The 503,946-nt window shown below is 45.5% G+C and overlaps 1 protein-coding gene and 1 non-coding gene across 3 annotated transcripts; both read left to right on the forward strand.

The window, feature by feature from the left end:
- Window positions 1-76,953: 76,953 nt before the first annotated feature.
- TRNAQ-UUG (transfer RNA glutamine (anticodon UUG)) lies at window positions 76,954-77,025 on the forward strand. Its single transcript has one exon. It is a non-coding gene; the product is annotated as a tRNA-Gln (tRNA).
- Window positions 77,026-194,162: 117,137 nt separating this feature from the next.
- LOC141098686 (cytochrome P450 2D14-like) lies at window positions 194,163-437,079 on the forward strand. 2 transcript variants are annotated; one of them, XM_073586650.1, is made up of 9 exons: window positions 194,167-194,566; window positions 200,453-200,624; window positions 241,461-241,613; window positions 258,934-259,091; window positions 272,909-273,082; window positions 356,079-356,220; window positions 356,319-356,506; window positions 390,923-391,064; window positions 431,658-437,079. In XM_073586650.1, exons 1-9 carry the CDS (start codon window positions 194,372-194,374, stop codon window positions 431,837-431,839), a joined length of 1,506 nt encoding a protein of 501 aa, XP_073442751.1. In that variant the 5' UTR covers window positions 194,167-194,371; the 3' UTR covers window positions 431,840-437,079. The 2 variants fall into 2 exon arrangements, with proteins under 2 accessions (XP_073442752.1, XP_073442751.1); XM_073586651.1 differs by lacking the exons at window positions 356,079-356,220; window positions 356,319-356,506 and having other exon boundaries at window positions 194,163-194,566.
- Window positions 437,080-503,946: the final 66,867 nt, after the last annotated feature.

Consider the following 503,946-nt stretch of genomic DNA (forward strand, 5'->3'; position numbering starts at 1 on the left):
CACAGCTATGATTAATGAATTAGGATAAGGTATTTTCCACCCCTTATGTACTCTGTATCTCATTGCGTGGTATTGTGTTGCATTTAGAGATGAGCGACTTTTGGTTTTTTAGGGTCGAGTTTCGTTTCGTGAAACCCGACTTTTCCAAAAGTCGGGTCGAGCAAGATCGTCCGATTATAGGGAAAAGTCGGGGTCGTCCCGAAGCACGAAACCCAATGTAAGTCAATGGGGAATAAAAGTCGGCAGTGAGAGGAGGACAGGAAACACACCTACAGTGCCCATTTGAATGCCAAAAGCATCAATTCTTCTTACTTAAGCTTGTCAACCTTAATTAACTTCATAATACAAGTTACGCACTGAAAAATGGGGGTTATTTGGCTAAAGTTGTGGGGGGGTAGGGCTGGCTCCAGGTTTTCATGTGCCCTGGGCCAAAGAGCGCCCCTTTAACACATACCACAACTCATCATGCTCCGATACGGCAGAGAAATAGCGGTATAGTACAATGAAAAATACTTCACTTTTTACATCTCATGACGAGGCCCATCTATTTCTCCATACAGAATCATTGGTCCCATATAATGTTTGAAACAGTATATGATGAGCTCCACATAATGCTACAGTATATGGTGGTCCCCATGGATGAAGCTCCACTGTCTTATGGGCCCAAATAATGCTCCAAACATAATGGGCCCCATTTCTAATGCTCTAGTGTATAATGGGCCCTGTAAATGCTGCTCCAGTGTCTGATGTCCACCTTTGGAATGTTCCAGTGTATGGTGGGCCCCATCTATCATTCTCCAGAGTATAGTGCTCCCCAAAAATTGCTGTCCCAACTTTGAAAACAATCAAATAAGTCTCCTCATTAGGGAATCCCTGTACTAGTCTGGACTCCTCGTCGTCCCCATCTTCCATCTCACTGCACAGTATTTCAACCTTGCAAGTGCTGTGATCCTGAGCAAGCAGGGGGGGCCCACTCGTTGGCGACGGCACTGGCACAGGGTCCCTGATAGTATGGTGGTGTGTCTGATGGCGGGTGGGCTGAACCTGCACTTTCATCTGCAGCTTCCTCTTTGTCACCGTGTAAGATGGAACTGTATATGGGAAGGGTAACCTGAGTTTCATCAGGGTCAGATTCAGGCCGTGTAGCATGCGAGGGGAATGTAGTGGTCTGGGTCAATGTACCAGCAGATTCATCGAGCAGTGGCTGGGCATCAGTGCACTTGTGTAGCCCCCAGGAGTACGGTGGCCACAGTGGCATTACCTTCCTCCTAGGGAGTGTGATGTCATGCTTGGGAGCAACGAAGGATCTCTCTAGCAGGTTAACTGATTGGGCGGCGTTATTCCCACGAGTCATGACCCTCCAAACAGCGTTCATGAAGGCAAAGTGTTTGTTTTACGTGGGCAGTATGGTTGCAAAGCTGAACCTTAAAGGAATGTCCAGAAGGGCAACACCAGGAGTGGAGCCTACGGTTAAATTCGATTCCACCTGGGAAACCTCAACCATGCCAGCTACAGAACAGATGCACACATTGCAAGCTTAATTCCATTAACGAACGAGACTCCGTCATGCCCCGCGGTCTGAGTCCGGCTTACTAGAGGGACACGTGAGGCTCTAGCACATGAGATTGGCCAATAACTGGTGTGTCATGCCCTTACATGTCCGTGGCTGCATGTGCGCTACACTGAAAAGGCCAGCATTTGTCGCTTACAGGTGCAGATAACCCGCTGAACAACGTTAGTGATGGGGATCACTGATTACAATTATTACCCGCGAATGATGATTTCCCAGTAAGTGCAGGTCAACCGCAGTTCCGGAATTAGGCCTAACCGTCATTCCTGAAAAAATGAAAAACTTACGTGTGCAAACCACAGGTGCTGTAGCTTGCTTAACAGCTAGCCAGCCGTTCTCACGCCCAGTATGGATTACACGTGATTGCACAAAGGTGAGAAAGGGTACCGTATCCCCGGATAACATGTATGGATAGCGTACACATTCAAAATATATGTCTATACATCAGGAGGCAGGCTCAGACGGTGTCAGGCACAGTATGGATTTGACGGCCTAGACTACACAGAGGAGGAGCAGGGAGAGGTAAAGATTGCAAATGCTGGGGCCCTGCCCAAGCAAGGGGGGCCCACTCGTGGGCGTCGGTACTGGCACTAGTCCCCTTATAGTACAGCGGTGTGTCTGACGGCGGGTGTGCACCACCACCATCAGAGACACTTGATTGCACTATGAGGGACCCTGTGCCAGTGCCCGCGCCCAAGAGTCGGCCTACCCATCTGTCCAGGGCAACGGCACTCGCACGGTGTCGTGCGCTAGGTGGTGACCCTGGCCATGGGGGGGGAGGCAGCACAGTTAGGGAGTTTTAGAAAGTGGCATATGTTGATGTTGGACATTCAGCTGATGCAAAAGGCGAAATAGGTCAAGTCCCAGGAAGAGGTGGACCAAAGCAAGCCATTTTTCTGTCACCCTATGTGTCATCAGGGGAAGGTGGGACAAAATCCTTGGAAACCCATGCATGGTTCATTTTAATGAAGGTTAGATCATCCACATTTTGGGTTGACAGACGGGTCCTTTTTTCTGTCAGGATTGATCCAGCTGCACTGAAGACTCTTTCCGATAGCACACTTGCAGCTGGGCAAGCGAGCTCCTGTAAGGCATATTGTGCCAATTCAGGCCAGGTGTCCAGTTTAGCGGCCCAATAGTCAAAGGGGAATGACCTGTGTGGGAGAACATCGATATGGGAGGAAAAGTAGTTTGTAACCATAGTTGACAACTGCTGTCTCCTGTCACTTTCCATCGATGCAGTATTACCAGTTGTGTGAGCGGTACTTGAAAAATCAGTCCACAACATTGTCATGAAACCCCTGTCTCCAACGCCACTTCTGCTATGTGCACCATGAACACCTCTGCCCAGCTGCCCCCGGCCCGTACGGCTCGTGTGAGAACCATCACCGCTGCTGTGTGCTGGGAATGCCTCAAGCAACCGATTTACCAGAGTTGCTTGTTTATTAGCCAATATTAGGTCAAGGTTCTCCTGTGGCATGATGTTTTGTAATTTGCCTTTATAGCATGGATCCAGGATGCTGGCCAACCAGTAGTCGTCATCGTTCATCATTTTGGCAATGCGGGGGTCCCTTTTTAGGATCTGCAAGGCATAATCTGACATGTGGGCCAATGTTCCCGGTGTCAATGATGCACTGCGAGTGCTGGGTGAAGGAGCACTTTCTGGCAAATCCACATCCCTCCAGTCACGCACAAACCCTGTACCAGACCTTGCCACGTCAACATTTTCACTTGCCCCACGAGATGCATCCTCCTCCCCTAAGTAATCATCCCCATCATCATCCTCCTCCTCCTCTTCTTCCTCCACCTCGTCCAGGAGAGGTCCCTGAGCAGACAATGGCTGAATGTCATCAAGGATTCCCTCCTCCTCTTCCTCGTCATCAACATTGGCTGCAGACGCCTGCTCCTTAAGGTGCGTCAAAGTATGCATGAGCAGATGCATAAGTGGGATGCTCATGCTTAGGATGGCATCGTCTGCGCTTACCAGCCATGTGCATTCCTCAAAACACTGAAGGACTTCACAGAGGTCTTTCAGCTTCGACCACTGCACACCAGTCAACTCCATGTCTGCTCTCAAAGTGCCTGGCCGTGTATCCTCCCACAAATGCATTATGGCCTGCCTCTGCTCGCACAGCCGCTCCACCATGTGAAGGGTGGAGTTCCACCTTGTTGCAATGTCGATAATGAGGCGGTGGTTGGGAAGGTGGAGCAATCGCTGCAGCTTCTGCATACGAACAGAGTGTACAGGCGACCGGCGGATGTGCGCGCACAGTCTTCGCACCTTCTGGAGCAGGGCTGTTAACTCCGGATAATTTTTGAGGAAGCACTGCACCACCAGGTTCAAGGTGTGAGCCAAGCAAGGTATGTGGCTGAGTTTTGAAAGGGCTATGGCTGCCACAAAATTACGGCCGTTATCACTAACTACCTTGCCTGCCTCAAGATGTACACTGCCCAGCCATGACTCAGTTTGTCGCTTCAAGTACTCGACCAGCACCTCGGCGGTGTGTCTGTCGCCAAAACACATCATCTGCAACACAGCCTGCTGACGCTTTCCACTAGCTGCTCGATAGGGGGACACCTCATGTGCAACAGTGGCAGCTGTAGATGGAGTGCTCGTACAACTGCCTCTGTGGACGAGCTTTCGCTTCTGGAGGAGGAGGAGGAGGAGGAGGGTCGAACGCCTACAGCCAACTGTTTCCTATACCGTGGGCTAGGCAGCACTGTCCCACCACCGCTGTCCCCTGTGGACCCTGCATCCACCACATTAACCCAGTGCGCAGTGATGGACACGTAACGGCCCTGGCCATGCCGACTGGACCATGCATCAGTTGTGAGGTGCACCTTTCCACTCACTGACTGCTTGAGTGCATGGACAATGCGGTCTTTTACATGATGGTGGAGGGCTGGGATGGCTTTGCGAGAGAAGAAGTGGTGACTGGGTAGGTCATAGCGTGGTACTGCATAGGCCATGAGTTCGCGGAAAGCTGCGCTTTCCACCAACCATCTCAAACGACATTAGTTTGGCAATGTGGGCGTTCAAACCCAGTGTACGCGGATGAGAGACTGAGTACTTTCTTGACCTACTCATAGTGTTTCGGAGGGTGAGCTGGACTTGAGAGCTGCATATGGTGGAAGTAGCAGTGGACAGGGCGGACTGAGAGAGGGTTGATGATGGTGATGGGGTTGGTGTTCTTTCTGATGGCCTAGATTCAGTATTTCATTGATATAACAGTGGGATTCCCTGACTGCTGTGGCCTTGCAACGACACCTCAACATTTGCTGCTGTGCTAACCGGTGGGCTTACAGTGGGGGAAAGAATGTAGCGTTGTTGACTACCTTCTTTGTGATCAGTTGCACATGTGGCACTTGAGGTTTGGTGTTGTGTCCACGCTTGCAAGTGCATGCTGGTTAAATGTCTAAGCATGCAACTGGTATTCAAATTTTTCAGATTTTTCCCTCGGCTAAAGGTCTTACTCTTTGCGCACTTCTTACAGATAACCTTGGCCTGATCATGAGGATTTTGTTCAAAAAAGTGCCACGCTGCACTCTTCCTACTTTGGCAGACATTTTGCGGCCTAGCATGCTGTGATCTTTTGACCCTCTGGACAAGCTGTCCAGCAACTCTTTTGATTTTTGGAACCTGTCTTTGGAGTGCTCCGGGCCTGACAGATAACAGCTGTTGCGATGTCGATGTCTGCTGTGGATGCTCCTCCTCATCTGAGCTATTGGAAGCAGCACCCTCTTCCCCCAATGGATGCCAATTTGGGTCAACAACTGGGTCATCCATCACCTCCTCTTCAATGTCATGGGCACCTTCCTCTGTGTCACCGTGTATGGTGGTATAGTGTGCGGGAAGGGGCACCTGAGTCTCATCAGGGTCAGAATCTGGCTCTGTACACTGTGAGGACAATGTAGTGCTCTGAGTGAATGTACCAGCAGAATCATCTATCAGCGGCTGTGCATCAGTGCACTCCATGTCAGATTCATCTTGGCCTGGGTAATTCACCATTTCACTTGATAATCCAGGCATGGTATGTGAAAACAGCTCCATGGAGTAATCAGTAGTATGGCCTGCGTCATCCTTCAATCTTGGTTGGGGCGAAGGACACAAGGAAAGGTGTGGTTCATGAACATGAGCCTCCAATGACGACTCAGTGCTTTTATTTTTTACAACTTCAGAAGAGGAGGCGATAGAGCTGGAGGTTGAGTCAGCAATGTAAGACAAAACTTTTTCCTGAAGCTCTGGCTTTAAAAGCGGTTTGCCAACTCCTAGAAAACTAAGCCTTCGAGGCCTTGTGGAGCCAGACGATGACGCAGGCTCAATACCTCCTGCATTCGGTCCTATTTTGCTTTTGCCACTACCATCAGATCCACCACCAACACCATCATTACCAGCTGCCAACCCCCGCCCAATTCCACGGCCTCTTCCACTAGCCTCCCTCATTTTTGGTAGAAATGTAGACAAAATCCAACAAACTATATAGTAATGTAAAACAAGGTACAAGGTGTCTATAGGACAGGGGAGATTTTGAATTTCTGCAGACACTTGTGGACACTGGACACTTTTGGATTGTGTGAGGCCCACTGAATATCAGAGCGCTATGGCACAGGCTCGATGGCACAGGTGTGAAAAAAGTGACTACAGGATAAGGGAGATTTTGAATTTCTGCACACACTAGTGGACACTGGACACTTTTGGATTGTGTGAGGCCCACTGAATATCAGAGCGCTATGTCACAGGCTCGATGGCACAGGTGTGAAAAAAGTGACTACAGGATAAGGGAGATTTTTAATTTCTGCACACACTAGTGGACACTGGACACTTTTGGATTGTGTGAGGCCCACTGAATATCAGAGCGCTATGTCACAGGCTCGATGGCACAGGTGTGAAAAAAGTGACTACAGGATAAGGGAGATTTTGAATTTCTGCACACACTAGTGGACACTGGACACTTTTGGATTGTGTGAGGCCCACTGAATATCAGAGCGCTATGTCACAGGCTCGATGGCACAGGTGTGAAAAAAGTGACTACAGGATAAGGGAGATTTTGAATTTCTGCAGACACTAGTGGACACTGGACACTTTTGGATTGTGTGAGGCCCACTGAATATCAGAGCTCTATGTCACAGGCTCGATGGCACAGGTGTGAAAAAAGTGACTACAGGATAAGGGAGATTTTGAATTTCTGCAGACACTAGTGGACACTGGACAGTTTTGGATTGCGTGAGGCCCACTGAATATCAGAGCGCTATGTCACAGGCTCGATGGCACAGGTGTGAAAAAAGTGACTACAGGATAAGGGAGATTTTGAATTTCTGCAGACACTAGTGGACACTGGACACTTTTGGATTGTGTGAGGCCCACTGAATATCAGAGCGCTATGTCACTGGCTCGATGGCACAGGTGTGAAAAAAGTGACTACAGGATAAGGGAGATTTTGAATTTCTGCAGACACTAGTGGACACTGGACACTTTTGGATTGTGTGAGGCCCACTGACTCTGTATGGTGTGAAAAAATGCACGCTCAGTACCTCAGCAGGACAAAAAAAAAATTGCGATTGCTTTTAAAAAAGCAGTTTGCAGAGCAGTGGGTAAACAGCAATGCAGCTGTCAGGAAGCCTTAGAAGGCAGCTTAACAACCAACACCGCTGATCCACCACAATATAGCCTCCCCTTGCACTGCACACACAGTGACTGGTGTGTTGTACAGGCAAAATCGCTAGCAGCAGAAGCAGTTTTTTTTTCTTCTTCCCTGCCTAACGCTCTCCCTACAGAATCAGCAACCTCTCCCTATGCTAAGATCGGCAGAAGTAAGATGGCGGTCGGCGTGCACGCCCTTTTATAACCCCTGTGACGCCCACCAAAGCAAGCCAATCACTTGCATGCCCTTCTGAAAGATGGTGGTGACCCCTGCCTATGTCATCACGTTGCCCACAGTGTCCGTGGATCCTGATTGGCTGAAAAAGAGCGCAAAACAAACTTTTGAAACTCGATTTTGGCGTGTAAGTCGCCGACCTCGTGGCCAACCTCATCCTAGGGTCGGGTTTCGTTTCATGAAACCCGACTTTGCCAAAAGTCGGCGACTTTTGAAATTTTTCGACCCGTTTCGCTCAACTCTAGTTGCAATGATATGCTTTTTAAATTTTGTATGAATAAAATTGTATTTTTTGGATCTATTTGTTCCTTCGTTGTTTCTCTTTTGGTGCTATGAACTACCAACAAAAATCTATACTAGCGTATGGCCGAGCGGCCATGCAAACCTTTTATAGTAGCATCCTTTCGGGACCTTCCTGATGGTCCAATCCGAGCTGCTTGAGGACCTGAGCATGTGACCTCCAACCTCCAATGAGAGGTCGTTCCACGGGCATGCTCAGTAGGCTACAAAAAGGACTTAGTCTCTGGAGCTGCTTGCTGCTGGCTAGTGCGGATTGCTAAAGCTGAACCAGAGGTGGCAGCAGCAAGCAACCTGACAGCACTAGCTTGAGCAAGACGCCGGGAATGCTACCTTTGCAGAAGTAGCCTCCTCTGTGGCCGGAACTGAATGGGAGACCACAGAAGGCAAGGCTGGGGATTCCTACTGTGCAGAGGTCGGAACCTGACGCCTAACATACCAGGGCTCACAAGTGCTCCAGACACTGGAAATCTTCATCCAATGCTTTTGGATGAAGCGCCCTGAAACAGTACATCTGCGAACGAGATAAGGCATCCGCAATTTCATTAATACTATTTGGAACATGATCTGCCTTAAACCAAATGTTAAAATGAACACACTGTAAAACAGGATGCCGCAATAAAGCCAACACTGGAGTGAAGGCGTTGGATAAAGAATTAACTGCATATACAACAGACATACTATCTGACAGAAAACGAATTGGCTTATTTGGCAATTCTGCACCCCATATTGCAACTGATGCCATTATAGGAAGCGGCTCAAGAAAAGTCAAATTGCCAATGAAAATAGAATTGCACCACTCTGAAGGCCAACATGTCGCATCAACGCTGGACACCTCATCCTCCTGACTAGAGTTGAGCGACTTTGGTCGGATCGGGTTTCATGATACAAAATTTGTTTCAGCTGAAACTGGTCCGACTAGGGCAAAAAAAGTCGGAGTTTCGTCCGAAACCCGACCCCAATGGAAGTCAATGGGCATTAAAAGTCGGCATTGAGTGGATGAATGTCATCCGCTCAATGCTGACTTTTATTTCCCATTGACTTGCATTGGGGTCAGGTTTCGGACTAAGCTCTGACTTTTTTTTGCCCTAGTCGGACCAGTTTCATCTGAAAAAAATTTTGTTTCATGAAACCCGATCCGACCAAAGTCGCTCAACTCTACTCCTGACCAATAATTTTACTATTACCGTATATACTCGAATATAAGTCGAGATTTTCAGCCCAAAAATTGGGCTGAAAGTCCCCCTCTCGTCTTATATTCGAGTCATATACAAAGGGGGTCAGAGGGGGCGGAGGTGTCAGGTCATACTTACCCATCCTGACGCTGTGTCTTGAGCCCCCAGCTTCTCCCCGTGCTCTCTCTTCCTGCCTTCAGCGGTCACGTGGTGCCGCTCATTAAAACTCATGAATATGCACATATTCATGAGTTTTAATGAGCGGTACCACATGACCACTGAAAGCAGAAAGAGAGAGCGCAGAGAAGCTGGGGGCTCAAGACACAGCATCAGGACGGGTAAGTATAGCGATACTCACCTGTCCTGCGTCCATGGCTCCTTGCTGCTGTCTGTCATCGGTCAGTGACTTCAGACAGCAGAGGGCGCGGTGATGCGGTTAGTGCGCGCTGCGCCCCGTGCAGTCTGAACGTCACTGACTGATGACAGGCAGATAGCGGTGAGCAGCCATGGATGAAGGACAGGTGAGTATCTGACACCCAGCGACGGAGAGTTGAGTATGTCATTTTTTTTATTTTTACATGCAGCAGCAGCATGGGGGCAGCATATGGGGGAACAATCTATGGAGCTTCTTCTGGGGTCAGCATATGGGGGAACAATCTATGGAGTTTCTTATGGGGCAGCATATGAGGGAACAATCTATGGAGCTTCTTATGGGGCAGCATATGGGGGAACAATCTATGGAGCTTCTTATGGGGGCAGCATATGGGGGAATAATCTATGGAGCTTCTTATGGGGGCAGCATATGGGGGAATAATCTATGGAGCTTCTTCTGGGGACACCATATGGAGGAATAATCTATGGAGCATTTCCCACCCTAGGCTTATACTCGAGTCAATAAGTTCTCCCAGTTTTTTGTGGCAAAATTAGGGGGGTCGGCTTATACTCGGGTTGACTTATACTCGAGTATATATGGTAAATGTTTTTAAGAAATCCTGGAACACCAGCAAATCATACCTTAGTAGAGTTAAGCAAAATGGGTCGGTCAAATTCATAAGACGCTGACTTTCGCTAAAGTCAAGTTTCATGAAACGAAACCCGACCATAGCGTGAGGTCGGCGACCAGAGCGCCAAAGTCGCGTTTCAAATGATGCTTCCAGTGCCCTTTTTCAGTCAATGACGGAGGACGCATACTGTGTGCAACGCGATGACATGGGCAGCGGTCACCACCATCTTTGAGAAGGGCATGCAAGTGATTGGCTTGCTTTGTGTGGCGTCACAGGGGCTATAAAAGGGCGTGCACGCCGACCGCCATCTTACTTCTGCCAATCTTAGCATAGGGAGAGGTTGCTTCTGCTGATTCTGAATAAGAGAGAGCGTTAGGCAGGGAAGAAGAACAAACACTGCTTCTGCTGGTAGCGATTTTCACTGTACAACACAACAGTTTGTGTGCAGTGACAGGGGAGGATATATTTTTGTTGGTTAGTAGGCTGCCTTATAAGGCTCCCTGATAGCTGCATTGCTGTTTGCACACTGCTGTGCAAATTGCTTTTTTTAAAAACAAAAATACTTTTCTTCATCTTTTCTGCACAAGCGTTCATTTTTCCACACTTTTGTGTGCAGCAGTCGTGCTTATTAGGCTGCCTGCTGCCATACTTGGACTGAGAACATCATTGTCAGCCTCCTAAAATCTCTAGGGAGATTCAAATTCTCCCCAATACTATTTACACCTTGTACTTTGTCATACACCAGCCAATTTCAGCCTTTTAAATTGTACATTGTTTTACAGTACCAAATAGCTGGTGGTATTTTGGGTACATTTTCCCAAAAATGAGGAAGTATGGTGGAAGAGGTCGTGGAAGTGGGCGGGGGTTGCCAGCTGGTTCTGATGGTGGTGGTGGTGCATCTGCTGGTAGTGGCAAAAGCACAATAGCACCTAAGGCAGGAGGTGTTGAGCCTGCATCATCGCCTGGCTCCAGAAGGCCTTGAAGGCTCCCTTTTCTAGGAGCAGGTAAACCGCTTTTAAAGCCGGAGCTTCAGGAACAAGTTTTGGCTTACATTGCTGACACAGCCTCCAGCTCTATCGCCTCCTCTTCTGAAGTTTTTAAAAATAAAAGCACTGAGTCGTCAGTGCAGGGTCCTGGTCAGAAACAACACCTTTGCTTGTGTCCTTCACCCCCACCAAATGTGAAGGATGCGGCAGGCCACACTACAGATTACTCCATGGAGCTCTTTTCACATACCATGCCTGGGTTATCAAATCAAATCGTGAATTCCCCAGTCCAAGATGAATCTGACATGGAGTGTGGGTCGCCAGCCAGGGCAGTGGGGTTAATAGGTACCAGGTCGGTGTCTCAGAGGAATGTGTCACGGTGGTGGTGACCCGGCCCGTGGCCCTGGGCGTCCATGCAAAGGGGTAAATATCGTTTAAAGGTGAATGATACGTGACGCCACCTGTGGTTTCTGATCAGATTGACCAGCACTGCAGTGTCGCTTCTCTGGGACTGATGTTGTGGTGCAGCTAAGATGTAGAAGTCTTGCACAGGTAAGGCCGTAGTCGCAGGGCAGATGAAAGAGTTGGTAGATGGTGTGCAATGCAGGATGTAGCAGAGCCAGGCGCAGGAGAAAGATGACAGACACAGTCATGCAGTTCCTTTACCTGTACTTGGTAAGTGCCGTCCAGGACCCAGAGTACAGATGGAGAAGGAGTTGGTCAGCCTGGAAGCCAATTTCGAATTCTCTCTCTGCAGATAGGTAGTGTGGCCTCCGTTCTAGCGCTTATCTGAGGTACTCACAGTACGGAGTTCACTGAAGTTCCCCCTGTTGACTCTCTTTTGGAAATTTCTCGTATGGCAGGCAGCCATAGCCTTTTCCTTCTGGCTCACACACGTCGCTGCTGGGGCCTCCGAGCCTTAGATGGGAACAGAGCATTTACAGCTGCTACTTCCTCCGGTTTCTGCTGCAGGACCGTCAGTGTCCCTACAAACTCAGAGACCGGAATCCGGACCATGCGCTCCAGCTAGGAGTGAGTCTTAACTCTGCTCATCCTCCAGCTCCCCTTCTCACGTCCACACACTTCCCTGTTGTGAGTTCATTCTCGGGTTCACCAGTTGTGAGTTCCCCTTCTGGACTCCCTCTGGTGGTGACGGGAAGTGGTGCGGCTGGTTTGATCGGTGGAGATTTGCCACCTGAGAATGAGGATGATGATTGGATCTCAGGATTCTCAGATAGGATTTAAGATAGCCGACGCCCTATTCAGTTGCTGGTGATTCCTTCTGGCTTGTCAGCTCTTGGTTTTCAGCTCTGTTCCGGTCATCTAAAGCTAAGTTTTTCTGCTATTGTTCACACTTGATTTTGTTGGTCTATTCAGTTTTTTGTGTGGTCTGCCAGCCCCGCCTGGGGGCTGAGCTGAATTTCCACTCGTATTTATCAGTATTTTGCCAATTGGCTTTTTGCCCCTTACTAGTTCGGTCTCTTTTTGCTCTGTCTCAGAATATTTCAGAGTGCTGATGTAGTGGGAGAAGTCTAGTGACTTCAGGGTTAATTTTGCTATCAGAAGTGTTAGACATTATTTTTGTAGGGTTTTTTGCAGGTTACAGACAGTGTCTTCCCTTTCCTTTCCTGTCTAGTTAGTTTGGGCTCCATCATTTGCTCAGCCTATTTTCCTGCCTGTGTTTGTGCCTTCATCTTGTTTCACTGTCAATACATGTGTGGGGGCTATCTATTCCTTTGGGGTCTGCTCTGGGGCAGTTAGTTTTCCCTTTTCTTGCTTTAGGCTTATGTAGTCCTCCGGCCGTGACGAGGCACCTAGGTTCATCGTAGGCATGCTCCACGGCTACTGCTAGTTGTGTGGTAAGATCAGGGATCTGCAATCTGCATAGGTACCAACCACTCTGGTTTTCTCTGGCTTAGCTTGTTTTGCTTTTTTCTCCTCGGTGACCCATTCATAACACTTCCCCTTCCCTTCACAGACTGCCCTAACTTCCCTCCTCCTGACCACAGAGAGCAGCTCGTCAGCAGTCAGGTTCAGAGCTCTCCCTGCTGGCCTGGAGTGGGAACTGTGTTGTGTGTTGGTTTAACTGCTAGAGAGATCCTTCGTTGCTCCCAAGCATGACATCACACTCCCTAGGAGGAAGGTAATGCCACTGTGGTGACCATACTCCTGGGGGCGCCACAAGTGCACTGATGCCCAGCCACTGCTAGATGATTCTGATGGTACATTGACTCAGACCACTACATTCCCCTCGCACTCTACAAAGCCAGAATCTGACTCTGATGAAACTCAGATTCCCCTTCCCACATACTATACTACCTTACACGGTGACAAAGAGGAGATGAAAGTGCAGGTTCCTTGAGCAGGTGGGGGGTGCATACTCATGGGCGATGGCACTTGCACAGGGCCCCTCATAGTACACAAAAGTGTCTCTGCCGGTGGGCCCTCACCGTCAGACTCACTGCCGTACTATGAGGGGCCCTGTGCCTGTGCTGTCGCCAATGAGTGGCCCCCCCACTTGCTCAAGATCACAGCACTTGCAAAGTTGAAATACTTACCTCTGCCTGCTCCACTGCCGTGATGTCTTCCGCGTTTCCTGACATTGACATTTTGGTCAGAGGGCGCAATGACATCACGTCTGTACGCCCTCTGCCTAAACAGTCCAAGTGCAGAGAGATGGCAGATGGGGACGACGAGGAGTCCAGAGTACAGGGATTCCCTAGCGAGGAGACTTATTTAATTGTTTTAAAAGTTGGGAGCAATTTTTGGGGAGCACTATACTCTGGAGAATGATATGTGGGGTCCAACATACACTAGAGCATTCCAAAGGTGGACATTAGACACTGGAGCAGCATTTACAAGGCCCATTATACACTGGAGCATTAGAAATGGGGCCCATTATATATGTAGCAAAAGTCGGGTCGAACGAAATTGGCCGATTATCGTGAAAAGTCGAAGGCCGACTTAAACACGAAACCCAATGCAAGTCAATGGGGAAGAAAAGTCGGCAGTGAGTGGAGGAGAGGAGACACACCTACAGTGCCCATTTTAGTGCAAAAACATCAATTCTTATTACTTAAGCTTGTCAACCTTAAGTTACTTTATAATAATAGTTAGGCATTGAAAACTGGGGGTTATTTGGCTAAAGTTGTGGGGGGGTAAGGCTGGGTCCAGATTTTCGTGGGCCCAGGGCCAAAGAGTGTCACTGGGCTCCTTTAACACATGCCACATTTCATGATCCTCTGATATGGCAGAGAAATAGCGGTATAGTACAATTAAAAATACTTCACTTCTTACATCACATGACTTATATCCATTTTAAATTCTCCAATAGCTCCAAAACGGACAGTATATTACTCCATACAGTATTATGGCCACCGCATAGTGCACCATACAGAGTAATGAGGCCCATATATTTCTCCATACAGAATCATTGGTCCCATATAATGTTCGATACAGTATATGATGAGCTCCACATAATGCTACAGTATATGTTGGTCCCCATGGATGAAGCTACACTGTCTTATGGGCCCAAATAATGCTCCATATATAATGGGCCCCATTTCTAATGCTCCAGTGTATAATGGGCCCTGTAAATGCTGCTCCAGTGTCTGATGTCCCCCATTTGGAAAGCTCCAGCATATGATGGGCCTCACGGATGATGCTCTAGTGTACCATAGGTCCAAATAATGCTCCATATATAATCTGCCCCATTTACAATGCTCCATTATATGATGGGCCCCATGGATGAAGCTCCACTGTCTTATGGGCCCAAATAATGCTCCATATATAATGGGCCCCATTTTTAATGCTCCAGTGTATAATGGGCCCTGTAAATGCTGCTCCAGTGTCTGATGTCCACCTTTGGAATGCTCCAGTGTATGGTGGGCACCATATATCATTCTGTAGAGTATAGTGCTCTCCAAAAATTGCTCTCAACCTTTAAAACAATTAAATAAGTCTCCTCGCTAGGGAATCCCTGTACTCTGGACTCCTCGTCGTCCCCATCTTCCATCTCTCTGCACTTAGACTGTTTAGGCAGAGGGCGTACAGACGTGATGTCATCGCGCTCTCTGACCAGAATGTCACTGTCAGGAAAAGCGGAAGACATCACGGCAGTGGAGCAGGGAGAGGTACGTATTTCAACTTTTCAAGTGCTGTGATCCTGAGCAAGCAGGGGGGCCCACTCATTGGCAATGGCACTGGCACAGGGCCCCTCATAGTACAGCAGTGTGTCTGACAGCGGGGGGCTCGGGCCCTTCCAACGGCAGAGACACTTTTGCATACTATGAGGGGCCCTGTGCCAGAGCCGTCGCCCATGAGTACGCCCCCCCACCTGCTCAAGGAACCTACACTTTCATCTGCACCTTCCTCTTTGTCACCGTGCAAGGTGGTATAGTATGCGGGAAGGGGAACCTGAGTTTCATCAGGGTCAGATTCTGGCTCAGTACACTGCGAGGACAATGTAGTGCTCTGAGTAGTGTTGAGCGATACCGTTCGATACCCAAAAATATCATATCAGATGGTATCGCCCGATACGAAAAAAATATCGGGTATCGCCGATTCCGATACCGGAAGTCCCATTCAAGTCAATGGGACTTCCAGTATCGGAATTTAAAAAAGCCCTTTATTTCCTTGTTGGCTAATTCTACGTAATTGAAAACAAATAAGAGTCATGTAGAATGTATTGTGGGAGGTGGAGGAGCCATTAAAAGAATAGTGGTTTATTCAAATCACATGGCATAGCATTAATTCCAATTTTTTTTTTCAAGACGTTCGGAGTTAAAAAGATATTGACTATGTTAACTTTTTTATATTTAGTCAGATATGTATGTTTCACAACTTCCATGCTCTTCACCTTCTTTTGTACTTCTCCCACACTTTCTCCTTCATGATCCGCAGCAGTAGCAATTTTTTCATCAACTTTTTCTTCACCTTATTCATCTTCTTCTTCTTCACCTTCTTCCCATTAATTTTTTTTTCCATTCTTCATATTCTTCTTATTCAGCTATTATTAATTTTCATATGCTATTTCTTCATCTTCTTCCTATTCTTCTATTTCTTCATTTTCTTATGGTGACAGGCATTCCTGTAGTACTTATCTATAAAAGTTATAAGATTACACCTTACGTTCTGCCTGTCACAAAAGATTTACAACAGGATTTGTCTGCGTTCAGTTTGGCCTGCAGCAGCAGGCATTTTCCACGGGCACCACGAGGAGGAACGGACTCACCCCCATTTACTGCTTTGTCTTCTTCTGCTTATAATTTTGATTTCTTCTATGCTGATTTTTAGTCTTTTGCTTAATGTTCTTCTGCTTTCTGTTCTGCTTTTGCTTCTTCTGCTTCTTGTTCTTCTGTCTTTTGTTCTGTATCTTGGTGGTTGTCTTCATGTTCTTTGTCCTCTTGGTCTTATTATTTTGGGTCATATTTCTGGTCTTCTTTGGTGTGGTCTTCAGGGTCGTCGTCATCATCGTCGTCGTCATGGAGATCAATAAGGATTACCAAAGACAATTTCAAAAAGCTTGATCTTGGAAATGTAGCAGAAGGTACAAGAAGGCTGAGAAACTGGCGAGAACCAGCTGACAGTACTGGAACCTGTAGTGGCAGCAGAAGGAACAATAGCCAATGGCACTACTGAGGAACAGCTGATGGTGCTGGACCCCGATTACTATGCAGGAGGTACCTGTGCTAGAAACCACTACCAAGGACCAGCTGACGTTGCTGGACCTCGGATACCGAGATGGAGGCACCTAGGCCAAAGGCTCTGGCGAGAACCAGCAGACAGTGCTGGAACCCGGATGGGTAGCAGAAGGAACAAGAGCCAATGGCACTACCGAGGACCAACTGACGGTGCTGGACTACGGTTACTAAGCAGAAGGTACCTGTGCTAAAAAGCACTACCAAGGACGAGCTGACGGTGCTGGACCTCGGATACCGAGATGGAGGCACCTAGGCCAAAGGCTCTGGCGAGAGCCAGCAGACAGTGCTGGAACCCGGATGGGTAGCAGAAGGAACAAGAGCCAATGGCACTACCAAGGACCAACTGACGGTGCTGGACCACGGTTACTAAGCAGAAGGTACCTGTGCTAAAAAGCACTACCAAGGACCAGCTGACGGTGCTGGACCTTCGGATACCGAGATGGAGGCACCTATTCCAAAGGCTCTGGCGAGAACCAGCTGACAGTGCTGGCACCCGGGTGGGTAGCAGAAGGTACCCATCCAAAGCAAAGTAGCCAGGCCACAAGCCGGCCGCAGTTACCGAAACCCACAGTCCTACAGGGGGTCCATGTCCCATTGGCACTACGGATCCAGCCTTCAGTGCCAGTTCCCGCAGCCTACATAGGAGTCACCTAAACTGCAGGCACCGTAGAGTCGGCTAACCCGGCCGCAAGACGATAGGACAACGGATTGGTGGCATAGTGACCTTGACACTACCCAAAACAGCTGGCGTGCTGGAAACAGGCTGGGCAACAGGGAGTACCCGTGCCAAAGACACTGCCGAGAACCAGCTGACGGTGCTGGAACCCAGATGGGTAGCAAAAGCTACAAGAACCAATGGCACTACCGAGGAACAGCTGACGTTGCTGGACCACGGTTACTAGGCAGGAGGTACCTGTGCTAGAAAGCACTACCAAGGACCAGCTGACGGTGCTGGACCTTCGGATACCAAGATGGAGGCACCTAGGGCAAAGGCTCTGGCGAGAACCAGCTGACAGTGCTGGCACCCGGGTGGGTAGCAGAAGGTACCCATCCAAAGCAAAGTAGCCAGGCCGCAAGCCGGCCGCAGTTACCGAAACCCACAGTCCTACAGGGGGTCCATGTCCCATTGGCACTACGGATCCAGTCTTCAGTGCCAGTTCCCGCAGCCCACATAGGAGTCACCTAAACTGCAGGCACCGTAGAGTCGGCTAACCCGGCCGCAAGACGACAGGACAACGGATTGGTGGCATAGTGACCTTGACACTATCCGGAAACAGCTGGTGTGCTGGAAACAGGCTGGGCAACAGGGAGTATCCGTGCCAAAGACACTGCCGAGCACCAACTGGCGTTGTTGGAACCCAGGGACAATCATGGTGAAGGCCGAGGCCTACTTGGTGGTAGTTTTAGATTGTTTCTAGGCTACAACAGACTGTCAACGTGCTCCAATTAGGCATCTTTCTCCACTCTGTTTCCAGGATTTCACGTGACCACCAACACCGCCAGTTTATGCGTACAGTAGCCGTCTGCCCAATCCACACATGTTCCTGTGTTACTGGGGTTCTGTAATGTCAGCAGATTCCCTGATGTGTGTCTGCCAATGTCTCCTGCTCTGTCCACATTCCCACCACTTGTAGTGGGAAGGTGGACAGAGCAGGAGACAGTGGCGGACACACATTGGGGGATCAGCTCACGTAACAGAACACCAGGAACACAGGAACAAGTGTGGAATGCGTGGACGGCAACTGTGAGCAGGAACTGGCGGTGTTGGAGGTCAGGAGAAATACTAGAGACAGAGTGGAGACAGAGGCCAAATCAGAGAATGTTTAAATCTGAAGTAGTTACAATTTGGAGGCAGCAGCAGTTTGCCCTCCACACAGCAGGGGATCAGCTGATGTTACCGACCCCCACTTTCACATGAACGAGTGTTTTTTTCTGTGTGGACAGCACTTCTGAGCACCAACTAGCGCTGTTGGAGCCCAGGGACAATCATGGTGCAGGCCGAGGCCTACTAGGAGCCAGGTGTAAATCTGAGGTATTTTGACTTTGGAGGCAGCAGGAGAGTTTGCCGTACACACAGCAGGGGATCAGCAGACGTTACCGATCCCTACTTTCACATGAACAGGTGTGTTTTTCTGTGTGGACAGCACTTCCGAGCACCAACTAGCGTTGTTGGAGCCCAGGGACAATCAGGGTGCAGGCCGAGGCCTACTAGGAGCCAGGTGTAAATCTGAGGTATTTTGACTTTTGAGGGAGCAGGACACTTTGCCCTCCACACCCTCAGGGGATCAGCTGACGTTACTGCCCCCCACTTTCACATGAACAAGTGTGTTTTTCTGTGTGGACAGCACTTCCGAGCACCAACTAGTGTTGTTGGAACCCAGGGACAATCAGGGTGCAGGCCGAGGCCTACTAGGAGCCAGGTGTAAATCTGAGGTATTTTGACTTTGGACGGAGCAGGAGAGTTTGCCGTACACACAGCAGGGGATCAGCAGACGTTACCGAACCCCACTTTCACATGAACAAGTGTGTTTTTCTGTGTGGACAGCACTTCCGAGCACCAACTAGCGTTGTTGGAGCCCAGGGAGAACCAGGGTGCAGGTCGAGGCCTACTTGGTGGCAGTTTTAGATTGTTTGTAGGCTACAACAGACTGTCAACGTGCTCCAATTAGGCATCTGTCTCCACTCTGTTTCCAGGATTTCACGTGACTACCAACACCGCCAGTTTATGCGTACAGTAGCCGTCTGCCCAATCCACACGTGTTCCTGTGTTACTGGGGTTCTGTAATGTCAGCAGATACCCTGATGTGTGTCTGCCAATGTCTCCTGCTCTGTCCACGTTCCCACCACTTGCAGTGGGAAGGTGGACAGCGCAGGAGATAGTGGCGGACACACATTGGGGGATCAGCTCACGTAACAGAACACCAGGAACACAGGAACAAGTGTGGAATGCGTGGACGGCAACTGTGAGCAGGAACTGGCGGTGTTGGAGGTCAGGAGAAATACTAGAGACAGAGTGGAAACAGAGGCCAAATCAGAGAATGTTTAAATCTGAAGTAGTTACAATTTGGAGGCAGCAGCAGTTTGCCCTCCACACAGCAGGGGATCAGCTGACGTTACCGACCCCCACTTTCACATGAAAGAGTGTTTTTTTCTGTGTGGACAGCACTTCCGAGCACCAACTAGCGTTGTTGGAGCCCAGGGACAATCAGGGTGCAGGCCGAGGCCTACTAGGAGCCAGGTGTAAATCTGAGGTATTTTGACTTTGGAGGGAGCAGGACACTTTACCCTCCACACAGCAGGGGATCAGCTGACGTTACTGACCCCCACTTTCACATGAACAAGTGTGTTTTTCTGTGTGGACAGCACTTCCGAGCACACACTGGCGTTGTTGGAGCCCAGGGACAATCATGGTGCAGGCCGAGGCCTACTAGGAGCCAGGTGTAAATCTGAGGTATTTTGACTTTGGAGGCAGCAGGAGAGTTTGCCGTACACACAGCAGGGGATCAGCAGACGTTACCGAACCCCACTTTCACATGAACAAGTGTGTTTTTCTGTGTGGACAGCACTTCCGAGCACCAACTGGCGTTGTTGGAGCCCAGGGACAACCAGGGTGCAGGCCGAGGCCTACTTGGTGGCAGTTTTACATTGTTTGTAGGCTCCAACAGACTGTCAACGTGCTCCAATTAGGCATCTGTCTCAACTCTGTTTCCAGGATTTCACGTGACCACCAACACCGCCAGTTTATGCATACAGTAGCCGTCTGCCCAATCCACACGTGTTCCTGTGTTACTGGGGTTCTGTAATGTCAGCAGATCCCCTGATGTGTGTCTGCCAATGTCTCCTGCTCTGTCCACATTCCCACCACTTGCAGTGGGAAGGTGGACAGCGCAGGAGACAGTGGCGGACACACATTGGGGGATCAGCTCACGTAACAAAACACTAGGAACACAGGAACAAGTGTGGAATGCGTGGACGGCAACTGTGAGCAGGAACTGGCGGTGTTGGAGATCAGGGGAAATACTAGAGACAGAGTGGAGACAGAGGCCAAATCAGAGAATGTTTAAATCTGAAGTAGTTACAATTTGGAGGCAGCAGCAGTTTGCCCTCCACACAGCAGGGGATCAGCTGACGTTACCGACCCCCACTTTCACATGAACGAGTGTTTTTTTCTGTGTGGACAGCACTTCCGAGCACCAACTGGCGTTGTTGGAGCCCAGGGACAATCAGGGTGCAGGCCGAGGCCTACTAGGAGCCATGTGTAAATCTGAGGTATTTTGACTTTGGAGGCAGCAGGAGAGTTTGCTGTACACACAGCAGGGGATCAGCAGACGTTACCGAACCCCACTTACACATGAGCGAGTGTTTTGTCTGTGCGGACAGCACTTCTGAGCAACAACTGGCAGTGTCGGAGCCCAGGGAAAATCAGGTAGTAGGCCGAGGCCTACTTGGAGCCAGGTGTAAATCTGAGATTGTTTGACTGTGGAGGGAGCCGGACACTTTGCCATACACACAGCAGGGGATCAGCTGACGTTACCGAACCCCACTTACATATGAGCGAGTGTTTTGTCTGTGCGGACAGCACTTCTGAGCAACAACGGGCATTGCTGTAGCCCAGGAAATAAAGTTCAGGTCATAGAAACATGAACACAACAGGAGACCTGGATCCTGTTGCCAGCCAATTATTTATTCTGGAAGAGGACTGGCAAATTCAGGTGAGATCCAGGCCTTGTTCATTTTCACAAAAGTAAGCCGGTCAACATTATCGGCGCATAGTCGCGTGTGACAGTCTGTTACCACACCACCTGCAGCACTAAAGACTAGAGTTGAGCGAAACGGGTCGAAAAATTTCAAAAGTCGCCGACTTTTGGCAAAGTCGGGTTTCATGAAACGAAACCCGACCCTAGGATGAGGTCGGCCACGAGGTCGGCGACTTACGCGCCAAAGTCGCATTTCAAAAGTTTGTTTTGCGCTCTTTTTCAGCCAATCAGGATCCACGGACACTGTGGGCAACGTGATGGCATAGGCAGGGGGTCACCACCATCTTTCAGAAGGGCATGCAAGTGATTGGCTTGCTTTGGTGGGCGTCACAGGGGGTATAAAAGGGCGTGCACGCCGACCGCCATCTTACTTCTGCCGATCTCAGTATAGGGAGAGGTTGCTGCTGATTCTGTAGGGAGAGCGTTAGGCAGGGAAGAAGACAAAAAAACTGCTTCTGCTGCTAGCGATTTGGCCTGCACAACACATCAGTCACTGTGTGTGCAGTGCAAGGGGAGGCTATATAGTGGTGTATCAGTGGTGTTGGTTGTTGGGCTGCCTTCTAAGGCTTCCTGACATTCCTGCATTGCTGTTTACCCACTGCTCCGCAAACTGCTTTTTTAAAAGCAATCCCAATTTTTTTTTTTGTCCTGCTGAGAAGAAAAAAAAACTGCTTCTGCTGCTAGCAATTTGGCCTGCACAACACACCAGTCACTGTGTGTGCAGTGCAAGGGGAGGCTATATTGTGGTGTATCAGTGGTGTTGGTTGTTGGGCTGCCTTTAAAGGCTTCCTGACAGGCTGGCATTGCTGTTTACCCACTGCTCCGCAAACTGCTTTTTTAAAAGCAATCCAATCTCCCTTATCCTCTAGTCACTTTTGTCACAGCTGTGCCATCGAGCCTGTCACATAGCGCTCAGATATTCATTGGGCCTCACACAATCCAAAAGTGTCCAGTGTCCAAAAGTGTGTGCAGAGATTCAAAATCTCCCTTATCCTCTAGTCACTTTGGTCACAGCTGTGCCATCGAGCCTGTCACATAGCGCTCAGATATTCATTGGGCCTCACACAATCCAAAAGTGTCCAGTGTCCAAAAGTGTGTGCAGAGATTCAAAATCTCCCTTATCCTCTAGTCACTTTGGTCACAGCTGTGCCATCGAGCCTGTCACATAGCCTCAGATATCAGTGGGCCTCACACAATCCAAAAGTGTCCAGTGTCCAAAAGTGTGTGCAGAGATTCAAAATCTCCCTTATCCTCTCGTCACTTTGGTCACAGCTGTGCCATCGAGCCTGTCACATAGCGCTCAGATATTCATTGGGCCTCACACAATCCAAAAGTGTCCAGTGTCCAAAAGTGTGTGCAGAGATTCAAAATCTCCCTTATCCTCTAGTCACTTTGGTCACAGCTGTGCCATCGAGCCTGTCACATAGCGCTCAGATATTCATTGGGCCTCACACAATCCAAAAGTGTCCAGTGTCTAAAAGTGTGTGCAGAGATTCAAAATCTCCCTTATCCTCTAGTCACTTTGGTCACAGCTGTGCCATCGAGCCTGTCACATAGCGCTCAGATATTCATTGGGCCTCACACAATCCAAAAGTGTCCAGTGTCTAAAAGTGTGTGCAGAGATTCAAAATCTCCCTTATCCTCTAGTCACTTTGGTCACAGCTGTGCCATCGAGCCTGTCACATAGCGCTCAGATATCAGTGGGCCTCACACAATCCAAAAGTGTCCAGTGTCCAAAAGTGTGTGCAGAGATTCAAAATCTCCCTTATCCTCTAGTCACTTTGGTCACAGCTGTGCCATCGAGCCTGTGACATAGCGCTCAGATATTCATTGGGCCTCACACAATCCAAAAGTGTCCAGTGTCTAAAAGTGTGTGCAGAGATTCAAAATCTCCCTTATCCTCTAGTCACTTTGGTCACAGCTGTGCCATCGAGCCTGTGACATAGCGCTCAGATATCAGTGGGCCTCACACAATCCAAAAGTGTCCAGTGTCCAAAAGTGTGTGCAGAGATTCAAAATCTCCCTTATCCTCTAGTCACTTTGGTCACAGCTGTGCCATCGAGCCTGTCACATAGCGCTCAGATATTCATTGGGCCTCACACAATCCAAAAGTGTCCAGTGTCTAAAAGTGTGTGCAGAGATTCAAAATCTCCCTTATCCTCTAGTCACTTTGGTCACAGCTGTGCCATCGAGCCTGTGACATAGCGCTCAGATATCAGTGGGCCCCACACAATCCAAAAGTGTCCAGTGTCCAAAAGTGTGTGCAGAGATTCAAAATCTCTCTTATCCTCTAGTCACTTTGGTCACAGCTGTGCCATCGAGCCTGTCACATAGCGCTCAGATATTCATTGGGCCTCACACAATCCAAAAGTGTCCAGTGTCTAAAAGTGTGTGCAGAGATTCAAAATCTCCCTTATCCTCTAGTCACTTTGGTCACAGCTGTGCCATCGAGCCTGTGACATAGCGCTCAGATATCAGTGGGCCTCACACAATCCAAAAGTGTCCAGTGTCCAAAAGTGTGTGCAGAGATTCAAAATCTCCCTTATCCTCTAGTCACTTTGGTCACAGCTGTGCCATCGAGCCTGTCACATAGCGCTCAGATATTCATTGGGCCTCACACAATCCAAAAGTGTCCAGTGTCTAAAAGTGTGTGCAGAGATTCAAAATCTCCCTTATCCTCTAGTCACTTTGGTCACAGCTGTGCCATCGAGCCTGTGACATAGCGCTCAGATATCAGTGGGCCTCACACAATCCAAAAGTGTCCAGTGTCCAAAAGTGTGTGCAGAGATTCAAAATCTCCCTTATCCTCTAGTCACTTTGGTCACAGCTGTGCCATCGAGCCTGTCACATAGCGCTCAGATATCAGTGGGCCTCACACAATCCAAAAGTGTCCAGTGTCCAAAAGTGTGTGCAGAGATTCAAAATCTCCCTTATCCTCTAGTCACTTTGGTCACAGCAGCTGTGCCATCGAGCCTGTGACATAGCGCTCAGATATTCATTGGGCCTCACACAATCCAAAAGTGTCCAGTGTCCAAAAGTGTGTGCAGAGATTCAAAATCTCCCTTATCCTCTAGTCACTTTGGTCACAGCTGTGCCATCGAGCCTGTGACATAGCGCTCAGATATCAGTGGGCCTCACACAATCCAAAAGTGTCCAGTGTCCACAAGTGTCTGCAGAAATTCAAAATCTCCCCTGTCCTATAGACACCTTGTACCTTGTTTTACATTACTATATAGTTTGTTGGATTTTGTCTACATTTCTACCAAAATTGAGGAAGGCTGGTGGAAGAGGCCGTGGAATTGGGCGGGGGTTGACAGCTGGTAATGATGGTGTTGGTGGTGGATCTGATGGTAGTGGCAAGAGCAAAATAGGACCGAATGCAGGAGGTGTTGAGCCTGCGTCATCGTCTGGCTACATAAGGCCTCGAACGCTTAGTTTTCTAGGAGTTGGCAAACCGCTTTTAAAGCCAGAGCATCAGGAAAAAGTTTTATCTTACATTGCTGACTCAGCCTCCAGCTCTATCGCCTCCTCTTCTTCAGTTGTAAAAAGTAAAAGCACTGAGTCGTCATTGGAGGCTCATGTTCATGAACCACACCTTTCCTTGTGTCCTTCACCCCAACCAAGATTGAAGGATGACGCAGGCCATACTACTGATTACTCCATGGAGCTGTTTTCACATACCATGCCTGGATTATCAAGTCAAATGGTGAATTACCCAGGCCAAGATGAATCTGACATGGAGTGCACTGATGCACAGCCGCTGATGGATGATTCTGCTGGTACATTCACTCAGAGCACTACATTGTCCTCGCAGTGTACAGAGCCAGATTCTGACCCTGATGAGACTCAGGTGCCCCTTCCCGCACACTATACCACCATACACGGTGACACAGAGGAAGGTGCACATGACATAGAAGAGGAGGTGATGGATGACCCAGTTGTTGACCCAGATTGGCATCCATTGGGGGAAGAGGGTGCTGCTTCCAATAGCTCAGATGAGGAGCATCCACAGCAGACATCGACATCGCAACAGCTGTTATCTGTCAGGCCCGGAGCACTCCAAAGACAGGTTCCAAACATCAAAAGAGTTGCTGGACAGCTTGTCCAGAGGGTCAAAAGATCACAGCGTGCTAGGCCGCAAAATGTCTGCCAAAGTAGGAAGAGTGCAGTGTGGCACTTTTTTGAACAAAATCCTCATGATCAGGCCAAGGTTCTCTGTAAGAAGTGCGCAAAGACCTTTAGCCGAGGGAAAAATCTGAAAAATTTGAATACCAGTTGCATGCTTAGACATTTAACCAGCATGCACTTGCAAGCGTGGACACAACACCAAACCTCAAGTGCCACATGTGCAACTGATCACAACGAAGGTAGTCAGCAACGCTACATTGTTTCCCCCACTGTAAGCCCACCGGTTAGCACAGCAGCAAATGTTGAGGTGTCGTTGCAAGGCCACAGCAGTCAGGGAATCCCACTGTTATATCAACGAAAGACTGATTCTAGGCCATCAGAAAGAACACCAACTCCATCACCATCATCAACCCGCTCTCAGTCCGCCCTGTCCACCGCTACTTCCACCATATGCAGCTCTCAAGTCCAGCTCACCCTCCCAGACACTATGTCATAGAATCATAGAATCGTAGAGTTGGAAGGGACCTCCTGGGCCATCTGGTCCAACCCCCTGCTCAAAGCAGGATTCGCTAAATCATCCCAGTCAGATGTCTGTCCAGCCTCTGTTTGAAGACTTCCATTGAAGGAGAACTCACCACTTCTCGTGGCAGCCTGTTCCACTCATTGATCACTCTAACTGTCAAAAAGTTTTTTCTAATATCTAATCTGTGTCTCCTCCCATTCAGTTTCATCCCATTGCTTCTAGTCTTTCCTTGTGCAAATGAGAATAAAGTTGATCCTTCTACAATGTGACAGCCCTTTAGATATTTGTAGACAGCAATTAAGTCTCCTCTCAGTCTTCTCTTTTGCAAACTAAACATTCCCAAATCCTGCAACCTTTCCTCATAAGACAGGGTTTGCAGACCGGTCACCATTCTGGTCGCTCTTTTCTGAACTTGCTCCAGTTTGTTGATGTCTTTTTTAAAATGTGGTGCCCAAAACTGGACACAATATTCCAGATGAGGTCTGACCAAAGAGGAGTAGAGGGAAATAATGACTTCACGTGATCTAGACTGTATGCTTCTGTTAATACATCCTAGAACTGCATTTGCCTTTTTTGCTGCTGCATCACACTGTTGACTCATATTCAGTCTGTGATCTATTAGTATACCCAAGTCTTTTTCACATGTGCTGTCACTTAGCCCTATTCCTCCCATTCTATATATGCTTTTTTCATTTTTATTGCCCAGATGTAGTACTTTGCATTTCTCCCTGTTAAAAACCATTCTGTTAGTTACTGCCCACTTCTCTAGTTTATTTAAATCTTTTTGAATCCTCTCTCTCTCTTCTCTAGTATTAGCTATCCCTCCTAGCTTTGTGTCATCAGCAAATTTAATCAGTTTACCCTCAATTCCTTCATCTAAATCGTTGATAAAGATGTTGAACAATACAGGGCCCAGGACAGAGCCCTGTGGTACCCCACTTGAGACATTCTTCCAACTGGATGTGCAGCCATTTACGACCACTCTTTGGGTCCGATCACTAAGCCAGCTATGAATCCACCTAACAGTTGCCTTGTCCATTCCATACTTAGTCATTTTTTCAATAAGGATTGTATGAGAGACTTTGTCAAATGCTTTGCTGAAGTCAAGATATACTATATCTACAGCATTTCCTTGATCCACCCAATCAGTGATACCGTCATAGAAGGAAATTAAGTTAGTCTGACATGACTTATTAGTTACAAACCCATGCTGACTCTGTTTGATCACTTCATTCTTATCCAGGTATTGACTTACATGTTGTTTAATAATTTGTTCAAAGATCTTTCCTGGTATAGAAGTCAGACTCACCGGCCTATAGTTGCCTGGGTCCACCTTCTTCCCCTTTTTGAAGATAGGAACAACATTTGCTCTTCTCCAGTCTTCTGGCACTTCTCCTGTTCTCCAAGAATTTTCAAAGATTATGGAGAGTGGTTCAGAAATTTCTTCTGCTATCTCCTTCAGTACTCTGGGGTGTAATTCATCTGGACCTGGAGACTTGAATTCATTTAGGTTAGCTAAGTGTTTCCTCACTATCTTTCTGTTTATAGATATCCTGGATTCTTCTATTCCCTTAATAGGACAGTGAATAACAGTTGGTGTTACATTTCCTTTCTGAGAGAAAACAGATGCAAAATAGGAATTTAAAAGTTCAGCCTTCTCAACATCCTGTCTTACCATTTCATCATTTTCATCCTGTAAAAATCCTATAGCATCTTTGACTTTTCTTTTACTTTTGACATATCCCCAAAATCCTTTATTATTGCTTTTGACATCTCTTGCAAGCCTCAATTCATTTTCAGCTTTAGATAATCTGATTTGTGCCCTGCAGATTCTGCAGACAGCATTATATTCTTCTTTAGATATGCCTCCCTCTTTCCATTTTATAAACATTTTTTTCTTCCTTTTTAGCATGTGCTTAAGTTCTGTGTTCACCCATCCTGGTTTCCTTAAATGCTTCCTATTCTTGCCTCTTTTCGGAATTGTTAACAACTGTGCTTTGAGAATTTCATTTTTCAAGATTTCCCATCCTTCCTGGACATTTTTGTCTTTAAGGATATCCAGCCATTGGATCCCTCCAATTATCTTTCTGAATCCCTTAAAATCTGCCTTTCTGAAATCTAACCTTGACGTCTGAGTCTTCACAGGTCTTCCGCCTCTAGTTATCCAAAATTCTAAAATAGCATGGTCGCTACCTCCTAGGGTTCCAGCCACTTTTACCTCCTCAACCATTTCCTCCCTGTTTATAAGGATTAGATCCAAGGTAGCAGTTCCCCTTGTTTTCTCCCCTACCTTTTGGAAGATAAAGTTGTCAGCAAGAGAGGATAAGAATTTCCTTGACCTGTTAGTTTTGCCTGAGAGAGATTCCCAACAAATGTCTGGATAGTTGAAATCTCCCATGACAACTATGTCATATTTTTTGGAGAACTTGGCCATTTGATGCATAAAGAGTTCATCCATATCTTCAGCTTGCACAGGCGGCCTGTAGTAAATGCCTACAATGGTGTCCTTTCCATTGTTCTGTCCTTGTATTCTTACCCAAACAGTTTCCACAGAACTCCCAGTCTCTGAAGCTTCAATCTCTGTGCAGATATACGCGTTTCTAACATACAATGCAACACCTCCTCCTCGTTTATCAAGTCTGTTTCTTGCAAATAAGTTGTATCCTTCTAGTCTTGTATTCCAATCATGTGTATCGTCCCACCAAGTTTCAGTGATTCCAATGACATCATATTTCTTTTCCTGTGTTAGTAGTTCCAATTCTCCTTGTTTGTTGCCCATGCTTTGTGCATTAGTATAGAAACATTTTAGTTTGTGATTGGTTTCTCTTTCTCCAATATTTTTATTAATTAGATTCTTTCGTCTTTGTTCTTCCTTTCCACTTCTATTAGCAGAGTTCTCAATAGCATTTGTCAGGTGTATGGCTTTTTCTGGTCTTTTGCTTCCCTTCCCATGTTGTTCTAGTTTAAAGCTCTCCTTACAAGTGTAGCAAGGCGACTTCCAAATACATGCTTTCCAGTCTTCGTAAGGTGCACCCCATCTCTAGCAAGTAGTCCATCGTATAAGTAGTTCACTCCGTGATCCAGAAATCCAAATCGTTGCTGACGGCACCATCGACGTAGCCAGTTGTTCACCTGCAGAATCTTATTCCACCTCCTTGTTCCATGGTCATCCACTGGGAGGATGGAAGAGAAGACCACCTGCGCTCCCAGTTCTTTCACTTTCTTGCCTAAGTCTTCAAAGTCTCTGCAGATGGTTTCCAGGTCGTTTCTTGCGGTGTCATTTGTCCCCACATGTAGTAGCAGGAATGGGTAGTCATCTGTAGGTCTGAAGAGTCCTGATATCCTGTCAGACACATCTTTAATTTTTGCACCTGGAAGACAGCACATTTCTCTTGAAGTTATATCCGGTCTGCAGATAGCGGCCTCTGTTCCTCTCAACAGGGAATCCCCCATGACCACCACTCTCCGTTTCTTCTTCACAACATTTTTCTTTCTCCATCCAGGAGGACTCTGAAGGCGTACAAGGTTGCTGTTTGTTGGCAAAGTCTTATCCTGATGTATTTCTTCATCATTTTCCTGCGTGAGAGCCTGGTACTGGTTTCTGAGCAGTATGGGTGCTGACTGCCTCCTGATCCTCCTGCTTCTCTGGGTCACATGTCTCCATTCCTCTGTTTCTTCAGGTGCACTTCGAATTTCTTCTCTTTCTGTAACATGAAGAGATAATTCTGCTCTGTCCAAGAACTCTTCACCTTCCTTAATGATCTTCAACTTAGCCAACCTCTCTTCGAGATTTTGCAACTTTTCCTCCAACAGGGACACAAGCTTGCATTTGTGGCATGTGAAATTTGGCTTTTCCACTGGTAAGTCTGTGAACATGTAGCAAGAAATGCAGCTCACCAAATGGCTCCTGGCCTCTTCCATCTTGAGATTTCTTAAAAACGATGAACGATGAAAGATGAGCCAAAATGTTTTTCCGATTTCCTCTTTTCAGCTGCAACGGCCAAAACCCAGTGATCGTAGAGCTCGCGGAGACTCTTCACTTATCCCAGAAGGCACTGGGAATATGCAAATGATCTCCTCAAGACTCTTCCCCTGGTTTTCCGATTTCCTCTTTTCAGCTGCAACGGCCAAAAACTGGACACATGTGTAAGCATCGTTCCTATTCTGCTGTGTTCCGGACTTTGCCCTTACTGTTGCCCTTAAGCCTGGCTTCATTCGGCCATACTGGTTCCTGTGACATCACCGCCTGTTGGTCCCGCCCGCCGGGTTTAAATAGCTTTCCTGGACGTGACTACCTTGCTTGTATATCTCGTCCTGTACCTGATCTGCTAGCTGGGAGTTGCACGCTGTGCTACCTCCTTCCTTCCTGCTGAATCCACCTGGATTACCTGCTGCCTAACTGCCGCCGCCTGGACCTTCTGACGGTGTCTGCCTGAAGGCTCTTTCCAGCTCTGCCTCCACCGCTCACCGCTACTACAGCACTCACGGTATGCGCTGAAGATCTTGATTGCTGTGTGCGTTTCACCTGAGAGACCTATCCCTGCTACCTTTAATCATCCAGTATCAATTACCTAGTGACTTTCTCTGCCACTGCACTGTGCCCGAAGATTCCCCTCCCGCAAGGGAGAGGGCTAAGTGACTGTCCTTGCCTGCATCCTTAAGACTGTGTCTGCTTACATCTTCATAGTGCTGGTGTACAACTTGCTATCTACTGGACTGAGTTCTGCTGCTGTTACCACTGCTGTCATTGTCTGGCTCCGCCAGCACCTGTGCTGTTCTGTGCTGCTTGTTTAATACAAACTACTTTCACGTATACCTGTGTCTGTGACTCTATCATCTAGCCACTGTCTTCATAGAAACCTACTATACATCATTACACTATGAGTAGGTCAAGAAAGTACTCAGTCTCTCATCCGCGTACACTGGGTTTGAACGCCCACATTGCCAAACTAATCTCATTTGAGATGATGCCCTTTCGGTTGGTGGAAAGCACAGCTTTCCGCGAACTCATGGCCTATGCAGTACCACGCTATGACCTACCCAGTCGCCACTTCTTCTCTCACAAAGCCATCCCAGCCCTCCACCATCATGTGAAAGACCGCATTGTCCATGCACTCAAGCAGTCAGTGAGCGGAAAGGTGCACCTCACAACTGATGCATGGTCCAGTCGGCATGGCCAGGGCCGTTACGTGTCCATCACTGCGCACTGGGTTAATGTGGTGGATACAGGGTCCACAGGGGACAGCGGTGGTGGGACAGTGCTGCCTAGCCCACGGTATAGGAAACAGTTGGCTGTAGGCGTTCGACCCTCCTCCTCCTCCAGAAGCGAAAGCTCGTCCACAGAGCGCAGTCGTACGAGCACTCCATCTGCAGCTGCCACTGTTGCACACGAGGTGTCCCCCTATCGAGCAGCTAGTGAAAAGCGTCAGCAGGCTGTGTTGCAGATGATGTGTTTGGGCGACAGACACACCGCCGAGGTGCTGGCCGAGTACTTGAAGCGACAAACTGAGTCATGGCTGGGCAGTGTACATCTTGAGGCAGGCAAGGTAGTTAGTGATAACGGCCGTAATTTTGTGGCAGCCATAGCCCTTTCAAAATTCAGCCACATACTTTGCTTGGCTCACACCTTGAACCTGGTGGTGCAGTGCTTCCTCAAAATTTATCCTGAGTTAACAGCCCTGCTCCAGAAGGTGCGAAGACTGTGCGCGCACATCCGCCGGTCGCCTGTACACTCCGTTCGTATGCAGAAGCTGCAGCGATTGCTCCACCTTCCCAACCACCGCCTCATTATCGACATTGCAACAAGGTGGAACTCCACCCTGCACATGGTGGAGCGGCTGTGCGAGCAGAGGCAGGCCATAATGCATTTGTGGGAGGATACACGGCCAGGCACTTTGAGAGCAGACATGGAGTTGACTGGTGTGCAGTGGTCGAAGCTGAAAGACCTCTGTAAAGTCCTTCAGTGTTTTGAGGAATGCACACGGCTGGTAAGCGCAGATGACGCCATCCTAAGCATGAGCATCCCACTTATGCGTCTGCTCATGCATACTTTGACGCACCTTAAGGAGCAGGCGTCTGCAGCCAATGTTGATGAGGAGGAAGAGGAGGAGGGAATCCTTGATGACATTCAGCCATTGTCTGCTCAGGGACCTCTCCTGGACGAGGTGGAGGAAGAAGAGGAGGAGGAGGATGATGATGGGGATGATTACTTAGGGGAGGAGGATGCATCTCGTGGGGCAAGTGAAAATGTTGGCGTGGCAAGGTCTGGTACAGGGTTTGTGCGTGACTGGAGGGATGTGGATTTGCCAGAAAGTGCTCCTCCACCCAGCACTCGCAGTGCATCATTGACACCGGGAACATTGGCCCACATGTCAGATTATGCCTTGCAGATCCTAAAAAGGGACCCCCGCATTGCCAAAATGATGAACGATGACGACTACTGGTTGGCCAGCAACCTGGATCCACGCTATAAAGGCAAATTACAAAACATCATGCCACAGGAGAACCTTGACCTAATATTGGCTAATAAACAAGCAACTCTGGTAAATCGGTTGCTTGAGGCATTCCCAGCACACAGCAGCGGTGATGGTTCTCACACGAGCCGTACGGGCCGGGGGCAGCTTGGCAGAGGTGTTTGTGGTGCACACAGCAGAAGTGGCGTTGGAGACAGGGGTTTCATGACAATGTTGTGGACTGATTTTTCAAATACCGCTCACACAACTGGTAATACTGCATCGATGGAAAGTGATAGGAGACAGCAGTTGTCAACTATGGTTACAAACTACTTTTCCTCCCATATCGATGTTCTCCCACACAGGTCATTCCCCTTTGACTATTGGGCCGCTAAACTGGACACCTGGCCTGAATTGGCCCAATATGCCTTACAGGAGCTCGCTTGCCCAGCTGCAAGTGTGCTATCGGAAAGAGTCTTCAGTGCAGCTGGATCAATCCTGACAGAAAAAAGGACCCGTCTGTCAACACAAAATGTGGATGATCTAACCTTCATTAAAATGAACCATGCATGGGTTGCCAAGGATTTTGTCCCACCTTCCCCTGATGACACATAGGGTGACAGAAAAATGGCTTGCTTTGGTCCACCTCTTCCTGGGACTTGACCTATTTCGCCTTTTGCATCAGCTGAATGTCCAACATCAACATATGCCACTTTCTAAAACTCCCTAACTGTGCTGCCTCCCCCCCCATGGCCGGGGTCACCACCTAGCGCATGACACCGTGCGAGTGCCGTTGCCCTGGACAGGTGGGTAGGCCGACTCTTGGGCGCGGGCACTGGCACAGGGTCCCTCATAGTGCAATCAAGTGTCTCTGACGGTGGTGGTGCACACCCGCCGTCAGACACACCGCTGTACTATGAGGGGCCCAGTGCCAGTACCGACGCCCACGAGTGGGCCCCCCTTGCTTGGGCAGGGCCCCAGCATTTGCAATCTTTACCTCTCCCTGCTCCTCCGCTGTGTAATCTGGGCCGTCAAATCCATACTGTGCCTGACACCGTCTGAGCCTGCCTCCTGATGTATAGACATATATTTTGAATGTGTACGCTATCCATACATGTTATCCGGGGAAACGTACCCTTTCTAACCTTTGTGCAATCACGTGCAATCCATACTGGGCCTAACACCATCTGAGCCTGCCTCCTGATGTATAGACATATATTTTGAATGTGTACGCTATCCATACATGTTATCCGGGGATACGGTACCCTTTCTAACCTTTGTGCAATCACGTGCAATCCATACTGGGCCTAACACCGTCTGAGCCTGCCTCCTGAGACATATATTTTGAATGTGTACGCTATCCATACATGTTATCTGGGGATACGGTACCCTTTCTAACCTTTGTGCAATCACGTGCAATCCATACTGGGCCTAACACCGTCTGAGCCTGCCTCCTGATGTATAGACATATATTTTGAATGTGTACGCTATCCATACATGTTATCCGGGGATACGGTACCCTTTCTAACCTTTGTGCAATCACGTGCAATCCATACTGGGCCTAACACCGTCTGAGCCTGCCTCCTGAGACATATATTTTGAATGTGTACTCTATCCATACATGTTATCTGGGGATACGGTACCCTTTCTAACCTTTGTGCAATCACGTGCAATCCATACTGGGCCTAACACCGTCTGAGCCTGCCTCCTGATGTATAGACATATATTTTGAATGTGTACGCTATCCATACATGTTATCCGGGGAAACGGTACCCTTTCTAACCTTTGTGCAATCACGTGCAATCCATACTGGGCCTAACACCGTCTGAGCCTGCCTCCTGAGACATATATTTTGAATGTGTACGCTATCCATACATGTTATCCGGGGAAACGGTACCCTTTCTAACCTTTGTGCAATCACGTGCAATCCATACTGGGCCTAACACCGTCTGAGCCTGCCTCCTGAGACATATATTTTGAATGCGTACGCTATCCATACATGTTATCTGGGGATACGGTACCCTTTCTAACCTTTGTGCAATCACGTGCAATCCATACTGGGCCTAACACCGTCTGAGCCTGCCTCCTGAGACATATATTTTGAATGTGTACGCTATCCATACATGTTAACCGGGGATACGGTACCCTTTCTAACCTTTGTGCAATCACGTGCAATCCATACTGGGCCTAACACCGTCTGAGCCTGCCTCCTGATGTATAGACATATATTTTGAATGTGTACGCTATCCATACATGTTATCTGGGGAAACGGTACCCTTTCTAACCTTTGTGCAATCACGTGCAATCCATACTGGGCCTAACACCGTCTGAGCCTGCCTCCTGAGACATATATTTTGAATGTGTACGCTATCCATACATGTTATCCGGGGATACGGTACCCTTTCTAACCTTTGTGCAATCACGTGAAATCCATACTGGGCCTAACACCGTCTGAGCCTGCCTCCTGAGACATATATTTTGAATGTGTACGCTATCCATACATGTTATCTGGGGATACGGTACCCTTTCTAACCTTTGTGCAATCACGTGCAATCCATACTGGGCCTAACACCGTCTGAGCCTGCCTCCTGAGACATATATTTTGAATGTGTACGCTATCCATACATGTTATCTGGGGATACGGTACCCTTTCTAACCTTTGTGCAATCACGTGCAATCCATACTGTGCCTAACACCGTCTGAGCCTGCCTCCTGATGTATAGACATATATTTTGAATGTGTACGCTATCCATACATGTTATCCGGGGAAACGGTACCCTTTCTAACCTTTGTGCAATCACGTGCAATCCATACTGGGCCTAACACCGTCTGAGCCTGCCTCTTGATGTATAGACATATATTTTGAATGTGTACGCTATCCATACATGTTATCTGGGGATACGGTACCCTTTCTAACCTTTGTGCAATCACGTGCAATCCATACTGGGCCTAACACCGTCTGAGCCTGCCTCCTGAGACATATATTTTGAATGTGTACGCTATCCATACATGTTAACCGGGGATACGGTACCCTTTCTAACCTTTGTGCAATCACGTGCAATCCATACTGGGCCTAACACCGTCTGAGCCTGCCTCCTGATGTATAGACATATATTTTGAATGTGTACGCTATCCATACATGTTATCTGGGGAAACGGTACCCTTTCTAACCTTTGTGCAATCACGTGCAATCCATACTGGGCCTAACACCGTCTGAGCCTGCCTCCTGAGACATATATTTTGAATGTGTACGCTATCCATACATGTTATCCGGGGATACGGTACCCTTTCTAACCTTTGTGCAATCACGTGAAATCCATACTGGGCCTAACACCGTCTGAGCCTGCCTCCTGAGACATATATTTTGAATGTGTACGCTATCCATACATGTTATCTGGGGATACGGTACCCTTTCTAACCTTTGTGCAATCACGTGCAATCCATACTGGGCCTAACACCGTCTGAGCCTGCCTCCTGAGACATATATTTTGAATGTGTACGCTATCCATACATGTTATCTGGGGATACGGTACCCTTTCTAACCTTTGTGCAATCACGTGCAATCCATACTGTGCCTAACACCGTCTGAGCCTGCCTCCTGATGTATAGACATATATTTTGAATGTGTACGCTATCCATACATGTTATCCGGGGAAACGGTACCCTTTCTAACCTTTGTGCAATCACGTGCAATCCATACTGGGCCTAACACCGTCTGAGCCTGCCTCCTGATGTATAGACATATATTTTGAATGTGTTCGCTATCCATACATGTTATCCGGGGAAACGGTACCCTTTCTAACCTTTGTGCAATCACGTGCAATCCATACTGGGCCTAACACCATCTGAGCCTGCCTCCTGAGACATATATTTTGAATGTGTACGCTATCCATACATGTTATCTGGGGATACGGTACCCTTTCTAACCTTTGCGCAATCACGTGCAATCCATACTGGGCCTAACACCGTCTGAGCCTGCCTCCTGAGACATATATTTTGAATGTGTACGCTATCCATACATGTTATCCGGGGATACGGTACCCTTTCTAACCTTTGTGCAATCACGTGCAATCCATACTGGGCCTAACACCGTCTGAGCCTGCCTCCTGATGTATAGACATATATTTTGAATGTGTACGCTATCCATACATGTTATCCGGGGAAACGGTACCCTTTCTAACCTTTGTGCAATCACGTGCAATCCATACTGGGTGTGAGAACGGCTGGCGAGCTGTTAAGCAAGCTACAGCACCTGTGGTTTGCACACGTAAGTTTTTCATTTTTTCAGGAATGACGGTTAGGCCTAATTCCGGAACTGCGGTTGACCTGCACTTACTGGGAAATCATTGTTCGTGGGTAATAATTGTAATCAGTCATCCCCATCACTAACGTTGTTCAGCGGGTTATCTGCACCTGTAAGCGACAAACGCTGGCCTTTTCAGTGTAGCGCACATGCAGCCACGGACATGTAAGGGCATGACACACCAGTTATTGGCCAATCTCATGTGCCAGAGCCTCACGTGTCCCTCTAGTAAGCCGGACTCGGACCGCGGGGCATGACGGAGTCTCGTTCGTTAACGGAATTAAGCTTGCAATGTGTGCATCTGTTCTGTAGCTGGCATGGTTGAGGTTTCCCAGGTGGAGTCGAATTTAACCGTAGGCTCCACTCCTGGTGGTGCCCTTCTGGACATTCCTTTAAGGTTCAGCTTTGCAACCATACTGCCCACGTAAAACAAACACTTTGCCTTCATGAACGCTGTTTGGAGGGTCATGACTCGTGGGAATAACGCCGCCCAATCAGTTAACCTGCTAGAGAGATCCTTCGTTGCTCCCAAGCATGACATCACACTCCCTAGGAAGAAGGTAATGCCACTGTGGCGACCGTACTCCTGGGGGCGACACAAGTGCACTGATGCCCAGCCACTGCTCGATGAATCTGCTGGTACATTGACCCAGACCACTACATTCCCCTCGCACGCTACACGACCTGAATCTGACCCTGATGAAACTCAGGTTACCCTTCCCATATACAGTTCCATCTTACACGGTGACAAAGAGGAAGCTGCAGATGAAAGTGCAGGTTCGGCCCACCCGCCATCAGACACACCACCGTACTATCAGGGGCCCTGTGCCAGTGCCGTCGCCAACGAGTGGGCCCCCCCTACTTGCCCAGGATCACAGCACTTGCAAAGTTGAAATACTGTGCAGTGAGATGGAAGATGGGGACGACGAGGAGTCCAGACAAGTACAGGGATTCCCTAGCGAGGAGACTTATTTGATTGTTTTCAATGTTGGGACAGCAATTTTTGGGGAGCACTATACTCTGGAGAATGATAGATGGGGCCCACCATACACTGAAACATTCCAAAGGTGGACATCAGACACTGGAGCAGCATTTACAGGGCCCATTATACACTAGAACATTAGAAATGGGGCCCATTATGTTTGGAGCATTATTTGGGCCCATAAGACAGTGGAGCTTCATCCATGGGGACCAACATATACTGTAGCATTATGTGGAGCTCATCATATACTGTTTCAAACATTATATGGGACCAATGATTCTGTATGGAGAAATAGATGGGCCTCGTCATGAGATGTAAAAAGTGAGGTTTTTTTCATTGTACTATACCGCTATTTCTCTGCCGTATCGGAGCATGATGAGTTGTGGTATGTGTTAAAGGGGCGCTCTTTCGCCCAGGGCACATGAAAACCTGCAGCCAGCCCTCCCCCCCCACAACTTTAGCCAAATAACCCCCATTTTTCAGTGCGTAACTTGTATTATGAAGTTAATTAAGGTTGACAAGCTTAAGTAAGAAGAATTGATGCTTTTGGCATTCAAATGGGCACTGTAGGTGTGTTTCCTGTCCTCCTCTCACTGCCGACTTTTATTCCCCATTGACTTACATTGGGTTTCGAGTTTCGGGACGACCCCGACTTTTCCCTATAATCGGACGATCTTGCTCGACCCGACTTTTGGAAAAGTCGGGTTTCACGAAATGAAACGCGACCCTAAAAAAACAAAAGTCGCTCAACTCTACTAAAGACACGTTCCGATAATACACTGGCAGCAGGGCAAGCCAGCACCTCCAATGCATACTGGCTAAGCTCTGGCCATGTATCCAGCTTAGAGACCCAATACTTGAATGGGGAAGAGCCGTCTGGGAGTACACTAACACGGCAAGAGAAGTAGTCTGTCACCATCTGACGGAAACGTTGCCTCCTGCTGACTGGAGCCGTCTGTGATGGTGTAGCCGTTTGTGGCGGTCCCACAAAACTTTTCCACATTTGGGCCATACTGGCCTTGCCTTGTCCTGCGGCACTGCCTCTGCTACCTCTTTGTGCAGAGCTTCCTCCACTGCCTCTACCCACATGGCTGCTTTGAAAAGCACTACCAGCAACACTTGCGGGGGGAATGGAGAACATGATGGCCTGCACAAGTGTTTCTTGGTACTCCCGCATATTTCGCTCCCGGTTCAACTGTGGTATGAGGCTTTGTAAGTTGTCCTGTAGCGAGGATCTAGGAGGGTGTACACCCAATAATCAGCCATGTGGAGAATGTTGGCGATGCGGCGGTCATTTAACAAGCACTGCAGCATGAAATCAACCATGTGCTGCAGACTGCCAACTGGACCGGAAACGCTGTCCCCAGCTTGAGGCAGCATCTCAGCCTGCTCAGCATCACCCCACCCTCGCTGTACACACTGACTACTAGAGCCTTGGGTACCTCCCTCCTCTGTAGAGATGTGTTTCTCCTCCTCCATTGACTCCTCGTCATCCTCCTCACTAAGTGTCCCCTGCCTGGGCCTTTGTGTGGAGGCACGTTGCGCAGACTTGCCAGAAGCAGATGGCATTTCTGACTCCTCATCCTCGACCTCTTCAAAAACCTCCTCACTTAGTGCTTGTAAGGTTTTTTGAAGCAGACAGATAAGGGGGACAGTCATGCTGACTAGTGCATCATCTGCACTGGCCATCCGCGTGGAGTCATCGAAGGCACGCAAAACTTGGCAGATGTCCCTCATAGTGGCCCACTTAGTGGTGGTGAAGTGTGTACGGCGCACAGCGCGACTTGTTTGCGCTTGATGCAGCTGGTACTCCATTACTGCTGCCTGCTGCTCACACAACCGCTCCAACATATGTAACGTTGAATTCCACCTGGTGGGGAGGTCACATATGATGCGATGTTCTGGCAGGCGGAATCGGCGTTGCAGAGATGCAATGCGCGATCTTGCCATGCTGGAACGCCGCAAGTGAGCACACTCTAGGTGAAACTTGTGCAGCAGTGCATTAAGATCCGGATAGTCCCTCAGAAAGCTCTGCACGACCAAATTGAGCACGTGTGCCAGACATGGTATGTGAGTGAGGTTGCCTTGGCCCAGAGCTGCCACTAGATTTTGGCCATTGTCACTCACTTCCAAACCTGGCTGGAGATTCGCTGGCACAAACCACACATCGCTCTCCTGCTTGATAGCATTCCAGAGCTCCTGTGTTGTGTGGCTCTGATTCCCCAAAGATATTAATTTAAGGACGGCCTGTTGATGTTTGGCCACACCTGTGCTCATATCTGGCCTAACAGGCTCATGCAGTGCTGATTCCGAGGAATTAGAGTAGGAGGAGGACTCAATATGTACAGACTGCATTCCTGCAATCCTTGGAGTTGGCAGAATACGTACAGAGCCACTCTCCAGATCTGTACCCGGCTCCACAACATTGACCCAATGGGCAGTGAGGGAAAGGTATCGTCCCTGTCCATGGCTACTGGTCCACGCATCGGTGGTCAGGTTGACCTTGCTACTGACAGCGTTTAGTAGCGCATTTTTTATTTTTACCTCCACATGCTTTTGCAGGGCAGGGACGGCTTGCCTGCTGAAATAAAAGAGGCTGGGCACATTGTATTGTGGAACTGCCAATGACATCAAGTTCCGGAAGGTGTCAGTCTCCACCAGCCTGAATGACAGCATCTCAAGGGCCAGTAGTTTGGCAATGCCGGCATTCAGAGCCAGTGCTCGGGGATGGTTTGCCGAGTATGGCCGCTTTTTCTCCCATGCCTGTGCTACCGATTGCTGGTGAGTGGCCTGGGAGTGTGTTGATGACTGAGAGCGTGGTTCAGTGGGTGGAATTTCACTGGGTCTCTGGACAACAGTGGCAGAGGTTCTTCCATGGCGTTCCAGTGAGGAAGCCGAACCAGCTGTGTGTGAGCTGGAGGAAGAGGCCCCAACACGAGCTGAAGAGGTGGTAGGTGCTGCTGAAGGTTGGCCTACATCTTCAGTGTGTCTGTGTAACTCCACCTCGTGCTTGGTACGCACATGTTTCCACATATTTGTGGTATTGAGGTGTAGAAAAATATATATATATATCTTCTTGCACGGTTGAGAATCAAAAAGTAAAAGCAATGTTGAGGATAAAATAAATCTTGTTTTTAATTGTTCATTCAAAAAGTGATTACAAAAATGAAGAAAAGTAAGTTCATGACATGCAATAATTATTTGAAGAGAAAACGAGCATTGTTCTTACATATAGTCTTGAGCAGCTGTCCGGGTGTTCGAGAGTCTCAAGGGATATGAGATCTCCTGAACAAGAGTTAGACCGGCTTTATATACTATTCTGACCTATAAACTACAACCACATATGGTGGCTTGCCACTATGTTCATAAGTTCTTCCATATTAAGTGAACCCTAGTTATTTTAACAATATGCATACAGTTATTTATGCATTACCTTAGTCTGAGATATTTAAGCCCAAAGTCTGAGATCTTTAGAACCATTCATTATCTCTAAATAGTCACATTTTGACAGCTTTGACTATTTTGACCTATACATTTGACAAGAGAGACAGCTGTGTGAGCCAAGGCACTCAGAATAAGTCAGTCACTTCTCTAAAGTAAACAAAGCCTGTTAGCTATTCTGTATGAGAGAATTAATCTATATATTTTTTTATTATAGAAATACTGATATTTTACAGTCCCCCCTGATTATGATTTGAGACATATCATAATCAATCCTAACTCATTCTCTCACCATTCGTATCACATTCATTCTTTATTCTGAAAACCTTGTATCAACATCTGCCCTGAATGCCATCTGAATTTTCAAACCTATTGTAAAAACAAAAATTAGATCAGAGAGTTATATTTTTTCGTTTTAACATCTCTCTTAAAATATCATCTTCCTTTTTCATTTCTACCTTAATATTCTTATAAATACTCCTAATTTTACACATAATAATTATTTGATATATTATACACAGCAAAACTATGATAAATAAAATAACGATCGGATTAGACAATACATTTCCTGCTGCCATTTTCGCTGAAGACTGTGACCAACTAGTTACAGATTTTCCTAAATTTCTCCACCAAGATGAGCCTGACATACTCGTCCATTCATGTTCAATATCATTTAGATTACCTTGTTCATGTCTAAATACAATTTCAGCTTCTTTTAATTGTTTTGTCAGCAGATTTAATAAACCCTTGTCTTTCTTTATTTCATTTGTCCACAAATCCCAAGGAAATTTATTGACTTGTGACAAATTGAACTGGATCGGAAGGATTTTCAGACGTCTTGAGCTTATTGACGTAATATTAATACTTCCTTCCTTCTTTGTGAGAGTTTTAACATTTCCCTCAATACAATATAAACCCATTGTCAGATTTTCGACATGTACACAAGATGAGAAGAATGCAGAAACTGCTTCTTTTCCTGACATGACTTGGAAACAAGTTTTGTTAGCGCTTACTGGTGTCACCAAGTCATGTATCGTGTGGACATTCTCAACTCTGGCATAACAAGAAGTATGATTATGGAAACATGAATGATAAATGACTTTATCCTGTCCAGGTAGACACATTACCTTGGAAACAAAATTTAAGCATGACGAAATGTCTAATTGTTCAGTGTTGATACCATCAAATGCAAAATCTGTGTAGTGTAATTGATAATATAACAATTGTGTAGGACTGACAGGAATTCCCAGAACACCTATAGGAACCAGGGTTTCTTCTCTTCCTGACACTGGAATCAGTGATGTTCCTACACAAATGTTCTGTTCACATCCTAACCACTTATTTACCCACAAATCTGTATGGTTTAACGCAAAGTTATATTCTATGGGCAAATTTCTTATTAGCCCTAAAGGGGTAATTCCACTTTGTAAGGCTTGTGCAATCATTTTCAGATTGGTGGAATATTCAATCTGAATTTCTAGACATGTTTTGGCCACTTGAGATTCCTGTTCACTTTCCATTAAAGCTAAAGTAGCATCTTGAAGATGTGATACAGAAGATCCCAATACAGTAGCAGTGTTCAAAACCATCTTTTCAAGGACTTGATTCAAGCTTTTCTGAATCTTTACCCCTTTTCCTCCAATATACCCAATATTTTCCAGATCTGATTTAAGTGTATGAATGTCCATAGTGTTAATTAAACTTCCTACTGTTCCTAATCCCCCCAAAATACCTTCTAACACTCCCCTCTTACTCCTAACCTGTGTTGAAGTTCTTTTCCCAAACCATTGTTCTATTCCCATCTCCATGTTAGTGAGATGTGGTTGACACTGGGGATATCTAGAAGAGATTTTCCAGTTAGACATGTTAAAGGTCCATACCATGGTCAGAAACACTCCATCTCGTAACAGAGGTTTAGTTTGGAACTGATTGATCTGAAAAGGAGTAGATGGTTGAAATCTTGTCTGTGTGCATACATTATCTACTGCTGACCATATATTTACCTTTACATCTCTACATTGTTTGTAGTTATACTTCGTTAAAATGCAACATTGGTAAGGTCCAGAATCCTTAGGAGATGGATTATCTACAGAAAAAATAAAATCCTTATTTAACCATCTCACGTTACCGGATTGACCTCTGTGTATAACATTTGTTGGACCATTTGAAAAACTTCCCAAAAATGATTTATCTTTGGTCCATATTAACAAAGATTCTGAAGGTAGCTCTAACCTCGTGCTGCATTTTAGTAATAAAGGAGACATATTTTCTTGACTATATACTGCTTGTGGTGTAACCCTTACTTCTGGAGCTATAGTATTTGAAACTGTAAACACTACAGATACCTGTACTTGTACTGGTTCTCTGGTTATCTGAAAATTCCATGTTTTTACCCAATCCTCGTCTCCTTCTGTAATAGAAAGAAATGCAGGATCTAAAACTTTCCCAAATAGTTGTGTCCTTAACCAAGCATCTGTTTTGGATGTTTCAACTTTCCCTTTTGCGATCATATCATTTGTAATGTCGCCTGACCACACAGCTTTCTCTTCACCTCTTATCTCTATATTCCAGAATAACACATCTGTAGGACTACATTCCCATGTGCCTGTCTTATTATTGTGTATATAATCTCCTTGTAACTGTGTGAACTTCGTCTTAGGTCCTGTGGCTGCATGTAATATTATGTCAGTGTCATGTATAAAGTGTAGCTCAATACAGCATTTTGCACCAAAACCCATGCAAATGTTTCCAGTAATATCTACTGAATCGTCCGGTATGTCCTCATCTATTAAGCTTTGTTGATTCGTTCCTCTTGGTTTCCTTGGATGTAAAGTTCCTTTGAAAAGTTCCTTCACTTCACTAGTATTTGTTCCATGGTGTGAAATATCTTCAGCGTAGATCACAGTTGAAACAGTACAAAACAGCAGAAATGTGATTCCCATCAGATAGTAGCTTTTCCTGGGAAATTTCTTTTTCTCCTGAAGGATTGGTGTTGAATCCCTTCCATCAAGGACGTGGAGTTTCGTATTCCAGTTCTTATTGGAATCCATTTCTTCCTAAAAGAAATGCAGTATCATTATTTTGCAATATACAGTTTGCATTGATCAACATGTACCCACAATTTTTGTTGTCTGCGGGTATTTTTAACCACCTTAGATGCTCGTTGCACAAGAATCATCACTTGTCCCATGGTTTCGATAATTTCAAAGGGACCTTCCCAATTACTTTCCCAAGGTCCATTCTTCCTGAAAGTTTTAATCATCACTAGAGCCCCTTTCTTGAATTTGGATACATATGGTGGCTTCATTCTCTGCATTCTTGATGCAGCATGTGGAAGAATCGTTTTCAAATTTTCCTGCAACAATTGCAACCATTTGGACCTTGCAACAGCATCTTTTTGTGGTGTAGACAAAAATGGTTCATGAGGAAAAATCAATGGCATTTTTCTTCCTGTCATCAGTTCAAAAGGAGTAAACTGAGTTGTGGCAGAGGTTGTTCCTCTTACACTCAACAGTACAAAAGGTACTGCATCAACCCAAGTATTGCCTTTGTCCAATAACATCTTGGCAATTCTGGATTTTATTGTTCTATTCATCCTTTCCACAATACCAGCAGACTGTGGATGGTAGGGTACATGAAACTGTTGTCGTACCCCTAGAATAGCACAAACGGCTTGCATGATTTTTCCTGTAAAGTGACTTCCTCGATCAGAGGTGATCATTCTTGGGATCCCCCAAGTACAAAAGACATGATTAACTAATGCTCTAGCTGTAGACAAAGCATCATCTTTCCTGACAGGTAAAATTTCAACCCACTTAGAAAAAACATCTACCACAACCAATGCATACCTGAGACCATTTTTACCTGATGGTAACGGTCCAATGTAGTCGATTTGTAACGTAGACCATGGACCATCTGCAGGTGCGATTCGGAGTAGTGGCGGTTTCTGTCCTTTTGGTCTTGGATTAATTTGGGCACAAATGAGACATGATTGAACAACACTTTGCACTGTCTCTTCCATCTTTTCCCAGTAAAATTTCTCTCTGAGAATGCCTAACAATTTTTGTTGGCCCAAATGACCCAAACTTTCATGATTGTATTTTGTGAACTCAACCTGTAGATGTCTTGGGACAACAGGACGCAACTCCCCGTTTAAGTCATGACACAAAACCCCGTTTTCACAAACAAAGGGAGGTTTTGGATCAACCCGGGAAGCAACAAGAGATGAGTCTTTTCCTTGTTCTTCCGCAAAAGAAGGGATATGCGTGTCTGTTCTTTGAACTGCTGAAACCTCGAGAGGTTCAGGTTCAAACACCTCTTCTCCTGTCAGGGCTGCCTCTTTGGCTAGCATATCTGCGGTTGCATTTCCAACAGATAATTCATCATCAGATTTTTTATGGGCCGGAACCTTGACAATAGCAAAACCATTAGGGTTTTTTGATGCTATCCTGAAAATTGTCTTCAGTGTGTCACTGTGAACAAGAGTCTTATTAGATGAATCTACATAGCCTCTTTTTTCCCAAACTGACAAGTAATCTGTCAGTGATCTTACAACATAAGAGCTATCGCTGTAGATCACAATGGGACACTGATCATCTGCTTCATTCAGCTGTAGTACCATTTTTACTGCTTCTAGCTCTGCTCTTTGAGCTGAAAAATGACTCGGTAATTTGTGCTTCACAACCTGTCCTCTGTTGGGATAAAAAATGGCATATCCTGAATAATAGTGCCCATCTGAATAGAATCTGGAACCATCTACAAAAATTGGTTCGTCTGTTACCTCTGCTTTCCGTCTGAAAAGTGATGGACTTGGATCCTGAAAAGACTGTAAACAATCATGAGTTTGTCCTTCATATTGCATCAGCTGAGGAAGAACATATTTGGCCTTGTAATCTACCTCAATTTGTTTGGGAGACAATGACAATAACCAATGAGCAAATCTCTGATGTGACACACCTGGGATATTATTCTCAAAGAGAAGTTTTAGTGTAGAGTGAGGAGTTTGCAAAATGATTTTGTTGAACCCGACAATATGTTCGGTTGCTTTGACTGCAAAGTACACACCTACCAAGTGTCTTGCACAGGTCTCAAAACCTTTTTCAACAGGTGAGAGAAGTTTTGAAAAATAGCCCAAAATTCTCCACTCTTCTCCCTGTAATTGCAGCAATACAGCAGAAACAGATGTCTCTGAAGTGTGCACTTGCAAAGCAAATGGAGCCGAAGGATCTACTGTGGACAAAGCAGGTGCATTTTGTAAATTCATTTTCAATTGTTCAAATGAGGTTTGCTGTTCATCACCCCAAGGACCAAAGTAATCACTGTTTTCACCTTTCAAAAGATCATATAAAGATCTGGCCTTATCTGCAAAATTCTCAATGAAATCCCTTGAATAATTTATAAGACCTAAAAAATGTCTCAATGCCTTGTGTGATGTCGGAATTGGTAGGGAAGCAATTGCCTCAATTCTTTCCTGCAGTGGCTGCCTTTTTCCTGGACTCAACAGCACTCCTAAAAATCTGACCTCAGTCTGCATCAATTTGACCTTTTTGGTGTTCAATTTCAACCCTGCATCATGCAGCAACTCAAACAATTCTGTCAGAAGAGAAACATGTGTCTCTTTATCCTCTGTAGACAATAAAATATCATCCACATATTGCAGAATGCAATCAGGCCTCGAAAATCTGGATAATACCTTTGCCAATGCCTGATGAAAAACACTAGGTGACAAATGTGCTCCTTGAGGTAACCTGCAAAACAGATATTGCTCGTCCAAGAAAGTAAATGCAAACTTATACTGACAACTCTTTTCAAGAGGTATACTGAAAAAACCATTGCTAATGTCCAGTACAGAGAAGTATTTGGCCTTTGCATTTAACCTTGCCATCATGTCATGAGTATCTGCCACAATTGGTGCGACATTGGGTGTATGCTTATTGAACATCCGTAAATCCAATATCATTCGATAAGAACCATCAGATTTCAAAACACACCACAAAGGATTGTTACTTACAGAATTAGCCTTTCGGATAACACCTTGATCTAACAATTCCTGTATGATCTTTGACATAGAGTCAATTGATTCTGGAGGCAATTTATACTGACGCTGTGGCGGGGGATCACGCCCCTCCACATTCACGATAACGTCTTTCATTGTTCCAACCTGATTCCTGAACTGAGCCCAAAGAGAAGGAAAAAGCTGTACAATTTCTGTCAATACCTTGTCATCATTAGTGTCAGGCCACAAATGGTCAGATGACACCACATCATTCAAGCAAATACTTCCAACATGGCTATAATCATTAGGATCAATGACTACCGGTTTACAACCATTGGAATCTTTCCAGATCACTTGATTTCCTAGGTCAATTACCCATCCGAATTTCTGCATAAAATCTGTGCCAAGTATATTTTCAGAATCACGACAATACCAGATGTCAATTTCTGTTTTGAAAGAACTAGGTATTTCCAATGTCACATTGGGAACTAAGGTTGCTTTAGTTCCACCTTTTCCACTGAAACCGACAATTGTACAAACTGGTGAATCTGGGTTTAGCTTCAAATCAAGGTTTGTAACACTTAACTGAGCTCCTGTGTCAATGAGGAATACAGCATTCTGTCCTGCTAAACTTACTTTGATAAATGGTCTTCCACAGTCATCCAATGTAACTCGAGTCACAAATTCCAATGGATGTGGTACAGGAATAGTCTGTGATTGTCAGAAAGATGAAGGAGATGGGAGAAGACCAGTGTCCTTTTTAAAAGACCTTGGAATTCTATCCCTTGACTCTGTTTCCTTCACTGTCATTTCTCTGATCTGTCTGATTAATGGTGCATATGGTGACTGTGTTTGTCTGTTGGCAGTATGAGCAGGTGCAGATAATTGTAATGCAGGTGCGGAAGGTGTGGTGTATGATTTTGGCATGAGTCCGTTTTCCCTTCCAAGCTTACCTGTTCCTTGTGTACCCATCTCTGATTCTGCTCTCAAAAATTTCCTGCACTGCCACTTCAAGTGTCCAGGTATACCACAAAAATAACAATGGATATTGTTCCTTTGTGTAGTATTTTTACCTCTATGCTCAATGTAATCCCTGCTCTTGGAGAATACTGTGGCTCTAGGTTTCAGTTGACTGTCTTCCTTCTCATGAACTACCGCTATTTTAGCCTTGACCTGATTTTGTTTCATGGATCTCCTTATTCTGTCAATAAAAACTGTTGCTTCTTGCAATGATGGCTGAGTGTTAGCCAATTGCACTGAGGCAGGATCTAAGTACTTGAACTTCTTTACAAAAAATTTGATCATGGATGCTGGCTCTTCGTGAGGCCCGAGATCCATTACCATCCTATAGGCCTGTTCAAACTTTACCAAAAAAGAGAATGGGTCTTCAGAAATATTTGTTTGTAAACTCCCTAAAATATCAACTGTAGGCATGTCTTCTCCAGTTGTAAACAATACTAATTGTCTAAGTCTGTCTTCTTTTGTACTATGTGCCATTTCATTCTCATCATTTAATCTGGGTGTGGTCTGTAATCTTTTTCCCATATGTGAAGGTAACCAAACTTTGAATATTTTATTCTTTTGCTCATCATTCAGATTGTATTTGTCTGTGTTTGATTCAAAAGTGTCCGCATTATAAAAGGCATCCATCTTATCATTGTAATTTGGAATGTCTTTTACAATTTTCATTAGCTGATCGTGTATTTTCAGATTAATGCGTGCTGCTCTGTCATGTAATTTTTTCCGTTGTAATTCTACTGCCTCTAATTCCTCTACTGAAGCATCTGGATCCTGCATATTTGGTATAAATGAAGAGGCAGCAACACTGTCCTCCTGTTTACCTGTTGATCTTGTGTTAGCAGAAACCCTTTTTATATCTTGTCGTAATTTAGACAATAACTCTGTCCTGGTATCTATTTGATCTTCCAATTGTTCTATATGCTCTGACAAAATCAAACAATTTGGACAATCAAAGTAATCCCCGTCAGACTCTTGTGTGTCACCTGGTGTGTCAGTGTGATTAATGTCTTGTGTGACAATGCATGTTTTATAGGTGTTAGGTTCAGTTTTCTCAAAGACTAAGCTATTATACACATGAACTAGCTGCATAACATTCTGAAGTTTCCTTTGTAATTTTCTTACTGAGAAAAACCTTTTGTCAATTTTAACATTTTCTGCCTCACATTGATTATACAAACTAGACCATAATTGGGCATCCGTATGATTATGAACAAACTTGAAATCTATGTTACTTTTCTTAGCATAATCATGTATAAAATCCATTATATTTTTTTCTCACCTATTGAGTCTTTCCCGTCAATGAATGGTCCTCTGTGTCCTTATGCAATCCTCAGATCTCCGTCTGGATGAGACGCATGCAGCTCTTTACGATCCTCACCCGTCGTCTTCAGGTTCAGTGTGATCCTTTTGTGCCGTGAAATAGTGGAATTCCTGAGGAAGCTTGTACAACAGGTGGTTTTTTAGCAGAGTTCGTGCTCCCCCCTTGCACAATCGAGGAAGGAATGCCAGCCAAAATTAGCACAAAAGATCAGTCTGGCTAAGGCTCGCCAAAATGTAGAAAAATATATATATATATCTTCTTGCACGGTTGAGAATCAAAAAGTAAAAGCAATGTTGAGGATAAAATAAATCTTGTTTTTAATTGTTCATTCAAAAAGTGATTACAAAAATGAAGAAAAGTAAGTTCATGACATGCAATAATTATTTGAAGAGAAAACGAGCATTGTTCTTACATATAGTCTTGAGCAGCTGTCCGGGTGTTCGAGAGTCTCAAGGGATATGAGATCTCCTGAACAAGAGTTAGACCGGCTTTATATACTATTCTGACCTATAAACTACAACCACATATGGTGGCTTGCCACTATGTTCATAAGTTCTTCCATATTAAGTGAACCCTAGTTATTTTAACAATATGCATACAGTTATTTATGCATTACCTTAGTCTGAGATATTTAAGCCCAAAGTCTGAGATCTTTAGAACCATTCATTATCTCTAAATAGTCACATTTTGACAGCTTTGACTATTTTGACCTATACATTTGACAAGAGAGACAGCTGTGTGAGCCAAGGCACTCAGAATAAGTCAGTCACTTCTCTAAAGTAAGCAAAGCCTGTTAGCTATTCTGTATGAGAGAATTAATCTATATATTTTTTTATTATAGAAATACTGATATTTTACATGAGGTTGCTCACATTTTTCCCTCGTTTAACTTTCTGATGACACAGCTTGCATTTGACAAAGCAAATGTCATCTGCAACTGTGTCAAAAAAAGACCATGCACTGCAAGTCCTGGGAGCGCCCGTTTTCTGTTTTGGAAGAGGATTGCTCCTCACGGGTGCCAAAGTGGAGGCTACAGGCAACCAAGTCTGCCCCCCCGCCCTCTCCCTCCTCTTTTGGCCGTTCAGGGAATCTCTTCCTCAGAGCTGCTCCCACCACCTTCCTGTGGCTGACGCCATGATGGGTCAAGGACCTCATCATCTCCACTCCCCTCTTCAAGCACCGGCTGGTCCTGGGTTGTCTCGCCAGCACCGTACGCACCAGAAATTGGCAACTGAGTCTCATCATCATCAGATGAGCACTGAGGTGTGCTGACAATAGGCACTGGCCCACCCGCCTCTTCAGATTCAGAGGGACAAAGCAGTTGCGCATCACTGCATACTCCCTCTTCTTCACGCTCTAGAATGCTGCTTGGCTGGCCACCTCTTTCCAAGCCAACAGATTCTGAGAACAGAAGTAAAGATTGAGATGGCTCCTGTCCAGGGCTCTCAGACTGCCTGGGCAATTTGGCAGGTGGTGAAGAGACAGATGGTTGCTCTTCAGTGCTCTGGCCCTGGGAGGATGCTGAAGTCATTGAAGTGGATGCATTAGCTGCCATCCATCCGACAACGGCTTCAATTTGTTCGTCACACAGCAGTGGGGTACGGCGAGGTCCTACAAAGCTGCGCATGAAGGACTGTTGCCTGGTAAAAGTGGGGGATGCCGGGTCACTGGTGGCCGCAGCAGACACCGAATCCCCACGTCCTCTCCCTGCTGAATCCCCCCGTCCTCTCCCTGCTGAAACTCCACGGCCACGACCACGTGCCTTACTCCCTGCCTTCTTCATCTTGGTAGACTGATAAAGATAGGCAGAAAAGTAAAAAAGGGGTGGCTTAGTGTTCTTATTCCTGAACACCTGCTAACCAGTATAAGAAACACTAGTTTGGTTGAGTGTGTGTACTGCACTTTAATATGATCTAATGTGGCCTACACAACTGTAAAGTGGAGTGTTTGGTGAACTTTATTTCCTTTTTTTTTTGGGGGGGGAAGAAAAGGATGTGACCAAAGTTTGAAAGCTATAGTATCACAAACTTTTTGGAGCGATTACAATGCAGGAAGCTAACCTACAATGCAATTGATGAGGCTCCAAAAAATAGGGTGATACTAGTCTGGCTGGCCCTGAAGGGCACAAGCCAGCAAAAAGGCTCCTCTATCTAATCCTATATAGTGTTTGCAACCAACCAATGACAATGGATGCGGATGGAAGCACACTAATATAGGAGCAAAAATCTGGCTAAATTTGCTGCAAAAAAAGGACTATGTATGAGGCAGTGTCACACGCTGTGCGGACTACAACGAGCGGTGGCTGTAGAACACACTGCAACGTGAGCTGCACTCACACACAGAGAGACCTATCAGACAGCCAAAAACAGTGCAGAGAAATGGGCTATAGCACTGAAAGGCTGCTGAAAGGCTCCGCTGTCCACTCCTTTAGTGTTTGCAACCAACGTATATGGATACGTATGGAAGCACACTATACAGGAGAAAAAAAAAGCAGCAATAAAAGAAAAATGTGTATGAGGCAGAGACACACGCTGGGCGGCCTACAAGCAGACGTGCCTGCAGGACACACTACACAGCGTGGGTCTGCACTCACACAGCCCTTGCTGACAGCTATTAAAACAGCGCTGCTGGGCTACAAAAATGCTACAGTGGTGGATTATGTAGCCTGGGTAGAGCAGTAGATATGTTTGATGATCGCTATTTCTAACTGTCCCTCACAGTCTTCAAGAGCAGCCTGTCCCTAACTGAATTCACAGCAGAGTGACCAGAAATGGCGGCTGCTGCGGTTTTTATAGTGCATCATGACATCATTTCAGCAGCCAATCACAGCCATGCCAGTAGTTAACATGCCTACATGCCTAACAGGATGTGCCCACACTTCTGAGGATCCCCATTGGCTGAATCAAATCGAGCGGGCTCCTAGCATTATGGGAACTTCCGATTCCGGTATTCGATATGAAAAAAGTATCGGAACTAAGTATCGGAATTCCGATACAGCGAATATCGGCCGATACCCGATACTTGCGGTATCGGAATGCTCAACACTAATCGTAATATGTTACGCCAATGTACTTCCTCCGACACGAAGCAACCGGAGCCTATCCCGTCGACATCTGAACCGTCTTCCATATGTTGGGACCCGGACGACGACGAAGATTGTCTCCCAGGACTCGGAGGCCCTCCACTCAGTAATGAATCATCTGACACAATTAGCCTGCCTGCACCAACCAGCCCACCGATGTCCACCACCCCAGACGACTCTACCCCGGTTGAACTTAGACGCTCTGAGCGGTTAACAGCCGGCAAACCCCCTGAACGATATGAGCAAGATCAATTCATATGGCAACGAACATTGAAACCCCTACAGACCGAACTGAATAGACTAAAGCCCTCGCCCGAGGACTGGCGAGCTTACAGGGTGGGAGGGCTCCCAGACAGTGAAGGGGCAGGTGCCCAGGGGACCACCATCAGGGTTCCTGAGGGAATGATGCTGGGAGGACAGTAAAAGATAAGACTTGACTGAAGTTGTCAGGGAAACAGGGGGCGGGGCAAGCTTAACAGGAGCAGGGGGCGCGCTGAAGTGGCAGTTGACAGAGTGCCAAACAACAGACAAGAAGTCGGGTGAGACAGAGAGGACCGAGGGAGCGAACGGTATGTTGTGGAGAGACCGACAGGGCCCTGTGAAAGGAAAGCCGCGGACTTACCTACTAGTGACACGTGAGCTTTGCACCGGTGGCCGCTCCCCTCATACGGTCGCATGCAGCCGCCCCCGCTGTTTCCCGTCCTACTGTGACAAGTCCACGACCTCCACTGACCGCTGCGACTATAGACCATTCCTTTACAGCGGTCAGGACACTGCCCCCCTGCCTTCTTCCACAGCTGCGGCCCTGTCATCACCGGCCCCAAGGGGCGCCACCTCGCTACAGGCGGCAGTAGAGGCCCCCATCTGGTTTGCTGAGGGACTCTGGGCAGAGACTGGTGAGCGGTAGATTTAGAGACTGCGTCATCACCACGCCCCACCGGCATCATTTCTTCAGGGCCTGTTGCGTCCCATCGGCATAATTTCTTCAGGGCCTGTTGCACCCCACCGGCATAATTTCTTCAGGGCCTGTTGCGCCCCACCGGCACCATTTCTCCAGGGCCTGTTGTGCCCCACCGACATCATTTCTTCAGGGCCTGTTGTGCCCCACCAGGACCGATTCTTCAGGGACTGTTGTGCCCCACCAGCACCGATCCTTCAGGGCCTGTTGTGCCCCGCCAGCACGGATTCTTCAGGGCCTGTCGTGCCCCACCAGCACAGATCCTCCAGGGCCCGTCGAACCCAAATCATCCCGGGACATCGGGGCTTCAAGGCAGCCGCATCAGCGACCTCTGAGTGGCCGCATCTGCGATCCTGAATGACACCTGGAAGGATTAGTTGTCCATAGGAAATAAGGACCCTTAGTTTGGCCGTACGTGGCCTACAACACCCGGACTAGCCGGATTAGTCGCATTTAGTATAAGGAAAAGTGTTGTAAATGTTATTGAGTCCCTGCGAGGACAGTTTGTTGTTGCCCATTTGATTTGTTCAGCACAGCCCCAGTGGCACCAATTTATAAATATTTATTTTACCAATCACACTCAGTCTCGTGTCTCGTCACTGCATCCTGAGAACCTGTCTGAACCCTACAGCTGAATACCACTGCATGGCCACCTGCATTTCCTGCAAAGCCAGACACCACTACACCACCCCAAGTCTGAGTGCTGCTGGACACTCCTCCGCCACCACCACTATGTCAAGCGCTGCTCCTGTATGGAGCACCACCACCGCCAAAGCACCACCAGCTTGGAGCCAAACCACCACAGAACCTGCTTGGGCCACTGACACCACCAGTCAACACAAAAGGAGCACCACCAGCACTCCTCAGGAACAGAGCACCGCCAGCACTCCTCAGCAACAGAGCACTGCCAGCACTCCTCAGCAACAGAGCACCGCCAGCACTCCTAGGCAACAGAGCACCGCCAGCACTCCTAAGCAACAGAGCACCACCAACACTCATCAGCAAAAGAGCACCGCCAGCACTCCTCATCTAAGGAGCACCGGCAGCACTCCGCATCAAAGGAGCACCACCAGCACTCATCATCAGAGGAGCACCACCACCACTCCTCATCAAAGGAGCACCACCACCACTCCTCATCGAAAGATAACCGCCACCAATTCTCCTCCTCAGAGTCCCCAAAGAACTTTGCCTGAGATCCCAGACAGGCAGCTTCCTGCTCGGAGCACCGACCCAACTTTATCCCCTTCAAGGAGAACCGCCACTGCCACTTCCAGCAGCACCGCCACTGCCACCACAGAGCAGCAAAGTGGGGATCCGCATTCCCTTTTTTCCAGGGCAACGCCACAGTCCACCGTCACCCGGCGGTCAACAAAAGTAAGGCGTTCACAGGCTGCCAGTCAGTCTGGGCAGGATATTCCTGCGCCAAAGAAAAAGAAAAAAAAAAACTTTGTTCGTCCATCCACCCTCTCCTCCTAATGTCTCTCAACATGCTCCTTGTCCATTCCAGAGCTCCCTTCCCCCAGAACTTTCGTCGCCCCTTCTCCTAGAACCCCTTCCTCAACCTCCAGTCGTTCCTCGTCACACCCAAAGTATCCCAAACTTCCCCCAAAGGTCATTCCTAATAAAATATTTTTTTGTTTGTTTGTTACAAAATAAATGTGCACTTGTGCTTTCACAAAATCTGGATTGGTTACTGTGTCTATCTCCAACTACACACACTGCGCCGTACAAACAGTGTGCCATACACTTAGTATTTTTGCCACCAGATATCTCCATTACTGACATGTTTCTTGTGTCAGTCTTGGAGATATGTGTTGTCAATGCAACAAATCTACATGACTTGTCCACAGCAATCTCTACATTCTTGTAATATCGCACGGTTCCCCAACTCCAGTCGTCATGGGCCACCAACAGATCATGTTGTATGGAATCCTCTTTTTATTTCATTAAAACTTGATCTGTTGGTGGACCTTGAGGAGTTGGGGAACCCTGGTGGATCCAGTCTGTGCAATATACAAGAATGTAGAGACTGCTGTGGAAAAGACAAATCATATAGATTGGTTTCCAAAAAACCAAACCAATCTACATGACTTGTCTTTTCCAAAGCAATCTCTACATTCTTGTAATATTGCACTGTTCCCCAACTCCTGTCCTCATGTGCCACTAACAGATAATGTTGTATGGAATCCTCTTTTTATCTTATTACAACTTGATCTGTTGGTGGACCTTGAGGACTGAAGTTGGGGAACCTTGAGTATTAGTGAATTCATGATGCACAAAACACAGCATCATAAATTCACTGATACACCTGGCTACTTGCTAATGGTATTGGGAGTGTAAAAACAGAGAATGCACTCAGTACAGGTATCAGAACAGTTTTTTTATTAACATACCAACAACATGCAATAAAATATTTTTATAACATTTGCTCTTGCCATTCCACACGTCCTACATCTGAGTTGAAGTAGGCCGCAAATTGGTCCCTCACTTGGCCAACTTCAACGGATGACCTGAGAGGGTGCTGTGTAAATTCTGGCAAAGGATTAGGAGCAATATCATCAAGATCAAAGTTGAGGTGCTCTCGAGAAATTACAACACAGGCCTTGACCACCTCATCCACTGTTTCCAGTTTAAGATTAATTGCTGTGCCAAGAATGCTCCATCTCGATACAAGTATACCAAAAGTACACTCTACTGTTCTCCTGGCCCTGGTCAGCCTGTAATTAAAAATTCTTTTTTGTAGGTCCAAGTCCCGGCTGGAGTAGGGTTTGAGGAGGTTTTGGCACATCTGGAACGCTTCATCACCAACCATTACAAATGGCTGTGGCGGACCTTCGGTGTTGGGAAGAGGACGTGGCATGGAGAAATAGAAGTTGTTGCCATACAACCTTCTGCCCATGTCCGATGTCTTAAAAGCCTGGGAGTCATTCCCATGGCCAAATGCCCCAATGTCCACTGCAATAAACTTACAGTCTGCATCCGCAATGGCCATCAGTACAGTAGAAAAGTACTTTTTGTAGTTATAGAACTCAGAGCCAGTTCTTTTGGGCTTGATAATCCGGATGTGTTTCCCATCCACCTCTCCTAAACAGTTTGGGACATTGCATACAGTCCAGAATCTTTTGGCGATTTCCAACCACTTTGCTGCAGTGGGCATGGGCATGAATGCGGGACAAAGAACGTTCCAGAGAGCCCGGCAGGTGTCCGCTACAATTCCAGACAACATGGAGATTCCAATCCAGTACTGGAAGTGCAGTGATGAGAGGGTCTCTTCAGTAGCCAGGAATCTCTAACACAAAGAAAACAATAATTAATATTTGTGTATACGTAATTTTTTTACACACGTTTAATTAAAACCTCCCCCCCAAAAAATCTGCAGCCTTTGGTTCAATACATGCCATGAAAAAATTACCACAGCTTTTATTAGTTACCGACATGGCAGACCTGCAATTCTGCAAGATTTGGAAGAGTACATGTCACAACCAAGAAAAATCAGCAGCCATTGGTTTATGAAAACTACGTACCTTAATGTGACCAGGAGCCGTTCTTCAGGAGTAATCGCACGCCGGAGCTGCGTGTCCTGTCTCCGGATGACTTCTTTTACCCGACCAAGCAAATAGTGAAAGGTTTCTTGGGTCATCCGGGTATAATCCGTAAATTTCTCCGGGTTTGCCTGGAGCTCGCTGTAGAGGGTATGGTACGCTCCACGGCTCTCCCGGAGTTCAATAATGGGATGTATCCACATACGCTGCTGCTGCTGTCTTCGCTGCCTCTCTCTCTCCCTCTGTTCATGGCAAGCAACGGCATAAGCCTGAGTCATCCTCATGTCCAGATCCAAGTCAAAGTCAAAGCTCTTCCAGCGCAAATCCATGTTTCTCAAGTCAAATGCAAGCAAATGTGAAGAATTCATGTCACGGTCACGTGTGTGTCTGGACGCAGCAAATACCGCAAGGCGAACCCATGTGATGCACGTGACCCTGGATACACCGCCTCCAGTGGGGTGAATTTAAATAATAAACACATGCTGCTGGATACACCATCTCCAACTGGCGAATTTAGACATTACACGTATATACAAGTCTGGAAACCCCGCCTCCAGGAAGGCGAATTTAAACAATAAGGGAAACCTGGGAAACATTAACAATGGTGGGCCCTGCGATAGGGAATAGGGAAGTGGAGACCTCCTGAGCTCCCCTGAGCCAGTGTCCCTGAAACCTAACGTTCCCTATGCCGGTTCTGCACCGGGCGCGCAACAGCACCTAAAAACCCTAGCTCGTCCTGTCCAAAACCCTCACTAGGGAATTGGTCGGTGCGGAAACTAATCCCACCACTGCACTAAAACACACATGAGGAAAGATGACAAAACAGGGGAAACACCACTTAGCTTTGCTCTGTTGCGTACGCTCCTAGCAACAGAGCCCACCACATGTGGGCATCTTCTCCTCCACCCGGATACATCACCATAACTGGATCCTTCACCATAGTGCAGCATTGGAGCAGAGTCCACCACCAATTGCAGAAGTCCAGTAACAGAGTCGCAAAGATGAGTTCAGCTCCTGCCCAAAAAGTCAAGCATGCTTGAGTCCAGCTCTCAGCAACCAAGTCCCGCATGCTGAGTGCAACTCTCTCCATAGTCGTCACTCCACCAAGCCATGCAAGCACTTCTTGCCAACACCATAAACTGTGACTCCACCAGGCCATGCCAGCCCTTCTTGCAGACCACCTAGCTGCCACTCGTCCCCTATGGCTGGGCTGCGCAGGACTCATGTTCAGCTCCTTCATTCACCCAGGCTTCCTTGTGAATGACTAACACACTATATCACCAACAGTGATTGAACACACCTGGCTCCCTTTTATAGAGCCTAACACCTGATTTGTAATTAAGTGCACATTAAACCAAAGAAACTAAAGTGCACTACCACTCACCACCACTGGGGCAACTTAGAATGAACGACACCACGTGTAATAATTCTAATGGCCATCGGGGGCAATCAACCCACTTTGGCACCAAGCCAAAGGGAAAAAAGTTCACTTTGTGCATTTAAACTGTCAGATCCACCTTGGTTCATGACAATTCAGCTGTAAAAAGGGGCTATATAAAGAATTTCCATAAGACATGCCACTGCTTTCCCATTGCTTGAGTGTGTTGCAAGAATTTTCCAAGGATTTTTTTCTAGTTTATTGTGCATAAAAAATGCAAACGCATGAAAAATGCTTACAAACACACAAAAACACTGTGATTTTATGACGTTATGCGCACAATAATGCTACAAAAAAATGCAGCGTTTACAAGCGTTTGTATGCACTTTCCACATGCGTTTCATGTGCGCTCCTAACGCAGCGCAAAAAAACGCTAGTGTGAAACTAGCCTTACTGAGACTGAAATATATATGAAGATTGAAAAATACCCCAACAGTGTATACTGGTGTACGCTTCGAATACATAACCCTTTTTCTACTTTTTAGATTCTTGTCTAATCCATACTGAGGCTGTGAGTATCTTTGTCGGACTCCGGAATTATACACGCAGATTTTTAATGTTTAAACTATGCTATATATACCTGCTATCCAGTGTTACTGTACCCTTTCTCAACTTTCTACAATCACGTCGAATCCATACTGGGCCTAAGACTGTCTGAGTCTGCCTCCTGAAATACAGACATATGTTTTTAATGTTTAAACTATGCTATAATATACCTGTTATCCGGTGATACTGTACTCTTTCTCAACTTTGTACAATCACGTCAAATCCATACTGGGCCTGAGACCCTCTGAGTCTGCCTCCTGATATATAGACATAGGTTTTTCAGGTGTACACTATGCTACATATATACCTGTTATCCGGTGATAGTGTACCCTTTCTCAACTTTCTACAATCTTGTCGAATCCATACTGGGCCTGAGAACGTCTGAGTCTGCCTCCTGATTAGAGATGAGCAGTGTTCGAATCGACCTGTTCGCCAAGTTAAAATTCCAGCTGTTTTGGGTGGTGTTCGAGCCGTTCGTCGAACTCGAACACTTTGCTTAAAATCCGCCTGTTCGACGTTCCTTTCGAGAACGGTTCTTTCACCAAAAGCGTAACTTCATTTTCACATTAATAATGGTTTTCAATGTTAATAGACTGTTTCATGGCATAGTAGCGGTGTGTAGTACACCTGTCAAGGAGCTACACCGTGTGTGTTTCTAATTATTTTTTACCGCATCTTGTCCAGAAAATCCTTTTGGGCCTTGTAGCACTGTCTGCTACTCAGCAGAGGAGCCCACCAGTGAACCAAGCTATGCCGCCTGTTTATGTAAGAACTGCGTGCTACTCAGCATAGGAGACCAGCTGTTAAGCAAGCTACAGCACCTGTGGTTTGGACACTTAATTTTTTCATTTTTTCTGGAATGCCGGTTAGGCCTATTTCCAGAATTCCGGTTGACCTGCACTTACTGGGAAATCCTCGTTCGCGGGGAAGAATTGGAATCCCAGATCCCCATCACTAACGGGGTTCAGTGGGTTATCTGCACCTGTAAGCGACAACAAGCTGGACCTTTCAGTGTAGCGCTCATGCAGCCCCGGACATGTAAGGGCATGACAGTCCTGTTATTGATCGATCTCGCATGTCAGAGCCTCGCGTGTCCCTCTAGTAAGCTTGACACGTACCGCGGGGGCATGCCGGAGTCTCGTTCGTTAATGGAATTAAGCTGACAAATCGCTAGCACAACTAAAAACGGACATCCACCACCACCCACAGAATCAACAAAGCTTGCAATCTGTCAATCTTTTCTGTAGCTGGCATGGTTGAGTTTTCCCGGGTGGAGTCGAATTAAGCCGCAGGCTCCACTCCTGGTGGTGCCCTTCTGGACATTCCTTTAAGGTTCAGCTTTGCAACCATACTGCCCCCGGAAACCAAACACTTTGCCTTCATGGACCATGTTCGGAGGTTCGTGGGAATAACGCCGCCCGATCTGCAGTTGGCCTAATTTATGGTGGGAAGTCCGACGGTATATGATCATCTTCTATTTCAGATTTTTACTGTTTTTTGGTATTTTACATCTTTATTCCAGCCTTTCTTGACTTCATAAGGGCATGACATACCTATATCTGTGTCTCCTCCTCCTCCTTTTACTCCTCCACCTCTTTTCTATATGTAGTTGCCATTTTCCATATGTTATTTTTGTATTGTGAGCATTTTGTCTGCTTTGGCACACCTTTTAAGGTGTTTTGTAATTGTTTTCTATGTGTTTGTATGTGTTTGTGTTTGCCTGCCATTGTTTTCAATGGTGTTCGACGTTGTTCGTCGAACGTTCGACAAACATTTGACGAACTTGCCTCGTGTTCGACGAACCAAAACGAACTGGAACACTAGCGGGGTGGCTCAACACTACTCCTGAATATATAGATGTACATTTTTAATGTTTAAACTATGCTATATATACCTGGTATCTGGTGATACTGTACCCTTTCTGCCAGGAAGTCCTCCTCCACCCACCACTCTAAGTGTATCATTGACACCTGGAACATTGTCCCACATGAGTGATTATTTCTTGCGGATCTTCTTGTTAAATTGTGGTGTGATCCATCCTGAGCGTGTAACAGTCTGTGGGTTACTCCTGCAATTTAGATGTACATTTAAAAATTACCCCAACACTAGTGTATACAGCTCTACGCTTGTGATACATTACCCATTTACTGCTTTTTATATTCTGGTCTAATCCAAACTGACCAAGTGACAGTTATTTTCTGACTGTGGAAATAAAGACTGAGATTGACAACAATGACCCCTACACTGTGTACAGCTGTACTCTTCTGATCCATTACGGTTTTACGGCTTTTTATATTGTGTTGTAATCCATACTGAGCCTGAGAGCGTCTGTGTCTGCCTCCTGAAATATCTACGGAGATTTAGAATGTTTAAACTATACAATATATACCTGCTATCTGATGATACTGTACACTTTTCCTACTTTTTATATTCTTGTCTAATCCATACTGAGCCTATGAGCGTCTCTGTGTGACTGATGGTATATATAGGGAGATTTACAATCATCCTTTGACTGTATAGAGCTGTACGCTTCTGACACAGTGCCATATATCTGATGTTATTTTGGGTTCATTTTCTGCTAACATTTTGAAGTTTGGTGGGAGAGGCCGTGGACGTGGCTGTAGGTGGGCCAGCTGGTGCTGATGGTGGTGGTGCATCTGCTGGTAGTGGCAAAAGCACAATAGCAGCCAAGGCAGGAGGTGTTGAGCCTGCTTCATGATCTGGCTCTGGAACACCTGGAAGGCTACCTTTTCTGGGAATAGGTTAACTGCTTTGAAAGCCGGAGCATCAGGAACTGGCTTTGGCTTACATTGCCGAAACAGACTCCAGCAAATATGCCTTCCTCTTCTGAAGTTTCAAAAAATGCAAGCACTGAGTCATCAAGTGCTGGCTCCTGGTCAGGAAGAACCCCTTTCCTTGTGTCCTTCACCCCCACCAAAAGTGAATGATGCAGCAGGCCACACTTCAGATTAGTCCATGTAGCTCTTTCTGTCATACCATGCCTTGGTTATCAAGTCAAATCGTGAATTCCCCAGTCCAAGATGAATCTGACATGGAGTGTGGGTGGCCAGCCAGGGCAGTGGGGTTAATCGGTACCAGGCCGGTGTCTCAGAGGGATGTGTCACGTTGGTGGTGATGACCCGTTCTGTGGCCCTGGGCGTCCATGCAAAGGGGTGAATAACGGTTATAGCTGAATGATGCGTGATGCCACCTGTGGTTTCTGATCAGATTGACCCGCGCTGCAGTGTCGCTGCTCTGGGACAGATGTTGTGGTGCAGCTAAGATGTAGAAGCCCTGCACAGGTAGGGCCGTAGTCGCAGGGCAGATGAAAGAGTTGGTAGATGGTGTGCAGTGCAGGATGTAGCTGAGCCGTGCGCCAGGTTCAGGAAAAAGATGACAGACACAGTCATGCAGTTCCTTTACCTGTACTTGGTAATTGCCGTCCAGGACCCTGAGTACAGATGGAGAAGGAGTTAGTCAGCCTGGAAGCAAATTTGGAATTCTCTCTCTGCAGATAGGTAGTGTGGCCTCTGTTCTAGCGCTTATCTGAGGTACTCACAGTACTGAGTTCACTGAAGTTCCCCCTGTTGACTCTCTTTTGCAACTTTCTCGTATGGCAGGTGGCGCTATAGAATTCAAGTCCTCTTTTTCTCTGAAGAGGCAATTTGCATATTATTTTCCCAGAGGAGCATTGCACGGTGAATAAGCCTCCTTACCTTGACAAGCCAGAGCTGGCATGTCACTCTCCACAAGGAGAAACCTTACCCCTTAGACCTAAGTCCAGAGCCTCTCACCTAGCCAAATCAGTTCTCATACTTTGCACTGATGAGAGCCAATAGCTCAAAACACCATGTCTGCAAATTGAGATTCTGATTTGGCTTTTATCACAAGTCATATTACAAGACTCGTTAAAGGGTTGATTGTGACTTGTAGGATCGCTACTATCAACAGGTGGCACTATAGAGTTCAAGTCCTCTTTTTCTCTGAAGAGGCAATTTGCATATACGAGAATAAGTATTTTTAACAATATGGTAAATAACTGTAATAGGCAGCAGCAGCAGCAGACAGTAACTAGTCCTCAGAAGGACTGTTGGTTTAGATGGATTTGTGTATTCAGTATGGTATACCCACACTAACTTATACATCACCAAATCTGTCCCTATCTCAGCATCAACTCTCCCTACACTACCTAAGTCCGGAGCTGAATGTGATGAGCAGGCGGCGCCAGGTCTGGAATAGATCTGATGACGCTGTGTGGCCAGCCACACACTGTAATGCCACACCCAACATGGCTGCGGCATTACAGTGTGTGGTAGACAATCCCTGCATGTTGATTGATGCTCTAAAGAGCACCAAACACGCAGGGCAGGGACCCGAGCTCCCGCCGAGCAGCCCAGGAAATACTCGGAGCTCGCCTAGCATTGCGAGCAATGAGGTGCTCGGGTGGGCACCAAGCACTTCCAAGCATGCTCGCTCATCACTAATCTTAATCACCCCATGTGTGGTAAGAGTAACTAAGTAGCTGCTATTAAGGTACTGTCACACTTAGCGATGTACCAGCGATCCTGACCAGCGATATGACGCGGTCAGGATCGCTGGTACATCGCTAAGTGGTCGCTATTGAGCTGCCACACAGGCAGATCTCACCAGCAACATCGCAGGGGTCGGGGGTTGCTACTTACCTGTCAGATGAGGCGATCCTGACGTCCTCCCGCCCGCGTCCATGCGTTGCTCGTCGTCACAGCAGGAAGCCACAGCAGGAAGCTGACGACGAGAAACGGCTCAGGACGTTCTCGCGCGATCAGCGATAACCAGCGGGGGAGCGGTCGGAGGTAAGTATCAGACATAGCGATATCGCTAGCAATATCGCTATAACGTCACAAAATCCAGTGACGTTATAGTGATATTGCTAGCGATATCGCTTAGTGTGACAGGCCCTTAAGTCATTGCCTTATCATTAAAAGTGTTTGCACAGGACTGACAATACAAACCAAAGTCCAGAGAGCGAAACTACTAAATATATACTCTTACTGATATCAAATCAGAGAACAAACAAACTAAATAATAAAGATCAAATAACAAAGATTTTGAAACTCACCTCAATAGACTAAAGGGACAGGGCCTCACTAATGCAGACAATCAAAAACTCCCACGCAGCAATGATTTGGTACTGAGAGAAAAACATGTGATTTATAATAAATTGAACTCACTGATAACAAATATGATCTCCGCATTTGTCTGACACGTCTACATTTTGAGCTGTATGTGCAAAGCCTATTTACTTATAATATTCATTATATATTGGAAATATTTTAATGGACATGCCCAGACGTGTCTAGACGTGCTCAGTCTGGTCTATATAGGCTAATATCAGCAGTAAGTATATAAGGCAAGCTGGACAGAGTTCAGAGATCTGTTAGAGTTCTATCAGTTTTGAGGCTTAAGATGGATAGATGCAGATGTATTAACAATCCGGACAATTTGTGCTACATATGTGGCAAATGCACTACTCAGCACAACAATCTGACAAAGCATCTTACTTACAATTATTAATTTGACTGTCAAACTGGAGGTGAAGTGAAAAGCTGGGCCCCTCATGTTTGTTACTCTGGGCTAGTGCTGTGGTTGAATGGTAAGAGGAAAGGAAAGGCTTTTGCAGTGCCGATGGTTTGATTAAAATCAACAGACATTCAAAAAGAAACAAATCACAAATTGTGAGTCTGCTCATAAACCAATACCAGACGATGTAGAAAATATGGAACTTGCAGCTTGGGATGCATTTGTGCTAGTAGTGCAGAACTTTCTTGGAAACAGACGAGATGAAAACTTTGCTGAATAAGTAGACCAAGACGACTTGCTTAAAGCATATGAACAACTTGGCTACTGAATGTAATTGAAGATGCATTTCTTAAATTCCAATCGTGACTTTTTTCCACCCAATTTGGGAAAAGTAAGTGACGAACATGGAAAGGGGTTACATAAAAATATTTCTGCAATGGAGAGAGCAGATATCAAGATAGCTGGAATCCCAACATGATGGTGGTCTACTTTTCTTTTTTGCAACGGGCACATATGATGACTCACAAGAGCAAAAGCAGATGCCTGAAGCACTTTTAACCCCTTCCTTACATTGTACGTACTAATCTGTCCATGTAACCTGGGACCTAAGTCCCATGGACGGAATAGTATGTTGTATGCGATCAAGGGCGCTCACGGGGGAACGCTGATTATCACAGCTGACACCCGGCACTATGTGTCAGGGGCAGTCACGGACCGTCCCTGGCACATTAACCCCAGGCACACTGTGATCAAACATGATCGCAGTGTACCAGGGGCATAAGTAAGAATCGCACAGGGAGAGGGCTTGCTGCATGCTTCCCTGAGCCCCTCAGAACAGCGCGTTGTGCTCGCGCTGCTCCGAGGGTCTCCTCCCTGCAGGCCTCCGGATCCAATATGGCCACGGGGGCCTTCGGGGTCCTGCAGGGAGGCGGTTTTGTCAGTGCCTGCTGAGAGCAGGCACTGAGAAAGCCTCTGCAGTGCCTGTCAGATCGCTGATCTGACACAGTGCCCTGCAAAGTGTCAGATCAGTGATCTGACACTTTATAGTAATGTCCCACACTGGGACATTACTATAAAGTAAAAAAAAATCATGTGTAAATATAATTTATAAAAAATTCCTAAATAAATTAAAAAAAAAACCCTAATAATTTTTGTGTGAATAAAAACAAAACAATAAAAATACACATATTTAGTATCCCAGCATCCGTAATGACTCGCTCTATAAAATTGTCTCACTAGTTAACCCCTTTAGTGAACCCCTTCAAAAAAGGCAAAAAACAATGCTTTATCATCATACCGCCAATCAAAAAGTCCAATAACACGCGATCAAAAAGATGTATATAAACATGGTACCGCTGAATACATCATCTTGTCCCGCAAAAAACAAGCCACCATACAGCATCATCAGCAAAAAAATAAAAAAGTTATAGCTCGCAGAATAAAGCGATGCAAAAATTATTGTTTTTTATATAAAATTGTTTTTATTGTATAAAAGCGCCAAAACATAAAAAATGACATGAATGAGGTATTGTTGTAACCATACTGACCTGAAGAATAAAACCGCTTTATCAATTTTACCACACGCATCCCAAAAATCAGAATAGAAAGCGATCAAAAAAGTCACGTGCCAAAAAGTGGTACCAATAAAAATGTCTACTCGTCCCGCAAAAAATAAGACCTCACGTGACTCTCTGGGTCAAAATATGGAAAAATTATAGCTCTCCAAATGTGGTAATGCAAAAACTATTTTTACAATAAAAAAAGTCTTTTAACGTGTGACACCTGCCAAACATAAAAACCCGCCATAAATAGTAAATCAAACCCCCCTTTATTACAAACTTAGTTAGGGAAAAATAATAAAATAAAAAATGTATTTTTTTCCATTTTCCCATTAGGGTTATGGTTAGGGCTAGGGTTTGGGCTAGGGTTAGGGCTAAGGTTAGGGCTAGGGTTAGGGGTGTGTTGGGGTTAGGGTTGGAGCTAGAATTGGGGGGTTTCCACTGTTTAGGCACATCAGGGGCACTCCAAACGCAACATGGCATCTGATCTCAATTCCAGCCAATTCAGCGTTGACAAAGTCAAACGGTGCTCCTTCCGTTCCAAGCTCTGCCATGCGCCCAAACAGTGGGCCTACTCAGGGCAAATTGCACAACTTTTGGGATCCAATTTCTCCTGTTACCCTTGGGAAAATAAAAAACAGGGGGCAGAAATATCATTTTTGTGAAAAAAATAAGATTTTTTTATTTTTATGGCTCTACGTTATAAACTTCTGTGAAGCACTTTGGGGTTAAAAGTGCTCACCACACATTTAGATAAGTTCCTTGAGGAGTCTAGTTTCCAAAATATGGTCACTTGTGGGGGGTTTACATAGCTTATGCACATCAGGGGCCCTCTATACGCGACATGACACCTGAAGACCATTCCATCAAAGTCTGCATCCCAAAACGTCACTACTTCCCTTCCGAGCCGCAACGTGTCCCCATACAGTAGTTTTTCCCACATATGGAGTATCAGCGTACTCAGGACAAATTGGACAACAATATTTGGGGTCCAATTTCTCATGTTACCCTTGGGAAAATAAAAAAATTGGGGACTAAAGATCATGTTTGTAGAAAAAATATGATTTTTTTATTTTTACCCCCGGGCGCTATAAACTTCTGTGAAGCACTTGGGGGTTCAACTAGCTTACCACACATCTAGATAAGTTCCATGGGGGGGTCTAGTTTCCAAAATGGAATTACTTGTGGGGGTTTCCACAATTTAGGCACATCAGGGGCTCTCCAAACGTGACATGGCGCCCCATCTCAATTCCAGACAATTTTCCGTCAAACGGCGCTCCTTCCCTTCCGAGCTCTGCCATGCGCCCAAACAGTGGTTTACCCCCACATATGGGGTATTAATGTACTCAGGGCAAATTTCACAATAACTTTTGGGGTGAAAAGATCATTTTTATGGAAAAAATATGATTTTTTAATTGTATGGCTGTACGTTATAAACTTCTGTGAAGCCCTTGGGGGTTCAAAGATCTTACAACATATCTAGATAAGTTCCTTAGGGTTGTTTAGTTTCCAAAATGGTGTCACTTGTGGGGGGGTTTCCACTGTTTAGGCATATCAGGGGCTCTCTAAATGTGACATGGCATCTGATCTCAATTCCAGCAAATTTGGCGTTGAAAAAGTCAAATGGCGCTCCTTCCCTTCTGAGCTCTGCCATGCACAGAAACAGTGGTTCCCCCCACATATCAGGTAGCAGCGTACTCAGGACAAATTGCACAATAACTTTTGCAGTCCAATTTCTCCTGTTACCCTTGGTAAAATTAAAAAAATTAGACCTGAAATAACTTTTTTGTGAAAAAAAAGTTAAATGTCCATTTTTTTTAAACATTCAAAAAATTCCTGTGAAGCACCTGAAGGGGTAATAAACTTCTTGAATGTGGTTTTAGTACCGTCAGGCATGCAGTTTTTAGAATGGCATCACTTTTGGGTATTTTCTATCATATAGACCCCTCAAAGTTACTTCAAATGTGATGTGGTCCCTAAAAAAAAATGGTGTTGTAAAAATGAGAAATCGCTGGTCAACTTTTAACCCTTATAACTTCCTAAGGCTACTTTCACACATCAGGTTTTCGGCGTCAGGCGCGATCCGGCGCCGTGCCGGAACGCCGGATCCGGCAAATGTTTAGTAAAACCGGATGTGACGGATCCGGTTTTCTGCCGAATCCGTCTTTTTCTTGACAGACAAAACCGGATCCGTCTCATCCGGTTCATCCGTTTTTCTATCCGTTTTTCGACGGATTACGCCGGATCCGGTTTTTAAAATTGACCCTTGTGGCCTTCCGAGCGGGATTGGCTACTGGAAAACTATATATAGCATGTTCCTACAGCCCTTCTTTGACAGGTTGTAGAGGAGAAAGTGCAGGTTGGAGAGAAGAGCAAGTTACTGGCGAAGATGGATGTTGTCATTGGAAATATTTTGAAGAATTTGGCGGATTTTACAGCGGAGGCAAATCGTTTGAGGGTGATTGTTCTGGAGAAGGAGAGAGCGAGACAGCAGCGCATCAGGCATCGTAGACGACGTTTGTGGATCCACCCCATCACAGCCAAGAGAATGACGCGTGGGGTCTATTCTACACTATGCATGGACCTTCGACGAAACCCGGATAAATTTTTTGGATATGTTAGGATGAAAATGGAGAATTTTGATTACTTGGTGGAGCGCATTGCACACCTCATAAGAAAAGCGGACACCTATTGCCGCTTCTCTGTTTCACCCGCAGAGCGTCTGATGGTGACTTTAAGGTAAGCCACATTTATTGGATATGATCGCATCAGAGCACACTTTCACTGCAATCTTGTTGGTGGTAATTTGTATCTCCAAGTGTTATAGGTCAGTTTTGGTATGTAATGCTGTGATTTAAAACTAATTTATTGTTTTTTAATTCCCCACAGATTTCTTGCAACTGGAGAATCCCTTTCGTCACTGCATTTCCAGTACAGACTCGGGATTTCCACCATATCTGGAATTGTGAAGTACACATGCCGTGCACTGTGGGACTCCTTAGCTGAAGAGTTTTTACCAGAGCCCACAACAGAGAGGTGGATTGAAATTGCTGACAAGTTTCAACAGATATGTCAGTTTCCAAACTGCTTGGGCGCTGTGGACGGGAAACATATCCGCATTGTAAAGCCAGCTGGATCGGGATCGGAATATTTCAATTACAAGAAATATTTTTCAATTGTCCTCATGGCCATCGCTGACGCGGAATACAAATTTATTGCGGTTGATATTGGGGCCTATGGCCGCTCCAATGACTCTCAAGTTTTCAAACTGTCTGCCATGGGGCGTAAACTGTATGGAAACACCTTCCAGTTCCCACCACCTAGACCGCTGCCGCAAACATCTGGTCCACCTATGCCATTTGTCTGTGTAGGGGATGAAGCCTTCCAGCTGTCAGAACACCTTTTGAAACCGTACTCTAGCAGAGGATTGACAAGACCAAAACGCATTTTTAATTACCGCCTCACAAGAGCAAGAAGAATGGTTGAATGTACCTTTGGTATTCTGACAGCCAAATGGCGGGTCCTATTGACTGCGATCAACCTCAAGACAGAAACTGTGGAAGAGGTGATCAAAGCGTGCGTGGTACTCCACAATTTTGTTATCTGCAAGGAACCCATTTCCATTGAGGACACCTCTGAAGAAACCACCTTGCAAGATTACCATGACATTACCACTAGAAGTTCTGTGACGGTTTCAGTAATGAGGGACAATTTTGCACTATACTTTATGTCACCTCAAGGCAGAGTACACTGGCAGGATGACAGAGTGTGAAAGATTTGTGCCCTAACCAAACTTGTGTACCTTCTGTACCAACAGTATATACCTTTGCCAACCAAAGTTGGCTATCTTGTCATGGTCTCTATTTTTAGCTTTAGGCCACAGGTGTGTACCTGGTTGTGTTTTATGCAAAGTATTTCACCTTTTAACAAAAGTTGTGTACATTGTTAGGAAATCACCAACAATAAACACAACTTTTTAGGTGAAATACTTTGCTTCAAACACAACCAGGAACACAACTGTGGCAAAAAGCTAAAATTTACCCACAGTTATATACCTAGTTTTGAATACCATTTCACCTTTTAAATACCCTGTATTTAACCTTTTTCGCCGCAGAAAGAAATGACAGACAACCAGTGTAAAATAATTTAACTTTTATTGAAAAATGTTTTTTTTAGTAAACTTTTTTAAAATTTTAATAAACTTGTTTAATAAAACTTTGAAACTATAAAACTGAAACCATAAAACTGGTCATTTTTATTTAAATACACACATTATAATTCTGTGTAGTGTGTGGTGGAAATACTGCTGTAGGGGCTGCGGGACACTTCGACACTGGGAGTGTGGAGAGAGGACTGGGATCGTGGTGGGGAAGGAACAGTTAGAGGTGAAGGTGTGGAAAAAACTACAGAATGGGTGGACATGTGGGAAGCAGAAGAGGTGGTGGGTGGTGGAGTGGAGGGTTGGGCAGGGACTGTAGGAGCAGATGATGTTGATGGCAAGTTGTATGGGGAAGGAGTTTGGTACGGGGCAGGTTGCTGGAAGTGGGGAGATGTCTGGTACGGGGCAGGTTGCTGGAAGTGGGGAGATGTCTGGTACGGGGCAGGTTGCTGGAAGTGGGGAGATGTCTGGTACTGGGGAGGTTGCTGGTACTGGGGAGTTTGCAGGTACTGTGGAGGTTGCTGGTACTGGTGAGGTTGCTGGTGCTGGGGAGGTTGCTGGTGCTGGGGAGGTGGATGGTGCTGGGGAGGTGGATGGTGCTGGGGAGGTGGATGGTGCTGGTGAGGTGGATGGTGCTGGTGAGGTGGATGGTATGTAATAGGAGGGGGAGGATGGAAAGTGGCTGGAGGTGGATGGTATGTAATAGGAGGGGGAGGATGGAAAGTGGCTGGAGGGGGTGTAGATGTAATAGGAGGGGGAGGATGGAAAGTGGCTGGAGGGGGTGTAGATGTAATAGGAGGGGGAGGATGGAAAGTGGCTGGAGGGGGTGCAGGTGGAGGAACTACTGTGGTGGGAGGAGGAGGAGGTTGGGAGGTAACTTGCTGGAGAGCAGCGTGGCATGAATGCATTACATGCATCTGCTGGGCAGGAGAGAGCGTTTCCATGCGCTCCACAACAGACCTGAAAAAGGTGTGGTTTGGCGAAGATCTTGCTTCTGAATGCATGGTTTGCAGAAGTGTCTTCACCTCCAGAATGCTGGCGTTGATCTGCTGATAGCCTGCGGAGATTTGCTCTGACAAGACTTTTAGACAGTTCTGGAAAGATGCATTCAGATGCAAGAACTCTGGCGCATAAGTCTTTTCCTGACCCCTCTGCCGCTGCCGCCCAGTACCCTCAGGTGTACTAGAGGTGGCAGGGGCAGAAGGGTGGGGTAAAGGGAAAGCGATCTCCTCACCAGCAGCTTCATGTAATGTAGGCGGCCACGATGCTCCTGTGCTGGTGGATGGGACAGATGGGTCGAATGTGTTGGAAGGCTGGGAAGGTGCAGATGTACCGGGGCGGTCGAAGTGTCCCTCGGTGCCGGTCTCCTCAGTGATCGCCTCAGAAGGGTCCAATCGTGCCGGCTCCCGAGTGCTGCTCACCGTGCTGTGGAATAAAGAGAAAAAAAAACAATTAAAATAGTGACATGGTATGGCCCTGGCTGAAAAAAAAATTTTCATCTAACATTTTTTTTCACATGTGGTGTGTAATATTTACCTTCTGGTGACCATTGTTTCCCGGAGGAACGACAGGGCTTCTGCGTACTTGTACTTGCTCCTGCGTCCTCCAGATCCACTCGGGGCCCGCATCTCTTTATTGAACTCCTTCTTGAAACGATCTCTCACAGACCGCCACCGATTCACAATTCTGTTCCCTGAAACGAGAAAGGAGTGGTTAGTATACAACATCAGTGTTTCCCAAACTCCAGTCCTCATGGTCCCCAGGGGTCATGTTTTCAGGATTTCCATAGTAAATAGAAATCCTGAACACATGATCCGTGGGGACCACGAGGACTGGAGTTCGGGAAACACTGGTTTACATCAAGCAACCGGTACTGTATATACTTACGCTCTTTAATCTGGGCCCGAGCTTCGAGGTTCTCCCAGCGGCCCACAAGGAGCGAACAGATTTCCTCCCAGAGTCGTCGGGTAACGATCAGGTCAGCGTGGCGGCGGTCAGCCATATTCCAGAGCGGCTCCCTTTCTCTGACGAGATCGATGAGGCGGTCCACATCAATCCCTCCATCCTCACCGTCAGAGTCGGGAGCACGCTGTGAAGGCTGTTAAAGAAAAAGACAAAAATAACATAATTAGCCTCCACAAAAGAAATGAAATAAAAAGTGCAAAAAAACAAAGCAAAAATATTTATACTTACACGCTGGTGACCGCCGCGTTGCTGTCGCCGACGACCCTGGGAGGCACTGCGAGGACCTCTTGGCCAAGCACCAGATTGGGAAGACTAGAGAAGAAAACAAAAAATGTTATGTCTTTGGATGTAGGCATTTGTTTGCTGTGTGTGGTCTGCAGAACATTGTTTTCTATGTGTTGTGTGTAGTGTGATGTTGTGTTTCTGCGTTTGATGCAAAAAACTTACCAATTGTGAGCCCACTCCAGGTGTCTGTCCACCCCTTCCTTCTTCTTCTGGGAGCTCCTCTTCATCTTGTGATTCCTGTTTTGAAATAAAAGGCCATGAATAGACATATATTACAGAAAAGATGGATTTTGGAAATAAAAACTTACCGTCAAACGCTGACGATGCGAGGGAGGGCTCCCAGAAGATGATGTGCTGTCTTCCTGGTGGCCACACTCCATGCCTGTGGGTGGTGTTCCAGCTGCTGCCATTGCTGCTGCTGCTGCTGCATCTATTGGGCGGCTGTTGAATAAAGAGAAACAAAGGGCCAATGAATATCTTGATATTCAATAGCCCTAGTTTGGAGGAATGGGTGATTTGATAATTACCGTCTCTCATCTGCTGCTGGACTCCCCTCCCATTGTTCAGCATGCTGCTCCAATTGGGGTGGTGCTGATGGTGCTGCTGCAGATGTCTCCTGCCTTCTCCTGCGCCTGGTTGCTGTCTTGGGTGGCATGTTGGGTGTGGCTGTGGGTCCCACTGTCTTGCCTTTATATATGCCTTGTGGGCAGAGCTACTGAGCATGCTCAGACCAAAAAACCGGATCCGGCGCATTGCGGCGCTCATAGGCTTTCATTGTGTGAAAAAGCCGGACGCGCCGGATCCGGCGTGTCCGGCTTTTTCGCCGGAGACAAAAAACGTTACAGTAGACGTTTTTTCCAGACGCCGGATCGCGACACATTGCGACACATTGCCGGATCCGGCGAAAACCGGATGAAACGCATGGCCATCCGGCGCGATCCAGCGCAAATGCAAGTCAATGGGGGGGAAACCGGATCCGGCATTGCATTTCGCCGGATCCGGTTTCTGTCAAAAGCGCCGGATCGCGCCTGACGGCGAAAACCTGATGTGTGAAAGAGGCCTAACAAAAAAAAATTTGGTTCAAAAATTGCTGATGTAAAGTAAACATGAGGGAAATGTTACTTATTAATTTTTTTGTGTGCCATATCTCTGTGATTTAAGGCCATACAAATTCAAAGTTGGAAAATTGCAAAATCTTCAAAATTTTGGCCAAATTTCCATTTTTTTCACAAATAAGCACAAGTTATATCAATGAAATCTTACCATGAACATGAAGTACAATATGTCACAAAAAAACAATGTCAGAATCACTGGGATCCATGGAAGCCTTCCAGAGTTATTACTTCATAAAGGGACAGTGGTCAGAATTGTAAAAATTGGCCCCTTCATTAACGTGCAAACCACCCTTGGGAATAAAGGGGTTAACAGTACTGTGCCTTGCTTAAGTAAGACTTTTAAACTGCAATATAATATTTTATGAAATTTTGTTATTCCTTTACATTTTCATATACTGTTTACTACGGGTATAGTTCAAGTATTTGTTGGAGCAAAACTTGTTTTGTACAAAATTATTCAGTGCTTTAATTTTGGTGAATTCATTTGGGCAAACTTATTTTAAGATGGCCGGGTCCTTGAGGGGAGATATGTATCATCGCAGTTGGTAGCTTCTGCATACCTCCCAACTTTTGAAGAAGAGAAAGAGGGACAAAGGCTGCGGCGCGCACAGCATACCGTGGAAAAGTTTAGACCACGCCCCTGATTACTCCCATTTCACAACTAGTGACACAGATATCCACGCCTCAATCACACCTATTTAGCACTGCTTATCACACTGACTGGTACTGAGGGTACAGTGGCTGGTACTATGGGCAAACTGACTGGTACTTAAGAAAAGAAAAAAAGAACAGAGAGAGAAAAATTAAAGAAAGGAGAGAGAGAGAGAAAGAAAAAAAAAAAAGAGAAAGAAAGTGTGTTAGGCGTCAGATTCCTGGCACTGCACGTCAGGAATTCAGAGTCAGACATCCAGCAGTCTCCCATTCTCCTCCGCCCGCTCCGAGTGCTACTCAGCAATCGTGGCGAGCCAGGCGTGCTGCTGAGACTTGCTCTGACAGCCTGGATGTTGCTGCCACCTCTGGTGCAGTAATGGTAGCGCAACCTGCTCTGCAGGGAACCGCTCCAGAGGCTAAGTCCTCATGCCGTGCTACTGGGCATGCCCGCAAGGTGACCTCTCAGTGGAGAGCAGGGGTCACATGCTCAGGTCCTACGTCAGATCTGATTGGTCCTTCCCAAAGTACTGGAAGGTCCCGGAAGCGCATGGCTATAAAAAGCCCGCATGGCGGCTCGGCCATGCGCTAGTGTAGACTAAGAATGCTATGTGTGTATGGTGATGGATGCATGGACTGGTTACTGACTTATTAGGAAACCCCTTCCCTCCGATATTACAAATGGTGACAGAGTGTTGGCTTAGTCAGCGCCAGGTTGTGGCAAGCTTCACGCCACTGTGCTTACCGCACCTACACTAGCGTCCGTCGGTGTCCGGCTCCTCTGGCACCGTCGCTTAGCGGGTTCAGTTACGGCAGTGCTGCAGTAGCAGCAGCCTTTGGTGTTCGCGGCTGCGATGCCACACGCCGGCTGACCTGTGCAGCTAACAGGTTCAGCCTTCACTTCTACTTTATGTTCAGGCATCTCTGTGACTAAACAGAGTCCGCCTTCAGGCTCTCAGGTGACGTTAACCCGAGCGCTGTATCGCACTTCCAGCGTATCTGCCATTGCCCAGCAGCGGTCTTGCCATCTACCGCACGGTGGACCCCGGGCGGCGAACGCACCCCCTATTACTTATATCTGGTGCGTTCCGCCGACCCTAACACAGAGAGAGAAAGAAAGAGAGGAAAGAAAACAGAGAGAGAATGAAAGAAAGAGGTAAGAAAGAACAGAGAGAAAGAAGGGAAAGAAAGAAAGAAAGAATAGAAAGAGGGAAAAGAAAGAAACAACAGAGAGAGAGAGAGCTAAAGAAACAGAGAGAGAAAGAACAATTCTATAAAGACACTATAGCAGCCCGGCTCCCATTGTAGTGCCCACCTGAGCCTCCCGGTGCAGGGCATATCATGATCCGCTCACATGGCCAGCACCCCTGATTCCAAAGCGATCCCGCTGTTAGAGGAGGACACAGTGATGGATCTGAAGCATTTCCTGAAGTGCCTCCATGGTTCTGTCACAATCTTCTACCGAAATTACCTCATTTCCAGTCAGCTTCCAGGACGTCACTTCCTGTGGAACATCATGTGCAAGTTTTAAAGTGCTACTCGGGGCTCCGCCGTGTACTCCTGTGTCCGCGGGAAAAGTAAGCTACCGGCCGGGACAGTGGGGCAGACTCTCAAAATCGGGACTGTCCCGCTGGATCCAGGATGGTTGGGAGGTATGAATGCTCCCCACCATGAACCAACCTCATACATGCACGGCTCCGCACACCTCATACACACACGGTTCCGCTTTGTATGCCTCGTATACACTAGGCTCCGCTTCGTACATGTCGCACACACAGCTCCACTTAGTACATACATGGCTCCACTCCGTAAACCTCATACACATGCGGCTCTGCTCTGTATACCTTGTACACATGCAGCCACGCTCCGTACACCTCATACACACATGGATCCACTCCGTAAACCTTGTACACATGTGGCTCTGCTCCATGCACCCCGTACACACACGGCTCCGATCTGTGCACCAAGTACACACATGGTTCTGCTCTGTACACAAAGTACACACATGGCTCCGCTCCGTACACCTCGTACACAGACGGCTGCGGTTTTGCTGCGGATTTGACTGACTTAGTGGAAGTCAATGGGTGCAGAAACGCTGCAGATCCACAAAAAGAATTGACATGCTGCGTAAAATAAAATGCTGTAAATAAGAGCGGGAATTTCCACAGCATGTGCACATCAACTCAGGAATGCTATTGATTAAGATTGCTTAAGTAATCAGATGCGTTTTTGGAGCATTTCCGCACGGAAAAAACGCTGTAGAAAGGCAACAAATCTGCAACGTGTGCACATAGCCTTACTTTGTATTTTCACTTTGTGCCAGAAAAGGCTGTTCTTTTGCTTGGTTCCCTGAGTGGTTTATGCAGTCTTAATAAACCTGCCTGGACATTTAAATGACACCACTTCCTGTGCTTACTTCAACTACAGCTGAGTGAGTACAAACCTCTACAATTGGTGGAGAATGCAGGCACGAATCCCAAGAGTGTGCCCAGGTTGCACTGAGATTTGAACTCAGATCACTGGATTCAAAGTCCAGAGTGCTAACCACTACACTACACTATGGTTGGTTCCATGGTGTAGTGGTTAGCACTCTGGACTTTGAATCCAGTGATCTGAGTTCAAATCTCAGTGTAACCTGGGCACACATTACGAATCCCAAGAGGCAGAGTGACTGTCACAAGGAAGCCACATGTCCTGGGTGAAAGCGACTGCAGGAGCGAAAGCCGACAACATGGAGGAGTTGATAAAGCAACTGATGCAGGCTAAACTCTGGCAGCAACAGATATGGCTGCAGCAGCATCAACAGCAACAGCAGCAGCAGCAGCGGCCACAGTAGCAGCAGATGTAGAAGCAACACAGTCAGCAGATGGAACTCCTAGCCAAGGCAATCTGTGGCAGGGCAACCCCCCCAACCCCAAATCCAGGAGATAACTCACACGTGAGGGAGATTGTAAGAAGAGCATTGCAAAAGATGACCCCAGGTGATGATGTTGAGGCATTCCTGATGGTTTTCGAGAGGGTGGCAAAACGGGAGAAATTGCCTCCAGAGCAGTGGGCAGAAATTCTGGCACCATATTTAACAGTGGAATCTCAGAAGGCCTATTATGAACTGGCGTTGTAGTACACAAAAGAGTACGCTAAGTTAAAAACTGAGATCTTGGCATGCTTACGAGTGACTCTCATTGTCAGGGAACAATGGGTGCACCACTGGGCATTGCAGTGAAAAACCTCCATGGCCCCAAGTGTTTGACCTCCTACACTTGGCTCAAAAATGATTGCAACCTTAATCTTCCTCCCCAGCACAGAGGATAGAGAGGGACTTCATGGAAAGGTTAATACACTCCCTACTGAGGCCGGTGAAATCCTGGGTTGCCCATGACCAAGTGAGCCTGGTAGAGAGCTACCAGGTGGTCAAGAGTTCCTTGGGGAAGCAAGGGGTTGTTAGCATCATGCCGGCTTCCCGGCGTGTCTTTTCACTCACCCGTGCTGCAGGTGGTCCCTCTCTTCCTCATGCTCCGCATGCTTCCAGCAGCAATTCCAGTTGGGCCTCTGGCCATGCTCTAAGGGCACTCGCGCGTGCACTCCCGCCCTCTTAAAGGGGCAGCGACTGCACTTGCTCTTTCCTCCCGAGCCAATGGTTTTGAGGCATTATGTATATAATGCTTTCTCTCCACTGGGGAGGTGCTTGAGCAACCATCCTGTTTCAGTCTAGGTTGCGTAAGGTCGCATACAAGTTCAAATTCTGCCTGCTGTTCTCCATGTACAAATCCTGCCTGTTGTACTTCAAGTGCAAATCATGCCTGCTCTACTCCAAGTACAAATCCTGCCTGCTGTACTCCAAGTACAAATCCTGCCTGTTGTAATCCATGTACAAATCCTGCCTGCTGTACTCCGTGTACAAATCCTGCCTGCTATACTCTAAGTGCAAATCCTGCCTGCTGTACTCCGTGTACAAATCCTGCCTGCTATACTCTAAGTGCAAATCCTGCCTGCTGTACTCTAAGTACAAATCCTGCCTGCTGTAATCCATGTACAAATCCTGCCTGTAGTACTCTAAGTACATATCCTGCCTGCGGTACTCTAAATTTAAATCCCACTTGCTTCACTTTGAAGCAGATCCTGCTTGCTGCTCTCTGAAGCAAATCCTGCTTGCTGCACTCTGAAGCAATTCCTGCTAGATGCAGTCTGAGTCAAATTCTGTCTCTGACACCAACTCTTTCTGCTGCACTCTGATGCAAGCTCTGCCATCTGCTTCATACAGTCTGTTCTTCGAGTCCAGCTGCTGTTGGTCTGCCCTGGTGTGGTACCTGGCATTCATCGGGAGCCAAGTCTAACCTCATCATCAGAGGCTCTAGTGAATAGTCAGGTGATCGCTTAGTCATGCCCCTCCAGGCTCTCCATGACACAGTGGTTCCACAAACCACACACATGACAGTTTGCTCAAGCCATGGATCCCGTTGGATCCCAGACCCTGCTCATACAGGCCTTGTACCAGGAGACTTTTCAGACAGTTTGCTTAGTTCAGTATCCTGGTCACCGACTCGTGGCCCCACCACATTTTGATGGCAATCTGAAGCTCTGTTGTGGGTTTATCAACCAGTGGCGGCTACATTTTGAACTTCTTCCACACCACTTCCTGCAAGACTGAGCAAAGGTGGCGTTTCTAATGTCGCAACTTAGAGGCTAGGCCCTGGCGTGGCTAAATCTATTATGGGAGAGAGAGGATCCAATCATCTCCAATTTGCCAGCATTCTTGGAAGTTTTCCACAAAGTGTACGATGAGCCTGGATGAACCAGCTCAGCGGCTTCAGCTCTTCTCCGTTTATGTCAGTCCAATTCTACTGTGGGGCAATATGCTGTACGCTTTCACATCCTGGTGTCAGAAGTTAGATGGAATAACAAAGCTTTGGTGGCCTTATTCTGGAAGGGGCTTTCCAGAAATATTAAGTATGAGTTGGCTTGTCGAGACCAACCAACTACCCTCAATGACCTGATCTCCCTTAACTAGCACGTGAGCGTGCTAGTAAAGTGTCACGTGAAAGTAAACCACAGCGCCTGGCTCCGTTTTCTCAAGGACTGTGCAAGTTCCTGCATCTTAGGGTGGTAGGAGAGGACTCTCTAAACAGAAAGGACGTCTCTCAACCCCGGATTCTTACTGTGGCCATGACAACCGGTAAATCTCAGTTTGTTGAGTCAGCATATTTGGATTCTGGGGCAGCCGGAAATTTTATCCTTTTTTGCTGTAGTGGATCGGTTCCAAATCGCAGTTCATTCACTCCAGAACCCCCCGGCAATAACATCTGTCGATGGGAGAACTCTTCGGGAGACAGTTCATTTGGCTACTGAGCTGCTTGAGGTCCATATTGCGATGCTCCATAAAGAGAAAATGGTCATCTATGTCCTCTCCAACATGTCTCACACCTTTCTCTTGGGCCTACCATGGCTGCGTCAGCATAAACCTTTGTTGGACTGCAGAACTGGAGAGGTGCTCCGCTTGGGACATTTCTGTCATGGGAGGTGTCTGGCTCCCATACTCCCGGCTAAAGTCCTGTCTAGTCCAGGATCGCTGTCCGGTTTGCTGCCTGCCTATTGGTCCTTCGCCGATCTATTTGACAAGAAGGAGGCAGAGACTTTGTCGCCGCACAGGCCCTATGACTGCCCTAGCGACTTGATTTCCGGGTCTACACCCCCTAGAGGCTGAATTTACCCTCTGTCCCCTGCTGAGACTCAAGCTATGGCAGACTACATTTAGGAGAATTTAGCCAGAGGGTTCATTCAGAAATCCTCCTCACCTGCTGGGGGCAGGTTTTTTTTCACCAAGAAGAACAGATCTCTACAACTCTGTATAGTCTATAGAAGGCCTCAACCAGATCACGGTGAAAAATAAATATCCTATCCCATTGATTCCAGAGTTGTTTGACCGACTAAGAGGTGCCAGGATCTTCACTAAATTAGATTCAAGAGGCACCTACATTCAAATCCGCATTCGCTGGGGAGACGAATGGAAGACGGCTTTCAACACCAGGGACGGACACTATCAATACCATGTGATGCCCTTCGGTCTCAGTAATGCACCGAACGTTTTCCAAGAGTTCATCAATGACATTTTCCGGGACCTGCTTTACTCCTGCGTCGTGGTGTACCTGGATGATATTCTGATATTTTCCCCAGATCTGGCCTCCCACAGATGAGCAGTTCGGCAACTTCTACAGTGTCTTAGGGAGAATAGACTCTACTCCAAGTATGAGAAGTGCGTTTTTGAACAATCCTCTCTACTTTTCTTGGGATACATTGTCTCGGATACCTGACTTAGGATGGATCCTGAGAAGGTCATTTCCATCCTTAAATGGCCGCTGCCCATGGGAAGTCAAGGCAATCCAAAGATTCCTTGGGTTTGCTAATTATTGTAGGCAATTTATTCCGCACTTCTCCACGCTGACTGCCCTCATCTCTGCCATGACCCGGAAGGGAGTGGATCCAAAGAACTGGTCCCCCGAGGCTGAAGAGGCCTTCCACTCTCTTAAATAGTGCTTCTCCACCGCACCCGTTCTGCATCATGCGGATCTGAATAAACAGTCATTCCTTGAGGTGGGAGCATCCTCATTAGGGGCCGGAGCAGTGATTACGCAGAAGTCCTCCTCGGGTCGCCGCTTGTCCTGCAGCTTCTTCTCCTAGGTCTTCTCCACTCCAGAACGTAACTACTCCATTGGGGACCGGGAGTTGCTTGCCGTTAAGATGGCTCTGGAGGAGTAACTAATTATACCTGCTGGAGGGCGCAGTTTATCCAGTAGTGATCTACACAGACCATAAGAATCTGGCATATCTCCAGTCCGCTCAGAGACTAAGGGTACCATTACACTAAGCGATGCACCGGCGATCCCGACAACGATATGGATCACTGGTGCATCGCTAAGTGGTCGCTAGTGAGCTGCCACACAGGCAGATCTCATCAGCGACATACAGTAGCAGCGGTCGGGGGTCGCTACTTACCTGTCAATATGTATACCGTGGCACAGCTGAAATGGTGCACAAAAAAGGTTCCCACACCAGAGAATATATAAAATAAATTTTTGGCACTCAACTTGAAATGATTGGTAGAATTTTATTCGCAGTCATAATAGACGTTTCGGTCAATTCATTCTGACCTTTCTCAATATACTGCAACGGTACAGAAGTTGAAAAGAATATATAATAACAATAAATCAAAACTATGAACAATAATGTATGATCATCACATCAAGAAATAAAGACATCAAAATCATGTGCATGAGTGGTGGGAAGACCTAGATATAAAATGTGAACAAGAGGTAAAAGTCACAGAAAACGAAAAAAAGGAGGGGGGGGAAATAAAGTATGAAACATACCCGACTGCTCTTGAGATGTAGAGAAAAATTGTGTGGCAGATATCTAGATTCAAATATATGTTCATGTCAGTCCAAACAAGAAACCGGGGTGAGGTAAATATGTTCAGTATATGGGATCACTTACATAAAGGTATAACAGGGAGCAAAAGGGTCCGTGAATCAATTGCCTACGGTCCGAATGAGGCCTAAGTCGATATGAAAAAATAAGCCTTGTTATATGTTTACTATGGTAGGAGCATCGGTTTAAATATATATAGCAATCTGTGTATGAGGAAAATGACCAACCTGTGGTATATCATACAAAATTTCGTATGTCCTGCGACATGAGTCACTGGTATAAATGTACCTAGGCAATAAATAAGGTGTAAATAGATCTCTCCAGATCATACATTGATTGTTGAAGAAAATATATATACAGAGGATATATAATGAAAACCGTACCATATATGTCTCTATATGCAGGGTAATGGGACCCGGACCATAAATACACTAGAGATAAGTCTGTATGTCCCTGATCATGATATCCTTGTAAGTACTCGTCAATTCAAATCTGTATTGCCCCGTAATTTCCTTTTTCTATCTGAAACCATGATCAAAAAATACGTCTTAGATGTCTGGCTTTCAGTCAGAATAAGTCATAAATATCTGACATTCAGCGTAAAAGAGCATGTCCCAAGAAAAATGTGTACCCACCATCAATGAACTTGGTAATGAGGCCCGGGTCCAGAACTCTGATTACCAATGCGGTCTATATAAGAGAATGTGGGTCAAAATGCGTCCCTACCGAAGGAATGACAATATATGAAAAGGTAAACTAGTGAGGTCCCTTACCAGTAGTAGATAGTAGTGTCTCCTGCCACAATGTAACTCGGCATCCACCGCTTGTTCATGGGCAAGGTGACAGTGGAAGGCGCTCATTTTTAAACATTAGGGGCGGGACTAACAATCCGGCCGTAAAACCGGAAGTACGTCACCGGAAGTGACGTCGCGCTATATGATAGTGTCAAATGACACTCGAAAGGGAATGTAAACATGAGATCCCTCATGATAAGTAGTGTACATGGCACAATGGCACAAACACAGACATAGGAGTGTATGAGAAATGTTATTTATTGGGAAGAATACGATATTTAGAGCAAACTATAATGTATATATAAGGCAGCGGGTAAGGAGATAGGAGAAATAGGAAAACGAGATGAGGAGAGGTCAGGGATCCAGAAGGAAGGGTCGGGAGGTGACAAATTGCATGTTGTCTATTCAATAGCAACGGCTCTGTAAAAGACAAAACTGTATGTCAATGAACATATATAAAAAAAGGATATGTATAAATGACTACATAGTAGTAGTATATCAGTGTTTCCAATGTATAATATATATGCTGCAGAATATACCTGGTAAAACACAAAACTATGCATTAACCATGAGTTAAGTATCTATAACGTCCTCACATCGGTGAAATAAGTCCGTTAGGGATTTGCAAATAATGAAGATACCCCATTGTTTTAAGTTCAAATAAAGGACAAAAGATCGTATTCCCTATTGAGACCCCTTGGAGATAGGGTCTCCAGCTCGTGTATCCAGTAAGCCTCTCTCTTTTTTAGAGTCTGGATCCGGTTGCCCCCTCGTCTTGGCAATGGGATCTGTTCAATAACCTGGAATTTCAATTGGGGTATCGTATGTCCTGCACTAATGAAGTGATGGGGTAGGGGTAATAATGTGTTGCTGCATCTTATGGTGGACTTGTGTTTACTTATGCGGTCTTTTATGGATTGTGTGGTTTCACCAATATAAAGGAGACCACATGGGCACTTGATCAAATATACCACGTACGACGTTTCGCAGGTGGAATAGTCCTTAATCTTATAGCGTTTACCTGAATGTGGATGATGGAAGTAATTCCCCTTGAGGACATTGCTGCATTGATTACAATGTAAACATGGGTAAGTACCGGTTCTTGGTTGTGATAAGAACCTCTGTGTGGAGGGGCGTGGTCCAGATCCTATATCAGCTTTGATCAGAGTGTCACGTATGTTACGAGGACGTTTGTAACACGGTAGGAAATCTTGTTGAAATTCTGGTATATCAGGATGTGCTTCCCTTAAGAGATTCCAATGTTTCCTAATCGTATGGTGGAGGATGTGAACATAGGGATGGAACGTGTGAACAAAGGGTATGCGCCCAGTAACGGGTTGTTTGAGTGATGGTGAGGGTTGTAAAGCTTGATGTAATACATTAGGGGGATAGCCTCTCTCCCTAAATTTCTGAAACATCTCCTCCCTTCTCACATCATTAGTAACTGGATCCGTGACAATGCGTTCTAATCTTTTGAATTGAGAACGTGGTATGGATTTCTTTGTGGATGGTGGGTGAAGACTCTGGAAATGAAGTAGACTGTTACGGTCTGTAGGTTTTATATATAGATCTGTACTGAGTACCCCCTCTCCATCCTTGATAATCATGGTATCAAGAAAACTGACTCTGTATGAGTCCATAGTAATAGTGAATCTAAGGCCCGGCCAGGCTTGATTCAGTGTGGCAAAGAAATCTTCCAATGTGTCAGGTGGACCTGTCCAAATACAGAACACGTCATCAATGAATCGTTTCCACATAATGCAATGTGTCATATAGCGGGGATCAGGATACACCACCTCATCTTCGAAGGTGGCCATGTATGTGTTAGCATATGGGGGCGCTACGTTAGACCCCATTGCGGTCCCTTTCGCCTGTAGGTAGAATGTCTCCTCAAAAAGAAAGTGGTTTTTGGTGAGAACCACTGTGAGTAATTCGAGGCACATATCGATCATATCAGGGTGAAGACCCGACCGTGTCAGCAATTGTCTTACACATTGAATTCCCTGGTTATGGGGAATGGACGTGTAAAGATCTTTGATGTCAAAAGAGACCAAAATGGACTCTTTGGGTATGGTACCAATGTCCTTAATAGTGTCGAGAAAATCACCCGTATCAAGTAGAAAGGATTGTGCTTTCCGTGTCAATGGGGTTAATATCTTCTCCAAGAAGATTGATATGGGAGATAAGATCGATTCAGAAGACGCTACAATGGGTCGTCCCGGGGGGCATTCTAAACTCTTGTGTACCTTCGGAAGCATGTAAAATACCGGTATAATAGGATGTGTTTTTATCAGGTATTCTTTTGTTTTGGAGTCTATGACTCCCTTTTCATGATAAGTAGTGAGAATGTTGGATATGATGTCACTAATCTCTCTTGTTGGGTCGTGTCCTAATTTGATATAGACTGATTCGTCACCAAGTTGGCGAAGGGCTTCCCTGATGTAATCAGTCTTATCCATCACAACTATAGCCCCACCTTTATCAGCAGGTTTGATGATAATGTTATTGTCGCTATGTAGGGACTGTAGGGCCTGAAAGTCTAAGTTAGTTAGATTGGAGGGGAAGTGTAGTAAACCATTATCAGTATCTCGACGGATTTTCGAGAATGCCTTCCCCACAAATTCAATGAAGGATTCAACAGCATGGGAGCTCTGTGGCGGTCTATAGGAGCTTTTATTCCGGAGGCCCAGATCTTTTATAGAAATCAGGGGTTGTCCCTCGGAGGGAGTGGGGTCACCACTCCGAACACTCATGGCAAAATGTGTAAGTAGTCTAATGCGACGAAAGAAGCGCTGTAATTCCATGTCAAGATCAAAGGTACTTAGCTTGAAGGATGGGCAGAAAGACAGACCCTTCTGTAAAAGGTTGTATTCTGCAATGCCAAGGGACCTTGAAGAAATATTGATGACTAACGAGCTTGTACCTGAGACCGTGTCACATAGTAGAAGTCTGGACCTCTTCCTTCGTTGGCTACGGCATGGCCTCTTCTTCTTGGACGTCGTCTGCGTTGGTCCAAAAAATGAGGTGGACCTAGGTGAGTGTCTCTCCTTTCAGTCTCAGAGCCTGAGGTGCAAGATTCATTAGAAGAGCGATACTCAAACCTAGAGGAGTCAGAGCGGGGAAAATTGTTAACACGCCAGTGATATACTCTATTATTATCATAATCCTCAAGGTCCCTTTGAAACTTGATTCTTTTTCTGTTTTCCGTATCCCTCTTATGTTGGTCAGTGACAATCTTAATTTTGGATTTTAAAGCGCTCAGTTCATCTTCCTTCTGGATCCCTGACCTCTCCTCATCTCGTTTTCCTATTTCTCCTATCTCCTTACCCGCTGCCTTATATATACATTATAGTTTGCTCTAAATATCGTATTCTTCCCAATAAATAACATTTCTCATACACTCCTATGTCTGTGTTTGTGCCATTGTGCCATGTACACTACTTATCATGAGGGATCTCATGTTTACATTCCCTTTCGAGTGTCATTTGACACTATCATATAGCGCGACGTCACTTCCGGTGACGTACTTCCGGTTTTACGGCCGGATTGTTAGTCCCGCCCCTAATGTTTAAAAATGAGTGCCTTCCACTGTCACCTTGCCCATGAACAAGCGGTGGATGCCGAGTTACATTGTGGCAGGAGACACTACTATCTACTACTGGTAAGGGACCTCACTAGTTTACCTTTTCATATATTGTCATTCCTTCGGTAGGGACGCATTTTGACCCACATTCTCTTATATAGACCGCATTGGTAATCAGAGTTCTGGACCCGGGCCTCATTACCAAGTTCATTGATGGTGGGTACACATTTTTCTTGGGACATGCTCTTTTACGCTGAATGTCAGATATTTATGACTTATTCTGGCTGAAAGCCAGACATCTAAGATGTATTTTTTGATCATGGTTTCAGATAGAAAAAGGAAATTACGGGGCAATACAGATTTGAATTGACGAGTACTTACAAGGATATCATGATCAGGGACATACAGACTTATCTCTAGTGTATTTATGGTCCGGGTCCCATTACCCTGCATATAGAGACATATATGGTACGGTTTTCAATATATATCCTCTGTATATACAGTATATTTTCTTCAACAATCAATGTATGATCTGGAGAGATCTATTTACACCTTATTTATTGCCTAGGTACATTTATACCAGTGACTCATGTCGCAGGACATACGAAATTTTGTATGATATACCACAGGTTGGTCATTTTCCTCATACACAGATTGCTATATATATTTAAACCGATGCTCCTACCATAGTAAACATATAACAAGGCTTATTTTTTCATATCGACTTAGGCCTCATTCGGACCGTAGGCAATTGATTCACGGACCCTTTTGCTCCCTGTTATACCTTTATGTAAGTGATCCCATATACTGAACATATTTACCTCACCCCGGTTTCTTGTTTGGACTGACATGAACATATATTTGAATCTAGATATCTGCCACACAATTTTTCTCTACATCTCAAGAGCAGTCGGGTATGTTTCATACTTTATTTCCCCCCCCTCCTTTTTTTCGTTTTCTGTGACTTTTACCTCTTGTTCACATTTTATATCTAGGTCTTCCCACCACTCATGCACATGATTTTGATGTCTTTATTTCTTGATGTGATGATCATACATTATTGTTCATAGTTTTGATTTATTGCTACTTACCTGTCAGACGCGGCGATCCTGACGTCCTCCCACCCACGTCCACACGTCTCTCGTCGGCGCCACAGGAAGCCCAGCAGGAAGCGCCCGACGAGAAATGGTCCAGGACATTCTCGCGCGATCATCGATAGTCAGCGGGGGAGCTGGTCGGAGGTAAGTATCACACATAGCGATATCGCTAGCAATATTGCTGCTGCGTCACAAAACCAGTGATGTTACAGCGATATTGCTAGCGATATCGCTAAGTGTAACGGGCCTTTTAATCCTCGCCAAGCCAGGTGGTCTTTGTTTTTTGTCCGCTTTAACATTCTTTTGTATTTCAGACCCGGTGACAAGAATGTCAGAGCTGATGCCCTCTCTCACTCATTTTTATCTGGGGACCAAGAGGAGGACCCTCAATTTATCATTGAACCCTCTAAGATAGTTATGGTCGCCCCCGTCTCTCTGTCGCAAATTCCTTCAGGAAAGACTCTTGTGGGTGAATCTGAGTAGAAGCGGGTTCTGTCTTGGGGTCACTCATCCAAGGTGGCTGGTCACGTGGGACAAAGGAAGACATTACAATTGATCTCTCATCATTACTGGCGGCCATCCATGAGGAAGGAGATCTATGATTATGTGGCTGCCTGTCCGACTTGTGCCTGCAATAAAGTTCCTAGATGGCTTCCCACCGGTTCTCTTCTGCCTTTACCCGTACCATTCATTCCTTGATAGCACATAGCAATAGACTTTATTACAGATTTGCCAGTTTTTGAGGGTAGTCGTGGATCATTTCTCAAAATGGCTCATTTTACCCTGTTGTCTGCTCTTACGTCCGCTCCTGAATTGGCTGACAACTTCATTAAGCATATTTTCCGTCTGCATGGATTTCCTCGCCACATCGTATCCGATCGAGGTTCTTAGTTTACTTCCAGATTCTGGCGAGTACTCTGTAAACATCTGGATATCGTCTTGGATTTCTCCTTGGCTTATCACCCTCAGTCCAGTGGACAAGTGGAGCAGGTCAAACAGGTCCTGGGCAACTACCTGTGACACTTCGTCAATCCCCACCATAATGAATGATTGAGTGAAATTGCTTCCCTGGGCTGAGTTCTCGTACAACAATCATGTTGGTGAAGCCTCTGAAGAGTCTCCATTCTACATCATGTTCGGTCGGCACCCCAAGGTTCCTCTTCCAGTGACGGTTCCTTCTGTTGTTCCTTCGGCAGATGCCCTTTCCAAGGATTTTGTGGAAGTTGAAGGAGAATACCCGAGTCATGTTAGAAGCTTTCACGCTTCGTATAAAGAGGCATGTAGACAAGACACGCCTGGATCCTCTGTGCTTCCGTCCTGGAAACAAGGTATGGCTTTCATCCAGGTACGTCCGGCTGAAGATCCCTTCTTACAAGTTGAGTCCTCGTTTTATCAGGCCTTTCGAGGTGTTGAAGCGGATCAACGAGGTCTCCTATAAATTGAAGCTTCCTTCTTCACAGTGGATTCCAAATTCCTTTCATGTATGTACTAAAGCCAGTCATTCTGAGTCCCTTTTTCAAGGATCCCAGTACCACGCCCATGCCGACAGCCTCGGATTATGTTTTTGAAGTGGAGAACATCTTGGCCATGAAGAAGGTGAGAGGCAAGACCTTCTTCCTCGCTGACTGGCAGGGATTTGGTCCTGAGGAGAGGTCCTGGGAGCCCAAGGAAAATATCCACGCTCCAATTCTTCTCCAGAAATTCCTCGATGGCTTGAAGAGGAGGGGGCGTAAAGGGGGGGTACTGTTAGCACCATGCCAGCTTCCCGGCATGTCAGTTCACTCACTCATGCTGCAGGTGGGCCCTCTCCCCCTCAGGCTTCGCATGCTTCTAGCAGCACTTCCAGCCAGGCCTCTGGCCATGTTCTAAGGGCGTGTGCTTCCGCTCTCTTAAAGGGCCATTGCATGCACTTGCTATTTCCTCCCCAGCTAATTATTTTGAGGCATTGTGTATATATTGCTTCCTCTCCACTGGGGCAGTGCTTGAGCAACCTTCCTGTTTCAGTCTAGGTTGTGTAAGGTTGCAAACAAGTGTCAATCCTGCCTGTTGTACTCCATGTACAAATCCTGCCTGTTGTTCTCCATGTACAAATCCTGCATGCTCTACTCCATGTACAAATCCTGCATGCTCTACTCCATGTACAAATCTTGCCTTCTATACTCCAACTACAAATCTTGCCTGCTGTACTCCATGTACAAATCCTGCCTGCTGTACTCCATGTAGAAATCCTGCCAGTTGTACTCCAAGTGCAAATCCTGCCTGCTGTACTCTAAGTATATATCCTGCCTGTGGTACTCTACGTTCAAATCCGACTTGCTCCACTCTGAAGCAGATCCTGCTTGCTGCACTCTGAAGCAAATCCCACTTGCTGCTCTGAAGCAATTCCTGCTGGCTGTACTCAAATTCTGTCTCTGACACCAACTCTGTCTGCTGCACTCTGATGCAAGCTCTGCCAACTGCTTCATCCAGTCTGTTCTTCGGGTCCAGCTGCTGCGCGACCATTGGTCTGCCCTGGAGTGGTACCTGGCATTCATCAGGAGCCAAGTCTAACTTCACCATGAGAGGCTCTAATGAATAGTCAGGTGATTGCTTAGTCATGCCCCTCCAGGCTCTACGCAGTCCGTGGCACAGTGGTTCTGGGACGCCCCCGTCCCAGGGCTGTGGGGTACTCGGTACCGGGCCGGTGTCAGGGGGAGTATGTCACAGCAGTGATGACCCTGTCCGTGGCCCTGGGCGCCAAATATCAATGGCGGGTGATGTTTGTGATGTTTATATGGATAGTTCGTGATGCCACCCGTGGTGTTTGGCAAGTAAGATATCAAGCCAACGCTGCATGCAGATCCGCTGGGACTGATGGTGTGATGCAGCAAAGATGGTGTAGCTCCCCACAGATGAAGCTGTAGTCCCAGGGCAGTGTAGGTGCAATGGATGAGGAGAGGCGCAGCAGGGTATAGATGCTGGTACCCAGATGTAGCGGTGCAGAAGGTGCTAGCGGCGAATCAATGGAGGACACCAGAGCTTGCAGTTTCAAAGCTTTACTCACAGTTCGTGGTACACACTGGTGCCTGCCTCTGTGCCGTGTCCTCCGGGGTAGAGACTCAATCAACCTCCCGGTCAAGTCAGGGCTCTCCTCTCCAACACTCCGCCAACATGTGCCTTTCCTGAACGACTCCTCTATTGCGCCTTTTAGTGTGAAGAGCTCCAGTACCGTGGTTCTCTGAAGTTCCTCCTGTCAGATGTTCCTTACAACTCTACTTGTATGACAGACAGCTGTAGCCTGCTCGGGGATGCTCCTGGATCCCGGCTCTCTATCAGTTTGCTGTTGTGTCCCAAGTCTTGGATGGGAGTAATGCATTTACAGCACCGGTGTCTGCTGCAGAACCATAAGTGTCCATACAACCTCGGGGACCAGGCCCCAGCCTTGCACTGAGAACCTATAGGCATGGTTCCTATCCAACCCACTCCTCCTCTCTGTTCTCTCTCCTTCGTTCCGTACTTGTCTCTCTCTCTATGGAAGCTCAGGTTGCAGTTCTACGTCTTTCTCTTTCTCTTCTCTTTCCCGAGCCAGCTGGCTCAGGTCACTGAGGCAGCTGCAGCACTCCTTCCTCCATCCCTTCTTCCAGGGATCCCCCACTCCTCACTGAGTGGCATCCTACTCCGCCGGCCTTCTGTCAGACTGACCCGTAAGGGACTAACCCCTCTCAGGGACTGAACTGTAATTCTAAACTTTCCCACTCTTTTATATGGATCTCAACTCCACCCACCTCCCAGCACATCTCGTGTGACGAAGCAAGGAATCACCAGAGGTGCTCTGCTACCCTCTAAGCATGAGCCGCAATGTGATCAGTGCTGAACTATCCTGTGTGTGGGATGCAGGTGTTGGAGTGCGGAAAGGAGCTCCCAACTTACCAGGATGGTGGGGCATTACACCTTAGGAGAAGGTGCAGTACCTCTGTGGCGACTGAGCCTCAGGGGCGCCATAGTTCCACAAACCATGCATGTGACAGGGGTCTTAGCATCTCCATACTGATGTTACCAAAGGGTTTCTGACACCCTAAAGAAGGGAGCTACAGCCACATCTGGGGGCATCTAGGAGCCCAGGGGGCACCGAAGTTATTGTCAAAGGTCCCATCTAAAAGTGTAATTTATTGGAGGTGTCATACCCCAATTCACATAGCCGCCCATTGCCCCATGACCACCGAGCCAATGGACTGCAGCACAGGATGTCACTGCTTGTATTTTGCATATCCTGCCTGCAGCACTGTCCGGCAACAGGGAGAGGGGCTGCAAACATGTCCTGTGTCAGTGAACGGAGTGCAAATGACTGGCCTATTGGACACAAGAAGTTTGGTATCCCTAGGAGGGCCACAATTCCTCATCGGCTGACTTCTGGGAAGATAGTGGGTGTCTGCTGTATTCATGGCAACGCTAAAGACTACTCTGTAGCCCGAGTGGTCATAAATACAAACTGTGGCACCAAGTCCCATTAAGTGGGTGTAGTCAATGACCTATTGAACTCTATTATAATAGTGTGGGACTTAGCATTATTTTTGGACTTGTGGGGCAAAGGGAGGACATCTAGTTGCCCGGACAACAGCCTGGTCACTCCTAAAGAAACCTTGTAGCAGGCCACAGATAACAGGTTTCCATTTTGTTTGGTTGTTGGCAATAAGGATTAGGTAGCATCTCCAGAGGCCAACATCCCTGAGCTGGAGGTGTCTGGGGGAAACTTTGGAACCACACAACTCAGGAATTTAACTCTAAAGGGGGCATTTGATAATGTGACGATACTTAATGGTGTTGCTCAAGACCTGGGGGCTGACACTCGTTACTCATGCATTGCTGTAAATGGTGAGTTACTATACCGGGTCACCAAGCTAAGAGGGGAGGTATTTAAGAAGTTACTGGTGACAGGGCCATACAGACGCAAGGTGTTAGACATGGCCTGTGCACATGTGTTATTTGGTCATCTGGGCATGGAGAAAAAGCAGGAATGGATCCTCCAGAGATTCTATTGGCCCAGTTGTCACCAAAAAATCTTAAATTATTGTAGGTCATGTCCCATCTGCCAGCTGACCTTCCCAGTGGCCAAATTCCGTAGCCCCTTAGTGCTGTTGCCTATTATTGAGATGCCATTTGATCACATATCCATGAATATAGTGGGACCCCTTGTCAAGTCTGCCAGAGAGCATCGGGATACCTTGGTAGTTCTTGACTATGCTACATGGCACCTGGTACCTGGAGGTCATACCACTATGAAACTCCTCTGCCAAGTGTGTAGCCCAGGAGTTGATCTACAGCTTTTCAAGAATGGCATGTTGTGAGCTCATTTTCAGGTTAGCCTCTGGCTTCTGGTTAGGGTTATGGAGCTGGCTGTGCTGACAGAGGAGTAGTGAGTTCTCTATCTGGACTCCTTCTGTTGGTGAAGGGAGGTAATGAAGCTGATCTAAATGGCAGAGACCTGCCACCTGAGGAGGAGGACTGCGATTGGACATCAGGAGTTTCTGATTGGATTTAAGGCAGCCGACTCCCTAGTTTCTTGCTGGTGATTTTTCCTGACTCTGGCTCCTGGTTTCCAGTTTGGTTCCTGCCTTCCTAAAGCTAAGTTTTCTCTGCTATTGTTCATATGAGTTTTTGTCTGGTTTACTTAGTTTTTGTGTTCAGCCAGCCCTGGCTAGGACTGGGCTGAATCCCCATTTTGTCTCTGATCAGTTGATCTCTTTTGCTCTGTCTTCAGAATATACCTGAGTGCTGATATAGTGATTTGAAGTCTAGCGACTTCAGGGCCATTTTCTATCAGATGTGTTGGACATTCTTTTTGGCAGGGTTTTTTGCGTGATTGCAGACAGCAGCTTTTCTTTCCTGTCCTTTCTAGTTAACGAGGGCCCCATCGTTTGCTCAGCCTATCTTTCTACCTGTGTCTGTGTTTTCATCTTGTTTCACCGACAATACATGTTGGGGGCTGTCTATTGCTTTGGGGTCTGCTCTGGGGCAGTTTAGATTTTCCCATTCTTTCTTTAGGCTTATTTAGTTCTCCGGCCCTGACGGGGCGTCTACGATCACAGTAGGCACGCTCCACGGCTACTGCTAGTTGTTGTGGATAGGATCAGGGGTCTGCAATCCGCTAGTTACCAACCTCTCCGGTTTTCTGAGTTTAGCTTGCTTTTTGTTTTTTCCTCCTCGGTGACTCATTCATAACATCCGGGGCAGCACGGTGGCTCAGTGGTTAGCACTGCAGCCTTGCAGCGCTGGGGTCCTGGGTTCGAATCCCACCAAGGACAACATCTGCAAGGAGTTTGTATGTTCTCCCCGTGTTTGCGTGGTTTTCCTCCGGGCACTCCGGTTTCCTCCCACACTCCAAAGACATACTGATAGGGAATTTAGATTGTGAGCCCCATCGGGGACAGTGATGAAAATGTGTGCAAACTGTAAAGCGCTGCGGAATATGTGGACTGCTAGGACTGGGACTGTCTACTCCCGTACCTTCTATTTTCCATTAGAGAAGTCCCACGGATTTCTTCTGGATTCTCTCCTTTTGAACTATTGCATGGCCGACACCCCATAGGCTCCTCAATGTAGCAAAGGAAACATGTGAGGTGGAATCTACACCCTACCGGAGTGTAATCGAGCATGTGGACCACAAGCAAGAGATAATTGCTGATGTAATGCCCATCATGAGAGAACACATCCACAAAACACAAGAGGCACAGTCAAGGATGTATAATAGATCAGCGAGGGTGAGACACTTTGACCCTGGGGATCGAGTACTTGTGGTTATACCTATGGTGGAGAGTAAATTCATGGCCAAGTGGTAGGGCCCCTATGAAATAGTTGAAAAGGTTGGAGATGTCAACTATAAATCCCTACCAAGAATACCATATCAACCTGATTAAACCATGGTGAGATAGGGAGCTTCGTGTTTGGTGGCTAAACCTGAAGTTGACGTGGAAGAGGTTAACATGGCAGAGATGCTGTCATGTGCCCAAAAGCCACAGTGCTGAGAGTTGCTACATCAGAGCAGAGACCTGTTCTCAGAAATACCAAGTTCATAGAGCATGAGATTTTGACGGAGATCATAGAGCATGAGGTTCTGATGGAGTCAATTTGAAGCCATATCGGAATCCCGAAACCTGCTGAGAGGTGATCTCGAAAGAGGTGAAGCGGATGCTGAGCCTAGGAGTCATTGAAGAATCCAAGAGTGGCTGGTCCAATCCTATAATCTTAGTGCCGAAACCAGATGGAGAATGGTTGTTTTGCAATGATGCAATGACTATAGGAAGCTGAATGAGGTCTCTAAGTTCGATATATACCCAATGCTACAAGTCCATGAATAGATTGAGAGGCTAGGGCCAGCTCAGTACATTACTACCCTTGACCTCACAAAAGGGTATTGTCAAATTCTCATGTCCCAAGACGACAAAGGAGATGTTCCTTCTCAACGCCAGATGGATGCTTCCTGTACACAAGCATGCCATTTGGGTTACAATGAGCACCAGCCACATTCCAGAGAGCCATGGACTGGTTCCTAGCTCTCCACAAGAGGTACTCGGCGGCCTACCTGTATGACATCATGATCTTCAGCCAGGATTGGGGAATTCATCTGAGCAAAGTCCAGGTGATACTTGATGCTCTACGAAAAGTGGGGTTTTCCATAAACCTGAAGAAATGTGCCATCGGAGTGAAGGAAGCTAAATACTTGGGCTATGTCGTAGACAGGGGCGAAATAAAGCCCCAAGTAAATAAAGTTGAGGCGATCCAGAGTTGGCCACAACCTCTCTCAGAGAAGCAGGTCAGAGCATTCTTGGGAATTGTGGACTATTACCGCCAGTTTATCCCAAACTTCACCATAACAGCTGCTACTCTGATGGACCTCCTTAAAGGGACAAAGTTGGCTATGTCTTAGTGGTCTCCAGAAGCTAAGATAGCCTTCCAGGAGCTTAAGCTAGCCTTGTGTAAACAGCTAGTGCTGTTGGAACTGAATTTCTTCAAGGATTTTCGGCGTCTCTATGCGTTGGTGGTTCCTTGTGGTTCCTCCTCCAGCATGAAGCCGACGCAGGCTGGCGTCGTTGGTGTCTTGACGGAGCGCGTCACTTCCGGTCCGTTACCGCTACTTCCGGTCGCGCTGTCAAACGCGCTCTGACCGGGCGGTATAAAAAGACAGGCAGCCATCATTGTAGTTATGCCCCCTGATGAAGGAGGATCGAAACGCGCATCGGGGCTGACGTGCTCATCCAGGATACATCATAGTCCCTACTGCTGCCGTGACCTGCTGGTAATTTAACCCCTCAATTGTATGGTATCTTTGGGGTAGTGATTAATATATGGTGGTCACTTGCTGTCAGCAGGGTGGGATCTTTATGGATATGGCTAAGGGAAATAATTGTGGTATATATCCCAGCTGTGCATTTGTGTGTCCATCACTTTCCCTTTGATACTATATATTATAGCGTTTTTTTCCCCATGTGGGTTAAATCACAATTGTGTGATTATTATACTTATGGCTAATATGTATCAATCTGGATGTGTACGTCCCTTTGCATGTGCCTATGTACCACCATTATGTGTGCGTTTTCCTACATCGTTCCCATATATACCTGTCGATTGGTTTTATTAGATGCTTTAATAAAATTGTATTTTTTATACGTTATCATGGCCTTGTGTTCACCTTTTCTTTTGGTTTAGTCCAAGGATTTTGTGGCCCAGACAGATGCGTCAGATGTCGGGCTGGGCACTGTCTTACCACAAAAGGTGAATGGGGAAGAGCACCCCATAATGTATCTGAGTCAGAAATTGTCATCCTGCGAGAAGAATTACTCCATAGTGGAGAACATAGTAACATAGTTAGTGAGGCCGAAAAAAGACATTAGTCCATCCAGTTCAGCCTATAAAATTCTGTCAGAATAAATCCCCAGATCTATGTCCTTAAAGAACCTAACAATAACTGTAAGATACAATATTGTTACGCTCCAGGAAGACATCCAGGCCTCTCTTGAACCCTTCGACTGAGCTCAACATCACCACCTCCTCAGGCAGGGAATTCCAGATTCTCACTGCCCTAACAGTAAAGAATCCTCTTCTATGTTGGTGGAAAAACCTTTTCTCCTCCAGATGCAGAGAATACCCCCTTGTGACCGTCACCTTCCTTGGTATAAACAGATCCTCGTATCCTTGTATTGTCCCCTTATATACTTATACATGGTTATTAGATCGCCCCTCAGTCGTCTTTTTTCTAGACTAAATAATCCTAATTTTGCTAATCTCTCTGGGTATTGTAGTTCCCCCATCCCCTTTATTAATTTTATTGCCCTCTTTTGTACCCACTCTAGTTCCATTATATCCTTCCTGAGCACCGGTGCCCAAAACTGTAAACAGTACTCCATGTGCGGTCTAGCCAGAGATTTGTACAGAGGCAGTATAATGCTCTCATCATGTGTATCCAGACCTCTTTTAATGCACCCCATGATCCTGTTTGCCTTGGCAGCCGCTGCCTGGCACTGGCTGCTCCAGGTAAGTTTATCATTAACTAGGATCCCCAAGTCCTTCTCCATGTCAGATTTACCCAGTGGTTTACCGTTCAGTGTGTAATGGTGATATTGATTCCTTCTTCCCATGTGTATAACCTTACATTTATCATTGCTAAACTGCATCTGCCACCTTTCGGTCCAAGTTCCCAACTTATCCAGATCCATCTGTAGCAGAATACTATCTTCTCTTGTATTGAGTGCTTTACATAGTTTTGTATCATCTGCAAATATCGATATTTTACTGTGCAAACCTTCTACCAGATCGTTAATCTGGTTTTTCCTATTTCTTGTCCTTTTATTCCCACAAGATATAAACTGCTTACAGTGCCTATTAAGGATGTTCTTAAACATTTCCCATTTATTTTCTGTATTCTTATTTCTGAGGACATTGTCCCAGTCAACCAGATTAAGGGCATCTCTAAGCTGGTCAAACTTTGCCTTCCTAAAGTTCAGTGTTTTTGTGACTCCCTGACATGTCCCCCTAGCGAAAGACAAGTGAAACTGTACAATATTGTGGTCGCTATTTCCTAGATGCCCAACAACCTGCAGATTTGTAATTCTGTCAGGTCTGTTAGATAGTATTAGGTCTAAAAGTGCTGCTCCTCTGGTTGGATTCTGCACCAATTGTGAAAGATAATTATTCTTGGCTATGAGCAGAAACCTGTTGCCTTTATGGGTTTCGCAGGTCTCTGGTTCCCAGTTAATATCCGGGTAGTTAAAGTCCCCCATAACAAGGACCTCATTATGGGTTGCAGCTTCATCTATCTGCCTTAGTAGTAAACTTTCCATGATTTCTGTTATATTTGGGGGTTTGTAACAGACCCCACAGAGAATTTTCTTACTATTTTTCCCTCCATGTATTTCGACTCATATGGACTCGACATCATCATTCCCTTCGCTAATATCTTCCCTTAAAGTGGACTTTAGATAAGACTTTACATAAAGACAAACCCCTCCTCCACTCCGATTTTTGCGATCCTTTTTTAACAGACTGTAACCCTGTAAGTTAACTGCCCAGTCATAGCTTTCATCTAACCATGTCTCGGTTACTCCCACTATGTCATAGTTACCTGTAGATATTTCTGCTTCTAGTTCTTCCATCTTGTTTGTCAGGCTTCTGGCGTTTGCGAGCATGCATTTTAGAGAATTTTGCTTTGTTCCAATCTCCTCCCTGTTGATTGTTTTCGAAATTTTCTTACCTCCCTTCTGAGTATGTTGTCTTGGATCTTCTTTGCCACACCTCATATCATTCATCAGTATAATATCTGGTTTCACGTTCATGTCTAATGTTTTTCATCCCATCCCTTCTTCTTCTAGTTTAACGCTCTCCTGATGAGTGTAACGAGTCTTCTGGCGAATGTATGTTTCCCAGGTTTGTTGAGGTGTAGTCCGTCTCTGGCGAGGAGTCCATCGTACAGGTAATTCACACCGTGGTCCAGGAATCCGAATCCTTGTTGTCTGCACCATCGTCTTAACCAGTTGTTCGTATCAAGGATCCTTTTCCATCTCCTGGTGCCATGCTTGTCTACTGGAAGGATAGAAGAAAAAACTACCTGTGCATCCAGTTCCTTTACTTTCTTCCCCAACTCTTCAAAGTCCTTGCAGATTGTCGGTAGGTCCTTCCTTGCCGTGTCATTGGTGCCAACATGTATCAGAAGAAATGGGTGGACATCCTTGGAACTGATGAGCTTTGGTATCCTATCGGTCACATCCTTGATCTTCGCACCTGTGAGGCAGCATACATACTTCTGTTGTGGTTATATCCAGTCTGCAGATGGCTGCTTCTGTGCCTCTCAGTAGTGAGTCTCCCACCACTACCACTCTTCTTCGCTTCTTGACTGTACTTTTTGTTGTCACTTCTGGGTGTTGCTGTGTGCCCTTTTCTTCTTTGCTTGCTGGTTGTGCCTCATCCTTAGGTGTACCATCGTCATCCTCCCTAAGGCATTGGTATCGGTTTGTCAGTTGTGTGGTTGGTGATGTCTCTATGGTCTTCTTGCTTCTTTTGGTCACATGCTTCCACTCATCTGCTTTTGGAGGTTCTCTGACACTTTCTTCACCTTCTGTGACCAGTAGAGATGCTTCTGTTCTGTCTAGGAAGTCTTCATTTTCTTTGATGAGTTTCAAAGTTGCAATTCTTTTTTACAGACCACACACCTTTTCTTCTAAAAGGGCCACTAATCTACACTTCTGGCAGGTGAAGTTGGATTCTTCTTCTGGTCGATCTGTGAACATGTAGCACATGTTGCAGCTCACCATGTAGGTTGTCACATCTGCCATGTTGCAAATCCTGCTGATTTGCTGCGTGTCTTCCTTCTTGTGTAATCTACTCAATCAGGCAAGCTTTCTTGCAATAATGTCCTAGAGGCAAAAATTCATGGCGCGCGGTTCGGCGATGCTTTCCAAGCAGCTGGTCCCGGCTGTATCCAACGATCCTCTTGCTTAGGTAGACTCTTCGCTTTTCCCAGAAGGCACCTGGAATATGCAATTTATCTTCCTCAAGCTTCAATCCCTGGTTCGGCGATGCTTTCCAAGCAGCTGGTCCCGGGTGTATCAAACTATCCTCTTGCATAGGGAGACTCTTCGCTTTTCCCAGAAGGCACCTGGAATATGCAAATTATCTTCCTCAAGCTTCAATCCCTGGTTCCCTGGAGAAGGAATGTTTGGCCCTCGAGTGATCATTGGTACCATCTCTTAGGCAGGAAGTCTTTACTAAAAAAAGTCTACCTTAAATCTACTAAGTCTTTATTAAAATCTGACCTTGACATTACAATATTGCAAAACGATCTGAATAAGATGACTGAATTTACAAACACTTGGCAAATGAGATTTAATGTATATAAATGTAAAGTAATGCACCTGGGACTGAGTAATCCCATTGCTGCATATACATTAAATGGGAGTATACTCGGGACTACAGAACAGTTGAAGGACTTTGGTATTTTCGATACAAGCTGAGCAGCAGTAGTCAATGTCAAGCAGCAGCCGCCATGCAAACAAGATTTTAGGATGTATGAAAAGAGAGCGAAAATCCCGCAATCCCAACGTATTATTACCCCTTTAGAAATCACTAGTGAAGCCACATCTAGAATACGGGATCCAATTTTGGGCTCCACATTTTAAAAAGAATATTCAGAAGTTAGAATCAGTTCAAAGATGGGCAAGTAGATTATTACAAGGGATGGAGGTCTCTCATATGACTAAAGGTTGAAAATGTTGGGCTTGAAGATTTCACTTTGTGCCGGAAAAGGCTGTTCTTTGTTTGGTTCCCTGGGTGGTTTACGCAGTCTAAATAAAACTGCCTGCACATTTTAATAAAACAATAGTCAGTCAAAGAAAAAAGAAACATCCGGCATTGTCCCTGAGAATGAAATACCCGCAAAGCCACTTATAACCGCTATCAGTTTGACACCTGTAACCCTTGCTGAATGGGTGCTCTATCCATGTGAAGAAAAAACATGAAATATCATAGTAGAAAAAGACAGCAGGTCCCTGTTGAAGTGCATTGTGCACGAAACGGCTGTCGTCCGTCTTTTTGCATTTCTCCCGTGCCATTGCCTATGCTTTATTAATATGAAATAAAGTGAATCATTTCAAGAGAACGGTGAGTGCCATCCTGCTGTCTTTTTCTACTATTTTAATAAAAAAGCTTCCTGTGCATACCTCAACTGCAGCTTAGTGATTAAAAACATCTATATTATGCATAAAATTTCCTGAAGGGTTGCAACAATTTTGACTTCAGATTTGGAATATACAGACTCAATTTAGTATAGAACACAATTTAGTTGTGCTTTGTAATAGTAATACAGACCTCTAAAAGCTAAGCAAACAGCTGTGAGCTGATATTAACCACTTTCCGACATCGGGCATAATAGTACGCTGATGTTGGACTTGCTCCCTTTGATGTGGGATCTGGTGGTGAGCCCACATCTTTTCCGGCAAATGTCAGCTGTTTTGAACAACTGACAAGTGCCCGCAATAGCCGCGGGTGGAATCGCGATCCACCCGCGGCTATTAACCCTTTGAATCCCACTGTCAAACGCTGATAGCGGCTTTTAATAAGCGCTTCTGGCAAGCATGCTGGAAATCAGTGACCTGCGTCACGTAATCGTGGGTTACTGGTGTGTTGGCATGACAACCAGAGATCTCCTAGAGACCCCTATTTGTCAGTGTTGGCTTGCTGTGAGCACCAACCAGTGGTCGGCGCTCATAGCAGGTGATACAGGAAAGATGTATATCTTTGTACCGTGTTAGCCAGTAGATAGAAAAATATTCAGAATTGAGAGTCCTCAGTGGTTGATACCTTTTAATGGCTAACTGAAAAGATGGTAACACATTGCAAGCTTTCGAGATTACTCAGGTCCCTTCATCAGGCATTGACTAATACAAAATCTGAAGAATCACATATTTATACACAACATAGCACTGAAATAATGCAATAGATAAGACAAGTGACGCAAAGCAGAACTATCATTGTGGGAGAGGGAGAAACATAAATTGGACCAGTTCATAGATAAGGAGTCTGGATGTTTTATTGTCCTCTGATTGGGGTCTCCTAATGTGTTGTGATGCCCCCACACACATTAGGAGACCCCAATCAGAGGACAATAAAAATGTGGCACCCCCAGGAGTATGGTCGCCACAGTGGCATTGCCTTCCTCCAGGGAGGGTGATGTCAGGCTTGGAGGCAATGAAGGGTCTCTCTAGTAGTTAACCATGTCATGCAACACAGTTCCCACTCGGGGCCAGCAGAGGGAGCTCTGAACCAGAATAGGGGAGGAGTGCTCTCTGAGGGTCAGGAAGGAGGAGGGGGTCAGTTAGTGTGAGGAGGGCGAAGAGTGTAGACGTGTGGAGAAAAAGCTGGAGGTTGAGCTGAGGATAGAGAGCTCCCTCCCAGTGATAGCGCCTGATCTGGAGCCTGGTCTCCACGGTTGTATGGATACTGAAGGTCCTGCAACAGAAACCAGAGGAATAGGAAGCTGTAAATGCTCTATTCCCAACTAAGACTCGGAGGCACAACAGCGACGGGTGAGCCAAGAGAGATAGAGGGCTACAGCTGTCTGCCATACGAGGTAGTTCTAAGAGAAGATAAGAAGGAGGAACTTCAGTGTAACACAGTACTGGATGTACCTCAAGCCAGCGCTAGGAAGGAGACTACACAACCCATCTGATAGAGAGATCCCTGAGTTGCTTCCAGGCTAGCCTGCTCCTGTGCCATCTGTAACCCGGACCCTGGACTGTATTTGCCAAGTAAAGGTAAAGAAACTGCACCCTGTTGTGTCCTTGCCTCCTTCCTGCAACATCCTCAGCACTGCTACATCTCTGTGCCAAACACTGCACCCTCTTCCTAAACATTCCGCTACACTGCCCTGGGACCAACAGCCCTACCTGTGGAGGGCTACAATATCATTGCTGCACTACACCATCTGTCCCAGAGGATCTGTCTGCAGCGTCGGCTTAACACCTCCCTTGCCGAACACCACAGGTGGCGTCACGAATCACTTATAAACTTTATTCCCAACTCAACCCCTTTTACATGGGCGCCCAGGGCCACGGACTGGGTCACCGCTGCTGTGACAATCCCCTCTGAGAGACCGGCCCAGTACCGAGTACCCCACAGCCCTGGGAGGGCGGCCCAAAACATCCAGACTCCTTGTCTATGAACTGGTCCAATATTTATGTTTCTCCCTCTCCCACAATGATAGTTCTGCTTTGCGTCACTTGTCTTATCTATTGCATTATTTCTGTGCTGTGTTGTGTATAAATATGTGATTCTTCAGATTTTGTATTAGTCAATGACTGATGAAGAGACCTGAGTAGTCTCAAAAGCTTGCAATGTGTTACCATCTTTTCAGTTAGCCAATAAAAGGTATCAACCACTGAGGCCTCTCAATTCTGAATATTTTTCATAGCAGGTGAGTAATTCTACTACATAGAGGCGATTTGAGTACCGCCTCTATGTAGCAGTGCCGATTGGGTAGTGACACCTTCTAATCTCCCATGGAGACTATTGAAGCATGCCAAAAGTAAAAAAAGAAATGTTTTTAAAAATATAAAAAAATACAAATAATACAAAAGTTCAAATCACCCCCCTTTCGCCCCATTCAAAATAAAACATCAAGCATACGCATATTTGGTATCGCCACGTTCAAAATCGCCCAATCTATCAATAAAAAAAAGGATTACCCTAACTGCTAAACGGCAGAATTAGGTTTGGTCACCGTGACATTGCATTAAAATGCAATAATGGGCGATCAAAATGGTATCATTAAAAACGTCAGCTTGGCACGCAAAACATAAGCCCTCACCCAACCCGAGATCATGAGAAATGAAGACTCTATGGGTATCGGAAAATGATGCAATTTTTTTAACAAATTTTGGAATTGTTTTCACCACTTAGATAAAAAAGAACCAAGATATGTTTGGTGTCTGTGAACTCGTAATGACCTGGAGAATCATAATGGCAGGTCAGTTTAAGCATTTAATGAACCTAGTAAAAAAGCCAAACAAAAAACAAGTGTGAGATTGCACTTTTTTGCAATTTCACTGCACTTGGAATTTTTTTCCTGTTTTCTAGTACACAACATGGTAAAACCAATGATGTCATTCAAAAGTACAACTCGTTCCACAAAAAACAAGCCCTGACACAACCATATAGACGGAAAAAGAAAAAAGTTATTGCTCTTGGAAGAAGGGGAGCAAAAAACGAAAATGCAAAACTGAAAAAAGCTCGGGGGTTAAGGGGTTAATCACCTGGGAACCTTAGGGTCTATTGTCCTGGTTCCACAATACTATCCTTAGCCCCCAGCCATCGGCTTTACCTCAGCTGGTTGTGAAAATTACGGGGGACCTCATGCCGTTTTTTTCATTTTTTTTGGTTTAATCAATAACTACACCGATTGGCACACCAGAACGCTAATGTTCGTGGTCCGTGCTTGATATCCTGTGCTGTGTTTGGTATCGCACCCCAAGCACAGACTTTAAAATGGAAGTGCATCGGCTGCACCTAATAAAGCTTGGCATGGCTGTGATTGGGAGGTGCAGCACTTGAGACAGCCCATATAAAAGTATTTTCAGCGTTGTGAGACAGGAGAAAAGAGTTCAGTACAGTCTAGCACATACAGCCCCTATTAATCTACTCTTTTCAGTCTGATTAATATTGCTGGTAATGCCAAGTACACGGTGAAGTTCAAGTCTTGTGTAGTCTGCCTATCCAGCCAGTTGCATAGTTCACTTCCAGTGTCATGTATACTGCAGAAACATCCATCCCGATACACAGTCAACTTCCAATGTCGTGTATTGTGGCCATAAATATGAAAGCATCAAACAAGCGATGTGGTCTTGGTGCTGCTAGTCATGATGGTGGATCTGCTGCAGGTAGAGGATGTGGTAGTTTTGTACCTGCTATGTCTGAAAATGGTGAGGCCAAAAGCTGTTGAAAAGGTGATACATTGGATGGCTGAAAGTGACTCTAGCTTCTTGACATTGTCATCCACCTTTTCTAATGCAGGAAACGCGGTTTTGGCACCTGAGGACCATGGTCATGAACATTCTTCCACTTCACCCCCTTGCAAAACAGCCAAGTTGTCGGAGCTACAATTCATGCAGCAGTCCCTTCTGCTGTTTGAGTACTCTGCTGACTGTGGTTCTGTGGCCAATCCACCTGGCCCTGTCTCACATGTGGAAGAGACTGACTGCACTGATGCCCAACAACGTGTTATGTCGGAGGATGAGTGCGTAGGAGGGCCAGTGCACACAGTCAGCAGACCACTGCAGCACATCTCAGAGTATGAGGAAATACAGGTACCAACTGGTGCGTCTTTTTGCAGTGTGCCAACCGGCAAGGACAGCAGGGGTGCGGAGTGGTTTAAAGTTGATGATGCGGGGGATGATGAATTCCTAGACCCCACATGGCATGAAGGCCATCATAGTGACATGCTCAGTTCGGAGGAAGAGGAGGTTGTCTTGCTGCTCCAGCATCACAGGCAAAGAGGGAGCTGGGAGGAGAACCTCAGCCATCAGCCCGAAGCCAGTACGTTGACTGCTACTGCCTACTGTGCCAAGAAAATGAGCATACCCAAGCCAACTCAAAGGGTCTCCCTGGAGTGAGATTTTTTAAGGCAGTGTCCTGATGACAAGACCTGAGTGGTTGCACACTGTGCTGTCAGAGCCTGAAGCGAGGCATAAATCTGCTGAATTTGAGCATCACATGCATGATTGATCAGTTATCTGAAATCAAAGCACAAGCTGCTATGATCTGTCATGCTTTTAAACTTGTGTACTCCCTTCTCCAGCTTCCTCTTCTACTGCAGTCTCTGCCTCTTCTCCCCACTAACAATCAGCAGGGCCTCCTGCCTCCCCTCAAAGAAAAGATGTGATACTACCACCAACACCAGTGTCACTGAGCATCTCCACATCGTTCCATGGAACTGTTCAGCTTTCCATCTGCTAAAATCCGGTAGAGCACAACATGAGCAAACGCTCCAAAAAAACGACAAGAAAAAGTCCAAATAGTAAGTAATAAAATATAAATTTATTAAAATAAATAGATTAGTACATCATGCGACAGATGATAAGGAGGGGGATGGGGGGCAATGAATTGTGTCACATCCAAAACCACATGGGTAAAGCAACAAAAGGGTGCTGGATCTGGAAGACCTAACTGGCTATGATACTAATGCCAACATATGAATAAGAATGGCTCACCATAGCCTCAGGATAAACAGACGATCAATGTAGGTCGCTCACTCCATATAATAAATGCAATCCTGGGGGTGGTGCTTGGATACTGGCAGCCGCTGGCAGTCGCCCCTCAAGTATACTAGGTTTATTCTTATTTTCATTATGGCGCTCACTTTTGGCTACTTAGGATTGCGTTTATTATAAGGAGTGAGCGACCTGCATTGATTGTCTGTTTATCCTGAGGCTATGGTGATCCATACTTATTCATATGTTGGCATTAGTATCATAGACAGTTAGGTCTTCCAGATCCATCACCCTTTTGTTGCTTTACCCATGTGGTTTTGGATGTGACACAATTCATTGCCCCCCATCCCCCTCCTTATCTGTCGCATGCTGTACTAATCTATTTATATTAATAAATTTGTATTTTATTACTTGCTATTTGGTCCTTTTCTTGTCGCTTTTTTGGAGCTTTTGCTCATGTTGTGTTCTATGGTTGCGATAGGTTCTTATTTTCCCATGTGTCTTCAACATATTCTGAGATATCAGGTTGGATTCCGTATGTAATGACGATTGTCATGAGCAAATCACTAATTAAAATCCTGTAGAGAAAGACTAAAGTTGCCCCAAACCACCAATGAGCCATCCTCCTCAACTACAGCATTTTAAATTTACTCGCCTTGGAAATCCTTCCATTCCGGCTGGTTGGGAAGGACAGTTTTAAAAATCTGATGATGGTGGCTGTCCCACAGTGCGATGTTCCCAAATGCTACTACTTCTCCAGGCAGGTCATCCCTGCCCTGCACACATGTGGAAGACAATGTCAGATGTGCACTGCACAACACCATCAGTAGCAAGATCTGTATAACGACTGATACATGAATCAGTAAGCATAGCTAGGGATGTTAAATTTCCCTAACTACCCACAGGATACATTTAGTAGCAGTTGGGCCAGAGGCAGAAGGCATTCTAGTGGATGTTCTACCACCGCTGAGAATTGCTGGACTATCCTTTGGCAAGATTACCGATTCCTTCACCACCTCATCATCCACTCACTGTAAGACCTGTACCACCAACTTGACCTCAGCCAAGAGGAAACAACAGCAGGTGGTTCTGAAACTGATCTGTGTGGGGGACAGATCCCACATTGCACAAGAGCTGTGGACAGGGATCAAAGAGCAGACAGTTGAGTAGTTGGTGCCACTGCACCACAAGTCCAGCCTGGTTGTGTGTGATAAAGTCTGAAACCTCAGGAGCAGACATACCTTTGGTGCAGCCAATTCAGCTGCACTGGGACCTGGAGGTGGAGGAGGGCCCTATCAAGAAGGGCAGGCATCACCACCCAGCAAGTGCCAGGGCCCACTTGCCGTCAGGGACACCAGCAAGCTATTGGGCCCATGAGTCACGGGGACCAGGTGCTAGCTCGGGCCCATTACATGGAGCCCATTATTCTGTATGGAGCATTATATGGGGTCCATTATTCTGCATTTAGCATTATGAGGCCCATTATTCTTTATGGAGCATTATATGGGATCCAATTATTCTGTATGGAGCAATACATGAGGCTCATTATACTGTATAGAGCACATAATGTGTAGAGCACTATATGGGGATCATTATACTGAACACTACATGGGGATCATTATACTGAGTGGAGCAATATATGGGGTCCATAATACTGAATGTTTTAAGGCATATTTATTACTCACTGCAAAATCAAAATTTTACATACATTAATATTACTATGCCTTTAAGCAATTATGGACTGCCTATATGAGGAGGTCATGTGTTTGGAAGCTTCTGATTTGTCTGAGTTAATTACAGACACATCTGTGGATGTATTTTAATGCACACCTTAAAACATTCTTTCTCATTATTCTGGCATTTGGCAAATATTAATAATTCTGGTAATCCTAATTTACCTAAAACAGGAATGGTTATTTCTAGTTTCATCACAGATGTTGAGAAAAACATGCATATGTGTCTTTTTACATAATTTATGTAAACTTCTGGTTTCAACTGTACATGAGATAAGTAATAGAATGCACAGAGACAGTGATGGCATTGACAAAAGTGAGCCATCTTTATTGGAGGAGAAACTAGTTCTGCTTTTATTGGGTATAGAAATTGATAGGGCAGCATTGAGGCAGACAGTGTGGAGAAATGAACACCTGTACTTTGTTTGAAAAGCACTGAGAACCGGACAACTGAAAGTGAGCTGTTCAGGGAAGCAATATGTCCGAGGCAGCACCAGCCGTGAACATTCAGAAAGGAATGGACTGTACCAAGTGCAAATAAACGCGATCAGAGGAGCGCCAAGGAGTATTGCTAAAATGTTCCTTTATTCCACAACGCGTTTCGACGGCCAGACACTGTCTTCATCAGGTGGCAACATAATTAGACAAACGGGAGGGGGTATATATACTAAAGGTAACCAATGGGAATCAAGGATAAAATTACCAATCATATTCAAATAAAAATCATAAATGTATAAAAACAATATGAAAACAATATAAAATGGCTACAACCACAATATTAATATGTAAAACAATATATTAAACATAAAATAAATAAAATGCAGCAAAATTATCTTGTTGCATTCTCAATAGTGAGATTCAGACCATCTGGAGTGAGTGTGCCTAATTTAAATATCTAGTACCTCTCTCTATTAATTAAACTTCTATAACAGTTAGGAACATTATTTGGTATTTGATCGATGATAGTAAGTTTGAGGTGCTTCGGATCTTTCTGATGCATTAAGGAGAAATGTTTGTATAGATTATGTAAAAGAAAACCTTTCCTTGATATTTTGATGGTGTTTGTTTAACCTTGCGTGCATGGTCTGGATGGTCCGACCTACATATTGAAGACCACAGGTACACTCTATTAAATATATCAAACATATTGATTGACAATTGACGTGACAATTAATTTTATAATTGATACCTGTGGAATTAGATCTGAATTCCCTTGTTCCATATGTAATGGATACACAGCAGAGGCATTTTGCTGCTCTACACGCAAAACAATCTAAATTAGTACCTCTATTGATTGTTGGAGAGATGAGATTAAGGGTAGTATTGCTGGGGGCAGCCAAATTACGAAGTGTACAGTTTTTTCGTTGAAGACGGATTCAAATGCCCCCATGAAAAGATTTGCATAACTGGGGGCGAATCTCGTGAGGTGGGGTGGGAAGATAGCCTTATACCACCGCTTTATAGATGACCTATTCATAATCTGGACTGGCTCTCTCCATGAAGTCTCTGATTTTATCCAAACATTGAATACTAAAGGTACCGTAACACTTAGAGATGCACCAGCGATCCCGACAATGATACGACCCGGTCAGGATTGCTGGTGCATCGCTAAGTGGTCGCTAGTGAGCTGCCAAACAGGCAGATCTCACCCGTGATGTAGCAGCTGTCGGCGGTCGTTACTTACCTGTCAGACGCGGCGATGAAGACGTTCTCCCGCCCACGTCCATGGCCCAGGACGTTCTCACGCGATCAGCGATAACCAGCGGGGGAGCCAGTCAGAGGTGTCACACATAGTGATATCGCTAGCAATATCGCTGCTGCGCCACACAATCGGTGACGCTTAAGCGATATCGCTAGCGATCTCACTTAGTGTGACGGGGCCTTTTCTCCTGGGGCCTCACTTTTTCAGCGCAAACATCTAACACAGCGATACAATTTCATGATATAATGGTGCATGTAGACCCCACAGGCAAATTTTCTACATCCATAGACTTCAAAAATGTTGATGAGAACAGTTATTTGAGTTTTAATAGTGGTCACCTCCCTAAATGGATTTTAAATATTCCCTACGGACAATACTGGAGGATAACAAAAAACTGTAAAAGCGATAATTATTTTTTCAAAGAAGCAAATATTTTGAAGGAACATTTTCAACAGACAGGGTATCCTAAGAAATTAATCCATGATGCCTTCTCCAAAGCCAAAAAATTCTCACAGGGAGACTGTATTAAAAAAATGAAAACTAAGGTCAATAAGGTTAAAACTAATTCAGAAATTGGAAAATGGAGTTTGGTCACTACTTTTAACAAATCCCATACAATCATTCGTGACCTCCTTAGGAAATACTGGCTTATCCTGAAAGGTGACCCTATTCTTTCAAAACACCTTCCTACTCAACCAAAAACAGTTTATTGAAAAAACGTATCTTTCGTAATTTGGTTGCCCCAGCAATACTACCCTTAATCTCATTTCTCCTACAATCGATTGAGGTACTAATTTAGGTAGTTTTGCATGTAGAGCAGCAAAATGCCTCTTCTATCTATCCATTACATGTGGAACAAGGGAATTCAGACCTAATTCCACAGGTATCAATTATAAAATTAACTAGATGGAGGCCCGATACTATCGCATCGGGAGGGTGGTAATGTCACAGTGGGGGCAGGCTTTGCAGCATTGAGAATATCTCCCCCCATGTGCTCACCCACCTATCCACTCTCTCTTTCCCCATGTGCTGACTTGTCCTGTCTGTGCTCTCTTCTTTGACCTTTCAACCCCATGTGCTAGCCCCCTTGTCTGCTGTCTCTCTCCTTTCTGTGCTGTGTTCTCCCCTCATGTGCTGTCCCATTTGAGCTGTCTCCCCCTGTGCTCTGTCTCTCTCACCCCTGTGTCTGACTGTGTACAGAACATACCACAGCTCCTGGGCAGGGGAGGAATTAAAAGACAATACTGACATTATACAGTCATGGCCAAAAGTATTGACACCCCTGCAATTCTGTCAGATAATATTCAGTTTCTTCCTGAAAATGATTGCAAACACAAATTATTTGGTATTATTATCTTCAATTAATTTGTCTTAAATGAAAAAACACAAAAAGAATTGTCCTAAAGCCAAATTGGATATAATTCCACACCAAACATAACAAAGAGGGTGGACAAAAGTATTGGCACTGTTCGAAAAATCTTGTGATGCTTCTCTAATTTGTGTAATTAACAGCACCTATAACTTACCTGTGGCACCTAACAGGTGTTGGCAATAACTAAATCACACTTGCAGCCAGTTGACATGGATTAAAGTTGACTCAACCTCTGTCCTGTGTCCTTGTGTGTACCACATTGAGCATGGAGAAAAGAAAGAAGACCAAAGAACTGTCTGAGGACTTGAGAAACCAAATTGTGAGGAAGCATGAGCAATCTCAAGGCTACAAGTCCATCTCCAAAGACCTGAATGTTCCTGTGCCTACCGTGTGCAATGTCATCAAGAAGTTTAAAGCCCATGGCACTGTGGCTAACCTCCCTAGATGTGGCTGGAAAAGAAAAATTGACAAGAGATTTCAACGCAAGATTGTGCGGATGTTGGATAAAGAACCTCCACTAACATCCAAACAAGTTCAAGCTGCCCTGCAGTCCGAGGGTACAACGGTGTCAACCCGTACTATCCGTCGGCATCTGAATGAAAAGGGACTGTATGGTAGGAGACCCAGGAAGACTCCACTTCTTACCCCGAGACATAAAAAAGCCAGGCTGGAGTTTGCCAAAACTTACCTGAAAAAGCCTAAAACATTTTGGAAGAATGTTCTCTGGTCAGATGAGACAAAAGTAGAGCTTTTTGGGCAAAGGCATCAACATAGAGTTTACAGGAGAAAAAAGAGGCATTCAAAGAAAAGTACACGGTCCCTACAGTCAAACATGGCGGAGGTTCCCTGATGTTTTGGGGTTGCTTTGCTGCCTCTGGCACTGGACTGCTTGACCGTGTGCATGGCATTATGAAGTCAGAAGACTATCAACAAATTTTGCAGCATAATTTAGGGCCCAGTGTGAGAAAGCTGGGTCTCCCTCAGAGGTCATGGGTCTTCCAGCAGGACAATAACCCAAAACACACTTCAAAAAGCACTAGAAAATGGTTTGAGAGAAAGCACTGGAGACTTCTAAGGTGGCCAGCAATGAGTCCAGACCTGAATCCCATAGAACACCTGTGGAGAAATCTAAAAATGGCAGTTTGGAGAAGGCACCCTTCAAATATCAGGGACCTGGAGTAGTTTGCCAAAGAAGAATGGTCTAAAATTCCAGCAGAGCATTGTAAGAAACTCATTGATGGTTACCGGAAGCGGTTGGTCGCAGTTATTTTGGCTAAAGGTTGTGCAACCAAGTATTAGGCTGAGGGTGCCAATACTTTTGTCCGGCCCATTTTTGGAGTTTTGTGTAAAATTATCAATGTTTTGCTTTTTGCTTCATTCTCTTTTGTGTTTTTTCATTTAAGACAAATTAAATGAAGATAATAATACCAAAGAATTTGTGTTTGCAATCATTTTCAGGAAGAAACTGAATATTATCTGACAGAATTGCAGGGGTGTCAACTTTTGGCCATGACTGTAGCAGGAGATCGCAGAGGATACATTTTGTGAGGTAAAATATTGTTTAAAAACAGTCAGTGAAATATTTTACCTCACAAAATGAATCCTCTGTGATCTCCTGCTGTAATGTCAGTATTGTCTTTTACTTCCTCCCTTGCCCAGGAGATGTGTTATGCTCTGTCAACGGTCAGACAGACAATTTTTAAAATGAACTTTTGTTCGTGGCAAAACCCCTTTAATGTGACCAGCTTCCTCTGCCTGTAGACACATCGCACATCTGCCGCCGGGATCAGCCAAATGATTCACTGCGCCTGCGCGGAATTCGTGCAGGCTCAGTGTGACGGTGTTCCGCTGGTGGTACCACGCAAGAGGGTGCGTGTGAATGTGAGTGGTGCATACGGTGTATAGAGTGCGTGTGTCTGTGTTGCGACGGTGTTCCGCTGGTGGTACCGCACAATAGGTTGGTATCAGCAGCAGTTTCCATATTGAGACACCCATTACTTGGGTGTCCCAATATGGCGGTCAGTGAACTTCCTCTGCTTGGAATTCTGGGATACGGTGACATCTGGACAGAACAAGAAGTGAAAACATTACAAGGCAATTATATAAATAGATTGTCAAGTCAATTGTCAATCAATATTTGTGATATCTTTAATAAAGTGTACCTGTGGTCTTCAATATGTCGGTCGGACCATCCAGACCATGCACGCGAGGTCAAACAAACACCGTCAAAATTTCAGGAATGGTTTTCTTTTACATAATCTATCCAAACATTTCTCCTTAATGCATCAGAAAGATCCGAAGCACCTCAAACTCACTATCATTGATCAAATACCAGATTATGTCCCCAACCGTTAAAGGAGTTTAACTAACAAAGAGAGCTACTGGATATTTAAATTAGGCACACTCACTCCAGATGGTCTGAATCACATTATTGAGAATGCAACAAGATAATTTTGTTGTATTTTATGTTTAATATATTGTTGTATACATTAATATTGTGGTTGTAGCCATATTATATTGTTTTTATATTGTTTTTATACATTTATAATTTTTATTTGAATATGATTGGTAGTTTTATCCTTTATTCCCATGGGTTACCTTTAGTATATATACCCCCTCCCCTTGGTCTAATTATGTTGCCACCTGATGTTGTATCATAAAATGACATCATGGACAACATCTATGACGATTTGGCATGTAGTTGCACCCGGAGCCCAACTCCACGAACTGGTTCGAGAAGCCCATGAAAAAGGGGCTCATTTCAGAGCTCAAAAAACCTTGCAATGGTTGCAACAGATAATTTACCATCCACGCTTGCATGCCATTGTGGACGAGACTTGCCAGGCCTGCCGACTATGCTAATTAGCCAAACTGCCCGCACAGCGAGCCTCAGTACAAACAATAGTGACCTCAGCGCCCCTCAAGCTTCTGATGGTGGATTACCTGACTATTGGCCCCGCATTCCAGGGGTACGAACACTGCCTCATCATGGTAGACCATTTCACTAAGTTCGCTGTGGTCACTCCCACTCGAGACCAGATTGCGGTGTCAGCCGCCTCCGCAATTTGTAGAAACTTCATACAAGTATACGGCTGCCCTCAACGTATACATTCCGACCAAGGAGCATGCTTTTTGGGAAAGATTATGAAGGAACTACACCGTCTCCGTCTCTACGGCATTGACAAATCCCGGACCACGCCATACCACTCGCAGGGAAACGGGGCCTGCAAACGATTTAATCGGACATTAATCCAGGACGTCAGGACGGATAAGTGACACTATAGGAAATAAGGACCCGTAGTCGGCCATATCGTGGCCCTATAGTAACCGGCCTTTGCTGGGTTAGTCGTGTTCTCTTTAATAGTGTTTGTTTGTGCTGAGTCCCTATGAAGACAATAGCTGTTATTTTGTTTTGGTTGCTTAGTACAGCCCTAGCGGCTTCAATTTATAAAAGTTACTTCCCAAAGTACAGCTCAGTCTCGTGTCTCGTCACTGCATCCTGCATACCTGCTATTACCTACAGCTGTGCATGATAATGGAAGGAACCTGGTGGCAGATGTGAAGTTTGGTTAGCTCAGGCACCATACATGGCAAATGTGTTCAACTTGGTAGTTCAGTGGTGCCTGAAAACCTACCCAGATTTGACAGAGGTTCTAGTAAAGGTACTCCGCGTTAGCTCCCTTTTCTATAAGTCGCCTACAACTGCCAACTATATGGCACTGCTGCGGCAGTGCATGCAAGTACCAGTTCACCGATTGGTGTGCGATGTGCTCATGCACTGGAACTATATACTGCACCTGCTTGCAGGCTTTGTGAACAGCAGAGGCCAGTTGTGAAATACCAGCTCCAACACACTCTCAGTCACGCCCCCCTCCACACAAACATCCGGCTACTCCCCCATCCAGCACACCATGAGGGGGAGGCGGCCCAGGCCTGCCAGGAAGGACGCATGGCCAAGGTGATAGTCAACAATAGGTGACGTCACCTCAGCCCACGCCGCCCAGCCGCCCAGCCACCATACCACACAGCGTGCCACAAGGAGGACGCAGCCAGAGTGTGGGCGCCACCGGCAGCAATGCAGAGCTGTCTCAAAGATGGTATATGCGCTACATCCATGCAAAAACATTCTCTCCCTGTTGGTCATTTAGGAAGCCCGGATATTTTAATATTATTATTATATCATTTCATCATTCTGGGCATTGTTTACACTCTATTATATGCATAGTTCTTCGCATTACATATCTGTGCTGTTTTATCTGTGCTGTGTCATCACACGCTGGGAGCCGTGGCCCCGTTTGTCCAGAGATGTATCAGATGTAGACATCAGGGACCCTATTTAAGGTCAGTCAGTCCCTATAACCAGACACACTTACCCCCTTGGACGAAGCTCACACGAAACGTGCGTCGGGGACCTTCACACTTACAGGTCATATGCTCTATCTTTACTTTACTCTTCTAGGTTCTTAATTATTATACTCATGTGCAATTTGTTCTGCATATCCCAGTTGGATATGCATACAGCCATCTACCTCTCAGTCCACCTTTTTACACCTAGTTATGTATGGCAGTGACAAGCAGTACTTCACCAGTGCTCTAGTTGTTGTAATCATATTTCTAGCCCTGTCCACCCACTGCTTGGTGGAATTATTTTAAAATTTATTCTATAGTAAGAGGGCTACACATTGGTGACTTTTTGGCTGTATCACTTATAATTTCTTTGAATCTCTGCTGCATAATTGTTTACAGGTGATGTGCATAGTGTCAGCACTGAGTATATCATTTATACAGTGCATACGTACTCTGTAGTGTGATATTGGATACTCATCTCCTTTTATTTTACATATGTCTTGTCTTTGTGTCTTTTGTATTGATTAAATAAAACGTTAGTATTTTATGGCTATATGCTTCCGCAATTCTTTTTTGATGATATATGAGAGGAGACTTAATAGCTGTCTACAAATATCTCAAGGGCTGTCACATTGTAGAAGGATCATCTTTATTCTCATTTACACAAGGAAAGACTAGAAGCAATGGGATGAAACTGAATTGGAGGAGACACAGATTAGATATTAGAAAAAACTTTTTGACAGTTAGAGTGATCAATGAGTGGAACAGGCTGCCATGAGAGGTGGTGAGTTCTCCTTCAATAGAAGTCTTCAAACAGAGGCTGGACAGACATCTGTCTGGGATGATTTAGCGAATTCTGCTTTGAGCAGGGGGTTGGACCAGATGGCCCAGGAGGTCCCTTCCAACTCTACGATTCTATGATTCTATACCGGGCCGACCAAACCAGTGTACTCACTAATTCCTCTGCAAACTTCAGCTATTGGGTTTCAAAGCTGGACACCAGGTATGAGCTGTCCCACTATGCCTTGGAGGAGTATGGGTTGCTCTGCCCTATTGTCTTGTCTGAGAGGATGTTTAGTGCCACAGTGATGTCATAACAAACAGATGTTTTTGTCTGTCAACAGAAAGTAATGACAGGTTCACTCTGATAACAATGAACAAAGCCTGGTTTAGACTCGACTTTTACACACTATCAGATGATAATGAAACACAAATGTCCAATATGCAAAATAAGAGTGCTGGATAGTGTTGAGCGATACCTTCCGATATCGGGAAATATCGGATCAGATTGGATCGGACCGATACCCCAAAAATATCGGGTATCGCCGATTCCGATACCGGAAACCCATGCAAGTCAATGGGGAACAAATATCGGAATAAAAATAAACCCTTTCTTTCCTTGCACATCCAGTTCGGGAGGGGGGAAGAGTGTGGGCGGTGCATGGGCGGAGACTGTGCGTGTCTGCGTGTACGGGCGGGGTCTGTACGGGCCTCTCGGGGGTCTGTGTGGGCCTGCCGGGGGTCTGTGCGGGCTGCCGGGATCTGTGCGGGCCTGCCGGGGGTCTGTGCGGGCTGCCGGGGGTCTGTGCGGGCCTGCCGGGAGTCTGTGCGGGCTGCCGGGGGTCTGTGCGGGCCTGCCGGGGGTTGTGTGTGCAGGCATCGTCCGATGGGACTACAAGTCCCATCGGGCTATGCCTGCTACAATGACAGTGATTGACACATTAGCCAATGATGGGACAGTAGTAGTTCCATCATCCGGCTAATGTGTTGAATGTAAAAAAAAAACAAAAAAACATGCATACTACATACATACTACATATATACAACATTCATACAACATATATACATACATAGTACATACTACATACATACTACATACATAAAACATGCTACAGACATACAACATACATACTACATACATACTACATACAATACATTCATACAATACATACATATAGACACACAGTACATATAACATAGAGTACATACTCACCATCACCTGTCACTTTGATCCCCAAAGCCAGTGTCATCTGTAAAAAATATTAAAATAACAAACAACCAATATACTCCCTGATCCACAGAAATCCATGAGTGTTCCACGATGATGTCCCGTGGAGAACAGCAGCATCAGCTGATGCGACCGCTCTCTAGGGGCCCCAGAAATACAATGACGGGAGGTAGGTATCCTTCCGCACTGTATTCCTCCGCCACTGTAAAAAAAATAGTCCCTAGTCTCACTTTTGGCATTGCTGTGTGAGAAAGTTCCCACGCAGCTTTTGCCATAAAGTGAGACCAGTGAACTATAGTAACCTCTCAGTGATGCACTGCAGGAGATCGTCATGGGACACTTGTGGATCTCTGCGGATCGGGCAGTATATTGGTTGTTTGTTATTTTAATATTTTTTACAGATGACACTGGCTTCGGGGATCAAAGTGACAAGTGATGGTGAGCATGTACTCTATGTTATATGTACTGTATGTCTATATGTATGTATTGTATGAATGTATGAATGTATTGTATGCAGTATGTATGTAGTATGCATGTTGTATGTATGTTGTATGTACAGTATGTAGCATGTTGTATATATGTTGTTTGTATGTAGTAAGTATGTAGTATGTATGCATGTATGTTGTATGAATGTAGTATATATGTAGTATGTATGTAGTATGTATTATGTATGTACAGTTGTGGCCAAAAGTATGGACACCCCTGCAATTCTGTCAGATAATACTCAGTTTCTTCCTGAAAATTATTGCAAACACAAATTCTTTGGTATTTTTATCTTCATTTAATTTGTCATAAATGAAAAAACACAAAAAGAATTGTCCTAAAGCCAAATTGCATATAATTCCACACCAAACATAAAAAAGAGGGTGGACAAAAGTATTGGCACTGTTCGAAAAATCATGTGATGCTTCTCTAATTTGTGTAATTAACAGCACCTGTAACTTACCTGTGGCACCTAACAGGTGTTGTCAATAACTAAATCACACTTGCAGCCAGTTGACATGGATTAAAGTTGACTCAACCTCTGTCCTGTGTCCTTGTGTGTACCACATTGAGCATGGAGAAAAGAAAGAAGACCAAAGAACTGTCTGAGGACTTCAGAAGCCAAATTGTGAGGAAGCATGAGCAATCTCAAGGCTACAAGTCCATCTCCAAAGACCAGACTGTTCCTGTGTCTACCGTGCGCAGTGTCATCAAGAAGTTTAAAGCCCATGGCACTGTGGCTAACCTCCCTAGATGTGGACGGAAAATAAAAATTGACAAGAGATTTCAACGCAAGATTGTGCGGATGTTGGATAAAGAACCTCGACTAACATCCAAACAAGTTCAAGCTGCCCTGCAGTCCGAGGGTACAACAGTGTCAACCTATACTATCCGTCGGCGTCTGAATGAAAAGGGACTGTGTGGTAGGAGACCCAGGAAGACCCTACTTCTTACCCCGAGACATAAAAAAGCCAGGCTGGAGTTTGCCAAAACTTACCTGAAAAAGCCTAAAATGTTTTGGAAGAATGTTCTCTGGTCAAATGAGACAAAAGTAGCGCTTTTTGGGCATAGGCATCAACATAGAGTTTACAGGAGAAAAAAAGAGGCATTCAAAGAAAAGAACACGGTCCCTAAAGTCAAACATGGTGGAGGTTCCCTTATGTTTTGGGGTTGCTTTGCTGCCTCTGGCACTGGACTGCTTGACCGTGTGCATGGCATATTAAGTCTGAAGACTACCCACAAATTTTGCAGCATAATGTAGGGCCCAGTGTGAAAAAGCTGGGTTTCCCTCAGAGGTCATGGGTCTTCCAGCAGGACAATGACCCAAAACACACTTCAAAAAGCACTAGAAAATGGTTTGAGAGAAAGCACTGGAGACTTCTAAAGTGGCCAGCAATGAGTCCAGACCTGAATCCCATAGAACACCTGTGGAGAGATCTAAAAATGGCAGTTTGGAGAAGGCACCCTTCAAATATCAGGGACCTGGAGCAGTTTGCCAAAGAAGAATGGTCTAAGATTCCAGCAGAGCATTGTAAAAAACTCATTGATGGTTACCAGAAGCGGTTGGTCGCAGTTATTTTGGCTAAAGGTTGTGCAACCAAGTATTAGGCTGAGGGTGCCAATACTTTTGTCTGGCACATTTTTGGAGTTTTGTGTGAAATGATCAATGTTTTGCTTTTTGCTTCATTCTCTTTTGTGTTTTTTCATTTAAGACAAATTAAATGAAGATAACAATTCCAAAGAATTTGTGTTTGCAATCATTTTCAGGAAGAAACTGAGTATTATCTGACAGAATTGTAGGGGTGTCAATACTTTTGGCCACAACTGTATGTTGTATGAATGTAGTATATATGTAGTATGTATGTAGTATGTATGTTGTATGAATGTAATACATGTAGTATGTATGTAGTATGTATGTTGTATGAATGTAGTATATATGTAGTATGTATGTATTATGTAGTATGTATGTATGTTGTATGAATGTAGTATATATGTAGTATGTATGTAGTATGTCGTATGTATGTATGCTGTATGAAAGTAGTATATATGTAGTATGTATGTAGTATTTATGTATGTTGTATGAATGTAGTGTATATGAAGTATGTATGTAGTATGTATAATGTAGGTATGTTGTATGAATGTTGTATATATGCAGTATGTATGTAGTATGTATGTTTTTTTTTTTACATTCAACACATTAGCCGGATGATGGGACTACTACTGTCCCATCATTGGCTAATGTGTCAATCACTGTCATTGTAGCAGGCATAGCCTGATGGGACTTGTAGTCCCATCGGACGATGCCTGCACACACATACAACCCCCGGCAGGCCCACACAGACCCCCGGCAGGCCCGTACAGACCCCCGGCAGGCCTGTACAGACCCCCGGCCGGCCCGCACAGACCCACGGTAGCCCGCATAGACCCCGGAAGGCCCGCACAGACCCCCGGCAGCCCGCACAGACCCCCGGCAGGCCCGCACAGACCCCCGGCAGCCCGCACAGACCCCCAACAGGCCCGTACAGACCCCTGGTAGGCCCGCACAGACCCCATGCAGCCCGCACAGACCCCCGACAGGCCCGCACAGACCCCCGGCAGGCCCACACAGACCCCCGGCAGGCCCGTACAGACCCCCGGCAGGCCTGTACAGACCCCCGGCTGGCCCGCACACACCCACGGCAGGCCCGCACAGACCCCCGGAAGGCCCGCACAGACCCCCGACAGCCCGCATAGACCCCCGGAAGGCCCGCACAGACCCCCGGCAGCCCGCACAGACCCCCGACAGGCCCGCACAGACCCCCGGCAGGCCCGCACAGACCGCGCATCATGATGACATCATTTCAGCAGCCAATCACAGCCATGCCATTAGTTAACATGGCTAACACAACTGGCTCATAGTATTATGGGAACTTCCGATTCCGGTATTCGATATTGTAAAAATATCGGTACTCGATATCGGAAAAATCAGATACATCGAATATCGGCCGATACCCGATATTTGCAGTATCGGAATACTCAACACTAGTGCTGGACACTCCAAATAATAAAACTCCCACAATCCAAAATAGTGGCAATGATCCGCCTAAGGACAAAATGATTCCAGCAATGTATATTAAAATCATGATTTATTGACAAAAATGATAAAAGATGACAATACAAGACAACAAACAGGGTGGGAATAAGCCCCCAAAAAAGATGTGCAAAATAAGGCAGGGTCAACTACTGGTTCATGGTTTAAAGGAAAAAAGGAGGGGATATACATACCGCACATATGGTGTACACTAAAGCATGACAGTCAGTTAACAAAGTTTGTATATGAAAAGGCTAACAAATGCTTTTAGTGCAAAAAAAGAGCTTATCACCATTTATGAACTGGCTGTCATACTGGTGCACAGTGCGGTCCTTGTAAGATTACTACATATATTACACATTTATATAGTGCAATACAAATGCTAATGCATAAGAAGAGGCTTACATCATCTGAAGTGGACAATGATCAGAGGAGAACCAAGGAAGGTCCTGGACCGCTTCACATACCCAAAACCCCTTTGCTGTTTCACAAAAGCTTCTTCCGGAAGGTGAGTCATAGGGCAGGGGAAATGCCAAATTTACATACACAATTATCTGATGGGAAATTGTCTCAGAAAGAAGAAATTTATTACAATAAATATCATTGGTGGATAGCGATGACGTTGTTAAAAGGGAAGTGGGAGATCCTCACAGTTTTATTTGGCGTAACCCGCACTCGCATCCAACCTCAGATGGAAAGGAACTTCCACTATGGCGCCACCGTGGCACGCATGCGTGTCACATGATGCAACGTCACCGGGAGTCCGGAGGAGGAGAGAGGCGCGTGCGCACTACTGTGAGAAAGGACACTAATGTGGACAGAATCGCATCGCTACATATGGTGAAAACATCAAAAAAGCCTACATACCACGTGACGTGTCGTATTTGTGAAAAGAGGTTCACGCGCAATAATATAACCAAAGGCCATATTAATACTGACTGCCCATAAGGTAACATGAAAATAAGAGATCTGAAGGGGAGAAAGGAATACTACGCATTAGTATGGCATTTGTGACATGCAGTTAACCCCTTTACTCCCAAGGGTGGTTTGCATGTTAATGCACGGGCCATTTTTTACAATTCTGACCACTGTCCTTTTATGAGGTAATAACTCTGGAACGCTTCCATGGACCCTGGTGATTCTGACAACGTTTTCTCATGACATATTGTACTTCATATTAGTGGTAAAATTTCATTCATATAACTTGCGTTTATTTGTGAAAAAAATGGAAATTTGGCAAAAATCTTGAAAATTTCACAATTTTCCAACCTTGAATTTTTATGCCCTTAAATCACAGAGATACGGCACACAAAAAACTTAATAAATAACATTTCCCACATGTTTACTTTACATCAGCACAATTTTGGAACCAAAATTTTTTTTATTAGGAAGTTATAAGGGTTAAAATTTGACCAGCGATTTCTCATTTTTACAACACCATTTTATTTTTAGGGACCACATCACATTTGAAGTCACTTTGAGGGGTCTATATGATAGAAAATACCCAAAAGTGACACCATTCTAAAAAATGCACCCCTCAAGGTGCTCAAAACCACATTCAAGAAGTTTATGAACCCTTCAGGTGCTTCACAGGAATTTTTTGAATGTTTAAAAAAAATGAAAATTTGACTTTTTTTCACAAAAAAGTTACTTCAGATTTTACCAAGGGTAACAGGAGAAATTGGACTGCAAAAGTTATTGTGCAATTTTTCCTGAGTACGCTGATACCTGATATGTGAGGGGGACCACTGTTTCTGTGCATGGCAGAGCTCAGAAGGGAAGGTGCGCCTTTTGACTTTTTCAACGCAAAATTGGCTGGAATTGAGATCGGGTGCCATGTCACGTTTGGAGAACCCCTGATGTGCCTAAACAGTGGAAACTCCCCACAATTGACCCCATTTTGGAAACTAGACCCCCCAAGGAACTTATCTAGATGTGTGATGAGACGCCATGTTGCATTTGGAGAGCCCCTGATGTGCCCAAACAGTGGAAATCCCCCAATTCTAACTCCAACCCTAACCCCAACACACCCCTAACTCTAATCTCAGCCCTAGACCTAATCCTAACTCTAGCCCTAGCCCTAACCCTAATGGGAAAATGGAAATAAATACCTTTTTTTAAATTTTATTATTTTTCCCTTACTAAGGGGGTGATAAAGGGCGGTTTGATTAACTATTTATGGTGGTTTTTGTGTTTGGCAGCTGTCATATGCTAAAAGATGCTTTTTATTGTAAAAATAGTTTTTGCATCACCATATTTTGAGAGCTATAATTTTTCCGTATTTTGGCCCACAGAGTCATGTGAGGTCTTATTTTTTGCCGGACAAGTTGACGTTTTTATTGTTACTATTTTCGGCCATGTGACTTTTTTTATTTCTTTTTATTCCGATTTTTGGGACGCAGAATGAATAAAAACCAGCATTTCATGAATTTCTCTTGGGGGGGGTGCGTTTACACCGTTCTGCGTGTGGTAAAATTAATAAAGCGGTTTTATTCTTCGGGTAAGTATGATTACAGCGATACCTCATTTATGTTTTTTTTATGTTTTGGCGCTTTTACACAGTAAAACCAATTCTATATAAAAAATAATTATTTTTGCATCACTTTATTCTGTGAGCTATAACTTTTTAATTTTTTTGCTGATGATGCTGTGTGGCAGCTCGTTTTTTGCAGGACAAGATGACGTTTTCAGCGGTACCATGGTTATTTATATACGTCTTTTTGATCGCGCGTTATTGCACTTTTTGTTCAGTGATATGATGATAAATCATTGTTTTTTGCTTTGTTTTTTTTAAGGGGTTCACTAAAGGGGTTAACTAGTGGGACAGTTTTATAGGGTGGGTCGTTACAGACAGGGTGATACTAAATATGTGTACTTTTATTGTTTTTTTTTATTTAGAAAAAAAAGAATTTATTAGGGAATATTTTTTTTTTCTTAATTTATTTTGGGATTTTTTTTAAATTATTTTTACAAGTGTTTTTTTTTTTTTTTTGCTTTATTATATTGTCCCGGGTGGGACATCACTGTCTTGTGTCAGATCGCTGATCTGACACTTAGAACAGCGCTGTGTCATATCAGCGATCTGACTGGCGCTGCTGCAGGCTTCCTCATGCCTGATTTCAGCAGGCAGTGAGGAAGCCGCCTCCCTGCAGGACCCCGAAGGCCCCCACCGCCATATTGGATCCAGGAGCCTGCAGGGAGGAGGACTCTCGGAGCGGCGCAGCTCATCGCATCGCTCCGGGGGTCGAAGGGAAGCACGGAGGGAGCCCCCTCCCTGCGCACTTCTTTCCTATGCCCCTGGTACACTGTGGTCATGTTTGATCGCAGTGTGCCAAGGGTCAATGTGCCGTGGGCGGTCCGTGACCGCCCCTGACACATAGTGCCAGGTGTCAGCTGTGATAATCAGCTGACACTCGGCCGCGATCACTGGCGCTCCCCCCGTGAGCGCCGCTGATCACATGTGGCGTAATATTCCATCCTTGGGATTTAGGTCCCAGGTCACATGGATGGAATGTTACGTCCAATGTAGGAAAGGGGTTAAATTACACGTACTGACCAAAAATGCCTAATTAACATGTAAACTGATATACAGTGAAGTGTTTACTAAATTAGTTACAGCAGATTTACAGGCTCTTCGTCATGGTCCTGCCTGGAAAAATAATTTGTCTATACTGGAAAGGAAAGCAGTATCGGAATTACAAACTTTACTTGATGTGGTCTTCAAGCCTGCAGACAAGGGGGGAAATTTATTAATTTGGCCTACTCAATTATATGAAAAACAGGCCCATAAATTGATTATTGAATACCCCCTATGGATATAGAAAATTAACATCTAACCCTCTACCTAAATTTCAAGAAGAATTAATATTCATTCTAGAGGACAAAGTGGAAAAAGGAACCATCCCCCCAAAAATGTTGGATACAGTTAAAAATCTTCACCCCAAGATGCCTACCCTGTACCTGGTCCCTAAGCTTCATAATAATTCCAAAGACCCTCCTGGCAGACCAATAATTTCAGGCAATAGAGGGTTATGTGAAATTGTCTCCAAAGTAGTTGACTACTACCTTAAACCTACAAAAATTGACCTTAGTTAAAGTTGGTATACATGTAGCATATAAACGCATGTTCACTTTGGCCATAAAATTTTTTTAAAACCTGCAAGAAGCAAAATAAACAAAAGTAGCATGAAAGCCATCACATCGTTGCTAAGGTGACCCTGATCAAGACAGCCCTACACTAATATTAAAAATCTTATCATGTGTCAAAGTTGACCTCAGTGTGTGAATAAGGGCTGACAAAATGGACCATCTTGAGCTGTAAATTACATTCAAGTGCCTCCCCAGGCTGGTGTCCCTAGGTCTGGACCTGGTCCTTTTTGTCTGCCCTTATTCACACACTGAGGTCAACTTTGACACATGGTAAGGTTTTTAATATTAGGACCGTCTCGATCAGGGTCACCTTGGTGACAGTGAGATGGCTTCCATGCTATTTTTGATCAAAAATCGTATTGCTAAGAACCCTGTGTTATTTAAACTCACTTTTACTTTTTACTTATTTAGTTATAGCAGGGTTTATGTTTATTTTGCTTCTTGTAGGTTTTTTCTACCTTAAACCTATTGTCAATACATTACCTTCCTTTATACAGGACACCACAGTCGCTCTCCAAAAATTGGATCAACTTTCCATCATGGATCATGCCATTATTGTATCAGCTGATGTAGAGGCTCTCTTTACATCGATTAAACATGAGGATCATTTGAGAGCAGTTGCTTGGTATCTTTACTGTAGTAATCTCGACAAAAACTTGTCTAATTTAATCGTGACTCTCCTGGAATATGTCTTGACTTACAATGCATTTATTTTTAACAACAAGATGTACCTACAATTGCAAGGTACTGCAATGGGGGCTGCTTGTGCCCCCTCCTACACTAACCTTTTTTTAGGAGCGTGGGAGAGAGACATATTCCAGGAGGAGAAGGCTGTGGAAATGGATCTGGTACAGGCTTGGATGCGTTATATAATGTTCTAATCATATGGGAAGGATCTGTAACATCTTTAGAAAAACCTATGACTACCCTTAATAGTAATAATCTTAATATTAAATTAACATTTAAATACTGTAAGGAATTAGATTTTTTCGATCTAAAAATTAAGGTATTAGGAGATGGCCGATTAGCAACAGGTATAATTTGGAAAGTCCATGGCCACTAATGCCTTACTTCATGCTAGCTCCTCTCATCAGGTCTCTACAATTAGAGTCATGCCAATTGGCCAATTTTTAAGGGCTAAAAGAATTTGTACTGAAAACCAGGCCTTTGAGAATCAGGCCAATTATTTGACACACCGTTTTAAAGAAAGGGGTTACAGTAACAAGCAGATAAAATGGGGATATGTGAAAGCAAAAAAGACCTCACGAGAGAGACTCACTTACAATAATACACACAATAGAGAGAATATTGATGATGATCATCACATAAGATTCATAGCCACGTATAATATCCAATGGGATAGAATGACTGAAATTTTAACCAAACATTTGAAAATTTTTCTTACTGATCCCATCCTATCTAAAACTCTCCATCAAGCTCCATCTATGGTTGCAGGACGGTGCAAAAACCTGAAGGACCTTCTTGTTCACAGTTTTTACGATCCCTCTGGCAACAAAAATGACCCCAAATGCTGCAAAACTTATTTGCTTAGATATTTTCCCTGTGGCGTATGTAAAGCTTGCATGAATCTCGTAAAATCAAAAACTTTTCGCAATTTTGATGGCACTCGTGTTTATGACATAAGAGAACATCTTAAAGGGAATCTGTCACCTTAGTTTTGGCCTATAAGCTGCGGCCACTGCCATCAGGGGCTTATCTAGAGCATTCTGTAATGCTATAGATAAGCCCCCTGTTGTGAGTTCATTTTCCCCTTCACCATTGAGGTCTGATGAACTCCCTCTTCTGGTGAAGGTGGTGAAGGAAGGTAGTGAGGCTGATTACCAAGCACCTGAGCAGAATGATGATGACTGGGTGACTGGAATTGCTGACTGGATATAAGGCAGCCGACGCCCTTCTGCCTTGCGGGTGATTTCTCTGAGGGATTCTAGGAGACCAGTCTGATTCCTGCTCCTCAAAAGCTAAGTTTTCTGCTCTGTTTTTTGCATTTTCTGTTTTGGTTTTGTTTTGCCTTGTTTTTCTGGATTTCTGGGGTGAGCTGAATTCCTTTTTGCTCTGTCTTCAGAAAATACCTGAGTACTGATATAGTCTTTTTGAAGCCTAGCGTCTTCAGGGCTTTTTTCCCTATCAGTCTGTTGGCTCTTGTTTTGATAGGGTTTTTTGGTGGATTGCAGACAGCAGCTTTTCTATCCTGTCCTATTTAGTTAGCTTGGGCCCCATCATTTGCTCAGCCTATCTTTCTATCTGTGTGAGTGTTTTTTCATCTTGCTTCACCGTCATTATATGTTGGGGGCTGCCTATTGCTTTGGGGTCTGCTCTGGGGCAGTTTAGATTTCCCTTTCTGTCTTTAGGCTATTTAGTACTCCGGCTGTGATTGAGGGGTCTAGGGCACCGTAGGAACCCCCCACAGCTACTGCTAGTTGTTGTTGTTAGGTTCAGGGGTCTGCAATCCGATAGCTGCCAACTTCTCTGGTTTTCTGGACTTAGCTAGTATTTCTGTTTTTGCATCCTACGGTGACTCATTCATAACAGAATCACCTGCCATACCGCAGATCCTAGGGTACTCAATAGCAGGAAAGAATTGTAAAAAGAAAAAAAGAAAAGGGTGTATATTTTTTCCTCTATATCTCTGATGCCGTAGGGGGAATTTTTTTTTCTCTCAATGGAGATAAAGCAATTGTCTGATTGTGTGGAGCAGCTCGCTGCGGAAGTGCGGGGAATTTCCGCCTACCTTGCTCATTCACATGCTGCTGAACCAAAGATCCCTACTCCTGATGTGTTTTTTGGGGATCGGTCAAAATTTTTGAATTTCAAAAATAATTGTAAATTATTTTTTGCCTTGAAGCCTAACTCGTCAGGGAGCTCCGCTCAGCAGGTTAAAATTGTCATCTCTTTGCTGCGTGGCGATCCCCAGGATTGGGCGTTTTCTTTGAAACCAGATGATCCTATTCTGACTAATGTGAACACATTTTTTCAAGCCTTGGGGTTGTTGTATGACAAAGCTAATGCTATTGATCAGGCTGAAAAGACCCTGTTGGCATTGAGCCAGGGTCAAGATTCTGCAGAATTGTACTGTCAAGAATTCCGAAAGTTGGCGGTCCTAACTACCTGGAGTGATAATGCCTTGGCAGCTCTCTTTCGGAAGGGTTTGTCAGAAGCCGTATAAGATACTATGGTAGGATTTCCTGTTCCCTCTGGTCTTGATGATTCTATGTCATTACCATTCAGGTTGACCGGCGTTTACGTGAACGCAGGACTGCACGAGAGGTGTCGCCACCTATTGAACAAGTGTCTGAACCTATGCAATGTGATAGAGTTTTGTCCAGGGAGCAACGTCAGGAGTTCAGAAGGCGTAATAAGCTGTGTTTTTTTGTGGAGATGCCTCGCATATTATTTCTGTCTGTCCTAAATGAGAGAAACGTTTTGCACACACGTTTTCTGTGGGTGGTGTTCAACCTAAGTTTCTTCTGGCAATTACTCTGATCTGCTCCCTGTCCACATTTTCTGCCAAGGCTTTTGTGGATTCAGGAGCAGCCCTGAACCAAATGGACTTGGATTTTGCTAAACGTTGTGGATTTCCTATGACACCTCTGCGGACGCCTATCCCTTTGAGGGGGATTGATGCTACTCCTTTGGCGAAAAATAAACCTCAGTTTTGGACCCAGGTGGTAATGCGGGTCACCCCAGACCATCAAGAAAATTGCAGATTTTTGGTGTTGCATAATTTGCATGATACCATTGTTCTGGGGTTTCCCTGGTTGCAAATTCATAATTCAGTTTTGGATTGGAAATCTGTGTCTGTGGTGAGTTGGGGTTGTCGGTGTGCCCTTAGTGAGGCTCCGTTTTTTTCCACCTCTCCTCAGTCGCATGATGTTCCTGACTATTTGGCGGACTTTTATGATGTATTTAGTGAGAATGAGTCTGCGTCTTTGCCTCCTCTTAGGAGTTATGACTGTGCAATTGAACTGAGCCCGGGGTGTAAATTTCCCAAGGGTCGGCTCTTCAATTTATCTGTACCCGAGCACGAGGCTATGCGATCCTATATTAAGGAGGCGTTGGAGAAGGGTCATATTAGACCATCCTCTTCACCCTTAGGTGCCGGGTTTTTTTTCGTGGCCAAAAAGGATGGTTCATTAAGGCCTTGTATTGATTATCGTGCCCTCAACAAAATTACTATTAAATATCAGTATCCGTTACCCCTGATTTCGGATCTATGCTCCAGAGTTAAAGGTGCTTGCTGGTTTACCAAGCTTGACCTCAGGGGGGCGTATAATCTTATCCGCATTAAGCATGGGGATGAATGGAAGACGGCGTTTAATACTCCGGAGGGACATTTTGAGTACCTGGTGATGCCTTTTGGGCTCACTAATGCCCCTTCTGTCTTCCAGTGCTTCATGAACGACATTTTCCGAGACTTTGTGGATACATTTTTGATTATCTATCTGGATGATATTTTGATCTTCTCCAAGGATTGGGATTCTCATGTGGAACATGTCCGGACTGTGTTCCGGATCTTGAGGGAGAATTCCCTGTATGTCAAAGGATTGAAATGCCTTTTTGGGGTACAGAGGATTTCATTTTTGGGATTTATTTTGTCTCCGTCAACTATTAAAATGGACCCGGCCAAGGTACAGGCCATTTATGATTGGGTTCAGCCCACTTCTTTGAAGGCCCTCCAGAAGTTTTTGGGTTTTGCTAATTTTTATCGGAAATTTATAGCAAAATTTTCTAGTATTGCCAAGCCATTGACTGATCTGACTAAGAAGGGTGCTGATGTGTTGAATTGGTCTCCGGAGGCTGTTTCTTCCTTTCAGGAGCTGAAGCGAAGATTCACTTCTGCCCCGGTTTTGCGGCAACCTGATGTCTCACTCCCGTTCCAGGTAGAGGTGGACGCTTCTGAGATTGGTGCAGGAGCTGTTTTGTCCCAAAAGGATCCTTTAACATCTAAAATGAATCCCTGTGCTTTCTTTTCCCGAAAGTTCTCTCCATCTGAATGTAACTATGATGTGGGGAATCGGGAACTGTTAGCCATGAAATGGGCATTTGAGGAGTGGAGACATTGGTTGGAGGGAGCTAAACATCAAGTCGTGGTCCTCACTGACCACAAGAATTTGATTTACCTGGAGTCGGCCAAATGCTTGAAACCTAGACAGGCTAGGTGGGCCTTGTTTTTTACACGTTTTGATTTTGTGGTCTCTTTTCTTCCTGGCACTAAGAATGTTAAGGCAGATGCCCTCTCTAGGAGCTTCTTTGCTGATTCTCCTGTGGTGACCAAGCCTGCTACCATCTTAGGCGAAGGGGTAGTTCTTTCTGCCATCTCGCCCGATTTGAGATGTGCTCTGGAAGAGTTCCAGGAGGACAAACCTGAGCATTGTCCCAGTGGAAAGTTGTATGTTCCTGACCAGTGGAAGAAGAGAGTGATGTCTGAAGTTCATTGCTCTGCATTGGCTGGTCATCCAGGTATTTTTGGTACTAGAGATCTGGTGAGTCGGTCTTTTTGGTGGCCCGCCTTGTCTCGTGATGTCAGGAATTTTGTGCAGTCCTGTGGGACTTGCTCCCAGTCTAAACCTTGTTCTCGCTCTAGTGGGTTGCTGATGCCTTTGCCGGTCCCCAGGAAGCCATGGACCCATATTTCAATGGATTTCAATTCTGATATGCCTGTCTCTCAGAGAATGACTGTTATTTGGGTGATTTGTGATAGGTTCTCTAAGATGGTTCATCTTGTACCACTCCCTAAGTTGCCATCTTCCTCTGAGTTGGTGCCCCTGTTTTTGCAACAGGTGGTTCGCTTGCACGGGATTCCTGAGAACATTGTATCTGACAAAGGAGTTCAGTTTGTGTCTAGATTTTGGAGGACTTTCTGTTCCAAGCTGGGAATTCAGTTGTCCTTCTCCTCTGCTTTTCACCCTCAGACCAATGGGCAGATGGAGAGAACAAGCCAGACCTTGGAGTCGTATTTGAGATGTTTTGTTTCCGCTGATCAGGATGATTGGGTTTCATTTTTGCCCTTGGCCCAATTTGCTTTAAATAATAGAGCTAGTTCTGCCACTTTGATGTCACCTTTTTTTGTAACTTTGGGTTTCATCCTCGATTTTCTTCAGGGCAGGTGGAGCCTTCTGCCTGCCCAGGTGTTGATACTGTAGTGGAGAGAATGCACCAGATCTGGGACCAAGTGGTGGATAAGTTATCTCTCTCCCAGGAAAAGGCCCAGCGGTTTTCCAACCGACATAGGACCATTGGTCCCCAGTTTAAGGTTGGTGATATGGTTTGGTTATCATCAAAAAATATCGCTATGAAGGTGGCTTCTCCTAAGTTTAAGCCTAGATTTATTGGACCTTACAAGATTTTGGAGATTATTAATATGGTCTCTTTTCGTTTGGCTCTTCCTGCCACATTTAAAATCCATAATGTGTTTCATAAGTCCTTGTTGAAGAGGTTTGTTGAACCAGTTGTTCCTGGGGTGGCACCTCCGAACCCTGTATTGGTTGAAGGTAACATGGAATATGAGGTAGAGAAGATACTGGATTCCCATCTGGCTAGACGGAGACTCCAGTATTTGGTTAAGTGGAAGGGTTATGGTCAGGAGGATAATTCCTGGGTCTCTGCCTCTGATTTTCATGCCAAAAGATTGGTGCATGCCTTTCATCGGGCTCACCCTGATCGCCCTGGTGGCGTGGATGAGGGTTCGGTGACCCCTCCTCAAGGGGGAGTTACTGTTGTGAGTTCATTTTCCACTTCACCATTGAGTTCTGATGAACTCCCTCTTCTGGTAAACAAAAAACAAAAAACACAAATATCCTGAACTAAAAAGTAAAAAATATACTGCAAATAATGCATAAAGGTAATAATAATAATAAGGGTATTTAGTAAACATAATTTTGATCAAAATAATGTACAAGTCATCCCGCCACGTCACGGCAACCCTTGTGGGACAGTCCCTACTCTAGTATTTAAAACCTTTTCACTTGCCAAGTGGCGTGAATGTGAATAAGGGTCGAGCGGCAGAACCACTAGTAACAGCTTAGGCCAGGCTGGATGGCTTTCCCAGCTCAGAAAGAGGGCGGTCACACCCCTGTATGCACTGAATGCACAATGAAATGAATAAAAAACAAATCTGAACTGAGAAAAGTAAGTTAATTTGTATGCACAATGTAAGTGCATATTAACACATGACCTCTGAGGGATTCTAGGAGACCAGTCTGATTCCTGCTCCTCAAAAGCTAAGTTTTCTGCTCTGCTTTTTGCATTTGTGTTTTGGTTTTGTTTTGCCTTGTTTTTCTGGATTTCTGCCATTCCCTGCTGGGGTGAGCTGAATTCCTTTTTGCTCTGTCTTCAGAAAATACCTGAGTACTGATATAGTCTTTTTGAAGCCTAGCGTCTTCAGGGCTTTTTTCCCTATCAGTCTGTTGGCTCTTGTTTTGATAGGGTTTTTTGGCGGATTGCAGACAGCAGCTTTTTTATCCTGTCCTATTTAGTTAGCTTGGGCCCCATCATTTGCTCAGCCTATCTTTCTATCTGTGTGAGTGTTTTTTCATCTTGCTTCACCGTCATTATATGTTGGGGGCTGCCTATTGCTTGGGGTCTGCTCTGGGGCAGTTTAGATTTCCCTTTCTGTCTTTAGGCTATTTAGTTCTCCGGCTGTGATCGAGGGGTCTAGGGCACTGTAGAAACCCCCCATGGCTACTGCTAGTTGTTGTTGATAGGTTCAGGGGTCTGCAATCCGATAGCTGCCAACATCTCTGGTTTTCTGGACTTAGCTAGTATTTCTGTTTTTGCCTCCTACGGTGACTCATTCATAATAGCCCCCGATGTAACCTGAAAGAAAAACTAGTTAGATTATACTCACCCCGGGGTCCGGTCTGGTCTGATGGGTGTCACAGTCCTGTCCGGCACCTTCCATCTTCCAGTGTTTACGTCTTCCTCCTTACTTCTGCTGCGGCTCCTGCGCAGGCGTATTTAATTTGCCCTATTGAGAGCAGAGCAGAGTACTGCAGTGCGCAGGTCCTGGAAAAGGTCAGAGAGGTTCGGCGCCTGTGCACTGCAGTACTTTATCCTGCCCTCAACAGGACAGATAAAGTATGCCTGCGCAGGAGCCGCAGCAGAAGTAAGAAGGAGGACGTCATCGCTAGAAGATGGAAGGTGCCTGACCACGCCCCCGGTAAGTATAATCTAACTCATTTTTCTTCTCTTTCAGGTTACATCGGGGGATTATCTACAGCATTACAGAATGCTGTACATAAGCCCCTGATGGCGGTGGCTGCATCTTATAGGCCAAAAATGTCAGATTCCCTTTAATTGTAGTTAGAAAGGTGTCATATATCTGGCTGAGTGCCCCTGTCAAAAGCTTTATGTTGGACTTACTACCAGAGAGATGAAGATAAGAGTTAGAGAGCATGTTCGAGATATCGAAAAGGCTAAAGATATAGAAGATGCCTCTACTCTTAAAATGGTTCCACTCCTTTTCAAACAGTATCACAACAGTTGTGCTAAGAGATTTAAAGTTTTTTATTTATTTAATCGTACGAACATATATTTCAACATCATATAAGAATAAACAACGAACAATAAACAGTGATTGAAAAGAACAAAGGAGCAAAAATCAGAGTCTAATATCAAGGTTTTCTATATATGCAATAACATTGTCATTTCCAGTGTAGAAATCATTCTTGTCACCAGTATAAGATCTGAGGGGACATTCGTCAACAATGTGCTGAACTGTTTGACGATCAGCTCCACAGTCACAGGCAGGAGAGTCAGATTTTCCCCACTTATACATAAGATCTGCACACACACCAAAGTTTGTTCTGATGCAATTCAGAGTAACCCAGGTTTTCCTTGGTAGATTGAAGCCTGGTGGTGGATTTTGTAATTGAGGAAACATTTGAAGCTCACTGTCTACTGCACTGACCCAAAGTTCTCACTGTTTCTCTTCTAAATTGAAATCATGTTCATAGAGGGTTATTGTGGTTCAGATGGGTGGGTGTCTTGATTTCAGTCGCTATATTTGATCATCTTGGATATTTTGATGTATTAGGAGATTTTCATTATTCATTACTTTAGTGTATTCTTTAAGTAGGAGCTTTTGTCTTCTCAGGTTTGCAGATACAATATGGCTTGAGACAGGTAACCAGTGGGTGGGCTTAGGTCTGATGGCACCAGATATTATGCACATAGAATTGATCAGCTGGGTGTCGATTGCATTCACATTGGTGCAACGTTAGCCGCCTCCACGTGGTGCACCCTGGGTAACGCTAAAGGCCTAACACTCTCGATGACCAAACAATCAAACTACATCTAGATCACTTGGCCAATACAATTTACATCACTCAGTGGTACTGACAAGCTTGCTATAGGTCCTAGAGGGGGAGATCTCAGTAGCGCATTGGCTCAACTCAAAAGTCGGTGGATATTTCGTCTTGGTACTCTCTCACCTCATGGGTTTAATGAGACTAAAGGTTTTGGGGCTTTTCTTTAGTTTCTCCCATTTATGTACATCAATTTTTTCAGTAATATCCCTGGGTTACATGTATATAATGATACTTTGTTTTAATTTTTTAGCGCATCTTTATGGTTTCAAGGATGGGTTTTTCCTGGGAACTTTTAATTTGTTTTTTTTTAAAGATTTTTTATGTCTATCTAATTTCCTCTATATGTATTTTAGCACTTACCTTTCCTGTTATCCTTGGTTGGTTCTCTGATGTGAGGTCTCTTGTCCTGTGATTTTGAAGAATTCTATAATGTGGCTGAATCTTTTGGCCTATTGAAGATTCCCGTGTGGGAGGAAGAAGTCTCTATATAAAGAAAATCAACTGTAAACATTATTGTAATAGTGTCATTAATTATAACATGGACAATTTTATTGCATATTAGTTTGGATATGTGTTTCATTCTTTCCCTTCCCCCTTATGGCTCTTTGAACTTTATTTTATCTATTATTTTTCCTGTGTATATAGTTTTATTAATTCTGATTTTTAATATATTTATAATATACGGTAAATGTTTATTAACTTTGGCTATAATATTGATGAATTTTTTTTGCATATTGCACTTTATATCATTGTTATTGATACTGTATATTAAATACTTTTTTTATATTTACATATTATGCAGATTTTTCTTTTTCACTTTATTATAATTATCATGTTAGTTGCATCTACGCACAAAATGTTTTATTTTTTTGTGTTGTGCAAACTAATGTCATGTATTTTGATTGATATGTGCAGTTGTCACTATTACTTTCTTTATATGCAATTTACATATTAATTAGGCATTTTTGGTTACTATGCGTTATTATTTAAGTGCATGTCACAAATGCCATAGTAAATGCTTAGTATTCCTGTCTCCCCTTCAGCTCTCTTATTTTCATGTAACCTTATGTGCGGTCGGTATTAATGTGGCCTTCGGTTTTATTATTGCGCGTGCACTTCAAAAGATGTAAGTCTCTTCTTATTCATTGTGAAAAATGAGGATGAATGAACTCATGGAAATCAACATCCAACACTGCGGAGACACCATCACATGTTTCTCAACACAGTGATTCTAGCGCAATGCCCCCATCCCTTATGGGAAATATGTAAAAACATGCAAAACACATGCCGCGGAGACACCATGACATGTTTCTCAACGCAAGCAATGACTAGCCAGGTCTTTCCCCGGGAGGGAACAACCACGGGAAGGGCAATCTCCAATGAAGGAAACCACCTATGCCAAAACATGGTATCCATCCACAGACAGCTGTTTCGGGGTATTGCCCCTCATCAGTGTGGAGTAGGGAACTGGCCAGTAGGAGCAATGCCTAGTCAAAGACTGTGAAAAATGAGGATGAATGAACTCATGGAGATCACCATCCAACACTGCGGAGACTCACTTTTCACAGTCTTCGACTAGGCATTGCTCCTACTGGCCAGTTTCCTACTCCACACTGATGAGGGGCAATACCCCATACAGCTGTCTGTGGATGGATACCATGTTTTGGCATAGGTGGTTTCCATCATTGGAGACTGCCCTTCCCGTGGTTGTTCCCTTCCGGGGAAAGACCTGGCTAGTCATTGCTTGCGTTGAGAAACATGTGATGGTGTCTCCGCGGCTTGTGTTTTGCATCTTCTTACTCATTGGCATTTGTTTTGCACTATACAAATATGTTGACCCTGCCTTATTTTGCACATCCCTTTTGGGTTTTTTTTTCCCACCCTGTTTGTTGTCTTGTATTGTCATCTTTTATCATTTTTGTCAATAAATCATAGTTTTAATATACATTACTGGAATCATTTTGTCCTTAGGCAGATCATCGCCACTATTTTGCATTGTGTGAGTTTTACCACCAGATGACAGCAGCATATAAAGTGTTTTTAATGTTCAATATTTGAATGAGGCCTGCCGTTTGTTGCGTTTTAGGGTCTATGGATGATCCTTCTTATAATTTTTCCTGGCTTGGCACTTTGTGCCAAGCCTTTATAAGTGTAGAAGTACCACAAATAAACTTTTTTTCACAATATTTAAATGAGGAAATACAGTTGGTGCCTTTAAGGGTGTATGGATGACCCTGCTTGAACAGTTTTAAATGATTTGCACTTACTGCATAACCTTTATGAATCAAGGAATACCAATACATTACAATTTGAACAGAATGTGTATGATGCCGTCCTTTATGTCTAATACAGGGTGTATTTGAGTCCTTGAATTCCTAATCTTTGGCAGCACTTGCTTCCTTCAGAAACTAAACTGAAATGTCCTATTTTTCCATATAAAAATCAATTTTAGTTTACTTAAATTATAATTTTTTAAAAATCCTTTCAAGCCCCTTAACTAGAGTTGAGCGACTTTTGCTTTTTTAGGGTCGCGTTTCGTTTCGTGAAACCCGACTTTTCCAAAAGTCGGGTCGAGCAAGATCGTCCGATTATAGGGAAAAGTTGGGGTCGTCCCGAAACACGAAACCCAATGTAAGTCAATGGGGAATAAAAGTCGGCAGTGAGAGGAGGACAGGAAACACACCTACAGTGCCCATTTGAATGCCAAAAGCATCAATTCTTCTTACTTAAGCTTGTCAACCTTAATTAACTTCATAATACAAGTTACGCACTGAAAAATGGGGGTTATTTGGCTAAATTTGTGGGGGGGGAGGGCTGGCTGCAGGTTTTCATGTGCCCTGGGCGAAAGAGCGCCCCTTTAACACATACCACAACTCATCATGCTCCGATACGGCAGAGAAATAGCGGTATAGTACAATGAAAAATACCTCACTTTTTACATCTCATGACGAGGCCCATCTATTTCTCCATACAAAATCATTGGTCCCATATAATGTTTGAAACAGTATATGATGAGCTCCACATAATGCTACAGTATATGTTGGTCCCCATGGATGAAGCTCCACTGTCTTATGGGCCCAAATAATGCTCCAAACATAATGGGCCCCATTTCTAATGCTCTAGTGTATAATGGGCCCTGTAAATGCTGCTCCAGTGTCTGATGTCCACCTTTGGAATGTTCCAGTGTATGGTGGGCCCCATCTATCATTCTCCAGAGTATAGTGCTCCCCAAAAATTGCTGTCCCAACATAGAAAACAATCAAATAAGTCTCCTCGCTAGGGAATCCCTGTACTTGTCTGGACAGGTGCTGTAGCTTGCTTAACAGCTCGCCAGCCGTTCTCACGCCCAGTATGGATTGCACGTGATTGCACAAAGGTTAGAAAGGGTACCGTATCCCTGGATAACATGTATGGATAGCGTACACATTCAAAATATATGTCTATACAGCATGAGGCAGGCTCAGACGGTGTTAGGCCCAGTATGGATTGCACGTCATTGCACAAAGGTTAGAAGGGGTACCGTATCCCCGGATAACATGTATGGATAGCGTACACATTCAAAATATATGTCTATACAGCATGAGGCAGGCTCAGATGGTGTTAGGCCCAGTATGGATTGCACGTCATTGCACAAAGGTTAGAAGGGGTACCGTATCCCCGGATAACATGTATGGATAGCGTACACATTCAAAATATATGTCTATACAGCATGAGGCAGGCTCAGACGGTGTTAGGCCCAGTATGGATTGCACGTCATTGCACAAAGGTTAGAAAGGGTACCGTATCCCTGGATAACATGTATGGATAGCGTACACATTCAAAATATATGTCTATACAGCATGAGGCAGGCTCAGACGGTGTTAGGCCCAGTATGGATTGCACGTCATTGCACAAAGGTTAGAAGGGGTACCGTATCCCCGGATAACATGTATGGATAGCGTACACATTCAAAATATATGTCTATACAGCATGAGGCAGGCTCAGACGGTGTTAGGCCCAGTATGGATTGCACGTCATTGCACAAAGGTTAGAAGGGGTACCGTATCCCCGGATAACATGTATGGATAGCGTATATATTCAAAATATATGTCTATACAGCATGAGGCAGGCTCAGACGGTGTTAGGCCCAGTATGGATTGCACGTCATTGCACAAAGGTTAGAAAGGGTACCGTATCCCTGGATAACATGTATGGATAGCGTACACATTCAAAATATATGTCTATACAGCATGAGGCAGGCTCAGACGGTGTTAGGCCCAGTATGGATTGCACGTCATTGCACAAAGGTTAGAAGGGGTACCGTATCCCCGGATAACATGTATGGATAGCGTACACATTCAAAATATATGTCTATACAGCATGAGGCAGGCTCAGACGGTGTTAGGCCCAGTATGGATTGCACGTCATTGCACAAAGGTTAGAAGGGGTACCGTATCCCCGGATAACATGTATGGATAGCGTACACATTCAAAATATATGTCTATACAGCATGAGGCAGGCTCAGACGGTGTTAGGCCCAGTATGGATTGCACGTGATTGCACAAAGGTTAGAAAGGGTACCGTATCCCTGGATAACATGTATGGATAGCGTACACATTCAAAATATATGTCTATACAGCATGAGGCAGGCTCAGACGGTGTTAGGCCCAGTATGGATTGCACGTCATTGCACAAAGGTTAGAAGGGGTACCGTATCCCCGGATAACATGTATGGATAGCGTACACATTCAAAATATATGTCTATACAGCATGAGGCAGGCTCAGACGGTGTTAGGCCCAGTATGGATTGCACGTCATTGCACAAAGGTTAGAAGGGGTACCGTATCCCCGGATAACATGTATGGATAGCGTACACATTCAAAATATATGTCTATACAGCATGAGGCAGGCTCAGACGGTGTTAGGCCCAGTATGGATTGCACGTCATTGCACAAAGGTTAGAAAGGGTACCGTATCCCTGGATAACATGTATGGATAGCGTGCACATTCAAAATATATGTCTATACAGCATGAGGCAGGCTCAGACGGTGTTAGGCCCAGTATGGATTGCACGTCATTGCACAAAGGTTAGAAGGGGTACCGTATCCCCGGATAACATGTATGGATAGCGTACACATTCAAAATATATGTCTATACAGCATGAGGCAGGCTCAGACGGTGTTAGGCCCAGTATGGATTGCACGTGATTGCACAAAGGTTAGAAAGGGTACCGTATCCCTGGATAACATGTATGGATAGCGTACACATTCAAAATATATGTCTATACAGCATGAGGCAGGCTCAGACGGTGTTAGGCCCAGTATGGATTGCACGTCATTGCACAAAGGTTAGAAAGGGTACCGTATCCCTGGATAACATGTATGGATAGCGTACACATTCAAAATATATGTCTATACAGCATGAGGCAGGCTCAGACGGTGTTAGGCCCAGTATGGATTGCACGTCATTGCACAAAGGTTAGAAGGGGTACCGTATCCCCGGATAACATGTATGGATAGCGTACACATTCAAAATATATGTCTATACAGCATGAGGCAGGCTCAGACGGTGTTAGGCCCAGTATGGATTGCACGTCATTGCACAAAGGTTAGAAGGGGTACCGTATCCCCGGATAACATGTATGGATAGCGTACACATTCAAAATATATGTCTATACAGCATGAGGCAGGCTCAGACGGTGTTAGGCCCAGTATGGATTGCACGTGATTGCACAAAGGTTAGAAAGGGTACCGTATCCCTGAATAACATGTATGGATAGCGTACACATTCAAAATATATGTCTATACAGCATGAGGCAGGCTCAGACGGTGTTAGGCCCAGTATGGATTGCACGTCATTGCACAAAGGTTAGAAAGGGTACCGTATCCCTGGATAACATGTATGGATAGCGTACACATTCAAAATATATGTCTATACAGCATGAGGCAGGCTCAGACGGTGTTAGGCCCAGTATGGATTGCACGTCATTGCACAAAGTTTAGAAGGGGTAACGTATCCCCGGATAACATGTATGGATAGCGTACACATTCAAAATATATGTCTATACATCAGGAGGCAGGCTCAGACGGTGTCAGGCACAGTATGGATTTGACGGCCCAGATTACACAGCGGAGGAGCAGGGAGAGGTAAAGATTGCAAATGCTGGGGCCCTGGCCAAGCAAGGGGGGCCCACTCGTGGGCGTCGGTACTGGCACTGGGCCCCTCATAGTACAGCGGTGTGTCTGACGGCGGGTGTGCACCACCACCGTCAGAGACACTTGATTGCACTATGAGGGACCCTGTGCCAGTGCCCGCGCCCAAGAGTCGGCCTACCCACCTGTCCAGGGCAACGGCACTCGCACGGTGTCGTGCGCTAGGTGGTGACCCCGGCCATGGGGGGGGAGGCAGCACAGTTAGGGAGTTTTAGAAAGTGGCATATGTTGATGTTGGACATTCAACTGATGCAAAAGGCGAAATAGGTGAAGTACCAGGAAGAGGTGGACCAAAGCAAGCCATTTTTCTGTCACCCTATGTGTCATCAGGGGAAGGTGGGACAAAATCCTTGGAAACCCATGCGTGGTTCATTTTAATGAAGGTTAGATCATCCACATTTTGGGTTGACAGACGGGTCCTTTTTTCTGTCAGGATTGATCCAGCTGCACTGAAGACTCTTTCCGATAGCACACTTGCAGCTGGGCAAGCGAGCTCCTGTAAGGCATATTGGGCCAATTCAGGCCAGGTGTCCAGTTTAGCGGCCCAATAGTCAAAGGGGAATGACCTGTGTGGGAGAACATCGATATGGGAGGAAAAGTAGTTTGTAACCATAGTTGACAACTGCTGTCTCCTGTCACTTTCCATCGATGCAGTATTACCAGTTGTGTGAGCGGTATTTGAAAAATCAGTCCACAACATTGTCATGAAACCCCTGTCTCCAACGCCACTTCTGCTGTGTGCACCACGAACACCTCTGCCAAGCTGCCCCCGGCCCGTACGGCTCGTGTGAGAACCATCACCGCTGCTGTGTGCTGGGAATGCCTCAAGCAACCGATTTACCAGAGTTGCTTGTTTATTAGCCAATATTAGGTCAAGGTTCTCCTGTGGCATGATGTTTTGTAATTTGCCTTTATAGCGTGGATCCAGGATGCTGGCCAACCAGTAGTCGTCATCGTTCATCATTTTGGCAATGCGGGGGTCCCTTTTTAGGATCCGCAAGGCATAATCTGACATGTGGGCCAATGTTCCCGGTGTCAATGATGCACTGCGAGTGCTGGGTGGAGGAGCACTTTCTGGCAAATCCACATCCCTCCAGTCACGCACAAACCCTGTACCAGACCTTGCCACGCCAACATTTTCACTGGCCCCCTAAGTAATCATCCCCATCATCCTCCTCCTCCTCCTCCTCTTCTTCCTCCACCTCGTCCAGGAGAGGTCCCTGAGCAGACAATGGCTGAATGTCATCAAGGATTCCCTCCTCCTCTTCCTCCTCATCAACATTGGCTGCAGACGCCTGCTCCTTAAGGTGCGTCAAAGTTTGCATGAGCAGACGCATAAGTGGGATGCTCATGCTTAGGATGGCGTCGTCTGCGCTTACCAGCCGTGTGCATTCCTCAAAACACTGAAGGACTTTACAAAGGTCTTTCAGCTTCGACCACTGCACGCCTGTCAACTCCATGTCTGCTCTCAAAGTGCCTGGCCGTGTATCCTCCCACAAATGCATTATGGCCTGCCTCTGCTCGCACAGCCGCTCCACCATGTGCAGGGTGGAGTTCCACCTTGTTGCAATGTCGATAATGAGGCGGTGGTTGGGAAGGTGGAGCAATCGCTGCAGCTTCTGCATACGAACGGAGTGTACAGGCGACCGGCGGATGTGCGCGCACAGTCTTCGCACCTTCTGGAGCAGGGCTGTTAACTCCGGATAATTTTTGAGGAAGCACTGCACCACCAGGTTCAAGGTGTGAGCCAAGCAAGGTATGTGGCTGAGTTTTGAAAGGGCTATGGCTGCCACAAAATTACGGCCGTTATCACTAACTACCTTGCCTGCCTCAAGATGTACACTGCCCAGCCATGACTCAGTTTGTCGCTTCAAGTACTCGGCCAGCACCTCGGCGGTGTGTCTGTCGCCCAAGCACATCATCTGCAACACAGCCTGCTGACGCTTTCCACTAGCTGCTCGATAGGGGGACACATCGTGTGCAACAGTGGCAGCTGCAGATGGAGTGCTCGTACGACTGCGCTCTGTGGACGAGCTGTCGCTTCTGGAGGAGGAGGAGGAGGAGGGTCGAACGCCTACAGCCAACTGTTTCCTAGACCGTGGGCTAGGCAGCACTGTCCCACCACCGCTGTCCCCTGTGGACCCTGCATCCACCACATTAACCCAGTGCGAAGTGATGGACACGTAACGGCCCTGGCCATGCCGACTGGACCATGCATCAGTTGTGAGGTGCACCTTTCCGCTCACTGACTGCTTGAGTGCATGGACAATGCGGTCTTCCACATGATGGTGGAGGGCTGGGATGGCTTTGCGAGAGAAGAAGTGGCGACTGGGTAGGTCATAGAGTGGTACTGCATAGGCCATGAGTTCGCGGAAAGCTGTGCTTTCCACCAACCGAAAGGGCATCATCTCAAACGAGATTAGTTTGGCAATGTGGGCGTTCAAACCCAGTGTACGCGGATGAGAGACTGAGTACTTTCTTGACCTACTCATAGTGTCTGGGAGGGTGAGCTGGACTTGAGAGCTGCATATGGTGGAAGTAGCGGTGGACAGGGCGGACTGAGAGAGGGTTGATGATGGTGATGGAGTTGGTGTTCTTTCTGATGGCCTAGAATCAGTCTTTCGTTGATATAACAGTGGGATTCCCTGACTGCTGTGGCCTTGCAACGACACCTCAACATTTGCTGCTGTGCTAACCGGTGTGCTTACAGTGGGGGAAACAATGTAGCGTTGCTGACTACCTTCGTTGTGATCAGTTGCACATGTGGCACTTGAGGTTTGGTGTTGTGTCCACGCTTGCAAATGCATGCTGGTTAAATGTCTAAGCATGCAACTGGTATTCAAATTTTTCAGATTTTTCCCTCGGCTAAAGGTCTTTGCGCACTTCTTACAGATAACCTTGGCCTGATCATGAGGATTTTGTTCAAAAAACTGCCACACTGCACTCTTCCTACTTTGGCAGACATTTTGCGGCCTAGCACGCTGTGATCTTTTGACCCTCTGGACAAGCTGTCCAGCAACTCTTTTGATGTTTGGAACCTGTCTTTGGAGTGCTCCGGGCCTGCCAGATAACAGCTGTTGCGATGTCGATGTCTGCTGTGGATGCTCCTCATCTGAGCTATTGGAAGCAGCACCCTCTTCCCCCAATGGATGCCAATCTGGGTCAACAACTGGGTCATCCATCACCTCCTCTTCTATGTCATGTGCACCTTTCTCTGTGTCACCGTGTATGGTGGTATAGTGTGCGGGAAGGGGCACCTGAGTCTCATCAGGGTCAAAATCTGGCTCTGTACACTGCGAGGACAATGTAGTGCTCTGAGTGAATGTACCAGCAGAATCATCCATCAGCGGCTGTGCATCAGTGCACTCCATGTCAGATTCATCTTGGCCTGGGTAATTCACCATTTGACTTGATAATCCAGGCATGGTATGTGAAAACAGCTCCATGGAGTAATCAGTAGTATGGCCTGCGTCATCCTTCAATCTTGGTTGGGGTGAAGGACACAAGGAAAGGTGTGGTTCATGAACATGAGCCTCCAATGACGACTCAGTGCTTTTACTTTTTACAACTGAAGAAGAAGAGGCGATAGAGCTGGAGGCTGAGTCAGCAATGTAAGACAAAACTTTTTCCTGATGCTCTGCCTTTAAAAGCGGTTTGCCAACTCCTAGAAAACTAAGCGTTCGAGGCCTTATGTAGACAGACGATGACGCAGGGTCAGCACCTCCTGCATTTGGTCCTATTTTGCTCTTGCCACTACCATCAGATCCACTACCAACACCATCATTACCAGCTGCCAACCCCCGCCCAATTCCACGGCCTCTTCCACCAGCCTTCCTCATTTTTGGTAGAAATGTAGACAAAATCCAACAAACTATATAGTAATGTAAAACAAGGTACAAGGTGTCTATAGGACAGGGGAGTTTTAGAATTTCTGCACACACATGTGGACAGTGGACACTTGTGGATTGTGTGCGGCCCACTGATATCTGAGCGCTATGTGACACGCTCGATGGCACAGCTGCCTGTGACCAAAGTGACGAGAGGATAATGGAGATTTTGAATCTCTGCGTACACTTGTGGACAGTGGACACTTGTGGATTGTGTGCGGCCCACTGATATCTGAGCGCTATGTGACACGCTCGATGGCACAGCTGCCTGTGACCAAAGTGACGAGAGGATAATGGAGATTTTGAATCTCTGCGTACACTTGTGGACAGTGGACACTTGTGGATTGTGTGCTGCCCACTGATATCTGAGCGCTATGTGACACGCTCGATGGCACAGCTGCCTGTGACCAAAGTGACGAGAGGATAATGGAGATTTTGAATCTCTGCGTACACTTGTGAACAGTGGACACTTGTGGATTGTGTGCGGCCCACTGATATCTGAGCGCTATGTGACACGCTCGATGGAACAGCTGCCTGTGACCAAAGTGACGAGAGGATAATGGAGATTTTGAATCTCTGCGTACACTTGTGGACAGTGGACACTTGTGGATTGTGTGCGGCCCACTGATATCTGAGCGCTATGTGACACGCTCGATGGCACAGCTGCCTGTGACCAAAGTGACGAGAGGATAATGGAGATTTTGAATCTCTGCGTACACTTTTGGACACTGGACACTTGTGGATTGTGTGCGGCCCACTGATATCTGAGCGCTATGTGACACGCTCGATGGCACAGCTGCCTGTGACCAAAGTGACGAGAGGATAATGGAGATTTTGAATCTCTGCGTACACTTTTGGACACTGGACACTTGTGGATTGTGTGCGGCCCACTGATATGTGAGCGCTATGTGACACGCTCGATGGCACAGCTGCCTGTGACCAAAGTGACGAGAGGATAATGGAGATTTTGAATCTCTGCGTACACTTTTGGACACTGGACACTTGTGGATTGTGTGCGGCCCACTGATATCTGAGCGCTATGTGACATGCTCGATGGCACAGCTGCCTGTGACCAAAGTGACGAGAGGATAATGGAGATTTTGAATCTCTGCGTACACTTGTGGACAGTGGACACTTGTGGATTGTGTGCGGCCCACTGATATCTGAGCGCTATGTGACACGCTCGATGGCACAGCTGCCTGTGACCAAAGTGACGAGAGGATAATGGAGATTTTGAATCTCTGCGTACACTTGTGGACAGTGGACACTTGTGGATTGTGTGCGGCACACTGATATCTGAGCGCTATGTGACACGCTCGATGGCACAGCTGCCTGTGACCAAAGTGACGAGAGGATAATGGAGATTTTGAATCTCTGCGTACACTTTTGGACACTGGACACTTGTGGATTGTGTGCGGCCCACTGATATCTGAGCGCTATGTGACACGCTCGATGGCACAGCTGCCTGTGACCAAAGTGACGAGAGGATAATGGAGATTTTGAATCTCTGCGTACACTTTTGGACACTGGACACTTGTGGATTGTGTGCGGCCCACTGATATCTGAGCGCTATGTGACACGCTCGATGGCACAGCTGCCTGTGACCAAAGTGACGAGAGGATAATGGAGATTTTGAATCTCTGCGTACACTTTTGGACACTGGACACTTGTGGATTGTGTGCGGCCCACTGATATCTGAGCCCTATGTGACACGCTCGATGGCACAGCTGCCTGTGACCAAAGTGACGAGAGGATAATGGAGATTTTGAATCTCTGCGTACACTTTTGGACACTGGACACTTGTGGATTGTGTGCGGCCCACTGATATCTGAGCGCTATGTGACACGCTCGATGGCACAGCTGCCTGTGACCAAAGTGACGAGAGGATAATGGAGATTTTGAATCTCTGCGTACACTTTTGGACACTGGACACTTGTGGATTGTGTGCGGCCCACTGATATCTGAGCGCTATGTGACACGCTCGATGGCACAGCTGCCTGTGACCAAAGTGACGAGAGGATAATGGAGATTTTGAATCTCTGCGTACACTTTTGGACACTGGACACTTGTGGATTGTGTGCGGCCCACTGATATCTGAGCGCTATGTGAGACGCTCGATGGCACAGCTGCCTGTGACCAAAGTGACGAGAGGATAATGGAGATTTTGAATCTCTGCGTACACTTGTGGACAGTGGACACTTGTGGATTGTGTGCGGCCCACTGATATCTGAGCGCTATGTGACACGCTCGATGGCACAGCTGCCTGTGACCAAAGTGACGAGAGGATAATGGAGATTTTGAATCTCTGCGTACACTTGTGTACAGTGGACACTTGTGGATTGTGTGCGGCCCACTGATATCTGAGCGCTATGTGACACGCTCGATGGCACAGCTGCCTGTGACCAAAGTGACGAGAGGATAATGGAGATTTTGAATCTCTGCGTACACTTGTGGACAGTGGACACTTGTGAATTGTGTGCGGCCCACTGATATCTGAGCGCTATGTGACACGCTCGATGGCACAGCTGCCTGTGACCAAAGTGACGAGAGGATAATGGAGATTTTGAATCTCTGCGTACACTTTTGGACACTGGACACTTGTGGATTGTGTGCGGCCCACTGATATCTGAGCGCTATGTGACACGCTCGATGGCACAGCTGCCTGTGACCAAAGTGACGAGAGGATAATGGAGATTTTGAATCTCTGCATACAGTTTTGGACACTGGACACTTGTGGATTGTGTGCGGCCCACTGATATCTGAGCGCTATGTGACACGCTCGATGGCACAGCTGCCTGTGACCAAAGTGACGAGAGGATAATGGAGATTTTGAATCTCTGCGTACACTTGTGGACAGTGGACACTTGTGGATTGTGTGCGGCCCACTGATATCTGAGCGCTATGTGACACGCTCGATGGCACAGCTGCCTGTGACCAAAGTGACGAGAGGATAATGGAGATTTTGAATCTCTGCGTACACTTGTGGACAGTGGACACTTGTGGATTGTGTGCGGCCCACTGATATCTGAGCGCTATGTGACACGCTCGATGGCACAGCTGCCTGTGACCAAAGTGACGAGAGGATAATGGAGATTTTGAATCTCTGCGTACACTTGTGGACAGTGGACACTTGTGGATTGTGTGCGGCCCACTGATATCTGAGCGCTATATGACACGTTCGATGGCACAGCTGCCTGTGACCAAAGTGACGAGAGGATAATGGAGATTTTGAATCTCTGCGTACACTTTTGGACACTGGACACTTGTGGATTGTGTGCGGCCCACTGATATCTGAGCGCTATGTGACACGCTCGATGGCACAGCTGCCTGTGACCAAAGTGACGAGAGGATAATGGAGATTTTGAATCTCTGCGTACACTTTTGGACACTGGACACTTGTGGATTGTGTGCGGCCCACTGATATCTGAGCGCTATGTGACACGCTCGATGGCACAGCTGCCTGTGACCAAAGTGACGAGAGGATAATGGAGATTTTGAATCTCTGCGTACACTTTTGGACACTGGACACTTGTGGATTGTGTGCGGCCCACTGATATCTGAGCGCTATGTGACACGCTCGATGGCACAGCTGCCTGTGACCAAAGTGACGAGAGGATAATGGAGATTTTGAATCTCTGCGTACACTTTTGGACACTGGACACTTGTGGATTGTGTGCGGCCCACTGATATCTGAGCGCTATGTGACACGCTCGATGGCACAGCTGCCTGTGACCAAAGTGACGAGAGGATAATGGAGATTTTGAATCTCTGCGTACACTTTTGGACACTGGACACTTGTGGATTGTGTGCGGCCCACTGATATCTGAGCGCTATGTGACACGCTCGATGGCACAGCTGCCTGTGACCAAAGTGACGAGAGGATAATGGAGATTTTGAATCTCTGCGTACACTTGTGGACAGTGGACACTTGTGGATTGTGTGCGGCCCACTGATATCTGAGCGCTATGTGACACGCTCGATGGCACAGCTGCCTGTGACCAAAGTGACGAGAGGATAATGGAGATTTTGAATCTCTGCGTACACTTTTGGACACTGGACACTTGTGGATTGTGTGCAGCCCACTGATATCTGAGCGCTATGTGACACGCTCGATGGCACAGCTGCCTGTGACCAAAGTGACGAGAGGATAATGGAGATTTTGAATCTCTGCGTACACTTTTGGACACTGGACACTTGTGGATTGTGTGCGGCCCACTGATATCTGAGCGCTATGTGACACGCTCGATGGCACAGCTGCCTGTGACCAAAGTGACGAGAGGATAATGGAGATTTTGAATCTCTGCGTTCACTTTTGGACACTGGACACTTGTGGATTGTGTGCGGCCCACTGATATCTGAGCGCTATGTGAGACGCTCGATGGCACAGCTGCCTGTGACCAAAGTGACGAGAGGATAATGGAGATTTTGAATCTCTGCGTACACTTTTGGACACTGGACACTTGTGGAATGTGTGCGGCCCACTGATATCTGAGCGCTATGTGACACGCTCGATGGCACAGCTGCCTGTGACCAAAGTGACGAGAGGATAATGGAGATTTTGAATCTCTGCGTACACTTGTGGACAGTGGACACTTGTGGATTGTGTGCGGCCCACTGATATCTGAGCGCTATGTGACACGCTCGATGGCACAGCTGCCTGTGACCAAAGTGACGAGAGGATAATGGAGATTTTGAATCTCTGCGTACACTTGTGGACAGTGGACACTTGTGGATTGTGTGCGGCCCACTGATATCTGAGCGCTATGTGACACGCTCGATGGCACAGCTGCCTGTGACCAAAGTGACGAGAGGATAATGGAGATTTTGAATCTCTGCGTACACTTGTGGACAGTGGACACTTGTGGATTGTGTGCGGCCCACTGAAATCTGAGCGCTATGTGACACGCTCGATGGCACAGCTGCCTGTGACCAAAGTGACTAGAGGATAATATAGATTTTGAATCTCTGCGTACACTTTTGGACACTGAACACTTGTGGATTGTGTGCGGCCCACTGATATCTGAGCGCTATGTGACACGCTCGATGGCACAGCTGCCTGTGACCAAAGTGACGAGAGGATAATGGAGATTTTGAATCTCTGCGTACACTTTTGGACACTGGACACTTGTGGATTGTGTGCGGCCCACTGATATCTGAGCGCTATGTGACACGCTCGATGGCACAGCTGCCTGTGACCAAAGTGACGAGAGGATAATGGAGATTTTGAATCTCTGCGTACACTTGTGGACAGTGGACACTTGCGGATTGTGTGCGGCCCACAGATATCTGAGCGCTATGTGACACGCTCGATGGCACAGCTGCCTGTGACCAAAGTGACGAGAGGATAATGGAGATTTTGAATCTCTACGTACACTTTTGGACACTGGACACTTGTGGATTGTGTGCGGCCCACTGATATCTGAGCACTATGTGACACGCTCGATGGCACAGCTGCCTGTGACCAAAGTGACGAGAGGATAATGGAGATTTTGAATCTCTGCGTACACTTTTGGACACTGGACACTTGTGGATTGTGTGCGGCCCACTGATATCTGAGCGCTATGTGACACGCTCGATGGCACAGCTGCCTGTGACCAAAGTGACGAGAGGATAATGGAGATTTTGAATCTCTGCGTACACTTTTGGACACTGGACACTTGTGGATTGTGTGCGGCCCACTGATATCTGAGCGCTATGTGAAACGCTCGATGGCACAGCTGCCTGTGACCAAAGTGACGAGAGGATAATGGAGATTTTGAATCTCTGCGTACACTTTTGGACACTGGACACTTGTGGATTGTGTGCGGCCCACTGATATCTGAGCGCTATGTGACACGCTCGATGGCACAGCTGCCTGTGACCAAAGTGACGAGAGGATAATGGAGATTTTGAATCTCTGCGTACACTTGTGGACAGTGGACACTTGTGGATTGTGTGCCCACTGATATCTGAGCGCTATGTGACACGCTCGATGGCACAGCTGCCTGTGACCAAAGTGACGAGAGGATAATGGAGATTTTGAATCTCTGCGTACACTTGTGGACAGTGGACACTTGTGGATTGTGTGCGGCCCACTGATATCTGAGCGCTATGTGACACGCTCGATGGCACAGCTGCCTGTGACCAAAGTGACGAGAGGATAATGGAGATTTTGAATCTCTGCGTACACTTGTGGACAGTGGACACTTGTGGATTGTGTGCGGCCCACTGATATCTGAGCGCTATGTGAAACGCTCGATGGCACAGCTGCCTGTGACCAAAGTGACGAGAGGATAATGGAGATTTTGAATCTCTGCGTACACTTTTGGACACTGGACACTTGTGGATTGTGTGCGGCCCACTGATATCTGAGCGCTATGTGACACGCTCGATGGCACAGCTGCCTGTGACCAAAGTGACGAGAGGATAATGGAGATTTTGAATCTCTGCGTACACTTTTGGACACTGGACACTTGTGGATTGTGTGCGGCCCACTGATATCTGAGCGCTATGTGACACGCTCGATGGCACAGCTGCCTGTGACCAAAGTGACGAGAGGATAATGGAGATTTTGAATCTCTGCGTACACTTTTGGACACTGGACACTTGTGGATTGTGTGCGGCCCACTGATATCTGAGCGCTATGTGACACGCTCGATGGCACAGCTGCCTGTGACCAAAGTGACGAGAGGATAATGGAGATTTTGAATCTCTGCGTACACTTGTGGACAGTGGACACTTGCGGATTGTGTGCGGCCCACTGATATCTGAGCGCTATGTGACACGCTCGATGGCACAGCTGCCTGTGACCAAAGTGACGAGAGGATAATGGAGATTTTGAATCTCTGCGTACACTTTTGGACACTGGACACTTGTGGATTGTGTGCGGCCCACTGATATCTGAGCGCTATGTGACACGCTCGATGGCACAGCTGCCTGTGACCAAAGTGACGAGAGGATAATGGAAATTTTGAATCTCTGCGTACACTTGTGGACAGTGGACACTTGTGGATTGTGTGCGGCCCACTGATATCTGAGCGCTATGTGACACGCTCGATGGCACAGCTGCCTGTGACCAAAGTGACGAGAGGATAATGGAGATTTTGAATCTCTGCGTACACTTTTGGACACTGGACACTTGTGGATTGTGTGCGGCCCACTGATATCTGAGCGCTATGTGACACGCTCGATGGCACAGCTGCCTGTGACCAAAGTGACGAGAGGATAATGGAGATTTTGAATCTCTGCGTACACTTTTGGACACTGGACACTTGTGGATTGTGTGCGGCCCACTGATATCTGAGCGCTATGTGACACGCTCGATGGCACAGCTGCCTGTGACCAAAGTGACGAGAGGATAATGGAGATTTTGAATCTCTGCGTACACTTTTGGACACTGGACACTTGTGGATTGTGTGCGGCCCACTGATATCTGAGCGCTATGTGACACACTCAATGGCACAGCTGCCTGTGACCAAAGTGACGAGAGGATAATGGAGATTTTGAATCTCTGCGTACACTTTTGGACACTGGACACTTGTGGATTGTGTGCGGCCCACTGATATCTGAGTGCTATGAGACACGCTCGATGGCACAGCTGCCTGTGACCAAAGTGACGAGAGGATAATGGAGATTTTGAATCTCTGCGTACACTTGTGGACAGTGGACACTTGTGGATTGTGTGCGGCCCACTGATATCTGAGCGCTATGTGACACGCTCGATGGCACAGCTGCCTGTGACCAAAGTGACGAGAGGATAATGGAGATTTTGAATCTCTGCGTACACTTGTGGACAGTGGACACTTGTGGATTGTGTGCGGCCCACTGATATCTGAGCGCTATGTGACACGCTCGATGGCACAGCTGCCTGTGACCAAAGTGACGAGAGGATAATGGAGATTTTGAATCTCTGCGTACACTTGTGGACAGTGGACACTTGTGGATTGTGTGCGGCCCACTGATATCTGAGCGCTATGTGACACGCTCGATGGCACAGCTGCCTGTGACCAAAGTGACGAGAGGATAATGGAGATTTTGAATCTCTGCGTACACTTTTGGGCACTGGACACTTGTGGATTGTGTGCGGCCCACTGATATCTGAGCGCTATGTGACACGCTCGATGGCACAGCTGCCTGTGACCAAAGTGACGAGAGGATAATGGAGATTTTGAATCTCTGCGTACACTTTTGGACACTGGACACTTGTGGATTGTGTGCGGCCCACTGATATCTGAGCGCTATGTGACACGCTCGATGGCACAGCTGCCTGTGACCAAAGTGACGAGAGGATAATGGAGATTTTGAATCTCTGCGTACACTTGTGGACAGTGGACACTTGTGGATTGTGTGCGGCCCACTGATATCTGAGCGCTATGTGACACGCTCGATGGCACAGCTGCCTGTGACCAAAGTGACGAGAGGATAATGGAGATTTTGAATCTCTGCGTACACTTTTGGCACTGGACACTTGTGGATTGTGTGCGGCCCACTGATATCTGAGCGCTATGTGACACGCTCGATGGCACAGCTGCCTGTGACCAAAGTGACGAGAGGATAATGGAGATTTTGAATCTCTGCGTACACTTGTGGACAGTGGACACTTGTGGATTGTGTGCAGCCCACTGATATCTGAGCGCTATGTGACACGCTCGATGGCACAGCTGCCTGTGACCAAAGTGACGAGAGGATAATGGAGATTTTGAATCTCTGCGTACACTTGTGGACAGTGGACACTTGTGGATTGTGTGCGGCCCACTGATATCTGAGCGCTATGTGACACGCTCGATGGCACAGCTGCCTGTGACCAAAGTGACGAGAGGATAATGGAGATTTTGAATCTCTGCGTACACTTTTGGACACTGGACACTTGTGGATTGTGTGCGGCCCACTGATATCTGAGCGCTATGTGACACGCTCGATGGCACAGCTGCCTGTGACCAAAGTGACGAGAGGATAATGGAGATTTTGAATCTCTGCGTACACTTTTGGACACTGGACACTTGTGGATTGTGTGCGGCCCACTGATATCTGAGCGCTATGTGACACGCTCGATGGCACAGCTGCCTGTGACCAAAGTGACGAGAGGATAATGGAGATTTTGAATCTCTGCGTACACTTTTGGACACTGGACACTTGTGGATTGTGTGCGGCCCACTGATATCTGAGCGCTATGTGACACGCTCGATGGCACAGCTGCCTGTGACCAAAGTGACGAGAGGATAATGGAGATTTTGAATCTCTGCGTACACTTGTGGACAGTGGACACTTGTGGATTGTGTGCGGCCCACTGATATCTGAGCGCTATGTGACACGCTCGATGGCACAGCTGCCTGTGACCAAAGTGATGAGAGGATAATGGAGATTTTGAATCTCTGCGTACACTTTTGGACACTGGACACTTGTGGATTGTGTGCGGCCCACTGATATCTGAGCGCTATGTGACACGCTCGATGGCACAGCTGCCTGTGACCAAAGTGACGAGAGGATAATGGAGATTTTGAATCTCTGCGTACACTTTTGGACACTGGACACTTGTGGATTGTGTGCGGCCCACTGATATCTGAGCGCTATGTGACACGCTCGATGGCACAGCTGCCTGTGACCAAAGTGACGAGAGGATAATGGAGATTTTCAATCTCTGCGTACACTTTTGGACACTGGACACTTGTGGATTGTGTGCGGCCCACTGATATCTGAGCGCTATGTAAGACGCTCGATGGCACAGCTGCCTGTGACCAAAGTGACGAGAGGATAATGGAGATTTTGAATCTCTGCGTACACTTGTGGACAGTGGACACTTGTGGATTGTGTGCGGCCCACTGATATCTGAGCGCTATGTGACACGCTCGATGGCACAGCTGCCTGTGACCAAAGTGACGAGAGGATAATGGAGATTTTGAATCTCTGCGTACACTTTTGGACACTGGACACTTGTGGATTGTGTGCGGCCCACTGATATCTGAGCGCTATGTGACACGCTCGATGGCACAGCTGCCTGTGACCAAAGTGACGAGAGGATAATGGAGATTTTGAATCTCTGCGTACACTTGTGGACAGTGGACACTTGTGGATTGTGTGCCCACTGATATCTGAGCGCTATGTGACACGCTCGATGGCACAGCTGCCTGTGACCAAAGTGACGAGAGGATAATGGAGATTTTGAATCTCTGCGTACACTTTTGGACACTGGACACTTGTGGATTGTGTGCGGCCCACTGATATCTGAGCGCTATGTGACACGCTCGATGGCACAGCTGCCTGTGACCAAAGTGACGAGAGGATAATGGAGATTTTGAATCTCTGCGTACACTTTTGGACACTGGACACTTGTGGATTGTGTGCGGCCCACTGATATCTGAGCGCTATGTGACACGCTCGATGGCACAGCTGCCTGTGACCAAAGTGACGAGAGGATAATGGAGATTTTGAATCTCTGCGTACACTTTTGGACACTGGACACTTGTGGATTGTGTGCGGCCCACTGATATCTGAGCGCTATGTGACACGCTCGATGGCACAGCTGCCTGTGACCAAAGTGACGAGAGGATAATGGAGATTTTGAATCTCTGCGTACACTTTTGGACACTGGACACTTGTGGATTGTGTGCGGCCCACTGATATCTGAGCGCTATGTGACACGCTCGATGGCACAGCTGCCTGTGACCAAAGTGACGAGAGGATAATGGAGATTTTGAATCTCTGCGTACACTTGTGGACAGTGGACACTTGTGGATTGTGTGCGGCCCACTGATATCTGAGCGCTATGTGACACGCTCGATGGCACAGCTGCCTGTGACCAAAGTGATGAGAGGATAATGGAGATTTTGAATCTCTGCGTACACTTTTGGACACTGGACACTTGTGGATTGTGTGCGGCCCACTGATATCTGAGCGCTATGTAAGACGCTCGATGGCACAGCTGCCTGTGACCAAAGTGACGAGAGGATAATGGAGATTTTGAATCTCTGCGTACACTTTTGGACACTGGACACTTGTGGATTGTGTGCGGCCCACTGATATCTGAGCGCTATGTGACACGCTCGATGGCACAGCTGCCTGTGACCAAAGTGACGAGAGGATAATGGAGATTTTGAATCTCTGCGTACACTTGTGGACAGTGGACACTTGTGGATTGTGTGCGGCCCACTGATATCTGAGCGCTATGTGACACGCTCGATGGCACAGCTGCCTGTGACCAAAGTGACGAGAGGATAATGGAGATTTTGAATCTCTGCGTACACTTTTGGACACTGGACACTTGTGGATTGTGTGCGGCCCACTGATATCTGAGCGCTATGTGACACGCTCGATGGCACAGCTGCCTGTGACCAAAGTGACGAGAGGATAATGGAGATTTTGAATCTCTGCGTACACTTGTGGACAGTGGACACTTGTGGATTGTGTGCCCACTGATATCTGAGCGCTATGTGACACGCTCGATGGCACAGCTGCCTGTGACCAAAGTGACGAGAGGATAATGGAGATTTTGAATCTCTGCGTACACTTTTGGACACTGGACACTTGTGGATTGTGTGCGGCCCACTGATATCTGAGCGCTATGTGACACGCTCGATGGCACAGCTGCCTGTGACCAAAGTGACGAGAGGATAATGGAGATTTTGAATCTCTGCGTACACTTTTGGACACTGGACACTTGTGGATTGTGTGCGGCCCACTGGTATCTGAGTGCTATGTGACACGCTCGATGGCACAGCTGCCTGTGACCAAAGTGACGAGAGGATAATGGGGATTTTGAATCTCTGCGTACACTTTTGGACACTGGACACTTGTGGATTGTGTGCGGCCCACTGATATCTGAGCGCTATGTGAGACGCTCGATGGCACAGCTGCCTGTTACCAAAGTGACGAGAGGATAATGGAGATTTTGAATCTCTGCGTACACTTTTGGACACTGGACACTTGTGGATTGTGTGCGGCCCACTGATATCTGAGCGCTATGTGACACGCTCGATGGCACAGCTGCCTGTGACCAAAGTGACGAGAGGATAATGGAGATTTTGAATCTCTGCGTACACTTTTGGACACTGGACACTTGTGGATTGTGTGCGGCCCACTGATATCTGAGCGCTATGTGACACGCTCGATGGCACAGCTGCCTGTGACCAAAGTGACGAGAGGATAATGGAGATTTTGAATCTCTGCGTACACTTTTGGACACTGGACACTTGTGGATTGTGTGCGGCCCACTGATATCTGAGCGCTATGTGACACGCTCGATGGCACAGCTGCCTGTGACCAAAGTGACGAGAGGATAATGGAGATTTTGAATCTCTGCGTACACTTGTGGACAGTGGACACTTGTGGATTGTGTGCGGCCCACTGATATCTGAGCGCTATGTGACACGCTCGATGGCACAGCTGCCTGTGACCAAAGTGACGAGAGGATAATGGAGATTTTGAATCTCTGCGTACACTTTTGGACACTGGACACTTGTGGATTGTGTGCGGCCCACTGATATCTGAGCGCTATGTGACACGCTCGATGGCACAGCTGCCTGTGACCAAAGTGACGAGAGGATAATGGAGATTTTGAATCTCTGCGTACACTTGTGGACAGTGGACACTTGTGGATTGTGTGCGGCCCACTGATATCTGAGCGCTATGTGACACGCTCGATGGCACAGCTGCCTGTGACCAAAGTGACGAGAGGATAATGGAGATTTTGAATCTCTGCGTACACTTTTGGACACTGGACACTTGTGGATTGTGTGCGGCCCACTGATATCTGAGCGCTATGTGACACGCTCGATGGCACAGCTGCCTGTGACCAAAGTGACGAGAGGATAATGGAGATTTTGAATCTCTGCGTACACTTTTGGACACTTGTGGATTGTGTGCGGCCCACTGATATCTGAGCGCTATGTGACACGCTCGATGGCACAGCTGTCTGTGACCAAAGTGACGAGAGGATAAGGGAGATTGGATTGCTTTTAAAAAAGCAGTTTGCGGAGCAGTGGGTAAACAGCAATGCCAGCGTGTCAGGAAGCCTTAGAAGGCAGCCCAACAACCAACACCACTGATACACCACAATATAGCCTCCCCTTGCACTGCACACACAGTGACTTGTGTGTTGTGCAGGCCAAATCGCTAGCAGCAGAAGCAGTTTTTTTGTCTTCTTCCCTGCCTAACGCTCTTCCTACAGAATCAGCAGCAACCTCTCCCTATACTAAGATCGGCAGAAGTAAGATGGCGGTCGGCGTGCACGCCCTTTTATACCCCCTGTGACGCCCACCAAAGCAAGCCAATCACTTGCATGCCCTTCTGAAAGATGGTGGTGACCCGTGCCTATGTCATCACGTTGCCCACAGTGTCCGTGGATCCTGATTGGCTGAAAAAGAGCGCAAAACAAACTTTTGAAACGCGACTTTGGCGCGTAAGTCGCCGACCTCATCCTAGGGTCGGGTTTCGTTTCATGAAACCCGACTTTGCCAAAAGTCGGCGACTTTTGAATTTTTTCGACCCGTTTCGCTCAACTCTACCCTTAACCCCGGGACAATTTCTGCTTTTGTTTTTTGCTCCCCTTCTTCCCAGAGCCTTAACTTTTTTATTTTTTGGTGAATATGGTCATGTGAGGGCTTGTTTTTTTGTGGGACAAGTTGTACTTTTGAACAACACCATTGGTTTAACATATCGTGTACTGCAAAATGGGAAAAAAATCCAGGTATGGTATAATTGCAAAAAAAGTGCAATTCCACAGTTGTTTTTTGGTTTATTTTTTTACCATGTTTAGTAAATGCTAAACTGACCTTCCATTATGATTTTCCAGGTCATTATGAGTTCACAAATGCCAAACATGTATAGATTCTCTTTAAGTGGTGAAACAAAAATCTAAAATTTGTTTAACAAAAATGATGTCATTTACCGAGACCTGTAGTATCTCCATTTTTCGTGATCTGGGGCTGGGTGAGAGCTGGGTTATTTTTTGCACACCGAGCTGACATTTTTATTGCAACCATTTTGGTGTAGATACAATGTTTTGATCGCCCGTTATTGCATTTTATTGCAATGCAGCGGAGACCAGAAAAAACATAATTCTGGTGTTTTGAATTTTGTTCTCGCTACGCCATTTAGCGATTGGGTAATTCTTTTATTATATTGATAGACTGGGCGATTCTGAACGCAGCAATACCAAATGTTTTTTTTTTATTATTATTTTATTTTGAATGTGGCAAAAGGGGTTGTTTTGAAATTTTATAGTCTTATTTTTTTTATATTTTTAAAAACTTTTTTTTGCATGCTTCAATACTATAGACTATACCTTGTAGTACTTTGATTGCCTCTGCTACACAGGAGATGATCAGATCGCCTGTGTGTAGCTGAAATGCTCACTTGCTATGAGCGCCGACTACAGGGCTGTGCTCATAGCAAGCAGTCAATGGCAACTACAGAGGTCTGCTGCAGACCTCTGATTGTCATGTTGACCCATCGGTGACCCGCGATCATGTGACAGGGTCACCGATGGGCGCAGCGTCGGACTGGAGCACCTTGGGCCCACCAGAGAAAATTATTCTTGGGGCCACTATGTAGCTACATAGAAATAAATACAAGACCACCAACTGTGTGGTAAAACACGCTAATATCAGGGTATAATATAAGGTAGTACACGTCTTTATTATGTAGCAGGGGTTGGGGTAGAATCATAGACGGGTAGCCCCCTCATAGAATATAATGTATCCTCTCTCATAGAATATAATGTAGCCCCCTCATAGAAAATAATGTAGCCTCCCTCATAGAATATAACGTAGCCCCCCTCATAAAATAATGTACCCCCCCTCATAAAATATAATGCTGCTCCCTCTCAGAATATAATGCAACACCCCACAAAATATAATGCAACCCCCTCATAAGGTATAACGCAGTCCCCAGCACAGAATATAATGTAGAACCCTCATAGGGTATAATGCAGCCTCCCTCATATAGTATAATGCAGCACCACCACAGAATATAATGCAGCCCCCCATATAGTATACTGTAGCCCCCTCATAAGGAATAATGCTGCCCCCCTCATATAGTATGATGTAGCCCCCCCAGAATATAATGTAGTCCCGAGAGAATAATGCAGCCCCACCACAGAATATAAAGCAGCCCCCCTTAGACTATACTGTATCCCCCTCATATAGTAATATGTAGCCCCCCAGAGCATAATGTAGTCCCCAGAGAGAATAATGCAGCCACCCATAGAATATACTGTAGCCCCCTCATATAATATGATTTAGCCCCCAGAATATAATATAGTCCCCTGAGAGAATAATGCAGCCCCCCACAGAATATAATGTAGCTCCCCACATAAAGTATAATGCAGCCCCTCTCCATTCACATCATTATCCTCATCACCACCTCAATCATTGCCTCATCCCCCACCACCATCATTGTCCATTTCATCACCTCCATCATTGCCTCCCCCACCACCATCATTGTCTATCACCTCCATCATTGCCTCCCCCCACCGCCATCATTGCCTATCACCTCCATCATTGCCTACCCCACCATCATTGTCTATCACCTCCATCATTGCCTCCCCCCTCCATCATTGTCCATTACCTCCATCATTGCCCATCACCTCCATTATTGCCTCCCCCCACCATCATTGCCCATCACCTCCATCATTGCCTCCCCCACCACCATCATTGCCCATCACCTCCATCATTGCCTCCCCCCACCACCATCATTGCCTCCCCTGGCCCCACCACCCCTCTCTCTCACACATCACCGCATCACACTCACACACAAAGCAATGCACCACATACACACACGCAGACACGCAGCACAACTCACCTCCCCGCAGCCACAGCACATCTCGGCATCCTGCTTTCTGCCCAGCAGCTTTCTGTCTGGGACAGTGTGCTTGGCAGGATGCAGGCTGGCGGGATGTGCTGCAGGGAGGTGAGCTGTGCCGTGTGAGTCTGTGTGCCTGCATGTGTGTATGCGGTGCGGTGCTGTGTGTGGTGCTCTACATGCGGGCAGTGTTAGCTGCAGCCTGCGGCTAATGCTGCCCGCTGTTAAAGAGAAATGGTATTCATGCCTCTCCACGCCCGTAGGGGCGTGAGGAAGCGTGAATTGTTGTGAACTCATTTTCTGGTCTGCCTCTGGTTTCTGGTGAGGGAGCTGGTTGTGCTGACAGAGGAGTTGTGAGTTCTCTTTCCGGGCTCCCTCTGGTGGTGGCAGGAGGTAGTGAAGCTGATCTAATTAATAGAGACCTGCCACCTGATGAGGAAGAGGATTGGACATCTGGAGTCTCAGACTGGATTTAAGACAGCCGACTCCCTATTCCCATGCTGGTGATTTTTTCCTGCCTCCTGAGGTCTTAGTTTCCAGCTCAGTTCCTGCCTTCTCAAGCTAAGTTGTCTTTGCTAATGTTCACATTTGATTTGGTTCGGTGTATTCAGTTTTTTGTGTGGTCAGCCAGCCCAGGCTGGGGCTGTGCTGAATTTCCCACTCTTATGCCACTGTATGTGCCAGTTTGCATTTTGTCCCTTATTAGATTGGCCTCTTTTTGCTCTGTTCTCAGAATATGCCAGAGTGCTGATATAGTGGGAGAAGTCTAGTGACTTCAGGGTATTTTTTGCTATCAGAAGTGTTGGACATTTTTGCAGGGTTTATTTGGCGTGATTGCAGACAGTATCTTTCTTTTCCTGTCCTTTCTAGCTAGTGTGGTCCCCATCATTTGCTCAGCCTATTTTCCTACCTGTGTTCGTGCTTTCATCTTGTCTCACTGTCAATACATGTGTGGGGGATGTCTATTCCTTTGGGGTCTGCTCTGGGGCAGTTTTAGATTTCCCCTTTTCTTGCTTTAGGCTTATTTAGTCCTCCGGCTGTGACGAGGCATCTAGAATCATCGTAGGTATGCTCCACGGCTTCTGTAAGTTGTGTGGTTAGGATCATGGGTCTGCAATCCGCGTAGTTACCAACCTCTCTGGTTTTCTGTGACTTGGCTTGGTCTTGTTTTCCTCCTCGGTGACCCATTCATAACAGAATCACCAGCCATACCGCAGATTCTAGGGTACTCAAAAGCAGGAAAAAATTGTTAAAAAAGTGTCAGAATTTTTTTTATATGTATTTTTTCCTTTTTTTCTCTGGGGCCGTAGGACTATTTTTTCTCTAATGGAGATTAAGCAATTGTCTGATCGTGTGGAGCAGCTCACTGCTGAAGTGCGGGCAATTTCCGCCTATCTCGCTCAGTCACATGCTGTTGAACCAACTTCTCTGGTTTTCTGGACTTAGCTAGTATTTCTATTTTTGCTTCCTACGGTGACTCATTCACAGAATCACCAGCCATACCGCAGATCCTAGGGTACTCAATAGCAGGAAAGAATTGTAAAAAAAAAAAAAAGTGTGTATATTTTTTTCCTCTATATCTCTGAGGCCATAGGGGGAATTATTTTTTTCTCTCAATGGAGCTAAAGCAATTGTCTGATCGTGTGGAGCAGCTCGCTGCGGAAGTGCGGGGAATTTCCGCCTACCTTGCTCATTCACATGCTGCTGAACCAAAGATCCCTACTCCTGATGTGTTTTTTGGGGATCGGTCTAAATTTTTCAATTTTAAGAATAATTGTAAATTATTTCTTGCCTTGAAGCCTAACTCATCGGGGAGCTCTGTGCAGCAGGTTAAAATTGTCATCTCCTTGCTGCGTAGCGATCCTCAGGATTGGGCTTTTTCTCTGACACCTGAAAATCCTATTCTGACTAATGTGAACTCATTTTTTCAAGCCTTGGGGTTGTATGATGGACCTAATTCTGTTGATCAAGCTGAGAAAACCCTATTGGAATTGAACCAGGGTCAGGATTCTGCAGAGTTATACTGTCAAAAATTCTGAAAGTGGGTGGTCCTTACTACATGCAATGATGTTGCATTGGCAGCTCTCTTTCAGAAGGGTTTATCAGAGACTGTAAAAGATATGATGGTGGAATGTCCTGTTCCCGCAGGTCTTGATGATTCTATGTCATTAGCCATTGAAGTTGATCGGCGTTTACCTGAACGCAAAACTACAAGAGAGGTGTTGCCACCTTTTGAACAAACGTCTGAACCTATGCAATGTCATAGGGTTTTGTCTAGGGCACAACATCAGGAGTTTTGATGGCGTAATAAGCTGTGTTTTTTCTGTGGAGACGCCTCTCATACTATTTCTGTCTGCCCTAAACGAGGGAAATGATTTGCACACACATTTGCTGTGGGCAATGTACAACCTAAGTTTCTTTTGGCAATTACTCTGATCTGCTCCTTATCCACATTTTCCGCTTAGGCTTTTGTAGATTCAGGAGCAGCTTTGAATCTGATGGATTTGGACTTTGCTAAACGTTGTGGTTTTCCTATGATACCTCTGCGAACGCCTATTCCTTTGAGGGGTATTGATGCTACTCCTTTGGCGGAGAATAAACCTCAGTTTTGGACCCAGGTGATAATGCGAGTTGCCCCAGACCACCAAGAAAATTGTAAATTTTAGGTGCTGCGCAATTTGCATGATGCTATTGTTCTGGGTTTTCCCTGGTTACAAACTCATAATCCAGTTTTGGATTGGAAATCCGTGTCTGTGGTGAGTTGGGGTTGTCAGGGTGTTCTTAGGGACACTCCTGTTTTCTCCAGATCTCCTCAGTCTCATGATATTCCTGATTATTTGGCTGATTTTTCTGATGTATTTAGTGAGAGTAAGTCTGCGTCTTTGCCTCTTCATAGGAGTTATGACTGTGCAATTGAGTGTCATGTCGGACGCTGTTCACACCACAGCGTCCGGCAGGCAGAGGTAGTTCCACCTCCAGCCACTATAGCCTCAGTGGCGCCGGCTTGATCTTCAGGCTCTCGGGGGTTAATCCTGCTGGAGACCAGGTTGGAAGGTTAGTCACGCCCACGGTCTTTAAATAGTCTTACTGGCATATGGGCGTCGCCGATTATAGCTTGTGTTTCATACCAAGTGGTTCCGGTCTGGAGTGGAGGTGTTCAAGAGAGAGAGATTCATATCTGGTGTCGTATGATCCATCGTTATCCTTTCTCCTTCCCATATTTGTGTTTAGTTGTGCCCTGTCCACATTACTGTATATTCCTGTGTGTGTGCGGCGTAGTGCAGTTTAAGTTCTCCCTGTCTGTCTTATTTGTGTGGGAGCTTTGGTGGTGTGACTCCTCACTGGGTGGAGGGTGGAGGGTTAAGTGCAGGGCTGAGCAGGAGATAAGGAAAGGTCGGAGGCTCAGGCATTTGCACCTTCAGCAAAAACCCTGGGTTGAGGGTCAGACAGGGTTTCCCCTAGTTAAAGGGACATCACAGGGGCCCCGGGTATTTCAGCCTTAGTTGAACTAAGCCCCCGTGACATTATAATCGGCCCACATTTTTTCAGGAGTCCATGGATCCATTAGATTCCATAACCCGCCAGTTGGCGGCGCTGTCCTTACAGGTCTCCGAGTTGAAAGGGGCAGTTCAGCAGCAGGGCCTGGTAGTAGCAAAGGTGCAAACGGCATCTGCAGGTATCGGTGCAGAGCCGAAGTTTCCGCTGCCAGAACGATTTTCAGGCGATCGCAGCAAATTTGTCGTATTTCGGGAGGCCTGCAAATTATACTTCCGCATGCGGCCAATCTCCTCAGGTAATGAGGCCCAGCGAGTAGGGCTGGTGTTGTCATTACTGAGTGGTGACCCCCAAGCATGGGCATTTTCCTTACCAGCTGACTCTGCTACATTTCATTCGGTCGATAATGTTTTTTCTGCCCTCGGGCTCATTTACGATGACCCTGACCGACTGGCTCTAGCGGAATCTAAAATCCGCGCCCTCCGCCAGGGGGAGCGCTTGGCAGAAGACTATTGTTCGGAATTTCGCCGCTGGGCTGTAGACACACAGTGGAATGACCCAGCACTGCGGAGCCAGTTTATTCATGGGGTATCAGGGAGGGTGAAACAAGCCCTCCTGATGTATGAGACTCCGGCATCATTGGAGTCTGCCATGAGTTTGGTGATACGTATTGATCGCCGTTTTCGTCAGGGGGCACAGGAGACGCTACCTCTGGGGGAAAACAGAGGTGCAGGTGTGGTTGAAGTAGATGAGTCCCCTGAACTTATGCAGATTGCTGGCGTGGCACAGGTTCAGCCTCACGCTCCGGGATTCCGGAAGCCCGGAGCATGTTTCTACTGTGGTAAAGGAGGTCATTATGTTAACGTTTGCCCGGTACTACCTAAGAGGGTCACGCCGGCGGAAAACTGTTAAGCTCAGAGGGTATGGAGGAGACCCAACTGAGCGTATGCATATCCTCCATGATGGTATCTCAATGTATGCTCCCTGCTAAGGTTATTATCGCCGGCAGAGAGCTACCTATATCAGTATTTGTGGATAGCGGTTCCGCCACCAATCTCATAGATGAGGAGTTTGCACACACCGCCGGGTTTAAGATCGAAAAACTTCCTCACCCCATACAGGTGGTGACCATTAATGCTGTTCCCCTCCCTCAAGGGGAGATTACTGAGTTTGTGGCAGAGGTGAAACTCCACATTGGGGTCCTACATTCTGAGTCGGTTACATGTAGGGTCCTCCGTAATCTCCCAGCTCAAATGGTCCTGGGTTTTCCATGGCTGTCCAGGCACAACCCGGTAATTGATTGGAAAACTCAGGACATAGTACAATGGAGTGGTTTCTGCCAAGACAATTGCTTGGCCACATGTGTGTCCGCCGTGACGCCCAGCCTGCCGGAGGCTTTGCAGGATTTCGCGGATGTTTTCTCTGAGAAGGGTTGCTCAGAACTGCCTCCACATAGAGCCTATGACTGTGCGATTAGGTTAAAACCCGGGGCCAAATTACCTAAGGCCAGGATGTTTAATATTTCTGGTCCTGAGAGACAGGCTCTGAAAGACTACATCGCGGAGAGTCTGAGCAAAGGTCACATCCGGCCTTCGTCCTCGCCTGTAGCCGCGGGGTTTTTCTTCATTAAGAAGAAAGATGGGGGGTTACGCCCGTGTCTGGATTTCCGAGAGTTAAACCAGATTACTATCCGTGATCCCTACCCAATGCCGTTGATCCCGGATTTGTTCAACCAGGTAGCGGGGGCGAAATGGTTTTCCAAGCTGGACCTCAGGGGGGCGTATAACCTCATAAGGGTCCGTCAGGGGGATGAGTGGAAGACGGCGTTTAACACTCCTGAGGGTCATTTTGAGAGTCTGGTTATGCCGTTTGGGTTGACCACCGCGCCTGCCGTTTTCCAACACTTTATTAATGATGTATTTGCTCATGTCCTGGGGAGATTTGTGATTGTATACCTGGATGATATCCTCATTTATTCTAGCGATCGGGACACTCATTTGGAGCATGTTAGGCAGGTGTTACAGTTGCTCCGGGAGAACCAGCTCTATGCTAAGCTGGAAAAATGTTTATTTTTTGTCCAGGAGTTGCCCTTTTTGGGATATATTGTGTCCGCAGCCGGTTTTAAAATGGACACCGCTAAGGTGCAAGCGGTGCTGCAATGGGAGAGGCCGGAGAGTCTGAAAGCACTCCAGCGGTTCCTTGGGTTTGCGAATTATTATAGGAAATTTATAAAACACTTTTCGACTGTCGCCAAACCGCTCACGGACATGACAAAAAAGGGTGCCGATCTGGCGAACTGGCCTGAGGTGGCTATACGTGCATTTGAGCGTCTGAAGAATAGTTTTGCTTCAGCCCCCATTCTGGTGCAACCAGACGTGACTAAACCTTTTGTGGTAGAGGTTGATGCGTCGGAGGTGGGAGTGGGGGCAGTACTGTCTCAAGGCTCGTCCTTGAGCGAGATGCATCCATGCGCCTACTTCTCCAAGAAGCTGTCGCCGGCCGAACGGAATTATGATATCGGCAACAGGGAGTTGTTGGCCATCAAACTGGCTTTTGAGGAATGGCGACACTTCTTGGAGGGGGCGGCTCACCAGGTCACAGTTATCACTGACCATAAGAATCTGCTCTACCTGGAGTCGGCCAAGCGTCTGTCTCCTAGGCAGGCTCGCTGGGCATTGTTTTTTACTCGTTTCAATTTTCTTGTGAAGTACCGTCCCGGGGCTAAAAACACCAAGGCGGATGCTTTGTCTAGATGTTTTCCGGGGGGAGAACCTCAGGAAGAGCCGGTACCCATCCTCCAGAAAGGGGTAGTGGTCTCGGCTCTCACGACTGAGGTAGAGGCGGAGATTGCCGAGGCCCAAGAGGAGGTACCACCAGGTCTTCCCGCCAACAAATCATTTGTACCCCTGCATCTTCGGCTTAAGGTGTTGAAGGAACACCACAATTCGGTACTGGCTGGTCACCCAGGGGTGAAGGGCACCTTAGAGCTGGTATCGCGTCGTTTCTGGTGGCCCAAAATCCGTCAGGACGTGGTCACGTACGTGGCAGCTTGCATCACGTGCGCTAGGGCTAAGTCACCCCGAACCCGTCCTGCTGGCACGCTACAGCCTCTGGGGGTACCCAATAGGCCATGGACAGAAATCTCCATGGATTTTATCACTGACTTGCCAGCCTCGGCAGGGAACACGGTCATCCTGGTGGTGGTTGACCGTTTTTCAAAGATGGCGCATTTTGTGGCGTTGTCTTCTTTGCCCAATGCTAAGACGTTGGCTCAGGTATTTGTGAAGGAGGTGGTCAGACTCCACGGAGTACCGTCTGACATAGTATCTGATAGGGGTACGCAATTTGTGGCGAGGTTTTGGAAAGCTTTTTGCTCAAGGTTGGGGATCAAGTTGTCACATTCATCGGCGTTTCATCCACAGTCTAATGGACAAACTGAGCGTATGAACCAAAATCTTGAACAGTATTTACGATGCTTTGTGTCCGACAACCAGGAGGAGTGGTCTACTTTCCTTCCTCTGGCCGAATTCGCGTTAAATAATCACCGCCAAGAGTCATCAGGAGAGTCTCCATTCTTTTGTGTGTACGGTCAACATCCTCAGTTTTGTACCTTACGTCAGGGTGACTCCGGGGGTGTCCCGGAGGAGGATCAGCTAGGAGCCCAATTGTCATCAGTCTGGAGGCGGGTGAAACAGCGTTTGTTGAGCATGAGTGCCAGGTACAAACGGGTGGCTGACAGTAGACGCGTGCCAGGTCCGGACCTGTGTGTGGGTGAATGGGTGTGGGTAGCTACGAAGAACATAAAACTCAAAATCCCATCTTTAAAACTGGGTCCAAGGTTTATTGGGCCTTTTAGGATTTCTGCCATCATTAACCCAGTGGCTTATCGGTTGGAACTTCCTGCGGTGTACAGAATACATAACGTTTTTCACAGGGCTTTATTGAAAAAGGTGGTAGGCTTGGTGGACACGACGCCGATGCCACCTCCAGTCATGGTGGATGGCGATTTAGAGTTCGAGGTCGCCAAGGTAGTGGACTCTCGAGTAGTACGCCGTACTCTTCAGTATTTGGTGCACTGGCGGGGGTATGGTCCGGAGGAGAGGTCTTGGGTTCCAGCCTCAGACATACATGCGGATCGGCTGGTCAGTTCTTTTCACCGTCGTCATCCGGACAAGCCGGGTCCTATGAGTCTTGAGGGCCCTGGGGTCCCTCGTAGAAGACGGGGTACTGTCATGTCGGACGCTGTTCACACCACAGCGTCTGGCAGGCAGAGGTAGTTCCACCTCCAGCCACTATAGCCTCAGTGGCGCCGGCTTGATCTTCAGGCTCTCGGGGGTTAATCCTGCTGGAGACCAGGTTGGAAGGTTAGTCACGCCCACGGTCTTTAAATAGTCTTACTGGCATATGGGCGTCGCCGATTATAGCTTGTGTTTCATACCAAGTGGTTCCGGTCTGGAGTGGAGGTGTTCAAGAGAGAGAGATTCATATCTGGTGTCGTATGATCCGTCGTTATCCTTTCTCCTTCCCATATTTGTGTTTAGTTGTGCCCTGTCCACATTACTGTATATTCCTGTGTGTGTGCGGCGCAGTGCAGTTTAAGTTCTCCCTGTCTGTCTTATTTGTGTGGGAGCTTTGGTGGTGTGACTCCTCACTGGGTGGAGGGTGGAGGGTTAAGTGCAGGGCTGAGCAGGAGATAAGGAAAGGTCGGAGGCTCAGGCATTTGCACCTTCAGCAAAAACCCTGGGTTGAGGGTCAGACAGGGTTTCCCCTAGTTAAAGGGACATCACAGGGGCCCCGGGTATTTCAGCCTTAGTTGAACTAAGCCCCCGTGACATTGAGTTGATGCCTGGGTGTAAATTTCCCAAGGGTCGGCTTTTCAACTTATCAGTACCCGAACATGATGCTATGTGATCCTATATTAAGGAGTCATTGGAGAAGGGTCATATTAGACCATCCTCTTCACCCTTAGGTGCTGTTTTTTTTGTGGCCAAGAAAGATGGTTCATTAAGACCTTGTATTGATTATCGTTCCCTTAACAAGATGACGGTTAAATATCAGCACCCGTTACCCCTGATGTCTGATTTATTCTCCAGAGTTAAAAGTGCCTGCTGGTTTACTAAGCTTGACCTCAGGGGTCGTATAATCTTATTCGCATCAAGCACGTAGATGAATGGAAGACGGCGTTTAATACTCCGGAGGGACATTTTGAGTACCTGGTGATTCCTTTTTGGGCTCACTAATGCCCTTTCTGTCTTCCAATCCTTTATGAATGATATTTTCCGGGACTTTGTGGATAAGTTTTGATCATCTATCTGGATGATATTTTGATCTTTTCCAGTGATTGGGATTCTCATGTGGAACATGTCTGGACTGTGTTCCGGATTTTGAGGGAGAATTCCCTGTTTGTTAAGGGATCGAAATGCCTCTTTGGTGTACAGAGAATTTCATTTTTGGGATTTATTTTGTCTCCGTCGACTATTGAAATGGACCCGGCCAAGGTACAGGCCATTTATGATTGGGTTCAGCCCACTTCTTTGAAGGCTCTCCAGATGTTTTTGGGTTTTGCCAATTTCTATCGTAAAATTATAGTTAATTTTTCTGGTATTGTCAAGCCATTGACTGATCTGACCAAGAAGGGCGCTGATGTGCTGAATTGGTCTCCAGTGGCTGTCTCGGAATTTCAGGAGCTTAAGCGGAGATTCACTTCTGCTCCGGTTTTACGGCAACCTGATGTCTCACTTCCATTTCAGGTGGAGGTAGATGCTTCTGAGATTGGTGCGGGAGCTGCTTTGTCCCAAAAAGATCCTGTGACTTCTAAAATGAATCCCTGTGCCTTCTTTTCTCGAAAGTTCTCCCCATCTGAACGCAACTATGATGTGGGGAATCGGGAATTGTTGGCAATGAAATGGGCATTTGAAGAGTGGAGACATTGGTTGGCGGGAGCTAGACATCAAGTTGTAGTCCTCTCCGACCACAAGAATTTGATTTATCTGGAGTCGGCCAAACACTGGAATCCTTGACAAAAAACAAATCTGAACTGAGAAAAGTAAGTTAATGTGTATGCACAATGTAAGTGCATATTAACACATGACCATTAACCAGAGAAAACAGAAAGAAAAAAACAAATATCCTGAACTAAAAAGTAAAAAATAAACTGCAAATAATGCATGAAGGTAATAATAATAATAAGGGTATTTAGTAAACATAATTTTGATCAAAATAATATACAAGCCATCCCACCACGTCACGGCAACCCTTGTGGGACAGTCCCTACTCTAGTATTTAAAACCTTTTCACTTGCCAAGTGACGTGAATGTGAACAAGCATCGAGCGGCTGAACCACTAGTAAAAGCTTAGGCCAGACAGGATGGTTTTCCCAGCTCAGAAAGAGGGCGGTTACACCCATATATGCACTGAATGCACAATGAAATGAATAAAAAACGAATCTTAACTGAGAAAAGTAAGTTAATGTGTATGCACAATGTAAGTGCATATTAACATATGACCATTAACCAGAGAAAACAGAAAGCAAAAAAAACAAATATCCTGAACTAAAAAGTAAAAAATAAACTGCAAATAATGCATAAAGGTAATAATAATTATAAGGGTATTTAGTAAACATAATTTTGTTCAAAGTAATGTACAAGCCATCCCGCCACGTCACGGCAACCCTTGTGGGACAGTCCCTACTCTAGTATTTAAAACCTTTTCACTTGCCAAGTGACGTGAATGTGAACAAGGATTGAGCGGCTGAACCACTAGTAAAAGCTTAGGCCAGACAGGATGGTTTTCCCAGCTCAGAAAGAGGGCGGTCACACCCATATATGCACTGAATGCACAATGAAATGAATAAAAAACGAATCTTAACTGAGAAAAGTAAGTTAATGTGTATGCACAATGTAAGTGCATATTAACATATGACCATTAACCAGAGAAAACAGAAAGCAAAAAAAACAAATATCCTGAACTAAAAAGTAAAAAATAAACTGCAAATAACGCATGAAGGTAATAATAATAATAAGGGTATTACTAGTGATTCAGCCGTTCGATCCTTGTTCACATTCACGTCACTTGGCAAGTGAAAAGGTTTTAAATACTAGAGTAGGGACTGTCCCACAAGGGTTGCCGTGATGTGGCGGGATGGCTTGTACATTATTTTGATCAAAATTATGTTTACTAAATACCCTTATTATTATTATTACCACCTTTATGCATTATTTGCAGTTTATTTTTTACTTTTTAGTTCAGGATATTTGTTTTTTTTGCTTTCTATTTTCTTGAATCCTTGAGAGGCTAGGTAGGCCTTGTTTTTCACGCGTTTTAATTTTGTGGTCTCTTTTCTTCCTGGCACTAAGAATGTTAAGGCAGACGCCCTTTCTAGGAGTTTCTTTGCTGATTCTCTTATTGTGACCGAGCCTACTACCATCCTAGGTGAGGGGGTAGTTCTTTCTGCCATTTCGCTCGATTTGAGACGCGCCCTGGAGGAATTTCAGGAGGATAAACCTGAGCGTTGTCCTATGGGAAAATTGTATGTTCCTGACCAGTGGAGGAAGAGAGTGATGTCTGAAGTTCATTGCTCCGCATTGGCTGGTCATCCAGGTATTTTTGGTACCAGAGATTTGGTGAGTCGGTCTTTTTGGTGGCCTGCCTTATCTCGTGATGTCAGGATTTTTGTGCAGTCCTGTGGGACTTGTTCTCGGTCTAAACCCTGTTCTCGTTCTAGTGGGTTGTTGATGCCCCAGCCGGTGCCCAAGAGGCAATGGACCCATATCTCAATGGATTTTATTTCTGATCTTCCTGTCTCTCAGAGAATGACTGTTATCTCGGTGATTTGTGATAGATTTTCTAAGATGGTCCATCTTGTACCACTCCCAAAGTTGCCGTCTTCCTCAGAGTTGGTGCCCTTGTTTTTACAACAGGTGGTTCGGTTGCATGGGATTCCTGAGAACATTGTGTCGGACAGAGGAGTCCAGTTTGTTTCCAGATTCTGGAGAGCCTTTTGTTCCCATCTGGGAATTCAGTTATCTTTCTCCTCTGCGTTTCATCCTCAGACCAATGGGCAGACTGAGAGAACAAACCAGACTTTGGAGTCCTATTTAAGATGTTTTATATCTGCTGATCAGGATGACTGGGTCTCATTTTTGCCCTTGGCAGAATTCGCGCTAAACAATAGAGCTAGTTCTGCCACTTTGATGTCGCCCTTTTTCTATAACTTTGGGTTTCATCCTCAATTTTCTTCAGGGCAAGTGGAATCTTCAGCCTGCCCAGGTGTGGACACTGTGGTAGAGAGAATGCAGCAGATTTGGGACCAAGTGGTGGATAAGTTGTCACTCTCTCAGGAAAAGGCCCAGCGGTTTTCCAACCGGCATAGGACCATTGGTCCCCGGTTTAAAGTGGGTGATATGGTTTGGTTGTCGTCAAAGAATATCTCTATGAAGGTTGCATCTCCAAAGTTCAAGTCAAGATTTATTGGACCTTATAAAATCTTGGAGATTCTTAATCCTGTTTCTTTTCAATTGGCTCTTCCAGTTACGTTTAAGATCCATAACGTATTTCACAAATCTCTCTTGAAGAGGTTTGTTGAGCCAGTAGTTCCTGTGGCGGTGCCTCCTGACCCTGTATTGGTTGAAGGCAATGTGGAATATGAGGTAGAGAAAATATTGGATTCTCGTTTGGCTGGACGGAGACTCCAGTATTTGGTCAAATGGAAGGGTTATGGCCAGGAGGATAATTCTTGGGTCTCTGCCTCTGACATTCATGCCAATAGATTGGTTCGTGCTTTTCACCGGGCCCATTCTGATTGGCCTGGTGGTGTGGATGAGGGCTCGGTGACCCCTGCTCAAGGGGGGGGTACTGCTTTGAACTCATTTTCTGGTCTGCCTCTGGTTTCTGGTGAGGGAGCTGGTTGTGCTGACAGAGAAGTTGTGAGTTCTCTTTCCGGGCTCCCTCTGGTGGTGGCAGGAGGTAGTGAAGCTGATCTAATTAACAGAGACCTGCCACCTGATAATGAGGAAGAGGATTAGACATCTGGTGTCTCAGACTGGATTTAAGACAGCCGACTCCCTATTCCCATGCTGGTGATTTTTTCCTGCCTCCTGAAGTCTTAGTTTCCAGCTCAGTTCCTGCCTTCTCAAGCTAAGTTGTCTTTGCTAATGTTCACATTTGATTTGGTTGGTCTATTCAGTTTTTTGTGTGGTCAGCCAGCCTTGGCTGGAGCTGTGCTGAATTTCCACTCTTATGTCACTGTATGTGCCAGTTTGCTTTTTGTCCCTTATTAGATTGGCCTCTTTTTGCTCTGTTCTCAGAATATGCCAGAGTGCTGATATAGTGGGAGAAGTCTAGTGACTTCAGGGTATTTTTTGCTATCAGGAGTGTTGGACATTTTTGCATGTTTTTTTGGCGTGATTGCAGACAGTATCTTTCTTTTCCTGTCCTTTCTAGCTAGTGTGGGCCCTATCGTTTGCTCAGCCTATTTTCCTACCTGTGTTCGTGTTTTCATCTTGTCTCACCGTCAATACATGTGTGAGGGCTGTCTACTCCTTTGGGGTCTGCTCTGGGGCAGTTTTAGATTTCCCATTTTCTTGCTTTAGGCTTATTTAGTCCTCCGGTTGTGACGTGTCGTCTAGAATCATCGTAGGTACGCTCCACGGCTGCTGTTATCTGTGTGGTTAGGATCAGGGGTTTGCAATCCGCGTAGTTACCAACCTCTCTGGTTTTCTGCGACTTGGCTTGGTCTTGTTTTCCTCCTCGGTGACCCATTCATAACAGTGAATATTCATTTCGCTTTAGCAGCGGGGACAGGATTCTGTCTCCTGCTGCTGCTACGCTTGCACAGGTCGGGCCCCCTTGACTCAGGGGCCCCCTAGCCTCTGATATGCCAGCAGGTGTCAGTGCCCTAGCTCACCAGAGAATCCTCCAGTTCTCCGGTGGTAAAGTCCAAGCCTGGATGGGTGGAGCCAGTGAAATGCTTCCTGTAAGCACAAGATAAATGCCTCCGTCAGAGTTTGACAGTGGCATCTAACTTTTGTATAGCCATGGGTGGATGGTGATTCCATTAGCGGCTGTGACGGGCACATGTCAACTGTATAGATCAGCTGTCATGTGCCCGGAAAGGTATGAACTCAGTGCCGGAGCCCACACCAAACAGGGGGAATCTGACATGTGCGTATTATGGTGAAAAGGGGTTAAATTTGGCTTCCATGCAAGTGTTTCATAACATTTTTTTCCTGTAAAACGCAATTTCTCTTCGGTTTGGAATGTTTTATTGTCACTCCTTAAAATGGAGTAAAAGTGTGACACCTTTGTTCTCAGTAGCCATCTGAGACTCAGAGATGCCTACAGGAGTCTTCCTTATGCTGTTGTCCTTCCATTCAGCACTTTTCCCATGGATTGAACATTTTCACTGCCCCCTGACCTTTTAGTGGGGTTTGCCGGAAAAAAGCTTGGCTTTTCCATTAGCTTCCATTTTACTCGTTACTTGAAATGATCTTTCGAGTATTAGAAATTGCTCGGTTCAAGCAACGAGCAACCAAGCATTTTTGTGCTTGCTCATCTCTATATCCAAGGCATGTTCTGCTTCCCGAACCTCTAGTTCTTCTATACACCGAATGCATGCAGTACATAATATGCTGGCAAACTCCCAGTGCGTGTGTGCACCGGGTTTGTCAGTGTCTCTCGAAATTTCCTCCTGTAGTTTTCAGGCGTGATGGTATACCTCTCTAGTAATGAGCTGCGAACGGTATAGTGACACCTGTTGTCCCAAGAAAACAAGTTATTAAAAGCTTTTCTTGCTTTTACAGTCAGACCAATACTCAAAAATCTGGGCCAGTCACTGAAAAACATCTCATACAGCAGGGGAAGGACCTCAAAAAGCCAGAGATGTTCATGAATATCCAAGGTAATGGGCACACGGTGGCTCGGTGGTTAGCACTACAGCCTTGCAGCGCTGGAGTCCTGGGTTCAAATCCCACCAAGGGCAACATCTGCAAGGAGTTTGTATGTTCTCCCTTTGTTTGCATGGGTTTTCTCCGGATACTCCGGTTTCCTCCCACCTCACAAAGACCTGCTGATAGGGAATTTAGATTTTGAGCCCCATTGGGGACAATGATGATAATGTGTGAAAACTGTAAAGCGCTGCGGAATATGTTAGCGCTATATAACAAAAATAAAGAAGAGGTGTTGGCGCGCCCGAGGGGCCGTGGGATACTTGGTACCGAGCCCGTTAACTTCAATGGAAGATGTCACAGCGTCGGTGACCTGGTCCGTGGCCCCAGGCGATCATGTAAAAGGGGTAGAGTTGAATGGGGATAAAGTTTATGTAGTGATTCGTGACGCCACCTGTGGTTTCTGGTCAGATTGACCAGCGCTGCAGTGTTGCTTCTCTGGGACATGTGTTGGGTGCAACTGAGATGTTGAAGCCCTCCACAGGTAGAGCTGTAGTCCCAGGGCAGTAGAGATGAGTTTGTAGATGATGATGTAGTGTGGAGAGGTAGATGTAGCAGTGGTGGCGGAGTGGCACAGGAATGAAGTGGAGGACGCCGTGGCATGTAGTTCAAGGGCTTTACTCACAGTTCTGCTGTACATACAGATGCCTGCTTCAGTGCTGAGTCCTCCAGGAAAGGGGTCCAGATACCTTCCAGATAAGTTGAAATGCACCTTTCCAGCCTTCCTTCCCTGTCATTGTGTTTATTTCCTGGCCATCTCCAAACACTATGCTGCTTAACCCCTTCACGACCAGTGACACAGCACATGCGTCATGAAAGTCAGTGCCATTCTGACCAATGACGCATATGCTGTGTCATGAGTTCAAAGCCCCCCTGCGGGTCGGGTGACCGGGGTCAATGAAAGGTCACCTGACCCGCAGATACAGGGGGCTTTGTACTTCACCCCAGGGGGGTGGCTTCGCCCCCCAGTGGCTACGATCGCTCTGATTGGCTGTTAAAAGTGAATCAGCCAATCAGAGAGATAGTAATATTTCATCAATGAAAATTGATGAAATATTACAATCCAACCATGGCCCCCGATGCCGACTGACGGCGGCAATGTGCTGCCGCCATCATCATCAACTCCCCTCCCCCTTCTCTCCGTTCCCCAATCCTTCCGACCCCCCCTCACCCCCCCGATACCTCCGATGTCCCGCTCTGGCTCCCGATGTCCCGCTTCATGGGCGCCGCCATCTTGGAAAATGGCGGGCGCGTGCACGGTGCGCCCGCCTGAATCTGCAAACGCTGAAGATTCTCACTCATTAATTTTGATCACTATGATATTCTTTCACAGTGATCAAAATGAAAAAAATAGTAATTAACCCCCCCCCTTTATCACCCCCATATGCAGGCACATATAGCAAAATAAAGAAATTATTTTTATTTTTCCATTAGGGTTAGGGTTAGGGTTGGAATTAGGGTTAGGGTTGGAATGAGGATTAGAATTAGTGTTAGGGTTGGAGTTAGGGTTGGAATTAGGGTTAGGGTTGGAGTTAGGGTTAGAATTAGGGTTAGGGTTGGAATTAGGGTTAGGGTTGGAATTAGGGTTGGGATTAGGGTTAGGGTTGTAACTAGGGTTAGGGTTGGAATTAGGGTTAGGGTTGGAAATGGGTTAGGGTTGGAAATGGGTTAGGGTTGGAATTAGGGTTAGGGGTGGGTTATGGTTGGGATTACGGTTAGGTTTGTGGCTTGAGTTAAAGTTGGGATTAGGGTTAGGGGTGTGTTGGGGTTAGGGTTGTGGTTAGGGTTATGATTAGGGCTGGGATTAGGGTTAGGGGTGTGTTGGGGTTAGGTTTGGAGTTAGAATTGAGGGGTTTTCACTGTTTAGGCACATCACAGGGTCTCCAAATGCGACATGGCACCACCATTTATTCCAGCCAATTTTGCGTTCAAAAAGTCAAACAGTGCTCCCTCCATTCCAAGCCCCAACGTGTGTCCAAACAGTGGTTTACCCCCACATATGGGGTATACTCAGTAAAAAGTGCACAAGTTTGGGGGTCTAATTTCTCCTGTTATCCTTGGGAAAATAAAAAATTGGGGGCTAAAATATTATTTTTGTGGAAAAAAATGATTTTTAATTTTCACAGCTCTGCGTTATAAACTTCTGTGAAGCACTTGGGGGTTAAAAGTGCTCACCACACATCTAGATAAGTTCCTTGGGGGGTCTAGTTTCCAAAATGGGGTCACTTGTGGGGGGTTTCCACTGTTTAGGAACATCAGGGGCTGTGCAAACGTAACATGACGCCCGCAGACCATTCCATCAAGTCGGCATTTCAAAATGTCACTACTTCCCTTCCGAGCCCCGACGTGTGCCCAAACAGTGGTCCCCCCCACATATGGGGTACCAGCATACTCAGGAAAAACTGGACAACAACTTTTGGGGTCGAATTTCTCCTATTACCCTTGTGAAAATAAAAAAATTGCTGGCTAAAAAATAATTTTTTGAGGAAAAAAATAATTTTTAATTTACACGGCTCTGCGTTATAAACTTCTGTGAAGCACTTGGGGGTTCAAAGTGCTCACTACACATCTAGATAAGTTCCTTGGGGGGGTCTAGTTTCCAAAATGGTGTCACTTGTGGGGGGTTTCCAGTGTTTAGGAACATCAGGGGCTCTGCAAACGTAACATGATGCCCACAGACCATTCCATCAAGTCGGTATTCCAAAATGGCGCTCCTTCCCTTCTGAGCTCTCCCATGCACCCAAACAGTGGTTCCCCCCCACATGTGGGGTATCGGTGTACTCAGGAAAAATTGCACAACAACTTTTGTGGTCCAATTTCTTCCGTTAGCCTTGTGAAAATAAAAAAATAGCGGGCTAAAAAATCATTTTTGAGGAAAAAAATGATTATTTATTTTCACTGCTCTGCGATATAAATTTCTGTGAAGCACTTGGGGGTTCAAAGTGCTCACTACACATCTAGATAAGTTCCTTGGGTGGTCTAGTTTCCAAAATGGAGTCACTTGTGGGGGAGCTCCAATGTTTAGGCACACAGGGGCTCTCCAAACGTGGCATGGTGTCCGCTATCAATTGGAGCTAATTTTCCATTCTAAAAGTCAAATGGCGCGCCTTCCCTTCCGAGCCCTGCCGTGCGCCCAAACAGTGGTTTATGACCACATATGAAGTATCGGTGTACTCAGGAGAAATTGCCCAACAAATTTTAGGATCCATTTTATCCTGTTGCCCATGTGAAAATGAAAAAACTGAGGCTAAAAAAATGTTTTTGTGAAAAAAAAGTACTTTTCTTTTACATATCAATTTGTGAAGCACCTGGGGGTTCAAAGTGCTCACTATGCACCTAGATAAGTTCCTTGGAGGGTCTAGTTTCCAAAATGGGGTCACTTGTGGGGGAGCTCCAATGTTAGGCACACAGGGACTCTCCAAATGTGTCATGGCAACCGCTAAATATTCCAGCATATTTTCCATTCAAAAAGTCAAATGGCACTCCTTCCCGTCTGAGCCTTGCCGTGCACCCAAACAGTGGTTTATGACCACATATGAGGTATCAGTGTACTCAGGAGAAATTGCACAACAACTTTTGTGGTCCAATTTCTCCTGTTACCCTTGATAAAATAAAACATAGCGGGTTAAAAAATCATTTTTGAGAAAAAAAAGTGATTTTTTATTTTCACTGCTCTGCGTTATAAACTTCTGTGAAGCACTTGGGGGTTCAAAGTGCTCACCACACATCTAGATAAGTTCCTTCAGGGGTCTAGTTTCCAAAATGGTGCCACTTGTGGGTTTTTTTCACGGTTTAGGCACATCAGGTGCTCTCCAAAAGCGACATGGCGTCCAGTCTCAATTCCAGCCAATTCTGCATTGAAAAAGTCAAACGGTACTCCTTCCCTTCTGAGCTCTGCCTTGCTCCCAAACAGTGGTTTACCCCCACATATGGGGTATCAGTGTACTCAGGATCCATTTTATGCTGTTGCCCATGTGAAAATGAAAAAATTGATGCTAAAAGAAAATTTTTGTTGGAAAAATTAAAGTGTCCATTTTTTCCTTCCACGTTGCTTTAGTTCCTGTGAAGCACCTGAAGGGTTAATAAACTTCTTGAATGTGGCTTTGAGTACCTTGAGGGGTGCAGTTTTTAGAATGGTGTCACTTTTGGGTATTTTCTGCCATATAGACCCCTCAAAATGACTTCAAATGTGAGGTGGTCCCTAAAAAAAATGGTTTTGTAAATTTTATTGTAAAAGTGAGAAATTGCTGGTCAACTTTTAACCCTTCTAACTTCCGAACAAAAAATTTGTTTCCAAAATTGTCCTGATGTAAAGTAGACATGTGGAAAATGTTATTTATTAACTATTTTGCATCACATAACTCTCTGATTTAACACAATAAAAATTCAAAATTTGAAAATTGCGAAATTTTCTAAATTTTCGCCAAATTTCTGATTTTTTCACAAATAAACGCAAAAACTAGCGACCTAAATTTACCACTAACATGAAACCCAATATGTCACGAAAAAACTATCTCAGAATCGCTAGGATGCCTTGAAGAGTTCCAGAGTTATTACCTCATAAAGGGACACTGGTCAGAATTGCAAAAAATGGCCTGGTCATTAAGGTCAAAATAGGCTTGGTCATGAAGGGGTTAAACTCCTTCTTCCATTCCAGTGCTTCACAATTATCGTTCTGGGCCAGCAGCTGCGAATCCTGTCCAGACAACGTATAATCTTTCGTTTCTGTGATTCTATATAGCCACCTTTCCAGTCGGACTAAGGCTACTTTCACACATCAGTTTTTTGCCGTCAGGCAGGATCCGGCTATTTTTAGAAAAAACGGATCCGGCATAAATTTTGGAGAACTGTAGAAACAGATCCGTTTTTTTGCTGGATCCGTCTAGCAGGTTATATCTGTTTCCTGGGGGCTGGCCAATTGGATCTGAGCATGCGCAGACTTAAAAAAACGGATCCGGTGGCTGGATCCGTCTTTTTCTGGATCCGGCGCATTCCGGCACCCATAGACTTTCATTGTAGCAAAAAGCTGGAAGCGCCGTATCCGGCGCTTCCGGCTTTTTCGCCGGAGACAAAAAACGTTACAGTAGCCGCTTTTTCCAGATGCCGGAATGAGACAAGTAGCCGGATCCGGCAAAAAACGGATGAAACGCAATGCCATCCGGCGCGATCCGGCGCTAATGCAAGTCAATGGGGAAAAACTGGATCCGGCATTGCATTTTGCCGGATCCGGTTTTACAAAAAAAAGCCGGATCGCGCCTGACGGCAAAAAACTGATGTGTGAAAGAGGCCTTACTGTGGTAGGGTCGATGGTCCATAAAGAAACCAAAGCTATCGGCTTGCTAGTGGCACACATAGGAATGCGATCTAGACTAGGGGCTGTTCCCTTTGCGACCAGTCTGGTTCCTTCTTCCACCTGACGGCGGTCAGCGTGGAACGAGACCCACGGGATAACTTTCCAACCGTGTCTCTGGAAGAACCAATTGTCACGCTCGCGCCTTAGCTGAATGGCGCGAGCCGGGGGGTTGTGGCCCCACTGTGCCACAAACCAGACTACCCTGGAAGGGGCGTAACTACGGCAGCTACCTTGGTCTTCACTGGAGCCTCTGATGGTGAGGTCAGGCTTGTGTGGCAGGTAGCTGCCAGGTGCCACTCCAGGGTGGTGTCTGGCTGTGGCTGCTGATCCCACTCGGGAACAGGACACCTGGACAGGTGCGAGTGACAAGCAGGCTGAGACACAGGACAGGCGGGCACGGCTTGGAGACACAGAACAGGCGGGCACGGCTTGGAGACACAGGACAGGCGGGCACAGCTTGGAGACACAGGACAGGCGGGCACGGCTTGGAGACACAGGACAGGCGGGCACGGCTTGGAGACACAGGACAGGCGGGCACGGCTTGGAGACACTGGGCAAGCGGGCACGGCTTGGAGACACTGGGCAGGTAGGTGACGGCTTGAGACACAGGGCTAGCAGGAGTGGTATATGAGAGAACAGGTTTAGACCTGTTCACACAGGAGGTGCAGGTATGGATGTAGGCAGGAAGGAGTGGAATATGAGGGAACAGGTTTGGACCTGTTCACACAGGAGGTGCAGGTATGGATATAGGCAGGAAGGAGTGGAATATGAAGGAACAGGTTTGGACCTGTTCACACAGGAGGTGCAGGTAGGCGGAGCCGCAGGAGTGCGGAGTAGGCAGAACCGCAGGAGTGCGGAGTAGGCAGAGCCGCAGGAGTGCGGAGTAGGCAGAGCCGCAGGAGTGCGGAGTAGACAGAGCCGCAGGAGTGCGGAGTAGGCAGAGCCGCAGGAGTGCGGAGTAGGCAGAGCGGCTAAGGAGCCGAGCAGGCAGAGCGGCTAAGGAGCCGAGCAGGCAGAGCGGCTAAGGAGCCGAGCAGGCAGAGCGGCTAGGGAGCCGTGCAGACAGAGCGGCTAAGGTGCCGAGCAGGCAGAGCGGCTAAGGAGCCGAGCAGGCAGAGCGGCTAGGGAGCCGTGCAGACAGATCAGCTAGGGAGCCGTGCAGACAGAGCGGTTAGGGAGCCGTGCAGACAGAGCGGCTAGGGAGCCGTGCAGACAGAGCGGCTAGGGAGCCGTGCAGACAGAGCTGCAAGGGTGCAGATGCACAGATAGGGAGGACACAAGGAAAGACACGGCAGAGAAGGAACCACAGACAAGGAGACAGACAGACAGAGGTAAGACTGAGTTCAGACACAGACACAGGGACAAAGACACAAGGACCAGGATATTCTGCCTCCTGGCAGGCGGACAGAGAACAGACAAGGCACTGGGAACAAGACTCAAGGGCCAGGATATTCTGCCTCCTGGCAGGCGGACAAGGTACAAAGCGAGACAAAGAGTATTCCTACAGAGAAGGAGATACACAGAACAGGGCCTGGCTTCCTCAGCAGCAAGATACTAACTGAGTATAGACATTGCACAGGCAAAGGTCAGTGGGTGTGGCGAAACTAAATAGTCAAGGGCTCTAGGTGATTAGTCAGGGACATATTACACAGGTGCACCCTGACTGCATAAGAACCAGAGAGTTCAGGCGCCGCCCCCCTATACACACAGTCAGGAAACATGGAGAGCAAGCAGGAAAACAAGAGGCATAGCACCTGGAGCTCAGGGCTGGCAACAGACAGAGTTCACAGCATGGCTTGAAGCAGAAAGTAAGTTGGTGTGCGGGGAACGGGAGGCCATGCAGTGATGCCAGCAGGGTTGTTACACCAATCTTTCCTTCAGAGAATCTGCTGTTTTAGTTCAATCCGTCTGGCACTCCCCATGCAGTCAGGAGCTGCACAGACTGCATCCTTCACCTTCCCTCCCTCAGAGGGGAACTCTATCTTACCTCAGCCTAGACTCACTTTCCTTGCTTCGCTCTGCCCACCTCCCAGCACTCTTCGTGTTCCAAGCAGGGAGCCATAAAGAGTGCTCTGCTACACTACTAGTGAATGTGGGGTGTGAGTGTTGGAATCTGGTCGGGTGCATTCACCTAACCTGGTTTTGGGATACCACACCTCTGGGTGAGGTGCAGTACCTCTGTGGCGACTGGACCCACAGGGGCACCATATTCCCCCCCTGTTAAACCCAGCACATCCACGGGCTGCAAGTAAAACAAAGATGTTACCAAATGAACATACAAAAATTTACATTTTTCAACAGTTCTGCTGTCAGTCAACACTATATATTTTACTATAACACTTCTTCTCCTGAGAGAGGCATTTTTGCTTTAAACGTTTCCTAAGATAACTTTATTTATGCTACCTATGACTCTAAGTGCTAACTGGTGACAACTGCTGACTCCTGGTTCATCACCTGGTTCAAATCTTTATTCAGAAATTTTACATTTGTATCAAATATTACTACCAAACTATACTCTGTAGAAAATCTGTTTCTAATACTACTGCTATTAACATTTTTACTAGACAGTATATAAAAGTGCTTCAATTATTCTTATGCGAGATAGACACTGGTCCAGCCGGGGTTTCTTGTAGTGTCCCTTTCTGCTGGTGGAGTACTCGCCCCAAATCTCCAACGGTGGTCCTGGGTGGGCTGCAGGACTTACTGGTCTTCACTTCCAGACCCAGTTTTCGGCCACACCCGCGAGTTTTTGTTCTGGTCTGAGGTAGTTCTTTATTTTGCAGAAGTTCACGTAAAACCAAGAGGGAGCACCTTAAGTAGCGCAAACTATTTACAAAAAGAGTTTTTGGATCTGTCATTGTCCATGATCTCCACAGTTTTTAAATTTCAATAACTAGTGCCAAGAACTGAGGCAAACTTGAAGAAAAATAAAAGGTAAACAACGAGGGCACAACTGGGTAACTGTTCATGATTTCAAGGCAACTTTATTTATGGTCACCCCCTGGGGTGGATGAAGCAGATTTCTTTTTCTGCTTCCACGGCAGACTGTCAGGGTGTCAACTCCCTGGTGGCATGACAAATTTGAGGTACTCCTCCTGGTGAGTTGGATTGACAGCTGTCCATGCTGGTGGGGCAGCAGCCTGCTGGGGAACAGTAGCTGCCTGAGAAGATGAGACAGCGGCCTGTTGTGGAGTTGCAGCTGCCCGGGATTTTTGTCTGGCAGTTGGTGGAACTTCTGCCTGGGGCACAGCCAGAAGGGCTACCTGAACATTAGGATGGGGGACTGCTGCGGATTTCACCACCCTGGTTTTAGTAGGAGCATATACCACATTGGAGGCCACTTCTGCTGGAGGAACATAGACCTTCTTATCATCATAGGTCGAGATGAACTCCTCCAGGATACGGTTTACGTTCAGGGCTTACCAGCCGCGTAGCCCTTCATGGCAGGTGAAAGTGACGTAGTCCCCCTGTGTAAGTCACGGCCTGGGTGTCCCCTCCGGAGGTGGGCCTCCACATCACGGCGGCTAACAAAGAGGTCGGAAAGGCCCTGGGGGTCCTGGATGAAGCCGAAACCTTTCTCCAGGTTGAAATTAAGGATCCGACCCCATCCTGCCAAATCCTTAGGCCCATACCGCCCTGCGCGGGTTTGCCATTTCTTTTGAAGGTCGGGGTCTAGCACAGCCAATCTTTGCTGCTCTCACTCCCTCTGCTCTTCTGCCAGCTTCTGGATTTGCTGCTGGCAGTAATCTTCCACTAACTCTTGGGGACGGCCTCTGGCAATGGTGGACAGCGGTACAATGGCCAGGGGTTCTGGTGTCTCCCCCCCTGGGGATAGTGTCCCGATCCCAGGCCAGGTCAAGTACTATCTGCCCGGGTGTAGGAGCAGAGGGGAAATCGTGAGCTTCCCAGGACGCAGAGGCGGCGGCCATACCTTCTTTCTCCTGGTGTTTTGGATCCAGTGCAGGGTGGAGGCTGGTGACAGCAGCGGTCTTCTGGGCCGCCTGGTTAGCAATCATGGCAGGTGACAACAGTGGTGAAGCCGGTGTAGGGGCAGTACCTGGTGGAGCCATTGGTGGAACCTGCGCAGCCGCGTCAGGTCCAGGCGGGAGCACAGCCTCCGCATCCATGTTGGCTCCCGGTCCTGCGGATAACACCTCCTGGCAGGCTGCATCCGGCAGCGATGTCAGGGTGCAGGCAGCAGCAGACACTGGCAGACATGTTGCAGCTGCCGCACGGTTAGCGGAGGCTGCCAGGGGCGAGACTGGTGCAGCAGTGATAGGTACTGATGGCATAGGTACCGCAGGTGAGGATTCAATCTCGCAGGCCCCTCCCGGGTGCGCTGCTGTTTCAGCTCTTGCAGGGCATCCTGCCTCAGCCGCAGGCTGCGGTTCAGCAGGGCGATCTCCTCCTCTAGCTGTCGTTGGTCCATTGACGAGACAGGGCCAGAGCCTACGACGAATGCACTGGAGAAGGAAAGCTCCTCTTCCCCGCACTCTCCAGGTCTCTGTCCTTCCGCCATCATGGCGGTCGAGTGTTCTGGTCCCTTCTTGGCCTTTCTTCCCGCTATAGAGCTTGGCTCTTCCTTCTTGGGGCGGCGCTTTCTCCCTTTTCCACCATACCAAGCCAATATCCTAACCCCCTGGGGGTGGGCCATGTTGCTGTGGCATAGAAATTCAGGCAGGGGAGGCCAAGGACAGTTCGCGCTCTTTTCTTGGGGCAACCCACGGTGTCACGCCCCTCTTCACTGCTCCGGCGGCCATTTTGAGAGTCCATTTTACAGTCTATCATTTTGGTTCTTTTGCACATTTTCAGCAATATTGAATGTAATAAATCTTCAGCACACAGGACCCAGTGATACCAGGCTGATACCGTGATACCATCTTGTTCGTGATGCCAAAAATTGATGCGCCCGAGGAGCTGTGGGATACTCGGTACCGAGCCCGTTAACTTCAATGGGAGATGTCACAGTGGCTGTGACCCGGTCCGTGGCCCCAGGCGGTCAAGTAAAAAGGGAAGAGTAGAATGGGGATAAAGTTTATGTAGTGATTCGTGACGCCACCTGTGGTTTCTGGTCAGATTGACCAGCGCTGCAGTGCTGCTTCTCTGGGACAGGTGTTGGCTGCAGTTGAGATGTTGAAGCCCTCCACAGGTAGAGCTGTAGTCCCAGGGCAGTAGAGATGAGTTTGTAGATGATGATGTAGTGTGGAGAGGTAGATGTAGCAGTGCTGGCGGAGTGGCAGAGAAATAAAGTGGAGGACACTGTGGCATGTAGTTCAAGGGCTTTACTCACAGTTCTGCTGTACATACAGATGTCTGCTTCAGTGCTGAGTCCTCCAGGAAAGGGGTCCAGATAACTTCCAGATAAGTTGAAATGCACCTTTCCAGCCTTCCTTCCCTGTCAGTGTGTTCCTTTCCTGGCCGTCTCCAAACACTACGCTGCTTAAACTCCTTCTTCCACTCCAGCACTTCACAATTATCGTTCTGGGCCAGCAACTGCGAATCCTGTCCAGGCAATGTATTATCTTCCGTTTCTGTGATTCTATATAGCCGCCTTTCCAGTCCGACTAACTGTGGTAGGGGTGATGGTCCATAAAGAAACCAAAGCTATCAGGTTAATAGTGGCACCCAGAGGAATGCGATCTAGACTAGGGACCGTTCCCTTTTCGACCAGTCCAGTTCCTTCCTCCACCTGATGGTGGTCAGCGTGGAACGAGACCCACTGGATAACTTTCCAACCGTGTCTCTGGAAGAACCAATCTTACCTTCGGAGAATCTGCTGTTTTAGTCCAATCCGTCTGGCACTCCCCATGCAGTCAGGAGCTGTGCAGACTGAGTCCTTCACCTTCCCTCCCTCAGAGGGGAACTCTATCTAGTCTCAGCCTAGACTCTCTTTCCTTGCTACGCTCCGCCTACCTCCCAGCACTCTTCGTGTTCCAAGCAGGAAGCAATACTTTAAAGGGTGCTCTGCTACACTACTAGTGAAAGTGGCGTGTGAGTGTTGGAATCTGGTCGGGGGCATTCACCTTACCTGGTTGTGGGATACCACACCTCTGGGTGAGGTGCAGTACCTCTGTGGCGACTGGACTCTCTGGGATGCCACAGTGTCCTCATTGAATTGTGGTATGTCCCGGTACCTTACAGATGTGGGCCCCTTTCTCCGGTTATTCACTGTAATTTGCGCTGAGGCGGAGGGAGTACTGCTACGTGCACACCCAGATATTTGCTTAACACTGCCGTCTGCTCTATCTCCGTGGTACACTCTCCTAGCTCAGCCAGAATATGCCTCAAATCAGTCTGTTGATCTTCCACAATATGGATGACGGCCATGGGCTGTGGTCCATCCATGGAGCAGACCTCCTCCACATCTGAACTGACCTCCTGCTATGGATGTTCATAGTCCAAGTTAACGCTTTGTATTAGGGTCTCCCAGTTGTCCTTCAGCAACCATTTTAAGTGCTCTCCCAAAGCAAAGGTCTCTCAGCTCCTTGATTTTGAGAATCTTGTAGAGTCTTCCATCTCTTCTGCCAAGTTACCGCTCATTTACTTTCCCTGGTATGATGTCCTGAGATAGGTGATCTCACCGCTGCCACCACTTGTAAAGATGTGAGGTTGTGGGTTGTAATAATCACCTAGGCAGGTTAATAATGCAACTAATTTTTTTATTCCTTATGTGGCGCCCCTGAGGATTCAGTTGCCACAGAGGTACTGCACCTCCTCCTGAGGTGTGGTACCCCACCATCCAGATAGGTTGGAGGCTCCTGACCACACTCCAACACCTGCATCCCACACAACACAGTAGTTCAGCAAAGCCACATTGCGGCTCCCTGCTTGGAGTGTAGCAGAGCACCTTTGGTGGCTCCCTGCTTGGAACACGAAACGTGCTGGGAGGCGGGTGGAGTTTAGAATACATAAAAGAGAGGGAAGGTGTAGGATTTCAGGTCAGTCAGTCGGAGAGTCACTCAGAGAGGAGTGAGGAGAGAAGATCCCTGAGAGAGGGATGGAGGAAGGAGTGCTGCAGCTGCCTCAGTGATCTGAGCTGGCTGGCACAGGAAAGGAAAGAAGGAGAAAAACGTTGAACAGAAACCTGATCTTCCATAAGAATGAAAGACTAGTACGGAACGTAGGAATAAAAGGGAACAGAGGACGTGGGTTAGAGGAAGAACCCTGCCAGAAGTTCTAAGCCCAAGGCCAAGGCCCGGTCCTCGAGGATGTATGGACACTAATGGTTCTGAAGCAGACACCGGTGGAGTAGTGGGCTGTAAATGCACTACTCCAATCTAAGACTTGGGGGCACAACAGCAACATTGATAGTGAGCCGGGATTCAGGATTAAGGAGTCCCTGAAGCAGGCTACAGCTGTCTGCCGTACAAGTAGAGTTCTTGGGAACATCTGTCAGGAGGAACTCCAGTGTAACTCAGTACTAGGAGATCTTCACACTAAAGGGCGCTATAAGAGGAGATGTTCAGAAAGGTACATGTTGGCGGAGTGTTGGAAGGGAGCATTCCATCTGACCTGAAGTTTGACTGAGTCCCTGACCCGGAGGACACGGCACGGAGACAGGCACCTGTGTGTACTACAGACTGTGAGTAAAGCTTTGGAACTACAAGCCCCGGTGTCTTCCATTCATTCCTGCGCCAACACACCTAGTACCACTAAGTATGGGTACCAGCGTCCACACTGCTCTGGGACTACAGCTCCACCTGTGGGGAGCTTCACCATCTTGGCTGCAACACACCACCAGTCCCAGAGCATCTGCATGCAGCGTCGGCTTAACATCCCCCTTGCCGAGCACCACAGGTAGCGTCACGAACTATTCATCAATTCTACTTCATTGTTCTTTCACCTCTTTTGCCATGGAGCCCCAGGGCCACGGACTGGGTCACAGCTTCCGTGACAACTCCCATTGAGATCAACGGGCCCGGTGCCGAGTCCCCGATAGCCCCGGCCCGGGGGCACTCCACTTACATCCATGGTATTACAGCAATTCCATGTAGATGGTTACAATGCAATGTCCTCAGTCCACAAATCCCATCCTGGGGCCAATAGTTTACTTTCCCCACACCAGGTGATATCTACTGGCTCCCAACTTTTGGTTGTCCCACAGCTTTTGCTATTCCATATCACGACCGCAGCACATGTTTCTTGCTCCAGCTAGCAACAACTGTCCTTAAGATAGTTCCTAACATCTAGACGATAGATATCGTGACCATAGCATGTGTGTCAAGCTCCAGCCAGCAACCCATAGGCCATCCATAAAGGAGCACCAGGATCTCACCAACAGATCTTCGCCCCTTGGAGTCACTGTACCAACTCCTCTACTAAGCATGTGGCTTATTGATCTCCTTTCCTGGGATCAGCCCCCTGAATAGGCAGAAGGGTTCACATCCTCCCCCACAATGCTATCTGCATTCGTGGAGATATTTTCCTCTGACCAAACCCATCACCTGGGACTGCATGTGAGACCCTCTATGGTGATGGTGTAAGGGGGTACGGAGGCCAGTTCATGCCCCACACTCCTAGCGTACGACCCTGAGTAGCTGCTATATTTTATATGTCTTATAATATTGGCATGTTGTGTAATGTTTTGTATAAATATATATATATATATACAGTCATGGCCAAAAGTATTGACACCCCTGCAATTCTGTCAGATAATATTCAGTTTCTTCCTGAAAATGATTGCAAACACAAATTCTTTGGTATTATTATCTTCATTAAATTTGTCTTAAATGAAAAAACACAAAACAGAATTAAGCAAAAAGCAAAACATTGATCATTTCACACAAAACTCCAAAAATGGGCCGAACAAAAGTATTGGCACCCTCAGCCTAATACTTGGTTGCACAACCTTTAGCCAAAATAACTGCGACCAACCGCTTCCGGTAACCATCAATGAGTTTCTTACAATGCTCTGCTGGAATTTTAGACCATTCTTCTTTGGCAAACTGCTCCAGGTCCCTGATATTTGAAGGGTGCCTTCTCCAAACTGCCATTTTTAGATCTCTCCACAGGTGTTCTATGGGATTCAGGTCTGGACTCATTGCTGGCCACCTTAGAAGTCTCCAGTGCTTTCTCTCAAACCATTTTCTAGTGCTTTTTGAAGTGTGTTTTGGGTTATTGTCCTGCTGGAAGACCCATGACCTCTGAGGCAGACCCAGCTTTCTCACACTGGGCCCTAAATTATGCTGCAAAATTTGTTGGTAGTCTTCTGACTTCATAATGCCATGCACACGGTCAAGCAGTCCAGTGCCAGAGGCAGCAAAGCAACCCCAAAACATCAGGGAACCTCCGCCTTGTTTGACTGTAGGGACCGTGTACTTTTCTTTGAATGCCTCTTTTTTCTCCTGTAAACTCTATGTTGATGCTTTTGCCCTAAAAGCTCTACTTTTGTCTCATCTGACCAAAGAATATTCTTCCAAAATGTTTTAGGCTTTTTCAGGTAAGTTTTGGCAAACTCCAGCCTGGCTTTTTTATGTCTCGGGGTAAGAAGTGGAGTCTTCCTGGGTCTCCTACCATACAGTCCCTTTTCATTCAGATGCCGACGGATAGTACGGGTTGACAACGTTGTACCCTCGGACTGCAGGGCAGCTTGAACTTGTTTGGATGTTAGTGGAGGTTCTTTATCCAACATCCACACAATCTTGCATTGAAATCTCTTGTCAATTTTTCTTTTCCGGCCACATCTAGGGAGGTTAGCCACAGTGCCATGGGCTTTAAACTTCTTGATGACACTGCGCACGGTAGACACAGGAACATTCAGGTCTTTGGAGATGGACTTGTAGCCTTGAGATTGCTCATGCTTCCTCACAATTTGGTTTTTCAAGTCCTCAGACAGTTCTTTGGTCTTCTTTCTTTTCTCCATGCTCAATGTGGTACACACAAGGACACAGGACAGAGGTTGAGTCAACTTTAATCCATGTCAACTGGCTGCAAGTGTGATTTAGTTATTGCCAACACCTGTTAGGTGCCACAGGGAAGTTACAGGTGCTGCTAATTACACAAATTAGAGAAGCATCACATGATTTTTCGAACAGTGCCAATACTTTTGTCCACCCTCTTTTTTATGTTTGGTGTGGAATTATATCCAATTTGGCTTTAGGACAATTCTTTTTGTGTTTTTTCATTTAAGACAAATTAAATGAAGATAATAATACTAAAGAATTTGTGTTTGCAATCATTTTCAGGAAGAAACTGAGTATTATCTGACAGAATTGCAGGGGTGTCAATACTTTAATAATAAGTATTTAGTCAGAAACAAAATTTCATCTCAATACTTTGTGATATATCCTTTGTTGGCAATGAAAGAGGTCTAACGTTTTCTGTAAGTCTTCACAAGGTTGCCACACACTGTTGTTGGTATGTTGGCCCATTCCTCCATGCAGATCTCCTCTAGAGCAGTGATGTTTTTGGCTTTTCGCTTGGCAACACGGACTTTCAACTCCCTCCAAAGGTTTTCTATAGGGTTGAGATCTGGAGACTGGCTAGGCCACTCCAGGACCTTGAAATGCTTCTTACGAAGCCACTCCTTCGTTGCCCTGGCGGTGTGCTTTGGATCATTGTCATGTTGAAAGACCCAGCCACGTTTCATCTTCAATGCCCTTGCTGATGGAAGGAGGTTTGCACTCAAAATCTCACGATACATGGCCCCATTCATTCTTTCATGTACCTGGATCAGTCGTCCTGGCCCCTTTGCAGAGAAACAGCCCCAAAGCATGATGTTTCCACCACCATGCTTTACAGTAGGTATGGTGTTTGATGGATGCAACTCAGTATTCTTTTTCCTCCAAACACGACAAGTTGTGTTTCTACCAAACAGTTCCAGTTTGGTTTCATCAGACCATAGGACATTCTCCCAAAACTCCTCTGGATCATCCAAATGCTCTCTAGCAAACTTCAGACGGGCCCGGACATGTACAGGCTTAAGCAGTGGGACACGTCTGGCACTGCAGGATCTGAGTCCATGGTGGCGTAGTGTGTTACTTATGGTAGGCCTTGTTACATTGGTCCCAGCTCTCTGCAGTTCATTCACTAGGTCCCCCCGCGTAGTTCTGGGATTTTTGCTCACCGTTCTTGTGATCATTCTGACCCCACGGGGTGGGATTTTGCGTGGAGCACCAGATCGAGGGAGATTATCAGTGGTCTTGTATGTCTTCCATTTTCTAATTATTGCTCCCACAGTTGATTTCTTCACCCCAAGCTGGTTGGCTATTGCAGATTCAGTCTTCCCAGCCTGGTGCAGGGCTACAATTTTGTTTCTGGTGTCCTTTGACAGCTCTTTGGTCATCACCATAGTGGAGTTTGGAGTCAGACTGTTTGAGGGTGTGCACAGGTGTCTTTTTATACTGATAACAAGTTTAAACAGGTGCCATTACTACAGGTAATGAGTGGAGGAAAGAGGAGACTCTTAAAGAAGAAGTTACAGGTCTGTGAGAGCCAGAAAACTTGTTTGCTTGTTTCTGACCAAATACTTATTTTCCACCATAATATGCAAATAAAATGAAAAAAAAACAGACAATGTGATTTTCTGGATTTTTTTTTCTCAGTTTGTCTCCCATAGTTGAGGTCTACCTATGATGTAAATTACAGACGCCTCTCATCTTTTTAAGTGGTGGAACTTGCACTATTGCTGACTGACTAAATACTTTTTTGCCCCACTGTATACTGTATATGCATATTCTTGAGTTAAACAGATATAGGTAAAGTGTAGGATTTTAGCCCACTAGGGGGGTCTCAATAGAGTAAGACAGGAGTAGGTTAGACAAATAGGATTTAGTTAGTTAGGAGGGGCCAACTGGGAGTAGTTGGAGAGCTTCCTGGGATTAGTTAGTAAAGGCTGGGAGTCAGGACAGGACAGTTGTGTCCAGTAACGTTCAAGCTGGGGACCCTAGCCGTCCTGTGCCTGAAGCCAACAGGCAGTGGATGAATAACGGGCAGCATCAAGATGGTAGCAGCTAACTTCATGGGAACAACCCTACACATCAGGGGTCAGTGACCTAGCAAGGAATGGAAGAGCCATACTTCGACTTCACCTTTGGAGAGGGAAGCGGGCAGGAACTCCTGAAGCGGGTTAGTCTAACCAGTCAGGAAGCTGCAGTACCGAAGGCGACGGTACGACCCAGTGATATTACTGGAGAAGTGAGGGACAGTACAGGGAACAGAATGGTGATATTTTGTGAAGAACCTTGTGCTGTTTCTGTGACTAAACTGGACATGCTGAGTAAAGTTGTTTTGTTGAAACTGGATTTGGACTCTGACTCTCATTGTGTAGTTCTGAAGGAAAAGAAGGCCCAGCAGTCCAGGGAGGACAAGTAGTAAGTGCACTACAGAAGAGACAGTGTGTTTATGTGATGGAGGGACAGGGAGCGACAGAGCAGCCTCCGTTAGCCACGAGACTACCTCCCAGGCCTCCGTTTCACTTGGTGTTGTTCGGCAGGATCCAGAAGCCTTGCAATGTGAAAATGCCTTTAATGTGACAAGGAAACATGCCCTGAATGTGACAGATACCATGAATGTGACAGATACCCTGAAAGTGACAAAGATCGCAGAAAATGGCACGGAGATTGAGGACAACAGGACTGGGCCTGAGATGCATCCTATGGTGAGTGGTGTCCACCCATGGTGGGCGCGATGGAAGAATTGGTAGCATTGCCTCTTGCATCAGATTCCCAAAGAAAGGGTGGAGTCCGATGCTGAACGGGTGGAGCAGCCGGAAGCTGCTCCACCCAGGAATGGGAGGGGCCCAGAAGAAAACCTCATGTGCAGCTGCGCAGCACCATTGTGAGGCACGGCACTGGCTCCAATGGCACACTCCTGCATCCGCTGCTGCGGCAACGTCGGCCGCATAGAATGGAAGTGGCAGCAGGTGGAGGAAAAGGCCCGAACCGAAAGGCTGTGGGGAGCATCGGAGATCGACGGATTACCGGTACCTGCTGAAGAGCAGTGGTGGTGGCTGCTGAGACTGGATCATTGTGAACCAGAGGGGGGTCAGGAAACCAGAAGGAGTGACCGCCCCGGAGGAGCCTGAACCGGAAGAGCCTGTGATAGAGGAGCCTGACCTCGGAGGGCTGGAGCCGGAGCTGGAGGGTGCGACAGCGGTACCGGTGGAGACTGATGGTCATGGTGACTGGGAGCAGGTGGTGACTGAACCTTGGTCCCACACCTCGGAGCGTGGGCCCATATTTACAGGCGCTCCCTCCCTTGGCCCATCACCCTGATACCTAGAAGGGGAGGGCCCCTTCCCATCACCTGGGCAGGCAGCATGGATTTTGGGGGTGATCGAGAGAAAAAAACAGTGGGAGAAGAATATCTGGGCAGGGCTGCACTGACCAGCAGGGGGTGCAATGGCCGGTCGACGGACCAGTGGCCTGCTGATGCATACCAACCTGTGTCACGGGTACGACTTCATCCCCGAGGTGGACACCGATGATAAGGTGTATGTCAGTGCCAGTTTGGTGAAATTCAAAGGTCCCTGAGGAAAGGAGACTGGGTCACCTTCTTGAAAGAGAATGGCCCTTGAGGGTACTTTGCCATGGAGGTTGACTTACTCCCAGAAAACGAATTAGAGCTGTATGTAGGCCCGGAACAGGCACAGTCGGCCCCCTGTTCACTGGTCGTTGAACGACCAAGGCCTGCCCCTCCCTTGTCACTGTGGCTGGGGAACATGACTCCTGCGGCAGCGGAGTTGCCATCATCTGTTGGAGCACGGGCGCAGAGCCTGATGTGGGACAGAGCGGCATGGGATGTGTGCCGCTGGCCTAATGACTAATCCTGATTCATTTAAAGGTGAAGTAGTGCTTGTTGCACTTAAAAGGAAAACGGGACTGTTCCACGTCCCTGTGGGCCGAGTAGCCCTGTAGCCCTGGAGTCAGGTGCAGTGTGGGTGGTATAGGCCATGGTTGAACGTTGAGTATGGTTTTTCTTCCCCTCCCCAAGTTTTGTTGCGCTTGTTGCTCCTCCCCTGCTGCATTGCAGGATCCTAACTCTGAGGGGTTATGTGCACTTGGACTGAAAATGGACTGTATGTGGCTGCTGCAATGGACTGTGTTTTAGTTTGCGTAACCTGAACTTTATTCTTAGGTATGAGCAGCACACGTGCATTAAAGGGCCATACTCTGTGCAAAGGAGGGAGGGGGAAGAACTATGGATGGTATCTGCTAGGACTGTGGTGAGTTCTAATGGGAACTATGTACGTGCTCGGGTCCTGGAAACAAATGGGATTGGAATAATCCCACCAAGGACAACATCTGCAAGGAGTTTGTATGTTCTCCCTGTGTTTGCGTGGGTTTTCTCCGGGTACTCCGGTTTCCTCCCACATTCCAAAGACATACTGATAGGGAATTTAGATTGTGAGCCCCATCGGGGACAGTGATGATAATGTGTGCAAAACTGTAAAGCGCTGCGGAATATGTTAGCGCTATATAAAAATAAAGATTATTATTATTATAACTAATTACGATTAAAGATACGTTTAAAAAAAAAAGGACTCTGGTAGAGCAAAGAGAGTCAGAAGGGCCAGGGATGGGGTTGGCAACTATTATATTCTAAACTCCCACAGATCCACTTACAAGGGGAGAACACACAGAAAGCCATGCTCTCTGCCAGCAACAGAAATACGCAGTGTAAACACTGACAATCCTCAGGAATACAGGCTTGGCCGGCCTTAGACTGAATAATATCCTGTGCAAATTTACCTTTTGATGCCCACACCCCAATTCAGCACACATGAGCGGGCATGCTTGTATGGGTGATAAATCAGAACAGAGTACCCGTTACACTTCAGAACACCATTATCTGCCCTGGATTGCCCACATTATGACATGGTTTGCATGTACCCAACCAATTTTGGCTCAGCAGCCCAGGTCACTCTGGGACAGTTGGCAGCTATGATATAAGGGCGGATCAGGGGAGCTGTTTACTGCTTATTACAGTGGATACAGAAGTCTGGGTCGATTCCATACAGAAAAGTGATATAGACACTTGTGCAGCAAGATCTGTGAGCGAGAGCAGTAGACGTAGCACAGAGAGGAGATGGCGGAGTCTATCTCCCTATTGTTTTCCAATATATTGTTATTGGGGGTCACATTCATTGTTTGCTTTTTCCTCTTTGACTTTATGAAGAGCAGGAAGAATGGATCACACTTTCCTCCAGGTCCAAGAGGTCTTCCATTGCTTGGTAATATTCTTCAAGTAGACTTCAGAAATCCTACAGTAACATATAATCAGGTACAGTATGTGCATAGAACTGTATGTCCTACTACAGGACAGACATATGTATCCTACAGACTTATATGCCTGCACACTAGTGAAAAGCAAAGAAAGGCTTCCTGAAATACATGTATGTCCTTCCTTAACTTTCTTCTAGGGTTACATTGCCCTAAATGCATAGCTTGAGATTTTCAGCTTTGAAAAACAACATGATTTCTGATATTGTTTTCTATGTGTCTATATGTGGCCACCCATTGGCACTTTTGTGTATTGTAGTCTGGGAGTAGAAAGCTCACTCTACTGAATTTTTTTAGGTAACCCTGGTCCACAATCTTCAGGTTGTCCCCTAACAATCCCTACAATTCTTCCATGGTGACCAGGGTTGCAAATTTGATATTTTTCTCATCCAAAAATAACAGACAGCTTTATGTACTCATTTTTATTTCCTTTGTTTAAAATGAGTAGAAAAGTAATATACACGGTATACAATATAGTAAAGTAAAATATACGGTATATAATATAGTAAAAACCACAATGCAAATATTCACAATAATGAGCATGCTGCAGGTTTGATATCTTCACCATGCTTTCATTTCCAGTGTTTTTTTCCTGCAATGTGTGACTGTGATTTTGAAAAGCCCATGTACTTATATTACATTGTAAATTGCTGTGCCAAATCCACATTGGATATCCACGATGTGTGAACTTGGCCTCCAAGCAATACATAAATATATTCATAATTTGAGTAGTAAAACTGTACTAGAAAGCGTTAAACAGAACTGTCCCACTCTCAGTCATAAGAATAAACTCGATCTTAAGGCTACTTTCACACTTGCGTTTTTTTGCACTGCGCTGCGTGCGCAATGCAAAGACACAAAAAACGCATCATGCGTTTTTAATGCGCTTTCTTGTTTTTTGCGCATGGTTTTTAAAAAAAAAACGCATGCGTTTTTAAACGCTGACGTGCGCCTGACCAGGCACTCGTCAGCGTTCCCATAGACTTTAGTGTGCTTTTGGGTGAATTTCGTGCGCATTGCGTGTGCATGCGTTTTTTGAGACTGGTCGGATGCATAAAAAATGCAACAGGATGCATTTTGTGCTCCCGGGCGCACACTACAAAAAAACGCATGCGCATACAAACGCGTACAAAGGCATGACAATGCACACCCATGTTAAGTAAAAGAAAAAATCGCATGTGCATTTTTGCGCAAAAATGCAGCGCAAAAAAACGCATAAATTGACATACAGTTGTGGCCAAAAATTTATTGACACCCCTGCAATTCTGTCAGATAATACTGAGTTTCTTCCTGAAAATGATTGCAAACACAAATTCTTTGGTATTATTATCTCCATTTAATTTGTCTTAAATGAAAAAACACAAAAGAGAATGAAGCAAAAAGCAAAATATTGATCATTTCACACAAAACTCCAAAATGGGCCAGACAAAAGTATTGGCACCTTCAGCCTAATACTTGGATGCACAACCTTTAGCCAAAATAACTGCGACCAACCGCTTCCGGTAACCATCAATGAGTTTCTTACAATGCTCTGCTGGAATTTTAGACCATTCTTCTTTGGCAAACTGCTCCAGGTCCCTGATATTTGAAGGGTGTCTTCTCCAAACTGCCATTTTTAGATCTCTCCGCAGGTGTTCTATGGGATTCAGGTCTGGACTCATTGCTGGCCACCATAGAAGTCTCCAGTGCTTTCTCTCAAACCATTTTCTAGTGCTTTTTGAAGTGTGTTTTGGGTCATTGTCCTGCTGGAAGACCCATGACCTCTGAGGTAGACCCCGCTTTCTCACACTGGGCCCTACATTATGCTGCAAAATTTGTTGGTAGTCTTCAGACTTCATAATGCCATGCACACGGTCAAGCAGTCCAGTGCCAGAGGCAGCAATGCAACCCCAAAACATCAGGGAACCTCCGCCATGTTTGACAGTATGGACTATTTTCTTTTCTTTGAATGCCTCTTTTTTTGCTCCTGTAAACTCTATGTTGATGCCTTTGCCCAAAAATCTCTACTTTTGTCTCATCTGACCAGAGAACATTCTTCCAAAACGTTTTAGGCTTTTTCAGGTAACTTGTGGCAAACTCCAGCCTGGCTTTTTTATGTCTCGGAGTAAGAAGTGGGGTCTTCCTGGGTCTCCTACCATACAGTCCCTTTTCATTCAGACGCTGACGGATAGTACGGGTTGACACTGTTGCACCCTCGGACTACAGGGCAGCTTGAACTTGTTTGGATGTTAGTCGAGGTTCTTTATCCAACATCCGCACAATCTTGCGTTGAAATCTCTTGTCAATTTTTCTTTTCCGTCCACATCTAGGGAGGTTAGCCACAGTGCCATGGGTTTTAAACTTCTTGATGACACTGCGCACGGTAGACACAGGAACATTCAGGTCTTTGGAGATGCACTTGTAGCCTTGAGATTGCTCATGCTTCCTCTCAATTTGGTTTCTCAAGTCCTCAGACAGTTCTTTGGTCTTCTTTCTTTTCTCTATGCTCAATGTGGTACACACAAGGAAACAGGACAGAGGTTGAGTCAACTTTAATCCATGTCAACTGGCTGCAAGTGTGATTTAGTTATTGCCAACACCTGTTAGGTGCCACAGGTAATTTACAGGTGCTGTTAATTACACAAATTAGAGAAGCATCACATGATTTTTCGAACAGTGCCAATACTTTTGTCCACCCTCTTTTTTATGTTTGGTGTGGAATTATATCCAATTTGGCTTTAGGACAATTCTTTTTGTGTTTTTTCATTTAAGACAAATTAAATGAAGGTAATAATACTAAAGAATTTGTGTTTGCAATCATTTTCAGGAAGAAACTGAGTATTATCTGACAGAATTGCAGGGGTGTCAATACTTTTGGCCACAACTGTATTGAGAATGTCAAATCCCCACTACCAGTCAATTCATGCCATGGATTTTCTCAGCATGTGACAATTTTTATAAAGTCTCATCCACTACTCTGGCACTATAACACATTGGTTTAGTGGTTAATAAACATCAGTGGTCATTGACCATTGAGCTTGTGAGAAATGATTGTACATATTGTGACATTGCGTATTACTTTTTGCTACATTTATAAATAATGTGAAAATGGAATGTGGTTAATTTTTTGAAAAAAGCATCATGTCAAGCACATAAGCAGCTCAGCAGCACCCAATGCTCTAATGTGTTCCACCTACACATACATAGGGAACGCTTGAATCCGATCCATCAATGAAAATAAGCCCGGTGACCGAATCATTGTGTTCGGTGAGACATTGCTCAGTGCAGTGATGCGCGCTGGGAAGCGGGAGACCAACGATCAAACAATGGCCCAGGACGATCAAGCATGATCAGCGATACCCGGCGGGGGGGTCGGTCGCTGATGCCTGTCACACACAGCGAGATCGCTGGTGAGATCGCTGTGGCGTCCAAAATCAGCGATCTTGCTAGCGATCTCGCTGTGTGTGATGGGCCCTTTATACTTTGATTATTGGATTTATTTTGTATAAATAACTTAATTGATGATGGATTAAAGAGGGAATAGCCCATTCTGCCCATTAAAGAGCTTTTGAGATAATTTTCTGATGACTTTTGGTCCCTTTAAAAAGAGGCAGCTACATATTAAACTGTCATTCCTAAACCCTTACTGAAATTAGGATGTGAATACCCTCAAGTTAAAGATGAGAGTCTGAACTTTAAGCCCATATTGATATTATAGCTGTATCTTGAATATATTTTGTAAACAACTAAAATGTCAAAACCGCTGTCACTGTCTAAATATTTTGGACCTAATTGTACATTTAAAAGGGTTGTCCACTACTCAGCCAACCCCTTCTTGATCTTAATGTTTGAGCCCCGATAAAATGTAAAAACCTTACACTCAACTTTTGTGTCGGCACTCATTGTCCCAGGGCTGTTGTGAGGTTGTTGTGAGATGTGAGCCAGGCACCCGATCAGTGGCGGCGTCACTGTCAACACATTCTGTAGAATTGAACATGATGACTTCTTCAATTTGTCCAAAGGCATGGCCAGTGACGCCAGCCCTTGGCTCATGTATCGCAACAACCTGAGAGAGAGAGCAAATGCTGACACCTCTCGAACAGTGCTGGCATGGGTGGGGAGAATAAGCTTTTTTATTTTATCTACGCCGAGTGTAGGGTATGACAAGATGTTGTCCATACAGTTGTGGCCAAAAGTATTAGCACCCCTGGAATTCTGTCAGATAATGCTCAATTTCTTCCTGAAAATGATTGCAAACACAAATTCTTTTGTATTATTATCTTCATTTAATTTGTCTTAAATGAAAAAACACAAAAGAGAATGAACAAAAAGCAAAACATTGATCATTTCACACAAAACTCCAAAAATGGGCCAGACAAAAGTATTGGCACCCTCAGCCTAATACTTGGTTGCACAACCTTTAGCCAAAATAACTGCGACCAACCGCTTCCGGTAACCATCAATGAGTTACTTACAATGCTCTGCTGGAATTTTAGACCATTCTTCTTTGGCAAACTGCTCCAGGTCCCTGATATTTGAAGGGAGCCTTCTCCAAACTGCCATTTTTAGATCTCTCCGCAGGTGTTCTATGGGATTCAGGTCTGGACTCATTGCTGGCCACCTTAGAAGTCTCCAGTGCTTTCTCTCAAACCATTTTCTAGTGCTTTTTGAAGTGTGTTTTGGGTCATTGTCCTGCTGGAAGACCCATGACCTCTGTGGGAGACCCAGCTTTCTCACACTGGGCCCTACATTATGCTGCAAAATTTGTTGGCAGTCTTCAGACTTCATAATGCCATGCACACGGTCAAGCAGTCCAGTGCCAGAGGCAGCAAAGCAAACCCAAAACATCAGGGAACCTCCACCATGTTTGACTGTAGGGACCGTGTTCTTTTCTTTGAAAGCCTCTTTTTTTCTCCTGTAAACTCTATGTTGATGCCTTTGCCCAAAAAGCTCTACTTTTGTCTCATCTGACCAGAGAACATTCTTCCAAAACATTTTAGACTTTTTCAGGTAAGTTTTGGCAAACTCCAGCCTGGCTTTTTTATGTCTCGGGGTAAGAAGTGGGGTCTTCCTGGGTCTCCTACCATACAGTCCCATTTCATTCAGATGCCGACGGATAGTACTGGTTGACACTGTTGTACCCTCGGACTGCAGGGCAGCTTGAACTTGTTTGGATGTTAGTCGAGGTTCTTTATCCAACATCCGCACAATCTTGCGTTGAAATCTCTTGTCAATTTTTCTTTTCCGTCCACATCTAGGGAGGTTAGCCACAGTGCCATGGACTTTAAACTTCTTGATGACACTGCACACGGTAGACACTGGAACTTTCAGGTCTTTGGAGATGCACTTGTAGCCTTGAGATTGCTCATGCTTCCTCACAATTTGGTTTCTCAAGTCCTCAGACAGTTCTTTGGTCTTCTTTCTTTTCTCCATGCTCAATGTGGTACACACAAGGACACAGGACAGAGGTTGAGTCAACTTTAATCCATGTCAACTGGCTGCAAGTGTGATTTAGTTATTGCCAACACCTGTTAGGTGCCACAGGTAAGTTACAGGTGCTGTTAATTACACAAATTAGAGAAGCATCACATGATTTTTCGAACAGTGCCAATACTTTTGTCCACCCTCTTTTTTATGTTTGGTGTGGAATTATATCCAATTTGGCTTTAGGACAATTCTTTTTGTGTTTTTTCATTTAAGACAAATTAAATGAAGATAATAATACCAAAGAATTTGTGTTTGCAATCATTTTCAGGAAGAAACTGAGTATTATCTGACAGAATTGCAGGGGTGTCAATACTTTTGGCCAAAACTGTATATGGCCAAGTTGGGATTTCTGTATCGATTTACTTTGTTGAAAACATTAGTTATTTCCTTCATAAATACATATTTTATTCACTTTTAACAGCTGAGAAAACAGTTTGGGGACATATTCAGTCTGCAGTACTTCTGGTCAAAAACGGTGGTACTCAATGGATTTGAAGTGAATAAGGAAGCTCTGATCAACAGGTCTGAAGAGGTAGCAGATCGGCCTCCAATTCCTACTTATGAAAAACTGGGAAATGGTAAAGACAAGAAAGGTACAACCTTTAGAAAGATTATTAACCTGTTGCAAGCAAAGCCTGAAATAAATACGTGGTTGTGCTACCTGACAGTAGTGAATACCACTTACACCTCTGACATGTATAGTACTGTACAAAAGCTTTAGGCAATTGTGGAAAAAATGCAACAAAGTGAGAATGTTTGCAAAAATAGTGTAAATAGTTTAAAAGTGTAAAAGTGATGTGTAAAGTGTAAATTTTTTTAAAAGTATAAAAAGCTTATTTTTTTATGATACATCTAATTCGATGATTTAAATGTTTTCCAGCATTGGGTATATATATATATATATATATATATATATATATATATATATATATACTAGCTGAAGAGCCTGGCGCTGCCCAGGCATAGTAACTAACTGGGGTTAGTTATAGCAAGTTATAATTATCCTCCATCCCATAGTCCCGTGCCCATATACCCATCATACATATCCTCCATCCCATAGTCGAGAGCCCATATACCCATCACACATCCTGCATCCCAGAGTCCCATGCCCATATACCCATCACACATCCTCCATCCCATGCCCATATACCCATCATACATATTCGCCATCCCATATTCGACTGCCCATATACCCATCACACATCCTTCATCTCACAGTCCCATGCCCATATACCCATCATACATATCCTCCGTCCATAGTCCCGTGCCCATATACCCATCATACATATCCGCCATCCCATAGTCCCGTGCCCATATACCCATCATACATATCCTCCATCCCATAGTCCAGTGCCCATATACCCATCACACATCCTCCATCCCATAGTCCCGTGCCCATATACCCATCATACATATCCTCCATCCATCCCATAGTCCAGTGCCCATATACCCATCACACATCCTCCATCCCATAGTCAACCATTATGACATCATAATGAGCGGCGGGGCTTGCAACCTATGATGACATCAGCGTCGCCATGGCAACCATTATGACATTATAATGAGGGGCGGGGCTTGATACACACACACTTTTTCCCCATTATGTAGATAGGGGCAAAATTGTTTGGTGAATTGGAACACGCGGGGTTAAAATTTCACCTCACAACATAGCCTAGGATGCTCTCAGGGTCCAGACTTGTGACTGTGCCAAATTTTGTGGCTGTAGCTGCGACGGTGCCGATGTCAATCCCGGACATACATACATACTTACATACACACACACACTTGAGCTTTATATAATAGATATATATATATATATATATATATATATATTATATACAGTATACAGTATTATATATATAAGATCAGGGCCGGTTTTAGGCAAAGTGGGGCCCTAGGCAAAGTTTAAAATGGGGCCCCAAATGGTAACATATTGCACATCACACAGAAGCACTTCTGTTGTATTTACATGCGCTGAGTTCAGGACGCTAAATGAGTGTGATTGACAATATTGAAGTCGTTCAACACTTGATCCCGGCCTCTTTCCACCATCTGAGAAAGAATGATGGGGACAGAACAATCACTAATGGATCACTAACAAATCACCATACAGTATCAAGTTTTCAGCAGCACATCTACAGTTTACACTGGCGATGTGCTGCTGAGAACAATGATTTTTGTTCCGGCATAAACAATCCAATCACTTGATGAATATGCAGCATTTTGCTTGTTTAGTATAATACACCCCATAGTCCTCCATATATTATAATGTGCACCACAGTCCTCCATATTGTAAAATGCACACCCCATAGTCCTCCATATAATATAATATGCCCCATAGTCCTCCATATAGTATAATACACTCCTCAGTCCTCCATATAGTATTATACACTTCCCATAGTCCTACATATAGTATAATACACTCCTCATAGTGCTCCATATAGTATAATGCACTCCTCAGTCCTCCATATAGTATTATACACTTCCCATAGTCCTACATATAGTATAATACACTCCTCATAGTGCTCCATATAGTATAATGCACTACCATAGTCATCCATGTAGTATAATTCACTTCCCATAGTATAATGCACCCTATAGTTCTTTATAGTATAATGTATTCTCCGTAGTCCTCGATGCAGTATAATGCAGTCCACATATAGTATAATGTATCCACCCCATAGAGCATAATGCAGCTACCCCACAGAGTATAATGCAACCACCCTACAGAGTATAATGTAACCCCCCATAGAATATAATGCAGCCCCACTCATATAGTATAACTTAGCCCCTTCATAGAGTATGATGCAACCACCCCTCATATAATATAAATATAATACAGCCCCCATAGAATATAATGTAGCCCCGAATAGAATATAATAAGCCCACCTCCCCATAGAATATAATGTAGCCCCATCAAAGAGTATGATGCAATCCTCCCTCATATAATCTAATACAGTCCCCCATAGAATATAATGTAGCCCCCTGTAAAATATAATACAGCCCACCTCCCCATAGTATATTATGTAGCCCTCCCCATAGAATATAATGTATAATGTACCCCCCATAGCATATAACACAGCCAGATAGTATGAAACACAGAATCCCTCATAGAATATAACATACTCCTCCAATAGCATATAACACAGCCACATAGTATATAACACAGCCTCCCCCATAGAATATATTATACCCCCATAGTACATAACACAGCCTCCCGAATATAATATACCCCCAATAGTATATAACACAGCTTGCATAGTATATAACACAGCCCGCATAGTATATAGAACAGCCCGCATAGTATATAGCACAGCCTTCATAGTATAGAGCACAGCCTGCATAGTATATAGCAAAGCCCTCATAGTATACAGCACAGCCCTCATAGTATATAGCACAGCCAGATAGTATATGGCACAGCCCGTATAGTATATAGCACAGGCCGCATAGTGCAAAGCATAGCCCGCATAGTACATAGCACAGCCCACAGAGCATATAGCACAGCCCTCATAGTATATAGCACAGCTGTTAGGCGTCGGGTTCCTGCCTCTGCACAGCAGGAATCCCAGGCCTTGCCTTCTGTGGTCTCCTATTCCTCTCCAGCTGCAGAGGAGCCTGCTCAGCAAATACGTCGTTCCCAGAGTCTTACTAAGGCTAGTGCTGTCAGGTTGGTTGCTGCTGTTACTTCTGGGTCAGCTTTGGCAATCCACATTAGCCAGCAGCCTTCTGAGCATGCCCGTGGGACAAACTCTCATTTGAGGTCGGGGATCACACGCTCAGGTCCTTGTCCAGCTTGGATCGGACTATCAGGAAGGTCCTGGAAGGACGCTGCTATAAAAGGATCGCATAGCCACTCGGCCATGCGCTAGTATAGTCTGTAATTTGTAGTGGTATGTGTGATGATGGATGCTTGTGAACCGCTGACTGACTCATTATGAAACCCCTTCCCTCTGATACGTATGTTAGTAGGGTTTAGAGTTACGAGTCAGCGCCGAGTAGTGGTATTGCCTAGTGCTGCAGTGCTCCCAGCTTCTTTCACATATTGGCACCAGTGTGTGCCACGCTACATCAGGCACTACTGTACCACACGTTCAGCAGCACCAGTCAGAGCGGCGTTGTGCGCCATTAATGTGCTTTCCAGGCCAAAGCTTAGGCTGGTTAGTGGCGTCCACCAGAGCTGCGCTGTATGTACTTCATGCAGTGTTTCTATCAGCTGCACCCTGTGACTGTTAACAGGGCACAGCATTCAGTAAGGGTCTCTGCCTGGTGTCGAAGTTGTGGCGCCGAACGCTAGTGGTTCTAGAGGGACTCTAACCCTGTATCTTTGGGGCAAGGTCCTGTGACCAAAACACTAGTTTTCATTCTGCGGTATCGCGGCCCCGTGAAGCAACAGAGTCCGCCTCATATTCACAGGGTGAAGTTAACCCATGTGTGTTTGCTATACCGCCAGTTTCTGTCCACCATTACCAAGCAGCAATCTACCATCTCTGCATGATGGACCCCGGGCACACCTCATTACCATCTTTTATTATTTGGTGCGTTCCGTCAGCCCTAACAACAGCCCTCATAGTATACAGCACAGCCCACATAGTATATAACACAGCCCAAATAGTATATAACACAGCCAGATAGTATATAACACAGCCCTTATTGTATATAGCACAGCCCTCATAGTATATAGCACAGCCTGCATAGTATATAGCACAGCCCGCATGGTATATAGCACAGCCCACATAAAATCTACACAGCCCTCTTAGTATATAGTACAGCCCTCATAGTATATAGCACAGCCCTCATAGTATATAGCACAGTCTGCATAGTATACAGCACAGCCCGCATAGCATATAGCACAGCCCGCATAGTATAAAGCACAGCCCTCATAGTATAAAGCACAGCCCTCATAGTATATAACACAGCCCACCTCACCCCCGTAACAGTAAAAAAAACAAAAAAAACCCACAATCCTCACCTCTCCTCATGCCTGCGCTGCTCCCCGCTGGCTCCTGTCTCAGCGGCTGCACTGCCGGCCCAGCACAGAGTGAGTACGCGATGACATCATTGCGCACCCGCAGTGTCAGAGGCAGAGCGGGTAATGATGGGAGAGGGAGCGTCAGCTGATGTTCTCTACTCCATCATTGCTTTGAACTGTACCGGCAGACGCTGGTATAGTTCAATGCGGCGGAGGCGGGGGGAGTCGGTGCTGGTGGCAGGTGGGCCCCCCTGCCTCACGGGCCCCATAGCAGCTGCATGATGTGCCACTAGCTGAGGGTCCCTGGGGGAGCAGGGGTCCTAGGCAGCTGCCTGGTCTACCTGCCCCTAACGCCGGTCCTGCCCATCTCCCTACCGTTAGGGCCTTCCTCTCCCTTTATCATCCCACTGTACTTATATGTTGTGTCATCTGCCAGACATACTCATGTCCATTCGTGACACATATAGGGTATCAGCATACTTAGGAGAGATTGCACATCAAATTTTGGGCTCCATTTTCTCCTGTTACCCTTGTTAAAATAAAAAAATTGGGGCTAACTTTTTTGTGGGAAAAATGTGATTTTTTTTCTTTTTAGGTGGCTCAATGTTATAGACTTCTGTGAAGCACCTGTGGATTCAAGGTGCTCACCACACATCTAGATACATTTTTTGAGGGGTTTAGTTTACAAAATAGGGTCACTTATAGGGGGTTTCCACTGATTAGGTACATCAGGGGCTCTCCAAATCTGGCATGGCATCTGCAGACCATTTAATCAAAATTTGAGTTTCAAAATGTCACTTCTTCCTTTCCTTCCTGCCTTGCGGCTAAATAGTAGTTTTTCACCACATAGGGGGTATCTGCATTTTGGGGTCCATTTTCTTCTGTTACCTTGTGAAAATAAAAAAAATGGGACTAAAAGAAAACTTTTGTGGGAAAAACTTGATTTTTTAATTTTCATAGCTCTACGTTATAAACTTCTGTGACGCACCAGGGGGTTCAAGGTGCTCAGCACACATCTAGAAAAGTTTCCTGGGGGTCCAATTTCCAAAATAATGTGACTTTTGGTAGATTTCCACTGTTGTCCACTAATTATTCCAGCAAATTTTGCTTTCAAAAAGTCAATTGGCGTTTTTTCCTTTCCGAGCCCTGCTGTGCGCCCAAACAGTAGTTTTCCTCCACATATTAAGTATCGGCGTACTCAAAAGAAATTGAGCAACAAATTGCTTTGATGTTCATTGCTCTACGTTATAAACTTTTGTGAAGCACCTGGGGGTTTAAGGTGCTCAGCACACATCTAGAAAAGTTCCCTGAGAGGTCTTGTTTCCAAAATGGTGTTACTTGTGGGGCATTTCCACTATTTAGGCATATCAGGGGCTCTACAACCATGACCTGGCATTCACTAATTATTCCAGCAAATTTTGCATTCAAAAAGACAAATGGCGCTCTTTCCATTACGAACCCTGCCTAAACAGTGATTCTCCCCCACATATGGGGAATCGGTATGCTCAGGGGAAATTGCACAACAAATTTGTCACAAAAAAAACAAGCTCAAAATCAGTGGAATCTATTGAAGGGTTCCAGAGTTATTACCTTATAAAGTGACAGTGGTCAGAATTGTAAAATTTGGCCTAGTCATGAAGGTGCAAACAGCCTTGGGGGGGTAAAGGGGTTAATATAGGTAATGAGTGCAGAGCAGGAGGGCTTCTTAAAGAAAAACTAACTGGTCTGTGAGAGCCAGAATTCCAGTAGGTGATCAAATACTTATTTCATGCAATAAAATGCAATGTATTTATTTAAAAATCATGCAATGTGATTTTCTGTTTTTTTTATTTTAAGATTCTGTCTCCCACAGGTGAACTGTACCTACGATAAAAATGACAGACCTTTTCATTCTTTGTAGGGGGTAAAAGTTTCAAAATCGGCAGTGTATTGAATACTTATTTTCCCACTGTTTTGCACACTCCCCATCCTTTTTCTCAATAAACTTATATCACTAAATGAATATATGGATATTATAGATCCGATCATGCTACCCTGCAGGCGCCAGCTCTTGCATTATGAATGTACATTATTTTTTTTTTCAAAACCATAAGATAAACGGTATGTAAACTAAGGGGCATGTCACTGAGGGATTAGTGACCTGTCAGAAGCCAAACAGATGTATATGTAAGCAGAGCACCATGTAAAGACACCACCCCTTAAAGCCCCCCTACAGGCCCGCCCTGAAGCACAAGAATATCATTATCTGAAAACTGCAAATAAAGATTAAACAACCACTAGATGGATTTCATCAACCAAGATGTCATTTTTATCAGTATAAAGCCACCGACCTGACAATGTCTTTTGGTTACTCAATACAATCCTGCTGACAGTTTCAATTTAATTATGATTCTGTGCTATATGAATGTCATCCTATTGCTATGACAGCAATTAGAGACCTTTCCATCCTTTGTAGATGGGAAAACTTGCAAAATTGGCAGTGTATCAAAAACTTATTTTCCCCACTGTATACAGTGCCCTGATTTAAACCCAATTGAGCATCTCTGGAGAGACCTGAAAATGGCTGTCCACCAATATTCACCATCCAACCTGAGGGAACTGGAGAGGATCTGCAAGGAAGAATGGCAGAGGATCCCCAAATCCAGGTGTGAAAAACTTGTTGCATCATTCCCAAGAAGACATGGCTGTACTAGCTCAAAAGGGTGCTTCTACTCAATACCGAGCAAGGGTCTGAATTAGAGATGAGCGACTTTGCCTTTTTTCGGGTCGAGTCGGGTTTCATGAAACCCGACTTTCGCAAAAGTCGGGTCGAACGCAATCGGCCGATTATCGTGAAAAGTCGAAGGCCGACTGAATCACGAAACCCAATGCAAGTCAATGGGGAAGAAAAGTCGGCAGTGAGTGGAGGACAGGAAACACACCTACAGTGCCCATTTTAATGCCAAAAACATCAATTCTTATTACTTAAGCTTGTCAACCTTAATTTACTTTATAATAATAGTTAGGCATTGAAAACTGGGGGTTATTTGGCTAAAGTTGTGGGGGGCTAGGGCTGGCTCCAGATTTTCATGGGGCCAGGGCCAAAGAGTGTCACTGGGCTCCTTTAACACATGCCACAATTCATGATCCTCTGATATGGCAGAGAAATAGCGGTATAGTACAATGAAAAATACTTCACTTCTTACATCACATGACTGCTATCCATTTTAAATTCTCCAATAGCTCCAAAAACGAACAGTATATTACTCCATACAGTATTATGTTCACCGCATAGTGCACCATACAGAGTAATGAGGCCCATATATTTCTCCATACAGAATCACTGGTCCCATATAATGTTCGATACAGTATATTATGAGCTCCACATAATGCTACAGTATATGTTGGTCCCCATGGATGAAGCTCCACTGTCTTATGGGCCCAAATAATGCTCCATATATAATGGGCCCCATTTCTAATGCTCTGGTGTATAATGGGCCCTGTAAATGCTGCTCCAGTGTCTGATGTCCCCCATTTGGAAAGCTCCAGCATATGATGGGCCTCATGGATGATGCTCTAGTGTACTATTGGTCCAAATAATGCTCCATATATAATCTGCCCCTTTTACAATGCTTCAGTATATGATGGGCCCCATGGATGATGCTCCAGTGTCTTATGGGCCCAAATAATGCTCCATATATAATGGGCCCCATTTCTAATGCTCCAGTGTATAATGGGCCCTGTAAATGCAGCTCCAGTGTCTGATGTCCACCTTTGGAATGCTCCAGTGTATGGTGGGCCCCATATATCATTCTCCAGAGTATAGTGCTCTCCAAAAATTGCTCCCAACCTTTAAAACAATTAAATAAGTCTCCTCGCTAGGGAATCCCTGTACTCTGGACTCCTCGTCGTCCCCATCTTCCATCTCTCTGAACTTGGACTCTTTAGGCAGAGGGCATACAGACGTGATGTCATCGCGCTCTCTGACCAGAATGTCACTGTCAGGAAACGCGGGAGACGTCACGGCGGTGGAGTAGGGAGAGGAAAGTATTTCAACTTTGCAAGTGCTGTGATCCTGAGCAAGCAGGGGGGCCCACTCATTGGCGACGGCACTGGCACAGGGCCCCTCATAGGACGGCGGTGTGTCTGACGGCGGGTGAGCCCTCCCAACGGCAGAGACACTTTTGCCCACCGGCAGAGACACTTTTGCGTACTAAGAGGGGCCCTGTGCCAGTGCCGTCGCCCATGAGTATGCACCCCCACCTGTTCAAGGAACCTGCACTTTCATCTGCACCTTCCTCTTTGTCACCTTGCAAGGTGGTATAATATGCGGGAAGGGGAACCTGAGTTTCATCAGGGTCAGATTCTGGCTGTGTAGAGTGCGAGGGGAATGTAGTGGTCTGGGTCAATGTACCAGCAGAATCATCTAGCAGTGGCTGGGCATCAGTGCACTTGTGGCGCCCCCAGGAGTACGGTCGCCACAGTGGCATTACCTTCCTCCTTGGGAGTGTGATGTCATGCTTGGGAGCAACAAAGGATCTCTCTAGCAGTTAAACCAACACACAACACAGTTCCCACTCCAGGCCAGCAGGGAGAGCTCTGAACCTGACTGCTGAGGAACTGCTCTTTGTGGTCGGGAGGAGGTAAGTTAGGGCAGTCTGTGAAGGGAAGGGGAAGTGTGTGGATGTGAGAAGGGGAGCTGGAGGATGAGCAGAGTTAAGGCTCACTCCTAGCTGGAGTGCATGGTCCGGATTCTGGTCTCCGAGTTTGTAGGGACTCTGACGTTCCTGCAGCAGAAACCGGAGGAAGTAGCAGCTGTAAATGCTCTGTTCCCAACTAAGGCTTGGAGGCCCCAGCAGCGACGTGTGTGAGCCAGAAGGAATAGGCTACGGCTGCCTGCCATATGAGAAAGTTCCAAAAGAGAGTCCACAGGGGGAACTTCAGTGAACTCAGTACTGCGAGTACCTCAGATAAGCGCCAGAACCGAGGCCACACTACCTATCTGCAGAGAGAGAATTCCCTCCATCTGTACTCTGGGTCCTGGACGGCACTTACCAAGTAAAGGTAAAGGAACAGCACGACTGTGTCTGTCATCTTTCTCCTGCGCCTGGCGCATGGCTAAGCTACATCATGCACTACACACATCTACCAACTCTTTCATCTGCCCTGCGACTACGGCCCTACCTGTGCAGGGCTTCTACATCTTAGCTGCACTACAACAGCTGTCCCAGAGAAGCGACACTGCAGCTCTGGTCAATCTGATCAGAAACCACAGGTGGCGTCACGTATCATTCGCCTATAAAGGTTATTCACCCCTTTGCATGGATGCCCAGGGCCACGGACTGGGTCACCACCACCGTGACACATCCCTCTGAGACACCGGCCCGGTACCGATTAACCCCACTGCCCTGGCTGGCGACCCACACTCCATGTCTGATTCATCTTGGAATGGGGAATTCACAATTTGACTTGATAACCCAGGCATGGTATGTGAGAAAGAACTGCATGGACTAATGTGAAGTGTGGCCTGCTGCATCATTCACTTTTGGTGGGGGTGAAGGACACAAGGAAAGGGGTTCTTCCTGACCAGGAGCCAGCACTTGACCACTCAGTGCTTGCATTTTTTGAATCTTCAGAAGAGGAGAGCATATTAGCTGGAGTCTGTCTCTTCAATGTAAGCCAAAACCAGTTCCTGATGCTCCGGCTTTAAAAGTGGTTAACCTACTCCCAGAAAAGGTAGCCTTCCAGGCCTTCCGGAGCCAGACCATGACGCAAGCTCAAACCTCCTGCCTTAGCTGCTATTGTGCTTTTGCCACTACCAGCAGATGCACCACCACCATCAGTACCAGCTGGCCCCCCCACGCCCACGTCCGTGGCCTCTTCCACCATACATCCAAATTTTGGAGAAAATGTACCCAAAATAGAAGCGTACAGCTGTATACAGTCAAAGGATAATGTAAATCTCCGTATATATTTCATGAGTCACACAGAGATGCTCACAGGCTCAGTATGGATTAGACGAGAATATAAAAGGTAGAAAAAGGGTACAGTATCATCAGATAACAGGTATGTATAGTATAGTTTAAACATTCTAAATCTCCGTATATATTTCAGGAGGCAGACACACACGCTCTCAGGCTCAGTATGGATTACAACACAATATAAAAAGCCGTAAAACAGTAATGGATCTGAAGCGTACAGCTGTATACAGTGTAGGGGTCATTGTCAATCTCAGTATTTATTTCCAGAGTCAGAAACAGACTCTCACTTGGTCAGTTTGGATTAGACCAGAATATAGAAACCAGTAAATGGGTAATGTATCGCAAGCGTAGAGCTGTATACAGTGTTGGGGTAATTTTTAAATCAACATATAAATTGCAGGAGTAACCCTCAGACTCTCACACGCTCAGGATGGATCACACGACAATATAAAAAGAAGATCTGCAAGAAATAATCACACATGTGGGCCAATGTTCCAGGTGTCAATGATACACTTAGAGTGGTGGGTGGAGGAAGACTTTCTGGCAGAAAGGGTACAGTATCACCAGATACCAGGTATATATAGCATAGTTTAAACATCAAAAATGTACGTCTATATATCCAGAGTAGTGTTGAGCCACCCCGCTAGTGTTCGAGTTCTGTTCGGTTCGTCGAACTGGAGGCAAGTTCATCGAATGTTCGTCGAACACCGTCGAACCCCATTGAAAACAATGGCAGGCTGTCACGTCTGCCATGTCTGTTTGTTTCAAGAACTCCTGGAGCGATGTGCATGCGCATGTTTTGTCTGCTGTCCTGCATTTTCCTTAGAGCAGTGTGCACACTCACCTCATGTCTGAGCTACAGGATGCCTGCGTTTCTGCTCTGCCTTCTGTGATCTTCTCGTCATGTCTGGAGTCCTTGATCATGTGACGTTTCTTAAGATCCTGCACTGTCTGGTTCTGCAATCATCTCGTCATGTCTTGAATCCCGGATCATGTGTTCTTCCTAGGATCCTGCACTGGTTGGTTCGGTGATCATCTCGTCATGTCTGAAACCCTGATCATGTGACCTTTCCTAAGATCCTGCACTGTCTGGTTCTGCTATCATCTCGTCATGTCTAGAATCCCGGAAGTGCTCCCCTGGTCCTGACCTGGGGGAGGAGGTGCTATGCCCTATATCAGGCCGCCCCTTCCTATGCTCAGGGCCTGATTATTGTGTTGCTTCCCTGCAAGGCTCTGGTCTGTGGGGTTGCTCCCGCTATTCTGTGCCCTTGCACTTTGCTCTGTAGTGCGTCTCTGCACACGCTCCGTGCTCGTATTCCGCCTCTTGTCTTGTGCCATGTCTTGTGTTGTCTCTCGTGCCATGTTTGTCTTTGTCTTGCTTTGCCTTGTAGTCCTTCTGCTGTTCTTTGTCTTAGTCTGTTTTGCTATGTCTCGCCTTAGCTATGCTTTGACTTGTAGTCCTTCCTGTGTTCTCTGCCTCGCCTGTTTTGCCATGTCTTGCTTTTGCTATGCTTTGACTTGTAGTCCTCCCTGTGTTCTCTGCCTTGCTATTCCTTGCTTTGTGTTCCTCCCTATGGTCTCAGTCTTTGCTTGCTCTGCCTCGCTCTCTCCTATGGTGCTCTGTAGTGCTCCCTGGCACACGCACCATTTCTCCTCTCTTTAGTGCTCGTTTCTATGTCTAGTCCCAAGGTCTTCCCTTGGCCTGGCTCTGGGCTTCTGCCTACTCTCCACTGCTAGACTCTGTCCTCGCTCTGACCTGGCTCTGTTTCTGCTTGTGTTCCTTGCCTTGTTCCCTGCCTTGTCCTTGCATTGAACCCCGGCGTGGGTTCCCCTTGGCCATCTCCTGTGCCGTGGTAAGTGCCACGTGTTTGTGTACAGCCGTGTGCACTGGCCAGTGTGGCGTGCCCCCTGCGTGGCTCCTAGCATGCAGCCCTTCCTTGAACCCTGGCGTGGCTCCTAGCTCGCACCCTGGCGTGGCTCCTAGCATGCACCCTGCCTTGAACCCTGGCGTGGCTCCTAGCACGCACCCTGCCTTGAACCTTGGCGTGTCTCTACACGCACTCTGTCTTGTACCTTGAACCTTGGCGTGTCTCTACACGCACTCTGTCTTGTACCTTGGACCCTGGCATGTCTCTACACGCACTCTGTCTTGTACCTTGTGCCTTGGTGTGTCTCTACACGCACCTTGTATTATCCTATGCTTTGGCGTGGCTCTACACACGCACCCTGTCTCGTTTGTGAACCCTGGCGTGTCCCCTACACACGCACCTCGCTTTGAACCTGGCGTGTCCCCTACACATGCACCTTGCCTTGCACCTAGCCTTGAACCCTGGCGTGTCCCCTACACACGCACCTAGCCTTGGACCTTGGCGTGTTCCCTAAACACGCACCCTGCTTGGATATCTGTCGTGCCTCCTTGCCTGAACCCTGGTTTGCCTGCCGGATGCCCGGAACCTGCCGACCGTTGCCAGAGGTCCGGAACCAGATGACTACGGCCTGATGTCCGGAGCTGATGTCCGCAGCCTGATCCCTGGACCCTGTCGGTTTGCCAGCAGTCCGGAGTCCGATGCCATCATGCCATTACCTGTGCCTAGGCGTGCCACCTGGCACGTACCAGGCTATGGACCTTGGCGTGCCCACGCGCGCACCTTGCACGTTTTGCTTGTTTACTCTGTATGTGATCCTGTGTTATTCTAATGAAGATACCTTACACCTACGTCTAGTCTCATCTTGCTTCCTGCTCGTCCTTGTCGTCAGACACTCGTCTAGTGTCCCCTGAGCCGGCCGTCTGGTCCCAGCAGTCGTGGTGGCTCACCCCCTTGGTCTTGCCCCTGATACTCCCTGTATAGGGGGTGGATTCTCACAAGGTCAGCTCGCCCTCGGTGGGTGGGTGCCACGACCCAGAGGGTCCACTCAAAAAATGGGCTCAGCAGGAGCTGAGTCCGTCACACAGGCAAACAAAAACACATACAAACACGTAGAAAACACATACAAAACACCTTAAAGAGTGTCCCAAAGCAGATAAAATGCTCAGAAGACACAAATAACATATGGAAAAGGGAAACTACATATAGAAAAGTGGTGGAGGAGTAAAGGGAGGAGGTGGAGACACAGATATAGGCATGTCATGCCCTTATACAGTCAAGAAAGGCTGGAATAAAAATCTAAAATAAAAAATTCTAAAACTCTAAAATTGAAGACGATCATATACCGTCGGACTTCCCACCATAAATTATGCCAACTGCTGATCGGGTGGCGTAGTTCCCACGACCCTCCGAACAGCGTCCATGAAGGCAAAGTGTTTGGTTTCCGGGGGCAGTATGGTTGCAAAGCTGAACCTTAAAGGAATGTCCAGAAGGGCACCACCAGGAGTGGAGCCTGCGGCTTAATTGGACTCCACATGGGCAACCTCAACCATGCCAGCCATGGGAAGGATGGACAGATTGCAAGCTTTTTCGATTCTGTGGGTGGTCGTGCTGGGCTCCTCTGCTTAGTAGCACACAGTTCTTGCATAAACAGGCGGCATAGCTTGGTTCACGGGTGGGCAACTCTGCTGAGTAGCAGACAGTGCTTACATAAACAGGCGACATAGCTAGGTTCATGGGTGGGCTCCTCTGCTGAGCAGTAGACACAGGTACTAGGCCCAAAGTATTCAGTGGGCTAAATGGAGTTAAAAAATGGTTCTTACATTCTTACATAAACAGACGGCACAGCTTGGTTCACGGGTGGGCTCCTCTGCTGAGTAGCAGACACAGTTTCTAGGCCCAAAGTATTAACTGGGCTAAATACAGTCAAAAACGGGTTCTTTCATAAACAGGCGGCATAGCTAGGTTCACGGGTGGGCTCCTATGCTGAGTAGCAGACAGTGCTACAAGGCCCAAAAGGATTTTCTGGACAAGATGCGGTAAAAAATTATTAGAAACACACACAATGTAGCTCCTTGACAGGTGTACTACACCGATGGCTACCAGACACCGCTACTATGCCATGAAACTGTCTATTAACATTGAAAACCATTATTAATGTGAAAATAAAGTTACGCTTTTGGTGAACGAACCGTTCTCGAACGGAACCTCGAACAGCCGAATTTTAAGCAAAGTGTTCTAGTTCGACGAATGGCTCGAACACCGCCCAAAACAGCTCGAATTTGAACTTGGCGAACAGTTCGACTCAAACACCGCTCATCTCTAATCAGGAGGCAGACTCAGACAGTCTCAGGCCCAGTATGGATTCGATAAGATTGTAGAAAGTTGAGAAAGGTACAGTATCACCGGATACCAGGTATATATAGCATAGTTTACACTTTAAAAATCTATGTCTATATATCAGAAGGCAGACTCAGACGGTCTCTGGCCCAGTATGGTTTCGACAACATTGCAGAAAGTTGAGAAAGGGTACAGTATCACCGGATATCAGGTATATATAGCATAGTTTACACATTAAAAATCTATGTCTATATATTAGGAGGCAGACTCAGACGGTCTCAGGCCCAGTATGGATTCAACAAGATTGTAGAAAGTTGAGAAAGGGTACAGTATCATCGGATAACAGGTATATATAGCATAGTTTAAACATTAAAAATCTCTGTGTATAGTTCCGGAGTCTGACAAAGACACTCACAGCCTCAGTATGGATTAGACAAGAATCTAAAAAGTAGAAAAAGGGTAATGTATTCGAAGGGTACACCAGTATATGCTGTTGGGGTATTTTTAAATCTTCATATATATTTCAGTCTCAGTAAGACAGTGCAGACTCTCCGCAAGAGGAAAAGAGATGGATAAAAGTACAGACGGAAAGTCGAGTGATTGCAGAAATTTTGGAATTACTAATCACGGGAAAAACTCCCGGGAGAATTCTCAGAGTCGATGCTGACCCTCAATTACTTTGACTGTGGAGACAGCGAAAACAGTTCTTTGTGAAGAAAGGGTTGCTGTATCGCAATACCGTGGATCCCATCACCGTTACTCATCTCCATCAAATTGTGATCACAGGGAGAGACGTAGACATGTTCTACACTGCCTATCATGATCTGTCAGGTAACTTTGGAGTGCAAAAGACAGAAGCCGCAGGCCGTAGGCGATTCTATTGGATTGGAATGAGAGGACACATTTAAAAATATGGGCAGGAATGTCACACGTCTGTGAGTAGGAAAACTGTGAAAGTTGATGATAAACCACCACTGCATCTCATTGTGAGTCGACGTCCGTAACAAATGGAAGCCATTGATAATCTGAAGATAGAGCCCAGCAGGAAAGGCCATAGCTACGTCTTAACCATCATCTATCAGTTCACCAAATTTGTAGTGGCAGTCCCAGTGAAGGATTTAACAGCCCAGACTACACAGCGGTGGAGCAGGGAGAGGTAAGTATTGGAAGTGTTGGGGCCCTGAGCAAGCAGGGGGGCCTACTCGTGGGCAGCGGTACTGGCACAGGGCCCCTCAAAGTACGCCGGTGTGTCTGACGGCGGGTGTGCACCCCTACCATCAGAGACACTTGATTGTACTATGAGGGACCCTGTGCCAGTGCCGTCGCCCAAGAGTGGGCCCACCCACCTGTCCAGGGCAACGACACTCGCATGGGTGCGTGCGCCAGGTGGTGACCCCGGCCCTGGGGGGGAGGCAGCCCAGTTAGGGAGGTTGAAAAAATGGCATATGTTGATGTTGGACATTCAGCAGCTGCAAATGGAGGAATTGGAGAAGTCCGAGGAAGAGGAGGACAAAATTCTGGCAACCTATGTGTCATCAGGGGAAGGTGGGACAAAATCCTTTGAAACCCATGCATGGTTCATTTTAATGAAGGTTAGATCATCAACATTTTGGGTCGACAGACGGGTCCTTTTTTCTGTAAGGATTGATCCAGCAGCACTGAAGACTCTTTCGGATAGCACACTAGCAGGAGGGCAAGCGAGCTCCTGTAAGGCATATTGTGCCAATTCAAGCCAGGTGTCCAGTTTACAGGCCCAATAGTCAAAGGGGAATGGCCTGTGAGGGAGAACATCGTTATGGGAGGAGAAGTAGTTTGTAACCATAGTTGACAACTGCTGTCTCCTGTCACTTTCAATCGATGCAGTATTGCCAGTCGTGTGAGCGGTACTTGAAAAATCAGTCCACAACATGGTCATGAAATCCCTGTCTCCAATGTCACTTCGGATGTGTGCACCACGAACACATCACTGCTGCTGTGTGCTGGGAATGCCTCAAACAAACGGTTTACCAGAGTTGTTTGTTTGTTAGCCAATATTAGCTCTAGGTTCTCCTGTGGCATGATGTTTTGGAATTTGCCTTTATAGCGTGGATCCAGGATGCTGGCCAACCAGTAGTCATCATCATTCTTTTGGCAATGCGGGGGTCCCTTTTTCAGGATCTGCAAGGCATAATCACACATGTGGGCCAATGTTCCAGGTGTCAATGATGCACTGCGAGTGCTGGGAGAAGGAGCAATTTCTGGCAAATCCACATCCCTCCAGTCACGCACACACCCTGTACCTGACCTTGCCACGCCAACATTTTCTCTTGCCCCCTGAGAAGCATACTCCTTCCCTAAATAATCATCCCCATCATCCTCCTCCTCCTCTTCCTCTTCTTCCTCCACCTCGTCCAGGAGAGTTCCCTGAGCAGACAATGGCTGACTGTCATCAAGGCTTCCCTCCTCCTCGGCTGCAGACGCCTGCTCCCTAATTTGCGTCAAAGTTTGCATGAGCAGATGCATAAGTGGGATGCTCATGCTTATGATGGCATTGTCTGCGCTTACCAGCCATGTGCAATCCTCAAAACACTGAAGGACTTTACAGAGGTCTTTCAGCTTCGACCACTGCACACCCGACAACTCCATGTCTGCCCTCAAACTGCCTGCCCGTGTATCCTCCCACAAATGCATTACAGCCTGCCTCTGTTCGCACAGCCTCTCAACCATGTGCAGGGTGGAGTTCCACCTTGTTGCAACGTCGATAATTAGGTGGTGCTTCGGAAGGTGGAGCAATCGCTGCAGCTTCTGCATACGACTGGAGTGTATGGGCGACCGGTGGATTTGTGAGCACAGTCTTCGCACCTTATGGAGCAGGGCTGTTATCTCCGGATAATTATTGAGGAAGCACTGCACCACCAGGTTCAAGGTGTGAGCCAGGCAAGGTATGTGTCTGAGTTTTGAAAGGGCTATGGCTGCCACAAAATTCCGGCCGTTATCACTAACTACCTTGCCTGCCTCAAGATGTAGACTGCCCAGCCATGACTCAGTCTGTCACTGCAAGTAGACGGCCAGTACCTCCGCAGTGTGTCTGTTGTCGCCAAAGCACATCATCTTCAACACAGCCTGCTGACACTTACCACTAGCTGTTCGATAGTGGGACACCTCGTGTGCAACACTGGCAGCTGTGGATGGAGTGCTCGTGCGACTGCGCTCTGTGAACGAGCTTTCGCTTCTGGTGGAGGAGGAGGGTCGAACGCCTACAGCCAACTATTTCCTATACCGTGGGCTATGCAGCACTGTCCCACCGCCGCTGTCCCCTGTGGACCCTGCATCCACCACATTAACCCAGTGCGCAGTGATGGACACTTAACGGCCCTGGCCATGTCTACTGGACCATGCATCTGTTGTGAGGTGCACCTTTCCACTCACTGATTGCTTGAGTGCATGGACAATGCAGTCTTTCACATGCAGGTGGAGGGCTGGGATGGCTTTTCGAAAAAAAAAATGCCGACTAGGTAGGTAACAGCGTGGTACTGCGTAGGCCATGAGCTCGTGGAAAGCTTTGCTATCAACCAACCGGTAGGGCATCATCTATAACGAGATTAGTTTGGGAATGTGGGTGTTCAAACACAGTGTATGCAGATGAGAGGATGAGTACTTTCTTGTCCTACTGAGAGTCTCTGGTTGGGTGAGCTGGACTTGAGAGCTGCATATGGTGGAACAAGCGGTGGACATGGCGGACTGAGAGAGGGTTGGTGATGGTGTTGGTGGTCTTGCTGGTGGCCTACATTCAGTCTTTCGTAGCGATAACATTGTGATTCCCTGACTGCTTTGGCCTTGCGACGACACCTCAACATTTGCTGCTGGTGGTGTGCTAACCGGTGGGCTTTCAGTGGGGGAAGCGATGTAGTGTTGCTGACTACCTTCATTCGGAGCAGGTGTACATGTGGTACGTGAGGTTTGGCAGTCCGTCCACGCTTGCAAGTGGATGGTGGTTAGATTTCTAAGCATGCAACTGGTATTCAAATTTCTCAGATTTTTCCCTCGGCTAAAGGTCTTTGCGCACTTCTTACAGATAACCTTTGCCTGATCATTAGGATTTTGTTCAAAAAAGTGCCACACTGCACTTTTCCTACTATGGAAGACATTTTGAGGCCTTGCACGCTGTGCTAATTTGACCGTCTGGCCAAGCTGTCCTGCAACTCTTTTGGTTTTTGTAACCCGTTTTTGGACTGCTACGGTCCTGCCAGATAACAGCTGTTGCGATATCGATGCCTGCTGCAGATCCTCCTCCTCCTCTTCTGAGCAATTGGCAGCCGCACTCTCTTCCCCCAATGGATGCCAATCTGGGTCAACAACTGGGTCATCCATCACCTCCTCTTCAATTTAATGTGCACCTTCCTATGTGTCACCATGTAAGGTGGTATAGTATGCGGGAAGGGGCACCTGAGTTTCATCAGGGTCAGATTCTGGCTCAGAACACTGCGAGGACAATGTAGTGGTCTGAGTGAATGTACCAGCAGAAAAATCTAGCAGTGGCTGTGCATCAGTGCACTCCATGTCAGATTCATATTGGACTGGGGAATTCACGATTTGACTTGATAACCCAGGCATGGTATGTGAAAAGAGCTCCATGGAGCAATCTGTAGTGTGGCCTGCCGCATACTTCACTTTTGGTAGGGGTGAAGGACACAAGGAAAGGTGTTGTTCCTGACCAGGAGCCTCCACTGATGACTCAGTGCTTTTATTTTTTGAATCTTCAGAAGAGGGGGCGATAGAGCTGGAGGCTGTGTCAGCAATGTAAGCCAATACTTGTTCCTGAAGCTCTGGCTTTAAAAGCGGTTTACCTACTCCAAGAAAAGGGAGCCTTCGAGGCCTTGTGGAGCCAGACGATGACGCAGGCTCAACACCTCCTGCCTTAGCCCTTCGCCTAAGATGGTAGAAGGCTTGGTCACCACAGGAGAATCAGCAAAGAAGCTCCAAGAGAGAGCGTCAGCCTTGACATTCTTAGTGCCAGGAAGAAAAGAGACCACAAAATCAAAACGTGTAAAAAGCAAGGCCCACCTAGCCTGTCTAGGGTTCAAGCGTTTGGCCAACTCCAGGTAAATCAAATTCTTGTGGTAAGTGAGGACCACGACTTGATGTTTAGCTCCCTCCAACCAATGTCTCCACTCCTCAAATGCCCATTTCATGGCTAACAGTTCCCGATTCCCCACATCATAGTTACGTTCAGATGGAGAAAAATTTTGGGAAAGCAAAGCACAGGGATTCATTTTAGATGTTACAGGATCCTTTTGGGACAAAACAGCTCCTGCACCAATCTCAGAAGCGTCCACCTCTACCTGGAACGGGAGTGAGACATCAGGTTGCCGCAAAACCGGGGCAGAAGTGAATCTTTGCTTCAGCTCCTGAAAGGAAGAAACAGCCTCCGGAGACCAATTCAACACATCAGCACCCTTCTTAGTCAGATCAGTCAATGGCTTGGCAATACTAGAAAATTTTGCTATAAATTTCCGATAAAAATTAGCAAAACCCAAAAACTTCTGTAAGGCCTTCAAAGAAGTGGGCTGAACCCAATCATAAATGGCCTGTACCTTGGCCGGGTCCATTTCAATAGTTGACGGAGACAAAATAAATCCCAAAAATGAAATCCTCTGTACCCCAAAAAGGCATTTCGATCCTTTGACATACAGGGAATTCTCCCTCAAGATCCGGAACACAGTCCGAACATGTTCCACATGAGAATCCCAATCCTTGGAGAAGATCAAAATATCATCCAGATAGATAATCAAAAATTTATCCACAATGTCCCGGAAAATGTCGTTCATGAATCACTGGAAAACAGAAGGGGCATTAGTGAGCCCAAAAGGCATCACCAGGTGCTCAAAATGTCCCTCTGGAGTATTAAACGCCGTCTTCCATTCATCCCCATGCTTAATGCGGATAAGATTATACGCCCCCTGAGGTCAAGCTTGGTAAACCAGCAAGCACCTTTAACTCTGGAGAATAGATCCGAAATCAGGGGTAACGGATACTGATATTTAATAGTAATTTTGTTGAGGGCATGATAATCAATACAAGGCCTTAATGAACCATCCTTTTTGGCCACGAAAAAAAAAACGGCACCTAAGGGTGAAGAGGATGATTTAATATGACCCTTCTCCAACGTCTCCTTAATATTGGATCGCATAGCCTCGTGCTCGGGTACAGATAAATTGAAGAGCCGACCCTTGGGAAATTTACACCCCGGGCTCAGTTCAATTGCACAGTCATAACTCCTATGAGGAGGCAAAGACGCAGACTCATTCTCACTAAATACATCATAAAAGTCCGCCAAATAGTCAGGAACATCATGCGACTGAGGAGAGGTGGAAAAAAACGGAGCCTCACTAAGGGTACACCGACAAGCTGATACTAGAGAAGAGAGAGAGAGGATTCAAAAAGATTTAAATAAACTGGAGAAGTGGGCAGCAACTAACACAATGGTTTTTAACAGGGAGAAATGCAAAGTACTACATCTGGGCTATAAAAATGAAAAAAGCATATATAGAATGGGAGGAATAGGGCTAAGTGACAGCACATGTGAAAAAGACTTGGGTATACTAATAGATCACAGACTGAATATGAGTCAACAGTGTGATGCAGCAGCAAAAAAGGCAAATGCAATTCTAGGATGTATTAACAGAAGCATACAGTCTAGATCACGTGAAGTCATTATTTCCCTCTACTCCTCTTTGGTCAGACCTCACCTGGAATATTGTGTCCAGTTTTGGGCACCACATTTTAAAAAAGACATCAACAAACTGGAGCAAGTTCAGAAAAGAGCGACCAGAATGGTGACTGGTCTGCAAACCCTGTCTTATGAGGAAAGGTTGCAGGATTTGGGAATGTTTAGGTTGCAAAAGAGAAGACTGAGAGGAGACTTAATAGCTGTCTACAAATATCTAAAGGGCTGTCACATTGTAGAAGGATCAACTTTATTCTCATTTGCACAAGGAAAGACTAGAAGCAATGGGATGAAACTGAATGGGAGGAGACACAGATTAGATATTAGAAAAAACTTTTTGACAGTTAGAGTGATCAATGAGTGGAACAGGCTGCCACAAGAAGTGGTGAGTTCTCCTTCAATGGAAGTCTTCAAACAGAGGCTGGACAGACATCTGACTGGGATGATTTAGCGAATCCTGCTTTTTGAGCAGGGGGTTGGACCAGATGGCCCAGGAGGTCCCTTCCAACTCTACGATTCTATGATTAATTTCTATGATTAATTTCTATGATTAACCCCAACTCACTACAGACACAGATTTCCAATCCAAAACTGGATTATGAATTTGCAACCAGGGAAACCCCAGAACAATGGTATCATGCAAATTATGCAACACCAAAAATCTGCAATTTTCTAGATGGTCTGGGGCGACCTGCATTACCACCTGGGTCCAAAACAGAGGTTTATTTTTCACCAAAGGAGTAGAATCAATCCCCCTCAAAGGGATAGGCGTCCGCAGAGGTGTCATAGGAAATCCACAATGTTTAGCAAAATCCAAGTCCATTAGGTTCAGGGCTGCTACCGAATCCACAAAAGTCTTGGCGGAAAATGTGGACAGGGAGCAGATCAGAGTAATTGCCAGAAGAAACTTAGGTTGAACACCACCAACAGAAAACGTGTGTGCAAAACGTTTCTCTCGTTTAGGACAGACAGAAATAATATGCGAGGCATCTCCAGAAAATAAATACAGCTTATTACGCCTTCTGAACTCCTGACGTTGCTCCCTGGACAAAACTCTATCACATTGCATAGGTTCAGACACTTGTTCAACAGGTGGCAACACCTCTCGTGCAGTCCTGCGTTCACGTAAACGCCGATCAACCTGAATGGCTAATGACATAGAATCGTCAAGACCAGAGGGAACAGGAAATCCTACCATAGTATCTTTTACGGCTTCTGACAAACCCTTCCGAAAGAGAGCTGCCAAGGCATTATCATTCCAGGTAGTAAGGACCGCCCACTTTCGGAATTTTTGACAGTACAATTCTGCAGAATCTCGACCCTGGCTCAATGCCAACAGGGTCTTTTCAGCCTGATCAATAGCATTAGGTTCATCATACAACAACCCCAAGGCTTGAAAAAATGCGTTCACATTAGTCAGAGTAGGATCATCTGTTTTCTGAAGACAGAGCAAAAAGGAATTCAGCTCACCCCAGCAGGGAATGGCAGAAATCCAGAAAAACAAGGCAAAAAAAAACAAATTACAAATGCAAAAAGCAGAGCAGAAAACTTAGCTTTTGAGGAGCAGTAATCAGACTGGTCTCCTAGAATCCCTCTGTGAAATCACCAGCAAGGCAGAAGGGCGTCGGCTGCCTTACATCCAGTCAGCAATTCCAGTCACCCAGTCATCATCATCCTGCTCAGGTGCTTGGTAATCAGCCTCACTATCTTCCTTCACCAGAAGAGGGAGTTCATCAGACCTCAATGGGGAAGGGGAAAATGAACTCACAACATTCCCCCTAACCACAGAGGAGTTCTGCCGGCAGCAGATCCTCAAATTTGAACAGGAGGAGAGGGATCGTAAGCGGCGGAAGCAGCTCCTGGCGGAGCAGGACCTCTACCATTAGCAGCAAGTGCAGAGGGGGCAGCTGGAACACCGCAACCCTATGGGGTGGGGACTGGTACTAAGATTTGATAATGACCGAGGATTTGGCTTTATTCAGGAATCCAGGAAAGTCCTGATCTTTTTGTGAACAGGCGGGATGTAGAGGCCCATCTGGTCCAGAGTTCCAGGAGGACAAACCTGAGCGTTGTCCCAGTGGAAAGTTGTATGTTCCTGACCAGTGGAAGAAGAGAGTGATGTCTGAAGTTCATTGCTCTGCATTGGCTAGTCATCCAGGTATTTTTGGTACTAGAGATCTGGTGAGTCGGTCTTTTTGGTGGCCCGCCTTGTCTCGTGATGACAGGAATTTTGTGCAGTCCTGTGGGACTTGCTCCCGGTCTAAACCTTGTTCTCGCTCTAGTGGGTTGTTGATGCCTTTGCCGGTCCACAGGAGGCCATGGACCATATTTCAATGGATTTCATCTCTGATATGCCTGTCTCTCAGAGAATGACTGTTATTTGGGTGATTTGTGATAGGTTCTCTAAGATGGTTCATCTTGTACCACTCCCTAAGTTGCCATCTTCCTCTGAGTTGGTGCCCCTGTTTTTGCAACAGGTGATTCGCTTGCACGGGATTCCTGAGAACATTGTATCTGACAGAGGAGTTAAATTTGTGTCTAGATTTTGGAGGACTTTCTGTTCCAAGCTTGGAATTCAGTTGTCCTTCTCCTCTGCTTTTCACCCTCAGACCAATGGGCAGACGGAGAGAACAAACCAGACGTTGGAGTCGTATTTGAGATGTTTTATTTCCGCTGATCAGGATGATTGGGTTTCATTTTTGCCCTTGGCCCAATTTGCTTTAAATAATAGAGCTAGTTCTGCCACTTTGATGTCACCTTTTTTTTGTAACTTTGGGTTTCATCCTTGATTTTCTTCAGGGCAGGTGGAGCCTTCTGCCTGCCCAGGTCTTGACACTGTGGTGGAGAGAATGCACCAGATCTGGGACCAAGTGGTGGATAAGTTATCTCTCTCCCAGGAAAAGGCCCAGCGGTTTTCCAAACGACATATGACCATTTGTCCCCAGTTTAAGGTTGGTGATATGGTTTGGTTATCATCAAAAATTATCGCTATGAAGGTGGCTTCTTCTAAGTTTAAGCCTAGATTTATTGGACCTTACAAGATTTTGGAGATTATTAATCCGGTCTCTTTTAGTTTGGCTCTTCCTGTCACATTTAAAATCCATAATGTGTTTCATAAGTCCTTGTTGAAGAGGTTTGTTGAACCAGTTGTTCCTGGGGTGGCACGTCCGGACCCTGTATAGGTTGAAGGTAACATGGAATATGAGGTAGAGAAGATACTGGATTCCCGTCTGGCTAGATGGAGACTCCAGTATTTGGTTAAGTGGAAGGGTTATGGTCGGGAGGATAATTCCTGGGTCTCTGCCTCTGATATTCATGCCAAAAGATTGGTGAGTGCCTTTAATCGGGCTCACTCTGATCGCCCTGGTGGCGTGGATGAGGGTTCGGTGACCCCTCCTCAAGGGGGAGGTACTGTTGTGAGTTCATTTTCCCCTTCACCATTGAGGTCTGATGAACTCCCTCTTCTGGTGAAGGAAGGTAGTGAGGCTGATTACCAAGCACCTGAGCAGGATGATGATGACTGGGTGACTGGAATTGCTGACTGGATATAAGGCAGCCGACGCCCTTCTGCCTTGCTGGTGATTTCTCTGAGGGATTCTAGGAGACCAGTCTGATTCCTGCTCCTCAAAAGCTAAGTTTTCTGCTCTGCTTTTTGCATTTGTGTTTTGTTTTTTTTGCCTTGTTTTTCTGGATTTCTGCCATTCCCTGCTGGGGTGAGCTGAATTCCTTTTTGCCCTGTCTTCAGAAAATACCTGAGTACTGATATAGTCTTTTTTAAGCCTAGTGTCTTCAGGGATTTTTTCCCTATCAGTCTGTGGGCTCTTGTTTTGATAGGGTTTTGGCGGATTGCAGACAGCAGCTTTTCTGTCCTGTCCTATTTAGTTAGCTTGGGCCCCATCATTTGCTCAGCCTATCTTTCTATCTGTGTGAGTGTTTTTTCATCTTGCTTCACCGTCATTATATGTTGGGGGCTGCCTATTGCTTTGGGGTCTGCTCTGGGGCAGTTTAGATTTCCCTTTCTGTCTTTAGGCCATTTAGTTCTCCAGCTGTGATCGAGGGGTCTAGGGCACCGTAGGAACCCCCCACGGCTACTGCTAGTTGTTGTTGATAGGTTCAGGGGTCTGCAATCCGATACCTGCCAACTTCTCTGGTTTTCTGGACTTAGCTAGTATTTCTGTTTTTGCCTCCTACGGTGACTCATTCATAACAGGGGAATATCAGCGCTTCAGCCACGTATGCGCACCCATAGACTATAATGGGTGTTTTGCTGTAAAAAAAACGCATTGCGTGCGCATGCGTTTTTGAAGGGCAAGTCGGACGCACAAAAAATGCAACAGGATGCATTTTGTGCGCCTGAGAGCACACTATAAAAAAAATCGCATGCGCATACAAACACGTAGAAACGCATGTGTATGCGCACCTATGAGCACCCATGTAAAAGATAGGGGAAAAAAACAGCGCAAAAAAAACGCAAGTGTGAAACCAGCCTTAACAGTCACTCTGGCAGTCATGTTTGTTACTGGATAGGCTTTGGGCCATCCTGAGAACATGTTAGTCACTACCAGTACATACTCGTACTGTCCTACTTTCGGCACTTGAATATGATCAATTTGAATTCTCTGAAAGGGATAGAGTGGTTTAGCCAAATGTTTCTGAGTAACTTTCTGAGGCAGTGCTGGATTGCATGTTACACACACAAGGCAGGACTTGCAATATTTTTGGGTGACAGTAGAGATCCTAGGTGCCATATAAGTCTTCCAAATCAAGTCATTCACCAGATTCTTGCCTCTATGGGTGATACTGTGTGCCAATTCTATCACCGAGGGGTACAGATTTCGGGGTAGACCTTTTTGTTCATCCTCCAGACTCCATATTCATCATTTTTTGCTCCTTCTTCTTGCCATAACTGTTTTTTATCATCTGGTGTCTTGTCTTGATGTAGATGGATAAACCTCATAAGAGAGCTTTGAGGCCCTTCTTCAGTGTATTGTGACACGTACGCCACTGCTTTCTCTTTCCCAAATGGGTCTGCAGCATAAATTTTTGCTGTTTTATCAGCAAAGAAGTTCCCCCTTGCTTCTGGAGAAACAAATCTCCCATGAACTTGGATATTGATCACTGCAACCTTCGAAGGTAGAACTAGAGTGGCCACAAGTTCTTCTATGGTAGCAGCTTGTTTTACAGGAGTTCCACTGGACGTTAGATATCCTCTGGCTGCCCAGATACTGACGAAGTCATGAGCCACTCCGAAAGCATATCTTTAATCCGTGTAGATGTTGACCACCTTCTCCGTCGCTTCCTGACAAGCCAGTGTCAAAGCCTTAAGTTCCGCTTCTTGTGCAGACATGTGCGATGGTAGAGACCCAGCTGAGATGACCTGGTCATGTGTAACCACAGCATATCCCATATGGAGCCTTCCTGTTTCATCTGCAAATCTGGGACCATCAGTGAATGGGTCTTCAGACACATTTTTCTTGGAGGCTGCTTTCTCTTTCCCAAATGGATCTGCATTTGTTCAATACAGTCATGATCCTCTGAGTGTGTAAAGGCGTCTTCACCGAGAGCATCAGTATCATCATCCACATCCCCCCTGGAAAGAGGAAGCAGCGTGGACGGGTTGAGGATGGTGCAGCGGATCAGAGTGTCATTATCCGGAATCAAGATGGAACATTGAAGTCTCATGTGACGCTACAGCGACAAGTATTTAGGTTGGTGTCCTCAAACAGTCCAACCAGACAAGCCTCACTGGCCTTCTGCAGGTCCATCCTGCCGAGCTCTGGAAGTGCAGATCGGTCTTGAAGTCCTGGGCGATCTCCCTCACCAGGCGCTGGAAGGGTAGCTTACGGATCAGCAGCTCGGTGGACTTCTGGTAGCGGCAGATCTCACTGAGATCGGCTGTTCCTGGGCAGTAACGATGCAGCTTCTTCACTCTGCCAGTGGCAGGAGCGCTCTTCCTGGCAGCCTTAGTGGCCAGCTGCTTGCGGGGAGCTTTCCCTCCGGTGATTTACAGGCGGTCTGCTTGGTTCTGGCCATAGCTTTGTAGAGACGTGCACAGATGTGATCACTTGTGCATGAGGAGCAGGAGTAGGTAACAGTCCTGGAATGAGGAGCTCTATTTGGGCAGCTCCAATATCATGGGGGAGTCCGGTGACAAAGGCAGTCTTAGAAGCTTTAACAATCCTGTCCTCATTACTAATTAACCTGATTTCGGAGAGGCAGCAAATGCTTGGGGGCTACACTAGTTCATTATAATTCCATCAATTTCTCTTGCACATGTGTGGCGCCCCCAGGAGTATGGTTGCCACAGTGGCTTTGCCTTCCTCCAGGGGAGGGTAATGCCAGGCTTGGAGGCAATGATGGGTCTCTCTCGCAGTCAATCCATACATGCAACACAGTTCCACTCCAGGCCAGCAGGGGGAACTCTGAACCGGGATTAAGGGGAGGAGTGCTCTCTGAGCGCCAAGAGGAAGGAGTGGTTAGTTAGTCTGCGGAGGGTGAAGTGTGCAGACATGTAGAGAGAAGCTGGAGGTTGAGCTAGGAAAGGAGAGCTCCCTCACAGTGAGAGCGCATGAACTGGAGCCTGGTCTCCACGGTTGTACGGATACTATCGGTCCTGCAACAGACACCAGAGGCGTAGGAGGCTGTAAATGCCCTACTCCCATTTAAGACTTGAAGGCACAACAGCAGCTTGGATAGTGATCCAGGACTCAGGAGAAAGTAGTCCCAGAGAGAGGCTACAGCTGTCTGCCGTGCAAGTAAGGTTCTTGGGAACATCTGACAGGAGGAACTTCAGTGTAACTCAGTACTTGGGGTACTTCATTCAAACAAGCGCTTGGAAGGAGACTGCACAGCCCATCTGCTGAGAGAGAATCCCTGAGTTGATCCAGGCTAGCCTGCTCCGTTACCATCTGTAATCAGGACCCTGCACTGCAATTATCAAGTAAAGGTACAGAAATTGCACCCCGCTGTGTTTTGTCTGCTTCCTACCCTTACGGCACTGCTACATCCCCATGCCAACCACTTCTACACTGCCCTGGGACTACAGCTTCACCTGTGGGAAGCTTTTACACCTTTGCTGCACCCTACCACCATTCCCAGTGGATCTGCATGCAGCGTCGGCTTAACATCTCACTTGCCAAGCACCACAGGTGGCGTCACAAACTGTTCATTTAAACCATTACATTCCCCCATTACTTGGGCGCCCAGGGCCACGGTCCGGGTTACCGCTGCTGTGACACATCCCACTGACACCAGCCCGGTACCGAGTACCCCACAGCCCTGGGAGGGCAACCCACATGCATGAACAGGGAAACCAAAAATGCCAACACCAATAGCGGGAATTGGCAAGGTCTCAATCTGCTCACTAATATTCGCATACTCGAAAATGCAAGTTATTGTTGCGCCAAGTTGTTGAGTACTAACGTCTTGATGAATAGGGTCAAAAGTAGGGGCCCAGAATGATCATTCTGCATGGAAGATTGCCAGATTTAGTCACTGCTATGTCCCCAACAGCTATCTGACCATGTGACTCAACAGTGATTCGACTGTCAGCTTGAATAGTCACCCGTCCTGCTTCCACTGTAGCTCTAGCCACACCTTAAATGTGTGCTAACCGAGAATTGGCAGCATTAACAATAGCATCAGCTTCCATTGTTGTTATGTCACCCTTTCCCACCACTAACAAGGGTCCCTCAGGAAGTTCTTTTTCAAAAATAGGTTCCCAACATCCCCTCCCCTTTGTGCTTCCTGTGATGTTGATATCCCCCTCCCAGATTGAGTCCCCCCTTGATACAGTTGCCACCGTCCCATACAGGTGTGCGCTTGGCTGCGAGAGAGACTGTGTAAGACACAGCAAAAAAGGTGAATGCAGGCCTGAAATGCCACAATTTGTAGCCCACAGATAGATGCGGCATCTGACGGAGACACCACACACCACACTGCTCACAATGTGGCCAGTATTTTTTTATTTTTTACCCCAAAAAAGTCTATAGAACTAGGGTAAGACACAGCAAAAAAAGGTGAATGTAGGCCTGAAATGCAACAATTTTCAGCCCACAGATAGATCAGGCGTCTGACGGAGACACCACACTGTTCAATATGTGGCCAGTATTTTTTTATTTTTTTACCCCAAAATAGTCTATACAACTACGGTAAGCATAAAAAGGTGAATGTAGGCCTAAAATGCCACAATTTGTAGCCCACAGGTAGATGAGGCATCTGACGGAGATAGCCCACTTTCAAATATCTGCCCTGTATTTTTTTTTGAACAGCAAAATTGTGTCAATAAGTAGGCTATGACACAAAAAAAAATTCTATGGAGACCTAAAATGGCAAAATTTTGAGCACAATGATATGCAGTCCATGTGATGGACAAAACCCAGTGTAAAATATCTGCCCTGTAGCTAAATATTTTTTTGGCAGGAAAATGCTGTTAATAAGTTGTATAAGACTCTCCCAAAAATCCTACAGTATCACAAAAAACGGCAGATTTTTCTACGCTCTAAGATGTTATGCCTGGGAGGGGCAAACCCGTTTAAAATTGCTGGATTTTCACGTTGTACTATGAAAAGTATCTGGCTGTAGTCTGCAGTGTCAACAAGCAAACAGAGAAAAAAAAGGGGCTCTGGATTGCTTTGGAATAAAATAATCAGGATTAAGAAGCAAAAAAAATTATTTCTGGCCACTGATACCTGGGGCTAGGTATATACAGTCTATACATGTAATAGGCACAACACCAGAGAAATGGAGTAACCATGAACCACAAACAAAGAAATTAATATAAATCATAGGAAATACATCTTTATTAAGTAAAAATATCATCCATTTATAATACATGAGGTTTTTTAGAGGTGCAATCCAGGTAAAACAAACAGCAAGGGATCACCATAATGAATTCAATTAAGGCAAAGAAAAAGACAGAGGTGCATATATACAGAAGCTAGTGTGCAAGGTACTGATAAATACTGCAATAGATCCAAAAGCTTATATTAAAACACCAAGCACCAACTGTGCAATGAAGAGTGCACCAACTGCAGGTAAGTATCTAATGAGAACACCGGGGTTAATAGCCATAGTGACCAATGCACACGTTAGCACTTACCCATATTGCCAATGTTATGAGGGTGATCACCTCGCCGTTGCCCCCGACGCGCGTTTCGCAACAGCTTTAACGGGTAACAATCACACGAGTCGCGCGCATGCGCGGTGAATAACCGCCTATATGACGTTAATATGATGTGCGGGACTCATAATAGATGGCCGGAACATAGTGCGCTAATACCAATCACACTGCGCACGTGCACAAACCGCCGTTTTTATGTGGACCAAAAGGGAGCCATCATGATAAACAAAGGGGGTCTCCAACAAAATAACTGATTTCTGCTCTTACAATGAGTGGGGCGGCTATCACCAGTCTAATCCTCCGGGGGGAAACCAGAAAATCCACCACATATATATTGATCAAATTTGCTGATATTCACATGGACATAAGTAATGATAACAGATACTAACACACCGTACAGAAATATAAATACACTGAATAAATATATTACTTGGTATTAAATAACCAAAAAAGAGGACAACTACCCCTAATATGGATCAATCAACAAAAATCAATGGAATATAGAGGGAGAGAGTAAACTGAATCAAGTCTCTGAAATAGGTTGTTCTTGTCAATTCATGTCCGGTATCATGATGTCCGCGAAAGTCGATGTCAGGTTAGGCCTCTTTCACACAGTTTTTTGTGTCAGTTAAAATCCGCCAAAAAGGCGGACAAGCGGATCCGTTCTTAACTGATGTGAACGGACGCCACAGGATCCGTTTTTTGACGGATCCGCAAAATGAGGAAATTTAAAGGAACCGCTGGCCGGGAAGGGGAGAGAGAGAGAGAGAGAATTTTTTTTGTCTGGCACCCAGACAGAATTTCAGGTTAAATCAGTGTCTGGAGGATCCGCCGGCCAAAAAAACGTTGCAAGCTCCGTTTGGAAATCTTTCAGGATGTTGACGGACAGCAACATTATGGCAGATCCGTACAAAAACGGATGCAACGGACGGCAATCCGTCAAAATCCGCCAATAATGACAGTCAATGGGGAAAAAAACGGATCCGCAAAAAAAAATTGCGGATCCGTTTTTTTCAAAACTTGGCGGATTTTGACTGATTGTAAAAAACGGAAGTGTGAAAGAGGCCTTAGATGGCATATACAAAGAAATTCTGTATTAGTGGTCTAAAACGATGTGGTAAGGCATCCAGGAATAAACACTCAAATAGTATTGGACTGGAAGTATTAATGTCTGTTAGCTAAAACGACAAACATACACAAAAAAATTATTAAAATCACAAAAAAGGAAAATACCACGATAGTCATATCAGTAAAGAAGCTGGCAGAACATGAATGCATTATTAGAGAAATGACCCAAAGTTATTGGTTTCATTTAAACCCCTGGGTGCCAAGGTGTCCAATGTCACGATCCATCTGCATTCATGTTGTGCAAGGATCTTCTTGACATTACCACCACGTACACCACACTCAATTTTATCAATCCCGCTGACCAACAGGCCCTTTGGGTTGGCATCATGAAAAAGCTTAAAATGCTTCGGAAGGGTCTTTAGCATGGAGATATCCTGGATATCTTGAGCCACCATAATATCCCTCAAATGTTCACATAGGCGGATTTTTAATTCTCGTGATGTAAGCCCGACATAAATTTTCCCACAGGGGCAAGTGGCATAATATACCACATTAGATGTGTTGTGTTGTGAGTTCATTTTCCCCTTCACCATTGAGGTCTGATGAACTCCCTCTTCTGGTGAAGGAAGGTAGTGAGGCTGATTACCAAGCACCTGAGCAGGATGATGATGACTGGGTGACTGGAATTGCTGACTGGATATAAGGCAGCCGACGCCCTTCTGCCTTGCGGGTGATTTCTCTGAGGGATTCTAGGAGACCAGTCTGATTCCTGCTCCTCAAAAGCTAAATTTTCTGCTTTGCTCTTTGCATTTGTGTTTTGGTTTTGTTTTGCCTTGTTTTTCTGGATTTCTGCCATTCCCTGCTGGGGTGAGCTGATTTCCTTTTTGCTCTGTCTTCAGAAAATACCTAACTACTGATATAGTCTTTTTGAAGCCTAGCATCTTCAGGGCTTTTTTCCCTATCAGTCTGTTGGCTCTTGTTTTGATAGGGTTTTGGTAGATTGCAGACAGCAGCTTTTCTATCCTGTCCTATTTAGTTAGCTTGGGCTCCATCATTTGCTCAGCCTATCTTTCTATCTGTGTGAGTGTTTTTTCATCTTGCTTCACCGTGATTATATGTTGGGGGCTGCCTATTGCTTTGGGGTCTGCTCTGGGGCAGTTTAGATTTCCCTTTCTGTCTTTAGGCTATTTAGTTCTCCGGCTGTGATCGAGGGGTCTAGGGCACCGTAGGAACCCCCCACGGCTACTGCTAGTTGTTGTTGATAGCTTCAGGGGTCTGCAATCCGATAGCTGCCAACTTCTCTGGTTTTCTGGACTTAGCTAGTATTTCTGTTTTTGCCTCCTACGGTGACTCATTCATAACAGAATCACCCGCCATACCGCAGATTTAGGGTACTCAATAGCAGGAAAGAATAGTAAAAAAAAAAAAAAAAGTGTGTATATTTTTTCCTCTACATCTCTGAGGCCGTAGGGGGAATTTTTTTTTTCTCTCAATGGAGATAAAGCAATTGTCTCATCGTGTGGAGCAGCTCGCTGCGGAAGTGCGGGGAATTTCCGCCTACCTTGCTCATTCACGTGCTGCTGAACCAAAGATCCCTACTCCTGATGTGTTTTTTGGGGATCGGTCTAAATTTTTGAATTTCAAAAATAATTGTAATTTATTTTTTGCCTTGAAGCCTAACTTGTCAGGGTACTCGCAGCAGGTTAAAATTGTAATCTCTTTGCTGCGTGGCGATCCCCAGGATTGGGCGTTTTCTTTGAAACCAGATGATCTTATTCTGACTAATGTGAATGCATTTTTTCAAGCCTTGGGGTTGTTGTATGACGAACCTAATGCTATTGATCTGGCTGAAAAGACCCTGTTGGCATTGAACCAGGGTCGAGATTCTGCAGAATTGTACTGTCAAAAATTCCGAAAGTGGGCGGTCCTTACTACCTGGAATGATAATGCCTTGGCAGCGCTCTTTTGGAAGAGTTTGTCAGAAGCCGTAAAAGATACTATGGTGGGATTTCCTGTTCCCTCTGGTCTTGACGATTCTATGTCATTAGCCATTCAGTTGATCGGCGTTTACGTGAACGCAGGACTGCACGAGAGGTGTTGCCACCTATTGAACAAGTGTCTGAACCTATGCATTGTGATAGAGTTTTGTCCAGGGAGCAACAACAGGAGTTCAGAAGGCGTAATAAGCTGTGTTTTTTTTGTGGAGATGCCTCGCATATTATTTCTGTCTGTCCTAAACGAGAGAAATGTTTTGCACACACGTTTTCTGTGGGTGGTGTTCAACCTGAGTTTCTTCTGGCAATTACTCTGATCTGCTCCCTGTCCACATTTTCCACCAAGGCTTTTGTGGATTCGGGAGCAGCCCTGAACCTAATGGATTTGGATTTTGCTAAACGTTGTGGATTTCTGATGACACCTCTGCGGACGCCTATCCCTTTGAGGGGGATTGATGCTACTCCTTTGGCGAAAAATAAACCTCAGTTTTGGACCCAGGTGGTAATGCGGGTCGCCCCAGACCATCAAGAAAATTGCAGATTTTTGGTGTTGCATAATTTGCATGAAACCATTGTTCTGGGGTTTCCCTGGTTGCAAATTCATAATCCAGTTTTGGATTGGAAATCTGTGTCTGTGGTGAGTTGGGGTTGTCGGTGTGCCCTTAGTGAGGCTCCGTTTTTTTCCACCTCTCCTCAGTCGCATGATGTTCCTGACTATTTGGCGGACTTTTATGATGTATTTAGTGAGAATAAGTCTGCGTCTTTGCCTCCTCATAGGAGTTATGACTGTGGAATTGAACTGAGCCCGGGGTGTAAATTTCCCAAAGGTCAGCTTTTCAATTTATCTGTACCCGAGCACGAGGCTATGCAATCCTATATTAAGGAGGCGTTGGAGAAGGGTCATATTAGACCATCCTCTTCACCCTTAGGTGCCGTTTTTTTTTTCGTGGCCAAAAAGGATGGTTCATTTAGGCCTTGTATTGATTATCATGCCCTCAACAAAATTACTATTAAATATCAGTATCCGTTACCCCTGATTTCGGATCTATTCTCCAGAGTTAAAGGTGCTTGCTGGTTTACGAAGCTTGACCTCAGGGGGCGTATAATCTTATCCGCATTAAGCATGGGGATGAATGGAAGACGGCGTTTAATACTCCAGAGGGACATTTTGAGTACCTGGTGATGCCTTTTGGGCTCACTAATGCCTCTTCTGTCTTCCAGTGCTTCATGAACGACATTTTCCGAGACTTTGTGGATAAATTTTTGATTATCTATCTGGATTATATTTTGATCTTCTTCAAGGACTGGGATTCTCATGTGGAACATGTTCGGACTGTGTTCCGGATCTTGAGGGAGAATTCCCTGTATGTCAAAGGATCGAATTGCCTTTTTGGGGTACAGAGGATTTCATTTTTGGGATTTATTTTATCTCCGTCAACTATTGAAATGGACCAGGTCAAGGTACAAGCCATTTATGATTGGGTTCAGCCCACTTCTTTGAAGGCCCTCCAGAAGTTTTTGGGTTTTGCTAATTTTTATCGGAAATTTATAGCAAAATTTTCTAGTATTGCCAAGCCATTGACTGATCTGACTAAGAAGGGTGCTGATGTGTTGAATTGGTCTCCGGAGGCTGTTTCTTACTTTCAGGAGCTGAAGAGAAGATTCACTTCTGCCCCGGTTTTGCGGCAACCTGATGTCTCACTCCCGTTCCAGGTAGAGGTGGACGCTTCTGAGATTGGTGCAGGAGCTGTTTTGTCCCAAAAGGATCCTGTAACATCTAAAATGAATCCCTGTGCTTTCTTTTCCCGAAAGTTCTCTCCATCTGAACGTAACTATGATGTGGGGAATTGGGAACTGTTAGCCATGAAATGGGCATTTGAGGAGTGGAGACATTGGTTGGAGGGAGCTAAACATCAAGTCGTGGTCCTCACTGACCACAAGAATTTGATTTACCTGGAGTTGGCCAAACGCTTGAACCCTAGACAGGCTAGGTGGGCCTTATTTTTTACACGTTTTGATTTTGTGGTCTCTTTTCTTCCTGGCACTAAGAATGTCAAGGCTGACGCTCTCTCTAGGAGCTTCTTTGCTGATTCTCCTGTGGTGACCAAGCCTGCTACCATCTTAGGCGAAGGGGTAGTTCTTTCTGCCATCTCGCCCGATTTGAGACGTGCTCTGGAAGAGTTCCAGGAGGACAAACCTGAGCGTTGTCCCAGGGGAAAGTTGTATGTTCCTGACCAGTGGAAGAAGAGAGTGATGTCTGAAGTTCATTGCTCTGCATTGGCTGGTCATCCAGGTATTTTTGGTACTAGAGATCTGGTGAGTCGGTCTTTTTGGTGGCCCGCCTTGTCTCGTGATGTCAGGAATTTTGTGCAGTCCTGTGGGACTTGCTCCCGGTCTAAACCTTGTTCTCGCTCTAGTGGGTTGTTGATGCCTTTGCCGAGCCCCAGGAGGCCATGGACCCATATTTCAATGGATTTCATCTCTGATATGCCTGTCTCTCAGCGAATGAATGTTATTTGGGAGATTTGTGATAGATTCTCTAAGATGGTTCATCTTGTACCACTCCCTAAGTTGCCATCTTCCTCTGAGTTGGTGCCCCTATTTTTGCAACAGGTGGTTCGCTTGCACGGGATTCCTGAGAACATTGTATCTGACAGAGGAGTTCAGTTTGTGTCTAGATTTTGGAGGACTTTCTGTTCCAAGCTGGGAATTCAGTTGTCCTTCTCCTCTGCTTTTCACCCTCAGACCAATGGGCAGACGGAGAGAACAAATCAGACCTTGGAGTCGTATTTGAGATGTTTTATTTCCGCTGATCAGGATGATTGGGTTTCATTTTTGCCCTTGGCCGAATTTGCTTTAAATAATAGAGCTAGTTCTGCCACTTTGATGTCACCTTTTTTTTGTAACTTTGGGTTTCATCCTCGATTTTCTTCAGGGCAGGTGGAGCCTTCTGCCTGCCCAGGTGTTGACACTGTGGTGGAGAGAATGCACCAGATCTTGGACCAAGTGGTGGATAAGTTATCTCTCTCCCAGGAAAAGGCCCAGCGGTTTTCCAACCGACATAGGACCATTTGTCCCCAGTTTAAGGTTGGTGATATGGTTTGGTTATCATCAAAAAATATCGCTATGAAGGTGGCTTCTCCTAAGTTTAAGCCTAGATTTATTGGACCTTACAAGATTTTGGAGATTATTAATCCGGTCTCTTTTAGTGTGGTTCTTCCTGTCACATTTAAAATCCATAATGTGTTTCATAAGTCCTTGTTGAAGAGGTTTGTTGAACCAGTTGTTCCTGGGGTGGCACCTCCGGACCCTGTATTGGTTGAAGGTAACATGGAATATGAGGTAGAGAAGATACTGGATTCCCGTCTGGCTAGACGGAGACTCCAGTATTTGGTTAAGTGGAAGGGTTATGGTCAGGGGGATAATTCCTGGGTCTCTGCCTCTGATATTCATGCCAAAAGATTGGTGCGTGCCTTTCATCGGGCTCACCCTGATCGCCCTGGTGGCGTGGATGAGGGTTCAGTGACCCCTCCTCAAGGGGGAGGTACTGTTATGAGTTAATTTTCCCCTTCACCATTGAGGTCTGATGAACTCCCTCTTCTGGTGAAGGAAGGTAGTGAGACTGATTACCAAGCACCTGAGCAGGATGATGATGACTGGGTGACTGGAATTGCAGACTGGATATAAGGCAGCCGATGCCCTTCTGCCTTGCGGGTGATTTCTCTGAGGGATTCTAGGAGACCAGTCTGATTCCTGCTCCTCAAAAGCTAAGTTTTCTGCTTTGCTCTTTGCATTTGTGTTTTGGTTTTGTTTTGCCTTGTTTTTCTGGATTTCTGCCATTCCCTGCTGGGGTGAGCTGAATTCCTTTTTGCTCTGTCTTCAGAAAATACCTGACTACTGATATAGTCTTTTTGAAGCCTAGCATCTTCAGGGCTTTTTTCCCTATCAGTCTGTGGGCTCTTGCTTTGATAGGGTTTTGGCGGATTGCAGACAGCAGCTTTTCTATCCTGTCCTATTTAGTTAGCTTGGGCCCCATCATTTGCTCAGCCTATCTTTCTATCTGTGTGAGTGTTTTTTCATCTTGCTTCACCGTCATTATATGTTGGGGGCTGCCTATTGCTTTGGGGTCTGCTCTGGGGAAGTTTAGATTTCCCTTTCTGTCTTTAGGCTATTTAGTTCTCCGGCTGTGATCGAGGGGGTCTATGGCACCGTAGGAACACCCCACGGCTACTGCTAGTTGTTGTTGATAGGTTCAGGGGTCTGCAATCCGATAGCTGCCAACTTCTCTGGTTTTTTGGACTTAGCGAGTATTTCTGTTTTTGCCTCCTACGGTGACTCATTATGTAATGAAGTCCCTTATATAAAAGGTTTTCTTCCCATCTGAAGATGTAAATGACACAGTTCTACAGATGTTTGGACATGCAACACATCTGCCACATGCAAAACATCCCTGTGTCTGTATCAAACCAGTGAGGAATGTTGTCGCTTTTGGTACATAGTGGCTCTTAAATAGATGATCTTTTAGATTCATGCTTCGTCTAAGTATTAACCTCGGTTTTGATGGAAGACAAGCCATCAAAATAGGGTCAGTATGTAGGACAGGCCAGCATTTTTCCAGGATATCCCTCATCTGATTCCAATGAAAATTTGAGGTGGATATAAAAGAAATAGAGTCCTCATCCTTTCGTTGCCGGGAATTGGTGGAGTTGACCAGTAACTCATTATGTGGAGTACGTTTGGCTCTCCTGTACCCCTATCTAATGCAACGATTACTGTAGCCTCTAGATCTAAACCGTCATCTTAGATCGCTAGCCTGCTGCTCAAATCTTGTTTCCGTGGAACAAATGCGTCGAGTACGCAAATACTGTCCAATCGGAATCGCACGAATAACAGATGGAACATGTGCAGAAGATGCATGTAGCAAGGAGTTCACTGCTGTCTCCTTTCGGAACAGATCAGTCTGAATAGTTCCATTAGCATCTACACATAGTAGAACATCCAGGAATTCAAGACTGGACTTATGCCACTTATAAGTGAACCTAAGGTTCATCTCGTTGGAATTTAAATAATGCATGAATCCATGGAGTTCACGTATGGACCCTTGCCAAATGACAAGCACGTCATCAATATAACGATGCCAGCACTGCACATGGGTAGCGGCGTGAGCCCCGTCACCAAGAAAAACCTGCCTCTCCCAATAACCGAGAAACAGGTTTACATATGACGGGGCACACGTCGTACCCATGGCAGTGCCGCGCTTCTGCAGAAAGAAACGATCCTTGAAGACAAAAAAATTGTGATGCAAAATAAAATCCAGGAGTTCCAACAAAAACTCACACCAATAGGCAGCAGCAGCAACAGACAGGAATGGAATGGACCCTCTTGATGTGTGCAATGATATTTACAGTATATACCCACATACAGTGCCTGCATGCCTTGAACTGATATGTATATAGCCACATACACTCCCCTGCCTACCTAGCACTGCAATCTATATACCCCATAATTAGTCCTTAGAAGGACTGTTGGTTAGCTGGATTTGTGGATTCTATGATGGTATACCCGCACTAACTTATAAACCCCCAAATCTAACCCTATCTCAGCAGCAGCTCTCCCTACACTGTCTGATTCCGGACATTACTGTGAGGAGCAGGGCGGTGGCTGGTCTTTTATAGACCTGATGGTGCTGTGCGGCCAGCCAATCACTGTTATACCACAACACAGGTGGCTGCGACATTACAGTTCGTGGCAGACAATCCCTGCATGTTGATTGGTGCTCTAAAGGGCGCCAAACTTGTATGGTGCTCGCCGAGTACCTTGAGTACAGCGACACTCGGGCGAGTAACAAGCATTACCGAGCCTGCTCGCTCATCACTAATTTTTAACAATAGAATAATCTAAAGTTAAGTTAAATCACTATCTGCTACAGCCTGCTCTACCTATGTGCAACTTGCAGGGTTGCATCAGTTGCTTAGTAAGGGAACAGCTCTGCATCTCTAGGGGTCTTAGCCACTTGACCACTAATCCCTGTTTATCGTCAGCTGTGAGCATTCAACATGCATGTTAAATAATACTCCGCTGTAGAATCCGACTCTGGGCTGACACAGTCGTGGCCCATCAGGTGATCATATGTTGGTTATGTCTATCTACTGTCAGACAATTGGCTTGTCTCACATTGGCTGTAGGGGCCTGCAGGTCCCCGTGGTACAACATGCAGTTATTCCCACAATCTGCTCACTTCCTCATTTCTCCACTTAATAAATACTTTCACTGGTCTCGCCCAAAGCAGTATTACCTTGCATAATACCATGTACAATCAAAGTGCCTCCATATCTGAATGAAACTCTGAATGAGTTCTAACTAATGTCGAAATCCTTCTTGCTAACCAGTGACATACGCAGGGTTTGGCATCACAACTGCATACAGTGGCCCATCAGTCATTATCAACGAAAGAGCAAAACAGGTGTTCGATAAATTAGTGGGGACCACATTGAAGGGGCAACAATATGAGTATTACATCCAGTGTCAGACAGAGGTACCAGGGGCCCACCAGTAACCAACTCCAGGGCCCCACTTTTCAGCTCCATGCAAATGTGATATTATCCTCAATCACAAATTTCTATAACAATGAACTTGGTAGATTGTTAAATGAATAAGATGGCGCCTTTGAACGCACATAGTAATTCAAGGACAGTATATTGTGCAAGTACTGCTCATATAAGAGGGTGGTGGCCCACTCCTGCACATGGCCCACCGGAGGATTCTCCTGTTGGCCAGTCCAAGCCTAATTATATCCCACCCACTTCTGTTTAAATTAGTTTTATTTTATTTATGCATATGAATGATGTCTAGGTTGTAATACAAGGTATTTACCATTTTTATAAAGATTAACTGCAATTGTTGTTCAACAGAAAAAAATACTAAAAGGAAAAAAAGAAAAATGTTTTTTTTTTAAACACAAAAAAAACTTTTCTCCATCTTCTCCATTTCATTAGTCCATGAAAATTGGATTGCACTTGGATGTCATTGGAGTGTGCTCTAAATTTTTGGACCCACCCATTGACTTGCAAATCGTGCATGCTGCAATTTTTTTTTCTTGGACAAACTCGGTCCGAGGAAAATTATCGGACATGTGCATTGTGCCATAGAATAACATTGGGCCAAGTGTAATCTAATGTGTTGTCAGATTGCACCTGGACCAAAAATACGGTCGTGTACACAAGCCCTTAGCCTCAGTGCTTGATAGGTGTTAATGAAAAAATAGTGTTAATACTGTCACTCCAGAATGATCATCATTAGCCACTGTCTAACAACATTAAACTTTTATACTGGAATACATAAAAATAGAAGATGTAAATGAAGGATAAACATTATATTTCTTTGATAATGAACATTTTATATTTTAGGCATACTAACAGCCCACTATGGAAGTTCATGGAAAGAACAAAGAAGGTTTATACTAACAACACTTAGAAACTTTGGGATGGGCAAGAAATCCTTGGAGGAGAGAGTGACAGAAGAAGCAAAGTTCCTTTGTTCTGAATTTCTATCCCAAAAAGGTGAGTTACAGAAGTTCGTGTATAGTTTAGTAATATATATATACGGTATATATACTCGACATCTAATGCGGACCTTGAAGTAGGCACTATTATTTCCAACAGAGAAGAGCCAGGATATGAACCCCATTCTCCCACATTGGTGGTGGTGCTCTTTAACCACTATGCTATAACCGCCACCTAGGGTAGGTATTCTAATGTATTATAGCGTTAGGAGCCTTGAGATATAATTTGTTTTATTTATTTTTCCACAGGTCAGAACACATAGGCTGTGTGCTTAATCATTACACTATACCAGCCACTATACTGTATATACGCACTACTCAAAAAAATGAAGGGAACACTTAAACAACACAATGTCACTCCAAGTCAATGACACTTCTGTGAAATCAACCTCTCCAGTTAAGAAGCAACACTTATTGTGAATCAAATTCTCCTGCTGCTGTGTAAATGATGGGCAATTAACAAGACAACCCCTATAAAGGAGTGGTCTTCAGGGGGTGACGACAGAACATTTCTCTGTTCTTATCTTTTTTGCTGTTGGTTTGGTCACTTTTGCATTATGACATTCCTTTCACCTCTAGATGTACTGTACAGTAGCATGAGGTGGTGTCTACAACCCACATAAGTTGTTCAGGTAATGCAGTTCATCCAGGATGGCACATCAATGCAAGCTGTGGCAAGAAGGGTAGCTGTGTCTGCTAGCATAGTGTCCAGAGCATGGAGCATATACCAGAAGACAGGCCAGTACACCAGGAGACACGGAGGGGACCGTAGGAAGGCAACAGCCCAGCAGCAGGACTGCTACCTCTTCCATTCTGCAAGGAGAAACAGGATGAGCAGCGTCAGATACCTGCAAAATGACCTCCAGCAGGCCACTAACATCCATGTGTCTGCTAAAACTGTCAGAAACAGACTCCATGAGGGTGGTATGATGGCCTGATGTCCACAAGTGGGTCCTGTGCTTATATCCCAACACTGTGCAAGGTGATTGGCATTTGCCAGAGAATACCAAGATTGGCAGACTCAACATTGATGCCCTGTGCTCTTCACGGATGAGATCAGATTCACACTAAGTACATGTGATAGACATGACAAAGTCTGACTATGCTGTGGAGAACGTTCTGCAACCTGCAAAATCCTCCAGCATGACCGGTTTGGCAGTGGATCAGTAATGGTGTGGGGAGGCATTTATTTGAAGGCCTGCACAGTCATCCATGTGATATCCAGGGGTACTCTGACTGCCATTAGGTACCAAGCTGAGATCCTCAGACTCATTGTGAGACCATATGCAGGTGCAGTGGGCCCTCGGTTCCTTCTGATACATGACAATGCTAGGACTCATGTTGCTGAAGTGTGTCAGCAGTTCCTGCATGCTGAAGGCATTGTTGCTCTGGACTGGCCTACCCATTCCCCAGACCTGAATCCAATCGAGTCTTGGGATATCACGTCTCGTTATATCCACCAATGCCACATTGGACCACAGACTGTCCAGTAGTTAACTGATGCTCTAATCCAGGTCTTGGAAGAAATCCCTCTGGAGAACATCTGCTGCCTCATCAGGAGCATGCTCAGGCATTGTAGGGAGGTCATACAGGCATATGGAGGCCACACAATACTGAGCATCATTTCCTTGTCTTGAGGCATTTCCACTAAAGTTAGATCAGCCTGTTTGATTTTCTGCTTTGATTTTGAGTATCATTCCAAAACCAGACCTCCATGGGATATTAATTTTGATTTACATTCAGCAATTTAATTTTTTATTGTTCACACGCATTCCACTATGTAATGAATAAAGATTTGCCACTGGAATATTTCATTCAGAAAAATCTAGGATTTGTTAATTTAGTGGTTCCTTAATTTTTTTGAGCAGTAAATAAAAAACAATCAAATCAATGCATCAGAAAGAACCCAGAACCAACTGTACCTGCATATGGTCTCACAATGGATTTGAGGATCTCATCCTGGTACCCAATGGCAGTCAGGGTACTTCTGGCTCCCACATGAAGGGCTGTGTAGCCCTCCAAAGAAATGCCTCCCTACACCATTACTGACCCACTATCAAACCGGTCATACTGGAGAATGTTGCAGGCAGCATACTGTTCTCTATGGCATCTCCAGACTCTGTCACATCTGAGACGTGCTCACCCGTAAAGTTACCAGGGTGCCAATGTCGAATCTGCTAATCTTGGCATGTATTCTCTGACAAATGCCAATTGGCCTGCAAAGTGTTGGGCTTTAAGCTCAACACCCATGTGTGGACGTTGGGCCCTGATACCATCCTCATCGAGTCTGTTTCTGTCTGTGTGAGCAGACACTTGAATGCTAGTCATAGCTCCCAACTGTCCCGAATTCAGCAGGACAGTCCCGTCTTTGCCCCACCCACCCACTGTCCCGCCTGGGGCTCTCTTTTTTCCGCACTGCAGGGAGATAAGCCGCACGCCCCCTCATGCACCCATCCTCGCCCTCCCAGAGACCCACCGCAGCCCCTCACAGCCTGCAATGATGTCGCTAGGCTGTTCTCTTCTATGCGCACAGGACCTGTGATGTCACAGGAGGGGAGGAGTTAAGGGTCACATGATCAGGAGCCTCAGTGCATGCAGGACTCTGCGGTGCCAGTCGTCATGGTGCTGGATGAGGGGAAGTTTATGTGTGGGGTCAGGAGGGGTTTACAGGGTGGATGTAGCAGAGCCATGCATGTACAAGGTGTATGGAGCGGGGTCGTGTGTGTATGGAGCGGAGCCATGTGTGTATGATGTGTACAGAGCAGAGCCGCATGTGTACAAGGTGTACGGAGCAGAGCCGCGTGTGTACGAGGTGTGCGGAGCGGAGCTGCATGTGTGCGAGGTGTATGGAGTGGAGTCGCACGTGTACGAGGTGTATGGAGTGGAGTCGCACGTGTACGAGGTGTATGGAGCGGAGCCGCATGTACGAGGTGTACGGAGTGGAGATGTGTACGAGGTGTACAGAGCGGAACCATGTGTGTACGAGGTGTACGGAGCGGAGATGTGTATGGAGCTGAGCCTTGTGTGTATAAGGTGTACGGAGCAAAGCCGTGTGTGTATGAGGTCTATGGAACGGAGATGTGTACGAGGTGTACAGAGTGGAGCCGTGTGTGTACGGAGCAGAGATGTGTATGGAGCGGAGCCATGTGTGTATGACATGTACGGAGCAGAGCCGTGTGTGTACAAAGTATACAGAGCTGAGTCGTGTGTTTATGGAGCTGAGCAGAGCTGTGTGTGTATAGGGTGTACGGAGTGGAGCCACATGTCTATGGAGTGGAGCCGTGTGTGTGTGGGTTGTACGGAGCGGGGCATACGAAATGGAGCCCTGTGTGTATAAAGTGTACGGAGTTGAGCCATGTGTGTACGGGGTGTACAGAGCAGAACCACTTGTGTACGAGGTGTATGGAGCAAAGCCGCATGTGTGCAAGGTTTACGGAGTGGATCCATGTGTGTACAAGGTGTACAAAGCGTAGCTGCATGTGTGCAAGGTGTACGGAGCAGAACCACATGTGTACGAGGTTTACGGAGTGGAACCATGTGTGTGTGATGTGTACGGAGCGGAGCCATGTGTGTATGAGCCATTCAAAGTGGAACCGTGTGTATGAGGTGTGCAGAGCCATGCGTGTACAAGGTATATGGCGGGGAGCATTCATACCTCCCAACCATCCCGGATCCAGCAGGACAGTCCCGATTTTGAGTCTGCCCCACTGCCCCGGCCGGGAGGTTACTTTTCCAATGGACACAGGAGTACACAGCGGAGCCCCGAGGAGCACTTTAAAATTCGCATGTGACGTTCCACCGGAAGTGACGTGCTGGAAACTGACCAGAATCTATGTAATTTCGAGAGGAGATTGTGATGGAACCATGGAAGCACTTCAGGGAATGCTTCAGATCCATCGCCGTGTCCTCCTCCGATAGCGCGGACAGCGGGATTGCCTTGGACTCGGGGATGCCAGCCACGTGAGCAGATCATGATATGTCCTGCATCGGGAGGCTCAGGTGGGCACTACAATGGGAGCCGGGCTGCTATAGCATCTTTATAGAATCTTTATTTCTTTCTCTCTCTTTCTTTCTCTCTCTTTCTTTCTTTCCTCTATTCCTTTCTCTCTCTCTGTTCTTTCTTTCACTATGTTCTTTTTTTTTTCTCTTTCTTTCTTTCCCCTCTTTCTCTCTCTAATCTTAATTTCTTTCTCTCTCTGTTCTTTCTCTCTCTGTTCTTCTTTTCTCTCTCTCTCTGTTTTCTTTCTCTCTATGTTCTCCTTCTTTCCCCACTTTCTTTCTCTCGCTCTCTGTTCTTTCTTTCCCCTCTTTCTTTCTCTCTGTTCTTTCTTTCCCCTCTTTCTTTCTCTCTCTGTTCTTTATTTCTTTCCCCTCTTTCTTTCTCTCTCACTCTCTGTTCTTTCTTTCCCATCTCTTTTTTCTCTCTCTGTTCTTTTTTTCTGTCCACTCTTTCTTTCGCTCTGTTCTTTTTCTTTCTTTCTTCTTTCTTTCTCTGTTCTTTCTTTCCCCTCTTTCTTTGTCTCTCTGTTCTTTTTTTCTGTCCCCTCTTTCTTTCTCTCTGTTCTTTCTTTCTTTCTTTCTTTCTTTCTCTCTCTGTTTCTTTCTTTCCCCTCTTTCTGTCTTTCTTTCTTTCTTTCTCTTTCTTTATTTCTTTCTTTCTCTCTCTTTCCCTCCCCTCTTTCTTTCTATTTCTCTCTGTTCTTTCCCCTCTTTCTTTCTTTCTTTCATTCTATTTCTTTCTCTCTTTTCTTTCTTTCTTTCCCCTCTTTCTTTCTCTCTCTCTCTTTGTTCTCTCTTTCGTTCTGTTCTTTCTCTTTATTCCCCTGTTTCTTTCTGTCTCTAATCTTTCTTTCTTTTTCTCTCAATTCTTTCTTTCTCTCTTTCTTTATATCTGTTCTTTCTTTCTTTCTGTCTCTGTTCTTTCTTTCCCCTCTTTCTTTCTCTCTATCTGTGCTTTCTCTTTCTCTCTCTGTTCATTTTTCTTTCTCTCTCTGTTCTTTCTTTCCTATCTTTCATTCTCTCTATCTCTCATTTCTTTCTTTCTTTCCTTCCCCTCTTTCTTTCTCTCTCTGCTCTTTCCCCTCTTTCTTTCTCTTTCTCTCTGTTCTTTCTTTCTCTCTGTTATTTCTCTTTCTTTCCCCTCTTTCTTTCTCTCTAATCTATCTTTGTTTCTCTCTGTTCTTTCTTTTTCGCTCTGTTAATAATAATAATAATAATAATAATAAATTTTATTTTTATAGCGCCGACATATTCCGCAGCACTTTACATTTCAGAGGGGATTTGTACAGACAATAGACATTACAGCATAACAATAATCACATACAGTAGATTATAACAAATACCAAGAGGAATGAGGGCCCTGCTCGCAAGCTTACAGTCTATGAGGAAAGAGGTAGACACGAAAGGTGGGTGGTAACAGTTGCCCTGATTGTATGGACCAGCCATAATGTTAAGTGTGTAACAGTACAGACACAAAGGGCTAATGGATGCATAAAGCATGTGGGAACATGATGCTGAGAACCTGGTTATGGTAAAACTTTTGGCTCTGCCACACAGGGATAGGTTAGGTTAATGTGTTGAGGCGATAGGCCAGTCTGAATAAATGCGTTTTCAGGACATGCTTAAAATTGTGGGGATTGGGGACTAATCGTATTGACCTGGGAAGTGCATTCCAAAGAATTGGTGCGGCATGTGTAAAGTCTTGGAGACGGGAGTGGGAGGTTCTGACTATTGAGGATACTAACCTCAGGTCATCAGCAGAACGGAGGGCGCGGGTAGGGTGGTATACTGACACAAGGGAGGAGATGTAGGGTGGTGCTGAGCCATGGAGGGCTTTGTGGGTGAGGGTAATAAGTTTATACTGAATTCTGGAGTGGATGGGTAGCCAGTGTAATGACTGGCACAAGGTAGAGGCATCGGTGTAACGATTGGTGAGGAATATGATCCTGGCTGCAGCATTCAAGACAGATTGGAGAGGGGAGAGTTTTGTAAGAGGGAGACCGATTAGAAGAGAGTTACAATAGTCGAGACGAGAATGAATAAGAGAAACAGTAAGAGTTTTTGCAGAGTCAAAAGTAAGAAAAGGTCGAATTCTAGAAATGTTTTTGAGGTGCAGATGACAAGAGCGAGCCAGTGATCGAATGTGGGGGGCAAAGGAAAGCTCGGAATCAAGTATGACCCCAAGACAGCGGGCATGTTGCTGGGGAGTAATAGTGGAACCACAGACGGAAATGGCAATGTCGGGTGTAGGTACATTAGTAGCGGGAGGAAACACAAGGAGTTCAGTCTTTGACAGGTTCAGTTTCAGATATAGTGAGGACATGATATTAGACACAGCGTTTAGACAATCGCCAGTGTTTTCTAGAAAGGCTGGCGTGATGTCAGGAGAAGAAGCGTATAATTGGGTGTCATCAGCATAGAGATGGTAATGGAAACCAAATCTACTGATTGTTTGACCAATAGGGGCAGTGTACAAGGAGAAGAGGAGGGGGCCTAGAACCGATCCTTGAGGAACCCCAACAGTAAGGGGAAGGTGAGAGGAGGAGGAACCGGCAAAAGAAACAGTAAAGGAGCGGTCGGAGAGATAGGAGGAGAACCAGGAGAGAACGGTGTCCTTGAGGCCAATGGAATGGAGCATAGTGAGGAGGAGCTGATGATCCACAGTGTCGAATGCTGCAGAGAGATCCAAGAGAATTAGCATGGAGTAATGACCATTTGTTTTAGCTGTTAGCAGATCATTAGAGACTTTAGTGAGGGCAGTTTCAGTGGAGTGTAAAGAGCGGAAACCGGATTGGAGAGGGTCGAGAACAGAGTTTTCTGAGAGATAGCGGATAAGACGGGAGTGGACCAGGCGTTCCAGGAGTTTAGAGATGAAGGGAAGATTAGAGACAGGTCTATAGTTAGCGGCACAGTTTTGGTCGAGGGATGGTTTTTTAAGTAGTGGATGTATGATGGCATGCTTAAATGAGGAGGGAAAAATACCAGAAGAGAGAGAGAGGTTAAATATTTTAGTTAGGTGAGGGGTGACAGCAGGGGAAAGGGACTGGAGGAGATGTGACGGAAATGGGTCACTGGTGCAAGTAGTTGGGCGAGAAGATGCAAGGAGCCTGCTTACTTCTTCTTCTGTGACTGGTTCAAAATCAGAGAGTGAGTTAGATGCAGTGGGGGAGGGAGGACAGTGCATGGTATGAGGGGATTTGGAGATAATTTCCTGTCGGATCTGGTCAATTTTTTCTTTGAAGTAAGTGGCTAGATCGTCAGCTCGGAGCTCCGTGGTTGGGGCCTGTACTCTTGGATTAAGTAGGGAATGAAAAGTGTCAAAGAGACGTTTCGGGTTATTGGACAGTGAGGTGATGAGGGTGTTGAAATAGGTTTGTTTGGAGAGGTGAAGGGCAGTGTTGTATGTTCTAAGCATAAACTTAAAATGGATGAAATCTTCGTGTAGATTGGATTTTCTCCACAGACGTTCGGCGCACCTGGAGCACCGCTGCAGGAAACGTGTTTGCACCGTGTGCCAGGGTTGTCGCCGTCTGCGTTGTGGTGTTCTATTTATAGGGGGTGCAAATTCATCCAGGGCAGTTTGAAGTGTTTCATTGTAATGCTTCAATGCAGAATCAGGACATGAGAGGGAGGAGATAGGGGCCAATGAAGACTGCAAGTTCTTCAGAAGTTTCTGGGTGTTAATGGCCTGTATGTTTCTATAAGTCTGGACAGTGGGGGTGACCTGAGCAGCCTGGCAGTTCTTTATAGAGAATGAAAGAAGATTGTGGTCAGAGAGCGGGAGAGGGGAGTTTGCAAAATCATCCACTGCACAAAGCCGAGAGAAGACCAAGTCGAGGGAGTTTCCGTCTTCATGCGTTGGAGAATTAGTAAGCTGCGAAAGGCCAAATGAGGAGGTTAGAGATAAAAGGTGAGTAGCAGATGGGGAGAGGGGAAGAGCAATGGGGATGTTGAAATCTCCCATGATGAGGGTAGGGATGTCACAGGAGAGAAAATGTGGAAGCCAAGTGGCAAAATGATCCAGGAACTGATGGGAGGGGCCGGGAGGACGATACACCACCGCCACTCGCATGGAGAAGGGGGTGTAGAGTCTGACGGCATGGACCTCAAAAGAAGGGAAGACAAGTGAGGGTACTTGAGGGATAACCTGAAATGTACATTTTGGTGATAGGAGCAGACCAACGCCTCCACCAGCTCTATTGTCTGATCTTGGGGTATGAGAGAAGTGTAGCCCCCCATATGAAAGAGCAGCAGCAGCGGTAGTATCTGACTGCTGGATCCAGGTTTCAGTAAGAGCCAGAAGGTTAAGAGAATTAGAAAGGAAGAAGTCATGAATGAAGGAGAGTTTGTTACACACTGAGCGAGAATTCCAAAGTGCACAATTAAGAGAGACAGATGGCATGCAGGGAATATTAATAAGATTAGAGGGGTTACTGAGTGTAGCAGTGGGGGGGTTTGACTTTCTATAACATGGGGGACCAGGGTTGGGAGCAATGTCTCCTGCAACTAGGAGAAGGAGGATAGAAAGAGTGAGCAGATGGTTAAGTGATTTGTGAGAGCGTCTCTGGTGTTGAATGGTGGGACTGGCTGGATCTGTGCAATTTAACAATGTGAAAAGAGCATGAGTGCTATACAAAGGAGAGGAAAGAAGCGAGTGGCCAATATGGATGGAGTGTGGTGAGTTAATGCCAGGGCGGTGGATGTGTGTGAATGCAGCGGCAAGGATATACATTACACAAATGCATATGGTATATATTTGTTGTCCTCCAAATGTACAGAGAGTAGATGTATATAAATGTCTTACGTGTCTCCTGCCCTGTCTAACTGCCATGTTATAACTGCCAGAAGTACTTTGATACATGTACTTAGATTACATGTGCATAAATGCCACTCCTGCATAAATGCTCCCCCTAGCTAGGTCTGAATATATAGGAGGTTGAGGCTAAGTTTTTTTTTTTTTTTTTTTTTTTGTGGCTCTCTCTCTTCTCGTTAATCAATCACACTAAATTGAGACACCAGGACCCAATAAAATGTTGTGGTCAAATAAACACATGTCCAGCACTACATGGATCATAAAGCACTTTGAAAAGTTTCTTGACCTCACAACATAAGGGGACAAGCAGAGTAAGTTGAAAAAACTATATACCAGATATAAGCTTGCAGAGTTGAAAACACATAGATAGCATTCAGGATTAACTGCTTGCTGACATTGAATGGAGACACAGGAGTGGATTCAGAGCAAAGATTGGAAAAGCTGGTTACCAGATATAAGCTTGCAGAGTTGAAAACACATAGATAGCATTCAGGATTAACTGCTTGCTGACATTGAATGGAGACACAGGAGTGGATTCAGAGCAGAGATTGGAAAAGCTGGTTACCAGATATAAGCTTGCAGAGTTGAAAACACATAGATAGCATTCAGGATTAACTGCTTGCTGACATTGAATGGAGACACAGGAGTGGATTCAGAGCAGAGATTGGAAAAGCTGGTTACCTGTATGAAGAGAATAGAGATGCGTGTCACATTCATCCATGTTATAACTGCCAGATGTACTTTGATACATGTACTTAGATTACATGTGCATAAATGCCACCCCTGCTCTGTTCTTTCTTTCTCTCTCTGTTTCTTTCTCTCTCTGTTCTTTCTTTCTCTCTGTTTTTTTTCTCTCTCTGTTCTTTCTGTACCCTCCTTCTATCTTTCTTTCTCTCTTTCTCTTTGTTCTTTCTCTCTATCTGCTCTTTCTTTCTCTCTTTCTTTCTCTCTATCTCTCTGTTCTCTCTTTCTCTGTTCTCTTTCCTTCCCATCTTTCTTTCTCTCTATCTCTCTGTTCTTTCTTTCCCCTTTTTCTTTCTTTCTTTCTTTCTTTCTTTCTCTTTCTTTCTTTTTTCTTTCTCTCTCTGTTGTTTCTTTATTTCTCTTTCGTTCTCTTTCTCTCTCCCTCTCTGTTCTTTCTTTCTTTCCCCTATTTCTTTTTTTCTCTCTCTCTTTCTCTGTTCTTTTCCTCTGTCCCCTCGTTCTTTTTCTCTGTTCTTTCTTTCTTTCCCCTCTTTCTTTCTTTATTTCTATATATCTCTCTTTCTTTCTTTCTGTTAGGGTTGCGGATCGCACTAAATATAAAATATAAGGAAGTACGATCGCAACCCAGGGTCCACTGTGCAGAGATGGAAAACTGCTGCTCAGTAATGGCAGAATACTGAGTGAACACTGGCGGGTTAACCACTTACACGGTGTGCACAGGAACGAACTCTGTTTCCTCACAGAGCCGCTAAAACAAGCGCCAGAGCCTGTTAACTACACAGGTCTTGGCTGAAGGAGTGCTCTTAAACGGTCACAGGACTCCAGAGACAAGGGCTAGAGTCTCTCAGTGCAGCCGCGGTGCCAGCTAGGAGTAATATGAAAATAGCCCACAAGTGTGCACAAAGCCACTCTGGTGCACACCACCTATAGCCCAGGATTGGGCTAACAAGGGCACAACTTGCACACGGCACTGCACTGGTGGGAGCTGAGACTTGGCGCAGTACGAGAGTGCCACATACGGGATGGCACAGTCTGACTCTAGTGTGAGGTGCCGTGACTTGGTAGCACTGTGGCGCTAGACAATGCCACTAATAGGCGCTGACTCTAAACCAGAACGCTGCAACACACACAGCCAAGGGAGGGGAATCATAATGAGTCAGTCGCACACACATTCATCCATCATCTCACACACCTTAAACCATAAAAGCCTATACTAGCGCACGGCCTTGTGGCCATGCGATCCTTTTATAGGCGCAGCCTTCCGGGACCTTGAAGATGGTCCAATCCAAGCAGCAATAGGACCTGAGCATGTGACCCCTGGCCTCCAATGAGAGGACGACCCGCGGGCATGCTTAGTAGCCCGAAAGAAGGCCTTAGTCCCAGGATCTGCTTGCTGCTGACCAGTGCAGGCTGCTATCACTGACCCTGAGATGGCAGCAGAAACTGAACTGACAGCACTGGCGTGATCAAGTCACCGGTAACAACGTCTCTGCTGAGCAGCCTCCTCTACGGCCGGGACTGAATGGGAGACCGCAGAAGGCAATGCTTGAGATTCCTCCTGTGCAGAGGCAGGAACCCGACACTTAGCTCTTTCTTTATCTCTGTTCTTTCTTCCTCTTTCTTCCCCCTCTTTCTTTCTCTCTCTAATCTTTCTTTCCCTCTCTGTTCTTTCTTTGTCTCTCTCTCTCTGTTCTTCCTTTCTTTCTCTCTGTTCTTTCTTTCTCTGTTCTCTTTCTTTCCACCGGGAGACATCAGGTACGACCGCCGCCCCTGCAACTGGGTTGCTGTTATGAATGGGTCACCGAGAAGATAAAGGCAAAACAAGCTAAGTCACAGAAAACCAGAGAGGTTGGTAACTATGCAGATTGCAGACCCCTGATCCTAACCACACAACTAGCAGCAGCCGTGAAGCGTACCTACGATGATCCTAGACGCCTCATCTCCACCGGAGGACTAAATAAGCCTGAAGCATGAAAAGGGGAAAACTAGCTGCCCCAGAGCAGACCCCAAAGGAAAGACAGCCCCCACACATGTATTGATGGTGAAACAAGATGAAAGCACAAACACAGGCAGGAAAATAGGCTGAGCAAATGATGGGGCCCAAACTAACTAGAAAGGGCAGGAAAGGAAAGACATAGTCTGCAATCTGCAAAAAACCCTACAAAAATAATGTCCAACACTTCTGTGATAGCAAAATTAAACCTGAAGTCACTAGACTTCTCCCACTATATCAGCACTCTGAAATATTCTGAGACAGAGCAAAAAGAGGCCAATCTAATAAGGGACAAAAAGCAAGTTGGCAAATACAGATAAATAAGAGTGGAAATTCAGCGCTGCCCCAGCCGGGGCTGGCTGACCACACAAAAAACAGAATAGACCAACAAAATCAAGAGTGAACATTAGCAGAAAAACTTAGCTTTAGATGACTGGAACAGAGCTGAAAACCAAGACCTGTCAAGCCAGAAGGAATCACCAACGCCAGAATAGGGCGTCGGCTGTCTTAAATCCAGTCTGAGATTCCTGAGGCCAATCGTCATCCTCCTTATCAGGTGGCAGATCTCTACTGATTAAATCAGCCTCACTACCTCCTGTTACCACCAGAGGGAGCCTGGAAGGAGAACTCACAACTGGTGGACCAGAGAATGCACTCACAACAGGTTGCCCCCTGAGTTCCCGTACACCGTGTGCAACGGGCCAGTACTCCGCATGGGACAAATGGAGGAGCTGTGTTCTCAATTTAAAAGCACTAAGCTGACTGTGATGGGGAAATGGAAGAAGTCCCTGCTGAAAAGAGTAAGGCTGGAACAAGCACGTCCCATTCGACATCTTCTGATTTCAGCAGAAGAGCCTGAGCAGCTGATGGGTGTCACTATGCATCACGGGTTTCCTTTACCACAAATTCAGGACCCCCGCCTCAACCCCTATAAGTGCCCACAGACACCGCTACCACCAGATGTCAGGCCAAAAATCAAGATAGCAGTGCCGCCTGAGATTGAGGCACCAGCCGCAACTCCTGCAGAGTCCCTGGCAGCAGAAATACCACCTGCAACAGCTGATGTGCACTCAGTACCGGTAGCAATGACAATCTCTGCCATTCCACCTGAGCCAGTGGCAAACCATCCCTCACCAGGAGAAAAAGAATACCTGCAATTTGTAGACTGCCAGCAACCGGATGAAGACACCCAGAGCATCTCCCCTGGAAGCAGCCTAAGCATCCAGCTTCCAGTACCCCAGGAGGGGCACACCAACATTAAGGAGAATATGAATAACTAACTTTGTTACCCAGGAGGGTATTTGCACCGTTGTGCCCCATTGTTTACAATTATGTTCCAGTTTTCTTCAGTTTGCCTAGTTGCGTTGGCAGCATTTATTATGAAAATCTGAACTATGGTGATCATGAACTTGGAGTGAATCACAAACTGTCATTGTAAATAGTTTGCAACTCTTTAGGTGCCCTCTCTTGGTTTTACTCGTACATAGGTCTTTTATAAGTAAGGACTACCTCATCGTGGAGCATGGCTCCCACCTAAAGGACACTGCAAGAGATCCCGGCTGGGAGTGGTGTCCAGCACTTACAAGAATTATTGAAGTTTTGATGTGAAGTATTTTATATTGTGCCTTATGACAGTATTTATAGAGAATAGCTTTTATATAGACTCTAGTTAGTATCAATGACAAATAGGAATGTTTTAATGAAGAGATTTGAATAAAGATGAAGATTTGGAAAATGCAGGTGACGAACCAGGCATCCACGGTTGTCACTTAGGGTTAATGAAAGAAAGTAGAAAATCTGTAAGAAGAAGTGATAATGCTTGAAGTAGCACTTTAAATTAGGTAGCATGACTTTAAAGATAGTTAGTTAAAAATTGTTTGCAACGTTCAAGAGACAGTGCCTCTCATATTTAGAAGATTAGATAAGAACTGTTTATTAGCATTACAAAAATTTTGTATGTTTCTGTATTTGTCAACTTCTGTTTTCTTGCAGCCCGCAGACGTGCTGTGTTTAACGGAGAGGGTATATGGCACCCCTGAGGGTTCAGTCGCCACAGAGGTACTGCACCTCCTCCTGAGGTGTGGTACCCCACTATCCAGGTAATGTGGAGACACCTGACCACACTCCAACACCTGCACCCCACACCACAAAGTAGTGTAGCAGAGCACCTTCGGCGGCTCCCTGCTTGGAGTGTAGCATAGCACCCCTTGGTGGCTCCCTGCTTGGAACACAAAACATGCTGGGAGGTGGGTGTAGTTTAGTTTACACAAAAGAGCGGAAAGAGTTGAGTTCAAGTCAGTCATTCATTCAGTCAGTGAGTGAGGATGTAGAAGGACAGAGAGTGAGACAGAGAAGATCCCCGGGAGAGGGATGGAAGAAGGAAGTGCTGCAGCAGGCCACAGTGATATGGGTCTGCTGACACAGGAAAGAGACAGAGAAAGGAAGCTTGATTCTCCATTGGGAAGAAAGATTAGCACGGAAAGTAAGGAGAATAGAAGAACTAAGGAACAGGGTTGGAAGAGAGAACCCTTCCCAAGTTCTAAGCGCAAGGCCGTGGTCCGGTCCCCGAGGTTGTACGGATACTAATGGTCCTGCAGCAGACACCGGAGGAATAGAAGTAGTGACCACTTTATTCCCACACAAGACATGGGGGCACAACAGCAACATAATAGTGAGCCGAGACTTAGTAGCAAGGAGTCCCCGAAGCAGGCTACAGCTGTCTGCCGTACAAGTAGAGTTCATAGGAACATCTGACAGGAGGAACTCCAGTGTAACTCAGTACTAGGAGTACTTCATTCAAAGGCGCTATAAGAGGAGACGTTCAGAAAAGGCACACAAGTTGGCGGAGTGTTGGAAAGGAGTACTTCATCTTGCCTGGAAGTTGGCTGAGCTCCTGACCCGGAGGACACGGCACGGAGGCGGGCACCTGTGCCTGCAACAGACTGTGAGTAAAGCTTTGGAACTACATGCCCTGGTGTCCTCTACTTATTCCTGCGCCAACCTGCCCAGCACTGCCACATCCCTTGCGCCCGACACTACACCATCTACGTGTCACTTCATCTACTCTGCCCTGGGACTACAGCCCTGCCTGTGGAGGGCTATAACATCATTGCTGCACCACCCCATCTGTCTCAGAGGATCTGTCTGCAGCGTTGGCTTACATCTCCATTGCCGAACACCACAGGTGGCGTCACGAATCACTTATGAACTTTCATCACCATATGCACACTGCAACAACTCCTTTTACAATGGGCGCCGTGGGCCACGGGCCGGGTCCCAGCTGCCGTGACATTTCCCATTGAAGCTCATCGGGCCCGGTACCGAGTACCCCACAGCCCTGGGAGGGCAACCCACTCCATGCTCTGGACACTGTGCTAGCAGACACAGCTACCCTTCTTGGTACACCTTGCATTGATTGATGAGTTGCACTACCTGACCAACTTCTGTGGGTTATAAACACCGCCTTATGCTACTTTACAGTACCTCTAGGGGTAAGAGCAATGACAAAAACTAAAAGAGAACAAAACAGCCCTTTATTTTTTTAAGCAGTGTATTTATACAGCTGAAACTAGAAGTTTACATACATTACTTAAAAAGACACATGTAAATGTTTTTCTCAATATCTGACATGAAATCAGAGTAAAACTTTCCCATTTAGGTCAATTAGGATTACAATAATTTTTAATATATGCCAAATATCAGAATAATGAGAGAGAGAATGTTTAAGGCATTTTTATTTCTTACTGCAAAGCTCAAAGTTTACATACACTAAGATTACTATGCCTTTAAACAATTCTGGACTGCCCATATGATGATGTCTTGTGTTTGGAAGCTTCTGATTTTTGGCAACATCCGAGTTAATTAGAGACACACCTGTGGATGTATTTTAACGAAGACCTGAAACACACTGCTTCTTTGTGTAGCATCCTGGAAAAGTCTAAAGAAATCAGCCAAGGTATCAGGAAGAGAATTGTGGACTTGCCAAATCTGGCTCATCCTTGGGTACAATTTCAAGGTACCTGAAGGTGCCTTGTTAATCTGTACAAACAATTATATTCAAGTACAAACAGGATGGGAATGTCCATCCATCATACCATTCGGAAAGGAGACTTGCTCTGCGTCCCAGAGATGAATGTGCTTTGGTCCAAAATGTGCATATCAACCCAAGGACAAAAGCAAAAGACCTTGTGAAGATGATGGTGGAAGCTGCTAAGATTGTCATTATCTACAGAAGAAGCCATTACTCCAAAAGAAACATAAAAAAGCCAGATTAATGCTTGCAAATGCACATGAATGTCTTGTGGCACGAAGAAACTAAAATTCAACTTTTTGGGCATAATGACCATCATTATGTTTGGAGGAAGAAGGGAGAAGCTTAGAAGCTTAAGAACACCATCCCAAATGTGTAACACAGGGTGGCAGCATCATGTTTTGGGGTTGTTTGGCTACAGGAGGGACAGGTGCACTTCACAAAATAGATGGCATCATGAGAAAAGAAGATTATGTGACAATGATGAAGCAACATCTCAAGACATCAGCCAGGAAGTTTAAGCTTGGGCAGAAATAGGTCTTCCAAATGGACAATGACTTAAAACATACTGCCAAAATGGTAACAAAGTGGCTTAAGGATAACAATGTCAATGTTTTGGAGTGGCCATCACAATGCCCTCATCTCTGTCCTATTGAAAATTTATGGGCAAAGCTGAAAAGGCAGGTACGAGCAAGGCGACCTACAAACCTGGATCAGTTACACTTGTTTTTTCAGGAGGAATGGGCCCAAACTATTATGAGAAGCATGTGGAAGGATATCCTAAATGTTTGACCCAAGACATTCAGTTTAAGGGCAATGGTACCAAATACAAATGATAGGCATTTAAACTTTTGACTTTGCAGTAAGTAATAAAAATGCTTTAAAATATTTTCTCTCACTAATTGTTCTGACATTTGGCAAATATTAATAATTATGGTAATCCTAATTGACCTAAAATGGGAAAGGTTTTTTTTAATTTCATGTCAGATATTAAGAAAAACAGTTTCCTACTCCACACTGATGAGGGGCAATACCCCGAAACAGCTGTCTGTGGATGGATACCATGTTTTGGCATAGGTGGCTTCATTCATTGGAGACTGCCCTTCCCGTGGTTGTTCCTTCCCAGGGAAAGACCTGGCTAGTCATTGCTTGCGTTGAAAAACACGTGATGGTGTCTCCGCGGCTTGTGTTTTGCATGTTTTTACATATTTCTTATAAGGGATGGGGGCAGTGCTCTAGAATGACTGGGTTGAGAACATGTCATGGTGTCTCTGCAGTGTTGGATGTTGATCTCCATGAGTTCATTCATCCTCATTTTTCATGATGATATAAAGTAGACATGTGGAAAATGTTTAATTATTTTTATTAGTATGACTATCTCAGTTTAGGGTATAAAAATTAAAAGTGCAAAAATTGCAATTTTTTAAAAATTTTCATCAAATTTCCAATTTATTCAAAAATAGACACAAATCATATTGACCTAAATTTACCTCTAATAAGAAGTACAATGGGTAAAAAAAAACAGTCTCAGAATCATTGGGACATGTTGAAGCGTTCCAGAGTTATTACCACATAAAGTGAAGCTAGTCAGAATAGTAGATTGTGAGTCTTCGAGGGCAGGGTCCTTTCTCCTCCTGTACCAGTCATGACTTGTATTGTTTAAGATTACTTTACTCTTTTTTTTATGTATACCCCTTTAATACCTTAATGTAAAGACCTCTGACACTGTACATGTGATTTCACATGTTAAATCGTTATCATTATTTTGTTTTTTACAGATCAGTTTGATCCAACTTACTTCATAAACAATGCTGTTAGTAATGTGATCTGTTCTATCGCATTTGGAGATCGGTTTGAGTACAATGATGAAAAATTTCTACGACTTTTACATTTGTTTAATGAAACCTTGACAAATGAATCCGGACTCTTGTTTCAGGTAATTAAAAAGCTTTAGAGCTATAAGCACTAATACCCACTTTATGAAAATGCTAAAAAACCTTCATCAAAGAGGGGGAAGACAGGAAATCTAGTGCCAATTATTGGATGTAGTAAACATATATTCCCTTAAAAAAACAATCTTTAATGATTCCAATATTTAAAAAAACACCTATCCAGTGAATAACAATTGCTTAGATACCAAAAAATAGAAAAAGACCACATAAAAAAAACTTACAAAACCCTGCAATAGGCCTGGTCCTGAACCTGCCTGGCTGTGGAGTTTGCCACCTATAAGAAGGAATGTTTGGCACCCCCAATCAATGAGGACTATCCCTCACTCCCTTATTTTACCCTAACAATATAGGTGGGAAAACAATATAGTTAAAGTGAAGAAATGAAACAATACAAATATCCACATGCCTATAAAGATCCCCTGCAGGTGTTTGGTAGACAAACCAGATGTAGTAACACTAAATATCACATAAACCATCTGTCACCACCATGACAAGCATTCTAAGCAAGTGCTATAACTAGGATATATGATAAATTTCTCCCATTAGATAATTCTAGACCAGGTATTCATTTCACAATCTATTAGCAAAAGCAGGACATATGCCCAATATAACAGAGAGTACTCTTATCATGTATAGGATGTGCCCCAATGCATTTCCCCGCTGTCACTGTTCATCAGGAGACCCAAATGATGTAGTAGGATAGGATATATCTATCCATCATGGCATCCGGCTTTTAAAATATCCGTATCATCATTTAAGCCTCCTGATGAACAGTGACAGCGGGGAAATGCGTTGGGGCACTTCCTTTCCATGATAAATGTACTCTCTGTTATATTGGGCATATGTCCTGCTTTTGTTTATTGAATGTGAAATGTATACCAGACACTCCATTTGTACACACGTGTTTCGTGGTGTTTGCATCTCATCACTGCAAACCACGATACCAGTTTTGCCTTGGTGAGAGGCCTCTAACAGGGTGTTTGAGGAGTAATGTTTATTCTTGTGGAGGATGCCAAATTGGTGTAAGTCATGTGACAAGATTCACTAAAGGATCAATATTAACTTCTAGGATTGCTACTTCCAATAGGTGGTGCTAGAATTCCAGTTCTTTTTCTCTCTGAGGAGGTTATTTACATATTTATATTCCCAGTAGGCCTATAAGTATCCTAAAGATGACTTAGCACTTTTCACAAGGAGAAAAATTGCTCCTCAGGCCCACTTTCAGTTGCATATTCTGAATAGAGATATTCCATTTTTGATGACCAGTCGAGTAAGTGACTTGGAAACAAGTGAAAGTTAAAAACAGGTGTTGAGAGATAAAGTTCAAGGCTTGAAAGTACTTAATTTTTCCCAAACATTTATTTTCCTTTATTGTTTATTTGGATAATGGATTGCAAGTTTGGAGATTTCCTTCATTGCACAGTCTGCCAAATGTATGCACAACTGGATTAGGATTTCAGGGGTGAATACACCTGTGACAGATGTGAACATGCTGTCCACTTGGAAACTCTTATTAGAATTCTGGAGGAACATAGTAAAACACTAAGGGCGCTTGACAATCTTTAGAGGAGCATGCTGCTGTAAGGAGGAAGACCGAGCTGTGAGTACCTGTACCGAGCCGGGTCCAGGACTGTTGAGGCTGCCTCCCTTGTTGTCTGGGGGAAGGAATGAGGAGCCAGGCCAATCTCATGACCCGGGTAGGAGGGGCAATATAAAAGTAAAAGCGTGCGCAGCAGCAGGCAGATTGGCACGAATCGGGAGCAGCAGCAGAAGCGCGCAACCGAGTGAGCAGTGTGATCCATCCCCTGAGCACCGGCACCGCGATTGGCTGCGTTTGTCAGCTCCCGCTATCTTCAGCGGGACCGCTGAGAAGAGAGGTGCCGTGCACTCAGTGACTGTGAGAACCTTCCAAGTGCAAAGGAGAGGAAGCCGAGTACCGGATGTACCCTTGTGGCCTTTCCCTGCCGGTTGATGTAAGACAGATCCCGTTTGACTCTGGAAACCCTGCGGCCTTGTTTGCTTTAGCTGCAGAAGTTCATGGACTAGGGGCTCAGCCGAAGGTTCCGGAGACCGACCACTTCCGCCAGAAGTCAGATCGTCATTTAAAGGACCCCATATGAGGACATCTCCCCAGCCGCTGCCGGAACTACAACCCCCCTGCGGGATCATCTGCTGCAGAGGAGCATACAGGACATGATAAGTGCCTTCATTGGACTACTATTGTTTTACATTTGTTATATCTATTATTCCCCTCCCATTAACTTCCCATCGAGGAGTGAATACCTTGTTCTATTAAATTTGTTTGTCTCCTGTCTATCACTGCATCCCACAACCAGCTTACACTGCTCAAAGTAGTGGGGAAAGACATGAAGGGTGAAGAAACAGATCAGGATGAGTAAGTAAGTAGCTGGGTAAATATAGTAAGCAGTAGTACAAAGGAGTCAAAGAAAAGGAACTCCACTCTTATGTCTGTGCTTCCAAGAAAAGTTGCCTAATTAGGTGATGATGCAATGGTGTCAGTCTAAGAAATGTGACTTGTCTTCCTCTCTGAAAATGCAGTTTGCATAGTTTCAGAAATGGTAACCCTCGTGAATTCCGCTCTTAATAACGATCAGGAGAACAGCTCCGCTAATAGATGGGAAGAGGGTAATGCAAGTAGGTTTAGACAGTTGCTAGTTATCGATGGGTCGCTCTCCCAGGGCTGTGGGGTACTTGGTACCGGGCCGGTATCATCGGGATGTGTCACAGCAGCGGGGACCCGGTCCGTGGCCCTGGGCGCCCAAGTAATGGGGGAATGTAATGGTTTGAATGAATAGTTTGTGACGCCACCTGTGGTGTTCGGCAAGTGAGATGTTAGGCCGACACTGCATGCAGATCCTCTGGGGCTGGTGGTGTGTTGCAGCCAAGATGGTGAAGCTCCCCACAGGTGGAACTGTAGCCCCAGGGCAGTGTAGATGTAGGGGGAAGAGGAGAGGCACAAGAGGTGTAGAAGCTGGTACCCAGATGTAGCGGGTTGGATGCAAGAATGAATGGAGGACACCAGGGCTTGCAGTTCCAAAGCTTTACTCACAGCCTGTGGTACACACAGGTGCCTGCCTCCGTGCCGTGTCCTCCGGGTCAGGGACTCAGTCAACCTCCAGGCAAGATGGAATTCTCCCTTCTATCGCTCCGCCAACATGTGCCTTTCTGAACGTCTCCTCTATAGTGCCTTTAAGTGTGAAGTACTCCCAGTACTTAGTTACACTGGAGTGCCTCCTGACAGATGTTCCCAAGAACTCTACTTGTACGGCAGACAGCTGTAGCCTGCTTCGGGGACTCTCTACTCCTGAGTCCCGGCTCACTAAGTTGCTGTTGTGCCCCCAAGTCATAGATGGGAGTAGTGCATTTACAGCCCACTACTCCACCGGTGTCTGCTGCAGAACCATTAGTGTCCATACAACCTCAGGGACCGGGCCCCGGCCTTGTGCTTAGAACTTCTAGGCAGGGTTCTTCCTCTAACCCACATCCTCTCTGTTCCCTTTTACTCCTTCGTTCCATTCTAATCTCTCTCTCTTATGGAAGAACTCCTTCTTTCCTTTCCCGTGCCAGCAGACCCAGGTCACTGAGATCTGCTGCAGCACCTCCTTCCTCCATCCCTCTTCCAGGGATCTTCTTTCCTCACTCCTCTCTAAGTGGCTTCCTCTCTCAGACTGACCTGTAATCCTAAACCTTCCCTCTCTTTTATGTATTCTCAACTCCTCCTGCCTCCCAGCACGTTTCGTGTTCCAAGCAGGGAACCACCAAAGGTGCTCTGCTACTCTCTAAGCAAGGAGCCGCAATGTGGCTTTGCTGAACTACCGTGTTGTGTGGAATGCAGGTGTTGGAGCGTGGTCAGGAGCCTTCAACTTACCTGGATGGTGGGGCACCACACCTCAGGAGGAGGTGCAGTACCTCTGTGGCGACTGAGCCTCAGGGGCGCCACATAGAGATTCCGTAATTAGGAAAACAGAATAATCTGTTGCTAAGACCGCCTCAACCGAATAGTTTGATACCTCCTTACTGCCAGGGTTTGGCATGTGCTGGAGCTGGTTGATAATAGGGTGGACCACAACAGCTGTTGATGATCTAGCTGTCATAGTCCACGTGGGAACCAATGAGAAAATAAGTTGTAGGTGGAGGATCCTTACTAAATAATGTAAAGAATTATGCTGCAAGCTGAAGGGAACAATCTCAAAAGTAATATTCTCTGAAGTATTACCTTGGCCATGCACATCACAGGAGAGACAGTGAGAACTCAGGGAGTTAAATGAATGAATGATTTGGATTCCTGTAGTATTGTGCAGACTTTTAACTGCCATATAATCTGTATTCTGCAGATGAATTACACCTGAATGAAAGTAGGGCAGAAAGAAAAGGGGTAGGTAGGTTACAGAGTGGTCAGACTATATTGGAGGATGGAGAAATAAGCTTGAAACCTTGTGGGTGCAATTACATATGGAGCTAAACATTCAGAAATTTTGGTATAATCTGTAGACAACCCCAACATTACTGACGAATTGGAGGGTCGGCTGCATAATCAGATGATGGGGGCTGCCAAGGCTGATATAATAGTGATGGGAGATTGTAACTATCCAGATATTGACTGGGGTGATGACTCTGCTTCAACATAAAGGGGAGAAAATTCCTCAGTTTGTTGTAGCAGAATTTTATATGCCAATTAGACCCAACAAAAAGCTGTCGAATCTGCTAATTTCTAACAGTGCAGAGCTGGTTGGAAAATGTTACTGTTTGTGAATATCTTGGTGCAAGTGACCACAAACTAATTTAAATTTGCTTACATCATAAATAACATACTCGGGAGGGTAAAAACACCTAATTTTAAAAAGGCCAATTTTCCAAGTTGAAGACTGCACCTCACATCTCTGTAAAAGCTGTTCAGTCTCATTGCATATTACTTAAAATGCTAGTAATGGAACAACGGTCTGGACAAGAAAATGTATTTGTGGACTTGTCTTTGAAAGAACTGCAAAAGCATATAAATAAATTGATAGTTTTGGGGGTGAAATCCCACTGACAGATTCCCTTTAAGGATATATTGGTTAATCAGATTGCAAAACATATTCCTATAGATAATCCATTTAACGCTGCGTTAACTTACCCACGTTGCGGGTTTACGAGCCACAGCATGTCAATTTCCACAATAGATATGTATTGTATGCAGTAAATCCACATTGTCCAGTGAACACATGCAGATTTACAGATTTACCTGCATGATTAGAACGCAGCTCTTTGGACGCAGTGAAAATGCGCTGTGTCCAAAGCGCTGCTGTTTCCTGATCCTACATAGCCTAACCCCACCTTTATGTAAAATAATCTCTGGAGGCAGAGTTATCTCCAGGTATCATCTTCCCCAGAGCCTGGAAGTGTTCATTTTTATAAAGTGATAAAAGATCGTTTCTCCACATCAAGACATCTGATTTGAGACACACAGAGAGGACTGTTTTCACCATTTTATAACCTCTATTCCCATATTAATAGTTTAGACAGGTCAAATGTGGTGACTAATTCCCTCTAATTTGAGGCTATTAGCATCCTAATTGGAGTGAGGACTTAGGAATTACAGCTCTATAATATGTAGCTACCTCTTTTTAAAGGCACCATAAGTAATTGGACAATTATCTCAATAGCTCAATAAAGACGGGGGCTGTAAATGAGCGCAGCTTAGTGGAGGCCCCCCTTGACTGCACTGGGACATGTAGGGTTTTGGACAGGGTGGACTTGGTTGGGATTGGTGGAGGCAGGATAGGAGAGGAGTGTGGGGAGGAGTGGATATGGCTAAAAGGGGAAAAAGTGCGAGAAAACCGCACTCTGGCACAGGAGGACACCGGGAGCAGAAGACATACCTGGAACAGACAGTGATTATGGCGTCAGTGGAAGTGCTGATCGGGAGGCTTTGGGGCAGTGCAAGGTCCAGGAGAGGAGGATGGCTGGAGGAGCAGCTGTCCTCTCTGCTTGGAGGCGCCGGGAGAATGCAAGCGGGAGGAGGACACGGCCCCCGGAGAGACTCTCACCGGAGGTAACCACGCGCAGCAGGCGCAGGCTCCGGAGCCCCTCCGGGGACCCAGCAGAGGCCGGGTGCAGTGGCGCGGCTCCCCCCCACTGCGCCACCTTCGGCAGGAATCCGATCAGCCAGCCGGCGGGTGCAGGAAGGTGGCGGGTAGCCGCGGTGCAGGCCGCATAGGAAGTGAGGGCCGCACCGGAAGTGCGGCCTGCACCTGAACCGCGGGTGACAGCAAGGGCCCGCGGCACACCCGGGAAGGGCGAGGCTTCCCGGGGGGATCAAGCAGCAGCGGTAAGCGGGAGGAGGCCGGCGGCGGCCGGCCATGATGACGCCGGGGACGCTGGGAGCATCGGCACAGCTGGCAGCCCTGGTGGTGGCCCTAGTGGGGGGCCAGCGAGGAAGAGTACGGAGCAGAGGGCTCTGGCGGACAGGCAGCAGCATGGGGACGATCTGCTGCCGGGTCTTGGCAATCAGCGGCTGTCCAGAAGAGCGGCGGGCAGCGAGGACAAGCTGCCTGGCAGGGGCCGGGGGACATACCGGTCTAATCATCCGGGGTCTCGCGGACAGACGAGGTCACAATCATGGCTGAGGTCGGTGGTTCGGCACGCTGCAGGCGTTACGGTCCCCCCTGGTGACGAGGAGGCCAGGGGCGTGGGCCTGGGGCAGCTGAGCGGCGCTGAAGATTCTGACGGTGAGCAACAGCGGGCTGGAGAGCGGCAGGATTCGGGATTTCCGGCTGGCGGGGATACAGCACCCATGCAGCTTGGTGAACATGAGTCTATGTATTGTCTGTCGCCCATGGGGGCTGTAGCTAATGAAGCAGAAGGAAGTGGGGTGTCAGGATTGGTCGAAAGGGGGATGGGGGGGACTATTGGGTCAGAGGCGCCGTGCCTGCATGATATTTTGCTTAGCATGTCGCAAATTTTAAGGAGGATGAAAGGAGGGGTGGCGAGCAGGTCAGGGGTGTCACCAGTGGGGGCATGGACCTCGGGGATGGGGTCTGGGCCAGCCATGGCGGGCGAGACATTGAGGCCGGTTGGGGGGAAACAAGTAGTGATGGGGGGGATTCGTGTCTGGGGTGTCAGCGGTGCATGCTTGGATCTCGGGATTGGGGTGTGGCCCACACTTGGTGGGAGAGGCTTTGAGGCCGGCGGGAGGGGGGCAAATACCAGTGGCAGGAGTATCTGTGTCAGTTCAGACGGAGAAAGAGAAAGCGGATTCGGTGAAATTGGATGACCGAGCAAAAGGGGAGGTGTATGTGTGCTTTGATGGGCCATTGGGAGCACACTTGAAAAAAGGGGTGAAAGAGAAGATTTGGCGGGATGAGTACATAGAGATTTTCTCCCTTCTTCCATTAGAAAATTTTAATTTGGATAAGGGGAAGAAGGATGATAGCAAGAAGGAGAAAGAAGAAAAGCGGAGGTGGCAGCTGATGCCGCAGACATTCGTTAATTGGCTGCAAGCATTTGCAATATTGGCGAGTGTGATTGGGGAAAAGTCTCCTGACAATTATTCTGGCCTGTTTTGTTATCTGGATGCGATTGGGGAGGCACACCGTACATACGGAGGTCAGGTATGGCTGCGCTACAATGAACAATTCAGATAGCATCACAAAAAACCCATCAAAATGAGAATAGCACAAAAAACTGATGAATTATGCAAATAGACAGAAAGAATCCAGTATAAAAAGTACAAATTTTATTAACTCACTCACAGAACATACATATATAGAATAATATTAACAATACAGAAAAAATTCATTCAAGGTCACTATTAAAACCACAATAGGGGCTGGTACCAACAAAAAGCCTGACCTACAACCATTGTATACAGTGCTTCAATAATATTCTTAAATTGCCATCACAATCTCGAGTACCTGGTATATTACATGTCCACCTATGGCTTTAATATAAAGTATACTAATGAAGTGAGCACTTGCATATAAGGTGGTCTGCAGGATGTGGTCTCCCCAAGCACTCCAACGCGCATTTTTTGGAGACTTACAACGGTAAATCTCTGATACAACAGGAGATATTGAATGATTTTGATTGCGAAATTTATACCGGTGCAGCAGGTTGTGTTGGTTACAGAGCTTATTGTAGGGGGCGTTGGAGTGTTGGGAGCTGGCCGGAGTGGTGGCGTCAGAGAGGACTCACAAAAAATTTGACTTTGTTGGAATTGTTCCCCATTGTGGTGGCGGTTTTGATTTGGGGTGAAATGTTCGAGAACCGCAGGGTTTGGTTTCACTGCGACAATATGAGTGTGGTGTCAGTGATCAACACTTTGTCGGCTTCATCCCCCCCAGTGATTAAGCTAGTGAGAGAACTTGTTTTACGGTGCTTGGAATTGAATGCTTGGATTTCGGCGATGTATGTGCCAGGTTTCCAAAACTCTATAGCGGATGCTTTGTCTCGTTTACAGTGGGAGCGTTTCCGGGAGCTGGCACCAGGCGCAGAGACCTCCGGAGCGGAATGCCCTTCTCACTTGTGGCGGATCGTTATGAAAGAGCAGGAAGGTTGATTCGTGAGTCAGTTTCGAGCCAGACTTGGGCATCATACGAGGCATCATGGCGAATATGGCAGAGTTGGATGTCCCATTGGGGACGGCTGTCGTCTGTGGAGGATAAGACGTCTGGGTTTTGTTTTTGGTCGGCAGGGCAGCGGAAATGGGTTGGTCTATTTCAAAGGTTAACAAATTTATTGCTGAGCTGGCGTTCGGCTTTAAGATGGAGGGTTTGATTGATGTGACGAAAGATTTCCTTGTTAAGCAGGCTCTGAAAGGTTTTCGGAAGGGTAACCAAAGTGTTGACAGGCGTAGACCAATATCTTTTAGTGTATTGGAACGGTTAGGGAGAGTCCTAGAGACAAATTGTTGTTCTAATTTTGAGGCGGCATTATTCAAGTTAGCTTTTTCTTTAGCGTTCTTTGGGGCTATGCGTATAGGCGAACTGGTGTCTCACAGTAGGGACAGGGCAGGCGGATGTGGAATTCTGGGGGGGAGGCGTTGTGTTTTGGATTCAGCGTTCGAAAACCGATCAGCTAGGAAGAGGTAAGCGGGTGGTGTTGGGGAGCGTGGACGGGGTTTTGATGTGCCCGAAAAGGTGTTTGGAGTCGTATTGGCATTTGTGGCCAGGTCGGGCGGGCCCATTGTTGTGCCATGAGGGCGGGACATTTTTGTCCCTTTTCCAGTTCATTGCACTGCTAAAAAGGGGTTTTGGGGAGTTGGGCCTTCCACCAGACATGTATGGCTCCCATTCTTTTAGGATTGGGGCAGCATCTGAGGCTGACAGTCTTGGTATGGGCTGCTGGAATTCGAGCTGCTATCGAACATATGTGCATCATTGATTGAAGTGGTATGGCCCGGATTCGGGGAATTAACAATTCTTGTTGTGGTTATGTATTTCAGGTCGCCATCCCTACTTGGCTTGGATTTTCGGACACTTGTTTATTTATTGGGGCGGACGCGAGGCCGGATGGTTGGCAACTGGGTTTTAACAGGGACCTTGTTGTTGTTCGATGGTTGGGTTTTTGAGGGATGGTATGGAGAAGGGCGTTTTCTGAGTTTTACAGATTTGCCTGTCTGGATAAAGCGCCCGACATTTTGGTGGTGTATTTGGGAGGGAACGATTTGGGCATTAAACCTGTCAGGGAGTTGATCAGGGATATTCGGTTTGACTTTCTTAGGTTGTGGACGTCTTTTCCCGGGGTCGTGACTGTATGCTCGGACATCATTCCAAGGGAAAAATGGTGAGGCCCAATCTGTGAAAGGAATTAATAGGGCTAGGGTGAAGTTAAATAGGGCCGTGTCGAGTTTTATTTCTAGGAACGGGGTATCAGTGTGCGGCATTTTGATTTGGAAGCTGGGGTTGGGAATTTTTGGAGGGACAATGGGGTTCATTTGAATGAGATAGGAATTGTTTTGTGGGCACTTGCGATACAAGAAGGAGTTGAGAGAGCGGTTGCAGTGTTGGGGCACTCACGAGCCTGAGGTGGTCTGGGTTGTTCGTGTGTGGCGGGGGTGGGGTTCTTGGAGTTGACGCTGATGCAGCGGAAAGAGGAATTGTAGGTAAAATTCCGGACAGTTAAATTGTGTGGGTGATCTGGCATTTGGTTACGGGCTCTGGACGGGGTTTTTTCCCCGGGGGCTGTTTGGTGGTTGGCCTTCCCGGAACGGGAATTATGGTGCCCTCGAGCTGGTGGTGTACGGCTGAGGGTAACGTGGCGTTTGAAGTTCTCGTTGGACATTTTGCCAAATATTAAGCCAGATCTTTTATGCGCTCCAAGAACCCTCCCCTTCATGTCATTAAATATGGCATATTTAATATTTATTGTTAAACAATATTTATGTTTTTGTTTGTTAATAAACTGGCCACTGTGGCCATAATTATCCTAAGAATGTAATGTGTGGTGCTGCTAATTTTATAGAAGGGGTTTGCGTGGTCTACCAGTATGGGTGGGGCGTAAGAAAACCCATATTGGCCGTACGCTGTCATGGGCTATTCCCTCGTTAATCCATCATTAATTAAGCAGGTATGAGGTCTGGAGCTCTACAGTTGTGTGCAAAAGTGTTTGCCCCTTTCTGATTTCCTATTCTTTTGCATGTTTGTCACACTTAAATGTTTCAGATGTTTTTCCCATGATAATAAAGTCCTTCATTTAAACACTGCACTTTGTTTACTTGTGTAATCTTTGTCTAATATTTAAATTTGTTTGGTGATCTGAAACATTTAAGTGTGACAAACATACAAAAGAATAGGAAATCAGAAAGGGGCAAACACTTTTTCACACAATTGTAAGTCTACCATAAGGAGAAGACTTGAAGAGAACAAATACAGGGGGTTATTATTATTACTATTTATTATAGCGCCATTTATTCCATGGCGCTTTACATGTGAGGGGTATAAATAATAAAAACAAGTAAAGTAATCTTAAACAATACAAGTCCTGACAGGTACAGGATGAGAGAGGACCCTCTACAAGGGATGGATGAGGATATGTGACACACCAGAGTCCGGTTGTCACAGTGACATCTTCTCCCTCTAAGAGGTGAAGTCATGCTTGGAGGCAGAAATGGACCCCATGCCAGGCAGCAGAGATTTAATCACAATTTCCTGCTTCAGGTCAGAAAAGGGAGCTGCCTTATAAATTCTGGCCAGCAGAGGGGGTTGGTGAGTCAGCTAGAAATCAGCTGTCATGGAAACGAAACAGCTGTGAGCTGTGAGGAGAAATGACAGTTTTTAAACGTGAGGACGTGAGGTAAAGAGATCTTTCTGGAAGATCCTGTCAGATGAAGACAGAGAGCTGATCTGAGAGGAGCTCGATAGGCAGAGCTGATCTGTGAAGAGGGAAAGGACAAGAGCAGAGACTGAGAGACTCTGGGGAAGCTAAAATACTGCATATAGCAGACCCCTGAGTGAAACGCTAATAAAGAGAAAAGGGACATCAGAGTCCTAGGCTGACAGGAACTGTACGCCCTGATAGCCAAATCTGAAAGTACAGGGGATTGTAAATTCCTGTGCACATTGAACACTAGAGGGCACAGCAGCGGATAAGGAGCCCGGAGCCGACGGTGAAGAGAACTGTACCCATGGAATAGGCTCACGCTGACAGCCGTACAGGTTAGTGAAACCATCACGAATAGAGGGTCGCAGCATAGTTATATACAGCGGAGACCCACACACAAAGCGCAGAAAGGAAGGTCCTAAATCCCCACCTGGCAAGGTGGATCCCCTGAATGCCTCCAGGTGAGCCGGACTCATTCCATCACCTGTATGTGGTACTCTGGACTACAACCAATTACCAGAAAAAGGTAAAGAAACTGCACCTCTCTGTGTCTTTATCTCATTTCTCTGCACCCCAATGTTCACAGCCATTTTTACTATTTATTTAACATCTTTGCCCTGGGACTACAGCCCTACCTGTGGAGGGCTACAACATCATAGCTGCGCCCAACATCCATCCCAGAGAAGCAACACCGCAGCGCTGGTCACCTCTGACTAGAATACCACAGGTGGCGTAACGTATTTCACCATCTATAAACATTATCTTTATTTTTACCACATAAATACCACACAACTTTCCCCTATTTTTTTACTGGACGCCTCTGGGCCACGGACCGGGTCGCCACCGCCGTGACACGGTCCCCCATGGAAGTCGATGGGCCCGGTACCGAGTACCTCCAGGCCCCACGGGGCGCTCCAGATACAATAGGCGAGGGTAGAGCTGGTCGTGCAGCGGTTTGGTGGATCAGTGGTTACTGCATGTTGTAGGCTTGTCGGAAGAGGTACGTCTTCAGGTTCTTTTTGAAGGTTTCCATGATAGGCGAGAGTCTGATATGTTGTGGTACAGAGTTCCAGATTAGGGGGGATGCGTGGGAGAAATCTTGTATGTGAATGTGGGAAGAGGAGATAAGAGGAGAGTAGAGAAGGAGATCTTGTGAGGATCAGAGGATGCGTGCAGGTAAGTACCGGGAGACGAGGTCAGAGATGTATGGAGGACTCATGTTGGCTTTGTATGTCATGGTTAGGGTTTTGAACTGGAGTCTTTGGGTAATGGGGAGCCAGTGCAGGGATTGACAGAGGGGAGAGGCCGGGGAATAGCGGGGGGACAGGTGGATTAGTTGAGCAGCAGAGTTTAGAAAAGATTGGAGGGATGCAAGAGTGTTAGAGGGGAGGCCACAAAGCAGGATGTTGCAGTAGTCAAGGCAGGAGATGATGAGGGCATGGACTAGGGTTTTTGCAGATTCTTGGTTGAGTAATGTACGGATCCGGGAAATATTTTTGAGTTGAAGTCAGCAGGAAGTGGAAAGGGCTTGGATATGTGGTTTGAAAGAGAGATCAGTGTCCAGGATTACCCAGAAGCAGCGAGCTTGTGGCACTGGGGAGAGTGGGCAGCCATTTACTGTAATGGATAGGTCCGTTAAGGGGTTGAGTGAGATGGAGGAAAGATGATAAATTCTTTTTTGTCCATATTAAGTTTTAGAAATCTAGTGAAGAAAGATGAAACAGCAGACATCCATTGTGGGATTCTGGTTATTAGGGAGGTGATATCTGGTCCAGAGATGTAGATATGTGTGTCATCAGCATAGAGGTAATACTGAAAGCCGTGAGATTTTATGAGCTGTCCGATGCCGAAGGTATGAATGGAGAAGAGAAGAGGCCCTAGGACTGAACCTTGCGGGACTCCGACAGATAGGGGGTGAGGTGAGGAGGTGGTGTGCAAGTGGGAGACGCTGAATGTCCAGCAGGGCCGGACTGGCCATCTGGCAATTGGACTGATGTCCAGTCTGTTAGGTTCACCACAAGGTGCAAACCATTATTCAGCCTTAAAAAAAAGGCCAGATTTGATTTTGCCTAAAAAATCTAAAGAAGCCACCCAGTTCTAGAATAACATTCTTTGTACGGATGAAACAAAGATCAACCTGTACCAGAATGATGGGAAGAAAGTATGGAGAAGGCTTAGAATGGCTCAAGGTCCTCCACATCCTCAATGGCTCAACATCCACGTAAAACATGGTGTGATGGTACGGGCATGCATGATGTCCAATGGCGCTGGGTCACTAGTGTTTATTGATAATGTGACTAAAGACAGTTCACACTGTAGTTCTTTTTATTTTGTTTGTCACTTTAGTAACAAATGTCATAGTAAAGAATCACTTTCTGTGTGGACCATTAGCAAATGACGCTATTATGAAAACACTAAACAGTCAGTTATAAATAGAGATTAATAATTGCATTGTACAATTCTTGATTTAATTTTTTAGATTATAAATGATATTCCTATTCTCATCCACATCCCATGGCTTTTTGACCGAGTGATGGGAACGGAGTACGAACTGATTGCATTTCTAAAGGAAATAGTTTCAGAGCACCAGAAAACCTGGGATCCAAACTACACACGAGATTATATTGATGCCTACCTAGTGGAATTAGAGAAGGTAAGAACACTTTTACCATTAGTGCTCGCTCACACTGGTGTATAACACGGTAGAGTGCTATCCGATGTTTTATCAGATAGCACGCGGCCCAATGTTATACTATGGAGCAGTTCAGATCTGAGATTGTTTTCTCATGCCGATTCGGGTCATATATCCACCCATACAAGTCTATGGATGCGTCTGAAACATCAGACTGCACTCTTATGTCGTCCGAGTGCAGTCCAATGTACACACACAGACACAACAAAGAAGACGGAGAAATTAAATTGTCCATCTTCTCCTCACTTGTGCCGCAATTCTCTCTTGTGAGGAAATCAGTTCACATTCAGATGACACTCGGATAAAACTTTAACAGAATTTGAACAGAGTGTCATTAGCTTATTTAGCCCAATTATCTCACATAAGAGAATCTTTGCCATTGTGAATGTGCTTTTAGGCTGAAATCCAGATCCGCATCTCAAACTCCTAGACATAATAATGCAGCATGGTGAGCTGTTTTGTCTGTTATAATGCTGGACACAAGAATGGAAACCTGATTACCCACTTTATAGGCAATATTATTGATCAGACTCCGCTGACATCCAGCATGTAAAGGGTTTGATTAAATATGATGTGAACACAGCCTTATAAAACACTGAAAATATCATCATTTCTGCTGTGCTAAGGCTCTCAAGAAAAATATGGAAATATGTTCTCAGTGTATTAAATAATAGTATATATACTGGGACAACGTATTGAGCACACTTACTGAAATTTAATTAATACGTCATACAAAAGCCTTTGGTGGTGACGACAGCTTTAAAGGGGTTGTCCGGGCTTTTCACATAATCTCAGTGCATATCTGGGCTGCAGAATGCTGACAATAAGTAATTTACCTTCTGTGGCCAGTTTGCAGCGTTTGCTAGATATCAGCTTTTGCTTGAAAAAAAAACGTCCAGGGGGGGTGTGTTCTGGCATTGAAATGAGAACTGGTCGTTTCCTCCTACTCTACTAAAAACATGCCGTCTGTAGCAACAACCCCACCCTCCATAGCAACAGGCCCTCCCCGACCACATGAACAAGCCTATCCCTCCTCACACAGTAACAAATCCTCCCCCTCTAGCAGCCTCAGTGCAGAGAGCTGCTCCTCCCCCAGACACACGCTGAACAGTGATCTATGGAAAGTGAAACTAGTGAGGAGGAAACAACCAGTTGTCATTTCCTCTCCAGCACTTCACAATTAGCGACTGCGACTCCTGTCCAAAGTATGTTTTCACGTTTCTCTGACTCTATATAGCCGCCTTTCCAGTCGGACTAACTGTTGTAGGGGCGATGGTCCATAAAGAAACCAAAGCTATCGGCTTGCTAGTGGCACCCAGAGGAATGTGATCTAGACTAGGGGCCGTTCCCTTTGTGACCAGTCTGGTTCCTTCCTCCACCTGACGTGGTCAGCGTGGAACGAGACCCACGTGATAACTTTCCAACCGTGTCTCTGGAAAAACCAATCTTCCCTTCAGAGAATCTGCTGTTTTAGTCCAATCCATCTGGCACTCCGCATATAGCCAGGAGCTGCGCAGACTAAGGAAGGGGAAGACATAAAATAACATTACCTAGTTCCTTTTAGTCATATATTGCAGGGTTGCACTGTATATTGTCATTAACTACACCATAGCTTTAATAACTATACTGGTCTATATCCGACCACAGATTTGTGCGTCTCTTGCCTTTTGATGTCAAGTTCTAACATGGCATCAGGGAACTCCAAATTTAAAGGGCAAACTAATAGAACTCAGAGGGCTTGGGGTGTCACAAAACCAAGATCTTTGGGAGAGTCCTCTAATTCAGTCAGCCCAACTAAGTCAAGGTCTCCTGTAGACAGAGCAGAGGAGAAACATAGGTCTTCTTCAACTGTTTCCAGTGCATGCTTTGGGAAATTGGCACAGGGGAAACAGTCTCAAAGAGATCTACTTCATGACTTTCACGATTTATCTCGGCAAACTACTCTGGCCAATAAAACAGACGATAAGCTAAATGAGATGGACCTGTCACAATCAAATAAAAGGAAAACTTTGGAGCGAGGGTACCGAGGAAAAGGGGAGACAACTATTGACTTGGATAGCACCTCGGAAGAACTTTCTAGTAATGGTAGCTCAAGTCAACCTCTTTCCAAGAAGGGTTGTCCAGGGACCTCATGCATAAGTACTCCTTCACTCGACTTAGTCATTTATTAGATATTCCTTTCTTCAGATAAACAGGTGTTGGAGGGTATATTAGCCAACTTCTGTAACATAGTAAGGCCGAAAAAAGACATTAGTCCATCCAGTTCAGCCTATAAAATTCTGTCAGAATAAATCCCCAGATCTACGTCTTTCTAAAGAACCTAACAATAACTGTAAGATACAATATTATTACACTCCAGGAAGACATCCAGGCCTCTCTTGAACCCTTCGACTGAGTTCGCCATCACCACCTCCTCAGGCAGGGAATTCCAGATTCTCACTGCCCTAACAGTAAAGAATCCTCTTCTATGTTGGTGGAAAAACCTTTTCTCCTCCAGACGCAGAGAATGCCCCCTTGTGACCATCACCTTCCTTGGTATAAACAGATCCTCGGAGAGATATTTGTATTGTCCCCTTATATACTTATACATGGTTATTAGATCGCCCCTCAGTCGTCTTTTTTCTAGACTAAATAATCCTAATTTTGCTAATCTCTCTGGATATTGTAGTTCCCCCATCCCCTTTATTAATTTTGTTGCCCTCCTTTGTACCCGATCTAGTTCCATTATATCCTTCCTGAGCACCGGTGCCCAAAACTGTACACAGTACTCCATGTGCGGTCTAACCAGAGATTTGTACAGACGCAGTATAATGCTCTCATCATGTGTATCCAGACCTCTTTTAATACACCCCATGATCCTGTTTGCCTTGGCAGCCGTTGCCTGGCACTGGCTGCTCCAGGTAAGTTTATCATTAACTAGGATCCCCAAGTCCTTCTCCATGTCAGATTTACCCAGTGGTTTACCGTTCAGTGTGTAATGGTGATATTGATTCCTTCTTCCCATGTGTATAACCTTACATTTATCATTGTTAAACTGCATCTGCCACCTTTCGGCCCAAGTGCCCAACTTATCCAGATCCATCTGTAGCAGAATACGATCTTCTCTTGTATTGACTGCTTTACATAGTTTTGTATCATCTGCAAATATCGATATTTTACTGTGCAAACCTTCTACCAGATCGTTAATAAATATGTTGAAGAGAATAGATCCCAACACCGACCCCTGCGGTACCCCACTGGTCACAGCGACCTAGTTGGAGAATATAACATTTATAACCACCCTCTGCTTTCTATCACTAAGCCAGTTACTTACCCCCATTTACACACATTTTCCCCCAGACCCAGCATTCTCATTTTGTGTGCCAACCTCTTGTGTGGCACGGTATCAAACGCTTTGGAAAAATCAAGATATACCACATTCAATGACTCACCTTGGTCCAGTCTATAGCTTTCCTCTTCATAAAAAATGATTAGATTGGTTTGACAGGAGCAATTCCTCATAAATCCATGCTGCTAGGGCGTTAAACAGTTATTTTCATTGAGATAATCCAGAAAAACATCCCTCAGAAACCCTTCAAATATTTTACCAACAATAGAGGTTAGACTTACTGGCCTATAATTTCCAGGTTCACTTTTAGAGCCCTTTTTGAATATTGGTAGCACATTTGCTATGCGCCAGACCTGTGGAACAGACCCCGTCGCTATAGAGTCTCTAAATATAAGAAATAATGGTTTGTCTATTACATTACTTAGTTCTCTTAGTACTCGTGGGTGTATGCCATCTGGACCCGGAGATTTATCTATTTTAATCTTATTTAGCCGGTTTTGCACCTCTTCTTGGGATAGATTGGTGACCCTTAATATAGGGTTTTCTTTGTCTCTCGGCATTTCATCTAGCATTTCATTTTCCACCGTGAATACCGTGGAGAAGAAGGTATTTAATATATTAGCTTTTTCTTCACTCAAAGACTCTATTGCTTTAGGCTTCGAGACACAGAGAAATCTCATTCAGGAAGAGTGCAACAAATTCTCTAACAGATTTGAAATAAACGAGGGCAGGATCACAAAAGTGGAGGATAGAACAGAAACTCTCATACAGCAGAACTTGAGCTTGAAAGGGGAGGTTTTGTATATGAAACAAATTTGACGGACATAGAAGACAGGAGCCGTCGCAACAATCTTAAGCTTAGAGGGATCCCGGAGACCATAATTCAGGATGATCTCGCTGGGTAGGTGTGACACCCCAGAGTCCGGTTGTCACAGTGACATCGCCTCCCTCTAATGGGTAAAGTCATGTTTAGAGGCAGAAAGGGACCCCCATGCCAGACAGCATAGATTTAATCACAATTTCCTGCTGCAAGTCAGAAAAGGGAGATGCCTTATAAATTCTGTCCAGCAAAGGGGGTTGGTGAGTCAGCTAGAAATCAGCTGAGTGGGTTGTCATGGAAACAAAGCAGCTGTGAGCTGTGAGAAAAAATGACAGTTAAACGTGAGGACGTGAGGTAAAGAGATCTTTCTAGAAGATCCTGTCAGATGAAGACAGGCAGCTGATCTGTGAAGAGGGAAAGGACAAGAGCAGAGACTGAGAGACACTAGGGAAGCTAAAATGCTGCATATAGCAGACCCTTGAGTGAAGCGCTAATAAAGAGAAAAGGGACATCAGAGTCCTAGGCTGACAGGAACTGTACGCCCTGATAGCCGAATCTGAAAGTACAGCGGATTGTAAATTCCTGCGCACATTGAACACCTGAGGGCACGTCAGCGGATAAGGAGACCGGGGCTGATGGTGAAAAGGACGGTACCCATGGAATAGGCTCACGCTGACAGCTGTACAGGTTAGTGAAACCATCACGAATAGAGGGTCGCAGCAAAGTTTTATACAGCGGAGACCCACACACAAAGTGCAGAAAGGAAGATCCTAAATCCCCACCTGGCAAGGCTGATCCCCTGAATGCCTCCAGGCGAGCCGGACTCATTCGATCACCTGTATGTGGTACTCCGAACTGCAACCTATTACCAGTAAAAGGTAAAGAAACTGCACTTCTCTGTGTCTTTCTCTCATTTATCTGCACCTCAACGTTTGCAGCCATTTTTACTATTTATTTAACATCTTTGCCCTGGGACTACAGCCCTACCTGTGGAGGGCTACAACATCATAGCTGCACCCAACATCCATCCCAAAGAAGCAACACCGCAGCACTGGTCACCTCTGACTAGAATACCACAGGTGGCGTCACGTATTTCACCATCTAATAACTTTATTTTCATTTTTACCACATAAATACCACACTACTTTCCCCTATTTTATTACTGGACGCCTCTGGGACACGGACCGGGTCGCCGCCGCCGTGACACCGTCCCCCATTGAAGTCGACTGGCCCGGTACCGAGTTCCCCCAGGCCCCGCGGGGCACTCCATATGCTAAAACCCTCTTTAAGAAGACAATCCCCTCTCTTTCAGACATCCAGTTAACTATAGATAGGATTCACAGACTGCCGTGCCCAAAGGATATCCCTTTGGATAAACCCAGGGACATCATCTTACGCCTAATTTTCTACGAAACTAAGGAAGGGATCTTAAAATTCATAAGGAATAGAGGTGTTTTTCCAGCTCCCTATAAACACATTAAGGTCTTCTCAGACTTCTCCAGAAACACCATGGAGGCTAAGAAGTCGTTCAAAGAAGTGACCGCTGAACTGAGAGACTTGGGAATATCCTACAGGTGGGGTTTCCCTACCAAATTAATAGTATGGTATAAGGGGAAGAATGTCTTATTAATACTGAAGAGGGATGTGATCTAGTTGCATTTATTCAAAATGAGCATAAAGATAAAGGATTATTTTCGTGTTAGTTTATAGCTGAGGTTCCCAATATATAACCTGTATTTTCTAATATAAAGACAGTATAAATTATTCTAAAAAAGTTTTTGGCTGGTCGCGTAGGACCTTTGCCACATTTTCTTTACCCCAAACTAAAGAGAGAAACCAAGGTTGGTTTCTTCCAGGAGAACTCCATAGTCTTTCAGTTTACTTTATACCTTTTCTTGTTTGTCTTTTTTTTGCGTGATATTTAAATTATACAAGTATTCTTCTAGACTTTGGTCTTCTTGTTTGAATCTAAGATAGATACAGATGGAAATAAATGTATTGTCATATATGAGGTCTCAACAGCCCATACAAACGGCATGTTACATGGAGGGAAATAAAATTATACAAAGCTGACATCGTATGTCTACAAGAGGTGAAATTTGCTAGGGATAATCATCCAGTGTTTCAACACAAACATTATACCCATACCTCTTGAAGCATTTGGTGAAAAGAAAAAAGCTGGGGTTATGACCATAATCAGTAATAAAGTATCATTCCAGTTGATCAGAGAGGTAGTTGACCCAAGGGGGAGATTTCACATATTGTTATGTAAACTTGATGGCAAAATATTCACTATTGCTAACATCTATGCACCTAATACAAAACAGTTCCCTTTTTTCAACAAAGTAATCCGAAAAATTAACAATATCAAACAGGGTGAACTGTTGATATTAGGGGATTTTAATATGGTGCCCGACAAGCGTATGGACTACTCCTATTCTGCACGCCTATCGGCCTCATCCTTGGGTAACTGGTTGCTCAAGAATGAGCTGTTCGATGTTTTTAGATGCCTAAATTCGTCCTCACGTGAGTATACCCACTATTCTGACATCCATAGCGCCTCATCCAGGATAGATTTATTTCTTACAAATATCTTCTTACCGAAATTTAAAAAGGTTGAAATCCTTAATAAATCCTTTTCTGACCATACTCCTGACGCACCCCGAGGGCCGTGGGGTACTCGGAGCCGGGCCAGTCGACTTCAATGGGGGATTGAGTCACGGCGGCGGGGACCCAGTCCGTGGCCCCAGGCGGTCAAAGGCAATTGTTTGCTTGTGTGGTATTTAAGGAGATGGGAATAAAGTTTATGGTTGGTTAAATACGTGATGCCACCTGTGGTATTCTAGTCAGAGGTGACCAGCGCTGCAGTGTTGCTTCTCTGGGATGGATGTTGGGCGCAGCTATGATGTTGTAGCCCTCCACAGGTAGGGCTGTAGTCACAGGGCAGAATAGATGAAGTTGTTGGTAGGGTTGCGGTGTGGAGTGGAGGAGTGTCACAGGAATAAAATGGAGGACACAATCACATATAGTTCAATGGGCTTTACTCACAGTCTGTCTGCAGTACAGATGCCCGCTTCAGTGCTGAGTCCTCCAGGTCAGTGGTCCAGTAAACTTCCAGGTAGATTAGTACACCCCTCCAACACTCCCTTTCAGAATGTTCCTTCCTAGGCCATCTCACTGTACTGTTTCCTCTCCTTTCTCCCTTTCCAGCACCTTCACAGTCAGTGTCCCAGGCTAGCTGCCGCGGATCCTGTCAGAATTCGTCACTCAGGCGGTTCCTTGATCCTATATGGCTGCCTTTCTGGGAAGATAACTGTGGGATTCGCTGTGGCCCATACAGCAACCAGCAACCACAGCTGTCAGCTTGCTAGTTAAGTTTGTTGTTTACTTCGCTAGGCTAGGGGCTTAGACCCTTCTGCGACCTATTTTCTTCTCCCACCTGATAGCAATCAGCGTGGGACTCTAGAAATTCCCTTCTTTCCTCCCGGGAGCTTCTACTCCCAGCCAACCTATCCGGCAGCTCCTCCTGACAGGAGCTGCTCCAAGCGCATCCTTTCTCCTGCTCTTCCCCTGAGGGAACTTTCCTCACTCCTTTCAAATCTCCCACTCTTTCTCTAAGCTCTGCCCACTCGATGTTCCCATTGGCTGCTCTACATCACTCCACTTTTTAAACTCCTCCCCATTACCTACCTTCACCACTAGCTCCCAACACCCTTTCCTAGCCAATCTAGGATGAGGCCCTCCTCCCATAGGGTACACCCAGGTGCCCTGACTAGCTAGTGTGTGTGTTGAGTGCAGTGTTAAGAGTGTGGTGAGGTGCCCCATCTTACTTGGTCGTGAGATACCACACCTCTAGATGAGATGCAGTACCTCTGTGGTGACTGGACCCACAGGGGCGCCACACTCCTCTAATAGCTAAATTTGTAATAGGGCCCCCGGTTAATAACACCTTTTTGTGGAAAACAAACGTAACCATATTCAAAATCCCAAAATATCATAAATCTTTAGAAGACTCCATAAGAAACTATTTCAAACAAAACTCTACTGGAAACATAGATCCATTTACCCTTTGGGAAGCTCATAAGGTGGTTATCAGGGGATGCCTTATGCAGCTTTCCTCCAGACACAAAAAAGAGAAGCGGGAAAAGATATCTAGTCTGCAAGCGAGTATTAAAGTAAAAGAGGAACAACAGTCTAAATTAAGTACTCCGTCTCACGCTACTCATATGGAAATTCTGAAACTGAGACGAGCTCAGTACACAAATTTTGACTGAGTGTGACTCGGCTCTCAGAGCCTCAAAACTTGCTTCTTACTCATCAAAGAATCGACCAACCAAATATATGATGAACAAGCTTAAACAAGATCATATTTGTAAACGAATATGTCAAATTCGATCTTCCTCGGGAGTCATGAAAACACATCCACAGGACATTGTGAATGTCTTTTCTGCATTCTTTGAAAAATTGTACAATCTGAATCTTGACCCCTCAACTCCTGCCCCAAGTCAGTTGTCTATTGATTCATTTCTATCTGGCCTGAATCTTCCGCAAATTGATAAATTGGAGTTGGAGACTCTTAATCGCCCTATTACTATGGAAGAAATAACCAACACTATTAGTCATCTTAAGCCACTGAAATCGAAAGGCCCGAATGGCTTTATTAATGAATACTACAAAATATTCTCTAAACTTTTGTCCCCACAAATGCAATCGCTTTTTGGACATGTATCGACTTGTGGTTCCTTTCCCAAACATATGTTGGAAGCTACGTTAATAATGTTACCAAAAGGGAAGGATGAACTTGACACGGTCGAAAATTTTAGGCCTATCTCCCTGTTCAATGGAGATGTTTAGATTTACGCTAAGATCCTGGCAGATAGGCTTAAAACCATTTTACCGAAATTGATCAAAGATGATCAAGTGGGGTTTATCGTAGGCAGGCAAGCGTCTGACGGCACAAGGTGAATAATAAACATTTTAAACATGGTTAGGTCTTCTAATATCCCCTCTTTGATCTTATCCTTAGACTCCGAAAAGGCTTTTGACAGAGTAAATTGGTTATATCTCCAAAATGTCTTCTCTCAGTTTGGATTCAAAGATAAATTTATTTCTAGTGTCTTTTCCTTATATGTAGAGCCCAATGCTAGGGTATATATGAATAATCACCTTTCTAAACCCTTTGCTATTACAAATGGCACCAGGCAGGGGTGCCCCTTATCCCCCTTGCTTTTCGCAATCACTATAGACCCTCTTGCTGAAGCCATCTTTTCGCAATCACTATAGACCCTCTTGCTGAAGCCATCAGGGCATCTGCCTCCATATCAGGGATAGAAACTAAAGTCCGCTCACATAAAATTAATCTGTTTGCGGGATGATCTCTTTATATCAGTCATGAATCCGGTTGAATCTGTGGAGGCCCTGAAAATAATATTAGAACAGTTTTCTAACATATCTTTTTTTAAATCAACAACTCTGAGTCCAGAATTCTACCTTTCAATTTAACACGAATGGATATTGAGAACGTTATGAGCCGGACTAAATTTCAGCTAGAGGAGAGGAGCTTGACATACGTAGGCATCAATATTACTCATGACCTACAAACAATTATCCCATCCAATATTGACATTCTTGTTATAACTATCTCTAAAGACTACCACTTTGGTCTTTTAGAACTTACATTGTTTGGAAGGGTACTGGCGGTTAAATCCTTTATCTTACCTAAGATCTTATATATTTTTAGGACAATTCCCTTAAAAGTTCACATGAAATTGATTATCAAGCTACAAAACTTGATAGACTCATTTATTTGGCAAAATAAAAAAACAAGAATTGCAAATAACATTCTATATAGATGCAAAAACAATGGCGGAGTGGCTTTGCCACACATATGGGCTTATTACCAAGGGACCTTAATCAAGGATAGTCACCAATGGTTTAGGGAGGGGGATTGTCCTTCATGGATAGATTTGGAATTGGCCCATAATAATTACTGCCCTCTACAGAACTTATTTTTCAATTTTATGCTGGAATGGACGTCCAAAACTCATAGTCATCCGATTTTTGATGCAGTTTTTAATGCTTGGAGGAAATTTGTTAAATTTAAAAAAACTTGATGATAGAATTGCCATTCTGAAATCTCTTCCCCTCAAATTTGTCTCGCACATATATAACTTTCCACTATCAAGTATATGGTATGATTCCCATGTTAAAAAGGTCGGGGATATATGGGACGGGTGTCATTTTCTCTCTTTCTCTGAGCTCAAGGACAAATACCATCTTCCTTCGGCAGAGTTTATGCCCTATTTGATGTTAAAAGATCATATTCAAAAACTACTTCGCAACAGAGTTTCCAATTTAAAAATCGTCTCTGCACTAGTGGGTAGCCCTAATCTCAAAAACAAATGGTCTCTTAAAAGCATTTACCTCTATTTTAACGGGGATACTGAGTTTTTAAAGAACAATTACATGGCCAGATGGGAGGTAGACTTGAAGTCATCCATACAGTTCGACCAATGGGAAAACACGATCAAACTCTTAATCATAAAATCATAGAATCATAGAATCGTAGAGTTGGAAGGGACCTCCTGGGCCATCTGGTCCAATCCCCTGCTCAAAGCAGGATTCGCTAAATCATCCCAGTCAGATGTCTGTCCAGCCTCTGTTCGAAGACTTCCTTTGAAGGAGAACTCACCACTTCTCGTGGCAGCCTGTTCCACTCATTGATCACTCTAACTGTCAAAAAGTTTTTTCTAATATCTAATCTGTGTCTCCTCCCATTCAGTTTCATCCCATTGCTTCTAGTCTTTCCTTGTGCAAATGAGAATAAAGTTGATCCTTCTACAATGTGACAGCCCTTTAGATATTTGTAGACAGCTATTAAGTCTCCTCTCAGTCTTCTCTTTTGCAAACTAAACATTCCCAAATCCTGCAACCTTTCCTCATAAGACAGGGTTTGCAGACCGGTCACCATTCTGGTCGCTCTTTTCTGAACTTGCTCCAGTTTGTTGATGTCTTTTTTAAAATGTGGTGCCCAAAACTGGACACAATATTCCAGATGAGGTCTGACCAAAGAGGAGTAGAGGGAAATAATGACTTCACGTGATCTAGACTGTATGCTTCTGTTAATACATCCTAGAATTGCATTTGCCTTTTTTGCTGCTGCATCACACTGTTGACTCATATTCAGTCTGTGATCTATTAGTATACCCAAGTCTTTTTCACATGTGCTGTCACTTAGCCCTATTCCTACCATTCTATATATGCTTTTTTCATTTTTATTGCCCAGATGTAGTACTTTGCATTTCTCCCTGTTAAAAACCATTCTGTTAGTTGCTGCCCACTTCTCCAGTTTATTTAAATCTTTTTGAATCCTCTCTCTCTCTTCTCTAGTATTAGCTATCCCTCCTAGCTTTGTGTCATCAGCAAATTTAATCAGTTTACCCTCAATTCCTTCATCTAAATCGTTGATAAAGATGTTGAACAATACAGGGCCCAGGACAGAGCCCTGTGGTACCCCACTTGAGACATTCTTCCAACTGGATGTGCAGCCATTTATGACCACTCTTTGGGTCCGATCACTAAGCCAGTTATGAATCCACCTAACAGTTGCCTTGTCCATTCCATACTTAGTCATTTTTTCAATAAGGATTGTATGAGAGACTTTGTCAAATGCTTTGCTGAAGTCAAGATATACTATATCTACAGCATTTCCTTGATCCACCCAATCAGTGATACCGTCATAGAAGGAAATTAAGTTAGTCTGACATGACTTATTAGCTACAAACCCATGCTGACTCTGTTTGATCACTTCATTCTTATCCAGGTATTGACATACATGTTGTTTAATAATTTGTTCAAAGATCTTTCCTGGTATAGAAGTCAGACTCACCGGCCTATAGTTGCTTGGGTCCACCTTCTTCCCCTTTTTGAAGATAGGAACAACATTTGCTCTTCTCCAGTCTTCTGGCACTTCTCCTGTTCTCCAAGAATTTTCAAAGATTATGGAGAGGGGTTCAAAAATTTCTTCTGCTATCTCCTTCAGTACTCTGGGGTGTAATTCATCTGGACCTGGAGACTTGAATTCATTTAGGTTAGCTGAGTGTTTCCTCACTATCTTTCTGTTTATAGATATCCTGGATTCTTCTATTCCCTTAATAGGACAGTGAATAACAGTTGGTGTTACATTTCCTTTCTGAGAGAAAACAGATGCAAAATAGGAATTTAAAAGTTCAGCCTTCTCAACATCCTGTCTTAGCATTTCATCATTTTCATCCTGTAAAAATCCTATAGCATCTTTGACTTTTCTTTTACTTTTGACATATCCCCAAAATCCTTTATTATTGCTTTTGACATCTCTTGCAAGCCTCAATTCATTTTCAGCTTTAGATAATCTGATTTGTGCCCTGCAGGTTCTGCAGACAGCATTATATTCCTCTTTAGATACGCCTCCCTCTTTCCATTTTATAAACATTTTTTTCTTCCTTTTTAGCATGTGCTTAAGTTCTGTGTTCATCCATCCTGGTTTCCTTAAATGCTTCCTATTCTTCCCTCTTTTCGGAATTGTTAACAACTGTGCTTTGAGAATTTCATTTTTCAAGATTTCCCATCCTTCCTGGACATTTTTGTCTTTAAGGATATCCAGCCATTGGATCCCTCCAATTCTCTTTCTGAATCCTTTAAAATCTGCCTTTCTGAAATCTAACCTTGATGTCTGATTCTTCACAGGTCTTCCGCCTCTAGTCATCCAAAATTCTAAAATAGCATGGTCGCTACCTCCTAGGGTCCCAGCCACTTTTACCTCCTCAACCATTTCCTCCCTGTTTATAAGGATTAGATCCAAGGTAGCAGTTCCCCTTGTTTTCTCCCTTACCTTTTGGAAGATAAAGTTGTCAGCAAGAGAGGATAAGAATTTCCTTGACCTGTTAGTTTTGCCTGAGAGAGATTCCCAACAAATGTCTGGATAGTTGAAATCTCCCATGACAACTATGTCATATTTTTTGGAGAACTTGGCCATTTGATGCATAAAGAGTTCATCCATATCTTCAGCTTGCACAGGCGGCCTGTAGTAAATGCCTACAATGGTGTCCTTTCCATTGTTCTGTCCTTGTATTCTTACCCAAACAGTTTCCACAGAACTCCCAGTCTCTGAAGCTTCAATCTCTGTGCAGATATACGCGTTTCTAACATACAATGCGACACCCCCTCCTCGTTTATCAAGTCTGTTTCTTGCAAATAAGTTGTATCCTTCTAGTCTTGTATTCCAATCATGTGTATTGTCCCACCAAGTTTCAGTGATTCCAATGACATCATATTTCTTTTCCTGTGTTAGTAGTTCCAATTCTCCTTGTTTGTTGCCCATGCTTTGTGCATTAGTATAGAAACATTTTAGTTTGTGATTGGTTTCTCTTTCTCCAATGTTTTTATTAATTAGATTCTTTCGTCTTTGTTCTTCCTTTCCACTTCTAATAGCAGAGTTCTCAAAAGCATTTGTCAGGTGTATGGCTTTTTCTGGTCTTTTGCTTCCCTTCCCATGTTGTTCTAGTTTAAAGCTCTCCTTACAAGTGTAGCAAGGCGACTTCCAAATACATGCTTTCCAGTCTTCGTAAGGTGCACCCCATCTCTAGCAAGTAGTCCATCGTATAAGTAGTTCACTCCGTGATCCAGAAATCCAAATCGTTGCTGACGGCACCATCGACGTAGCCAGTTGTTCACCTGCAGAATCTTATTCCATCTCCTTGTTCCATGGCCATCCACTGGGAGGATGGAAGAGAAGACCACCTGCGCTCCCAGTTCTTTCACTTTCTTGCCTAAGTCTTCAAAGTCTCTGCAGATGGTTTCCAGGTCGTTTCTTGCGGTGTCATTTGTCCCCACATGTAGTAGCAGGAATGGGTAGTCATCTGTAGGTCTGAAGAGTCCTGATATCCTGTCAGACACATCTTTAATTTTTGCACCTGGAAGACAGCACATTTCTCTTGAAGTTATATCCGGTCTGCAGACAGCGGCCTCTGTTCCTCTCAACAGGGAATCCCCCATGACCACCACTCTCCGTTTCTTCTTCACAACATTTTTCTTTCTCCATCCAGGAGGACTCTGAAGGTGTACAAGGTTGCTGTTTGTTGGCAAAGTCTTATCCTGATGTATTTCTTCATCGTTTTCCTGCGTGAGAGCCTGGTACTGGTTTCTGAGTAGTATGGGTGCTGACTGCCTCCTGATCCTCCTGCTTCTCTGGGTCACATGTCTCCATTCCTCTTTTTCTTCAGGTGCACTTCGAATTTCTTCTCTTTCTGTAACATGAAGAGATAATTCTGCTCTGTCCAAGAACTCTTCACCTTCCTTAATGATCTTCAACGTAGCTAACCTCTCTTCGAGATTTTGCAACATTTCCTCCAACAGGGACACAAGCTTGCATTTGTGGCATGTGAAGTTTGGCTTTTCCACTGGTAAATCTGTGAACATGTAGCAAGAAATGCAGCTCACCAAATGGCTCCTGGCCTCTTCCATCTTGAGATTTCTTAAAAACGATGAAAGATGAGCCAAAATTCCGATTTCCTCTTTTCAGCTGCAACGGCCAAAACCCAGTGATCGTTGAGCCCGCGGAGACTCTTCACTTATCCCAGAAGGCACTGGGAATATGCAAATGATCTCCTCAAGACTCTTCCCATGGTTTTCCGATTTCCTCTTTTCAGCTGCAACGGCCAAAACCCAGTGATCATTGAGCCCGCGGAGACTCTTCACTTATCCCAGAAGGCACTGGGAATATGCAAATGATCTCCTCAAGACTCTTCCCCTGGTTTCCCTCTTGTATAAATCCACTGTATCGATGCGTTTACATAAGACTTTTTGATAGTTATGCTTAGGTGGTATTACATGCCTACGCGTCTGTCACATATTAGTACAGATATTTTGCCTTTATGCTGGAGAGACTGTCTTCAACCCGGAAACTTATATCATATTTTCTGGTGCTGCCCGAAGCTGCGAAGTATATGGTCACAAGTCAACCTTCATGTAAACTCTTTATCCCAGACTCCTATTGAGGTTACCCCACGAATGGCGCTTTTGTCCTTGGACTTTGAGAATGTCAGCCCATCCATAAAATTTGTGATCTTACATATCCTCTTGACAGTTAAAAATTGCATCGCTGCTTGGTGGAAAAAAACTGACGTGCCTAAATTTACTGATATCATTGACCTCTTGCTTACACACAGTTGGTTAGAAGAGAAAATTGCTATCAACTCAGGTATCTTAAATAAGTATTACTTGAAGTGAGAAGTGTGAAATTTAAAGTTCCGATAATTCTGCCTTTATTCATATTTAATTAATATGTCTGTAGTTTGAATTATAAGAGTATCTGTAAGTGTATTTTAATGACCAGTGTCTGGAAGTAGAGCGGAGCTCTCTAGCTTTTTATTTTCCCTTGTCCCTTCTGTTCCCCCTTCTCTTTCCTTTTTAAAGATAAAATTTCAATAAAAATCATTTGAAAGGAAAACATTGAGGATTAAACCTCTTGAAAACCAAGTAATACACCAAACAGGTCACGGATAAAGTTGTGGAGTAGAGTAAAGCAGGGTTAGGTTATAAAAAGTAGCCCAAGCTCTGAACAACTCAGGGATCACTGCTCAATCCATCATTCAAAAATGGAAGGAGTATTGCACAACTGCAAACCTACCAAGACATGGACATTCACTCAAACTGACCACACTCTAGCAAAAGAGAGCACTAATTAGAGACGCAGCCAAGATTTCTATAGTCACTCTGACGAAACTGCATAGATTTACAGCTCAGATGAGAGAATCTGTCCACAGGACAACTATTAGTTGTGTACTTCACAAATCTGGCCTTTATGTAACGTGGCAAGAAGAAATCCATTTTGAAAGCAAGCTATTAAAAGTCCCATTTTCATTTTACAAAAAGCCTCGTAGAAGACACAGCTCGCATGTGGAAGAAGGTACTCTGGTCACATGGTACCAAAGTATTAAGCTTTTGGGCTAAATGCAAAACACTATGTGTGGAAAAAACTAACAGTGCACATCACCATGAAAGCATCAACGTTACCGTCAAACATGGTCATAGCCAGGGCCGGCGTTATGGGCAGGCAGACCAGGCAGCTGCCTAGGGACCCCACTCCCACAGGGGCCCCCAGCTAGCGGCACATCATGCCGGCCGCTATGGGTCCCCTCTGAGACAGAAGGCCGCCTGCCCCCGGCGCCGACTCCCCCCGCCGCCAAAGTGAACTCTACCAGCGTCATAGACGCCGGTAGAGTTCACAGCAATGATGGAGGAGAGAGCGTCAGCTGACGCTCCCTCTCCCATCACTCCCCACTCTGCCTCTGACACAGCGGGTGCGCGATGATGTCATTGCGCTCTCACTGTGTGTTTTCGGCAGAGCAGGCTGCAGGAGACAGAAGCTGGGAGCAGCGTGGGCACAAGGACAGGTGAGGAGTGTTTTTTTTTTTTTAAATATATGGCTGTGTGTGCTGGACTGTGGGGCCACTCCCGGGGGGGTATGCTATGTGCAGCTGGGCTGTATATACTATGCGGGGCTGGGCTGAGCCTGTATATACTGTGCGGGGCTGGGCTGTATATACCATGCGGGGCTAGGCTGTATATACCGTGCGGGGCTGGGCTGTATATACCGTGCGGGGCTGGGCTGTGTATACCGTGCGGGGCTGGGCTGTATATACCGTGCGGGGCTGGACTGTATATACCATGTGGGGCTGAGCCTGTATATACCGTGCGGGGCTGGGCTGTATATACCGTGCTGTGTATACCATGTGGGACTGGGCTGTATATACCATGTGGTGCTGGGCTCTATATGCCATGTGGTGCTGGGCTGTATATACCATGTGGTGCTGGGTTATATATACCATGTGGGACTGGGCTGTATACCATTTGTGGCTGGGCTATATATACCATGTGGGTCTGGGCGCTATATAGTAACATATTAACATAGTAACATAGTTAGTAAGGCCGAAAAAAGACTTTAGTCCATCCAGTTCAGCATATAAAATTCTGTCGGAATAAATCCCCAGATCTACATCCTTCTAAAGAACCTAACAATAACTGTAAGATACAATTTTGTTACGCTCCAGGAAGACATCCAGGCCTCTCTTGAACCCTTCGAATGATTTCGCCATCACCACCTCCTCAGGCAGGGAATTCCAGATTCTCACTGCCCTAACAGTAAAGAATCCTCTTCTATGTGGGTGGAAAAACCTTTTCTCCTCCAGACGCAGAGAATGCCCCCTTGTGACCGTCACCTTCCTTGGTATAAACAGATCTTTGGAGAGATATTTCTATTATCCCCTTATACACTTATACATGGTTATTAGATCGCCCCTCAGTCATCTTTTTTCTAGACTAAATAATCCTAATTTTGCTAATTTCTCTGGGTATTGTAGTTCCCCCATCCCCTTTATTAATTTTGTTGCCCTCCTTTGTACCCGCTCTAGTTCCATTATATCCTTCCTGAGCACCGGTACCCAAAACTGTACACAGTACTCCGTGCTATGGTGCTGGGCTGTATACCATGTGTGGCTGGGCTACATACCATGTGGTGCTGGGCTATATACTATGCGACTGTGTTATATACCATGGGGGGGTACATTTTATATTATATTCTATGGGGGAGGCTGTGTTATACAATATGAGGGGCTGCATTATATTCTATGGAGAGGTGGGCTGTATTATATTCCATTTGGGGCTTCATTATATTCTATGGGGGCTGTATTATATGTATTATATTCTATGGGGGGTGATTGCATCATACTCTGAGGGGGGCTACATTATACTATGAGGGGGCTACATTGTATTCTGTGGGGGCTAGATTATATTGTATGGGGGCTTCATTATACTTTATGAGGGGGCTACATTATATTCTATGGGGCTGCATTATACTATATGAGGAGGGCTACATTGTATTCTATGGAGGGGCTACATTATACTATATAAGGGGCTGCATTATATTCTATGGGGGCTGCAATATACTCTTAGGGGGTTGCCATATATTCTATGGAGGGGCAGCATTATACTATATGAGGGGGGGCTGCATTACAGTATATTCTATGGGGGGGTTACATTATGTTCTGTGGAGTGGCTGCATTATACTCTGTGGGGTAGCTGCATTATGCTCTAAGGGGTGGCTGCATTATACTATAAGGGGGTGTATTATATTCTATGGGGGGTTACATTATATTGTATGGCATGGCTTCATTATACTCTGTGGGGTGGCTGCATTATGCTCTATGGGGTGGCTGCAATATACTATATGTGGGCTGCATTATACTGTATCAAGGACTATGGAGAATACATTATATGAAGAACTTTGGGGTGCATTATACTATGGGAAGTGAATTGTACTACATGGATGACTATGGCGATGTATTATACTATATGGAGGACTGAGCAGTGTATTTTAATATATGGAGGGCTATGAGGAGTGTATTATACTATATGGAGGACTGAGGTGTGTATTATACTATATGGAGGACTATGGGGCACATTATATTATATGCAGGACTATGGGGTGTAAACTGTAGATGTGCTGCTGATACTGAATGGTGATCTGTTAGTGATCATTCTGTCCCCATCATTCTTTCTCAGACGGTGAAAAGAGGCCTGGAAACAAGTGTTGAACGACTTCAATATTGTCGATCACACTCATTTAGCGTCCTGAACTCAGCGCATGTAACTATAACCGAAGTGCTTCTGTGTGATGTGTAATGTTAGCATTTGGGGCCCCATTTTAAACTTTGCCTAGGGCCCCACTTTGCCTAAAACCGGCCCTGGTCGTAGCAGAATCATGCTGTTTGATGATTTTCTTGAGCAGGGACAGGAAAGCTGGGGAGAGCTAATGGGAACATGGACAGAGGTAAATACTGGGCAATCCTGGATGAAAACCTGATAGAGGCTGCAAAAGACTCGAGACTTGGGTGTAGGTTTACCTCCCAATAGGACCATGACCCTAATTATGCTGCCAGAGTTACAATGGAATGGTTTAGATAGGAGGTCTCAAACACATGGCCCCCATGGCTCCATTGTACAGCCCCCATGCCCCTGAGCTCCCGATATGATTGCATCCAGGGGGTCAGGGGACTGCTGATGCCAAAACTTCTTTTCAGCTGAATGTGTGTCTGATTGAATTGTATCGAGGCATAGAGGCCAGCTCTCTGCACCGTCATAGGTATACTAGCCACTTGTTAATTAGAAGCCGGCTTTTGACATTGTGCTTGTCGCGGCTGCACATGACATCACTGCCAAGTGCAACCCCGGCTGGGGAGGAGTAAGACAACATTGTTCGGTTCACCAAAGCTGTGAGGTCAGGTGAGAAGACTTTTTTAGTGTATATAACAGCGCAGACACCATCTCTCTGCACCACAATACCAATACCAGCCACCGACAAATCAGAAGCCGGCAGCTGATGTCATTGTGCCTGTCATGGCAGCGCATAATGCCACTGCCAGGTTGCACAGTGGATGCGGACCAAGAAGAAAACACTATGTGCCAAGGGAGCACGGTCAGGTGAAAAAATATATTTTTTTAATGTGTATGTGAAAAATGGCATATTAGGGGACATTATTACAAGAGGACCAGGATGGGAACAATACTACAAGATGGATTCGTTAAAAAACTAGGGTAGTTTCCAGCACAACAAAATGAATAAAAACTGTATATTTATAGAAACAAGTGAAAAGTTCATAAAAGTTAAAAACCTCAACACCTGATGCATTACTGGTGAACTAACACACCCTTAGTCATACTATAGCATGTGAGGTAAATAAGCAAGTATACAGAGTGCCTTGCAAAAGTATTCGGCCCCCTGGAACTTTTCAACCTTTTCCCACATATCATGCTTCAAATATAAAGATACCAAATGTAAATTTTTGGTGAAGAATTACAAGTGGAACACAATTGTGAAGTTGAACGAAATTTATTGGTTATTTTAAATTTTTGTGGAAATGCAAAAACTGAAAAGTGGGGCGTGCAATAATATTTGTCCCCTTTACTTTCAGTGCAGCAAACTCACTCCAGAAGTTCATTGTGGATCTCTGAATGATCTAATGTTGTCCTAAATGACTAATGATGATAAATTTAATCCACCTGTGTGCAATCAAGTCTCTGTATAAATGCACATGCTCTGTGATAGTCTCAGGGATCTGTTTAAAGCACAGAGCATCATGAAGACCAAGCAACACAACAGGCAGGTCCGTGATACTGTTGTGGAGAAGTTTAAAGCTGGATTTGGATACAAAATGATTTCCAAAACATTAAACATCACAAGGAGCACTGTGCAAGCAATCGTATTGAAATGGAAGGAGTATTGGGTCACCATCGCTGGCTTCACCCAGGGCTGTGGGGTACTCGGTACCGGGCCGGTGTCAGGGGGATGATGTGTCACAGCAGCGGTGACCCGGTCCGTGGCCCTGGGCTCCCAATATCAGTGGCAGTGATGTTTGTAATGTAGTTTATAAGGGAAGTTCTTGACGCCACCTGTGGTGTTTGGCAAGTAAGATGTTAGCCAACGCTGCATGCAGATCCTCTGGGGCTGATGGTGTGTCGCAGCTTAGATGGTGTAGCTGTAACCCCAGGGCAGTGGATATTTGCGATGCAGGAGTAGGGGCACTGAATGGTGAAGATGTTGATACCCAAATGTAACGGTGCTGATGCGGGAATGAATGGAGGACACCAGAGCTTGCAGTTTCAAAGCTTTACTCAAAGTTCTTAGTGCACACAGGTGCCTGCTTCGGTACCGTGTCCTCCGGGCAGAGGCCCAGCCAACCTCCAGGCAAGATAGGACTCTCCCCGCCAGCACCCCGCCAGCACCCCGCCAACATGTGTCTTCCTGAACGACTCCTTTTAGTATGAAGAGCTCCAGGAGAAGGTGCAGTACCTCTGTGGCGACTGAGCCTCAGGGGCGCCACATACCCCCCTCGTTAAACACAGCAGGTCCGCGGGCTGCAAGGAAACAAAGCATGCAGCAAAGAAACATACAAAATTTTTATAATGCATAATAAACTTTTATTCTAAACTTCCTAATATAGGAGGTATGTTATGAATGGGTCACCGAGGAGAAAAAAACAAAACAAAGCTAAGTCACAGAAAACCAGAGATGTTGGTAACTATGCAGATTGCAGATCCCTGATCCTAACCACACAACTAGCAGCAGCCGTGGAGCGTACCTACGATGGTCCTAGATGCTTCGTCTCAGCCGGAGGACTAAATAAGCCTGATGCAAGAAAAGGGGAAAACTAACTGCCCCAGAGCAGACCCCAAAGGAAAGACAGCCCCCACACATGTATTGACAGTGAAACAAGATGAAGGCACAAACACAGGCAGGAAAATAGGCTGAGCAAACAATGGGGCCCAAACTAGCTAGAAAGGATAGGAAAGGAAAGACACTGTCTGCAATCTGCAAAAAACCCTACAAAAATAAAGTCCAACACTTCTGATAGCAAAATTAACCCTGAAGTCACTAGACTTCTACTATATCAGCACTCTAAAATATTCTGAGACAGAGCAAAAAGAGGCCAATCTAATAAGGGACAAAAATCAAATTGGCAAATACAGATAAATAAGAGTGGAAATTTAGCGCAGCCCCAGCCGGGGCTGGCAGACCACACAAAAAACTGAATAGACCAACAAAATCAAGTGTGAACATTAGCAGAAAAACTTAGCTTTAGATGACTGGAAAAGAGCTGAAAACAAAGACCTGACAAGCCAGAAGGAATCACCAGTACCAGACTAGGGCGTCAGCTGTCTTAAATCCAGTCTGAGATTCCTGAGGTCCAATCGTCATCCTCATTATCAGGTGGCAGATCACTACTGATTAAATCAGCCTCACTACCTCCAGTTACTACCAGAGGGAGCCTGGAAGGAGAACTCACAACTGGTTGACCGGAAAATGAACTCACAACACAGGGGGCATGCTCGGTAAGCTTCTTCCACAGCGGTTTGCAAGTGAGGATGGTATGCTAGCTGCTGTAACCACTGAAAAGTCTTTTGAGCCCCAAAATGAGCCCCTGTCTCGTGGGCCTCTTGGGCTAGTTCACTCAATAGGATTCCCGGCACTACTACCTTCCAGGCTATTGCCGATGTTGTTCGCGACACTGCTTTTTGGTATAAGAGTCCTCCCTCGATTACCAATTTCTCCCATTGACGTAGCATTACCAACGTGTCCTGAGTCAAAGTCTGCCCCTGAGTGTCGGTAGGTATCTTGCCGGAGGTTACCGATTGATGTAGGGGCCCCAGCTCTCCATCTTCCTGTTGCTGCTGGATCCATTTGTCCTGAGATTGCTCTAACAGGCCCCTAGTTGGCCCTATGTGTGATTGCTCTTGGGTTGTAGCTGTGAGTCCGAAGGGGCCAGAGCGAACAGCGTCTTCTCTCCTTCCAGTTCGTCGTCTCGGCTTCGTTCCGGAGTTGTACTTTGAATCCTCGAGAGGGCATCCGCATGTATACTTTCTGCTCCTCATTTATAGATGATTTTGTATTTGAATTTGGCCATTCGGGCCACCCTTCAATGCTCCAGGGCCCCCAGCTTGTCATTATCAAGGTGAGCCAGCGGGTTGTTGTCGGTTCGTACCACCACCTCAGAGTCCACCAGGTCCTCTGTGAACCACTCCATCATGGCCCACACTACCGCGAGAAGCTCGAGCTTAAAGGAGCTGTAATTGTCGGGATTACGTTCGGAGTCATGGTGTGATCGACTACCATAAGCGATCACCCTTTCCCGGCCGTCTTGGACTTGTGACAACACAGCTCCTACCCCGTGTAGACTCCCGTCGGTGTGCAGTATGAACGGCTGCGAGAAATCCACATAAGCCAACACTGGGGCATCCGAGAGGGCGGCTTTGGGATCTCGGAAGGCCTCCTCCTGCCGTTTTCGCCATTGAATCCATCCATTTGCTCCGGCAGGGGCCCCCTTCAGCAAGTCTTGCAGGGCCTGGGCTCGGCTGGCGAAGTTTTTTACGAAGCGACGGTAGTATCCGGCCAACCCCAGAAAGGCTCGTGCAGCTTTTACCATCTCGGGAGTAGGCCAGTCTTGGATCGCGGCGACCTTCTCCATGGAGGGTCTAACGCCTTCGGCGGAGACGGTGTGTCCCAGGTATTCAATCTGCGTGCAGTACATGTGGTATTTCTGGGGCTTTACCTTCAACCCATACTTCTGCAGCCACCAGAGCACCTTCCCCAACTGCCGTAGGTGGTCCTCAAATGTGGCGGCATAGATAATGATATCGTCCAGGTATATCAATGTGGCCTCGAAGTTGAGATCTCCTAGACACCGCTCCATCAGCCGTTGGAAGGTCACCGTGGCGTTGGCCAACCCGAAGGGCATGCGATTAAATTCAAACAGTCCCATCGGTAAGATGAATGCGGTCTTGGCACGGTCCTCTTCTGACATTGGCACCTACCAGTACCCACTGGCCAGATCTAGGGTCGAGAAATATGTTGCCTTCCCCAGGGCAGATAGGGACTCCTCTATCCGAGGCAGCAGGTATGAGTCTTTGATGGTGCAGGCATTTAATTTAGAGTCCACACAGAACCTTAAGGTGCCATCTTTCTTGTGCACCAACACGATGGGGGCCGCCCAGGGATTACTCCTTTTTGCAGCATCTGGCCCAGTAGTATTTTTACCTCCTGATACAGTTGTAGAGGTATCTGTCAATATCGTTCTCGGATAGGAGCTGTTCCTGCAGTGGGAATGCCATGCGCGATGGCTGTGGTACATCCAAAATCGTCCTCATGGTTGGCGAATACCTCCTGGTACCGGCCCAGAAGCGTTTGTACCAGGAATATTTGGGCCGGGGTCAGGCCCGAGAGTTCCGCTCGCATTTTCTCCAAGCTTGGCCACTACTGTCTGCCCAGGCGGCAGCACAAGTGGAGGAGCCGCCGGCGCAATCACCTTCCCTAGTACCTCGCCCTCTTGGCCGTCCTGGAGGACTCGCACTTCTCGCACTAACTGCTGGAAGACTCGCCCTTGGGCTGTGTGGGAGCCCCACTGGCTCAAGGTCTCTTGCGTGGGCTCAATGAGGAGTAGGCTGCCGAACTCTCACAGTATGTTCATACCCAGGGCAACCGGATGTTTGTTGTCTGCATCTCCCTGGGTCAGGATCACTCCTCGGTGGCCGAGTGATTTGCCGCAGAGCGTAATTTGCATCCAGACTACTCCGACGACAGGAACCAGTAGCTGGTTGGTGGCTACCAACTTCATCACGGATCCCCACTGGGGCCTCACGGCTTCGGGAAAGTGCTGCCGGAAATAAGTCTCTAGCATGGTTGTTACTTGCAACCCCGTATATACTAGGCATCGTACGGCACGATCTTCGACCTCTGTCCATATCACTGGACACTTCGCAATCAAATCTTCGGGACTTCCACCACCCCTCGCTGTGGTTTCTGGCTCTGAGCGGCGTCCCCCCAGCTCAGAGCCCTCTAGTTTAATGGCTGCCAGGGTGGGTACCTTCCACGCCGCGAGTACTCTCGGGCGAAGTGGCCAGGCTCTCCACATTCATAACATTCCCGAGGTCATGGGGACCGACCGCCCCTGGTAATGCGAGGACCCCAGGGCCCCGGACCTGCACCAGGCCTTTCACTGGTGGCCTCGGCCCTTCTCTTCACCTCGGCCAGTTCGCCCCTGATTGTCTTCAGCTCCCGCTTCATGTCTTCCACCCATTGGGGCTCTCCAATGGCATTCACAGAAACCTCCATGCTTCAGACCTTCCCCACGGGGACTGTCAGCCCCTGTTCCTGCTCCCGCGCGTGCGCCTGACTCCCTACCTTGGAGAAAGCCATATGCGGGTTTATCCGGACTTGCACCCGTAATGCCTGCTTAGTCACAGGGTCTCGGAGTCCGGTCACTGATAAGTCACGTAGGGTGATGTCGATGGATCTCACGCCTACACCGTCTTTTCGCTCGATGGCAGTGTACAATTCCTGAAGGACGTTCATATACTGGGAGACCATCTCCCCTTCCCCCTGCATACGACTGAACAGCCGGGTTCTCAGCTCCCCCACATTCGTCGGATCCCCATGAGTCTCCTCCATTATCTGTAAGATCCTAGGAAAGGTGTTGCGATGGCCTGGGGGTCTCAACATTACGGAGTCCTGGGCCTCCCCGTCCAAGGCCATAAGGGCCACCTCTGCCTCTAAGTCGGGGGTCATCAGATGCATTCTAAATAGCCCTCGCATCCGCTCCGTCCAGCTCCACAGCATGGTGTTGGTGCCGGTGAATCTGGGCAGGTTGCTCAGCATAGCCCCAAAGGATATACTGGACCGTGGGCGATCATTGCCCGCCGTGTCCACGGCCCCTCCTTGGTCGGGGCCATCCCCGCTCGCGCTCGGAGACTGCATCCTGCCAACTATGCCAAATGTAGTAATCGCAGGTACGCGGGATGCAGTGACGAGACGGGAGGCAGGATGAACTCTCCTCCAGGACCTGGGTACCATATCCCTGTTAAAAAAAAGAATTAAAATAAAAAATTGTAATATTCTCACCTTCCGGCGGCTTCCGCAGCCTTCCCAGGCTTTAGCGATGCTCCCGGCAAGTCCCGTTCCCAGCGATGCCTTGCAACAATAACCTGTGATGATGTAGCAGTCTCGCGTGATGCTACGTCATCTGGGGTCATTGTCGCAAGGCATCGCTGGGAACGGAACTTGCCGGGAGCATCGCGAGGATAGGGAAGGCTGCGGGGGCCGCCGGAAGGTGAGAATATCACGATTTTTTATTTTTTTAATATTTTTAACATTATATCTTTTTACTATTGATGCCACATAGGCAGCATCAATAGTAAAAAGTTGATCACACTTGTCAAACACTATGTTTGACAAGTGTGACCAACCTGTCAGTCAGTTTTCTAAGCGATGCTACAGATCGCTTGGAAAACGCTAGCATTCTGCAAGCTAATTACGCTTGCAAAATGCTAGTTTTTCGAGGGAATTCCTCATGCGTATTTGCCGCGGCAGGGAGTTGCGGAATTGCCTAGGAAATTTCCGCGGCAATTCCGCACGTGCGCATAGCCTTAAACTCATGCCACTAATAGTATGGTATGACAAACTGAATAATGATATTAAAGTTATACAGAACTCCCTAAGTAGTCATGAAGAATATTTAGAATTGAGAGTCCTCAGTGGTTGATACCTTTTAATGGCTAACTGAAAAGATGGTAACAAATTGCAAGCTTTCGAGACTACTCAGGTCTCTTCATTACACTGGCATAACTACCGGGGTAGCAGCTGAAGCGGTTGCTTTGGGGCCCGGCCTACATAGGGGCCCGGGTCCTCGGCTCCGATCGGCGCTACCCAGGTAGTGCAATTAAGTACATACTCACCTCTCCTGCATGTCTCTTGCAGCCCCCCTGCTTATTCCATCTTCTCAGCACTGTTCGTCCTGCTTTCAGCGGCCGCTCATTGCATATGCGCATATGTAATGAACGGCTCATTACATATGCGCATATGTAATTAGCGGCACCACGTGGACACTGAAAGCAGGAAGAACAGCGCTGAGATGGAATAAGCATGGGGGAGTCTGCAAGAGACATGCAGGAGAGGTGAGTATAACGGAGGGAGCCATATTCACCTGTACCCCGTTCCACTGCTGCGCATCGCTCTGCTGTCTTGCTTCCTCTGGCAGTGACGTTCAGGTCAGAGGGCGCCATGACGTAGTTAGCAGGCGCCCTCTGCCTGAACAGTCACTGTGCAGGGCCGGCAACTCTGAGGAGCAGCAGCTGCAGCAGCAGAGACGAGGTGAGTATATAGGTTTTTTTTTCTTTAATTGAGACAGCGGCAGCAGCATTGTAAGGGGCCACTAATGACCGTGCAGCATTACAAGGGGCCAGTAATCACTGTGCAGCATTACAAGGGGCCACTAATCACTGTGCAGCATTACAAGGGGCCAGTAATCACTGTGCTGCATTACAAGGGGCCACTAATCACTGAGCAGCATTACAAGGGGCCACTAATCACTGCAGCATTACAAGAGGCCACTAATCACTGTGCAGTATTACAAGGGGCCACTATTCACTGTGCAGCATTATAAGGGGCCACTAATTACTGTGCAGCATTACAAGGGGCCATTAATCACTGTGCAGCATTACAAGGGGCCACCAATCACTGTGCAGCATTATAAGGGGCCACCAATCACTGCAGCATTATATGGGGCATATGTTATTATGGAGCATGTTATAGCGCCACCATTATTCACTGTGCAGCATTATTAGGCATATTTTTGTATGGAGCATCTTATGAAACCCATCATGAACTTTATGGAGCATCTTATGGGGCCCATTTTATTTTTGAAATTTACCAATAGCTTTGGCATTTTCCACCCTAGGTTTATACGCGAGTCAGTAAGTGTTCCCAGTTTTTTGTGACAAAATTAGGGGGGTCGGCTTATACACGGGTCGGCTTATACACGAGTATATACGGTACATTACTGTGACGCTTCGGCGGGGGAGTGCTATGGCCAACGCTGTCTTGGGGGCCCACCGGCCTGGTGTGTGTAGTGTAGCGGATCCGGGGCCCCGGTGGAAAAAAATGTACACTATGATTTTGCAGCCTACGCTGCATTTCTGTGCCTGCTGTGCGGAGCGAAGCACATATTGGGCCCGCCTCCCTGCCTGCAGCCAGTGTATTGCTTCAGACTAGTTCAGTCCCGCCCCTTCCCTGAGCCCTCACTGTCTATTAGCTCTTTGCAGAGCTGCCTGCTGCATGGACCTCTGGGAAATGTAGTTCCTGGAGGTCGGTTTGCGCGGAGGAAGGCAGGCAGCCCTCATTGTCTCAGCTTAATTAATGCCAGGCCAGCCACTCAGCCAACTCTAGTATGCATTATCGGTAAGAGGGTGCATCTTGAAGGGGGTGCATCTTGAAGGGGGTGCATCTAGAAGGGTGTGGCTTGAAGGGGGTGTGTCTTTGATGGGGTGTGTCTTTGAGGGGGCCCGGTTTAAAAGTTTGCTATGGGGCCCAATCAGTTCTAGTTACGCCCCTGCTTCATCAGGCTAGACTAATAGCCTGATGAAGAGACCTGAGTAGTCTCAAAAGCTTGCAATTTGTTACCATCTTTTCAGTTAGGCTGGAGTCACACTAGCGATAAAATCGGACGAATGCAATGCGATAAAAAATCGCATTGCATTCGTCCCAATGTTATTCTATGTTTCTGCTCCCATCATGCGTTTTTTTATTGGATCCGTTCCTCGTACCGAGACAATCGCAGCAGATTGTCACCGATTTTCGGATCGGATTCGACAATGCAAGTCTATGGATGCGATTAAAAAACGCATTGAAAACGCACCACATGTGTGAATTGCGATTAAATCGCAAGACTTCTCCTGGTCACAGGAAAGAGCATCAGGCATTGGCATTGGATGTCAATTTGATGCTTAGATGCGAATAAAATCGGTTCATCGCCGGAAAATGGGATGACAGACGGATCCCTGGACAAGAATTCTTTGTGCGATTTCGGACCGTTAAAATCGGACCGATTTTTTATTCGTTGTGTGTGACTCCAGCCTTAGCCATTAAAAGGTATCAACCACTGAGGACTCTCAATTCTAAGTATTCTTCTATCTACTGGCTAACACGGTACAAAGATATATATCTTTCCAGTATCTAATTAGTCATGAGAATTCATTGGAATATATAATATTCAAAGAGAAAATCTTGCAAAATATAGAGAAATTGCAAAAAAATAATATTGCCACCATGAAAAATAATAAGTTTGGACGAGATACAAATGATTTTGCCAACAACCAGGTTTATACCTGGCATAATAACAAGTCTAATCTCAAAAGTAGAGAGGGTAGCGATTCATATAAGGCCTCTTTCACACTTCCGTTTTTGACAATCAGTCAAGATCTGCCGATTTGGAAAAAAACGGATCCGCCATTTTTCTTTGAGGATCCGTTTTTTTCCCCATTGACTTTCATTTTTGGCGGATCTTGACGGATTGCAATGTTTTTTTAGGCGCCGGATCCTCCAGACACTCATTTAACCCAAAATTCTGTCTGGGTGCCGGACAAAAAAAAAACTCTCTCTCTCTCGGAACGGATCCGCTTAAACTGACACAAAAAACTGAAGTGTGAAAGAGGCCTAAGGAGCAGAGGAGAGTCAGCCTGTTTGCCCCAATACATCTATGTGCAATTCTTCCTCCCATGCGGGATATGACACCTCGGACACCTGTATGAGATTTGAAAATAGCTATACATATAAGACTGGACCCAGGACTTTTTATAAAACACAAGAAAAAAAATGGCACAGGCAGGGAGAAAACACAAGAGGAAGAAGATACTACCCATGTCTGAAGAGCAGATGTTAACATGTCTGGTGTGGAATTTATTGAGCTATATACACTTAACAAATTTCTCTCCTACAAAAGGACTCAGTATTTCTCCAACCAACAAATTTAATGTTTTTCAAACCATCCTGGACATTAATAAGTTGGAAGGAATTTCACTGTGAAACATCATTATTAGTGATGAGTGAAAATGCTTGCCACTACTCGGTACTCGCCCGAGTATCGCTATACTCGCAGTACTCAGTGAGCACCAAGCATTTCCGGGATTTTTCTGCTGGAACTCGGGTCTCCGGCCTGCATGTGTGGCATTCTTTAGAGCACCAATAAACATGCAGGGATTGTCTGCCATGCACTGTATTGCCTCAGCCATCTTTGTTGTGGTATTACAGTGATTGGCTGACCGCACAGCATCATCAGGTCTATAAAAGACCTGCCGCCGCCGTACTCGTCGCAGTTAGTCCAAAATCAGTGTAGGGAGAGCTGCTGCTGAGATAGGGAGAGATTTGTGCTTTTATTAGTTAGTGTGTGAGGCGTCAAATTCCCGCCACTGGACAGGGGGAATCTCAAGCCATGTCCTCTGCGGTCTTCCATTCTTCTGCAGCCGCAGAGGTTCCTACTCAGCAGAGACATCAGTCCCAGCATCTTGCTCAGGATAATGCTATGCGTCTGGTTGCTGCTGCCACCCCGGGTTCAGCTATAGCATCCAGCATTAGTCAGCGGCAAGCAGATGCTCCTGGGACTAAGTCCACCTTTTCTCCATCTGAGCATGCCTGTGAGATGACCGCTCATTGGGGGTCGGACATCAAATGCTCAGAACCTCAAGCAGCTCGGATTGGGCCATCAAAAAGTTCCCAGAAGGCTGCAGCTATAAAAGGATCGTACGGCCGCACGATAGTATAGATAATATGGAGTGAGTGTTGTATGCACGTAACTGACTCATTATGATACCCCAACCCTTAGTACGCATGTGTTGATCAGCTTTGCAAGTTAGTGCAGGTAGGAGGCAGAGTCAGGGCCAAGCTTCAGCGCCAAGTAGTGGCTTTGCCTGTACGCCACTATGTACTTGGTCTGCACTCCACTGTAGCCAGCGTCTATTAGTGGCATTTGCAGGTGCGACGCCGTGCGCCCAGTGGGTGTAGAAAGGATCTTACCCCGTGTCCTTGGGGCAGAGTCTGGTGACCGTACACTAGCGCTGACTCCGCTGTGCCCTGTGACACTCAACAGGGTACGACATCTGTGTTATGCGGAACCGTGGCTCTGTGAAGCAACAGAGCCCGTCGCTACTACATACTGGGTGGCGTTTGACCCACGTGTGTCCAGTGCAATACCGCCATTTAGTGTCCGCCATTACCGAGTAGCAATTAACATCTCTGCACGGTGGACCCCAGGCTGCGAACGCACCTTATTACCATCTTTATATTATTAGGTGCATTCTACCAGCCCTAACATTATACTAGCATCAGGGACTGGCTAGTAATGGCGGACGAACAGCGACTACAGCGGTACATCCAGCAGCTGGAGGGCAGGTTGTCAGCTCTCGAGCTTACAACCTCAGCTGTGGATGTGACTGCAGTAGCTGTACAGGCAGCCCATATGTCCGCTGCCTCCCCTGTTCTGACCTTATCTCACCTCCCGCTGCCTGAGAGATTTTCAGGTGACATCAAGGCATGTAGGGGATCCGTGAACCAGTGTAAGATACACCTAGAGCTACTGGCTGCACATTTCCCCTCAGAGCGGGCTAAGGTAGGGTTTTATTATTTCCCTGCTGTCAGACAGGGCGTTGGAGTGCGCTACGCCGCTGTGGGAGCATGACGATCATGTGGTGCAGAGTGCTCTGCGGTTCCTGAACACTTTGAAACTGGTCTTTTTGGGGCCTCGAGTCACCCATGATATGGCGTTCCAACTGCTGGCACTGACCCAGGGGTCGTCCATGGTCAGCCATTTTGCCGTCCACTTTCAGACTTTAGCATCTGAGCTGGAGTGGCCGGAAAAAGTCCTTATCCCCATATTTTGGAGGGTACTGGCTGACCATGTGAAAGACACTTTGGCCACTAGGGAGATTCCCGCCACACTGGAGGAGCTAATAGCAGTGTCAATTCGCATTGACCTTCGCTTTAATGAGCGGAGGCTGGAGCGAGCGTAGTGTAGGCAGAGGTTTCGCCTGGCTCCCTCCTTCACCAAACCTCTGGAATCTCAGATCTAGGCGTCCGAGCCACATGAGGCCATGGAGGTGGCATGATCTAAGTCCCGGACCACTCGTGCACTCATTGTCTGTCATGTCTGCCGGCAGTCAGGACATCTTGCCTCCAGATGTCCTCAGCGGTCGGGAGAGTGTCCCCATTTGGTGACCGTAGGACACAACCGCTCTTTCCTCCAAGCTGTCCTTTAAGGTGACAATTACCATTGGCCCATCCACCCATACAGTAGAGCTTTGTGTGGATTCCGGGTCGGAGGGCAACTTTATGCCTTCTGTGTTCGCCCAATGGCACACAATTCCTCTGGTGATGCTTGCCAAACCAGTGACCATACGGGTGATAAATGGGTCGACACTGCCCTCACAGATAACTCATCAGACTATCCCATTTACTGTATCCATGTCTCCATCCCGTCAGGAGATCATCTCCCTGCTAGTCATTCCCGAGGGAATTGATGAGGTCCTCTTAGGGATACCATGGCTACGCTACTACTCCCCTCATATAGAGTGGTCCTCAGGGAGAGTTCTGGGATGGAGTAAATTTGGTTAGGGTAAATGTCAGAGGGACTGCGCTCAGGTTGCTACTACAGAGGTACCCGCAGATCTTTCCTCTCGCCCCAAACACTACTGGCCCTATGCGGATGTGTTCTCCAAGAAGGCTGCAGAGACCCTTCTGCCTCACCGCCCCTATGACTGTCTTATTGACTTCTTCCCTGGTGCTGAGCCTCCCCGGGGTCGAGTTTATTCACTATCTCTCCAGAGAAGGAGGCAATGACCCAGTACATCCAGGAGAATCTGGCAAGAGGATTCATTAGGAAGTCAGTGTCACCTGCAGGGGCAGGGTTCTTCTTCGTACAGAAGAAGAACGGAGAACTATGTCCATGCATATATTATAGGGGTCTTGGCGCCATCACCGTTAAGAATAAGTACCCTCTGCCCCTGATATCTGAGCTATTTGATAGGTTGCGGGGAGTGAGGTTTTTTTCTAAACTTGATCTGTAGGGTGCTTACAACCTGATTCGCATCCGTGAGGGGGACGAATGGAACACTGCATTTAATACCAGGGACGGACACTATGAATACCGGGTGATGCCCTTCAAGCTCTGTAATGCCCCTGCTGTCTTCCAAGACTTTGTGAATGATATCTTCCGGGATATGCTCACCACATCAGTCGTAGTCTATCTGGATGATATTCTCATCTGCTCTCCAGATATAGACTCCCACCAGAGATATGTTTGCAAAGTCTTCAACCTCCTGCGGGCAAACTCCCTCTATGCCAAGTTGGAGAAGTGTGTGTTTGAGCAGGAGTTCTTGCATTTCCTGGGCTATATTATCTCCACCCAGGGATTGGCCATGAATCCTGCCAAGCTACAGGCAGTGATGGATTGGCAGGAACCCCATTCCCTCAAACCGGTGCAGCGCTTTATGAGGTTCATAAACTATTATCGTCAATTCATTCCCCACTTATCAACTTTGGTAGCTCACTTGGTTGCCCTCACGAAGATGGGAGCAAATCCCAAATTGTGGTCAGAGGAGGTCTCCAAGGCCTACTTCTCTATCAAGTCACACTTCGCTAGTGCTCCCATTATACATCGCCCCGATGTAGATCAACCATTTATTATGGAGGTGGATGCCTCATCCGTCGGTGCTGGAGCAGTCCTGTTCCAAAAGGATGCTCAAGGTTGGAAGCATCCTTGCTTCTTCTTTTCTAAGACCTTCTCACTGGCGGAGAAGAACTATTCCATCGGGGACAGGGAGTTGCTAGCCATGAAGTTGGCCTTTTCGGAATGGAGACACCTCCTGGAGGGGGCTCGCTATCCCTTCCAAGTATACACCGACCACAAATATTTGCTTAATTTACAAACTGCCCAGCGACAAAACTCTCGCCAGGCTAGATGGTCCTTGTTCTTCTCCCGCTTCAACTTCACCCTCCACTTTCTTTCCGGGGAGAAGAACATTCTTGCTGACGCTCTCTCCCACTCGTAGTGTCATCAGAGAAGGAGGAGCCTCAGCTAATTGTCCCTTCTGAGAACCTGATGACCATGGCCCTAGTTTTGCTTGAGTGTGTGCCCCCGGGAAGACTTTTGTGCCACCTAATCTGCGACCGGAGGTTTTCTCTTGGGCTCACTTGTCCAGGGTGGGTGGACATTTTGAGACCAAGAGTACAGCTGAGCTTCTGGTGAGGATGTACTGGTGGCCACATATGGCCCGTGATGTCAGAGACTATATTCAGGCGTGTGTCTCCTGCGCCAAGAATAGGTCTTCTCGACAATGGCCTGCTGGGCTACTTTATCCTCTGCCGGTGGCAGACAGGCCCTGGGAAATGGTTGGGATGGACTTTATGGTGGGCTTACCCAAGTCCCGTAGCTGCACAGTCATCTGGATAGTCACTGACCTTTTTTCCAAAATGATGCCCCTGGTGCCTCTTCCACGGGTACCTTCTGCACGGGTCTTGGTGGCATTGTTCATAAAGCATGCTTTTCGCCTACATGGTATGGCGGACAAAATTGTCTGTGACCGGGGACCCCAGTTTGCGTCTTGGTTCTGGAGAGAGCTTTGTTGCTTACTCAGCATTGAGTTGAATCTCTCTTCAGCTTACCATCCCAAGATGGATGGGTTGGTAGAGAGGGCCAACCAGACCCTGGTCACGTATCTGCGACATTTTGTTTCGGCCAGGCAGGATGACTGGGCATCCTTGCTTCCATGGGTGGATTTTGAGCTGAACAACACCGTAGCCGATTCCACTGGACAAACCCCATTCTTCCTTAACTATCCGTGGGTTCCTGTGCCGATGCCCATGTCTTCCACAGACTCTAGGGTGGCAGACTGGGCAATGGAGGCATGTGACATTTGGGACCACATACAGGATGCCATCCGGGCCTACAAGGAGAGAATGAGGGTTTCCGTCGAAGCTCACCGGCGCCCCCGCTCCGACCTTTGCTCTTGGCGACTTGGTGTGGCTTTACACCCATAATATCAGGCTGCGAGTTTAGTCCAGTAAGTTTGCGCCTTGCTATATAGGTTCCTTCAAGGTCCTGAAACAAGTTAAGCCTGTGGTCTGTCGTCTGGCTCTTCCTCCACTCCTAGGTATCACCGACACCTTTCATGTGTCCCTCCTAAATCCCATTCATATGTCCCGGTTTTCAGAGTCATCTGCCGGGACATCAGGTTCGTCTAGCAACGATTATGAGGTGAACGCCATTGTTGGGTGCAAGGTGGTACATGGCAAAAAATACTATCTGGTGGGCTGGAAGGGTCATGGCCCAGAGGACAGGACCTGGGAACCTATTGAGCACATTCGTGCTCCTCAGCTCATTGCAGCTTTTAAGTGTAGTGAGGCCCAAGGAGGGGGGAATGGTAGGCATCGTGCTCCTGCCACTACACAGGGGGAATCTCAAGATATGTCCTCTGTGGTCTCCCCTTCTTCTGCAGCCACAGAGGCACCTGCTCAGCAGAGACGTCAGTCCCAGCATCTTGCTCAGGATAATGTCAGGTGTCTGGTTGTTGTTGTTTAGCCCCAGGTTCAGCTATAGCATCCAGCATTAGTCAGCGGCAAGCAGACGCTCCTGGGACTAAGTTCTGCTTTTCTCCATCTGAGCATGCCCAAAAGATGACCGCTCATTGGTGGTCGGAGCTCACATGCGCAGGTCCTCAAGCAGCTTGGATTGAGCCATCAGCAAGTTCCTGCGGTTATAAAAAGATCGCACGGCCGTGCGCTAGTATAGACAATGTGGAGTGAGTGTTATATGCACGTATGAATGTCTCTGGTGACTGACTTATTAAGGAACACCTACCTTTGATGCGCATGTGTTGCTCAGCCTTGCCAGGTAGTGCTTAAGCTGATAAGTGCAGGCAGGAGGCAAACTCAGGGCCTAGTTTTAGCACAAAGTAGTGGCTTTGCTTGTACGCCACTATGCACTTGGTCTGCACTCCACAGTAGCCAGCATCTATTAGTGGTGTTCGCAGTTGCGACACTGTGCGCCTAGTGGGTCTTGAGAAGATCTTACCCAGTGTCCTTGGGGCAGAGTCTTGTGACCGTACACTAGCGCAGACTCAGCTGTGCCCGGTGACTGTTAACAGGGTACGGCATTTGTGTTACGCGGTACCGTGGCTCTGTAAAGCAACAGAGCCCGTCACTACTAGACACAGGGTGGCGTTTAACCCACGTGTATCCAGTGCATTACTGCCATTTAGTGTCCGCCATTACCGAGCAGCAGTTAACATCCCTTCATGTTGGACCCCGGGCTGCGAACGCACCTTAATACCATCTTTATATTATTAGGTGCGTTCCGCCAGCCCTAACATAGTGTGGGTATGCCATCTTTGAATCCACATATTCAGCTAAACCAACAGTCCTTCTAAGGACTAAATACGGGGTATATAGATTGCAGTGCTAGGTAGGCAGGGGAGTGTATGTGGGTATATAGATATTATTGCATGCATCAAAAGGGTACATTTCTGTCTGCTGCTGTTGCCTATTACATACAGTGCCTTGCAAAAGTATTCGGCCCCCTGCAACTTTTGAACCTTTTCCTACATATCATGCTTCAAACATAAAGATACCAAATGTAAATTTTTGGTAAAGAATCAGCAACAAGTGGGACATAATTGTGAAGTTGAACAAAATTTATTGGTTATTTTAAATGTTGGTGGAAATTCAAAACTGAAAAGTGGGGCTTGCAATATTATTCGGCCCCTTTAACTTAATACTTTGCTGCGCCACCTTTTACTGCGATTACAGCTGCAAGTCGCTTGGGGTATGTCTCTATCAGTTTTGTACATCGAGAGACTGAAATTCTTGCCTTTACGCCAAACATATCGTTTGGCATTGTTGCCAAAAAATTCGATTTTGGTTTCATCTGACCAGAGCACCTTCTTCCACATGTTTGGTGTGTCTCTCAGGTGGCATGTTGCAAACTTTAAACCACACTTTTTATGGATATCTTTGAGAAATGGCTTTCTTCTTGCCACGCTTCCATAAAGGCCAGATTTGTGCAGTATACGACTGATTGTTGTCCTATGGACAGACTGTCCCACCTCAGCTGTAGATCTCTGCAGTTCATCCAGTGATCATGAGACTCTTGGCTGCATCTCTGATCAGTCTTGTTCTTGTTTGAGATGAAAGTTTAGAGGGACGGCCGGGTCTTGGTAGATTTGCAGTGGTATGATACTCCTTTCATTTCAATATGATCGCTTGCACAGTGCTCCTTGGGATGTTTAAAGTTTTGGAAATCATTTTGTAACCAAATCCAGCTTTAAACTTCTCCACAACAATATCATGGACCTGCCTGTTGTGTTCCTTGGTCTTCATGATGCTCTCTGTGCTTCAAAGAGACCCCTGAGACTATCACAGAGCAGGTGCATTTATACGGAGACTTGATTACACACAGGTGGATTATATTTATCATCATTAGTCATTTAGGACAACATTGGATCATTCCGAGATCCACAATGAACTTCTCTAGTGAGTTTGCTGCACAGAAAGTAAAGGGGCCGAATAATATTGCACGCCCCACTTTTCAGTTTTTGCATTTCCACAAAAATTTAAAATAACTAATAAATTTCGTTCAACTTCACAATTGTATCCCACTTGTTGATTCTTCACCAAAAATTTACATTTGGTATCTATATGTTTGAAGCATGATATGTGGGAAAATGTTGAAAAGTTCCAGGGGGCCAAATACTTTCGCAAGGCACTGTATATACCTAGCTCCAGGTATCAGTGGCTAGGAATAATTTTTTTTTTGCACCTTAATTCTGATTATTTTATTCCAAAGCAATCCAGAGCCCTTTTTTTCTCCATTTTCTTGTTGACGCTGCAGACTACAGCTAGATCCTTTTAATCCTACAGCGTGAAAATCCAGCAATTTTAAATGGTTTTGCCCATCTCAGGCATCACATCTGAGTGTGCAGAAAATTATGGCAATTTTTGTGGCACTGTAGTATGTTTTGGAGTGTTTTATAAAAATTTTTGACACCATTTTGCTGACACAAAAATATTTAGCTGCTCAAAAAATATTTAGCTGGCAAAAAAATATTTAGCTGCCCAAAAAATAATTGGCTACAGTTCTTCTATTTAATACTGTGTTTTGTCCGCCACACGCATCGCATATCATTGAGCTAAATATTTCACAATTTCAGTCCTCCAAATAATTTTTTTTGTAATGTCATAGCCTACTTATTGACACAATTTTGATGGCAAAAAAAATTACAGGCCACATTTTTAACAGTGTGCTATCTCCTTCAGAAGCCTGGTCTATCTGTGGGCTTCAAATTGTGGAATTACAGGCCTCCACCATTCTAATGTATTTGCCGTCTGTTACCCTAGGTTTAAACACTATTTTGTGGTAAAAAATAAATAAATCCAGGCCACATATTGAACAGTGTGGTATCTCCGTCAGATGCCTGATCTATCTGTGGGCTACAAGTTGTGGCATTTCAGGCCTCCTTTCTACTGTATTTGCCGTCTGTTACCTTAGGTTTATACACAATTTTGGGGTAAAAAATAAATAAATCCAGGCCACATATTGAACAGTGTGGTATCTCCATCAGACCCCTGATTTGTCCGTGGGCTACAAATTGTGGCATTTCAGGCCTACATTCTCCTTTTTTGGCTGTTTCATACTGTAATTCTATACAGTATTATTCTGTAAAAAAACAAACATACAGGCTACATATTGAACAGTGTGGTATCTCCGTCAGGCGCCTGATCTATCTGTGGGCTACAAATTGTGGCATTTCAGGCTTACATTCTACTGTTTTTGCTGTGTCTTACCCTAGTTATTGACACTAGTTTGATAACCAAAAATAATTTTTTACAAACAGCCCAGGTATTTTAAAGTGTGGCTTTCCCACACACGGATCACATCCAAGTTTGCTACCAATTCAGCCATTTGTAGCGATTGTGGAAAATTTTGTAGTCCATTTAAAATGGGAAGGAGCATGGCAAGAGACGGGAAAGTGGAAGTGATGGTGATGGTGCATACAGAAGCCGAGGCACTGGGCAAGCTGAAATTGTGCCACAACAAACACTGATATCTTCAAGCATGACCTTCCTGTCCAAATTCATAGGGCACCGCAGAACAGCACTAATGAAACCAGAGCAGTGTCAAAAGGTTGTTGGTTGGATAGCGGATAATGTTTCCACTCACTCTTCCACCATGACCAGCACCCTGTCTTCCACACGATCAAGTCTGATTAGCCGTGAGTCTGGACTGCATATTCCTCACCCTGATCCTCCTTCCTCCATCATGTCGAGTGCCCGGAGCCAACTGATCCCACACTTGGACACTCTGAAGAGCTGTTCAGTTTTCCATTTATAGATTTGGGCTTCTCGCCATGTCCACTTGAAGCGGGACAAGAGGAGATCGCATGTAGCGATGCCCATATACTTGAGCAGTCATGGTCACACGAAGGCAATGGTGGGAAAGTGTCACAAGTTGGACGATGATGAGTCACAATTGCCAGCAAGTCAGGAGGCGGACCAGGTTCCGGAAGTGGAATCCAAGGTGGTGGATGATAGAGTAGCTCACCCAACCTGGCAGGAGGACATGCAGCGTGAGGACAACAGCACACAGAGGGAGGCGTTGCACCCTAACAGGCAGGAAGAAGCAGTGTGTTGGCCGCAGACAGAAAGTGCGCAACCATTCCTTGTAACACCAGCACGATAGAATTTGGTAGTACAACTGTTAGGTCTTCCAGAGTCTGGTTGTTTTTTAAAGACTCTGTCGATAATCCCAAACAGGCCATTTGCACCACCTGCCATGCCCACATCAGCAGGGTTAGCAAAACTAACAGCTTGACCACCACCAGCATGATCAGGCACATGGCAGCAAAGCACCCGACTTTGTGGGCCGAACCCCAGGCCCCTGGTGTTTGTGGGTGAAAACACTGCTTCTTCCAATGTTGTGCATGCAAGCCAATCCTCTGTCCATGGTGCATGCGAAGATGCCTCTTTCCCTGCACCTGTCATTGCCCACACTCAACTACCACCATCATCAAGCACGTCCACGTCCTTGTCCCAGCGCAGCCTTCAGGTGTCTATACCCCAGTCATTGGAACGCAAGCGTAACTACGCAGCCAACACCCCACAGGCCACAGTACTAAATTCACACATTTCTCGTCTGCTTGTGCTCGAAATGTAGCATTTTAGGCTTGTGGAGACGGAAGCTTTCCGCAATCTGATGGCGGAGGCCGTCCCAAGGTACTCGGTCCCCATCTGCCACTATTTCTCCCGATGTGCCGTCCTGGCATTTTAGATGCACATGTTCCTCAACATTACCCCTGCCCTCAACAATGCTGATAATGGGAAAGTCCACCTAACCACGGACATGTGGACATGTGGGCAAGTTCTTGTGGGCAGGGACGCTACATCTCTCTGACCGCACACTGGGTTAACATAGTGGAAGCCGGGACCCATACGGACCTTGGAATAAAACACGTCCTCCCGACGCCGAGGATCGCGGGCCCTACGTCAATCAGGGTTGCTCCCACAGTCTACAGCTCCTGCGCCCCATCCTCCTCCTCAACTTCAGCCTCCATCTCTGAAATGAGCACATCAGTCACAATCTGGAAGCACTGCAGCACTGCCTCAGCAAAGTGTCAACAGGCTGTACTGAAGCTAATATGCTTAGGTGACAAAACGCACAATGCTGAAGAGTTGTGGTCAGCTCTAAAACAGCAGGCAGATGTGTGTCTGACACCGCTGAACCTACAGCCAGGCCTGGTCGTGTGTGACAATAGCTGGAACCTGGTCGCAGCTCTGAGGCGAGGCGAGCTCACACACGTACCATGCCTGACCCATGTGCTTAGCCTCATTGTTCAACGTTTTCTCAAAAGCTAACCAGATCTGCTGGATCTGCTTGTGAAAGTACACCACCTGTGTGCCCATTTCCGAAAGTCATCTCCAGCTCCCGCCACCCTGGCCGTGCTTCAGCAGCGTTTGCTGTTTCCGGCTCACTGACTGGTGTGTGATGTCCCCAAGCGTTGGAATTCTGCACTGCATATGTTGGAAAGGTTTTGTGAGCAGAAGAGGGCAGTTGCTGACTACCAGCATCAACAAGGCCATCGTTATTCAGGTCAGACTCCACAAGAGTGGACTTGGATGTCAGACATCCTCCAAAACTTTGAGCAATCCACCAAGATGGTGAACGGCGATGACGCAATAATTAGCGTCACCATCCCACTTCTCTGCATTCTGAAAAGCTCTCTGTTCAAAATGAAAGAGGATGCATTGCAGGCGGAGCATGATGACATGGAGCGAGGAAGCTTATGTGGCGCCTCCAGGTGTATGGCCGCCACCGTGGCTTTGCCTTCCTCCAGGGAGGGTAATGCCAGGCTTGGAAGCAGTGAATGGTCTCTCTCGCAGATAACCTATACATGCAACACAGTTCCACTCCAGGCCAGCAGGGGGGACTCTGAACCGGGATTGAGGGGGAGGAGGGCTCTCTGAGGGCCAAGAGGAAGGAGTGGTTAGTTAGTCTGAGGAGGGTGAAGTGTGCAGACGTGGGGAAAAAGCGCGGAGATCGAGCAGAGAGGAAAGGCTCATCTCCAGTGAGAGCGCATGAACTGTATCCTGGTCTCCATGGTTGTATGGATACTAATGATCCTGCAACAGACACCAGAGGAGTAGGAGGCTGTAAATGCTCTACCCACATCTAAGACTTGGAGGCACAACAGCACGGAGTGAGCCAAGAGAGGAATAGTAGCTACAGCTGTCTGCCATACGAGGAGTGATAAAGAATACCGGAGAAAATAGGCAGTCAAATAGTCCATAAAGCTTCACTTTTATTAATATCTCATATAAAATGAATAAATACCAGAGTATGAGAAAAGGGAAAACAGGTGAAATGCATACACCAACTGGTTCACAAACCCCGGACTTATAGCCCACCCAGTCTATCACAGCAACTTACATCATAAAGCTGATATAAAATAATACACAAGTGCATCAGCATAGTAGAAATCATTGAACAAATACTCATGTACATAATAACACATAGATTACCAAAGGGCAGTCAAATAGACCATATTACCTGAATGCTGTGAAGACAGGAGGGCAGCCGGTGGACCCCGACGCGCGTTTCGGAGCGCCAGGCTCCTTCCTCAGGGGGCGTATGGAGTGATAGTAGAAAAGAATTAGGAAGAACTTCAGTGTAACTCAGTACTAGGAGTACTTCACTCAAATAGGTGCTAGGAAGGAGACTGCACAGCCCATCTGCTGAGGGAGAATCCCTGAGTTGCTTCCAGGCTAGCTTGCTCCGGTACCATCTGTAATCAGGACCCTGGACTGCATTTATCAAGTAAAGGTACAGAAATTGCACCCCGATGTGTCTTTGTCTGCTTCCTACCCTTCCGGCACCGCTACATCCCGTGCCAACCACATCTACACTGCCCTGGGACTACATCTTCACCTGTGGGGAGCTTTTACATCTTTGCTGCACCATACCATCAGTCCCAGCGGATCTGCATGCAGCGTCGGCTTAACACCTCCCTTGCCGAACACCACAGGTGGCGTCACGAACTATTCATTCAATTAACCACATTCCACCATTTCAATTCCCCCACTACTTGGGCGCCCAGGGCCACAGACCGGGTCACTGCTGCTGTGACACATCCCGTGACATCGGCCCAGTACCGAGTACCCCACAGTGCTGGGAGGGCGACCCACTTACAGGGTAATTATACACAGCCCAGCCTCGTATCATCCCAACGTGGATTGGTTGACAATGAGGAAGAAGAGGAAGAACAGGAGCTACTTTCATGCGCTATAGACAGTACTACAAGCACAACTGTCATACCGTCTGTTCAGCATGGATCACCTGAGGACAGGGAGGAGGAGGAGAAAGACACCATGGTCAGTCATCCTGTTGGTGAGGACACGGAAGGCTTGCCTGTTACCAGTCTGGCACGCATGGCTGACTTTATGAAGCGCTGCCTTTTCCATGACCCTCGCATTATGAAAATTTATGGTGACAATCATTACTGGTTGGTGACACTTCTAGACCCACGCTACAAGGAGAGCTTTCAATCTCTTCTTCCAGAGGCAGACAGGTCTATTAAAATGATGCAGTACCAGAGGGTCTTTGGTGCGGAATTATTAAAAAAATTCCCATCTGAAAATGCTGGCGGCAGATGTCACAGTTCATTGGACAACCAAGGAGTACAGGTGAGAGAGACACAACTCCAATACAGCAGAGGCAGGGGAACACTGGCAAAGTTCTGGGAGAGTTTTCTCAGACCCGCCCATCGCCCTGGCCTTGAGGCATGGGGTAATGTCACAAGGAATGGAATGTCTTGGAAGATGCTGAGGGAGTACCTTGCTGACCATACCAATGTCCTCAGTGATTCCTCTGTGCCTTTTAATTATTGGGTATCCAAGTTGGACACGTGGCATGAACTGGCTCTCTAACCCTTGGAGGTCCTGGCCTACCCTGCCGCTAGCGTTTTGTCAGAGGGAGTTTTTAGTGCCACTGGATGAATTATAACTGATAAGCGCATTCGCCTGTCAACTGAAAATGCTGGCAGGCTGACATAAATATGAACAAGGGCTGGATTGTGCCAGACTTCTCTACACCACCGAATGATAACAGCGAAACCTAACCTCCAATACAGTTTTTTTTTTTGCGAGTTGTATTCCCTTGCACCTCTTCACAATCACACATGGGTATATGCTTCCTGATTTTGGTTATTTGATGTCATCCTCCTCCTTCTCCTTATCCTCATTATCTACCAGACCACCACCACTAGAACACGAGGGTGACTACGTTCCGTGCTGCTACTGCCACTCTAGTTTGTTGAAAGGGTGTTTATGATGCCCGTTCAAAAATTTAAAAAAATATGTACCCCACAGGGGGAAATGTTTGTCAGCCCATACACTTAGTGTATGGCCATTCCAAGTAAAAGAGACCCGCTCCTTTATTAACCCCTTCACTACCAAGGGTGGTTTGCACGTTAACTCCCGGGCCAATTTTTACAATTCTGACCACTGTCCCTTTATGAGGTAATAACTCTGAAACGCTTCCATGGATCCCGGTGATTCTGACATATTGTACTTCATGTTAGTGGTAAAATTTCATTCAAATAACTTGCGTTTATTTGTGAGAAAAATGGAAATTTGGCGAAAATTTTTTAAAATTTCGCAATTTTCCAACTTTTTATGCCCTTAAATCACAGAGATACGGCACACAAAAAACTTGATAACTAACATTTCCCACATGTTTACTTTACATCAGCATAATTTTGGAACCAAAATTTTTTTTTGTTACGAAGTTATAAGGGTTAAAAGTTGACCAGCGATTTCTCATTTTTACAACACCATTTTATTTTTAGGACCACATCACATTTGAAGCCACTTTGAGGGGTCTATATGATAGAAAATACCCAAAAGTGACACCATTCTAAAAACTGCACCCCTTAAGGTGCTCAAAACCACATTCAAGAAGTTTATTAACCCTTTAGGTGCGTCACAGGAATTTTTTTGAATATTTAAAAAAAAATGAACATCTAACTTTTTTTCACAAAAAAAATACTTCAGGTTCAATTTTTTTTTTATTTTACCAAGGGTAACAGGAGAAATTGGACTGCAAAAGTTATTGTGCAATTTGTCCTGAGTACGCTGATACCTGATATGTGGGGGGAACGACTGTTTCGGCGCATGGCAGAGCTCAGAATGGAAGGAGCGCCGTTTGACTTTTTCAATTCAAAATTGGCTGGAATTCAGATCGGACGCCATGTCACGTTTGGAGAGTCCCTGATGTACCTAAACAGTGGAAACCCCCTACAAGTGACCCCATTTTGGAAACTAGACCCCCCAAGGAACTTATCTAGATATGTGGTGAGAACTTTGAACCCACAAGGGCTTTACAGAAGTTTATAACGTACAGCGGTACAATTAAAAAATCATATTTTTTCCACAAAAATGATCTTTTCACCCCAATTTTTATTTTCCCAAGGGTAACAGGACCCTAAAAATTATTGTGCAATTTGTCCTGAGTATGCTGATACCCCACATGTGGGGGTAAACCACTATTTGGGCGCATGGCAGAGCTCGGAAGGGAAGCAGCGCCATTTGACGTTTTTGGCTGGAATTGAGATCGGACACCATGTCGCGATTGGAAAACCCCTGATGTACCAAAACAGTGGAAACCCCCCATAAATGACACCATTTTGGAAACTAGACCCCTAAGGAACTTATCTAGATGTGTGGTGAGAACTTTGAACCCCCAAGTGCTTCACAGAAGTTTATAACGCCCAGGCGTGAAAATAAAAAAATATTTTTTTTCCACAAAAATGATATTTTTGCCCCCAAATTTTTATTTTCCTAAGGGCAACAGGAGAAATAGAACCCCAAAAGTTGTTTTGCAAATTGTCCTGAGTAGGCTGATACCCCACATGAGGGGGTAAAACACTGTTTGTGTGCATGGCAGAGCTTGGAAGGGAAGGAGCACCATTTGACTTTTTCAACGCAGAATTGGCTGGAATTGAGATCAGACGCCATGCTGCGTTTGGAGAGCACCTGATGTGCGCAAATAGTGGAAACCTACAATTCTAACCCTAACCCTAGCCCTAACACTAACCCTAGCCCTAACCCTAACGGGAAAATGGAAATAAATACATTTTTTTAATTTTATTATTTTTCCCTAACTAAGGCTGGTTTCACATTTGCGTTTTTTTTCGCGGCAATTTAGCGCTAAATAGCGCATGCGTTTTTTTTCCCTATACTTTGCATGGGATGCGCTTATGTACGCATACACATGCGTTTGTACGCGTTTTACCGCGCATGCTTTTTTTTGCGGTATGCGCTCGGGCGCACAAAATGCAACTTGTTGTATTTTTTGTGCGTCAGATTTGCCTCAAAAAAACGCATGCGCGCGCAATGCGTTTTTTTACAGCAAGACACCCATTATAACGGGGGGTTTGATTTACTATTTATGGCGGTTTTTATGTTTGGCGGCTGTCGCACGCTAAAAGACGCTTTTTATTGTAAAAATAGTTTTTGCATCACCACATATTGAGAGCTATAATTTTTCCAGATTTTGACCCACCGAGTCATGTGAGGTCTTATTTTTTGCAGGACGAGTTGACGCTTTTATTGGTATCATGAATTTCTTTTGGGTGGTGCGTTTACGCCGTTCCGGGTGCGGTAAAATTTATAAGGCGGTTTTATTCTTCGGGTCAGTACGGTTACAGCGATACCTCATTTAGGTCGTTTTTTTATGTTTTGGCGCTTTTATGCAATGAAAACAATTTTATATAAAAAATAATTATTTTTGCATCACTTTATTCTGCGAGCTATAACTTTTTTATTTTTTCGCTGATGATGCTGTATGGCGGCTCGTTTTTTGCGGGACAAGATGACATTTTCAGCGGTACCATGGATATTTATATGCGTCTTTTTGATCGCGCGTTATTGCACTTTTTGTTCGGCGGCATGATAATAAATCATTATTTTTTGCTTCGTTTTTTATTTTTATTTTTTAAGGGGTTCGCTTAAGGGGTTAACTATTGGGACAGTTTTATAGGGTGGGTCGTTACGGACGCGGCGATACCAAATATGTGTACTTTTATTATGTTTTTTTTTTTTTGTTTCCAAAAAATGAATTTATTGGGGAATATTTTTTTTTTTTTTTACTTTATTACAATGTCCCAGGGGGGACATAACTGTCCTGTGACAGATCGCTGATCTGTCACATCACAGATCACTGTGACAGATCGGCGATCTCTCACAGGCACTGCACAGACTTCCTCATGCCTGCGCTTTGCAGGCAGTGAGGAAGCCAGCTTCCTGCAGGCCCCCGGAGGTCCCCGTCGCCATATTGGATCCGGGGACCTGCAGGAAAGGAGTCCCCTGCAGCAGCGCTGCACATTGCGCTGCCGTGGGGGGCTCAGGGAAGCAAGGAGGGAGCCCCCTCCCTGCCGATGCTTCCCTTTAACCCCCGGTACACCGCGATCGTGTTTGATCGCGGTGTGCAAGGGGTTAACGTGTCGGGGCGGTCCGTGACCGCCCCTGACACATTGTGCCGGGTGTCAGCTATGATAATTAGCTGACACTCGGCCGCGATCAGCGGCGCTCACCAAGTGGGCGCCGCTGATCACGGTGACGTAATATTCCGTCCATGGTAATTAGGTCCAGGGTCACATGAACGGAATATTACGTCAATTGTAGGTAAGGGGTTAATGGAAAAGTTTTTTATGACGCCTTCCTCCATGTCTCTTTCAAGAAGCATTGGAGTGCCTCCTAATTTTTGGCCTATGCATTCAATGCATAGGCAAACACTATGGGAGACCCACTTCCTAATCATAAGAACATTGTTTTCAGGAGGCCCACCTCTATTTCTGTTCTAAGGGTTATTGTGATGCATGAAACTTTGGTGCAGGGCAGACCTTGCATTCAATGCATAGGCAAACAATATGGCAGTACCAAAAGAATAATGTGAATTTGGTTTTCCTGTGGCCTTCCAGTACATGGGTTCAAAGGTTTATTGGGGTGCATGTGACTTTGTGGCAGGGCATGCCTTGCATTCAATGTTTAGGCTAATAGTATGGAAGAACCAAACTATTAATTTGAACTTTTTTTTTCCTGTGGCCATCCCGTACGTAGTTTCAAAGGGTTATTGGGGTGCATGTAACTTTGTGGCAAGGCGGGCCTTACATTCAATGCATAGGCTAACAGTATGGAAGAATCAAATGAATAATGTGAACTTGGTTTTCCTGTGACCATCCAGTATGTGGGTTCAAAGGCTTATTGGGGTGCGTGTTAATTTGGTGCAGGGGAGGCCTTGCATTCAATGCATAGGCTAACAGTATGGCACTACCAAAGGAATAATGTGAACTTAGTTTTCCTGTGGCCTTCCAGTACGTGGGTTCAAAGGCTTATTGGGGTGCGTGTTCTAAGGGTTATTGTGATGCATGTAACTTTGGTGGAGGGCAGACCTTGCATTCAATGCATAGGCAAACACTATGGGAGACACACTTTCTTCTAATGGGAACATTTGTGTCATGAGGCCCTCAAGTACGTCTGTTGAAAGGCTTATTGTGGTGCATGTTACTTTGTGGCAGGGCAGGCCTTGCATTCAATGCATAGGCTAACAGTATGGCAGAACAAAATGAATAATGTGAGCTTGGTTTTCTTGTGGCAATCCAGTATGTCGTTTCAAAGGGTTATTGGGGTGCTTGTTACTTTGGGGCAAGGCGGGCCTTGCATTTGTGGCGCCCCTGAGGGTTCAGTCGCCACAGAGGTACTGCACCTCCTCCTGAGGTGTGGTACCCCACCATTCAGGTAAGGTGGAGACACCTGACCACACTCCAACACCTGCATCCCACACAACATAGTAGTGTAGCAAAGCACCTTTGGTGGCTCCCTGCTTGGAACACGAAGAGTGCTGGGAGGTGGGTGGAGCTTAGTCTGCACAAGAGAGAAGGAGATTATTAGGACTAGGTCAGTCTGACGAGGTCAGTCTGTGAGAGGAGATCCCTTGAGTGGGATGGATGGAAGGAGGTGCTGCAGCAGTCTCCTGTGACTTGGAGCTGCTGGCACTGGAAAGAGACAGAGAAAGCCTGATTCTCCATAAGAAAGATTGATTTGTACGGAATGTAAGGAGAAGAAGAAAACTAAGGATTAGGGTTAGAGCAGAGCCCTTCCTCAAGTTCCAAGTGCATGGCCGGGGTCCGGTCCCCGAGGTTGTATGGATACTAATGGTCCTGCAGCAGACACCGGAGGAATAGAAGTTGTCAACACTTTATTCCCACACAAGTCTTGGGGGCACAATAGCAATGTGAGTGAGCCGGGACATAGTAGCAAGGAGTCCCCGAAGCAGGCTACAGCTGTCTGCTGTACAAGTAGAGTTCAAAGGAACATCTTAAAGGAGGAACTTGGGTTTAACACACAACCACAAGTACTTCATTACAAGCGCTAGAAAGGAGATGTTCAGAAAAGGCATATGTTGGCGGAGTGTTGTAACGGAGTACTTCATCTTGCCTGGAGGTTGGCTGAGCTCCTGACCCAACACACTCAGCACTGCTACATCTCTGTGCCAGACACTACACCCTCTTCCTCAACACCTATCCTCTTCATCTACACTGCCCTGGGACTACAGCCCTACCTGTGGAGGGCCACAACATCATTGCTGCACCACACCATCTGTCCCAGAGGATCTGTCTGCAGCGTCGGCTTAACACCTTCATTGCCGAACACCACAGGTGGCGTCACAAATCATCCACTCATACACTTTAATCATCCACACGCTCAACATCCTCCCTTTTACAATGGATGGCCAGGGCCACGGACCGGGTCACAGCTACGTGACATCTCCCATTGAGCTCAACGGGCCCGGTACCGAGTACCCCGCCGCCCTGGGTGCAAGGGCGATCCACATTCAATGCATTGGCTTGCAGTATGGAAGAACAAAATGAATAATGTGAACTTGGTTTTACTGTGGCCATCCAGTACGTGAGTTCAAAGGCTTATTGGGGTGTGTGTGAATTTGGTGCAGGGCAGGCCTTGCATTCAATTTATAGGCAAACACTATGGGGGGCCCACTTTCCTCTAATGGGAACATTTGTGTCATGAGATCCTCAAGTATGTCTATGGAAAAGATTATTGGGGCGTGTGTTACTTTGGTGCAGGGCAGGTTTTGCATTCAATGCATAGGCTAACAGTATGGGAGTACCAAAAGAATAATGTGAACTTCCTGTGGCCATCCAGTACATGGGTTCAAAGGCTTATTAGGGTGCATGTGACTTTGTGGCAGGGCGGGCCTTGCATTCAATGCATAGGCAAACAGTATGGCAGTACCAAATGAAAAATAATGGGAACTTTTGTTTCATGTGGCCATCCATGACGTCTGTTCCAAGGGTTATTGGGGTGCATGTAACTTTGGGGCAATGCAGCCATTGCATTCATTGCATAGGCAAACACTATGGGATACCCACTGTCTTATAATGCAAACATTTTTTCAGGAGGCTCTCCTGTGCGTCTCATGAAAGGGGTATTGGGGTGCCTCCTAATTTTTGGCAGCCCAGCCACTCAATGCATAGGCAATAACAGTATAGGAGACCCACTGTTTAATAATAGCCCTTTAAGAATAGTAATGCCAACTGATGCCCCTATAAAAATAGGCTTTTTGGCTTTAAGAGACACTCCTTCATAAATGATACAAGATGTGTCTGATGATTTGTCACATACCACATGGCCAGTTAAGGTTGTTAAATGCTACAATGACATTTCCCAGTAAATGCATTTTTATTGGTTGAAAGCAATGGTAACATTGAAAAATGCATCAAAAACGCTACGTGTGAACATAGCCAAAGTGGTGGAGGAACTTTTTTTGAGGGTTATTTCTTTTGCCTTACATACAAATTATTACCCTGGAAAGGATGTCACTTAACATATTTCTCTGTAAAATCCATTTTGGTTTCGTTTTTGTATGTTTTACTGTGCGCCTGTAAAAGTGGCGTATCACTCTGACAATATTTGGACAGCAGTGACCTAGGAGTCAGAAATGTTTCCAGGGGCAATCCCCATGATGTTCCAATGTCATTTGTGCACTGTTCCCATTCATTTCCGACATTTTGATACCCTAGAAAGACCTCCGGGGGGATGGAGGGTCGCGGCAAAAAAGCTTGGATTTCCCATTGACTAACATTGGGCTCGTTGCTCGGGTCGAGTACCCGAGTATTCCAATTTGCTTGACCTGAGCAATGAGCACCCGAGCATTTTAGTGCTCACTCATCACTAATCATTATCTGAAGGATGCTAATACTGTACCACATATTAATTCTATTCCTGATATTTGTAACATGTCTTCTACTCCTAATTTTCAAGAATCAGTGAACTTGTCCAATCTTAGGTCCTTACAATCTAAATCTCTGGCTGCTGTGGATTCCCTGAATAATTCCTTTTTTGCTCATAATCCGTATTTTTATCCCATACAGTCCAGGCCCCCTATCCTGGACCAATTCCAAGAATTAATAGAAAGAGAACTGATTCTTTTGGTTAAAAATGCAAATTATAAACACTGCAATTTAACTGCTGAAGAAATGGACAATATTAAAATTCTTAAAAATAATGACTTACTTGTACATCCAGTCCAGTGCACTGGTGATTATGAGTTGTTCATTATACTATACTCTAAATATGAAATTGTTGAACAACTTTATTAATAATAATAATAATAATCTTTATTTATATAGCGCCAACATATTCCGCAGCGCTTTACAGTTTAACAGTTTCAAAACACAAGTCATAAGTAACAACGTTAACAATACAATAATTAAAGCAAAATAAGACGACCCTGCTCGTGAGAGCTTACAATCTACAATGAGGTGGGGGAGATACAGAGTACAGGTGTGTATTTACAATGGTGTATTTACAATGAAGGTCCAACCATCTTGAGGGAGTGAGGGATGAAGAAAGTGAATGGGCTACATACTAACACTTACACTTAGAATGACTTTGATTAGTGAACGCGATAGCTCGCTCTGAGCAAATGAGTTTTGAGGGAGCGCCTGAAACTATGCAAATTGTAGATAGTCCTGATTTCTTGGGGTAGAGCATTCCAGAGGATAGGAGCAGCACGGGAGAAGTTTTGGAGTCGAGAGTGGGAGCTACGGATTAGTGCAGAGGTTAGTAGAAAGTCGTTTGCAGAGCGCAGTTGTCGGTTAGGCCGATGGAGAGAAATAAGGGAGGAGATGGAGGGGGGAGCTGCACTGTGGAGAGCTTTGTGGGTGAGAACAAGTACTTTGAATTGGATCCTATAATGATTGGGCAGCCAATGTAAGGACTGGCGAAGAGCAGACGTGTCCGAGTACTGATTAGTCAGATAGATGACCCAGGCTGCTGCATTAAGTATGGACTGGAGAGGGGATAGTCGAGTGACAGGGATGCCAATTAATAGAGCGTTGCAGTAATCCAGGCGGGAGTGGATGAAGCTACAGTGAGGGTTTTTGTTGTTTCTGACCCCACAACTGTCTGACCCCACTACCATTTATCACTGTAAACTCTCCACATTACTATCTAAGGGGGTTTCTATGGGACCTAATAACATTAAACTGATAGATTACCTTTACATGAACAATCCTATAAACAAACACCTGTCTATCATTCTTTGCTAAAAGTTCACAAGAACATTTTCCCCCCTCCCACGACACCAATAACATCAGGGATAGGCTTCCTGAATGAGCAACTGGGAGTTGGGAGCCTGCGTCGACCATCTGAAACCCCTTCTAAAAATCATTCCTGGATACACTAGAGATACTAAAGCCGTAGTGTCCACCTTTGCAGCTATCCTCTAGCAACCTTATTATAAATGGCTCAGTTGTGATGTTATAGGACTCTACCCTTCAATACCCCACCATATTGCCATTGTTTAGAATTTTTCTTACAAAAGTATAGTTTCTATAGTATATCGATACAGGATTTTCTCATCATATCGGTTGCGCTTTTGTTTGATCATAATTTTTTCTCGTTCGACAATGTCTTCTTTTTACAGAGACAAGGGGTCAGTATGGAGGGGAAATGTTCCACTTCACTAGCCAATACTGTTATGGCGGTGTGGGAGAAGAGTTTTCTGTATTGAGATAACAATCCATATAAACTTAAAATACAAAAAAAGCCTTGGGTTTTGTGTACTATGTTAATGACAACCCCCTTTAACTTCAAGTTCACACAGATCTGTATATATATATATATATATATATATATATAGTGCCTTGCAAAAGTATTCAGCCCCCTGGAACTTTTCAAACTTTTCCCACCTATCATGCTTAAAACATAAAAATACCAAATGTAAATTTTTGGTGAAGAATCAACAAGTGGGACACAATTGTGAAGTTGATAGAAATTTATTGGCTATTTTAAATTTTTTGGGACATTCAAAAACTGAACAGTGGGGCGTGCAATATTATTCGGCCTCTTTACTTTCAGTGCAGCAAGCTCACTCCAGAAGTTCATTGTGGATCTCTGAATGAGCCAATGTTGTCCTAAATTACTAATGATGATAAACATAATCCACCTGTGTGTAATCAAGTCTCTGTATAAATGCACCTGCTCTGTGATAGTCTCAGGGTTCTGTTTGAAGCACAGAGAGCATCATGAAGACCAAGGAACACAACAGGCAGGTCCGTGATACTATTGTGGGGAAGTTTAAAGCCGAATTTGGATACAAAATTATTTCCAAAACTTTAAACATCCCAAGGAGCACTGTGCAAGCGATCATATTAAAATGGAAGGAGTGTCATACCCCTGCAAATCTACCAAGACACGGCCATCCCTCTAAACTTTCATCTCAAACAAGGAAAAGACTGATCAGAGATGCAGCCAAGAGGCCCATGAACACTCTGGATGAACTGCAGAGATCTACAGCTGAGGTAGGACAGTCTGTCCATAGGACAACAATCAGTCGTATACTGCACAAATCTGGCCTTTATGGAAGAATAGCAAGAAGAAAGCCATTTCTCAAAGATATCCATAAAAAGTGTCGTTTAAAGTTTGCCACAAGCCACCTGGGAGACACACCAAACATGTGGAAGAAGGTGCTCTGGTCAGTTTGAAACCAAATCAAACTTTTTGGCAGCAATGCCAAATGATATGTTTGGTGTAAAGATAACACAGCTCATCATCCTGAACACACCATCCCCACTGTCAAACAGGGTGGCAGCAGCAGCATGGTTTGGGCCAGCTTTTCTTCAGCAGGGACAGGGAAGATGGTTAAAATTGATGGGAAGATGGATGGAGCCAAATACATCACCATTCTTGAAGAAAACCTGTTGGAGTCTGCAAAAGACCTGAGACTGGGACAGAGATTTGTCTTCCAGCAAGACAATGATCCCAAACATAAAGCAAAATCTACAATGGAATGGATCACAAATAAATGTATCCATGTGTTAGAATGGTCAAGTCAAAGTGCAGACCTGAATCCAATCGAGAATCTGTGGAAGGAGCTGAAAACTGCTGTTCACAAACAATCTCCATCAAACCTCACTGAGCTCGAGCTGTTTGCCGAGGAAGAATGGGCAAGAATTTCAGGCTCTCGATGTACAAAACTGATAGAGACATACCCCAAGTGACTTGCAGCTGTAATCGCAGCAAAAGGTGGTGCAACAAAGTGTTAAGTTAAAGGGGCCGAATAATATTGCACGCCCCACTTTTCAGTTTTTGAATTTCCAAAAAAATTTAAAATAACCTATAAATTTCGTTCAACTTCACAATTGTGTCCCAATTGTTGTTGATTCTTCACCAAAAATTTTGGTCCATATACAGTCATGGCCAAAAGTATTGACACCCCTGCAATTCTGTCAGATAATATTCCGTTTCTTCCTGAAAATGATTGCAAACACAAATTCTTTGGTATTATTATCTTCATTTAATTTGTCTTAAATGAAAAAACACAAAAGAGAATGAAGCAAAAAGCAAAACATTGATCATTTTACACAAAACTCCAAAAATGGGCCGGACAAAAGTATTGGCACCCTCAGCCTAATACTTGGTTGCACAAACTTTAGCAAAATAACTGCGACCAACCGCTTCCGGTAACCATCAAAGAGTTTCTTACAATGCTCTGCTGGAATTTTAGACCATTCTTCTTTGGCAAACTACTCCAGGTCCCTGATATTTGAAGGGTGCCTTCTCCAAACTTCCATTTTTAGATTTCTCCACAGGTGTTCTATGGGATTCAGGTCTGGACTCATTGCTGGCCACCTTAGAAGTCTCCAGTGCTTTCTCTCAAACCATTTTCTAGTGCTTTTTGAAGTGTGTTTTGGGTTATTGTCCTGCTGGAAGACCCATGACCTCTGAGGGAGACCCAGCTTTCTCACACTGGGCCCTAAATTATGCTGCAAAATTTGTTGATAGTCTTCTGACTTCATAATGCCATGCACACGCTCAAGCAGTCCAGTGCCAGAGGCAGCAAAGCAACCCCAAAACATCAGGGAACCTCCGCCATGTTTGACTGTAGGGACCGTGTACTTTTCTTTGAATGCCTCTTTTTTCTCCTGTAAACTCTATGTTGATGCTTTTGCCCTAAAAGCTCTACTTTTGTCTCATCTGACCAGAGAACATTCTTCCAAAATGTTTTAGGCTTTTTCAGGTAAGTTTTGGCAAACTCCAGCCTGGCTTTTTTATGTCTCGGGGTAAGAAGTGGAGTCTTCCTGGGTCTCCTACCATACAGTCCCTTTTCATTCAGATGCCGACGGATAGTACGGGTTGACACCGTTGTACCCTCGGACTGCAGGGCAGCTTGAACTTGTTTGGATGTTAGTGGAGGTTCTTTATCCAACATCCGCACAATCTTGCGTTGAAATCACTTGTCAATTTTTCTTTTCCGGCCACATCTAGGGAGGCTAGCCACAGTGCCATGGGCTTTAAACTTCTTGATGGCATTGCACACGGTAGACACAGGAACATTCAGGTCTTTGGAGATGGACTTGTAGCCTTGAGATTGCTCATGCTTCCTCAAAATTTGGTTTCTCAAGTCCTCAGACAGTTCTTTGGTCTTCTTTCTTTTCTCCATGCTCAATGTGGTACACACAAGGACACAGGACAGAGGTTGAGTCAACTTTAATCCATGTCAACTGGCTGCAAGTGTGATTTAGTTATTGCCAACACCTGTTAGGTGCCACAGGTAAGTTATAGGTGCTGTTAATTACACAAATTAGAGAAGCATCACAAGATTTTTCGAACAGTGCCAATACTTTTGTTCACCCTCTTTGTTATGTTTGGTGTGGAATTATATCCAATTTGGCTTTAGGACAATTCTTTTTGTGTTTTTTCATTTAAGACAAATTAATTGAAGATAATAATACCAAAGAATTTGTGTTTGCAATCATTTTCAGGAAGAAACTGAGTATTATCTGACAGAATTGCAGGGGTTTCAATACTTTTGGCCATGACTGTAAGTCCAGTCCACCCTGTCGAACACTTTCTCCGTGTCCGTTCCCAGTAATATTAAGGGTCTGCGATGAATATTTGCGTACTGCATCAGATGCAGCACTTGTATTGAATTGTCTTTGCTCTCCCTGTCTCCAACAAAGCATGTTTGTTCTGGTGAAACAAGCGTATCCATGAGCGTGCCCAACCTTTTGGCAAGCATGTTTGCAAAAAGTTTTTATTGTTGAAAAATGATATTGGCCTATAGCTGCTGCACAACTCTGGATCCTTACCCTCTTTATGTATTAATGAAATGTGGGCCTCCAGAGCTTGCTTCGGGAATGTCGCTCCTGCTAGCACTTCTTTACATAGTCTCAAGAGATAAGGGCTTAAAACTTCTTGGAAGGCCCTGTAACAGGAGGCAGGGAGGCCATCCAGTCCTGTACTTTTACCCAATGGGCATCTCGACAGGGCCGACTGGAGCTCCTGTGTAGTGAAGGGGTTATTTAATCTGACCTGTTGTTCCTCTGAGAGTTTCAGGAGATTGATAGATCAAAGAAATTCCTGTATGTCCACACGTCTTTTTTCTAACTGCTCTATATTTTCATGTGTGCTCAAGTTGTAAAGGGAATAGTTAAAGTTACGAAAGGCTGTCATGATAGTGTCTGGGTCTCTGAGTCTAGTATTATTTGGGCCTTTTAAAGTTGTTCTGCCTTCTTCCACGTATGATGCATGTGGATTCCAGCATACGGCTAAACCCTTCATCCACTCCCATTAAAAAGACTGTATGGGTGCTTAAGTCTATATTTATTGAGATGATGTGAACAACAATGGTAGATGATAACGGATGATATAGTAGATGAGACTGGTGAACACAATAGTGGATGAGATCTGGTAAAAACTACAAAGAAACAGACAGTACAGTATATCAGTACTGGCAGATAACAACAGCAATAATATAGGGTGCAGTAAAGGCAATGATACAGACTGCTATTACATCAGTAAAGGCAATGATACAGAGTGCTATTATATCAGTAGCAGGCATTATTACAGAGGTTGAGTAATACAACACACAATGCAGTGAAGAGATATCTAAGCAACTTAGGCTGCCAGCATTGCACTACCTGAACAGGGATGCATCTAACTACATGCAGTGCAAGAGCATTACAACGAGCTGGAAATACATTGCACAAATCACGGTGTTATGATTAGGTAACCGAGGAGGATAGCTGGAAAATAGGCTAGGCAACCAGATAACCAGAAAGGTTGGTAACTAAGCGGATTGCAGACCCCTAAACTGACAACACAACTAGAATTAGCCGTGGGATGTACCTACGATGCCCTAGACGCCTCGGAACAGCCAAAGAATTAACTAAGCCTAAAGCAAAAAAGGGGAAAGCTAAACTGCCCCGGAGTAGAGCCCCAAAGGAATAGATAGCCCCCAAACATATATTGCCGGTGAGACAAGATGAGGCACAAACACAGGTAGAAAATAGAGTAAGCAAATGATGGGACCCAAACTGTCTAGATAGAACTGGACAGGAAAGATACTGTCTGCAATCACGCAAAAAACCCTAAGAAAAAACCAACACATCTGATATGCAAAAATACAGAGGCCACATGACCTCTCCCCCACTAGATCAGAATTCTGGTGTGAACTGGAAGCAAAACAAAAGATACTGATATAGCAGGGGACTAGCAATACTGAGCACACTGACATGAGCTGTGGCATATGGCATGGGGTCCAGCACAGGTCCCAGCAGGGAACAAGGCTGAACCATGCCAGCAAAGCAGAAATCAGAGCAAGGCAAAAACTGGATCAAATGCAAAAAGATTCCAGCAAACAAATAACTTATCTGAATGATGCAGGACCAAGCAGGCAGGCAGACTTCCAAATGCACAGGAAGAAACCAAATCACCAGCAACAATTGAGGGAAGATTGCCCATTTAAATCTTCCCAGTCTGTAACACCTGACCTCCAATCATCCTCTTCAGGTGATTGACTTTTGTCAACCCGACCAGCTCCATTACCCGCAGTAACCACCAGAGGGAGCCCAAACTCAGAAGCCAGGTTAAAAGTGTTCACAACATCACGGGGGCTGCATTATGGCTAGCTAACACAGATACATAGCACAACACATAACTGTATTAAACCCTCACCGGAATCCACTCAACAGAAGCAGTGATTTGCAGAGAGCAGGACACCTGTGTGCAGCTCAGAGATCCAGGGAGAAAATGGCTACAACTTCCCTAGCCCAGGAAAGATGAAGGGGCGGTACTAAACAGAACAACTGTTAAAGGGAAAGGATTCTAAATCCATGAATAGGAAAAGAGGACAACTATGACATCTAATGGCCATAGCTGGAACAGCGCTTATGAAATTTCTTACTGCACATGAATGGGTGGAAAACTACCTGCTTGGCATCAACGGATGCTACTATTTAGTTTTTTTGGGGACAATAACAGTACAAGTTCAGTAACTGGCCTGAGGAACAGTTTGTTCTCCCCAAGTTTGCACACTTTGACCTCTACTTTGCGCACTTTCCCATCCTTGCTTGGAAGAGGCTTGGTGACTAGGCCGAGTGGCCACTCGTTTCAATGTGAATGACTGTCTTTGACAAGTACAACATCACCGGGTTGGATGTTTGGGTGGTCTTTTTGCCACTTTATCCTGGCTTTCAGTGTGGAGAGATATTGCTTCTTCCATCTGTCCCAGAAGACATTGGACACGCTTTGTATTTGCCTCCATTCTTGTCTGTAGACGTCTTTATTTTTGAATTTTCCGAGTAGGGCTCTCGGGATGCAGGTTTTCTGTGTGAGTAGCATTGCAGGAGTAATGACTGTCGGGTCTCCAGAATTGCTGGAAAGTGCTGTCAGTGGCCTGGCATTCATGATAGCTGATACCTCAGACAAGAATGTAGTTAAACTCTCAAGTGTGAGTCTGGTGTTTGTTTTCAAAAAGATAGAGTCTAGTATTTCACGTGCTATGCCTATCATTCTCTCCCAGGCACCTCCCATGTGTGAAGAGTGCAGTGGATTGAAAGTCCAGGTGCATCCTTGCTTGCCTAGGTACCTTTCAACCTTAGCGATGTCTAAATTGGAATGGATTTGGAGTTCTCTTGCCGCTCCAATGAAATTCGTACCTCTGTCAGAGTGAATATGCTTCACAGGGCCTCTGATTGCGGTGAAGCGTCGAAACGCATTTATCAAACTTGAAGTGTCCATAGATTCGATTACTTCGATATGAACAGCTCTGATGGACAGACAAGTGAATAGAACTGCCCAACACTTTGCTTCAGTATTGGTCTTCCTAGTGCGTCCAGTAGCCACGGACCAAGGACCAAATACATCTAGTCCAATGTTGGTGAAAGGGGGTTTGGTACTAAGTCTGTCGGATGGAAGATTGGCCATCTTCAGATTTTGGGACATGCCACGGAGTTTGCGACACGTAACACAGTTAAAGATGAGTTTGCTCACTCGTCTGTTGCACCAACTATCCATAGTCCAGCCACCCACAGATTCCCTTCGGTAAACAAATGGCCTTGGTGTCTCACTAAGTCATGATGATGCTGAATGAGCAGGGTTGTGACGTGATGACGTCCAGGGATTATTACAGGGTGTTTAACTAAAACTTCTACCTCGGCTTCTTGAAGACAGCCACCTACTCTCAGCAGCCCATCTTGGTCTACAATTGGATCAAGCTTCTTTAGCACGCTGTCTCCAGGAAAGGTTTGTCCCTTTTTGAGGTTGTCTATTTCTCTGGGGTAGGTTTCCTTTTGTACAACACCGAGTATTCTAACCTTGGCTCTCTCCAGGTTGAGGGTGGTAAACGCATACTTGCAGTGATGCCAACCTTTACAAGATCTCTGGCTTTCAGGTAATGCTGACTTGTTGGACTGGGCCATATGAAGTAGACAAGCAATAGCTCAAACAAGTGACTTCCTGGTTGAGAACCTGCTGAACCAATGAGATTCCAGGTGATGACTTGAAATCCCTGTATGCAGAGCAGACACTTGAGGATGGATCTCTTCGTCAGCATCTGGATCCACTAGTTCGAACGTATCAGGCCTGTCGATGTGGGGCATTGAACGGTACAAGGAAGTGGGGCCTGTAAACTATGCAGTGTCCTTACGATGACTTAGAGCAACAGATCTAGTCGCATGGTCCGCAGGATTGAGGTGAGTAGGCACATAGTGCCACTGATTAGGGCAGGTGGATCTTCTTATCCTCAGTACCCGGTTGCTGATGTAGACATAAAAGTGTCGCGTTTCATTGCAGATGTATCCCAGTACCACCTTGCTATCAGTGAAGAACTCTACATCTTTGGTCTCCAGATTCATCGCATCTGAGATAAGCTTGGCCAACTCCACTGCGAGGACAGCAGCGCAGAGTTCCAGTCTGGGTATCTTGTGTTCGTGGAGTGGTGCCAATTTAGTCTGGCTCATCACAAACCCGATTTGGCGCTGTTCATTTACATCTATGGTTTTGAGGTACGCTGCTGCTGTGATCACTTTGACTGATGCGTCACAGAAGATACAAAGTCTTTGTGTCTTGACTTCTGTGGATGGCACAGGAGCATATGGTTGTTTCACATGAAGATTGGTTAAGACCTCAAGAGAACTCCTCCACTCTTCCTACAGGTCTGCTTTTTCTGCTGGAAGTGGATCAACCCAATCAGAAGTGTCTTGGGTGAAGTCTATTAGCATCATTTTTCCTTGGATAGTTACTGGAGCTACGAATCCCAGGGGGTCGTGTAGATTATTCACGAAAGACAGAACTCCTCTGCGTGTGAAGGGCTTCACGTCTTTGCTGATCTGGAAGGTGAAGACATCTGTCTTCAGATCCCAAAGTCATCCAAGGCTCTGCTGCATGGGAAGGTAGTCGATGCTTAGGTCTAGGTCCTTTAGATCACTGGAATAGTCTAGATAGGGAAAGGCTTCCATCAACTCTGTTGGAGGAAATCTTGTGTAACCTTAGGTTAGACTGAGCGAGTATTTCTTGAGCCCTCTTTAGTAGACTGATTGCAGCCTCATTTGTCAGTGTGGGCTTCAAACAGTCGTCTACGTAGAAGTCCTTTTCTATGAAGGATCTGACGTCTGACCCATACTTTTATTCGCCCTCTTTGGCAGAATTTCAAAGGCTGTAGATAGCGACTGCCGGGTAAGGGCTGTTTCCGAAGATGTGCACCCTCCTCCGGTATTCTGAGATTTCTTTGTCCAGATTGTTGACACGGTACCAGAAGAACCTCAAGTAGTTTGTGTTCCTCTTTGACGAGAAAACAGTGGAACATCTGTTGTATGTCAGCCATAAATGCCACAGTATCTCTGCGGAAAGAGAGTAGTACTTCCAGAAGCCTGTTGTTGAGGTCTGGACCCAACATTTAGGACATCATTCAATGAAACATCTTCGCATTTGGCGCTTGATAACAAAAACAGGGTATTTAGTTGATACGTTTTTTGCAAAAATGTATATGAAGCCACTCCACCATGTCACAGTATACCCTTCTCAGAGCAGTCCTATCTAATGTATTTAAACCTGGCCATGTGAACAGTGCCTACATGAGCAGGATTCAGAAAGGCGCTGCCCGGTATGGGCACGCTGAGCAAAATGGCTCTACCGTGACGTGGTGGAGTGGCTTCGTATACATTTTTTGCAAAAAACGTATCAACTAAATACCCTGTTTTTGTTATCATCTTTTACCAGCACTTGCTGCATATTGTTACATATATTTTACAACAGAGTATTAATGCACGTTTGTCATACTATGTGTATTTTTTCTGTGTCCCATGAAGGTAAAGAAGTGTTCCTTCATCTTACGTGACTTCTGAAGCTTGTGCCTGAGAGAGATGAATGGGCTGTAGACCAGTTCCCTGTTGTTGAGTAGGCGCCTTACCTGAGGTCGAAATGGTAAAGGTGCGACCCGACTGTTCGATTCGTCTTTGACTATTTGTCTATCCATGATGTCCAAGAACATCCTATCTTCTATGGACATCGCTACCTTGTCGTCTTCCTTTGTCCTGCAGAAGACTGTACATCCCATGTGGTTTTGTTCACCTTCACAAGCATGGTCTTTGTTGGTAGGTACAGAGAAAGGGCAAGGTAAAGGAGTGCTGTTTGGCAATTCCTTTTCCAGCAGACTATTGTGACATGGCCGGAAGAGAGATGGACGTCCATTTTCTAGCGTACTGGTTGACTGAGACCGGCTTGTCTGCTCCTCCTAGACAGACGTCTCCTATGATGACCCATCCAAGGTTGAGCCTCTGTGCGTACGGAGCATTTCTGGAGCCGTTTAGACCTTGTCTAGTCTTGTGGACTCATAGTATATCTCGTCCCAGGAGTCGAGCTATTGGAGCTTCTGGATCCGACTCAGGTATCAGGTGGGCTATACACTTCAGATGGGGGTGATGTGTCGCCACCTCCCATGAAGGTATCTCCGATGTCATGATACCAGTGCTGGGTGACTGGCACTTCTGGGGTTAATGTTCTGATCGCAGTGCAGACTCTCACCTGCACACCTGGGACCTATTAGGGTGGCATCTCTTTGGTTCTGGGGAGGCTTCTTATAGCCTCAGGAAGCTCCCATCCCCCATCAGTTATACTTTCGCCCTTGGCATTGTGTGGTGACCCCTGAGTGTGTTAGTGCTGTGTTCTGGTTGCTTGATTCTCTGTGTATGACTCGGTCTGTTCTCTGGATATCGCTTTGGATTCTGCTTGGTAGCTTCTATGTCCGTTTGGTTTTTGATGTCTGCTTGGCCCTGACTGTCTGTTCTGTCTCATCCCTGGTACTGTATTGATATCTTGTGTATGACCTTTGGCTTTGTCTGACCTCCCGTCTGTTTAACCCTCCTGTACCTCGATTACCTGTATTGTGCCTGACCTCTGCTTTGCCCGACTCTGAGTTTTCTTCCTCCTCTGAAAGCAGGACGCTAAGCCCCACCCCCTTGCAATCACATGACCGTTCACATGACCGTAGGTCCTGTGCATGCTTTCTAAACTTCTACATTCAGGTCCCGTGCATCTTTATTGTCCGGCTGTTCTTGTCCCCAGAGGTCCCTACGGTGCGGGTGAGTCCCTGCTTAGCGGAGGCTGTACGCCGGCGCTGTCAGGACCCTGACATTATAACTGACCATTAAGTTTTTGGGGGGTTTTTTATGCAGAGAGTTATGGATCCCATAGAGTCTCTGGCTGACCGGATGAAAAGTCTGAGTCAGATGTTTCAGGGTTTATCTCTGGAGCAGCAAGCTCTGGCTCGTTCTCAGCAGCAGGTTTCTGAAACAGTATGGGGAGCTCTAGCTGCTGGGTCTCTGGGGGCTGGGTCGAGTGATGTTGTTTTGGTGTCCCCAGAACCACCTGTTAAACTGCCTGACTTTTTTTCTGGAAACAAAAAGGAGTTCAGGGTCTTCATGGAGGGGTGCAAACTTTTTTTTAGTTTGAGACCACGTTCCTCTGGGGACGAAAGTCAGAAGGTTGGGGTCGTTATGTCTCTATTAAGAGGGTCCCCACAAGCTTGGGCTTTCTCCCTTTCTCCCACTGCCCCTGAGAGAGTGTCCGTGAATGCATTTTTTGAGGCCCTCGGGCACATTTATGATGAGCCTGACCGAGTGCGATTGGCAGAGGACATGGTGATGAGTGTCTGTCAGGGGAAACACTCAGCTGAGTGGTTTTGTACTGAGTTCTGCCGCTGGGCCGCAGAGGTCTGTTGGAACGACACCGCACTCCGAGGACTCTTTCGCAGAGGCTTGTCCGAGCGGCTGCAGGATGCTTTGGCGTTACATCCCCCACCTAACTCTCTCGAGGACGCCATGACCCAGGCCGTTTGGATGGACCGCAGGCTGCGGGCCAGAGGGGTGATGCAGGTGGAAACTCCATTGTTCCCCAGTGGAAAAGAGACTGCCCCTGAGTTCATGGATGTAGGCGCCCTCTCCCTGAAGGATACGGAGAGGAAACACCGGAAGGCCAAGCAGTTATGCTTTTACTGCAGTAAAACAGGACATTGGAAAAGGGAGTGTCCTGATTGACCGTCTTCAAACCTGGCCGGCGTGAAGCGACTAGGTCTGGGTAGTCAACGGGGAGACTACTCAGACCCTCAGGTACCCTTTTCCTCATTTTCTAAAGTGTTACTGCCTGTGGAACTGTTTGTGGACGGTAGTTCTTTTTCCTCTACAGCCTTCGTGGACTGCGGGTCTGTAAAATAATGCATATCCTGTAAAATACTCAGGACTAGTTACCAGATAAAAATATAGTGGTTTATTTGGTTTCTTCCATCAAAGAAAGGTTATTACAGAAAAACAGGTGAATAAAAATAGGTGAAAGAGAAATTGTCCATTAGATCATGTTCTGAGATCCCACATGGCAAAAGCAACATGTATTCTTCTTCTCTCCGAGATCCTGAATAGCAAATGGCTGCTGTGTCTCAGTTCGGCTTCTCACATCGCCGTCAAGTAATATACCAGCTGTTATGTCATGTCATCTTGCGTCTGTCTCTCATGATGGTGAGGGAAGAAGACAGCACCCTCTACAGTTAGCCATGAATTATATACGTCTCTTGAAACACGTGATCTCGGTATATATGGAGTTTGACATTTACCTCAAGGCTAAACTTAAATATGTAGTGAGCTGACATTTCTACCATGAGCCAAGCTTAAAAATAGCCTATGTCATGTAAGCTAAAGCATTCTACAGAACTGGGTCTTATAAGAAATTAACGGATTATTAATATTTAACAATTCCCCCTTTTGAGGGAGACAGACATTAATTGGAACCCTCAAATATAACAAGATCTTCTTTCTTCTTTTCTTCTTCTTTGACAAAATAATTTAATATCAATAATAATAATAATAATAATAATAATAATAATAATATCAGATTACCGTTATAAGTACTCCATGACATAATTGATGTGAATTCATGTTATGGTAAGTCGTGAACAATATTCATATAAAATATGTATAATTATACTTCCCTAAGTCTAAATTGAAGCATCTCAGGTCCAGTCATCATCATCTGATGTCATCTGGTCTTCATTTTGATGTCTTCTGTCTTCTTCTTGGTTCTTTTAAAAATACAGTTTTCTTATAGCATATAGATGTTGTAGGAATTGTGTGGTGTATCAAATCAAAGTCCATAAATTCAAATGTTGATAAGAAACAAAGTCTATAGATGAAATGCAGCTTTAATATCTGTGCAGTGTCATCTTTAAAAACCTGGGCTTACATTGGCTCGCCTTGGATATTCTGGAATCCTCCATCGGTACTGGTCTTTGAACAGGTGTGACGTCTTTGGTCAGCAAAGCAAGGGTTAAAATGACTCTTCCTTGCTAAACATAGCACCATAACCAGTCCTTGTCCTAATGCACAGGACATATGTCAGGGTTGTAGCTTCCTGATAATTACCTTCATTGTTCACCAGCTTTCATCGAAGCTTTTCAGGTGATTGAAAACCTCTGGAACTTGATAAGAACGTGATAACACCGTTCATCTCAGCATCATAGGATCATCGTCCTCTGGTTGTCAGGTTAGACACTTTAATTGTGACTGTCGGTGGTGGATACTGCACTTGTGACTGTCAGTGGTGGATACTGCACTTGTGACTGTCAGTGGTGGATACTGCATTTGTAATTAACACAGTCTATTACTCAGTAATCATAGCTTTGTTACCTTCTGGGATTTCTGGATCGCGGCATTCTTCTTCTTGCAACTGATAAAAATCAATGAAGTTTAGAAATGTGAAAAGTCTTTATTAACATAATTTCAGTATCTTGCTTGAAGTCTTCATTCCCTATTCTATACCAAATCTGGTAATTTCCCTATCCCATAATATCACAGCGTACCATAGCAATCAGTAATATCCATATAATTATTATCAGAATTTGTACTGTATATGGATTTCAATATTTGAAATAATAAACCAATAATAAGTGATAATACATTATTATCCATTTTTTCATGTGATAGAACATTTTTATGTCATAGGTGTAATTACCTTTTTCAACCCATAGGTGTCACTGTGTTTTATGTAACCAGTGTTTTCATCTTTATTAATAAGGAATATATTTATTATACTAATAATATGTAGGAATGTATAGCCATGAACCAAAATAAGAATATATGAGTGAGCGAATGAATGAATAAAAGAATTGTTGCATATAACTCAGAAGTGAAACATTTTCCTTAGTAATAGAACCATATAATTGCTATATTTAATGAAGCAATATTCTCAGCAGATATTACTTTACTAAATATTGGTGAAAGAATTAAAAATAATGAAAAATAAGAATGAAAAATAAGAATAAGAATAAGGCCTTTATGTTGATGCAGAGTAGTTATGTCTTCAGTAACATACACCCTTAATATTTCCATGATCTGGATTATTTCATAATTGTCATGAACTTGTGTTATCAAAATATTCAAATCATGCAACTTTGCATGTAATTCCTCTTAGTGTAAAGAAATGACTCTTTATAATACTTGTTATTATACCCAATACTTATACCATTGTACCTTATTAATATTTTTTTTCCTATTAAAATGTGTGAAGAAGAGGTATTAATCAAATGTGATTATGTAGTCAGGATAAAAAACATATTTCCCCCTTAATACCAAAAAATATTGTTTCATGAAATAATTCATTTATCAAAACCAAAATTAAAAATAATTAATGTATAAATTATGTGAATTTATACTTGCTTATACCATTATTTGTCTGAAGATGTGTAACCATCAAAATTAATTTGAATATCATAAAATTATCCTTTGGAAAAATTAATTTAAATGTAGTTTAAGATTAACACACTTGGACAGAGAAGGAAGGTCCACTATTCCCAGATGCAGCTGGTGAATACCAGGCTCTGTGCTGGTGCCTGTTTAAAAGAGCTAAAGCTGATAAGGAAAGAATAGATTTTCTTCCTAAACTATTTTCTATTTTGTTGTGCGATTGCACTTATCCACAATTAACTAAATCAAGAAATAATAATTACTATAGAAATATAGAAATATATGTTTGTATAGATAATATTTCATTATGTATCTTAATATTCTAATAATTTCCTAAAGATAAAAGCTTTGGGGGTTTTTTTTTTTTTTTTTCTCTCATGCATTCAGGATCCTGAGGTCTCACAAACGTATCACATTACTCGCTCAGCAGCTGCTCATACACTCAGTCACTGTCACTCAGACTGTGTCACATATTAACTTTATACCTCACATATGAAAGTGTGATGAATACACGTATTTTAACCCAAATTATCCTAATTATCAATGCATTGTAAACTATTTCAATTTAGTCTCTTAATATTTCTTTGAATATTCCCCAAATACACATGACATAAATATATATGTATAGCTATACTTGACATTTAGGCCTGGAAAAAAATTCCATTGCTTTGCAAAAGTTGAGACCCCCTTTAAAATTCTTTTCCTAAGGAACAGGGACATAGTATACTGGTATACTTGTATTATTAGAACAAGGTTCAAATTCCCCTGCTGTGGTTGTCATTCAAACCATGCAGTAAAAAAGCACACACCCAGAACATTTTAAAAAGCAATTGGTTATTTCCTTTTAAGGGTTAGATATATAAAATCATGCAATTATTGCAACATCCTGTGTAAATAAAGGCATAAATCCTTGGAAGAGAATTTTTCTCGATTAAGTCCTGCTTTGAAATGAAAATTCTAAGGAAACATAAAAAATAAGGTTAATATCATATTCATATTCTAAATATTATTACTGATGTAGATTTTAATTTTCATTAAAAAATACAGTTCTACTATTTCTACTTCTACAAACACTCTATATATATACTGTATGACTATGTATATATCCACAAACCATAAAACTACAGGATTATACTCTATAACTCACTAATTGTATAACACTGTTACACAATATATATTACTTTTTCTAGCCAATTCCTACACCCATACTTATTTCTCTGCAAAAAATATCCTGAAAGGTTCTTGCCATTTTAAAGCTGATAGATTCTTGGAGCAGAGTATTCAGTTTACAGGCCATGATGTCACTCACCACCTGTTTCTGTCTGTTAAATTCGGCCATCTTTGTTACAGAAAGAAAATCAGAACTCATCATTTTTCTTAATTCCATTTGTGTCTTTTCGGTGTTCTTTTGCATCATTCCATATGGCTTATAACAAACATGTGATCTCCTTTGTACTTCATATATTTGGGGAAAACTCATTTTAGAAGGTTTTGCTAATACAGGCTTCTGATAAGATTTTACTCTGCCTGTCTTTCCAAAATTAGCACAATTTACTTTCCTTTCACGATTCTCGTGTTTCCTGGCAAAATCAAGAAATTGCGCACATTCAAACAAAGAATCTTTTTGTGACGCAATAACACGAGATGCAGGATTTAGAAACCAAAATTTGCTTACAAAACTCCTTATGAGGGACGGTGTTTTGACATTCTCACTCAGCATTCTATACAAACGTTCATATATGGACATGAACGTAAAAATACATTCCTTCCGACCAATCCTTAATTTTTGAAGAATATCAATATCTGGATGATTTTCATTTGATGAACAAAAAATGAGAATTTTTAATCTGTCTTTATCAGTTAAATTCTCATGTGTTTCACCAGATAACTTTAAAGACAATCTCCTAGCAAAATTTACAGGGATCCACATTTTGAACAACTGATTCTTCTCCTCGTTAGATAAATCAAATTTTCCAGAACAACTTTCAAAGATCTCAGAGTTTCTATAAACATCTATTTTGTTGTCATAAGCAGGAATTATTTGGCATATCTTTATCAAATCCTTCCTCACGCTACTTCGGATTTGGGCCTGTGAGTCTTCTATTTTTAGTGGTACGTCTTTCCCTTGTACGTCCTCTACGTCAGTTCTGAAGTCTCCTCCTACTTCTCCATCTTGTTCCACGTCTGCAAGGTCACCTTCAATAGCTGCTACTACTTGTAACTGTTTCTCCACATTACAGTGAATCTCGGGAATATCACTATCCTCTACACAATCATTTTTAGATTTCTCTGACACAGATCTATGAAATATATCTACCATCTGTAGAATATTTTTTAATCTCTCTCTTTCTCTATTGAAAAACTTAGAATCTAACCTCTGATTCTCGAGTTCACACTCGGCATATAAACTTAACCATAAAACTTCTGAATTAGAATTGTCTACAGACTTAAATTTCAATTTACTCTGCTTAGCAAGACAATTAATGACATCCATTTTATCTTACCTTGAAATGTCTCAGCTCCTTTGATGGACAACGCTGGGTTCCTGTCTTCACACGTCTGGCTTAGGTCTGGTACTTTTGGCACTTGTAGTACTTCTCAATCTATCTGGTACTTCTTACTTCTAGGTTCTATGTGATTCTTGTAAGTAGTGGAATTCCCGATAACTTGCACATATGATTTGACGTTAGCAAAGTCCAATCCCCCGTGTGTGCAAGTTGAGGGAAATCCGCAAAAAAGTACAAAAATTCAGATCTGGCTGGCTCTCCAATGTAAAATAATGCATATCCTGTAAAATACTCAGGACTAGTTACCAGATAAAAATATAGTGGTTTATTTGGTTTCTTCCATCAAAGAAAGGTTATTACAGAAAAACAGGTGAATAAAAATAGGTGAAAGAGAAATTGTCCATTAGATCATGTTCTGAGATCCCACATGGCAAAAGCAACATGTATTCTTCTTCTCTCCGAGATCCTGAATAGCAAATGGCTGCTGTGTCTCAGTTCGGCTTCTCACATCGCCGTCAAGTAATATACCAGCTGTTATGTCATGTCATCTTGCGTCTGTCTCTCATGATGGTGAGGGAAGAAGACAGCACCCTCTACAGTTAGCCATGAATTATATACGTCTCTTGAAACACGTGATCTCGGTATATATGGAGTTTGACATTTACCTCAAGGCTAAACTTAAATATGTAGTGAGCTGACATTTCTACCATGAGCCAAGCTTAAAAATAGCCTATGTCATGTAAGCTAAAGCATTCTACAGAACTGGGTCTTATAAGAAATTAACGGATTATTAATATTTAACAGGGTCATCGATTAATCTCATTGACTCCCAATTGGTCACACACTGCAAGATAGGGACAGTTAGGCTCAAGGTTCCGATCAAGGTGATGGCCATTGACTCCTCTCCCCTCACTAAGGAGGGAATTCGCTTTATGTCTGACTTGTTTTCGCTCAGAGTGGGCGCTACTCATGTGGAAAACCTAAGTTGCTTTGTGCTGGACAATCTACCTGCAGGGTTGGTGTTGGGCATGCCCTGGTTACAACGCCATAACCCAGTTATTAACTGGAAAACGGAGGAGATTGTTCAATGGGGGTTTAATGATTTTGAGTTATGTGATAAATCCGCACTGCTGGTTGAACCTGTTAAATCTGTGTCTGTATCATCTGTGGAGCTGGAAGGTATTCCAGAATGCCTGAAGGACTTCGAAGATCTATTCTCCGAAAGCGAGGCCGAGACGTTACTGCCACATAGACCCTTTGACTGCGCTATTGAGCTGGTCCCGGGGGCTAAATTACCTAAAGCCCGTCTGTTTAATTTGTCCGGTTCTGAGCGCTTGGCTATGAAGGAGTACATTGCTGAAAGTCTGCGCAAAGGACACATACGTCCTTCAGTCTTACCTGTGGAGGCAGGTTTCTTTTTTGTAAAGAAAAAAGATGGCGGGTTACGTCCCTGTCTCGACTTCCGGGAGCTTAATCAGATTACTGTACGGAATACGTACCCCCTTCCGTTGATTCCCGATTTATGTAGCCAACTATCAGGGGCAAAGTGGTTTTCTAAACTGGATCTTCGGGGGGCATATAATTTGATAAGGGTCCGAGAGGGGGATGAATGGAAAACCGCGTTCCTCACGACCAAGGGACTATTTGAAAATTTAGTCATGCCGTTTGGTCTTACCAATGCCCCCGCCATATTTCAGAATTTCATCAACGTGGTATTCTCGGATCTCATTGGTCATTTTGTCGTTATCTATTTAGATGATATTTTGATATACTCCACCGACAAGCATTCTCATTTGGAACATGCACGAACTGTTCTCCAAAGACTGAGAGAAAATCATCTGTATGCCAAATTGGAGAAATGTGTATTCTGTGTGCAAGAATAGTCTTTTTTGGGGTTAATTGTATCCAGGGAGGGTTTTCGCATGGACCCCAAGAAGGTGCAGGCCATTGCGGATTGGGTGCAACCCCAAGATCTTAAGGGTCTTCAGCGCTTCTTGGGGTTCACCAATTATTACCGCAAATTTATCCGGGGGTTTTTGCAAGTGGTCAAACCTCTCACGGATCTAACATGCAAAGGTGCGGATGTGAGAAATTGGTCCTCACTCGCAAAAGAGGCCTTTGCAACACTGAAAAAATGTTTTATGCCTGCTCCTGTCTTGATACAGCCAGATCCTTCCAAGCCATTTGTGGTGGAGGTGGATGCCTCCGAGGTGGGGGTGGGGGCGGTGTTGTCTCAAGGGCCTGCCACTCTAACCAAACTCAGGCCATGTGCCTTCTTTTCCAGGAAATTCTCTGCTGCTGAAAGAAATTATGATGTAGGCAATAGTGAGCTTCTTGCGGTTAAGTTGGCGTTTGAGGAATGAAGGCACTTTTTGGAGGGGGCCAGTCACCCAGTTACTGTGATCACTGATCACAAAAATTTGTCTTACATCAAGTCTGCTAAAAGATTAATGCCCAGACAGGCCCGTTGGTCACTTTTTTTTTCTCGTTTCCAGTTTACTATTACATTCCGTCCAGGGTCAAAGAATGTCAAGGCTGATGCCTTATCTCGTAGTTTTCACCCTGTGTCTGTCCCTGAGCCACCGTCCTCCATTCTGCACCCTGGGGTGGTGTTAGCAGGGATCTCGTCTGAATTGAAACGGGAAATTGAGGGGGCTCAGTCGCTGGCTCCTGCGGCCAAGCCAGGGGACAAGTTGTTTGTCCCAGAACAACTTCTCCTTAAACTCTTGCAAGAGTTCCACGAATCCAAGTTGTGTGCTCACCCTGGTATATCAGCCACGCGACTGGCGGTGGCTAAGATCTTCTGGTGTCCTACTCTAGGTTCTGATATAAAGAAATTCATTTCTGGTTGTGGGGTCTGCGCTCGTTCTAAAAGCTCCCATAGCCGGCCGGTGAGGATGATGATGCCCTTGGAAGTTCCCGAAAGACCGTGGACCCATCTGTCCATGGATTTTATTACCAATCTTCCCTCTTCCAAGGGTAATACGGTGGTATGGGTAGTGGTGGACAGATTTTCTAAGCAGGTTCATTTTGTACCCCTGTCCGCTTTACCTTCTGCTGAGATCTTATCCAGATTGTTTGTGCAGCATGTGGTCACCTTGCATGGGGTACCCCTGAACGTGGTGTCTGATCGTGGTGTGCAGTTTATGGCTAAGTTTTGGCGTGCTTTCTGTGCTTTCTGTAAAAAATTAGGGATATCTCTGTCCTTTTCATCTGCATACCATCCTGAGAGTAATGGTCAGACAGAACGCACTAATCAGTCTCTGGAACAGATCCTCAGATGTCTGACTTCTGCTAGACAGAATGACTGGTGTGATATACTGCCGTTGGCTGAATTTGCATTCAATAGTTGGGTGAGTCAATCCACTGGTATGTCTCCTTTCTTCATCAACTATGGGTTCAGTCCTCATTTTGGTGAGTTTTCTCGTCTGGATTCGGGGTGCTCCGGGGCTGAGGACTCTGTTCAGCGGTTAAAAGATACATGGGCAGAAGGCCAGCGGCGTATATCTAGGTCTCAAGGCAGGTATAAGTTTTTCGCGGACAGGTAACGAACACCTGGTCCCATGTTTCAGGTGGGAGAGAAAGTTTGGCTCTCCACACGAAACATTAAGTTAAAGATTCCATCAGCCAAGTTGGGCCCCAAATTCATTGGCCCGTACAAGATTTTGGAAAAAATCAACCCGGTAGCGTACAGGCTGTGCCTTCCACCCTCTTTCAAGATCCCTAACGTCTTCCATAGATCTCTACTGAAGCCGTTTGAAGCAGTACAGGGAGAATCCGAGTTCGCTGCCCCCCCGGTTTCGGTTGAGGGACATGTGGAATATGAGATTTGTCACATTGTAGATTCTAGGTTGGTACGGCGGTCAGTACAGTACCTAGTTCATTGGAAGGGGTATGGGCCGGAGGACAGGTCCTGGGTGCCCGCTCGGTTGAGGCATGCGGATCGTCTGGTTCGGGCTTTCCATGCTAGGTACCCGGGCAAGCCTGGGGGTCCAGAGGCCCACCGTTGAGAGGGGGGTACTGTCATGATACCAGTGCTGGGTAACCTGCACTTCTGGGGTTAATGTTCTGATCGCAGTGCAGACTCTCACCTGCACACCAGGGACCTATTAGGGTGGCCTCTCATTGGTTCTGGGGAGGCTTCTTATAGCCTCAGGAAGCTCCCATCCCCCATCAGTTATACTTTCGCCCTTGGAATTGTGTGGTGACCCCTGAGTGTGTTAGTGCTGTGTTCTGGTTGCTTGATTCCCTGTGTATGACTCGGTCTGTTCTCTGGATATCGCTTTGGATTCTGCTTGGTACCTTCTATGTCCGTTTGGTTTTTGATCTCTGCTTGTCCCTGACTGTCTGTTCTGTCTCATCCCTGGTACTGTATTGATATCTTGTGTATGACCTTTGGCTTTGTCTGACCTCCCGTCTGTTTACCCCTCCTGTACCTCGCTTGCCTGTATTTTGCCTGACCTCTGCTTTACGCGACTCTGAGTTTTCTTCCTCCTCTGAAAGCAGGACGCTAAGCCCCGCCTCCTTGCAGTCACATGACCATTCACATGACCGTAGGTCCTGTGCATGCTTTCTAAACTTCTACATTCAGGTCCCGTGCATCTTTATTGTCCAGCTGTTCTTGTCCCCAGGGGTCCCTACGGTGCGGGTGAGTCCCTGCTTAGTGGAGGCTGTACGCCGGCACTGTCAGGACCCTGACATCCGAGCTGTTGTCAGGAATCTGGTTGCATTCCAGGATGATTGGTAGTGATAGGCAGGTTTGGCCATCTATGGACTCCACCTTGTATCCGGTTGCTTTCCTCCCTGCCGTCTCAAAGGTACCTGAACATGTCCTTAGGGTGTAGGGAGAACCAGGGCCTACAATGTTGAAGTTGTCAAAGAAGATGTACCTTGCTAGGGACCTGTTACTTTGGGCATCCAGGATTACATATATCTTTAGGGCTTTGTCCTTGCGGCCTGTAAGATAGACTCGTACAAGGCAGATTTTTGAGCAGGACCTTCCTCCTGTGAGTCCCTTACAGATTTCCGTACATTTAGAGCTGACATTTAGAGCTGACTTCAGGGGTGTCTTCGTCAGTGTCCTTCTGCTTCCCATCATGCTCCTCTACTTGCGACAACACTTGTGGGGGTGATCCAGGGTGCAAGGCTGTATTGTGATCCATGCTGCTGCATTCTTCACATTTCATGCTAGCTTTGCAGTTTCTGGTGAAGTCAGAGGTTGTGGCACAACATTTGAAGCAGATATTGTTCTCCTTGAGGAAATCTTTGCGATCCTCCAAAGACTTCTTCCTGAAGACTCTGCATTTTAGTAGAGGATGTGGTTTCTAGAAATGGCCGGAGTGAGCCTCCCAACCCCCTGGAGGAGGCGTGGGTGGAGGCCAACATGACAGGGGGTTGGAAGTTAGTGAGGGAAGGGGAAGGGTTAATGGGGAGGGGGAGCTAAGGGGTATTTAAGGCAGGGTCTGGGGGGTGCCCGCCCTCTGTTCCTGTTTTCCCAGCTCCTGAACAGTCCCACAACTTACCTGGATGTCGGGAGTGGACCAGGCCCTGGACAGACTGCGGGCGGCAGCGGCAGGGCAGCCTCCTGGCTGGCTGGAGGCGCAGGTGGCCGGCCTGCTTCAACGAGCGCCGGGGTAGGCCGAGGTGAGAGAAAGGAGGCCCCGGTGGGCGCAGCCTCCAGAGCGGCTATCCCCCGACACCGCTCCCCGGGCCTTGCATCGCCGTCGGAGCCCCTCCCGGGACCCTCCAGGAGGAATCCTCTCACGCGGCGAGGCCCTGCGGCGGCGTCCGGACCTTCGCCCCGGGGCAGGAAGGGGGCGGGGCCGGCGCGCGCCCGACTTCCGGCAGCACCAGGTCCTTCGGGGGGCCGCGGCGGTGGTGGATGTGCCGCGCGGCCTTCCTCGGCGGGCGCTTCGGCCGCCGGCAGAATGGCGGCCTGCCAGGCGGCAGGGCTGAGTCGGGTCGCGTCCCCCAGCGGTGGGGGAGAACTAGCTGGAACAGGGGGGCGCTGCTGCGGTGCCTCTGCAGCGGCGCTTGCCTCTGACCCCCCCGAGAATGTGCCACAGCCCTATGGCTGCAGCGGGACCGGAGGGCAGCCCGGCGGAGTCGGGGCCGGCTGCCAGAAGATTGGAGCGGAGGACACTGTCGGGCTCCCAGTTGCCGTGGGGGGCCCTGAGCGACCGGGTGCCTCGCGATGGCTTGGCTGAATTGACTCTCGGCGGGGGGAGGCAGGAGCCTTTATTTGTGGGGGTGCCGCGGCCCAGTTCCGTCGGGGGGTTCAGGCCTCCTACCCCGGCTCAGTCTGCAGGGGTGTTCGGGCCGCAACAACGAGGCTGTGAGTTCGCCGCCGGGAGGTGCGAGGTCCATGAGGCGTCTGGGGATCCAGGATTTCCGGCTGGAGGGCACACAGCCCCCTCGCAGCCCAGTGAGTATGCGTCTATGTCCCCTGTTTGTCACCCGCTTTTGTCTTAGTCAGTGGTGGTAGGGGGCCCCTTAGCAGAGTCCGGGGGCGGTGGGGCTGAGGCTGGTTTGAGCAGTTCAGGGTCGGCCGGGGGAGTATGTGATATGTTGGCGGATGTGCGCAGCTTGCTTTTACATTTGGAGCGGGGTTTTGTTGGGTCGTCACCGGTAGCAGCGTGGGTTGGGCCACAGGGTGGCGGGTTGGCGGGTCAGGGCGCGGCTGCGTCGGGCCCTTGTGTTGGCACGCCGGTGTCAGTGTCAGTGCAAACCGAGAAGGAAAAGGAGTGTCGTGTGCATCTGGATGATCGGGCGCATGGCGAGGTGTATGTGTGTTTTGAAGGTTCGTTGGGGGCCCATCTGAAAAAGGAGGTGAAAGAGCGGATTTGAAAAGATGAATATGTGGAAATATTTTCGCTATTGCCTCTTGAGAAGTTTAATTTGGACAAAAGTAAGAAAGAGGATAGCAAAAAGGAAGAGGAGGAAAAGCGGAGGTGGCGCTTGATTCCTCAGACATTTGTAAATTGGCAGCAGGCGTTTGCCATTTTGGCGAGTGTTATCGGGGAACAGGCCCCTGATAATTGCTCCTCGTTATTTTGTTATTTGGATGCTATCGGGGAGGCTTATAGAGTTTATGGCGGTCAGGCGTGGCTGCGGTATGACGAGCAGTTTCGTCAGAGGAAAGCTGTGCGTCCGGCTATCCGCTGGGACCAAAAAGACATTGGCTTGTGGATGCATGTAATAGCGCAAAATAAGTCTGGGAGTTCCTTTCTTGGGGGGGCTGGAAGCACTAGCCAGAATAGCGGCACTGCCGGCTCTACGAGTGGTGGGGGTCAAGGGCAGTCGGGAACGCACAAGGCGGGTGTGTGTTGGCAGTTTAATGACGGCCAGTGTAAGTTTGGGGCCAACTGTAAATTTAAACACCTCTGCTCAAACTGCAACGGTACTTCACACGGGGCATCAAAGTGTTTCAAGAAAGGGAAGTCCAAATCGGGCGGGGGTAATTCGCAATGGGGAGACTCCAGTGAATCTGGAAAGGATGGTCCCCTATCTAAATAGATACCCTGATAGGGTAAGAGGGGGGCTGTTGTATTCAGGTTTTCAGGAGGGTTTTCGGATTCCGGGTCCTCCGTTTGAAATCCCGTTTGTTTTAAAAAATTTGCGCTCTGCTTTGGAGCATCCGTCAGTTGTTTCGGAGAAGATCCGGAAAGAAGTTTCATTGGGGCGCATGGCGGGCCCTTTCATGTCCCCTCCTTTTCCGAATCTGGTTGTTTCCCCGTTGGGGGTGGTTCCAAAGAAGGAGCCCAATATGTTTCGGCTCATTCAGCATTTGTCTTACCCACGGGGGAGGTCGGTTAACGACGGTATTGATCCGGAGATTTGTTCAGTGGTATACTCTTCATTTGATGAAGCAGCGAGTTGGGTCCGGAAATGTGGTCACGGGGCCCCTATGGCTAAGACTGATGTTGAATCCGCTTTTCGTTTGCTTCCGGTTCACCCAGACAGCGTGAGGTTGTTGGGCTGTTTCTGGGAAGACAGGTTTTTTGTAGATAGGTGTTTACCTATGGGTTGTTCCTTGTCTTGTGCATATTTTGAGGCTTTTAGTTCTTTTCTTGAGTGGGTCGTGTGCGACGTCTCTGGTTGTGATTCGATAGTTCATTATTTGGACGATTTCTTGTGCATTTGCCCGGCGGATTCTTCACGTTGTCTCAGGATTTTGAAAGCGATTGAGTGGGTGGCGGATCGGTTCGGGGTTCCGCTGGCGCCCGGAAAAACTGAGGGCCCCAGTACGTGTTTGCGTTTTCTGGGGATCGTCATCGATACTGTTGAATGGGAATTTCGGTTGCCGGAGGACAAGCTTGATGATTTGAGGTTTGAGGTGGTTCGTGCACGTCGGTTGCGGAAAATATCGTTGCGGGACCTTCAGTCGCTGTTGGGAAAGCTTAACTTCGCTTGTCGGGTGATGCCGATGGGTCGAGTTTTTTCACGTAGGCTGGCTAGCGCTACTTCAGGGGTTCGGGCTCATCATCATTTTGTGAGATTGTCGGCGGAGCTCAGGGCCGATTTGGTGGTTTGGGAGTCCTTTTTGGAGAAGTACAACGGTCGTTCATTGGTAATGGCTGATGTGGTTTGTAACGATGCTTTGGATTTGTTTACGGACGCGGCAGGCGGATTCGGTTTTGGTGCCTATTTGGGTGGGCAGTGGTGCGCCGCTCAGTGGCCTGCTGCTTGGGTTTCGGCAGGGTTGGTGCGTAACATCACGTTGTTAGAGATTTTTACGATTCTGGTGGCTGTTCATTTGTGGGGTCAGGAGTTTCGGAATCGGCGCGTTCGTTTCAATTGCGACAACATGGGGGTTGTGAGCGCAATTAATGGTCTTACTGCATCGTCCCCTCCAGTGGTCAGAGTTTTGCAGAAGTTGGTGCTAGCATGTTTGTCTTTGAATGTGCATGTGACGGCGACGCATGTGCCTGGAGTGAAGAACGAGATAGCTGACTCTCTCTCTCGCTTACAGTGGGATCGTTTTCATTCCTTGGCCCCGGAGGCAGAGTTCGAGGGTCTGATTTGTCCGGAGGAATTGTGGAGGGTGGCTTACGAGCCGCGGAGTCACTGATCGTATCGTCTTTGGCACCAAAAACCTGGGAGGCCTACCGGAATGTGTGGTGTACGTGGGAAGAGGTCCTTACGGCTGGCTCCACCAGTGGGGTCAGGCTTGAGCAAGAGGGTCTGTTGTTGTCATGGTTGGGGCAGGGCGCAAACGAAGGTTGGTCTCGGGCAAAGGTGACACGTTTGTTGGCCAGATTGTCTTTCGGTTTTCGGTTGCGCGGGTACAGGGATTTGACGAAAACGTTTTTGGTTAGACAGGCGGTGAAGGGTTTTCACCGTTTTCGGGGGGGGGGTGATTTAAGGCGTCCCGTGTCGTTTAATATGCTTGAGCAATTGGGACTGGTTCTGGGATCGGTATGCGCGGATGGTTATGAGGTTGCGTTGTTTCGTCTGGCTTTTTCCTTTGCATTTTTTGGGGCACTGCGGATTGGGGAACTCGTGTCTCACAATAAAGAGTCTGTGGGCGGGTTGTTAGCCAGGGATGTGACTTTGACTTCTCAGGGCGTCGAATTTTGGCTACGTAGGTCAAAAACGGACCAGTCTGGAAAAGGCCGTCGAGTTGTGTTGGGTGTTGTGTCTGGTTCCGGAATGTGCCCGGCTCAGTGTCTGCGTAGATTTTGGGACCTTCGTCCTAGTCTGGGCGGATCTTTGTGGTGTCACGCAGACGGTGGAAGTCTGTCTCGATATCAGTTTGGCGCAGTGTTTAAGAAGTCAATTCGGTGTTTGGGATTGGATGATTCTAGGTTTGCTTCTCATTCTTTTCGGATTGGTGCGGCGACTGAGGCAGCTAAGCGTGGTTTGGGTCCCTCTTTCAAACAGCGCATCAGCGGGTGGAGGTCTAATCGTTATCGTAGTTATGTTTAGCCTTCAGGTGTGCAGGAGGTGTGCCCGGTTGGTGTGGTCCATGGGGTAGATTAAATGTTACAAGTATTGGAGCGTTTTCTTTGCGATATGTTTCTGTGAGTGTCGTTTTGTGTTTCAGGTACGGAACCGCTGCTGGTCTGGATATTTGGTCACTCCTTTGTTTACTGGGGAGCAGTGAGAGCCGATGTCAGGACCGACGGCAGACAGTTGGGAATTTCCAGATCGGCGGCGGTGGTGCGGTGGATCGGTTTTAGGGGCCTGGTGTGGCGTCACGTGTTGCCGGAAATTCACGAGTGTGTTCGTTTGGACCGGGCACCAGATGTTCTCGTTATTCATGCTGGGGGTAATGATCTGGCTGTCTGTCCCTTCCGGGAGTTGATCAAGGATATTAAGCAAGATTGTTTGCGGTTGTGGGTGACTTATCGGGAAGTCACGATTGTGTGGTCGGAGATCTTGCCACACAGGCGTTGGCGGTCCATGAGATCGTTGGAAAAGGTCAACCGGGCCAGGATCAAGGTCAACAGAGCGGTGTCCGCTTTTATAGTTAAAAACGGGGGAGTTGCCGTGCAACATTTTGATTTGGAGAAGGGTGAGGGCGATTACTGGTTGGCGGACGGGATTCACTTGCATGCAGTGGGTTCCGATATTTGGGCCCTTGCCCTTCAGGAGGGTATAGAGAAGGCTGTCGCTTGGCAAGTTGTGGGGGTCTCGGGTCATTGAGGCGTTCAAAGGCCCCTCGTTGTGGCGGTTTTGGGGGAGGGGGAGTCCTTGAAGTCGGTGGAAATTGGTTTTGGAGACTCTGTGGGTAGGGTCTCCTTCGTTTAAAGGTATGCTGGTCGTGATCTGGTGAAAGGTGGATGGGGAGTTTTCCGTCGGAAGAGGGCGGATCCCCAAGGAGTTTGTGGACAACATCTATTGGTGTGCTGGTGCTCCCGAGCCTGTGGGGTAACGGCTGGGAGCAAATGGTCGGGGGTTGTTCACAATAGTTGGACTATTTCACCACGATCTTGTGGCTTCAAGGACTTCTCCTTCCAGGGTTAAATTCATTGTACTCATGTTGTTTATGATACAGTGTTTATGGTTTGTTTATTGTTATAACAAAAGGCTGCTGTGGCCATAAAATTCCAAAAGAAATACCGGTGTCTGTGTATTAGTGGGCGCCGAGGTGGGGGTGGTCATTTTATGGTCACGGTGGGGTTTTTGGGGGTAAGTCAAGACGCTTGATATCCCCTTACGAGGTAATACTTGACAATACCAACGTCATGCGTAGAGGACACTGTTTACTGACATCCTGAGGGGCTTTATTCTATCAGTACCCCACATGGGGTGATGTTTGGGAATTATTGTGTGTTATTTATCATCTGGTCCATTTTCATGTGTTACAACAAAGGCCTAAGTTCTCATGTTTTTCCATATCAAGTTTATTTAACCAGACTCCAGGATTCATATGTATCATATTCTTTAAATTTATGTGTATAATGCCTTGTCATGTCATAAAGTGAGATTTTTGTCTATTATATGCTTTATTTAGGTCCTACTCTTTACATGTATTTATATATTGTATGATATAGTTTTATTTTGTGTACTTTTTGCCGAGCATTTTGGAGGAGTGAGCAATTGACCCCCATTATGGGATCTTTTTGCCTTTGGAGTGTTTTTCATGGCCATATTTTGGCTTTTTAATTGTTTTTAATTGAATTTTTGTCACTTGAATATGTGTTTTTTCATATGCCAATAAAATTTGTCACTATTATCTTCCTAATATCTTTGGATATTATTATATTATTTGGATTTTGGGGTTGATCGCGCCCTTGATACACACATCTTCTCTCTGTTTCCGTTTTCCATTTTTCATGTGTGTGGTCAGCAGTCCCCCTTATATATTCAAAGTAGTGCCCTCAAGCCTCCCTGTTGTTCCATAACTCTTCTCCTTCTCTCCCTCCAATTCCAGCTCATCAGGCAGGTCCTCAGAGTGGGACACACCCCGTTTAGGCCCTTTTTGTTTTGTAAGGAATTTCTCCATTTTGCTAGTTGATATGGCCTCGCAAGTCTTAATTGATCCAGATATGTGTCCGATTTTGACAATACTGCTATGTTTTATAGCACGATGAGGTCAAGTTTTTGGTTTCCCTATGTTGAGTAAAGTGAGCAGATTTACATTACATTAGATGTCGGTTGTCTGAAGTTAGAAAGACTTCTGTCTTGTGGCTAGAACTTTAGATGGTGCAGGTACCCACAGCCTCTAGGTGGTGCTCGTGTTGCATTCACGAGCATATAGATAGTTGGGAATGTACCTCAGTGACTCCAAGGAGAGGTCTGTTCCTTAATCCTCCTGAGTTTTATAACTAACTGCGAAGCTGTAGATTTCAACAAGTGCAGGCCTTCAGTCAGTGACTCCTGGAATCTCTCTGCTTTATGGGAACAGTGTACCAAGGGGAAAGATGGATAAATGGTGCGCTTTTTTGATAGGTGTGTATGCTTTAGATCTGCCTTCCTGCATGAAATTGTTGTTAGGGACTATAGCCCCTCTATAGCAGCACTGCAGGAGCCCTGCTTGTGGATATTTGTGGCGTTGCCGGCTTCCCAGCTTCCTGCCCCCTGCCTCGTTATTCTGGCTCACTGCATTCACTGTAACTTTGTCGCCTCCTAACCGCATCACCCCGGGCCACTTGATCATCCCACCAGCCCTCCGCTGTGTTGACCATGAAGGGATCGTCAATTTCTGCGGCGCTAACTCAGATGTCAGCTCTCCCTCACCGCGCCGCCCAGGGGCTCTGACAGCGTCAGGACACCATGGTTCGGGCTGGTCCTAAGTTACCTCGGGCTTCAGCAGTAACCAGGCTGGGCCGCTGGTATGTGAGACTCGCTGCGGTTTAGCAGGGGGAGGGTACGGCAATCTCCATACCGTGGGCACCTCTCGACTGCAATCCAGAGTTGTTGATCTGACAATCGCACTCCCCAAGGTGCGCACTGGTGACCTCTCCGCCAGACAAGGCCCAACCAGTCTCAGGTGGAAGGCAATGGGAGGGGGGGTGCCAAATGCTGGTAGGCCTCAGAGTCCTTGCAGGCCCTGTTACGCCTCGGTCACACTGGGATTCCCGGGCTCCAAAGTCCAGCCAAAACGGGATATGATCCCTCCACAGATACCCCCCGTGTACCCAGATGGTCTACGACTCTGATGCCACAGTCTAATGTGGCCTCCAGGGACTGGATTGTGCAGATTGCTGCAGTGGGTGCAGGAGCTCCTCAGCACGTCTTGCATTGTGATGAGTGAGCACTAAAATGCTCGGTTGTTCATTGCTCGGGTTGAGCAAATTAGAATGCTCAGGTGCTCGACCTGATCAACGAGCCCAATGTAAATTTATGGGAAAACCAAGCATTTTTGCTGCGACCCCCCTGGGGGTCTTTAGAGGGTCTAAAACGTCTGAATTTATGGGAACAGTGCTCAAATTACATGAGAACATCATGGGGAATACCCCTGGACTCCGAGGTCACTGCTGTAAACAATGTTGTCAGAGTCTTACGCCACCTACAGTTGTAAAGGCACATTTCTAACCTCTATAGTTCTCAGGTTGATCATTGTTCTTTGCAAAATCAGAAATGTCCGTTTTCTCTGATTTTGGAAAGTTGGAATCACAACTGCTCACTGAGCAGTGCTATTCATATGGTTTATAGCATATAAGGAAGACAGACCTTCAGAGTGAAAAAAAATGTGAATGGTATCTTAGATTGAGTGTCGGGTCTCCCTTTTTTATAGGTGGCATTTGGTGTTTTATATTACTGAATCATAAAAAGTTGTGTTTTATCTATTATTCTCACATTTTCTATATATGACATTTGCAAGTAAAAAGACAATTCTGAACCATATATGTACAGAGTTATACCTCAGATGGATATGGCTGACAATCACTGACACAGGAAGAAAAAGGGAGTGGACACTTACATCAGAGCTGGGCTACAGGGAGAGAGACAGGACAAACTTTTAAAAGGGTCAAACCTGATTGCATAGCAGTACAACAACAACAATGCAATGATAATACAATACTGTTTGATCGTCAAGTCCTAGAACATGACACAGCCAATGTCTGATACTTGCTGCCCATCGATTAGACAATACATATCAGCTGTCAGATTCCCTTTAAATGAATGATGACTTACTGCCTGTCCGTACATAGTGAATGAGGTGTATTGTTCCAACTACTACTCATTTAGGAGTCTCATTGCTGCACAGGGAGCCTACAGGGGATTCAGCTGTTTCCCTCTGTCCCTGTGAGACAGTGCATGTTTAAACCCAGATATCACATTCTTAAAACTGATTTCTTCTAGGTGAAAGAAGATGGTTCCAGTAGTTTTAATGTGGAAAACCTGCTCATGACAACATATGATTTATTTAGCGCTGGGTCAGAAACTACAAGTACCACCCTGAGGTGGGCACTGATGTTTATGATCCTCTACCCAGATGTACAATGTGAGTAAAAACGCATAGTAAGGTATAGTTGTAAGTTAAATCCATCATGTAGTAAGATATCAATAAATATTCCTGAAGTAACGCTCATTTCCATTCAGCCAAAGTACAGGAAGAAATTGATCGAGAAATTGGAAGAGAACGGAGACCAACAATGGGGGATGTGCTTCAGATGCCTTATACTTATGCTGTGATCCATGAAGTACAACGATATGGTGATATTCTTCCCTTGTCTTTGCCTCATATGACCTACCGAGACATGGAGATAAAAGGTTTTGTTATTCCAAAGGTAAAATCGATGGGTAATGCCTTGGATTTTTGTATTACCAGAAATATAATAGAAATTTGAACAAGGAAGGAAAATTCAGCCTGACGGACATACAATCTTTTTATGTGGGTAAGTACAAAACAGAGGACAAGTAGTGCGATTTTCATGCTAAGGTTATCTATATCATCTTCAAAATTCAGGTGCTGTAGCACCCTTAATCACGATGCTGTACTTCAGTGACCAGAGCATTTAAATAGCTTTCAGTTCCGGTACACACAACGGTCATATAATTCATAGTGGTGATCAAGCACTGAAATGCTCGTTACTCGAATCAAGAACATAGGACGCTCGGACAGGCTCAGCTCGAGTAGTCAACATAATGGAAGTGAATGGGAAACTCGAGAGAGGGAGAGAAAGAGAACACGTCCTCGATGTTCTTCACAAAGAATCCGTCAGACAAGAGTAGGGGAATAACCAGCTTCAGTGCGGCATGCGGTTCACATGAGTAAAATGAGCATCTCACAGGGTCCCGAGCACTCAGGCGCCATGTGATTCTTGATACTGCTCGATACTCGATCGAGCACCCTGAGTATCGAGCAGTGCCAAGCACACTCTCCCGTTACTAATAATTAACAAGAACTTTTTTATTCAAATATGCAAATGCATGCAACAAAAGACACACTATTGAAAATACAGGCTATATAGAATAAAACCACTGTGGACATAATTTTCTGCTTGATTTAGTCAAATCAACAAAGTTGAGTCCACCTAGGATATTGCTGTAATACAGACTAAATGAAAATGTATGTATAATAAACCATTCTATTCATATAATATTAACCCTCCGTCAGGAACAATGGATCTGACAGGCGCAGCTCTTCTCCTTTCATTTCTCCCTTCTCACCAGATTTTCAGGAAACCCCCTCCCTCTAGATAGTCTCCTGGCTCTAGCTGCTGTGTGAAACCTGATACAACAGTTGGTCTGCAGAGCTTCAGGAAGGAAGATATAGCTGTGCTGGCTTCTCGGGCTCATTGGTCCCGAACACATCACACTTTATAAGGTTGGCATGTAATGTTTTTAGTCATTACTATTGTTTATTTAGCTTGATTTATGAATGGATATAGAAAGGTTTGTGGATATTTCATATAAATAAGGCAGATTTTCTTACAAATGAAAGTGTGCTGCTCAGGCACATTGTTCCCTAATGCATATTCTCTCTCTTGCTTCAGATTATCTTCTGAAATGGAGAAGAAAATGTATGATCTTTCAAAACCCCATCATGTTGAGGAAGTGGGCAACATGCTGTTAGATGACGATGATGATGCAGACCCCACAATGAATGAGGATTTTGAAAAAAGTGAGATTGATTCTCATGATGAGGTGGAAGTCTGTGAACTAAATTCTGAAACAGAGCAAGATGGTGACAGTGATGAGGAGGAAGAAGATATAGAATCTTATTATATGGGAAAAGATAAAAAAAAACAAATTGAACAAGAATCCACCCATAAAAAAAGTATGGAACCTCATAACATTATCACTCACCTTCCTGCAGTTATGGGAACAGCACGTAATGCAAAAAATGCAGCTGAATGCTGGAATACTTTTTTCACAGATGACACTGGACTCTATTGTCATATACACTAATCAATATATAGACAATATAAAGCACAAGTTCATCTGTGACAGAATCCTGAAGCCCACGGATGAAATCGAACTGCGTGCATTTTTTGGATTATTATACCTTGCAGGAGCTTATAGGGCAAATCGGCAAAGTTTGGAGGAACTTTGGGGTATAGAAAGTGATGGAATTGAAAAATTTAGCCTTGTTATGTCTCTAAAAAGATTCAAGATTCTAATTCGTTGTCTTCGGTTTGATTACAGAACTACCCGAACTGAACGTAAAACATATGACCGGCTTGCTCCAATTCGCGATGTATTCCAAAAATTTGTGGAAAACTGTAAGATAAACTATCGCCCTGTGGCAAATGTCACAATTGACGAAATGCTCCCTGGTTTTCGTGGCAGATGCGCATTTCGTCAATACATACCATCAAAACCTAGCAAATACGGAATAAAAATGTATGCCCTTGTTGATGCCAGTAAGACCTACACATACAACATTGAAATTTATGCTGGAAAACAGCCAGATGGTCCTTACTGTGTCAGCAACAAACCCACTGATGTTGTGAAAAGAATGTCTGAGCCCTTATTTGGATCAGGTCACAATATAACTGCTGATAATTGGTTTTCAAATTGTGATCTTATTGATTGTCTAAAAACGCAGAAGCTTTCATATGTCGGAACTGTAAGAAAAAATAAAAAAGAATTGCCGCCACAGCTTGTTACTGTGACAGGGAGAAAACAGTACAGCAGTATGTTTGCATTCCATGATGGAAAGGTTTTGGTTTCCTATGTACTACGCGAAAAAAAAAAATGTACTTCTTCTCTCAACGCTTCATAATGATGATGCCATCGATCCTAAATCTGAAGCACAACAAAAACCAGAGATTATTACATTTTATAATGAAACCAAAGAGGGTGTTGATACAGCTGATCAGATGTGCTCAACTTTCAGCGTCAGCAGAAACACCAAGCGCTGGCCAATGGTCATATTTTTCGCTATGCTAAATTTGGGTGGTATAAATTCACAAATCATTTACCTTGAAAACCAGCTTGAACCACTCCGTAGACGATTGTACCTGAAAAAATTGGCCCATGAACTAATGCTTGGAGAGCTACGCAGGAGAAGTATGAAAACCATCGGTATCCCCTCTGGCCTTCAAGTTAGGCTCAAAAGATTCCGCCCAGATATTGATACTGAAAATCCAACACCTGTACCACCTCCCAAAAGAAGGAGATGCACCACCTGCACCATGGAAAGCGGGAACAGAAGGCTTTCTAATTATGAATGTCTCAAATGTCATCATGCAATCTGCCTGACACATGCAAAAATGTATTGCAATTCTTGCTCTTTGCTTTGCAAATGTGTTTTTTCTGGGGAACCTTCAGGATCTAATCGAGATTAATTCTGTGTGTAATATTATTCTAGGTGCCTAGAAAATGTTTTTGTGCCAAAATTTTCTCTTTTTTAATAACCGTTACTTGATATCATTGGGGGCTATTTGGTGGGAGTTTTGAAATTTGTGTATATCAAAGTTATTACTTTTATGTTGAGTAAATGGGTTTGTTTTGCACCTGATAATGTGTAGTCTCTTTTATTACATCCCTATGAAGGTCTCTGATCACTTTTAGATCTCTGAAATTGAGAAAATTAGATATTCTAGGCATTTTTCACATATCCTCCATCCCATAGACCCATGCTCATATACCGATCATACATATTCGCCATCCCATAGTCGAGTGCCGATATACCCATTATACATATCCGCCATCCCATAGTCCCGTGCCCATATACCCATCATACATAGCCTCCATCCCATAGTCCAGTGCCCATATACCCATCACACATCCTCCATCCCATAGTCCCGTGCCCATATACCCATCATACATAGCCTCCATCCCATAGTCCAGTGCCCATATACCCATCACACATCCTCCATCCCATAGTCCCGTGCCCATATACCCATCACTGATGGGTTTATGGGCATGGGACTATGGGATGGAGGATGTGTGATGGGTATATGGGCACGGGCCTATGGGATCATGGATATGTATGATGGGTATATGGGCACGGGACTATGGGATGGAGGATAATTATTATTTGCTATAACTAACCACAGTTAGTTACTATGCCCGGGCAGCGCCGGCCTCTTCAGCTAGTATATATATATATATATATGTGTGTATGTATTCTATGTGTCTATATCTATTCTTTTGTTTGTGTTTTAACCTATCATTGGCATCCATTATATGTCTATTTTGCAAGCCAGCGAGAAAATCTCGGCATACGGATGTCAAATGGATGCTTACATGCGCAAAAAAACGCAGCCAAGCCTTGTCAACGGATGACATACGGATCACTGTTCAGAGAATATTTTTGCGTATTACGACTGTACAATACAGACTGTATTTTTATACATTGTGTGTGACTTCAGCCTTAAGGGGGCTTCACACATAGCAATATCGCTAAAGCGTCACCGATTTTGTGACGCAGCAGCGATATTGCTAGCGATATCGCTATATGTGACACATACCTCTGACCGGCTCCCCCGCTGGCTATTGTTGATCGCGCGAGAACGTCCTGGGCCATTTCTCGTCGGCGGCTTCTTGCTGGGATTCCTGCTGACGCTGACAAGCGACGCGTGGACGCGGGTGGGAGGACGTCTTCATTGCCACGTCTGACAGGTAAGTAATGACCGCTACTGCGTCGCTGCATCGCCAGTGAGATCTACCTGTTTGGCAGCTCACTAGCGATGCACCAGTGATCCTGACCGGGTCATATCGTTGTCGGGATCGCTGGTGCATCGCTAAATGTGACGGGACCCTTAGAGTGTATGCTATCAAACAAATATAAAGACATTAGAGGATTAGAGGGGGTGATGTGGATGCAGTACTGAAAAAGGAGAGGCATGGTATAAATTTAAAGTTAATACCAAGGTATGCTTGGGGCTTAATTTATGTAAGGATATTATGATACACTACTGATTTCCACCATGCCTCTCTGGAGTACCGAGAGCTTTCATTAAAATGTCATGATATATGAGTCATCCTCTCATTGTTATATAAGCACAGGTTCACACACCGCTCTTTATATATTACGGTTGTGTTAATATAGTGCATCACAATATTTCAATAATTAATTTTTTTCTTCCAATTTTTTTTTCAGTGTGGTATTTCATTTAATGGGGTACCATGTATACCATGGCATTTTTATTATTATATACATAGCATGTTTGATTATACATACTTATCCATTTAGATTATATTACGGCAATATCCTAGAAGGGCTCAACTTTGATTCATGTCCACAGTGGTTTTATTCCATATATCCTGTAAACTTCATAATATGTTTTTCTTGTGTGGTTTTTTACATTTGCTTTAAATGTTCTTGTTAATCAAGTAACCAGTGCGCGTACCAGAACAGAAAATCTTTTTAAATGCACTCATCACTGAAGTAGAGCATCACAATTCGGCCAGAGTCACACTACAGAGCAATACGGACGAGTGCTATGCGAGAAAAACAATCGCATAGCACACGGACCAATGTTAATCTATGGGGCAGCTCCCATCATCCGTTTTTTTCTCGCCCATATTATATGTGCGGAGGAAATCGCAGCATGCTGAGATCTGCAGCGTATTATGGCCGAGACTCGCCAATGCAAGTCTATGGTGCGTGAAGAAAACAGATTACACACGGACCATGCATGTGACTTGTGAGAAATATGCACCGGTGTCCTTTACTAAAGCCGGCAATTCAGTGCGCTATACTGTAAAATCACACTGACATGTTAAAATAGAATAGAAAGAATACATGTATACACATAGTATAGGTATCTATACAGGGTGGTCCAAAAGTAGGTGGACAGAAAATAATAACATTTATTTTGATTTATATAAAAAATTATATTTACTAACACAAGCATAACATTGACAATTACATTTTAATCTGAACAGTAATACAAAAGCCATTAAATTTTATCAACACAGGTGCTCAAACTGTTTCCCATCACAATTTGCACAGCTTTGAAGTCTGCCTCTTACGCTTCGACAAACATTTTTGCACAAGTCTCTTTGGGTATTAATTTCTTGAAATGCATCTCTTATGTAATTTTTCGAATCACTGACACTTTTTAGTTTTCAACTATAAACTTTGTCCTTGAGTACTCCCCAAAAGAAAAAATGCATTGGGGTCAAGTCTGGTGAACATGCCGGCCAATCAAGTGCACCTATTCGGCCAATCCATTTATTAGGAAATGTTTCATCAAGAAACTCACGGACTACTCTTGATAATGTGGAGGGGCCCCATCTTGTTGGAAATAAAGGTCATTTGAATTTGGCTGTTGCAAACACCAAAACTTGAAATACCACACCAAACATTGACACCAGGCTCATTTAGTTGTGGCTCTAATGTTAAATGCATTTTCTCATTATACCAGTAAATACGTCTGTTAATATGGCCAGATAATTAGAAGCTTCATCACTCCACATAATGTTATCCAAAATTACAGGATTTTCTTCAGTTTCGTTAAGCATAATCTCACTAAATTGCAGCCGCCTGTCTGGATCGTCCTCCAATAAACCACGAATTAGACGTGGACGATAAGCTTCCACCCAATAGATTTTAGGATTCGCATGATGGAAGCTCATGAAATTCCCAATTCTAAAGAGACTCTTCTGGTGGACTTTTTTGGACTCTGAACAAATGTTTCAGCAACAAGTTGTTTATTATTTTCTGTACAGGCTGTTTTGGGTCGACCAGTTTTTGGAGCATTAAGGATTGAACCAGTGGCATCGAATTTGTCATGAATGCAGTAAATGGTTTGTCTCTTTGGGGTTTGAGTACCAAATGTTTCAGCCCAATTTGCTCTAATTGTTTCAGCATTTTGAGATTTCCAATACGGTTTTAAAATCCATTTTGTTTGATCTGTATTTAAATTATTTGCCATTATGGGTTATCTGAATTATCTGAAAAGAAAACAGATTTGGGAGAGATTTATCTGTGAAAACTGGATCTGTGAATCTGACTCAGTTGTCCTTAGCAACCAATCAGATTCCACCTTTCATTTTCAAAAGAGTCTGTGAAGAATGAAAAGTGGAATCTGATTGGTTGCTAAGGGCAGCTGAGTCAGTTTCAGTTTACACCATGTTTGATAAATCTTCCTCTTCATAACCCTATTATACAAACTGTCCATCTACTTTTGGACCACCCTGTATATACAGTATTCTTTATATATATTCAATTCAATTCAAAGAAGCTTTATTGGCAGGGCTAAATACACATTAGTTTTGCCAAAGCAAGTGTACAAAAGGGAATAGGGATAGGGACTGTAGGGATGTTGGGTAGGGGCTGTAGGAAAGGTGGATGGGGGCAGATCCAGGATGGGGCTATAGAAGTCCATGGCATAGGGAAGGTGGATGGGGGGCATGGGGCAGATCCAGGGTGGGGCTATAGAAGTCCATGGCATAGGGAAGGTGAATGGGGGGCATGGGGCAGATCCAGGGTGGGGGCCATAGAAGTCCATGGCATATCATAGTTTTCTTTCTCGCAGTCTATGACATTCGCTCACATATTGTGTGCTATCTCCACTGCTCTCTCTTCTTCCCCCAGCAGGATATATGTTTTCTCTTCCTCCTTCATGGTGATGATATCCGGGAAGAGATGTTAGAGTCTCCTGAAGTGAGTGTCCCTCACTGCTGAGTATTTGGGGCAGTGTAGCAGGAAGTGGGTCTCATCCTCCAGGGTCTACTGGTCACAGTGTTGGCACAGTCTTTCCTCCCTGAGCTTGTAGCTCTGCCTGTGTCGACCTGATTCGATGGCCAGACTGTGGGCACTGAGTCTATACCGGCTCAGGCTCTTGCAGTCTCTGGGGTCCAGGAGTTTCTCCAGGTATGGGGCCAGTCTGTAGTCTCTCTGTAGACTCCGGTACATGGTCAGTTTCTGTGAGCTGATGATGTCATTCTTCCAGTCACTTACGTACCTCTCCTGACCTTCGTCTACCTTCTTCCTGATTCCGGTTTTTGTCAGGTTGTTGTGTTTGGTGTTCTGGTCAGGTTGGGTTTGGGTGGGCTGTTCCGAGGATCCTGGTTTTTCTGTTTCCCCTACATGTGTCAGGGCTTTATGGTGATGGGAGCTTGGATTGCTCCTAAGTAGGTGAGCCCGGAATGACAGTGCCCTCTTTAGAACCGTTAGGTGTAGAGGGAATCTGCCCAGCTCGGCCCGGCAAGCACTGTTGGAGGTACTCCGATGGATTTGGAGAAGGTGCTTGCAGAATTCCAGGTGGAATATTTCTGTTGGGCTGGAATCCCACCTTGACCAGTCTGGGTAGGTGTGAGGACCCCAGACTTTGCTGCCATACAGGAGGATTGGGGCGATTATAGAGTCGAAGATTTTTAACCAGACCCTCACTGGTGGCTACAGATGGTAGAGTTTCCTTCGGATGGCATAGAAGGTTTTGCATGCTTTGTCTTTCAGGGTCTCTATGGCTTGTTTGAAGCTCCCTGACCGGTGAATCTCTAGGCCCAGGTAAGTATATTTGTCCGTTCCTGTAAGGGCGCAGTTGTTGAGGACAAATGAAGGGTTCTGATCTGATTTTCTCTTTCTCTTCTGGAACACCATGATGTTGGTTTTCTTTAGGTTGACCGGTAGTGCCCAGGTGGAGCTGAATTTCTCTAAGATTTTCAGATTTTCTTGGAGTCCTTTCTCGGTTGGTGACAGAAGCAGCAGGTCATCTGCATACAGCAAGAATTTCACCTGCGCATCATGGAGGGTGAGACCTGGTGCTATGGAAGATTCCAGGGCGGTGGCCAGCTCGTTGATGTAAATGTTGAAGAGCGTTGGGCTTAGGCTGCAGCAGTGTCTGACTCCCTGACTCTGCTGGAAATAGGCCGTTCTTCTGCCGTTCACACTCACACTGCAGAGGTTCTCGGTGTAGGAGCTTTTGATGTCATCGTAGGTCTTTCCTCCTATTCCGCTCTCCAGCAGTTTCAGGAATAAGCCTGGGTGCCACACCGAGTCAAAGGCCTTTTTAAAGTCCATGAAACAGGTGTATATCTTCCCGTTCTTTGTATTGTGGACGTGTCTCTCAATGAGGCTGTGAAGGGTGTAGATGTGGTCGGTAGTGCAGTGGTTTGGCATGAACCCTGCTTGGCTCTTGCTGAGGACGTTGTGCTCGGTGAGGAAACTGAGGATCCTCTTGTTCAGGATGCTGTTGAACAGTTTTCCCTGGTTGCTGCTGACACATATGCCTCTGTAGTCATACCTGTCCCCATTCTTGTGGATGGGTGTGATGAGGCCTTGGTTCCAGGTACGAGGGAAGTAGCCGGCAATGTAATAGGTGTATCCACGGGGTTTTGGAAGTTTTTACTTTTTCCTCCATTGCTTTCAGCTTTGCCATTATGCTTTCCTGTTCTTGGCTTAGTTCTTCCTTTGGAATGTCTTTATAGAGGTCTCTGAAGTACTGGAGCCAGATGTTGCCATTTTGGATATGGATGTTGTTTTTCTGGTCTTTTGTGCCCATGTGGTTCCTTAGTTCCCAGAAGGAGTTGTCTTGGAAGGCATCTTGGAGTTGGTTAAGTTGGGTGGAGATGTAACTCTGCTTCTTCCTCCTGAGGATGGTTTTGTACTGCCTTTGTATGGTTTCATAGGCTTCCCTTAGACCCGGGTGGTTGGGGTCTCTGTGTTTCTTGTTTGAGGCTGTTCTCAGGATCTTCCGTACGGCTTTACATTCTCTGTCAAACCATCCGTTGATCTGCTTTTCTTTTGGTCTCTTGTAGTTGACTTTTTTAAGGTCGGACAGTCTGGCCTTTGCATAGAATATATTGTTGAGGTCTTTTGCAGCTTGACTCACTCCCTTTGGGTTAGGCTGGTACTCATAGTTGTAGAAGTGGTGGAGCATCCGCTGTATTTCAGGTCTGCTGGGAACCTCTTTATACTTTAATGCCGACATTTTGTGCCATTTATAGGATGGAGGCCGGGTGAAGAGGCCGCTCTGCTGAGGCTTTTGAGTGGATGGTTTCTCTGTAGATTTCAAGTACAGAAGAAGTTGGCTGTGGTCTGACAGGTGTGTTTGTGGGGAGACTATGAAGGCGCTGATATTTGCCAGGTTCATATCTGTGATGGCATAATCTACTACACTCCTCCCTACATGGGAGTTTAGTGTACACCTCCCTAAGGAGTCTCCTTTGGTTCGTCCATTAAGAATATGAAGTCCTAAACTTCTACATATGTTCAGGAGCTTTTTAGCACTTTTGTTGACTGTACTCTCATAGCTGTTTCTCTCTGTGACTACTGAGTCTTGGTCGTCATTCTCTGCTCAAATATGTAGATATGTAGATGTTCCCATCCATGGTCGGGAAGTCCTTTTCTCTCCCTGTTCTTGCATTGAGGTCTCCAAAGATGAGAACTTTGCGCAGGCCCTAATAGTGGGAGGCTTCTCTTTGTAGGATCTCGAAGCAGTCTGGATTGAAGTAGGGTGACTCTGGCGGTGGTATATAGGTGGCGCAGAGGTGGACATCAGACTGAGAGGTGAGGATGGAGCTGCTGATCCTGATTCATATGTGGCTGCCTCCTCTCTTCACCGGTTTGATGTACTGGTGGAGCTCCTCTTTATACCAGATCAGTATTCCTCCTGAGCTCCGGCCCTGTTTAATGTTTTTATTTTTCAAGGCAGGGACAGAGATTTCCCTGTATCCGATGGGCACCGGAGATTCATTTTCGGCTCTGGTCCATGTTTCCAGGAGGATCTGAATGTCTATATTTCTCAGTCTTTGTATAAAGTCAGGGTCATTTGTTTTACATCCAAAGGCCGAGGTGTTGAGACCCTGAATATTCCAGCTGCTAATTGTAAGTGAAGTCATTTTTCTATATATCTTGGGTGTATATACCTTGTAATGAGTATGGCTGTGTAGGACACACCGGTTTTCTGACTGATTTATTAATGATGTTTGTTCCGTCCAGTCACATTAGTGACTGGACGGAATATATATTACATATATATATATGTAATAGACACACATATACTGTATATATATTTATATTTCATAGAGATATGGATAGCAGAATAGGTTAAAATTCAATTGTCGGCATCTGTAAAATCATTACAGAACCCGACGGGATATGAGACATGGTTTACATACAGTAAACCATTGCATATTCGTTAGATTTATATATGTCCCTCACTGATGTTAGTAGTGTATGTGTGTTAACTTTTGGAGCTATAGGTGTTAAACTAAAGGATTAATTCACGGAAAAAAATGGTGTGGGCTCCTGCCCAATTTTCTTTGCCAGAGAAGGCAAGCCAGTGACTGAGGGCAGATATTAATAGCCTAGAGAGGAACCATTGTTTTTGGGGGCCCCCTGGCTAAAAAAAATCTGCCCCCAGCCACCTCAGAAAAGGCGCATCTGTAAGATGCGCCAATTCCGGCACTTACCTGCTCTCTTCCCACTGGCCTGTAGTGGGTGGCATATCTATTTATATAATTGCCTTGTAATGTTTTCATTTCCTGTCCAGATGTCACTGTATCCCAGAATTCCAAGCAGAGGAAGTTCAACGACCGCCATATTGAGACACTCAAGTGATGGTTGTCTTAATATGGGAACTGCTGCTGGTACCAACCTATTGAGCGATACCACCAGCGGAACACCATCGTACCACACACACACAATCACACACTCACTCACAATCACACACACTCACTCACACTCTCACACTATCACACTCACAATTACACTCTTGCACTCACAGTCACACTTACTCTCACTCACACTATCACATTCACAGTCACACTCTCGCATTCACACTCACTCACACTCTCACAGTCACACTCTTGCACTCACAGTCACACTCACACTCTTACACTTTCACTCACTCTAACTCACACTCACACTATCAAACTCACAGTCACACTCTCGCATTCACTCTCATACACTCTCACTCACACACTTACTCTCACACTCTTGCACTCACCCTCTCACATTCTCACACTCACACAGCCTCTTGCACGGTACCACCAGTGGAACACCGTCGCACTGCACCTGCGCGATTTCCGCATGGTGCAGTGAATAATTCGACTGATCCTGGTGGCAAATGCACAACTTGTCTACAGGCAGAGGAAGCCGGTCACATTAAAGGGGTTTTCCCACGAACGAAAGTTTATTTTAAAAATTGTCTGTGTCTGACCATGTACGGAGCATACCACATCTCCTCGGCAGGGGAGGAAGTAAAAGATAATACTGACATTACAGCAGGGGATCACAGAGGATTCATTTTGTGAGGTAAAATATTGCACTGACTATTTTTAAACAATATTTTACCTCACAAAATGTATCCTCTGTGATTTCCTGCTGTAACAATTTTTAACATGAACTTTCATTCGTGGGAAATCCCCTTTAATGTAACCAGCTTCCTCTGCTTGTAGACACGTTGTGCATCTGCCGCCGGGATCAGCCGAATGATTACAGATGCGCCTTTTCTGGGGTGGCTGGGGGATGATTTTTTTAGCCGGGAGGGGCCAAAAAACAATGATCCCTCTCTTGGCTATTAATTTCTGCCCTCAGTCACTGGCTTGCGCTCTCTGGCAGAGAAAATTGGGCGGGAGCCCACGCCAGTTTTTTCCATGAATTAATCCTTTAGTTTAACACCTACAACTCCAAAATTTAACACATACACACACTACTAACATTATTAGTGAGTGACATGTAAAAAAATAACAGATATGCAATGGTCTACTGTATGTAAACCACGTCTCATATCCTGTCGGGTTCTGTAATGATTTTACAGATGCAGACAATTGAATCATCGGCTATTCTGCTATTTAGCCCTTTATGAAATATAAATAAATATATATATATATATATATATATATATATATATCTCACTGACATATATATATATATATATATATATATATATATATATATAGACTGTATATATGTTTTCATGAATATTTGAGGCTATGGACCCATTATATGTCTATTTTGCAAGCTGGTGAGAAAATCTCGCAGTATAATGCCATACGGATGTCACACGCATACTTTGATGTGAGGAAATCGCATCCTCGCATTGCACACGGATGACATACGGATCACTGTTCATGAAACATTTGTGCAATTCTCATCCATGAAAAATAGACCGATTTTTTATATGTCCAGTGTGACTCCAGCCTTAAGGGTACTATGGTGTAGATGCTATGGCTAACCTTACTATGAAAGTCTTACTACTGGTTCTCTGTTTTGCACTTACCTGAATAAATAAGATTGCATGACCTTCAGGCTGGGTTTTTCTTCCTTGTTCATATGATCTTGCTGTGGCAGAGCCGTACCTGAAAACAAACCATTCTGCTGCTGAGAATATAAAAAAAGCTGTGCTGCTTACAAAAATGGTGGTGCTGTAACAATTCTATACATTACATAGTAGCACAACAGGTATATACAGTTGAAAACAGAAGATTACATACGCTATATAAAAAGACATATGCATGTTTTTCTCAATATCTGACATGAAATCAGAATAAACCAATCCCGTTTTAGGTCAATTAGGATTACCACAATTATTAATATTTGTCATTTTTATTACTTACTGCAAAGTCAAAAGTTCACATACACTATGTTTTAAACAATTCTGGACTGACCATATGATGATGTCATGTGTTCGGAAGCTTCTTTTTGGCAACATCTGGCATACAGTAGGTACAGAAAGTATTCAGACCCTTTTAAATTTTTCACTCTTTGCTTCATTGCAGCTATTTGGTAAATTCAAAAAGGATCTTTTTTTTTTCTCATTAATGTCCGCTCTGCACCCCATTTTGACTGAAAAAAACCAGAAATGTAGAAATTTTTGCAAATTTATTAAAAAAGAAAAACTAAAATATCACATGGTCATATGTTTTCAGACCCTTTGCTCAGACACATATTTAAGTCACATGCTGTCCATTTCCTTCTGATCCTCTTTGAGATGTTTCTACTCCATCATTGGAGTCCAGCTAATTTGTAAATGCACACACCTGTCTATATAAGACCTCACAGCTCATAGTAATAATAATAATCTTTATTTTTATATAGCGCTAACATATTCCGCAGCGCTTTACAGTTTGCACACATTTTCATTACTGTCACAATCTATATTCCCTATCAGTATGTCTTTGGAGTGTGGGAGGAAACCGGAGTGCCCAGAGGAAACACACACAAACATGGGGAGAACATACAAACTTCTTGCAGATGTTGTCCTTGGTGGGATTCAAACCCAGGACTCCAGCGCTGCAAGGCTAACCACTGAGCCACCGTGCTGCCCTATATATCACAGACCAAATAAGAATCATGAGGTCAAAGAAATTGGCCAAGGAGCTCAAAGACAGAATGGTGGCAAGGCACAGATCTGGCCAAGGTTGCAAAAGAATTTCTGCAGTGCTCAAGGTTCCGAAGAGCACAGTGGCCTCCATAATCCTTAAATGGAAGTAGTTTGGGAACACCACAAGTCTTCCTAGACCTGGTCGTCCAGCCAAACTGAGCAATCGTGGGAGAAGTGCCTTGGTGAGAGAGGTAAAGAAGAACCCCAAGATTACTGTGGCTGAGCTCCATAGATGCAGTAGGAAGATGGGAGAAAGTTCCACAAAGTCAGCTATCACTGCAGCCCTCCACCAGTCAGGACTTTATGGCAGAGTGACCCAACGGAAGCCTCTCCTCAGTGCCAGACATATGAAAGCCCACATAGAGTTTGCTAAAGGTCACATGAAGGACTCCCAGACTATGAGAAATATGATTCTCTAGTCTGATGAGACAAAGATAGAACTTTTTGGTGATAATTCTAAGCGGTATGTGTGGAGAAAACCAGGCACTGCTCATCAATTGCCCAATACAATCCCAACAGTGAAACATGGTGGTGGCAGCATCATGCCATGGGGTGTTTTTCAGCTGCAGGGACAGGATGACTGGTTGCAAATGAAGGAAACATGAATGTGGCCAAGTGCAGAGATATCCTGGATGAAAACCTCTTCCAATTGAGTATCTCTAGAGTGACCGGAAAATGGCTGTCCACCATTGTTCACCATCCAACCTGACGGAACAGGAGAGGATCTGCAAGGAAGAATGGCAGAGGATCTGTAGGGAGGAGGACCCCCACAGAGTGTCCGGGCCGGAACCAAGGGAACCGCCATCTGAGTTCCTAAGGAAACAGTACCCGGGGGACAGAGGAGGAGAGTGGACTGTTGAGAGTGACAGGATAGCAAGGGGAGGGGCGAGTATAAAAGGAGAAGGGAGCGCGCAGAGGAGGCAGTTGGTGATACGTCAGACATGGAGCAGGAGAAAGAGGAGGTGTGAGAGAGCGGGAAGGACACTGACAGTTCAGAGAAGAGACCAGCAGCAGTGGGTAGATACGCAGTGGCCCCCAGGAAAGACGCGCCGAGCTTACCTACAGGGGACTGTCTCTTCACCCCAATCCTGGGTTACGATCTGCCCCCGGTCATCCTCGGCCGTTACCGCTGAGCTCGAGCACTCCGCGGCCTGTCTGCTCCCGGCTGCTGCCATTCCCCTTCAGCCTGCGGTTGCGGACTGCCCGCTGCCACCCGCGGATGCTGCCGGTTCACGTCAGCCCATGGTTGTGGCCTGTCTATCACCGCACACAGCCGCCTTCACCCCGCTGCAGTCGGCATTTGGGGCCTGCTCCTCATCAACAGAGACATTCTGCACACAGCCAGTAAAGTAACAAGGATAAGTGACATTATAGAGTATAAGGACCCGTAGACGGCCATACCGTGGCCCCATAGTAACCGGCCTCGGCCGGGTTAGTCGTGTTGTTTTCAAATAGTGTTTGGTTGTACTGAGTCCCTGCAAGGACAACTGTTGTAACCCCTTTTTGTTTGCTTAGTATAGCCCTAGCGACTTTAAATTATAAAAAGTTTGCTTTTCAAAATTCAACCAGTCTCGCGTCTCGTCACTGCATCCTGCGAACCTGCTGTTACCTACAGATCCCTAAATCCAGGTGTAAAAAATTGGTTGCATCAGTCCCAAGAAGACTCATGGCTGTACTAGCTCAAAAGAGAGATTCTACTCAATACTGAGCAAAGGGTCTCAATATTTATGACCATGTGATATTTCAGTTTTTTTTTTTAATAAATTTGCAAAAATTTCTCCATTTCTGTTTTTTTCAGTCAAGATGTGGTGCACCGGGTACATTAATGAGAAAAATATGAAGTTTTTTGAATTTACCAAATGGCTGCAATGAAACAAAGAGTGAAAAATTGAAAGGGCTCCTAATACTTTCCATACCCATAATCTTAGATGCGAATAAAATCCGTTCATCGCCGGAAAATGGGATGACAGACGGATCCCTGGACAAGAATTCTTTGTGCGATTTCGTACCGTTAAAATGGGACCGACTTTTTATTCGTTGTGTGTGACTCCAGCCTAAGTGTCTTTTTATATAGTATATGTAAACTTCTGGTTTCAACTGTATATATGGACATAACCACAGAAATGGGAGAACAACGGAGCATATAAAATAGCAAAAAGTTTATTAGCATGATGCTAATCATCAATCAATAACATAGTGTTAAATAGTACAAAAATTGGTACAAAAATACATGGTAATGGATACATTAAGGGAAAAGAGAAAATGAGGGTAGATGTCTTGTAGGATAGTGGAAAGTTTAACCGACAGGGATGGGGGGTGACCCGCTTCTTGCCGCAGACAGACACGAAACTGAGACAGACTTTGTATTCAACAGGTCCGTTTTTATTTGCAGTCTTTCTGACGACCACCGCAATTCACCACAGCAACTTTACACTTCTCTTGTACACAGACCCGGGTACCTTCACTTCCTTTGTTACTAGAGTTGAGCGACTTTTGTTTTTTTAGGGTCGAGTTTCGTTTCGTGAAACCCGACTTTTCCAAAAGTCGGGTCGAGCAAGATCGGCCGATTATAGGGAAAAGTCGGGGTCGTCCCGAAACACGAAACCCAATGTAAGCCAATGGGGAATAAAAGTCGGCAGTGAGAGGAGGACAGGAAACACACCTACAGTGCCCATTTGAATGCCAAAAGCATCAATTCTTCTTACTTAAGCTTGTCAACCTTAATTAACTTCATAATACAAGTTACGCACTGAAAAATGGGGGTTATTTGGCTAAAGTTGTGGGGGGGAGGGCTGGCTGCAGGTTTTCATGTGCCCTGGGCGAAAGAGCGCCCCTTTAACACATACCACAACTCATCATGCTCCGATACGGCAGAGAAATAGCGGTATAGTACAATGAAAAATACTTCACTTTTTACATCTCATGACGAGGCCCATCTATTTCTCCATACAGAATCATTGGTCCCATATAATGTTTGAAACAGTATATGATGAGCTCCACATAATGCTACAGTATATGTTGGTCCCCATGGATGAAGCTCCACTGTCTTATGGGCCCAAATAATGCTCCAAACATAATGGGCCCCATTTCTAATGCTCTAGTGTATAATGGGCCCTGTAAATGCTGCTCCAGTGTCTGATGTCCACCTTTGGAATGTTCCAGTGTATGGTGGGCCCCATCTATCATTCTCCAGAGTATAGTGCTCCCCAAAAATTGCTGTCCCAACATTGAAAACAATCAAATAAGTCTCCTCGCTAGGGAATCCCTGTACTTGTCTGGACTCCTCGTCGTCCCCATCTTCCATCTCACTGCACAGTATTTCAACTTTGCAAGTGCTGTGATCCTGAGCAAGCAGGGGGGCCCACTCGTTGGCGACGGCACTGGCACAGGGCCCCTGATAGTACGGTGGTGTGTCTGATGGCGGGTGGGCCGAACCTGCACTTTCATCTGCAGCTTCCTCTTTGTCACCGTGTAAGATGGAACTGTATATGGGAAGGGTAACCTGAGTTTCATCAGGGTCAGATTCAGGTCGTGTAGCGTGAAAGGGGAATGTAGTGGTCTGGGTCAATGTACCAGCAGATTCATCGAGCAGTGGCTGGGCATCAGTGCACTTGTGTCGCCCCCAGGAGTACGGTCGCCACAGTGGCATTACCTTCTTCCTAGGGAGTGTGATGTCATGCTTGGGAGCAACGAACGATCTCTCTAGCAGGTTAACTGATTGGGCGGCGTTATTCCCATGAGTCATGACCCTCCAAACAGCGTTCATGAAGGCAAAGTGTTTGTTTTACGTGGGCAGTATGGTTGCAAAGCTGAACCTTAAAGGAATGTCCAGAAGGGCACCACCAGGAGTGGAGCCTACGGTTAAATTCGACTCCACCTGGGAAACCTCAACCATGCCAGCTACAGAACAGATGCACACATTGCAAGCTTAATTCCGTTAACGAACGAGACTCCGTCATGCCCCGCGGTCCGAGTCCGGCTTACTAGAGGGACACGTGAGGCTCTGGCACATGAGATTGGCCAATAACTGGTGTGTCATGCCCTTACATGTCCGTGGCTGCATGTGCGCTACACTGAAAAGGCCAGCGTTTGTCGCTTACAGGTGCAGATAACCCGCTGAACAACGTTACTGATGGGGATCACTGATTACAATTATTACCCGCGAACAATGATTTCCCAGTAAGTGCAGGTCAACCGCAGTTCCGGAATTAGGCCTAACCGTCATTCCTGAAAAAATGAAAAACTTACGTGTGCAAACCACAGGTGCTGTAGCTTGCTTAACAGCTCACCAGCCGTTCTCACGCCCAGTATGGATTACACGTGATTGCACAAAGGTGAGAAAGGGTACCGTATCCCCAGATAACATGTATGGATATCGTACACATTCAAAATATATGTCTATACATCAGGAGGCAAGCTCAGACGGTGTTAGGCCCAGTATGGATTGCACGTGATTGCACAAAGGTTAGAAAGGGTACAGTATCCCCGGATAACATGTATGGATAGCGTACACATTCAAAATATATGTCTATACATCAGGAGGCAGGCTCAGACGGTGTTAGGCCCAGTATGGATTGCACATGATTGCACAAAGGTTAGAAAGGGTACCGTATCCCCGGATAACATGTATGGATAGCGTACACATTCAAAATATATGTCTATACATCAGGAGGCAAGCTCAGACGGTGTTAGGCCCAGTATGGATTGCACGTGATTGCACAAAGGTTAGAAAGGGTACCGTATCCCCGGATAACATGTATGGATAGCGTACACATTCAAAATATATGTCTATACATCAGGAGGCAGGCTCAGACGGTGTTAGGCCCAGTATGGATTGCACATGATTGCACAAAGGTTAGAAAGGGTACCGTATCCCCGGATAACATGTATGGATAGCGTACACATTCAAAATATATGTCTATACATCAGGAGGCAGGCTCAGACGGTGTTAGGCCCAGTATGGATTGCACGTGATTGCACAAAGGTTAGAAAGGGTACCGTATCCCCAGATAACATGTATGGATAGCGTACACATTCAAAATATATGTCTATACATCAGGAGGCAGGCTCAGATGGTGTTAGGCCCAGTATGGATTGCACGTGATTGCACAAAGGTTAGAAAGGGTACCGTATCCCCGGATAACATGTATGGATAGCGTACACATTCAAAATATATGTCTATACATCAGGAGGCAGGCTCAGACGGTGTCAGGCACAGTATGGATTTGACGGCCCAGACTACACAGCGGAGGAGCAGGGAGAGGTAAAGATTGCAAATGCTGGGGCCCTGCCCAAGCAAGGGGGGCCCACTCGTGGGCGTCGGTACTGGCACTGGGCCCCTCATAGTACGGCGGTGTGTCTGACGGCGGGTGTGCATCACCACCGTCAGACACACTTGATTGCACTATGAAGAACCCTGTGCCAGTGCCCGCGCCCAAGAGTCGGTCTACCCACCTGTCCAGGACAACGGCACTCGCACGGTGTCGTGCGCTAGGTGGTGACCCCGGCCATGGGGGGGGGGAGGTAGCACAGTTAGGGAGTTTTAGAAAGTGGCATATGTTGATGTTGGACATTCAGCTGATGCAAAAGGTGAAATAGGTCAAGTCCCTGGAAGAGGTGGACCAAAGCAAGCCATTTTTCTGTCACCCTATGTGTCATCAGGGGAAGGTGGGACAAAATCCTTGGAAACCCATGCGTGGTTCATTTTAATGAAGGTTAGATCATCCACATTTTGGGTTGACAGACGGGTCCTTTTTTCTGTCAGAATTGATCCAGCTGCACTGAAGACTCTTTCCGATAGCACACTTGCAGCTGGGCAAGCGAGCTCCTGTAAGGCATATTGTGCCAATTCAGGCCAGGTGTCCAGTTTAGCGGCCCAATAGTCAAAGGGGAATGACCTGTGTGGGAGAACATCGATATGGGAGGAAAAGTAGTTTGTAACCATAGTTGACAACTGCTGTCTCCTGTCACTTTCCATCGATGCAGTATTACCAGTTGTGTGAGCGGTACTTGAAAAATCAGTCCACAATATGGTCATGAAACCCCTGTCTCCAACGCCACTTCTGCTGTGTGCACCACGAACACCTCTGCCAAGCTGCCCCCGGCCCGTACGGCTCGTGTGAGAACCATCACCGCTGCTGTGTGCTGGGAATGCCTCAAGCAACCGATTTACCAGAGTTGCTTGTTTATTAGCCAATATTAGGTCAAGGTTCTCCTGTGGCATGATGTTTTGTAATTTGCCTTTATAGCGTGGATCCAGGATGCTGACCAACCAGTAGTCGTCATCGTTCATCATTTTGGCAATGCGGGGGTCCCTTTTTAGGATCTGCAAGGCATAATCTGACATGTGGGCCAATGTTCCCGGTGTCAATGATGCACTGCGAGTGCTGGTTGGAGGAGCACTTTCTGGCAAATCCACATCCCTCCAGTCACGCACAAACCCTGTACCAGACCTTGCCACGCCAACATTTTCACTTGCCCCACAAGATGCATCCTCCTCCCCTAAGTAATCATCCCCATCATCCTCCTCCTCCTCCTCTTCTTCCTCCACCTCGTCCAGGAGAGGTCCCTGAGCAGACAATGGCTGAATGTCATCAAGGATTCCCTCCTCCTCTTCCTCCTCATCAACATTGGCTGCAGAAGCCTGCTCCTTAAGGTGCGTCAAAGTTTGCATGAGCAGACGCATAAGTGGGATGCTCATGCTTATGATGGCATTGTCTGCGCTTACCAGCCGTGTGCATTCCTCAAAACACTGAAGGACTTTACAGAGGTCTTTCAGCTTCGACCACTGCACACCGGTCAACTCCATGTCTGCTCTCAAAGTGCCTGGCCGTGTATCCTCCCACAAATGCATTATGGCCTGCCTCTGCTCGCACAGCCGCTCCACCATGTGCAGGGTGGAGTTCCACCTTGTTGCAATGTCGATAATGAGGCGGTGGTTGGGAAGGTGGAGCAATCGCTGCAGCTTCTGCATACGAACGGAGTGTACAGGCGACCGGCGGATGTGCGCGCACAGTCTTCGCACCTTCTGGAGCAGGGCTGTTAACTCCGGATAATTTTTGAGGAAGCACTGCACCACCAGGTTCAAGGTGTGAGCCAAGCAAGGTATGTGGCTGAGTTTTGAAAGGGCTATGGCTGCCACAAAATTACGCCCGTTATCACTAACTACCTTGCCTGCCTCAAGATGTACACTGCCCCGCCATGACTCAGTTTGTCGCTGAAAGTACTCGGCCAGCACCTCGGCGGTGTGTCTGTCGCCCAAACACATCATCTGCAACACTGCCTGCTGACGCTTTCCACTAGCTGCTCGATAGGGGGACACCTCGTGTGCAACAGTGGCAGCTGCAGATGGAGTGCTCGTACGACTGCGCTCTGTGGATGAGCTTTCGCTTCTGGAGGAGGAGGAGGGGGGTCGAACGCCTACAGCCAACTGTTTCCTATACCGTGGGCTAGGCAGCACTGTCCCACCACCGCTGTCCCCTGTGGACCCTGCATCCACCACATTAACCCAGTGCGCAGTGATGGACACGTAACGGCCCTGGCCATGCCGACTGGACCATGCATCAGTTGTGAGGTGCACCTTTCCGCTCACTGACTGCTTGAGTGCATGGACAATGCGGTCTTTCACATAATGGTGGAGGGCTGGGATGGCTTTGCGAGAGAAGAAGTGGCGACTGGGTAGGTCATAGCGTGGTACTGCATAGGCCATGAGTTCGCGGAAAGCTGCGCTTTCCACCAACCGAAAGGGCATCATCTCAAACGAGATTAGTTTGGCAATGTGGGCGTTCAAACCCAGTGTACGCGGATGAGAGACTGAGTACTTTCTTGACCTACTCATAGTGTCTGGGAGGGTGAGCTGGACTTGAGAGCTGCATATGGTGGAAGTAGAGGTGGACATGGCGGACTGAGAGAGGGTTGATGATGGTGATGGAGTTGGTGTTCTTTCTGATGGCCTAGAATCAGTCTTTCGTTGATATAACAGTGGGATTCCCTGACTGCTGTGGCCTTGCAACGACACCTCAACATTTGCTGCTGTGCTAACCGGTGGGCTTACAGTGGGGGAAACAATGTAGCGTTGCTGACTACCTTCATTGTGATCAGTTGCACATGTGGCACTTGAGGTTTGGTGTTGTGTCCATGCTTGCAAGTGCATGCTGGTTAAATGTCTAAGCATGCAACTGGTATTCAAATTTTTCAGATTTTTCCCTTGGCTAAAGGTCTTTGCGCACTTCTTACAGATAACCTTGGCCTGATCATTAGGATTTTGTTCAAAAAAGTGCCACACTGCACTCTTCCTACTTTGGCAGACATTTTGTGGCCTAGCACGCTGTGATCTTTTGACCCTCTGGACAAGCTGTCCAGCAACTCTTTTGATGTTTGGAACCTGTCTTTGGAGTGCTCCGGGCCTGCCAGATAACAGCTGTTGCGATGTAGATGTCTGCTGTGGATGCTCCTCATCTGAGCTATTGGAAGCAGCACCCTCTTCCCCCAATGGATGCCAATCTGGGTCAACAACTGGGTCATCCATCACCTCCTCTTCTATGTCATGTGCACCTTCCTCTGTGTCACCGTGTATGGTGGTATAGTGTGCGGGAAGGGGCACCTGAGTCTCATCAGGGTCAGAATCTGGCTCTGTACACTGTGAGGACAATGTAGTGCTCTGAGTGAATGTACCAGCAGAATCATCCATCAGCGGCTGTGCATCAGTGCACTCCATGTCAGATTCATCTTGGCCTGGGTAATTCACCATTTCACTTGATAATCCAGGCATGGTATGTGAAAACAGCTCCATGGAGTAATCAGTAGTATGGCCTGCGTCATCCTTCAATCTTGGTTGGGGTGAAGGACACAAGGAAAGGTGTGGTTCATGAACATGAGCCTCCAATGACGACTCAGTGCTTTTACTTTTTACAACTGAAGAAGAGGAGGCGATAGAGCTGGAGGCTGAGTCAGCAATGTAAGACAAAACTTTTTCCTGATGCTCTGGCTTTAAAAGCGGTTTGCCAACTCCTAGAAAACTAAGCGTTCGAGGCCTTATGTAGCCAGACGATGACGCAGGCTCAACACCTCCTGCATTCGGTTCTATTTTGCTCTTGCCACTACCATCAGATCCACCACCAACACCATCATTACCAGCTGCCAACCCCTGCCCAATTCCACGGCCTCTTCCACTAGCCTTCCTCATTTTTGGTAGAAATGTAGACAAAATCCAACAAACTATATAGTAATGTAAAACAAGGTACAAGGTGTCTATAGGACAGTGGAGATTTTGAATTTCTGCAGACACTTGTGGACACTGGACACTTTTGGATTGTGTGAGGCCCACTGAATATCTGAGCGCTCTGTCACAGGCTCGATGGCACAGCTGTGACCAAAGTGACTAGAGGATAAGGGAGATTTTGAATTTCTGCACACACTTGTGGACACTGGACACTTTTGGATTGTGTGAGGCCCACTGAATATCTGAGCGCTCTGTCACAGGCTCGATGGCACAGCTGTGACCAAAGTGACTAGAGGATAAGGGAGATTTTGAATTTCAGCAGACACTTGTGGACACTGGACACTTTTGGATTGTGTGAGGCCCAATGAATATCTGAGCGCTATGTGACAGGCTCGATGGCACAGCTGTGACAAAAGTGACGAGAGGATAAGGGAGATTTTGAATTTCTGCAGACACTTGTGGACACTGGACACTTTTGGATTGTGTGAGGCCCACTTATGTCTGAGCGCTATGTCACAGGCTCGATGGCACAGCTGTGACAAAAGTGACTAGAGGATAAGTGAGATTTTGAATTTCAGCAGACACTTGTGGACACTGGACACTTTTGGATTGTGTGAGGCCCAATGAATATCTGAGCGCTATGTGACAGGCTCGATGGCACAGCTGTGACAAAAGTGACGAGAGGATAAGGGAGATTTTGAATTTCTGCAGACACTTGTGGACACTGGACACTTTTGGATTGTGTGAGGCCCACTAATATCTGAGCGCTATATCACAGGCTCGATGGCACAGCTGTGACAAAAGTGACTAGAGGATAAGGGAGATTTTGAATTTCAGCAGACACTTGTGGACTCTGGACACTTTTGGATTGTGTGAGGCCCACTGAATATCTGAGCGCTCTGTCACAGGCTCGATGGCACAGCTGTGACAAAAGTGACTAAAGGATAAGGGAGATTTTAAATTTCAGCAGACACTTGTGGACACTGGACACTTTTGGATTGTGAGAGGCCCACTGAATATCTGAGCGCTCTGTCACAGGCTCGATGGCACAGCTGTGACCAAAGTGACTAGAGGATAAGGGAGATTTTGAATTTCTGCACACACTTGTGGACACTGGACACTTATGGATTGTGTGAGGCCCACTGAATATCACAGCGCTATGTCACAGGCAGAAATTGGCTAGTGTATCACAAACTACAAGGTGTATGTAGAATTGGGCAGAATAGGAATCTCCCTAGAGTGCAGGTCTGTAAGAACGGAACATGTCCTCGTTTTATTCTCACAGAGTGACACACTGATAGCTTCACTGTGGCTGTGATAACAGCCATTACACGGTACTGTGTGAGGAGCGTACACCGCTGTATGGTGTGAAAAAATGCACGCTCAGTACCTCAGCAGGACAAGAAAAAAAAATTGGGATTGCTTTTAAAAAAGCAGTTTGCGGAGCAGTGGGTAAACAGCAATGCAGGAATGTCAGGAAGCCTTAGAAGGAAGCCCAACAACCAACACCACTGATACACCACTATATAGCCTCCCCTTGCAATGCACACACAGTGACTGATGTGTTGTACAGGCAAAATCGCTAGCAGCAGAAGCAGTTTTTTTTTCTTCTCAGCAGGACAAAAAAAAAAATTGGGATTGCTTTTAAAAAAGCAGTTTGCGGAGCAGTGGGTAAACAGCAATGCAGGAATGTCAGGAAGCCTTAGAAGGCAGCCCAACAACCAACACCACTGATACACCACTATATAGCCTCCCCTTGCACTGCACACACAGTGACTGGTGTGTTGTACAGGCAAAATCGCTAGCAGCAGAAGCAGTTTTTGGTGTCTTCTTCCCTGCCTAACGCTCTCCCTACAAAATCATCAGCAGCAGCTCTCCCTATTCTGAGATCAGCATGAGTAACATGGCGGTCGGCGTGCACGCCCTTTTATACCCCCTGTGACGCCCCCCAAAGCAAGCCAATCACTTGCATGCCCTTCTGAAAGATGGTGGTGACCCGTGCCTATGTCATCACGTTGCCCACAGTGTCCGTGGATCCTGATTGGCTGAAAAAGAGCGCAAAACAAACTTTTGAAACGCGACTTTGGCGCGTAAGTTGCCGAACTCGTGGCCGACCTCATCCTAGGGTCGGGTTTCGTTTCATGAAACCCGACTTTGCCAAAAGTCGGCGACTTTTGAAATTTTTCGACCCGTTTCGCTCAACTCTATTTGTTACTATAATCGTGGTGTCCTCTGTGGCTCTTTTCACTGTGGCTGCCCTAGGCCCATCCACCACAGCGCTTCACCAGTCTGAGTACACCGTCCATTCAATACCCACAGCCGTCTTCGTCTGCGGCTACCGTCCTCTGGGCCACCCCCATGACCACCTCAACTGTCAGTCCTCTCTGGAGCCTTTCTACTGTCTCTATCTCCGCAGCAGGACTTCCTCTCTAGTGTGCTCCCCTCGCTGACTGAACCTTCCAGAACCTTCCCTCAGCCTTTTATACTCCCAGTCCTGGTAACTCCGCCCACTATAACCTGGCAGTTTCTCTGACCAATGGCATTTATTCAGTCCCACTCTTACACTGTCCACTGCCCACTAATGGTCAAACTATCATGCTGCACCCTTTTCTCTTTATCTCAGCGGTTTCACACCTACACTGCTCTACACCTCTGCCTCTCACTACAGGCAAGTCTGTCCGTCAGTCCAACTTCCCTACACTCCTCTTCCTTTATCCATTGTCGTCCTTGACAATCTTGCACTGTTCAACAGGAGTGTACCTTCCACCTTTCTCCTTTTCTGTGACCCTTTTCCATTCGGACCGCCATACCTGAGGCCCTAACCAATCAGGTCATCGTCCTTTTATTCTTCTGGGGGTACGTGTACTGGGGACCTGACTTAAGGACCACTGTCTGTCTCCATTCTACTTGTCTCTTTGTCCTGCCAACTTAAATAAGTCATGGTCGGCAAACTCCAAGAACCCGGGACCTGTTGAACACACAAATTTTTTTTTATAACACTTCAATATTTCAAATTTACTGCACATCTTATCACGTTTACTGTAATACGTATTTATCAAAACTTTTTTTTTTTAAACAAAACGGTACACTCTCTAAAATGTTAACTGTTATGATTGAGTCACCGTAGGAGGCAAAAACAGAAATGCAAGCTAAGTCCAGAAAACCAGAGAGGTTGGCAGCTATCGGATTGCAGACTCCTGATCCTATCCACAACAACTAACAGTAGCCGTGGGGGGTTCCTACGATGCCCTAGACCCCTCGATCACAGCCGGAGAATTAAATAGGCCTAAAGAAAGAAAGGGGAAATCTAAACTGCCCCAGAGCAGACCCCAAAGCAATAGGCAGCCCCCAACATATAATGACGGTGAAGCAAGATGAAAACACTAACACAGACAGAAAGATAGACTGAGCAAAGACGGGGCCCAAGCTAACTAGATAGGAAAAGACAGGAAGGCTGCTGTCTGCAATACGTGAAAAACCCTATGAAAATAAGAGCCAACAAACTGACAGTGAACAAGGCCCTGAAGACACTAGGCTTCAAAAAGCTATGTCAGTACTCAGGAATATTCTGAAGACAGAGCAACAGGCAAATGGAGATTCAGCTCACCCCAGCAGGGAATGGCAGAATCCAGAAAAGCAAGGAAAAAAAAAAAAACACAAATGCTAAAAGGCAAAGCAGAAAACTTAGCTTTAGAGGAGCAGGAATCAGACTGGAGTCCTAGAAGTCCACAGAGAAATCACCCGCAGGGCAGAAGGGCGTCGGCAGCCTTATATCCAGTCCGTGACTCCACTCAGCCAGTCATCCTCATTAGGCTCAGGTGCCTGATAATCAGGCTCATTACCTTCCTTTACCAGAATAGGGAGTTCACCAGACCTCAGTGACGAAGGGGAAAATGAACTCACAACAGTACCTCCCCCTTGAGGAGGGGTCACCGAACCCTCAACCATGCCACCAGGGCGATCAGGGTGAGCCCGATGAAAGGCACGCACCAATCTTTTGGCATGAATATCAGAGGCAGAGACCCAGGAATTATCCTCCTGACCATAACCCTTTCACTTAACCAAATACTGGAGTCTCTGTCTAGCCAAACGGGAATCCAGTATTTTCTCTACCTCATATTCCATGTTACCTTCAACCAATACAGGGTCTGGAGGTGCCACCCCAGGAACAACTGGTTCAACAAACCTCTTCAACAAGGACTTATGGAACACATTATGGATTTAAAATGTGACAGGAAGAGCCAAACGAAACGAGACCGGATTAATAATCTCCAAAATCTTGTAAGGTCCAATAAATCTAGGCTTAAACTTAGGAGAAGCCACCTTCATAGCAATATTTTTTGATGATAACCACACCATATCACCAATCTTAAACTGGGGACCAATGGTCCTATGTCGATTGGAAAACCGCTGGGCCTTTTCCTGGGAGAGAGATAACTTATCCACCACTTGGTCCCAGATCTGGTGCATTCTCTCCACCACAGTGTCAACACCTGGGCAGGCAGAAGGCTCCACCTGCCCTGAAGAAAATCGAGGATGAAACCCAAAGTTACAAAAAAAAGGTGACAAAGTGGCAGAACTAGCTCTATTATTTAAAGCAAATTCGGCCAAGGGCAAAAATGAAACCCAATCATCCTGATCAGCGGAAATAAAACATCTCAAATACGACTCCAAGGTCGGGTTTGTTCTCTCTGTCTGCCCATTGGTCTGAGGGTGAAAAGCAGAGGAGAAGGACAACTGAATTCCCAGCTTGGAACAGAAAGTCCTCCAAAATCTAGACACAAACTGAACTCCTCTGTCAGATACAATGTTCTCAGGAATCCCGTGTAAGCGAACCACCTGTTGCAAAAACAGGGGCACCAACTCAGAGGAAGATGGCAACTTAGGGAGTGGTACAAGATGAACCATCTTAGAGAACCTATCACAAATCACCCAAATAACAGTCATTCTTTGAGAGACCGGCATATCAGAGATGAAATCCATTGAAATATGGGTCCATGGCCTCCTGGGGACCGGCAAAGGCATCAACAACCCACTAGAGCGAGAACAAGATTAAGACCGGGAGCAAGTCCCACAGGACTGCACAAAATTCCTGACATCATGAGACAAGGTGGGCCACCAAAAAGAGCGACTCACCAGATCTCTAGTACCAAAAATACCTGGATGACCAGCCAATGCAGAGCAATGAACTTCAGACATCACTCTCTTCTTCCACTGGTCAGGAACATACAACTTTCCACTGGGACAACGCTCAGGTTTGTCCTTCTGGAACTCTTGCAGAGCAAGTCTCAAATCGGGCGAGATGGCAGAAAGAACTACCCCTTCGCCTAAGATGGTAGCAGGCTTGGTCACCACAGGAGAATCAGCAAAGAAACTCCTAGAGAGGGCGTCTGCCTTGACATTCTTAGTTCCAGGAAGAAAAGAGACCACAAAATCAAAACGTGTAAAAAACAAGGCACACCTAGCCTGTCTAGGGTTCAAGCGTTTAGCCGACTCTAGGTAAATCAAATTTCTTGTGGTCAGTGAGGACCACAACTTGATGTTTAGCTCCCTCCAACCAATGTCTCCACTCCTCAAATGCCCATTTCATGGCCAACAGTTCCCGATTCCCCACATCATAGTTACGTTCAGATGGAGAGAACTTTCGGGAAAAGAAAGCACAGGGATTCATTTTAGATGTTACAGGATCCTTTTGGGGCAAAACAGCTCCTGCACCAATCTCAGAAGCATCCACCTCTACCTGGAACGGGAGTGAGACATCAGGTTGCCGCAAAACCGGGGCGGAGGTAAATCTTCGCTTCAGCTCCTGAAAGGAAGCAACAGCCTCCGGAGACCAATTCAACACATCAGCACCCTTCTTAGTCAGATCAGTCAATGGCTTGGCAATACTAGAAAATTTTGCTATAAATTTCCGATAAAAATTAGCAAAACCCAAAAACTTCTGGAGGGCCTTCAAAGAAGTGGGCTGAACCCAATCATAAATGGCCTGTACCTTGGCCGGGTCCATTTCAATAGTTGACGGAGACAAAATAAATCCCAAAAATGAAATCCTCTGTACTCCAAAAAGGCATTTCGATCCTTTGACATACAGGGAATTCTCCCTCAAGATCCGGAACACAGTCCGAATATGTTCCACATGAGAATCCCAATCCTTGGAGAAGATCAAAATATCATCCAGATAGATAATCAAAAATTTATCGACAAAGTCTCGGAAAATATCGTTCATGAAGCACTGGAAGACAGAAGGGGCATTAGTGAGCCCAAAAGGCATCACCAGGTACTCAAAATGTCCCTCCGGAGTATTAAACGCCGTCTTCCATTCATCCCCCTGCTTAATGCGGATAAGATTATACGCCCCCCTGAGGTCAAGCTTGGTAAACCAGCAAGCACCTCTAACTCTAGAGAATAGATCCGAAATCAGGGGTAACGGATACTGATATTTAATAGTAATTTTATTGAGGGCACGATAATCAATACAAGGCCTTAAAGAACCATCCTTTTTGGCCACAAAAAAAACCCGGCACCTAAGGGTGAAGAGGATGGTCTAATATGACCCTTCTCCAACGCCTCCTTAATATAGGACCGCATAGCCTCGTGCTCGGGTACAGATAAATTGAAGAGCCGACCCTTGGGAAATTTACACCCCGGGCTCAGTTCGATTGCACAGTCATAACTCCTATGAGGAGGCAAGGACACAGACTCATTCTCACTAAATACATCATAAAAGTCCGCCAAATAGTCAGGAACATCATGCGACTGAGGAGAGGTGGAAAAAAACGGAGCCTCACTAAAGGCACACCGACAACCCCAACTCACCACAGACACAGATTTCCAATCCAAAACTGGATTATGAATTTGCAACCAGGGAAACCCCAGAACAACGGCATCATGCAGACCATGCAACACCAAAAATCTGCAATTTTCTTGATGGTCTGGGGTGACCCGCATGACCACCTGGGTCCAAAACTGAGGTTTATTTTTCGCCAAAGGAGTAGCATCAATCCCCCTCAAAGGGATAGGCGTCTGCAGAGGTGTCATCGGAAATCCACAACGTTTAGCAAAATCCAAGTCCATTAGGTTTAGCGCTGCTCCCGAAGCCACAAAAGCCTTGGCGGAAAATGTGGACAGGGAGCAGATCAGAGTAATTGCCAGAAGAAACTTAGGTTGAACACCACCAACAGAAAACGTGTGTGCAAAGCGTTTCTCTCATTTAGGACAAACAGAAATAATATGCGAGGCATCTCCACAGAAAAAACACAGCTTATTACGCCTTCTGAACTCCTGACGTTGCGCCTTAGACAAAACTCTATCACATTGCATAGGTTCAGACGTCTGTTCAACCGGTGGCAACACCTCTCGTGCAATCCTGCGTTCACGTAAACGCTAATCAACCTGAATGACTAATAACATAGAATTGTCCAGACCAGAGGGAACAGGAAATCCCACCATAGTATCTTTTATGGCTTCTGACAAACCCTTCCGAAAGAGAGCAGCCAAGGCATTATCACTCCAGGTAGTAAGGACCGCCCACTTTCGGAACTTTTGACAGTACAACTCTGCAGAATCTTGACCCTGGTTCAATGCCAACAGGGTCTTTTCAGCCTGATCAATAGCATTAGGCTCGTCATACAACAACCCCAAAGCTTGAAAGAATGCGTTCACATTAGTCAGAATAGGATCATCTGGTTTCAAAGAAAACGCCCAATCCTGGGGATCGCCACGCAGCAAAGAGATGACAATTTTAACCTGCTGCACGGAGCTCCCTGACGAGTTGGGCTTCAAGGCAAAAAATAATTTACAATTATTTTTGAAACTCAAAAATTTAGATCGATCCCCTAAAAATACATCAGGTGTAGGGATCTTTGGTTCAACTGCATGCGAACGAGCAAGGTAGGCGGAAATTCCCCGCACTTCCGCAGTGAGCTGCTCCACATGATCAGACAGCTTTATCTCTATTGAGAGAAAAAAAAAAAATTCCCCCTACGGCCTCAGAGAAATAGAGGAAAGAATATACACACACCTTTTTTTTTTTTTTTTTTTTAAACACAATTCTTTCCTGCTATTGAGTACCCTAGGATCTGCGGTATGGCGGGTGATTCTGTTTTGATTGAGTCACCATAGGAGGCAAAAACAGAAATGCAAGCTAAGTCCAGAAAACCAGAGAGGTTGGCAGCTATCGGATTGCAGACCCCTGATCCTATCCACAACAACTAACAGTAGCCGGTGGGCGTTCCTACGATGCCCTAGACCCCTCGATCACAGCCGGAGAATTAAATAGGCCTAAAGAAAGAAAGGGGAAATCTAAACTGCCCCAGAGCAGACCCCAAAGCAATAGGCAGCCCCCAACATATAATGACGGTGAAGCAAGATGAAAACACTAACACAGACAGAAAGATAGACTGAGCAAAGACGGGGCCCAAGCTAACTAGATAGGAAAGGACAGGAAGGCTGCTGTCTGCAATCCGTGAAAAACCCTATGAAAATAAGAGCCAATAGACTGACAGTGAAATAGGCCCTGAAGACGCTAGGCTTCAAAAAGCTATGTCAGTACTCAGGAATATTCTGAAGACAGAGCAACAGGCAAAAGGAGATTCAGCTCACCCCAGCAGGGAATGGCAGAATCCAGAAAAGCAAGGAAAACAAAAAAAAAACACAAATGCTAAAAGGCAAAGCAGAAAACTTAGCTTTAGAGGAGCAGGAATCAGACTGGTGTCCTAGAAGTCCACAGAGAAATCACCCGCAGGGCAGAAGGGCATCGGCAGCCTTATATCCAGTCCGTGACTCCACTCAGCCAGTCATCCTCATTAGGCTCAGATGCCTGATAATCAGGCTCATTACCTTCCTTTACCAGAATAGGGAGTTCACCAGACCTCTGTGACGAAGGGGAAAATGAACTCACAACAGTTAACCATATGAGGACAGGGGTGTTCCCCCTTCCTTTAAGAAGAACACTCCCTCTAGGCATCCCTGCTGCACCAGGAATAGGGTATTCTACCCCGTGGGGACGCAGAACAGCCCCCTCATTGTGCAATGGTGCACTGCAGTCCCGGCAGTTCATTGTAGTAGGTACTCTGGGCCACCTCCTGGCGGACGATGTTTCGCCATAACAGGAGACTTCACAGCCATGGGGTCTCTGGGATGCTTGTAGTATCCCTGGGCCTCGAGTGTCCCTGATGCTTGAGACCCAGGAGTCCTCGTTTCTGTATGGGGACTCGTATCCTTCAGGGTATGTGATGACAGCCACCGCATAGTAGCCGCGGTGGCAGTACTCCTTATAGTAGGATAGTAGGACACCAGATCCCCCTCCCTGCAGAGCCCAGCCGTGCTTGATTGAGGCTACATTCTTGAATAAAGCCGTAGCCCTTGCCGGTATCCATGTACACCAGCCACCCGTACGACTGAGGAGTAGACATGGCGGCCTCCCCTTTCTTATGGAGCAGCCCCCACACCTCCCGCTCTTTAGCCTTCTTCTTCTCAATAATCTCCACAACCCAAGCAGAGGGTCCGGTAATAGGTCGCTGAGTCCGGTGGGTGGGCCGCGATCGAGAGTGGAGCAGAGGTGGCCGCAGACATTGGGGAGCAGGTCGCAACCGGAGTAACAGACGGGACAGAAGCGACCACAGGCATCATCGGATGGGCTGTGGAGTTGGCCGCAGCCGGGATCAAGGCGGCCGTGGGCTCAGGTGAGTAGACCGCAGCCGAGGCCGCGGATGGGACAACAGTGGCCGCGGATGCTGATAAATATGTCACGGTGGATTGCGGCGGGCCCGAAGTGACGGCAGGCTCCGATGAATAGGCCGCGGCCGAAAGATGGAGCGCGGCAGGGGTGGCCGCAGGTTGGTTCCGCACCAGCGCCACCGGGTGGGGCGGTTCGGGATGGTGGTCAGGAGCCATAAAGTCATCCGGGGCCATCGTTGCTGGAGAGCGGGAGGTCGGCCGAGGGCCGGTGTCAGGGCCCGGGGACCTGTCTGGTGTACTGGGTGTGGGGGCGGGATCTGTCTGTGGTGCCGGCGGCTGGATCGGGGAAACGCTCACTTCCTCCGGCGTCGCGGCTCCTGGCAGGCTTTCCCGCAGCTCTTTTAGTAGCCGTTGGTCATCACCCTGCTGTCCGGCAGGGCCGGCCTCCAGGCCTGATGGTTCTGCGGGGTGAACTCGAGCCACTTCTTCCAGCGGCAGTTCCAACAAGGTCCGGGGTATTGAGAATGGCTCCCAGGGGCAGGTCCCTCGACGGGATTCAACCTCCTGACGCCATTTTCACTCCAGGCGTCCGAGGCCACGGCAGCTGCAGCGTCGCTTATCGCCCGAGTTCCCGAAGCTCAATGGCGCCAAGCATCTACACCCAGTCTCTTCACCTGGGCCACTCCCACTCATGGGTGGGTGTTTGTCGGCCTCTCCACCCATCTTCCAATGTCCAGCATGGGAGGGCGGCTGTCTTCTGATATAGGCAGCTCCCCCAGGGGCGAGCAATCCTAAGCACAGTCCCAGTTTGTAATCCACAGGAAAAAAATTAAAATCTTCACCACGTACAGCTTGGGGTCCTTTGGTACTTTGTGGCAGGCTTGCCGCTGAAGGAGGGATAGAATAGGAGTCTCCTATTGATCCTGGTTTGGTGCCCCACACTAGGTCCTTATAGGTAAGCGCCGTACTGCTCTACCCTTACCCCTATATGGGTCTTACATAACTGTTTCAGGTGGCAAACTGCCGGGACTTTTTTACCTTTGATTGGTTTGGCACACCAATGCTCTGGGGTATTTTTCTATGGTCTTCCCATATAGTATAGTGTCAGCTCCATTACAGAGGCCAGTCTGCTCCCATCTATGATTGTGCTCACATGTCCTGAAACATCTGACAGGGCCATTAGCACTTTATTCACCCACTGGAGGGCTTATATGTGCCCTACTGTGTATTTTATTTGTGCTGACACTAGCCTGTGTGACATCTACCCTCATTTTCTCTTTTCCCTTAGTGTATCCATTACCATGTATTTTTGTACCAATTTTTGTACTATTTAACACTATGTTATTTACGTGATGCTAATAAACTTTTTGCTATTTTATATGCTCCGTTGTTCACCCATTTCTGTGCTTATATGGAGCTTGAGCCGGTTTTTTAGTGCTTGTGTGCCACTTGGCACTGTTGGCCTCTGATAGTATCATGTTACCTGGTTTTGTTATTATATATGGACATAATGTCTGCAAATATTTCATGTTCTATTTCGTCCTTAAAGATTTTTCATCCTTTTTTTTTCACAGGGCACCAATATCATCACTAACCTGTCCTCTGTGCTCAAAGATCCCCAAATCTGGGAGAAACCTTTACAGTTTTACCCAAAACATTTTCTTGATGAGAATGGAAAGTTTGTAAAACGAGAGGCATTTATCCCATTTTCTATAGGTAAGGACAGTTTTCTTTGTGTTAGTGATCATCAATTTTACTCAAGGGTTATACATTATTGGGGCAGTATAGCTACTGTGATAACTTAGGGATCACTTAGCTCCAGGGATAGTTTTCTACTGGATAGATTTTGGCACTCAAAGAAGTCAGGGGATTAGGTTCTATACTTGCCACAACCAGCTGTATTAGCGTTATACACAGTGGTTGTCTGACCACTAATCACATAGCGATGCTACCAGAGGCTGAATGGCTTACTGGCCAGCAACTAAGAATACATCACAGTCCATAGTATTACTTAGAATAGTGATTCCCTCAGGTTTTGGCACAGTCTAACGTTCCCCAGACGGGGAGCCATTTATAAGCTTATCTCACCTTTTACTAGCTTAACTCCTTTACTCCCAAAGGTGGTTTGTACGTTAAAGACCAGGCCAATTTTTACAATTCTGACCACAGTCATTTTATGAGGTAATAACTCGGGAATGCTTCAATGGATCACAGTCATTCTGAGGTTGTCTTTTCATGACATATTGTACTTCACGTTAGTGTTAAAATTTCTTTGATATAACTTGTGCTTAATTGTGAAAAAAATAGAAATTTGGCGGAAATTTCAAGGTTTCCCAACTTTGAATTTTCATGCCCTTAAATAACAGATATGACACACAAAATACTTTGATAAGTAACATTTCCCACATGTCTACTTTACATCAGCACAATTTTGTAACCACATTTTTTTTGTTAGGAAGTTATAAGGGTTAAATTTGACCAGCGATTTCTCATTTTTACAAAAAAATTTACAAAACCATTTTTTTAGGGACATCACATTTGAAGTCCCTTTGAGGGGTCTAAATGAAAATACCCCAAAGTGACACCATTCTAAAAACTGCACCCCTCAAGGTGCTGAAAACCACATTCAAGAAGTTTATTAACCATTCAGGTGATTCACAGGAATTTTTGGAATGTGGAAAAAAATGATAATTTAGCTTTTTTTCCACAAAAAAATTACTTCAGATCCAATTTTTTTTATTTTGACAAGGGTATCAGGAAAAATGGACCCTAGCATTTGTTTTGTAATTTCTCCTGAGCATGACAATACCTCATATGAGAGAAAACCACTGTTTAGGCGCATGGCAAAGGTTGGAAGGGAAGGAGAGCCATTTGACTTTTTGAATGCAAAATTTGTTGAATCAATTGGTCTCTGATGTATCTAAACAGTGAAAATCCCCCACAAGTGACACCACTTTAGAAACTAGACCCTTTAAGGATCTGATCTAGATGTGTGTGGTGAGCACATTGAACCCTCAGGTGCTTCACAGAAGTTTATAACGTTGAGCCACAAAAATAAAAATCAAATTTTCCCCACAAATATGTATTTAGCACAAAATATTGCATTTTCACAAGGGTAGCAGGAGAAATTGCACCATACAATTTGTTGAGCAATTTCTCCTGAGCACGCTGATGCCAAATATGAGGGAGAAAAGTACTGTTTAGGCGCAGGGTAGGGCTCAGAAGGGAAGGAGCCTAATTTGACTTTTTGAATGTAAAATTTCCTGGAATCATTAACGGACGTCATGTCCCATTTGGAGAGCCCCTGAGGTGCTTAAACAGTGGAAACCCCCCACAAATGACCCCATTTTGGATACTAGACCCCTTAAGGAATGTATTTTGATGCATGTTGAGCACCTTGAACCCCCAGGTGCTTCACAGAAGTTTTTAACGTTGAGCCATGAAAATAATAAAATCACATTTTCCTCATAAAAATGTTATTTTAGCCTCAAATTTTGCATTTTCATAAGAGTACCATGAGAGATTGCACCATACAATTTGTTGTGCAATTTCTCCTGAGTATGTTGATACTCCATATGTGGGGGAATACTACTTTTGAGGAAAAGTGCAAAGCTCAGAAGGGAAGAGGCGCCATATTGGAGTTCAGATTTTGCTGGAATGGTTTTAGGGTAAAAATTCACATTGGCACAGCCTCTGAAGTGCCAGAACAAGAGAAACCCCTATATGTGAACTCATTTTACAAACTACCCTCCCACTTTTTTTTACAACAAACCGAGGTTCATTTTTTCCTGAGTGCACCAATACCCTACATGTAATCGGAAAATATATTTCAGGCACAGTGCAAAGCTCAGAAGGCAAGAAACGCCAGATTTTACTGTTGTGGTTTGCAGGTGCCATGACCCATTGGGAGAGCCCATGAGGTGCCAGAACAGCAGAACCCTCCATAAGTGACCACATTTTACAAACTACACCTCTCAGTGAATTCATCTAGGTGTGCAGTGATCATATTGACAACACAAGTTTGTCACAGAATTTTATACCATTGGGCAGTGAAGAAAAAATAATTACACTTTTACCAACAAAATTATGTTTTAGCCCCAGATTTTAATTTTCACACAAGAAGTGGTTAAAAATGACATCAAAATTTGTTCCACAATTTCAGCAATACCCCATATGTACTACTTAGACATACGGAGAGACTCAGGAGGAACGGGGCGCTATTTGCCTCCTGGAGCACCGATTTTTATACAAAAGTTTGTGGACTCCATATACAGAGCCCCTAATTGCTAGAAGAGCAGAATCCCCCTTCAAATGACCATATTTATATTTTGGAAACTATACCCCTTGGGAATTTATCTGCAAGTGTAGTTACGATTTAGACTCCATGTGTATTTTCCAGATACAAGCAGCAATGAATGTTGCCAAGTGAAAATTGCAAACTGCCGTTGTAGTGACCAGTACACTATAGTGACCGGTACGTTGCAGTCACCAGTACGTTGCAGTCACCAATACATTGCAGTCACTAGTATGTTATGCCCAGCTTGTACTTCTGGAGGCATCACCTATAAGTTAGGCGGGCTCATATCACATCAGAAATGTCAAAAGTGGACGCAATATGTGGTTTAGGTACACTGTGGGGCTCAGAAGGGAGGGGGCATTTGAATTTGAGAGCTGAGAATTTGCTGAATTTCTTTTGGCGGGTAAGGAGCCATTTTGGTTTTCCAGAGCCTTTGTGCTACCAGTAACGTGTAAGCCCCCTATATTTCCATTAACAGATGACAGACCTGAGTGAGGGCTTACTTTTTTTTGTGGATTGAGTTGAAGCTTTTATTGGGAACATTTCTCATAACGTTTGGGATCACATTTATCTGGAGCTTTACGCTAACCACTTACCGTATAGACTCGTGTTAAAGCCGACCCGAGTATAAGCCGACCCCCTAATTTTGCCACAAATATCTGGGAAAACTTATTGACTCGCGTATAAGCTGAGAGTGGAAAATGCAGCAGCTACTGAATTTCAAAAATAAAAATAGATACCAATAAAAGTAAAATTAATTGAGACATCAGTAGGTTAATTGTTTTTGAATATCCATATTGAATCAGGAGCCCCATATAATGCTCCGTACAGTTAATGATATCCCCATGAAGATACTCCATACAAAATACACTGCATATAATGCTGCACAAAGGTTAATAATGGCCCCGTAGCTATATATGCCCCATATGCTGCTCCATAACGGTTTTGGTCCCATAAGATGCTCCATACATTATGCCCCATAAGATGCTCCATACATTATGCCCCCATAAAATGCTCCATAGAATATGCCCCATAAGATACTCCAAAGATTATGCCCCCATAAGATGCTCCATAGATTATGCCCCCATAATATGCTCCATAGTTTATGCCCACATAAAATGCTCCATAGAATATGCCCCACAAGATGCTCCATAGATAATGCCCTGTGATAAAACACTCCGGGATCGCCTTTGCTGGGGTCAAAGGTCACGTGCGTTCAGCATGAAACTCAGGCGCAGAGCTGGGATTCAGGTATAACTGACACTGGGTCAGGTTTATTAACGGTGAAAGCAATGCATAAAGAAATAAAAAATAAAACAAATCCTTGCCTGTCCGGCACTAACTAAACAAGGTACAACCTAACTACCAACTGGCGGGCTTCTCCCGTCCAGCCAAACCACAGTTGCAGTGGGCACTGCTTTCACTCACGTGTGTCTCTCACACAGACAGGCTCTCTGTGTTCCCAGGCTGAGACACTCACACAACCACCTGGCATCCTTTTATATCCGCCTCCCATTATTCATTAGTAACCAGGTGCGATACTGACCAGACTAGGCCACATTGGAAAGGTATCTGGGCGAGATATAGCTGCCCTCATACACTATTCCCACATGATTCTCACATATCCCCCCCTCTGCTCAGACCACTCCGGTCGAGCAATGACACCCGCCAAACAGTGCACTCGGGACAGGGCATCTGCATTCCCCATCTGTACCCCGGGGTGGTGCTCCACTGTAAAAGTGTAGGCCTGCAGGGCAAGGAACCACCGGATCACCCAGCTATTCCGTTCCTTGTGCAAGTGCATCCACTTGAGAGGGGCATGGTCAGTGATCAGCCTGAACTTTCGGCCCACCAGGTAATATTTGAGGGCCTCTAGAGCCCACTTAATGGCGAGGCACTCTTTTTCTACGACTGCATACCTTTGCTCGTGTTTATTCAGCTTCCTGCTGAGATAGAGGACTGGGTGTTCCACTCCGTCCCTCACTTGTGAGAGTACGGCCCCGATACCGGTATCAGAGGCATCCGTTTGTACCACAAACTCGCTGCAGAAGTCTGGAGTCACCAGTACTGGTTGAGAGCAAAGTGCCCGTTTTAGGCTATGGAAGGCTTCTTCAGCCGCTAAACTCCATTTAATCATGACGGAGTCTTTCCCTTTGGTAAGATCCATCAGGGGGGTAGCGATGGCTGCAAAATTGGGTATGAACCAGCGATAATAGCCGGCGATCCCCAGAAAGGCTTGCCCCTGCTTCTTGTTGACAGGTTGTGGCCAGTCCTGAACCGCCTGAATCTTATCGAGCTGGGGTTTAACAATACCCCTCCCAATTACATACCCCAAATACCGGGCTTCTTCTAGCCCGATGGGACATTTCTTGGGGTTCGCGGTTAGACCTGCCTCCCACAGGTCGTCAATCACAGCTTGTACTTTCTGGAGATGAGTCTCCCAGTCCAAGCTGTAAATGACAATGTCATCCAAATAGGCCGCAGCGTACTGCCTATGTGGCCTCAGGACTCGATCCATCAGTCTCTGGAAGGTCGCCGGTGCCCCGTGCAGTCCAAACGGCTTATACACATACTGAAATAAACCTTCCGGCATAGCAAATGCCGTCTTTTCTCTGGCAGCCTCCGCCAGGGGGATCTGCCAATACCCCTTTGTTAGGTCTAGGGTCGTAATATACCGGGCTTTTCCTAACCGATCTATTAACTCGTCGACCCGGGGCATAGGGTAGGCATCAAATTTTGAGACTGCATTCAGTTTCCTGAAGTCATTGCAGAACCGGATGGTGCAGTCCGGTTTAGGAATTAGCACAATAGGGCTGGACCAAGCACTGTGCGATTCCTCAATGACTCCTAACTCTAACATTGCCTTCACTTCTTGGGAAATGGCTTCACGGAGCGCTTTCGGGATTCGGTAGGGTTTTACGTGAACTGTGACACCAGGTTCCGTTACGATGTCATGTTTCATTAGCGTAGTCTGCCCGGGTTTTTCTGAGAAAAACTTTTGGTTGTGAAGTAGAAACTGCCTGACCTCAGTCTTTTACCGCTCCGAGAGAGTCTCTGCAACCCGTACCTCCGGTACGGTATGCGAGCAGACGGGACAGGCCAGCTCCGCTGACAAGGCAGACCGAACTTTCCAGGGTTTTATCAGATTTACATGATAAATCTGTTCAGGTTTCCGTTTACCTGCCTGGTATACTTTGTAGTTTACTTCACCAACTCTTTCCTTGATCTCAAAGGGGCCCTGCCACTTTGCCAGGAACTTACTGTCCACTGTGGGGCAGGATCAACACCCTATCTCCGGGTGCAAACGTACGGATCTTGGCGCCCCTATCATAGATTCTTTTTTGGGCTCCTTGAGCCTGCATCATGTGTTCTTTGACGATAGACATAACAGCCGCAATATGGTCTTGCATTTGTGTGACGTGATCTATCACCGTTTTATACGGAGTGACCTGACCCTCCCAGGTTTCCTTTGCAACGTCTAACAGTCCGCTAGGACATCGGGCGTACAATAACTCGAAAGGCGAGAATCCTGTGGAAGACTGGGGAACTTCCCTGGTGGCAAAAAGCAAATACGGAAGTGAATAGTCCCAGTTCTTCCCATCCTTGTCTATCACCTTTCTCAGCATCTGCTTCAGAGTTTTATTGAAACGTTCGACCAACCCGTCTGTTTGAGGGTGATACACGGATGTGCGTAACGGTTCGATTTGTAACAATCGGCAGAGCTCCTTCATTACCCTGGACATAAAGGAGTCCCCTGGTCGGTGAGTATCTGTTTTGGTATACCGACCCGACTAAACACATGCACCAGTTCCTTGGCAATTGTCTTGGTGGCCGTGTTACGCAAAGGGATGGCCTCCGGGTAACGCGTGGCATAATCCAAGATGACCAGGATATGTTGGTGTCCACGTGCAGACCGTGGAAGGGGCCCAACTAAATCCATCCCAATCCTCTCAAACGGGACTTCAATAATAGGTAGGGGTACCAAAGGGCTACAGAACCGGGGCTTAGGTGCAGAGGCTTGGCAGTCAGGACAAGACTCACAATATGCACGAATATCATGATGCATGCCTGGCCAAACAAAACAGTGTAATATCCTTTTGGTGGTTTTCTGGACTCCCAGGTGACCTCCCATCACATGTCCATGGGCCAGGGCCAGCACCTGCTGCCGGTAGGGTTTTGGCACGACTAATAGTTGCACCGTGTCTTCCCCCTTTTTCTCTATCTTATATTGTAAATGATTCTCCAGAACCATGTAAGGATATGCCAGCCTAGAGCCAGGTTCTACGGGTACCCCATTTATCACTTTTACATTTGTCCTAGCCTGAGAAAGGGTTGGATCCTTTATTTGCTCGCTTTGGAAGTCATCTTTCTGAACTTCTAAATCCGGCAAACGGGGAGGTGGACGGCTGTCGGCCTCCTCCTCTTCCTCGGTCTCCTCCGTATCACCCGCCATGACTGAAAACGGGAACTGCAGGTCATTTCCAGTTCCCCCGAGTCTTCCGGGGAGACCTCTTCCAGGGGTTCGGGACCCACACGCACCCTGGGAGAAGAATCATGTACACTATTACCCTGGGGTATCAACTGATTCTCCCACAATTGCCAGAAGTGGGGAAAATCCCGGCCCAGGATAACATCATGCAATAACGCCGGGACGAGTCCCACTTTATGTTGCATAAACCCATAGGAATAAAAAACAAATCTGAACTGAGAAAAGTAAGTTAATGTGTATGCACAATGTAAGTGCATATTGACACATGACCATTAACCAGAGAAAACAAAAAGCAAAAAACACAAATATCCTGAACTAAAAGTAAAAAATATACTGCAAATAATGCATAAAGGTAATAATAATAATAAGGGTATTTAGTAAACATAATTTTGATCAAAATAATGTACAAGCCATCCCGCCACGTCACGGCAACCCTTGTGGGACAGTCCCCACTCTAGTATTTAAAACCTTTTCACTTGCCAAGTGGCGTGAATGTGAATAAGGGTCGAGCGGCTGAACCACTTGTAACAGCTTAGGCCAGACTGGATGGCTTTCCCAGCTCAGAAAGAGGGCGGTCACACCCATATATGCACTGAATGCACAATGAAATGAATAAAAAACAAATCTGAACTGAGAAAAGTAAGTTAATGTGTATGCACAATGTAAGTGCATATTGACACATGACCATTAACCAGAGAAAACAAAAAGCAAAAAACACAAATATCCTGAACTAAAAGTAAAAAATATACTGCAAATAATGCATAAAGGTAATAATAATAATAAGGGTATTTAGTAAACATAATTTTGATCAAAATAATGTACAAGCCATCCCGCCACGTCACGGCAACCCTTGTGGGACAGTCCCCACTCTAGTATTTAAAACCTTTTCACTTGCCAAGTGGCGTGAATGTGAATAAGGGTCGAGCGGCTGAACCACTTGTAACAGCTTAGGCCAGACTGGATGGCTTTCCCAGCTCAGAAAGAGGGCGGTCACACCCATATATGCACTGAATGCACAATGAAATGAATAAAAAACAAATCTGAACTGAGAAAAGTAAGTTAATGTGTATGCACAATGTAAGTGCATATTGACACATGACCATTAACCAGAGAAAACAAAAAGCAAAAAACACAAATATCCTGAACTAAAAGTAAAAAATATACTGCAAATAATGCATAAAGGTAATAATAATAATAAGGGTATTTAGTAAACATAATTTTGATCAAAATAATGTACAAGCCATCCCGCCACGTCACGGCAACCCTTGTGGGACAGTCCCCACTCTAGTATTTAAAACCTTTTCACTTGCCAAGTGGCGTGAATGTGAATAAGGGTCGAGCGGCTGAACCACTTGTAACAGCTTAGGCTAGACTGGATGGCTTTCCCAGCTCAGAAAGAGGGCGGTCACACCCACATATGCACTGAATGCACAATGAAATGAATAAAAAACAAATCTGAACTGAGAAAAGTAAGTTAATGTGTATGCACAATGTAAGTGCATATTGACACATGACCATTAACCAGAGAAAACAAAAAGCAAAAAACACAAATATCCTGAACTAAAAGTAAAAAATATACTGCAAATAATGCATAAAGGTAATAATAATAATAAGGGTATTTAGTAAACATAATTTTGATCAAAATAATGTACAAGCCATCCCGCCACATCACGGCAACCCTTGTGGGACAGTCCCCACTCTAGTATTTAAAACCTTTTCACTTGCCAAGTGGTGTGAATGTGAATAAGGGTCGAGCGGCTGAACCACTTGTAACAGCTTAGGCCAGACTGGATGGCTTTCCCAGCTCAGAAAGAGGGCGGTCACACCCATATATGCACTGAATGCACAATGAAATGAATAAAAAACAAATCTGAACTGAGAAAAGTAAGTTAATGTGTATGCACAATGTAAGTGCATATTGACACATGACCATTAACCAGAGAAAACAAAAAGGGTTGCCGTGACGTGGCGGGATGGCTTGTACATTATTTTGATCAAAATTATGTTTACTAAATACCCTTATTATTATTATTACCTTTATGCATTATTTGCAGTATATTTTTTACTTTTAGTTCAGGATATTTGTGTTTTTTGCTTTTTGTTTTCTCTGGTTAATGGTCATGTGTCAATATGCACTTACATTGTGCATACACATTAACTTACTTTTCTCAGTTCAGATTTGTTTTTTATTCATTTCATTGTGCATTCAGTGCATATATGGGTGTGACCGCCCTCTTTCTGAGCTGGGAAAGCCATCCAGTCTGGCCTAAGCTGTTACAAGTGGTTCAGCCGCTCGACCCTTATTCACATTCACGCCACTTGGCAAGTGAAAAAGTTTTAAATACTAGAGTGGGGACTGTCCCACAAGGGTTGCCGTGACGTGGCGGGATGGCTTGTACATTATTTTGATCAAAATTATGTTTACTAAATACCCTTATTATTATTATTACCTTTATGCATTATTTGCAGTATATTTTTTACTTTTAGTTCAGGATATTTGTGTTTTTTGCTTTTTGTTTTCTCTGGTTAATGGTCATGTGTCAATATGCACTTACATTGTGCATACACATTAACTTACTTTTCTCAGTTCAGATTTGTTTTTTATTCATTTCATTGTGCATTCAGTGCATATATGGGTGTGACCGCCCTCTTTCTGAGCTGGGAAAGCCATCCAGTCTGGCCTAAGCTGTTACAAGTGGTTCAGCCGCTCGACCCTTATTCACATTCACGCCACTTGGCAAGTGAAAAGGTTTTAAATACTAGAGTGGGGACTGTCTCACAAGGGTTGCCGTGACGTGGCGGGATGGCTTGTACATTATTTTGATCAAAATTATGTTTACTAAATACCCTTATTATTATTATTACCTTTATGCATTATTTGCAGTATATTTTTTACTTTTAGTTCAGGATATTTGTGTTTTTTGCTTTTTGTATAAACCCATAGGAAGTAGTAATGCATATGACCATGGTGAGGTACGAACAGGTGTCTCCATGCACACACGTTACAGAAAATTTGTCTGATGGTCCAGTCGGGGCTGACACCAGACTGGCCTTCACCAGAGTCACTACACTTCCCGAGTCTAACAATGCCACCACATTTTTTCCATCAACAGTTAAATCACACAAGTGTTTTTCCACATCCTTTTGACCAGCATTCACACTCACTTCCCGTGCAACCATAGACATGCGGTTTTTAGAGTCTGTGACGTCGCACTGCATGGGTTCAGTAGTGAGCGGACAGTTCGCAACAATGTGTCCCATCTCTTGGCAGCGGAAACACCTAACGGGCCCCTTGCTTAGACCATAGTTTGTTACTCTCGGCCTCGCATTGCGGGCAGTCCCGGTTTCCTCCCCCACTGTCTTAGGGATTTTTCCTTCTCCCCTACTCCCTGGAACACTCTTACCGGATCCACGTGGAGATGATGAAAAGCGAGGAGGGGTAGCGTCGTCTCGGAGTCCTTCCGCCACGGAGTAACGTTCAACCAGATCCACCAGTTGATCTGCCGTCGTAGGATTTCCATGGCTTACCCACTTCCTCAGGGCTGGCGGTAGAGCTCTCAGGTACTTGTCCATGACGACTCTCTGGATTATCTCTGGCGCTGTCAGCACCTCGGGTTGTAGCCACTTCTTCGTCACGTGGATCAGGTCGAACATCTGTGGCCGCGATGGTTTATCCGGCTAAGTCCATTGATGCACTCTCTGTGCACGGACAGCGGTCGTCACTCCCAGCCGGGCCAAGATCTCGGCTTTCAGTTTGTCAAAGTCCTGCGCAGCTTCAGGCTCTAAGTCATAATAAGCCTTTTGGGCCTCACCGGAAAGAAACGGGGCAATCAGGCCGGCCCATCGTGCCTTCGGCCATTTTTCTCGCAACGCCGTCCGTTCAAACGTGGTCAGGTATGCCTCGACGTCATCTTCAGTCGTCATCTTCTGCCAGTACCGACTCACGTGAATCACTCTCGACTCTGCTTCCAGGTTAACCTCAGGTAAGCTTGCCAGGCACTGCGCCACCTGCTGGAGAAGCGAACGATCGGTAGCTGTCATGTCCACCAACTCCTTCAGCTGGGCCATCATCACCAGATTAGCTTCTTGCTGGACGGCGGTGGACTGTACCAGCGCTTTCACCACGTCCTCCATGCTCATGCTTCCAACGTGATGCCCGCGTTCTCCACCACAATGTGATAAAACACTCCGGGATCGCCTTTGCTGGGGTCAAAGGTCACGTGCGTTCAGCATGAAACTCAGGCGCAGAGCTGGGATTCGGGTATAACTGACACTGGGTCAGGTTTATTAACAGTGAAAGCAATGCATAAAAAAATAAAACATAAAACAAATCCTTGCCTATCCGGCACTAACTAAACAAGGTACAACCTAACTACCAACTGGCGGGCTTCTCCCGTCCAGCCAAACCACAGTTGCAGTGGGCACTGCTTTCACTCACGCGTGTTTCTCACACAGACAGGCTCTCTGTGTTCCCAGGCTGAGACACTCACACAACCACCTGGCATCCTTTTATATCCGCCTCTCATTATTCATTAGTAACCAGGTGTGATACTGACCAGACTAGGCCACATAGGAAATTTATCAGGGCGAGATATACCTGCCCTCATCCACTATTCCCACATGATTCTCACAGCCCCCATAAAATGCTCCATAGATTATGCCCCCATAAGATGCTCCATAGATTATGCCCCATATGCTGAGCCATAGATTATGCCCCCATAAGATGCTCCATAGATTATGCCCCCATATGCTGCCCAATAGATTATGCCCCCATAAAATGCTCCATAGATTATGCCCCCATATGCTGCTGCTGCAAATAAAAAAAATGACATACTCACCTCTCCATCGCTGGATGCCTGGTGCCGGTGTCACCGCTGGCTCAGGGCCCCAACACCTGAGATATTCACCTGTCCTCGGTCCAACGCTGCTTGCCACTGTCTGCTGGGTCCGCTGTCAGTGACTGTTCAGGCAGCAGAGGGCATGGCATGCACTAACCACATCCTTGCACCCTCTGCTGCTTGAACGTCACTGACAGAGGACGCGGCAGACAGTGGCGAGCAGTGATGGACCAGGAACATGTAAATACTGCATATACTTACCCCCACCTGGGGAGGACTCTGCAGTCCCCCACTTCTCCCACAGCCTCCCTTCCTTCCTTCAGCGGTCACGTGGTACCACTCATTAAAGTCATGAATATGCGCATATTCATGACTTTAATGAGCGGTACCACGTGGCTGCTGAAGGCAGTAAAGGAGACCATGGGAGAAGCGGGGGGGGCTGCAGAGACATGCCAGGGGGTCAGTATGATCTGACACCCCCGCTCCCCCTCCCCTGCCGACCCCCTGGCGTATATGACTCGCGTATAAGCTGAGAGGGGGACTTTCAGCCCTCAAAAATGGACTGAAAATCTTGGCTTATACGCGAGTATATACGTTACTTTGGAGTTTCCATCTAAATCTCTGAGTGACGTGATTCAGATGAAACCCCCCCATGGATCCATTCACTATAATGAGGCAGTAGGGTTACTCTGGACTCTGTCTGGCCTCTGTTCAGCGGTGTCCTTCTTTTCAGAAGTGCACAAAACTTTGGCCAATGGCACATTTATGCAATTATAAAAAGACTGACACTACTGGATCACAGGTCAGACAATGTCCACAGTGCCTCCATCTGCCTCATAATAGGGAATCTTCCGCCAGAGGTTCTGTCTGAATCACATATTTCAGAGATTTACATGGAAACCCTCATGCAAGCGCTCAGCACTGAGCACTGGACAAATGTGCGCCGAGCCTTACTGCAATCTTTTGGGAAGGAGAATGAAAAAAATCAACAGCAGGTATATAATTGGTTTTATTTATTTTTTACGCCATTCCTCTTGAGGTATAAGTGATTAGGTGAATTTATTCTTAGGGTCAGTGCAATTACAGCAATACCAGATTTATATCGGGTTTTTATGTTTGGCTGCTGTCAAGACGCTTTTTATTGTAAAAAATAGTTTTTGCATCTCCACACTTTGAGAGCTATAATTTTTCCATATTTTTGCCCACAGAGTCATGTTAGGGCTTCTTGTTTGTGGGACGAGTTGACATTTTTATTGGTACCATTTTCAGGCACCCAAAATTTTTTGATCGCTTGCTATTCCGATTTTTGTGAGACAGAATGAACAAAAACCAGCAATTCAGGAATTTCTTTTTTGGGGTGTTTATGTTATTTTGTGCGTGGTAAAATTGGTAACGTAGTTTTATTCTTCAGGTCAGTGCGATTACAGTGATATCTTATTTATATAGTTTTTTTTACTTTTGGCGCTTTTATACAATAAAAACTATTTTATAGTAAAAATAATTATTTTTACATCAATTTATTCTGAGAGGTATAACTTTTTAATTTTTCTGCTTAAGGAGCTGTATCAGAGCTTATATTTTGTGGGAAAAGATTACATTTTCAGCCGTACCATGTTTATTTATATCCAACTATTTTATCTCATTTTGTTATACTTTTTGCTTGGCAGTATGATGATAAAGCATTGTTTTTTGCCTTGTTTTTTATTTTTTTATGGTGTTCACTAAAGGGGTTAACTAGTGGGAAAATTTTATAGGTCGTGTTGTTGCGGATGCAGAGATACCAAATATGAGTACTTTTTTAGTTTTCATATATAATTTTTAATATAAATATTTATTTATAGATACAATACAATCTTTTTATTTTGTATTATGTTTGATTATTTAAAAATATTTTGTACAATTATTTAAAAAAATTTTTTTTTACTTTTTTTTATCTTTTTTTACTTTGTCTCACTATGGGACAATCATTTTTTGCAGGCTGATTGCGTGTACAGCATGGGGATGCAGCTCCATCCCCATGCTGTATAAATTGTTAGCTCGGCACTGACAGGGACAGTTGCTGATCATGCACTGCGCATGATCAGCAACTTTCCTAGCTCTGGTGACCCAAATGTCGCCGCGGATTCTCCGATTCAAAAGTAAAGAGCTTTCAGCCCTCTGCCGGCTCCCAGAATGCTGCGATCGCATTCAATTGCAGCATAAAGGGGGTTAAAGTGCCGGAAGCGGTGCGTGACCTCTCCTGGCACTTAGTGCCTGGTGTCAGCTATCAGAATCAGCTGACACTTGCTGGAGATCACCCGCGCACCACCATTTTCTAGGGCAATCAAAATAGCATAATAATCTGTTCCTGGTCAAATAGGCCCAGGGCACGTGGACAGATTATTATGTCAAATGCCAGAAAGGGGTTAAGGCTGTGTGCCCACGATGCGATTTTTAAGCGTTTTTGCAGAACGCACCCCATGCATTCCTATGGCATTCCGCACATGCTGTGCTAATGCTGCGTTTTTTCCCGTGGCGGAATTGCATCACGGAAAAAAACGCAGCATGCTCATTCTTTTTGCGGAATCGCAAAGAATTGCCGTGATTCCGCACGCATAGGAATGCATGAGAACCGCTTACTTCCCGCATGTGGCTATGCCCACCATGCGCAAAGTTAAGTGTCTCATGTGTGGATGGTACCCACGGTGTGGAGGAGAGGAGACTGTCCTCCAGGCCCTGGGTACCATACCCCTGTAAAAAAAGAATAAAAAATAAAAAATCGGGGTATATTTACCTTCTGGCGTCACGCGCAGCCTTCCCGGGCCTCAGCGTTCCCAGTAATGCATTGCGGCAAGGACCTGTGATGACGTAGTCTCGCGTTACTCTAGCGGTCTCATGAGGTCTATGTTTGACGAGTGTGACCAACCTGTCAATCACTTTCCAAGCGATGCTTCAAATCGCTTGGAAAGTGCTTGAATTCCGCACGCGAAAATCGCGGCAAAATCACGAACATAATCACGGTAAAATTGCGCTGAAAAAAACGCGCATTTTCTGGGAAGGAGTCTGGTTTTGAGTGTCCGGTTTAAAACGCTACGTGGGCACATAGCCTAAAGGGAATTTGTCATCAGGTTTTTCCTACCCATTGTGAGAGGAGAATGATAAAGTGGAAGAGAGCCTGATACCAGGGATGTGTCACTTATTGGACTGCTTGGTGCAATTTTGATAGAATCCCTGTTTTTTATGTTTTATCCATAGCAGCAAGGCCGGTTTTAGGCAAAGTGGGGCCCTAGGCAAAAGTTTAAAATGGGGCCCCAAATTCTCACATATTGCACATCACACAGAAGCATTTCTTTTACATTTACATGCGCTGAGTTCAGGCAGCTAAATGAGTGTGATCAACAATACTGAAGTCGTTCGACGCTTGTTTCCCGGCCTCTTTACACCAACTGATATAGAATGATGGGAACAGAACAATCACTATTAGATAAATCTGCCCCCATACAGTATCATGTTATCAGCAGCACATCTACAGTTTACACTGGGTGATGTGCTGCTGAGAACAATGATCACTTGATGAATATGCAGCATTTTGCCTGTTTAGTATAGTACACCCCATAGTAGTCCATATATTATAATGTGCCCCATAGTCCTCCATATAGTATAATACATTCCCCACAGTCCTCCATATAGTAAAATATACTCCCTATAGTTCTTAATATAGTATAATACACTCCCTGTTGTCTTCCATATATTAAAATACACTCCTCAGTCCTCCGTATAGTATTATACACTTCCCATAGTCCTCCATATAGTATAGTACACTACTCATTCCTCCATATAGTATAATACACTCCTCAAAGTCCTCCATATATTAAAATACACTCCTCAGTCCTCCATGTAGTATAATAAACTCCTCCGTTCTCCATATAGTATAATATACTCCTGAGTCCTCCATATAGTATAATACTCTCCTCATAGCCCTCCATATATTAAAATACACTCAGTCCTCCATATAGTATAATACACTCCTCATAGTTCTCCTGATAGTATAATGCACCGCCATAGTCATCCATCCATGTAGTACAAGTAGTACAATTCACTTCCCATATTATAATGCACCCCATAGTTCTTGATATAGCATAATGTATTCCCCATAGTCCTCGATACAGTATAATGCAGCCCACATATAGTATACTGCAGCCACCCCAAAGAGTATAATGCAGCCACCCCACAAAGTATAATGCAGCCACCCCACGGATTATCATGCAGCCACCTCAAAGAGTATAATGCAGCCACCTCAAAGAGTATAATGCAGCCACCCCACAGAGTATAATGCAGCCACCCCAGAGTATAATGTAACCCCCATAGATATAGCATAATGTATTCCTCATAGTCCTCGATACAGTATAATGCAGCCCACATATAGTATACTGCAGCCACCCCAAAGAGTATAAGGCAGCCACCCCATGGATTATAATGCAGCCACCTCAAAGAGTATAATGCAGCCACCTCAAAGAGTATAATGCAGCCACCCCACAGAGTATAATGCAGCCACCCCAGAGTATAATGCAGTCCCGCTATAAAATATAATGTAACCCCCACAGAATACATGGTAGCCCCTCAGAGTATAATGCTGCCCCCCACAGAATATAATGCAGCCACTCCATAAAATATAATGCAGCCCCCTTATATAGTATAATGTAGCCCCTCCAAAGAATACAATGTAGCCCTCATCATAGAGTATAATGCAGTCCCATAGAATATTATGAAGCCCCCCATAGAATAAAATGTACCCCCATAAAATATAATACAGTCCCCCATAAAATATAATGTACCCCCATAGAATATAATACAGCCCCCATAGAATATAATACAGCCCCCCTAGAATATAATGTACTCCCATAGAATATAATGTACCCCACCCATAGAATATAATACAGCCACCCCATAGAATATAATGTACCACCCCATAGAATACAATACAGCCCACCCATAGATTATAAAGTACCCCCATAGTATATGACACAGCCTCCCCCATAGAATATAATGTAGCCTCCCATAGTATATAACACAGCCTCTCCCATATAATTTAATGTATAATGTACCCCCCAGAGTATATAACACAGCCTCCCCCATAGAATGTAATGTACTCCCCATAGTATATAACACAGCCTCCCCCATAGAATATAATGTACCCCCCATAGTATATAACACAGCCTCCTCCATAGAATATAATGTGCCCCTTCATAGTGTATAACACAGGCTCCCCCACAGAATATAATGTACCCCCCATAGTGTATAACACAGCCTCCTCCATAGAACATAATGTATCCCCATAGTATATAACACAGCGTCCTCCATAGAATATAAAGTAGCGCCCCCCAATAGCGCCACAGTCCAGTTCTCACGGATATATTTAAAAAAAATAAACATACAATCCTCACCTCTCCTCGTGCCCTGCGCTGCTCCCGGCTCCGGTCTCAGCGGCTGCACTGTGTGCCCGGCACACAGTGGGTGCGCGATGATATGATGTCATCACGCATCCGCAGTGGCAGAGGCAGAGGGAAATGATGGGAGAGGGAGCATCATCTGACGTTCTCTCCTCCATCATCCCAAGCTGTTCTTCAACTCGTATATCAATGGTAAAAGAATCAAAAGTGAAAGTGTAGGCCCATTAAAAAATTGTGAGGAAAGTATGGTTGTAGATGATGAGGAAAAAGCTAATATATTAAACACCTTCTTCTCCAAGGTATTTATGGTGGAAAATGAAATGCTAGGTGAAATGCTGAGAGACAAAGAAAGTCCTATATTAAGGGTCACCAATCTAACCCAAGAAGAGGTGCAAAACCGGCTAAATAAGATTAAAATAGATAAATCTCCGGGTCTGGACGGCATACACCCAAGAGTACTAAGAGAACTAAGTAATGTAATAGACAAACCATTATTTCTTATATTTAGAGACTCTATAGCGACGGGGTCTGTTCCACAGGACTGGCACATAGCAAATGTGGTACCATCATTCAAAAAGGGCTCTAAAAGTGAACCTGGAAATTACAGGCCAGTAAGTCTAACCTCTATTGTTGGTAAAATATTTGAAGGGTTTCTGAGGGATGTTATTCTGGATTATCTCAATGAGAATAACTGTTTAACGCCATATCAGCATGGGTTTATGAGGAATCGCTCCTGTCAAACCAATCTAGCCAGTTTTTATGAAGAGGTAACCTACAGACTGGACCAAGGTGAGTCATTGGATGTGGTATATCTTGATTTTTCCAAAGCGTTTGATATTGTGCCACACAAGAGGTTGGTACACAAAATGAAAATGATGGGTCTGGGGGAAAATGTGTGTAAATGGGGGTAAGTAACTGGCTTAGTGATAGAAAGCAGAGGGTGGTTATAAATGGTATATTCTCTAACTGGGTCGCTGTGACCAGTGGGGTACCGCAGGGGTCGGTGTTGGGATCTATTCTCTTCAACATATTTATTAACGATCTGGTAGAAGATTTACACAGTAAAGTATCGATATTTGCAGATGATAGAAAACTATATAAAGCAGTCAATACAAGAGAAGATAGTATTCTGCTACACATGGATCTGGATAAGTTGGGAACTTGGACCGAAAGGTGGCAGATGCAGTTTAACAATGATAAATGTAAGGTTATACACATGGGAAGAAGGACTCAATATCACCATTACACACTGAACAGTAAATCACTGGGTAAATCTGACATGGAGAAGGACTTGGGGATCCTAGTTAATGATAAACTTACCTGGAGCAGCCAGTGCCAGGCAGCTGCTGCCAAGGCAAACAGGATCATGGGGTGCATTAAAAGAGGTCTGGATACACATGATGAGAGCATTATACTGCCTCTGTACAAATCTCTGGTTAGACCGCACATGGAGTACTGTGTACAGTTTTGGGCACCAGTGCTTAGGAAGGATATAATGGAACTAGAGCGGGTATAAAGGAGGACAACAAAATTAATAAAGGGGATGGGGGAACTACAATACCCAGAGAGATTAGCAAAATTAGGATTATTTAGTCTAGAAAAAAGACGACTGAGGGGCGATCTAATAACCATGTATAAGTATATAAGGGGACAATATAAATATCTCTCCGAGGATCTGTTTATACCAAGGAAGGTGACGGTTACAAGGGGGCATTCTCTGCTTCTGGAGGAGAAAAGGTTTTTCCACCAACATAGAAGAGGATTCTTTACTGTTAGGGCAGTGAGAATCTGAATTCCCTGCCTGAGGAGGTGGTGATGGCGAACTCAGTCGAAGGGTTCAAGAGAGGCCTGGATGTCTTCCTGGAGCGTAACAATATTGTATCTTACAGTTATTGTTAGGTTCTTTAGAAGGACGTAGATCTGGGGATTTATTCTGACAGAATTTTATAGGCTGAACAGGATGAAATAATGTCTTTTTTCGGCCTTACTAACTATGTTACTATCATTGCTTTGAACTGTATAGTTCAATGCGGCGGCTAGGGGAGGTGCAGGTGCAGGTTAATAAAGGGTGATACAATCACCTGACCAAAGGCAATCCCAGAACCAGGGGAAAAAGACGAGCAGCCAGAACACTACAAGAACATTGCGGATAGTCACAATCTGAACAGATTCTAACAATCTCTTCCTGCAGACCAACTGGGTGTTTCTTGAGTCTTCTCTGGGGGCATGCTCTTTCAAACTTCCCTCCCAGAGTTTGTCAATAATAGCTCGTCAGGTGAGCTAGCAGTTTCAAATGCTCCTGAGCTCTGTCTGTCTTTTTAGTGGTCCAAAATAAAGAAAATTTGTAGACACTCAGTAATGGCAGGTAATGGGGGAGTGGGCATTAACCAAAATAGTCCAGGAAGAAGAATCCACTGCACTCTCTGTAGGTAAGTTGCAAGTGTCTATTTTTAACAAAAACACTTGCAAGTTACTTACAGAGAGTGCGGTAGATTCTTCTTCCTGTCTTTTTAGTGGTGCATGAAACGGTGTTGGACCATGCTTTTGTGCATGCATAAAAATACATACACTGCCAGTCCAAAGTAACTCTGCCTGTCTCATTATACAGAAAGTTCCATCTGAGGTTTCATATGAATCATAGTTTTTCAGAGATTTACACGGAACCCAATGCATGTGCTCAGTGTAGAGAGCAAGACAAAAATGAAACTTATTGCATTTGGGGGGGGGGACAGAAAGAACAAATCAACAGCAGGTCAAGAATTAGTTTTATTTATTTTTTATGCTGATCATGCCAGGTGCAGTATAAGTGATTATTTGAGTCAGTACAATTACTACAGTGATGCCACATTTATATATATATATATATTTTTTCATGTTTTGCTACTTTTAAACTTTGAAAACACTTTTTTACAGACAATAATTTTTAGCATCATCATCTTTTGAGAGCTATAACTTTTCTATTTGTTGTAGACAGAGTCATAGGAGGGCAGGTTTTGTGTGGAATGAGTTGAAGTTTTGTTACCATTTTGTGGTGCAGAACATTTTTTCATTGCTTTCTATTCCTTCGGGAGATAGACTTGACAAAAATACAGTAATTCAGGAATTACTTTTTTATTCTGTTTACGCCATTTACCTCAAGGTTTAAGTGATAAGTTTTATTTTTCAGGTCAATACAATTACAGGGATACCATGTTTTTATATAGTATTTTTTATGTTTTGCTGCTTTTGCACAGGGAGCACAATTTATAATAAAAAATTGTATTTGCATCTACAAATTTTGAGAGCTTTAACTTTATTTATTTTTATGGAATGGAACTGAGCTAGGGGTTGTTTTTGAGGAATGTTCTGTTCAAGGAAACAATTTTCTTCTTTAGTAGACTTTTTGATTGCATTTTGATACATTTTTTGCTTGGCTGTGTGATAAAAATATATATATATATTTTTACAATTTTAGTTTTCACGTTTATTTATTTTTTACTTATTCCCTCTATATGATTGCAATTTTTCTTGATCTGATACCTATTATAATGCACTGCAACACATGCATTAGAGCGATCAGCCTTACACTGTCAGAATGCCTGTTAGACCCTGATTATTGCCGGGTCTAAAAGATCACTGTACTTGGCAAACCCGGCATTCTTTATTTGAAATCTGGGTGCCATATTAACGATTTGCTACCTGCGAACGCTTTGCAGGAGTGCTAATGGGGTGAGACAGTAAGCCCACTCCATCTCAAAACCTATTAAATACTCCGATTGCTATTGTACATGGCATATAGAAGGTTAAACAGCCAGCAATGGTGCTGGCACAGCAGGAGCTAGGGTATCAAGCTAAGCCAAGCTCCTCGCATTCATTCTGCAGGAACAGCTCCTGTACCTGCATAATCACCTGAATATATTGGTACGTCCATTTGTGGGAACGCCCTTTAAAATAGGACATACCAATAAATCAAATGTTGGGAAGGGGTGAAAGTAACAATGCCCTCAAATCAAGTAATAATGCCCGAATATCCCTAAACTAATAATGATAATGACTGTAAAGTGCTGTGGAATAAATGGCGCTATATAAGTGAGTAAAATAAGTAAATAAATGTCTCAATTTAAAACAAATTAGGTCCCTTGACTGCTCCCTTCAGAGCTGATAATTCCCTTTAAAGAAGAATAATAATATTGGCAAAGTAGGAAGGTCCATGTCACATAGGTATAGTCAAAGAACAACAGACCTCCTAATGTTTAAAGGCAGGGAGAGAAACATGAATTGTGGCACCTAAACAGTAATAGTGTTCCTACTGAAGTCCCAACTATGATAACAATTCAGGGCACCCATAGAGTATGATGCCCTCAAAAAAGAGACCAGTAAACAGTATGAAGCCCCATACTACTGGCCCACATGTATAACATGATGCCCAGACAGTGCTCCTACACAGTATGATACTGCCACAGCGACCAACCTCCACAGTATGATATCCACAATATCGCACTCCACAGTATGATGCTCCCACATAGTATGCTGCACCTCACAGCCCACTCCACACAGTATGATTCCCCTACATCTTCCCCCATACAGTATGATCTCCCTGTAGTACCAAAATAGTACAATGCCCCCACACCCCTTACCACACAGTATGATGGCCCCACAGCCCTGTATAATATGATCTCCCGCACACAGTATGATCCCCTCACAACTTCTTCCACATCCTATGCTACCACCACAGTCCCCCACACAGTATGATGACTTTTTCTTCTTGTAAGCTGGAGGTTAGCGGATTGAACTATATCAGCATAATGTTGATGCTAACACAGTTCAAATTGGTGGAGATTCGGGGCCCTGGCCAAGAAGGTCGGGGCCAGAGCTCTTGATCCTTGATGCTATAGATACAACTGATGTTTCCCATAAGCATTGGTTGTGCTAGTTTCTTTTGAAATTTAGTTAATGAAAGGTAATTATACCTAGATACATAAACTGTATCTCCTTTTCTGTCCATTCACTTTGATTAAGCTGCAATATGTGCTAACATATAGCACAATTCCCATATACCGCTATACAGGATAACAAAGAGATCCCAAATATTGTAAAAACAATTTTTATTTCAATGAATTAAAAAACTCATCTAAAAAAGCAAAATGCCATTTTAGGAGACGCTAGAGCACCAAGTTACAATAGTACAGCAATAAGACATCACTCCATGACACATGTAAATAATGTTGTAATTCACGCTATCTTAAAAAACAATAGATATAATCAATATTATTAGACAGCAGTGCAATAATTATATGTGTGCTGAGAAACGCATGAACAATAACAATTACTCAAATGTTTATTTTTATTTTATTTTCATTTATTTTTGTATTTTTTGTTAATTTTTCCATTTTTTGAATTCCTTATCCATATATTATTAGTTGTTATGTACCATATTTTTCGCTTTAAAAGACGCACCTGATTATAAGACGCACCTAGATTTTAGAAGAGGAATATAAGAAAAAAAATATTTTGAGCCAAATAGTGTGCAAAAAACTTTAATTAAATAACAAAATATTATTTTAATATAGTAGACTCAACAGCAGCATTGTAGGTAATGTAAGAACAGTCCCACGTACCGTAAGTAACAGCAGGAACCATGTTCTGGCCAACAAGTGAGGAGAAACTTTATTCTTCAGGCACCGCAATCTTCTAATCAGAGAATCCCAGGAATTCCTCATCACTGCCAAATAGTGTGTAAAAACTTTTAATTACCGGTAAATAACAAAATATTATTTTAACATAGTAAGTAGACTCAACAGCAGCATTGTGGGTAACATGTAAGATCAGTCCCATGTACCGTAAGTAACAGCAAGAGCCATGTTCTGGCTAACAAGTGAGGAGAAACGTTAATCGTCAGACACCGCAATCTTCTAGTCAGAGAATCCCAGGAACTCCTCATCACTGCTGTCAGAGTCTAGGAAGCTCAAGTCCTCACAGTCATTAGTATCACTTTCCTCACTGTCCTCATAAAGAAAACCATCTTCGGTGCCATCTAAGGCATTGCTAATTCCACATTTTTTGAATGACCGTATAACCGTTTCATCCTTTACTGATTCCCATGATGTTTTCACCCACTCACAAACTTGAGTGATAGTGGGCTTCTTCATCTGTCCAGTTGGTGTCAGGTCATGATTGCCAGCAGCCATCCATTTATTCCACTTTCTCACATGTATACTTTAAACGGCTTGTTTATAGAAACATCGAGAGGTTGCAGCTGGCTTGTAAGCCCCCCTCAAATTACCATGAGATGGGTCTTCACTTCTTTAAACACTTTTTTGTGTTTTCACTAATATGTGCTCTGAACTGGTCTAGCACTAACAGGGATGTTTTTTCAGAAGCCCTCCAGGACGTTTGGACCACACTTTATCAACCCACAATCTCATTCCGTTCTCGTCCATCCATCCTTTTTCGTGAACGTGCACAACAACTCCTCATGGGATAGCTTCTTTGGGCATGTTCTTTCTTTTAAGAATTAACATTGGCGGCAGTTTTGTGCCATCGGCACAGCAGGACAACAGAACTGTGTAGTGTTTTTTTCATGTCCTGCAGTTTTTACCGTTACGGTTTTGGCACCCTTTCATTAACAGTCCTGTTGGATGGCACGTCAAAGGTTCCCAGTCTGGCCTAATTCATATCCATTTTTCTTTCTGCTGTCAATTACAAATTTGTGGAAAGACAGAATCTTTGCTTCATATTCTTGTGGCATTTTTTGCACAATTCTAGTTTTGGTGCGCATAGCAAGGCCACATCTCCTCATAAATCTGAAGCACCATGATGATGATCCAGTGAAGTCATTGATGCCTTTCTCAGTAGCAATCCACTTGGCTTCGAATATCATCATTTTTGTTGAGACCAAAAGGCCATTATTTCTGTGGCGTATGATCCATTCTTTTACGTCCACATCTAACTCTGGCCACTTTGCACCACCCCTACGCAGTCCACTCTCATCATTTTTTCAGTTGGAGGCAGTCCAAAATGTCTCTCCGCTGCTCTGTTCCCATGCTCTTTAGCGTATTTGATAACTTCCAATTTAAAGGGAATTTTGTATGCAAGCCTTTTCTGCTTTGTCATTCTTTAAACTTGCACAAAATGGAGCAGTTAACTGCACGGTATTTTCGGCAACAAAATACAGTATTGAAACAATGGTCAGCTCTGTCCTTCAGAGGACATTGCAACAGAGAACATGAATGAATACGGTACTATTGCTGTAGAAAAGACATGGGCCGCACATCCAAAAATTGCAAGTTAATTTAGTGGTGTTAGGCAAAAATGTACCATGTTCAACTGAACAAAGAAGTTTAGTTTACCGTAACATTATGGTCAGACTTATGAAGCTTACTGCCAAGTCATGCTCAGTGTGTCCATAACTTTGAATTCTGTAGCCTTAAAGGTGTGGAGCAATGTGCTGACCACCACCACAGCTACAATGAACCAGCAGGGTGGGTACCTGGTGCCCCACAGTCCCCTTGCTGCAAGGCTGTAGACTGCAAGAGGGGTTCTGCCTATTTTTGCTCACTAAGAGGTTCGCCGTCATGTGCTAGCGGCTTCATACAGTCTACCGTAATTACGGTAGAATGTTAAACTAAGAACCTCATGTTCAGTTTCATTTTGCCTACCGTAAGTGGCATTAGATGAACTTAGGATTTTAGATGGGTGGCCCATGTCTTTCTCTACACCTATGATGCAGAAAAACATTGTTACGGGGGATCTGCAGGGTACACACTTATGGGGGGATCTGTGGATGATGCACTGTTATGGGGATCTGTGGTGACACACTGTTATGGGGATTTGTGGTGACACACTGTTATGAGGATCTGTGATGACACACTGTGATGGGGATTTGTGGTGACACACTGTTATGGGGATCTGTGGTGACGCACTGTTATGAGGATCTGTGGTGATGCACTGTTATGGGGATCTGTGGTGACGCACTGTTATGGGGATTTGTGGTGACACACTGTTATGGGGATCTGTGGTGACATACTGTGATGGGGATTTGTGGTGACACACTGTTATGGGGATCTGTGATGACACACTGTTATGGGGATTGTGGTGACGCACTGTTATGGGGGATCTGTGGATGACGTACTGTTATGAGGATCTGTAGTGATGCACTGTTATGGGGATCTGTGGTGACACACTGTTATGGGGATTTGTGGTGACACACTGTTATGAGGATCTGTTGTGACACACTGTTATGGGGATCTGTGGTGACACACTGTGATGGGGATTTGTGGTGACACACTGTTATGGGGATCTGTGGTGACGCACTCTTATGGGGATCTGTGGTGACACACTGTTATGGGGATTTGTGGTGACACACTGTTATGGGGATCTGTGGTGACGCACTGTTATGGGGATCTGTGGTGACACTGTTATGGGGATCTGTGGTGACACACTGTGATGGGGATTTGTGGTGACACACTGTTATGAGGGTCTGTGGTGACGCACTGTTATGGGGATCTGTGGTGACCCACTGTGATGGGGATTTGTGGTGAAACACTGTTATGGGGATCTGTGGTGACACACTGTTATGGGGATCTGTGGTGACACACTGTTATGGGGATCTGTGGTGACACACTGTGATGGGGATCTGTGGTGAAACACTGTGATGGGGATTTGTGGTGACACACTGTTATGAGGGTCTGTGGTGACGCACTGTTATGAGGATCTGTGGTGACGCACTGTTATGGGGATATAGAATATATAAAGAAAAAAAGGAAGCGAAAAAAAAGGTCCAATGCAGAAATTTATACAAAAATACAAAGATAATTTTATTGAAATAAATCCAAGGTACAGGAAACGGTGAGATAAGAGTAAATAATGACCATAAAAAGCACATGGGCAGAAAATGGGGCACACCAAGGGTGTATGGACACAGGGATAATTGTAATTACAACAATAAACAATACAAAATGTAAGAATCCTACATTATCCCTTAATAATGCAAACAACCAGTCATGATATATATTTGAGGCACATAGATATCATTACCCCCCGTGGTGGAACCTGCCACCACACATACTATATACTAGATATGTTAAAATGCAAGGTAAATTTGCTACATAGTATTACCTCAGACTGGTCAATAGTGAAGGTCCTGCCCAGATGTACTCCCCCCAACGCACGTTTTGGCTGAATGGCCTTTATCAAGGGGTGAAAGAAAATAGGAAGTGGTGAGTATTTAAAATATGGAGCCACCAATGAAATAGTGAGAACTACACACCTCACCTAATAAACTAATGATATGGTATATCAGATCACCCTCCCAGGAAGTGACGTATGTTACCATGGAGATAGAGGGTAGCTAACTCCTTATGGACAAAAGAATGTGTCTAGCACTCCTGATCATAATAAAATCCTAATGTTTAATATTACCAAAAGGAATAATCAAAAAATGACTCCCACACATGATGTAACAGATAGCGCTGCATAACCGCTCATATATGCCTTAAGTGACTAAGGCTGCATACTCAAGCGAGGCATTCAAGAACCCGCCCCTAGTAACGCTAACATGACAACAATGCCGCCCCGCATAACGTCAAATGACCGGAGCTGCATACTGAGGCTGATCAAAGGTCTGCCCCTAATGACGTCATGTAACTATGGTGTCAATGGGCAGGTACTTCAAGTAGAAATGCCTCGCACTATTTACCCCATAGCGCATCTCGTCCGCCCACTGTCGCCGCAGCAACCCAGACGCGAGACGGCGTTGGCATCACGTGACCGGTGACGCCACGCACACGTGACCCGTCACCAGGCAACTCAGATGCCTAGAGTCGCCGAGCGCATAGGGAGCAGCAGCTCACATGCGTGCCGGGAGGACATGAGCCGTTAGGGGGAAAGGAAGGTATGCAGCAATCTTAGAGTGGGGAACAATTGAACAGAATAATAGATCCGCAAATATAAAACACATCCATATCAATACATAAGGATATAAACCATATGAGGCATTATAAGATAAATCCTAAGAATGGCATAAATGTGATGACAGGACACATCAATATAATACAAAAAATAATATAACTAATGAAATTTATACTAGAAAATAATATAAATAAAAATAAATATAAAGAAAACAGAACCTAATAAAAACAAAATATAACACAAGGAGTAGCTCCTTTCGGAAACCACCATTATCACCATATTAAGTGGCCCTTTAAGTCAATATCCAGCTCTTTACTGATCTGTGGTGACACACTGCTATGGGGATCTGTGGTGACACATTGTTATGGGGATGTGTAGTGACACACTGTTATGGGGATTTGTGGTGACGCACTGTTATGGGGATGTGTAGTGACACACTGCTATGGGGATCTGTGGTGACACACTGTTATGGGGATGTGTAGTGACACACTGCTATGGGGATCTGTGGTGACACACTGTTATGGGGATGTGTAGTGACACACTGTTATGGGGATTTGTGGTGACGCACTGTTATGAGGATCTGTGGTGACGCACTGTTATGGGGATTTGTGGTGACACACTGTTATAGGGAATCTGTGGTGACACACTTATGGGGAATCTGTGGTGACGCACTGTTATGAGGATCTGTGGTGACGCACTGTTATGGGGAATGTGGTGATGCACTGTTATGGGGAATGTGGTAACGCACTGTTATGGGGAATCTGTGGTGACACACTGTTATAGGGAATCTGTGGTGACGCACTGTTATGAGGATCTGTGGTGACGCACTGTTATGGGGAATGTGGTGACGCACTGTTATGGGGAATGTGGTAACGCACTGTTATGGGGAATCTGTGGTGACACACTGTTATAGGGAATCTGTGGTGACGCACTGTTATGAGGATCTGTGGTGACGCACTGTTATGGGGATTTGTGGTGACACACTGTTATGGGGAATCTGTGGTGACACACTTATGGGGAATCTGTGGTGACGCACTGTTATGAGGATCTGTGGTGACGCACTGTTATGGGGAATGTGGTGACGCACTGTTATGGGGAATGTGGTAACGCACTGTTATGGGGAATCTGTGGTGACACACTGTTATAAGGAATCTGTGGTGACGCACTGTTATGAGGATCTGTGGTGACGCACTGTTATGGGGAATGTGGTGACGCACTGTTATGGGGGATCTGTGGATGACGCACTGTTATGAGGATCTGTGGTGATGCACTTTTATGGGGAATGTGGTGACGCACTGTTATGAGGAATGTGGTGACGCACTGCTATGGGGAATGAGGTGACGCACTGTTATGAGGATCTGTGGTGACTAGTGTTGAGCATTCCGATACTGCAAATATCGGGTATCGGCCGATATTCGCTGTATCGGAATTCCGATACCGAGTACCGATATTTTTTCAATATCGGAATCAGAAGTTCCCATAATGCAATGAGCCACTGTTGTGGCTAAGATTGGCTGCCGAAATGACGTCATCATGATGCGCGATCTGTGCGCATCATGATGCGCCGTCGGTTCGGGCCTTCCGGGGGGTCTGTACCGGCCTGCCCGGGTGTCTGTGCTGGCCTGCCCGGGGGTCTGTACCAGCCTGCCCGGGGGTCTGTAACGGCCTGCCCGGGGGTCTTTGCCGACTGCCCGGGGGTCTGTGCCGACTGCCCGGGGGTCTGTGCCGACCGTCGGGGGTCTGTACCGGCCTGCCAGGGGGCTGTGCCGGCACGCCGGTGGTCTGTGCCGACTGTCCAGGGGTCTGTGCAGGCTGCGGGGTCTGTGCAGGCATCGTCCAATGGGACTACAAGGCCCATCGGGCGATGCCTGCTACAACAACAGTGATTGACACATTAGCCAATGATGGGACAGTAGTAGTCCCATCATCCGGCTAATGTGTTGAGTGTAAAAAAAAAAATACATACATACTACATACATACTACATACATACTACATGCATGCAACATACATACTACATACATGCTACATACATACTACATGCATGTAACATACATACTACATACATGCTACATGCATGCAACATACATACTACATACATACTACATGCATGCAACATACATATATACTACATATATACTACATGCATACTACATATATACCACATGCATGCAACATACATATTACATGCATGCAACATACATATATACTACATATACTACATGCAACATATATACTACATGCATGCAACATACATATATACTACATGCAACATACATACTACATATATACCACATGCATGCAACATGCATACTACATATGTACCACATATATACTACATGCATACTACATATATACTACATGCAACATACATATATGCAACATATATACTACATGCAACATACATACTACATATATACCACATATATACTACATGCATACTACATATATACCACATGCATTCAACATACATACTACATATATACCACATGCATGCAACATACATACAACATATACTACATGCATGCAACATACATATATACTACATATATACTACATGCAACATACATGCTACATATATACTACATGCATGCGACATGCATACTACATATATAACACATATACTACATGCATGCAACATACATATATACTACATGCATACTACATATATACCACATGCATGCAACATGCATACTACATATATACCACATATATATACTACATGCATACTACATATATACCACATGCATGCAGCATACATACTACATATATACCACATGCATGCAACATACATATATACTACATGCAACATACATACTACATATATACTACATGCATGCAACATGCATACTACATATGTACCACATATATACTACATGCATACTACATGCATGCAACATACATACTACATACATACTACATATATACTACATGCATGCAACATACATTCATACTACATATATACTATATGCATACTACATATATACTACATGCATGCAACATGCATACTACATATATACTACATGCATGCAACATACATACATACTACATACATACTACATATAAACTACATATACTGTATATTACATGCAACATACATACTACATATATACTACATGCATGCAACATGCATACTACATACATACTACATATATACTACATGCATACTACATATATACCACATGCATGCAACATACATATATACTACATGCATGCAACATACATTCTACATATATACTACATGCATGCAACATACTACATACATACTACATATATACTGCATGCATACTACATATATACCACATGCATGCAACATACATATATACAACTTTTATACTACATGCATGCAACATGCATATATACCACATGTATGCAACATGCATACTACATATATACCACATATATACTACATGCATGCAACATACATATATACTACATATATACCACATGCAACATACAGTCATATGTTAAAGTTTGGGCACCCCTATTAATGTTAACCTTTTTTCTTTATAACAATTTTGGTTTTTGCAACAGCCATTTCAGTTTCATATATCTAATAACTGATGGACTCAGTTATATTTCTGGATTCAAATGAGGTTTATTGTACTAACAGAAAATGTGCAATCTGCATTTTAACAAAATTTGACCGGTGCAAAAGTATGGGCACCTCAACATAAAAGTGACATTAATATTTTTCGTAGATCCTCCTTTTGCAAAAATAACAGCCTCTAGTCGCTTCCTGTAGCTATTAATGAGTTCCTGGATCCTGGATGAAGGGATTTGTGACCATTCCTGTTTACAAAAGAATTCCAGTTCAGTTAAGTTTGATGGTCGCCGAACATGGACATCCCGCTTCATATCATCCCACAGATGTTCAATGATATTCAGGTCTGGGGACTGGGATGGCCATTCCAGAACATTGTAATTGTTCCTCTGCATGAATGCCTGAGTAGATTTGGAGCGGTGTTTTGGATCATTGTCTTGCTGAAATATCCATCCAACGCGTAACTTCAACTTCGTCACTGATTCTTGCACATTATTGTCAAGAATCTGCTGATACTGAGTTGAATCCATGTGACCCTCAACTTTAACAAGATTCCCGGTGCCGGCATTGGCCACACAGTCCCAAAGCATGATGGAACCTCCACCAAATTTTACTGTGGGTAGCAAGTGTTTTTCTTGGAATGCTGTGTTTTTTAGCCTCCGTGCATAACGCCTTTTTGTATGACCAAACAACTCAATCTTCGTTTCATCAGTCCACAGGACCGTCTTCCAAAATGTAACTGGCTTGTCCCATCGGACGATCCTGCAGAGACGCCCGCAGCCTGCTCAGACCCCTGGACAGTCGGTACAGACCACCGGCAGGCCGGCACAGCCCACCGGCAGGCCGGTACAGACCCCCGCAGCATGCGCAGACCCCCGGGCAGTCGATACAGACCACCGGATGACCGGCACAGCCCCCCGGCAGGCCGGTACAGACCCCCGGCAGTCGGCACAGACCCCCGGAAGGTCCGTACACACCCCCGAGAGGCTGTACAAGGACAGAAAAGGGTTTTTCTTATTCCGAGACCGGAAGTCCCATAGACTTGAATGGGACTTCCGGTATCGGAATCGGCGATACCCGATACTTTTTTCGTATCGGGCCGATACCATCCGATCCGATATTTTAGGGTATCGGATGGTATCGCTCAACACTAGTGGTGACGCACTGTTATAGGGAATGTGGAGACACACTGTTATGGGGATCTTTGGTGACGCACTGTTATAGGGAATGTGGTGACGCACTGTTATGAGGATCTGTGGATGACGCACTGTTATGAGGATCTGTGGTGACGCACTGTTATGGGGATCTGTGATGATCCACTGTTATAGGGAATGTGGTGACGCACTGTTATGGGGATCTGTGGTGACGCACTGTTATGGGGGATCTGTGGTGACGCCCTGTTATGAGGATCTGTGGATGACGCACTGTTATGAGGATCTGTGGTGACACACTGTTATGGGGGATCTGTGGTGATGCACTGTTATGAGGATCTGTGGTGGCGCACTGTTATGAGGATCTGTGGTGACACACTGTTATGAGGATCTGTGGTGACGCACTGTTATAGGGAATGAGGTGACGCACTGTTATGGGGGATCTGTGGTGACGCACTGTTATGAGGATCTGTGGATGAGGCACTGTTATGAGGATCTGTGGTGACGCACTGTTATGGGGAATGAGGTGACGCACTGTTATGGGGATCTTTGGTGATGCACTGTTATGAGGATCTGTGGATGACACACTGTTATGAGGATCTGTGGTGACGCACTGTTATGAGGATTTGTGGTGATGCACTGTTATGGGGATCTGTGATGATGCACTGTTATAGGGAATGTGGTGACGCACTGTTATGGGAGATCTGTGGTGATGCACTGTTATGAGGATCTGTGGATGACGCACTGTTATGAGGATCTGTGGTGACGCACTGTTATGAGGATTTGTGGTGATGCACTGTTATGGGGATCTTTGATGATGCACTGTTATAGGGAATGTGGTGACGCACTCTTATGGGAGATCTGTGGATGACGCACTGTTATGAGGATCTGTGGTGACGCACTGTTATGGGGACGTGTGGTGACGCACTGTTATGGGGACGTGTGGTGACGCACTGTTATGGGGACGTGTGGTGATGCACTGTTATGGGGACGTGTGGTGACGCACTGTTATGAGGATTTGTGGTGATGCACTGTTATGAGGATCTGTGGTGACGCACTGTTATGGGGATCTCTGATGATGCACTGTTATGGGGATCTTTGGTGATGCACTGTTATGGGGATCTTTGGTGATGCACTGTTATGGGGATCTTTGATGACGCACTGTTATGGGGATCTTTGATGACGAACTGTTATGGGGGATCTGTGGATGACGTAGTTATTGGGGTTACACCAAATATTGCTACAACCCCCATCATCCATCAGAATACACCCATTGGTACAGTATATTCTGATGGATGATGGGGGTTGTGCTTCCCTTCAATGTGTGCTCTCACCTCTCCCAAGGATCTGGTGCTTGTGGAAATAATGTAGTGCAACAGTAATATTGTGCAGGGACAGATAACTGATTGGTGGAGGCAGCTCAGCAACAGTTCCCTCCATCAATCACTATCCATCCCTGCAGAGAAGGAGGAGAATCATGCTTCTCTCCCTCCTCTGCTTTAGGGCTCCGTGTGCAGCGGAGCCCAGAAACCTGCCTGCTGCCAGCTCATTGAGATAGTCAGCGCATGCGCAGATTGAGCACTGTTACCGAGAGCTCCGACCGAACTCCTTCTGCGCATGCGCTGGCTCGGCGGCCATTTTCTTGAAGTCCTGGTACAGCACAGGCACTGGCGCTTATTCCGGAAACCGGAAACTCCGGATACCAGAAGTGCAATGGCGCCGGCCTACACTGTACCGCCCGAACACCGGAGAAGCCGCGCTGCCTCCCCCAGCTCCTGCACTGCCCCACCGATGGCCCTGCTTTCGTCCAGCTATCCAGCCCAGACCGCCCGCCCGCCCGCTCCACAGCCGCCTGCTCTGCAGCCGCCACCGCCGCCATAAAAGTAAGAAAAATCCCTTTTTTTTTTCAATATTCCGATTGTAAGATGCACCCCCATTTTCCCCCCAATTTGGGGGAAATAAAAGTGTGTCTTTCAAAGCGGAAAATACGGTATATGAAATTTTATTATATGATTATATGCTAAACACATAGTCACTGTCACCGGTCACTTTAGCTTTTATAAATAAATTAAATATATTATTTATTAATTGTGAGATATTATGTGTTTATATATTGCACTATTAATTACTATCCTTTGATAAATTGGAATTAATGGTAGATTTTTATTGAAAAACTGTCACTTGAAATATTAGCACTGTCACTTCATTAAATTAATTAATTTAATCTTACATTTTGCACTGAATATTTTATGATGGTTATTTATATTATTGCTTATATATTGTTTTGGCGTTAATTAATTATATTAGTGGTGATTTGATTGATTAATTATGCACTTTCACTTTAAATATGTCCCGGACATGTATATATGTCCTTTTACACATAACCTTTATATTGTCACTTATACTACAGTGGATTGATAGGAAGAATATGATAATGATTGAATATATGGATTATTTAGGAATTTTTTAGGGGTTTGATCTGTGCATTAAGTTCTATCTACAAAGATCGCGGTCTAGCTTGTGCGTATGTGGGTCGGCCTCCCAGGGCCATGGGGTACTCGGTACCGGGCCGGTATCAGTGGGATGTGTCACAGCAGCAGTGACCTGGACCGTGGCCCTGGGCGCCCAAGTAATGGGGAAATTGTGTATGGTGGAATGTAGTTAGATGGAATAGTTTGCGACGCCACCTGTGATGTTTGGCAAGCGAGATGTTAGGCCGACGCTGCTTGCAGATCCTCTGGGGCTGGTGATGGGTTGCAGCCAAGATGGTGAAGCTCCCCACAGGTGGAGCTGTAGCCCCAGGGCAGTGTAGATGTAGGGGAAGAGGAGAGGCGCAGGCGGTGTAGAAGCAGAGGTAGCAGTGCTGAGTGTGTTGGCGCAAGAATCAATGGAGGACACCAGGGCTTGTAGTTCCAAAGCTTTACTCACAGTCTGTAGTACACACAGGTGCCGGCCTCCGTGCCATGTCCTCCGGGTCAGGGACTCAGCCAACCTCCAGGCAAGATGGAATGCTCTCTTCCAACGCTCCGCCAACATGTACCTTTCTGAACGTCTCCTCTTATAGCGCCTTTTAGTATGAAGATCTCCTAGTACTGAGTTACACTGGAGTTCCTCCTAACAGATGTTCCCAAGAACTTTACTTGTACGAGAAGACAGCTGTAGCCTGCTTCGGGGACGCCTTACTCCTGAGTCCCGGCTCTCTATCTGTATTGCTGTTGTGCCCCCAAGTCTTAGATGGGAGTAGTGCATTTACAGCCCACTACTCCACCGGTGTCTCCTGCAGAACCATTAGTGTCCATACAACCTCGGGAACCGGGCCCCGGCCATGCGCTTAGAACTTCTAGGCAGGGTTCTCTCCTAACCCACGTCCTCTGTCTTCTCTTATTCTCCTACGTTCCGTACTTGTCTTTCTTTCCTATGGAAGCTCAGGCTTCAGTTCAATGTCTGTCTCCTTCTTTCCTTTCCCGTGCCAGCAGACCCGGGTCACTCAGGTCTGCTGCAGCACTCCTTCCTCCATACCTCTCTCAGGGATCTTCTTTCCTCACTCCTCTCTGAGTGACTTCCTCCCTCAGACTGACCTGTAATTCTAAACCTTCCCACTCTTTTTTGTATTCTCATCTCCACCCACCTCGCATGACGTTTCATGTTCCAAGCAGGGAGCCACCAAAGGTGCTCTGCCACACTTTGCTGAACTACCCTGTTGTGTGGGGTGTGAGTGTTGGAGCGTGGTCAGGAGTTCCCACCTTACCTGTATGGTGGGGCTCCCCACCTTATGAGAAGGTGCAGTACCTCTGTGGCGACTGAGCCTCAGGGGCGCCACACATGCACATGTATCCTCAGCCCCCATCACTTCCTATGATGCTCTGACACTGACATGCAGGGTTTAGCTTGCGTGTCATAGAGCGCTGTGAGGAAGCACGTCACAGGGAGAGGGGTTAGGGCTTCATGCGCTGCTACTGCTGACTGGATTCCGGCAACATGGTGCTCATATAAAAACCTGCCGCCCCTTACCTTAGACGCCCCCCTGGAAGTAGCTGGCGGCGAAATGTGCGTCAGAGTGAGGGGACGCCACGGGCACCTACACACACCAGTAAATATGTTGAGTTAGGATATTATACCTCGGACTTGGATGGTTAAGGGCTGGAGGATTCCCCTTTTTTTGCTACAGGATTAGTCTGTGTTACCTTACACGTGACTCCGGTTTATTTTTCATTGCCAGACTGCAGCTTACCGCTGGTCTTATCCTTTTGTTAATAAGCCGCTTTTCTATGCTAACATCACGAAACAATCACTGACCTCAGGGAGACCAGTCAAAGGAAACACTGCGGCAGCCGGCAGCGGCGCTCAATCACAGTGAAATCCTAGGTGCATTGCTCCCTGGGAAATACGAATATGCAAGTCCGTGGAGCCTCATTTAAGAGTCTCAAACACAGGACTAGCCAGATCTTCCTCCAGGGAAGGACCAAGCCAAGGAGTGGCTCCTTTCAGAAACCACCATATTAAGTGGCCCTTTAAGTCAATATCCAGCTCTTTACGAGTTTACAGATATGACAAGGGAAATACCAAGGCCAGGTATCCATCCACAGACAGCTGTTTCGGGTTGTTGCCCCTCATCAGTGTGGAGTAGGATTCTGGTTAGGTGGGAGCAATGCCTAGTAGACCAACATCACGAAACAATCACTGACCTGAGGGAGACCAGTCAAAGAAAACACTGTGGTAGCCGGCAAAGACGCTCAATCACAGTGAAATCCTAGGTGCATTGCTCCCTGGGAAATACGAATATGCAAATAAAGTCCATGGAGCCTCATTTAAGAGTCTCAAACACAGGACTAGCCAGATCTTCCTCCAGGGAAGGACCCAGCCAAGGAGTAGCTCCTTTCGGAAACCACCATTACCACCATATTAAGTGGCCCTTTAAGTCAATATCCAGCTCTTTACTGATCTGTGGTGACACACTGTTATGGGGATCTGTGGTGACACACTGTTATGGGGATCTGTGGTGACACACTGTTATGGGGATCTGTGGTGATGCACTGTTATGGGGATCTGTGGTGATGCACTGTTATGGGGATCTGTGGTGACGCACTGTTATGGGAATTTGTGGTGACGCACTGTTATGAGCATCTGTGGTGACGCACTGTTATGAGGATTTGTGGTGATGCACTGTTATGGGGATCTGTGGTGACGCACTGTTAAAGGGAATTTGTGGTGACGCACTGTTATGAGGATCTGTGGTGACGCACTGTTATGAGGATTTGTGGTGACGTACTGTTATGGGGATTTGTGTTGTGACGCACTGTTATGGGGAATCTGTGGTGACACACTGTTATGGGGAATCTGTGGTGACACACTGTTATGAGGATCTGTGGTGACACACTGTTATGGGGACGTGTGGTGAAGCACTGTTATGGGGATGTGTGGTGATGCAGTGTTATGGGGAATGTGGTGACGCACTGTTATGGGGAATGTGGTAACGCACTGTTATGGGGATCTTTGGTGACGCATTGTTATGGGGATTTGTGGTGACACACTGTTATGAGGGATCTGTGGATGACGGAGTTATTGGGGTTACACCAAATATGGCTACAACCCCCATCATCCGTCAGAATACACCCATTGGTGCCGTATATTCTGAAGGATGTTGGGGGTTGTGCTTCCCTTCAATGTGTGCTCACCTCTCCCAAGGATCTGGTGCTTGTGGAAATAATGTAGTGCAACAGTAATATTGTGCAGGGACAGATAACTGATTGGTGGAGGCAGCTCAGCAACAGTTCCCTCCACCAATCACTATCCATCCCTGCAGAGAAGGAGGAGAATCATGCTTCTCTCCCTCCACTGCTTTAGGGCTCCGTGTGCAGCAGAGCCCAGAATCCTGCCTGCTGCCAGCTCATTGATATAGTCAGCGCATGCGCAGATCGAGCGCTGTGACCGAGAGCTCCGACGAGCTCCATTTCCGCAGCCGCCATAAAAGTAAGAAAAATCCCTTTTTTTTTTCAATATTCCGATTGTAAGACGCACCCCCATTTTCCCCCCAATTTGGGGAAAATAAGTGTGCCTTACAAAGCGGAAAATGCAGTATATGAAATTTATTATATGATTATATGCTAAACACAGTCACTGTCACCGGTCACTTTAGCTTGTATAAATAAATTAAATATATTATTTATTAATTGTGAGATATTATTATGTGTTTATACTATATATTGCACTATTAATTACTATCCTTTGATAAATTGGATTTAATGGTAGATTTTTTTTGAAAAACTGTCACTTGAAATATTAGCACTTCATTAAATTAATTAGTTTAATCTTACATTTTGCACTTTACATTTTATGATGGTTATTTATATTATTGCTTATATATGGTTTTGGTGTTGATTAATTATATTAATGGTGATTTGATTAATTATGCACTTTCACTTTAAATATGTCCCGGACACGTATATATGTCCTTTTACACATAATCTTTATATTGTCAATTATACTACAGTGGATTGATAGGAAGAATATGATAATGATTGAATATATTGATTATTTAGTGTTCTTTTAGGGGTTTGATCTGTGCATTAAGTTCTATCTACAAAGATCGCGGTCTAGCTTGTGCGCATGCACATGTATCCTCAGCCCCCGTCACTTCCTATGATGCTCTGACACTGACATGCAGGGTTTAGCTTGCGTGTTACAGAGCGCTGTGAGGAAGCACGTCATAGGGGGCGGGGCGGGGCTAGAGCTTCATGCGCCATTACTGCTGACTGGATTCCAGCAACATGGTGCTCATATAAAAACCTGCCGCCCCTTACTTCAGACACGCCCCCTGGAAGTAGCTGGCGGCGAAACGCGCGTCGGGGGGCACCTACACACACCGGTAAATATGTTGATTTAGGATATTATACCTCGGACTTGGATGGTTAAAGGCTGGGGGATTCCCCTTTTTTTGCTATAGGATTAGTCTGTGTTACCTTACATGTGGCTCCAGTTTATTTTTTCATTGCCAGCCTGCAGCTTATCGCTGGTCCTATCCTTTTGTTAATAAGGCACTTTTCTATGCTAACATCAAGAAACAATCACTGACCTCAGGGAGATCAGTCAAAGAAAACACTGCGGCAGCCAGCAAAGGCGCTCAATCACAGTGAAATCCTAGGTGCATTGCTCCCTGGGAAATACGAATATGCAAATAAAGTCCGTGGAGCCTCATTTAAGAGTCTCAAACACAGGACTAGCCAGATCTTCCTCCAGGGAAGGACCCAGCCAAGGAGTGGCTCCTTTCGGAAACCACCACTTTTCTATGCTATTCATTAGTATCACTATCTGGCTCAATATACTTGCGGGCAATTTTTGAGATATATATATATATATACCAATTTGGCAGTGATTTGGAAGTGTAGTGCATGTGAGATTGGTAGCTCATTTGCGTAAGTGTTATTGTTCATGCGTTTCTCAGCACACATATAACTATTGCACTACTGTCTAATAATATTGATTATATCTATTGTTTTTTAAGATAGCATGAATTGCAACGCTATTTACATGTGTTATGGAGTGATATCTATATATCTTTCCTTTGTCCCCCACATACGATCACTGGCTTGCTCTTGTTATCTGCACCTCAAAATCATTTCTAGAATTCGACCTTTTCTTACTTTTGACTACGCAAAAACTCTTACTGTTTCTCTTATTCATTCTCGTCTCGACTATTGTAACTCTCTTCTAATCGGTCTCCCTCTTACCAAACTCTCCCCTCTCCAATCTGTCTTGAATGCAGCTGCCAGGATCATATTCCTTGCCAATCGTTACACCGATGCCTCTACCTTGTGCCAGTCATTACACTGGCTACCCATCCACTCAAGAATCCAGTACAAACTTATTACCCTCACCCACAAAGCTCTTCATGGCTCAGCACCACCCTACATCTCCTCCCTTGTTTCAGTATACCATCCTACCTGCGCCCTCCGTTCTGCTGATGGATGACCTGAGGTTAGCATCTTCAATAATCAGAACCTCCCACTCCCGTCTCCAAAACTATACACGTGCTGCACCAATTCTTTTGAATGCACTTCCCAGGTCAATACGATCAGTCCCCAATCCCCACAATTTTAAGCGTGCCCTGAAAACTCATTTATTCAGACTGGCCTACCGCCGCAACGCATTAACCTAATCTATCCCTATGTGGCACAACCAAAAGTTTTTACCATAACCAGGCTCCCAGCATCATGTTCCCACATGCTTTATGCATCCATTAGCCCTCTGCGTCTGTACTGTTACACACTTAACATTATGGCTGGTCCATACAATCAGGGCAACTGTTACCACCCACCTTTCGTGTCTCCCTTTTTTTTTTTTCTCATAGATTGTAAGCTTGCGAGCAGGGCCCTCATTTCTCTTGGTATGTTATGATCTATATGATTATTGTTATGCTGTAATGTCTATCGTCTGTACAAGTCCCCTCTGAAATGTAAAGTGCTGTGGAATATGTCGGCGCTATCGAAATAAAATGTATTATAATAATAATAATACATTTATTTATTATTATTGTTATTTTGGATCTCTTTGTTATCCTGTATAGCGGTATATGGGAATTGTGTTATATCCTGATGTGAAGTGCCCTTAGTAATTAATATAGGACATTGGTTGATTAATATGTGCTAGCATTCAAAAAAATCTTTTTCTTTTGTAGGTCGTAGAGCTTGTGTTGGAGAACAACTTGCCAGGATGGAACTCTTCCTGTTTTTTACCACATTTTTACAGCAACTTACTTTTGAGATTCCAAATGACCAACCTCGTCCAAGAGAAGATCCTTACTTTGCGATTACGCAAAGTCCACATCCCTACAATATTCGTGTTGTAGCTAGGGTGTAACTTTCAAATCACGAGATCTAAAATATTTTACATCACTGCACCTGCTTCTTAAATTCTGTGCAAATATAGAATGGAATTTCATAAGTATAATGATAGTAGAGATGAACTAATCTATTTGATGTGAGTCGAACTTTTGGAAATTCACTAGACCAAGCGAATTTGAACAAATTACAATTCAATTTGTGAGAAATGCCTCAAAAAAGTCTACCAGCATTTTACATAAAGAAAAAGATTGTATGTGCCAGAGAAGCTTCATGTGACCCCAGGTGTACCCGCATAAGCTTACCCATAATGGCTTGCAGCTATCATATCACATGGTCACATCACAGTCAATCAGAAAACCCAGTCTGTATAAAAGCAGAAGCAGGGAATGCAGCACCCATTCTATGAGGAATTTGGAAAGTCCAAGGACATCACGGCTAATAGCTTAGCAATAGAGAAAAATGTAAAAGTTTAAAATACTAAGTAAACATTATAGATATTGTGTGTGACATGACTGCAGGGAAAAATAGCTAGCACCTGTTTACCCATAGTGAGGGGCATAGTGAAAGGAGCGGGGGTTGCACTTGAGCCCTGCAGCTTAAGAGGGCCCTAAATGTGTCTTTGGTCCATGTGGAGACCAATACTATTAGAGAGCTATGATAGATGACGGCCTTAGAAATTTTGATTTGAGGCCCATGAGCTTCTTGTTACACCACTGCTCATAGTCATATATTGAAAACACTTGGACATTAATTATTAGAGGCTTTGCTGTACTTGCAATTTATGGCAAATCAATTACTTAGGTAAAGTTCACCTAAGGTGGCAAATTCACATTTTCAAAAGATTCGCTCATCTCTAAAGGCTAGAAATGTTTGCTATTTTTCAATAGTTGTTTGCAAAAAATGACTCCCTAATCTTTTTTAAAATAACTGTAAGGTTTATTAGCACTAAATGAGTACTGTACGACTAGAGTAATAAACCTGTAATTATGCTTTTAAGAGTAGAATTATATTATTCTTCCTCACAATAACCATTATATCAGATAATTATTGCAAAGTTGTAAATTACACTGTGATTATATGGATATAGAAACTTTTACTGCGGCTAAGTAGGAGGTGGACAGCATATATGATCAGGGCCAGATTAAAGTGGGTGAAGGCAGGTTACCTGATATTAAAGTATACCATAAGATTGCTCTCATTCTTTGCCTGGCCCTGTTGGACTGGTCTCACAACAATCTAGTAAATTACTGGTTGATATAGAGCTTTTTCTTTTCCCAGTGAACATATTGACTAAAGTTTGGATTCACACAACAGCACCTGTAATCATCCAGGGCCATTTCTGGTTCCTCATATGTTAACCTTGAGAAATAATTTGCACTGAAACATAGTATATCTGCTAAGCCCCGCACCAAGTTCTTTATGTTTCAAAGCTCCACATTTCGACCAAACGTTTTTGCCGATTCTCTTCTCATGTGAGAAAAAACAACCCATGTCTTGATGAGGTAATAATTGATGTAAATTTGCCTCTGTTGATCGATTTACAGACTCTGAGGCCTAAAGCCACCCTGACAGTGGTTGAGTATGAACGGTTACATTTCTTTATCTGCAGCTTCATTTCTGTCTCATTTAGCTCCTTGTCGTCATCAGAGTTTGACAACTTCTTCTGAGATCTATGTCCTATGTAAAGCAACTATTGCTTAACCCCTTAAGGACCAGGGGTATTTCCGTTTTTGTTTTTTTTTTGTTTTTTTTTCATTTTTTGCTCTTCTTCTTCCCATGCCATAACTTTTTTATTTTTCTTTCAATATGACCATGTGAAGACTTGTTTTTTTGCAGGACGAGTTCTACTTTTGAATGTCACAATTGATTTTACCATATTATTTACTGGGAAATGATTGAATTTTTATTTTACCATGTTCACTAAATGTCACAACTGACCTACCATTATGATTCTCCAGGTCATTACGAGTTCATAGACACCAAACATGTCTAGGTTCTTTTTTATTTAAGTGGTGAAAAAAAATCCAAAATTTGTAAAAAAAAAAAAAAAGTTGCCATTTTCTGAGACCCGTAGCATGTCCATTTTTTGAGATTTGGAGCCAGGTGAGGTCTTATTTTATGCGCGCTGATCTGACGTTTTTATTGATACCATTTTGGTGTGCATACAATCTTTTGATCACCCGTTATTGCATTTTATTGCAGTGTTGCAGCGACCAAAAAAATGGAATTCTGGGGTTTCGATTTTTTTCTCGCTATGCCGTTTACTGATTGGATTCTTTTTAAATATTGATAGATCGGGCGATTCTGAATGCGGTGATACCAAATATGTGTATGTTTGATTTTTTTATTGTTTTATTTTAAATGGGGCAAACGAGGGGTGATTTGAACTTTTATATTTTTTAATTTTTTAAAAAACTTTTTTTTTCCTTTTTAGTTGCTTCAAAGTCCCCATGGGAGACTAGAAGCTGCGCTCATCCGATCACTTGTGCTACATGGAGCAGCAGATATGCTCACTTGCCATGAGTGCCGAGCACTGGGCGGTGCTCATTGCTATCCGGCTGTGACAACCACAGGGGTCTCCTGTTGACCCTGGGTTGTCATGCCAACCCATCGGCGACCCACGGTCATGTGACACGGGTGCCTATGGGAGGAGGTAATAACGCGCTTCCTGCGCGTGCATGTTAAATGCCACTGTAAGAGTTTGACAGTGGAATTTATCATGTTAACAGCCTTGGGCAGATCATGATTCCACCCGCGGAATTGTGATCAGATCAGCTGTCATGTGCTGGAAAAGGTGCGGGCTCATCGCCGGAGCCTGCGCCAGAGAGGGGAGGTGTTAAATAACAGACTGCCCGTCATTGGACAATAAGGGGCTAAAGAAGCACTCCTCCTCCTATCAAACTTTTTATCCTCTTAATATATTGCAATCATCATATTATATAGTACTGTGTACTTACAATTGCTCATTTTGCCTTTCTACCCAGATAATTCTTTTGCTTTCCATTAGGTCTATGACATCATGTAATTAAAAATAGACTACCTGAATCCTTCTAAGTTATATGTAGAAACAGGAGGTGAATTTTCCTGCATGAGTCATCACTCACTGCAAAAATTAATGGCAGGGAGGAGGAGGGAGCAGCTGGGTTAGAAGTTGAAGAGAGGAATAATTTCTGCTGGGACGTGCAACTTCCTGTTTCTACATTGAGCATAGAAAAGACAGAAATTAGCTGGGTAGAAAGACAAAATGAGTAATTGTAAGTACACCGTGCTATATAATATAATAATTGCAATGTATTAAGAGGATACAAACTTTGATTGGAGGAATGCTTCTTTAAGAACTGTGATGTGGAAGTAGCCCCACTTACTGGAAAATCATAAGCAGATCTTGCAAGCTGGAATCTCCTCTGCATTTCTTGCAGTGGTATCTGTGAAAATGTTTCATAGAATTTACTTAGCTGCCCAATTGCTATGATGAATGTATACTGCATTATTTTGCACAAGCTTGGAGATAGGCTGGGGACATAATGACCATAAAACATTCCCAAATAGCATTCTCATACTCAATGTAGTAAAGAAACTGAATACAACAGTAACTCACCCAAGAAAGTGGTACCCTAATATTCAGTGCCCGCATTGATATACTGACTCAATCGGTTTGGGCTTCTTATGAGCTTCTCAGACAATTTTTTTCTTTCCTTTAGGGATCATTCAGGTCTCAGTTTTTCACATACAAGTTTTCATTGTTTTTATAAGCTAGAACTTGTAATTTTAGTTTATGTTTTGTTCACTGGTCCGTGTTTTTGCGTATTGTGTGGTCCACACAAAATCACAGACACATGTCCAATGTTTAGCCGTGTATTGTATCAATCTCGTTTATGGGTCCATAAAAATATTAGGCAGCCTTTGGATGCAAGCCATGTGGTGTCAGTGTACCATGGACTGTTTGAGATCAGAAGCTTGAGAAACATTCATCACTTTCTTATGTGAGAGAAAACTCTGATCAACAACACTGATTAAATTTGGTCAGCTTTTTGCACACAAGAAATGTCACCAACATTTAAATGGAGCCTTATTCGTTAGCCTTCAACCCCTTCTTTCCTTCCCCTATCCACTCCCATCCACGTTCCTTTTATTTCTTTACATTTTTTCGTATACCAGGTGCGGACATGCCATTGGTGCAATCTTTGCAGCAGCAGAGGGACCCAACAGATAAGGGGGCCACTACTACCTCCAAATCAATGGAACTGTGCATTATGATGAGCTATTGGACTACAAAAGGCCCATATATTGTTCTTGCACAGGGGCCCTCTTTTGTCCGTCCTCTCCTGTTGTACACCAGTGGTCTGTTGTTTTGGTCTCGTGTTCTTTTTAGGTGGTCCTTTACCGGATATCAATTCTACATTAATAAAATCTTACTCCGGTAAATAGAACTAGAATAAATATTGGTAACCTATCACTCTTCACCAAGGTGCAATTCCTTAAATCATCATACGTGTAGTAATAGCTATTAATATTTCATTACAGTGTTCGGGACTGCATATCCATTCGAGCCTTGTGGTGCAGAGTAGAGCTCCTATTTAAAGTTGTTCACTTGTTTCTTGTGACCATATTATATTTAGCCTATATAACAGCCACAATGGTTGGCTCGACAGGGGGTCTTTTGATCTGATCTAGCAGCTATATGCACTTAAGAGGCTGTAAGTTTAGGTCAGGAGACCTGCAGATTGCAGCTATAACATGGTTGTAAAAATGCTCCCTTAGGCCATGTTCACATGTTAAGTATTTGGTATTTTACATCAGTATTTGTAAGCCAAAGCCAGGAATGAGCGAAAAATAGAGAAGTGGTGACGTGTTTCCATTATACTTTTCCTCTGATTGTTCCACTCCTGGTTCAGGCTTACAAATAGTGATGTAAAATACTGACCAAATACTGATCGTGTGAATGTGGCCGTATTGTGGTCTCTAGCAAACACCTTTTTTTACATTTTAATCTCTGCAAAGATTACCATTCTGGGAATCCTAAGCATTTCAAAAGTTTCATCCTCGGAATCATCATCAATAAATAACCTGATTTTATAATATTGCAATAACTGTATTATGTAGCATCCTGCTTCATCCATGCATGGACGCTTCCTCCAGATTCTGTTTGGACCCTGTAACCAAATTATTGGTGTCTATGTATGGTCTAGGTAATTTCTATATCTGTAATGTCACTGCATTTTTTTTGTATAACCAATAAACAATTTTGTGAACGCATTAGAGTTGACCTCAGATTTACAAATGTTCTTTGCAAGCTACATCTTGTCTATAGCAAAAAAAGAGGAAAAATATTCAGCCTACCGTACATCAGTGTCCATATAGTCCATAAGCAGTCTGATGCCAGGAGATGTCCAGTGCGGTTCAACTGGCACTATAAATCCAAAGGAAAAAAAGAGGGGGTCTCCAGCACCAAAATTAGTGAAAAAAGATAAAACTCACATTTTATAGGAAGGTTTTAAGCCTTGCCTGTCATGGTGGCTTATTAATATGATTTTAAAACCTTCTTAATAAATGTGAGTTTTATCTTTTTTCATTAATTTTGGTGCTGGAGACCCCCTCTTTTTTTCCTTTGGATTTTCATCTTGTCTAAATAACCTTGAGGTGTGTGTAAAAACATTATTGTTCATATTAAAAAAAACACACATTGAAAAGAATAAAAAGAACGATCCTGAGTATGAAACATCATGTAACCTTCAAAAACTAAAATATCTGCAGTATTCTAGAAATGAAGGCTAATAAAGCAAATTTCTAACCAAGAACTCTGTGTTATTTCCACAGTAGCTTATCTCATAGAAATCAGTTCTAGGCTATGCTCACACGTGACGTGGCATTTTTGCTGAGTTTTTTTCTGCAGCGAAACCTTCTTTTTTGGCAGTAAAGAAGCTTCTAATAAAAGCAGGTTTGCTTGTTTTTTCGTCATGTTACATTTGTCTCTTGTGCATACTGATAAAGTTTAGTGCAAAAACAAAATCATATTCTACTTCATAAGGTTTTGGCACAAAAAGCACAGAAAAACCTGATCCCTGCATTTTTCAGTGTTTTTTCACCACCCATTACTTTCAATAAGATGACATCACACAGTATCGGTTACAGCACCCTCCGATCCTTGTTTCAGTAACACATTGCACTTCACGCTTTACTTTTGTTTCCACCTGAACTATCCCTGCTGTAACAATTCCTGTCAGCTCCAGATATTTTCCATCACACCTCGCAGTATTATCGAGATCCATAACCTTCCCCTCAGGTGGTTTCACGTACAACTTCCTCTGTACGGAAGGGGTGTCAATGCGCTCCATAGCCACCGAATCGAGCCTTGAACTCCGGACATAGCAGGAATAACCTCAGGGAGATTTGGTAAGGCTTCATACCACCCAGTACAACTTGTACTTTTTTCTGCTAGCAGTCCACTGCACCTTGAACTTGCCCTAGCAACTGTCACTAATGAACTCTCTCACTAACTGACTAAACCAGGAAGTGGTTGCCTTTTACTAGTGCTAACCACTCCCACTTTGGGCTGGACCAATTTTTAACTGTCTCTTTGTTGCTGGGCAAACTTAATCTTTCACCTACCTAACTACAGTCACTGTCTTCTAACAGTATGCACTAAGCATATTACAATGCTTATGACTGTCTAAGTTGCTCTACTGTATGTCCTAAACTCTGAATTATATCCTATACTTTACCTATACACTATAGCTAGTTCACATTAAACAATAATCACATTGCATTACAGTAACTGCATCACCTAGTGCTAATGATGAGTGAGTACCGTAATATTCGTAATCACAATAATTGTAACTAGAGATGAGCGAATATTGAAGTGTTCGATTCGGATTACTTTCATCGAATTTTCAATTTTCGCCAATTTATTCAACGAATATTCGTCGAACATTACCGAATGCCATTATAGTCAATGGGAGGTAAAAACAAACGCATGCACAACACCTTAGAACGGCCCCAAATGCTGCCAAAACACATCAAATGAGGGACAGACACAAGGAAAGGGACCTCATTTCACCCACAGTACAAGCAGCATGGAACTGCAGCAATCAGCCAGGCATGAGGTATCGGGGTCTGGGACAGCATTTACAGCTTTCCAATGAACGTCACAGTAAGACGAGGTGAGTGAGGGATCTGTGTAGTCCCCCTTTGCTGGGAGCCCTGATACCACATGCAACACCTCTACCTGCTTTCATGCAGAGCCACACTCAGGTGGCACAAATATAAGTTTTCTAGCCTGCCATTGTCAGAAAAATTTAAGGATAGTAGCAAGGGTAGTTGAGTGCAATGAAGTGGAGGTGTAAGCAGGTTGCGGAATACAGAGACAGACAGAAGGCAGAGCAAGGGTTAAACAGTTTTAATTTTACAGGGGATACTCCACCAGGGAGATAAACAGTTAGATGAACGTTAAACAGTTCAAAAGCAGGTAATAAGCAGAGTTAATGGGCAATAGACAAGATAACGGCAGTTCCTTAAATCACATATCGTGTCAAGGGCTTCCCAGTCTTCTGCTGAGGCTTGAAGGGCGGTGGTGCCGACAACGTCCAGCGCGATGTTGTTCCAGTGGGATCTTGCAAAGATCGGTGCATCTTTTGAGGCAGCGGTCAGTTTCTGGCACCTTCTGTTGCGCTCCTAGTCCACAAGTTGCTGCAGCCAGGATGAGCAGGGCCGTGGCAACTTGCAGGGTCCAACGGGAGGCAATCAGCAGTACTGGGCGGGGTACGCTGCAGAAGTTCATCTGCCACCTGGCTCTTATTAGGCAGTCCGTGCCCTATACTCTTGGCCACTAAGCATGCGGCACCTCTCAGCTGCGCAGAGGCAGGGCACCCAACACCTCGGTCCCTAACAGTCACTCGGGTGGTGGAGGGAGCTGGCGGGCGCATACCGCCGCATTGCAAGTGCTTGGGAGACGGAGCACACCCCTCAGTCTGCTGCATGCTGCCCGTCCACATCAAAACTGCCAGATTCCGCGTGCGCTGTGACTTAGTCACGCCCCCAGCTTATGGGTCACAGGGTTGGTCCGGTCCCTTATTCTTTCACCCGGACAACAGGGGAGACAGCCTCAATGGTTCCAGATCTGGCGCCGGACAGGTACCCGCAGCCCGGTCTTCTTCCTTACAGAGGCCTGATATTTTCATAGGCCTACTGCTACAGACAACATGCATTACGGAGACCTAACCAGGAGTGTTCACATTTCCAAAAATTATTGGCAGACACCACAAAAGTGGTATCAATTTCACCACAGTATAAATAGTAGAATAGGCACTGACAGGTCTTTCACTATACCCAATCCAGCAGATGGACACTCAACCAGAAGTGTTCACATTTCCAAAATTTATTGGCAGACACCACCAAAGTGGCATCAATTTCACCACAATAGAAATAGTAGAATAGGGACCGACAGGTCTTTCACAGCATCCAAACCAGCAGATGGACACAAAAAGGAGTGTTCACATTTAAAGAATTGAGGCCCTTACCCTACAAAAGTGACATTAATTTCGCCACACTAGAAATGGTAGAATAGGGACTGACAGGTCTTTCACAACACCCAAACTAGCAGATGGACACTCGTCAAGGAGTGTCCATATTTTCAAAAATTTTGGGCAAACATCATCAAAGTTGCATCAATTTCACCACAATAGGAATAGTAGAATAGGGACTGACAGGTCTTTCACAATACCTAAGCCAGCAGATGGACACTCAACAAGGAGTGTTCACATTTAAAGAATTGAGGCCCTTACCCTACAAAAGTGACATTAATTTCGCCACACTAGAAATGGTAGAATAGGGACTGACAGGTCTTTCACAACACCCAAACTAGCAGATGGACACTCGTCAAGGAGTGTCCATATTTTCAAAAATTTTGGGCAAACATCATCAAAGTTGCATCAATTTCACCACAATAGGAATAGTAGAATAGGGACTGACAGGTCTTTCACAATACCTAAGCCAGCAGATGGACACTCAACAAGGAGTGTTCACATTTAAAGAATTGAGGGCCCTACACCACAGAAGTGGCATCAATTTCATCACACTAGAAATAGTAGGATAGGGACCGACAATTCTTTCACAACACCCAAATGAGCAGATGGACACTCAACAAAGAGTGTCAATATTTCTAAAAATTTTGGGCAGACACCACCAAAGTGGCATCAATTTCACCACAGAAGAAAGTAGAATAGGGACAGACAGGTCATTCACAACACCCAAACCACCAGATGGACACTCAGCAAGGAGTGTTCACATTTAAAGAATTGAGGGCTTTACCTCACAGAAGTGGCATCAATTTCACGACACTAGAAATTGTAGAATATGGTCCGACAGGTCTTTCACTACACCCAAACCAGCAGATGGACAACCAATCTGGAGTTTTAACATTTTTAAAAATGAGGGCCTGACACCACCGAAGTGGAATAACATTCACGAGAATAGAAATAATATAATTGGGACTGACACATCTTCCACTACAGCTAACACAGGAGATGTAGACCAACCATGACTGTTCACACTTTCACAAATTTGTGTTATCATCAGCAGCAGCCACAGAAGCGACACTAAAGATATCACAGAGTGCAGTTACGTGACATTAATGCATCACACTAAAAAATGCAATATCATCTAGTCTGTACAGTCTGTTATTGGGGTGCAAAAGTCCTTGCAGATCCATGACTTTTCTATCTTAATGAAAGTTAGCCGGTGAACATTTTCAGGAGACAGCCATATGCGCTTATCCATCAGGATACCACCAGCAGCGCTGAAGACTTGTTCTGATAGAACACTGGCTGCTGGGCACGATAAAACCTCCAAGGCATGTGAGGCGAGCTCAGACCACTCCTCCATTTTGGAAGACCAAAATGTGAAAGGGTCCAAACCCACCCTGATGGTATTAATGTTTACTTCTAGATACTCCTGCACCATTCTCTCTATTCGTTCACCTGGTGTAAGACTTGGACTCTGTTGTGCTGGTGCACAAGTTGGTCTAAAAAAAGTGTCAAAGGACTCACAGAAATTGCTTCTTCCACTTCTACTGCTGCTGCTGCTTCTGCTAATGTTTTGACATTGACAAACTGACGGGCCGGAGGTTGGAAGTCTACAGCTGCAATGCGAACTGTGTGCTTCACTGCTGTCTTGGTGAAAAGCTGTCTTAAGGTTGTATACAAGTGTGTTTCGATACTCCAGCATTTGCGGGCCCCTTTCTAGGGTGGGAATCATCTGGCAAAATTTTGTTTTATAACATGGATCTAATAAAGTGGCAACCCAGTAGTAAGCATTATTTCTAATCATAACTATACGAGGATCATGTTGCAGATAGAGTTGAGCGAAACGGGTCGGTCAAATTCATAAGTCGCCGACTTTCGCTAAAGTTGGGTTTCATGAAATGAAACCCGACCATAGCGTGAGGTCGGCCACGAGGTCAGCGACCAGAGCGCCAAAGTCGCTTTTCAAATGATGCTTCCAGCGCCCTTTTTCAGCCAATGATGGACGACGCACACTGTGGGCAACGCGATGACATGGGCATCGGTCACCACCATCTTTGAGAAGGGCATGCAAGTGATTGGCTTGCTTTGTTTGGCGTCACAGGGGCCATAAAAGGGCATGCACGCCGACCGCCATCTTGCTTCTGCCGATCTTAGCATAGGGAGAGGTTGCTGCTGCTGATTCTGAATAAGGGAGAGCGTTAGGCAGGGAAGAAGAACCAAAAAACTGCTTCTGCTTTTAGCGATTTCCACTGCACAACACAACACTTTGTGTGCAGTGACAGGGGAGTCTCTATTTTTTGTACATCAGCTCTGTTGGTTATTAGGCTGCCTTATAAGGCTCCCTGATAGCTGCATTACTGTTTGCACACTGCTGTGCAAACTGCTTTTTTAAAAGCAAAAATACTTTTCTTCCTCTTTTCTGCACAGTTACCAAACGTTCATTTTTCCACACTTTTGTGTGCAGCAGTCCTGCTTATTAGGCTGCCTGCTGCCATACTTGGACTGAGAGCATCATTGTCAGCCTTCCAAAATCTCTAGGGAGTTTTCAATTCTCCCCAATACTATATACACATCTTGTACTTTGTCATACACCAGACAATTTCAGCCTGTTAAATTGAGGTGTAATCTATAGTGGGCCTGAGATAATAGTTCAGCCTCCTAAAATCTCTAGGGAGCTTCCAATTCTCCCCAATACTATATATGGAGTGCCCTCAGTCACCAGGGCAATGGGGAACTTGGTATCGGGCCCGTTGATCTCAATGGGGGAATGTCACGGCAGCTGTGACCCGGCCCGTGGCCCTGGGCTCCATTGAAAAAGGGGAATAAAGTCTATTGATGATTCGTGACGCCACCTGTGGTGTTCGGCAAGGGAGGTGTTAAGCCGACGCTGCATGCAGATCCTCTGGGACAGATGGTGTGGTGCAGCAAAGATGTTGTAGCCCTCCACAGGCAGGGCTGTAGTCCCAGGGCAGTGTAGTAAATGAAGAGGCAGGGGATAGGCGCAGACAGTGTAGTGGATGGCACCGAGATGTAGCCGTGCTGAATGTGTTGGTGCAGGAATAAGTGGAGGACACCAGGGCATGCAGTTCCAAAGCTTTACTCACAGTCTGTTGTGCAAACAGGTGCCCGCTTCCGTGCCTTGTTCTCCGGGTCCAGGACTCAGTCAACCTCCAGGCCCGATGGAGCACTCCTTTCCAACACTCCGCCAGCATGTGCCTTCTCTGAACGTCTCCTCTTATAGCGCCTAAGAATGTCTCCTCTTATAGCGCCTAAGAATGAAGTACTCTCAGTACTGAGTTACACTGGAGTGCCTCCTGTCAGATGTTCCTATGAACTCTACTTGTACAGCAGACAGCTGTAGCCTGCTTCGGGGACTCCTTGCTACTAAGTCCCGGCTCACTTCTCTGATGTTGTTGTGCCCCTAAGTCTGGTGTGGAAATAAAGTGGTCACTACTTCTATTCCTCCAGTGTCTGCTGCATGACCATTAGTATCCACACAACCTCGGGGACCGGACCCCGGCCTTGCACTTAGAACTTCTTGGAAGGGTTCTCCTCTAACCCAAGTCCTTTCTCCTCACGTTCCGAACTAATCTTTCCTTCTTATGGAGAATTAGGCTTTCAGTCTTTGTCGCTCTCTCACTCTTCCTCTCCTGTGCCAGCAGACCCAGGTCACTGGGATCTGCTGCAGCACTTCCATCCATCCATCCCTCTCTCTGGGAATCCACTCAGCCACGCTCGTTGGCTGACTCCTCACTCTCTGACTCAGACTCCTCAAAGACGACTAAAACTTCCTGCTCTTTCAATACATACTAACTCCACCCACCTCCCAGCACATTTCGTGTTCAAAGCAGGGAGCCACCAATTGGTGCTTTGCTATACTCCAAGCAGGGAGCCACCGAAGGTGCTTTGCTACATTACTTTGTGGTGTGGGGGTGTAGGTGTTGGAGTGTGGTTAGGAATCTCCACCTTACCTGGATGGTGGGGTACCACACCTCAGGAGGAGGTGCAGGTGGCGACTGAAGCCTCAGGGGCGCCACATATACACACCTTGTACTGTGTCATACACCAGCCAATTTCAGCCTGTAAAATTGAGGTGTAATCTATAGTGAGCCTGAGATAATTGTTCAGCCTCCTAAAATCTCTAGGGAGCTTCCAATTCTCCCCAATACTATATGCACACCTTGTACTTTGTCATACACCAGACAATTTCAGCCTGTTAAATTGAGGTATAATCTATAGTGGGCCTGAGATAATAGTTCAGCCTCCTAAAATCTCTAGGGAGCTTCCTATTCTCCCCAATACTATATACACACACCTTGTGCCTGTTCATACACCTGCCTATTTCAGCCTGTTAAATTGAGGTGTAATCTTTAGTGGGCCTGAGATAGTAGTTCAGCCTCCTAATATCTCAAGGGAGCTTCCAATTCTCCCCAATACTATATATTATTATTATGCATTTATATAGCACCATTTATTCCATGGCGCTTTACATGTGAAAAGGGGAAATATAGACAAGTATAGTAAACATGTGTAAGATAAGTGACACACAAGTACATAAGGAGAGGGTACCCTGCCCGCGAGGGTTCACAGTCTACAGGGATGGGTGAGGATACAGTAGGAGAGGGTAGAGCAGGTCGTGCTGTGGTTCAGTAGACCGAGGATCATTGCAGGCTGTAGGCTTGTCGGAAGAGTTGGGTCTTCAGGTTCTTCTTGAAGGTTTCCGTTGATGGTGAGAGTCTGATGTGTTGCGGCAGGGAGTTCCAGAGTATGGGGGAAGCACGGGAGAAGTCTTGTATGCGATTGTGGGAAGAAGAGATAAGGGGGGAGTAGAGAAGGAGATCTTGAGATGATCGAAGGTTGCGTGCAGGTAGGTACCTAGAGACCATGTCACAGATGTATGGAGGAGACAGGTTGTGGATGGCTTTGTATGTCATGGTTAGGGTTTTGAATTGGAGCCTCTGGGCGATAGGAAGCCAGTGAAGGGCCTGGCATAGGGGGGAGGCTGGGGAATAGCGGGGAGACAGGTGGATTAGTTGGGCAGCAGAGTGTAGGATGGACTGGAGCAGAGCCAGAGTGCTAGAGGGGAGGCCAGAGAGTAGGAGGTTGCAGTAGTCGAGGCGGGAAATGATAAGAGCATGCACTAGTGTTTTTGTGGTTTCGTGGTTGAAGAACGAGTGGATCTGGGAAATATTTTTGAGTTTGAGGCGGCAGGAGGAGGCGAGGGCTTGGATATGTGGTTTGAAAGAGAGCGCAGAGTCGAGGATCACCCCAAGGCCCCGAGCGTACAGGACTGGGGAAAGAGAGCATCCGTTGACATTGATGGATAGGTCTGGTGGAGGGGTAGAGTGAAATGGGGGAAAGATGATGAATTCTGTTTTGTCCATGTTCAGTTTGAGAAAGCGAGCAGAGAAGAAGGCTGAGATAGCAGACAGACATTGTGGGATTTCAGTCAGTAAGGAGGCGAGGTTGGGTCCAGATAGGTAGATCTGCGTGTCATCGGCATAGAGGTGATACTGCAAACCGTGGGATTCTATGAGCTGTCGCAAGCCAAAGGTATAGATGGAGAATAGTAGGGGTCCTAGGACAGAGCCTTGGGGAACACAGACAGACAGGGGGCGAGGTGAGGAGGTGGTGTGTGAGAGGGAGACACTAAATGTTCCATCTGTTAGGTATGATGAGACCCAGGATTGGGCCAGGTCTGTGATGCCAAGAGATATACACTTTGTACTTTGTCATACACCAGCCAATTTCAGCCTGTTAAATTGAGGTGTAATCTATAGTGGGCCTGAGATAATAGTTCAGCCTCCTAAAATTTCTAGGGAGCTTCCAATTCTCCCCAATACGATATACACACCTTGTACTTTGTCATACACCAGCCAATTTCAGCCTGTTAAATTGAGGTGTAATCTATAGTGGGCCTGAGATAACAGTTCAGCCTCCTAAAGCAAAGCCTCTGTGGCGACCATACTCCTGGGGCGCCACATTCCCCCTAGTGCAAGTCAGCACTCCTGGGCTGAACAAAAACATGAACATATAAACAGTTGAACAATATTATTTGTACAAGAATGAAAAATGTACAAAAACCAAGTGCTTCAAAAATGGTCCTATGATGGCAAGTCCAAGCATCAATGTCCATGGTCCATTCCCGGGCAAATGGTAAAAGTTTTTGACCACACACAAGTCCTGTGGTTCAGTGTCCATAAAACAAACTTCAAAGGAAACTCTTACAGGTTACCTGTAGGCACAAAACTTGAAAAACAGTTACATATTTACACATACACAATTTCAACATTTCCATTTATTTTGCTATATTCGATGTCTAAGGGGTGGTAAACCTTGTGTGGTGTGGGTAGACCTGCGTAACTCTGGTATGGGCAAACTGGGTAGCATTCTCCTACCGACTCTTAGACTCACCAGGGGTATGGCAGATTCACCACTGGCAAGGCTAGGGTTCTCTGGCTCAACTGCTGGTGTGGCATCTGCTGCCTGATTTTCCTGATCCTCAGGATTTCTTTGAGTCTCGCCTTCCTGTGCTACCAATTGGGGAAACAGCAACACTGGCACCACTATAGCATCATTCACCTTAGTCCAATTCGCTGGGAATTCTCCAAGCACTGTGCTGACCTTCTCTTCTTCCACCATGGGTTGGATGTTACCTGGTTCTTCTTTTCTTTCTTTTAACTGGTCAGGACACAACTTCAAATGATCTCTCGATACCGCTGCCAAGGTCTCCCCACCATCTTTACTAACAAGGCATACCTTAGTATTATCAAAGTTCGAGGGCAGAATGGTATAAGGTTCAGCTTCCCATTGATCATCCAATTTGTGTAATCTTCTCTTTCTTTTCAAGACTTGCTCCCCTGGCGACAAAGGAACGGCAGGTGCATTTTGATTGTAAAGCTTCTCCTGCTTTTGCCTTGCCTGAGCCAGACTCCTTTCCACACATTCTTGAACTCTCCGGTACTGTTGCTGCCTCTCTGTGTCCCAATCAGGATCTGGTGACGCTACTTCAGGTGTCAGGACTCCCATGTCTAAGTCGATAGGCAGCTTACCAGGTCTGGCTCTCATTAAATAGGCTGAGGTACAGTTAGTGGAGTTCACTGGGATATGGTTGTAGAGGTCCACCAGATCGGGCAACTTCTCTGGCCACAGATTCCTCTCCTCCAAGGGCAAAGTCTTCAGGAGGTCCATGACTACCTGGTTCATCTTCTCGCACATGCCATTGTTCTGTGGGTGGTACGGTGTTGTCCGGATCTTCTTACAATCATACAGGTTACAGAATTTTTGGAACACTTCTGCCTCGAAAGCTGGACCTTGATCTGTAAGCACTCTCTCCGGGTACCCATGTGGTCTACAGAAGTGCTGCTGGAATGCTCTGGCTGCTGTCCTGGCAGTTTGATCTTTGACAGGCACAACTACCAGGAATCTTGAGTAGTGGTCCATAGTGGTAAGTGTATAGATGTAGCCTGAATGGCTTGGAACCAGCTTCACATGGTCCAGGGCTACCAACTCAAGGGGCTGTTTGGTAATGATTGGCTGTAGAGGAGCTCTCTGGCTGTCCCGATCCTTTCTGCGCAGGTTACATTGTCCACACTCCCGGCACCACCTCTCAATGGCTTTCCTCATACCAGCCCAGTAGAACCTCTCTCGGAGCAATACTACCAACTTCTTCCATCCGAAGTGTCCAGCTCCATTGTGGTATGCTTCCAGGACCATTGATGCCTCTCTCTTTGGGACTATCACCTGCCAGACCAGCTCGTGAGTGTGGGCATTGATACTCCTCCGACACAGCTTCCCTTCATAAATAAACAGCCGGCCTCTCTCCTTCCACAACTGCTGATTTTCTTCAGGAGCATCTGACTCTGGATGTGAGTCAGCTCGGGTCAGCAGCTCCTTCACCAGGCGGACTGCAGGGTCACTATCTTGCATCTCTGCCCAATCATGATGGGGCAATGGATTCAGGGTGACCTCCTTCAAGCCAGACCATCTGTTTCTCACTCCTTTAGCATGCTGGGCCGCAAGTGGCCGGTGGAAGGGAGGTAGCTCTATCTCTTCAAGAGCCTCAGGGTCTTCTCCGGCATCTGATAGGTTAGGCATTCTGGATAGTGCATCAGCATTGGCATTCTTGTGCCCTGCCCGGTACTTGATGGTAAACTCATAGTTCGATAGCCGAGCCATCCATCGCTGTTCCAGTGCACCTAGTTTTGCAGTGTCCAAATGAGTCAACTGGTTGTTGTCCGTGAAGATAGTGAACTTGGCAGAGGCTAGGTAATGTTTGAACCTTTCGGTGACAGCCCAGACTATGGCAAGGAACTCCAGCTTGAAAGAACTGTAATTATCAGGGTTCCTTTCAGTGGGGCGCAGCTTCCTGCTGGCATAGGAGATCACTCTTTCTTTCCCATTCTGTTCCTGCGACAGTACTGCTCCTAGTCCCACGTTGCTGGCATCTGTGTACAGCACAAAGGGTTTGTCATAATCTGGGTAGGCCAGAACTTCATCACCGGTGAGAGCCATCTTCAACCTGGTGAAGGACCTTTCCAACTTTCCAGTCCATTCAAAGGCGGAATTTTTCTGCTTGATCTTCTTGGACTGCCCCACCAGAAGATTTTGCATAGTGGTGGCTATTTCAGTAAAGCCCTGGAATCTTCGGTAGTAGCCTACCAGTCAAAGGAATTGGCGTACTTCATGAAGGTTGCTGGGCTTCGGCCAGTCCCGGATGACTGTAACCTTATCAGGATCTGGTGCCACACCTTCTGCACTGACCACATGACCGAGGTACTGCACCTTGGGCTTCAGGAGGTGGCACTTGGAGAGCTTCACCTTCAGGCCAAAATTGGACAAAGCGTCAAACATTTCAGCCAGGTGCTCCAGATGATCTTCATAGGTTTTGGAGAAAACAATGACATCATCCAGGTACAACAGGACCGTCTCAAAGTTCATGTGTCCCAGGCAGCACTCCATCAGCCGTTGAAATGTTCCTGGAGCAGTGCAGAGCCTAAATGGCATATAATTGAACTCACAAAGACCCATTGGAGTGGTAAATGCTGTTTTCTCCTTGTATGCCTCTGCCACGGGAACCTGCCAATACCCACTAGTGAGATCTAAGGTGGAAAAGTAATTAGCAGTTTTAAGTGCAGCCAATGATTCCTCAATTCTAGGTAATGGGTAGGCATCTTTATGTGTAATGCTGTTAATTTTCCTGTAAACAACACACATTCTCATGGTACCATCCTTTTTCTTTACAAACACTATTGGAGCTGCCCAGGGGCTACAACTGTCTCTGATGACCCCTGCCTCCTTCATCTTCCTCAACATACTCTTTGCACACTGGTATTGTGTTGGGGGAATAGGTCTGTACCTCTTTTATGGGTGGATGGTCTCTTGTGGGGATATGATGTTGAACTCCTTTTGCCTGCCCAAAATCTAGTGGGTGTTTGCTAAATACCTGCTCATACTCTTGTGTCACTCTGTAAACCCCATTTTTCTGGTATGCAGGTGTAGAGCCAGTTCCCACCTGCAGTTGCTGACACCACTCATCTGGCTGCTTCAGAGAACCATTGTCCTCTACCTGATCAGATGAGACCAAGGGTTCTGCTGCCTGCAAAGAGTTGTTATTAACGGTGAGCAGCTTAGCAACTGTGGCGTACCGAGGTATTGCAGCTTCCTCTTCCCCACAATTCAAAAGACGTACAGGTACTCTCCCTTTTCGTACATCAACCACCCCTCTGGCTGTCAGGAGAGTGGGCCTGCTCTCGGAGTATACTGCTTCTACCAACGCCTGGTAATCTCTCCCTCTAAGACCTATAGCTGCCCGACACCAAACCAACATTTCACATCTGGGGGTATTGCAATGGGAAAAGCATCACTCACTCTGACGCTGCCAATCTCTCCGCCAGAGAGTTCTACCTGTTGCCTTTGCATCAGGGCTCGGATCTCCTTCTGCAGGACTCATTGTTCTCCGGAACCAGCAGTCTCAGCCACCTGTTGCAACAAGACAATAACCTTGGACAGACAGTTTTCAATTACATTTGTACCAAGAGTCATCATGGGATTACATTCACATCAGTCAATATCAACAACTATTAAACCTTGAGACTTTAGCTCTACCCGTCCCACTTTGACAGTAATTTCTTTACATCCTATCTGAGGTAAAGAATGATCATTACTAGCAACTACTGTCAGTTCATCAGTTGGGCCATGGGTAAGCTCTGAATCAGCCCAATATCTCTTGTACAGAATGTATGGCATAGTCAGGGGTGGATTAAGGGTAGCCAGGGCCCGGGGCAGTTCAGACTCTGTGGGCCCCCCTCGTCACGTGACGGGGGTCACGAATCGTAGAGCCACACTCTACATAGAGAATAATGGGGCCTCCAGCACCGACCTCCACCCGCAGAGCCGCACTCCACATAGAGAATAATGGGGCCTCCAGCACCGACCTCCACCCGTAGAGCCGCACTCCACATAGAGAATAATGGAGCCTCCGGCACCGACCTCCACCCGCACTCCACATAGAGAATAATGGGGCCTCCAGCACCGACCTCCACCCGCAGAGCCGCACTCCACATAAAGAATAATGGAGCCTCCAGCACTGACCTCCACCCGCACTCCACATAGAGAATAATGGAGCCTCCAGATCCGACCTCCACCCGCAGAGCCGCACTCCACATAGAGAATAATGGGGCCTCCAGCACCGACCTCCACCCGCAGAGCCGCACTCCACATAGAGAATAATGGAGCCTCCAGCACCGACCTCCACCCGCAGAGCCGCACTCCACATAGAGAATAATGGAACCTCCGGCACCGACCTCCACCCGCAGAGCCGCACTCCACATAGAGAATAATGGAGCCTCCAGCACTGACCTCCAGAGCCGCACTCCACATAGAGAATAATGGAGCCTCCAGCACCGACCTCCACCCGCAGAGCCGCACTCCACATAGAGAATAATGGAGCCTCCAGCACCGACCTCCACCCGCAGAGCCGCACTCTACATAGAGAATAATGGAGTCTCCAGCACTGACCTCCACCCGCAGAGCCGCACTCCACATAGAGAATAATGGAACCTCCGGCACCGACCTCCACCCGCAGAGCCGCACTCCACATAGAGAATAATGGAGCCTCCAGCACCGACCTCCACCCGCAGAGCCGCACTCCACATAGAGAATAATGGAACCTCCGGCACCGACCTCCACCCGCAGAGCCGCACTCCACATACATGGCTGCTCTCAGTGCTGTGCGCACAGGACCTGTGATGAGGTCACAGGAGGGGAGGAGACAGGGGTCACATGATCGGGGCCCTGACACCTTACCTCCTGTGATCTCATCACAAGCCTTTGCACGCTACCAGCAGCATCAGCGTTCACGCTACTTGTAGATGCTGCTGGTAGCAGAGCACATAATGCCGCCCCCACGGTCACTCACTTTTAGGTGGGGAGAAGATGGAGTGCCATTGCAGCAGCCAGCAGGAATGTGGTGGGGGCCCCCTTAGAAGCTCTTGTGGTGGGGGCCCCGGGGCTGAAGCCCCGCCTGCCCTGCCTATAATCCGGCCCTGCGCGGTGGCGGATTATAATGGGGCAATTTACTGGCCTGGGCTGTGGGCCCCTTAACCCCACTGGGCCCGGGGCAACTGCCCAAATTGACCTCATTATAATCCTCCACTGGGCATAGTGGTCACCTGGGAGCCAGTGTCCAGCAAAGCGTTCATGGGGATGCCGTCAATCACCACAGGAAGGATTGGTCTCCCTCCCACATACTTGGCTCTCCAGTTCTTTGGGCCTGGGGATCCTACTCCTGGGGGTTGGCCCTTTGCCCCAGGGGTTGCTCGTTTAAAGGACAGTACCTGGCAAGATGACCTGCCTTGTAGCAGCGACGACAGATGGGACGTCCGTCCTGGTCATAGCGATCGTTGTTCCTTCCTCGAAGTGGCGGGGTTCTCCTCCTCTGGAGCCATGGGACATCCTCTGGACTGGAAGCAAGCTGGATCTTGTCTTTAGATGACACTTGCAGGGACTGCACGGTTTTCGTAAGTGCAGCCATTCCTTTGGTCAACTCCTGGACCTGAGGACGCTGCTCCTCAGTTGGATCTTTATCCAGAGTCTGTGCATCAGCCTCCACAGGGATGGAAGGAAAAGATGTTGCTTCCTGATGGTAGGTGATCGCTAGGCGCCTAGGGGGCGCTGGACGGCTGTCAGTGGACTCCTGCAGTTCCCGAATAGCCCTGTCCTTAAAATCAGCAAAGTTCAGATCAGGGTTTTGCAGGGTTATAATACGCAACTGTCCTCTGTGCGTACTAGATAGGAGTCCTTCAATGAACTGCTCCTTTAACAGTTTATCTTCTTCCTTCACACTGTCAGGATCAACTTGCTTAACTGCTCGCAGCGCCTCCTGCAGGTTGAGAGCATAATCCCTGATACTGTCCTTCACCCTCTGTTTACAGCCAAAGAACCTCATCTTGATTTCAGCTGCAGGGCAAGTGTCAAAGGTGCTTCTCAGCTTGGCAAGGATCTTTGCAACAGTCTCTTTATCATTATCCTGCCAGGCTTTCACCTCTCTCTGTGCTGCACCCGTTAGCTGTCCAATCAGGATATTCACTTTCTGGCTTTCAGACAGAGGGTATGCTTTAAACAAACTGCACAGTCTCTCTTTAAATTTACTCAGGGTATGCGACTCACCTGAGTACTGCGGTAGCCAGGCCGCTCCGGGTATATAGTTAAACAAAACCGTTGGCACAACCCTGTAGTATTAGTGGTGCTCAAGTAGGATCCCAATTTATCGGATTTCTAGATCTATGCCCAGTTATCTTTGAGCTCACAGTACAGTCTCACGTACACTGATGAAGGTCATAGACCGAAACGTCTATATGTATGTACTGTACTTTATTAAAATCAATCACTTTTCTGCATCAGAATCCACAAGTGTGTGCCAAGTTTTTGTATAGCTCCGGGTATATAGGGCATAGACAGCAGCATTATGGAGACCGCTGTGGCAGGCGCTCCTCCTGGCGGTGCTGCGGGGTTGGCACCGGCGCCTGCCGCTGCATCGCCGTTTGGCGCGGACATCTTCTCCCCCTAGTTAAAGTTTGCCAGGGCCGGGGGTTCTAGGAGCTCACCGGCGGCCGCTTCACAGGCCCGACGCTCCGGGCTGTAGGCCTCAGCTCCTCCTCCTCTCGCGCGCTGTCCTCTCTTCCTGCGCGGCACTTCAATTCTTCGCGCTCTGTGGCAGGCTCCGCCCACAAAGGCCCGCCTCTTTCTTCCCACGCGCGCCAAGCAGCGCCATAATGGCGGCTATTGGCGCCAATTTCACAAACACAGTCTATGGCACACATGACCCGGGGGGTACTGGACTCCGTTATCCTGTTCGTGACGCCAAGTTGGGTCACCCTCCCAGCTCCCAGGGCTGTGGGGTACTCGGTACCGGGCCGGTGTCAGGGGGATGTGGTGTCACAGCGGCGGTGACCCGGTCTGTGGCCCTGGGAGCCCAAATCAATGGTGTTTTGTAGTTTAAGTGGAATGGAATAGTTTGTGATGTAACCTGTGGTGCTCGGCAAGGGAGGTGTTAAGCCGACGCTGCATGCAGATCCGCTGATACTGATGGTAGGGTGCAGCAAGGGTGTAAAAGCTCCCCACAGGTGAAGCTATAGTCCCAGGGCAGCATAGAGGTGGATGGCATGGTGATGTAGCAGTGCCGGTAAGGGTAGGAAGCAGACAAGACACAGCAGGGTGCAATTTCTGTACCTTTACTTATAATAACTGCAGTCCAGGGTCCTGATTACAGATGGTACCGGAGCAGGCTAGCCTGGAAGCAATTCAAGGATTCTCTCTCAGCAGACGGGCTGTGCAGTCTCCTTCCTAGCACTTGTTTTAATGAATTACTCCAGTACTAAGTTACTCTGAAGTTCCTCCTGTCAGATGTTCCCAAGAACCTTACTTGCACGGCAGACAGCTGTAGCCTCTCTCGGGGACTACCTTCTCTGAGTCCTGGCTCTCTATCCAAGCTGCTGTTGTGCCTCAAGTCTTAGATGGGAGTAGGGCATTTACAGCCTCCTACTCCTCTGGTATCTGCTGTAGGACCATTAGTATCCGTATAGCCGTGGAGACCAGGCTCCAGTTCTTGCGCTCTTACTGCGAGGGAGCTCTCCTTTCCTAGCTCAACCTCCAGCAGCACACTTCACCCTCCGCAGACTAACTGACCACTCCTTCCTCTTGGCCCTCAGAGAGCACTCCTCCCCTTAATCCTGGTTCAGAGTTCCCCCTGCTGGCCCGGAGTGGAACTATGTTGCATGTATGGATTGACTGCGAGAGAGACCCATCATTGCTTCCAAGCCTGGCATTACCCTCCCCTGGAGCAAGGCAAAGCCACTGTGGCGACCATACTCCTGGGGGCGCCACAATTCTGTGGCCCTAAATTCAAATGTTCAGAGGGCCTGCAGCAGGCAGGAAACCTGAGTTTGGTAAGGGCCTAGTGGGGGCTCTGTAACATACGTTTTGGAGGGACGGCTCTTACTTACGCCGGGGTCACACTTGCGAGTGTGATGCGAGAAGCTCTCATCAATACCCGGCACACCCTCCTCCTCCTCCCCCTCCTACTCCATGTGATTTTGCAGCCCTAAATTCAAATGCTCAGAGGGCCTGCAGTAGGCAGGAAACCTGAGTTTAGTGACAGCTCTCATGTGGCCCTGTAACATACAATTGGAAGTGCCCTCCTCTAGAAATTTTGGAGGGCCCTCTTGTGTACATGTAAGTAGGAAGACCAAGCTGGAGGTATCTGCAGGGCCACCATCAGGGCATTACTGCCCTGACTGATGTATGGGGCACCACGGGCAGAGGGGGGCCCACATTGGGCCCCGTCTCATCTGCTCACCGGGCCCTACCGACAGGCTAAACCGGGCCCTAGCAGCGCTGCGGTAGTTCAACTCTATTGATGTGCGGGGTTTGGGCCCGCACGTCAATATTTAACAGCCGCCAGCCAATCAGAGGCTGGCAGCTGACGTCAGCCGCAGCGCGCAAGTCGCCAGCGTCTGACATCACTGTTATTCGCTGGCAAGTGCGCGCTTCAGCTATGTGGAGGTGTCACTTGCCCCGTCCTGTGTGACACAGCCAGTGGGCCGGTAACTAATACAACAGGATACGGCACGTGTAATTGTCCAGTGTGACGCGGCCCGCAGGCCGGTAACTAATACAACAAGACACAGGGGATAGGGAAACATTTACAACGGTGGACCCTGCAATAGGTTAAGGGGACGTGTAGACCTCCTGCACTCCCCTGAGTCAGTGTCCCTAATGCTCCTAGCGTTCCCTATGCCGCTTCCGCACTGGGCGCCAATCACAAACCTGTCGCCCTAGCACACCCTACACCTATCCCTTGCTATGGAGCTGGGTGGCGCAGGCACTGGCCCCACTGCTGCACTAATACCAACATGAGGAAAAGTGACAAACAGGGAAACACTTAGCTTTGCTCTGATGCACTTGCTCCAGGCAACATAGTCCAACACCTGAGTGCATCTTCCTCCCACCGTGTCCAACACCTGGGTGCACTGTCCAGCAACGGAGTCCAGCACCTGAGTGCAGCTGTCTAGCAACGGAGTCCAGCACCTGAGTGCAGCTTCCAGCAAAAGAATCCAGCAACAGAGTGCAGCTCTACACCATAGCTGCCACTCCACCAAGCTTTGCAAGAATTCTTCACTGACACCATAGCTGCCACTGAAGGACTCTGACTCCTTTCTTCACCCAGCATGGTTGGAAAAGACCAACAATATCACCAACGTTAGTGAGCACAACTTACACACCTTTATTGAGTAAACACACCTGTTAGTGATTCCCATGCAACTACACTAACCACCACCGGGGGCAAAACTAGCTCTAAAAACACCAGTGCAATGACCATACTGGCCACCGGGGGAAAACTATCTCTAAGCACAAAGCCTCATGTACACCTTCCTCTGCACAGGCTTCTTGCATGTCTTTGGGTACCTCAATCATAGATTTGAAGGTCGTGGTCTTGCTCTCCTCCTGGACAGAAGACTCTGACTTGACCACAGACACTTCCCTCACCACAATTGACCCGACCGGGTGACTGTCTTCTTCAGTTCTTAACTCACAAACTTCATACGACTTGATCTCTTCATGACCCTTGGCCACGATGGATACTGGCAGTTCCGTCTTGTTATCCCTCACGCTCACCCGCGGTAAGTCTTCGTCCAACTTCTTCTCCCGCAGAAGACCTTTTACTACTCCTCTGAGTTCTTCCATCTCCTCTTTAAGGCCCTTGTTCACACTTTGCCAGGTGGACAGGTGACCTCGGAGCTCCACAACTTCTTTCTCGAGCCCCTCCACCTTGTGCTTGGCCAATTGTCTCAAGATTCCTTCTCGTTTGACATGTTCTTCCAGTGTCTCTTTTACTAACTGTATCTCCTGATCTTGTTCTCTTTTGGCCAGCACGTGTCGCACCACTAATTCTTTAATTCTGGCTCGCTCTTGTCATCTGCACCTCAAAAACATTTCTAGAATTCGACCTTTTCTTACTTTTGACTCTTCAAAAACTCTTACTGTTTCTCTTATTCATTCTCGTCTCGACTATTGTAACTCTCTTCTAATCGGTATCCCTCTTACCAAACTCTCCCCTCTCCAATCTGTCTTGAATGCTGCAGCCAGGATCATATTCCTCACCAATCGTTACACCGATGCCTCTACCTTGTGCCAGTCATTACACTGGCTACCCATCCACTCCAGAATTCAGTATAAACTTATTACCCTCACCCACAAAGCCCTCCATGGCTCAGCACCACCCTACATCTCCTCCCTTGTTTCAGTATACCACCCTACCAGCGCCCTCCGTTCTGCTGATGACCTGAGGTTAGTATCCTCAATAGTCAGAACCTCCCACTCCCGTCTCCAAGACTTTACACGTGCGGCGCCAATTCTTTGGAATGCACTTCCCAGGTCAATACGATTAGTCCCCAATCCCCACAATTTTAAGCGTGTCCTGAAAACGCATTTATTCAGACTGGCCTATCGCCTCAACACATTAACCTAACCTATCCCTGTGTGGCAGAGCCAAAAGTTTTACCATAACCAGGTTCCCAGCATCATGTTCCCACATGCTTTATGCATCCATTAGCCCTCTGTGTCTGTACTGTTACACACTTAACATTATGGCTGGTCGATACAATCAGAGCAACTGCTACCACCCACCTTTCGTGTCTACCTCTTTCCTCATAGACTGTAAGCTTGCGAGCAGGGCCCTCACTCCTCTTGGTATTTGTTATAATCTACTGTATGTGATTATTGTTATGCTGTAATGTCTATTGTCTGTACAAATCCCCTCTGAAATGTAAAGTGCTGCGGAATATGTCGGTGCTATAAAAATAAAATTTATTATTATTATTATTTAATTATATCGTCAAAGGGTACCGTTGAGTCAGTCCCATCAGTTGAGTGAACCCTCCAGTCACCCTCTGACCGTGTTTCTACTCTCGTTATCTTCTCGATTAGGTTACCATCAGTCCTGTCACGAGTTTCAGTCAGCACAGCACTAGATTCTGTCCTAGTGGTGGCTACTGGCAACAACACATCACAGTCACACCACATCGTACGGTGAACCCCCAAGACACTCTCTATCCATGTGTCAGCTCCTCTCTTTTTGTTTACCACACCATTCTCATTCACACTGTGGTACCCTTCAGGTGACGTTAGGTCAGTAAATTCGTCTGACGCAATACTTTCACCGGTCGCCCCTATGTCTGGCCTGTCCACGTTAGGAGGCGTCAGCGTCTCAGTGTCTGCTAGCCCTACAGTAGAAAAGTCTCTATCCTCCTGCCCCACATTTTTAAACATGACAAAGTCCCGGCGCCTCTCAAAGGTATGCACTAGGTTTGGAGGCATGCTACCACCTTGGCACTCCTCCTTTGTCATCTCAATCAGGACTCTGTCCATCTTATAATTCACAATGACCCCGTGGACGCAGCGAACTCTGACGTTTTTCTCGGTCAGAGCTAAAGCGAGCGGAGTTCCTGTCAGAGTCACCTGACTCTTTGAGTCCAGCCTACCAGGGACTCCTTCCCGTTGCAGCATCACGGTACACACCTGTGGCCCGTCGTTATCAGGAAAAAACACACTGCATTCCTCCAAAGACATACACCCACACTGCGGTTCCCTAGACATACCCACTCAGGCAACCAGTGCTGCTATTTCCTGCACCTTCCCAATTTGGGTCGCCGCCCCCTCCTGGGACTCCACCCCTTTTTGGGTTACTACTCCGATTTGGGTCACTGCCCCCTTTTGGGACTCCAGCCCCTTTTGGGTTACCACCCCAATTTGGGTCACCGCCCCCTTTTGGGCCGCCACCCCAATTTGGGCCACCGCCCCCTTTCGGGATCTCCCCATGTCTGTTCTGCAGAACTTCTTATGCCACAGTTCACACAGTACAGTTTATGTCTTTTTTTTGTGGCTGGTACTGGCCCTATAAGTACAACACCACACCAGTTCGTTCGGGCGCTGCCACAGCTCCTGCTGTCACAAATCACAGGCACCCCCAGCTGCCATTCACAAGCAGCTGCTGGGGTCACTGCAGCTCCTGCTGCACCGTCTTCGTGGACCCGCCAATCCACTGGAAGCCGCTTGTCCCCTTCGTAATCCCGCCGAGTTACCGGAAGCCGCTTGTCCCCTTCGTGACTCCCACTGAGCCACCGCAGGCTGATTTGAGAAAAAAAAAGAAAAAAACACCACACAAAAAACTCACGTGTCCTGGCTGTGTGCTATTCAGGATGTACCATCTCCGCCTGAGACCGTCCAACACACAGGGTGCACCGGGTGCTATTCAGGGAGCCGACCCTCCTCCCAGGGTTTCCCAACACACCGGCCCCACCAGGTCCAGGGCTCAGAGGGTGCTATTCAGGACATCCGTCTCCGCCTGAGACTGCCCAACACTCACTCCTCACCAGGTCCAAGGTCATACCATGTGTTCCAGGGATCCGATTCTTATCCCAGAGCCTCCAAACACTGACCCTCTGGGACCTTGCTCACTGACCCAGGTCAGTACAACAACGAACACCAGTCATTTCACTGACCTGCTGTCAGTATATCACACAGCTTTCACAACTGTCAGCCCTCCTGGCTCAGCGTTGCCAGCACTGCAACATGTGATGTTGGAACCGCAGCCCTTAGCAACTGAGTTTTGCAGTCCTTTTCCATTGCCCCTAACAACAAGGCTACAATATTGCCCTTTGCAATTCTCCACCATTTGTGATGTAGCACTGTCATTCAGAGTTGGGGAACACTCGCTTGGCAGTGAATAATCACGTCCGGCACAGGTTTTCATAAAGCTATATCAGTCCCTGCGGTATATTATGCAGCATAAACCGTGACCAAAAACATACAGCTCATATCATCAGCATAGCGTCCATTACAGAGCTGTCCTCTGTTAAGCCTATGGTCACACAGTGTCTCAATGTCCAGTACTCAGGCTCTTCAGCCTCACAGATTCCTCACCCCTCTCAGGGTTTACCTCATGGCAGTTACAGCTCACTGCAGATGTTCCTTCCCTTCCTCTGGGAACTCCCAGATGCTGGCAACCATTCCACACAGCCACTTCTCTTGCTGTGTGCCAGGAGACAAATCTCCTAGCGGGACCTTCCGCTCTGGACCAACCAGGTCCCGGCATACACCACATGTGACCTACCCTGGCCACCTTATAAGGTCCGTAGCCACGCCCACCGGGTCACATGGCTATGACCTCATCACAGGTCCTTCAAGCACTCACACATCTTTACTACAGGCGTTTCCCGACACATCCCTTTGGTGGGTTTGTAGGTAACCAGGCCCACCCAACTCTCTAGTTACCTGGAGACTTCTCCCTAACACATAGAAACGACACCTCAGCAGTATCACTGCTGGTCAATAAATGCATCAGTCTCCATCTCAAGGCCACCCACCTTGAGATACATAACGGTCCTTCATGGTTCTGCCATTCATCCTTTCTCCTAGGACATCCGCACAGCGCCCCCTAGTGGACACAGCAGTCATTACACCACAGCATTTTTTCAGTTTTCGCTCACTTGAGTGATGGTAACCTACTGCTACTGATCCTCTCAAGTTTACCCTCAACTTCAATGATAATGTCCATGGTTATGATGATGATGATTATTTTTATTATAATATCTCTTAGTTTTCTTTGTTAATATCTCATTATATACGGTATCTCTATGTTTTATTTGGATAATTGAGAATAAGGCCTATGTTGGCCAAAACGATGGTTCTGTTGTTTATGCCAAGTGTGTGTTAGTCATCACAATAAAATAAGGATAATATCTATGGAGTCACTTACAGTGCCTTAAGGTTTTTCTATACTGCAAGTTTTTCTGTGATAGGCTGCCGAAGTCACATGTCCCTGTCTATATGTAGTACTCGCAGGTACGCCAGATGCAGTGACGAGACGCGAGGCGGTTTGAACTTGAAAGTGTAACTTTTATATATATAAATGCCTATAGGGGCAATCTTGAGCAACCAAACAAGCTAACAATAATTGTCCTCGCAGGGATCAACACAAAAATACACTGGTAATGCAAACACGACTAACCCGGCAAAGACCGGTCACTATAGGGCCGCGGTATGGCCCACTACGGGTCCTTAATTACAACGTGTCACTTAACCTCTCTGATGTCCAGCAGAGTACTGGTCGGCGATGCTTCGGCGCTTCAGCCGGTGGGCCCAGCCGATGAGGATCTGGCGAAGACTTTGGGCGCTCCTCGGCCCAAGCGAGATGGGGGCTCAACAGACCCCTGGAGAGTTCTGCGGCATAGCGCCCCCAGCGGAGGCAGTCCGGCGTCACCCGGGGGCTGGAGGATGGTTTCCAGCTCCAAGATGGCAACGGGCGGCGACAGCCCCGGGTGGCTGCAGGCACGCAGCAGTCGCAGTGCAGAGCTGCGTTACTGGGACCGCAGGCGGCAATGGACAGGCCGCAGCCGCGGGCTAGAGTGAGGCGACTGCCGTGGGCGGTAGCAGACCGCAACCGCAGGCTGGAGTGGAGCGGCGATGGCCGCCGGCGGCAGCGGACAAGCCGCAACCACAGACTGGAGTGGTGACAGCCGTGGGCGGCAGCGGACAGGCCGCAACCGCGGACTGGAGTGGAGCGGTGATGGCCGCAGGCGGCAGCGGACAGGCCGCAACCGCAGACTGGAGTGGAGCGGTGGCAGCCGCTCGGAATGCGGGCGGTCGGTCAGTGTTCCTCTGCTGGACGGCTCGGTGCCATCCTCCTTCTGCCCACGGTGAGTATCTCTCCTTTCTCTCCTGTCACTGCTCTGCTTTCTTGTCTCTGGCGAAGGTCTCTACTTTGGCTCCCTGACGCCCTCTAGCTCCTGTGCCTTTTTCTCTCCTGCTCAGTCGTCGACTGACTGCTGCTGGCGTCCCCAGCCCCTTTTATATTAGCTTCTCCCCCAACCTTTCTAGAAGTCTCTGTGGTCAGTCTCCTAATACTATCCCCCGGAAACAGTCCCCCTAGGAACCTTAGTGATGGCCCCCATGGTCCCGGCCCGGACACACAGCGGGGACTCCTCCTCCTACATATATAAAAAACGTACATCTTGTTTTGCTGTCGTCATTTTCTCAGTGTCACAGTGCACAGAGGTGGGCTCCTGCTCCTGCTGCTGCTGAAAGTGACATTGTCAGTTAGTTGTATAGGATCCAGTCCTGTGAAATCGATCTTCCAGCATCTAACTAAATTGTGCTAAAACTGTGTTGCAGTCTCAGGAGGCCCCATTTGCTAATCAAACTTGTTTGGGCAAAAACTGTGCTGCAGTGAGGAATCAGAAGACCACATTACCTCTTAAAAATCATTAGGCCTAACATTAGCGTTCAGCTAGGAGGCTGTATTAGCTAATCCTAAACGTTTAGGATAAAACTGTGTTGCAGTGAGAAATCAACAGGACTCTTTTCCTCTTAAAAATCATTAGGTATAAGAGTATTGGTCAGGCACACTGTCTAAGAAAATAAATAGTGATTGTTCATTTAGTGACAGATGACTGGCAGGTGTTGTGCCTAAGGTTGTAAAACAGCAGGTTACAAGAAGGGAAAGGTACATACCGGGAAAGGTACATACCATATGAGTGGGAAACAGGGAGGTCGTGGTGGAAGGGGGAATAGGCTTGGTGTTCAACGTTTATATGGGTTAGATGTTAATGTTAATGAAAGCTAAACTGAACAAACATTGTCTCGTCCTATCCAAAGACAATTGAGAACATCTATTACTGGATGGGCTTTTCCACTCCCTTTCTTTGGCAGCCGCACAGTGGTACATCTTGTTCATGAGGGCCAGAAAAAGCATGTGCTCCAGTGAATGGTAGGTTCTGCCTCAAGTGGCCTCTCCTCCTCCTCCACCTTAACACCACCCACAGTACAATCCTCAGAGGTGGCACCCCAAACACCTTTGTACACCCCGCATCACAAATTTCCAAACACCCAACTGACTGTGGGCCATTCTGCAGAGCTGTTCACACATTCTGTTCCATTGGCATCTGAGGTGTCCTCTAAAGATTCACAGAATCCAGAGGAGGAAAGCATCTGCACCGATGCCCCAATTTTTTTCATTTTGGATACAGGGCCGGATGAAGTAAGGTCCAAGCAGAATCCAGACCCTTGTCACCACACATTAACCACCGAGAGAGGAGGTGATCCTGATGAGACTCAGATACCAGAGGCACACGCAGACTGTACTGTGGTGTCAGGGCAGGAAGAGGTGGACCCTCAATGTTAGGAGTGTGAGAACAGAGAGGATGACAATGAGGTTGTAGATCCCACTTGGTTTAAACCCAGAGGTATGCAGCTGAGAAGCTCAGCAGAGAAGGTGGTGGAGTAAGAAGACAAGGAGGTTACATTGCGGCTACCCGCACAGACACGAAGTGATGCAAATATGACAAGCACTGCATCTTCAGTAGTTCGCAGGGGCGGCAAAGGTTGCCTAGCCTGGGCCTTATTTGAGACCACAAAGGATGGCCCAACTCACGTAATCTGCCAAATTTCCAAAAAAACGTAGAAGATGCAAAAATTGTAATAATTTGACTATTACATGTATGAACCGGTACTGGCAATCAACTTGCCTTAGGGTGGGAAACTTACTGCACTAAAATGCGGACTAGCGGGCCTCACCAACCACCATTCATCCCATCAACAACATCTGCTACTTCTTCCTCCTCCGTCACAGTGCCAAGTCTTCTCACACAGGTCTCCAGATGGATGCAGAAACTCCACTTGCTTACCCCCTACAGTCAGCGTGAATTAGAGCCCGTCAACTGTTAATGAAGTGGACATGACTGCTGTTTTTGTGTCACTAAGCACATCAAATCTTTCTAAATCCATTATAACATCTCCGCCTGCACCTCACTCACAGTCCAGCAGTTTGCTCTGTTCTCCGTACTCCACCCTCTCTTAACAGAGCAGCCAGCCCTTGGTCCCGCAGTTGTGGTCACGTAAAAAAAATGTGTCCGCCTATACATGCCAAAGCTAAAAGCTTGAACCCCAACAATCTCAAATCTGTTGACATTGAAAATGCTGTCTTTCCACCTTGTGGATTTAGACAGTTTCAGAACGTTAAAACCAATTACTGCCACCCCACACTCTACTACAAAAGAAGAAGTAAACAGATAAAACACAAGAACCCAAAAATTATAATAATAAATTGCAATTTTATTAATATACAACATTAAAAAATATATATTTTTACAATGCCATATTAATTAAACGGAACACTAATGGCTATAGGACATTTTAAACACACCTTTTCATATTAATTAATATGCCCATAATATACCTGAAAACTCTTTTGAAAACTCTAATACTGTACAAAGCGCTAGTAAAAAAAAATCACACTTTTTTTAGTATTAAATAATCAGGTCTCTATTAACCCGAACCATGTGGCTAGTATAATGGTCTCATAGACACCTAATTAAACCTCCAATACAAAGCGCTTTTAAAAAGTCACGCTTTGCATAGTATTTAATACCGGGCCTCTATTATCCCACACCATGTGGCTAACTCAATCGCTAATGCAATCGCTTCACTGACACAATGTAACAAAAGATGCCTCACCTAGGGTGTGATGTCACAGCCGTGTTCCTTTCCCCGACGCGCGTTCCATCACACTTCCTCAGGGGGCGTGTCGGGGCAGAGGGACACCGGACATTATGTACCCATGTATATCTAATCAACTAATTAAAATTCTATCACCTGCTTTGCTGACATCACTATGGAGAATAATGCGGCGCGCCATATTCTTCGGCCGCAATGTTTAAAATACATGTCATCTCCGGTCTCTGGATCGCAAGCACTCAGGCGCCATGGTAACAGACGCTATGAATGCCAACTAATCCATGTCTCTGCCGGAGAGACAAGTCAAATTGCAGCAAGGAGAAGATAACGCGCACAGCTCCCAGCAATACAGCAATGCATTTCAGTGTGAACTCATATCAATCTTCATCCTCAATTCATAAACCATGATAATATTAATACTCAAAGTGCATTAGTGCTAATAAATATCTATTATACATATATAAAACTATTTTTTGTATTAAAGTACAATATAAAATAGTGAACAATACAATTAATTATTAAATACATCTTATATTTTTACAATATTACTTAATCAATACATACATTAATGTGCAAAAAAGTGTATGAATAAATCAGTGCAAATTTATAAATACATCAATTAATTATATCTCATATTTTGACAATGTACATTATCAATCATAAATTCATTAATCTAACAATAATTAATAAGTGAACAACTAACTATAAAAATGTGCAATTTTTAAGTGTTACAATAAATATCAATTAATCAATCATGGTCCATGAGGTAGAATTTTCCAACATATATGAATTCTTCACAATCTTCATTAACTCTTCCAAGGAGGAATATTCAATAAACTCCATACGATGATTGTATTGGATGATAGATATTTTATTATTCCTTCCATACTGGCAATATAAATATAAAAAGACTTGCATTATTACATAAAGTATATAATAAAAAATATATAATATAAAATAAAAAGTAAAAATAAAAATGAAAATAAAAGATATACAGTATTAATTAATAAATACCCTCTACCCATAAAAATGAAAATGACCCACAATAATGAAAAAACCTTCTATAAAAATGCACTAAACCCAATATTTTCATTAAGCCCATGTGGGGCTATACTCCCCAACCTGTATATCCATTTACTCTCAAATTTTGCCAAATTTTTGGCAGGATCTCCTCCCCTAGATCCCATATCAATGCCTTTGATGCTCAACAAACTAGAATCACTCTTATGGTAATCAAAAAAATGTCTAGGAATGGCTTTTAATGTGGAAGAATCCTCCACATTTACACTCTTTTCAATGTCTCGCACATGTTCCCTTGCACAAACTCGTAATTCCCGAGTTGTGATTCCTATATATATTTTTCCGCACGGACACTCTGCACAATATATCACTCCTTTGCTAGAACAGGTGATATATTGTTTTATCGTATATATACGATTACCTAATGCATCTGTAAGGCTGAGTTCACACGTGGCGTTTTTTTCGTGTTTCCGCGGCGGTTTTAACCGTGCGATTTTGCCGCGAAAACGCGAAAAATAAGCATCCCATGCATTCCTATGGGATTCCGCAATGCTGTGCTAATGCTGTGGTTTTTGCCGCGGCGGAATCGCTTCGCGGTAAAAACCGCAGCATGCTCATTAATTTGCGGAATCGCGGCAATCCCGCACCCATAGGAATGCATTGTTCCGCTTACTTCCCGCATGTGGCTGTGCACAACATGCGGAAAGTAAGCAGAACATTTGCGGATGGTACCCACGGTCCGGAGGAGAGGAGACTGTCCTCCGGACTTTGGGTACCATATCCCTGTAAAAAATAGAATTTAAAAATAAAAAATATTGTTATTCTCACCCTCCGACGTCCCGCGCAGTCTTCCCGCTTCTCTTCACGCTCTCGTTCCCAGTAGTCCTTTGCGAAAATGCCCGCGATGGCGTCCGTTCTCGTGGGATCGCGAAGTCTCGCGGTCATTCGCGCGACGTCATCGCGAATTACCGCGAGACATCGCGATCCCGCGAGAATGGACGTCAGCGCGGGCATTTTCGCAAAGGATTACTGGGAACGGCTGCGCGGGACGTCGGAGGGTAAGAATAACACCATTTTTTATTTTTTTTTTACATTCTATCTTTTACTACTGATGCTGCATAGGCGGCCTCAGTAGTAAAAAGTTGGTCACACTTGTCAAACACTATGTTTGACGAGTGTGACCAACCTGTCAATCAGTTCTCCAAGCGATGCTACAGATCGCTTGGAAAACGCTAGCATTCTGCAAGCTAATTCCGCTTGCAAAATGCTAGTTTTTCCGTGGGAAAATCGCGGGAATTTAAAATGCGATTTTCCCGCGGACTGGAATTCCGGAATTCTCGTGGTAATTTCCGCAAGAGTTCCGGTACGTGTGCACTTAGCCTAAAGGTTTGGCTTTTGGTCATATTACTACAACCCTTATAATGCCCACAAGGAAAAAGGCCTTTTAAATCCAGCCACGTATCACTTATCTTCTTTGCTGGCTCATAATGGCTATGTAAAAAAACAGACAGGCCTAAATGCATCTGCACTAAAACAGGGTGTAGCTGACCCAAGTAAAATGGCAGTTACACAGGTGCAATAATACCAAATGAATCAGCCAGCCTACAATCAGGGATTGGTCGTGTGGCACACCAGTGCGGATTATTTTTTCTGCACTGGTGTACCACACGGCCAATCCCTGATTGTAGGCTGGCTGATTCATTTGGTATTATTGCACCTGTGCAGCTGCCATTTTACTTGGGTCCGCTGCACCCTGTATTAGTGCAGATGCATTTAGGCCTGTCTGTTTTTTTCCTGAATTTTGTGGAGGATTTTTTCCTCTTTTTGAGGTTTTCATCATAATGGCTATGTACCAGAATGTCCTTTAAATTTTTTGATCTTCTGGCAGTGATTAAGGGAGAAGGCGATAAACACTTTTTCAAAACCGGATCAGTTAGGAGAACTTGCCAATGTTTCTGCATAATTGAACGAAATTGTGTCCATTGATTGTTGTATGTAGCTATAAGGCTCAACTGATTTTCCGAATTATCATCCTTAATTTTATTCTTATATAAAAGTTCATCTCTCGGTGTATTCTTTGCCCTTTGATATCCTTTTCAGATCATTTGTCTACTATAACCTCTATTTTTAAATCTTCTACTCAGTTCCTTGGAGTGATGTTCAAAAGCTAGTTTGTCCAAACAAATGCGCTTTGCTCAGAGAAACTGCCCAGTAGGTATTCCCCTAATAACTGAAGGGGGGGTGAGCAGATGTGGCATGAAGTAGCGTGTTAGTTGCAGTAGGTTTTCTAAACACGTCTGATACAACATTGCCACTTGGTAGAGTATCAATTTGTAAATCCAAAAAGTCCACATTTCTACCTGCCTTATAGGTTAATCTAATGTTCAATTCATTTTTATTTAGTTCAATCATGAGAGAATCTAAATCCTGTTTTGAGCCCTTCCAAATGAACCACACATCATAGATATATCTCATCCAATGATATGTGTTATCAATGCCCGAAACAGGATTACTAATTTACTATTTTAGACCGCAAAGGATGGCCCAACTCACGTAATCTGCCAAATTTCCCCAAAAAAATGCAGAAGATGCAAAAATTGTAATAATTTGACTATTACATGCATGAACCGGCACTGGCAATCAACTTGCCTTAGGGTGGGAATCTCACTGCACTAAAATGCGGACCAGCGGGCCTCACCAACCACCATTCATCCCATCAACAACATCTGCTACTTCTTCCTCCTCAGTCACTGTGCCAAGTCTTCTCACACAGGTCTCCAGATGGATGCGGAAACTCTACTTGCTTACCCCCTACAGTCGGCGTCAATTAGAGCCCGTTAACTGTTAATGAAGTGGACATGACTGCTGTTTTTGTGTCACTTATCACATCAAATCTTTCTAAATCCATTATAACATCTCTGCCTGCACCTCACTCACAGTCCAGCAGTTTGCTCTGTTCTCCGTACTCCACCCTCTCTTAACAGAGCAGCCAGCCATTTGTCCTGCAGTTGTGGTCACATAAAAGAATATTTCCTCCTATACATGCCAAAGCTAAAAGCTTGAACCCCAACAATCTCAAATCTGTTGACAATGAAAATGCTGTCTTTCCACCTTGTGGATATAGACGGTTTCAGAACGTTGATGGTGTCACAGTGCTCCAGTATCAGATGCCCAGTTGCCATGATTTCTCTTAGAAAGCTGTGCCTGCGCTACACCAGCATGTCGCAGACAACATCACCCATTCCCTGAGAAAATCTATGTCTGCAGGGGTGCATTTTATCACTGACACCTGGACAAGCAAACATGGGCATGGGCGTTACATCTCACTGAGTGGGCACTGGGTGACTGGTGGCTGTGGGGGCAGGATGTCAAGGGGCTGCTCTACAAGTCTTTGAATCCCCAAGGCCTGCGAGACAATCTTCTGTTTATAACTCTTCCTCTACTGCATCTGGCTCCTCCACCTGCTCTAAGGTCTCCACCTGTACCCACAACCTCTCCCTTAATCAGACATGTGTTCCAACAGTGCAGATAGAATCTCCCACCTGCGTAATGCGCAGCCATGGCTCACCACAATCAGGCAGTGTTCAAATTAATATGCCTTGGAGATCACAGTGACACAACTCAAAAATTGTGGACAGCTAGTCAAGTTAGAGCAATCTAGACACCTATATGGAAAAGAGATACCAAAAATAAACAAAAATCACCAAAACTAAGGATACCTAATGAAATATATGACCCAAAACAAATGATATTCAAAGTACCGACTATATTTTATTAAAAACATACCATAAATTGTTGTACAGAAATAAAAATTAATGATACCAGAGACAAGATATAGCATAATGAATTTTATTTTTAGAGATTTTTGAATTTTTGAGATTAAAAATAAAATTCTTTATGCTATATCTTGTCTCTGGTATCATTAATTTTATTTCTGTACAACAATTTATGGTATTTTTTGAATAAAATTTAGTCGGTACTTTGAATATCCTTTGTTTTGGGTCACAAGTTAGAGCAATGGCTGGCTCCACTGTTCTTGGAGGCATGGAACGGCGGGCAGTAATGGGGAAAACCTGGTGGCGGCCGTACACAGAGACAACCTCATACACATGCCTTGCATGGCTCATGTGCTCAATCTGGTGGTACAACAATTTCTCCATCACTATCCTGACCTGGATGTGCTGCAGCAGAAAGCATGGTCACTGAGTGCTCACTTCCAACGATTGCACCCCGCAGGTAATGGACTTGCATCGCTGCAGTGGTCTTTTGGCCTACTGCTAAACCGTTTGATTTGCATTGTTCCGACATGGTGGAATTCCACTCTGCATATGTTGCAGCGACTGTGGCAGCAGCGATGAGCCCTGGTGCAGTATGTTCTTTTGCATAATCTGAGTCAATGAAGTACAGATGTGTGGCAAATCATGCTTGCAGAGTTGGCACAGATGAAGGACCTTTGCACCCTTCTGCACAGTTTTGAAATGGCTACTAAGATGCTTAGCGCTGACAATGACATCACCTACATCACTATTCCGGTCATCTACATGCTGGAGCACACATTGAATAGTCTGGGTGAGGAGGTGGTGATGCCAAATGAAAGGAGAAAGCAGAGGAGGATACAGAAGGGATAACAATATCTCAAATTTCCAGAGTGTCATCACACAGGCAGGTTCTATGGATGGCTTACAGCAATTGAGGGGAGCTCATGATACCAGACAAACTGTTAGTGAAGGTGTAGGAGCCGAGGATCAACAGCCAGAAGGATGAGGAACAGTCAGGAGATGAAGAGTATAATGAGCCCTTCTTTGTTGTCTGTTGTTGGCGGGAGGGGATGGAGGAAGCAACCTTGAGTATTACCGCACCACCAACACACCAACTCAAGCTCAATATCTATGCCATAAGGGGGAATTTGGACCATTTTGCATTTTGGTCTCCAGAACCGAAAGAGTGGCCTGAGGTCGCCTGTCACTACTTGAAGGTTTTGTCATGCCGGTAGTTAGCGTTCTCTCAGAACATGTGCTAAGTGCTTCTAGTGGTGTCTTGATGGATAAGGGCATCCGGCTGTCCCCTGAAAATGTTGTTCTCTAACTTTCAACAAAATGAATAAGTCTTGGATTTCCAATGACTTTTTCACCCCAGTCGCAGACTGGTCAGACCAGGCGATGGTGTCATTTTTAATGTCATGCATTGATTTCGAGTTACTACAGTCTGTGATACCTTTGTCGTGGCTTCTGTGCCTGCTGTGGCTATTGCTGCTGATGCCACAAGCAATTTCTTTAAATGTGGAGACTCGAAGTTGAGTCTCCATTTAGTAGGTTGCCTGTGGTAGAAGGTGTGTCAGAGGGCTATTATACTATTTCTACTCTGTGGAAATTGATGCCAGTTTAGTGATGTGTGACAATAATTGTTTGAAATGTGGAGACTCGAAGTTGGGTCTCCATCTTGTGGGTGGCCTGAGGTGGCTCGTATGTCAGAGGCCTATCATAATATATCTACTCTGTGGAACTAAATGCCACTTTAGTTGTATGTGACAATATTTTTTTTTAACTGTGGAGACACAAAGTTGTGTCTCCATCTAGTGGGTTGCCTGCAGTGGAAGGTGTGTCAGTGGCCTATTATACTTTTTCTACTCTGTAGAAATTGATGCCACTTGAGTGGTGTGGTGTGACAATAGTTTTTTAAATGTGGAGACTCTAGTTGGGTCTCCATCTGGCGGGTTGCCTGTGTAAGTAGGGCTTCCATACAGGCTGGCCTGCACTTACTTTCAGTCAACTTCTGATGTTTATGCTATCTGAGTGTGGCTGGAAAAAATAAATTGGAGGTGTTGCATGAGGGCTCCCAGTGAAGAAGGCTTACACCGCTCCCTTGACCATTAGGTCCTAATTGAAACTTAAATTCAAAGCTGCAAATGCTGGGACAGACCCTCATACCTCTTGCATGGCCTATGAATCACTACTTCTGTGCCATTAGAAAAGATTCTACTGTGGGTCAATTGATCAGTCTAATACCTGTGTTACTTTTCTTACATTTTTCTACCAACAGTACTTTATGAAAGTGATGTTTGTGTAATCTTGGTGAGGCTGGAATTTTTTTTTTCAGTTGTTGCATGAGGTATCAATGCTCCCAGAAGAGAAGGCTTACACTGCTCCCTTACCCACCAGGTCGTCGTTGAATCTTCAGTTCAAAGCTGTAACTGAAACTGATGGCCCAAACCGTAATACATCGTGCATGGTCCATGGCTGACTGCTGCTGTCCCATTTGCACAATTCTGCTGTGGGTCACTTGATGCCACTTTTCATGGTGTCTACCACTCATTTTAGCTATTTGGGAAAGTTTTTGTTACCACTTAAGATGTTGTGCATACATTTGGTTTGGCCTCCCATTGACTTTAATATGGTTCGGATTCATTTATCAAACTGTTCGGTGAACATGTTCGGTGAAGCTCTAAACCTCTAAACTTTTGGCGAACCGAACTGAACCTTGAAAGGTACGCTCATCTCTAATCACCACCCCTCAATGAATACCAACCAAATGATCATACACCTGTGTGTAAATGCATGATACAAATATTTGGAGAGAGGTGTGTCATGTTAACAAATGCAGATAAGCAAACTCAAAATGGGTGAGCCAAACCAAGTTTGTACGAAGTATGTGTGAGGTCAGGATAGACATTTAAATTACCTAAATCCAAATGCACAATTTGGCATAGTACAACTAAACAAGGTTAAGCAGGCAAACAGCCTTAGGCTACTTTCACACATCAGGTTTTCGGCGTCAGGCACGATCCGGCGTCGTGCCGGAACGCCGGATCCGGCAAATATTTCATAAAACCGGATGTGACGGATCCGTTTTTCTGACGGATCCGTCTTGTTCTTGACAGACAAAACCGGATCCGTCTCATCCGGTTCATCCGTTTTTCGATCCGTTTTTCGACGGATTACGCCGGATCCGGTTTTTAAAAACACCTCTTGTGGCCTTCCGAACGGGATTGGCTACTGGAAAACTATATATAGCGTGTTCCTACAGCCCTTCTTTGACAGGTTGTAGAGGAGAAAGTGCAGGTTGGAGAGAAGAGCAAGTTACTGGCGAAGATGGATGTTGTCATTGGAAATATTTTGAAGAATTTGGCGGATTTTACAGCGGAGGCGAATCGTTTCAGGGTGATTGTTCTGGAGAAGGAGAGAGCGAGACAGCAGCGCATCAGGCATCGTAGACGACGTTTGTGGATCCACCCCATCACAGCCAAGAGAATGACGCGTGGGGTCTATTCTACACTCTGCATGGACCTTCGACGAAACCCGGATAAATTTTTTGGATATGTTCGGATGAAAATGGAGAATTTTGATTACTTGGTGGAGCGCATTGCACACCTCATAAGAAAAGCGGACACCTATTGCCTCTTCTCTGTTTCAGCCGCAGAGCGTCTGATGGTGACTTTAAGGTAAGCCACATTTATTGGATATGCTCGCATCAGAGCACACTTTCACTGCAATCTTGTTGGTGGTAGTTTGTATCTCCAAGTGTTATAGCTGAGTTTTGGTATGTTATGCTGTGATTTAAAACTAATTGATTGTTTTTTAATTCCCCACAGATTTCTTGCAACTGGAGAATCCGTTTCGTCACTGCATTTCCAGTACAGACTCGGGATTTCCACCATATCTGGAATAGTGAAGTACACATGCCGTGCACTGTGGGACTCCTTAGCTGAAGAGTTTTTACCAGAGCCCACAACAGAGAGGTGGATTGAAATTTCAGAAAAGTTTCAACAGATATGTCAGTTTCCCAACTGCTTGGGCGCTGTGGACGGGAAACATATCCGCATTGTAAAGCCAGCCGGATCGGGATCGGAATATTTCAATTACAAGAAATATTTTTCAATTGTCCTCATGGCCATCGCTGACGCGGAATACAAATTTATTGCTGTGGATATTGGGGCATATGGCCGCTCCAATGACTCTCAAGTTTTCAAACTGTCTGCCATGGGGCGTAAACTGTATGGAAACACCTTCCTGATCCCACCCCCTAGACCGCTGCCGCAAACATCTGGTCCACCTATGCCATTTGTCTGTGTAGGGGATGAAGCCTTCCAGCTGTCAGAACACCTTTTGAAACCGTACTCTAGCAGAGGATTGACAAGAACAAAACGCATTTTTAATTACCGCCTCACAAGAGCAAGAAGAATGGTTGAATGTACCTTTGGTATTCTGACAGCCAAATGGCGGGTCCTATTGACTGCGATCAACCTCAAGACAGAAACTGTGGAAGAGGTGATCAAAGCTTGCGTGGTACTCCACAATTTTGTTATCTGCAAGGAACCCATTTCCATTGAGGACACCTCTGAAGAAACCACCTTGCAAGATTACCATGACATTACCACTAGAAGTTCTGTGACGGTTTCAGTAATGAGGGACAATTTTGCACTATACTTTATGTCACCTCAAGGCAGAGTACACTGGCAGGATGACAGAGTGTGAAAGATTTGTGCCCTTAACCAAACTTGTGTACCTTCTGTACCAACAGTATATACCTTTGCCAACCAAAGTTGGCTATCTTGTCATGGTCTCTATTTTTAGCTTTAGGCCACAGGTGTGTACCTGGTTGTGTTTTATGCAAAGTATTTCACCTTTTAACAAAAGTTGTGAACATTGTTAGGAAATCACCAACAATAAACACAACTTTTTATTTGAAATACTTTGCTTCAAACACAACCAGGAACACAACTGTGGCAAAAAGCTAAAATTTACCCACAGTTATATACCTGGTTTTGAATACCTTTTTACCTTTTAAATACCCTGTATTTAACCTTTTTTTTAAACATATTTCGCCGCAGAAAGAAATGACAGTGTAAACAATAATTTAACTTTTATTTAAAATATTTTTTCTTTGTAAACTGTTTTTAAAGTTAAAAAAAACTTTTTTAATAAAGGTTTGAAACCAACTGGGCATTTTTATTACAAAACACATCATAAATCTGTGTAGTGTGGGGTGGAAATACTGCTGGAGGGGCTGCGGGACACTTCGACACTGGGAGTGTGGAGAGAGGATTGGGATCGTGGTGGGGAAGGAACAGTTAGAGGTGATGGTGTGGAAAAAGCTACAGAATGGGTGGACATGTGGGAGGCAGAAGAGGTGGTGGGCGGTGGAGTGGAGGGTTGGGCAGGGACTGTAGGAGCAGATGATGTTGATGGCAAGTTGTATGGGGAAGGAGTTTGGTACGGGGAAGGAGTTTGGTACGGTGCAGGTTGCTGGAAGTGGGGAGATGTCTGGTACTGGGGAGGTTGCTGGTACTGGGGAGGTTGCTGGTACTGGGGAGGTGGATGGTATGTAATAGGAGGGGGAGGATGGAAAGTGGCTGGAGGGGGTGCAGATGTAATAGGAGGGGGAGGATGGAAAGTGGCTGGAGGGGGTGCAGGTGGAGGAACTACTGGGGTGGGAAGAGGAGGTTGGGAGGTAACGTGCTGGAGAGCACCGTGGCATGAATGCCTTACATGCATCTGCTGGGTAGGAGATAGCCTTTCCATGCGCTCCACAACAGACCTGAAAAAGGTGTGGTTTGGCGAAGATCTTGCTTCTGAATGCATGGTTTGCAGAAGTGTCTTCACCTCCAGAATGCTGGAGTTGATCTGCTGAAAGCCTGCGGAGATTTGCTCTGACAAGACTTTTAGACAGTTCTGGAAAGATGCATTCAGATGCAAGAACTCTGGCGCATAAGTCTTTTCCTGACCCCTCTGCCGCTGCCGCCAGTACCCGCAGGTGTACTAGAGGTGGCAGGGGCAGAAGGGTGGGGTAAAGGGAAATCGATCTCCTCACCAGCAGCTTCATGTAATGTAGGCGGCCACGATGCTCCTGTGCTGGTGGATGGGACAGATGGGTCGAATGTGTGGGAAGGCTGGGAAGGTGCAGATGTACCGGGGCGGTCGAAGTGTCCCTCGGTGCCGGTCTCCTCAGGGATCGCCTCAGAAGGGTCCAATCGTGCAGGCTCCCGAGTGCTGCTCACCGTGCTGTGGAATAAAGAGAAAAAAAAACAATTAAAATAGTGACATGGTATGGCCCTGGCTGAAAAAAAAAGTTACATCTAACATTTTTTTTCACATGTGGTGTGTAATATTTACCTTCTAGTGACCATTGTTTCCCGGAGGAACGACAGGGCTTGTGCGTACTTGTACTTGCTCCTGCGTCCTCCAGATCCACTCGGGGCCCGCATCTCTTTATTGAACTCCTTCTTGAAACGATCCCTCACAGACCGCCACCGCTTCACAATTCTGTCCCCTGAAACGAGAAAGGAGTGGTTAGTATACAACATCAGTGTTTCCCAAACTCCAGTCCTCATGGTCCCCAGGGGTCATGTTTTCAGGATTTCCATAGTAAATAGAAATCCTGAACACATGATCCGTGGGGACCACGAGGACTGTTGTTCGGGAAACACTGGTTTACATCAAGCAACCGTTACTGTATATACTTACGCTCTTTAATCTGGGCCCGAGCATCGAGGTCCTCCCAGCGGTCCACAAGGAGCGAACAGATTTCCTCCCAGAGTCGCCGGGTAACGATCAGGTCAGCGTGGCGGCGGTCAGCCATATTCCAGAGCGGCTCCCTTTCTCTGACGAGATTGATGAGGTGGTCCACATCGATTCCTCCATCCTCACCGTCAGAGTCGGGAGCACGCTGTGAAGGCTGTTAAAGAAAAAGACAAAAATAACATAATTAGCCTCCACAAAAGAAATGAAATAAAAAGTGCAAAAAAACAAAGCAAAAATATTTATACTTACACGCTGGTGACCGCCGCGTTGCTGTCGCCGACGACCCTGGGAGGCACTGCGAGGACCTCTTGGCCGAGCACCAGATTGGGAAGACTAGAGAAGAAAACAAAAAATGTTATGTCTTTGGATGTAGGCATTTGTTTGCTGTGTGTGGTCTGCAGAACATTGTTTTCTATGTGTAGTGTGTAGTGTGATGTTGTGTTTCTGCGTTTGATGCCAAAAACTTACCAATTGTGAGCCCACTCCAGGTGTCTGTCCACCCCTTCCTTCTTCTTCTGGGAGCTCCTCTTCATCTTGTGATTCCTGTTTTGAAATAAAAGGCAATGAATAGACATATATTACAGAGATGATGGATTTTGGAAATAAAAACTTACCGTCAAACGCTGACGATGCGAGGGAGGGCTCCCAGAAGAAGATGTGCTGTCTTCCTGCTGGCCAGACTCCATGCCTGTGGGTGGTGGTACTGCTGCTGCCAGTGCTTCCAGTGCTGCTGCTGCTGCTGCATCTCTTGGGCGGCTGTTGAATAAAGAGAAACAAAGGGGCAATGAATATCTTGATATTCCATGGCCCTAGTTTGGAGGAATGGGGGATTTGATAATTACCGTCTCTCATCTGCTTCCGGACTCCCCTCCCGTTTTTCAGCATGCTGCTCCATTTGGGGTGGTGGTGGTGCTGATGGTGCTGCAGTGGTCTCCTGCCTTGTCCTGCGCCTGGTTGCTGTCTTGGGTGCCATGTTGGGTGTGGCTGAGGGTCCCACTGTCTTGCTTTTATATATGTGTCTTGTGGGCAGAGCTACTGAGCATGCTCAGACCAAAAATACCGGATCCGGCTTTCGCCGGATCCGGCACATTGCGGCGCTCATAGGCTTTCATTGTGTGGCGAAAACCGGATGAAACGCATGGCCATCCGGCACGATCCGGCGCAAATGCAAGTCAATGGGGGGGAAACCGGATCCGGCATTGCATTTCGCCGGATCCGGTTTTTGTCAAAAGCGCCGGATCGCGCCTGACGGCGAAAACCTGATGTGTGAAAGAGGCCTAACGCTATAATAAGACAATTATATTGGAACCTGCTGGCAGTACGGTGATAGATGGAGGACCCTGGTGATCATTTTTAGCCTTTATTGTTTAATTGTTTTAATAAATCTGCTGTGGGTTGTGTTGATTAATAAAATGTAATAAATTGTATCATTGGTGATCTTGACTGTTACATACACATTTCGCTCTTTTCTTGTTTCCAAGTCCTAGGCGGTGTGTAAGGGAGGGACAGGACTGTAGTCGTAACCTGAATAATCAAACTATCCATGTCCAGTCCTTCCCCTACAGAAAACTGTACTCTTCTCTTCAGCATACCTGCATCTCCAGATTCAGCTTCCTCTGGGCACTTCCCAGGCGACGACGGTCCCTCTTTCAGGTGACCCCCAGCAATGGAGACACAGTCCAAGTTAACTTTAACATTTTCTTTACTGAGTACTTCACACGTTACATCCACAGTTGGTACGTCGTGATATTTACTGGTTTCCTCATCTTTCCCTTTCTGGCTGTCGCTTCTGTGCAGTACACGCCTGGACCGAACTGTCATAGACTGGTCCCCAGTTCCTTCCTGGCCTGACCTCGCTATAATGACAATTCCTTCTGCCTGTTTTGCCCCAGACTCGAAATCATAAGTCATAAGGTTTGTTTGCCTATGGTAAAGCATCCAGCCCATCTGTACTGATCTCGTCAAAGCTCTAACTTCCTTCATCTCAGCTGTCCAACCAACTCCTGCCCTAAAAGCATCTGCCCAGGTGATTAGTCGCCACATCTTTCCTTTCCTGCACTGGCCCACTGCTATGACACACAATGGCCGTGGGTAACGTGGGTGGCAGCGCTTGAACGTTGCGTTGCTACCAAGCTGTCCAGGCCTATAGCCCATGTGGACACTAGGGCACTCTGGCCCCATCTGAATTAACTTCCTAAAAACTTCTCTAAGACTTGCAGCTTACCACCCGGCAGCCCCTCCCACTTTAAACATGTCCTGACTTTTATATTAATTTAAGAACTGTATGCACTGAAATGCCCACCATCTAGTTAATAGTGGTAATACATGTTTTCCATATAGCAGTACCTCGGAGTATTAACAAAGACACTACAATCATTAGCACATGTAAACATCAATATAATAAGAACAATTAGGGGAAGCAGAGCAAGGCAGTAATCCTATGTCACCCCCTTACACTCCCCCTTTCCATAAATTTGGTCATCGTTGACCAAACATTATCAAACTTTATTGGCTACAACGTATACTCCTCTAAAACATATACCAATTGTATAGAAAATAAAATAGTCAAGCACAAGCAACATATAAACCTACAAAAAATGTTCCACGAAGACAAAGTACTAGGAAATAACATAAATAATTTATTTTATTAGGTAAGTATTACTTTAAAAATGTATAAATAGCTGAATAAAAATACTGGAGCACAAAAATATATTTAGAATAAATATAATGCCACACAATCTGCATAAAATAATTCACAAATGCACACAGCCGAAATTTAAATGCTAAAGCAAAGTCCAATTGCTGTGAAACAACAAAGTGCTTTAAGATAGTGCTGAATTGCAAAATCAAACATGAACTACTATGCATATGCCAATGAGGTAAGTATAGGTGAAACTGAATAGTGCAAAACAAAAGAGTTAAAAAGTGTCTGCTAACAAATAAAGTGCTACTGTGCAAAAATAAAAAGCAGATGGAGCTAAGCAAAATCCATTTGGTATATAAAGTGCCGTAGTGCAAAAGGTAATGCTCGATGGGGCATAAATACCTATAATAGTTGTGCTGTCAGGGTCACTACGCGCGTTTCGGCGCTAGCCTTCTTCCGGGGGGCGTGTATCACATTTTTTTGTAGGATTATAGCATATACTCCTCGCAGGGAGATAATATGAGGTAGAAAACGATTCACTTGGCTTAATTCAAGCCATATCCTGTTGTGAGTTCATTCTCCCCTTCACCTTTGATGTCTGATGAACTCCCTCTGCTGGTGAAGAAAGGTAGTGAAATTGATTGGGATGGGAAGAACCTGTCATCTGAACAGGCAGAGTGTGATTGGACATCTGGAATTTCTGAGTGGATATAAGGCAGCCGACGCCCTGCAGGGCTGCTGGTGATCCTTTCTGCTCTGAGCTCTTGCATCCAGTTTGTTCCTGTCTACTAAAAGCTAAGTTTTTGCCCTGCTATTATTCCATGAGATTTTGTCTGGTCTCCTTAGTGTTTGTATTCAGCCTGTCCTGGTTGGGACTGGCTGAATTCCATTTTTGTCTCTGATCAGTTGATCTCTTTGCTCTGTTTTCAGAATATACCTGAGTGCTGATATAGTGATTTTGAAGTCTAGCAACTTCAGGGCCTTTTTCCCTATCAGACGGTTGGGACATTTTTGGTAGGGTTTTTTGCGGATTGCAGCCAGCATCATTTCTGTCCTGTCCTATCTAGTTAGTTGGGCCCCATCGTTTGCTCAGCCTGTCTTTCTGTCTGTGTTTGTGTTTTCATCTGTTTTTCACCGACAATACATGTTGGGGGCTGTCTATTGCTTTGGGGTCTGCTCTGGGGCAGTTTAGATTTCCCCTTTCCTTCTTTAGGCTTATGTAGTTCTCCGGCTTTGACGAGGGGTCTAGGGCACTGTAGGAACCCCCCACGGCTACTGTTAGTTGTGGTGTATAGGATCAGGGGTCTGCAATCCGATAGCTACCAACCGCTCCGGTTTTCTGGACTTAGCTTGTATTTTTGTTTTCTCCTCCTCCGGTGACTCATTCATAACAACATCCAGTACGCACCACAGTCTGTGTCGTACGGGTATTATTCCTGGTTCCCAGTCCTCCAAGGGAAAGAATTTCACCGTTAGCAGTTCTTTTCAATAAATAAGAACATATTTACATTTCCCACATGAGGGATAGCAGTTCTGGGGGGTGAGCTCCCCCTTTCCTTGTTGGGAGCACTGTCTTTGCTGGCATGCAGACTGCCTGTGCTGAAGCAGCCCGCATACAGTCCATCAGTCCATGGACTCCCTGTTTTAGATGTTTTAGAAAAGTCAAGCCCTGCTATAGAGCAAGGGAGAGCGCAACTGACGTGACAAAACAAATTCACATCAGGCCGTCCGGCCACATTACACCTGACTCTGGGGGGTGCTCTAGGGCTCCTCTGTCTGTAGGGACGCAGAACGCTCCCTTTCTTTAAATTTTTTTAGGTGCTACGGCACAACAAAATATTCAAGCAACAAACTTTTTTTTCAGAGGCACGTGTCTCGTGCCGCTCCAGTAGTGGCGGAATCCCTGACCTGGATTTTTGGGAATGGGGGTGGTTGTGCAGCCTCAGAGGCCACACGCTACCATGGAGTAGCAGCTGTGGTGGAGGCCTGCGGGGTAGATAAAGGCTGTGGTGCACTCATGCACTCACCCACTCAGACGCAGGAATGTAGGCCGTGGCCATCCCGGGAACACTGGTTCTTTCCACGGGGACGCCTGCGCAGTCGGCTGGTAGATTGAGCTCCAGCTCGTTTTCGGTTTCCGGCAACGGTTCCTCCAGGGCGGATGCCAGTTCTGGTCTCCGCTGAACTAACAACAAAGGTTACAGTCAAGAGGGTTCTCCTGCCTGACGTCGTGTCGATGGTTCTGCCTCCAAAGAGTTTCTATTGTTTGGGTATATCAGGGTCTCTGCAAACATAGCATGATGCCCGCAGACCATTCCATCAAAGTCAGCATTTCAAAATGTGACCTTCCCTTTCGAGCCCTGACGTGTGCCCGAACAGTGGTCCCCCCCACGTATGGGGTACCAGCATACTCAGGACAAACTAGACAACAACTTTTGGGGTCCAATTTCTCCTGTTGCACTTGTGAAAATAAAAAATTGCGAGCTAAAAAATCATTTTTTGAGGAAAAAAATGATTTTTTATGTTCACGGCTCTGCATTATAAACTTCTGTGAAGTACTTGGGGGTTCAAATTACTCACCACACATCTAGATAAGTTCCTTAGGGGGTCTAGTTTCAAAAAATGGGGTCATTTGTGGGGAAGCTCAAAAGTTCAGGCACACAGTCAAATGGCGCTCCTTCACTTCTGAGCCCTGCCGTGACCCCAAACAGTGGCTGCCTCACACATATGGGGTTTCATCATACTCAGGACAACCTGGACAACAACTTTTGGGGTCCAATTTCTCCTGTTACTCTTGGGAAAATAAAAAGTAGTGGGCTAAAAAAACATTTTTAAGGAAAAAAAATGATTTTTTATTATCACGGCTCTGCGTTTATAAACGTCTGTGAAGCACTTGGGGTTTCAAAGAGCTCACTACACATCTATATAAGCTCCTTGGTGGGTCTAGTTTCCAAAATGGGGTCACTTATGGGAGGTTTCTACTGTTTAGACACATCAGGGGCTCTGCAAATGCAACATGATGCTCGCAGAACATTCCATAAAAGTCTGCATTCCAAAATGGCGCTCCTTCCCTTCCGAGCTCTCCTATGCACCCAAATAGTGGTTCCCCCCAAATATAGGGTATCAGTGTACTGAGGACAAATTGCACAATAACTTTTGTGGTCCAATTTCTCCTGTTAGCCTTGTGAAAATAAAAAAATAGCGGGCTAAAAAAATCATTTTTGAGGAAAAAAAATGTTTTTTTTTATTTTCACTGCTCTGTGTTATAAACTTCTGTGAAGCACTTGGGGGTTCAAAATGCTCACCACACATCTAGATAAGTTCCTTAAGGGGTCTAGTTTCCAAAATTGGTCACTTGTGGGTTTTTTTTCACTGTTTCGGCACACAGGGGCTCTCCAAACGCAACATGGTGTCCGCTAACAATTGGAGCTAATTTTCCATTCAAAAAAGTCAAATGGCGCGCCTTCCCTTTCGGGCTCTGCCGTGCACCCAAACAGTGGTTTATGACCACATATGAGATATCGTTGTACTCAGATGAAATTGCCCAAAAAATTTTAGGATCCATTTTATCATGTTGCCCATGTGAAAATTAAAAAACTGAGGCTAAAGAAAATTTTTGTGAAAAAAAGTACTTTTTTTTTACGGATCAATTTGTGAAACACCTGGGGATTCAAAATGCTCACTATGCATGTAGATAAATTCCATGGGGGTCTAGTTTCCAAAATGGGGTCACTTGTGGGGGAACTCTAATGTTTAGGCACACAGGGGCTCTCCAAACGCGACATGGCAACCGATAAATATTCCAGCATATTTTCCATTCAAAAAGTCAAATGGCACTCCTTCCCTTCTGAGCACTGCCGTGCGCCCAAACAGTGGTTTATGCCCACATATGAGGTATAGGTGTAGTGAGGAGAAATTGCCCAACAAATTTTAGGATCCAATTTATCCTGTTACCCATGTGAAAATGAAAAAATTGATGCTAAAAGAAAATTTTTGTTGGAAAAATTAAAATGTCAATTTTTTCCTTCCACGTTGCTTTAGTTCCTGTGAAGCACCTGAAGGGTTAATAATCTTCTTGAATGTAGTTTTGAGTAGCTTGAGGGGTGCAGTTTTTAGAATGGTGTCACTTTTGGGTATTTTCTGCCATATAGACCCCTCAAAGTAGCTTCAAATGTGAGGTGATCTCTAAAAAAGATGGTTTTTAAATTTTGTTGTAAAAATGAGAAATCGCTGGTCAACTTTTAACCCTTATAACTTCCTAATAGAAAAACTTTTGTTTCCAATATTGTGCTGATGTAAAGTAGACAAGTGGGAAATGTTATTTAGTAACTATTTTGTGTCACATAACTCTCTGGTTTAACAGAATAAAAATTCAAAATTTGAAAATTGCAACATTTTCAAAATTTTCACCAAATTTCTTTTTTTTCACAAATAAATGCAAAAATTATCCACCTAAATTTAAGACTAGCATGAAGCCCAATATTTCACGAAAAACAGTCTCATAATCGCTAGGTTCCATTGAAGCATTCCTGAGTATTGTTGAGCATTCCGATACTGCAAATATCGGATATCGGCCGAAATTCGCTGTATCGGAATTCCGATACCGAGTACCGATATTTTTTCAATATTGGATATCGGAATCGGAAGTTCCCATAATGCAAAGAGCCACTGCTGTGGCTCTGATTGGCTGCCGAAATGACGTCATCATGATGCGCGGTCTGTGCGCATCATGATGCGCCGTCAGTTTGGGCCTTCCGGGGGGTCTGTACCGGCCTGCAAAGGTGTCTGTGCCGGCCTGCCCGGGTGTCTGTACCGGCCTGCCGGGGGCCTGTGCCGACTGCCCGGGGGTCTGTGCCGACTGCCCGGGGGTCTGTGCGGACTGCCGGGGGGCTGTACCGGCCTGCCGGGGGGCTGTGCCGGCCTGCCGGTGGTCTGTACCGACTGTCCGGGGGTCTGTGCAGGCTGCGGGGGTCTGTACCGGCCTGCCGGGGGGCTATGGAGGCCTGCCGGTTGTCTGTGCCGACTGTCCGGGGGTCTGTGCAGGCTGCGGGGGGTCTGTGCAGGCATCGTCCGATGGGACTACAAGTCCCATCGGGTGATGCCTGCTACCATGACGGTGATTGACACATTAGCCAATGATGGGACAGTAGTAGTCCCATCATCCGGCCTATGTGTTGAATGTAAACAAAAAAAATACATACTACATACATGCTACATGCATACTACATGCATGCAACATACATACATACTACATATATACCACATGCATGAAACATGCATAATACATATATACCACATATATACTACATGCATGCAACATACATACAACATATATACTACATGCATGCAACATGCATACTACATATATACTACATGCATGCAACATACATATATACTACATGCAACCGGCATGCTACATATACTACATGCATGCAACATATATACCACATGCAACATACATACTACATATATACTACATATATACCACATGCATGCAACATACATACTACATATATACCACATGCATGCAACATGCAAACTACATATATACCACATATATACTACAAGCATACTACATATATACCACATGCATGCAACATACATATATACAACATATATACCACATGCAACATACATACTACATATATACTACATGCATGCAACATACATACATACAACATATATACTACATGCATGCAACATGCATACTACTTATATACTACATGCATGCAACATACATACTACATATATACCACATATATACTACATGCATGCAACATACATATATACTACATATATACTACATGCAACATACATACTACATATATACTACATGCATGCAATATGCATACTACATATATACTACATGCATGCAACATACATATATACTACATGCAACATGCATACTACATGCATGCAACATACATACATACTACATATATACCACATGCATGCAGCATGCAAACTACATATAAACTACATGCATACTACATATACACCACATGCATGCAGCATACATATATACAACATATATACTACATGCAACATACATACTACATATATACTACATGCATGCAACATACATACAACATATATACTACATGCATGCAACATGCATACTACATATAGACCACATATATACTACATGCATGCAACATATATACTACATATATACTACATGCAGCATACATACTACATGTATACTACATGCATGCAACATACATACTACATATATACCACATGCATGCAACATGCATACTACATATATACCACATATATACTACATGCATGCAACATACATACAACATATATACTACATGCATGCAACATGCATGCTACATATATAATACATGCATGCAACATACATATATACTACATGCAACATGCATACTACATATATACTACAAGCATGCAACATACATAATACATATATACCACATGCATGCAACATGCAACTACACATATACAACATATATACTACATGCACACTACATATATACCACATGCATGCAACATACATATATATTACATATATACTACATGCAACATACATACTACATATATACTACATGCATGCAACATACATATATCATATATACTATATGCACGCAACATGCATACTACATATATACTACATGCATGCAACATACATAAATATACTATATGCAACATGCAAACTACATATATACTACATGCATGCAACATACATACTACATATATACCACATATATACTACATGCATACTACATATATACTACATGCATGCAACATACATATATACAACATATATACTACATGCAACATACATACATACAACATATATACTACATGCATGCAACATGCATACTACATGCATGCAACATACATACATACTACATATATACCACATGCATGCAACATGCATACTACATATATACCACATATATACTACATGCATGCAACATATATACTACATGCATGCAACATGCACTACATATATACTACATACATGCAACATACATCAATACTATATGCAACATGCATACTACATATATACTACATGCATGCAACATACATACATACTACATATATACTACATACAACATACACACTACATATATACTACATGCATGCAACATACATACTACATACATACTACATGCATACTACATATATACCACATGCATGCAACATACATATATACAACATATATACTACATGCATGCAACATGCATACTACTTATATACCACATATATACAACATACATACATACATACATACATACAACATATATACTACATGCATGCAACATGCATATTACATATATACCACATATATACTACATACATGCAACATGCATATACACTGCATATATACTACATGCAATATGCATACTACATATATACCACATGCATGCAACATACATACATACTACATATATACCACATGCATGCAACATGCATACTACATATATACCACATATATACTACATGCATGCAACATACATGCATACAACATATATACTACATGCATGCAACATGCATACTACATGCATGCAACATACATATATACTACATGCATACTACATATATACTACATTCATACAACATACATACATACTACATATATACCACATGCATACTACATATATACCACATATATAATACATGCAACATACATATATACAACATATATACTACATGCAACATACATACTACATAAATACTACATGCATGCAACATACATATATGCTACATGCAACATGCATACTACATATATACTACATGCATGCAACATACATACTACATATATACCACATGCATGCAACATGCAAACTACATATGTACAACATGCATACTACATATATACCACATGCATGCAGCATACATATATACAACATATATACTACATGCAACATACATACTACATATATACTACATGCATGCAACATACATACAACATATATACTACATGCATGCAACATGCATACTACATGCATGCAACATATATGTATACTACATGCAACATGCATACTTCATATATACTACATGCATGCAAAATGCATACATACCACATATATACTACATGCAACATACACACTACATATATACTACATGCATGCAACATACATACTACATACATACTACATGCATACTACATATATACCACTTGCATGCAACATACATATATAAAACATATATACTACATGCATGCTACATACATATATACTACATGCAACATGCATACTACATGCATGCAACATACATATATACCACATGCATGCAACATGCATACTACATATATACCACATATATACTACATGCATGCAACATACATACATACAACATATATACTACATGCATGCAACATGCACTGCATATATATTACATGCATGCAACATACATCTATACTATTTGCAACATGCATACTACATGCATGCAAAATACATACATACTACATATATACTACATGCAACATACACACTACATATATACTATATGCATGCAACATACATACTACATACATACTACATGCATACTACATATATACCACATGCATGCAACATACATATATACAACATGTATACTACATGCATGCAACATGCATACTACTTATATACCACATATATACTACATGCATGCAACATACATACAACATATATACTACATGCATGCAACATGCATACTACATACATACTACATGCATGCAACATACATACTACATGCAACATGCATACCACATATATACTACATTCATACATCATACATACATACTACATATATACCACATGCATGCAACATGCATACTACATATATACCACATATATACTACATGCATGCAACATACATATATACAACATATATACTACGTGCAACATACATACTACATATATACTACATGCATGCAACATACATATATACTACATGCAACATGCATACTACGTATATACTACATGCATGCAACATACATATATACAACATATATACTACATGCAACATGCATACTACATATATACTACATGCATGCAACATACATATACTACATGCAACATCCATACTACTTATATACTACATACATGCAACATACATATATACTACATTCAACATACATACTACATATATACTACATGCATGCAACATACATACATACTACATATATACTACATGCATGCAACATGCATACTACATATATACCACATGCATGCAACATGCAACATACATATATACTACATACAATACATTCATACAATACACACATATAGACATACAGTACATATAACATAGAGTACATACTCACCATCACTTGTCACTTTGATCCCCGAAGCCATTGTCATATTTGGAATAAATATTACAATTACAAACCACCAATATACTTACCCCTGATCCGCAGAAGTCCACGAGTGTCCCACGACGAACTTGCGTGGAGGACAACAGCATCAGCTGATTCTACCGTTCTCTACGGGCTCCAGGAAACCAGTGTTGGGAGGTAGGTATCCTTCTGCTCTGTATTCCTCCGCCATTGTAAAAAAAAAGTCCCTAGTCTCACTTTATGGCAAAAGCTGCGTGGAAAATTTCTCACACAGCAATGCCATAAAATGAGACTAGGGACTTTTTTTTTTACAGTGGCGGAGGAATACAGTGCGGAAGGATACCTACCTCCCGACACTGGTTTCCTGGAGCCCGTAGAGAACGGTAGCATCAGCTGATGCTGCTGTCCTCCATGCAAGATCGTCGTGGGACACTCGTGGACTTCTGCAGATCAGGGGTAAGTATATTGGTGGTTTGTTATTTTAATATTTATTCCACATATGACAATGGCTTCGGGGATCAAAGTGACAAGTGATGGTGAGTATGTACTCTATGTTATATGTACTGTATGTCTATATGTATGTATTGTATGAATGTATTGTATGTAGTATATATGTATGTTGCATGCATGTAGTATATTTGTAGTATATATGTAGTATGCATGTTGCATGCATGTGGTATATATGTAGTATGTATGTAGTATGTATGTTGCATGTAGTATATATGTATTATATATGTATGTTGCATGCATGTAGTATATATGTGGTATATATGTAGTATATATGTATGTTGCATGCATGTAGTATATATGTGGTATATATGTAGTATGCATGTTGCATGCATGTAGTATATATGTTGTATGTATGTATGTTGCATGCATGTAGTATATATGTAGTATGCATGTGGTATATATGTAGTATGTATGTTGCATGCATGTAGTATATATGTAGTATGCATGTGGTATATATGTAGTATGTATGTTGCATGCATGTAGTATATATGTAGTATGCATGTTGCATGCAGTATATATGTATGTTGCATGCATGTAGTATATGTGGCATATATGCAGTATGCATGTTGCATGCATGTAGTATATATGTTGTATGTATGTTGCATGCATGTAGTATATTTGTGGTATATATGTAGTATGCATGTTGCATGCATGTAGTATATATGTTGTATATATGTATGTTGCATGCATGTGGTATATATGTAGTATGCATGTAGTATATATGTGGTATATATGCAGTATCTATGTTGCATGCATGTAGTATATATGTAGTATGTATGTTGCATGTAGTATATATGTAGTATATATGTATGTTGCATACATGTAGTATATATGTGGTATATATGTAGTATGCATGTTGCATGCATGTAGTATATATGTTGTATATAAGTATGTTGCATGCATGTGGTATATATGTAGTATGCATGTAGTATGTATGTTGCATGCATGTAGTATATATGTTGTATATATGTAGTATGCATGCTGCATGCATGTGGTATATATGTAGTATGTAGCATGCATGTAGTATATATGTGGAATATATGTAGTATGCATGTTGCATGTAGTATATATGTATGTTGCATGCATGTAGTATATATGTGGTATATATGTAGTATGCATGTTGCATGCATGTAGTATATAAGTATGTTGCATGCATGTGGTATATATGTACTATGCATGTAGTATATATGTAGTATGTATGTTGCATACATGTAGTATATATGTTGCATATATGTAGTATGCATGCTGCATGCATGTGGTATATATGTAGTATGTATGTATGTATGTTGCATGCATGTAGTATATATGTGGTATATATGTAGTATGCATGTTGCATGTAGTATATATGTATGTTGCATGCATGTAGTATATATGTGGTATATATGTAGTATGCATGTTGCATGCATGTTGCATGCATGTGGTATGTATGTAGTATGTTGCATGCATGTAGTATATATGCAGTATGTATGTTGCATGTAGTATACATGTAGTATATATGTATGTTGCATGCATGTAGTATATATGTTGTATATATGTATGTTGCATGCATGTGGTATATATGTAGTATGCATGTAGTATATATGTGGTATATATGTAGTATGTATGTTGCATGCATGTAGTATATATGTTGTATACATGTAGTATGCATGCTGCATGCATGCATGTGGTATATATGTAGTATGTATGTATGTAGCATGCATGTAGTATATATGCAGTATGTATGTTGCATGTAGTATATATGTAGTTTAGTATGCATGTTGCACGCATGTGGTATATATGTAGTATGGATGTATGTTGCATGCATGTAGTATATATGTGGTATATATCTAGTATGCATTTTGCACGCATGTGGTATATATGTAGTATGCATGTTGCATGTAGTATCTATGTAGTATATATGTATGTTGCATGCATGTAGTATATATGTGGTATATATGTAGTATGCATGTTGCATGCATGTAGTATATATGTTGTATATATGTATGTTGCATGCATGTGGTATATATGTAGTATATATGTAGTATGTATGTATGTTACATGCATGTAGTATATATGTATGTTGCATGTAGTATATATGTAGTTTGCATGTTGCATGCATGTGGTATATATGTAGTATATGTGTATGTTGCATGCATGTAGTATATATGTAGTGTTGTGAGTTCATTTTCCCCTTCACCATTGAGGTCTGATGAACTCCCTCTTCTGGTGAAGGAAGGTAGTGAGGCTGATTACCCAACAGCTGAGCAGATTGATGATGATTGGGTGACTGCAATTGTTGACTGGATATAAGGCAGCCGACGCCCTTCTGCCTTGCGGGTGATTTCTCTGAGGGATTCTTGGAGACCAGTCTGATTCCTGCTCCTCAAAAGCTAAGTTTTCTGCTCTGCTTTTTGCATTTTTGTTTTGGTTTTGTTTTGCCTTGTTTAGCTGGATTTCTGCCATTCCCTACTGGGGTGAGCTGAATTCCTTTTTGCTCTGTCTTCAGAAAATACCTGGGTACTGATATAGTCTTTTTGAAGCCTAGCGTCTTCAGGGCTTTTTTTCCCTATCAGTCTGTTGGCTCTTGTTTCGATAGGGTTTTGGCGGATTGCAGACAGCAGCTTTTCTATCCTGTCCTATTTAGTTAGCTTGGGCCCCATCATTTGCTCAGCCTATCTTTCTATCTGTGTGAGTGTTTTTTCATCTTGCTTCACCGTCATTATATGTTGGGGGCTGCCTACTGCTTTGGGGTCTGCTCTGGGGCAGTTTAGATTTCACTTTCTGTCTTTAGGCTATTTAGTTCTCCGGCTGTGATCGAGGGGTCTAGGGCACCATAGGAACCCCCCACAGCTACTGCTAGTTGTTGTTGATAGGTTCAGGGGTCTGCAATCCAATAGCTGCCAACTCCTCTGGTTTTCTGGACTTAGCTAGTATTTCTGTTTTTGCCTCCTAAGGTGACTCATTCATAACAGAATCACCCGCCATACCGCAGATCCTAGGGTACTCAATAGCAGGAAAGAATTGTAAAAAAAAGTGTGTATATTTTTTCCTCTATATCTCTGAGGCTGTAGGGGGATTTTTTTTTCTCTCAATGGAGATAAAGCAATTGTCTGATTGTGTGGAGCAGCTCGCTGTGGAAGTGCGGGGAATTTCCGCCTACCTTGCTCATTCACGTGCTGCTGAACCAAAGATCCCTACTCCTGATGTGTTTTTTGGGGATCGGTCTAAATTTTTGAATTTCAAAAATAATTGTAAATTATTTTTTGCCTTGAAGCCTAACTCGTCAGGGAGCTCTGCGCAGCAGGTTAAAATTGTCATCTATTTGCTGCGTGGCGATCCCCAGGATTGGGCGTTTTCTTTGAAACCAGATAATGCTATTCTGAATAATGTGAACGCATTTTTTCAAGCCTAGGGGTTGTTGTATGGCGAACCTAATGCTATTGATCAGGCTGAAAAGACCCTGTTGGCATTGAGCCAGGGGCGAGATTCTGCAGAATTGTACTGTCAAAAATTCTGAAAGTGGGCGGTCCTTACTACCTGGAATGATAATGCCTTGGCAGCTCTCTTTCAGAAGGGTTTGTCAGAAGCCGTAAAAGATACTATGGTGGGATTTCCTGTTCCCTCTGGTCTTGACGATTCTATGTCATTAGCCATTCAGGTTGATCGGCGATATGTGAACGCAGGACTGCACGAGAGGTGTTGCCACCTGTTGAACAAGTGTCTGAACCTATGCAATGTGATAGAGTTTTGTCCAGGGAGCAACGTCAGGAGTTCAGAAGGCGTAATAAGCTGTGTTTTTTTTGAGGAGATGCCTCGCATATTATTTCTGTCTGTCCTAAACGAGAGAAACGTTTTGCACACACGTTTTCTGTGGGTGGTGATCAACCTAAGTTTCTTCTGGCAATTACTCTGATCTGCTCCCTGTCCACATTTTCCGCCAAGGCTTTTGTGGATTCGGGAGCAGCCCTGAACCTAATGGACTTGAATTTTGCTAAACGTTGTGGATTTCCGATGACACCTCTGCGGACGCCTATCCCTTTGAGGGGGATTGATGCTACTCCTTTGGTGAAAAATAAACCTCAGTTTTGGACCCAGGTGGTAATGCGGGTCGCCCCAGACCATCAAGAAAATTGCAGATTTTTGGTGTTGCATAATTTGCATGATACCATTGTTCTGGGGTTTCCCTGGTTGCAAATTCATAATCCAGTTTTGGATTGGTAATCTGTGTCTGTGGTGAGTTGGGGTTGTCGGTGTGCCCTTAGTGAGGCTCCGTTTTTTTCCACCTCTCCTCAGTCGCATGATGTTCCTGACTATTAGGAGGACTTTTATGATATATTTAGTGAGAATGAGTCTGCGTCTTTGCCTCCTCATAGGAGTTATGACTGTGCAATTGAACTGAGCCCGGGATGTAAGTTTCCCAAGGGTCGGCTCTTCAATTTATCTGTACCCGAGCACGAGGCTATGCGATCCTATATTAAGGAGGCGTTGGAGAAGGGTCATATTAGACCATCCTCTTCACCCTTAGGTGCCGTTTTTTTTTTCGTGGCCAAAAAGGATGGTTCATTAAGGCCTTGTATTGATTATCGTGCCCTCAACAAAATTACTATTAAATATCAGTATCCGTTACCCCTGATTTCGGATCTATTCTCCAGAGTTAATGGTGCTTGCTGGTTTACTAAGCTTGACCTCAGGGGGGCGTATAATCTTATACGCATTAAGCATGGGGATGAATGGAAGACGGTGTTTAATACTCCGGAGGGACATTTTGAGTACCTGGTGATGCCTTTTGGGCTCACTAATGCCCCTTCTGTCTTCCAGTGCTTCATGAACGACATTTTCCAAGACTGTGGATAAATTTTTGATTATCTATCTGGATAATATTTTGATCTTCTCCAAGGATTGGGATTCTCATGTGGAACATGTTCGGACTGTGTTCCGGATCTTGAGGGAGAATGTCAAAGGATCAAAATGCCTTTTTGGGGTACAGAGGATTTCATTTTTGGGATTTATTTTGTCTCCGTCAACTATTGAAATGGACCCGGCCAAGGTACAGGCCATTTATTATTGGGTTCAGCCCACTTCTTTGAAGGCCCTCCAAAAGTTTTTGGATTTTGCTAATTTTTATCGGAAATTCATAGCAAAATTTTCTAGTATTGCCAAGCCATTGAGTGATCTGACTAAGAAGGGTGCTGATGTGTTGAATTGGTCTCCGGAGGCTGTTTCTTCCTTTCAGGAGCTGAAGCGAAGATTCACTTCTGCCCCGGTTTTGCGGCAACCTGATGTCTCACTCCCGTTCCAGGTAGAGGTGGACGCTTCTGAGATTGGTGCAGGAGCGGTGTTGTCCCAAAAGGATCCTGTAACATCTAAAATGAATCCCTGCACTTTCTTTTCCCGAAAGTTCTCTCCATCTGAACGTAACTATGATGTGGGGAATCGGGAACTGTTAGCCATGAAATGGGCATTTGAGGAGTGGAGACATTGGTTGGAGGGAGCTAAACATCAAGTCGTGGTCCTCACTGACCACAAGAATTTGATTTACCTGGAGTCGGCCAAACGCTTGAACCCTAGACAGGCTAGGTGGGCCTTGTTTTTTACACGTTTTGATTTTGTGGTCTCTTTTCTTCCTGGCACTTAGAGTTGAGCGAAACGGGTCGAAAAAATTCAAAAGTCGCCGACTTTTGGCAAATTCGGGTTTCATGAAACAAAACCCGACCCTAGGATGAGGTCAGGCACGGGTCACCACCATCTTTCAGAAGGGCATGCAAGTGATTGGCTTGCTTTGGTGGGCGTCACAGGGGGTATAAAAGGGCGTGCACGCCGACCGCCATCTTACTTCTGCCGATCTTAGTATAGGGAGAGGTTGCTGCTGATTCTGTAGGGAGAGCGTTAGGCAGGGAAGAAGACAAAAAAACTGCTTCTGCTGCTAGCGATTTGGCCTGCACAACACACAAGTCACTGTGTGTGCAGTGCAAGGGGAGGCTATATTGTGGTGTATCAGTGGTGTTGGTTGTTGGGCTGCCTTCTAAGGCTTCCTGACACGCTGGCATTGCTGTTTACCCACTGCTCCGCAAACTGCTTTTTTAAAAGCAATCCAATCTCCCTTATCCTCTCGTCACTTTGGTCACAGGCAGCTGTGCCATCGAGCGTGTCACATAGCGCTCAGATATCAGTGGGCCACACACAATCCACAAGTGTCCAGTGTCCAAAAGTGTACGCAGAGATTCAAAATCTCCATTATCCTCTCGTCACTTTGGTCACAGGCAGCTGTGCCATCGAGCGTGTCACATAGCGCTCAGATATCAGTGGGCCGCACACAATCCACAAGTGTCCACTGTCCACAAGTGTACGCAGAGATTCAAAATCTCCATTATCCTCTCGTCACTTTGGTCACAGGCAGCTGTGCCATCGAGCGTGTCACATAGCGCTCAGATATCAGTGGGCCGCACACAATCCACAAGTGTCCACTGTCCACAAGTGTACACAGAGATTCAAAATCTCCATTTTCCTCTCGTCAACTCCCCTGTCCTATAGACACCTTGTACCTTGTTTTACATTACTATATAGTTTGTTGGATTTTGTCTACATTTCTACCAAAAATGAGGAAGGCTGGTGGAAGAGGCCGTGGAATTGGGCGGGGGTTGGCAGCTGGTAATGATGGTGTTGGTGGTGGATCTGATGGTAGTGGCAAGAGCAAAATAGGACCAAATGCAGGAGGTGCTGACCCTGCGTCATCGTCTGTCTACATAAGGCCTCGAACGCTTAGTTTTCTAGGAGTTGGCAAACCGCTTTTAAAGGCAGAGCATCAGGAAAAAGTTTTGTCTTACATTGCTGACTCAGCCTCCAGCTCTATCGCCTCCTCTTCTTCAGTTGTAAAAAGTAAAAGCACTGAGTCGTCATTGGAGGCTCATGTTCATGAACCACACCTTTCCTTGTGTCCTTCACCCCAACCAAGATTGAAGGATGATGCAGGCCATACTACTGATTACTCCATGGAGCTGTTTTCACATACCATGCCTGGATTATCAAGTCAAATGGTGAATTACCCAGGCCAAGATGAATCTGACATGGAGTCCACTGATGCACAGCCGCTGATGGATGATTCTGCTGGTACATTCACTCAGAGCACAACATTGTCCTCGCAGTGTACAGAGCCAGATTTTGACCCTGATGAGACTCAGGTGCCCCTTCCCGCACACTATACCACCATACACGGTGACACAGAGAAAGGTGCACATGACATAGAAGAGGAGGTGATGGATGACCCAGTTGTTGACCCAGATTGGCATCCATTGGGGGAAGAGGGTGCTGCTTCCAATAGCTCAGATGAGGAGCATCAACAGCAGACATCGACATCGCAACAGCTGTTATCTGGCAGGCCCGGAGCACTCCAAAGACAGGTTCCAAACATCAAAAGAGTTGCTGGACAGCTTGTCCAGAGGGTCAAAAGATCACAGCGTGCTAGGCCGCAAAATGTCTGCCAAAGTAGGAAGAGTGCAGTGTGGCAGTTTTTTTGAACAAAATCCTCATGATCAGGCCAAGGTTATCTGTAAGAAGTGCGCAAAGACCTTTAGCCGAGGGAAAAATCTGAAAAATTTGAATACCAGTTGCATGCTTAGACATTTAACCAGCATGCACTTGCAAGCGTGGACACAACACCAAACCTCAAGTGCCACATGTGCAACTGATCACAACGAAGGTAGTCAGCAACGCTACATTGTTTCCCCCACTGTAAGCACACCGGTTAGCACAGCAGCAAATGTTGAGGTGTCGTTGCAAGGCCACAGCAGTCAGGGAATCCCACTGTTATATCAACGAAAGACTGATTCTAGGCCATCAGAAAGAACACCAACTCCATCACCATCATCAACCCTCTCTCAGTCCGCCCTGTCCACCGCTACTTCCACCATATGCAGCTCTCAAGTCCAGCTCACCCTCCCAGACACTATGAGTAGGTCAAGAAAGTACTCAGTCTCTCATCCACGTACACTGGGTTTGAACGCCCACATTGCCAAACTAATCTCGTTTGAGATGATGCCCTTTCGGTTGGTGGAAAGCACAGCTTTCCGCGAACTCATGGCCTATGCAGTACCACGCTATGACCTACCCAGTCGCCACTTCTTCTCTCGCAAAGCCATCCCAGCCCTCCACCATCATGTGAAAGACCGCATTGTCCATGCACTCAAGCAGTCAGTGAGCGGAAAGGTGCACCTCACAACTGATGCATGGTCCAGTCGGCATGGCCAGGGCCGTTACGTGTCCATCACTGCGCACTGGGTTAATGTGGTGGATGCAGGGTCCACAGGGGACAGCGGTGGTGGGACAGTGCTGCCTAGCCCACGGTCTAGGAAACAGTTGGCTGTAGGCGTTCGACCCTCCTCCTCCTCCTCCTCCAGAAGCGACAGCTCATCCACAGAGCGCAGTCGTACGAGCACTCCATCTGCAGCTGCCACTGTTGCACACGATGTGTCCCCCTATCGAGCAGCTAGTGGAAAGCGTCAGCAGGCTGTGTTGCAGATGATGTGTTTGGGCGACAGACACACCGCCGAGGTGCTGGCCGAGTACTTGAAGCGACAAACTGAGTCATGGCTGGGCAGTGTACATCTTGAGGCAGGCAAGGTAGTTAGTGATAACGGCCGTAATTTTGTGGCAGCCATAGCCCTTTCAAAACTCAGCCACATACCTTGCTTGGCTCACACCTTGAACCTGGTGGTGCAGTGCTTCCTCAAAAATTATCCGGAGTTAACAGCCCTGCTCCAGAAGGTGCGAAGACTGTGCGCGCACATCCGCCGGTCGCCTGTACACTCCGTTCGTATGCAGAAGCTGCAGCGATTGCTCCACCTTCCCAACCACCGCCTCATTATCGACATTGCAACAAGGTGGAACTCCACCCTGCACATGGTGGAGCGGCTGTGCGAGCAGAGGCAGGCCATAATGCATTTGTGGGAGGATACACGGCCAGGCACTTTGAGAGCAGACATGGAGTTGACAGGCGTGCAGTGGTCGAAGCTGAAAGACCTTTGTAAAGTCCTTCAGTGTTTTGAGGAATGCACACGGCTGGTAAGCGCAGACGACGCCATCCTGAGCATGAGCATCCCACTTATGCGTCTGCTCATGCAAACTTTGACGCACCTTAAGGAGCAGGCGTCTGCAGCCAATGTTGATGAGGAGGAAGAGGAGGAGGGAATCCTTGATGACATTCAGCCATTGTCTGCTCAGGGACCTCTCCTGGACAAGGTGGAGGAAGAAGAGGAGGAGGAGGATGATGGGGATGATTACTTAGGGGAGGAGGATGCATCTCGTGGGGCAAGTGAAAATGTTGGCGTGGCAAGGTCTGGTACAGGGTTTGTGCGTGACTGGAGGGATGTGGATTTGCCAGAAAGTGCTCCTCCACCCAGCACTCGCAGTGCATCATTGACACCGGGAACATTGGCCCACATGTCAGATTATGCCTTGCGGATCCTAAAAAGGGACCCCCGCATTGCCAAAATGATGAACGATGACGACTACTGGTTGGCCAGCATCCTGGATCCACGCTATAAAGGCAAATTACAAAACATCATGCCACAGGAGAACCTTGACCTAATATTGGCTAATAAACAAGCAACTCTGGTAAATCGGTTGCTTGAGGCATTCCCAGCACACAGCAGCGGTGATGGTTCTCACACGAGCCGTACGGGCCGGGGGCAGCTTGGCAGAGGTGTTCGTGGTGCACACAGCAGAAGTGGTGTTGGAGACAGGGGTTTCATGACAATGTTGTGGACTGATTTTTCAAATACCGCTCACACAACTGGTAATACTGCATCGATGGAAAGTGACAGGAGACAGCAGTTGTCAACTATGGTTACAAACTACTTTTCCTCCCATATCGATGTTCTCCCACACAGGTCATTCCCCTTTGACTATTGGGCCGCTAAACTGGACACCTGGCCTGAATTGGCCCAATATGCCTTACAGGAGCTCGCTTGCCCAGCTGCAAGTGTGCTATCGGAAAGAGTCTTCAGTGCAGCTGGATCAATCCTGACAGAAAAAAGGACCCGTCTGTCAACCCAAAATGTGGATGATCTAACCTTCATTAAAATGAACCACGCATGGGTTTCCAAGGATTTTGTCCCACCTTCCCCTGATGACACATAGGGTGACAGAAAAATGGCTTGCTTTGGTCCACCTCTTCCTGGTACTTCACCTATTTCGCCTTTTGCATCAGTTGAATGTCCAACATCAACATATGCCACTTTCTAAAACTCCCTAACTGTGCTGCCTCCCCCCCCATGGCCGGGGTCACCACCTAGCGCACGACACCGTGCGAGTGCCGTTGCCCTGGACAGGTGGGTAGGTCGACTCTTGGGCGCGGGCACTGGCACAGGGTCCCTCATAGTGCAATCAAGTGTCTCTGACGGTGGTGGTGCACACCCGCCGTCAGACACACCGCTGTACTATGAGGGGCCCAGTGCCAGTACCGACGCCCACGAGTGGGCCCCCTTGCTTGGCCAGGGCCCCAGCATTTGCAATCTTTACCTCTCCTTGCTCCTCCGCTGTGTAATCTGGGCCATCAAATCCATACTGTGCCTGACACCGTCTGAGCCTGCCTCCTGATGTATAGACATATATTTTGAATGTGTACGCTATCCATACATGTTATCCGGGGATACGTTACCCCTTCTAAACTTTGTGCAATGACATGCAATCCATACTGGGCCTAACACCGTCTGAGCCTGCCTCATGCTGTATAGACATATATTTTGAATGTGTACGCTATCCATACATGTTATCCGGGGATACGGTACCCCTTCTAACCTTTGTGCAATGACGTGCAATCCATACTGGGCCTAACACCGTCTGAGCCTGCCTCATGCTGTATAGACATATATTTTGAATGTGTACGCTATCCATACATGTTATCCAGGGATACGGTACCCTTTCTAAACTTTGTGCAATGACGTGCAATCCATACTGGGCCTAACACCGTCTGAGCCTGCCTCATGCTGTATAGACATATATTTTGAATGTGTACGCTATCCATACATGTTATCCAGGGATACGGTACCCTTTCTAACCTTTGTGCAATGACGTGCAATCCATACTGGGCCTAACACCGTCTGAGCCTGCCTCATTCTGTATAGACATATATTTTGAATGTGTACGCTATCCATCCATGTTATCCAGGGATACGGTACCCTTTCTAACCTTTGTGCAATGACGTGCAATCCATACTGGGCCTAACACCGTCTGAGCCTGCCTCATGCTGTATAGACATATATTTTGAATGTGTACGCTATCCATACATGTTATCCGGGGATACGGTACCCCTTCTAACCTTTGTGCAATGACGTGCAATCCATACTGGGCCTAACACCGTCTGAGCCTGCCTCATGCTGTATAGACATATATTTTGAATGTGTACGCTATCCATACATGTTATCCGGGGATACGGTACCCCTTCTAACCTTTGTGCAATGACGTGCAATCCATACGGGGCCTAACACCGTCTGAGCCTGCCTCATGCTGTATAGACATATATTTTGAATGTGTACGCTATCCATACATGTTATCCAGGGATACGGTACCCTTTCTAACCTTTGTGCAATCACGTGCAATCCATACTGGGCGTGAGAACGGCTGGCGAGCTGTTAAGCAAGCTACAGCACCTGTCCAGACAAGTACAGGGATTCCCTAGCGAGGAGACTTATTTGATTGTTTTCTATGTTGGGACAGCAATTTTTGGGGAGCACTATACTCTGGAGAATGATAGATGGGGCCCACCATACACTGGAACATTCCAAAGGTGGACATCAGACACTGGAGCAGCATTTACAGGGCCCATTATACACTAGAGCATTAGAAATGGGGCCCATTATGTTTGGAGCATTATTTGGGCCCATAAGACAGTGGAGCTTCATCCATGGGGACCAACATATACTGTAGCATTATGTGGAGCTCATCATATACTGTTTCAAACATTATATGGGACCAATGATTTTGTATGGAGAAATAGATGGGCCTCGTCATGAGATGTAAAAAGTGAGGTATTTTTCATTGTACTATACCGCTATTTCTCTGCCGTATCGGAGCATGATGAGTTGTGGTATGTGTTAAAGGGGCGCTCTTTCGCCCAGGGCACATGAAAACCTGCAGCCAGCCCTCCCCCCCCACAAATTTAGCCAAATAACCCCCATTTTTCAGTGCGTAACTTGTATTATGAAGTTTATTAAGGTTGACAAGCTTAAGTAAGAAGAATTGATGCTTTTGGCATTCAAATGGGCACTGTAGGTGTGTTTCCTGTCCTCCTCTCACTGCCGACTTTTATTCCCCATTGACTTACATTGGGTTTCGTGTTTCGGGACGACCCCGACTTTTCCCTATAATCGGACGATCTTGCTCGACCCGACTTTTGGAAAAGTCGGGTTTCACGAAACGAAACGCGACCCTAAAAAAGCAAAAGTCGCTCAACTCTACTGGCACTAAGAATGTCAAGGCAGATGCCCTCTCTAGGAGCTTCTTTGCTGATTCTCCTGTGGTGACCAAGCCTGCTACCATCTTAGGGGAAGGGGTAGTTCTTTCTGCCATCTCGCCCGATTTGAGACGTGCTCTGAAAGAGTTCCAGGAGGACAAACCTGAGCGTTGTCCCAGTGGAAAGTTGTATGTTCCTGACCAGTGAAAGAAGAGAGTGATGTCTGAAGTTCATTGCTCTGCATTGGCTGGTCATCCAGGTATTTTTGGTACTAGAGATCTGGTGAGTCGGTCTTTTTGGCAGCCCGCCTTGTCTCGTGATGTAAGGAATCTTGTGCAGTTCTGTGGGACTTACTCCCGGTCTAAACCTTGTTCTCGCTCTAGTGGGTTGTTGATGCCTTTGCCGGTCCCCAGGAGGCCATGGACCCATATTTCAATGGATTTCATCTCTGATATGCCTGTCTCTCAGAGAATTACTGTTATTTGGGTGATTTGTGATAGGTTCTCTAAGATGGTTCATCTTGTACCACTCCCTAAGTTGCCATCTTCCTCTGAGTTGGTGCCCCTGTTTTTGCAACAGGTGGTTCGCTTGCACGGTATTCCTGAGAACATTGTATCTGACAGAGGAGTTCAGTTTGTGTCTAGATTTTGGAGGACTTTCTGTTCCAAGCTGGGAATTCAGTTGTCCTTCTCCTCTGCTTTTCACCCTCAGACCAATGGGCAGACGGAGAGAACAAACCAGACCTTGGAGTCGTATTTGAGATGTTTTATTTCCGCTGATCAGGATGATTGGGTTTCATTTTTGCCCTTGGCCGAATTTGCTTTAAATAATAGAGCTAGTTCTGCCACTTTGATGTCACCTTTTTTTTGTAACTTTGGGTTTCATCCTCGATTTTCTTCAGGGCAGGTGGAGCCTTCTGCCTGCCCAGGTGTTGACACTGTGGTGGAGAGAATGCACCAGATCTGGGACCAAGTGGTGATAAGTTATCTCTCTCCCAGGAAAAGGCCCAGCGATTTTCCAACCGACATAGGACCATTGGTCCCCAGTTTAAGGTTGGTGATATGGTTTGGTTATCATCAAAAAATATCGCTATGAAGGTGGTTTCTCCTAAGTTTAAGCCTAGATTTATTGGACCTTACAAGATTTTGGAGATTATTAATCCGGTCTCTTTTCGTTTGGCTCTTCTTGTCACATTTAAAATCCATAATGTGTTTCATAAGTCCTTGTTGAAGAGGTTTGTTGAACCAGTTGTTCCTGGGGTGGCACCTCCGGACCCTGTGTTGGTTGAAGGTAACATGGAATATGAGGTAGAGAAGATACTGGATACCCGTCTGGCTAGACGGAGACTCCAGTATTTGGTTAAGTGGAAGGGTTATAGTCAGGAGGATAATTCCTGGGTCTCTGCCTCTGATATTCATGCCAAAAGATTGGTGCGTGCCTTTCATCGGGCTCACCTTGATCGCCCTGGTGGCGTGGATGAGGGTTCGGTGACCCCTCCTCAAGGGGGAGGTACTGTTGTGAGTTCATTTTCCCCTTCACCATTGAGGTCTGATGAACTCCCTCTTCTGGTGAATGAAGGTAGTGAGGCTGATTACCCAACAGATGAGCAGAATGATGATGACTGGGTGACTGGAATTGCTGACTGGATATAAGGCAGCCTTCGCCCTTCTGCCTTGCGGGTGATTTCACTGAGGGATTCTTGGAGACCAGTCTGATTCCTGCTCCTCAAAAGCTAAGTTTTCTGCTCTGCTTTTTGCATTTTTGTTTTGTTTTTGTTTTGCCTTGTTTTGCTGGATTTTTGCCATTCCCTGCTGGGTTGAGCTGAATTCCTTTTTGTTCTGTCTTCAGAAAATACCTGGGTACTGATATAGTCTTTTTGAAGCCTAGCGTCTTCAGGGCTTTTTTCCCTATCAGTCTGTTGGCTCTTGTTTCGATAGGGTTTTGGCGGATTGCAGACAGCAGCTTTTCTATCCTGTCCTATTTAGTTAGCTTGGGCCCCATCATTTGCTCAGCCAATCTTTCTATCTGTGTGAGTGTTTTTTCATCTTGCTTCACCGTCATTATATGTTGGGGGCTGCCTATTGCTTTGGGGTCTGCTCTGGGGCAGTTTAGATTTCCCTTTCTGTCTTTAGGCTATTTAGTTCTCCGGCTGTGATCGAGGGGTCTAGGGCACCATAGGAACCCCCCACGGCTACTGCTAGTTGTTGTTGATAGGTTCAGGGGTCTGCAATCCGATAACTGCCAACTCCTCTGGTTTTCTGGACTTTTCTGGACTTAGCTAGTATTTCTGTTTTTGCCTCCTACGGTGACTCATTCATAACAATGTAGTATATATGTAGTATGCATGTTGCATATTGCATGCATGTAGTATGTATGTAGTATGTATGTTGCATGTATGTAGCATGTATGTAGCATGTAGCATGTATGTAGCATGTATGTAGTATGTATGTAGCATGTAGTATGTATGTAGCATGTAGTATGTATGTAGTATGTATTTTTTTTTTTTTTGTACATTCAACACATTAGCCGGATGATGGGACTACTACTGTCCCATCATTGGCTAATGCGTCAATCACCATCATGGTAGCCGGCATCGCCCGATGGGACTTGTAGTCCCATCGGACGATCCTGCACAGACCCCCGCAGCCTGCGCAGACCCCCGGACAGTCGGTACAGACCACCGGCAGGCCGGCACGCCGGTACAGACCCCCGGCAGTCCGCACAGACCCCCGGGCAGTCGGCACAGACCCCCGGAAGGTCCGTACACCCCCCCGAGAGACTGTACAAGGACAAAAAAGGGTTTTTCTTATTCCGATACCGGAAGTCCCATAGACTTGAATGGGACTTCCGGTATCGGAATCGGCGATACCCGATACTTTTTTCATATCGGGCCGATACCATCCGATCCGATATTTTAGGGTATCGGATGGTATCGCTCAACACTATTCCTGAGTTATTACCTCATAAAGAGACACTGGCCAGAATTGCAAAAAATGGCCAGGTCATTAAGGTCAAAATAGGTTGGGTCATGAAGGGGTTAAAACATGTCCTGACTTGTATATTAATCTAAGAACTGTATGTACTGAAATGCCCACCATCTAGTGGTCAACCAGAAAACTACATTT

The sequence above is a fragment of the Dendrobates tinctorius genome, unplaced genomic scaffold (genome assembly GCF_039654945.1).
Source record: "Dendrobates tinctorius isolate UK_male_01 unplaced genomic scaffold, ASM3965494v1 ptg000094l, whole genome shotgun sequence".
In the NCBI taxonomy this organism is placed as follows: domain Eukaryota; kingdom Metazoa; phylum Chordata; class Amphibia; order Anura; family Dendrobatidae; genus Dendrobates; species Dendrobates tinctorius.

Excerpts from the sequence above, each read along its gene's own strand:
- LOC141098686 (XM_073586650.1), top strand. The coding sequence starts at position 194,372 with ATGGCGGAGTCTATCTCCCTATTGTTTTCCAATATATTGTTATTGGGG. Across the intron at positions 194,567-200,452 it reads CTACAGTAACATATAATCAG|CTGAGAAAACAGTTTGGGGA; the intron begins GTACAGTATGTG and ends CACTTTTAACAG. Across the intron at positions 356,221-356,318 it reads CCTCTACCCAGATGTACAAT|CCAAAGTACAGGAAGAAATT; the intron begins GTGAGTAAAAAC and ends ATTTCCATTCAG.